Below are 576,716 nucleotides of genomic sequence, written 5' to 3'. Positions count from 1 at the left end.
GTCCATATGCTACACAGCTACATCACAGATCCCGGCCACAAAAGAGAAGTGATAAAAGGGTTTATTTCCCTTACTGTTCTTAGCAGAACTAATGTGTGTGTGTGATGGGTGTGAAAGTGCTTGGATACACATGCACACCGTATAACACATCATAACAGGGCTCTCATCAGATCAGACAAGACAACATCATTTCTGTAGGTCTGAAACAAGTGGCAAATCAGATGGGGAAAAAGAAATAGCTTTTTTTTCTGCACATAAAGTCTTTCAGTCTAGCTCGTTGCTTTCCTTCTCTGGGCCTCTGTCACTACAGGACACAAAATAACACAATGTGGACACACAGCTCTTCTAAGGCAAAAAGAGAATTTTTAATTTCTGACTCTATTATTTATAGATTTTTAAAAGTGACAGTGGATTGGCGTGTGACAGTGCCACCACTCCAATGACACTGGGCAAACCAACAGTCCATCAAATTTCTCTTTTTCTAGAAAAGAATACAAAACAATAAGTTATTTACAGAAAGTGTGTGAGAAAGTTCGTTACAAGAATGTAAACATCAGAAGGCTTAGAAAAACTTAAAAAATCAGGGCAACAGGCCTCCAGCCTTTCTGGTGCAATAGCAGATTTACAACACACAAAAAAATGATTCACCACAAGAAAAAGAGATTTGGGAGGTTTTTTTGCCTAGTTTTCAGTCACCTGGTTCTTGGACCTTCAGGGCATCCCTCTCTCACTGTTGCCTGTATCTCCTGCCATCAGGTGAAAGAAAACAGAGCCAAATCTCTCCCTGTATCATTTCCCCAGTTCTGCTTGCCACACCTGTGAAAGGAGGGGGAGTTTCTCCTGACACAGGGAATCAGGGAGGTAAAGTGAAAGGATGCAGGTGGATGGAGGTGATGGCCTCCCTGTCACTGCAGCAAGTGACCCACTTGTGTCACACAGGCACTGGCAAAGCCCTGACACGTCTCCAAGACACAGCCTCGCACTCTGGATAAGTAAATCCATCTCTCTGTGTGTGCAGCCACAGAGAGGAAATATTTACACTGCTAAGCATTTGGATGATGGAAGCATAAACAAAGAGAAGGCTACTGGAGCCACTGGAACCCATCAGAGGGGTGCCAGCCCAAGCAGGGTGAGCTGCTTCACATAATGTGCCCTGGATGTGTCAGACACTGGACTGTGCTTTTAGGCCAACCTCACCTTCAGCAAGCGCTGGCAGCATTTTAATCCCCTTAGTATGGCTCTGACACACTGATCACCAAAATCTAGGGCAGGCCTCTGAAGTAGCTGGATCAGGCTCTAATACTCCTTTAGATCATAATCCTGCAAAGATTTAACATTTGCAAATAATTTTATCATGTGAGTGGTTAAATGGGATGTTGGAGGACCTGGGTCAGAACTGGAAAATTCAACAAATTCCAACTTTGGTTATATCTATGAAGGATACAGCAGAAACGAGGAAAAAGTCAGGGTGGCTGCTGAGAGAACCTGACTATTAGAAATATGCAGCATTTCAAGCCTTAGATATCAGCTTAAATTCACCCACAAATATTCACTCCTATCAGCCTCAAAGGATTTTAATCAGCATGCTAAGTAAAGCTAAGCTAAGTAAATCTGCAAGAGATAGGGACTGGGCTATAGCATTCTTTCTTCTGACACAAATATTCTGCACTTTGCCCTGACCCAATGCCTATTTTAGTGTTTTACCACTTTTGTTGCTAAGCTTCCTTTTTTTCAACCTTCATCCTCCAAACTGGACACCTCAGCATGCAAATGCTGTGAGGCTTTTACCTGCAACAGCCATCAAGATAACACTAGAAATAGGAGAGCTGAAAGAGAGAAGCTGCTCTCTAATTTAAAAGCTGAGCAATGAATGTTTGCAGCCCTCAGCTGAGCTACCTTGCCACCTGAAAAATTCTGGCTGTGGATTTGGCCTCTTGCCTTCTGTGTAAAGTACTGGAAGTTTAATTTAAGGGAAAATTAAGGGAAAATAGTTGCATTTCTTGAACAAGTTTTGTGTGATTATGGGGGGGGGAGGGAGGGGGGTGGGGGGGAGGGAGGGAGGGAGGGAGGGAGGAGGAAACTGAGCAGAAGAAGGTGTCCAAACAAAATATATTCTAAAAAATTGGGCAGATTACAGATGTGTCAGGTGAGAAGTATTTTTTTAGGCACTGCTAGGTTTGATATTGGATAATTGAAAAATGTATCGAATTTTCCATGGATATTTCTGCCTGGGGATCTGCTACAGCCCTGCCGTGTTTAGGCACGCGTTTGTCATTAGAAAACCTCTGCCCTGTTGCTTACACATCTTCTCTCACAGGGAGAACAAACACTCACAGAAAAATTAAAAGTGTTCTGGAAACAAAATAGGAAGAAAACAACTTCTTGGACCTGGAATCTGGTTTATTCCATTTATGCATGAAGGATGAATGCCAATTATTACAAATATTTTTTTTTACTTTTTTGCTGCAATAAAAATGAGACCAGGAAAAAACCCAACAGTAATTAATGCTGGTTTTGTAGATCAGTGTGCAATTAAGATTCAGATACTAGAGGAAGAAAAACTGGGTAAGACCAGAGTTTGAACAGTAAGTTCGTAAATTCCTGCCTGTCAGAAAACGATGTGTGATTGTTCAAGTACTGAACAGTGCAGTATCAAAGAACAAGCTTTAGCATGTCATTGAGAATCTAACTTAGTTCAGACTCTGTCCTTTATTTATAAAGTCAATCCATCTATTTTATATATTTATTCTATTTATTCTATTTCACAAGGCAGACATACTTGCCCTTGTGATGGAACATTTGGGGCAGATGTTTCTGCAGAGGACATCACTTCCTGTTGTCCTTCTTAGCTCATTTCCAGTCCTTGTGTAATGAGCCAGCTCTGCTTTTACAGGCTGCAGAGACACAGGGTTTGTAAAACTCAGCTCATGAAATCAAAACTGTTATACAGCAGCATGTCCCTGCTCCCACATTTCACAGCTAAATGTGTCCTCTGTGCTTGCTTCTGTATTGATTTCAGTCCTGATAAACAAACAAAATTCCCCCTCTCTCATTACAGGAGGTTTGGTGCAAAATTCAAGGTTTTGAACAAACCTTCACATCAAAGTAGCTTATTAAAAGCTTCAGTCCTAAGGTCTTGAAAAGCTGCAGGGGCCAGAAATGCAGGAGCAAAGGCTAAAATCAAAAATTTCATAATATAATAAAAGAACTGACCTTGCTAAATTACATCTTAGAGTCTTCAAGTTGCCATATGTACTTAATTCCTTGCAGACTGAAGGTCTATAGTCGTACTTTCCCAGTCTGTCAAAAAACTTCCTAAAATTTAGTTTAGACAAGTGAAAAATCAAGGCACTAATTGGAGTATCTTTCTATACCTTCTGTCAGAAGAGAAGGATATGTTACCATTATTTACTGCACAGGATTCTGTGTTAATTAGGTTAGAACTGAAAACTTGAGTGCAAAGTTATTTGTTTAAAAGAAAGGTGATAGGGTATAAAAATAGGCTGCTGTTTTCAAGCCACACAACTGTTTCAAAGAAAAAAATTAAAACCCTTATCCAAGCAAAACCTTGAATTGTTGAGGGTTTTTTTACAATTCTATATCTAATAAAGATTTTTATTTTTAAAAAGCTATACAAATCCTATTTTTTCCAGTCATTCTTTAAAATACTGTGTTCATTGTAGGTGTTTCCTAGTAACTAAAGGCCACATTCATTAAGTAGCTCTGATATTCCTGGTTTAGAAAAACTCATAAGCAGGAGATCATCTGACCAGCCCATAAATACATTTAATTTTTACAGTAATTGGCTAAATTAATAGTCACATTTCTAGATATATTGAAAACTACCATATGCCTAAGACAGCACAGTCAGTAAGTATGTTTAAATAGTCACATAATTCCTCATCCAGAATGTTTCAGTAATCCTATCTTGTTGCTTGCCTGATAGCAAACAACAAGAAAATATGTGCATTAAATATCATTGATCCCAAGCATTTGATAAGCATGGCCCTAGTCTGAAGTTTTCTGACAATAAATATGCCTGTAATTTGCTTTTCGCATAAAACTGAGCAGGTTATTAAGTGCTTTTCAGCAACCATAGCTTAATATGTAAGGTATTTTCATATTTATTTTTAGGTTAAAAAATCCAGAAGCTGGAGCTCAACAAAAAACAAACCACCAAAAATCATGACACTCCCATGACATTGTGAAAATCCATTGATGAGACATGGAAAAATGAACTGATGCAGGGGGTTTAAAAAAAGCTGCTTATTTGTTTTCATCCTGGCATGACAAATAGACCTATCCAACAATTTTAGCAGGCATGATAAAAGGCTCTTTTATCAAAAGGAATTAAGGCAAGCCAGGCAGGGTATAAAACAGAGTCCTGAGACATCAAAAGGGAAAAAGGAAACTATTTGTTGGCCTGCAGGAAAAGGAAAAGCTCATTTAACTAAGCAGGCGGGGAGCTTGAGAAGTTCTATCCATGGTACAATTTATCCTCTTGTGTGGAAACCAGGGCACTGGCAATATTTCTGTGTCTGCTCTGGGGTGCCCTGACCCCCAGGCCAGCACTGACTCTGACCCTCATCCATGGAGAAAGTTTCCCAGACTTCAAGATAGACTGGAATCCACCAAAGTGTGAAATAGATTATAGAGAGCAGTGTGGGTGTATCACTGGGTGAGAAATCGAGGTTTTAGGATTTTTAGGATGCTGTGGATGGAAGCAAGATGGAGGGCACAGGGTGCTATCCTGGGTTTCTTCTTCATGCTTCTTCCTTCTTCTCCACGGGTTTGGGTGGCATTTTGTAATTGGGCAGAAAAGTCCCCATTGCAGCTCTTTGGGATCAGTCATTGGGTTAAAAGGGAAAATAATCCAGATGTCAGTTCTTAATTTGATAGTTTAGCTTTAAAAGCCCTTGTAACAAGAAATTGTTGGCCATTTTGTGCCTTCTAATGAAAAGCTGCTGAACTCACAGTAGTGAGACTGTTTTATGATAAGAAATAATAAACACCTGAGTCTGAACATGAATTACTGTCTCAAGTGCCTTCAATCCAGACCCAGAGAAACCCACAACTGGGACCCCCACACTCTTGGTTCCATGGAATGCTGGCTGGCTGGGCATGCACACGAGGACAGGCAGCCACCCTCTGTTCCCTGCTGCAGCCACACAGCCCGGGCTGAGCAGCCAAAGCAGAGCCAGAGCTGAACCAGGCACTGCTCTTGTACCTCCCTGTCTATGTGGATCTCAGAGCCAGCAGTGCTCATCCTGCCTTTCTTCCTTGCTGCATCCCAGGCCATCGGTGTAGGACACATTCAAGGCTCTGTGCAGAGAAGAACAAGTGGTTCTGTGGGATTTAAATGATCTGCCCAGTTCCCTGAAGAGCTGCTGTGCAGGTGAGCTGGGAGTGCTCATCCAGCTGTGCTCCAGCCCCGTCCTCACACGTTCACCACAGCTGGATTTCACAAGAGCCCCCAGGGCAGAGTGCAGCCACTGGCTTTCAAAACACTTGCAGAATGTTTGGGCCTAACTCTTTGGGGAGGATTTAATTTTCTTAATGAGTCTGAGTAAAATCATTAGCTTTCAGAGTGGCACAGGGAATACTTTGGGAGATTTTATGAGGTATGCTTCAGCACAGCAACATAAAGTCACACCAGTTGGACATGTGATCTCAGAACACAGCAAGCTGTTTTTCTAATATCTCTACTGCACAGTGTGCTTTAAAATACTGAGCAAACCAATCACACTGATTGATTTTACTGCACCAGAAATTATACACAATTTTTTTCTTTACAATGTAATTGATATTCCTTTACATGTCATGATTTTACCATAAAGACCCATACTTAAGTGTGTTCATCCCTTGAATCAAGTAAGGAATTATTTTGGAAAGTGGACAAGTGGGAATCTTATGCCTTTGGAGCCAGGTCCCTCTCAGTGTTCACTCAGCACATACCATTTTCTTGCTCTGTTTCAGTGGCTCAAGATACAGAAGCTGCTCTCTGGAAAATGACTGTGCCTGCATGAAGTGTATTGGCCACGAGTCCAGCACCTCTGGGCTCCAGGTGAAGGCAGCATGGCTGGGTTGTGTCACTCTCCACATCACTGACTCACCCCTGTGACACTTTCCCTGCCCTGCCTGGTGACGCTCAGGCTGTGCCACCTGCCTGGCCTCGCTCCGCAGAGCACAGCTTGTGCAAGCAGCAGGCTGCTGCAATCTCAGCGGGAAGCAGGAGTCCCATGGCAGCAGTGGCACCCTGCAGAACAGGGCAAAACACTCCCTGAAACAAGCCTGACTATGACCTGCTGTAAGAACCAGCCCTCCTGCAGTTTATTGCTCATTGCCTTGTGCCTGGCAGCAAAGAACACGACCCTTGCAAATCAGCCCTGACTTAGGTGGCAGGGAGCCACAGGAAAGGTAGCACTTCAGTCTAGCACTCCCTTCCCCCTGCTCTAACCCTTATCATCAAATAGCAAAAAGAATGAAAACAAACTGTGGCTGCAGCCAATGGTGCATTACATTTTCTGTTCTCACCAGCACATTCTGTAGGTCACTGTTTGGCCAGTGAAACATAACACGGTGTTCCTTCATCACTTCCCCCTTGCGCCTCTTTTCAAATTTGAAAACAGGTATCTTCTTCCAAGCTAAATACTTTTAACTACTGAACTTCACAGAAAAAGAAGGTCACAAGCTGACTCATCAGCAGGCTGGACTCTTAAGGAGCCTGGACAGGACATCAGGGCACGCAAGTTATAAATGCCAGGTACAGAGATACTCACCACCCAGGGAAACAGGTGTGTGTGTTCTTAAGGTTTCCTGTGATTTATGAAGTAAGAAACATATTATGCCAGGCCAAAATGTCCTGGGCCTGATTTTCCACTGCTTATGATCATGTACATGTATTTGCATCTTCTACAGCCCAGGCACAGAGTAAGCTTTCAAATAAATCAGAGTAGAAGGGGTCATCTCCCTTGGTGTGAGGCATAAACACACAACAGTTGACTTTCAGAAGCTGACCTGCTAAGTTCACTGTGAGTGAGAGGGACAGTTGCTAAGACTTTATCCAAACAATTTGTATTCCAAGCATTCAAAATGCAGAAAAAATGTCCTTTGCAGTTACTATTTGGCACCACCAGCTGGATGCTCTAAGGAACTAAAATCGAGATTTTTTTTTTTTTTTTTCTGCTTAAAACTGGAAATACCAGTTTTATGCATGATTCCACGGTTTATAGTTCTGTACTTTATTTTGCCTTGCTGGTAACGTATAAATAGCTGGTTCCTTCTGCACAAGAAAGGGACCCTGCAAGAAACAGAAGAAAAGATTCTATTCAAACCCCACAAGAACAGAGGAAAGCTGTTAGAAATCAACATATCAGCTCACAGGATGTTTTACAAAGGCCAAATTTGTATTTTTTTACTCTTACAAGTACTTGGCATGTTTCATTTCTTCAGTGTAATATATAAGGTGAGCAAAGTAGGAGCAAAACACATAATTCCATTTCTTTCTGTACACAGGATGTACTAGGAGTGTGTGAGCTGAGGGATGCACAACCTCAGTCCTCAATTAAGAACAGTACATCACGTGTTCATCATCATCATGTGTTCATCAGTTGCCCAGCAGTGTTCTGCTGCCCTTATCCCTCTGCCAGGGGTAATAAATGTCGTGAAAGGAAATTAAAGTGACCTCCTGCAGATTCAGAACAGGTGTGGTGGTGGCAGGAGATTGCATCTCTCCTCCCAGTGCTGGAGCCAAAACTCCTGCACACAAATGTCTGGTTTATCTGGAATCAGGTCCTCCTCTCTGCTTTGAAAGGTGAAGTGGTTCTGCTGCAAGCACAGCAAGAGAGGGGTGAGCAGCTGCATCAGATGCCAAGTTTTATGTCCAGGGAGCTCAATGTCACCATCCCTCCTCACAGTGACCCTGAAGTTTTCAGGATGATTTCCTAGTCAAATTTGCAGGGCACCCCCAACAAAGGAAGGAAATGATGAGGAGGACTCCATTGATATCAGAAGGCTAATTAATTACTTTATTATACTATATTATTCTATACTATATTACATTATATTACATCACATCTAAACTGAATCTGCCAAGCACTCACACTGCCCAGAATCTCGTGGCTGTCACCCACAGTCCCCACACACACACACACACACCTGGCCCTGACAGGCCAAGGGAACAAAACATCCTCACTGTGGGTGAACAATCTCCATATTGCATTCTGCTGTGCCACAACACAGGCACAGCACAGATTCACAGGCTCACAGAATAATGAGGTTGGAAGAGACCTCTAAGATCATCGAGTCCAACCTGTGCCCTAACACCTCAACCAGACTGTAGCACCAAGTGCCATGTCCAGTCTTTTTTTAAACACACCCAGAGATGGTGATTCTACCACCTCCCTGGGAAGAGCATTCCAGTGCTTTATTATTCTTTTGGTGAAAAATTTTTTCCTAATATCCACCCTGTACCTTCCCTGATGCAGTTTGAGACTTTGTCCTCTGGTTCTGTTGGTGCTGCCTGGTGGGAGAGACCAACCCCCTCTGTCTACAGCCTCCCTTCAGGAAGGTGTAGAGAGCAATAAGGTCACCCCTGAGCCTCCTCTTCTCCAGGCTAAACAACCCCAGCTCCTTCAAACCTTCCTCACAGGGCTTGTGTTCCAAGCCCCTCACCAGCCTCGTTGCCCTCCTCTGGATGTGCTCAAGCATCTCAAATGAGATAAGAATTGTTTTTCCTTTCTCTGAGGTTCAGAGAATGTGAAACCCAGAAATCCTGGGGAAGAATTGTGCCTTGCTTTTCTCTGTGAAGAGAAATGTGGTGACACTCCCCTCCTCAGGCTGAGCTGCAGCGCAGTGCGTGGCAGGCACACACCCCACTCTGCAGCCCTGAGGAAGCAGGCCAAGTGGCACTGTGACAAGGACTGGGGATGGAAAAGGATTAGAGAGGCTGAGTCAGTCATCATAAGCAATGATTAACTTCGGGGTTCTCTGCTTTTGGCATCCAGATCATGTAGAATCATGGGATTAGTGCAGTGCCAGCCAGCCTCGTGTCTGGGCCCTTCCCTTCATAGCAGGCTCTAAGGAGGAGACCTATCCAGCCAGCAGAGGAAGAGGTGAAAGCTGAAAATGCACAAAAGCTATTCACAATAACTTCTGCCTCACTGTAAGCGCTGCTGTAGCTGTAAACAAATAAACTATAAAATCTGGCACAAGAAGGGCCCAAGACTGGAATAGCAGGAATGCTGCAGATCAAGATTAATGTGCACTGGCAGAACTACCCAGAGAAACATGCATGGCACCTGTCCCCATGGTGCCTGCCTTGAGCTAAGGACACTAATCCCCTGCTTTCACAGCCATAGAGCTCAAACCTGCAGTTTAAAACAACACCTTGGGCACTGGAAACCATTTTGAGGGTGTCTTGCTGAAAAGGAAAAACATGAGTAAGCAATATGTATTCATAAGTGTGTTTGTAGGGGAAGGACCTTACCTGTTCTTAGGAATATATGTGTGTGTATAAAACTAGGTATGTTCTGTGTGTTGATAACAGAATAAACATTAAAAGATGTGACAAGAAAGATAAGGACTTTTTACAATTCCAGCCACGTGAGGTGCTACATGGTTCATTCCAGAAAACCTTCTCAGTTTCTACCTGGGGTGTGCTGCTGGATTTAGGGCAGAAATACCTAGCCTGGATGGGATGGTGGAGGACCTGAAGCCTTGCTGACAAATATCAGCAGTAGGCATCGGATTAGTTAGATGCCATTATTCAACCTTTCTAAAATAACTATGACACCATTGCAGCCACTAATCCTTTCTGAGAAAGACAAGTAAGAAAGCATTAATTGGGTAACCATTGCTGACTGTACTTTCTGTGGGACTGAATGTACTGCCATTTTTGTCGTGCTCTTTTCCTTCCTGAAATATTCCTCACTAAGCCCTAACACTATTAATGTCAAAACTCCTACTAATTTTAGTGGGTCTAAGAAAAAACCTTTTTTCCCCCCATCAGCTAAGAACAACTCCCTCAAAAAACAGTAGAGGGAGTAGATGCAGAATTTTGTAGCTATGTTTCACATTAGGATAATACTGTATTTTCATCTTTTCACATGAGTTTGTCTTGAACACAGTAACAAGTAAGTACAAACATAGCAGCTCTCAAACCCTAATAAAATTCCTTCCTCTTATGTAAAATATGTTCTGAGAAAAGCATTAATTGTGGGCAGAGTATGTCAAGCCTGAAAACTTTTCAGTGTTTTTAATTTCTTTTAAAACAGATTCAGAAAATTTCTGGACAAGCCATCAGAGATATTTTTGTGGGTTTTAGGGATAATGGACTCTGCAGTGAAAAAAGCAGAGCAGTCAGTAATGGAAACTCCACACTAACCATTGTACGTGGTTTTGGAATGCCCATGTAAAATTGGAAATAGTTTTACAAACAGTAGGAGGTTCCTAATTTCATTTCCCTTGAGGAAAATAACAGATTCAGTGGAACTGCTGTTGAAGCAGTGTCCTGGTGTGTTTTCAGCCCGGGGACCCCACTAGATGGGGACATTTCCACAGGACAGTCCCGGCACCGGGCAGGGCTCAGAGCACGGCCTGCACCAGCACCAGCTCACTCACCCCTCAGATTCTCCCTTTTAGGCTGGAGCAGCTCACTCACCCCTCAGATTCTCCCTTTTGGACTGCACCAGCTCACTCACCCCTCAGATTCTCCCTTTTAGGCTGCACCAGCTCACTCACCCCTCAGATTCTCCCTTTTGGACTGCACCAGCTCACTCACCCCTCAGATTCTCCCTTTTAGGCTGGAGCAGCTCACTCACCCCTCAGATTCTCCCTTTTAGGCTGCACCAGCTCACTCACCCCTCAGATTCTCCCTTTTAGGCTGCACCAGCTCACTCACCCCTCAGATTCTCCCTTTTGGACTGCACCAGCTCACTCACCCCTCAGATTCTCCCTTTTGGACTGGACCAGCTCACTCACCCCTCAGATTCTCCCCTTTTGGGCTGCACCAGCTCACTCACCCCTCAGATTCTCCCTTTTAGGCTGCACCAGCTCACTCACCCCTCAGATTCTCCCTTTTAGGCTGCACCAGCTCACTCACCCCTCAGATTCTCCCTTTTGGACTGGACCAGCTCACTCACCCCTCAGATTCTCCCCTTTTGGGCTGCACCAGCTCACTCACCCCTCAGATTCTCCCTTTTAGGCTGCACCAGCTCACTCACCCCTCAGATTCTCCCTTTTAGGCTGCACCAGCTCACTCACCCCTCAGATTCTCCCTTTTGGGCTGCACCAGCTCACTCACCTCTCAGATTCTCCCCTTTTGGGCTGCACCAGCTCACTCACCTCTCAGATTCTCCCTTTTGGGCTGCACCAGCTCACTCACCTCTCAGATTCTCCCTTTTGGGCTGCACCAGCTCACTCACCTCTCAGATTCTCCCCTTTTAGGCTGCACCAGCTCACTCACCTCTCAGATTCTCCCCTTTTAGGCTGGACCAGCTCACTCACCTCTCAGATTCTCCCCTTTTGGGCTGGAGCAGCTCACTCACCCCTCAGATTCTCCCCTTTTGGACTGGAGCCAGCTCACTCACCCCTCAGATTCTCCCTTTTGGACTGCACCAGCTCACTCACCTCTCAGATTCTCCCCTTTTGGGCTGCACCAGCTCACTCACCCCTCAGATTCTCCCTTTTGGGCTGGAGCAGCTCACTCACCCCTCAGATTCTCCCCTTTTGGACTGGAGCAGCTCACTCACCCCTCAGATTCTCCCTTTTGGACTGCACCAGCTCACTCACCCCTCAGATTCTCCCCTTTTGGGCTGCACCAGCTCACTCACCCCTCAGATTCTCCCTTTTGGGCTGGAGCAGCTCACTCACCTCTCAGATTCTCCCCTTTTAGGCTGGACCAGCTCACTCACCCCTCAGATTCTTCCCTTTTGGGCTGCACCAGCTCACTCACCCCTCAGATTCTTCCCTTTTGGGCTGCACCAGCTCACTCACCTCTCAGATTCTCCCCTTTTGGACTGGACCAGCATTGATTCGTTATAAATACTAATGGTTTTGCCAGCTGCAGGTAGTTCTTGGCTGGCATTTGAGAAATAACTCAGCTGGTGACTGGGAAAAGTATGTAGGGATGATCCATCAGAACAAATTAACTCCTTGGTCTCTGCTGTGTGTCTGTGACCCAGTTAGCTTTTCTTTTAGCATCAGCTGCAATTCAGATTCTCTGAAGTACTTTCTTTTGTCCCCCTCTTAATTTACTCATTCAGAAGTATCTCAAATGGCAAATTGGAGGCATGCTTTAAGCTAGAGTATGTATAACGCCCCCCAACTTACAACCCCATCTCCTTGCTTGTACACAGCACAAGTAAGAAAACTGGCAATGTATCCACAGCCTGCAGTTTTTCTGAAGTAAACCATCAGCCAGTAATCTATGCAAGTTTAATTCTGGACAACTTTCCAGCATTGGTGACATAACCCAGTGGAACTGCCAGAAATCATTGTCCAAGACAACCTAAATAAAATTTTTATTTTAAAGCAAGGTGCTCTCTGTAACTTCAGGTTTTCAGTGAAGTGTTTGCCCAATCTCTTTTTGTTTTTATCAGCAAATTGCTACTTCTTCAAACTGTAACATCCGATTACCTTAAAATAATGAACTTAAAATAGCAAGTGCTGGGAGGAGCATCTTATGTCTCAGTTTGACTACACACCATTGGAAGAAAAGAATCAGAAGCTTTGTTTTAAAGGCTTTTCTTGATAATTATAATTAATATAATTAATTTTATTGATAATTACATGTTCTTAAAAAAAACCAAAAAAACAACAACTAAATTAACTTCATGCATGTGCAATGCTGAGATCCCTTTTCCAATACATGAAGTGAAAGACTCCCAGAGACCAAAACACCATGGGTGAAAGCCTGCAGTGAGGTAGGCAGAGGGTTTGAGATACAAACTCCAAGAGAGAACACCATAATCACAGTCCAGCAGCTGTGACCAAAGGGAGAAAAGGTCAGCCCAGGGGGAGAGGCAGGATGGTAGCAGGTAGCAGAGGCAGGATAGGGCCCCAGCTCAGCAGCCTTTGCATTGAGGCAGGGATGAGTCTGTGGCGGTGCAGACACCCTCTGGGACACACTCAGGCATCAGGGAGCTCAGCTCTGCACTTCAGCAGAGGTTACAGAATCCCCCAGATTAAAAACCACTTTTGTTTTCCAGCCCTGCAGAGCTGGAAAGAGAGTGGTGCACAGCAGCTGAGAGCTAGCCCAAAGCAGCACATGAATTATAGACAAGAGTAAAGACAATCATTTATAGTGAGTCATTTTTAACACTGGCATTTACAAAAAAAATATTTCTCACTGGAAAATGCTTTTGTTACAGCTTTGTTGTGTTCCACGCTGCAAGTATGACCTTCTCTTATCTTTTTTATGAAAATGCTACCACTATCATGGTTTGTGCTGCTCAACAGCAAGTCTCATTGTCACAGCTCCTTATCAGACCAGCACATCTTTATCCTTCCACAACATTCCCACCACAGGAGAGAGGGAAACCGTTTCAATCAAACTTCTCAGAGCCTACAACAATTTTGAATGTCATTTAGAAGCCATTTCTCACCAGCTGAATAGCTGTAGAGACACCAGTGATCTCAGAGCAGACCCAGTTCTGAGCAGGCTTAGGCCCAGCAGTGAGCTCGGTGTGTGCCTTGGATCAGCTTCAGCCCAGCCCTCCCACCCTCATTGCAATTGTCCCAGAAGAAATCAGAGAGAGACTGTGACTGAAATGGGGGGAAAAAAAATCTGAATGGATTCAACATTACAGTGCTGCCAAAGTAGATAACTTAGGGTGAAACCCTTTTTCTTCCATGACTGACCCAGTACATGCAGCAAATACACACAAATCCACCCACTTCTGTGAATTATGCTGGAAAGAAACATGTGTATCTTGAAATTCCATAGGAAAACCTGTCCTTTTATATTATTTTACTAATAAAACATATTATTTTACTAATTAAAAAGTATAATAAATAAAAAGCATATTATTTTACTAATAAAACCTTGAGATTGATGGCTTATTAAGCTATCTTTTAGTTTATTAAGCTATCTTTATTGCCCCAAATCATGGCAATATTGTAGCCTTCTGGTAAATGAGACACAATTGTGTCTGCCCCTTGCTATTTCTGTACCACATATGCATCCCAGAAGGATGAAGGATATAGCAGGATCAGAAACTGGGCTTTGCTTTTGGAGGACTTGACAGGTCAGTGATGGTGAAAGTGTTTGTCTGACTGGAGGCTTGGGAGCAGTCAGGCAGAGATATAAGCAAGGCTGCAGCCTTGTGAAATGGAAAAGCTGAAGTATTGAATGTTTTATTCCAGCTCAGTGAAGGTGACATGTCCCCAGCCAGCTCCTGGCCACAGGTTGCCTCTCTGAGGCTCTGCCAGCCTAGGAAAAAAGTGAGGACTCAACTTGCAAATCATGAGCCTTGAGATATGGAAGGATGTAGAAATCAAAGATTCCTTGCACGCCCAGAGTACTTTTTGCTCTGATAGGGAGAAAACAGAAACTTCTGGTTGATAGGAAAAAAAAAAAAAAGAAAGAAAAAACAGTCTTTACACAAAATTGAATTACCTTTCTACAGGGTTTTTGTCCTTATTGTTTCTTACTGCACTGCAGCAATTGTTTCCTGCCACCACCACCTTACAGGTCAGACAGCTCTTAGGGGTCTGTGGTGCTATTAGCCCCTTTGCTGGTGCCAACCTCCTTGCTGGGTCAGGACAGGCTCTGCACAGTCAATATTCCATGCTGCAGCTGGAGGGGCAACTAAAACCTGCAGCATTCACTGCAGCAAGCACCAAACCTCATGGTGAGTGCAAAGGTTTCACACAGGTGTAGGAAACTCTCCCATCAGCACACGAAGCTGACCAACCCCACAAGGGGCAAGGGTACAACCTGTAATCTGTTGATGTTCAGAAGCCCAGAAGGATGCTCAAAGATGCTGAAATTAAAAGTGGGCTTTTGGAAGACTAACAACCTCCAAAGCCCAGGGAAGTCACACTACTCAAAACCAGAAATGCTTCCTAGGTGAAAAGAATGTGCTTTGAAATGTGCCCAGAAAATGACTCGGTCACCTCAGTGCCATGAATCCCTCCTTGCACTGTGCACTGAAGTTGTCTCACACCTGTTTTGCACTCCTGATCTTATCTCCAGAAAGTTGCCATGATTGATTTTGCTGCAGGCTGACAAGTGTGCTGATTCACTGGTTTATCCTGAAGTATGACTGTGTTTGAATCAGTCACTGATTGCCTGGCTGTGTCAGATACATCATGTTCCCTCAGTTTCCCCAGATTCTCTCTTTTGAGAAAATGGTAATTTCTTTTACCCCTATATTCATTTTGGGCTAATCCTGGATGTTTCTTCCTCTCTTGAATAAGGCAATAATAAAGTGGCCATTGATAATGCTTTTGAGGTATTCTTGATGAATTTTCTTCTCTGATTAATTGTCTTCTCTTTCCTCCCAGTTATTCCTTACAGCTAATGAGCATTCTGCTTTTCAGCAGGCATTGTGATTCTATTGCCTTTGCTTTGTTTAAAGCCTAACCCCATCATCAGCCTTTCTTTTATTCTTTCTGACAGCCTGTTTCTAACCTCAAATCCCATGTTATGAAGCAAACTCTTTCTAACCATCCTTCCTCTTCCTGTGCTTGCACAAGGGTAGGATCAGCACCAGGAATACATCTCCAGGCCTTGCAGCTCCCTGGCCAGCCCCATCTTTGGGCTGTGTCCTGGCTTGACTTTATGGTGCTTTTATCCACAGTTGTCTGTTTATGCTGAATAATAAGTTTTGCACCTTTAAGCCTTGTTTCAGACAGTGAAGGGGGCAGAGAAGCAGCAGCAGTTTGTTTTCAGGCCCTGCGCTCACTCCTCCACATTTCTGCTCCTGGCCTGTGTTGTCTGTGGATGGACAGACAGCGGGACAGAGCTCTCCTTTGCTTTTAGTTAGTTTAGCTAGCTGAGGCAAAGTTCCCTGGACTGTGGGGTTTTTTCCCTTTTCTTTGGCCCTGTTTAAACCTGCTCTGGACTGAACACCCAGGGGAGCACCAGCAGCTCCACCTGTGGCCACCGGGCCAGGCCTGGCCTGCGACATTTCCAGCACCAGAGAGACTGATCAGAGACTGAGTGAGCTGAGCTGCAGCCCGGGGAGGGACTTTCTCAGTTTGTCATCTCTTTTGGAGCAGCAAGGGGCTTTATTGTTTAATATTGTTTAGGGTTTATTGTTTAATAAACAGGGTTTTTTCCACTTTTCTCTAAGGAGGTATTTTCTCCCAAACCAGTTGGGGGAGAGGCCAATTGAATCTGCTTTTCTAAAAAAAAAAACAACCCTCTAAGAGTTCTGTCCCAAATTTGCCCTAAACCAAACCAAATACAGGCTGAATGCTTGTCAGTAAGGCTGTGCAGCAGCAGGTGATCCTGCTCAGCTGCAGCCACAGAGTTCTGATAACATTTATGGCCAATCCTTCCTGCCCCACCCGAGCTGCCTCCCTGTCCCTGCAGCTGCAGAGCTGCACCATCTGCTGCTGCCAAAGCCTCTCCTGCTGGTGCTTGTTTGCACTTTCTGTCGATCATTTCTAGCAGCATTTTAGGGTCAATGACAACCTCCATGTTCCAGGAGCTTGGCCAGATGGCTTTCATGGTATCGCTTGTTTATTTTCACAGTTCTTGCAGCAATTCTTGTTGCCATTGCTACCCACATGCCATTCCTCTAGCACATTTTATCCAGCACATTTTATCTCTCCTTTGTGAAGTCAGTGTCACCTAGGGGTTTTTTTTGCATGGGGTTGGCAGGCCCTGTTCCTTTACTGTGACCACAAAAATTCACTCCACAGTAGCACTTTGGCCCACTTGCATCCAAGCATTTCAAAAGGACTTGTTTTAATTTTCATAGTTTTGTCTTTGCCTCTGCCCCTGATCCGTCCTGATTCTTAAACACAGGACTCCATTAAAAGTGGAATCCTCCCTTGTATTGAACTATGCAGAAGTATTTGATTTTTTTTTAAATCAGGATGCATATGAAAACCTTTCCCTCTAAATGACTCTGTTTCAATTCTGTTATCCCAGTAGATTTATGGGGTTTTTTACATAAAAAAATAAAAATTTCATGTCAAAAACTACAAAGGCTACCAGTCCATTACTTTCAATTTTTAAAAATCCTGAATTTAAAAGAAAACTGCTTAAAAATGTTATTTGTGCATAATAAACTTGTGTTAAACTTAAAAAAGCATAACAGTTCCAATAGGTTGCAGATAATGTGAACTTACAGAGGGATGTGCTTCAGGGTGTTTTTTTTGCAGATGATATTCCATATAGATTATGAACTTTGCCCTCCATATTTCAATAGGAACTCATGTCAGCATCTTGCCAGGAAAATATTGGGGAAAAAAAAAAGCTGGAAAAAGGAAGCCAAATTCACAGAGAAGTGCTAAAGTAAAAAAACATACTAATGCAAGAAAAATGGATTGTGTAATGATTTACAAACTCAAGCAGTCGAGATGGAGGGGGCACCTAGATTTCCTTAATGAAATGCATTTCTTTGTTCTGAACCACTGCCTGGCTTTATCTTGTGTACTTTCACAAAGACCATGTGCAGGTTAAATATCAGCGTGGCAGTGACTTTGCACTGGCTCTTGCAGCTCTGAAGATTCACAGTAAGCTGAGAACACTGGCCCTGCCTTGAGAAGAGGGATTAGACCATCTTTGATTTAGGGATTTTAAAAGTCAGATCTTTTCAAATGAAGGATTCATGTGTTTTTGTAGCCTCAGGGAAGCAGCCAGCTGTGAATGGCTAACCTTTATTGTGGGATTTCTGTTCTCTTTCATGTAAGACACAAACTTATTCACCATAACAACCATTAAAAACTGTGTGGCATGAAACAGTAAAAATAAAAAAAGGCAGCAACACTCATTCTTGAAGGAATATTAATTTAAGCCAGCTTCAATTCCATAATGGGAAGATGTACAAAATACAGTAATTCATAATGGCAGGCAATTTTAAACTGGAATCGTTGGAGCTGTTCCTCTTACGTGGGTATAAATAATGGCAAATCTGCTAAAACCTGTGAAAGTACAATGCCTAATTTTGGCTTGGATTCTGTTCTGGCTTCTGTGAAATTAACAATGTGATGTTAGATACACACAGGTGAAATAAGTTCAAAACATTTAAAATAGCAAATGGGAAATCAGAGTATAGGAATGCTTTTTTACAAGGTTTTATTACTTTGCATTTTTCTTTATTTTGAAATGACAATGATATTAAACTAATTTTTGACTATGTAATGAATAAGAAAATTTGAATAATAAAACTCACAGTGTATTAATTAGAAAGACCTATTTTTTTAGGTCTTAATGAATTAAAACTTATGTTTTTGATGATTTAATATATAATTTTGTTTTCCTCTTAACTTCATAAATGTTTATGGTATTGCTAAACATCCGGAGGTAGAGCTTCTGTATTCCACTCCTAGTTTTCTTAACCACAAAGTCTTAAAAGCATGAAATACTACCACAGTCCTCACAAGGGTGTTTGTGGCTGTGGATTGTCAGTTGACACTCTCCCTCCTCTCCAGGAAAAACATGTGCACACTTGTGTAAAGAGAATCAACTTTTTCATTCATCAGACAATATTGTGCTTCCTGGGAAGTTGGAAACAAAATGGCATGCAGGAGTTTTAAGGCATGAACTGACTGTATAGAATCAGAGAACCATTGGTAAGGGAAAGATCCTTAAGGTCACTTAGAGACTGTCACTGTAATATTTTCTGAAAAATCCCTTTGCCAGGGTTTCTTCTCCTGGGAAGCTGAGAAGCCTCAGAGAAAAATGAAAAGAATAATTATCTGATTCACTCTTCCTGTGTTTTGCTGCTTTGGAATGTGGTTTGGAGATTGTTTACTAAGTAATTATTGTTTCATTGGTTTCATGTGAATTGTTTTGACTTAATGACCAGTCACAGTCCAGCTGTGTTAAGGCTCTGGAAAGTCACGAGTTTATCTTTAGTGTCTTGTTAAACCTTCTGTAAGTATTCTTTCTCTATTCTTTAATATAGTTTTAGTACAGCATTCTATAATGTAATATAATATAATATAATACAATATAATAATAAATTAGCCTTCTAAGAACATGGAGTCAGATTCATCTTTCCTCCCCACGACAGGGGACCCCAGAAAATACCACAAGAGACCTTAACAACTGTTAACTTTCCACTGCCACCCCCAGCACTAAACCACATCCCTGAGTGCCACATCTGCATATCTGAATGCATATGGACGATACATTTGAGAAGCAAAAATAGTCCCATCTATTGCCATGGACTTATGCATTACAAGTAAAAATAAATAAATACTTTCTTAAAACTTTCAGAGCCTTTATGCCACACAACATTATTTTTAAATAGAAGCAATGTCTTGGAGAGGCATTTCAAGTGTCTAGGCCAGGTATTAGAGTGCAGCTGCTTGCCTGCATACATGATCTGCTCTTGTGACAGCAGAGGAGAGCCCTTACCACCTGTGCAGTCTGTGTAAGTCAGAGCAAATTCAATGTGCTGTATTTCTCTGGGCTGGAAAGCAGATCCAGGTTAGAGGTTTCAGCTGGTCTCCTGTTGTCACAGCTCTGCTAAGGTCAGGTAGTGACTCACTGCTCCATCTGCTCTGGTCATGAGGAACTGACACAATGCAGGGCACACTATGGAAAAAGCACTGGGCATTAGTTAGGTCTTCACCAGTTAAAACCTGGAGTACCTTAAAAAGAAAATACAGTCCACAAAGCAATAAAAATGAGGTCAAAGTCTGTTCCTATTTCAGATGTACAGCTGCTACCTTGCTAAATAATTATCCATTAAAAGTGAACAATATTTGTATTAGTGTAATTCTGTTTTTCCTGAGTAAAGTACAGCTGCTACATGAGGGCTGTGCTTGAGGAAACTGCCAAGGGCATGCTGTGTGCTGGTCAGTGTTTAATGACTCCCTGACATATAATAATCCAACTACTAGAAAATTTTACAATAATCAGTAACTTAAAGTTCTTGTCCCAACATTTACACGTTTCAAAACCTCATATGAGTGGAAAAGCATTCTTATAACATCTTGCTATTCCTTTTTTCTGCTGCTGACCAATTGATAGATTGTCCACAAAAAGTACAATTGCTGGAAAGGGAAGAGACCTATTAAGTAAATTGGTAAATGGACATGCAAAACCCCAGATGTTTGAAACATGGAGAGCAGAATATAATATACTGTGTCTAAATGAATAAACAATGTGTGGGAAAAAAATAAATCAAAGATGTACAACTCCCTACCCTGCTGCTCTCAGGAACGTGGTCTTTTGTCTGCAAGCTCATCCAAGCAGAAGGTGATTTCTATTCTTCAGAATCATTGATTCAGATGATGCCTTTGACAAGAGTGCATTCCCTGTGACAGGGGGCTGGTTTTGCCTCCAATCCATCTCAAGGGGCTTGTATTGACACTGACCTAAGTCTTACAAATTCCTTTCATGTAATAGCTCTGAAATGTGCTTTTTCTAACTATGTGTGTATATATTCTAAGATTATTCTGGCTCATTATGTTCTTTCTAAATTAATAAATTATACCTTGGCAAAAAGATCATATGAGTTTTGGTGTGATGTATGGTTTTTGTACCATATATGAGATGCTTTGTAGCTGTGTTAGTTTGCCTCAGAAAAAGTTTAGCTCTCTGGGCTGCACCTTACCTATAAAAATTTGGTATAGTTCAAAACATTCTCTGGCATCCATTACTTACCTAACATCATTTTGGACAAGACTTTGTTCCAGTCCAAATAAGAACCTACTATTCATTGTTTGCTTTTATACAGAAGCAGTATTTTCAATAAACATGACATTTTTACCATTGTAAAAAGTCAATAGAGAGAGCCTGATTACAAGGGTTCCTTTATATTAAATACAGATGTGTTTGGCTTGTTGTTTCTGTTTGGTTTGTTTTTTTAATTGTAGACTTTGTGTCTGTTGCTTTAATCATACAAGATAAAAACAGTAGAACAAATGACCAGAAGAGGTGATCAATACTACAAACTCCTGATCCTCAGTTATTCTGTTTAGAGTGTAAGTCCTTCTGGAACTTAGGGGAATTTGGTTTGAGGCTCAAATTCACAAAGTTGTCTAACTTCTAGCTTCTAGTTATTTCCTTGGAGTCTGATGACCTTTGGGAATTTGGGCCTCAGGCATTTTTTTTAATGTCCTCATTGTACCTAATCTAACATTCAGTTGCTGCTCAAAGCTGAGTTTAAATTCTAGATGTTACCTAAGTGTCACCTGTACATTGTCAATATTATTGAGCTGATTTGAGGCAGTGGATGAACTGGGAACCTAACTACAAAGGCAGAGATGGAAAAGAGGAATTCCTTGTCTAAATATTTCTCTGCTGACACAGTTTCATGTGCCATGTTTCCTGCAATGTGATGGAACACAGTTGAACTCTTAATTGATTCCTGATAACTGCTAACATTCTTTATTCCTTACACTGTGTTGTCCAAGAGGTTTGCATCTAAAAAAAAGGAAAAGTCAGACTATTGTACCAGTAAGCTAAGATTCATGGTGTGTCCACAACGAGACCTTCTGTGGCACTGGACAGAAGCATCATGTGTGGCTGCTGGGAGATGGAGGGAAGGGTTTCCCTGAGGGGACAGGCACATCCCCAGCTCTGCTGCATTTCTGCCGGCGTTCAGAGCTGCCTGAAGCTGCCCCAGCCTGCCAGGAGCACTGGATTTATACTGGTGATTATTGGAATAATGCACTTGCAGGGAACTTTCAGGACTTTCATAGTTTACCCACCATTATCCCTCACCCAGGCCCCACAATAAAATGAGACTTATAGGACAGTTCTATCCTGGCACTACAGCATTGTCCTGGAGCTGTGAGCTGACTGCAGCAAAAAATGTCAGTGAAATTCTTGGGGTACAGCACAAGGAGGAAAAATGATGTGGAAATTGGGGAAGACACACACAGATACAAAATGATGATGCTGCCTTGTAGCCATGATATTTTCTGAAAAATCCTTTCCTTAGGATTTTTTCTCCTGAGAAGCTGAGAGGCCTCAGGAACAAAATGTGAACAATGGTTATCTGCTGCTGTGGAATGCAACAGGTGGATTTTTGATTGGCCCATGTTGGTTGTTTGTAATTAATGGCCAATCACAGTCAGCTGTCTGGACTGTCTCGGTCAGTCACAGGCCTTTGTTATCATTCCTTTTCTATCCTTAGCTAGCCTTCTGATGAAATCCGTTCTTCTATTCTTTTAGTATAGTTTTAATATAATATATATCATAAAATAATAAATCAAGCCTTCTGAAACTTGGAGTCAGATCCTCATCCATGTTGGGGGTGCCTGCAAAACTCCCACACTGCCTGAATCTTTTTTAGAAAAAAATTGAAGGGAAATAGTCAGGCAGAAATGGGTTGGATAATTAAAGAGAAAGTGAGTCATGAAGTGAGCATGATAAAAAATCAGGGGCTGGGGTTTAGTTGAGGCATACCATTAAAGAGGGGGGGAACCCTCTTTCTTTGGCTTAAAAGGCTAATGCTGGTTCATAGCTTCTTAATTATTAGGATGATATCAGAGAAGATCAGCTTTCGAAGCTGGCGACTGGGGTGGATTCTGCTACGATTCTACTACTGCCAGTCAGATGCAGGTCACCCCTCTGAGCCGAGAGCATCTCTCCAGAGCCTTCACTGGAAAGCAAAGCACACGGTGGAGATGCCACGCAGCTCCCACCGTCCTCTTCCGATCAAAACACCGAGAAGGTCTCCGGTCTGAGCGGGAAACTCGCGCCGCTCCGTCCCCTCGGCATCTCCCCCGTCTCTCAGCATCCTCCCCGCTCGCAGGGCGGGGGCTGCGGCTCCGCCCGCCCGGGCCGGGCCCGCCCGCCGGCGCCGAGCGCGGAGCGACCGCGGCGGCAGCGGAGGGACTGCGGGGAGAGCCGAGGGACAGCGGGGAGAGCCCAGGGACAGCGGGGACAGCGGGGAGAGCCCAGGGACAGCGGGGGGAACCGAGGGACAGCGGGGACAGCGGGGGGAACCGAGGGCCAGCGGGGAGCGCCGAGGGACAGCGGGGAGCTGAAGGACAGCGGGGACAGCGGAGAGCCGAGGGACAGCGGAGAGAGTTAAGGGACAGCGGGGACAGCGGAGAGCCGAGGGACAGCGGGGAGAGTTAAGGGACAGCGGAGGGACAGCGGGGGAGCCCAGGGACAGCGGGGGCAGCCGAGGGTCAGCCGAGGGCCAGCGGAGGGCCAGCAGGGCCAGCGGGGAGCCGAGGGCCATTGCGATGCGGCGCTGGGCGCTGGTGGCCGCGCTGGTGGCCGCGCTGTGCGGGCCCGCGGCGGGCGGCGGGCGGCGGCGGGCGGCCAGCCTGGGCGAGATGCTGCGGGAGGTGGAGGCGCTGATGGAGGACACGCAGCACAAGCTGCGCAACGCCGTGCAGGAGGTGAGGGGCGCCGGGGGCTCCCTCCTCCCGCAGCTCCCCGGCCGGGCAGCATCCCCGGGGCGGCCCCGAGGGAGCGGCTGCGGGCAGCGCGGGCTCCCCGGCCCGGTGCCCGCCGGCCCTCGGGGCTCGCCCGGTCTCATCCCGGGATGGGATGGGGTAATGGGATGGGGTAATGGGATGGGGTAATGGGATGCGATGGGCCGGGCCGGTGGGCAGAGGTGCGGGCCATGGTCCCGCTGGAGCCGAAGTGACGGAGGGGAGGAGCGGAGGGAAGAGTTACGGGATGGTCTTTGTGCCGCGGGAGCTAAGGAGCACCAGGGTATCCCGAGCCAGCATTCGGGGCTGTAAGTGTCCCGGAAATGCGTGGAGGAGCAGCTTGCCTGTGGTGTAATTGCGTGTCTTGATCTGAAATTGCTGGCCCAGAATTGCCCAGGATCTGTTTCAGAGCCAGAAATTGAGACCAGACCCCAAACCAGTGTCTCATATGGTTGTCAAAACACCTTGTCCCTCTACTCACCTTTTCTGTGGGCTTTTCATTCCCCACCTGTTAAGAATCTTCCTTTCAAGTTCTCTTTTCCTCTCATTCAAAAATACTTAGTCTGCAAAAACCTGTTACTGACAACCTGCTTCAGAAACAGACCTTGGTTTACTATAATTAAATTAATTTCTGGTCTTTTGCTGTCCTCTGGATGGTTTCTGAAATCTACCACTGTTATCCACTTCATTTAGACTGCAAATACATTGAGGCAAACCATTCTTTACAATGCTGCAAAGATGCTTAAGGGTGTAATCAGAATTTCTGTCTGTTTTTCTGTAGTCACCTCTGGATTGCTGCCTGGATGCAGCGCAAAGTGTGAATTGTTTGAGCAGAGTCTAAGGAGATAAATGGTTTGCACTTAGAAAGATTTGCAGCTGTTATTTAAAATAAACAGACACACCAAAAGGAGAGATTTTGTCTTGGGGAAAATCCTGTTGTTCATCCTGGTTGAACTTTTGGCCTCCCAGCTCTGTTACAGCAGTTGCAAATAAAAGGACAGATTTATTCTTGTGTGTTTACAAGATTCACACCCTTCATCCCACAAAGACAGTAGGAACTGAAACAGAGAATTAAATTCTGGATGTGTGCACCCTCATCTACAGGGTTGACTTCAAGGGGCTTTTGTTTCTCTCTCTTCTCTTCTTTGTCAGAATGGAAAGTCTGCTTGGAGTTTTCAGCGGTTTTCTGTGAAGAGCAGAAAGCTGGGCTCTCCACTGACACCAGCCTGTGCAGATACCAAATTGCCAGTGGCCTCCACACTTTTTCCCCCTCACAGGGACTGACTTTGGCTTCACCAGCCCAGAGCTGAAGGGTTTAGCTCAGCCCTGTTTTTCTGGCCCCTGAAAAGAGCAGCTGCAGGCAGTGTCTGGAGCAGGTAGTGTCTGTCCCTGGGGCCTGCACAGGAAGCATGGCTCGGCCTCTTTTGTGACATTTTTGCTAATTTTCAGTTGTTTTGTTATGTTTTTTTAATTTGGCAGATGGAAGCTGAAGAGGAAGGGGCAAAAAAGCTGTCAGAAGTCAGCTTTGAGGACTTACCTCCCAACTACCATAACGAGTCCAACACGGAAACCAGAGTGGGCAACAGAACTGTTCAGACCCATCAAGAAATTGATAAGGTATGAGAAAACTTGTATATGGTGAGCTCTCCATTCTTAAGCAGGTTTTCTTCAAACCTCCCTCCTCCTCCAGCCCAGTTTTACACATTTATTCACAAAATAATTTGGAGTGTCAATTTTCCTGATGATAATTACTTTGGGGTTTGATTGTATCTTCTGTGCTTGACTAGTCACGGTGTTAAGGACACCTGTCATGAAAGGTTAGTGTGAAATAACAATTTATTTTGAAAAGGGGCCTGCTAAAAATAGAACACAGCTACAGCTATTACATGGGGAAGGAAAACCCAACCATCTCCTGCTCAGTTGGTTCCTTTACAGTGTCATTTTAAATAGACAGGGAGGTAGCTCTGTCATCTACTTTTCCCTTCTGATTATGGTTTATTAAGAGTGACAGCAAAATGGGAAAAAAAGAGGGGGTGGGAGTGGGTTAATGATTGCAGGATGTAGGGCTGAGAGTAACAAAGGACTAATAAAAACTGTAGTTTGATATTTTGTTCTTTTCTGGTATCAGGTTACAGATAACAAAACTGGATCAACAGTTTTTTCTGAGACAGTTATTACATCCATAAGAGATGGAGAAAACAAAAGGAATCATGTGAGTGAGCACGTTTCTTTCTTTTTGAAAATCAAACAAAAACTTTGGGTTCCTTGTTCAGAAGACTGTGAGAGAGTTCACCTAACAAAATTTTGGAATGTTTTGAAACACAAAACCATTGGGGTAAGCAGTCAAAAACGGCTGTGTTTTTTAATTAGTTTAACTTAAGACTATTATGACTTGGAAACAGAGTTCCAGTGTTGGGGTTCATAGACATGTTTGACTATTTGTCTGTCAAATGTAAATGTTAAATAGCAAAGGTAGTTACACTGCCCTTTCCAGTGAGTGTGGATAAATCCTTAGTATAACAGTGATCTTGTCTTCCATTAAAAAAATGCTTCCTAGATTTAAACAGTTGAAAATAAATAACCCCAAATCAATAATTTATGAGGAATCTTTGGAACAACATATGGCTCTATTTGCTTTTCAAGCCTAACAAGTGATGGACAACTGGTTCTGAAATGCCACTTTGAAGAGAAGGGAGAGACATGGGACAATAAATCCCCCTCCCCTCAAAATATGGTTGTTTAAGGACTCTCAAAGGAGTTTAAAAGATCACTAATGAGTCTTGCAAGCACAAGTACATTTGTTAAACATCAGTAGTCACATGAGAAATTCAGCACATAGCACTGCTTTAAAAAATTGAGTTTTCTTTGGTTATAGTCTTATCAAAATGGATTATTTTTTGTGGTCTTACTAAGATTGGGCTTGCCAGGTTTCCTCTGAGAGTTGGCTTCATCTAACTAATAGTTTGTGATTTGATTTACTTCAACATACCCTGGCTTTTTTTAGAAGAACTTACCTCCAGTTCTTTCACAGAAGCAGCTCTGTAACTATTTTATAAATATAATTATGGAAATCATTATATAAATATAATTATGGAAAAATTATGTCATTAGTTCCGATTTTTAATGGATATAGAACCTGAAATTAGTGCCTCTTTTCTAAAGTTTTCCCTCTTGCAGGCTCATGTTTTTATACTGCTATTTAAGCTTGAAAATGGCAAGTAGCAAAATATAGCACACACAAGCAACTTTACTTTTTTTCTTTTTACTATTTTGCAAAGCTTGTAGCTTAAGTGAAAACTCAAGGTATAAAATAAATTTTAACTATTCTAAACTGCGGCTGATTCTATACAAAGTGTTAGCATCCTACACAGTGCTTTTTAATAAGTAATGAAGACAATCCAGTTTTTTTTTCCAAGCAAATGTGATCATCATCTTCAAACCCAGTGTACAAAGGCAAACTTTTTAACCTTCTTAGCACTGCAACACAACACTAGTGATTTTCATCATGTATTTGGCTTGCCTGTGGTGGCTAATCATTCTCACAGCTGTAAAAATTATTTCTAAATGAACTTTCTCCAGGTTTCATACACAGTTCCTTATAAGCTTCATATATCAAGGTACAGCTGCATTTTCCATCTGGGAAGTTTGCCTCACTGACCAAGCCAGTGCTGCATCCAGAGCTCTCCCAGTGCTCTCAGAGCTCCAGCTGAAGGATGTGAGGGCTGAATGCAGATTTTTGTCTGATTTGGTGGTGGCAGCCTCGGTGCAGAGCTGGTGCTGCCAGCTCCTCCTCGCCACCATCCTGCACCCCCTGTTCCCCAGCACCCCCATGAACAGCCCCCTGCAGGCTGCTGGAGCAGAGCTGTTCATGCTCATTTCCCCCCTCGCACTCATTCTGAACTTTCAGCATGCCCAGGCTACAAACACCTTATTTAGAGGTTGCCAACTTGGAGGAAAAGCAGCCTCCAGATGTACTTGGTCCTTGTTTAAGGAGAGAGGGAAATTAATGTGACTAAGAGGTGCCTAAAAGGAGCAAATCTGAAAATGCTTGCAAACTTTAGACATGAAGGGGGAATATGAATCACTTTTGCTATTACAAGCACAAAGAAATATTGTAGGAGTAATGCAATTAAGAATTGGAAGATTTGGGTTACAGCAAGGAAAGGAGTGGTGCTGTGGAGAGATCTGTGAAGCAGAAGAAAGATTTTGTCCAAATGAAAAGGCACTGTTGCTTAGGTCTGTAAACTTAAGGTAAAAGTATTGGGAAATGAGTTGCAGAAAACATTGCACTGGGCCCTTAGGTCACTTTTATGTACACAGATTTTCATCCTTGAAGTTTTGTGAGACACTGTGACATGTCCTGGTCACTCTCCAGGCCACAGGCTCCACAGAGCACAGGTGGTGGAAGAGTCATTCCACTGGTTGCACAGGCTCAGTTTGTAGCCTTAACTTGTACAAGTTGGGGATTCCCACAGCTCCTGCTCTTTACAAATTTGGTTGGTAGAAAGAAGAATTTTCCAAGCACTGTCACAAACCACATGCTCTGAAATTTAAACTCAGTGTCATTCATTACTGCGGTAATTTGTGATAACTGGAACCCTACCCCTCCCCAGTTTACATTTATTTTCTGTGCTGAGTTATAAGCCTCTGAAATCACTGAAAGCTTTTCATGTGACATTTTTGGGCTTTGAGAGATGACGCAAGAGCCTCACACGAAGGCAAAGAAGTGTCTGCATTGCAATAATAAATCCACTTACTAGCTGGAATGAGAAATCCAGCACTGGAGAAGCAGCTCCATGGAAAACAGATTGTGCCTGCATTTTAAATCTCAGTGCTTGTCCTCCTGAAGCAGGTACCAATACGCGCACAAACAGAGCATATAAATAAATGTACACAAGCATGCACACATATATAAAGGGCAGATATGACAGAAACACGAGGGAGAATCCTCCCCACACAGACTTTTCCTTTCTGACTGTTTCTTCCCGGCTCTGCATCCCAGCAGCATTCCCCTCAGGCTGCTCTCTGTTAGTGGTGGCTCCTCTGGCAGGGCTTTTGCGGCTGGGGCTGTTTGGAGTCTCCACTAGTGGGGTTGGGCTCGTTGCCATTTCTGGCAGTGCACTCCAGTTCCTCAGAGGCACTGCATTTCTGGGAGGCCCCAAGTGCATTCCCAGACTCACATTCACTTTCTCAGATGTCACTGAGGGCTGGCAGTCGCCCCTGTGGATGTCAGGCTTCAATCCAGCACTCTTGTGTCTTTATAGAGGCCAAACGCAGGCAAGAGGTAGCTGGATGGGCATAAAGTCTGTGGAGGGCTTCACATCCATTTGTTCCTGGATTTAAGGCTCAAATACTCTGTAATTTGTTTCTTCAGGGAGCATTGGGTAGCTTGCAAATTAATAAAGTATTTTCAGTCAAAAGTTCAAGCACAGAGCACAGCAAAAAGTAACAGCATTCCTCATTATCCTATGAAGATCAAAATCTTTTCTAGCTTGTTGGCTAGGCCTGTATCAGGTGTGATATATTAGCCTAACCAAGGAAAAGCAAGGATGAAAAATAAGAGGAAGCAAAACTGGTACTGGTAAGGTTTGCTACAGAAAGATTAGTTGCATTTCTTCTCACTTCCATTCAGAGCAGTAATTTACTCTCTCTTCTATTATAAGCTCTCTCTTGTAATTCAAAGCTAGTGCACCTGAGCTTTTTTCTTCTCTCTAGTAATATGATAAATAATAAAAAAAGCAATGCCTCTTTTTAGCTAGGTTGTTTTTGTGGGTTTGTTTGCAGTTGTTTTTTGGTTTTTTTTTTTTTCAAATTTTAGTAGAAGTATATCTGTTAGCTTTCAATTCTCTCTTTTGAAAGAGATTTTTAATGATGCTGGTGTCTAGGGAGAGTGAAGCAGGGAACTGGAAGAATATAGCACATTTCTCATTTCACTTTGGCACTGTGGAACAGATTCCTGCCTTTTGCTTGCCCCTGGTGGCAGAGGCTGCAGAGGGCAGGGCTGTGCCTCCTCTTTGGTTACACAGCACAGGTCAAAGTTTCCTTGTGGGCCACCTTCTGCAAACACAGAGAGCAGCTGTTCTCTCAGGGATTTCAAACACCAGCCTGTCCTTAGGAGGAGACCCTGGGATGCCCAGGCCTCCATTTCCATGTGAAGGCGCCCCTGGAGCTCTGGGCAGGGAGGTGTCACTGTGGAACAGCTTTTCCAGGCTGACCTGCCAGGTTCTGGTTCATCTCTACAGACAGAAATACATATATCCCTTCTATAACAGCCTCATTTAAACCCTTTGTCAGCCTTTACCTTTACTCTAGCAGGAAAGTACTAAAAAGAAAGAAAACAGTTCAATTTCCCCCTTTTCTAGAGAAAAAGAGTGGTTTACATGGTTGAGCTGCAGCTCTTCAAGCTCCCAGTTCCCTGCCATATCCAGAACTGCCAAAGTAACCACTTGGTTCCTCTTTGGACACCTTGTCTATGATTTCACCAACCATGTTCTCAGCCACATGTACTGGAGCTGCTCTCTTTGAGGCTCATCCTGCTCCAGGGAGAGGAGTTCCTTCCAGTGCTCTGTAGAAAGGAAGCTTTGGAAATTGAGAAGAAAGACTCAATGGAGTGGAAATTGCATTTTTTCCATGCAATCAGCAGCACTGCAGGAGAGGAATCATGGCAGAAGTTTGAAAATGCAGCATTTTGGTGTTGCCTTCTGCTCCCTAATATCTCAGGGAGGACACTTGTTTTGGGCAATCTTATATTTGGGTCCAATTTTTTTGTTGCCTTTTTCACAGAACTTTTAACCCCCGGTGACTTGCACTCAACAACATTAAACTATCAATAGACACTGTGAGTGCATTCCTGGGTTGAAATCCAGGTCTCTGTCTAGCCAAAAATCATGTAATATGTAAATCTGGTAGGTTTTGTATGTTTAATAATTTGATTCCCTGGTACTCTGAGTCTGCTCTTCTGTTAGCTGTCCAGCCTGCTCTGCTCCATTAATCATTGGGCAGTGCAGGTCTGTTCTGCACAGCACCCACCCTTTTGGGGATCCTTGGAGGAGGAGCAGATAAGGCAAATTGGACTTGTTTTGGAGAGCCATGGCTCCTCAGACAGGCATGGTTAGACATCCTCAGCCAATTCTTCATGTTTTACTGAACCCCCTTTTTTGGTTCCCTTTTCAGTTTTGGTCTCAGCAGTGTAGAATATGAAGCTTTGGGGCAAGTGGGAATAGTTCATGGGGACAAGTAGCCTGTGTTTGTTAGAGTAGAAAATGATGTAGAGAAGGGTGCAAAGGGAAAGTGGATTTAGCTAAAGATGAGAAGAATTGTTCAATTAACATTCTGAGTTGCTCTTATTAATCTGGAGTGTTTTCAGGCTGTGAATCTTGTTGTAGAGAGGGACTTTTCTTGTATGAAGGGGGTGATGGACTGTGTGCATATCTCTGAGACTTCATAGGTAACTCCATAAGCAGCAAATGCTCCTTAGTGATGCAAAAGCTATTAAGGGATTTAATTTAGGTCATGGATGAGAGGATGGCCTTATTGCCAGTCACAGAGTGTCTAAACCCAGTGGTTTTGACAGCCATCTGATGTTCACTGGGCTGTGGCCAGAAACCAGTCTGAATGTTAGCCTCAGTGACTGGAAAGAGCTGCCAGGAGGAGTTTGAAATACAAGTGTCAGGTCTCATCCTGCACAAAGAAACTTCTCTGAGGAGGAAGGTGGGAAATCCCTGTAATTACCAGCTGCCCAACACACTCCCCAGTGTCCCCATCTTTGTTTGCTGAGCTTGATCCAGCCTGAGCTGGTTTTCTCCCTGAGAGGGCTGTGTGGGAAGCTGTGGGTGCACACAGAGTGGACAGAGAGCACAGACATCAGGGGCTTGTGCAGCCCTGCAGGGTGCAGTGGCCACAGTGTGAGCAGTGAGGCTCAGTTCAGCTCTGGGACTCACTGACCGTCGGCAAAAAAGCAAAAAGTGGGAGCAGCTGCCAGACCTTGCCAGGGGCAGGAGAAACAAGGTGCCTTTTGCTAAGGGGCAAGCCAGGCAGGTGTTCTGGCTGAAAACACAACCAGCCATGTCAGAGAACACAGATCAGTATCTTTTTTGGGTTTTCTTTTTCCCCCCTCTTAAATGGTGGCTTAGATTTCCAGACAAGCAAACTGATGGAACAGCAAAAGGGTTACTCCTAAATAAAGGTATCAAATCCTGCTCTGGTTTGTATCAGTGGGAGTCTGAAGCAGTTTAGATAACTTTAGTAAATTTCCTTGATTAATAATGAAAAAAATAGTAAAAGAGTGACTAGGATTTCTCTCATATTTCCTGCTAGTCTAGTTTAGTTTAAATTGTTTGTTTTCTGTCGAGTTAGGGAAACACAACTATGTAGTACTAACAGATATTCCAAAAGTCTTCATTAGCAATTCCAGTCTGTGCCTGTATTTAGAATTGTTAAGAAATTTTCCAGATCCTCATGTGCTGTAATGTGATAATTCTATTCCAGCTAAACTCCAAAGAAAAAGAATATTTTTATTAAGTTGTTTGAAGAGTCACCTCAGCGTTTTTCCCTCCCTGGGCTGTTACCCTTTGAGTAGCTAAATACTGAGGAGAGAAAGCTCTTCTTGTGATAAATGTCTCCTCACCAAAAATGGCCTGTCACTGTAGTAGAGTGGCAGTGCCTAGAGCTGATTCAATGTTCCAGGCATGGTTAGTGAGAGAAGATTGGTAAACCAGTGAGTTCTCCTGAAGGGTACAAAACTCTCTCATCCAGCCAGTGCTCCAGCAGTGTCCATGCACTTCTAAAGCTCTCAGCATTCCTGTTGGTTGTGGGAACAAATCCTGCCTTGTCTGGAGCTTTCTGTGTCCAGGGAGGGATGCAGGTTCCTGCTTCTCCCTTGTTGGCATGCTGGTTGCCACAACTCCTCTGCCAGCAAGCCATGAGTCAAAGGGAGCCTGTTTGCCTTTTCCCTGGGCTTGGTTCAGTTTTCCCACTCACAGCACGCTGAGTTTGGGGATCCAAGGCTGTGCAATTGTATTTTATAGATCATGCCCAAGTCATAGGGAGATATAAAAACAAATCACCATGAATGATTTTGTTTTCTGCCTCTCCTAGATCAACCTGTTTATTCTAAGAGAAATGTTTGGGGTTCTCTTCTCTTTTTGGTAACATCCATCCAGAAGAGTGAATCTTTTATGTGTGCTGGTGGCAATTTTGTGATCTAGGGACATCTGTTAAGAGATCATAGTATGGATTTTCCTCATCGAAGGTTCATCAGCTGTGTTTCTTTCCTCTTGCCATACACATGTAGCAAATTACCCATGAGAGGAAAAGCTTTAAGGCAAATGAGAAATTTTTTCCCACTGGTTTTGATTATGTAACTTAATCCATTGGCTCCAGCAGCTGCTTATTTGAGATTTTAGCTGAAACCATGTTATCTAATTAAGGAGTAAGCCTTAGCTGGAAGGGTAACAACAGTAGCTAAGGCTTTAGGAAATATAGGCTAGAGCACTGGATGTATTGCAGAGGTTGATTTTTTTAAATCTTTTATTTGCATCTGTTATAATCTTGCAATGGTTGAGATAGATGCAGAGGTTGCAGATAAATGGGTTAAAGCTGCTTACATCTGTGTTCTCATAGGTAAGGTGGCAGAATTTGCTGTGGCTGGGAGGTTGGCCCAATAACACATTGTTCCATATCTGATGAGCCTAAAGTAATCTTTGCCTGGACTTGAGGAGGGTTAGATTCTACAAAATCTGTAGAATGATACTGGTTTTATACCAGTGAGTAGGAGGAGAGAGAATGAATGTGATCAGTGATTGCTCAGCATTTCCATTTGTGTAGAGTCAGGAAGAGGTGTGAGATGTTACCAGTCCAGCTTGATGGTGTTTTGCACTATGGTTTATTAAGCTAAACCATGGAAATTGAAGGAAAATGGTGAATTGAAGTTGTGTCTGTTTAGTAGTGTTTCATGGAAGGAAGGAAGGAAGGAAGGAAGGAAGGAAGGAAGGAAGGAAGGAAGGAAGGAAGGAAGGAAGGAAGGAAGGAAGGAAGGAAGGAAGGAAGGAAGGAAGGAAGGAAGGAAGGAAGGAAGGAAGGAAGGAAGGAAGGAAGGAAGGAAGTTCTGTAGAATGGTGGTTTGAAATGCAATGCAATGCCTCGAGAAATGCATTTCTGTGTCAGCTGAGTGAGTCTCAACTTTGTCCTTCCTCCCGTGTGATTCACAAAGAGCATTTTGGCTTCTTTTGTGGAGTGGGTGTCTGGCTGGCCTGCGAGAGGCTGTCACTGATAGCACTGAGGGACACTGCACTGGTGATTGCATCACTGTGGTTCTTCACCTCTGCAGCCTGCACAGAGAGCCCCCCTCCCCTGTCCTGATCCTCAACCTCAGAACAAATCCCCTTCTCCCTTCCAGTCACACATACTGTAATGTGTGGTTGTACTAAAGGTACACAGGGTGGGGTGGGAATTCTGGGTCTGTTTATTTGTTATTCTGTGTGGAAATGACTCAGAGCCTGCTCCTGAATTTCTGTCATATGAGGAATCCCTCAAAATTCTTCCCTTAGAAAGCCTGGGGGAGGAGCAGTATCTTAGGACATGGTGGTGTCAGGCAAAGGGGAGCCCTAGTGGTTTTCCTGGGTCCAAGAGATCTGACATCTGTCAGCAAGGGAAGGTTTTGGTCCCCTGGTAGGTGTTTGTCTTGGACTTCATACATGGTGGAAATCTGCAGTACATTCGTATTCTTATGTTCCTTTTGGAAGGACAAAAAGAGTGTGCTGAAGACCCTTTTTCATTTCTTTCTCATTTGTGTTTGTTTAGGAAATGGGGTGAATATTCATGAAAAGTCATCATCTCATGTTGTCAATATCCTCTAGGCACATGATTTCAGATGGAAAATTAAATTAAGGGATTAATTAAATAAAAGAGGCTCTTTTGTAATCCCAACAAATGCCCCAAAGAGGAGGTCTTGACAAAGCTTCAAAGAGTCCACACCTATGACCCAAATACCTATTTCATCCTTAGGCAGACATGGATCTCGTGTTCCCAAAATCCTTGCATGCTGGAGATGATTTATTTCAATGCTGTTGCTGTAATTCAAACCTCTTCTGCTTCCATCTAGAGCTCATGGAAAATAAACTATTCCATTTCTTCTACAGTAAAAGCAGTCTCCTACACTGTCAGCTCTGCCATGGGCAAAATCCACTGAATGTGGATCCTCACCAATGTACTTCTGTTCAGTATTATTGTCTTTGGCTGGCACCTTTAACAGCATTAATAAGTCTGTTGAAACCGTAGACTACCAAAAAAAGCATATTATAAAGGAACAAAGCCCATAAGATCCAGGGTTTGAAATCAGTTCAGTGAGGGATGGGGCACAGGTCAACATCTTACTCTCAGTGTGCTGCTCTTCATTTGGTGGTGAAGATTAGCCAGCGGCTATTAAGTACAGAACTCTTGTTTCCAAAGGCTTTTCTTTTCCTCCAGCTGTTTCACATCCTCGCTGTGTACAGCTACTCTGCCTTGTTTTGCATTTACAGATTTGCAAAACTGCCATAGTTGAGTCGTGAATCACAGGAACTTTTTAGCTGCCAATTGCAGAGACAAGAGCAGCCTGCAGTCAGATCCAGCTCCTGGGGAGCATCACTGCCTCCAAGCTGTGTCTGTGTGATCTCTGCTGCTCACAAATAATTGGCACTTGACAGGTTTGTGGCACAGCCCTTCAGTGGCTCCACAGCTGCTGCTGGAGCTCAGGACATTTGGAGTAAAACCCATGGTCTGTCAGAGCATGAGTGCTTAGACATTTCTCCTGGTTATCCAAGGTCAAAGAGTTGTTCTCCCATCAACAGATCCACAGGTAGATGCATTTCTCAGGTAGGACTATTAATTGCAAACTCATTAGGAAAGCTTTATTTATAAATGTGCATCAGTATTTTGACCTCACATATACATAAATATGTATATACACACACACACACAGACACAGTCCTTTTCTCCTTTCCTAGTTAGATAGCTCTTGGTTTCCAGACTAAGTTAATTACCTGACAGATATATAATTTATGGGGGTTTTCTACTAAATTAAAATAATTCTCATGTGTCCTCTTTGATACCACTGCAAACCAGATTGAAATGAGTACTTGGCACTGTGTTTCCTACACAGGAGCATTTGCAGAAGCTGTAGTCCTGAAAAGATCAGGTTATTTTTTCTGAGGAAAAAGAAGGATGAGGGAAGAAAATGAAGTGGCTGCTTCTGCAGAGTGACCTGCTATTAAATTATTACAAGGCATACAGAGAGATTTTGACCAAGAGTGAACAGAGCATGGTCTGAGAGAGCACCTAGACACCATTTTTCTCACTATTCTGAGGCATTTGACAGGATTTTTTTTTTATTTTGTTTATTTGGGTTTTTTTGGGTGTAGTTTCTTCTTTCATTGAAGTCGGTTCCTTGAAGCCATGGATAAGATTATATTTTATTTATTTCCTCTTTTGACTTTGAGCATTAACTGCACGAGGGTCTGACCAGTGCCAAGATCACTGTTTGTGTGGGGGGAATAAACAGGTGGTGTAGGGAGGGATGCAGTTCTTGCACTGGTGGTGAGCAGTTTATTGGGGATCACAGCCTGCCTCAATAATTCCCTTTTTGACACCATGTTAAGGCTAACACACCTGTGTTGCTTTGGGTACCTAAAGCCAAGCTCAGGCCACTTTCAGTTATGTCATGTAGACATATTTTGCCTCCATTTATATTGTGCCTTGTGGAGAACCAGAAATGAAGTTTTCCCAAATAAAATGTTTCTGGGAAATGGGGGAGAAGGAATCGGATGGGATTAGCTCTATGGAGAAGTTCAAGACAAAGCCTGGGGACTTGTTTTGTGTTGTTTATTGGTCCTGAGCTCAGCAGCCACATTCCTGTTGAGCAGCCACCCAAAGAGCTGGCGTTCCCCACAGCACTGACCCCCAGCACAGCTCTCAGCTCATGTCTGCTCTTTTTAGGACGTCTCTTTTTAACAGAAGTTCCTGATTTTACGAGTGTTGTGTGCTTGGCAGGACAGCAGTGAGAGACTTGTGCTGCTGGAAAGTATTACAGAGGTTCTGAGGTATTTCAAGGCAAATTAATCCATATCTCATTAAAAACCAAATGCATTGCATGCCCTGTCTAGACAACGGAGAGATTAGGAACTGGAATGCTACTGCATTTCAAATTTAGGTAGTAGTTTCCATAAAACAATATTCCATTCTATGTAATTCTGCCTTTTTTTTTTTTTTTTGTAAATACATGTAGGATATAAAACAGGTTTTATGCTTCTTTTTTTTCCCTACTACTCAGCAGTTTTTGCCATCTGCTGCAGTAATGGAGAGCAGCCCTGCGTGAAACAACTTGCAGAAATTGAAACAAAACCTAGAAGGGGATTGGTAAACACAGAAATGTTAACTCTTAGAAGGACTCACTGCTGAGAGAGGTCAGTTCCAGTGTGAGCATGGCTGGAGCTGTTGCTGTCTCACGGGTGCAGCTGGGTGAGCTCTGGCACTGTTTGGGAAGGATCTCTGCCTGTGGTTTATGGAGACTAACACTGAGTTTTACCAGAGTTACAGGTTTTTGAGAAGGGAATTGCTTTGTATGAGGAGTTTTTAATTAACATGTAAAGGGGCTTTTGTTCAGAGAAGCTTTTGGAGGGCAGTTGTCCCAAAATGCAGTGAGAGGTGCTCCCATGCATTTCCAAGGTTATTACTAAAACTCATTTTCTGATTGTCACACCAGTTGTGTGGAACTCTTTCCTGTGCTGTGTTTCTGCTGGCAGAACTTCCTCACCTCTCCAAAATCATTGCTTTTGCCTCCACACTTCATGGCTCGAGCATCTGAAGTGCACAGAGGTTTGGGAATGAACACTTTGGAAGGGCTGTTTTGGCTTACCAGCTGTGCAGAGAACAATCCTGCCTCTCCCCTCAGCTCCTGCAGGAGTTTATAGGCACAAACTCTACCTGGATCACAATAAGCCAGCAAACTGAGCCATGTAGATTACACAGGGAGGGGAAAAGGGGTTCTCTTGCTTGAATCTCACCGTTCCTGTGCCAGAGAACCACAGAAATGTTGTATATTGTCATGGCTGTGCCTTCCTCTGCTTCCTTGGGTTCTAAACAAAAGAGTAAAGATCCCAGGAGAGAAAGACTCACTCCCAGACAAATATTGGCTGAAGATCTGAGTAGTGAAGAGTTTTGTTTAAAGTTACCTTTGAAGACCTTTCTGAGAATGTGGAGGGAGGGTGAGTGTGAGTGGGGAGAGGGAATGAATAAATCAAATGCCAGTTGTGAATTTAAAATCAATGAGTCCATCTTGAAGATTAGTCATCATCAGAATATTTTTTAGTCTACAATTAGGGTTTTAATTAAGGATTAAGGGGAAAAATATGAAAGCAAAATAAGTGTTATTTCAGGACATACTATATCACCAGCAAAACAGCATTAAAAGTGTTGCCACAGTGAGGCACAGAAACCAGATGAGCACTGCCAAAGACAGTGGGTTTCTGTATGAAAGCTGGTTAACTCTGGCTTGTTGTTCTGCTTTCATGACTTGAAATGAGAAATTCTTGGCTTGTCCCTGTTTCTCCTCCCTGGTATGGGCAGAGGTGACGTGGCCCACCCTGGGCTGGGCTGGGCTGGGCTGGGTGCAGTGCAGCAGCCAGCCCATTCTGCAGAGCTGCCTACAGCCCCTTCCAGCCTGTGAAAAATGCCTATTTTATGATTGGCTTTTGGCAAATATTAAAATGAACATTATATGTGTTATGTTAGAAAGTGATGCTGTATTAATTCTCTTAAGTAGTGTGGTAAATACAGTTTTAGGTTATAACACAATGTTAAAATAGAATCTATGCTATGTAAGATACTCTTTCTAAAGAAAGGACTCCCAGTGAGATAGCAGCCACAGGACACCTGAATCTTTCAGAGAAAGAGAATTTATTGCTCCATTATCAGGAGAAATGAACTTCTTCCTGCTTCGCTTGGGCAGGATTGTGCTGTCAGGATTCAGAGGAAGAAGTTGACACTGCCCAGACAGAATCCTGTTTTTGAATGGAATTCATGCATCATGGATGAGGTGTATGAATATGCAACAGGCTGTTGCTTTTAAGGGTTAATCCTTTGTTAATGTGGGTCCTTTTTCGGGCTTATTTTGCCCAGAAAAGGTACCTGGACTGTCCATAACTCTTTGTTTTTATTGTCTCATATTGTCCTAATCCAAATTGTCCAAATTATTATCACTCTAATTATATTGCTATTTTTATAACCATTTCATTACTATTAAACTTTTAAAAACAATTGATTGGCGTTTTTCACAGAGCCCATTGTGCAGAGCTGCCTGCAGCCCCTTCCAGCCCAGTGCATGCTGTGGGCTGCAGGCTGGCACATCACACAGAGAGGAAACTCCTCTTCTGTGCCTTTCCACGGGGTGCAAAGGCCTGGGGGAAGTGCTCCTGTCCAAGCTTGTCCCCCCAGCTCTGGCCTGCACAGTCAGACCTGCCCCAGCTGCCCCTGTGTCTGGGAGCTGCCATGTTCAGCTGTCACCAACATCACTCACTGCTGTGTCTTCAAATAAAATGGACACTAATAATTCTTTAGGAAAGCAATAATCTTTGACATAATCTACCAAAGAGAAGAAACCTGACATTTCTTTCAGCAGCAGTTGTTTCAGCAGACTTAGGAACCTTTTCAATTATTTTCAATTTTTCTGTTGGGTTTTTTTTTGTTTTTTTTTTTTTTTCCCTGTTGGTTTTGGAACAGATCCTAATGCCCAAATAGCTTCCAGGTGCTGCAGGACATTCATTGCAGAGCACAGTATTATAATAAGAGTCCACAGGATGCTGAGTGTGTCCTTGCAGGTACATGGCATGGGATTCTCCATCCTGGCCTCTGTTGTTGGTGGGTCCCAGTACACCCATTAATAAATAGGCAGTGCTGCTTTCACTCTGTATTACTCCCAAACAGCCTCTTCCTTTGTCACAGCATTAACTGTTACTACACCAAAAGGGATTTCAGAGAGGTGTACATCACTGTCAGTGTGCCTAATCCTGTCTGTAAGTTATCTGCCCAGCCTGTATGCTCTGCTGTACATCAGAGGCCAGCACTCCTTCTCCTCAGTTTACCCAAGCTCTTGACCAAATATTCTGAGAGATAATTTAGTTTTGAAGTTCCAGGAAAAAATGGATTGTTCAGAATCTGCTGCAGCTGATGAAGGTGTTCAGATTTGCTCCTTGTCCAGCAATTTTTCTATCTAAAGGTAGCTGAATCAGAAAAGGTGTGTTGCCTGATTAAATAAGGAAAAATGAATAATTTTAAAAATACATGGTTACACATCTGCATGTACTGAGTTCTGCATTAACTGTGGGTGTCTGGGGGAGGTAAATTGGTGTGGAGTGTGGCACACAATTCCACAGAGCTCATATGAAGGGAAGCCTTTGCCATGCCAGGAAAGAAAAACACAAAGGGATTTTTTTTTTCCCTGACTGGAAACTCTCATAAAACTGAATGTCTGATCTGGTGGGACACAATTCAGTAAGAGGAAAAAGTTTTTTGGTGTGGGACTCATTAATTCAGGAGGAAGCAGCAACTGGAGAATTGCAGCTTTGGTGTTAGGTGGTTTTAGAGCTAGAGTTATTCCATGAGCTTAGAGCAATCATGACAAGGTTTCTCCTTTGTGGAGAAGGACAGCTGGAAAACCTGACTGCAGCAAGATCTGGCTGTTTGCCTGAAGGGGATGGAACAGGAGTGAAATAGTCTGTTCTGGGTATGGTTTATACAGGGCATTCATAAAAGCAGCTGACAAAGCTACAAAGTTGGCCTGGAAGAGCATAGCTCCTGAAGAGAGGAGGCTGGCTGCTCACTTGGAGCACAAAACCTCCAACATACTGCCTAGCATTTAGATATTTGGATTTTGATCCATCTGATTATGTACCAACAGAAAAGAAAAAAAAAAAGAAAAAAAACCCCACACACAGTACTGGGATAGTGAAGCAGATAGATGAAGCAGAAAAACATTGCAATAATTTATAGCAGCCTAGGTCTGGTGATACTAATTCCTTAAAACAGCCAAAATGACTTCTTCTGAATTATAAACACATAAACTTAAATGTTAAGTTGTGGACTTGAAAAGAATCAGGCCCCAGACTGTGTTTAGCTTCTGTTCTGTGTTCTGAGTAATCAAACAGTCTCAAGCTGCACCAAGGGAAATACAGGTTGGATATTAGGAAAAAGTTTTTGCAGAAAGGGTGAGAAAGTTCTGGAATGGCTGCCTGGGGAGGTGGTGCAGTCCCCATCCCTGGGTGTGTTTAACAAAGCCTGGATGTGGCACTGGGTGCCAGGGTTGAGCTGAGCTCTTGGGGCTGGGTTGGACTGGATGATCTTGAAGGTCTCTCCCAACCCAGTGATTCTGTGAATTTGCACAAAATGAACACAATAAACTGTTGGAAACCATCTGAGTGGCCAGAATGGGTAACTTAGACAAGGCTGGTTCCTGCAGAGCAGCCTTGCCTCACCCAGGGCAAGAACCCCCAAAAGGCTGAATCTGGAGGAGATCTGAGGAAAAGGAGAAGCTTAGTGGGAACTTTCAGTAGAGGTTGCCCAGGTGATTTGCTCCAGCAAGTGAGATTAGTGTCTGCCAAAGAGCAGTCAAGTGCTTAATTCAGAGAATTCAGGCATTTTTGTGTAATCCCTTTTCCTTTTCCTTTTTTTCCTTTTTCTTTTCCACTAACAATGGTACAAACCAGTGCTGGGCAGGTCACAAACAGGTGACTCAGAACAGTGCTATGAGTTATTCTTCTGTTGACTAAATTGTTTCCAGCCTGGAGGAAAAAAATATTTAGAGAAGAGGGTTAATCACACAATTTTTAAGAGATAACCATTAGATGGGAAAACATCCCCTCCCTGTGAACCAGACATGAGGGTGCAAAAATATATCACTCTCACTGTGTTCTCCTCACTGCCACGGGCTTAGGAGGTGAAATTTGAGGCCAGAGGATTTAGATGAGCCAGGGAGAGGGCACTGGTCTCTTGCAGAGCTGTGATTGAACAAAGAACCCCAGCAAGCTTTTTGTCTTGGTTCCCAAATAAGAAATATAATCAATGAAGAACTTTTGGTTTTTAAAGGAGAATGAATTTTGGTAAATCACTCTTTTATCCTTTCCTCCAGGAGTGTATCATTGATGAAGACTGTGAACTAGGGAAATATTGCCAGTTCTCCGCCTTGGAATACAAATGCCAGCTCTGCAAGCCCCAGCACACAGTAAGTGCTGAGTGAGATGGGATTTCATGTGATCTTTAGAAACTCAGTGAGTTATTGTTGCTAATGTCAGCCAGTCAAAATTGACAGAAAAGAAGCTGCAAAGCTTTCTGCATGAGGGTAAAATAAATTTTCGTGTTAACAGGGAGTAATTAAAAATCAAGATTGCGATGGCCCAACACCCACCCCCCTCCCCACCTTTTCAGTTCTCAGCAGAGCACTTGCAGGCTAAAGAAAGTTAACACTGGATCTTGTGTTGTAGAGCTCAGGCTGAAGGAGGTGGGATCAGTTCCCTGCCCTAGGAGCTGGACAGCTACAGAGCATTTTCCTCTTCAATGATCAGGTGTCAGTAGTGCCAGTGCAGTCCTGCCCCTTGCCCTGTGCTCAGCATTGCCTGTGGGATCCACTGGAAACGAAATACAGGTTTTGTATGGCTGCCAGACAGGGCTTTACACAGACAGGAAAAAGCTGCTGAAGTGCTGACCTGCTAGGACTATTTAAGATTGTTAACCAAACTACCTAAAAAAGGAAACAAAGTGACACACACGGCTTTTACTGGGTTGATTCCTTAGGTGTGTGTAGTTCAAACACTTGGGCAATGGTCATACAAAGCAACCTTTAGCTAGAAATTCACAAAGAGATTTTTTTTCTGAGAGTTTTTTCAAAGACTATTGGTTACCAATGAGGTCTGGTTCTTATTACAACTAAAAAACAGACTTTAGTAAGACTTGTTATTTGCTTTGCTCTTTGAGAACAATCCTTCTGAAAATTTTGTTTAGTTCCTGACTGCATTTGACAATGGAAAAAAATCAGTAATGTTCTCCACTGATGACATTTCATTTATTAATTTTTTGTTTCCCTCGATTGCAGAAGAGAGGAGACCAGGGAGGGCTTAGAGCAGCATTTCAGTGCCTAAAGGGGCTGCAGGAGAGCTGGACAGGGTCATCCTGCAAGTGCATGTAGTGACAGAATAAGGGACAATGGCTTTACATTGAAAGAGAGCAGGGCTAGATGGGATTTTGGGCAGGAATTGTTCCCTGGCAGGGTGGGCAGGCCCTGGCACAGGGTGCCCAGAGCAGCTGGGGCTGCCCCTGGATCCCTGGCAGTGCCCAAGGCCGGGCTGGATGGAGTGCTGCTGCTCTGCTGTGGAGGTTCCTGTCTGGCACTAGTTCCGTGTGTTCTTCAGTTGAGAAATGAAGCAGTTCTACCTAAACAGTGGGAATGTGACATTTATTTAAAGTAGACATTGTTGTGCTCAGGCCCAGGGCCCAGTTCTGAGTGTGGCTGTGTGTGGTGCCCTGCTCTGAGTGCTGCAGCACCAGTTCTGTGCCCAGTTCTGAGTGTGGTGCCCTGCTCTGAGTGCTGCAGTGCCAGTTCTGAGTGTGGTGCCCTGCTCTGAGTGCTGCAGCACCAGTTCTGTGCGCAGTTCTGAGTGTGGTGCCCTGCTCTGAGTGCTGCAGCACCAGTTCTGTGCGCAGTTCTGAGTGTGGTGCCCTGCTCTGAGTGCTGCAGTGCCAGTTCTGTGCCCAGTTCTGAGTGTGGTGCCCTGCTCTGAGTGCTGCAGCACCAGTTCTGTGCTCAGTTCTGAGTGTGGTGCCCTGCTCTGAGTGCTGCAGTGCCAGTTCTGTCCCTGATGCCCTGCTCTGAGTGCTGCAGTGCCAGTTCTGTGCCCAGTTCTGAGTGTGGTGCCCTGCTCTGAGTGCTGCAGTGCCAGTTCTGTCTCTGATGCCCTGCTCTGGGTGCTGCAGTGCCAGTTGTGTGCCCTGCCCTTCCCTTGCAGCCCTGCTCTCGGGATGTGGAGTGCTGTGGGGAGCAGCTCTGCGTGTGGGGCCACTGCAGGAGATCCATTTCCAGAGGGGAGAACGGCACCATCTGTGAGAGCCAGCACGACTGCAGCCCTGGCACCTGCTGTGCTTTCCACAAAGGTACCCAGGGCTTTGTCCTGCCCAGCTCAGAGTGCAGGAGTGTTGGTATTTGGCTCTTTTGAGCCTAGGGGTATCAAATTTGCAGGCAACCCCGACAAGGGCGAGAGGGAATGATGCATCTGACTCCATTGATATCAGAAGGTTAATTAATTATTTTATTATACTATATTATTCTATACTATATTACATTATATTACATCTAAACTGAATCTGCCAAGCACTCACCCTGCTCACAGTGCCCAGAATCTCGTGGCTGTCACCCACAGTCCCCACACACACACACACACCTGGCCCTGACAGGCCAAGGGGACAGAACACCATCACTGTGGGTGAACAATCTCCACGTTGCATTCTGCTGTGGCATAACACAGGCACAGCAAGTGATAAGAATTGTGTTTTCCCTTTCTCTGAGGTTCAGAGAATGTGAAACCCAGAAATATTCTTGGGAAGAATTGTGCCTTGCTTTTCCCTGTGGGGAAAAGGGGAAGTGGTTAAATCTTTACGGAATCAGCAGGCTGTTCTCCCTTGGCCTGTGGAATGCACTGGGTTAACTCCATTAGAAACCTTGATAGAATCAGGAGTGAGAAACAGCCTGGTGGGGTGCATGCTGGTGAAAGCAAAGCCTGTTGCACACTAGAGATGAAACCAGCAGCAGAAGCACAAAAATGTACATTTCTAAGGGGGAGTTCTGTGTCAAATTTACACACAATTAGCAAAAATGATAGGATTACAAATGTGCAGAAGGAATTAATGAGCTGGCTGAAAGTGGCTTCTCCTTCCTCTCAGCAAGCAGCCCATCAGAATCAGGCTGCAGACACATTTCATACCCCAAGTTTCATGTGAGCCTTCTAGGGCATCACACCATGCAGTGGGGACCAGGCAGCCAAGAGACACACAGGAATGACGTCCCAGGTCATGCTTTCAGTCCATGTGGGAATGTGAAAGTTGATTTACAGAAGGGAGCACAGAGGAGAAGGTCTTGGGCCTGAAATCAATCTCCAGTCCTCTTTGGTTGGGGTCCAGTTTCTTCTGCTGTTTTATACCCATCAGCTCCTCACTGCGTTTGTCACAGTTCACCTTCCTTTAGTAGTGACAGGACACAATTCCAGCCAGCTCCCTACACCAGGTACATAATTCCCATAATTCCCTAGCTTTTTCCCTTGCTGTGAGCCAGAGCAGACCTTGTACTGATGGCTGGGTCTGTCCCACTCTCAGCCTGCTGCTGGTGGATCAGGCTGCAGGGCATTCCAGGAAAACAAAGGAGAAAGCTCCAGCACCATTTAAAAGTGAAGAGGATCTGCTCAGCTTCCCCATGTTGATGTTTGAGCACTACACAGTGGACCTTCAATGCTAAGTAAGTTTGGTTAGGAAGGAGCAAGATATATAGTTATTAAGAAAATTTTATATCTACACTGAGAGATATATATATCTCAGTAGGTAAGAACATTGATGAATAATGATAGAATACTCTTGTTAGAACATAAAATAGTGCTATTGATTAATAGCAATGAATTTTTATTCTCTATGGCTCTCTGCTTTAGCAGGGCTTTAGGGTTTTTCAGGTCAGGCCTAACCTCGAGGCCTTTCTCCATCACTGGAGAGTTGCAAATGATTGTCCTAATAAAGATGTGTATTTTTATATAAAACTGTAGTAAACTGTGGAGTATTTGCTGCTCAGTATATAATGTTTTGAACCTGGGAACTGATAGGTCATGTAGATTAAAGCACATGTGTCTATGCATGCACACACATATGTGTTTTTTGACCAAACCTGATTTAAAAACTTGGAGTTTGAATTCTTCTCATATTTCATCCTGCCATATGAGGTGACTGAAGACAACAGGAAGAAGGTAGGTTTTCTAGGAACATCTGGAAGAGCTGAATTCCAGACTGAGATTGGGAGTTACTGACATGAGGAAACCCAAAGGACACAGCCTTTTTAAATAATGTCTTACACTGGCTGAAATTCAGCCCTGTGTAGAAACGAGGGTGCCAAGCCCCAGATGCCATCAGACAGCTTTGCCCACAGCAGAATTGATAAAATAAATTAAATATCTGAGTTGTAGTTCTTGTAAGCTCATTAGTTTCTGAACAATTGCTCTGTATTTGCAGCCTCTTCAAAGAAATAGAAAAAAATAACAGGGTTTAAGATAGAGAGGTATGTGTCTGTTCAGATTTCAAACCATTAATGCTCCTCATTGCAGAGGATTCCCTGTAATGTTCGTTTTCTTAGGATTAGAAGAGTTTGGGATCTCCAAGGGATGCTGTGCTGCCTTGAGAGCAGTCTCTGAGTCAGGCTGATCTTGCTCATTAAGGATGAACTTCAAACGTCTTACTCCCACCTAGTGGAAAAAACATGCTCATGGCTCCCTGTCACACACATAAGGGAGCTTGAAAAGAGGTCGAGCCTCTTTTTATATCTTGCATACAGAATTAAACATGGGGTCACCCCAGTTTAGCAGACAGCGAAAGACTTCTCCTCAAACGCCTTTCCCTTGGCCTGCAGAGCTTCTGTTTCCTGTGTGCACACCCTTACCTGAGGAGGGTGAGCCCTGCCATGATCCTTCCAACAGACTTCTCAACCTCATCACCTGGGACCTGGAGCCCGATGGAGTGCTGGAGCTGTGTCCCTGTGCAGGGGGCCTGAGCTGCCAGCAGCACAGGTGAGCACCAAAGCTGGGCCTGGAGACACGTGCCTGGCGCTTGGGAGGGCTCTGATGCTGTGCTCATAGCTACAGAACTCTCACGTTCTGCCTCACTAGAAAAGGTTTTGACAGTTTTTCTCATCAGCAGCATTGGTACCTTTTGCTTTGTCCCACACAGATGTGCCCAATTGAGTTTGGCAACACGTGAATCCAGTGTAAATTAAGTGTGTGAATTAATGAGGCTGGTATTGCTTTTTAATCAGTCAGTGCTAGCATCTAGCAATGTTGAAATGCATCATTCCAATTTCATTCTCTGCATACAGTCCCTGTCCACCAACTCTATGTGACACTGGGTTTCTGTCAGATTTTTGCTTGTTTTAGAATGTAAGATATGTTAAAGGAATTTTAATACAAACTTTTCATGGGTCATGCTTTTATTATTTCTTTTAAAGGAGTTATTTGTATTGTCAGCAATTTCACTGGGAGAAAGTGAGATCATTTAAGTTTTGCTAAAAGCATTTTTACAAAACCAATGTTTTCTATGAAATAAACACTCCAAGTTTTCTCCTACACTTTCCAGCATCATATTAACTTCTAACAAGGCATCATAGCTGCGATAGAGATGCAGATTAATATTTCTCTCTTCTGTGTCCAACTCTATGTTTTATCATGCTTGAAAAGGAATTGGATAACATTTTGTTTCATAAATGTCTCCTAAGGAAGCAAGCAGAGCTGATCCCATCCCATCCTATCAGCACCAGAACTGTTGTTAATGTGCCATTAACCTCAGGGAAGGTCTGTCAGCAAATGTCAGGTCTAGCAAGAACAACGTTTCAGATGAGGATACAGAAACAGAAATTAATTGGGGTGTGAATATAGCTGAACTGTCCAGAAGTTTCTATCTGAATTTGAAGATTCAAGTGACTTTTTTTGTTACCTGTTGTTTTGAGGGCCACTGCTCTTGTTTACCAGGATCAAACTATTTATGCTGTTAGGATCTCTGTATGTGGAAATCACATTTATAACTCACCAGCTGTCAAGTGTGTAAGAATCAGGTGCTTGTGAAGTCAGCTAGGGTAGATTCATTGTGCATTTAACATGTTTTCCTATGGGGCGGGAATGGAGAATTTCACAGGCAGCAGAACACAAAATGATGTACTGTGTGACCAGATGTGCCTTTTCCCAACAGCCACAGCACCACATCTGTGTGCCAGCTGTCTGCCAATGAAACACAGCACACTGAAAAAGAAGATCCCTTAATCATGGATGAGATGCCCTTTCTCAGCTTGATCCCTCAAGATCTCCTCTCTGCTTATGAGGAAAGCAGTGTCATCCAGGAAGTGCAGAGAGAATTAGAAAGCCTGGAGGACCAAGCAGGTTGGAAGCCTGAGCCTGAGGCAGCTCAGGAGCTGCTTTTGGGAGATGAAATCTAAAGCCCAAAGCACCAGTTTAGTTAGTTATTTCTAGAATTTTTTTTGTTTTAGTATCTTGCTTGTATGAACCCTGAACACACACTACTAGATAGAAGTGCAATAAACAAGGTCTTCAAGGAGCATCCTTCTCTGTGCACCAAACCTGCATGTCCCTGTGGAGTTCATGCTGCTGTGGAATTCATGCAGTGCCTGCCTTCAAACCTTCTGCCAAATGGGAACCATAGGAGTTCTGGATTTGTACTTTCCTCTTGTATGTCAGAAATAAACTTCTTTGTACTTGTACTCATTAAAAAATACACACAAGCATAAATTATTTCAAGTTACTAGAAACTGTACAAGTGATCTTTGAGTATGGATGTTCAGAGTTGTTTTATTTCTCTGGGGAAAGAACCATCTACTCTGACACTGTTGCAGTCACAAATTTTAAGGAATTTTTAAAGGAATTTTAGTTTTTTTCTTTAGAATTGTTTTGTGTTTTTAATACACTTCAAAGGCACAAATCTGTGCATGTTACAAAATGTGATTATTTTTACCATCTTAAAAGGGCATTGATTTAAAAAATCAATAGCAAGCTAAGAGTAAAATCTGACCCCCCAAACTCCCCAGCTGTCTCACCAGTTTGCTACCATGGCTCCTCCTCTATTAATGGTTTTTTGCTAGATTTCTCCATCTGCTGTTGCACATGGTAAAACAAGATGTGAGGTTCCAGCCAAGTAACTTTCCATGGTGCTTCTTCCCAGATAATCCCAACTGCTCATGTCTAGTTTGGAACAGCAGACCACCAGTAACAAGAGCAGGTGTGAGACTGTGCTACCAATCTGCACATCTTTCCCCACTTCTGGTGTAAGAAGGCTTTTCAATAAATTCCTTGGGTACCAAAATTAATAATTAATAGCCATTATCATTATAAACAGGGAGGGTAATATTTCATTGTAACTATTTTAGTTGTGGTTTAAGGTTTCTACAACCCATTCTCACACCAACACACACACACAGACATCATCTCTGAGAGTTCACTGAGTCTACCCTCCCTTTCTATCCCTAATAAAATTATTGTGCTTTAGACAGCCCCTTCTCCCCAAAGAGAAGGAATTAAATGCCACTTCCATTTTCCTGTTTAAAACCACATCCCTGAGAGCAGTAGCTCTCTGTAGGTACTGCCCTCTTAAGGACAGTATTCTCCTTTCAGGTTCTGGGTGCTGCCATCCCTGGATTTGATCTCTACACTTTTGCCTTTCCAAATACCCGAGTTTGAGGAAAATTCCTGATCCATTTCTCTCTTCCAAAAGCTCTAAGGATGCTTTAGCAGTCTCTACCTGTGGTAAATGGTAGTTCACTGAAGTACCCTACCCAGGGGATGGAATTTCCCTCTCTACTCCCTTCGCCCCCACTTCCAACCTCACCTATGTTGGCCAAGAGGCAGCACAGTCCAGTCCAAAGAGGAATAATGAGGGAATGCCTCTGAGCAATGCCTGCTTCCCAAGCTGCCACATTCCTCAGCATTTTTAGGTTGCTGTAGGCCAGCATGCAAGGAAGAACTGAAGGTTCTGTTATTGAACACCCCTTTCCCTCTGGAGCAGATTTTGCTGCCAATCATATTTGGAACTTGGAGGTTCCACTGGTGAGAAATTGAGTTCTGGAAAAGGAAACTCACAGTTGAAGAAAAATGTGGTGTGAATGTAAAGAGGATCAGCAGCCAGGCTATGAACCAGTTCCTGCAACACTCTGTACATGGAGGGGGGTGTGCACATACACACAAACACACAGCCTTGCAATTCCAGCACTGCCTTGGGGAAGTTGCATTTTCCATGAAACAATTCCATAATTTTTAAAATAAAACACACAGCATTTAATGATTAAAATAACACAACAGAATGAACAAATGTTTTATTGGCATGTTCATTGTTGTAAACAGCATCTGGCATGAAAAAGTTTACCAAAATCTTTTGATTGTTATAAATTAGGTGGTTTTTCCAAAAACTATGGAGAATTGTTCTCTACTGATCTTTATGGACCAAAGCAAAAAATTGCTGTTCCTAGGCTTTGCAATGAAATCATGTTGACTGCATCAGTCTTTGCACCACAGCCTGAACTACCGAGTTCGTACGTTGAGTTGTTAAGAGGTTGCCCCAATATTTGACTACATATAGCTATGGAATCAACTCTGGGAAAAAACAAACTGACTTTCAGCAGGTGGAGAAGATGCAAACTTGTAATAGTCTTAAAAACAAAATGTACAAAAAGTAGCAGAACAGAACAAATCTTCATTAACAAGGGGAAGTACAACCCTAAAGTACCCAGCATTGTCAAACATAAAATGAATACAAATTTAAATAGGCAACTATACTTCCAAATGTACACAATGAATGTTGATATGTGTAAAGAATAGCATGGTAAATAGCTGAACTGCAGTTCTGGTAAATGGATAGGGCAGATTTTATTTACACATTGAACGCAATACACTAGAGCTGCTCATCGGTAACCTATTAAAAACCACTTTACCTTACAACAGCACTTCTGCAAACAAACAAGGCCTGCCAGCAGCTTCCTGCAGACACCTCTCTGACCCCTGTTTAATTGAAGAATATTCTAAACCCTGACACTTGCAGCACTCCCACCACGCCCGGCCCTTCCCCGCCGCTGTCCTAGAACCAATGTGTTAACATTTACTCCAGACTCTCGATGAGGTAATGCGTGTATCAGTGAAACAAACAGAGAAAAGAATTCTTTCATGGCCTTTGCACAGCTTTTATTATTAAGCTATGAGTATCCTGTTGGAGGCTAGTTTCACTAGCTACTATGTGCACACTGTCCTCAACAATTTCCACTGGTTTCCCTCCCCGCCCACTTTTGAGTTCTAATCTTTTATTTGCACATCCCTTTTAGCTTTACAGTACATGTGACTCTAGTGCACAACATGATTCCAAGTCCCACGGTGGCCCGCGGGCGCTGCCTGCGGCCGGCCCCGCCCGGCTGTGCTGGTGTCAGCGCTTTACACCTAATGAATGTCCTGCCGTAATGGCACTACACAGTAGTAGTGAACCTTTTGATTGGAAACAAAAAAAATTCCCCAGGGAAAATGCTATAGCGAGTATCAGTCTTGAGTCAAATCTTTATTTGGTGCTCCATCCAGATAAATTTTTAGTGCTTTTTCTTTACGGGGAGAGTAGGTTACCCGGTGTCCAGTTTTCTGGAGTCTGCTGCTTTCTTTTTTCATCAGTTCATTTCTTTGCTCATCTGTTAATTCCATTAATTCTTCAGTTTTATCCCTAAAATGTAAACATATGTTCAAATTCAGATCAATACAGTAACCACAAGTAGACTTGTGGGGTTTTTTCGGCTTGGAGCAACTTAGTAAAAACCATAACTAAGCATAATATTTCTCAGGGATTGCTTTATTCTGCAGGAACAGGCAATGTGTCTAAACCTGCTTTTCCAGCAGAAACATTCAGTGTTCTGCCTGACTACAAACCAGGGCAAGAAACAAGCCCATGCTCCTCCATCTCTCTTACTCCTATTCTTTATAGACAACCACAGCTCTGCTTTGCTTTTGGTCCCAGTGCCAACAGCTGGAAGCAGTGTGTCAGCTAGCCCTTACCAGATGTTCTCCCAAGCCATTTTCATCAGGACCAGCACATTATTAACCAGCTGCTTTTCCCCAGCTCACATGCAATTAGGCAAATTGCCACAGCAATGTGTCCATGAGGCTGCCCCACCAAGTTTAGGAGAAATGACAATATTCAAGCTCTCAGTCCTCAACTCCTGCCCTCAGCTGATCAACATTTCCCATGTTAACAGATTTTTTAGCATAACAGGCTTTTTAAAAAGAATCCATACTCATTTCTCAAAGGAATAAACTCAGGCAATAAATTCCTTGCTCTCCAAAACCTACAGCAAGACTCTCACTAACTCCACATGGGATATGGTTCTATTTTAAGAAATTAAATCCAGATACACACTCAAGCATAGCAACTAGCTTTAATTTCAGTGGTTCAGGAGGGAGGATTGAGTAAAAAGACACAGTTCTTGTTTTCTTAACCTTAATTAATATTCAGGCTTTTAGGAAGCTGAGGAGCACAAATATTTCAGCTGAATGTTTCAAACCTTTTCTTTAAGGTAACAAAGAGTATTTTATGTTCCTGTCCATTACATCACCCCACAAATGTTAACCACAGGGGTTTTTTGCATTGTTTATTATACTGTAATGAAATACATACCTATAAAATATTACTGCACCATCATCACAAATGTACAGGGGCCAGACATTCAATGTAGATACTTTTGGATTCCAGTCCAAGTCTTGATGAATCTCTAGTATGGAAATGTCACAGGGAAAGGTTCCTCTACCCTGAAAAAAGCAATTACTTAGTGAATACAATAAAACTTATAATTACACATCTGTGCTATTAAAGGGTAAAAAACCATAAAATTTTACTTACCTTTGCAAATTCAATGTTTTCTAAGGGTATTCCACTTATTTCACTTAGCTGTGAAGAGAAATGGTGGATTTAATACTATTTCAAAGCAACATTACACAGTGTCTACATAAAGTGAACAGCTGCCAAATCTACAAGTCGAATTATCTGCAAGTCCTCCAATGTACAAAACTGAAGTGACAAGTGACAATTCTTAACATTTCTGAAGTTACCAGTGTGTGTCACAAGCGATGCTTGCTGTGACAGCATTTCACCACACTTCTCTTAATACTGAAGGGGAGACAAAAAAAGTTCATAGAAACAATTAATGAATAACATTCAAGTTCCAAGATACAAAGAGACCAAGTGCCTCATGTTGAACCCTGTGTCACATGGAAGGTGTTATCCAGTCAATCTGGAGCAGGCACAGCTGGAAATATGCATGACTAAGACCCACCTCCACACGCCTGCACTTCCTACCAGAACTTTAAGAAAGAAAATTGCTCCCTGCACATCAATTCTTAAGGCAAGAAAACAAGGGCAGCCAACTCTTTCTTCAGACACCAGTGAGAAGGAGTTCTTGACTGCATGCAAGAACCTGTAGTTATGACTTCATTTCTACCTGAGGAATGCAAGAAAGCAGCCCATAGCTTAACATGTACAACACAAACCCAGCCTGTGAACTACCACCCCTAATTTAATGAATTCTCAGGGTCACTGACACCAGCATTTTTACTGGCCTCAACACCCAAGGTGGCCTCCTAACAACTGGGTATTGCCATGTATAAATAAACATTTCTCCAAGTGTGGAACCCTGTGATACATTGAATTATCAAAACAGTTTCAGATTTCTGCTGGCATGACACAGGTCTGCTGTGACAGGTCTGCTTACCTGTTAGAGCTTCCTGACCTTGAGTAAAACCAAACCATACCACAACCACACTTCTTTCCAACCAAAACATAGTTCAGCCTACTTGATACAGCAACAGTTGTCAAATTCAAATATGAGGATGCTGAAAGGTTTGGTATTTTGGAATAACAAAACATTAGCTTGAAAAAACACCAAGAGGCAGTAGCTCAGCTTTTCTTTCATGTGTGTTTTCTGATAAGGGACAAAGATACTCTTAAGATGCTTAAACTTCAAGATGTGACTTCTTTTTTTGCACGTATTCACTCAAATACTTTCAGACCAGACCATTATGTGAAACTAAGAAGTAAAGTTGATAATTCATGTAGTTTGGTAATGGGATGGGATAGGTTATCAGTTCCCAGGGAAAAATAATCACCACACAACAAGATTTTTGGAGCTATGACATCCTTGTGCTTCCCACCAGAGAACATCAATAAGGCTCTTGGTCATCACAAGAAACTTGCATCATATTACACATTTTACCTTCTCTTTTAATTCTTCAACACTGCTGCTTTCCAGTACTACTTCCTGGAAAGAATCTAATTTCATCTCTGACGGCCTCCATCGTCTTGATAAAACAGCAAGTTGTGACATGGATTTCATCTTTTCTACTCCTAGCAAAGAAAGAGAAATTTTTTGTATTAACATTGCAAAATATCCTATTTTAAATGAGAATTTGTCCATAGCTTAAAGGTACTCTAATATGGAAGACTGCCCTAGAGATACATGCACAAATTAAGTAACTCAGTGTACTGCAAGCAGTTCACTTGTAAAAAAGGGGAAGATGAAAGGACGATGATTTAGTTGAAGTTTTCTGTTACCAGCTCCTATAAATGAATTTTCCATGAGCACAATCTGCTGGAAGCCATAGGGCAGTTTGCCATAAAGCCCAGCTCAGTTATCCATGGCAGATCTATCCCCCTAACCAGAGGCTGACTCCAGATCTGGCATCTGCACAAGACCTTCCTCAGCTATCTGGTATTTATTCATGTGCTTCACCTCCTTTACCAAAATAAGCTTTTCCCTTTTAACTTCTAGATTTCCCTCACCAATTCTACACTTGTTATTGAAATCTTCTTTTCACCCACCACCTTCAACAGTTTTAGTATTTGCTGCCTCCAGCCTTTTTATACCTTGTTCCAGTTTTCAGAGCTGTCTCTGGCTGATGGAACAATACTGTTTATATTACAATTAGATAAGCAGAAATTATATCCAAGGGCTGATTTATTTTTTATTTTTAATTAGCCTATAATTTTATCATCTAGCATGCAGAACATGAGGCTTAGACATTTATGTCTAACATTACATGCTTGTTTTGGTGGAAACTGTTGCAGAACACCTGGAAGCCCTGTAATCTACAATCTGTCTGTGAGTTAGGTGGGCTCCAGTGTCTAGAGCTGTATCTCTACTCACTACAGAAACAGTACAGCAGTTGTCTAAATCTAATAAAAATTTTGAACTGTAAAGGCTGAACTACAGCAGGAGCTGATACATATGTCCATAGGGATCTGCAGGTTTCCTGAATCTCCAGGTTCATTTCAAATTTTCATACTTTCATTGGCGTAATTCTATTAAAATTGAAAATACCAGAATTGAACACAGCTCCCAAAACACTTGACTAATAGCTAACTAAACCAGGTATGCCTAGGAAGAAAATTCCTGAGTGAATGGAATTCACATTCTTCATCTATGCACTAACTGCGGTATCTGTTAATCTAGACGCCAAAGAGCATGGTCCACTTTTCTTACCCTTAAATTACACTTTTGAATTCAGAATCAAAATTTTAAGTGTATATGCAAAGGAATGCTTAAGAAATGGCATAATTTAAATTATATTTAAGCAGAATTTCAGAAATATTCTGCTCTCCAATAATTGATTCCAAAATTGTTTTGACGAACAGAAGCTTTGGTTCATAATTCCTTCATGACAGAAGTGTTTTCAATCCTGTCTGAAAATTACTGGATGACTGAACTGCTGTGCCAACTTAAATTATACAAATGCATTATGTATTTGTATGCATATATTTCAGCTACCTAGTCATCACTAATACTAATTTAAAAATAAATCATTACCATCAAGTATTTCTAAGAAGACCTCCCAGTTGCTGGAAATATTGATATCTTCTTCATAGATATGATAATCCAGAAACACAGTGCCTGGATTCTTCCAGGTTTTCTTTCGTAGGCGAAACCTATAAATACATCACAAAAAACCCCAGTGAGCTTCTATCTGCTCATGAACACTTAGCACTGGCAGAGATCAAAACTGAGTATTTTCTGACAAAACTGAAATACTACAACTCATTGATTCAAGGCTTGCTGAAGTTTAACAGGACCAAGTTTAATGTTCAGAAAAAGTCCTGACAGCAGGGCATCACTGCTGGCTTAGTGCTGAATCATTCATAAACACAAGGGAAACAAGTCTGTATTGCACTTGTTCAATGCAGGAAATATGTAGGGATTTAAAGGAAGAAAACCATTTCCTAATTAGGGATTACCCAATTATGGTAAAGGGCAGACAGCCCAGATCAGTGCTGTACACACACATGATGATGCTGCACAAGCAGTTTGCTGCAGTGATCTATGCCAGCCTTGCATATAGAGAGCAGGTGGCTCTTTTAAGAACTGATTTACTTAATGTTCCCCTTTCTGAAGGAAATCATCATTAGAGAGATCTAAAGCAGCAGACTTGTTGCACACAGGCAATTCTATGTAAATATTATCCCCTACAGAATTCATTCTGCGTGAGATGAAAGTCAAGAATTGCTGAATTAGTGTTTGTATTCACAAACTGATTCAAAGACCACAGCAATTTATTTCTGCTTCTTTCATTATTTTCTTTCTCCACAAGAGGAAAGAAATCCCCAAACACATTTTTAAATGATATTTCATCAGGTTTACCTGTCAATTGTCAAGTCTAGGCCACATTGTTCTCGAAGCTGAGGAAGCAGCTCCTCTTTGGACTGTCGGACAGTCATTCCTTTAGCAAAAACTGCATCTAGAAGAAACTTGCATGGCTGTGAACATAAATAAAAAGAGATAAAGACAGAATTCTTTCGAACAGAAAACTGTTTATGCCTTGTGTACCACTGTTTATGCCTTGTGACCAGTCCCATCCACTTGGCAAAAAGATCAGCAGGTTTCTCGTTAACAAGGTAGGCAATGAATTCACTAATATGGGATGTAACTAATTAGTGTAGCAGCAGCCCTTTGGCAGGGCACTCCAGCCCTCTGGCTGCCTGTGCTGTGCTACCATTACATTCACATCCCACACAATGGCAAAGGAGCTTTCAAATTAAATAAGCCACATCATCATAAAAAAGCCACTGTCTTGGCTTTCATGATCAGACACAGCTCCATCTGTGGAAGTTGCTTTTAAATTTATCTTATTCGCTAATTTAGCAGCTCAGCTTAGTCTCTTATCCATTATCAATACATCTTCTGCAGTTTTGTCCAAAAAGTAAAACTGAAGTGCATACAAAGTCAACTTCTAAAGACTGCAATCTATCCAGTCCACAGTCTATATAACCACTTCTGTATTTTTCATGTCCCAGAAGATGTAACAAGCTTACGAGCTGCTTTACTGCAAGAGAGGCACTTTTGTTTCAGACTTGCCTTATGCAGAGGGGACCATTACCCAGATAACCCTCCTAACAAGCACTATGCAGTACATGAATGGGATGAATTAGATCAGTTCAGCATCACTGAAAACCACAGCCACAAGCAAACACAGTTTCTTCTTTGGAGAGAATGCTACATGACTGTCACACATTTAAGGGAAACAAAGAAACAATTCACTTGTCCTCCATTTACACTACAGAAATAGGGACACTTGAGAGACAGTGTAAATCACATTCCAACTGCTTACTTGGAACAGAAATAATCTCTAACTTCCTCTCTAAATCCTTTCTATATCCCTTGAGGAGAAATATGAAGAAAAGGAGTTTCATTTTTTTCCAAGATTTCAAAGCAAAACCTTGGTCCAGGCACACACCAATATTTTCATGAATCAGCCTTGAAACATTCAATGCCTTACCTCAGGCTCATTTACCAAGAGTTGATAGACTTTAACTCTGTATTCACCCTTCTTAAGGGCTCTTCCAAGTCTAATAGTTATCTAGAGTGCAAAAGGAATATCTGTTAGAACTGGTATCAAAATCAGAATTGTGTTTTGTAACATGCTACCAAGACCAAAAGAATTATTTCACCTGTTGCAAATTAACTTTATCTATATTGTACCAATCTACTTTCAATGATTCAAAATAACTTCTAAATAACCTTATTGTCATCAGAAAATGATGAAAGGGTCTCATTCAGTCGAACACTCTCAAACTCTTGATTGCTGGCATAGACTCTAAAGACTTTGAAGTGAGAAGATGGAACTCCAACAAAAGGCTCCAAGTGTTGCTTGAAGGCAGACAGTGTAATTCTTTTATCAACATGCACCATCAGCCCTAAGCAAAAATAAAGATAAAAACGGTATGAAACACCTTGCTACCAAAAAAAAGCACTCTCACATACAATTTCCATATATTCAGAGTTAGCACTTGCAGCAAAAGTGTACTGAAAAGCCTGAATTGTGGTTACTGGCTACATTTACACTTTATCTAAAGATGTTATCATAACCTTTAAAAACTTTTCTATATTTTAAGTGGTTATGGGCAGATATTTCTGGAGGACACAGCAGTTCCAAAGTGCCCTGGTTTGCATTCAGCAAAGCAGTACCTTGTCTCTTCAGAAAGAAAACAAACAGAATTCCATGGAGCAACTGCTAAATCCTCCTACAGCTTTCTCTGCCTCAAAGGACAGGGAACTGCTTTGGTGCTAGAACTGGCTGGGCACAGGCCACCCAACCTCTTCTATATTCCTTCCTGGCTTTCAGCATTAAAAAGGTAAATTCTGTGTTCTGGAAGGCCACAGGCTATCACAAGACAAGCTCAAATCCAGATTAAGGGACTTTTTCATGGAATAATGTTGTAATTAAGGAAACATTTAATGTTGTAGTAACATTAAATTCTGGAACGTAAAGGGAATAGCTTACCTTTAGAAATTGTGTTTCTTAATACATGCAATTTGTACTACACTACAAACTATATCATCATTATGTAACTTCACAACACTCTAGAATAAATTATTCAGAATTTATTATATTTTATTTATTTTTATATTATTTTATTTATTTATTTATTTATTTTATTATCTGAATTTCAATATTCAGAATAAAATATTCAGAATATTGAAGTGAACAAATAAATTTTTTGAACTATACTAAAAATAAAAGAAAGCTTTCCCTTCAGGATAATCGTTTATGTGTACTATGATAACATCAAAATTACTGCAAACAAGTAATTCCTGAATCCAACTAGACCAACCAAAACAAAACAGGGAAAAATGAAAGCAGTTCAGAATTAGCCCTAAAGAAAGACTATTCCAAGCTAAAGGAGTCATTTTATCAAAGCTTTAGTAGATGCAAATCAATTTCTCTGTGAGAAACTCTTCTTTATCTATTATTATTACCATGAGATTTCTGGATTGAAATGAAAGTCTTTGCCTTTGAAAATATTTATCTTACATACTATTATTCTTTTATTATTAATTTGTTAGTTATAAAGTACATGCAGGTAGAGAGTGTTGTTGAAATTATTTATTTTTTATGGCAATTATATACCACTTAGGCTCTTATACTGAACTTGTTTGGACACTTTCATGTCAGCCATATGCCTCACAGTACCCAGTATTTCTGGGTACACTGTATATTACTCACATACTCACATACATACTCACAACTGTATTTCAGTTAGTGAATTAAATTGTCAATATCGAGTATATTTGAATTTTCTTTACAGTCAAATGACTAAGGCTTTTCAGGTTTGTTAGTCTAAATGGTAACAGAAATATGCTGTTTTAACCACATTAAATAAGTGCATTCTGAAACAGGTGAATCAGCAGCAGCAGATGCAACTAAGTTCCTTTCACTAGAAGACAACTCAGCTTGCTCTTCAGGAACACCATCAATACACTTAAGCAGAGGTTAATTTTCTTAGAAACAAAAGAGCAAGACACTTTTCAAATATGTAATCACTAATAATAAGATCAAAATAGATTTTTGCTGAACATCACATCCTGTCTGCACTTCAATTAGCTTTAATTTGACATTATAATCAAGTTTTTCAATACTGCCATTAGACTTCTTTAACACAGCATATGAATTAAGTAGTAAAACCCACAGAATTATTTTAAGACACTTAAAAAAGAATACATACATTTTTGCCCTTCTCCTGAACCCTCCTCTGCAGTGTAGGGTTCTGATTTAAAGTACATATACTGTGCTTCTCCTCTGCTCTTGCCACTTTCATCATATTCACTGTCTGTTCCAGAATCCTCTTCTGCTGTGTCCCAGGTTTCCTTCTTGCCCTGATTGGCCTTTGATCGCCTGCTGCTGGTGATGCTGTGGGAATCCAGCCCGTTAGCCAGGGGCAGGGGGGCATTGTCCACGTTGCACAGAGTGTCACTGCTGTGGCTGGAGCTGAGGATGTCACTGTCCACTGAACTCGTACTCCTGTCGTTATTGACATCCGAGTCCGACCGCTCCTCGGACTGCAGATTCTCTGCATCAGAAATCTGAATTTGGTTGTCAAGTTCTCTGTTTTCTGCTGACGCTGAAGAGTCTATTTCATTTAAAGGTGACTCAATGTTTTCAAAATCACTGGCTTCTGTGCTTTTGCTGCTGTCTCCATTATCTCCCTCCTGCTGCTGCTGTTGCTGCAGGGACAAGCTTTTAAGTTTTTCAGTGCTTTCTTCCAAAATTGCCTCTACAGATTTCATATTACCTACAGGTCCTTTTACTCTTTCACAAGGTTCCTCCAAGTTGCCTGCAGCCCCAGCAGACTTCTGATAAAGCGCCCGTCTGAGCTGAGAGCCAGGAGCTTGCTCTGGCAATGAAACGTACAGTCTGATGGTGTTTGCATGGCGATCCAGAAGCTTCCACAGCTGAGAGTCTGTGTATGTCACATGGCGATCCAAGGACTCTGAGCTTTCAATGAACACCTGAACAGGAAAGAAGTGTTGTACCATGCAGTGTTATTCTAAAGAAATGCAACAACAGCAAACACAGGGTTGAGCACACATTAGAAATAATGCCACCAATGAAACATCACCTTTTATCAAAATGTTAAAATACATGCTTAGAAAAAGACAGACCAAGGAATCTGCAGTATAATAATGATTTCACTTTTCCTTGTTTTCATAACCATGTTTAAGACTGGAGTGAACTGTAAGCAGACTGATGAGCTGCAGGAAACACATCCAGAAGTGGATTCATGGATCACTCCACGTGCACCCTTCACCTGTGCAATAGCATGTTATGGCAGCAATGAGACCCACCACTGCAGCAGACTGTGTCTTTACTTTCTAGTACAGTGTCATAAGAAGTTTTAAATGTAGACATGTTCAACAATAGTGCAAATTAAAAAAAAAAAAAGTCTCTCTTCCCTTTGTCAAAGGGCTCCATGTTGTAGAACATCGATTGAGAAAGGCCTCTAAGTAACTGAACAGCAACTCAGTGCCACTGTTCTGCTCAGCTGTGAGCCATCAAAGCCTTCCTTAATCTTTCTTCATCAAGATGATTTAACATTAAGCTTCAACATTAGAGACAGAGGATGTGCAAAATGTGCTAAAAGATGGGCTATTTCTACTGCAGTAAAAAAGGGCAATGTATGCATTTAAAATGTTAAAGTTATTTGAGTGCTAAGTTACTCTTCTGAATGCATTATACAATTATTACTGGAAATATTTATTAAAAGTCTTTTTTTTTAAAAATCATGTAAATTGCCCAGGGGGAATCTTTACAGTGAAAACTACTGAATTTAAGATAGAAACCCACCAAAAGCTTGCTTTTAGTTTTGATATTTGTTTTTTAATAAGTTTAATAATACTAAGAGCTGGTACAGTTGTTCAGGTGTTTTTAGCAAACACATCCAACAGCAGATTTCATAGCAATATATCAATCTTTGCTCCCTAAGAATGCTTGACTTTTAACAGTCTTCTTCACAAGGCTCAGCATCATCTGGCCCAGAGGAACAGCCACTTGTCTGATTCTCAGTCCACTCTCTCCTATGTACACTTGGTTTCATACATAGCCTAGAGTATTCACCAGCACCACTGTACCAGGCACAGAAACGCACACACTACAGAGCAAAATCCAGTTATCCATTATCAATTCCGTGTGTACGTCCATGCCTTTTGTAACACAACAGGTAACCACAAACACAAGGAATGAACAAATCAAAAACCAGAGCATGTACCTTGTTGCTTCTAAAGAAGCCTTCAGCTTTCAGTGTTTTGCTGGAGACGCTCAGCAGCCGCAGGTCGTTGTAGCAGCGCTCCAGCACCACCCGCATGGTTTCAGCAGGCAGGTGTGTGGCCTAAACCAGGACATGGACAGGGAGAGAACATGGGCATCACATATACCTTCAAAACTGAAAAAGCTGCTTCATTTCTGGGATTATTCACTGGGAAAGGAGCAGGTTTGTTCATCAACTTTGAAATTGCAACAGAGAACACGGGGGGGAACCTCCCAAACCTGTTCAGTCCCAGTGCCTTTCCTCTACCCTTTAATATGTAGCAAGTGTCAGTTTTTCCAAAAGGTCAGAAGCATAAAATGGCCTGGCTTTGCAGAGAACTGGAAAATAATTTATGACAATGGTCTTATCTTTAACGTATGAACCAACTGAAAATTAAAAATATTCTTGAACAACAGGTTTTGTACAATATTCACTTAATTCTTAGACTGAACTCAAATTCCTGGAATCATATTTTACAACAAATATTATGAACTTACACCAACTACTGAATTATTTTACATAGAAATGTGCAGATGCAATCTCTGTCTTCCAATGCAATGGAAGCAGTAATGTCCCTTAGTTTCAAACCATGTAAAAATCAATTTGCATCTTGGTAACACGGGGCTACTGGGAAGAAAAGGATTGTATGAAGGATGTGGACAGCTTTGGATGTTAGGTGTCAAATACTAAAGCTATGGGGAAGTTACACTTAGGTTCAGTTGTGTGGTAACAGTTCCTTAGTTGTGTCACCAGCTGGACTCTCAGTGAGGTTGTTAAAGGTACTAACTCTGCATGGAAGCAAGGAGCAGCCTGCTGCTTTCAGCAGGAGTGAGCAGCTGAGTGGACAAACTCAGCTGTAGCACCTAACTGAACCCTGTTGGACAGGACTCACAGCATGATCTGCAAAAGGTGCAGGTTCTCATTTGAGGTATGGAAATTATGACACACTCCACAGTCACAATGAATGAAAACTCTGTAACAAAAGTCCGTAAGGACTGTAAATTACCTTTGAAATTAGCTGTTTAAACTCTGACACCGTTTGATTCAAATAAGCTCGCACACTTATTGGAGGAGCAACAGATTCAGTCTTCAGGTCGACTACGTGAACCTTTACCATGACCTCTGCAGGAAGGAGAAAAAAGAAAACAAAGTCACATATATACACAGAGAAAATTCAACAAAGAAAACACATGTATGCTTGTCTGAGGTAATAAGTAAGGGGCTGCATTAAATACAAACAGTAAGAACTCAAAAAGCAGTCCAATTTCAGAATTACATTTTTTGATCAAATTTAATGCCAAAAGAGAAAAAACCTTCCAGTTTGACAAATTTTAGTATACCTTAGACCTGCTTCAACTAGAAGCAAAGTCAGCAGCACAGCACATTATGAAGTTCTGAATATTGACTGTAAAATCTAGGCTTTTTCTTGCAACACCTTATATTGAAGCTGTTTTACAGCTCTGTGCTTGTGCCATCACACAATATAGATAAGGATAGACTAAAAGCATATATTGTAATTATATATCTTACCACCAGGTTTATAGCACTGGAAAACTTGGTCAGGCCTTCTTGTTTCCAACAGTAAGTCAAACATGTAGGTTGACTTGACCCCTCCAAGTAACAAACCCATTGGGGTATCCTCTTCTCCTTCGTACGAGCGCTCCAGGTAGTCATGGAACTCATCGTATTTGACAAGGCGGCAGCAGCTCAAGGGAACAGCTTCTTCTAAATCCATCAACTGCAACGGGCACACACAGAACCCCCCAAACATTAGTAACAGCTCAGCTGGGAGTTTAGTTCTGAACCTGCAAGCTAGAGATACCTCACTGTGCATACATCCAGGAACCCCTTGAATTCACAACAGCCACTGTGGTTTTAGAAAACACATCACAGATATTTTGCAATATAGATACATGTTATATATGCATATATACATGCAATATATATACGTGTTTCCAAATTCAAATAGAAGCCTGCATGAAAATGCAGAAGAGAGGGAATTTTGAAAAGCATGTACAGCGGCACATGAAGACATTTCCCAGAAGTATTTTCAGAGGAATACATTGCCTATCACTTCTACCAGATGGCATCTTAGAGGCCGGAGGGAGTCACATCCACTAGCTGTACATCTCAAGAAGATGTTAGCACATTCCAAATATATAAGTGCCTCGGTGGTGCTCTCCTAGCCAAAAACATACACAGCAAGAAGCAAAGAGTACAAGTAGGTGAGCAAAAATTGATGTCTTCAGCTCCCACCTGTTTGAGGAAGGCAGAGATCAACAGGCCTTGGTGTTCACTCCTGTTACTGAAATTAGCTACCCAGGAAGATTCTCAAAAACTCTGTTATTATGTATCTAATACAAGGTTTTTACTGCAATGCCAATAAAAGTGTTCAGAATTCTTTCAATTTGCTGAGGCCATAGTGAGTTTACAGCAACTCTCACTGTCTGTTTTTAAAATAAGGGTATGCCAGATCATACTGCCTTTTACAAGGGCAGGCTGCATCACTCCAATCAGCAATCAGCTTATGGCTACTGGCAGAAAACTTAGTCAATAATGGCAAACTAGAACACCTTTAAAAAAAACACAACAAAAAAACCCATCATACAGAACTTCCCAAGAAGCAGCCTCCAAAACCAACCCCTCAAAAAATCCCCACAGCCAAGCCCTCTCAAACACTCCCACAGTATTACAAATTAAAAATCTGAAGACACAAAGCAGAAATCAATACAAACAATTTAAATATCCTGTTACACATGGCATACCTTGTAAGCTATTTCCACAGCTTCCTTCAGCGTTCTGTCCTTATGAACTTCCAATTTGTTCTCCATCATTATTTGCTTTGTAGGATGCATACAGAATAATTTAATCTATGAAATACAAAAGGAAGAAAAATTATCATGAAGGCATTTTCAAATATCTTTCCATTGAAGTTGAAAACACCATATCCAAGCAATCTAATATGAAATACACCTTTAGCTCTGCTTCAGCTGTGGGGTGGTTTCCTTTCAGCTGGTTATACAGCTGCAGACAGAGTATGTCAAAGGCACATGAGGTATTTGTGTGCATCTGAATCTTTCTCCCAGCTAGGGTACAGCTTCTATAACCAGAACATCTTGTAGCCACAAGCAGTGAGCAAACGCTCCAAAGCCGAATGCACATATGAACAATGAATGTGAAATTCCTTTTTCACATAGAGAGTTACACATTTTGCAATGAGAGAACTTCCTTATAAACAATCACTTAATTCATAGATAGAGCAGCTGACTGCCATGCTTGTAAGGCACTGAGATCCAATTTTCTTTGCCATTAAATCTAGGGTTTGAAAAAGTTCTGCTCTTTCTGCCAAGTAACTATTTAGAGTTAGTTTAAGAAACACCACTGCACAAAGTCAAGGGTCACAATACGAAAAGATTTAACAGTACAAAACACAATGTGCAGCATTACACATTCTTTGGAAGTAATTTTGCTTAAAATAAGTGCTAAGTTGTTTTGGTTTTAATACCAATTCAAATCCACATGCAATACATTAATTCAATGGTGAATACCTCTAACAGATGCCTGCACTATGTACAGCTTTCCAACAGGTGAGCAATTCGTTTAAAAGAATTGTTAGTGCAAACATTTATCACAAAGGAGCCCTTGTATTGTAGTAAAAAAATCACTGTTTACTGTAGAAACATTTCCCACTAGCAATGTATTGCTACTCAGTCCAGCAGAAATTCTAACCTTGCATGTGTTGCGTTCAATTTCACGTTGCCTCTTCTCTTGTTCTTCTAATTCTCTCTCTTTCTGTACCAATTGTTTAATGTGCTCTGGATATTCATGTGCCTCAAGAAACTCTGCCAGTAAAAACAAAGCAATAGTTTTTTAAAAATACAGTTTTTCCATAGCAAGCATTACATTTCCACCTTTAGGCATTACAGGTATATTTGAGTTATCTTTCTTGCCTTTTCACCCCACTCTTTTTCCACACATATTTCCCACTACACCATGCCCTGTTCTCTTTTATATTATTTAAATCAAACTGAAGTCAGCCTTTTATTCCCCTTGCTCATGTTATCAGCAACACAAGAAAGCGATAGTAGCAAAAGATTCTGGTACCAGTGAAGCTTTTCTGTAGTAAAGAAATACACTAAAGCTGATGACTGCACTTAATCCATTTTTACAATAAATGCAAATACTCTTCCAGAAAGTGAATTAGTTGAAAATAAAAGTCTCAAGGTATCATCTATATTATGATAAAATAAATAATGCATTTCATGCAAGTCAGTGTACTTTATGACATTGTTTCATAACAACAAACAAAACCACAGCATGCAACACTTAAGTTAAAAAAACCCCAGAAAACAACTTTTGCAAATACAGCTGTTGAACTTACTTGCATTTCTTGTTGGATCTTTCAGTCTGTATATCAGCATGTAAGCATTTGTGGAGCTGGGGGAAGAGAAGAGACAGGTGAATTTATCACTCAGGAGACAATATTGGCTTCAGAAGCTGCTCTGGTTTCTTTATCTTTCAGTAAGGAGCTATATCATATCTAAGTTATATACTAACCAGGAACGATTTTAAAAAATAAATATCACATTATTTTAATCATCTGAAACAGCAGTCAGGGTAGTTCTTACAACTACCTGCAGCATCTGCTAATAATTTTTATGTAATATGTTAGGCATATGCACCTTGGCCATTCATATCATTACACTAAATCATTACCAGAAAGAAAAGTAACATTACAGTAATACTAACCTAGCAAAAGCACTGGAATAATATCCTCTGCTTCCAGAAGATCCTCCATAGGTTTTCTTAATATCTTCCTGAGTTATCTAACAGAAAATCAATGTAATGATTATTTGAGAAACTTGCACTAATTGAGATGCATTTATTCTCACAAGGAAACATGGCATTATACAACACACTATATTAATAATTCCAATTATAAAAGTATTTTTGCTTATTTGCTGACTTCCAAAAACAATTTCAGAGTGATTTGGCTCTCCATTTTACAATGAATGCAAACATACTTTTTTAGTTTTTAAAGTGGGAACTTAGAGAAAGAGACACAGGTTTCCTGATTGCAACAGTACCTATGGATGACAGCTGGAACACCTCCATCAGCTGGACAGGTTTAAGAGCACAGTCTGGACTGTAACAGATCTACAAACACTTCTCTAAGCAAGAAATGCTCTTCAAATGTACAGAAGACAAAATTTGAAATACAGCCTCGTCTGTACATGAATGAAGGCTTCTTTAGGAACCATCCCACCATTACTGCCAAGGAGAAACACTCCTTTCCCCACCACACAAAAATACATAGATACATAAATAAAAACTCTCCAAACCCCTAGAAATCAGTTAAGCTGATGATTGAAACATATGCATATGGCAGAACATTAGGAGGAGTTGATAAAATCAAGGAAATACTGGAAATATGCATAATGAAACTGGTTTTATGGGCAGCTAAGTGGAAAACCACAAAACAGAAACTTATTGGTCCATTTATGAGTGGAAAACATAACGAAAATTACTATTTTTACCTTGCTAACATGCTGATCATTAAAGCTGTACCACTGATCATCACTAAAAGATTTTATACAGGCATAATAATGGCCACCAGCAGCACTTCCAGAATGAACCATGACAGAAAAGAGCTCATACAGCAAAGAACTCTGTGGAGAGAAGAAAAAGGTGTGAAACATACCCAGTGAAGAAAAGCTAAGCAAATGGTAATTTTAAAAAAATTTAAAATAAGGAAACAAACCTAGGTATGCAAATAGTTGGATGCAAAGAGTGGATTTGTGTAATAGAAATTAATTAATGCAATAGGCACTGAACAAAACCAGAGCTCTGCTATGCTAAACTTTACTCAGCAGTTTGTAGCTACAAATCTTAGGTCTGCTTGCTATCACCCCTCTCCACACTCGATGTTATACACCCTATTTTTTTTTTCCATAGATAAATGGATAGAAATAGAGGGCACTGAGCACATGCCTTCAGTGCTGCATATAAATTAAAAAATAAAACTGAACCACACTGATTCACAAGTCTTACAAGGATATTTTTAGACTATGTAGAAGAAACACTGTATGTTCTCAGCATATCCCACATCCATTATTAAGATCTCCAAACCAAAAAGCTTGGCTTGACAGCTTGTTTGCCTTGAGAACAAGTGGTATGAAACAACTGGCCAATACTTGGACATCCCACTTGCATTACAGACACATCAAATATTCTGGTCTTGTTCTAGTCAAGTGACTAGAATTAAGTTTTTCAACATTTCCAACTAAGACTGACAGTATTCAGAACATATACCAAAAACACATTCTCAAATGGTTCAAGGTAAATACAAACAGGGCCAGATGAGAAGATTAACATGCAAGTCAGCCTTTAAAACTGTTACTTTACAAAAGTACCAGATGAAGCCAAACAGCCTTCTACCAAGACTGAATGAAAGCTAGTGGCCTAATTTCAGATGAGTTCACTGAACAACAATACATTAAGTACACATTGTAGATATTACCATCAAGTTTCACATTTTCCATGAAAACTCAACCAAGTTCATCAGCAATCTCTACCAACCCTGATGTCCCACAGCAGGACTGCAGCTATCCTGGACTGACTTGCTATTTTATTCCTTTATATTAAGATGACTGAAGGAATATTTAACATTTAGACCCTTGGCTTCATCTATAAAATTGATCAAAACTTCTCAATCTTCTCCTACTACTCTGCAAGATGCTTTTGCAGCTAAATCTGGCAGACCTTTGACAGCTGGCCACAAGTAAAACCACTGCTCACAAGGCAAAACAGGTCTTCAGTTTAAGGGTCTGCGGGCAAAACAAGTTATTGGAAACTCTCAGCCTGTCAAGCTGGGAAGACTCTTATGTATCTCAGGTGACCTCCAAATCAGATGAATTTTTTCCTTTGTTGTAATGTCAATTTTTGAAAATTCAAATAAACTCACACACTTCCAACCTCTCACCTCACCTTCAATGTCAGAATTAATTATATTTTTATCATTTACATTTGTGGTGGGTAGACCCTAGCCAAGAACAAAGCATCCCTCCAGCCAGTCAGTCACTACTCCTCTCAAGTGGGATGGTGGAGAAAATCAGAAGAGCAAAACTGGGAACACTTGTGGTTGGAGACAATGACAGTTTAATAGATAAAGGAAACATACAAAAAATTAATAGTGCAGTGATGCAAAGGCATTACTCAGTATACCCCCACCCCCTTCCCCCAGCAGACCAATGCCCAGCCAGACTCTGAACAACTGCAACCTTGGAAAGCCCCCAGTTTCCTGCAGAGCATGATGGTGCCCAGAGGGAATCTGGCATGGAATATCCTGGTGTGAATGCAGGTCAGTCTGTCCAGCTGTGTCCCCCCTCCCAGCCTCCTGCCCATCCCTCTAACAGCCAGTGTTATCTTACCTTTTCACTGCCAGCTTTAGAGATCCTCTCTGCTGCACTATTGCTTTCAAGGCAGATTCCTTCATCAACTCCATCATCATTAGAAAAATCATTGCTCATCTGATCACTGTGACAACTGCCTTCATTTTCAGCTCCACTATCAGTGCAACTCTCAGTCTGAGGAGACTTCTTAAAAATAAGACACACACTAACATTATACAACATTAAAAGTTACATGGAACAGGAAATAACAGTGTTTGTGAAATGAAAAAATCCACTCTATGAGGCAATCAAATTCCTCAAAAACTAGAGACCTCTGTAATTCAGCACCAAGAACAGACTTGTTTCTGTTGGTGTCTTCAGTCCACCTCTTCAGTATTCCTGGGGTTTGTGTGCAACTTAACAGTAACTAGGAGTTTTCAGACTTGGCAAAGTTATATTTGTTACTAGCCTATTCCATTCACTAGCTATCCCAATTCAGTACCTGGAAGTCTGATACCAAAAAACAATCTGTTGTAAAGTGGCCCTGTTAATCAGAACTGACTGAAAATATTTTCAGTCACAACCAAAGACTTTTTTTTCCATTTCAACTCACTGGACCAAGCCAAGGTATTACAGTAAGACTGCTTAGTGTTCTGCTAGCTTAACAGCATGGTGTCACCAACACTGTAAATGCAGCTCACTCAGTATACTCATCTCTTACCTGATCTTCTTGCCTCTGGATATTGTTTTGATTTTCTGACAGTCCTTAATTTCATCTGAGTTCTGTTCTCCCAGATCAATCTTCATTGTTACTTATCCCACTCACTCTGAGAGGTATCAAATTGTCTACATGGGATCCTTCCTAAGACAAGGGTTTGTAGAGAGCCAGAAAAGCCTCTCCATGTGCACATTCAGGCAGTATTTCTCTTATACCAGTGCAAGCCAACAAATGTTTTCAGGAATGAAATTAGAGAAATTGCTTTGGTCTTCAATGCAAAACGCACAGTAAATACTTCCTGGTGAATGTAAGTGCACAACATGAATTTTGGTAAAACCCGAAAAGTAAAAAGCCAGAAGACTGATGGGAAAAAATAAAATTTTTAAAATCTTATTTCTACAGTATACACTAACTACATGGTGATTCAGAGGGAAGAAATTAATTATTAATGATTTCTGGACTAACTTCAATATTCAAAGTTTTGAAACTTTACATCACCTCTTATGACCAACACAATTCAGACACAAGTTTCAGACAAATCTTCCCTTCTGGAATTGCAGTATATATAGAAGCCCTGAGACTCATGTCTTTAAATCTGTTGACTGAAGATGTAAGAAATCTGAAAGAGCTTCCTTATGGAAGCAGGAACCCCAACTACAGAGAACACATTTGTTTGCAATATTAAAAAGAAAAATCCATATGGACAGACTTTAAATCTTCAAATTATAGCACTAGCATGGCTAAAGAACATTATACATAGATGAACAATATTGTTAAAATGGGTTTATAAGACTAGAATTTTGATTTTCTGAATGAGAAACTTGAAGGAAGTTAAATGCTTTTCTCTGAAACCAAATACCTTACCTCATCTTCAACATCAATAAAGACACTCATGTCCAGCTCCTCCGGAAAAGTCATGCGATCATTGAGTTTAATTCTGTGCATTGTGGTATAATCAAAGTCAAATCTCTTCAGCTGTAATGTCAGCAGGTACGGAAAGTGCAAGAACCGCAGGCCCTAAGTGAAACAAGGACAAGATTATGGCCCTGTTATCAGGATTGGTATTTATTAAAAGTAATTTTTGCAAATCATTTGACTAGTCTTTACCTTTCTTGCATCACATTTCTTCTTACATCGCTCACAAAAGTACTGATTTGGGCCATCAAGGATCTCAGGCTGAATGAAAGCATGCAGTGCTTCTTCCTAAGAATAAAAACACGTTACCCCATTTTTAAAGAGTGTTTACTATGCAGGTATAAATTTACAATGAGACTGCAAACACATACAAATAATTCATTTAACTCTACCACCAAAATTTGATTGACAAACTTTGGTACAGACAAAATATTTAGGTAAACATGACCAGAAATCAACATTTCTACCCAGCAAAACCACAATACTGTTAATTGTATCTCGTTCAGTATTTGATGCATCCCAACTGTCTTTGGTTCAATAGTTACATTTACTCCTGTTACCTTGCACATCACATTTAGTCGTGTCTGTAAAGTCATCTGCTGTGAAAATAAGCTTATTTTTAAACCCTGTCTTGCTCTTGTTCTCCCAGAATTTTGAGTCGATTCTTCTGCATTTCTAAAGGAGTTTTTCTCAAAAAAGCCAATCCGGTATTTAGAAGGGGAAAGAGGAAGCAGCAGAAAAAAGTGTTACTCAATTTCTCAGTGCCCTGCATAAAGATAGCCTTAGTCCTGGTTCTACCAAGGGTCAGGAAACGACACTTGAAGATCCTATTTTTAAGTGAAAGCTGGGGAAAGGACAGAGGGAAGAGTATTTGAGTTTTGCTCCCAAAGGAGTGAGAATCAGGTAAGGTCATCTCCTATAAAGACAGAAGTAGTTTCCTAGCTAAACCTTATGAGGCAACTAAGCAATAACTGGAATTTTGTGTTCTGACAGCTGCCTAGTTTGGGGTAGTTCAAAAAACCCCACAAGTTCTGTCACTAATGCTTACACCCAGGACTTCAATGATTTCTATTTTGCTCCTCACTACTGTAATCAATATTCAAAATACAACCAAATTGACACAATTTGCAGCAATGACACTGCACATTAAGGTGTAAATACTTGAGAACCAACTTGTTCAAACAGAATTCACTAGGAGTGCTGAGATGGGTTCACTGAAGAATTTTACCCAGAGATGTTAAAGTTAAAACCTATAACCCAGTCAGCTTGCAAGCCAATAGGCTCCAAGTTTCTGAACTCCAAGTGGAAGGCAGAAGTTCTCTCTTCAGCCATGGAGGTGAAAGCAAATACAATTTGCAACATCATTTTTAAAATCATCATCTGTTAATGAAGGTCTGTGGCTGTTCCCCTGAAGTTTTGAGTAAGTAAGAAGGGGCTTAACTGGGCAGAGTAAACTCAGCAGTCATAACATGGCTGGCACAGAACCTACGACTGGTATCTAAATCGTGTTGTTTGGCAAATCCCACTTTGGGAACCAATCAAGGATATGCCAAGTTCTTCACAAAAGCCCCCAGTTCTTCTCTCCTCCCTTCTTTCTTTCCAAGAATGGAGGCAATCAGCAAGAACAACAAAGCAAGTATTTCCCAAAAGCTCTGTTGCTATTCTAGGAGAAAGGACTTTTAAAAAATGGACTCTATTCCAGGTGACTACTCTTCACAAATGAAGGACCTACCAAACTCCATAAAACAACTGTACAGTGAAGGCAGTCATCTCAGTTTCCATTTTTTGAGCCAGCCAGAAAGGCTTTTGAACAGCCTGAAATCACAGCTCTTGGGCAGAGACTCTCCAGACATATGAAAACATTTTAGAGTCTGAATTGAACTGCTGTCTATGTCTTTACTTCCTAAATGCTACAGAAGCTGAGTTGCTTTTTACTCCAGGGCCACAGACAGCTAGTGTTTAGTAAGATTATGTACTGAAATGTGAGGAATCTCATTCTAAAATGTAAGAGAAAAGACTAAACAAGTTAGAACCTGCTTAAAAAGAAAGCAGAAGAAATGAATTGCTGTATTTTGATTATTATGCACAACTATTTCAGGAAAAGCAAAAAAGTTAATGGCCAACACAGAAAACATGAATCAGAAAACATCACATGATGACATCATAATCAGTGATAGAGCTGTCTTGTGAGCCAAATGCCAGTTAAGGCAAGAAAAATCTATTTCAAGTGTAAGAAAAAAGTTGCAGCTCATGTATCAACATGAATACAAATGGGAATATATGGAGGATGGGACATAAATTATTGTGTAATACTTATGTAGACTCATGTGATGTGCAATTTAACAAGGAAACACCCTACAAATTTTTACATAAGGCAAGAAGTGATGATGCTTTAGATCCCTGAGAAGGCAATGAAGCATTACTACATCACTCTTGAGGTTTCACTGCTTAGCACTCATAGTGAGCTGTGCTTTGAAAGGCCTGATTGAAGCTCCTGGGACCTCCATTACTTTTGAGCTATATATATATAGCCATGTATTCTTCAATCCTTGGATAATCACCACTGCTGCTCTCCAGGCTGACTCTCTTCCCTCTTACATAATCTTTACACCAAGGTTACTTCTGCTTAGGAGGTTTCTTAATACACTTCCTACTCTAGTGTAGTTCACTGCCCTCTGCTCTGACAGGTTACTCAGCAAAACCAGGGGCAGAGCTGCCAAGCTGCACAGCCTTTCACAGCACACATCCCCTGCCCTGCGGTGCCACCAGAAGCCAGTGTTACCTCAGGAGTTACCTTCAACGTGGCAGCTCTTATCTACCTTTGGAGTCACTGAGCATTTCCAAAATCCCCTACACACACACTTCAAAGTAAAGCTTAAGTGATCAAGCTACAGATTAGGGTGACAAAAGCTATTTAAACTTCTTTCTAGTTCAAAGAATCAAAAGAACAATACAGGCTGAAAGAAATTTCTGGAGATCATCTGATCCTAATCCCTTGCTCAAATCAGGTCAAACTTTAGGCATATTGCTCAGTCTTGTCCAGCCAAGTTCTGAGTGTATTCAGTTTTTAATATTCTGAGATTTCTATCATTTAGCACACTAAAATGTGGTAACAATTCAACCTAATTATTGTCTGGCTTAAGAGAGGCACTGCAGAGAACTTTCCCCTCCATGAAAATGCGTTATGATCTAGTCAGTAGTTTGACAAGTGCCATACTGCAAGTCTTCATAAATGTGTGAATTTGTAAAACCTGTGAATAGGAGCAGTAGGATCTTTATGAAGCCTTACACAACAAATGGCATTTAGGCAAAACTGCTGTTGGAAAAAGCTAGAAACTAACTGCCATCTCAGGTTTTCAGAGTTCATCAGTTTTCCTGTGCTCAAAGAGTATGTTCAATGAAAAATACAAGACCTCGTTGTTACTGATCTAGCCTTAAAAACAAAAAAGGAATTATCACATCATCCATATTCTGTCTTCAACAGCTTGGCAAAGACACCACAAAGTAAGTTCACATAAAGTTCAAAGTAATTTCTGCCCTAAGAAGGACTACTTGTACACATACATTCTCAAAAGAAAAGCTATGGTACAAAAGATCTTGAAAACTAAGAATACTTAACAAAACACAACTGCATTGACTACACATCCACACATCCAGAACACTTGGATCATTACTAGTTTTCTGGTATTGCAAATCAACTCTCACTGTTTTAGTATCATAATTTCAGCATCACTGCTAGTTCCCAGTTGCGTCTTTCTCTCCACTGTTCATCCTGCGAAATATTTTTTTTTTACTGCAAAACATTTAAGCTTATGCCTAGTGTTGTTAAATTCAAAAAGACACTAGTACCTACGAAAATCAGAAGGCGAATTGTTGCTCCCATTAACCTCCCTGAAATAAGCCAAATGTTTTTATGTCTGGATTTCTACTGACCTCAAGAAAAGCCTGATTCAGGGGTTTTTTGACACCATACCCTTGAACAATGCAGATTACATAAGTGTTTTTTCAGAAACCATCTTGAGTCACACACTGCCAACATCTCAATACCCCAGAGCTGCCCTAGTGAGTTTGCAGCTATGCTACAAGGAGTTGTGGGATAGAGTGGGAAATCAGAACAATTCTAAATGCAAACCATAAGACCACACTGAAGAATTTCAGAATTAGTTCACAGTAGGAAATAAAGAAAGCATGACATTATCCTTCCCAGTTCTTCGATGTTCCCATGCATTGAGAAGTAATATACATATAAATGAATGCAACATTTCAAGTATCTGCATTTCTTTGGTAATACACAAGGTCAAACAGTGGGATAATGCTCTTCAAATGGCATTCTACGGATTAACCTTATTCAAGGCTCATCCATCCATTCTCTCTTATTGGAAAGTAATGGAAAATCACTTACCTCTAACTAGAGTTCTTTGAAGGTAGTATCCTCCTTAGATCCCCTATCTTGGGTTGTGTCGCCTGCTGCAAGTTCCCTCAGGAGGTGACTAGCAAGGTCTAAAAAGTTTTACATTCCCTTCCATAAGCCCTATTAGCGCATGTGTGAAGTTTTTGATCTCTCAGACCCTTTTACCTACACCTACTGAATCACATCATCTATGGATCAATGGAGGATACTACCTTCAGAGAATTCCATTTAGAAACAGGCGATTTTTCCCTTCTCCAAAAGCAAGTATCCTCCATATCTCCCCACTGCTGAAGACTACAGAACTAAAAATTACATCTGCTATTGTTCATACATATGCAGGGAGGAGAATCAACTGAATGTAATCAGAATAGGAATTGAAAAAGCTCAAAAATTGAAGCATCAATACAAGTTGCAACCATGTAGTTTGTGTAACAAAAATCTTAAAACTATGTTCCTCAATGTAGTAAACCCAGTAAATGCTGACTGAAAGGAAAAATATCATGTACTATTAAAACTAATCTGAACTTTAAGTCCTTATTCATTCAAGTTTTGTTTTTACAAATAGACAAAGTCTTTTTTTAGCATTGCATTACAGACTTGTCCATTGAAGAAAAAAACCTTTCCATTTAAGACATACAAACAATGCATTGTTAAATGCAGAATTAAACTATATGAACTGAATAGTTTTCATTATTTTTAATAGATCATAAAAATCTAATTATTTAATAAAAATTACAACAAATAAAATTTAGTTCAGGGAATACTGCTAGAAATTAGGGTTAAAAGATGAAAAGGGAAGCCATCTGTATAAAATATCAATCTGTATTAAGACAGCTTCCATCAGCTGGACAGTTCCAGAAAATTTTGATCTTAAGAAAAATTCAAAGGACGTTATTTACTTGAATTCTTTTCACAAGATCAATGTCCCTCACCTTTATTACTTCTCAAGATTGATATTTAAAGTTTCAAGGTATGAAGTACTTTGAAGCTATACTATAGTTTAAATTAATTCTAACAACTCTTAACAGAATTACCGTTAAGAATTATGGACTACTAGTGCTTTAAAAATATTGCCAGCACACTAAATACAGAAGGCAAAATACTTTATGTTTAATAAACAAGCCAATTACACAAGTGTTTGTTTAAAACAACCTTTACTGAAAGACTTGTTTGATTTATTCTTATTCTTTCTCACAACTCCATCCATAGTATACTGTGGAATTTCACAGTTTGTAATACTTTTTTTTCAGGGTGGAAAAACTCAAACAAAAGAACTTCCACAGACTTACTAAGCAATAGTTATGCTTGCCAGCATCAGTAAAGCTGGAGCAAAAGAGACTACAAACATTGATGTAGAACAAGATTTTTGAATCATCATCAAATTGCTTATTAAAGGATATGGTATCTAAGAAGTGACCTTTAAAAAGCACAGCAACAACATGGCAATTAAAGTAAAAATTTTATGTCAATGTTCTGTTCTTTCACTAACACTTTCAATAAAGCTATGAAAATTTAGCAGATGTGCCAGTAAAAAAACCAACCCAAATAAAACTTTGTGATCTCAGAAAAATCTCTCAAGTAAATGCTGAAGATTTTATCAGGAAGAAAATAACTGATTACTGCAGCCCTAAGGCAATAAAGTTGCATTTCCCCTCCCCTTATACATGCACCAGTAGGACTCATCGAAGGGCAAAAGAAAAAAAAACAAAACAAAAAATAAACCAAAAAGCCAAAAAAAAGAAAAATCTTCTAGAACTTGCTAGCTGGTTCACTGCACAAAGACGAACACCCCAAGATGGAGTATCTAGGATGATACTTACCAGGGAACCAATTCTACCACTGGGGCATTATGTATTCTATGTGTGTATGGATGCACTATTAGGACCATAATAGTACACACCACGCTAGCAAACGCCTGGCTGGAGCCATAGGGTCGGATGACCAGAGGGATATCCAGGTACGTGTCGATTCTCCAGCCTTCATAGCCACACTCTAGGCACCTCACATAGTCCTTCAGTTTGCCTTGGTACAGTTGATTTATAAGATCAGCCTGAAACAAACAGATGCAGCAACAGGGACTTAAAAAAAATGACCAATACCCTATTTCTTTGGTTTTACAAGAAAATACCTTCCTGTCAATTAAGTCTTAATTGCATGGCTACACATTTAAAACACTATTCCCCAGCAGGACATCCATCTCCTGGAATTTTTACTTTGCCCTGCCCAAAACATGTATCAAACAAGCTTCTCAAATGCTGTTACATAAGTTTCAGTGTCCTTAACAGTCATGCCTTAAGTGACTACAAAAGCACCAAACTGAATTTTAAAAAGAGCCTGATCTTGCAGACATTGTTAACAGACTGACCCTGCAGTCCTTTCCTGTGTTTCCAGAGACAATTTACCAATTACTCCTATTTACCAAAACTGGCCTGCAAGAAGGCGGCCATTTATCAGAATGTATCCTGCGCCAGGAATGTATTCCTAACTTTCTCCTGCATTAAGAAGGGAGAGCTTGAGCTTCTAGAGGCCACAACAAAGCCTAATAAATACTGACAGCAAGGAAGTAATTGTAGGAGTTACACAGTCACTTTCTGTGCTTCAAACAAAGACTGAGTATAATATTCCAGAGTGCAGAATATTCCACTTTTAATTGGGGGAGGAAAACAGATGCAACACACTCTTGAAAGTCATACATCACAGTAGCTTATCATAAGAAACCAGAAAACTGGAAACTACCACAGATTTTCAATAAGCTGGTATTTAAAATTTAGTAAATGATTTTTACAATCATTAGAAAATGCCCACAATACTGTACCACTGAATGAAGATAGTTTTTCCAAGCTTACCTGCTCCGTTTGCTTCCATTTCTGCTCCAAAGCATCAAACATGACTCTACAAAGCTCCTGCACATCATGCTGCTGCCATGCTGTTAAAAATTGAAGTTATTATTAGTTAAAACAGGAGATGTTGTTAGTCCCAATATTGACTGTAGCCTAAGAATACTTCCTAAAAAACTACTCATTAGTTCAAGTGTGTACCTACACTACTACCTAGTCACTACTGGGCCAGTGTTCAATTCCACAGGCAGCTGCCTCTCAACGTAAGCCAGAACAATAAGCAACCAGCTTGCTCACTATGTTTATACATAAACAAGAACTGTGTACACAAGCAAGAATATGTGAAAAATACAGAACTGCTAATGTACTCTGGTATAAAACAAACTGCTTCTTATTTCTGTCCCACTTTGCACTGATTCTCCAAAACCCAGCTTCCCACTTCTCATCATCATGTGCTAATGGAAAAACCAACAGGTGATGGGGCAAAATTACTCCACACAAGTGTAAAAAAGACACACACAGTGCTTGATTTGAAGTAGACAATAAAAATGGGTAACTCCATAAATGCAACATGGGCATCTGACATTTGTGATTCAAAACAGAAGCAAGTTTCCTATAAAGAATTACTTTTTTAGAAACCATTTACATGTGTAATGACAGTTTAATTACAAAAAACTAATGCTTTTTACTTTAACAGCCTAAAACTCACAGATGCCATTCCTTTAACAATCAAACATACTGCACAACAAAGTATCCAAGTAGGATATTTTGTTTCCCCTGAAAAAGTCAATTCTATTAATTACTCTTAATTATTCTGAAATTTTCCCCCATGAACAGCAGTTTAGCCCCTAGCAGGCAGCAGCTGAAGCAAACCACAGTAGATTAACAGCTGCACATTACCTTCACTACTGTCCCATCCAAAACTCCGTGTAACATCTGTTGTTTCAATTGCCCGTTTTTTGCTGGTCTGCAGTAAAACAAACAGTCTTTGTAGCTGGTAGGGGATACTCCTCTCAGGATCCTCTTCAGATTCCTCAAATTCCCACCTATTTGGAAAACAAGATATTTGACAAATAAAACTGCTTTGAAAACATTACTCAAAAAAGCATTAAATCAACATTTACTACATTTCAGGTCTGCCATGTCACAGGTTAACTGCAGCTCTCTTTCTTGGGAGAAGTCAAATGCAGTTGCTTTCCATTTCTGCAGTAAGTGGCAATGATACTCTTCAAATGTATGAACATAAAACCAAAAATTTTGAAGACATTCACTGTACAGACATGAACTGCACTTAGCATCAAATTTAACTTTCAGTTTGCTGTTTTCAAGATTCTTTAAAAAGCGTCCATGCCACAACCAGTAACTTATATTTAATTTAAAAGCTGAAGCTTTTAAGCAGATATAATTTACAAATCTATTCAGCTTGACTTTCATTAGGATTTCCAGTATCCAAACAAGGAAATTTTGACAGGTGAAATTCCAAAGGGTCTCCTACCAATATGAACCAGCACAAAATTTAAGAAGTTGTTGATTCTATATACTCACTTATACAATGCATTTCTAAATTCAGGAGTCATGAAAAGTGTTTGCAGAAGGCTGTTCAAGTAGCAAGTCATTGCTTGATTTACCAGCCCCACATAACCTAAAAATATGAGAATAATGAGATGGAAATAATGAAAAAAGATGGCACATCAATTCAAGAGTTAAAACACTTGACAAGAAAACAATACTGTCATAGTGATAGTGTTTAAGAACTGCATTCATTTGTTGTTATTTACTGTTATTTACACTATAAATGAAGGGAATGTTATAACTTCTGAAAGCAACAGAAAATAATAGTTCTCCTGAATGACATGAAGCTGTTTTTTGATTGCATTAAAAAGCAATATTTAATGCTGAATACTACACTAATGGGGATGTAGGTAACTATAAATAATAGCAGATTTAAATATTTTACAGAATAAACTAGAATTTTCTAAGAATCAATTGTGTATCAGCTTGCTTATTGTTTTATGTCTGCTAAAAGTATCCTAGTAATAATGCTATTGTAATTTGTATCTGCACTGGTTTTATTATTGTTTCCAAATCAGAAATAAAAAAATAAATCCCAAGTGCCCACACAACACTACTATTCTAAACGCTTCTCCCTTAAATAACTAATTAAAAAAACTAACTGAACTACTAAAACACTGTCAGTTTTACTAGCTGAAAATGAAATTATTTACTTATATTAATCTAAGCTGTAATGTTAAGATTTTCTCCAAAATATGCAATATCAGCAACAACTGATAAGCAAGGAGCATATACTGAAGCATCATATAATAAAGGAATTAAAAATGCTTGTTTATACTCTGAAAATTCTTGAAAAAAAATAATCTCAGTACCATACTAGTAATGAAAAGGCAGCTACTTCACACATGGGCATTTTCTGTGAAGAAACTGAATCAGAACATTTGTACTTTTTTTATTACTCTACACTATATAAATCATCTTTTCAGTTTTATTAAATGAAAAAAAAAGGCAGATAAACGTTGTTATTTGCCAAAAAGCTTTAAACAGGTAAGAAGTAGTGCACCAGAGTGTCAGCTTAGTGGCTGCTCAGCACCTTTACCCTCAGCTGTAATTTGCTGTCTCCTCCTGCCCTGCTGAGCAGCCTCCCAGAACCCCAGGAGGGCCTGCTGGCTGGGGGATGCAGGAGGAGCCTCTCCAAGAGGGGAAGCCTCCTCTCCCTGGAGGCAGAGAAACCTGCAGGCCCTGGCAGGAACTCTCAGGCCGAGGAGAGACGGGGCAGGAGCCCCTCCAGTAACAGGGTATCCAGTCCTCCTTCAGCTGGGAGTGAGCACAGCTGGAGCTGGGCACTGCTGATCCAACCCTGACTAGGAACTAGGGATGAGCAGCACACCAGCACTGCAAAGGAGCACCCTGACAGAGTCTGAATCACCCTGTCCCAGGTAAGGAAAGGATGGAACACAGTTCTTCCATTTCTAAAGGGATGGGAGAATATCATAAAAAACATGAATAAAAAATGTAGCAGTGATGTCAGTATTTTTAAAATAAATTGCAATTTATTAAAAAAAAATTTGAAGTGCTGCTATTTGAAAATGTGCTAAAATAATGACAAACTAGCATTGCCTTTACAAGAGAGAACAAAATACCTGTCTCTGATTTGCTCAGGACTGAAGAATAAGAATAGCTTTGACTGACATAGTCATGGGTACATCCAATGGAGCCTTCTCTGGGAAGGGGGCCTATAAATCTCTCCTGTGCACCATCCTCTGTTGTACCTGACTCCTCCTGAAACACAAAGACACCCATGGTATGCACAAGTTAGACAAAACATTTTTACTGAAGTACCTATGAGAGCTACTTTTTTCTCGTGGCTAAGAAACCAATTTTGCTTAGGCACATCACACAATTTTTTCAACATTGCAGATACACAGTGTAACTTTAGTTCTGCCTTCCAAATTCTCAAGCCCTTGACACATTGTTCTTTAGCACTGGCAGAAAGACAGGCCCTTTGGAACGCTGCACAACCAGCTATACTATTACAATGTACGCAACAAGCAAGCTGGCAATTTAGCATCTCCTGTGCCTCAAGTTTTCTGCACTGCAATACAGAATAAGATTTTTTCCAGACATACAAATTTCACTCCATTACTCTTCCAGAACCATTCTTAAATTCTGATCTTGAGCACAATTATTTACACATGGGGTTTTTTCCCCCTTTTTCAGGTAATCAAACTCCACAAAAAAGACTAAGTAAGCCAGCATTGTGCTGATACAAGAGTTAAGTAATAAATCTTAATATATGACTAGTCTATCCAATCTTTGATTTGAGGATATTGCAGCTATGTGCATCATGTATTTGAGAAACAGAAAATTTCAAAGTATTTGTTATGGCAAACGGTGGCTTTTAGCAACACTGCCAACTCTTCTTTTATAATTATTTATTTATTCATCTTTCCATAAAGATAAATGTGGAAGCAGCTCACTGCTGTCAATGCAGGGTTGCCATTTCTGAGAATTCTGCTGGAAAGGCCAAACATTGCTTTCAAATACCCAGAGGAAAGGGATTGGATATATGATTAAATATGTATTGTTAAGACTTATCTCTGAATGTGTCAAAGATTAATTAATTATATAACCTTAGAAAATTGCTTGCAGCAAACATCACATAAATATTGACAAGCATGAACAGAATGACAGCAAATCATTACTAATGGAATTGGTCCCACTCAGGAGAAATGTGAACATAGATGTAAATATAGTCAAAGTTGTTGAGAAGGCTCCCAAAGAAGGTTAGGATGAAATATTCAGCCCAGTTTTATTTCATGTTCTGATCTTACACAAGCACTACAAAGAATACACACCTCTCCCACAACACTGGCTTATGTAGCTGAGTGAAGATTTTACCTGCATTACGTGAGGCTGCTCACCATCCTTGTCTGTCAAATGCAAAAAGTTCTTCTTTCCTGGCTCAAAACCAGCATCAAGAATGGTTTTGTCACTGTTCTGATCTATTGGAGTCTGCTAAAAAAGAGTAAAACAACAGAAACAACACTTTTTAGAAACAGATCTATATGCAATTAACAGATTCCATCCAAGTACATTGCTTGATGTGGTTGCTGACACAGTAAGACCACATGAAAATAAATAATTATCCAGTAAACAAAACACACATCATCAGCACTGAAATAACTTGGAAAGAGCTTAAGAAACATTACAGTCTAATGCAGTTAGTTTATCTTAACAGCTGGTTAATCTATTCAGAAGCCAGTCTGTAAGTTTCTTGTGAACATCACATTATCCAGTGTCCTCTATAGCATGCAGACACTTTCTTTTCTTTAAAAGAAGAAAAAAAAATTACTTTCAGCAGGCATAAACGTGACCTGAAATAAACTTTTGTCTATTTCTTAACAAACCTTAGAAAGTTTTCTAGGTGCATCTATAGAAATAATATGAACTAAAATCAACACTGATTTACAATAAAGCATAGGAGTGATATAAATATTTTATTTAATGTAATATATTCAATTAGGTCTAAGAAACATCAGGACTCACTACACAACATGCTGCTGCTTGCTGAGAAGAAAACATTTCTCAAACAAGACTACAGGAAATTGAGACTATTTATCATGGCATGATTATTATAAATACATACTGATAACAAAAACTAATATTGCATCTGAAGGATCATATTAGTTTTTGTTTAATGATTAAACAGCTATATCCTTAAAGAGCACACTTTGAGACTAAAATTCAGCCAAATCAACACAGCAGCATCAGCCTGCTGTGGTGCACTCAGCACAAAACGTTACAGGAATTCAATAGCAGCAGAGCAGGAGCTTTTCTGTACTGGGAAGTGCGTGCTGCCCAGAGGGAGCAGCAAGCTCAGCCCCGTACCGTGTCAGTGGCAGCGTCTCCGTTGCCCCACACCAAGTCAAAGGAGCCGTTCACGTAGCCCACTTTGGCAGCCACGTCTGCGAAGAGCCGCCGCAGCGGGGTGGAGGCGGGCAGGTTCAGGGTGACGCGCTCGCTCACCGTCCTGCAGTTCGTGGTGTCCTGGATTATACACAGCACCCTGGGCTCCTCGGCAGCACACTCTGCCTGCAATGACAGCACACAACAGGTCAGGAGCAAAAGCAGGAATGGTTAGGAGCTTAACTGAAAAATCCAAACAAGACTTCACCAATAAAATGTAGCGTACTTTTAAAAACTCAGGTTCCTAAAACTGGACTTTATTTTCTGAAGTGAGCATGAGAAAATGAAGAACCTTCCAGTTTTGAAAAATCTATAAAAACAAACTTCATTTTTATAGAACAAGAAGGAATTTGTTCTGGTGTGGGGACAGAGAAACCGCTCAGGTTCCACACAGAATTCTCACTAGCAAGCGGATAGGAGACTCCTTCAAAATCAGGAACAGACTTCCAAGTCATCACTTCCAGCTTTGACACAATCATAAATCCTGCTGAGGCAGAATATACCTTTTGTGACTTTCAGGAATGCAACCCAGAAAATTTGCAAGCTTCCAAGCAACCTTGGAAGCTGACCACTAAACAAAAAGTTTCATAATCAAGCCACCAACTTCCTACTAACTCCACAGCTGTCTGAGTTGCAGGAGATAATCTTCTGCCTGAACAAAGTAAGAAAATTAGCACTGACAAATGGCTACTGAACAAAGTAAAGAGAGTTTAAATAGAAACTTCAATGTATCTGAAATCAGAACAATAATGATCTTGAATCAAAGTGGTAATGGAATAATAATAAAAGTTTCTGGACCCAGTAAGTCAAGAAAAACAGCATTTTTCCAACACTGAAAACCAAGGAAGTCAAAAATCTAAGCACAATCAATTAATTATCTTAATTATCCAGAACTGTAGAACAAGAATAACTGATATTTAAACACACATCTCATAGGAAAGGATCAGGTAAGTAAAAGGAATTAGTCCTTCAGGGATTCAGCCTTTTCAAGCTGTAACACACAGAAGCATTAGTAATGCATTGTCAAAGCGCCCAAATTTCAGACCATGGCTAAAGGCCACAGCATCCAAAAAGGCAAAAAACCACGTGCGGTGCTATCACGATTCTCAGTGGATAAGAACAACAAATGGCAGTAATTCCATTCATGCCCAAACTCTCAGCCAAACATCACAAGCAGCTTCTAGAGAATAGAGAACTACAAAGCAGATTTGAACATCTTCAGAATCCCCTGTATTTCTACACAACCAGCCTCTCAACACAGATGAGCACCACCAAAGTGGTGCAGCCCCTTTTGAGAGCTCTTACATGACGAAACCTTTGGAAAAGGAACACAGACATTCGAGCTGATGCCTTCATTCCAGGGGATGGCAAAATCTGCTGGCAGTGTTCACACAGGGATAGAATAAAATGTTAGCTGACTGCAGCATCTATTCCTATCAGCATCACAAAAAAGTTGATAGAGGAAGGCAAATAAAACCACCTTCGATCCAATCTGTATGACATTAGTTTGCTTTTGATTGGGATTTTTTTTAAAGACTTTGGAGTCCCATTTCTTTAGGTTTATTAAATGAAATATCCTGTGTGGAAGCCTTCATTAACTGCATGCTCAAAAAGATTAGAAGTAATAATAAAAGTAAAATAATCAAAAAGATTATTTGCAGCAAATCTGTAACACTTCATACATTTCATCTTTATGGGAGAATTTTACATTTATGAACTACTTTCCAAGAGGACACAGAAAACTATTCCTGAAACATTAACCACACATTAAGAAGAAAACAGAGTTTGGAAGTCAAAGTAATTTTGACATAGTATATCCTCACTTTCATCTACTGCACCCGCAGAGACACACAGGGCTGTACTTAAGTAGACTAAAATTAAATTTCACCAGTGATTTCTTCTCCTGGGCTCATTCCTTGAAATTTCCCAGCACAGCATTTTTTATTTTGTTGGTGGTTTTTTGTTGTTTTTTTTTTCTTTTTTGCTGAAAAAGCAAGTTCTCTCATTCACTGTGGGGGTAGGAAGAGAAGGTAAAGCTTGTTCAGTAGTCTTCTTTTTTGATTTTTTTCTTTTTTTTTTTGAGAAGGTGAGCAGCAGCTAAGACCCAACAAACGTGGAAGATCAACCCATACTTACATGCAGGTGCCTCAGCAATGGTAAAGGCTTGCTCTGGGTGGGAGCCCACCCTCCTCTACAGAACACTGCAGGGGGGTTAAGAGGTATTCACTACTATTCATACAGGATCATCTGAGAAAACAGCAGTTAATTTGGATTTAATTATCCCCATGCTGATTTTGTATGGATGCTGTAACTTGATGTAACTGTGTATAATCATGTCATGAGCAGTTCTCCACTGGAGACTCAGTTCCTTGTGCTGCTTCCTTTACATAACCAACACTGACTCCCCTCCTCCCTGCAGGAGCTCCCTGGGAAGGGAACTCCTCCCACTCCCACTTTCCCTGCTACCCTGGATGGGGAATCAGCTGTGACTTGCATTAGAGCTGCTACAGAAAATAATTAGGCACACAGTATCTGAGGGATGGAAATAACATTAAGGGAACAAATTACAAACGATTACAGAAGATTTGCTGGATGTAGCACGTCACACAAATCCTCTCTTTCTTCTTCACAGATGTAATTCTGACAGACTGACCTGCTTTAACTCAGGGTCAGTATAGCAAAGGGTATTAAGCTGTCATTCATTCACACTGCCACCACTTCAAGTTGTTAGTAGTAAATAGATAAAGCAAAAATAACCTCAGCCCAACTCTACTCACCAAGAGCATTCACACACACCAGCTGAACTAGGAGACAACAATGCAACACCTTGTGTGGGGCTACTTTACTGCAGAAATAGTGTGAAAAGCAAGACTGGCCAGTGATAGATCCCTCAGCTATTCTGACAGGCTGTTATCAAACCAAATCCATAACAGGAACACAGAAATTAATTTAAACCATTACATAATCTGATATATTAGGAGAGCAAAACAATTCCTTTTTTAAACGCAGAGACAGAGACAGCCAAAGCCTCAGAGAGCAGTGTAAAAGCATATCAACACATACTCAGTTTGAAGCTACCATTTAGACTGAATTGCATATGTACATCATCTTTGGATTCAAGAACATGCACAGAGTTTAGTGTCATGTAGCTCATGCTCATGTTAAAATAAATAGAAGCCACAGCATCATGCTGCTGCTATATTTCTTGGTTATCATTTTATAAAGCTGATTTCATCTGTCTACCTGTGAAAACTTCTTCTTCATTTCAGCAAAGATACTCTGTCTGCAACTCCAAAACATATCCTACAGTATATAAAAACAAAATTAGCAAGTCATAATAACTGAAAGGTGTAAATTGACTTTTATTTTATACTATTGAAAAAATCATTACTGAGTTTGGAAACACCATTCACAGAGTAACTCAAGAAGGAATAGCCTATTTTAATATTTAAATTATTATAGGAGCAATGTTACAATGTCAGTTAAGTTGTAATACATAGACTACATCTCCTAAAGAAAGAAGTGAATGGATAAGAAAATGTAAATAACAATTCAAGATACAAATTCAAATTAACACTTTCCTTGATTATCTTTAATATGCCACAGACATAGGTAAATATTTTTCCTCAAATGATTCAAGGGTAGGATTAGCATATAACCCTGTAGTTCAGTTTATTAATGTATTTATAAATTATGAAGCTGTCCAGTTTCATATGAAACTATTCTTTCCTGTCTAAATTACTTCCCGTGGGGAAGGTTTATTATTATGAGCCCATTTTTAAGTATGCAGCTGAAGGTAGTAAAGAGATGAAGTTATTGATTTTATTCCTACCACTCTTAAAGAAAGCTTGCCCTGGTATCTCTGATGGATCATCAAAAATTCAACAACAAACATTAACTGCACAAAATTGTTTTCTGACTAAACATCAAATTAACCAGTTTCTGAATCTCAAGTGCTGCACTTTATATTTCTCCAGAAAGGAAAAACAGGAAGTGAGAATGAAGATGCTCATAACATCACTGATCTTCTCCAAATTCCTTCAACTGTGTCCTCGGTAAAGATTACCAAAACAAAAAGCCCTGACAAGATCTTTACTGACATACCCTGTTTGCCCCACCAAATGACCTACAAAAATAGCTCAAATTAGACCACTGCACTTAATTTCCCAGCAGGATGACACATAAAGCATGATTTTTTTCTTCACATACTGAACTGAAGGTCCAGTTTGGAAGTCTTAATATGACAAGAGTGTGTCTAGCAGTTTCCTTTACACACCAATCTGTAATTTCAGATTTGAGAGATTTCAGATTTAAATCACACAATTTAAATGTTTTGCTGCCTACTGGTTTTACCTGCTCTTAATCAAAAGCCATATACATTTTGTTAAAATGACCCAAAGGTTAATGGAGTCCCAGAACCACCAATATGAAACTGCTGATTTGTAATATTATCATTGTTATAGTACACCAGTGGCATAGGAAAACAAGTTGCAGACCCTCAACTGCATAAGGACCTAAAGGGGGCAAATGCAGACTGTTAATTAAGGCTATAATTCACAAAACCATCCCACTATTATTTTAGCACAGAAGTCTTCTCAGGCTAATATTTTGGTCAACAAATATTTGAAAGTGTAATTTCAACTGTTAATTGTGATTTTAAAAAAAATATTGAAACAGTGACACTTTCATCCCAAGTCACTCCATCTTGCTGAGGCTGGGAATCCTGTGGGATGGAGAGCATCCTCAGCAAGTCTGCTGATGACAACAAGCTGTGTGGTGCTGTCAACATGCTGGATGGAAAAGAAGCCATCCTGAGAGACATTGACAGCTTGAGAGGGGGGCTGTGTGACCCTGATGAATTTCAACAAAGCAAAGTGCAAGGTCCTACACCTGAGTTGGGACTATGCCGAACACACCTAGAGTCTGTGCAGAAAAGTGACTGAGAGCAGTCCTGAGGAGAAGGACTTGGGGGTGATGGCTGATGAAAAACTTACTGTGAGCCAGCAGTGCGAGCTAGCAGCCCAGAAAGCCAAAAATATCCTGGGCTGCATCAAATGGAGAGTGGCCAGCGGGCCAGGGGAGGGGATCCTCCTCCTCCACACTGCCCTCCTGAGTGCTGGGGACATTGCTGGTGCCCACAGCATAAGGAGGACATGGAGCTGTTGAAGCAAGTCCAGAGCAGGACATGAAGATGATAGGAGGACTCAGGTGCCTCCCCTACAAAGACAGGCTGACAGAGCTTGGGCTGTTCAGCCTGGAGAAGAGAAAGCTTCACAAAGACCTCATAACAGCAGTATTTGAAGGGCATACACGCAAACCAGAGAGCAACTGTTCATCAGGAACTGTAGTGGTAAGACAAGGAGTAATGGGCTCACATTGAAAGGGCAAATTTAGACTGGATATATGAAGAAATCGTTTACATGAGGGTGGTGAGGCACTGGCACAGTTTACCCAGGGAAGCTTTGGAATGCCCCATCCCTGGAAGCGTTCACATCCAGGCTGGATGGGGCCCTGAGTGACCAGCTCTAGGGGAAGGAGTTCCTGCCCATGGCAGAGAGGTGGAGCTAGATGATATTAAAGGTCCCTCCCAACCCACACCATTCTATGGCCCTTTACACTGCTCCATTTCTAGAAAGGTGATGATGATAAACCTGCATATACAAGATTTCTGACTATTAGACCAGACTTAAAAAAGACTCTTTACAATAGGAACATGCAATCAACACACAGGTCTGACCTGGGTGGACATTCTAGAGGGCCATGCTACACAAGAATTCATACCCCACGTACCTTTCTAAAACATATTTCATCTTTCTTCCACGAAAGATCTGCACCTGCAAGTTGCAGAGCATAAAGCATGTTGTTGCACTGAAGCAATTCAAGCTGTATTTCTGTATATACAAAGGCAGCACTGTTATTAGTGCCATCTGCAAGACAGACATTTGCTTAGACCACATAGGTTCTGTATTTGTTGAAAATAAAGGAACAATAAAAATAGAGTGTTACTAGATCTGTCACAACAATATTCAAATGTACAACTGCAGTGGTTTTAACACTGCATTTAGATGTGGCTTGCTATTTTTCAGCCTTGAATCACTGAGTTAATTAAAATTCTATAGCAGCATTTCATTATTTTAACTCCAGCTTCATTTTTATAAAATTACTTTTAGAGATTGAAAGCAAGTCCTAAAGCTAAGGTCAAACTTCATACAGATTCTACCCAATATTTCCAAATTCCAGGTCAAGAGTTGAACCAATAGATGTGTAAAGTTTTACTGCCAAGTAAATTTAGTGGCCTATTGAGACTTAAAAGGATCACCACTAGAGAAGACTCTACACGTCCACACCCCGTAAATAATTCTCACAAATCACCGCAGTACAGAGGAAAGACAAAGAGAACAGTAGGAAGCAGCAGACATCAAGCAGTTCACAGAATTACTTGGATGATTAAGCCTAAGACAGCAATTCTCAAACCTAATGTAGCTTCAGCAACTTCAGACTCCCATATGAAGTGCACATAAGTGACTACTGCCAGTCACATCACTGCTGGGCAAACTCTGGGGTGCACATTTCAGGTCATGTACACGACTGGACGCACATTTCCAGCAATTACAAGGATAAGTGAAATCTGGGACCTTCCATGATACACAAGTAGTCTGCATCTGTACTTTTTACTTCTGAAGTATAATCACAGTTGAAACAAGCTTCTGTTCAGCTGAACCATTGTTAGTGTCTGAATGTTCCTTTCTCTCTCAGCAATGACTAAAGACCATCAAATCAGCTCCTTGCGAACCCACAGCCATAATTTAGGAATTTTTCCACCTATTTCAAGAGGTCCAATCCATTAAATGCCACACTGGATGCATGCTGATAGCAGTGCTTCCTGCAGAAAATGCAAAGATCAAAGATCTTTCCCATAGACAGCAAATAAGGGGAGAACAGTCAGTGAGCACTGGGGTACCATTCCCCCTCTTTCTACCCTGTGCTTTTGAACCACAGACTCCAGAGAGTCCCTACAACCCACCAGCCCCATTTTCCCCAACAGAGCTACTCATGCTCCATGTTTGTTCCCAAGCCCAAGGAAGCTCTTGTCAGAGGCCAACTTCCCTGGTACAGCCAGGTAAGAAGGGTCCCTCCCCTGGGAGGTGAACACAGGGTGATAAAGGTCCTCAGAATGAAGGAGGCATTGAGCAGGTGGTCTCAGACTCACATCGGGCCTTATTTCAGAGGAAAGAAGCACCTTCTTTTGGAAATCCAGGTTACTAAACTAATCCTGTCAGAGCACTGAGGTGTTTGTTACTCAACACAGGTGCTTTGCCACAGCCCAGTCTTTCATGAGAGAAAGGGGCACTTAGAATCCTGTTATAAATGTCTGAACCAAAACACTTTAAAAGACGTATTTAGCAGCACACTTGGGGCAAATTGAACACACTTCTTAAAACACAGATCCCAGGAGGTCTTAAACAGAGTAATTTTGAGGTGTTAACTTGATGTATTGTGTGTTGGAATGTTTCCTGAAGCAAAAAAAAATTCTGAACAACCTTTAGACACAATCATTTAATCTTGAATCTGACTGATTTTGAAGTATCAGGTTTGTGAGTATCTCAACAACATACTTTATCCTCATGAATTCTTCATTATACCTGGGGAGACTTCAGGCAAAATCCCACGACAATGTTTTGAAGCTAGTGAAACTAAACAGAGGTCTTCTGTCTCTTTACAAGTAAGGAAAAAAATTGCTTCGTGACATGCCTAAAACACAACAAAACTCAAGAATTTATATCCTGACTGTGACCATTTTCCTAATAATTGGACCTTTACCCCCTTCCTGGTTTGCTGGCGGCTTTCAGAGGAGTCAACAGTAGCAGTAGAGGAGTAGTAGCAGTATTTTAAATGCATGCGTTATATGCAATAGTGCTTACATCACTAATACCAACACCACCTGGACATAACTGCAACTTTCTGTGGTATCCTAAGAGACTGCAATGAGACCCTCCCTCCATCCTTAGGTAGGGTATGAGTCTGTAAATGGCAGTGCTGCCCACAGGACAAGAGCAGTAACTGCCCCTTCTCTTTGGAAAGGCCTAGAAGAGCAGAAAGTGTCACGGCTGTGGCAATGCCATTGCTCTCACCTGCATGCCATGCTCAGTGTCTGCCAGCTGCTGTGGGTACAGGGTAACTGCTGCAGGTCCCAGGGGCAGCTGGGCCACACTGACACCCATGCTAAGGGAACCCTACAAATGCTCTCCCTATGGGGCATGACCTGATTCAGGGAAGAGGTACAACATCAGTTCTGTAACAGAGCCTCTGTGATCCTGTTCCCTTTGCAAAATGGGGTGTATGTTTTAGTCTCTTCTCTGTCTTGTGTAGATTATTATTGTTTTCAAAGGCACCTTCTCAGAAACGCTTCCTAATTAACAAAATTTTAGCTAAAAAGAATTGGAAGCTCCACCTCACTGAATCAGCTGCATGCCAGCTGTCAACTGTCCCTCCTGGAAAATGCACAGGGACAAATTATTTTTATAATACATATACACTTCAAAGTCTACTCTTTCCAACTTTCTGAACATGTCCAAAATAACCCTATGCCTCAGAAATAAAGAGTGTGTTATGAGGCTAGTGTTTCCCTTTGAGAGTTTGTTCCCACTGCTGTGTATTACTGGGTCATTTGTAAAAAACACTAACAAAAGAATAGGAATGACAAAAAAAGTTGGGATGGGGCCAGAAGTAAGTGCAGGCCTGGAGGTTGTTCCAAAGACTATAGAAAAAAGATATAGTGTAAGGGGACACATGTCTTGGGAGAGCTGAACTAGAGACCAAAAGATCCACTTTTCAGTTTTACAGAAGGTATTTTTCATATTTAAAGTAAGACTTTAAATATGTCTTACTAAGGACATCCTGAAGAACCAGTCTTCTTACACTTATCTCCTTATGGTCTTTTAAATATAGTAAATTAAGGTGATTCAAGATAAATTACATCCCCTAAAAAAAGTCAAACAAAGCCGCTGTCAATAAAAAAAGTGTGCAAATATTTCCTGGTCATACCTGCAGATCACACAAGAACAAACAAAGTTTTCTTAAGGGGTAACAAAGAATAGTTTATATATCTATAGCTATCTCTTAACCACTAGACATTGTATTTCACTCTCTTACTCTTAAAAGTTTTAATTTCAGCTGATCCTATTTTCTTTCCTCTGACCCAAGCTGAACTTGCAAAGGGTTTTGTAACCACACTGAAATAATTGTGAGAATTAAATGTCAATGAAGTTCTCTACATTCACCATCTATCTGCCAGACTCTCTACATTTATTACAGTGTAACCTTTACACTCAGATCTGAAACAGCCTCATTTTTATACAGCTTCCTTTGCTTGTAACTTCTCTCCACCTTCCTAATCAGCATGCTCCTTGGTTTTCCTTAAAAACCAAAACCCATAAAAGCTAAAAACAGGGATATGAGAATGCCCAAGACACTTACTACACTTTCATATATTTCTCAATACTTCCAATATTTGTCTCCTACTGAGAGTTGCAGAAGTAGTGGATGAACTCGGCCTTCATTTCTTCAAGTATGAATTTTATGGAAACATTTTCCTTTGTTGCTCCTATTCTGAAGAACTTTCTGCTGGATTGAATTACAAATGCAACATTAGCATAAAAACAAATTAAGAGTCCGAGCAAAACCAGTACTCAGAAGAGCTTTCTCTTCATGGAGAATTTTGAAATGAAAGTTTACTTCCCTACAAAATCACCAACAGACATGTGTGCTAAAAAATTAAAATCCACTTCAGACATTAAAACATGACTACAGGCAAAGTTTTTAATTCTTTAACAGCTCTCTAATTTTAAGCCGTCCAGCTTCTGTTGGGGAAGGAAAGTTAGAAACCGAACAGCAAGGTGTGTTAGCAGGCATTCTTTGTGCAGCTCTCTGGGAACTCAGCTCAGAATGGAAGCACCTGGCCATAAACTCTGCCTGCTGCCACTGCCACCAAGGGCTGCAGGGACAACACACAACTCTGGAGCAGTGTCCCCACAGAAGGAACAGCGATGACAGTGCGCATGCGAGAAAGGACCTAGACAATTTTTCCATATAATAAACTGATGAACAAAAAAAAGGTACCACATAAGAGTTTCTGAACCTGCTATTTTTTTCTTTTCCTTCACTGTTGCTGATCTCAACCCAATCAGTGAGCATGTCTGCCTTCCATTCCTTTAGCTCCTGTAGTACACTGCCAAACTTCTTCAGAAAATGCTATTTACGTGTCCAGCCATTATTTTACCGGGAAAACTTTCACACTATATCAAACATATTTCCCATGAAGCTCCAAAACCAGAGCATTCACCAATCCTCAGGAATTCAGGCACACTTGCTTGTGTTACTGAGGCAGCTTTCATTACATGTGCTTATTGAGAAGCTACACCTGAACTGCAGCATGATACCCAGCTCTAAGCTATTCACAGAAATGCCAATCTAAAAATAATCTGTTGCCATTTTTCAGAAGCACCTAAAGCACCCTTGTGATCACAATCTCAACAATTATATTGAATCAAATGATCTGTACCAATTTCACCCCTTAGTATTTTTAGAACATGCACAACATCCTTTTTAGAAATTATTTCATCTGTCAATGCTGTGCAAGAGCATTTGCTCAGTGCAAGCTGACTACATGCCAAGCATTGCAAAAACCAAAGAAAATAAAAATCCCAGCATGTCACAGTGCCTAGTCTGTGGTCAAGTTCAGTGTTATTTTATCAGATCTCCAGAAAAAAAATTCTGTGACTTACTAGAATTCACAATTATCAGTTCTTTAGTAACTAGCGACACTGTTTTGTGAATATTTCAGTCAAGACAAGCAAAACAACAAGATGCTAAATGGCAGCCCACCCAAAGGTATATCCCATTAAATCTTAAAGGGCAAAGTGTAAAAGAGCAGCTTTAAATGTTCAAAAAGGAATTTAAAAAAAACTTTTCAAACTGGATAAAAAAGCTGAATATGTACATGTAACTCAATCACTCCATTTTCTACAAACACAGCTTTCACCTTTATTCTCTTAGATCAAACTCAACATATTTTCAAACACAACAAAAAATGAAGCTGTGAATATTTATGAACATATGAACACTTATGAATATATATGAACATTTGTACATAATACAGTGCATTACAGTACCAGTTGTAATGTACTGGTGGGGGAAGGTTTAGAACAAAACACTTCCCCCACTCCCATTTAATTCTGACAAGACTGAAACTTGTGATTCAAAGGGGGCACAAATTCAAGGTACTGGTTTATTTCAGTAAATCACCACAAGTTTCAATCTTATATTGATATCACTACATTCTATCAGAAAAAGAGGCAGCACAATAATAACTTTAATCACTATGTGATTGTACAACTAACATTTTAAAACTATAATGCAAGGCTGCCTTGATTATATCCACAGGTTTTAAAAAGAACAGAAAATGGCACAAAAAAATACTTTCTCTACTGATGCTTTTGAATCTGAAATTTTAATCACCAGTGACGCACAAAACAGTAATGACATAAAATGGCATTTATTGTTTGTGATGATGTTCAAAATGTATCACTGCAGTAAAAAAAAGTATTCCGTTATTTAGTTGTCAGATTATTCTCCTGAGTAGTAACTTCTGCCAGCAGCATTTCCAGTCTGAGGCTCCAGTACCAAGTGGTGCCCATCAGGCAGCTGGTACCTCTTAGGCAAAAACATTCCATGAGATGATGGAGAGGTGCTGGTACTTCATTATCCTGATCATCTTTCCGTGCTCAGATTAAACACCCAGATGATAGCCAGGGAAAGTGGACGCTAACTGGGAAGCCCAGTGGCTGGAGAAAAGCAGGAACACTCTTGAATTCTACTCCAAGCTTTATTCACCAAACTCCATACCTACATGAACACCATTCAGAAAGTGTCTGTTTGCAAGGAACAAATTATTTGGTGAACTTCCATGTGGATTTTCTGTTTGTTTCCTAAATTTGATTTCCAAAATACCTTCTCAGTCAATGAATTAGTTTCTCTAGTTGTCACAATCATTCCTTTATGTTTTCTAATGGAGCACACGAGAAGGAAAGCAGGAAAAACTGATAAATTATGCAAGCTGTAACCACTTGTAGAATCTTTTGATACATGGGAATGAAAAAACAAGGATGTCATCAGCATTGAAAAGAACAGCATCCCTTTACTAAAGAGAATTGCAAAATATCTTAATCAGATTCCTACTCTTCTAATGAGGAAGTCAGAATGATACCCATCAAGAGACACATTTGATTTGTTCAGTGCAGATGATTAAAATGGACTCATTAGTGTAGGGATGAAAAGACTCCCATTAGTGAGCTGAGAGAACTCACACCACCTTGCTCGATTTAATGGCAGCAAGTATATATTTATATATATATATATATATATATATTTATTCATTCTGACAGCTGTACTTTAGATAGTTCATGCTAGAACATGTTGAAAAAGCATTTGCACAGCATTTATTTAATCAGTAGCACAAACACTTCAAAAACCTCATAGCAGAACACACTTCTCATATTATGACCAATACTCACTAAGTTCTCATACATCTTGATTTTCAAGATAAGTCTTTGTAAAGTTCACTTATATTACCTGTAAACACACATAGGCACCTTTCTCACCAACTGTGTTGACAAGAATATTTTATTATTTTCTGTTTGAGGTAGATTTTCCCAAAATAAGTTTCAAGTCAACTTTTCCTGTAAGAAACACTGAGAGACACAGAAATGTTCTCCCATCTGATAGCATCATTTTCTTATTTTCATATTTATCTAACTCATACTATTCACCGTCCCTTCCCAGGGTTACTGGGTAAAAATCCACACCTATTAATAGAGCAATTTTTACAGAATATGCTCAAATTTTGCTACCAGGGTGCAGCAATGAACACTTTTTTACTCAGTGACTTCTTTTTATTGGATATAAAAGAAAACTGAATTGAATCTTTTCATCTTTGAGATGAAGAAAGCAAAGTAATTGAGGATGAGGAAAAGGAAGGAAGGAAAAGGAACAGGGACCAGTTTACACTGAACCCCAGCTGCAGTGAACAGGGATTCTCACTGCCTCCACCACAGGGAATTACTGGTCACACTACTGCAGGAACAGCTGGGAAAGCACCAGGCAGCACCAGGGATGCAAGAATGAACTTACTAAGTACCTGCATAGCCCAGCCAAAAACCTTTATGCAAAAAGAAATCCCAACACTGATCTATTAGAAATGGCTTTCATACATCTCTTTCAAAGGAAAAAGAATTTTGTCTCAAAGTTAAGAGCAAGAGAAAATAACAAGGCCCTGTTACTTGGACTTCAGAGACGCAGCTGAAGCTATGCAACATCCAAAAGAAAACCTTTCATAAGAGACTAATAAAAGATGAACCTTTGTATCCACTTTGTATCCATGAAAACATAGTACTACTTACAAAACCTAATGAAAAAATCCGAGCAATTCTACTTTGCAAACAGTAGCCTGAGCTCCTGTTAATATACAAAAATATGGATAAAAACACAAATTGAAGACTCATAATCAATACCCATCCTTCCACTCCACCACATGCAGACTGGCAGTGTTAGAGATACCTCCTACCACTTATCTACCAAGGCATCACTAACTTGTAGACAAGAACCAAAATCCTTTTCCCATCCACTGCTTTGGATGATTAGTCATTCCCTAAACCAGCCTAAAGCAAACATCATTACATTTCTTCTCATTCCTTCACACTGGAATGCCAAGGCAAATCTGGTTGTGTGCTCATCTTTAGCAGATGCTGGTTCAGAGCCCAGCTGAAGTCTCTGAAGCAGCACAGACAGCGAGCTGCACGAGTGATACCACCCAGCCCACCAGGAAGGGACAAAACCATCAACTGTGCTCCTTTATCCATCCCTGCAGGGCACAGCAGAAACTCCAAACGATCTGCTTGGCCTCCAACTGCTCCTAGGGGCGTAATAGGAATCTTTAGGAGCAGGCTGTTGAGAACTCAGAGACTTGGAGAATTCTGTTTACTCATAACTCAGTGTTCTCTGCAATGGGACTATTAATGAATCTCAGAAGGACTTAATGGGAATGCTGCAGTGTAGCATTTGTTAAAATTCCCTGTCACTAAAAAAAAATGAGGATATACTGAAAAACACTGGAAAAGTTGAAGATAAACTTCTGTTACAACACATATATAGATATAACCAGATGGACTTAACACAAGCAGTTCATCTCTTCTCTTTCTCAATTTGATTTCACTAATATTCTCTTCTGTTTCATTTATCTTAAAAACGCAAAGAGACACAACAAAGAACTTGACAAAACTTGCTGAGAAAAAACAACTCCTCCCCCTAGCATTATCAATGTACAAAGTTTATAGATTTCACACTGCTTGCTTAAGATACCCATATCTATAATCACATATATTCACCTTCCTTTCCCCAGACTTCCCCCCCACAGATAAAAGTACATTCAAAAGCCTCCTCCACTGAGTCAGTTAAAAATACACATCTGAATCATAAGTATATTCTGAATACAACTCTAAAGCCAAGGGGGATACTATTAATACATAAAACTAAAGACACAGCCTTGGCTAGCTGCATTTATTAATATCTTGTCTATTCCACTTAACTACAGCTGCTGCCACAATGTTTCTCCTGCCACTATCCCTTATCTGTTTCTTTGGTTTTAAAATGAAATCTTTAAGTATATCAGCTACTCTGTCTTCTGGCCTAGTTTTATATTTGTGAAGATTTTTGTTAAAAGTTAATATTCAAGTATATTAGCTACTACATTCCAGCTCTTTTTTAAAGTTTCTGGAGATTTCACTTTCCTGTAAAAGACAAAATATAGTCTTTTAAACCTTAGTATTTAAAGAAAGAAAATGAGGTAAAGTTACCTTTTTCCTACATATACCCTGTGTTTACATGCACAACTAACTGCACAAAAACTGTTTCTAATATTCCGTGTTGTTATTTGCTTCCCAGTTCTACTCAGGAATACCATTGAAGGATCAGCACCTCATTTTGCTAAGCTCCACAAAAACGGAGCCCTTGCCTGACAAACTTTCCCGTGAGGATACACGACGGAACAGGTAAATGTAACAAACACTGACGTTTGACGAAAACTCCGGGAAGGGTCTGAGTAATTTATCAGAACTGCAAAACTGTCAGAAAAGTTGGCAAAATGTGTACCTGCTCAGGAAACAAAGTTTCTGCTGGTACTACTCTACCAGTAGCTGTTTCCAAACATTTTATGCCATCACTTGAACTCCTTCCTCCGCACAGTATCGCTCCAACTTGACACGTGTCATTCGCCTATCGCTGCAGGACAGAGGCTTCGCCTTCCTCTTTCTCTCTAGCCTATGGCCAAAACCAAGCCTGTCCCCTTCTCCCTACAGCAGAGGAGAGATGAGGGGCCCAGAGCCGAGGAAACAAGCCACTGCTCGACCCGTTCCCTCGGGCAAACACCGCGGGCACTGCCGCCCGTTCTGCCCCGCTCCTGGAGCCGGCCCCTCGGCCGAGGCCCGGCCGGTTCCCGGGACCGGCTCCCTGCTCTGCCCCTCGGCGCGGGCCCTCAGCCGCAGCCCCGCGGGCCGGCAGGAGCGGCCGCGCTGCCTCCAGCCCCGTGACACCGGAGCGGCCCGGCCCGGCCCGGCCCGGCGCCGCCGCGCAGGCCGGGCTGCCCGTATGCCGCGGCACGGACAGGTGCAGCCTTCGGGCCGCCCGGGGCCGTGAGCAGCCCGGGCTCAGCTCCAGCCTCCTCCTCCTCCTCCCCTGGCCAGCCCCTTTACCCGCGCACCACCATCACCCCCGGCCCCGCACAAAGACAGGCCCGCGCCCGCCGGGCCGCGCACCGAGGGAGCGGAGCGGAGCGGAGCTGAGCCAGGCCGGGCCGGGCCTCCTCCACTCCCTCCTCGGGCGGCGCCGGTGCCCCGGGCCTGCTGCCCGCCGCCGTGGCCGCCGCCTCCATCTCCCGCCTCACCTCTTTGGGGACGAGCTGGTTCTCCTCGCTGGGCACCATGGCCGGCGGCGCGGCGCGGAGCCCGCAGCAGGCTGAACCGAGTGCCGTCGTCAGCAGCAGCGGGAGGCGGGGGGACGCCCGCGGCTCATCCTCCCCCTTCTTCTCCTCCTCCTGCTCCTCTTCTTCTTCTTCCTCTTCCACCTCCTCCTCCTCTTCCTCTACTTCCACCTCCTCCGCTCCCGCGGGCAGCGCCGCGGCCCCGCCCCGCCGCCAATCCATGGCAAAATGGCCGCCGGCGCGGGTCTCGCGAGAGCCGCCCCACCCCGGGCTCGCTGCGTTCCGCCGCGCTCATCGCCCCCTGCCCGGCCGCGGCGGGTCCCGGTCCTGCTGCCGCTGCCTGGCCCGGCCGAGCCGCGCGGTGTTCACCGAGCACGAGCGGCGGTGTTGGAGCCGCAACGCGGAACCTCCGTGGGCGGCCGGGCCAGAGCTGCCCCGCGCACGGGTTATCCATGGTGCCGGGCCGCTGTGGCTGCCCCGTCACGTTATCCTGCCCTGGGGAGCGGCATGGGGCGCCCGGGCCTGCGGGGGAGCAGGGAGGCAATAAATGGAGTGGGCGCTGTCTGCGGACGTATTTAGGGAAAGACTGCACGTGCCGCGGTGGTGTTCGGTCATGGGGTGGCCTGGATGACCTCAGAGCTGTTCTCTAAGCTAATTGAGGCCGCGCAAATGCAGCAGGGGGAGGCGAGCGGGGAGGGAGCGCGCCGGGGCCGCTGCCCCAGCTGCGGCTCGGGGCTCGTCGGCACATGGCTGAGGCCGCGCTCGGAGCCGGGTCGGCCGGGGGCGCTCAGGGAGCGGGGCTCGGAGCCGGGTCGGCCGGGGGCGCTCAGGGAGCGGGGCTCGGGGCCAGTCTCGGAGCTCGTTGGCACCCGGCCATGGGCGCCCTCGGAGCGCCAGGCCCCGCCACACGAGTGCCCTCGCAGCGCTGCCCCAGCCTCCCCTGCCGGAGCCCCGCGCTGCAGGGCCACCGGAGGCTATCTCCGTGTGATTCCCTCGCTCCGTTACCGTGCTGGTGCCAGCTGGAGTGGACGCGTCAGCACAGCCCGCTCCCGCTGGCATGCCAGCCCGTACTGGTGCCCAGAAGTTGTTCCTTGAAGTCATGCGATGGAGTTCAGCATGTGCTCGCTGTAAATCCGAGGTTGATAGCTCGTTTTCAAACTGAGCGCAAGGCTGTTTCTGTGGCATTGCTTAATTGTTGGGTTTTGTCCACAACAAGCTGAACTATATCTGGTTTTTTGTGCCACCTGAAACACACTAAAAGCCAAAATACTAGAATGACTAAAACGCACACTTAGAGGGAAAGTAGTTGATGTCTACTTCACTGCAAAATAGTTTGTAAATGAAAAGCATTCTACTTGGCTAATGAACGATGCTATTTGGTAGCTGTATGTTTCTGCACAACTGTTCTTCTTATTATTTTAGTGTCCTCTTGTGGAAAAATGCAGTACTGAGGATAGGTTTTGGTTTGTGTCCATGAAGTTTTGGAGTTTGGGGTAATTTTTGAAACCCATTGTACTGGAGGCTACTGAAGATTTGATAAAGTTGAATGATCTCATCTCCCTTTTCATGTTCAAAGTATGTAACTTTGTCAGGTTCCTCTGCTTTCTCAGAGATAAGTGGTAGCTTTTAGAATTAGGATATGTTGTTAGTGTTTCTATTCATATAGTATATTAATGCTTCAAAAAAAGGCTTCAAAATGGTAATTTCTGAAAATATAATCAGTGGTTTTATTTTCATCTTTCAAGTATGCTGGGGAAATGCTATGTTTCTGGCTTTGTTGTGGTTTGTTTGTTTTTTCTTAAATTTTTGCTCCTTGAGTTAAGCACAGGAATTCTCTCATTGAAAAACTTAAAGCAGTTTTAAAATATGTTTCTAACCTCTTTTGCATTGTATAACTTAATGGGTTCAAGTTGTTTACCTTGTAAAGGTCAGAGGGTTCTTTGGCACAGGAGTTCTTGCCCCGTGGGTTTGAAATATGTTGGACCTGAAAGCCCCTCATCTTAGACCTTTGAGCTCTATTATGATAAAATCAAGTACTGAGACAGGAACCTGCGAGTCCCTTGCTGTTAATGTTACTTCATGTTAGCACGGGGTTTTGTAGAGCTGCCCCTCGACAGGAGGAAGAAAAATATCTAAAATACTAGGGGTTTTAATAGGAAAGGCAGTGTGAAATGAATGAACTCATGTAATTCTGAAAAGGGGTGTTTTACTCATGCTTATCAGCTGTGTTGTGCATTAAAAGGTTTGGGATTTAGTTGGGGTTTTATTTGAGGGGGACTTTTGTAAGCATCTAGGTATGAGAAAAGGTGCAGAAGTGAGAAATGCTGTCAAGATCTGTAGCTACTTGAAGGAGCACAGCTGCCTGGTGATCTCCAGTTGTCCAGAGGTGCCCAGAGACCCAGGAGATCAGTGAGCAGGTGCTTGAGTTGAAGAGCCAGAACTGAGCCAAGCTCCCAGTGCAAGGGATCCAACCACTGAAGCAAAACTGTGTGTGTCTGACTGTCTGCTGTAATTCCCCTCTCCCTCCACTCTGGGGACACACCCCACAAAACCTCTCAGACTTGGAGGATTCTTCCTCTGGGTTGTAAGGAATCCAGAATTCAGGGACAAGAAGCTTTCAGAGATGTTACTTTGGAAAGTTCTTTTGACTGTCTAAAATGTGATGATCTTACATGCTTGCTGCCGTTTGTGCATAACAAGGGAAAAAGCTGCACAACTCAATGACTTTTTGAAATATATTGTTCTATTAGAATAAAGAGGTAGCTACCACAAATATATGCTTGCTAGATAAGAATCAGGAGTTGTTTTTTTAAGAAATACTTTGTTAGATCCTCCTGTCAACCTTTAAAACTGTGCAAACATCCAGTGTAGCATGTGTGCATAAAACATCTTTAATGGAGTAATAATCTCTAGTTAATAATTAAATCTCCAGGAGCTTTTGTAATTTGTGGATGCTACAATATTTAATCTCTTTATGTGAGACTTCTTAAAGAGGAATATTCAGTATTTGAGTTTCATGAAGCGAATCCTGGCCTTACATAAAGGCTCATTTAATACAGCACAGGTTTAACTTGTTATTAATGTTGAAGGAGAAAAACTGATGTCTCAGACTGCAGTTGATTCTGGATTTGCAGGTACAGGTAAATTTGTTGGGCTGTTGATTGTCAAACTTGCTCAGAGACACATTAATGAGAGTCACAAGTGCTGCAGTGTGTCAGTTTTCTGTCAGTACAATGCTTGTCTAATGTATGCACTGGAATAATGGAAATGCAGTTATGCACTGTCAGTGTGCTAAAGTAAATAGCAAACCTCTATTTTAAAGGATGCTGAACTTGTAAATTAGTCTGTAGGAATGGGATGCCTCTTTAAAGATTGTGCACTTCTCATTCCTCCTTCTCTGTAAGGAGTCACTGAATCTTGTCCCAAGATTTGACAAATAATTAATAAAGTTTTGAAGAAAGTTCTAAGAATGAAATGGAATGTTGCCATCTAGCTCTTTCATATGTGCAGTTAGATGCTGTAAACTGATGTCTTTGCCAAAGAAATGTTAGCCTACCTCTTTGAAATGGAAAGCCTATGGAAAGAGGACTGTGTAGATTAATGCCATGGATTTGGGATGTCTTCTCTGAAAGTCCTGGTTTTGATTTTTCAAATAGGCTGTCAGTGGGACGTCCATGTCCTGTTTCAGAGGTAGAGCCAACTTGCTTGGTTTTTTCTGTATTGTCCTGTTAAAAACACCCAACCAAACCACAAAAAAACCTCCTTCCCACCAACCAACTAAAAAAACCCAAAAAATCTCTAAACCCTCAAAACCCCTAAAGCTGAAGTTTGCAGTCCTTGGCAAGGTGCTGCCATTTCCCCCAAATGTCCCAGCCCTTGTGTGTTTGCCAGCAGTGGCAATGTTCACTCAGAACTCATCTGCACTGTCAGCACTCTCAGAAAATACAGCTCAAGGCCTCTTCCCTTTTCAATCTTTGGCAATGCCACATCTGCTGATAGAAGAGATGTGTGAAAGTTCAGGATATCACAGTCCAGCAGGTCATTGCACTGCTGATTACTTTGCTGTTTGAGCCTCAAGTAACTTTTCCCCCATTGCACAGCAAAATTTGGAGTATTTCTCTGAAAATCTGCCTGTACCATCCAGTCCTTTCAATAAGGAAAGTTAAAAACATAATCAGTAAATTCAGCCCTTATATGGATGGTGGGGAGAACTAATAGCAAGAATAAATAGAATTAGTAGAAGTAAAAAAGAGAAAGTTCTAGAATTCAGCATCTTCAAATGGCCTTTTTACGAGATGATAATCTCTTTGATTTTAGCTCCTTGAGTATGAAACACATCAATAAAAGGCTAAAGAGCAAATTAAGGTACTTGAAAAAAGAACACTAATTATTTTTAATTATTCTGTATCTGTTAAAATGCTTTTATATTTTAGTATTTTAGACTGTTTCTTGAATGTGTTAAGTACTTGAATCAAGACACTAATTTAAAGATAAAAAAATTTTAAATTACTTTCTATTATATGTATTTTAAAACCCCCATATAGACTTTTGTGTCTGAAGATGAATATTTTGAAGCAGAATTTTAGAAAGTAAAGAATTAATTTGAAAGATTTGAGAATGGAGGGGAAAATTAAAACATTAAATGGGAGATATACTATGGAAAAAGTATTATTTTGCTTTAGAGGGACCAGTGTTGCAGGTCCTGTGGTTGTAATAGGTAGATAAGCACTTCTCTCTGAAGTGAAACATCATGAGATTAAGGAAAAAAATTGTTTATGTTCAGTGCTAAACATTGTGTTCTGCAGTTCTTAAGCAGTGTTTTCTTTATGAACAGGCAAGTGCTTTTCTCTCTTCTGGCATGGTATTTCATGCCAAGATCTTTTTGATCAAAACCAGTAGGGGATTATTTTAATTAATTATAAATCAGTAGCCTAGATTCATTAACATTTTTGTTAAAGATTATCTTATTACTCTAGTTTCAAGACACCGAGTGTTCAGATACTGGCTTAGGAAGTTAGTTGTCTTTTCTATGATAGCATTAATCTTATGTATGAATTCCCACAAGAGTTTGGAACTCAAATTTCAGTTGTAAAGAGAAGTAGAAATACTGCAGAGAGTTTTGCAGGACCGTGTATTCCTTTATTAACACTGAATTCTTTTACCAGTTTGACTTAAAATTTTCACCATCGTGTGCTTGTGACTCCAGAGCAGTTTCTGGCATTAGGTGCCTAAACAAAACACAGTTCCAGGGTTTTTGACCTCTCGATGCACTTGTCAAAACCTTCCCGGTGTCACTGGGGGTAAGATGTGTGTGGTGGCAGGCCAGCTCCCACTTTGTGTGCTGAGAGTTTGGAAAGGGATGTGGGCTGCTATCAGGTAGGGTTTGTGAGTTCCAAGGGCATCTCACATGGAGTTTGCTGGCTTGGTCACAGGGCCAGGCTGGCACTGCTGCATCTAAGGCATCTGCAGCAGCCTGGAAATCTGCTGTCTTTTTACATGTGCAGCCTGGTGAGTGCATGAATCTGTCCTGGGATGTGGGCTCCCGTGTTATCCAATACTCCAAGGCTGGGAGGTGGCAGCAGGGTCAGGAGTCTCTCTGCACAACACAGCAAAGACTTGCCCATGGGAAAGCAAGAAGGAAGGAGAGCTGCCTTGAATTCATACCATGACAATAATTAAGTCATCAACATGGTTTAGTTACTTTAGAGGTTCAAAAAGAGCTTGCTGTGCCATAGCCAGTGTATTTAAAAGCACTGACTTCACACTTCCTGCATGTGAGGAATTGCTGTTGCACAGTCAGCCTGGGACACAAAGGCAGCAGTAAACAAGAGGCTGTCATGTGCAAAAGGAATAGAGCAGCCTGGACTCAGTGTGCCCTCCGTACTCAGGAGCTCTCAAGTATGGACAGTCAAGGTATTTTTAGCTGCCCTTGGCTCCTGGGGAATTTAATAGTTCAGGTTTGCACCAGGGGCTCCCAGTGACCCTTTAGATTACGTCTGGTGACGTGTAATATTCCAAGTGAGTGCTAATTATGCTGCTTGCAGCTCTTTGGGCAAGCAGGAAGTGGTTTCCCATCCTCAGCATGCCCTAGCACATAGAGAACATTCCATCCTCCCAGAGTTAGCTTCCTAGGTAGCCTTCCCCTGGATGAAAAGTGTTTTCTTCACCTTTTCTTTGTAAGGCGTCATGACAATCAGTGTAAAGATAGCTCACAGCTGCCTGGGCTCCACCCTATCCCCTCACTGAGAAGAGGGAAGAAAAGGCATCTTTTGAATGTCTCAAGTCCCATGGCATGGAGTACCAGGACAGTAGGTGCAGCAGGATCTTGGTGTGATGTGCCTTTGGCCTGGGCAGTGCCCAGCAGTGCAGACCTGCCAGCCTCTTTACTGGGCAGGGCTGGAAGGCAGGTAGGGACTGTCACCATCTCCCCATTTCTGCTTGATTGCTGCTTCCTCTCAGTGCTTGACACCACTCTCTCCTTTGCTCTGTGCTCTCAGATAACTTTATTCCACTGGTGATGGGAGGAGCTTTTTACTTTGAGGAGTACTGGGCTGGACCTGGTTATTTCATAGCTGGTTTAGGATCTCTGATGGGAGGGGAGGTGCTTTTCATCTGCCCTCATTCCTCATGTCAGGGCTTGGAGCAGGCTGTGCTGAGACCTTTCTAAAGCAGCTTTTAGGCAGTCTCTGCATAGCTGGTGGGAGGCTTGCTCTAAAACCAGCTGCTGGCTCCGTGGCTCTCCAAGCTCAACCTTGTCCTTGTTTTGCAATGTGCTGTGTCCTGAACATCTGCAGCCTTCTGGGGCTTTAAGGGCCACTCTGCTGTGGGGGTTGCTGAGCTCTTTCTTGCATTAATTAATGTAGCTTTACCTTTGGCAGCAGCAAAGGGAGCTGCCAGAGGTCTTATATAGCATTTAAAATGTCAGCTGCCAGAGCACAGCAGCTGCCAGCACTGGATCTCTGGCAGGGGGAATGTTGTCACAGGACAAATGCAGGGAATGCCAGTGTGGACACAGCATGAGTCAGCTGGGGCAGGGACTTGTGTACAGAGTATCCTGACGTTGGTGAAATGCCCTTTGAAATCTCCCAGCAGGCTGGCACTGCTGTTGCTTTGGTCATACACACGGAAATGCTCCTGGGTCTTGTGGTTTGTACTCAGCCCTGACTGTCAGTAGTTGTCAGAGTGTGGGGTGTGCACTGATAAAGTAATCCCGTGGTGCTGGGAGTCTCTCTTCTGTCTGGAAGAGTAGGGCAAAGCATGGGTGGTAAGAGTGTTGAGAGAATGTAGTTTCTGAAAGCAGTAATTTTTGTCACATGTATCTGAATTTTAATTTTTTTTAATGGATTCTTTTTCTTTCAAATTTGTAATTTGTTTGTAATTTATCTGTTGATTGAACTGAATTAACATGGGATAAATAAAAAAAAGTTGTAACTACTGTTCTTGCTTGTCATCATTGCCTTTGTGAATAGATGTGTCTGGAGAGCAGTTGTTTCTTCAACATTTGGATTAGAAGGCTTGGCTGCAGAATTGGAATCTTGTGTTGGCTGTTAGTATGGGAAATAGATTTCTTTCAATATTGTTAGTTCTTTGCAGTGAATTGTGCTGGCTATTTTAAGTTAGATGCGGACCCATTTACCTCTCACCTGTGATTTAAACCAGGCTTCTTAATTGGGCCTGTTGGATGTAAGCACATCTTCCAGAGGTGTCCACGTAGGTTCCAGGTGATCTGGACTGAATCCAAATCCTCTCCTGAGATTTAAGTCTTCAGCAGAGCATTCTTTTCTATGCAGTTGTTAAAGGAAGAGGGCTCCTTGGGGTTTTGGGGTGGCTGGTTACTAATGTGGTGTGCATCCATGGAATGCAGGGGTGCATGAATCAGCAGGGTCTCAGTGCCAGGCTCAGAGATATAATCATAGGCTGGCTACTGCAGTATTTACCACAGTGCTTTACATATGGAATTAATCTATGTCCTTCCTTGTGCTGGAAATGTGTGCCTTTGCATAGATGCTGCCTTTGTGTTCCTTATGGGAACAAAAGATTTATGTTAAGCGGCCCAGATCAATTTTAAATTCTTACAGGTACTAGAGCTGTGCTTTTGATACCACCAGCAATGCAAATACTTACAGGAAACCAAATTCCAGACTTGCTGATGAGAGTGATCTTTACTAGGATTAGAGTCATCCATCAACTGTTTGATGTTCTAGGTTTGTTTCTACCTACAAGAAAACTTGAATACACAAAAAAGCTCCCATCCTGCTCTGCATCCCAGACCTGGGCCGTATGGCAGGTTTGTCCTTTTGAGGTCTAGGAGGGTTTCTCAAATGGGGAAAATGCAAGCCTCAGACTGTCAGAGGCTTATTGTCCCTACTGCCCAAGAAGTTATAAACAAAGATAATCAGAGCAGATGTATTTGTCTTTTAGGGTTTTTATCTCTTCTGACCTCTGAATTCTAAGAAAAATGAAAACATGGTGATAACATACTTTTCTAACTGCAGATTTTCTGCTAATACCCTGATCATTCCTCAGTCTGTTCTTCCTTTTTTTATGGCTACTCCTTTAGCCTCTTCCTTCAGAGAAAGGCTGAAACTGTAGTTTGTCTTTTGTTAATCTGCTTTTTGTATCTCCATGCTATTCACTTTCATGTATTTGAATCTACCCAGGATGGCACTAATGCAGTACACATTTCAGGCATGAAGAGGTTACTGCCTCATGATCACATTCATATTCCTGGCAACCTGGGGATGGTGGTTCCTGTCACATCCAAGGACTTTCATCCTCTTTGATTGCCACATTTCTGTGCAGCCAAAGTAGATTTAACAGGGTCTTTAGGGGAGTCCTTTTGTACAGTCCTTGGCTGTAACAGCACTTTTGTAGTGCCTCTTGAAAACTGAAAGGGCAGCTTTTTGTGAACAGGTAATGAAACCAAGAATTCCTATGTTGAAATGAACAAAAAGAATGTTCATACAAAGGTGTTTTGAAGATGCTTTTGTGATTTAATTTTTGGAAATAAATTTATGGCATAAGAAATGATTCTCAAAGCCTCATTGCTAATTTGTTTCTGGTCCTTTGGCTGCTTAAACCATGGCACTACCTCAGGATGAAATATTTAACTGTTTTTTTTTCTTTTTAATTGCGGAAGGGGGAAAACTGAAAGCACTAAGAATTAAAGTGGACATGCAAATTTTTAAAATCTTTAATCAGAGTGATTATTTATTGAGATTTCAGAGTAGTTACTAGTGCTGCTCTGGCTATTTTAATTCAGTCATATGACTGAGAATGGTGCCACTCAGTTCACTTGGATTGCTTAATGCCTTTTTTCTGGGCACTGTTGTGTTGTAAAACAGTAGTTAGGTAAGGTGGTGTTTCAACTAGAGTTAGTTTGGTACTAATATGCAGTGTGGAGAAATCTGGTTAAAACTGTAATAGCTGGGGGACATTCACAGGCACAACTAGAGAGAGAGATATGAAATACAAACCCAAGGCACTTTCTTCTACCTCTTCTGTCTAAAGCCTTGAGGGTGAGAAGTTTGATTTTGAATACCAGGTTATGTTTAGTCCTATTGTTCCCTTGACTGTTTCCTGCAGTACATCACAGCAGTCTGTAATTTATTGTTTAGGTACATGAGATGTTCAGTGTTGCTGCAGCTTTGAATCTTGGAAATAGCTGAGGTTTATGATTTGGAATATCCACTTAGATTTCATTAGCAATTTTGCTTTTTCTTGCATTTCTAAAAGCAAAGTCCCTTTGCCTATTTGCATTATTTATTTCTACTTAGCAAACATCTAAGTCCACACTGTCACAGCTGGAATAGTTGAGCTTAGAGTTTTGTATCAAGTATACAAATCCTGAGATAATTAGAGTAGTGATGAGTGCTGCTACCCAGAGGAGGAAATTTCTGGTTTTCAAAACTGAGAGTAACTCAGACAGGCTCTTCTGCTGTAAACTGGATGTATCTGTACATTAGAAGTTAGATATTAGAATCCTTTTGTGAAAGGTTAACTGCAGCTTGATGGTTTTTCTTCTTTGAATTTATAACGTGCCTTGATTTCATTAAAGGAACCAGGAACCCAAGGTTTTCTTGAGAGCACAATTAGACCTTCCTCTATCGCTATGCTAAGAGGTTTGATGTGAACAGATTCACCTTTCTTAGGGTCTGCAGGGAGACCATTTTAAATTTAATAGTATGCTCTAACAGCATATTTAGCTATGTTTCCTTGTGCTCAGTGAGCACGTGAAAAGAAGATGGAAATTTCAAATGTGAACATTAGTCTTTACCATGCATAATGCCACTTATGACACTTCAAATTTTGCAAATCACTGTATATACTCGATTTTTTTTCACAATAATTTCAAGACTTCTCTCTTTTCCTAAGCTCTCCCAGTGAAACCTGGAAGGAACTAAACTTGCTTAAGTTATGTCAATTTGAAGGTTAATATGATGATAAAGAACCTCCCAGAAATGGACATGGCAAGGTGAAAGGCAAATCCAAAAGGTTTGGAAAATAATGAGAGGCAAAGTAAGAAAAAGAGAAAGTGAAATGTGATGTCTACAGATGAAATCTGTGTCCCTGTGAAAATGCATGGATAGCCATGATGGTGATCATAGAAGGAATAAGCATCTTCAAAAGAACAAGCAGGACACTCTCAGCTGCTTTTTTGTATTGTTTTTGCACCCAAAGACATTCTGGGAAGAACCAAAACATTTGCCCTGGTGCTTTTACAGGACAGAAAGCAAAAGCAAAAAAGCTACTTCCTGATACTGCATTAATTAGACAGTGATAATTGAGAAAGCTTGATTAAAAAAAATCTATTATAAAAACACTAAAACTTTAATATCAAGTGAAATAAATCAATATTTGTGTCCTTTCTATTTCACAATAGTCTTGTTGCTGAAAAGCTGAGCCTAATGTATGGGACACAGAGGCAGCTGTAGGTGTGGGACACCTTCAGCCAGGAGCTCTGTGGCTCTGCTGGGAGCTGTTTTGGGGCTGGAATTGGAGCGAGGTTTGAGGAGAACAGGAAATTGCATAAGGACTCTCTGTTGGTTGTTTACTGGGAGCCAGTGGCACTGGAATAAACATCTGTGCACAGCACAGTGTCCCTTTTGTCATCCAGCCTGACAGGACTGGCAATGGAAACTTGGAGCTCAGGGCCTGCATTCAGGGAAGCCCATGGGGTAAGGGAGCTTGTCACTGAGAGGAATAGCAGATTTGTCTTTCCAAACAAGCTGTGGGGCTGCTGGTAGGTAAAACTAGCACTGGGAGATAAAAGAAACAATGGGAAGGATTCCACTGATTGATGAATGGAAAAAGATATTTGCTTTTACAAATAAACTTTAGGATTGCTGGTAAACGAAATTAGACATTGAAAGATGAAAGATGAAAGAAGCAATCGGGAAGAAAAGCCCCTAAATTCCATAGGAATTAAAAATTAAAAGGAGGGTTCTACATTAGAGGGAAATCTCTGGTATCAGGTGTTTTGGGAAGTCTGTGTATCTCAAGTACCTCAGCCAGTGGAGAAAGAGAGAAGGGAAATGCAGCTGGGAAATTGGGATAAAAAGGAGGCTGCGTCCTCCAAAAATCTGAGCGATCCCAGGGGAATGCCCCACGGCCTCTGCCTTTATTGGAATAAAGTTACAGGACTCCTCTGTCTCCTTTTTGGACATAAACCTCTGGTGTTTGTGGATTCATTTTCCTAACATCACAGACCCTTGGGAACTGGGTAAATGTGGTGCTTTGGAGCAGAGACCAGAGCTTTTAAACCCAGAAGCTGTTTCTGCCAGTATTTTTATTTATTCAGTAAGCTAACTGTAATAGACACACATAGAAGTTGAAAGCCTTGCCCACTGCCCTTACCTCTCCGTTTCCCCGATGATGTAGAGGTATTTTACTGTTTTTTCTTAAGGTTCTTTGAGCAGAGAGATGTGTGGTGAAGAGAGTCAGGTTTCTCACTGCAACCTGACAGTGAGATGGGGAAGAGAAATTCCCCAGCAAGAGAGTGAGCAGTGCAAACAGAGACCATTCGCAGCCCTTCAGCCTCAGGCACCTCCTCCTGAGTAGGGAAATACCTGCAGGCTGACTCAGCCAGCTGACCTCCCTTTGCCTTGCAGATTTAGAAGAAGTGATGATAATGAGTGCTTTCCCCACTAGAAGCTGCTGGTAACATTTCCACGTATTTTCTAAGCATATGTAAATATTTGGACCAATTAAACATCTTCCTGCAGGTGTAGTATTTTTCACAGGGAAGGGAAAATCGTGATTTCACCAAGTAATAAATATTTAATATTATGATCAGATGCTGCTACATTAATCTTGTTTCTTTACAGTTAAAAGTGATTCAGTGCTGAGTTTTCCAGAACACCAGACATGAATCCAGTTCCAGAAAACAGGGTGAAAAAACCCCAAACCCACCAGGAATTTAATAAGACTAAAACATCTTTGTGTTCCACTGCTGAGCAAACTACAAGGAATGTATTTACATGGATTCAGTGGCAGTTGTTATGGCTGATTTATTTCAGTATAGTGGAACATAGTGAGTGGATTGTAAAGAAGTGTGCCCTTATATTGAAATTATTGCACCTCTGGCAGAGATAAAGAATGTTTGATTTATCTTATTGAGGTCTGTGTTCTTCCCAAGCCTTCTGCACAATAACATCCAGAGACCTCTGTGCTCCATCGTACAACATCAGCCAGTTAGGGTGTCTTAGAAGAATATACTTTTTCTAATTTCTGAGCTGGGAATAGTTTAATTAGGTTCTAGCTGAATAACTCAAGCTCAACAACCATGTATGTTTCAATGTTAATGTTAGGTTAACTGGAAAGAAAGGTCAGCATTACAGAAAAACCTTTGTGCTGTTCTTTTCTGACACCGTAGGAATTGTCCTTGGTACTATGACAGGTGTTCATCCTGGGTATCTGTGAAGTCCTGCAATAACTCACTGTAGGTCATATTTAGACTGTTTTAAGAGTGTGTTTATTTGCAAGGAACACCTAGCAAATCTCTGTTTGTGCAGTTGGTTGTGTTGGGAAACAAGAAAAAGAGAGGCAGAAGGTTGAACTGAATGTTGGATTTGGAGCTATCAAATTGAAAGGAGTTCATAGAGTGTCAAAGAAATGCTGTGTGTTCTGGCTGTTTACAAAAATACTAGTCCAAAAATAGCATAAATATTAGGAAAATATTTTACTTGTCTTGTCAATCTTTTATGGCAAATTAGTTTCTTATTCATCAAAAGAATTCCTACTCGGTTTTGATTTAAATAATGCAGTTATTTAAATAAAGTTCTTTAGTGCTTCTTGTATATTTTCTAGAAAGCCCTATATTAATGTAAAATTCAGTATTGCATTTGTATGCAGGGAACATGACCCTTCTCCTTCATCTAGCAATCTGCACCACTCATACATTCTTTTTTAAACCTTCAGATGTAACCTCGTTAAATATTTAAGGAATAGCTCCAACAGAACTGTGGTAGGCTGCCCTTCTCTTAATCTTGTCCTGTCTTTTCATCTAAGAACTTGTTATTCAGATATTCTAGAAAACACAGGAGGACCTCAGCACCACTGCTTTGGTTTTTGGACTTTCTTCTGGATGGGTTACACTTTTTGAAGGCTTCCTGCTGTTATAGAGAAGTTCTGCAAGTGATATCCTGCATTTCCCAAAATTCCAAGTAATTTGAGACTCCTTTTTCCTTTACTTCTGTGGTGAAAGGTTTCATTAATTTTTAGTTCCTCTGTAATTATTTCACTGTGTGTATTGTTGTGTGTTTATTTGCTGTGCAGAAATAATTACTGCAGCCAGGAATGATAGCCAAAGAAGAAATTAATAAAAAGAAAGTCGTTTAACCAGTACAAGCTTAAGTATGATGAATAGTTCAGGTGAAGGTAATTTATTCTAGAAATTAATGGTTTTGAGCAGCCTTGTGATTAAAATAAAATTGTCTTTCTTTGGTAACTTTTCTTTGTGTTTTGTTTTCTTTAATGTCTGCTGCTTTTCTTAAATCTCATTTTGGACAATAATATTTTAAGTAGCGATATTGGTTGTGTGTAGCATTGACAACTGTGGACATTATAAAGGAAAATATCTCTCTTAAAGCCTCAGTTGAGGTAAGTAGTCATTCTTTAATTGATGTTTGCAATACATTAAATTATCCCTGCAAGGTGAAGCACTCAGTATTTTGGTTTAATTTTTTGAGGGAGGGCCAACTGGACCCTGAATAGGTCTGAATCCTTAGCTGTTGATTCAGGAAATAACCTTTTTTCCAGAAACTGTCCTGGAAATGTTTAGAATTCTGCATCCCTTACCCTACTTGTATAAACAGCTAAAAAGAGTTTCATCACATATAATTCATCAGATAATAAATGCATAGAAAGTTTTCACCACAGTATTCTCAGGATGTACTTTGTGAATCAGAGGGAACAAGTTGTCTCCTATTTAGTCATGGTTTGGCTGAGCAGGGAGCTATATCTTAACTCATATGGATATTTTAAGTTGCTGAATTGCATTACTGAAAAACGATTAGAAACATTCTCATTCTAAACATTCTCATTCTTAACTTTTTTTTTTTTTGGTAAGAACTCCTCCAGTTTGAGAAAGTGATCTTTCATTTTACTGACAGAACTTTTCTGTAAAGAAGTCCATTTAGAATAAGGGACCCAGGCAGTTAAAATCTGAATATTCATGGTGGTTGCAGGTACTGATAATGGTCATCTCCCTGCAGGTATGTTGGATACTTGGCTCAGCTCAGCTGGAGGTACTTTTGTAGATCTTCCCCATGAACTTGTAGCCACAACTGACACTCCTTCAAAAGAAGAAAGGAAAAAAAGGATTTAAAAAGAAGACGGAAGTAGAATTTTGCAACTCTGGAAGTACTTTAGTCTTTTCAGCTCCTTTGCACTTCAAATAGAGTTGTGAATATTCACTGCTTGCCAAGAAAAAGTTTTTCTGACATGAGAATTCTTGTAGGGAACTCAAATCAGCTCAGGGGAGCTCAGAGATTCAGACCTCTTAGTTCTTGTTCTGGTTCGCAAACTCCTGGAATTGTTTGGAGCAGAATTTGGGTTGTGCAGGTGGCCAGAGCTGTTCCTGGCCCCTGTAGGAGGCTGCTGGCTGTGGCTGGCTGGGTGGCCAGGCCTGCAGAGGGACTGTGAGTCCCTACAGTGACCCCCAGGCTCTGTCACTGAGTCCCCACGGGGCATTTGCTGACTCTGGAGATGTCCTTGCTTGGTCAGCTGGATGGGTTTTATGGCTTTTCATGTTTTGGAGGAATGACAGTACACACTGTTATTCCTCCACACACCATCCTTGCAAATATATCCTCTGTATTCCACAGTTCTAATGCATCTGTTGGGTTTTTTGGGGTTTTTTTTTGTTTGTTTGTTTTTTGTTGTTGTTGTTTGTTTTTAAATTTTAATAGGTTCAAACCAGCAAAGTAAGTTCAGGTGTGTAGGAGAGGTGAAATACTTGAGGGCAGACTAACATTCTGAGGTGAGATACAGAGATAAATCACATTAAAACCAAAGCCCCTTAGCTTTGAAGGGACACCTGCATGGTGGCAGTGAAAGGTTGATTTCCCAGTGAAATAGATACATCTCCTGAGTCCATTCTCAAAGAGTTCTCAGACTCCAGCAAATTAAAAAGCTCCATTTGTCAGCTGGGTAACCAGTACCAGGAAATGCAATGAGAGGGTTTTGCTTGTAAATGTGGGTCACATCATCCTTTCCCCTTACCTGCTCCTCTCTCAGGCCAGAAACATTCATATTTACAGGAATTAACGTGGGCATGTGGAGCATCAAAGGATTCAGAGGCTGTTGCCCAAAGTCCACAACAGTTTGGCAGATGGAGGAGAAGTACAACATATTCTAATCTCTGATTAACACAGTTTATTTTAGGCTGTGATTTCAGATTAGATAATTGAATATAGAATGTAGAGACTCCAGACTCACTAAGCATATTGAATTAAAAATAAAATTCAGGGCCATTGTTGTCGTGAAGAAAAGGCCACATGTTTTACAGAGGAGGCAGTAGAATGTATCTCTTGATTCAGTGCTCTTCCAAGTAATTACAAGGAGCAGATCTTGCTGTTAAGTCAAGAAACAAAAACATTTTATAATTATGTAGGGCCAGATTGTCTGGTTTACAGTTTCCCAGTGAAGAACTGTGCTTTGGAAAGCCTGGGGTAGAACTTCTCCTCTTCTGCCAGCCCTTCTGAAGGAGCAGGCAAAGAGAAAAAGTGTTCTTGGCTCACACCATGCATGCTGGGGTGTGCTGCAAGCTAATGAATACATTACACACGGTTTGTCACCATGACATTTCCTGAAAAATCCCTTCACCGGGATTTTTCTCCTGAGAAGCCTCAGAAAAGAAATGCAAACAATAATTATTTGATTGCTTGGAATGTGGTCTGGAGGTTGCTCACCAACAGGTGCATCTTTGATTGGTGCCATGTGAATTGTTTTTACTTAATGACCAATCACAGCCAGCTGTGTCAGACTCTCTGGTCAGTCACAAGATTTTATTATCATTCTTGTCCAGCCTTCTGATGTCTCCTTTCTCTTTCTTTAGTATAGTTTTAGTATATAATATCTTATAATATCATAAAATAACAAATCAGCCTCCTGAGAACTTGGAGTCAAATTCTCATCTCTCACCTTGTCCTGAGGACCCTCACAACATCACAACAATAGTTTGCAACTGGTAACTGCCAAAATGTCTGATAATTGAGACTGTAGTCCTTTCTTTCAGAGATTCCAAAACATTTTACTTCTGTGTGAATAGCTGTGCTGTTCAAAGACAGGGCACGATGGTGGTTTCCACTCTTTTTCCAAAGGAATACATGAAGACCCAGAGCTGTAACAGCTGTAATTTCTCCTCTTCCTAGTGAATGATAATTCTGGTTATAAGTGGGTGTCACTGGTTTAATCAGCAGTGATCCTGTTTGTGGGCCACTGTCTTTTGACCTAGAAGTGTTAACACTCATGTTTAAGTCAATTTATTTTTCCAGAAAGCAAGAATAAAATCTAACAGTGTGGTGGGCACTCTCTCCTCACCAGCTGCTCCAACTGCAAAGTAACAGATTCATTTCAGTAACACCTGTGAGGGATTATTAAAATAACTTCTTGTAACATAACAAATTTGCATATTGAGAGAGCAGAGAGGTCACTGCTTGTAGCTACAACTCTAAGCCCAAACAGCAGGATGCTGCTTCTGGTGTGGGGGGCTTGCAGAAAGACATGGATTTTGCAGCCAGGAGGAACAGGTGATTTTTTTTCTAGCAACAGTAAACCTTTAGGTGTGCTAATAAAATTAATTTTCGGGACATTTCTCTGTACACCCATGTGAAAACTGAATGTGCATAGACTCTGTGGTGTATGGCCTCTAGAATACCATACATGTTCTAGTTGCTTTCAAGAAATGAAACGTTATAAAATTGTATTTTCTGCATTACATATTATAAGTGTGGAAATAGAAGGTTTAAATACTCCATTCACAAATATGAAGTCAGAATATTTTGATCATACTGAAGCTACTTTATTTCTTTTCCAAAACAGATTAATGCTGAGTGCATGCAAAACTTGAAGTGACATTTTCAGTTGTAGAAGCATTGTTGGAAAATTTCACTCTAGATTTAATAGCAGTCTTTAGCCCATGCTGTGAAATTCAATCCAACTGTAGGTGCTTCTAGTTCCTGTCTTGAAATCTCATGTGTGTGCATTTGGATAAGAGTATGGAGAATAAGAATACAGAGATTCAGAAGAATGTAAGATATTAGAATTAGAATAACAATCATGTGTTATTTGGTGAAAAAGTCAAGAAATTACTTTGTTCACTTTAGCTGTACTCTGTCCCTTGATCCCTAATGTCAAGGACTGGTGGATGGATGGAATATCTGGCCATGCAAAAGGCATTTTTAAAATTTGCTTGGTTTCCCAATCTAGCAGCACAAGGTACCAGCTGCACAGTGGAATTTAGAAGAAAGGAAGTGGAGTTCACCAACTTTTAGCATGAACTGCCCGTGGTTCCTCTGTTTTCATTTCCACCTGAAATGCAAGTTCTCTTTGCTTTGAATGTCCCACTACAATTTGAATATTCTGATCCACCAAGGGTGAACTTGCTTTGAAGAATTCTGAATTCCTGGCTAGTGTTGCCTGTCCTCTCCACTCTGTGTCCAAAGAGCTGGTTTTGGGGAGGGAGAGCAAATATCCAGCTCCCATCCCTGTGTGTCCCAGGTCTCCAGTCACTGTGGATACATCTCAGGAATGAAAATAAAAGTGGATTTAAGCCTTTTCCTCACAAGATGGCAGCATCACTTCAGGGAATAACATCACCTGCACCAGTCAGGAGGCCCTGGACATTTGAATATTTCCATTTTATCCGGTATGTGAAAGCAACTCTGATAGCTGTGCTCATTTGTGTTACCTGAACTTGTAGATCAGCATCAGGCACGGGACTGGATGGGTTTTATTCATTTGCTGCTGTGTTCACGATGAAAATGATGAATTGTGTTGAAGCTATGTCATTATTTTTGTGACTCTAGTTAATAGTGTAGTTGTATTCCTGAGATTTCAGCAGCAACATTTGATTGTTTCAAATGCACTAAGCAGAAGTATCTCACAGAAATTTAGTTTCAGATTGGCACCTATTTCCCTCCATGTCCACTGAGTGTTTTTATTCATTCAAGGTTTGATCCTACTCTCCCTGAAGTCAATACCTGAGTCAGAATTTTAGGGTAAGAACATAAAAACAGGAGAAAAGAAAGGCCATTAAATTTGGGGTTTTAATGGGGTTTTTAATATTTTTTCCCTCCCATATAAATAATCAGGAATGATGGAAGAACTGCTGTTTGAGCCATTAGAAGCATCGACCTTCAGTTAACTCTGGGCAACACCTTTATTTTATTTCAGGGCAGCATTGATCAACTTCTAAAATAACTAGACCAAGTTTGTTACTGATTCTAAAACCAGGTCTACCAATCTGCCCTTACCCATTAGTAACAAAAAGCTTGGAAATACAGGAATTCTCACTGTGTTTTTTGGATGAAGTTGAGCTTCCCAAGACTATAGATACTTTTTGCTGGTTTTTTTTAATTACCATTTTGATTTTACAGCACGAGTTGTGAGCTGAAGAACAATACTTTTAATTCATATGGTTGTTTTATAGCTTTCTTCAGATATTCCACTAACAAGACCATTTTCATTTTTAAATCAGGAGAGCTTTTCTCATGACAGCCTGGAGAAATGCCTCTTTTATAGGAATGAAGATGTACTTTCCTATTCTGGAAAGCAACTGTTATTATTTCAAGGAAATATTGTCTGGTGTGCAATAATACTTAAATAAGAAAATATTTAAAGTCTTGTATTTTCATTCACTTGAAGGCTTTTATGCTGAGCACAAAAGGAAATTCTTACCTTTTCTTTCAATTTCTCAAAATCCACCATGCTTAAGATATGGTTTTACTGACAGGCAGTCACTTTTTTTGCACTTCTAGGATTAAGGCAGGTTTAGTCTGCAAGTGTAACTTTCTAACAGCTCCAGGTGTTGGACTTAATGTTCAGAGATATCAAAATTCATATGTTTAAACTTTACCAAACTGAATGCATGACCTGAGTCTTTAATTTGTTCTTTAATGTACCTAGGGATTTTTATTGGTGCAGTTCTCCTCATCTTCAGCAATTCACAGTACAGCCTCCCAAAAACAAGCTTACCATCAGAATTGTTTACTTTTGTGGCTTTGAACATATTTTCTAAAATTGCTAAAGGAAGGAAGCTGTGGATATAAATGATATTGGGAGAATAAAGTCAGGTCCTTGGGTGATAATGATTACTGAATTCTGCTCTCTCCTCCCTACCCAGCATGGATTGTAAGGAAACAAAAGAAATGCACCGGATATCTTCATTTGTAGAGCCTGGTGTCTCCACTCTGGCATAGATTCTGAGGTGTTGGAAGGACTGACCCGCAGCACAGGGACAGCAGTGTGGGAGAGCTTCAGACAGGCAGCTTCAAACCCCGGAGGCTGTTTTGGCTGCTGCAGGTCAGCACACCTCCATCATTCCCCCTCTCCTGCTTAAAAAAGAGACAGAGCATGGATCTAACCTGCTGCTCACACAAAGCCTGTGATATTCTCCAGGAGCCTCCTCCCTCACTCATCCTGGCAGCAGGACAAGTTTGGCTTTCAAAGAAAATTGAAAGGCATCCTGCTTTAAAAAGGAAAATAATTCAAGGGCTAGCCTGCAGCAGAAAATTGAGAGATTGTTTAAGGAAATGAAATAATTGAGGTTATTGGTGAAATGCGCTATTGATCACATTCACATCCCACCCACACTGGTAAAAGTCAGAAGCTATTTTTTTTTACTAGGCTGTATGAAATTAATTTCTCCTCTTCCTAGTGGATGAGGATTCTGGTTATCAGTGGGTCTCACTGGTTTAATCAGCAGCGATCCTGTTTGTGGGTCACTATCTGTTAACCTAGAAGTGTTAACACTCCTGTTTAAGTCAATTTATTCTTCCAGAAAGCATTTTAAAAGGGTTTGGCTTTTACTATGTTTTTCAGGGCTAGTTGGAAGCACACTTGAAAGACACAGGGCAATGAGGTGTTTCTAACCTTTACAGTGGCACTTGTAAGACAAGTGCAAAACTTCCATGATGCAGCTTTTATCACGTGTTAATTCCAGAAGTATTTGTGTCTACCTGACCCACAAACAAATAGATTTCATTTTTAAGGACTTGAAAGTCAGTACTTTCCACACATGCTAAGTACAAAGCACTAAAAGAAAGTACAGGTAACATTATTCTCTCTGGTTATTCAGAGGATGCAATACAAAAGGAGGTAAAGAGGACAATATAGATATCAGATGGTTTAAGGAAATGCTGAATTTTTGCTTTATACTTGATTTTAGTATGGCCTATTTATTTTCATTGCTAGAATAATACTAATCCAAGTTTATATTATAATCCATGTGTGCAATTTTCATAGAATATCTTGGTAGTTGCTTGACTCTTGAAAGCTATGTTGATTGTCTAGACTTTTCAGAAGAAACATAGAAATAATTAGGAGTATTTCCTTTTTCAATACCTTGCTTCAGTCATGAAAGAATTTGCAAAGACACTGTTGACTATGACCAGTTTGCAAAATTTACTTCTCCCTCAAACCCAGTGGAATGTTCTGTTTCAAACTCCCATCCCATTTTACTTCCTCATGCTTTAAGGATTTGTGTTGGAATTACAAGGATAGACAGAGGTAAACATTTAAAATTCCATTTGTTCATATCCTGATAAAGGTGCACCATTGGAAAATAGATTCTTCAAAAGCCTACATAATGCTGGAATGATGGAAAGTCATAAAAATGATTTTGAGTATCTGAGTACTGCTCAAAATCATTGGATGGGTCTGCATTTGGCTTCTATTTTACTGTAAATAAGAGATACTAAAATCTCAAACTTTTAATTAAAGTTTCTGACCATTATATAATGCAAATGTACCAAAAATCCCCAGAGTTACTCTGAGAAGAATAACTAGACATATGGCCAAAATGTCATTAATACTTTTGCTCAAAAACATAATTATAGGAACATATGCTCTATGGTGAATAACATTGTTTCTACTAATAAAGGAAAGGATTTGTTAGAAGTAGTCCTTGGGCCACATTCCACTTTCTTATTCTGCTATAACAGATGTGGAATAAACTTAAAGCTGAAAAAATACCAGAAAAACACAAGCTATTGTTTGCAAAGATTTTATACTGGCATGTTTGAGATGACTGTCTGCTCTGTTTGCTGTATATGAATTTTTAAGGGGTAATATGTGTGGTAACTACAATACATATTGCTTAGTCCCAAGCATCATCTATTACATTGGCTTGCCTGGAAAGTAGCACAATAAATTAATAAATGTTATGCTTTACACAGTATTGCTAAGAAGAAATTTGGTATTATTCTGCCATTGGGAGATGGGGGAGAGTTAAATAAAGACCAAAAGCAGTGGTATTAAGGTAAAATGCTCAGCTTTTAATGTAGAAGAATATGTAATCCTCTTTGGAAGTCCTCAGATCTTTGGGGTGCTTATTCAGGAATAACTTGTAACAAATCAAGCAGAAAGAGGTTTTTGGGCTGTGGAAGACCTTTTCAGGAAATGTGAGCTGTTCCATGGTACAGCAGCTCCAAGCCTTGCTAACAGACCAACTTCTTTATGGTACATGCCTTGCTATATCAGAGCTGTAAAAGCAGACATCCTTTAAGGTGACAAGTGAGATATTTAATATAAAATTGTATATTAAATATTTATTTAGAGTTCATCATGCCCGGCAGGTGAAAGATTGTAGGTGCATGCATTCCACTGCATAGTTGAAGGAGATGTAGGAAAGTGAAAATAAAAAAATTATTACGAACTGCAGTAAGTTTGGAGATGTTGAAGAAGAAGCTGAAGGCTCTTAGAATAAAAAGAAAGGTAAATTAAAAGTCGTAGTTTGCAGATAAAAATGAAGCCAGGAGAAAGGCTGAGTGAAGACAGGAGCTTCTGCAGAAATCCTGAGTAATGGAAAGAGTGGACGGAATGTATGGGAATATGGGACTGGAAATGTAGGGAGCTTTCAGTCTTCAAAATGTGAGCTTACCTGGGAGAAGTGTTAAGATCCCCTAATCCATCCAGGTTGTTTAGGACTCCACACAGTGCTGGGGAAGAGCAGATTATTTTGTTCCATTTGCCTGCAGGCCTCTGTGGAAGCTGTGCAGTGAGAAGCTGCAGGAGGGTTCTCAGCAGGCTTGGAGCAGGAACAGGAGCTGCACATTTGAATGCAATGGTTTATTGCTATGGCTGGGCTGTTACAGAAATCCAGCATTATAAATATACCTGTCAGGGAAAGACACTTGCAATGAATTTTCTTACAGGTAACAAAATGGAGATAAAACACCTGACAGTATCCTAACACTTCATGTAAGTAGGCTGAGAATAGAATGTGCATTTCAATGTTCTGGGGGCAGTTGTTTCTTGCTTTCCTTGTGAAAGCCCTGTGCAAGAGTAAAAGCTGAAAAGCAGAAGTGTTTGCAGCAGAAGGAGCAGCCAGAAGAGAAAAGGATGTTTGTGTCCTGCACTGAGTATGGAAAGCTGTGTTATTTCCACCATTGCAAACAGCAAGCTCAGCAAGGTCAGATGGTATTGAAAATTATTGAAACCAAAACGAGATGTGGGCTCTGAGAACTTCTCTGCGAGACACAGAGCTACATATGCAGGAAGAGTTTTGTAATTCCAGTCTCAGAGGGGAAGAGAGATAAGTGATGTATATTGATGGCACTGCCAGCAGCAAAAGTTAGCAGGCACCAGGTTTTGTGGAGAATATGTGGGGTAAGACTGGAAGAAAAATCTACTGAGAAACAGAAACCTTGACTGTGTTTTAAAAACAAGCACTAACAGCTGCTGCGAGCCTAAAGCCTTCAATTGTGTTTTTCTGAAAGACTAAAAACTCCCCAAACCAAACCATGAAGTATCTGAAATAACTTCCAATGTAACAGCCTGGGGTAAGCAGATACCCCTCATAAATTGCCTTCATGCTGCAGAGCTTTAGGTGCATGGCACAATGGAGGCTTGCAGCAATCTCTGTGACATGCTAATCCCTTGCTAAAAAGTGGCTGGGTGTAAGAAGGCTGCAGCACATTTAGGATTTCTCTTGAATGACTAACATGCATTGGTGAAAGGTATGGATGGCATTAGCTCAGAGATTGCTCAAGGAAATCCCCAATACCTTTTGCAATATTACAACCTGAAATTCTGTCTTAATGCCAACACACTGAGTTAAGATTTACTAGCAGGGTCCTGACAACAGGCACTTGATATTTGTATGGAGTACAAAGTGGTGGTTTTTAACCATTCATTGCTCCTGAAGGTTGGTCCCATGTGTTTCCCATGTTAGTTCAGCTCTGAAATGTGCTGCTCAATGGCAGTGGATTATGTTCTGATTTGTTCCTTTGCAGGTGAAATGCAGCTTCAAAGTAACCAGAAATGCTGTGGTGGAACCAAAAACTTGACTTAGTTCTTTTAAATTTATTTCAAAGATTTTGAAGGCATTCTGCCTTCATAGCAAATCTTGCTTTTTGCAAATCTTGTTGTTTAACATTAGCTGAGTATTTGTTAAGCATTTGAAATGAGCAGGGAAGGGGCCTTGAAGGAAATGCCAAGTGTGTTACAGAGTTTATGTTTCTAACTGTGGAGACAGTAGCTTAACAAATATTGTGTGAGTATTTCTGGTTTGGTTCAGACCAGCTGCAGATGGGACACCATCAAATATCTTGTTTAAACAGGCTATAAAAAGAGCCTTGCTAAATCTGAGTAGTGTGATGATTCCAGAGAGCTCACTGAAACGAGTTATTTTTGGCAGGAAAGAAAGAAGATAGGATTTGAGATGTGCACTGAGAACCTAATTTTCTCTTCATTTAGGGAACAGGAAATCAGAAGCAGCACTAGAGCTGAAGGTAAAGCTAGTATAAAACAATGAGGATGAAAAACTAAGATAACACTGACCACTTCAGGGGAAGAAGTCAGGCTGACAGCTGTGCCTGGCTGGCCTGGTAGAGGAGATATGATGGGAAAGTTTGGGGTTGTTTGGGTTGGACTGACGTCTGAAAAAGGCAGCCAGTGAGGTTCTTGAAGAGGAAGGGGGGAGTTTTGTTTAACTCTAACACATTTTCCTATGTAACATTCTGTGCTTTCTGAGGTGCCTTATTGGAGTATTTTTCCAGATAACATTTTTAGTCCTGTCGCCTTGTGTTTGGAAGCCATGGGTGAAATCCTGGTGGTAATGAAATGCCTCTTTTAATTTGAAAAACGATGATAATAAAGTTTATAGATTTCCACTATTCTCTGCTATTGAATGTTCTTAAACAAAGCCATCAGTAAGGATGGCAGAGCTGGGATTCTGTGCTCTGTCCAGTGTTTTCATGGCTAGTTCACCACTGCAAATGAATTTGTAAACAGCACAACTGAAGTTACGAAACTAACTTTGAAGTAGAGCAGAAGGCTAAAGAGCACAGGATTTGAAAATAGATCTTGATGAATTCAAGGAAGGAGCTATATGATTCCCTAGGAGGTTCTTGAATATTTAATGGATTAGGAAGAGTTGTTAAACTTTTGGTTTTGATCAATTATCTTAGTTGATGATTGTCACTCATTACCTGAAGGATTGAATAATATTTTTTCCTGTCTTTCCACTATACATTTTTTTTTCATCATTACATTTGTTGGGTTTGTTTGTTTGTTTCTTTGCTAGGAACAAATATGGGAGTCTGAACATGCCATACTGTTATTCCTATGGGAAATCTTAATGATCCTGTTTATGTTTTCCAGCCATGCTTGGCAATGCCATCTGCTGTGCAGTTGGCAGATTTGAGGGGAGTAAGGAATTGTCTCCTCTCTCCCACCCTCTCATCCTTGTTTACCCTGGCAGAGACTGTTGGGATCTTTATTTTTCCCTGCTCTTCTGTTTTATGGGGTAAGGTTCAACTTCCTGGACTTAGTTCAACTGCTTCCCTGTGGCTCCCTAGCTGTGAGAGACCTCCAGTGCTGCTAAATGTATTTGTTCTTTATTTCTGTGGGATGTCTGAAGTGGTTTTTATCTTTTGTGTTAAAGATACACATTGCAGGCTATGAGTGCATTTCAGCTGCTGTGTGTGTATGTATGGATAGAATGGGTGTTGTTCTCTATTTTAATTTAACAAATACTACATGTTTAGGACTCCAGGGTGACCAAGGTAGTCCCCTCCCATCATTTACACCCCTATTCTGCTAGGAAATATCTCTGCTACAATCACACAAGCAACAAGATCAACATTGTGCTTTAGCCCTGAATGTACTTAGAGTCTTGCTTTGAAAACTCAACCATTTCAGACATTTCTCTGCTGTGTGGCACTCCAGGCTGTACAACCTCAATCTGGTTCCTAGGGCTGCACCAGGAGCAGAATCAAACTGTTTCAAGTCCCAGTTCTCAGTGAAGGACCTAGAGTTGTCACAGGAGAAACAAAACGAGGATCTGTGATCTTAGAACCATTGCCCAAAAGGTTTTGAAAATCTAATAATTCTAACACTTTTATTTTAACAGGATCAGAGCCCAGCCTTTCAAATGACTTTCCATGTGACTTAGAAAGCAACTATTAATATGCAAATTTAAGTCTTTCAGCTACTTGAATATTAATTACTTTTGAAATCTGCTTCTATTGAGATGTTTGAACATTAAGGACAGTGAACATTACATAAAAGGTAAGAATGGCTCATTAATTAAAGCAGAGTTTGTGTGACTGTTGATGAATGGCTTCAAGTCCTATTAATTTGTTAATAGTCCATGTAAGTACAGAGTTATTTTTTGAGGTGTGAGGTGGTATTTGAGTGTTGGATAGGAGATTGCAGAACACTGATAGGGCAATACCAGCTCTGCCAGTGTTGCTGCCTTCAAGCATAGTGTAATTTAGGCAGAGATGGGGGAAAGCAATGGTTTTTTGTGCTCTCCATTCAGCAGTTCTATATCTGTTTCCATACTTTGCATTCATTATCTTTATAAAAATCACAAATTGCATCGTCCGAGACACTTCTAATGTCCAGCTGTGTCTGCTTGGGGAGCATGCTGAGACCATGAACAGGAGGCACCAGCAGTGTCTGAAGCTCTGAACAGGACACAAGGCTGGATTTGTTCATGCAGGAGATGAAATCCTAATGCTGCTCTGGCCCCCTGCAGCCATCCTGTGAGCCCTGGAGCCTGAGCAGAACCTGTGCTCCAGCAGCAAAAGGGCCTCAGTTCCAAACCTCCAGTCAGAGCAATTGGTGTTGGAAGGGGTGCCTGGAATGTGAGGATTAGCAAGCTCCTCTCTAAAGAGCTGCCAGACGTGGGGAGGGAGCTGAAACTGTGGCTGGTGGCAGAGTGAGGAGATAACTGCAGTCACGGTGAGCAGGGAAAGGGCCCACAGGGGCCATCCTCATGTGAAATAAATGTGCACAGGGTATTCAGAGCAGCAATGCATTTGGGAGAGAAAGCCATGAAATCACCAATCCATTAGGTGAGTCAGAGCCAGTGGTGGGCACCAGCAGGGAATAAAGGGAGTAGGGGCAGCCATGACACCAGGAACTGATGAGCAGCCACAAGGGCAGAGCCCATTATATGTGAAGCAGTTGCATAAACTAAAACCTGCATTGTCAGAAGTTTTGGATCAAATTCTTGGATCCTGTGGGAGTGCACAGGCGTGAGAGAGCACAGACAACAGAAATCAGTGTGGAATACCTGCTGTGGAAGTGGTGGAAGGGCAAAGCAGCACCATAGCCCACCTGAGAGAGCGCACAGGGAGACAGAAGTTACTCCCTTCAGTGCCATCAGAAGACATGGATTATAGGCAGGAAAGAATCAAATATTTCTCAGCCATTTCCCTGGCAAACCAGAGAAGTTGTTTTATTTGACTTACCTACCAAACCCCCATACCTGAGAATGAATGGATCATTACTTTAAACATGCTTGAGCTGCATCACTGCAATTCATTTTGAACATGCAGCTTGCAGCAATCTCTGTAGAGATGCAGGAAAGGATTCAATTCTTGAGCCTGTTTATTGCTTTTATCTGAGGTGTTCCATTAGAAAGAAATGGGATAGCCTAGAAATGCTCTTGCAATAAATGACTACATCAGAAGTATAAGGTGAAGCTGGGAGATAACCTGAGGATTCAGAGCAGGAAGACTCAGAGAAATGCATAGCAGGTGTGTAGTGCCTGCTGTGATGGGACTCAGATGTTTTCCTTGCTTCCTACTTCAAATTAAAGGACTAAAAATCATACTCTGGATCAGATAAGAACAAAGTGCTAATGCTGTGCAGCTGTCCTTGCTGAAGAATGGCTTTGTCTCACATAATGGGACTCAAAAAGTCACATCGAGGCCACTGGAATGTTGAGGGTGTCCTGTGTGAGCCTCCCTGTGCCCTTCCTGGTCACCATCTGGAAGGAAGCCAGCCTGATGCAAATCACCTTTTGTGGGAAAAAAGGAGCCTAACCTGCAAGGGTCACCCTGTAATGTAAAATATGCATGGATTTATCCAGGGGAGTCATTACCAACACACCTTAGTGCTGCTCTTTGCCTCAGTGTGTACACAGGATCAAGTGGGAAATCAAATGAGAGGTTAATGCTATACATTTGCAAAACCCCTCTGAGAGGAGCAGACACTGTTGCCCATAAATATAAACCTTTTAAGAGTTTAACATGGGTGCAGGTGAAACAAATATTACTGTACTTAACAACAAACTGCTCTTCTCCCTGGAAGTCAGTTGTGAGGCTTCTGTTGGCATTAATGGGAGCAGACTTGGCTTGTACAGGGGCTGCACAAAGAGCTCTTCAGTGTTTTGGTTAGGTACAGAAATAAAAATTTAAAAATTAAAAAGAAAAAAATTTAAAAACCCAAACCAACAAACAACAAAACCCACAAAACCAAAACCAACCAAACAAAAATCCACCACCCCTAAAAAACCAAACAAAAACCCAACAACAAAATACCACAAATTACCTCCACACCATTTCCAAAGCATGGTAATGACATCTGTATTAGAAGCAAAAGGGGGCTGGGGAAGGGGTTTTTGATACTCTGTTTATTCCTGCAGCAAAAGTCATTTATTGGAGAGGGGTGAATTTTTATAGCTGGCCTTGGTGCACTGTTACCATGGTGAGTTGCAAACAATTCCCCTCTGGATTCTGGTGGATTTGAGCATTTGCTGAAGTTAAAATTGTTACTGAGTGAATTACTGAGTTCAGAATTCCTGGCTTATATTTTGTTGGTAGCAGAATTCTGGGACTAAAGTCTCAGTCTCTGAATGGTTGGCTCCTGATAAAGCAGTTTGAGGTGATGTCTTATGCTTAAGTAAGCATCCTCTGGAAGGTGTGAAATGTACCAAATACAGGAAATGGAAAAGAGCCTCTGGCATTCCATGAGATTTTTGAGTGTTCCTGACTGTTTGCCAAGGCTCATTCAAAGTAAATTGCCAGGGTTGCTTCCTAACAGTTCATGGGCACAGACCCATCTAAGAGAAACTTCTGCAACTTCACTTGCTGTGCTTATCTAAAAGAATTTTTGGGAAAAGGCCTGCTAGAAAGAGATCATGCACATTGTGTTTATATTTGCTGCCTTCTTGCTATCTTACTCTCTTAGGTGGGAGTGACTAACCAGATAAGGTTTGATCTTTTGCTGCTGGAGAGAGGAACCAGGGTCTGAGCTGGAGAGTATTAACCCACAAAGATGCAATTAAAGGTAGAAAACAGGAGCTGTCCGTACAAGGGGAGAGAAGAAAATGGAAGCAATGAACTATAACATTGATCTGTTCTAGGACTGGAATCAGGCTGACAGACAAAAATCCAATTTGGAAAACAGCTGGACACATTTCAGACTCTGGGTTAAGGCACAAACTTTAATCCCTGGAAAAAAATATAACTTCTTCAGGAAGTTAGTCCTGAAGGCAGCTGTCCAGACTGGCTGCACATCCAGTCTGCAAATGCAATGGAGCTGCAAATAATGGTGAACTTCCCAGAGCTGTTCAGTTTGGGTTTGTTGTGGGTGGATCTCTGCTGGCCTTACAGATGCCAGAACAATTCCTATGTCCTTCTGCTCCTTACACAGGATATTGTGTCACTTGGAGAAGCACTGAATTTGTGACAGCTCTGTGGAAGGATGTGCTATGCTCCTGTTGCCTGGTACTGTGGAAAAAATGAGTTCTGACTCAGATGTTTGTATGGCACAGGTTGGAAATGAATTAAAAACATGCTGCAGTAATTGCCTCCTTAGGACTTGAAAGTGGGAAGAAAAGAACAGGTTTTGGCTAAGCATGCTCTTGATATGCTGAGGAAGCAGATATTTAAGGGAAAGAATACCTCCTTGCTGTATAGAACTTTGTCTGGGCACTTTAATGGCTCTTTAATTGAATGTTCTACATGATTGCAGGCAAGGAAGTCCTGAATTCAGCTTTTCATTTCTTTACACAACGGTGTTGGGTTTTTCCTTACCTTTTTCCTAGCCAAATGGGCACATTTCTTTCATAGTCAAATATTTAGGATATTATAAAAAACTTCTCAGCAATGCATAGTTGTCTGCATTAAAATGGAACTATGTCAGTAATGAATGTTGACTTGGAATTACAGCCAGTATGGTAATGAAATATAGCCCCATTAGATTTAAGTAATTTGCAAATTGAGGTTGTTATCAGTTAATATGATATTCCTGGCTGATGTGAGAAAAGAGTTGTGCTACTCAATTGAATAGGAAGTAGGACACCTAAACAGATGTAAACCAGCATAAATGTTAAGTTCTGGATTCATTCCATGCATTCATTGCAGTAAATCCTGTGGTAGGTAAGGGACAGGCGTTCGGAAGATTTCGGGCTGTGACGGAAAATTACAGGAATCCTTCTACCCCTCTCCCCAGAGATAAGGATCACCCTTGGAATGTAGCCAGACGTGTAGGCCCCCTAACCTATGCATGCCAGTAACTTTCCACTCCATACTAACCCTAGAAAGTATAGCCAAACCCCTTTCTGACGTAGAGAAGCCCCTTAGTCCATAAATACCCTCGAGACCCCTCAATAAACGCCTTTAACCGTCCACCACATTGGTGTCAGCGTCCTTTATTGGCCCCGAGGGATCCCAAGGAGGGGATTGCCGTGCTGGACTCCGAAACCAGGTCACCGCGGCCTTCACAAGAAGGCAACAAAATCCCCACTAGTAGACAGCTGTCAGGACTGCCTAGAAAACTTGACTCCATTTATTTTCAATGTGATCATTCTCCTGCTCTTGTTCTACTTCTAGGAAAGCTGTAAGTAATGATTTTTGTGTGAATTCCAACAGTACATCAGTTTATCACAGTGCTTGTGTTAGTCATATATATTTGTGATTAACCACAAGTTATTCAGGGGCTAAACAGGGGCATCAGCTTCTGGGTGACTTTTGACTGTCTTAACTAGAGCCTTTCAAAAGAGTAGGCAAAATAAATCATTTTGGAGAGAAGATCCATCCAGGATATCTCTGGGGTTCTTAGTAAGTGTGTTTTTTTACCTGAAGGAGCTGCCAGGGAAGCAAACTGCATCCCAAACCCCAGTGAACTCAGAGTGTTTCCCTCCCTCCAGGGTGAATAATTCTGGTTGTGTGCTGCTCAACATGAGGCCAATGTTTTGCTGCCACTGGGTTTACTCTGACACAAGATTTGAGCAGGGACCTGTGTGACTGCAGAGCATCTGGGCTCTTTCTTACCTCCCTTAATTAAAATCAGATCTATTTGTTAGGAAACATTGTGGAAAGCCTAGAGGCACCAAGAGGGAGCCTCCAATAGAGAAACTCACTGCAACCCTCTGGAAATTTCGAAGCTCAGAACAATGAAAATCTCTGCAGTTGTGGCAAAGCAGAGTAGGAAAGAACAACAAAGTCACCCTGACTGGTCAGTAACTTGCAAGCAGATACAAATAAAACCTGAATTCTCTTATTGTGTCACCTGGGGTCCAGTGAAGCATTTTATTTTCCTGATAGAAATTGATCCTATAAAATGATTAAATACACCAGTCAAATAGCTTCTCAAACAACAAATAGTTAACTATTCTTTGTCTCTTTCTGTGAAAAGTTTAGAAAAGTTTTTTGGCTCTGTCTACATTTTCCCCCAAGACCCACATGACATTAATGGTAAAAGGTTTGGTTGAATGAGAGTGCTACAAAGCTGTCTGGGGAGATGACATGGGTGACATAAAGGCTTCCTGCTGCTCTGCCAGTCTCTGTAACTGCAGAAATGCAGAAAAACAGGAGTTTGCTACCCTTGACTTTTCACTGCCTCCCTGTGTGTGGACTCACTTAGGCCTCCAAACAGTGTTTAAAATGCTGCTAAATCAGAACACCTCTTTCGAGTGTCTTTACAAGTGTGACAGTGGGCTGCAATGCTTTGATTCAGTGAGGATGAGCCACAGTAGAATTGCCTGTGAGTTACTGGAATGTGGTTTAACATTCTCTCTTCTGGTCTGGTCAGACATCTGGCACTGACTGGCTGTAAACAGGACATGATGTTTCTTCAGGCACACACCTTTTCTCTTGGCACTGAGCACTGTGGCTGGGAGGTGCAGGCTGAAGAGGAATTTGCTCATTGTCAGAGGAAGTTGCAAAGTGGAAAAGGCTGAGCCGAGTGATTCACAGGGGGTTTGGTTTGGTTTTGTTCTTATTTCCCCTGAAGGGCTGTCACTGTCATCTGAGGGCACGGGGTGTCCCTTATCCTGGGGGCATCAGTTCTGCTTCAAACTATTTATTCTCTCTGCCTATGAATGTATATATTATCTAAATATTAACTACATGCTCCACATTATAATAGTCAAGGATGACTGCTGCTAACCATTCATCTTATGCTTCCTTTCATATACTATAAGAAAAACTTACTGAAAATCTACTTTAAATTATTAATATGAGATTAGATGGCCAAGCAGTTCCTCCTTTTCTCTCATGCCTGAGCTTCCTAACCTGACAGCAAGACAGGTGGCCTAGAACCACTGTGATGAAGGAATCTTGATCAGGGTCAAGAGGTCTGCTGGAGTAAAATTAGACAAATAACCAGGGTTCAAGGATATCCTGAAATGAACAGCATAGTTTGCACTATCTTTTGGCAGTTATTTTAAGAATTGTAAAGCATGGTGCCCACAATGTCCTAATTTTGCAGGGATAGGCTGTAAAGATCATAAATTCTGTGAAAGGGGTCAGACTCTAATTTACAGGCCTGATTCAAAGCTTGCTGAGGTCAATGAAAACCTCTTCTATTAAGTATAGTAGGGTTTGGATCATATCTTAAGGAAAAAAAGGTGTATTGAGAGAATGCTAAGATTAAATGAGAGTACTAAAAGTTTTCTCAGGATAAATGCACTTTTCATCTACCTATCATTGAAACAGGAAAAAACCTGTTTGTAAGACTGATAGATTCTCACAGTTCCATTTTAATTTATTTCAAAATACAGTGAGCCTAATGAGTGAAGAGGGAGATTATTCATTACCTGCTGTGATACTGGAAATTCACCTTTGCCTCAGGGATCCAGGTGAATAGTGGATTTGGGAAGATGTCTCCTGCCAGAATGTCCTTTTCAGTACAGAATGAACCAGCAGTACTGTTGGAATTACCTAGGCCATTGAACACACAGTCCCGGAGCTGTCCTCTGGCTAAAAGCACAGGATTGCATTTTCTGCTGATGGAAGTGAGAGCTGCCCCACTGGCACCTGGAGCCACATCACCATATTCTGTAGAGAACTTGGTCTGGTTTTCTCTGCTGCTGCTGTTTGGTTGTGAAGGTCCCACTCAGGACTTGGGCTGTTTGTCACACAGAACTCTTGTAATATGAGGAGCCCCTGACGTCTGGAAAGAATGATGAGCAGAACTCCATGATATCAGAAGGCTAGTTAATTACTTTATTATACTGTACTACAAAGAATACTAAAAGATACTAAAGAAAACTCGTGACTGTCTCTCAACAGTCAGGACACAGCTTTTTCCAATTGGCCAAGGAAACAAAACAATCCTCAGCAGAATCCAATTGACAAACTCCTTCAGATAAACAATCTTCCAACACATTCCACATGAGCACAACAATAGGAGCAGCAAATGAGATAAGAAGTGTTTTTTTCTTTTACAGAAGAGAAGTGGGCCCTAAATCAAGCACCAAGATCCTTTTAAAAAGAAGGAAAAATAGTCAATTTTGAGTTTGCTTTTTTGCAGCAAAATAGAAATTTCAATGCTCCTACAATCTTAGGCCAGGCCAGGATTTGGTGAGGATAATGGGACATGAGTGCCTTTTGTCTTCTGTTAGGGAGGGTAAATTGTATAGCTGTCAAGTTGTGGCACATCTGTAAGTGCTGAGTGAAACCTGTCACATTCACATTCTCTGAAAAAATTCCTTCTCCCAGGATTTTTCTCCTGGGAAGCTGAGAAGCCTCAGAGAAAAAGGAAAACAATTCTTATCTCATTTGCTTCTCCTGTGTTGTGCTCATGTGGAATGTGCTTGGAGATTGTTTACCCACAGGTGATTGCATTCTGCTGTGAGTTGTTTTCACTCTTTGGCCAATCAGGGCCAAGCTGTGTCGGGGCTCTGGAGAGAGTCAGGAGTTTTCATTATTATCTTTTTCGCCTTCTGTAAGTATCCTTTCTGTATTCTTTAGTATAATTTAGTGTCGTATTCTTTAATATAACATAGTATCATAAAGTAATAAATTAGCCTTCTGAGAACATGGAGTCAGATTGATCATTCCTGCCTTTGTCAGGACATTCCCAGCAAATACAATAGAAACCTTTGCTGGGAGTGACAAAATCTGTGTGCCAAAGGAGAGGGAAGGATGCACATCCATCAAGGGAACCTGTTAGAATCTGGAAGCAGGTTTAAATCAGTGCAGATGCTTTGACCATCTGCTGAGTATATGTGTGGGCCTCATTGCACAGAACAGCTGCCATTTCATTTTTTATAAAAACACCTTAGTTTGCAGGATGTTTGCAGCCAAAGTGAGCAACTTCTCACTCCCTCCAAAGGAGCAGCTTCCCCCTCCAAAGTCCATGTTCCTGAAAAAGCTCTATGTTCTTTTTTAATGCTCAGACTCAAAACAACCTGGTTTATTTGAGGCTCTCCCTTTGTGTGTAAGAAGTTCCATCCAGCCTGTCCTGCAGAGGAGGCTGGAGCCCCTTGCAGTTCAGCATTGCTGGTGTACCTCAGAGTTTATCACACAAGCACCAAGACACTCTGAGCTGTGAGGATGTTCCCAGAGCTTTGTAATTGTGGTTTCCATCACTGGAAGCTATGGGAGGATAATATCTGCATTTCCTGGCTGCCTGTCCATTATTTTTATCACAGAGAAAGGGAGTGTGGTCTCAGATCATGGGAGTGTTGCTGCCCCTTCCAGTGCATGTCAGGGCTGCAGAAGCCACAGAGATGCATGTGCAAACAGATAAGATTTCATAGAACCTAATGAAGGACATTTTTGTGTGCTCAAATATACCTTAATGGATGATTTTAAGTATTTAAATGCACAAGTGGCAGCAGTAAATTTCATTCATCATTTTAAAGCAGGGATCTTTTCACTCCAGCTTCCTAAGCACAGACAGTTTTAGGCAGAAGCTCAGTTTCATCTCTTAGGAATAAAAAGTAAATATCCTGTGCCTGATCTCTGTCAAATGATTGACTGTTCCTGAGCATGGAGTGTTTGGAAATAGTTCTCAGTTGCTGGTTTTGTCACGGTGTCTTTGCTTGTTTGTGATTTGTATAATGATGTCGAGATCGGCGGAGGAATTGCAGCACACAATATGCGTGGATGACAAATCCCAAAGTTTATTGAAAACTCACACGTATTTATATTGGTGTTAATGAAGCTTATACATATTGCAAAAGCTGAGCTCATTATTGGTTAAAGCACACTTAGATCAACCACACCTACTTCTATGCTCTAATGATTATTTTGTTTCTATGTTTGCATTCTTCTAGCTTCTCTATCTAGAATATCTACATTTTCTGGCAAGCGATTTTCTCCCCCGTCTTCCCGTTTCAGCGAAGGTCACTATGACCTTTGTCAGTGATTGGACACCGGCTACATAATTCCCAGCTTGTTTCCCCTATCCTTATCCATCGGTATCACATCGAAATGTCTTTCTCAGCTAACCAATTATCCAAAAAGCTCTCTACATAATGAGAAAACAAACTAGAGAGACAAGGGTAAACAAGTATTGTTTATCTCACACACTTTTACATCTACATTTCACATTTCTGTTACTTGGGTGATGAGCTGTGGTCTCCATTTTTCTTTCTTTTGGAGTAGAATATGTATTTGCAGAGGCTGAGGTTTTTCAAATGCAGATCCATTGTAAGCACAGGAAATCTATAAAAAATATTTATAGAAAAAAAAGATATGTCTGGAGAAAATGTCTGGGATCACTCTGAGATAAATGTTCAGGTATTTTCTATTTGCTTTCTTAGCAGGTTTTGCCATTGTTACTTTATCTTTAAGCCATATGATTACATCAATTTAGCTTGCTAAAATGGTAATAATAGATGCATAAATTCTAAACTCATCAAACCATTTCTCCCAAGATTTGAAAGTGAGTCAAGAAGGCAATGACTTAATACTCCCTTTTTTCCTATAGGTTTCCTTTTGTTTTCCTGACATTTTTGTTGAGATTTCACTATAAGCAGTTGTCCCAGTTCTTGAAGAGCTCCAAATACCACATTTGTACTTCACAACATACCTGGCTTATAGGGAAATGTGTTTCATGCTTGGCATACTCTTTGTCACCAGGTGCAGAGTCCCTGTCACAATGGGAAAATACATCCCCACATCTGGATGCTCTGCTGTGAGCACAGGCTGTGCTGGATGGGAAGGAGAGGCTGAGAAGTTTGCCTGGAACTCCCTCTGGTAAGACCCTGCCTGATTGTCTTGCTCACTCATGGCTAGGTTGGAGACACATTTATGACTTCCAGACTGCATCTTGGTTTTTTTAAATACTCAGGCAGTTCATATTTTATAGCTTTTCTTTTTAATTAATTTTCTTTCTGGAAACCCTTCCGGATGTAAAAGTGAACCAAATTCTGATTCCAGTCCTATTCTTTAGATTTCCAGGATACCATCTTTATTAAATTCCAGGAAATTCACTCTGGAAAGGTTTCCCCTGATTCTTAGGGGCAAAGATCTCTTATGCAGGCTGATTGTCAACTGCTTGGTAAGGACCTCTTTCTTCTCCCACCTCCAGAATATTATTTGCTGTTTGCCCTTGGAGATGCTGCACCACTTGACTGTAATTCCAGTGTTGTACACAGACTGGCTTCTCCTTCCAAGACACACCTGCTAATTGTTCTATTCTTGGTATAGAAACCGGGAGAAAGCCTTTTAGTCTGACTCAACCTGATTTAAATATAAAAATAAAAGTATTTCACTAGTCACTGTCTAGAATTATTTCCGTTTTCTTCACCCTGCTGATGGTGACCAAAATCTTTGTCAAGACTTGCCTTTCTTTTCTGTTCTGATTAAAGCTGTATTTAAAAACCATGTTTAATACACCAGCGTGTTCTGTATTTATAGCTATTAACTATGGCATCATTCCAAGTTCTATTTTAAAACAGCTTTTGTTCAGTGTTTGTGTGATGCTCCAATTTCTGTATCCTCCCAGTGCAATGGAGGCTTCTGTTCCTCTGCTACATTGCAAATTTTATTTTAAGCTCCTTGCTAAAGCTCAGCAGATGTATATTTATCATCTGGGTGATTATCTGACATTGTTGAATAATTGCATCTTTTAATGTTTAGCAGCTAAAGCTGCTCATCAGGCTTTTTGGTATTACCCTTCCTCTTGTTGCTCTTTTAAGAAACAATGCCTTGCTTCTCCAATTGTTTCCAGTACTTTGGTATTTGGGTTCTTTTCTTTTTCATCTCAGGTTTCCCAGGAGATGAAGATGGCATATTTTTATCTGAAATATATTCCAGAGACTTGCTGATGAGGTTGTGGTATGTATGTTTGTGCCTTCACACAGGGACTATTTTTGAGCTAGAGGTTTCCAGATCAGCTTACAGAATAGACTCCAGATGGTCTGGAATCCTTCTTTAGTGATCTATAGCTAATCAAACATTCAGCACAAACAACTCTGTTTTTAAAGCTGAGCACAGTCTTTCAGAGAAGCAGTATATTGATCTCTAGCTTTACTTTTCATAATTTCTTTTATTTCATTACTGTGTTTTTCATTACTTGTTTTGTTGTGTGGCTCAGGAGCTGTGAGGCACCTTGTGTCTTACATTTCAATCAATAAAGGAAATTAATAAGGCCTTTGTGGGCCATAGCTTTTTGGTTTTTTGAATTACCATGAAGGGAAGAAAACAAGGTTGTGCTGTGGTCCGTATTTGTAGCAACCCTACTTGCCAATTGATCTCATGGAACAAAGCAAAGGGAGGTGAAATGTGTTGGGAGAACAGCTTTCTTTTGTTTTTGTGGGGCTGATTTGAGGTAAAATATAAATGAGCTGCATGCTGGCTTGGACTGAGCAGAGTTATTTTTGTGTCTGAGTGCAAACAGCACAGCACAGTCAGTGCAGAGACTGCTCCTGGCCACCTGTAGTCAGAGAGACACATCAAGGAACAAACCCATCTCCAAAGAGAGCAGATTCTGCTCCTTAATGAATAGCATCAGACTGGGGCTCCCATGAGATTTTTCTGTCATGCATTCAAATCAGGATTAAGAGTTATCCATTGTTTATTAAATAGTGGGAATTATCAAATGCTGAGCATTATTCATTCCATTCTGGAAGTATTGTTACAGGAATGTTTCCTTACTATTCTAGAGCTGAGGGGCCATGATACTGAATATTTTTACAGAGCAAAACCAGGCAAATATCAGTTAAAGGTAACAAAAACTTTTCCCGCTTCTTATATACCCAAAGTTTATCATTATTGTAAATCCTTAAATAAAGTTTGGCTCAGATTAAATCTAGATTTGATTCATTAAAACAGTTTCAGGCTTATTGGACAAAGTTAGGATCATGCTTATTAAATATTTTGCTGATTAAAAGCCAGCATATGTTATTGTTACATGTATATTTACTCAGTATTCAAGGTGATATAAATTGGATTTTAAAAAATACATACAAATGATCTTTAAAAGGCCTTAACATATGAAAAAATATATCCCTTATGAATGTGAAAATTAAATCATGGAGGTTTTTATGTTTGTTAATAAAATTTTGGTTCTAGAAGCCTATGGGCCACTCTGGTGACAAATGAACTTATCTATCAACAAGGCTCTTCCAGGATCTGATGCAAAAAGTACTAAAGGCAGAGGGTAGGCCTCTGGCCCAGAGGCTGCCTACTCTTCTGGGACTTCTTTCAGGTTTGAAAGTGAGAGGGAATTTACTTAATTGGAAGAAAAGAGCAGTCTGAGGGTAACTGCAGGCAAATTCAGACATTTTTACAAATATGTAGTGATCTGTTTTTAGTATAAAAATAGTATATATATTATGTTTTTAGTATAAGTGAATGCAAGCTGGACTTCATAAGGTTTCTGGACTTTTCAAGTTATAACATTACAGTTGAGTTACTTTTCAATTAAAAATTTAATGTACTTAACATCTTAAAACTCATTGGATGAGATCTGAAAATTTATGAACTTAGCCTACAGCATATTTCAGTCACTGGTCTCTGGAACAAATTCTGCTGTAAATGAAATATTACAGTGATATATTATGAAGGCAGAAAAACTTTATGCTGTGGCACTGCACTACTGAAACTTAAATAATCTTTTTTTATTTTTTTATTGAAGTGGGTTTCTCTCTACTCAGGAAATGTTTGAAGAACTTCCCATTGGATCACAGAGTACAGTCCATAAAGGATTCTCTGGGCTATCAGGTGCTGGAGAAACATTGTGTACAGACAAGCAAGGCAGAGTTCTCAGTGAACCTCTGTGGGTGCCAGGAGCCAGTGCCCAGCATTTACTGCATCCCACACTTGGGACACACAGAGGAACAGAGCACAAGGGCTTGGCTCAGGTGTCCAACTGCTCTGCATTTAGGAACCAGAAAGAGGATTTGAGGGCAGGCAGAAAGGGGACATTTCTCTTTTGTAATCTATCTTCTTCCCAGCATTGTGGAAGACCAGGGCACCACAGGGAATATTTCCCTGTCTGCTCTGGGTACCCCCAGGCCAGCACTGACTTTGACCCTCATCCATGGAGAAAGTTTCCCAGACTTCAAGACAGACTGGAATCCACCAAAGTGTGAAATAGATTATAGAGAGCAGTGTGGGTGTATCACTGGGTGAGAAATTGAGGTTTTGGGATTTTTAGTGTGTTGTGGATGGAAGCAAGATGGAGGGCACAGGGTGCTATCCTGGGTTTCTTCTTCATGCTTCTTCTTCCTCCTTTTTCATGGGTTTGGCTGGCATTTTGTAATTGGGCAGAAAAGTCCCCATTGCAGCTCTCTGGGATCAGTCATTGGGTTAAAAGGGAAAATAATTCAGGTGTCAGTTCTTAATTGGATAGTTTAATCTTAAAAGCCCTTGGAACAAGAGATTGTTGGCCATTTTGTGCCTTCTAATGAAAAGCTGCTGAACTCACTGTAGTGAGACTGTTTTACTGATAAGAAATAATAAAAACCTGAGTCTGAACATGAATTACTGACTCAAGTGCCTTCAATCCAGACCCAGAGAAACCCACAACTAATACTACCACACATCATGTCCACACATGTCAAGACAAACACAGCATTTTGTGGGACAAAAAAACCCCAAAACTCCCAGCATTTGAAGCATGTCTTCAGGTCCCAGAAAGGCCAGAGATGAAGCTAGGAGAGCTAGAACAACAGTTTTAAAATGAAATAGGGATAGATAAAGTTCTCAAACTGCTTCAGAGAAGTCTGGCTCAATGTGCTGCATTGCTTATCCAGCCCAGACCTAACTTATTGTTCATATTGCTTGCAGAAATCAATCAGCATCCTGTATGTCTATGTGCAGGTAATAACTAATTCCTAAATGAAAGTTTTCTTTTTTATGTACATCTGCAGGTACACAAATATACTTTAGGTGCATGGTGAAAGCTGATGTCTCAACTCACAAATGGGATGCCTCCAGGGTTTTACTTTTTACTTTTATGAGGAAAGGAGAATTACAAGAGATGTGGACATGTGAGTTAGGTAAATGCCTTCAAAAGGAAAGCAGCAAAAAACAAGTTCTTCCATTAGTGCCTCAATTAATTTTGCTTTCCAGAAGCCTGTAATTGCACTGGACTTTAGTATCAGGTGGTCCACTTCTGCACCATGTTCATACTTCTGCTATGTCTGTGTGCAAGGAAAAAGCCTTGGTATTAGATTTGCAATGTGTAATGCTGATGAGTCCCATGAAGAAAAATGTTTACATCATACTGGTTAACATGATAGGTCTCAGGAATTCCGGGTGAAAATTGCAGACTGGGATATTTGTTAGTAAAATTTCCCCTCCTGTGCGTGCTGGAGTATTGGTGTATGGGCTGGGGTGTTCCAGTAAATCTTAGTGAGCCTGAAAATCAGCAGCTCAGTGTGGTGTGCTTGCAGTGAATTTTGTCATCTGTAAATCCCAGTTCCCTCTCCTAAAGGTCACAACTGCCAGGACTCCTGGTGCACCTGTTATTGCCATTCATTATTTCCATTGGCATTGAAAGAGGATACAAATCATGAAGGGTTTCCAAAATTAGACACAGTACTACAATCTCTCCCAGGTCCTTGAGTCTCTCCTATGAGTCATTTCTTTAGTGTGGGTCTCAATTCACGTTAGTACAAACAGAGCCTGTGCTTGTATCCCCTTCCTGATGAGATTTACGAACTGAATTAGGCACAAAGGGTGGATTTTCAGTCTGGGCATCTCCATCCCCTCAGCCCTGTCGCTGGGGGAGCAGTGGCACTGCAGAGCTCCCTCTGACAGACCATCAAATCCGTGCTCCTCTCCCATGGTGGGGCTGGGCTGGTTTGGCTCAGCTGTAACTTCAGCCCAGGGATTAGAATTATGTCCTCCTCACTCAGCAGAAAAAGGCTTAACCACCAGTAAATTGCACTCTTATGAATGAAGTTGGGTTGCCACTGAAAATCCCAACTTCTTCCCTACTTCAGCAGCCTGCAACTTCTAATATTATTTCTGTAGTTCTTCAAAACCTAAAGCCAAAGTTGTCCTCCTCATGTAAATCCTGAGGTACTGCCTGGTGTGGCACAGAGCACTTGTGAAAGCATCACTGTTGTCATTTGTGTGTGGCTAGCAACTCATGGATAACAAATGCATTGTTTTAGTTGATATGTTCATTTTAATAATTATCAAATTAAAGCTTGGTGATTATATAAAAAGTAAAAGGAGCCTCACCAATGCTGTTTTGCAGGTTAATATAGCTTGGTTCTACAGAAAACGTTTAAGTTTTTTCCTTTGCACACCACCCACAGGATTTTGTGGTATTATTCTGATTTGATTGTGAGATTTTTGGAGCATACTGGGCAAAATAAGATGTACTCAATTGTGGTGGTGTTCTCAGGGGTCCCAGGATGAGGGAAGAGATGAGAATCTTGACTCCATGTTTCAGAAGGCTGATTTATTATTTTATGATATACACTATATTAAAAGAAAATGATATATTAAAACTATACTAAAGAATAGAAGAAAGGATTTAATCAGAAAGCTAGCAAGGAATAGAAAAGAATGAATAATAAAGTCTTGTGACTGCTCACAGCCTCGACACAGGTGGCTGTCATTGGCCATCAAGTAAAAACAATTCACATGCTGGGTAAACAATTCTCCAGATCACATTCCAAAGCAGCAGAACATGGAGAAGCTGAAGCTTCTCAGCTTCTCAGGAGAAAAGATCCTGGCAATAGAATTTTTCATAAAATATCATGGCCACACACAATGGTCCCCATAATATTGCTGATCTGGGGTGGCATGAGCACTCTGTCACTGATGCATGAAACATATTGCTGCTCTGCACTTTCGGTTAATTCTTAAAGGATCACAGAGTTGTTTCATAGAATGGTTGGGGTTGGAAGGGACCTTAAAGGTCATCCAGTTCCAGCACTGCCCCCTTTCACTTGCCCCACCCAAACTGGCCATGAACACTTCCAGGGATGGGGCATCCACCACTGCTCTGGACAACCTGTGCCAGTGTCTCACCACCCACACAGGGAAGAATTTCTTCCTAATATCCCACCCAACCCTGCCCTCTTGCAGTTTGAAGCCATGCCTCCTAGCTCTACTGCCACCTGCCCTTTTCAAAAGTCCCTCTCCAGCTCCCTTGTTGCCCCTCTGAGTACCTGAAGGCATCACAAGATTTCCCTGGAGCATTTTCTTGTCCAGGCTGAACACCCCCAGCTCCTGGCCATGGTGTGGATGGGCTGCCAAGTCTCCCAGGGCCAGCAGTGACCATCAGGGAAATCCTGCTGTAGGGGACATGAAAAGCAGCTTGTGCCTGTAGCACCTGTGAGCACACGATCCTGAAAGAAGCATAAAACACCTTGTGAGGCTTTCAGGGCAGGAAGCTGATCAGGCTTTGAAGTATTTACATAACCATTGGAAATAGGAGAGGTTTCTCTGGGTCTCTTAAAAGCTGAAGCCATATGTCTGATGTTTCTAGGAAGTGTAACTCCACCCTGTATGCCCAGAACAATGAGGCAGTGAAAGAACAGAGGGCCCCGAAGGCTCTCCTGGAAATGGACATGGATGGGGGGGCTACAGCCAGAGCAGAGCTGGGGCTGCCCAGGGTCTCTGATGCAAAAGTTCTCCATGGAGTGTTCTCACCCTGTGTACCCACTGCTTCAGCTTGTCCAGAAACACAGCAAAAACACAGCAATTTCACTCACTCTGTTGGAGACTGGGGAAAAAGCATAAGGCCACTTTTCCCAACAATGCCCCTTCTGCCCTTGTTGGGGGAAAACCCAACAAATCCCAGTGCTGTCTCTTTATGGTAGTTTCATATAACTTTATATTAATAATTCCTATCCTTCCCTAGGCATTAAAACCTCTTTGGCTTTTATGAGCCAAATAATTGAACATAAAAATGAGCTCAGGTTGTTGAACTTTGCTTGCCCTGGACCTGACTTCACTGATTTTCATTAGGCTCAATGTTTTCTTCTTCGGAGAATGCTAAATTACTCCTGAGCTTGCTCAAGCCACGCTCACTGGGATGACCCTGAGACTTTGCATTGGCTGAAAGGAACAGGCCAAACAGCTTTAGCTGCTTCTTTTCCAGGTCTTGAGGAACCCCAAACTTTGAACAGTGCAGAGGTGCATTGATGGAGCACTCTGTCATAGATGCCCCAGTCTGAAATGGTAATACATTAATTACCTTACGTCCTTTTGCATGGTCTGAAGTGCACACTAAGTCACAGCTCTTTTAAAAATGTGTTCCATTCCAAGCACATTACCTTAAAAATCTAAAACCTTGACCATGTAAAATCTCATAGTTCCAGCATTTTTGGGGTGTTCATTTGCTGATGGTTTTGTGATGTTTTTTCTGAATCTGGGTTACTTTTCCCTTCCCTGCAGTTTAGAGCATAAATCAACCCCCAGTATTGGTGATAATTCTACAGTGAAAGGGGAGTTTTTGGAGGCAGCTCTAATCTTAAAAGCTAAACAAAGTAGGAAAAAGTTGTAATGAAAAAAATTACCCTTTAGCTGAGACCTTTTTATACTAAGCTTTAGCCTGGAGCACATTTTTATAGGCAAGTTATAAACCTGTTAAACAATGTTTCTTGTAAAGCAGAGCCAATGATCTATGACAGTTGAAAGCAGACTTTATGGTCTAAAACATCCCAGAAATTGTTTGAAATACCTAATGCATCCCTCAAACACATAAATTCTAGAGCTATGTGAAGTTTTGCTGGCTGTTTGATTCTCTGGAGGACATGTTTTGGGTGACTGATGACTATTTGTTAAGGTCAGCAAAAATTAATTCAGCTCATAAGAAACATTTTTGTGAAAGACTCTGGAATCACCTTTTAAAGAAGCATTATTCTTTAAAACAAAAGGGGAATCTTTTATTGAAAGTACGCACTAGTCACAAACCACCATCTTACTATCACATCACAGAAATTTTGAATTTGGAGAGGTCCTTGTCTGCCATGCAGCTCACATTCTTCCTTGTTCATCTGTCAGCTGTATTTATTAGTGCTAATATAATTGTATTTTTTATTTAAAAGCTTCTGATATTTTAATTACGGTTAATTTTTAATCACCATTAATTAAAAAGTACCTTGAACTAAATTGAATGTGTAAACCAAGGCCTCATTCAGCTTTAGCTTAGGCAGCTTCTTCCCTTGGGCAGATATCCCCCCAAAAATCAGCTCAAATGTGCTGTGCTCAAATCAAAATCAGGGTAGCTTGAACAGTGAGGGCAAACCCATGTCCTGACCTAGGAAAGCTGCTTTCCTGCTCCACAGTGACACTGACTGCCAAAGACTGGGAAGCCAAAATCCCATTTTGGCTTTTAGCTGGGAAAAAAGAAGAGACAGGGAACCTTTCTTCCTACTTGCCTTCCCAAGACAGAAAACATGGAGTGTGGGGGTTCCAGTTGGGGGTTTCTCTGGGCCTGGATTGAAGGCACTTGAGTCAGTAATTCATGTTCAGACTCAGGTGTTTATTATTTCTTATCATAAAACAGTCTCACTACTGTGAGTTCAGCAGCTTTTCATTAGAAGGCACAAAATGGCCAACAATCTCTTGTTCCAAGGGCTTTTAAGATTAAACTATCAAATTAAGAACTGACACCTGAATTATTTTCCCTTTTAACCCAATGACTGATCCCAAAGAGCTGCAATGGGGACTTTTCTGCCCAATTACAAAATGCCAGCCAAACCCATGAAAAAGGAGGAAGAAGCAGCATGAAGAAGAAACCCAGGATAGCACCCTGTGCCCTCCATCTTGCTTCCATCCACAACACCCTAAAAATCCCAAAACCTCGATTTCTCACCCAGTGATACACCCACACTGCTCTCTATAATCTATTTCACACTTTGGCGGATTCCAGTCTGTCTTGAATCTGGGAAACTTTCTCCATGGATGAGGGTCAGAGTCAGTGCTGGCCTGGGGGTACCCAGAGCAGACACAGAAATATTCCCTGTGGTGCCCTGGTCTTCCACAATGCTGGGAAGAAGATAGATTACAAAAGAGAAATGTCCCCTTTCTGCCTGCCCTCAAATCCTCTTTCTGGTTCCTAAATGCAGAGCAGTTGGACACCTGAGCCAAGCCCTTGTGCTCTGTTCCTCTGTGTGTCCCAAGTGTGGGATGCAGTAAATGCTGGGCACTGGCTCCTGGCACCCACAGAGGTTCACTGAGAACTCTGCCTTGCTTGTCTGTACACAATGTTTCTCCAGCACCTGATAGCCCAGAGAATCCTTTATGGACTGTACTCTGTGATCCAATGGGAAGTTCTTCAAACATTTCCTGAGTAGAGAGAAACCCACTTCAATAAAAAAATAAAAAAGATTATTTAAGTTTCAGTAGTGCAGTGCAGAGAAATATTCCTGGTGCCCTGGGTTCCAACATTTGAGGACATCCTTCTCCACTGAATTTCTTAGATTTGTGACCAATGAGGACAGGAGGGGATAGGTCAGCTCCATACCAACATCCATCTGGGCAGTGCCAGGGAGCCCAGGCTGGGTGCTGCCAGCCTGGCAGTGCCACCCTGGTCCTGCTGAGTGAGAGGAGCATTCCCTGTTGAAGCGTGGCTGGGAGCAGGGAGGGTGCAAGCCTGAGCCAACCCTTGGGCCATCACCCTTCACTGGGGTTATTCCAGCAAGGGCTGAACAGGCCTGAAATTCTACATTTTGGCTCGATGCTGCTGCTCCTGTAAGGGGCTGCTCAGAGGCCATGAGGGGAAGCAGGAGGAGGAGAGGTGTGGGCAGCCCTGGTGCAGCTCTGTTCCTTGGAAAACGCTGTCCCAGGTGAGGAGGGTTCAGGGTGTCTGCGACAGACACGGATCCAGGCTGAGCTGGTGACAAGGAAGGGAATGATACTGTCAGTTGCTTTTAATAAAGCTTTTCCTCAGCCTTAGATTAGAGCTATGAAGCCATAAATGAGACTGCTGACTGACAGGGCTTTGCCTCCAAATGCAATATTATTAAGGTGAGTTTTCAGTGACATTCCCTACCTCCGGCTGCTGGTAGATTAAGCAAGCCATCTCTATTGCTGCTGGCACTGATACAGAATTGTTTCTTCCTCACATCTTCTCTGTGCCTTGTCAGTAACAGCTGTGATAATTCCCTTCACAGTCACCTGACAAGGATGCTGAGTCACTTTTGCTGCTCTCAGGGACCAGGGTGTCACTCGTGTGCTGCTCTGGTGCCATGGAGGGCTGTCACAGGCTCTGCCTGGGGTGCACACAGCTGAAACAGCAGAGGATGGCAGGCAAAAATCCATCTTCCCATCTGTCCTCCTTACACTCAATGTATTAGCCAAATGCCCACAAGCCTGTGAATTTTGTTTTTAAAGTGCTCTTCATTCCACTTTGTGATAAATGAAGAGAAGCTTAAGTGCGGAGGATTTTTGAGCATTTTTAAAGAAGTTTCAGTGAGCAGCAGTGGGAAAATGAGATCTTGACACAATCAATACCAAGGAACAGTCTCTAGAAATTAAACAGAAAGGACTTGTATGTGAAATTCCCAGCTCAAGCAGCATGAAAGGGGCCTTAGAAAGAGGAAACAGCTCGAGATATATCCTTGCCCATGGCTGTTTCTCAAAGACTGAAGAGGATAACTCATGCAATGACTCACACCTGCCCTAATTCTAGCCCTGACATGAGGAACATATGGCAGTGCAGGAAAAACAGAAGTTTACAGGTGAGATGGGGCTGTAGCTGGAAGGCTCTGTTCCACAGCTGCTCCCAGGGGCAGGAAAGTGGTGCTGGGAAGAAAAGTATGAGCTGTGCCAGAGTCTTGGGGGAAACGCAGCCTGAGGAGCACAAAGGGAGATTCAGAATCTCTTTTCTCCTGCTTGGGGTCGGTGCTGGATACAAACAATTTCTCACCCAACCGTAACTACAGACTGAGCTGCTTTAATTGACAGCTGAAAGCTAATTTTGCTCATTTCTAGTGGCACAAAGAGTTTTCAAGGTGGACAACACAGGTGGATAAATGTGTTGGTTTTTTGTGCTCTCTCTGCTTTAAAGGTTTCCAGTTCCCTCTGTGTTCCAGCCTGTGCAGTCACTGTGCTCTCCAGACAAAACCTGGATATTGAATCTGTCATAGCATAACATGGCAGGCCCTGGCATCTGCCCCTGAGCATTATCCTCCCAGGAAAAGAGAGTGCATTCAAGGAGCCTGCTTCATGGGGGGCACCAGGCACTCCCTGCCAGCCTCCCTCTTACTCCATAAAGACACCATTAGGGACGTGATGAACCATGCTTGTCCATTTACCAGCATAACAGGAATTATTAGCTCTAATAAGTATGTGATTATGTGGCCATTAGGTATCAGTTATAAAACTGCCTAATGTCTGCATGATTACTTGTAAATGGATTTGGAAAGCAGCTAAATTGGTTATTTATTGCCCATGCTGAACAGCATTATTTATTGGCTTGGCTCAGCAAGTTTGATTTTTCAAGCTAAAATGAGATTTTAAGTTTGTGATGAGCTAACCAGGGTGTCAGTCAATTCAGGAAAACTATATTTTTTTCTGAACAAGTGTTGAATTTAATGGTAAATATGATTCTAGAATTACCTGGATTTCTCTTTCCTTTCAAGTTCATTAACTAATTATTTTTAAATGTGCTCCTGAGACGAAAGTCTGAGAAACTAGGGAATTTAATGCAAGTTACACAGAGATTCTGATTCCAAATGGCCCTGTGAGTCAGCAGCTCCCTGCTTGGCAGATCATTTCCTGTACCAACACTTCAAGATTTGTTGCTACAATACTTTAAAAGACTGAAGCAAATAAATAAGTTTAATTTCATGGGATGTAGTCTTCTCACTGAAGTTGATCCTATTTATCTCCCCTGTGTGAAAACTGATTTTTAGCTGATTATTTTCCAACAAAGAAAGGCTGGGGGTACAGCCTGCTGACTGAATTCTAACAAAGAAAGGCAAGGCAAGAAAAACACTAAGGCAAAATCAGCAAGGGCCAGGGTGCAGTGTTTGCTCCTCCAGTAATATTTAGTGCATGTTAAACACCTATCCCATAGACAGACATTGCACACAGGTAAGTTCCTAGGCCATCAGAAGAAGAAAGAAGCACTTTAGCACTTCAGAAATAGGTTGGATTGCTTTTAAATACAGAAGGCTGCTGACTTCCATGGGTGTAACAGGCACTGGGGAGGCTCTTGCATTTGTTTGTTCAGTAGTGAAAAGAAGTTCCTGTGAAGCAGATCAGTATTATTTGATCAATATTTCTGGTGAGTACAGAGCTCAGACTTCTAATTAAGTACTGTTACATTTAAAATATTAAATCAATAAAATTAGTAAAATATTAAATAAATAAATATTTTTAAATTAAAATATTAATTTAAAATATTGAATTCTAACTAATAATCTCTCCAGATTGTGGCAGGAGGGACAAGGGGCTTGGAACCACAGAGAAAAGTTGCAGTGGCCACAGCTGAGCATATTAAAGCCCTCCCAGAGGTTCAGGGGATTAGCCAAAGCTGATGAAGGCCAGCATGGAAAAGGCACTGTGGGATTCAGACAGGCCATTGGATGGATGTGCTGGCAGGGGGAGGCCACTTTTCCCTCACTACATTTCCCTGGGGTTTTTGTCTCCTCGCTCCTGCCTTGCAGCAGGAGATGGGGCAGAGGCTGCACTGCAGAGAGCTTTTGATGCTTCCAACAGGGACAGGGAGGACAACCACTGCTTTTGAAACAAAAGCAGCCAGGAGAACAAAAGAGCTATGTTATGAGGCCAGTCCCATGTGATTGGTGTCCTTTTATTTCCCCTGGGCTGCAGACAAGGTTGCAGAAGATGTGCCTGACTCGTTTGCAAAGGCACAGCTCCCTGGGAAGGATCTGAGGATCTCCAGAGACATTGCTGAACCTCTGACAGTATTTGGTCTTCTGCTGGCTGCATTTGCCAGTATTTAGTGAAAGATGGAATAGGGGTCTGCTGTTCCAGTTTTATAGACTTAGAACAATTAGCTTTTTACACAACAGGATTAGTTACAACCACACAAAAAAAAATTAACCGTCTTTGTGTTGAAATCTACCCCCTACCTCCTTGAATGAAAACCTATTGTTACTTCCAATGAAAAACCTACTTTTGTCTCAGTGTTGAAGCAAACCTGGAGGAAAAAAATGCATCAAAACCATGTTTTCAGGTAATTGGAACAGAATACTTGTCCAAAACTGAACTCTTCCCACCTCATCTTCAAAACTGAATTATCCAATTTTAACACCTCTTAAAACCAGAATCTCAGATACTTAGGCCATGGCTGAGGTTTTGAAGTTTTTCTTTTAAAGTGTTTTTAGCCTTACAGACAAATGATTGCTCATGAGTGAGAGCTGAATTTGTGGCAGGGAGACCTTTCCTGCCCTGCAGACATTCCCAGGCTCAGGGCTGGGTGCAGCTCTCCTGCTGCAGGATCCCATCTCTCCTTTCCCAGCACAGCCTGCTGGCCGCATCTCACAGCACAGAAGAGTTAAACAGCAAATGTCCTGTGAAATGTGCAGAAATGGGAAAAAGGAAGGAGAAATTCTAGACAGAAATGGCAGGATATGCCAGAAACTGTATTTTGCAAAGGGGAAAAAAAAAGGCAGGTGGTATGACATTGATGTATTTAGATGGAGTGAGAACAGTACCTAAGGAATCTTTTGGGAATTATACACATTGCCAGCATTTTATGTCTTGCACAAACAATTACAGACATTAGAAACTCTCTTGATTCTGTAAATATAGAAGCACTAAGTGATTGCAAAGAATATTTTTTTGCTTTATGGCTGGAGATTCCTTGCTAGGTTCAGTGTATTGTAGAGCTGTTTTTAGCTTCTTTGTACTGGCTTCTTTCTCTTTTAAATTGAACAAAATGTAATAAAACCCACGTGGGTGCTCCCTACAGATGAAAGCAAGGGCATCCAACATTAATGCTGTGAGGCTCTGCCACCAGAATTCAAGGGCAGAGTCACTGTAGCTGGAAATCAGAGTGGTCAGATTTTCTGTGGGCTCCTGACAGGAAAATGTAACATATGCTGTATATCACAAGTACTTACATTTTCAATTCTGCATCACAGCTTGTTGTCTATTATTTCCTTGTGGTTCACTGTTCAGGCTTGAGGAACATTTTTCTCGATTTACAGCTCTATTAAACTGATAAATCAATCACTTGTGTGAGGGGAGGCAGTTTGCTGACATTTGCTTTGCCAACACACTGCCACCCACAACAGCATTCACAGGTCCTCAAGGATATGGTAAGAGGGAGGAAGCTTTCCCTGTAACTTAATTTTCAGAACATGAAACCTGATTCTGGTGCTCTGAGCAACTTCAATGAGAATATTTTTGAAGAGCTGTCACTTGCTAATCCAATATTTAACTTGTTTGTTCGGGTTCTTTTACATTGCCGTATAACAAAATAGCTGCAGTATTGTTCAAGATGTAAAAGACATCTTTTTTTAGAAAAATGACCATCTTAGGCTTTTAAAATTTTAATTACCAGAAGAAAAGAAAACTGAAAACAAATATTTTGGGGAGCTACACAGAGTATTTTTACCAGTGTTTAAATTATCTGATAGCCATACTCTGGGATTGGCTCATCTTTCCTTGAGTGCATGCTTACTTCTGAAATAAAAGTGTCAAGGCAATTCTTTTCAGAATTGTCTTGAGACTTCTGTGTGTGGTGCATAAGTTGCTCTATTATGTGACCACTGGTTTAAGCAGTGATAGGTCTTTGTTTTCCCTAGCCAGACAGCAGTGGGGTTGCCTGAATGCTGTAGGTGGAGTTCACTGCACCATGCAAGAGAGTTCCAGCCTTTAGTTATGAGCTGCAGAATAGTGCCAGAGTCTGAGAAAGGGGGTGGGAAAGCAAAGTTCTTGTTGGAGCTTGGTTTCAAACAGGGGACAGCCCAGATATAGCAGAACAAAGATCCTTTTTTGTTGTCTTCAACTGAACAAACACAGCCAGATTCCTCCTGTTAACACAAGTGATTTTGCGCACTCAGGTAGAAAGAATCATACATCCTGTGCTGTTTTCAGACTAGTAGTCTTCTCCTTAGGCAATACAGATAAGTTTGGGGTTAAATTTTATTATTCTGAGCTAGTGGTTTTGTCAAAATCAGCTTATTAATACATATTGCCTCTTTGTTAGGATGATGAATTTGTACAAGCTTTATTGAAGTTATTCTTCTTTTGTATGGGTGTAATTGATGGGAGAACTGGCTGAGTGTCTTGGAAAGAGGGAACGTGAAAAAATAAAATGAAGAAGCTTGTACTCTGTCAGCAGTGTTCCCCATATAAATAAGTTTATGCTAATTTTATGTTTCATCATTTATCATAATGCCAGGATGAATCCTTTCATGCCTACATAGGATTTAAAAAAAATTAGTAAGAACTTCTGTTTGACTTTTGCAGTAGCACTGAAGGGAAGAAGTCAACATAACGTGCATAACTATTTTCCTGGTTTTGTAGTGAGAGACTTAGTGGCTGGTCTTTCATTTACATTTGTCACATAATTCTCTTCCCTAATATTTTCCTGTGCCATTCTCCTGGTGTTCATTCTTAGACAAATCTGCATCCTCAGGTGAGAGCTGTTTTCAGTAGTGCAGCTGGGATATTGCAAAGGACAAGCAGGGGCATCTCTTGGTGTCCAGGCAGGGTGGGCTGTGTCAGCTGCAGTTCCCTTGTCCAGGCAGCCACTCAAGACACAGGTAGTGTGCCCATTTGCTCTGTGTATGATGAAAGCAGATTCTGATAAAAATTTAGGCGTTTCAAGATGCATTCTGCATGTACACACTGATGAATGAGGAAGATGGAAGAGAAGAAAAGCACCTCGAGGAGGAAAAGCCAAGTCTGGGTGGAATAAAGTGATGTTTTATACTGCTACACCTCTTAACAAATCTTGCTTGGCTTTCAGATCCAGCTCAATCTCGTCCTTATTTAGAGAAACTCTTTTGGGGATAGCAGGAAAATTCCCAGCACTTTTGAAAATCAGGAACATCAATAAAATTTTGTCTAACTTAGAGTAGCCAGCTCTGGACAATAAAACAATCTGTAGTGTCATAGTATTCTGAAGTATTTGTTCTGTGCGCTTCTGTCTCTCTGTTGGAGAGACATGGATCTGATGGATGGACTGTTGTGGGGATGAGGGATTGACTCCATCCAGAGGGAGATGGATGACAAGAAGTGTCCCCCAGGGGTCTGTGCTGGCACCAGTGTGTTTGGTATCTCCACCAAGGACACAGCCAGTGGGAGCCAGGGCAGGTCTGGAGGCCTGGGACACCTCAGACCAAGCAGAGTGGGGCAGCTGGAACACCTGAGGGACAGGATGGTCCCTCCACAGGGACCTGGACAAGCTCCTCACCATGGGACAGACGTGGAGCTGCTGGAGCAGGTCCAGAGGAGGGCCACAAAAATCATCAGAGACTGGAGCACCTCTTCTGTGAGGAAAGGCTGGGAGGGCTGGGGTTGTTCAGCCTGGAGAGGAGAAGGCTCTTGGGAGGCCTCATTGCACCTTTCAATGCTTACAGAGGGCTTGTAAGCACAATGGGGACAGACTTCTAATGAGGGTCTGTAGGGACAGGACATGGGAAATTTTGCACAAGGAGGGTAGTGAAACACTGGCATGGGTGGCACAGAGAGGTGGGGGATGTCCCATCCCTAGAAACAGTCAAGGTCATCTTGGAAGGGGCTCTGAGCAGCCTGACCTGAAGGAAGATGTCCCTGCTCATTGCAGGGGTGTAGGCTAGATGTGCTCTAAAGGTCCCTTCTAACACAAAGTATTCTGTGATTCAATGGTTATGAATTCTGAATGTGTCTCATTTCACCACATCAAAATGCATCTTTAGAGAGAGTTGTTTTTAAACCCTCTTCTGTTCTGCCTCTTCACTCAGCTGCTCTCTCTGTCCTAAGCTGACTCTCTGTACACTGTGAAGTGAATTATATAATTGTTCCTTTTCATTGAATATCAAACATAAGAAGCCCTATTCTACTATATTGTAAAAATCTGCCAGGTTCTCGTGTGCCTGTGCAACCACATCACCAGTGAAACTGTCAGAAGACCATGGTGTGTGAAGAGCTGCATCTTTTGCCATCTACTCTACTACGGAAACAAAATCTTTTATTTTCTTAGCATTACTGGAGATACCATTTGCATAGGTGAGAACTTAACACTGTCCAATCACAAGACCTCAATTTATATATTATTTGCTCTCATTAAATATTTAGGCCCACGTCTTTGTCATAATTTCTCTGGACTGAAAGAATTTAGCCTTGACAACTTCACGTCTGTTGCTTTCTTTGTGCTGGCCTCAGCTTACGTGCTATATGTACTGTACAGATTAAAAACAATTTGAAAAATCAGTTTATATATTTGGATGCTTGATTGGCTTGAGCTCACCTCCCAGCCGTGAGAATGCTGGAGACTACACAGAGATGGTGATGAGACTGAGGCAAAGGGCGAGTGGTGGGGTCTTGCTGCTGGAAATTGTGTCACTGTGGATAAAAAATTATAGTGTTCGGCTGGGCAAAGAAAGATGTTGGGAAGACATATGTGAAAAAGCCCAGGGTAGTGAATATCAGTGATTCTTAATGCTACTAACAGTTTCAGGGCAGACAGCATGCACACCATGCTTGGATTTTGAGGGATATGCAAGAGATCTAAATCTGGGTAGATTGACTTGATTTTGAGAGACTGAGAGTTGCTTATTGAGGATAAAATAGATATTGCAGAATGACTGAAAACTGCACTGAACCCTTCAGCTCATTAAAGTCTAAGACATTAATTTCATTCTTTGAATCAATATGTGCACATCCAAGGAAATCCTCCCTTTCTGATGTATAGGTGTGATGGTCAAGTCAGGTCTACTATGTGCAGGCCATACAGAACTGAGAAATGGCAGCCTCACCAAGCTCCTTTTCCATTACATGCTGGAAGGGAAGGGGCTCAGGCTACGACTGGTTTGATGTTCTGGATCAGTAAGTGCTTCCCTGCTGCACAACCAGCACTTCCAAACTGAGCTCTCTTCCTGTGCTCCAGGTTTCACCAAGCTCAGCCACCCAGCACTGCTGGCAGTCACCAGCCTGGAAGAGGCCATTTTCAGATACATTGTCCCATTTCAGCTCACACATGAATCAAAGCACCCCTAATCCCTTAAACCCCTGAGGTACCTCCATGTAAAACTTTTTGGAATTGTCCTTGGCCTGTGAATGCAAACTGTGGCATTAAGACAGAGGCTTGCTTTCAGAGTTATAAATATCTTAGTTCTTATTGTTGTCATGGAATCTGTGGCATAATCCTGTGAGGAGTAATGTGCTTGTCACACCAGGCAGTGCAATCAATGTTTTGTTTACCCTTTCCCCATTCTGATTCTCAGTTTATAGCACTGCCAGCTGCAGGTGTGATGGAGGCTTTATGACATTTCTCTGACGTGAAGCTGAGACCATTAACTCTGACCCCTCTTTCAGAACACCTTCTGCAGCTTTGCTTTACTTGTTTCCATTGATTGTATCTGGCTGCTATGGAAATCCTTTTTATATTGCAGCACACACTCAAAACCACAAATGGTACAGATGTGGATCATGAATTTATTCATTGCTAGTGTTCATCGAGCCCACAGCAGTTACCATGAGACTGAGCAGCTCTGGGAAGTGCCTGGACATTTTAGAACGCTCCACTTTTGGTTCAATAGGTGATTTTTGCCAGATACCTTGCACATCATAAATATGCCACTGTACATGGTTTGTGAACAACTCCACAAAACAAAGTGAAGGGAGGTAAAATGACTTGCCTGTTCTACCCATAGGAGGGCTCATTCTTTCAAGAGGTGCAGATACAGGATTTTTATTTTAAAGTCAAATTGCTGTTGACTACATGCCAATACTGTTTGTGGCCTGGCTTTGTATAGATGCTTTACCATACCAGGCTTCCCTATGTTCAGCGTGCCCCTGAGTTCAGAATTCAGGGTCCAAATGAGAATGGGCATGTTAACAGCAGCTTAAAATGTATCTGCTCTGCTCTTAACAGGCCATTTTTGGGATAGGATGCTCTTCTTTTTCTTCCACTTCAGGCCATTTCTTCGAGTCCTGTCACTGGTGAAGAGATCAGTGCCTGCCACTCTTCCCCTCGTGAGGGTGTTGAGGAGCACCATGAGGTCTCTCCTCAGTCTTCTCTTCTCCAGGCTATGCGGGGGCCCCAGTTGTGGGTTTCTCTGGGCCTGGATTGAAGGCACTTGAGTCAGTAATTCATGTTCAGACTCAGGTGTTTATTATTTCTTATCAGTAAAACAGTCTCACTACTGTGAGTTCTGCAGCTTTTCATTAGAAGGCACAAAATGGCCAACAATCTCTAGTTCCAAGGTCTTTTAAAGCTAAACTACCCAATTAAGAACTGACATCTGGATTATTTTCCCTTTTAACCCAATGACTGATCCCAAAGAGCTGCAATGGGGACTTTTCTGCCCAATTACAAAATGCCACCCAATCCCATGGAGAAGAAGGAAGAAGAACAAGCAGCATGAAGAAGAAACCCAGGATAGCACCCTGTGCCCTCCATCTTGCTTCCATCCACAACATTCTAAAAATCCCAAAACCTCAATTTCTCACCCAGTGATACACACACACACTACTCTCTATAATCTATTTCACACTTTGGTGGATTCCAGTCTGTCTTGAAGTCTGGGAAACTTTCTCCATGGATGAGGGTCAGAGTCAGTGCTGGCCTGGGGGTCAGGGCACCCCAGAGCAGACACAGAAATATTCCCTGTGGTGCCCTGGTCTTCCACAAGGCTGAACAAGCCCAGAGACCTCAGATTTTCCTCACAAGGCTTCCCCTCCAGACCCTTCTCCATCCTCGTGGCCTCCTTTGGACATTCTCTAATACATTAATGTCTTTTCTATACTGTGGCACCCCAAAACTGCCCCCAGGAGTCGAGGTGAGGCCACCCCAGTGCAGAGCAGAGCAGAGCTGACCTCCCCCCTGTACACACATGCTGGGCTGTGTTTGGCACCCTGCAGGGTGAAGCTGAAGTGCCAGGGAATATTGGGTTTTGCCTGGTATTTATCTGAACTTTGCAAACAGGCACTGGTGCTTTAACACCCTATTATTCACCAGCTTCTGGATGCTGCCCCATATCCTTTTCTCCCTCTCTGAATCATTATCTGTAACAGCTTGGCATGAATGAGGCTTCATGAAACACATTATAATCCCTTTTCCCTATTGGAATTTCTCCTGGGCTCGATGGAAATAAATAAATAGGACTGCATGGGAGAAGCTTGCACTACAGTGTTGGTGCTGTTATTGTCTGGATAAATAGAATACTTGAGCTGCCTGCTAATAATCTAGCAGCTGCCTGTTAATAACCTTTCATAAAATAAAAACACTTTAGAAATTCTGTGCTCTGCTAGCAGCCTAATCTGTAATAGAAGGGGGAGTTCTTAAGAAGATGATCAGTTGCTGTTCATGAACAGAAAATAACATAATATTCAGTTAGAAATTATTTCATTAGATACTGGCATAAGAGATTTATATACATTAAAAAATGGAAATATTTCAGAAGAGGGAGAATGGGAAGGAAGGGTTGAAACCTTGGCTAGGAAAGAGCCAGGCTGATGACCCTGAAAACATAAAAAACTGCTATGAAGTGTGAGGAAGCTGATAGATGCAGAGGAGCACAGTTGACAGAGGGCTGTGATCCCCAAAATGCCCCCGGATAATGTTCAGTGCATGTCTAAAAAGATGCAAAGCAAGTACCACAAGTGCAGTGAGTAGGAAGGGTAAATCAGCGTCCAATGCAGGGGCAACAGACCAAGGGCAAACCTTGGCAGTGCTGGAAGCATGGAAAGGGAAATGGGAGAACCAGGGTGCTTGGCTTCATGTGATGGGAGAGGCATCTCAGAGACCTTGCAGAAAGAGAGGAATTGGTGGATGTGATGTTCCCAACCTATCAGCTTTATACAAATTGACAGAACAGGATGTGAATGCAAAGGGCTGGCAGTGGTTTTGGAGTCTAAAATACAGTGTAACCAAATGAAATTACTGTTGTTGAGGAAAAAAAAAAACCAAAAACAAATTTAAAAACCCCACACAAACAAACAAACAACAAAAACCCAACCAACCAAACAAAAAAACCCAAACAAAACACAAAAACCCAAAAGCAGCCTGAAATCCCTCTGTTTGGAAGTATCCCACTGTAATAATAAAAATGTAATGATTGTTTAATTACCCCCACTCTCAGTCAGAATATAGATAGATGATAGAGTTTAGAGCACCTACAAAGTCAGAGCAGTTATTAGTATGGGGATGTATCAGCTACCAGCAGAATGAATGCCTTATCACCTATGACAGGACATAGAAATACAACTTTTGGAGCTGCTCTCCTGAACAACTGGTCTGCAATCCCAGAAAATCTCTGACTTTGGTCCTGAGAGCTGCAGAGGACCAGCTTGAGAAGCACATGAGAGAGCTGATCTAATAGCAGCTGCAGGATGATCAGGCTTAACCCTGGAGCAGGAGAGACTAAACAAACAAATCCAGAACACAAGTGTTCAATCTAAAGACAGGGAACTGCATACTAATATGGCCAGTGGTTGAAAGGAAGAAAAAAGGATTAAGGAGGGAGCAGGCTAAAGAGCAAGGTAGCCAAGACACTTCTGAGAAATCCTGTGTTAGCATTCAAGACAAACTGTGCTGATTTTTGAAAAGAAATCAGACTGGTCCAGCAAAAGCCCTACAGGACTAAATAGAAAATTAGGGTGATTTTCACGTAGGAAGGACTGGCATTTGTAATGGGAATTTTGTCCTTCAGAATAGAGCAGGAAACTCCATGTGGCAGATCAAATGTAACCAGGACATTAGTAGGGTTAAGAGAGAGTTTGAGGAGCACCTTGCACAGGATAGGGAAGAAAAATAATTTTAAAAGGTCAAAATGATTTCAGTAGGAGAAAAGCAGGAATATTGCAGAAGTCTGTCCTGTGCACAGAAATGGCTCGAGGAAGGATACTGGAAATTTATGGACCATGAGTCTGAGTGCCATCCTTCAAGAGATGATAATCCTGGCAATCAAGATTAAGATCACTGAACATGTAGATAAAGTGTTGGAGGAAAAGATCTCCATCAGACCTGGAGAAACATGGGAAATTGTTGTTCTCCTATTATTTCTAGAGTCCCATATTGTTGTTATTAGATTTCTAAAGTCCATACCTCTTTAGCATATTCTCATGCCTGCAGCTCTTCGCTGACTCCTTCTGCTGCATGCTGTTCTCTCTCAGATCAAAGCTCCTCCAAGGCTCCCCCTGACTGGCTAACCCACCCCCTTTTATCCCAGTCATCTTCATTGGTCACAGCTGCAGGCCAATTAAGGGCATCACAGCTGCAGCCCATCAAGGACAACCGGGACCTCTGGGGCAAAGCCTCTATACAGATATTAAAATAAAATTCCTCTACTATAGGAAATCAGAGAAATCTGAGTTTTCCAGCCAGTCTTTTGGTTACCTGAATTGGCCTGAGGTGCATGTGACTGCTACACCACAGCTGTGGAGAGAAAGGGCTGGGTGGCCACAGACAGACAGCAAAGGGAATGACAGACAGACAGCAAATGTCACCTACATAGGAGGTGGCAGTGCAGCTGGAAGGGTGGCTGGGGACAGACCTGGGGCTCTATGAAGTGCATGTGGCATGTGCAGGAACAGGGAGTGTGTGTAACACAGGGAGAAAATTCCTCTGTGGGGCTGCCAGGACTGTCCTTCCTACACACAGCTGTCCACCCGACTTCCCAGGACATTAAAGTGCAGCCTGCTTCTCTCCCATCTAACTCCAAACATTTGTCACTGCACACATACAGGAAGCACAGAGGATGGGCAAAAGGGGTGGGAACATGAAGCAGAGATTGAACATGACTTCACATGTATGGACAATATGAGCTCTGTGTTCTTGGATCTTGGGTATTTCCTCCTTTGGACTTAGGAATAATGTTTCCGAAAACTGAGAAAGAAGCTCTTCAAGAGAGAACATTTTTACTTTTGTAACTGTAGAGGCTGCTGTAGTAACTAAATATACAATGAGGTCATAAGGTCTAAACAGAGCTCAGAATCTCAGTAAAAATGATAAATTTAAAGGCAGCGTAATTGTGCAGTGTTTGAACAAACAACCCAAATATTACACTGCAATTATCAGGGTATCATCAAAGCTAGCATCTCTGGCATTCCCAAATGTGCTCTTCCAACAGCAGTTATTCCTCAGGAGGGCTGAACAGGGAATTCATTTGTGACTGTGACCACAAGCCTTCCAGGAAGCCTGGGTGTTTTTCAATTGTCTGCATTATTAGTCTTCTCTAAACGGATCCATTGATCATTAATGATCTAGAAATGCTTAAGGTGTGACAGGTGACTGAGGAAAATCCAATAAGCTCTCCACCCCTGCAGAATACCAAGAAGTGAGAGTACTCCTGTTGTGTCCTTCTGGCACACTGTGAAACACTCCATGAATTAGTAAACAGGATTGTCTGGATGCTCCAGGCTGACCCTCAGTTCTGAGTGTACACAGAGATCTACAGAGCACAGCCTTTTGTGCAAACAGAACCCACTTCCAAACAGTATCTTATAAATTAAAAATGGATTTTTGAAGACAATGGAGTGTCCAGCATCTACAAACATGCTGATTGTTATATAGGGCCTTATGAGTATATTTAACGTGGACACAACTCAAGCATTTTTAACAAATGGGTATGTACACTTTTGTAAAATAAAAACATTGCCAATAAAGACAGAGCTGAATGTCAGAGTTATTTTCCATGTCTTACTGAGGTAAAAAGCTTACTGAGGTAGGGGAGTGACCCCCTACTATGTGAGAAAGATGAGAAAAACCCGATTTGATTTTTTCATCACATGTCACCAAAGATGGTCATTTTCTATTGACTTTCAGACATTTAAGCATGTTTGTTTATTTACAAATAAGAAGTTCCTGGCTTAAGAATGTGAATGAGTGAAAGCATAAATAAAAGGATCTCTTAGATTTCTTAGTAAAAGTCTGGTATTATACCATAGTTGTAATATCAAAAGGAATTGCTGGTCAAGGGTATCTGGTGCCAGTCACTCAAGGCTTAATTCAGACAAAGAGCCTTAGCTACTGTCTAGTGTCTATCCAGTAATTTTTAATGTGGTTTAGAGCAATAAACAGTCTGGTTCTAGAGCTCCTCTGGAAAGTATTGCCTCTGTGGCATCACTTTCACCAGAAATGTTTGTGCACTAAGCTGTTTCAATTAAAGCACAGTAATGTTGATATCTTCCTTAAATAACGCTCTTTTTTTTCTGTAAGATTCTTCTCCGTAGGTATCAACAGTATCAACTCAGTCACAGAGTTTTAGGGGAAAGCTGTTCTGTAGATTTCATACTCCTTATCATAGGCAGAGCTGAGGCAAAGCCCATCAGCTGTGCCCGTGTCAGTGCAGCCCAGCGGGCATTTCTCAGCCTCTCTGGCACTGCAGGCAGCACAGCTGTCAGCTCTGATTAGCTTTCCTGGGAGCCAAGGGGTTCAGCACGGGCATGGTGCTCATCTAACCTGCTTTTGTTACCCTCTGCAGCCTCCTGTGCTGCAGGCAGCAGGATCTGTGTTTGCCAGGGGGGCACTGAACAGCCACGCTAACCCTTCCCACTGCCCAGCACAGACTCTCTGCTGTGAAACCAGCTTCATGTGGGAGGACAGGGAGCAAGATTCACACCCACTGAAGGCCAACACTGCTCCTCTAAAGCAGTAATGGAACATTGTGTGCTGAGTACAGGGCTGGCTTTTGCCCAGTGAACGAGTAAGAACAAAATCAAATAGTGGAGAGTGGGTCAATAAGAGAGCAATCTGAATAAAGCACAGCTCACGTAGAAGGAATAGTGCCTGTGCATGCAGTAAAGTTGTAGATCATAATGAATTTGTGCAGTTTTAATCCTGGAATCTCCTAATTCATTAATTCTTGGCTGTACTTTTCATACCCTTGTAAATTGCTCTTACAAGTAATATATTAAGAAATTTTAAAGAAATTTCTTATGTTCATATTTAAGAATATGGATTTTCATATTTAAGAAATCTTAGCTTAATGGTACTGTATTCTTCATAATGTTTTAGCTTTTAAAATTTTTTTGAATAGTAATTTGCATGGTTTTTGTTATACTCAGGTGCATATATGTTTATATAGTATATGAAATAACAGATCAAATAAAGCTTCCAATGTAACTTTGGCATACAGCTGTGTTTGGCTTGGGTTACTTATTAATTTATCCAACATGAACAGTGCTTTTCAGGATTGCATGCCCCAAATAAACTTGCCAGATACCTTTTAGACATCAGATTAGAAAGAAGACCAAATCCTGTGACTATGAGTTGATGGTATTTTATCAAGCTAACATAATTTTAAGTATAGTAGAGAATAAAGGAGTTAAAAAATCTGCCAGGAGTTTAAAAATGAAAGGAAATGAAGGAAACTGGTCAGATGGCACAAGGAGCAAGAAATAAGGCTTGGTGCCAAGGTAGATGTGACAGAATTCTGGACTGGACAGAGGAAACAGGTTGTGCACTGTAAGGTGGGTGAGTGAACAGTGATGAGAGAGTGGAGGAGAATGGGAGGAAAGAAGATCCTGATCTAACAGCATCAGGAAGCAGCACAAGAACTGAGGATCCCTGCCAGCTCCTGTAGCTGTTCAATTAAGTTGGTTCAATGAAGTGTATCCCATATGTCTGATAATTGTCACTCACTAACTGTTCTGATGCCTGACTCATTCCAGGGGCTCCAGAGATTCACCCTGCCATGAGAACTCCTTTCCATGCTGCAAGATCCAGGTGGTGACTGGACCAAAAATGGTGCTTCCCTCCATTGGTGGTTCGGGCTGGTGAATATTCCTCTCTTCAGCTGGCCAAGTTGGTGGGTGGCTGTGCTAATTATCTGGCATGCCACACAAGTCTAAAGAGGCCTTTTGTTTTATTTTGGGCACTAATGAAACATTCCCTTTGATTAATGCATATTACGAGTTAATGAATGTTCATCCATTGTTGTATTTTAACAAAAGTGTGTGACACATCAAGATTTCTGCTTCTTGGGAAAAAAACAACCATTTCCTTTCTTTACTATTTCCTGATAAATTAATAATGAGCCTTTTGCTGCCTCTTTGATGTTGCTGGGATCACAGTGTGTGGCTTTTACTGGGACCACTATATTTCAGGTCAGCTCATATTGTTTTGTCTGATTCTTATGGAATACAAATGTTTTCCCTTCTAGTCCTCTCATAAGTTGTTATTTTCCTAGGGCATCATCTTTTTCCTGCTTGCATTGGGATAGAAATGCTGCATTTTAAGAAATCCTTACCTTTCTGCAAGTGGCTCATTATAACATTACAATGCACTATTAATTCAGTGCTTAGCAGATTAAGATAAATCACACACTGGGCATTATGAGGAAGGATTGGAGGATGTGAGGTGAGGCTGGCACCTCCTTAGGAGCAGTTATGAGACTAGAGGGGGTTTGACTACTAGAGATCTTCAAGGAATCTGCCTGGGGCCAAACACATAAGGCTTTCATTTATGACCCCTCTGAAATAATGAAGAGTTTGCTAATGAAACCCCCTGCTGGAATACAGCTGGGAAACATTGTCACTGTGCAAGAGAATTGCAGCGTGATAAAGAGGAGCTGAATAACCCTGAGGACAGCAAGAGATAAAATAGAAGAAATTCAGCAGCTGAGAGAGCAGGTTCATGTACTCAGAGGCTTTTCATGAGAGCTTTCTCCTGTGAGACTGTAGCTGCCACCTAACCCAGTCCTGGTCAGTACCCACTGAAGCTTCAGCCATTGTTCAAGTGAAAAACTGTTTATACACCACGGCATTCCTACCAAGTCAAAGCTGATGCAAAGTGATATATTTTCCTGTCTTTCCCACAGGCACAGCCCTCCAGAAGCACAAGGGAGGTGGGCAGCACCAAAGAGACACTGAGGAGCACAGCCTTGTTTCACTCTTGATTCACTTGTCCATCCAGTTCAAAGGCAGAACCCGAGTCTCCCAGGAGAGTGTTAGCAATTAGGATCAAGAATATTCAGTTTTAAGTTTTCTGCATTCTCCTGTTGAAATATTTACTATCCCACTCATCTCCTGTAAGCTACTTCTGCCATTTGCATTGCATTGTGGTGAAACTTGACCAAAAGTCAGTTGACAAACGTTGATATTAGACCCAGAGCAGGGGTGGCAATGTCCTGCAGGCAGAGTAGCACTGCCCCGTGGGCCAGCACTGGCCTCAAGGATGGGATGAAATCACCGCAAAGATCTCAGTTCATCATTAAAATGTTAAAAGTGCTGTGCTGTTCATGTTCCCATTGAATTTGGGCCACAGCCTTTGCACACCAACTTTAATTGAGAAGGAAAGACTGATGAAAATGCCTTTGAGGTGTCCATGTAACAGCATCAGCAGTAACTCATAATCACTGCCAACAATAAATACTCTATTGATCCACAAGGATGGGACCCAGGGAACAAAATGCTTCCCGAAAGCTGAGCACTCACTTTTCTGATGCCCTCTTAAATGTCTTCCAGCAGTGGTCCTGCAGTGGCATCTCATTATTTGTCACAGTTGAAAGGCTGCTTCTGCTTCTCATTAAATGTTTTGTGCTGCACAACAGGTCTCAGGTTTACTGTTGCTTGAATTTCCCTCATGGATTTTTTTCCTTTTCAAAGACTTTCAAAGTAGTCCTTCTTTACTGATCTTTTACAATCACTAAAACATTGGAAGAGCATCCACACTGTGACAGAAAACAATAACGTTCGGGCAATTCCCAGCTGAGGGTGATATGGCACTATATATCCATCATAGAGATTCAGACATTAGATTTAGGCATTAACTTGTTGAAGCTCTGGCACTGTGCCTGGGTGTTGGAAAGAAACACACCACTTCCCATCATTAAATGAGGATTTAATATTCAGGGTGCTCAAATGTTTCTCATTTTTTCTAAAGCAAACCTTCATTAGCATGTTTGTTTAAGCAGTACAAACTGTCCTGGCCTGGTGGCCACAAGGCTTTGGCTGCAGCTGCCAGTCCCTTCTAGTGGGCACTTGGACATCATCTGCATGGGTCTGCTTTGTTTTGCACTGAGAAAATATGAGCTTTAAAGGGTCAGATTGCTGACAGGTGAAAAGTGAAAACAGGTTCATAAAAATAGTGTTAGGAGGTGCAAAACTGTGTCACTGTTTTGTTCTTTAATATTTTAGTTCTAATTTTTTTTTTCCACAGAGCTTTATTTCTGCTTGCAGGACATTTTTATGCAAGCGTAGTAAGATTCCAGAAATCAGTGTTTGTAATGTAAATTGTGACCTGACTTCAATGTTAGCCTTGATCAGTGTCAGCTGAAACAGCTGCGCCTTAAGAAATACTGACTATGATAAATACACCTCTACAGTGAAACATAAAAAAAAGGAGAAAATACACATACAAATAATTATTTATAGAGTCTGGTATGGGGCTAGAACAGCAGGAAATTCAAGGAGGAAAACCTGAAAACTCTCCTGTGCCAGCTCCTGGAAGTTAGAAGCAGTGCTACCATGTTCCTGAGTCCATACAGACAGGCTCTGTGGTCTCTACAGGACCATTTGTGGGATGCTCACAGCTCTGGCCTCAGCAACTACCCATGAGAAAAAAAATCCCCTTATTAAACAACTCGGTATGTTTGCTTTGCCTGCCCTTGCAGCTCGTTAAATGAAGCTGTGCCTGATTGGAGCCATCCCACTGTGTGCCAGCACCTGTGTCAGGGAGCACTGGCAGCTGGGCAAAGGGCTGAGCCCACCTGGCCAGAACCTTCTGGAAGAAGGGCTGGGCTCAGCTGCTTCTCAGTTTTGCTCCAAAAGGAAGTGTGGCTTTGGGAAAGGTGGCTGGTGGAGGTGCTGTTTTGAGGGATGTTTTTGACCCAGAATGATGGAGCTGATTTCCCAGGAGAGATAGCAGCTGCACCACGAGGGAAGTTGCTGGTAGGTGATGATGATGATGAATTACGTGGGTGGTGAGATCAGTCCCTAAAGGGGAGTTGTTTTGCTTTTAGATTCTGTTCCTGGTTTGTTGTTCCAGGGTTTTTCTGTGTGTGGGGCAGTGGGATGAGGCTCTGTGCTCCCAGCAAACCCACCTGAGCTCCTGCCTTTCATTCCCTGAGTTCTTCTTCCCCTGGAGGTGTAAGCAAGCTGCTTTGGGATGGGTTGATAATACAAGTGCTTCATTTCCTCTGAGCCATGAAGAGCCCTGGCTGGCAGCTTCAAAGCAAGGCTTTCCTGTGTTGTTTGTCTTTCCACAAGGGTGTGGGAATAGCAGGGTGGCTTTTGGAGTATCCTGGATTTGTCTGGTGGTAGTATAGGGAGAAAAGCATTTCCTGGAGGACAAAAGAACATCTGTCCTGTTTGCTTTTAATTCTTGAACAGGCTTAGGAGAGAAGAAAGGTATGGAAGGGGAAGTTCTTCCCCTCACTCCCAAAACTGGTTTGTTTCTCCCAGGAAAGCAAAGAAACTGGGTGCACAGTGTGAATCAGGGGTTCAGCATAAGCAGGAAGCCCACAGGGAATTTGGCTTCATTCACTCTTCAAGGACACTAAACCCAAGGATTTCAGTTCTTTTCCTTTTCATTAATGTAGCTCTGACTTAAAAGGGAAAATAATGCACCTTAGTCTCTTAGTCCCTTAGTGAGGGAATTTGCTCCCCAATGTAAGGACCCACAGCAGAGTGACCACAAGATTATGAAGCTACTGCATCTGAAATAGAGCCAGCTTCAGGGCTGAATGACAGGGCTGGGAAAGAGGGTGTGAGGAGTTCTTTCAAGCCTAGCAGGAGTAACTGGTCTAAACTGAGACTACCTTAAAAATAAAAGTTCCCAGTTATGACTGCCAGAGGAACACCTAGAACAGCCCTCTGATGTGAGGAGAATATAATGTCCAGTCAATTTTTGACAATAATCTGAGTTCCTGTGTGTGAACCAAGTTTCCTGGATCTCTAGAGAATCCTATTTCAACTCTAAAGCCTTATTTTAAGAATTAACATTTCAAAACAAGCTGTTGGAATTTCAGTGGTGCTGCAATTTGCCATCTGCTATTTTTCTAATTCTAGCTTATGCTCAGATAAATTTGGCTCATTTTCACAAAAGTATGTTCTAGCACTTGCATGTTCTGGCACTGCTTGATCCTCTTGGGTTTATTCATGGATTGTGGGTTTGGGGATGGGGTCTTGCAACTGAAAAGGTTTCTGACATCTGTTCTTAACCTTCCTTCCCTTTCTCAAATTTAAGAAATGGTTCTAAACAACACAGGTTTTATTATTCTGAAAGGGAAGTGAGAGGAGGATCAGTCATTGTAATCTCTGCTTGATTTAGTGTGGTTTTTGGTGATTTGGCTTCCAGAAAGAGTGCTCTGCTATCACTTACACTTATACTGCTCTAAATAAAAGATATGCTCAGGGTTTGCTTTCTCTCTCATTTTAGATGTTGTTGCTGTTATGAAAGGATGAACTCCATAACTGATGGGCAGATTTCCAAAATGTGTGAGGGCTTAGCAAGGTTAACATTCCAGAGGAGTAACAATATAGAGCATGTCTTGATTCTGCTTAACCTAGCAGTTGTCAAGGACTGGGTCTTCTCTACATTCCAGGCTACTGTAATAATTTCCTGTATTTCTGGGACATTTGCACATACCATCTTTTAAGTTTGTTTTCCAGTTACTGTATCCAATTATATACAGGCTTGCATTCTAATAGTTTCACTGAAGTTTCACACAAAGAATAGGGAGATGTTTGGATCAGAATTCTTCCCTGGTGTGTTCTATCCACTCCTTTGGCATCAAGTTCCAGGTGACTCCTGTCCCTCTCTTTTGGATCCTGTACTCTTAGTGTAAGTTAATTCTATCATAGTGTCACCTGCACTTGACCAGAGAGAGCTCCATGAAATGCTGCATGAAGGACATGCTTTTATTCATTTATGGGCAGAACACCTAATCCTGTTTTCAGTCACACAGCTAATGTACTTTGGGCTGCCTGGGATGTGAATCACAGCCATCAGAGAGCCAGGAAGGAGATCTATTTCTGCTGCTGTACTATTAAACACTAGGTGTTTAACACTATTATATGGGAATGCTATTAATAGTTAAAAAGTGATTTAAGAGTAAACTTTGTTTTACAACAAAGCAAAGCAAACATATTTTCTTTCTCCCTCACAAAACCAAAGCTGGCTATCTGGAGACTTCTGAAATTGGATGGCATTAGCAAGTTTCTTAAGAAAAATTAAATGTGGGGTAACTAATGGAATTTGTTGAAACTTGGGAAATTATATTGCCTGTTTCCAGGCACACTAAGCTGTAATATTCCATAAGAGAGCCCTAAAATCACTTGACTGTTGCAGGCTTGTGTGATAGATGAACGTGATGAGTGCACTTCTTGTCTTGCTGGAAAGCCATAGCTGACTCTGTACCTGCAAACCCAGACTTTTTCACATCCAAAAAGGTCAACCATTAGCTTTATTTGTAAGGCAGCACCTGAGATCACCTGTGATTTGTACCCACCCACAGATGGGGTGAGCTTGTTTTCTTCATGATAGCACATGAGAAAGCATCCAGGTTACAGAGTAGTCCTGTATGCAGAGTTCCACAGAAGCTGAGTTTTTCACTGCTGTGACTTTTGTTGCTGCTCAGCACAACACAGTCTCACCCTCTCCTGTGCCTTGGCTCCCATGCATGGTCAACTCAGAGCTGAACTGTCTGCCAGGAACCTTCCTGAGCTCACTGCTTGTTGGATTAGACAGGTGCTAGCTCTAGAAACAGAGCTGCATGCACAGCCTGAAGTAGGCAGCTCCTGCATTCAGCTACATGTGTCTGCCCTAGACTTTGTCCTCTGAACAAGGGTTAACCAGATAATCTATAATGGAAGAGAGGTGCCTGAGGTGGTCAGTCAGAGATGTCCTCTGACTGTCCTTTAATAGAGCCAGAGGCATAGAAGGGTTGGAAGGTTGGGAGAAAGAAACAGAACTAAAGAGGAAAAAACCAATCTGTGCATGTTCCTTAGCTCATTTGTCAAGGTTTGGGGCATGTCTGCCTTCCAGGTTACTTTAACAATTCCCTGTATTTCTGGGAGACTCAGTCAGGACTGTAGGACACAGGAGCACAGCCTTTGACTCAGGAATTCAGCTGATCCTAAATCTCTGTAGGCTGGAAGGATATCATGGAGAAAGAAAACCTTTGTGGTGTGCTCCATACATGCTCTCAGTGGGTTATTTGCTGTTGGCTGCTGCAGAGGACAGGTATTATGTTAAACAAAGACTTGTTCAGCCCCAGGGTGTTAAACACTTAGTGGGAGGACTCAGGGAAGGCGTCAGGCTCCCAGGAGCTCCACTGCCCTGCTCAGACAGTCTCCTCAGTAGGCTGGCTGTGTGCAGGGCTAATGCCAGGGGCTCCTTTTGTAGCCTGCTGAAGTCAACACCTGTTGGGCTTGAATCCTCTGAAGTGCTGAGTGTGCTTTATCCTGGGATAGGTAACCTCTGTACTTCAGGCATCCCAAATAAAGCAGATGGCTGGAGGTGCTACAAAAGAAGCAAAGCTTGGCAACAAGAAGGAAATAGATTCAGTATGTGCCTTTCCCCCCCTGCAATACTACATTCCTCATTTTTTTTAGGTTTGTATGTAACACAGTGCCTCTGCTTTATATATGGATGTGCATAGAGGCATGTATGTGACCTCTGTGGGGAAAAAAACATAATTTTGAAGTGCACATCTCAGTAATTCTCAGTACCCAGACAGAATGGTGCAAAACCTAAAAAATTAAGAGAGAAATGAGGCTAGCAGCCTGCCAAATGCTGCTCAATTGTGTTCTTTGTCAGGGTGATTTCTTTAGATGTTGACCTGTCTGCAGCTATTTTGAGAGAAACCAGGATTTGGTTAGCAAATGCAGGGAGACCTTATGCTCGCAGTCAGCAGAAGGTTTTCAGGGTCAGGCTACTGAGGAGCAAAGATTTCAGTGCTATTTTTATTCTCTTTTAACTATGAATTTTCAAGTACTTTGCATCATTTGAGTCTGAATATTGACAGATGTTGAATGTTTTCAACTTGCAGTGAAGCCACAAGAATTTGAGGTCAAATCCCACATAATGAGCTGAGTTCATAAGGTCAGCCCTATCCCAATTATTTGAGGAAATTTTACTGAAACACAGTCGTGTTAGTTTAGTCCTCATCTTCTCCCATATTTATTAAAAATACTACTACCTAAGCAGAGAAAATCTCTACAGGTGTTAGGCAAGGGAGAATGATTATAGTGGTTATTGCAGTGCTGTCTTGGACACCAGCATGGTCTGGATCAGCACAGTTGTGTTGTGATTAATGGCCTTATCAAAACTCAAAAATTACAGAACTTACACAAAGGAATGCAATATCCGCTACCAGCACAGAACTTAATAACGAGGCAAAGCATGAAACCGTTTGATGTCATTAATAAAGTCTATCATGGGATGCAGGAAAGTATTTGCAATTGAATCAGTCCTTGAGAAAAAAGCAGACAAGACAGCTGTGGTGATGGAAAAGATAATACATTAAAGAAAAATTAACATATCTTTGGGGATCTTTTTAGCAGGAGGTGAAGGGAAGCTTTTCTTCATTAAAGGAAATTGCAGTTGTCTGAAGCATGGAGAACATAACGGATAGCAATCTTCACTTTTAGACCAAGCATTCTTAAAGTGGACCCCCTTACAGGTGCCTGGATGTTTTATGTAACCAGTGCTGTCTCTTCAAGTGGAAGTTTCAGCTGCAATTGGGTTTTACCTTTGTGTCAGCTAATGAGTCCTTCTGGAGAATGCACCTGCTGTTTCTGTCATGTATTTCAGCTAATGATAGCAATGAAAATGCAGTGAGTGTTAAGGTTCTTAGCTTTAGCTAAAAGTCATACTGTAAAACTCCTTGAGTCTTCAGAACCTGGAGTTATTGTATTCTTCTCTTGCCTAAATTCTTCCCTAGCTATGCCTTTCCTTGAGCACTGAAATCTGCAAGCCTTGTGGCCTGTTCATTCCATGTTGGCTTCATCCCCTTAAAACATGGGGAGGTTTTTATTGTTGTAACTCCTGTGAAATAGAACACAACAGGCTTCAAGCCACCAGATTAGGTATGAGGAACAAGATGCAAACACTGCACCTAGGAATCACCTAAGACTCCCTCTGTAAGGAGGCTAATTTTGTATCCCTCTCCTTTACAACTCAGACGAGCAGGTGAGGGAGATGGGCTTGTTTAATCAGGAGAAAAGGAGGCCTGGGGAAGACCTTATCACCCTCTGCAGGACGATGGAGCCAGGTGGGTTGGTTTTTTCTCCCAGGTAACAAGTGATGGGATGAGAGGAAATGGCCACAAATTGTGCCAGGGAAAGTTCAGGCTGGATATTAGGGAAAATTTCTTCAACAAAAGGGTTGTCAGGCAACTGGCTGCCCAGGGAAGTGGTGGAATCACCAGCCCTGGAAGTTCTCAAAAAACACATGGAGGGTGAACATGGCAGTGCTGGATTAGCAGTTGGACTTGATCATCTCTGAGGTCTTTTTAACCTTAACTGTTCTATGATGCTACACAGTCACTTCCCAAATAAATTGTGCCCAGACTTGAGAAGAAATTCTGTGTTGCCACTGGCATTTGGTCATTTGAAATCTGGCACAAAACAGAGAAGTGGGAAGGTCTGCAATATGCAAAATACCCCCAGATTTTTAACCACCCAACACTGCAACAAAATACCAAGCATGAACACAATTCCAGGATTCCCTGTGAGAGATTCCTGCTGTTGCCCAAGTTCTCAGTGAACTGCTCCCCATCTGTTAGTTCTGCTGACAGTAATGGTCACCAGGCATTGCAGGAAGTCTCAGTCTCGTAGCTCTGGGTATTGATGAGATCATCCTGATTGTGCTCAAGGAGGAGAAAAGGCCAGATTCCAGGTTTTATTTCTGTCAGCAAACTGGAGATATTCTGTCCTTTGTTACACTCTAAACTGGCACTTAAACACCTAGCTCTTATTAATGAGGAGGTATTTTCATTGCTGTGGCTGAATGACTTAAAATAATTAAGAGCTTACTGGGCACATGGCCAAAGCTCTGAGCTAGAAAAATCAAATAATTTATGGATTTTTCTCCTTATTCAGCCTACTTGAACCAGCTACTGATGCAAGGCCTGGAGGTCACAGTTTGTCATAAAGCTTAAAGGGAGATTATTTTAAATGAATCTCATTGAATTGGCTTAGATTCATATAAGACTGAGGTATATTAATTTGCCCTCATCTTTTTACAGGGATTTCTCAGCTCACCTTTCTTTTTTCTGCTTTCAAGTTTTTGCCAGTCTGAACCATCCAGTTGCAGAGGATTTGCAAAAGGACCACTCAATGAGTTGTATTTTGAACAAGAAGCCTCCAAACTTGGTAGTGGTCAAGGATTCTCTCTCACGGTGTTTGCTACACCTTGCCAACACTTCTTGAAGCATTTCTTCAGCTGCAACCTGTTCGTTGCTTCCAAGATGCTTGCCAGAAAAAAACCTGACAGATGCTTCTAAAGATCCTGGAGAATGCACATGGACTGCTTGTGGCAGGATTTATTTCCCTGCATGCCTGAAGGAGGAACATCTTTCTGGTGGCATCTGTGCTCCCCCAGGCAGTGAAGTCTCGCACCTGCGTTGCTTGGCTTCAGAGGATCTCTGCAGCCAGGAGCTGGTTCTAGCTGGGGTGGTGACACCAAGGTTGCTTCAACTCTTACACTATTACCATTGGCATAAGGAGGAGCAGAGGAAGGGAGCTGTGTGCTGACCTGAAAAGGAAATGTGTGGATGTTCTCACTTGATTCACTTGCTCTGCCATAAGTGTGGGTTTAGTGCTTTTTTTAGCATGGCACTGTTCTTGGGTGCTGTTAAACACAGCACATATGCCTGTCAGCAGAATTCTAGTTTGTTCCCTTTCAATCTTCCTGATTATTTTTCAGGAGGTTATTTAAAAAATCTGAAAGGAAAACACACCTGCTAGGTGAAGACAGATTATTCAAGTGTCAGGAGAACACCTCCTCCATATGCACTGTAATAAAAGCAAAGACTCTTAAAATAGACTTCCGTGGCTTGCATAATAATTGGAACAGAATTTACTGAGGAGACAGCATCAGTGTAACTAAGGAAACTTTCCTGTCTGATGGGGGAGGATGAGGAAATGCTATATCAAAGTTCTTCAATCACTGCTTTGAAACTATAATCTATATCAGTCAGATTGAGAACACATTATGTGTTCTTTCACACCATCTGCCCAACAATCAGTTGAACTTAGTCTGAAAGTGATGGAAAAGCAGCCCTCAGTAACTTGAGAATATGACATTTATCACATTTAATACCTGCTGAAGAAAATGTTTGTTAATAAAAGGGTGCACTAAAATAATAATGGAGAATTTCTTTGAGTTTCTGTTTTCATTTTTGTATAAAAGTGGTGAGGAAATGCTACCAACTTGCTTGTCAGTGTGTAATTGTCTTTTAATGGTTGGCTGCTAAGTAGTAATTTTTTTCAATTTATTGGTTTCAAAGGCAAAATCTTCTGATAAGACTTTCCCAGCCTGGAGGAGGGGAAACTGTTTCACTGCCTTTAATTGCAGATATCTCTTAGATACATCCTATGCTTAGGTAAAGCTCTCCTGTTCCATCACCTCCACCCTATCCTGTGAACAGGTGGCTTTTTTTTAAGTTCACCACAGTGGACTTGTGTGTTGCCTGATGATGAGTGAAGGTGCATGCATAGACCTCAGTCATTACCATATCATAATGCCAAAACCTGAATAATTCAGGGTGTGAGGGAAGGGTGAGGCAGCAGCCCGTGTGTTGTGGTTTGCGTTTTGCCTGTTCGGTTTCTCCCTCTTTGTTCAAGTTCATGGTCTAGTCCAATGTTCAGTTATCTGTCAATCATTGTACCCCTCCCCTGTTTCCCTAGTTACCTGTTATGTAATGTTTAATCCCCTCCTCTGGCTACCTGTCCGTCACTCGGCACCCCTGCCTCTTCTTCCAGAATCTTCTGGCTGGGGTGTCGGGTGATTGGATGTGGGGCCGGAGCTCCACCCCCAACGCTGTTCTATTGGCCCCTTTCTCTTGTCACTCTTAAATGTATCTCCCGTCCCTGAATTGTGATTTGCTGTCCCAGACCCCTCCTCTAGTCTTTATAATCCGGGTCCCCAGAGGGCTCGGGGCTCTCCAGCTCTCATCCCTTCCAACCTCCCATCCCTAGACTCCCTATTAAACTCGCTACCCAGAGAAGTTGGAGAGTCGCCTCTTTCTTTGACCTGCGGCATCGGAGCCTTCTTATCTGCGGTCGTCTGCTCGTGAACCCGACCCACGGTTCAACACAAGCCCTTGGCTTCGGGCCGAGGGAGTGTTGGTTAGCTGGAGCTTGGCTGGACTCGCGCATCCTCCACTAGCCTGGGCATTTCTCTATAACCCGGCCACCGCTTCACCCGTGCTGATTTTGCATTTGTCAGCTATGGCTGTCTTGCCAAGAGCTGAATTTTCCTGAAACCTTCCTTGTGAAGCAGTAGCACAATGCAGAGATGGTTCTTGTGGATGGAAGCCTTTGGGAAAGCAGGGGCAGGTCCTGTCTCTTGCCCTTCTAAAGACTGGTGTGGTGACATCCTCTTTATGACAAAAGGCAGATGTGTACACTGCTCTGGACTCTGAATGTCAGTCCAGTCAGGAATTAAGAAAGGAATTGACATTGAATATGCGTTGATGCCATCTTGTGCTTTACTGAGTGACTGAGTGGTTGGTTGGTAGGTTTTTTAGTTTGCGGGGGTTTTTTCCATTTTATTTCAAATATTTTCTGTAATCTAGGTTTTCTTTGGCAGGTTCAGAGATGAAACTGAATCTTGATGGCTAGTATCAGATCCCCTTAGATACATAAACACAAAATTACATTCTAGAGGGCAGGGAAGTTGGGATGTTTTATCCCATTATTGTCTGCAAGGAAAGTGTCACAAAGACTTTCTGTATTAACAATTACAGAAGATTTTTTTTTTCTAAAATCTTAATAAGATGACAACTCTAACCAGTCAAATTCTGAAAGTATTCTAATGAGACTATGGACAAATGTTCCACGTTGTGATCAGTGCATTTATAAATGCAAGAAAAAACTAGCAGAGTGTAAGTCACAGAATCCTGTACTGGAGCCACTGAAGTTTCCCTCTGCACAATGCAAATTTTCTCTCAGAGAAAAGTTCTCTTTGCAATTTTGCTTGTGTTACAGGTCATCTCTATATCACAGTGACTTCACAATACTGAAAAAACGACAGTGTTTTTTTTTCTTGTCCTGTGAATCTGACATCCTTAACTGTCTTTTTCTTTTTTTGCCTGTCACGCCTGTCAGAAATAAACTGTAAAGGGAAGGAGTGGGAGGAGTCTTAAATACTGAGAAATCTAACATGAGTGAACTCTTATCTGAGTGACATGTTGTCTTGGTTTACAAGACAGGTGTCTGCTAGGGAAGGCAGAAAGCCTCCCTTGGAATGGAGAATGTAAATCCCCTCTGTTGTCATTTTATTGCAAAAGTTCCATACCTTCTTGGTGATTTCTCAGGGGCATCTCCTCACAGCACTGACTCCTTCTTCTTTACAGCACAGCCAACAAACTCCAGCTCCCTTCTCAATCAGCTAACCCACTCTTTTATAGCATTCATCCTCACCGGACACAGCTGTGGCCTGTTAAGGGCAGGCATGTTCCTAATCTTTGGTGGTTAGTACAGCTGCAACTCCTCAGGGGTGAGATTGCCTTCTGCACTATCTTTATTTTCTTACATTCTATCCCCCCCACATCCCTACCTCTGAATTATTAGAGTTTTGAAATCAAGGGGCTCTCAGGCAAAGATATGGGAATAGGAATAACAGTTCTTTACTGGTATGTATAATAAAGCAAACAAACAACAACAGTTCCGGCACTAACACCAAACAGAACCCGAGCCCGGTCCCAGAACTGGAGTCCAGAACTGGAGCCCGGGACCCGAGCCCAGTCCCAGGACCTGAGCCCGGTCCCAGCCTTTGTGCTGCGGCACTTTCCCCGGGTGCAGTTCCGGGCAGGGCCAGCAGGGGCGCTGGTGGCTCCCGGCGGGCAGGGCAGGTGCAGTGATTCCCCGGGGCTGCAGGGGGCGCTGTGGGGCGGGCTGGGGGAGCACATGGCAGTGGCGGCTGGGCCCAGACGGGGAGGGATGGAGGAGAGGCTTCGCTCTACAAACCCCGCGGCAGCCGATCCCCTGCCCCAACAGGACTCTGAGGAGCAGCAGGCTGGAACGGTAGGGATGAGCAGAAATCCTGAGGTGGTGGATGAGATGTATCAAAACTCCACAGCAATAGCTGGAGCATGCAGGATGTCCTGGCAGGGCAGGGGCATGCGGAGCCCAGCAGCAGAAGAAAGGGTCCTCACTGGGTTATGGTGGTTGTGGAAATCCATAAAACCAGAGGGTTTTGGGAAAGCTGCAAAAGGCAGGCCTCGCAGACAGCAGAAGTGGGATTGGAGCTAAGCAGTAGCCATGAGATTGGTCAGCAGAAAAATTATGTAAGAAGCAGACAAATAGAGACGAATAGAATAATGGTCTGTGTATTAACGCTTGTCTAGAATAACTCCCTAAGCTACAGCAAAGTATATCTAGCCAGATGTTAGGAAGTTCTAAGCTTAATAATGGACCTCTGTGCATTGTACCTTAAGGCTCACAAGCAGGTATTGTATTTGAAATAAGCAAGCATTGTTTTAACCAAAGGTACCTGTGCTTATAGTGGTTGGATAGAACTATTGTCAATGTGCTTTTGCTTTGTGTGATTGGTCAAAAAACTTACAAAGTAAGATGTAACCTTAAGTTCTTGGTCTGCTGCCTGGGATGTGAGCTGATGGCATCTTCCCATTGTCATAACCATGGAATGAGAGTGATGCTGGAAAATAAAGCAGCTCAAGGCACGTTCCCAGCAGTCCTGTCCTGTTGGTGATTTGTACACAGCCCCAGGCACGACAGTGGTGGCAGGGAGTTCCCTTCCCCAAGCCACAGGTCTGACCAGCCTCCTGCAAAGCCCAGCAGCATGAGAGGGCTGCCCCCAACCCTGTCTCCTTTACCTGCCCTCATTCTCGTGGTATCTCTGCCCCCTCCATAGAAACTCCCAAAAAAACAGAGGAGTTCCCCCGCCCAGCCTGTCTCAGGCACCCAGCCAGCAGTCCTTCTTAGGAACTCAGTGGGAAGAAATTCCACAGGTAATAAGGGAAGAACAGAAAAAACTCCAACCCCCAACATATGTTCATCTTTCTATTTCTTTTACATAAGGAGGGCAAAGTTGTTCTTCTGCAAGTTCTTTTGCAAGTGAAGAAAACTGAGTTAAGCTATACTGGTTTATCAGCCAGGGTCAGTCCTTCAGTCCTTACTGTATATCTCAAACTGGTTCAAGGAATGTAAAGCTGGATATTCTGGATCCTTTGGCCCTGTTCTGCAGCATGGGTGCTCAAAGCACAAGTATTCTCTGGGGCAGACAAAAGTAAAAATTACTGCATTGTTGCCTGAATGCGTAGAATACTAAATGCAATAAAAGATAGGAGAAGCTGCTTTTCATTTTGTGACTTAAATGTTAAACTTCTAAAGTTCTGTAAGTTCTCATTTTTGTACTTGAGGGGGAGTAAATAGCTGTGGAAGGTGTACATTCATGTCACAAAAGAAAGATGGAAATTGTGACTCTTACCTTTTTATGTACTATCTATGACGTGAAAAGCTTGCTATGAGAGGGCATTTCACTGAAATAGGTTCCTGGTGTTTCTGAGCAACCTCAGGTTTAACAATATTGCAGTTCGCTAACTATCTGACAATCATGTTAGTCTGCAATAAGAAAACTTTCCAGTTCCAGCTGTAACCAGGAGAGAGAAGTAGCAGTGTTTCCAGCCAGTGCTCATGGATTTCCTGTTTACACATGGTTAGTGGAAACTGCCCTTTGGGAAGGATAAGTCTTCACCTTTTTGCACTATCTCATAACCACTGGAGGACAAACATGTCCTGAATAGAAATTTTCCAGCTAAGTGATTGCAGAACTCACTTCTTCATACTTGATCTGTCAGCTAACTATGTCTGAATTTTCTTTTTCTTTAACTGATACAATAAAATTTACTGTCCATTAAGTTTCTTTATGAATGAGCTCTGCTTCCCTCAAAGAAAAATGTGTAAATATGCACCCCTTAATTTACAGTTTTGCCAAATATTTCATGTTTCAAACCAGCCAGCTTTGACCAGTTAATGAAACTGTTGGTCTCTGATGCAGATTCATTCAAAGAAAGCAGGCTAGTGAGATGCAAAGCCCAGCAGCATGATGCATGAATTAGTAGTGTTAAGCCTCCTTTAGCCTCCATCTGTAATAAATATCTGCCAGATATTTATTTAGTAAGAAGGAAAAAAAATCAGCTTTTGGTGATGGCATCTAGCAAGACTCCAGTCAAGGTTCTAGATTTCTCCTGCCAGTGATAGAGGTTAGGATGTGACATTTGTGGTAAACTCAATGGTTCTCCCACGCTATGAATTAAAATAGAGAGGTAATTGTAGTTGCAGAGTTTGAGAGGTTTTCCCTGGTTTTATTATTTGTCTTCACTTGGTGTACTATTTTATTACAGTTAGGTTTAATCTGATTTAGATGCCTAACAGACTCGTTAAAAGTTGTAAAACATTGCAGGAATTCTTAATGGTGATGGTGGGGAAAATGGACAATGGAAATGAGAGAGAGGAGGACTTTGAGGGGAAATCCTCCTCTTCTTGAAGGACAACTAAAAACACAATCTCTAAGCACAATTTTTTTTTTCTTTTGCCAACTCTAAATCTTTAGATTTTTGGTGTCAGAACTCTTTTCTATAAAAAATTTCCTAACATTTAATAATACCAATGTAGCATATATTAATCTGGGGTATCTTTCCCATAGTAAGTGGAATACAGTCAAAGATTTATTTATGTAGGAAATAGTCAAATTCATGCTCTCTTATGTGCATGATGCTATAAAGCCTTCTATGGCAGGTGATAGAAACCTTCACTGTTAACATTAGAACTAAAGAAAGTATAAAATAAATTGTGGCACCAGCTCCCCCTCCCCTCCCCAAAGATGAGCCCCTTTTGGTAAGCCAGGGTCTCTGTGCAGGTGGTGGCTGAGGCTGGACCATGAGCAGGGCACTCAGCCCTATTCTTTGGGAGTGCTCTCAGATTGTGTCAGAATGCTTGGTGATGCAGCTGCTGTGAACTGCTCCCTGTGATCTCGGCAATCTGAGATGTTTCAGCTGCTGCTGTAGCCAGCCCTCCATGAAAGCTTACGGAGTGTCAGAGCCCAGGACATTGCTCTGGCTGCCCTGGAGGACTCCAGACCCTGGCAGGGGGCTCAGAGACCTTGGCACGGAGTCACAAACACCTGTGCCTTTGATTTTAGCCCATGGAAACAATTCCCAACTTTGTGTGGGGAGTTACAAGCCACAAGGGTTTGAATAGAATGATAGTGAATTTACCACAGGGTGGAAAAGTAGAATTTTGGGGTTTTTAGAACAGGGGTTCAAGAGGCAAGATGGAGGAATCTGGGCGTGTCCTGTCCTCCTTCTTCTTCTTCTTGTCCTCTGCCTTCTGCTGTGATGGTGGGATTTTGGATTGGTTTAGAGTAGAGACAGACTGTCTAACATAGGTGATGGGTATTGGAAAAGTATTGTAAATAAAGTACACGTAGTTTGTAGTATAAAAAACTAACACCACCTCAGGGGCATGCAGTGTGCCACAACCCAACCTGCCAGACAGACCTCAGCAGGTCAGAGAAAGAACGTAATAGATAACAGAAAATAAACAACCTTGAGAACCACAGCCAAAGAATCCTGACTTCTTCTTTGATTGCGGAGCTGGGAAAAAGAGACTTTCTAACACCTCGGGGTCATCTTGACCACAGAGACCCTGAGAGCAGAGGGGGAAGGAATCCACTGCCTAAAGTCCATTCAGGTTAACAGCTGTGTCAGCCTCACAAACTGTTCAGTCTTACCCTCTCTGCCTGGGCTTCCACATTTATTTGAAAACTATGTGCTGAAGTGGCAGTGATGGATTTTGTGTATTTCCCACTGCACTATCAAGCTTCAGTGTTTCCTAAATTCTGGTCTAAAACCTGGGGAAGCTTTGCCCTTTTGTTTTTTCCAATTTCTTCTTACCTTATGGAGGAACACCTGCTCTCTTAGGTGACCTCATGTGTGGATTGGAGTAGCTGTATTGCTATAAAGGAATCCATAATACAGCTTCTTATCCAAGAAACAAAGCAAGGAAATACAAGATGTGTTCAATTTGGTAACGTTCTCTAGGGTGAGAACTTTTTATCTGATCTATATGAAAGACTCTCTCACTTTAGTCCATGAAGATGGATATGAATTATGTGATGTCTTATGTCTTGACTTATGGTACTTATTAAATCTGGCTTAAAGGTTGAAAGTAAATGTTTCAGTTCTTTTCTAAAAGCTTCGGCTTTGAGCTACAGGAAAGTGTGGGAGTTTTTCCCCTTTCTGACCGTGTTGCTTAGTTTTGGTTTTAAAACCATGACAGATTTACTGCAGTTTCAAAAAGCCTTGTTAATATCCTACAGGGTTGTGAACAGACTCTTGGATTATTTTTTCTAAATTAGTCCACAGATTCTTTTTACTGGAAGTGTGTATGTTTTTTGACTGGTTTCTTTCTATTTCACTCTAAGAATGTCAAGAATTTAGAAGTAACACAGCATTAGAAGTACCACATAATTAGAATGAACTCTGAGTTACAACCATAATCAAATAATATAGTGATTTTTTTTCTTTAAATAAAAATGGTTTTTTCCACAAAAAAGCCTGTCTGTGCAACAGCTTGGAGGGAAGGGGAAACATATTTAGTTTTTAGGCAAAGGCTTTAAAGTCAGATTAGAGACTAATGCTTTTCATCTATGTTGAAAGGAAACTAATATTTCTCAATAAGTTATTAATTCTATTTGTCCTGATGTTGCCCAAAGGTAATATTTTTTAAGGAAATAATGTGATTATTTTAGTCATATTTGTATCTCTACATTTTTCTAAAAAACATGCTTTGTATAAACTGGTATCTTCTTTATGGTAGACATGAATTAGTTTGAAATATTTTCTGCTCCCTATTGTACAAATATTCTCTATCCTTTGACCAACAATTGGTGTTTCGTCTCTCTGTGACAGTGATGGAGGTAAAATTTGAATCTGTGAACTAATGGAAGCTATTTGCTGCACCTACCCTCACTGCAGCAAAGAAAGAATCTTTTCTTGCTGCTGAAATGGAGTGTGTTGCCTCATTTGAACAAAACAAAATAATGCAGCATTGCTGGATTGTAGAGATATTTCTGGGCTCTTTTACCAGACACGGTGAAGTGGAAAACACACTTTAATGAAGGAAGCTGGTGGTGCTTTACTTTTACTCCTCCTTTTGTGTTTGTCACAGCCATTAAGTTAGTTTGCTTTAAGAAAATAACAAAAACAACAAACACCTCCCCTCCCAAATCAAGGGAAGTTATTTTCTACATCTCTCAATAACAAAGAAAGAAAAAAATAAGTCTGGGAGGACTGGCTCACTTTTTAGAACAATTTTCTTAGGGGCTTGGCATTTATTTTGGCCTTGAAGGTTAGGGACATTGAACTTTTCTGTTCAGGCCTTGTAAAAAGGACCTTGAAATGGAACTTTCATGATGGTACATGATATCAGTTTGACTTTTCTGAAAAATAGAAGAAATCTAAGTTGCTAGGACAGTAAGAGAATCATTGCCTATTTCACAACTTCTTCTCTTTGCCACAAACTGGCCATAAAATGTGTTCCTAAACAGATGTCCTACTTCAAAACACCAAGATCACCTTATTGCTGTATGCAGAGTGTTTCCAATGCCATTTAATTATCAGAATGTGTCAAAGTGCACTTACAAGCATGAAAAATTCTACTGATAGAAATGGTAAATGATGAGCTTGTTCTGAGTTTGCATAGCAAACAGAAGGTCCTGTTTAATGAAAATCCCAATGGAAATAACTCCCAAATTATGCCTACCCATTTTTCCTATAATCAAAAATTGCAACTGGAATTAGTACTGCTCTTAACAGCTAGCAGTGTGTTCTGCAGCCTGGCATCACTGAGTTCTGTGGATATTTCACAGAAATATCATTTGACTGATGAGTCATCCTCAGAACACAGCATTGTAATGAAATGATGCTTGGCATATGATAGATAAATCTAAGTTAAAACTGGTGGAAATTGCTTGAGCTGCAGGAAGAATTACATGTTTGGGTTTTTTTTTCCCCCAAGTCTTTTACAGCAAGAAGCAAAATAAATTAATATCACCAGGAAATAAACATCAGATTAGATGCTTCTCTTTAGTCCACCTCTGGTCCTTCCCTCCCTTTAGAGCAAAAACCAAAGCATAGGGTTGTATCTTGTGCCACAGGTGAACACTTTATACTAAATGTATCATTTTTATTGTACCTTGTTTTTTCCCTTTGCTTACAGGTTGTTTTCCTATCTTTTCCCAAAAACCTCCACCTTCAGTCTACCCTTTCCTCTTTGAATTTCACTGAAAAAGGTTACAATGTTGTTTTTATGGGTTGCTTACCATACAAATCACTATGTGAATCCTGGTTCTGCAGCATTTTTTCCTGAGAGACTTGAGCTGAGAAGTCCAGATGCAGGAGGAGGACCTGCCAAAAACTGACATCAATTCTCAGAGTTAAAAACTTTGTTTCTGAACCATTTGCAGTAGAACCTTCTAACGCCCTGGTGAAAGACACAGAAGCTTGTTGAGGCAGGCCCTGCAGGGGAAAGCGTGAAGTTGCTGTAAATAACATGAGCCTTGGGCAGAATTTCTGATGCTAAAATAACTGTATTATTTACAATCTACAGAGAAACAGTGTCTGCTGTGATTTCCACACTTTACAGTCTATATTGCACATTTTTATCAACAGCTAGGTAGAAACACCATCCAAGCAATGTTTAGTGAAATTTGTGTTTAGTACAGTGCTGTTCATAGATGTCAGACTGCAGTTGCCTGAAGATGTATGTCAGCTACACTGTTCTGTGGATGGCTGAAGATTTCATCTCTTCTAGTCCCTTTTGGCAAGAGGCCAGTGGAATGTAATCCTATGGAGGAAATTACCTAACAAAACCAAGGCCATAAAACTGGGTAGGTGAAAATGAGCAACTGAGATGTTCTGAGGAAGAGGCATGGTACAATTTAAATAGATTGCACATTACTCTTAAGCTCATGTGGTCTTGTAACTTTTCTGAACTGTGTAGCTTCAATGGGATAAACTAGGGCTTCTGAATATCTTTTATTCATGAAATTTCCATAGTAAAGCCACCCTGCAGTTGACTTTATAATTTAAACATGTGGCATCTAGTATTTCAATAACAGCAAGGATTCCAAAAGTTTTCTTGAGCTCACACATTCTGTTCTAGACTCCAAGACCCAGTCATGTTTTTAAGGAAGTTTTCTGTGGGGCAGAAGAGACTGTTCCAGCAATTATAAAGCAAATAGCATGAAGAACAGGAAGGTAAACTGGAATATCTACATAAGGCAATTCAGCTGATGTTTCTTTAGATGCTGTTGAAGTTTTGCTGCCTGGTGGTTATTATTCTGTGAGTGAACATGCTGTGTGCTGAACTTAGAGAGGCAAATAGAAATTCATACCCTTTCCTGTCTGGAACTGTATTAAAAAAAGTGATTCTATATATATATTTAAAAAAAGGATTTTTCTTAGTGTGCAGGCTACTTAAGACCAAAAAAGGAATAAACAATTCGGTAATTTTCTGGCATCCGGTATTGAAATTGGCAAGGAACAAACGGAGAGCAGTAATGACCATGTGAGTCCTGTTTATTCTTGACTAGAAGAGACAATAAGAGGAAGGGTAAAATCAGTTCAGAACATTAAAAAAAAATTCTCACTTGGAGTCCTCCTGTCAAAAAAAGCCTTGGCATTTTTATAATCTCGTTGTGTGATCATTAGAGTGAAAGCTGTGGCTTAGTGAACTGCTGGGTGCCTGTTAAAAATGCATTTTGTAGCTTTTCTTTGGCCTAAAGAAGCTGTGGATTGTGTGTGTGTGTGTGTGTTGCGATGATAAAAATTCAAGCTGTAAATTAAGCTGTAAATATTGTTGCAGCTGGAGCCTAGACCTGGCTGTGTGTGAAGCCAGTTCCTAGACTGGAAATATTCCAAATTATGTAACAGCATCTTGTTTCTAAATACTTAGTGCTAGATTAGTTTTGCTGAATACCAAAAAGCCAGAGCATACCACAGAAAAAAAATTGAAGGACAATGGGAAATGAACAGCAGAAGAGTATGTGCATTTGACTACCATGTACACAACAAGGAATGTTATTCCTTAGGATGGAAAAGAGTCAGTTGGGAATTCTTGGGAGATATAAAAGTAAAATGTTTTTCACTTTTTTCTTTTCCAAACAAGAATTTATATGGAAATAAATTTAATAAGTTGCTCGAAGCTTATGCTTTGAAAGATTTCCTCACCAGTTCTAAAACCTGGAGTTCTACCTGACTTGAGACATATCTAGAAATTTGTAAATTCCAAATTGCTGGTACCATTCTGGTTTCCAAAAAAAACTCTTGGCTCTCATCCAAGGCTTCCTCTGAGGGCTCTCATTCCTATTCCTCTGAAAACTTCTATAAGCGCCTCTCCTTATTTGTAAACGAAAGGAAAGTCTTTTGGAAGGAGCACTATGTTGGTGCATGAGGGCTGGTGTGGAGCTCCCGTGCAAACCCATCAATCGCTGCACACCATGTGATGTGAAACACCAAAAAACCACAGCAGTTTATGGAAAACCTGAGCTTTATTGAACTTTAGGACTCTTAAAAGCTACAACTAATGGAGGGAAAAACTACTAGCCCCCTAACTACACCTAACTATTAGGATCTACTACATCTAACTACTGGGGCCTAACTACATCTAACTGCTAGGCCCCCATTGCCTAAAACCATCAACTATCATAAACTAGAAAACCTACAACTTTGAAGTAAAAACTTTCCTAAAAAAACCAACTAAAATTGAGGGGCTTTAGCACAGTTAGGGTCGGGAACATCCCAGTGCCTGGCGTGGGCACTGGTGATGCATTCCCTCCCACGTGCCGCTAGCCCAGAGCGGGGCTGGAGCCTGAGAGACGAGGTCGAGGGCAGAAGCGGACTCTCCTCCTCTTCCAAATGGCCCATCTCCTTGGGCTCCTCTCTCTGGGCAGTGCCTTGTGTGCAGGGCGGTGCTGCAGGCAGAGCTCCATCAGGGCACGGTTGGCCCTGAGCAGCCGCAGCAGCTGCTGGCAGCAGCAGCGGCCCCGGCAGCAGCTCCCTGCAGAGGCTGAGGCTCTGCGGTGCTTCTCCTGCGAGACACAGCAAAAGGAGGGCAGGGGATGAGCCCCGAGGCTCTGGCTGCGGCCTCTGCGGGAGAGACGCGCGCCGGGCTGGGCCGGGCCGGGCCGGGCGGAGGCTGCAGGAACATGAGGGGCGCCCGCGGCTCCCTGGGGCTCAGCGTGGGCCCCGTGGCTGCGCAGGGGCCGGGCCCCTGTGCTGCGGGGCCTTGGCCACAGGGCTGGGCAGGAGGCCCCGGAGCCCCGGGGCCTGCCCAGCTTTGCTGCCCCGTGCCCGCTCTCAGGCCTGGCCCGACACCACCTTGGCCGGAGGCACAGCAGGCTCCTGGCCCCAGCTGCCCCAGCCCATCCCTCACCTGTGTCCAGCCTCTCCTGAGCCCCATGCCAAGGCAGCGTGCCAGGAACACGGCACTGAGCAGCACGTTCAGGGCTGAGCAGATCCAGGGGAGCAGCTGCAGCGCATCCCAGGGGCTGGGCTGTGGGCCCATGAGCTGCTGCTCCAGCTCCTCGGGAAGGACAGCCTTCCCCTCGAGACGGCTGGAAGGGTCGAGCCTTCCAGCCAGGAGCAGGAGCACGCAGAGCTGCAGGAGCATGGAGAAGCCTTGGCCGGCCATGCTGCTGCTGTGGGACCAGCTGCCGCCTCTGCACACGCTGGGCACGTCGCTGCCACACCAGTTCAGCCCGCGCTCTGGCCTCGGCCACGGGCCCGGGGACAGTTGCCAGCCCCCGGGCTGGCCCCAAGGGCTGTGATGTCACAAAAGCTCCCCATCCATGGGCTTGCAAGAGCCTGCTGACGTCACAGAGTCCAGCCGGGGGCCCACGCCCAGCCTGGCACCTGGAGCAGAGGACACAGTGCCACGCCCAGGCTTTCCTTGAACGCCTCCCCTTGACATGGGGAGCCTAATCCAAAACCTGACCACCATTTCTGGGAAGAACGTCTTGCTCATGTCCAACTAAACCATCCCCTAACACACCTTAAAACCCCTTTCCTTTGCCTCTGCTCTCCCTTGTCCTTGCCCACCTGGCAGAAGTCTGGCACTGACGTGCCGGCAGCAGAAGAGGCTGTTCCAATGAGGGCTGCTCAACCCTTAGGACATTCAGAGGGGCGCCTCTCCGGATTCTTTCTATCTGTCCATTAAAGAAGAAAGCAGCAGCTCAGGAAAGGCCTGCTGGTTCATGACACAAAGAGTTGGTACAAGAGGAAAGGTCAAGAAATAGAATGAGAAATAGACAGGCTGGAAAGTAGCAGATGATTTGTTCTGGGAGAGCTTTTCAGGAAGCACAGCCTGCCCTTTGAAGATGCGCTCGGAGCAGCACACGCAAGGCACTTCTAGGCTAGGGCTGCTGTGGCAGCAGGACAATCTGCAGGCCACCTCCAGTCCTAAAGCCCTCAGAGCAGAGGAGAATGGCACTGAAACCAGACAGAACTTGTCTCTGAATGTTACCAAAAAGAGGGGACTGCATAGAAATGGAACTCTATTAAGTCAACACTTGCAAACCTTTGAGCAGCTCTGTGATGGAAGGTGTGCATTTGATTTATTCTGCTGAAGAGCAGAAAGCATGGGTCTCTCAGGGAAGAACTTGCAAGGAGTGTGAGAGTTGCAGAGCAGAAGATTACGTGTGGCCACAGCTCTCTTCACCCAGTGGAGCTGGCATAACCTTCCCAGGATTTCTCCTGGGAAAGGCTGTGAGAAAGCTCCGAGAAAGAAGAGAAAACAATTCTTACCAATATTCGCTGCTCCTGTTTCTTGGCACATGAGGAATGTGTTTTGTAGATAGCTTAGCAAATTACAGATTTCTTAATTGGCGTCTGGTCATGGTTGTTTTGACTGATTGAGCACTTAGGTCAAAGCTGTGTCATTACTCTCTGGAAAGTGTCATAGGTTTTTCTTGAGTACAGAGTTTAGGATAGAGTATAGCATAGTATTATAGATAGAATTGCTTAATAAAGCAATTGTGCAGCCTTCTGAATCACTGGAGTCATTGCACGTTATTCCCCGGCTGGGGATCGTCCTGCATCGATAAGTATGTGCATGTTACTCCCATGTACACCACATGGCATATTGTCCTTTAGAAAGGAAAGAGTCTGCTTGTAACTGCATGGAAGATTTAAACAAATTTATTCTTTTTTTATTTTTTGGTGTGTTCCAGGTATTATTTTAAAAATAACTCAGTAAATTGTTTGAAGCTCATGCTTTAAAAAATTCTCCTCTTCACCTCTAAAATCTGGAGTTCTACCCGACTTGAGATATATCTAGAAATCTGTGAATTCCAAAATGGGTGATCTCCACTTTCTGGTAGCACACTGGTTTTTGAAGAAATTATTGGCTCTCATCAAAGGCTTCCTCTGAGGGCTTTCCTTTCTATTCCTGTGATAATTTTGATGTACATCTCTCCTTATTTTGTAAACGAAAGGAAAATCTTTTGGAAGGAGCACTATGTTGTGCATGAGGGCTGGTGTGGAGCTCCCGTGCAAACCCATCAATCGCTGCACACCATGTGATGTGAAACACCAAAAAACCACAGCAGTTTATGGAAAACCTGAGCTTTATTGAACTTTAGGACTCTTAAAAGCTACAACTAATGGAGGGAAAAACTACTAGCCCCCTAACTACACCTAACTATTAGGACCTGCTACATCTAACTACTGGGGCCTAACTACACCTAACTGCTAGGCCCCCATTGCCTAAAACCATCAACTATCTTAAACTAGAAAACCTACAACTTTGAAGTAAAAACTTTCCTAAAAACAACAACTAAAATTGAGGGGCTTTAGCACAGTTAGGGTCGGGAACATCCCAGTGCCTGGCGTGGGCACTGGTGATGCATTCCCTCCCACGTGCCGCTAGCCCAGAGCGGGGCTGGAGCCTGAGAGACGAGGTCGAGGGCAGAAGCGGACTCTCCTCCTCTTCCAAATGGCCCATCTCCTTGGGCTCCTCTCTCTGGGCAGTGCCTTGTGTGCAGGGCGGTGCTGCAGGCAGAGCTCCATCAGGGCACGGTTGGCCCTGAGCAGCCGCAGCAGCTGCTGGCAGCAGCAGCGGCCCCGGCAGCAGCTCCCTGCAGAGGCTGAGGCTCTGCGGCGCTTCTCCTGCGAGACACAGCAAAAGGAGGGCAGGGGATGAGCCCCGAGGCTCTGGCTGCGGCCTCTGCGGGAGAGACGCGCGCCGGGCCGGGCCGGGCCGGGCCGGGCAGAGGCTGCAGGAACATGAGGGGCGCCCGCGGCTCCCTGGGGCTCAGCGTGGGCCCCGTGGCTGCGCAGGGGCCGGGCCCCTGTGCCGCGGGGCCTTGGCCACAGGGCTGGGCAGGAGGCCCCGGAGCCCCGGGGCCTGCCCGGCTTTGCTGCCCCGTGCCCGCTCTCAGGCCTGGCCCGACACCACCTTGGCCGGAGGCACAGCAGGCTCCTGGCCCCAGCTGCCCCAGCCCATCCCTCACCTGTGTCCAGCCTCTCCTGAGCCCCATGCCAAGGCAGCGTGCCAGGAACACGGCACTGAGCAGCACGTTCAGGGCTGAGCAGATCCAGGGGAGCAGCTGCAGCGCATCCCAGGGGCTGGGCTCTGGGCCCATGAGCTGCTGCTCCAGCTCCTCGGGAAGGACAGCCTTCCCCTCGAGATGGCTGGAAGGGTCGAGCCTTCCAGCCAGGAGCAGGAGCACGCAGAGCTGCAGGAGCATGGAGAAGCCTTGGCCGGCCATGCTGCTGCTGTGGGACCAGCTGCCGCCTCTGCACACGCTGGGCACGTCGCTGCCACACCAGTTCAGCCCGCGCTCTGGCCTCGGCCACGGGCCCAGGGACAGTTGCCAGCCCCCGGGCTGGCCCCAAGGGCTGTGATGTCACAAAAGCTCCCCATCCATGGGCTTGCAAGAGCCTGCTGACGTCACAGAGTCCAGCCGGGGGCCCACGCCCAGCCTGGCACCTGGAGCAGAGGACACAGTGCCACGCCCAGGCTTTCCTTGAACGCCTCCCCTTGACATGGGGAGCCTAATCCAAAACCTGACCACCATTTCTGGGAAGAACGTCTTGCTCATGTCCAACTAAACCATCCCCTAACACACCTTAAAACCCCTTTCCTTTGCCTCTGCTCTCCCTTGTCCTTGCCCACCTGGCAGAAGTCTGGCACTGACGTGCCGGCAGCAGAGGAGGCTGTTCCAATGAGGGCTGCTCAACCCTTAGGACATTCAGAGGGGCGCCTCTCTGGATTCTTTCTATCTGTCCATTAAAGAAGAAAGCAGCAGCTCAGGAAAGGCCTGCTGGTTCATGACACAAAGAGTTGGTACAAGAGGAAAGGTCAAGAAATAGAGTGAGAAATAGACAGGCTGGAAAGTAGCAGATGATTTGTTCTGAGAGAGCTTTTCAGGAAGCACAGCCTGCCCTTTGAAGATGCGCTCGGAGCAGCACACGCAAGGCACTTCTAGGCTAGGGCTGCTGTGGCAGCAGGACAATCTGCAGGCCACCTCCAGTCCTAAAGCCCTCAGAGCAGAGGAGAATGGCACTGAAACCAGACAGAACTTGTCTCTGAATGTTACCAAAAAGAGGGGACTGCATAGAAATGGAACTCCATTGCTGCTGCTCTTTAAGTCAACACTTGCAAACCTTTGAGCAGCTCTGTGATGGAAGAGGTGCATGTGGATGCAGGCACAAATTTCCCCAGGACTTTTTGTGGCTAAGGTAGTGAGAAGCTCAGAGAAGAAGAGAAAACAATTCTTATCTCTACTTGCTGGTCCTGTTGTTTGGCACACGTGGAATATGTTAGGGAGATTGTTTACCAGAGGTGATGGTTGTTTGGTTTGATTGGCCAATTAGATCAAAACTGTGTCGTCGGTAACTCCAAACAGTCAGGGGTTTTTCTTTAGTATCTCTCTTTAGTGTAGTATCTCTTTAGTATAATATAGTATCTCTTTATTACAATATAGTATTAGTGTAATATAGCCTAGCTTAATAAAGCAATTGTTCAGCCTCCTTAATCATGGAATCAGAGGACATTATTCCCTAGCTAATGGTGCCTTACATCGATAGGTGTGCATGGTTTATTCTGCTGAAGAGCACAGCCCATGAGTATCCCAGGGAAGAAATTGCAAGGAGTGAGAGAGTTGCAGAGCAGAAGAGTACGTGCATGTTACTGCCATGTATACCACAGGGCATATTGTCCTTTAGAAAGGACAAGAGTCTGCTTGTAACTACATGGGAGATTTTAAAAAACTTCAATCTTTTTTTATTTTTATTAGTTGAGTACAAGGCTTTATTTGAAAATGGACTCAGTAAGTTTTTTGAGGCTTATGTCATGAAATATTTCCCTCACCAGTTCTAAAACCTGGAGTTCTACCTGACTTGAGACATATCTAGAAATTTGTAAATTCCAAATGGGGTGATCTCCACTTGCTGGTACCATTCTGGTTTCCAAAAAAAACTCTTGGCTCTCATCCAAGGCTTCCTCTGAGGGCTCTCATTCCTATTCCTCTGAAAACTTCTATAAGCGCCTCTCCTTATTTGTAAACGAAAGGAAAGTCTTTTGGAAGGAGCACTATGTTGGTGCATGAGGGCTGGTGTGGAGCTCCCGTGCAAACCCATCAATCGCTGCACACCATGTGATGTGAAACACCAAAAAACCACAGCAGTTTATGGAAAACCTGAGCTTTATTGAACTTTAGGACTCTTAAAAGCTACAACTAATGGAGGGAAAAACTACTAGCCGCCTAACTACACCTAACTATTAGGACCTACTACATCTAACTACTGGGGCCTAACTACACCTAACTGCTAGGCCCCCATTGCCTAAAACCATCAACTATCTTAAACTAGAAAACCTACAACTTTGAAGTAAAAACTTTCCTAAAAAAAACCAACTAAAATTGAGGGGCTTTAGCACAGTTAGGGTCGGGAACATCCCAGTGCCTGGCGTGGGCACTGGTGATGCATTCCCTCCCACGTGCCGCTAGCCCAGAGCGGGGCTGGAGCCTGAGAGACGAGGTCGAGGGCAGAAGCGGACTCTCCTCCTCTTCCAAATGGCCCATCTCCTTGGGCTCCTCTCTCTGGGCAGTGCCTTGTGTGCAGGGCGGTGCTGCAGGCAGAGCTCCATCAGGGCACGGTTGGCCCTGAGCAGCCGCAGCAGCTGCTGGCAGCAGCAGCGGCCCCGGCAGCAGCTCCCTGCAGAGGCTGAGGCTCTGCGGCGCTTCTCCTGCGAGACACAGCAAAAGGAGGGCAGGGGATGAGCCCCGAGGCTCTGGCTGCGGCCTCTGCGGGAGAGACGCGCGCCGGGCCGGGCCAGGCCGGGCCGGGCGGAGGCTGCAGGAACATGAGGGGCGCCCGCGGCTCCCTGGGGCTCAGCGTGGGCCCCGTGGCTGCGCAGGGGCCGGGCCCCTGTGCCGCGGGGCCTTGGCCACAGGGCTGGGCAGGAGGCCCCGGAGCCCCGGGGCCTGCCCGGCTTTGCTGCCCCGTGCCCGCTCTCAGGCCTGGCCCGACACCACCTTGGCCGGAGGCACAGCAGGCTCCTGGCCCCAGCTGCCCCAGCCCATCCCTCACCTGTGTCCAGCCTCTCCTGAGCCCCATGCCAAGGCAGCGTGCCAGGAACACGGCACTGAGCAGCACGTTCAGGGCTGAGCAGATCCAGGGGAGCAGCTGCAGCGCATCCCAGGGGCTGGGCTGTGGGCCCATGAGCTGCTGCTCCAGCTCCTCGGGAAGGACAGCCTTCCCCTCGAGACAGCTGGAAGGGTCGAGCCTTCCAGCCAGGAGCAGGAGCACACAGAGCTGCAGGAGCATGGAGAAGCCTTGGCCGGCCATGCTGCTGCTGTGGGACCAGCTGCCGCCTCTGCACACGCTGGGCACGTCGCTGCCACACCAGTTCAGCCCGCGCTCTGGCCTCGGCCACGGGCCCGGGGACAGTTGCCAGCCCCCGGGCTGGCCCCAAGGGCTGTGATGTCACAAAAGCTCCCCATCCATGGGCTTGCAAGAGCCTGCTGAGGTCACAGAGTCCAGCCGGGGGCCCACGCCCAGCCTGGCACCTGGAGCAGAGGACACAGTGCCACGCCCAGGCTTTCCTTGAACGCCTCCCCTTGACATGGGGAGCCTAATCCAAAACCTGACCACCATTTCTGGGAAGAACGTCTTGCTCATGTCCAACTAAACCATCCCCTAACACACCTTAAAACCCCTTTCCTTTGCCTCTGCTCTCCCTTGTCCTTGCCCACCTGGCAGAAGTCTGGCACTGACGTGCCGGCAGCAGAGGAGGCTGTTCCAATGAGGGCTGCTCAACCCTTAGGACATTCAGAGGGGCGTCTCTCCGGATTCTTTCTATCTGTCCATTAAAGAAGAAAGCAGCAGCTCAGGAAAGGCCTGCTGGTTCATGACACAAAGAGTTGGTACAAGAGGAAAGGTCAAGAAATAGAGTGAGAAATAGACAGGCTGGAAAGTAGCAGATGATTTGTTCTGAGAGAGCTTTTCAGGAAGCACAGCCTGCCCTTTGAAGATGCGCTCGGAGCAGCACACGCAAGGCACTTCTAGGCTAGGGCTGCTGTGGCAGCAGGACAATCTGCAGGCCACCTCCAGTCCTAAAGCCCTCAGAGCAGAGGAGAATGGCACTGAAACCAGACAGAACTTGTCTCTGAATGTTACCAAAAAGAGGGGACTGCATAGAAATGGAACTCTATTAAGTCAACACTTGCAAACCTTTGAGCAGCTCTGTGATGGAAGGTGTGCATTTGATTTATTCTGCTGAAGAGCAGAAAGCATGGGTCTCTCAGGGAAGAACTTGCAAGGAGTGTGAGAGTTGCAGAGCAGAAGATTACGTGTGGCCACAGCTCTCTTCACCCAGTGGAGCTGGCATAACCTTCCCAGGATTTCTCCTGGGAAAGGCTGTGAGAAAGCTCCGAGAAAGAAGAGAAAACAATTCTTACCAATATTCGCTGCTCCTGTTTCTTGGCACATGAGGAATGTGTTTTGTAGATAGCTTAGCAAATTACAGATTTCTTAATTGGCGTCTGGTCATGGTTGTTTTGACTGATTGAGCACTTAGGTCAAAGCTGTGTCATTACTCTCTGGAAAGTGTCATAGGTTTTTCTTGAGTACAGAGTTTAGGATAGAGTATAGCATAGTATTATAGATAGAATTGCTTAATAAAGCAATTGTGCAGCCTTCTGAATCACTGGAGTCATTGCACGTTATTCCCCGGCTGGGGATCGTCCTGCATCGATAAGTATGTGCATGTTACTCCCATGTACACCACATGGCATATTGTCCTTTAGAAAGGAAAGAGTCTGCTTGTAACTGCATGGAAGATTTAAACAAATTTATTCTTTTTTTATTTTTTGGTGTGTTCCAGGTATTATTTTAAAAATAACTCAGTAAATTGTTTGAAGCTCATGCTTTAAAAAATTCTCCTCTTCACCTCTAAAATCTGGAGTTCTACCCGACTTGAGATATATCTAGAAATCTGTGAATTCCAAAATGGGTGATCTCCACTTTCTGGTAGCACACTGGTTTTTGAAGAAATTATTGGCTCTCATCAAAGGCTTCCTCTGAGGGCTTTCCTTTCTATTCCTGTGATAATTTTGATGTACATCTCTCCTTATTTTGTAAACGAAAGGAAAATCTTTTGGAAGGAGCACTATGTTGTGCATGAGGGCTGGTGTGGAGCTCCCGTGCAAACCCATCAATCGCTGCACACCATGTGATGTGAAACACCAAAAAACCACAGCAGTTTATGGAAAACCTGAGCTTTATTGAACTTTAGGACTCTTAAAAGCTACAACTAATGGAGGAAAAAACTACTAGCCGCCTAACTACACCTAACTATTAGGACCTACTACATCTAACTACTGGGGCCTAACTACACCTAACTGCTAGGCCCCCATTGCCTAAAACCATCAACTATCTTAAACTAGAAAACCTACAACTTTGAAGTAAAAACTTTCCTAAAAAAAACCAACTAAAATTGAGGGGCTTTAGCACAGTTAGGGTCGGGAACATCCCAGTGCCTGGCGTGGGCACTGGTGATGCATTCCCTCCCACGTGCCGCTAGCCCAGAGCGGGGCTGGAGCCTGAGAGACGAGGTCGAGGGCAGAAGCGGACTCTCCTCCTCTTCCAAATGGCCCATCTCCTTGGGCTCCTCTCTCTGGGCAGTGCCTTGTGTGCAGGGCGGTGCTGCAGGCAGAGCTCCATCAGGGCACGGTTGGCCCTGAGCAGCCGCAGCAGCTGCTGGCAGCAGCAGCGGCCCCGGCAGCAGCTCCCTGCAGAGGCTGAGGCTCTGCGGCGCTTCTCCTGCGAGACACAGCAAAAGGAGGGCAGGGGATGAGCCCCGAGGCTCTGGCTGCGGCCTCTGCGGGAGAGACGCGCGCCGGGCCGGGCCGGGCCGGGCCGGGCGGAGGCCGCAGGAACATGAGGGGCGCCCGCGGCTCCCTGGGGCTCAGCGTGGGCCCCGTGGCTGCGCAGGGGCCGGGCCCCTGTGCCGCGGGGCCTTGGCCACAGGGCTGGGCAGGAGGCCCCGGAGCCCCGGGGCCTGCCCGGCTTTGCTGCCCCGTGCCCGCTCTCAGGCCTGGCCCGACACCACCTTGGCCGGAGGCACAGCAGGCTCCTGGCCCCAGCTGCCCCAGCCCATCCCTCACCTGTGTCCAGCCTCTCCTGAGCCCCATGCCAAGGCAGCGTGCCAGGAACACGGCACTGAGCAGCACGTTCAGGGCTGAGCAGATCCAGGGGAGCAGCTGCAGCGCATCCCAGGGGCTGGGCTCTGGGCCCATGAGCTGCTGCTCCAGCTCCTCGGGAAGGACAGCCTTCCCCTCGAGACGGCTGGAAGGGTCGAGCCTTCCAGCCAGGAGCAGGAGCACGCAGAGCTGCAGGAGCATGGAGAAGCCTTGGCCGGCCATGCTGCTGCTGTGGGACCAGCTGCCGCCTCTGCACACGCTGGGCACGTCGCTGCCACACCAGTTCAGCCCGCGCTCTGGCCTCGGCCACGGGCCCGGGGACAGTTGCCAGCCCCCGGGCTGGCCCCAAGGGCTGTGATGTCACAAAAGCTCCCCATCCATGGGCTTGCAAGAGCCTGCTGAGGTCACAGAGTCCAGCCGGGGGCCCACGCCCAGCCTGGCACCTGGAGCAGAGGACACAGTGCCACGCCCAGGCTTTCCTTGAACGCCTCCCCTTGACATGGGGAGCCTAATCCAAAACCTGACCACCATTTCTGGGAAGAACGTCTTGCTCATGTCCAACTAAACCATCCCCTAACACACCTTAAAACCCCTTTCCTTTGCCTCTGCTCTCCCTTGTCCTTGCCCACCTGGCAGAAGTCTGGCACTGACGTGCCGGCAGCAGAGGAGGCTGTTCCAATGAGGGCTGCTCAACCCTTAGGACATTTAGAGGGGCGTCTCTCCGGATTCTTTCTATCTGTCCATTAAAGAAGAAAGCAGCAGCTCAGGAAAGGCCTGCTGGTTCATGACACAAAGAGTTGGTACAAGAGGAAAGGTCAAGAAATAGAGTGAGAAATAGACAGGCTGGAAAGTAGCAGATGATTTGTTCTGAGAGAGCTTTTCAGGAAGCACAGCCTGCCCTTTGAAGATGCGCTCGGAGCAGCACACGCAAGGCACTTCTAGGCTAGGGCTGCTGTGGCAGCAGGACAATCTGCAGGCCACCTCCAGTCCTAAAGCCCTCAGAGCAGAGGAGAATGGCACTGAAACCAGACAGAACTTGTCTCTGAATGTTACCAAAAAGAGGGGACTGCATAGAAATGGAACTCTATTAAGTCAACACTTGCAAACCTTTGAGCAGCTCTGTGATGGAAGGTGTGCATTTGATTTATTCTGCTGAAGAGCAGAAAGCATGGGTCTCTCAGGGAAGAACTTGCAAGGAGTGTGAGAGTTGCAGAGCAGAAGATTACGTGTGGCCACAGCTCTCTTCACCCAGTGGAGCTGGCATAACCTTCCCAGGATTTCTCCTGGGAAAGGCTGTGAGAAAGCTCCGAGAAAGAAGAGAAAACAATTCTTACCAATATTCGCTGCTCCTGTTTCTTGGCACATGAGGAATGTGTTTTGTAGATAGCTTAGCAAATTACAGATTTCTTAATTGGCGTCTGGTCATGGTTGTTTTGACTGATTGAGCACTTAGGTCAAAGCTGTGTCATTACTCTCTGGAAAGTGTCATAGGTTTTTCTTGAGTACAGAGTTTAGGATAGAGTATAGCATAGTATTATAGATAGAATTGCTTAATAAAGCAATTGTGCAGCCTTCTGAATCACTGGAGTCATTGCACGTTATTCCCCGGCTGGGGATCGTCCTGCATCGATAAGTATGTGCATGTTACTCCCATGTACACCACATGGCATATTGTCCTTTAGAAAGGAAAGAGTCTGCTTGTAACTGCATGGAAGATTTAAACAAATTTATTCTTTTTTTATTTTTTGGTGTGTTCCAGGTATTATTTTAAAAATAACTCAGTAAATTGTTTGAAGCTCATGCTTTAAAAAATTCTCCTCTTCACCTCTAAAATCTGGAGTTCTACCCGACTTGAGATATATCTAGAAATCTGTGAATTCCAAAATGGGTGATCTCCACTTTCTGGTAGCACACTGGTTTTTGAAGAAATTATTGGCTCTCATCAAAGGCTTCCTCTGAGGGCTTTCCTTTCTATTCCTGTGATAATTTTGATGTACATCTCTCCTTATTTTGTAAACGAAAGGAAAATCTTTTGGAAGGAGCACTATGTTGTGCATGAGGGCTGGTGTGGAGCTCCCGTGCAAACCCATCAATCGCTGCACACCATGTGATGTGAAACACCAAAAAACCACAGCAGTTTATGGAAAACCTGAGCTTTATTGAACTTTAGGACTCTTAAAAGCTACAACTAATGGAGGGAAAAACTACTAGCCGCCTAACTACACCTAACTATTAGGACCTACTACATCTAACTACTGGGGCCTAACTACACCTAACTGCTAGGCCCCCATTGCCTAAAACCATCAACTATCTTAAACTAGAAAACCTACAACTTTGAAGTAAAAACTTTCCTAAAAAAAACCAACTAAAATTGAGGGGCTTTAGCACAGTTAGGGTCGGGAACATCCCAGTGCCTGGCGTGGGCACTGGTGATGCATTCCCTCCCACGTGCCGCTAGCCCAGAGCGGGGCTGGAGCCTGAGAGACGAGGTCGAGGGCAGAAGCGGACTCTCCTCCTCTTCCAAATGGCCCATCTCCTTGGGCTCCTCTCTCTGGGCAGTGCCTTGTGTGCAGGGCGGTGCTGCAGGCAGAGCTCCATCAGGGCACGGTTGGCCCTGAGCAGCCGCAGCAGCTGCTGGCAGCAGCAGCGGCCCCGGCAGCAGCTCCCTGCAGAGGCTGAGGCTCTGCGGCGCTTCTCCTGCGAGACACAGCAAAAGGAGGGCAGGGGATGAGCCCCGAGGCTCTGGCTGCGGCCTCTGCGGGAGAGACGCGCGCCGGGCCGGGCCGGGCCGGGCCGGGCGGAGGCCGCAGGAACATGAGGGGCGCCCGCGGCTCCCTGGGGCTCAGCGTGGGCCCCGTGGCTGCGCAGGGGCCGGGCCCCTGTGCCGCGGGGCCTTGGCCACAGGGCTGGGCAGGAGGCCCCGGAGCCCCGGGGCCTGCCCGGCTTTGCTGCCCCGTGCCCGCTCTCAGGCCTGGCCCGACACCACCTTGGCCGGAGGCACAGCAGGCTCCTGGCCCCAGCTGCCCCAGCCCATCCCTCACCTGTGTCCAGCCTCTCCTGAGCCCCATGCCAAGGCAGCGTGCCAGGAACACGGCACTGAGCAGCACGTTCAGGGCTGAGCAGATCCAGGGGAGCAGCTGCAGCGCATCCCAGGGGCTGGGCTCTGGGCCCATGAGCTGCTGCTCCAGCTCCTCGGGAAGGACAGCCTTCCCCTCGAGACGGCTGGAAGGGTCGAGCCTTCCAGCCAGGAGCAGGAGCACGCAGAGCTGCAGGAGCATGGAGAAGCCTTGGCCGGCCATGCTGCTGCTGTGGGACCAGCTGCCGCCTCTGCACACGCTGGGCACGTCGCTGCCACACCAGTTCAGCCCGCGCTCTGGCCTCGGCCACGGGCCCGGGGACAGTTGCAATCCCCCGGGCTGGCCCCAAGGGCTGTGATGTCACAAAAGCTCCCCATCCATGGGCTTGCAAGAGCCTGCTGAGGTCACAGAGTCCAGCCGGGGGCCCACGCCCAGCCTGGCACCTGGAGCAGAGGACACAGTGCCACGCCCAGGCTTTCCTTGAACGCCTCCCCTTGACATGGGGAGCCTAATCCAAAACCTGACCACCATTTCTGGGAAGAACGTCTTGCTCATGTCCAACTAAACCATCCCCTAACACACCTTAAAACCCCTTTCCTTTGCCTCTGCTCTCCCTTGTCCTTGCCCACCTGGCAGAAGTCTGGCACTGACGTGCCGGCAGCAGAGGAGGCTGTTCCAATGAGGGCTGCTCAACCCTTAGGACATTTAGAGGGGCGTCTCTCCGGATTCTTTCTATCTGTCCATTAAAGAAGAAAGCAGCAGCTCAGGAAAGGCCTGCTGGTTCATGACACAAAGAGTTGGTACAAGAGGAAAGGTCAAGAAATAGAGTGAGAAATAGACAGGCTGGAAAGTAGCAGATGATTTGTTCTGAGAGAGCTTTTCAGGAAGCACAGCCTGCCCTTTGAAGATGCGCTCGGAGCAGCACACGCAAGGCACTTCTAGGCTAGGGCTGCTGTGGCAGCAGGACAATCTGCAGGCCACCTCCAGTCCTAAAGCCCTCAGAGCAGAGGAGAATGGCACTGAAACCAGACAGAACTTGTCTCTGAATGTTACCAAAAAGAGGGGACTGCATAGAAATGGAACTCCATTGCTGCTGCTCTTTAAGTCAACACTTGCAAACCTTTGAGCAGCTCTGTGATGGAAGAGGTGCATGTGGATGCAGGCACAAATTTCCCCAGGACTTTTTGTGGCTAAGGTAGTGAGAAGCTCAGAGAAGAAGAGAAAACAATTCTTATCTCTACTTGCTGGTCCTGTTGTTTGGCACACGTGGAATATGTTAGGGAGATTGTTTACCAGAGGTGATGGTTGTTTGGTTTGATTGGCCAATTAGATCAAAACTGTGTCGTCGGTAACTCCAAACAGTCAGGGGTTTTTCTTTAGTATCTCTCTTTAGTGTAGTATCTCTTTAGTATAATATAGTATCTCTTTATTACAATATAGTATTAGTGTAATATAGCCTAGCTTAATAAAGCAATTGTTCAGCCTCCTTAATCATGGAATCAGAGGACATTATTCCCTAGCTAATGGTGCCTTACATCGATAGGTGTGCATGGTTTATTCTGCTGAAGAGCACAGCCCATGAGTATCCCAGGGAAGAAATTGCAAGGAGTGAGAGAGTTGCAGAGCAGAAGAGTACGTGCATGTTACTGCCATGTATACCACAGGGCATATTGTCCTTTAGAAAGGACAAGAGTCTGCTTGTAACTACATGGGAGATTTTAAAAAACTTCAATCTTTTTTTATTTTTATTAGTTGAGTACAAGGCTTTATTTGAAAATGGACTCAGTAAGTTTTTTGAGGCTTATGTCATGAAATATTTCCCTCACCAGTTCTAAAACCTGGAGTTCTACCTGACTTGAGACATATCTAGAAATTTGTAAATTCCAAATGGGGTGATCTCCACTTGCTGGTACCATTCTGGTTTCCAAAAAAAACTCTTGGCTCTCATCCAAGGCTTCCTCTGAGGGCTCTCATTCCTATTCCTCTGAAAACTTCTATAAGCGCCTCTCCTTATTTGTAAACGAAAGGAAAGTCTTTTGGAAGGAGCACTATGTTGGTGCATGAGGGCTGGTGTGGAGCTCCCGTGCAAACCCATCAATCGCTGCACACCATGTGATGTGAAACACCAAAAAACCACAGCAGTTTATGGAAAACCTGAGCTTTATTGAACTTTAGGACTCTTAAAAGCTACAACTAATGGAGGGAAAAACTACTAGCCGCCTAACTACACCTAACTATTAGGACCTACTACATCTAACTACTGGGGCCTAACTACACCTAACTGCTAGGCCCCCATTGCCTAAAACCATCAACTATCTTAAACTAGAAAACCTACAACTTTGAAGTAAAAACTTTCCTAAAAAAAACCAACTAAAATTGAGGGGCTTTAGCACAGTTAGGGTCGGGAACATCCCAGTGCCTGGCGTGGGCACTGGTGATGCATTCCCTCCCACGTGCCGCTAGCCCAGAGCGGGGCTGGAGCCTGAGAGACGAGGTCGAGGGCAGAAGCGGACTCTCCTCCTCTTCCAAATGGCCCATCTCCTTGGGCTCCTCTCTCTGGGCAGTGCCTTGTGTGCAGGGCGGTGCTGCAGGCAGAGCTCCATCAGGGCACGGTTGGCCCTGAGCAGCCGCAGCAGCTGCTGGCAGCAGCAGCGGCCCCGGCAGCAGCTCCCTGCAGAGGCTGAGGCTCTGCGGCGCTTCTCCTGCGAGACACAGCAAAAGGAGGGCAGGGGATGAGCCCCGAGGCTCTGGCTGCGGCCTCTGCGGGAGAGACGCGCGCCGGGCCGGGCCAGGCCGGGCCGGGCGGAGGCTGCAGGAACATGAGGGGCGCCCGCGGCTCGCTGGGGCTCAGCGTGGGCCCCGTGGCTGCGCAGGGGCCGGGCCCCTGTGCCGCGGGGCCTTGGCCACAGGGCTGGGCAGGAGGCCCCGGAGCCCCGGGGCCTGCCCGGCTTTGCTGCCCCGTGCCCGCTCTCAGGCCTGGCCCGACACCACCTTGGCCGGAGGCACAGCAGGCTCCTGGCCCCAGCTGCCCCAGCCCATCCCTCACCTGTGTCCAGCCTCTCCTGAGCCCCATGCCAAGGCAGCGTGCCAGGAACACGGCACTGAGCAGCACGTTCAGGGCTGAGCAGATCCAGGGGAGCAGCTGCAGCGCATCCCAGGGGCTGGGCTGTGGGCCCATGAGCTGCTGCTCCAGCTCCTCGGGAAGGACAGCCTTCCCCTCGAGACAGCTGGAAGGGTCGAGCCTTCCAGCCAGGAGCAGGAGCACACAGAGCTGCAGGAGCATGGAGAAGCCTTGGCCGGCCATGCTGCTGCTGTGGGACCAGCTGCCGCCTCTGCACACGCTGGGCACGTCGCTGCCACACCAGTTCAGCCCGCGCTCTGGCCTCGGCCACGGGCCCGGGGACAGTTGCCAGCCCCCGGGCTGGCCCCAAGGGCTGTGATGTCACAAAAGCTCCCCATCCATGGGCTTGCAAGAGCCTGCTGAGGTCACAGAGTCCAGCCGGGGGCCCACGCCCAGCCTGGCACCTGGAGCAGAGGACACAGTGCCACGCCCAGGCTTTCCTTGAACGCCTCCCCTTGACATGGGGAGCCTAATCCAAAACCTGACCACCATTTCTGGGAAGAACGTCTTGCTCATGTCCAACTAAACCATGCCCTAACACACCTTAAAACCCCTTTCCTTTGCCTCTGCTCTCCCTTGTCCTTGCCCACCTGGCAGAAGTCTGGCACTGACGTGCCGGCAGCAGAGGAGGCTGTTCCAATGAGGGCTGCTCAACCCTTAGGACATTCAGAGGGGCGTCTCTCCGGATTCTTTCTATCTGTCCATTAAAGAAGAAAGCAGCAGCTCAGGAAAGGCCTGCTGGTTCATGACACAAAGAGTTGGTACAAGAGGAAAGGTCAAGAAATAGAGTGAGAAATAGACAGGCTGGAAAGTAGCAGATGATTTGTTCTGAGAGAGCTTTTCAGGAAGCACAGCCTGCCCTTTGAAGATGCGCTCGGAGCAGCACACGCAAGGCACTTCTAGGCTAGGGCTGCTGTGGCAGCAGGACAATCTGCAGGCCACCTCCAGTCCTAAAGCCCTCAGAGCAGAGGAGAATGGCACTGAAACCAGACAGAACTTGTCTCTGAATGTTACCAAAAAGAGGGGACTGCATAGAAATGGAACTCTATTAAGTCAACACTTGCAAACCTTTGAGCAGCTCTGTGATGGAAGGTGTGCATTTGATTTATTCTGCTGAAGAGCAGAAAGCATGGGTCTCTCAGGGAAGAACTTGCAAGGAGTGTGAGAGTTGCAGAGCAGAAGATTACGTGTGGCCACAGCTCTCTTCACCCAGTGGAGCTGGCATAACCTTCCCAGGATTTCTCCTGGGAAAGGCTGTGAGAAAGCTCCGAGAAAGAAGAGAAAACAATTCTTACCAATATTCGCTGCTCCTGTTTCTTGGCACATGAGGAATGTGTTTTGTAGATAGCTTAGCAAATTACAGATTTCTTAATTGGCGTCTGGTCATGGTTGTTTTGACTGATTGAGCACTTAGGTCAGAGCTGTGTCATTACTCTCTGGAAAGTGTCATAGGTTTTTCTTGAGTACAGAGTTTAGGATAGAGTATAGCATAGTATTATAGATAGAATTGCTTAATAAAGCAATTGTGCAGCCTTCTGAATCACTGGAGTCATTGCACGTTATTCCCCGGCTGGGGATCGTCCTGCATCGATAAGTATGTGCATGTTACTCCCATGTACACCACATGGCATATTGTCCTTTAGAAAGGAAAGAGTCTGCTTGTAACTGCATGGAAGATTTAAACAAATTTATTCTTTTTTTATTTTTTGGTGTGTTCCAGGTATTATTTTAAAAATAACTCAGTAAATTGTTTGAAGCTCATGCTTTAAAAAATTCTCCTCTTCACCTCTAAAATCTGGAGTTCTACCCGACTTGAGATATATCTAGAAATCTGTGAATTCCAAAATGGGTGATCTCCACTTTCTGGTAGCACACTGGTTTTTGAAGAAATTATTGGCTCTCATCAAAGGCTTCCTCTGAGGGCTTTCCTTTCTATTCCTGTGATAATTTTGATGTACATCTCTCCTTATTTTGTAAACGAAAGGAAAATCTTTTGGAAGGAGCACTATGTTGTGCATGAGGGCTGGTGTGGAGCTCCCGTGCAAACCCATCAATCGCTGCACACCATGTGATGTGAAACACCAAAAAACCACAGCAGTTTATGGAAAACCTGAGCTTTATTGAACTTTAGGACTCTTAAAAGCTACAACTAATGGAGGGAAAAACTACTAGCCGCCTAACTACACCTAACTATTAGGACCTACTACATCTAACTACTGGGGCCTAACTACACCTAACTGCTAGGCCCCCATTGCCTAAAACCATCAACTATCTTAAACTAGAAAACCTACAACTTTGAAGTAAAAACTTTCCTAAAAAAAACCAACTAAAATTGAGGGGCTTTAGCACAGTTAGGGTCGGGAACATCCCAGTGCCTGGCGTGGGCACTGGTGATGCATTCCCTCCCACGTGCCGCTAGCCCAGAGCGGGGCTGGAGCCTGAGAGACGAGGTCGAGGGCAGAAGCGGACTCTCCTCCTCTTCCAAATGGCCCATCTCCTTGGGCTCCTCTCTCTGGGCAGTGCCTTGTGTGCAGGGCGGTGCTGCAGGCAGAGCTCCATCAGGGCACGGTTGGCCCTGAGCAGCCGCAGCAGCTGCTGGCAGCAGCAGCGGCCCCGGCAGCAGCTCCCTGCAGAGGCTGAGGCTCTGCGGCGCTTCTCCTGCGAGACACAGCAAAAGGAGGGCAGGGGATGAGCCCCGAGGCTCTGGCTGCGGCCTCTGCGGGAGAGACGCGCGCCGGGCCGGGCCGGGCCGGGCCGGGCGGAGGCTGCAGGAACATGAGGGGCGCCCGCGGCTCCCTGGGGCTCAGCGTGGGCCCCGTGGCTGCGCAGGGGCCGGGCCCCTGTGCCGCGGGGCCTTGGCCACAGGGCTGGGCAGGAGGCCCCGGAGCCCCGGGGCCTGCCCGGCTTTGCTGCCCCGTGCCCGCTCTCAGGCCTGGCCCGACACCACCTTGGCCGGAGGCACAGCAGGCTCCTGGCCCCAGCTGCCCCAGCCCATCCCTCACCTGTGTCCAGCCTCTCCTGAGCCCCATGCCAAGGCAGCGTGCCAGGAACACGGCACTGAGCAGCACGTTCAGGGCTGAGCAGATCCAGGGGAGCAGCTGCAGCGCATCCCAGGGGCTGGGCTCTGGGCCCATGAGCTGCTGCTCCAGCTCCTCGGGAAGGACAGCCTTCCCCTCGAGACGGCTGGAAGGGTCGAGCCTTCCAGCCAGGAGCAGGAGCACGCAGAGCTGCAGGAGCATGGAGAAGCCTTGGCCGGCCATGCTGCTGCTGTGGGACCAGCTGCCGCCTCTGCACACGCTGGGCACGTCGCTGCCACACCAGTTCAGCCCGCGCTCTGGCCTCGGCCACGGGCCCGGGGACAGTTGCCAGCCCCCGGGCTGGCCCCAAGGGCTGTGATGTCACAAAAGCTCCCCATCCATGGGCTTGCAAGAGCCTGCTGAGGTCACAGAGTCCAGCCGGGGGCCCACGCCCAGCCTGGCACCTGGAGCAGAGGACACAGTGCCACGCCCAGGCTTTCCTTGAACGCCTCCCCTTGACATGGGGAGCCTAATCCAAAACCTGACCACCATTTCTGGGAAGAACGTCTTGCTCATGTCCAACTAAACCATCCCCTAACACACCTTAAAACCCCTTTCCTTTGCCTCTGCTCTCCCTTGTCCTTGCCCACCTGGCAGAAGTCTGGCACTGACGTGCCGGCAGCAGAGGAGGCTGTTCCAATGAGGGCTGCTCAACCCTTAGGACATTTAGAGGGGCGTCTCTCCGGATTCTTTCTATCTGTCCATTAAAGAAGAAAGCAGCAGCTCAGGAAAGGCCTGCTGGTTCATGACACAAAGAGTTGGTACAAGAGGAAAGGTCAAGAAATAGAGTGAGAAATAGACAGGCTGGAAAGTAGCAGATGATTTGTTCTGAGAGAGCTTTTCAGGAAGCACAGCCTGCCCTTTGAAGATGCGCTCGGAGCAGCACACGCAAGGCACTTCTAGGCTAGGGCTGCTGTGGCAGCAGGACAATCTGCAGGCCACCTCCAGTCCTAAAGCCCTCAGAGCAGAGGAGAATGGCACTGAAACCAGACAGAACTTGTCTCTGAATGTTACCAAAAAGAGGGGACTGCATAGAAATGGAACTCCATTGCTGCTGCTCTTTAAGTCAACACTTGCAAACCTTTGAGCAGCTCTGTGATGGAAGAGGTGCATGTGGATGCAGGCACAAATTTCCCCAGGACTTTTTGTGGCTAAGGTAGTGAGAAGCTCAGAGAAGAAGAGAAAACAATTCTTATCTCTACTTGCTGGTCCTGTTGTTTGGCACACGTGGAATATGTTAGGGAGATTGTTTACCAGAGGTGATGGTTGTTTGGTTTGATTGGCCAATTAGATCAAAACTGTGTCGTCGGTAACTCCAAACAGTCAGGGGTTTTTCTTTAGTATCTCTCTTTAGTGTAGTATCTCTTTAGTATAATATAGTATCTCTTTATTACAATATAGTATTAGTGTAATATAGCCTAGCTTAATAAAGCAATTGTTCAGCCTCCTTAATCATGGAATCAGAGGACATTATTCCCTAGCTAATGGTGCCTTACATCGATAGGTGTGCATGGTTTATTCTGCTGAAGAGCACAGCCCATGAGTATCCCAGGGAAGAAATTGCAAGGAGTGAGAGAGTTGCAGAGCAGAAGAGTACGTGCATGTTACTGCCATGTATACCACAGGGCATATTGTCCTTTAGAAAGGACAAGAGTCTGCTTGTAACTACATGGGAGATTTTAAAAAACTTCAATCTTTTTTTATTTTTATTAGTTGAGTACAAGGCTTTATTTGAAAATGGACTCAGTAAGTTTTTTGAGGCTTATGTCATGAAATATTTCCCTCACCAGTTCTAAAACCTGGAGTTCTACCTGACTTGAGACATATCTAGAAATTTGTAAATTCCAAATGGGGTGATCTCCACTTGCTGGTACCATTCTGGTTTCCAAAAAAAACTCTTGGCTCTCATCCAAGGCTTCCTCTGAGGGCTCTCATTCCTATTCCTCTGAAAACTTCTATAAGCGCCTCTCCTTATTTGTAAACGAAAGGAAAGTCTTTTGGAAGGAGCACTATGTTGGTGCATGAGGGCTGGTGTGGAGCTCCCGTGCAAACCCATCAATCGCTGCACACCATGTGATGTGAAACACCAAAAAACCACAGCAGTTTATGGAAAACCTGAGCTTTATTGAACTTTAGGACTCTTAAAAGCTACAACTAATGGAGGGAAAAACTACTAGCCCCCTAACTACACCTAACTATTAGGACCTACTACATCTAACTACTGGGGCCTAACTACACCTAACTGCTAGGCCCCCATTGCCTAAAACCATCAACTATCTTAAACTAGAAAACCTACAACTTTGAAGTAAAAACTTTCCTAAAAAAAACCAACTAAAATTGAGGGGCTTTAGCACAGTTAGGGTCGGGAACATCCCAGTGCCTGGCGTGGGCACTGGTGATGCATTCCCTCCCACGTGCCGCTAGCCCAGAGCGGGGCTGGAGCCTGAGAGACGAGGTCGAGGGCAGAAGCGGACTCTCCTCCTCTTCCAAATGGCCCATCTCCTTGGGCTCCTCTCTCTGGGCAGTGCCTTGTGTGCAGGGCGGTGCTGCAGGCAGAGCTCCATCAGGGCACGGTTGGCCCTGAGCAGCCGCAGCAGCTGCTGGCAGCAGCAGCGGCCCCGGCAGCAGCTCCCTGCAGAGGCTGAGGCTCTGCGGCGCTTCTCCTGCGAGACACAGCAAAAGGAGGGCAGGGGATGAGCCCCGAGGCTCTGGCTGCGGCCTCTGCGGGAGAGACGCGCGCCGGGCCGGGCCGGGCCGGGCCGGGCGGAGGCTGCAGGAACATGAGGGGCGCCCGCGGCTCCCTGGGGCTCAGCGTGGGCCCCGTGGCTGCGCAGGGGCCGGGCCCCTGTGCCGCGGGGCCTTGGCCACAGGGCTGGGCAGGAGGCCCCGGAGCCCCGGGGCCCTCCCGGCTTTGCTGCCCCGTGCCCGCTCTCAGGCCTGGCCCGACACCACCTTGGCCGGAGGCACAGCAGGCTCCTGGCCCCAGCTGCCCCAGCCCATCCCTCACCTGTGTCCAGCCTCTCCTGAGCCCCATGCCAAGGCAGCGTGCCAGGAACACGGCACTGAGCAGCACGTTCAGGGCTGAGCAGATCCAGGGGAGCAGCTGCAGCGCATCCCAGGGGCTGGGCTCTGGGCCCATGAGCTGCTGCTCCAGCTCCTCGGGAAGGACAGCCTTCCCCTCGAGATGGCTGGAAGGGTCGAGCCTTCCAGCCAGGAGCAGGAGCACACAGAGCTGCAGGAGCATGGAGAAGCCTTGGCCGGCCATGCTGCTGCTGTGGGACCAGCTGCCGCCTCTGCACACGCTGGGCACGTCGCTGCCACACCAGTTCAGCCCACGCTCTGGCCTCGGCCACGGGCCCGGGGACAGTTGCCAGCCCCCGGGCTGGCCCCAAGGGCTGTGATGTCACAAAAGCTCCCTATCCATGGACTTGCAAGAGCCTGCTGAGGTCACAGAGTCCAGCCGGGGGCCCACGCCCAGCCTGGCACCTGGAGCAGAGGACACAGTGCCACGCCCAGGCTTTCCTTGAACGCCTCCCCTTGACATGGGGAGCCTAATCCAAAACCTGACCACCATTTCTGGGAAGAACGTCTTGCTCATGTCCAACTAAACCATGCCCTAACACACCTTAAAACCCCTTTCCTTTGCCTCTGCTCTCCCTTGTCCTTGCCCACCTGGCAGAAGTCTGGCACTGACGTGCCGGCAGCAGAGGAGGCTGTTCCAATGAGGGCTGCTCAACCCTTAGGACATTCAGAGGGGCGCCTCTCTGGATTCTTTCTATCTGTCCATTAAAGAAGAAAGCAGCAGCTCAGGAAAGGCCTGCTGGTTCATGACACAAAGAGTTGGTACAAGAGGAAAGGTCAAGAAATAGAGTGAGAAATAGACAGGCTGGAAAGTAGCAGATGATTTGTTCTGAGAGAGCTTTTCAGGAAGCACAGCCTGCCCTTTGAAGATGCGCTCGGAGCAGCACACGCAAGGCACTTCTAGGCTAGGGCTGCTATGGCAGCAGGACAATCTGCAGGCCACCTCCAGTCCTAAAGCCCTCAGAGCAGAGGAGAATGGCACTGAAACCAGACAGAACTTGTCTCTGAATGTTACCAAAAAGAGGGGACTGCATAGAAATGGAACTCCATTGCTGCTGCTCTTTAAGTCAACACTTGCAAACCTTTGAGCAGCTCTGTGATGGAAGAGGTGCATGTGGATGCAGGCACAAATTTCCCCAGGACTTTTTGTGGCTAAGGTAGTGAGAAGCTCAGAGAAGAAGAGAAAACAATTCTTATCTCTACTTGCTGGTCCTGTTGTTTGGCACACGTGGAATATGTTAGGGAGATTGTTTACCAGAGGTGATGGTTGTTTGGTTTGATTGGCCAATTAGATCAAAACTGTGTCGTCGGTAACTCCAAACAGTCAGGGGTTTTTCTTTAGTATCTCTCTTTAGTGTAGTATCTCTTTAGTATAATATAGTATCTCTTTATTACAATATAGTATTAGTGTAATATAGCCTAGCTTAATAAAGCAATTGTTCAGCCTCCTTAATCATGGAATCAGAGGACATTATTCCCTAGCTAATGGTGCCTTACATCGATAGGTGTGCATGGTTTATTCTGCTGAAGAGCACAGCCCATGAGTATCCCAGGGAAGAAATTGCAAGGAGTGAGAGAGTTGCAGAGCAGAAGAGTACGTGCATGTTACTGCCATGTACACCACAGGGCATATTGTCCTTTAGAAAGGACAAGAGTCTGCTTGTAACTACATGGGAGATTTTAAAAAACTTCAATCTTTTTTTATTTTTATTAGTTGAGTACAAGGCTTTATTTGAAAATGGACTCAGTAAGTTTTTTGAGGCTTATGTCATGAAATATTTCCCTCACCAGTTCTAAAACCTGGAGTTCTACCTGACTTGAGACATATCTAGAAATTTGTAAATTCCAAATGGGGTGATCTCCACTTGCTGGTACCATTCTGGTTTCCAAAAAAAACTCTTGGCTCTCATCCAAGGCTTCCTCTGAGGGCTCTCATTCCTATTCCTCTGAAAACTTCTATAAGCGCCTCTCCTTATTTGTAAACGAAAGGAAAGTCTTTTGGAAGGAGCACTATGTTGGTGCATGAGGGCTGGTGTGGAGCTCCCGTGCAAACCCATCAATCGCTGCACACCATGTGATGTGAAACACCAAAAAACCACAGCAGTTTATGGAAAACCTGAGCTTTATTGAACTTTAGGACTCTTAAAAGCTACAACTAATGGAGGGAAAAACTACTAGCCGCCTAACTACACCTAACTATTAGGACCTACTACATCTAACTACTGGGGCCTAACTACACCTAACTGCTAGGCCCCCATTGCCTAAAACCATCAACTATCTTAAACTAGAAAACCTACAACTTTGAAGTAAAAACTTTCCTAAAAAAAACCAACTAAAATTGAGGGGCTTTAGCACAGTTAGGGTCGGGAACATCCCAGTGCCTGGCGTGGGCACTGGTGATGCATTCCCTCCCACGTGCCGCTAGCCCAGAGCGGGGCTGGAGCCTGAGAGACGAGGTCGAGGGCAGAAGCGGACTCTCCTCCTCTTCCAAATGGCCCATCTCCTTGGGCTCCTCTCTCTGGGCAGTGCCTTGTGTGCAGGGCGGTGCTGCAGGCAGAGCTCCATCAGGGCACGGTTGGCCCTGAGCAGCCGCAGCAGCTGCTGGCAGCAGCAGCGGCCCCGGCAGCAGCTCCCTGCAGAGGCTGAGGCTCTGCGGCGCTTCTCCTGCGAGACACAGCAAAAGGAGGGCAGGGGATGAGCCCCGAGGCTCTGGCTGCGGCCTCTGCGGGAGAGACGCGCGCCGGGCGGGGCCGGGCCGGGCCGGGCGGAGGCTGCAGGAACATGAGGGGCGCCCGCGGCTCCCTGGGGCTCAGCGTGGGCCCCGTGGCTGCGCAGGGGCCGGGCCCCTGTGCCGCGGGGCCTTGGCCACAGGGCTGGGCAGGAGGCCCCGGAGCCCCGGGGCCCTCCCGGCTTTGCTGCCCCGTGCCCGCTCTCAGGCCTGGCCCGACACCACCTTGGCCGGAGGCACAGCAGGCTCCTGGCCCCAGCTGCCCCAGCCCATCCCTCACCTGTGTCCAGCCTCTCCTGAGCCCCATGCCAAGGCAGCGTGCCAGGAACACGGCACTGAGCAGCACGTTCAGGGCTGAGCAGATCCAGGGGAGCAGCTGCAGCGCATCCCAGGGGCTGGGCTCTGGGCCCATGAGCTGCTGCTCCAGCTCCTCGGGAAGGACAGCCTTCCCCTCGAGACGGCTGGAAGGGTCGAGCCTTCCAGCCAGGAGCAGGAGCACACAGAGCTGCAGGAGCATGGAGAAGCCTTGGCCGGCCATGCTGCTGCTGTGGGACCAGCTGCCACCTCTGCACACGCTGGGCACGTCGCTGCCACACCAGTTCAGCCCGCGCTCTGGCCTCGGCCACGGGCCCGGGGACAGTTGCCAGCCCCCGGGCTGGCCCCAAGGGCTGTGATGTCACAAAAGCTCCCTATCCATGGACTTGCAAGAGCCTGCTGAGGTCACAGAGTCCAGCCGGGGGCCCACGCCCAGCCTGGCACCTGGAGCAGAGGACACAGTGCCACGCCCAGGCTTTCCTTGAACGCCTCCCCTTGACATGGGGAGCCTAATCCAAAACCTGACCACCATTTCTGGGAAGAACGTCTTGCTCATGTCCAACTAAACCATGCCCTAACACACCTTAAAACCCCTTTCCTTTGCCTCTGCTCTCCCTTGTCCTTGCCCACCTGGCAGAAGTCTGGCACTGACGTGCCGGCAGCAGAGGAGGCTGTTCCAATGAGGGCTGCTCAACCCTTAGGACATTCAGAGGGGCGCCTCTCTGGATTCTTTCTATCTGTCCATTAAAGAAGAAAGCAGCAGCTCAGGAAAGGCCTGCTGGTTCATGACACAAAGAGTTGGTACAAGAGGAAAGGTCAAGAAATAGAGTGAGAAATAGACAGGCTGGAAAGTAGCAGATGATTTGTTCTGAGAGAGCTTTTCAGGAAGCACAGCCTGCCCTTTGAAGATGCGCTCGGAGCAGCACACGCAAGGCACTTCTAGGCTAGGGCTGCTGTGGCAGCAGGACAATCTGCAGGCCACCTCCAGTCCTAAAGCCCTCAGAGCAGAGGAGAATGGCACTGAAACCAGACAGAACTTGTCTCTGAATGTTACCAAAAAGAGGGGACTGCATAGAAATGGAACTCTATTAAGTCAACACTTGCAAACCTTTGAGCAGCTCTGTGATGGAAGGTGTGCATTTGATTTATTCTGCTGAAGAGCAGAAAGCATGGGTCTCTCAGGGAAGAACTTGCAAGGAGTGTGAGAGTTGCAGAGCAGAAGATTACGTGTGGCCACAGCTCTCTTCACCCAGTGGAGCTGGCATAACCTTCCCAGGATTTCTCCTGGGAAAGGCTGTGAGAAAGCTCCGAGAAAGAAGAGAAAACAATTCTTACCAATATTCGCTGCTCCTGTTTCTTGGCACATGAGGAATGTGTTTTGTAGATAGCTTAGCAAATTACAGATTTCTTAATTGGCGTCTGGTCATGGTTGTTTTGACTGATTGAGCACTTAGGTCAAAGCTGTGTCATTACTCTCTGGAAAGTGTCATAGGTTTTTCTTGAGTACAGAGTTTAGGATAGAGTATAGCATAGTATTATAGATAGAATTGCTTAATAAAGCAATTGTGCAGCCTTCTGAATCACTGGAGTCATTGCACGTTATTCCCCGGCTGGGGATCGTCCTGCATCGATAAGTATGTGCATGTTACTCCCATGTACACCACATGGCATATTGTCCTTTAGAAAGGAAAGAGTCTGCTTGTAACTGCATGGAAGATTTAAACAAATTTATTCTTTTTTTATTTTTTGGTGTGTTCCAGGTATTATTTTAAAAATAACTCAGTAAATTGTTTGAAGCTCATGCTTTAAAAAATTCTCCTCTTCACCTCTAAAATCTGGAGTTCTACCCGACTTGAGATATATCTAGAAATCTGTGAATTCCAAAATGGGTGATCTCCACTTTCTGGTAGCACACTGGTTTTTGAAGAAATTATTGGCTCTCATCAAAGGCTTCCTCTGAGGGCTTTCCTTTCTATTCCTGTGATAATTTTGATGTACATCTCTCCTTATTTTGTAAACGAAAGGAAAATCTTTTGGAAGGAGCACTATGTTGTGCATGAGGGCTGGTGTGGAGCTCCCGTGCAAACCCATCAATCGCTGCACACCATGTGATGTGAAACACCAAAAAACCACAGCAGTTTATGGAAAACCTGAGCTTTATTGAACTTTAGGACTCTTAAAAGCTACAACTAATGGAGGGAAAAACTACTAGCCGCCTAACTACACCTAACTATTAGGACCTACTACATCTAACTACTGGGGCCTAACTACACCTAACTGCTAGGCCCCCATTGCCTAAAACCATCAACTATCTTAAACTAGAAAACCTACAACTTTGAAGTAAAAACTTTCCTAAAAAAAACCAACTAAAATTGAGGGGCTTTAGCACAGTTAGGGTCGGGAACATCCCAGTGCCTGGCGTGGGCACTGGTGATGCATTCCCTCCCACGTGCCGCTAGCCCAGAGCGGGGCTGGAGCCTGAGAGACGAGGTCGAGGGCAGAAGCGGACTCTCCTCCTCTTCCAAATGGCCCATCTCCTTGGGCTCCTCTCTCTGGGCAGTGCCTTGTGTGCAGGGCGGTGCTGCAGGCAGAGCTCCATCAGGGCACGGTTGGCCCTGAGCAGCCGCAGCAGCTGCTGGCAGCAGCAGCGGCCCCGGCAGCAGCTCCCTGCAGAGGCTGAGGCTCTGCGGCGCTTCTCCTGCGAGACACAGCAAAAGGAGGGCAGGGGATGAGCCCCGAGGCTCTGGCTGCGGCCTCTGCGGGAGAGACGCGCGCCGGGCCGGGCCGGGCCGGGCCGGGCGGAGGCTGCAGGAACATGAGGGGCGCCCGCGGCTCCCTGGGGCTCAGCGTGGGCCCCGTGGCTGCGCAGGGGCCGGGCCCCTGTGCCGCGGGGCCTTGGCCACAGGGCTGGGCAGGAGGCCCCGGAGCCCCGGGGCCCTCCCGGCTTTGCTGCCCCGTGCCCGCTCTCAGGCCTGGCCCGACACCACCTTGGCCGGAGGCACAGCAGGCTCCTGGCCCCAGCTGCCCCAGCCCATCCCTCACCTGTGTCCAGCCTCTCCTGAGCCCCATGCCAAGGCAGCGTGCCAGGAACACGGCACTGAGCAGCACGTTCAGGGCTGAGCAGATCCAGGGGAGCAGCTGCAGCGCATCCCAGGGGCTGGGCTCTGGGCCCATGAGCTGCTGCTCCAGCTCCTCGGGAAGGACAGCCTTCCCCTCGAGACGGCTGGAAGGGTCGAGCCTTCCAGCCAGGAGCAGGAGCACACAGAGCTGCAGGAGCATGGAGAAGCCTTGGCCGGCCATGCTGCTGCTGTGGGACCAGCTGCCACCTCTGCACACGCTGGGCACGTCGCTGCCACACCAGTTCAGCCCGCGCTCTGGCCTCGGCCACGGGCCCGGGGACAGTTGCCAGCCCCCGGGCTGGCCCCAAGGGCTGTGATGTCACAAAAGCTCCCTATCCATGGACTTGCAAGAGCCTGCTGAGGTCACAGAGTCCAGCCGGGGGCCCACGCCCAGCCTGGCACCTGGAGCAGAGGACACAGTGCCACGCCCAGGCTTTCCTTGAACGCCTCCCCTTGACATGGGGAGCCTAATCCAAAACCTGACCACCATTTCTGGGAAGAACGTCTTGCTCATGTCCAACTAAACCATGCCCTAACACACCTTAAAACCCCTTTCCTTTGCCTCTGCTCTCCCTTGTCCTTGCCCACCTGGCAGAAGTCTGGCACTGACGTGCCGGCAGCAGAGGAGGCTGTTCCAATGAGGGCTGCTCAACCCTTAGGACATTCAGAGGGGCGCCTCTCTGGATTCTTTCTATCTGTCCATTAAAGAAGAAAGCAGCAGCTCAGGAAAGGCCTGCTGGTTCATGACACAAAGAGTTGGTACAAGAGGAAAGGTCAAGAAATAGAGTGAGAAATAGACAGGCTGGAAAGTAGCAGATGATTTGTTCTGAGAGAGCTTTTCAGGAAGCACAGCCTGCCCTTTGAAGATGCGCTCGGAGCAGCACACGCAAGGCACTTCTAGGCTAGGGCTGCTGTGGCAGCAGGACAATCTGCAGGCCACCTCCAGTCCTAAAGCCCTCAGAGCAGAGGAGAATGGCACTGAAACCAGACAGAACTTGTCTCTGAATGTTACCAAAAAGAGGGGACTGCATAGAAATGGAACTCCATTGCTGCTGCTCTTTAAGTCAACACTTGCAAACCTTTGAGCAGCTCTGTGATGGAAGAGGTGCATGTGGATGCAGGCACAAATTTCCCCAGGACTTTTTGTGGCTAAGGTAGTGAGAAGCTCAGAGAAGAAGAGAAAACAATTCTTATCTCTACTTGCTGGTCCTGTTGTTTGGCACACGTGGAATATGTTAGGGAGATTGTTTACCAGAGGTGATGGTTGTTTGGTTTGATTGGCCAATTAGATCAAAACTGTGTCGTCGGTAACTCCAAACAGTCAGGGGTTTTTCTTTAGTATCTCTCTTTAGTGTAGTATCTCTTTAGTATAATATAGTATCTCTTTATTACAATATAGTATTAGTGTAATATAGCCTAGCTTAATAAAGCAATTGTTCAGCCTCCTTAATCATGGAATCAGAGGACATTATTCCCTAGCTAATGGTGCCTTACATCGATAGGTGTGCATGGTTTATTCTGCTGAAGAGCACAGCCCAGGAGTATCCCAGGGAAGAAATTGCAAGGAGTGAGAGAGTTGCAGAGCAGAAGAGTACGTGCATGTTACTGCCATGTATACCACAGGGCATATTGTCCTTTAGAAAGGACAAGAGTCTGCTTGTAACTACATGGGAGATTTTAAAAAACTTCAATCTTTTTTTATTTTTATTAGTTGAGTACAAGGCTTTATTTGAAAATGGACTCAGTAAGTTTTTTGAGGCTTATGTCATGAAATATTTCCCTCACCAGTTCTAAAACCTGGAGTTCTACCTGACTTGAGACATATCTAGAAATTTGTAAATTCCAAATGGGGTGATCTCCACTTGCTGGTACCATTCTGGTTTCCAAAAAAAACTCTTGGCTCTCATCCAAGGCTTCCTCTGAGGGCTCTCATTCCTATTCCTCTGAAAACTTCTATAAGCGCCTCTCCTTATTTGTAAACGAAAGGAAAGTCTTTTGGAAGGAGCACTATGTTGGTGCATGAGGGCTGGTGTGGAGCTCCCGTGCAAACCCATCAATCGCTGCACACCATGTGATGTGAAACACCAAAAAACCACAGCAGTTTATGGAAAACCTGAGCTTTATTGAACTTTAGGACTCTTAAAAGCTACAACTAATGGAGGGAAAAACTACTAGCCGCCTAACTACACCTAACTATTAGGACCTACTACATCTAACTACTGGGGCCTAACTACACCTAACTGCTAGGCCCCCATTGCCTAAAACCATCAACTATCTTAAACTAGAAAACCTACAACTTTGAAGTAAAAACTTTCCTAAAAAAAACCAACTAAAATTGAGGGGCTTTAGCACAGTTAGGGTCGGGAACATCCCAGTGCCTGGCGTGGGCACTGGTGATGCATTCCCTCCCACGTGCCGCTAGCCCAGAGCGGGGCTGGAGCCTGAGAGACGAGGTCGAGGGCAGAAGCGGACTCTCCTCCTCTTCCAAATGGCCCATCTCCTTGGGCTCCTCTCTCTGGGCAGTGCCTTGTGTGCAGGGCGGTGCTGCAGGCAGAGCTCCATCAGGGCACGGTTGGCCCTGAGCAGCCGCAGCAGCTGCTGGCAGCAGCAGCGGCCCCGGCAGCAGCTCCCTGCAGAGGCTGAGGCTCTGCGGCGCTTCTCCTGCGAGACACAGCAAAAGGAGGGCAGGGGATGAGCCCCGAGGCTCTGGCTGCGGCCTCTGCGGGAGAGACGCGCGCCGGGCGGGGCCGGGCCGGGCCGGGCGGAGGCTGCAGGAACATGAGGGGCGCCCGCGGCTCCCTGGGGCTCAGCGTGGGCCCCGTGGCTGCGCAGGGGCCGGGCCCCTGTGCCGCGGGGCCTTGGCCACAGGGCTGGGCAGGAGGCCCCGGAGCCCCGGGGCCCTCCCGGCTTTGCTGCCCCGTGCCCGCTCTCAGGCCTGGCCCGACACCACCTTGGCCGGAGGCACAGCAGGCTCCTGGCCCCAGCTGCCCCAGCCCATCCCTCACCTGTGTCCAGCCTCTCCTGAGCCCCATGCCAAGGCAGCGTGCCAGGAACACGGCACTGAGCAGCACGTTCAGGGCTGAGCAGATCCAGGGGAGCAGCTGCAGCGCATCCCAGGGGCTGGGCTCTGGGCCCATGAGCTGCTGCTCCAGCTCCTCGGGAAGGACAGCCTTCCCCTCGAGACGGCTGGAAGGGTCGAGCCTTCCAGCCAGGAGCAGGAGCACACAGAGCTGCAGGAGCATGGAGAAGCCTTGGCCGGCCATGCTGCTGCTGTGGGACCAGCTGCCGCCTCTGCACACGCTGGGCACGTCGCTGCCACACCAGTTCAGCCCGCGCTCTGGCCTCGGCCACGGGCCCGGGGACAGTTGCCAGCCCCCGGGCTGGCCCCAAGGGCTGTGATGTCACAAAAGCTCCCTATCCATGGACTTGCAAGAGCCTGCTGAGGTCACAGAGTCCAGCCGGGGGCCCACGCCCAGCCTGGCACCTGGAGCAGAGGACACAGTGCCACGCCCAGGCTTTCCTTGAACGCCTCCCCTTGACATGGGGAGCCTAATCCAAAACCTGACCACCATTTCTGGGAAGAACGTCTTGCTCATGTCCAACTAAACCATGCCCTAACACACCTTAAAACCCCTTTCCTTTGCCTCTGCTCTCCCTTGTCCTTGCCCACCTGGCAGAAGTCTGGCACTGACGTGCCGGCAGCAGAGGAGGCTGTTCCAATGAGGGCTGCTCAACCCTTAGGACATTCAGAGGGGCGCCTCTCTGGATTCTTTCTATCTGTCCATTAAAGAAGAAAGCAGCAGCTCAGGAAAGGCCTGCTGGTTCATGACACAAAGAGTTGGTACAAGAGGAAAGGTCAAGAAATAGAGTGAGAAATAGACAGGCTGGAAAGTAGCAGATGATTTGTTCTGAGAGAGCTTTTCAGGAAGCACAGCCTGCCCTTTGAAGATGCGCTCGGAGCAGCACACGCAAGGCACTTCTAGGCTAGGGCTGCTGTGGCAGCAGGACAATCTGCAGGCCACCTCCAGTCCTAAAGCCCTCAGAGCAGAGGAGAATGGCACTGAAACCAGACAGAACTTGTCTCTGAATGTTACCAAAAAGAGGGGACTGCATAGAAATGGAACTCCATTGCTGCTGCTCTTTAAGTCAACACTTGCAAACCTTTGAGCAGCTCTGTGATGGAAGAGGTGCATGTGGATGCAGGCACAAATTTCCCCAGGACTTTTTGTGGCTAAGGTAGTGAGAAGCTCAGAGAAGAAGAGAAAACAATTCTTATCTCTACTTGCTGGTCCTGTTGTTTGGCACACGTGGAATATGTTAGGGAGATTGTTTACCAGAGGTGATGGTTGTTTGGTTTGATTGGCCAATTAGATCAAAACTGTGTCGTCGGTAACTCCAAACAGTCAGGGGTTTTTCTTTAGTATCTCTCTTTAGTGTAGTATCTCTTTAGTATAATATAGTATCTCTTTATTACAATATAGTATTAGTGTAATATAGCCTAGCTTAATAAAGCAATTGTTCAGCCTCCTTAATCATGGAATCAGAGGACATTATTCCCTAGCTAATGGTGCCTTACATCGATAGGTGTGCATGGTTTATTCTGCTGAAGAGCACAGCCCATGAGTATCCCAGGGAAGAAATTGCAAGGAGTGAGAGAGTTGCAGAGCAGAAGAGTACGTGCATGTTACTGCCATGTATACCACAGGGCATATTGTCCTTTAGAAAGGACAAGAGTCTGCTTGTAACTACATGGGAGATTTTAAAAAACTTCAATCTTTTTTTATTTTTATTAGTTGAGTACAAGGCTTTATTTGAAAATGGACTCAGTAAGTTTTTTGAGGCTTATGTCATGAAATATTTCCCTCACCAGTTCTAAAACCTGGAGTTCTACCTGACTTGAGACATATCTAGAAATTTGTAAATTCCAAATGGGGTGATCTCCACTTGCTGGTACCATTCTGGTTTCCAAAAAAAACTCTTGGCTCTCATCCAAGGCTTCCTCTGAGGGCTCTCATTCCTATTCCTCTGAAAACTTCTATAAGCGCCTCTCCTTATTTGTAAACGAAAGGAAAGTCTTTTGGAAGGAGCACTATGTTGGTGCATGAGGGCTGGTGTGGAGCTCCCGTGCAAACCCATCAATCGCTGCACACCATGTGATGTGAAACACCAAAAAACCACAGCAGTTTATGGAAAACCTGAGCTTTATTGAACTTTAGGACTCTTAAAAGCTACAACTAATGGAGGGAAAAACTACTAGCCGCCTAACTACACCTAACTATTAGGACCTACTACATCTAACTACTGGGGCCTAACTACACCTAACTGCTAGGCCCCCATTGCCTAAAACCATCAACTATCTTAAACTAGAAAACCTACAACTTTGAAGTAAAAACTTTCCTAAAAAAAACCAACTAAAATTGAGGGGCTTTAGCACAGTTAGGGTCGGGAACATCCCAGTGCCTGGCGTGGGCACTGGTGATGCATTCCCTCCCACGTGCCGCTAGCCCAGAGCGGGGCTGGAGCCTGAGAGACGAGGTCGAGGGCAGAAGCGGACTCTCCTCCTCTTCCAAATGGCCCATCTCCTTGGGCTCCTCTCTCTGGGCAGTGCCTTGTGTGCAGGGCGGTGCTGCAGGCAGAGCTCCATCAGGGCACGGTTGGCCCTGAGCAGCCGCAGCAGCTGCTGGCAGCAGCAGCGGCCCCGGCAGCAGCTCCCTGCAGAGGCTGAGGCTCTGCGGCGCTTCTCCTGCGAGACACAGCAAAAGGAGGGCAGGGGATGAGCCCCCCCGAGGCTCTGGCTGCGGCCTCTGCGGGAGAGACGCGCGCCGGGCGGGGCCGGGCCGGGCCGGGCGGAGGCTGCAGGAACATGAGGGGCGCCCGCGGCTCCCTGGGGCTCAGCGTGGGCCCCGTGGCTGCGCAGGGGCCGGGCCCCTGTGCCGCGGGGCCTTGGCCACAGGGCTGGGCAGGAGGCCCCGGAGCCCCGGGGCCCTCCCGGCTTTGCTGCCCCGTGCCCGCTCTCAGGCCTGGCCCGACACCACCTTGGCCGGAGGCACAGCAGGCTCCTGGCCCCAGCTGCCCCAGCCCATCCCTCACCTGTGTCCAGCCTCTCCTGAGCCCCATGCCAAGGCAGCGTGCCAGGAACACGGCACTGAGCAGCACGTTCAGGGCTGAGCAGATCCAGGGGAGCAGCTGCAGCGCATCCCAGGGGCTGGGCTGTGGGCCCATGAGCTGCTGCTCCAGCTCCTCGGGAAGGACAGCCTTCCCCTCGAGACGGCTGGAAGGGTCGAGCCTTCCAGCCAGGAGCAGGAGCACACAGAGCTGCAGGAGCATGGAGAAGCCTTGGCCGGCCATGCTGCTGCTGTGGGACCAGCTGCCGCCTCTGCACACGCTGGGCACGTCGCTGCCACACCAGTTCAGCCCGCGCTCTGGCCTCGGCCACGGGCCCGGGGACAGTTGCCAGCCCCCGGGCTGGCCCCAAGGGCTGTGATGTCACAAAAGCTCCCCATCCATGGGCTTGCAAGAGCCTGCTGAGGTCACAGAGTCCAGCCAGGGGCCCACACCCAGCCTGGCACCTGGAGCAGAGGACACAGTGCCACGCCCAGGCTTTCCTTGAACGCCTCCCCTTGACATGGGGAGCCTAATCCAAAACCTGACCACCATTTCTGGGAAGAACGTCTTGCTCATGTCCAACTAAACCATGCCCTAACACACCTTAAAACCCCTTTCCTTTGCCTCTGCTCTCCCTTGTCCTTGCCCACCTGGCAGAAGTCTGGCACTGACGTGCCGGCAGCAGAGGAGGCTGTTCCAATGAGGGCTGCTCAACCCTTAGGACATTCAGAGGGGCGCCTCTCTGGATTCTTTCTATCTGTCCATTAAAGAAGAAAGCAGCAGCTCAGGAAAGGCCTGCTGGTTCATGACACAAAGAGTTGGTACAAGAGGAAAGGTCAAGAAATAGAGTGAGAAATAGACAGGCTGGAAAGTAGCAGATGATTTGTTCTGAGAGAGCTTTTCAGGAAGCACAGCCTGCCCTTTGAAGATGCACTCGGAGCAGCACACGCAAGGCACTTCTAGGCTAGGGCTGCTGTGGCAGCAGGACAATCTGCAGGCCACCTCCAGTCCTAAAGCCCTCAGAGCAGAGGAGAATGGCACTGAAACCAGACAGAACTTGTCTCTGAATGTTACCAAAAAGAGGGGACTGCATAGAAATGGAACTCCATTGCTGCTGCTCTTTAAGTCAACACTTGCAAACCTTTGAGCAGCTCTGTGATGGAAGAGGTGCATGTGGATGCAGGCACAAATTTCCCCAGGACTTTTTGTGGCTAAGGTAGTGAGAAGCTCAGAGAAGAAGAGAAAACAATTCTTATCTCTACTTGCTGGTCCTGTTGTTTGGCACACGTGGAATATGTTAGGGAGATTGTTTACCAGAGGTGATGGTTGTTTGGTTTGATTGGCCAATTAGATCAAAACTGTGTCGTCGGTAACTCCAAACAGTCAGGGGTTTTTCTTTAGTATCTCTCTTTAGTGTAGTATCTCTTTAGTATAATATAGTATCTCTTTATTACAATATAGTATTAGTGTAATATAGCCTAGCTTAATAAAGCAATTGTTCAGCCTCCTTAATCATGGAATCAGAGGACATTATTCCCTAGCTAATGGTGCCTTACATCGATAGGTGTGCATGGTTTATTCTGCTGAAGAGCACAGCCCATGAGTATCCCAGGGAAGAAATTGCAAGGAGTGAGAGAGTTGCAGAGCAGAAGAGTACGTGCATGTTACTGCCATGTACACCACAGGGCATATTGTCCTTTAGAAAGGACAAGAGTCTGCTTGTAACTACATGGGAGATTTTAAAAAACTTCAATCTTTTTTTATTTTTATTAGTTGAGTACAAGGCTTTATTTGAAAATGGACTCAGTAAGTTTTTTGAGGCTTATGTCATGAAATATTTCCCTCACCAGTTCTAAAACCTGGAGTTCTACCTGACTTGAGACATATCTAGAAATTTGTAAATTCCAAATGGGGTGATCTCCACTTGCTGGTACCATTCTGGTTTCCAAAAAAAACTCTTGGCTCTCATCCAAGGCTTCCTCTGAGGGCTCTCATTCCTATTCCTCTGAAAACTTCTATAAGCGCCTCTCCTTATTTGTAAACGAAAGGAAAGTCTTTTGGAAGGAGCACTATGTTGGTGCATGAGGGCTGGTGTGGAGCTCCCGTGCAAACCCATCAATCGCTGCACACCATGTGATGTGAAACACCAAAAAACCACAGCAGTTTATGGAAAACCTGAGCTTTATTGAACTTTAGGACTCTTAAAAGCTACAACTAATGGAGGGAAAAACTACTAGCCGCCTAACTACACCTAACTATTAGGACCTACTACATCTAACTACTGGGGCCTAACTACACCTAACTGCTAGGCCCCCATTGCCTAAAACCATCAACTATCTTAAACTAGAAAACCTACAACTTTGAAGTAAAAACTTTCCTAAAAAAAACCAACTAAAATTGAGGGGCTTTAGCACAGTTAGGGTCGGGAACATCCCAGTGCCTGGCGTGGGCACTGGTGATGCATTCCCTCCCACGTGCCGCTAGCCCAGAGCGGGGCTGGAGCCTGAGAGACGAGGTCGAGGGCAGAAGCGGACTCTCCTCCTCTTCCAAATGGCCCATCTCCTTGGGCTCCTCTCTCTGGGCAGTGCCTTGTGTGCAGGGCGGTGCTGCAGGCAGAGCTCCATCAGGGCACGGTTGGCCCTGAGCAGCCGCAGCAGCTGCTGGCAGCAGCAGTGGCCCCGGCAGCAGCTCCCTGCAGAGGCTGAGGCTCTGCGGCGCTTCTCCTGCGAGACACAGCAAAAGGAGGGCAGGGGATGAGCCCCGAGGCTCTGGCTGCGGCCTCTGCGGGAGAGACACGCGCCGGGCGGGGCCGGGCCGGGCCGGGCGGAGGCTGCAGGAACATGAGGGGCGCCCGCGGCTCCCTGGGGCTCAGCGTGGGCCCCGTGGCTGCGCAGGGGCCGGGCCCCTGTGCCGCGGGGCCTTGGCCACAGGGCTGGGCAGGAGGCCCCGGAGCCCCGGGGCCCTCCCGGCTTTGCTGCCCCGTGCCCGCTCTCAGGCCTGGCCCGACACCACCTTGGCCGGAGGCACAGCAGGCTCCTGGCCCCAGCTGCCCCAGCCCATCCCTCACCTGTGTCCAGCCTCTCCTGAGCCCCATGCCAAGGCAGCGTGCCAGGAACACGGCACTGAGCAGCACGTTCAGGGCTGAGCAGATCCAGGGGAGCAGCTGCAGCGCATCCCAGGGGCTGGGCTGTGGGCCCATGAGCTGCTGCTCCAGCTCCTCGGGAAGGACAGCCTTCCCCTCGAGACGGCTGGAAGGGTCGAGCCTTCCAGCCAGGAGCAGGAGCACACAGAGCTGCAGGAGCATGGAGAAGCCTTGGCCGGCCATGCTGCTGCTGTGGGACCAGCTGCCGCCTCTGCACACGCTGGGCACGTCGCTGCCACACCAGTTCAGCCCGCGCTCTGGCCTCGGCCACGGGCCCGGGGACAGTTGCCAGCCCCCGGGCTGGCCCCAAGGGCTGTGATGTCACAAAAGCTCCCCATCCATGGGCTTGCAAGAGCCTGCTGAGGTCACAGAGTCCAGCCAGGGGCCCACACCCAGCCTGGCACCTGGAGCAGAGGACACAGTGCCACGCCCAGGCTTTCCTTGAACGCCTCCCCTTGACATGGGGAGCCTAATCCAAAACCTGACCACCATTTCTGGGAAGAACGTCTTGCTCATGTCCAACTAAACCATGCCCTAACACACCTTAAAACCCCTTTCCTTTGCCTCTGCTCTCCCTTGTCCTTGCCCACCTGGCAGAAGTCTGGCACTGACGTGCCGGCAGCAGAGGAGGCTGTTCCAATGAGGGCTGCTCAACCCTTAGGACATTCAGAGGGGCGCCTCTCTGGATTCTTTCTATCTGTCCATTAAAGAAGAAAGCAGCAGCTCAGGAAAGGCCTGCTGGTTCATGACACAAAGAGTTGGTACAAGAGGAAAGGTCAAGAAATAGAGTGAGAAATAGACAGGCTGGAAAGTAGCAGATGATTTGTTCTGAGAGAGCTTTTCAGGAAGCACAGCCTGCCCTTTGAAGATGCACTCGGAGCAGCACACGCAAGGCACTTCTAGGCTAGGGCTGCTGTGGCAGCAGGACAATCTGCAGGCCACCTCCAGTCCTAAAGCCCTCAGAGCAGAGGAGAATGGCACTGAAACCAGACAGAACTTGTCTCTGAATGTTACCAAAAAGAGGGGACTGCATAGAAATGGAACTCCATTGCTGCTGCTCTTTAAGTCAACACTTGCAAACCTTTGAGCAGCTCTGTGATGGAAGAGGTGCATGTGGATGCAGGCACAAATTTCCCCAGGACTTTTTGTGGCTAAGGTAGTGAGAAGCTCAGAGAAGAAGAGAAAACAATTCTTATCTCTACTTGCTGGTCCTGTTGTTTGGCACACGTGGAATATGTTAGGGAGATTGTTTACCAGAGGTGATGGTTGTTTGGTTTGATTGGCCAATTAGATCAAAACTGTGTCGTCGGTAACTCCAAACAGTCAGGGGTTTTTCTTTAGTATCTCTCTTTAGTGTAGTATCTCTTTAGTATAATATAGTATCTCTTTATTACAATATAGTATTAGTGTAATATAGCCTAGCTTAATAAAGCAATTGTTCAGCCTCCTTAATCATGGAATCAGAGGACATTATTCCCTAGCTAATGGTGCCTTACATCGATAGGTGTGCATGGTTTATTCTGCTGAAGAGCACAGCCCATGAGTATCCCAGGGAAGAAATTGCAAGGAGTGAGAGAGTTGCAGAGCAGAAGAGTACGTGCATGTTACTGCCATGTACACCACAGGGCATATTGTCCTTTAGAAAGGACAAGAGTCTGCTTGTAACTACATGGGAGATTTTAAAAAACTTCAATCTTTTTTTATTTTTATTAGTTGAGTACAAGGCTTTATTTGAAAATGGACTCAGTAAGTTTTTTGAGGCTTATGTCATGAAATATTTCCCTCACCAGTTCTAAAACCTGGAGTTCTACCTGACTTGAGACATATCTAGAAATTTGTAAATTCCAAATGGGGTGATCTCCACTTGCTGGTACCATTCTGGTTTCCAAAAAAAACTCTTGGCTCTCATCCAAGGCTTCCTCTGAGGGCTCTCATTCCTATTCCTCTGAAAACTTCTATAAGCGCCTCTCCTTATTTGTAAACGAAAGGAAAGTCTTTTGGAAGGAGCACTATGTTGGTGCATGAGGGCTGGTGTGGAGCTCCCGTGCAAACCCATCAATCGCTGCACACCATGTGATGTGAAACACCAAAAAACCACAGCAGTTTATGGAAAACCTGAGCTTTATTGAACTTTAGGACTCTTAAAAGCTACAACTAATGGAGGGAAAAACTACTAGCCGCCTAACTACACCTAACTATTAGGACCTACTACATCTAACTACTGGGGCCTAACTACACCTAACTGCTAGGCCCCCATTGCCTAAAACCATCAACTATCTTAAACTAGAAAACCTACAACTTTGAAGTAAAAACTTTCCTAAAAAAAACCAACTAAAATTGAGGGGCTTTAGCACAGTTAGGGTCGGGAACATCCCAGTGCCTGGCGTGGGCACTGGTGATGCATTCCCTCCCACGTGCCGCTAGCCCAGAGCGGGGCTGGAGCCTGAGAGACGAGGTCGAGGGCAGAAGCGGACTCTCCTCCTCTTCCAAATGGCCCATCTCCTTGGGCTCCTCTCTCTGGGCAGTGCCTTGTGTGCAGGGCGGTGCTGCAGGCAGAGCTCCATCAGGGCACGGTTGGCCCTGAGCAGCCGCAGCAGCTGCTGGCAGCAGCAGTGGCCCCGGCAGCAGCTCCCTGCAGAGGCTGAGGCTCTGCGGCGCTTCTCCTGCGAGACACAGCAAAAGGAGGGCAGGGGATGAGCCCCGAGGCTCTGGCTGCGGCCTCTGCGGGAGAGACGCGCGCCGGGCGGGGCCGGGCCGGGCCGGGCGGAGGCTGCAGGAACATGAGGGGCGCCCGCGGCTCCCTGGGGCTCAGCGTGGGCCCCGTGGCTGCGCAGGGGCCGGGCCCCTGTGCCGCGGGGCCTTGGCCACAGGGCTGGGCAGGAGGCCCCGGAGCCCCGGGGCCCTCCCGGCTTTGCTGCCCCGTGCCCGCTCTCAGGCCTGGCCCGACACCACCTTGGCCGGAGGCACAGCAGGCTCCTGGCCCCAGCTGCCCCAGCCCATCCCTCACCTGTGTCCAGCCTCTCCTGAGCCCCATGCCAAGGCAGCGTGCCAGGAACACGGCACTGAGCAGCACGTTCAGGGCTGAGCAGATCCAGGGGAGCAGCTGCAGCGCATCCCAGGGGCTGGGCTGTGGGCCCATGAGCTGCTGCTCCAGCTCCTCGGGAAGGACAGCCTTCCCCTCGAGACGGCTGGAAGGGTCGAGCCTTCCAGCCAGGAGCAGGAGCACACAGAGCTGCAGGAGCATGGAGAAGCCTTGGCCGGCCATGCTGCTGCTGTGGGACCAGCTGCCGCCTCTGCACACGCTGGGCACGTCGCTGCCACACCAGTTCAGCCCGCGCTCTGGCCTCGGCCACGGGCCCGGGGACAGTTGCCAGCCCCCGGGCTGGCCCCAAGGGCTGTGATGTCACAAAAGCTCCCCATCCATGGGCTTGCAAGAGCCTGCTGAGGTCACAGAGTCCAGCCGGGGGCCCACACCCAGCCTGGCACCTGGAGCAGAGGACACAGTGCCACGCCCAGGCTTTCCTTGAACGCCTCCCCTTGACATGGGGAGCCTAATCCAAAACCTGACCACCATTTCTGGGAAGAACGTCTTGCTCATGTCCAACTAAACCATGCCCTAACACACCTTAAAACCCCTTTCCTTTGCCTCTGCTCTCCCTTGTCCTTGCCCACCTGGCAGAAGTCTGGCACTGACGTGCCGGCAGCAGAGGAGGCTGTTCCAATGAGGGCTGCTCAACCCTTAGGACATTCAGAGGGGCGCCTCTCTGGATTCTTTCTATCTGTCCATTAAAGAAGAAAGCAGCAGCTCAGGAAAGGCCTGCTGGTTCATGACACAAAGAGTTGGTACAAGAGGAAAGGTCAAGAAATAGAGTGAGAAATAGACAGGCTGGAAAGTAGCAGATGATTTGTTCTGAGAGAGCTTTTCAGGAAGCACAGCCTGCCCTTTGAAGATGCACTCGGAGCAGCACACGCAAGGCACTTCTAGGCTAGGGCTGCTGTGGCAGCAGGACAATCTGCAGGCCACCTCCAGTCCTAAAGCCCTCAGAGCAGAGGAGAATGGCACTGAAACCAGACAGAACTTGTCTCTGAATGTTACCAAAAAGAGGGGACTGCATAGAAATGGAACTCCATTGCTGCTGCTCTTTAAGTCAACACTTGCAAACCTTTGAGCAGCTCTGTGATGGAAGAGGTGCATGTGGATGCAGGCACAAATTTCCCCAGGACTTTTTGTGGCTAAGGTAGTGAGAAGCTCAGAGAAGAAGAGAAAACAATTCTTATCTCTACTTGCTGGTCCTGTTGTTTGGCACACGTGGAATATGTTAGGGAGATTGTTTACCAGAGGTGATGGTTGTTTGGTTTGATTGGCCAATTAGATCAAAACTGTGTCGTCGGTAACTCCAAACAGTCAGGGGTTTTTCTTTAGTATCTCTCTTTAGTGTAGTATCTCTTTAGTATAATATAGTATCTCTTTATTACAATATAGTATTAGTGTAATATAGCCTAGCTTAATAAAGCAATTGTTCAGCCTCCTTAATCATGGAATCAGAGGACATTATTCCCTAGCTAATGGTGCCTTACATCGATAGGTGTGCATGGTTTATTCTGCTGAAGAGCACAGCCCATGAGTATCCCAGGGAAGAAATTGCAAGGAGTGAGAGAGTTGCAGAGCAGAAGAGTACGTGCATGTTACTGCCATGTACACCACAGGGCATATTGTCCTTTAGAAAGGACAAGAGTCTGCTTGTAACTACATGGGAGATTTTAAAAAACTTCAATCTTTTTTTATTTTTATTAGTTGAGTACAAGGCTTTATTTGAAAATGGACTCAGTAAGTTTTTTGAGGCTTATGTCATGAAATATTTCCCTCACCAGTTCTAAAACCTGGAGTTCTACCTGACTTGAGACATATCTAGAAATTTGTAAATTCCAAATGGGGTGATCTCCACTTGCTGGTACCATTCTGGTTTCCAAAAAAAACTCTTGGCTCTCATCCAAGGCTTCCTCTGAGGGCTCTCATTCCTATTCCTCTGAAAACTTCTATAAGCGCCTCTCCTTATTTGTAAACGAAAGGAAAGTCTTTTGGAAGGAGCACTATGTTGGTGCATGAGGGCTGGTGTGGAGCTCCCGTGCAAACCCATCAATCGCTGCACACCATGTGATGTGAAACACCAAAAAACCACAGCAGTTTATGGAAAACCTGAGCTTTATTGAACTTTAGGACTCTTAAAAGCTACAACTAATGGAGGGAAAAACTACTAGCCGCCTAACTACACCTAACTATTAGGACCTACTACATCTAACTACTGGGGCCTAACTACACCTAACTGCTAGGCCCCCATTGCCTAAAACCATCAACTATCTTAAACTAGAAAACCTACAACTTTGAAGTAAAAACTTTCCTAAAAAAAACCAACTAAAATTGAGGGGCTTTAGCACAGTTAGGGTCGGGAACATCCCAGTGCCTGGCGTGGGCACTGGTGATGCATTCCCTCCCACGTGCCGCTAGCCCAGAGCGGGGCTGGAGCCTGAGAGACGAGGTCGAGGGCAGAAGCGGACTCTCCTCCTCTTCCAAATGGCCCATCTCCTTGGGCTCCTCTCTCTGGGCAGTGCCTTGTGTGCAGGGCGGTGCTGCAGGCAGAGCTCCATCAGGGCACGGTTGGCCCTGAGCAGCCGCAGCAGCTGCTGGCAGCAGCAGCGGCCCCGGCAGCAGCTCCCTGCAGAGGCTGAGGCTCTGCGGCGCTTCTCCTGCGAGACACAGCAAAAGGAGGGCAGGGGATGAGCCCCGAGGCTCTGGCTGCGGCCTCTGCGGGAGAGACGCGCGCCGGGCGGGGCCGGGCCGGGCCGGGCGGAGGCTGCAGGAACATGAGGGGCGCCCGCGGCTCCCTGGGGCTCAGCGTGGGCCCCGTGGCTGCGCAGGGGCCGGGCCCCTGTGCCGCGGGGCCTTGGCCACAGGGCTGGGCAGGAGGCCCCGGAGCCCCGGGGCCCTCCCGGCTTTGCTGCCCCGTGCCCGCTCTCAGGCCTGGCCCGACACCACCTTGGCCGGAGGCACAGCAGGCTCCTGGCCCCAGCTGCCCCAGCCCATCCCTCACCTGTGTCCAGCCTCTCCTGAGCCCCATGCCAAGGCAGCGTGCCAGGAACACGGCACTGAGCAGCACGTTCAGGGCTGAGCAGATCCAGGGGAGCAGCTGCAGCGCATCCCAGGGGCTGGGCTGTGGGCCCATGAGCTGCTGCTCCAGCTCCTCGGGAAGGACAGCCTTCCCCTCGAGACGGCTGGAAGGGTCGAGCCTTCCAGCCAGGAGCAGGAGCACACAGAGCTGCAGGAGCATGGAGAAGCCTTGGCCGGCCATGCTGCTGCTGTGGGACCAGCTGCCGCCTCTGCACACGCTGGGCACGTCGCTGCCACACCAGTTCAGCCCGCGCTCTGGCCTCGGCCACGGGCCCGGGGACAGTTGCCAGCCCCCGGGCTGGCCCCAAGGGCTGTGATGTCACAAAAGCTCCCTATCCATGGACTTGCAAGAGCCTGCTGAGGTCACAGAGTCCAGCCGGGGGCCCACGCCCAGCCTGGCACCTGGAGCAGAGGACACAGTGCCACGCCCAGGCTTTCCTTGAACGCCTCCCCTTGACATGGGGAGCCTAATCCAAAACCTGACCACCGTTTCTGGGAAGAACGTCTTGCTCATGTCCAACTAAACCATGCCCTAACACACCTTAAAACCCCTTTCCTTTGCCTCTGCTCTCCCTTGTCCTTGCCCACCTGGCAGAAGTCTGGCACTGACGTGCCGGCAGCAGAGGAGGCTGTTCCAATGAGGGCTGCTCAACCCTTAGGACATTCAGAGGGGTGCCTCTCTGGATTCTTTCTATCTGTCCATTAAAGAAGAAAGCAGCAGCTCAGGAAAGGCCTGCTGGTTCATGACACAAAGAGTTGGTACAAGAGGAAAGGTCAAGAAATAGAGTGAGAAATAGACAGGCTGGAAAGTAGCAGATGATTTGTTCTGAGAGAGCTTTTCAGGAAGCACAGCCTGCCCTTTGAAGATGCGCTCGGAGCAGCACACGCAAGGCACTTCTAGGCTAGGGCTGCTGTGGCAGCAGGACAATCTGCAGGCCACCTCCAGTCCTAAAGCCCTCAGAGCAGAGGAGAATGGCACTGAAACCAGACAGAACTTGTCTCTGAATGTTACCAAAAAGAGGGGACTGCATAGAAATGGAACTCTATTAAGTCAACACTTGCAAACCTTTGAGCAGCTCTGTGATGGAAGGTGTGCATTTGATTTATTCTGCTGAAGAGCAGAAAGCATGGGTCTCTCAGGGAAGAACTTGCAAGGAGTGTGAGAGTTGCAGAGCAGAAGATTACGTGTGGCCACAGCTCTCTTCACCCAGTGGAGCTGGCATAACCTTCCCAGGATTTCTCCTGGGAAAGGCTGTGAGAAAGCTCCGAGAAAGAAGAGAAAACAATTCTTACCAATATTCGCTGCTCCTGTTTCTTGGCACATGAGGAATGTGTTTTGTAGATAGCTTAGCAAATTACAGATTTCTTAATTGGCGTCTGGTCATGGTTGTTTTGACTGATTGAGCACTTAGGTCAAAGCTGTGTCATTACTCTCTGGAAAGTGTCATAGGTTTTTCTTGAGTACAGAGTTTAGGATAGAGTATAGCATAGTATTATAGATAGAATTGCTTAATAAAGCAATTGTGCAGCCTTCTGAATCACTGGAGTCATTGCACGTTATTCCCCGGCTGGGGATCGTCCTGCATCGATAAGTATGTGCATGTTACTCCCATGTACACCACATGGCATATTGTCCTTTAGAAAGGAAAGAGTCTGCTTGTAACTGCATGGAAGATTTAAACAAATTTATTCTTTTTTTATTTTTTGGTGTGTTCCAGGTATTATTTTAAAAATAACTCAGTAAATTGTTTGAAGCTCATGCTTTAAAAAATTCTCCTCTTCACCTCTAAAATCTGGAGTTCTACCCGACTTGAGATATATCTAGAAATCTGTGAATTCCAAAATGGGTGATCTCCACTTTCTGGTAGCACACTGGTTTTCGAAGAAATTATTGGCTCTCATCAAAGGCTTCCTCTGAGGGCTTTCCTTTCTATTCCTGTGATAATTTTGATGTACATCTCTCCTTATTTTGTAAACGAAAGGAAAATCTTTTGGAAGGAGCACTATGTTGTGCATGAGGGCTGGTGTGGAGCTCCCGTGCAAACCCATCAATCGCTGCACACCATGTGATGTGAAACACCAAAAAACCACAGCAGTTTATGGAAAACCTGAGCTTTATTGAACTTTAGGACTCTTAAAAGCTACAACTAATGGAGGGAAAAACTACTAGCCCCCTAACTACACCTAACTATTAGGACCTGCTACATCTAACTACTGGGGCCTAACTACACCTAACTGCTAGGCCCCCATTGCCTAAAACCATCAACTATCTTAAACTAGAAAACCTACAACTTTGAAGTAAAAACTTTCCTAAAAACAACAACTAAAATTGAGGGGCTTTAGCACAGTTAGGGTCGGGAACATCCCAGTGCCTGGCGTGGGCACTGGTGATGCATTCCCTCCCACGTGCCGCTAGCCCAGAGCGGGGCTGGAGCCTGAGAGACGAGGTCGAGGGCAGAAGCGGACTCTCCTCCTCTTCCAAATGGCCCATCTCCTTGGGCTCCTCTCTCTGGGCAGTGCCTTGTGTGCAGGGCGGTGCTGCAGGCAGAGCTCCATCAGGGCACGGTTGGCCCTGAGCAGCCGCAGCAGCTGCTGGCAGCAGCAGCGGCCCCGGCAGCAGCTCCCTGCAGAGGCTGAGGCTCTGCGGCGCTTCTCCTGCGAGACACAGCAAAAGGAGGGCAGGGGATGAGCCCCGAGGCTCTGGCTGCGGCCTCTGCGGGAGAGACGCGCGCCGGGCCGGGCTGGGCCGGGCCTGGCAGAGGCCGCAGGAACATGAGGGGCGCCCACGCCTCCCTGGGGCTCAGCGTGGGCCCCGTGGCTGCGCAGGGGCCGGGCCCCTGTGCCGCGGGGCCTTGGCCACAGGGCTGGGCAGGAGGCCCCGGAGCCCCGGGGCCTGCCCGGCTTTGCTGCCCCGTGCCCGCTCTCAGGCCTGGCCCGACACCACCTTGGCCGGAGGCACAGCAGGCTCCTGGCCCCAGCTGCCCCAGCCCATCCCTCACCTGTGTCCAGCCTCTCCTGAGCCCCATGTCAAGGCAGCGTGCCAGGAACACGGCACTGAGCAGCATGTTCAGGGCTGAGCAGATCCAGGGGAGCAGCTGCAGCGCATCCCAGGGGCTGGGCTCTGGGCCCATGAGCTGCTGCTCCAGCTCCTCGGGAAGGACAGCCTTCCCCTCGAGACGGCTGGAAGGGTCGAGCCTTCCAGCCAGGAGCAGGAGCACACAGAGCTGCAGGAGCATGGAGAAGCCTTGGCCGGCCATGCTGCTGCTGTGGGACCAGCTGCCGCCTCTGCACACGCTGGGCACGTCGCTGCCACACCAGTTCAGCCCGCGCTCTGGCCTCGGCCACGGGCCCGGGGACAGTTGCCAGCCCCCAGGCTGGCCCCAAGGGCTGTGATGTCACAAAAGCTCCCCATCCATGGGCTTGCAAGAGCCTGCTGACGTCACAGAGTCCAGCCGGGGGCCCACGCCCAGCCTGGCACCTGGAGCAGAGGACACAGTGCCACGCCCAGGCTTTCCTTGAACGCCTCCCCTTGACATGGGGAGCCTAATCCAAAACCTGACCACCATTTCTGGGAAGAACGTCTTGCTCATGTCCAACTAAACCATGCCCTAACACACCTTAAAACCCCTTTCCTTTGCCTCTGCTCTCCCTTGTCCTTGCCCACCTGGCAGAAGTCTGGCACTGACGTGCCGGCAGCAGAGGAGGCTGTTCCAATGAGGGCTGCTCAACCCTTAGGACATTCAGAGGGGCGCCTCTCTGGATTCTTTCTATCTGTCCATTAAAGAAGAAAGCAGCAGCTCAGGAAAGGCCTGCTGGTTCATGACACAAAGAGTTGGTACAAGAGGAAAGGTCAAGAAATAGAGTGAGAAATAGACAGGCTGGAAAGTAGCAGATGATTTGTTCTGAGAGAGCTTTTCAGGAAGCACAGCCTGCCCTTTGAAGATGCGCTCGGAGCAGCACACGCAAGGCACTTCTAGGCTAGGGCTGCTATGGCAGCAGGACAATCTGCAGGCCACCTCCAGTCCTAAAGCCCTCAGAGCAGAGGAGAATGGCACTGAAACCAGACAGAACTTGTCTCTGAATGTTACCAAAAAGAGGGGACTGCATAGAAATGGAACTCCATTGCTGCTGCTCTTTAAGTCAACACTTGCAAACCTTTGAGCAGCTCTGTGATGGAAGAGGTGCATGTGGATGCAGGCACAAATTTCCCCAGGACTTTTTGTGGCTAAGGTAGTGAGAAGCTCAGAGAAGAAGAGAAAACAATTCTTATCTCTACTTGCTGGTCCTGTTGTTTGGCACACGTGGAATATGTTAGGGAGATTGTTTACCAGAGGTGATGGTTGTTTGGTTTGATTGGCCAATTAGATCAAAACTGTGTCGTCGGTAACTCCAAACAGTCAGGGGTTTTTCTTTAGTATCTCTCTTTAGTGTAGTATCTCTTTAGTATAATATAGTATCTCTTTATTACAATATAGTATTAGTGTAATATAGCCTAGCTTAATAAAGCAATTGTTCAGCCTCCTTAATCATGGAATCAGAGGACATTATTCCCTAGCTAATGGTGCCTTACATCGATAGGTGTGCATGGTTTATTCTGCTGAAGAGCACAGCCCATGAGTATCCCAGGGAAGAAATTGCAAGGAGTGAGAGAGTTGCAGAGCAGAAGAGTACGTGCATGTTACTGCCATGTATACCACAGGGCATATTGTCCTTTAGAAAGGACAAGAGTCTGCTTGTAACTACATGGGAGATTTTAAAAAACTTCAATCTTTTTTTATTTTTATTAGTTGAGTACAAGGCTTTATTTGAAAATGGACTCAGTAAGTTTTTTGAGGCTTATGTCATGAAATATTTCCCTCACCAGTTCTAAAACCTGGAGTTCTACCTGACTTGAGACATATCTAGAAATTTGTAAATTCCAAATGGGGTGATCTCCACTTGCTGGTACCATTCTGGTTTCCAAAAAAAACTCTTGGCTCTCATCCAAGGCTTCCTCTGAGGGCTCTCATTCCTATTCCTCTGAAAACTTCTATAAGCGCCTCTCCTTATTTGTAAACGAAAGGAAAATCTTTTGGAAGGAGCACTATGTTGTGCATGAGGGCTGGTGTGGAGCTCCCGTGCAAACCCATCAATCGCTGCACACCATGTGATGTGAAACACCAAAAAACCACAGCAGTTTATGGAAAACCTGAGCTTTATTGAACTTTAGGACTCTTAAAAGCTACAACTAATGGAGGGAAAAACTACTAGCCCCCTAACTATTAGGACCTGCTACATCTAACTACTGGGGCCTAACTACACCTAACTGCTAGGCCCCCATTGCCTAAAACCATCAACTATCTTAAACTAGAAAACCTACAACTTTGAAGTAAAAACTTTCCTAAAAAAAACCAACTAAAATTGAGGGGCTTTAGCACAGTTAGGGTCAGGAACATCCCAGTGCCTGGCGTGGGCACTGGTGATGCATTCCCTCCCACGTGCCGCTAGCCCAGAGCGGGGCTGGAGCCTGAGAGACGAGGTCGAGGGCAGAAGCGGACTCTCCTCCTCTTCCAAATGGCCCATCTCCTTGGGCTCCTCTCTCTGGGCAGTGCCTTGTGTGCAGGGCGGTGCTGCAGGCAGAGCTCCATCAGGGCACGGTTGGCCCTGAGCAGCCGCAGCAGCTGCTGGCAGCAGCAGCGGCCCCGGCAGCAGCTCCCTGCAGAGGCTGAGGCTCTGCGGCACTTCTCCTGCGAGACACAGCAAAAGGAGGGCAGGGGATGAGCCCCGAGGCTCTGGCTGCGGCCTCTGCGGGAGAGACGCGCGCCGGGCGGGGCCGGGCCGGGCCTGGCAGAGGCCGCAGGAACATGAGGGGCGCCCACGCCTCCCTGGGGCTCAGCGTGGGCCCCGTGGCTGCGCAGGGGCCGGGCCCCTGTGCCGCGGGGCCTTGGCCACAGGGCTGGGCAGGAGGCCCCGGAGCCCCGGGGCCTGCCCGGCTTTGCTGCCCCGTGCCCGCTCTCAGGCCTGGCCCGACACCACCTTGGCCGGAGGCACAGCAGGCTCCTGGCCCCAGCTGCCCCAGCCCATCCCTCACCTGTGTCCAGCCTCTCCTGAGCCCCATGTCAAGGCAGCGTGCCAGGAACACGGCACTGAGCAGCACGTTCAGGGCTGAGCAGATCCAGGGGAGCAGCTGCAGCGCATCCCAGGGGCTGGGCTCTGGGCCCATGAGCTGCTGCTCCAGCTCCTCGGGAAGGACAGCCTTCCCCTCGAGACGGCTGGAAGGGTCGAGCCTTCCAGCCAGGAGCAGGAGCACACAGAGCTGCAGGAGCATGGAGAAGCCTTGGCCGGCCATGCTGCTGCTGTGGGACCAGCTGCCGCCTCTGCACACGCTGGGCACGTCGCTGCCACACCAGTTCAGCCCGCGCTCTGGCCTCGGCCACGGGCCCGGGGACAGTTGCCAGCCCCCAGGCTGGCCCCAAGGGCTGTGATGTCACAAAAGCTCCCCATCCATGGGCTTGCAAGAGCCTGCTGACGTCACAGAGTCCAGCCGGGGGCCCACGCCCAGCCTGGCACCTGGAGCAGAGGACACAGTGCCACGCCCAGGCTTTCCTTGAACGCCTCCCCTTGACATGGGGAGCCTAATCCAAAACCTGACCACCATTTCTGGGAAGAACGTCTTGCTCATGTCCAACTAAACCATCCCCTAACACACCTTAAAACCCCTTTCCTTTGCCTCTGCTCTCCCTTGTCCTTGCCCACCTGGCAGAAGTCTGGCACTGACGTGCCGGCAGCAGAGGAGGCTGTTCCAATGAGGGCTGCTCAACCCTTAGGACATTCAGAGGGGCGCCTCTCTGGATTCTTTCTATCTGTCCATTAAAGAAGAAAGCAGCAGCTCAGGAAAGGCCTGCTGGTTCATGACACAAAGAGTTGGTACAAGAGGAAAGGTCAAGAAATAGAGTGAGAAATAGACAGGCTGGAAAGTAGCAGATGATTTGTTCTGAGAGAGCTTTTCAGGAAGCACAGCCTGCCCTTTGAAGATGCGCTCGGAGCAGCACACGCAAGGCACTTCTAGGCTAGGGCTGCTGTGGCAGCAGGACAATCTGCAGGCCACCTCCAGTCCTAAAGCCCTCAGAGCAGAGGAGAATGGCACTGAAACCAGACAGAACTTGTCTCTGAATGTTACCAAAAAGAGGGGACTGCATAGAAATGGAACTCTATTAAGTCAACACTTGCAAACCTTTGAGCAGCTCTGTGATGGAAGGTGTGCATTTGATTTATTCTGCTGAAGAGCAGAAAGCATGGGTCTCTCAGGGAAGAACTTGCAAGGAGTGTGAGAGTTGCAGAGCAGAAGATTACGTGTGGCCACAGCTCTCTTCACCCAGTGGAGCTGGCATAACCTTCCCAGGATTTCTCCTGGGAAAGGCTGTGAGAAAGCTCCGAGAAAGAAGAGAAAACAATTCTTACCAATATTCGCTGCTCCTGTTTCTTGGCACATGAGGAATGTGTTTTGTAGATAGCTTAGCAAATTACAGATTTCTTAATTGGCGTCTGGTCATGGTTGTTTTGACTGATTGAGCACTTAGGTCAAAGCTGTGTCATTACTCTCTGGAAAGTGTCATAGGTTTTTCTTGAGTACAGAGTTTAGGATAGAGTATAGCATAGTATTATAGATAGAATTGCTTAATAAAGCAATTGTGCAGCCTTCTGAATCACTGGAGTCATTGCACGTTATTCCCCGGCTGGGGATCGTCCTGCATCGATAAGTATGTGCATGTTACTCCCATGTACACCACATGGCATATTGTCCTTTAGAAAGGAAAGAGTCTGCTTGTAACTGCATGGAAGATTTAAACAAATTTATTCTTTTTTTATTTTTTGGTGTGTTCCAGGTATTATTTTAAAAATAACTCAGTAAATTGTTTGAAGCTCATGCTTTAAAAAATTCTCCTCTTCACCTCTAAAATCTGGAGTTCTACCCGACTTGAGATATATCTAGAAATCTGTGAATTCCAAAATGGGTGATCTCCACTTTCTGGTAGCACACTGGTTTTCGAAGAAATTATTGGCTCTCATCAAAGGCTTCCTCTGAGGGCTTTCCTTTCTATTCCTGTGATAATTTTGATGTACATCTCTCCTTATTTTGTAAACGAAAGGAAAATCTTTTGGAAGGAGCACTATGTTGTGCATGAGGGCTGGTGTGGAGCTCCCGTGCAAACCCATCAATCGCTGCACACCATGTGATGTGAAACACCAAAAAACCACAGCAGTTTATGGAAAACCTGAGCTTTATTGAACTTTAGGACTCTTAAAAGCTACAACTAATGGAGGGAAAAACTACTAGCCCCCTAACTACACCTAACTATTAGGACCTGCTACATCTAACTACTGGGGCCTAACTACACCTAACTGCTAGGCCCCCATTGCCTAAAACCATCAACTATCTTAAACTAGAAAACCTACAACTTTGAAGTAAAAACTTTCCTAAAAACAACAACTAAAATTGAGGGGCTTTAGCACAGTTAGGGTCGGGAACATCCCAGTGCCTGGCGTGGGCACTGGTGATGCATTCCCTCCCACGTGCCGCTAGCCCAGAGCGGGGCTGGAGCCTGAGAGACGAGGTCGAGGGCAGAAGCGGACTCTCCTCCTCTTCCAAATGGCCCATCTCCTTGGGCTCCTCTCTCTGGGCAGTGCCTTGTGTGCAGGGCGGTGCTGCAGGCAGAGCTCCATCAGGGCACGGTTGGCCCTGAGCAGCCGCAGCAGCTGCTGGCAGCAGCAGCGGCCCCGGCAGCAGCTCCCTGCAGAGGCTGAGGCTCTGCGGCGCTTCTCCTGCGAGACACAGCAAAAGGAGGGCAGGGGATGAGCCCCGAGGCTCTGGCTGCGGCCTCTGCGGGAGAGACGCGCGCCGGGCCGGGCTGGGCCGGGCCTGGCAGAGGCCGCAGGAACATGAGGGGCGCCCACGCCTCCCTGGGGCTCAGCGTGGGCCCCGTGGCTGCGCAGGGGCCGGGCCCCTGTGCTGTGGGGCCTTGGCCACAGGGCTGGGCAGGAGGCCCCGGAGCCCCGGGGCCTGCCCGGCTTTGCTGCCCCGTGCCCGCTCTCAGGCCTGGCCCGACACCACCTTGGCCGGAGGCACAGCAGGCTCCTGGCCCCAGCTGCCCCAGCCCATCCCTCACCTGTGTCCAGCCTCTCCTGAGCCCCATGTCAAGGCAGCGTGCCAGGAACACGGCACTGAGCAGCACGTTCAGGGCTGAGCAGATCCAGGGGAGCAGCTGCAGCGCATCCCAGGGGCTGGGCTCTGGGCCCATGAGCTGCTGCTCCAGCTCCTCGGGAAGGACAGCCTTCCCCTCGAGACGGCTGGAAGGGTCGAGCCTTCCAGCCAGGAGCAGGAGCACACAGAGCTGCAGGAGCATGGAGAAGCCTTGGCCGGCCATGCTGCTGCTGTGGGACCAGCTGCCGCCTCTGCACACGCTGGGCACGTCGCTGCCACACCAGTTCAGCCCGCGCTCTGGCCTCGGCCACGGGCCCGGGGACAGTTGCCAGCCCCCAGGCTGGCCCCAAGGGCTGTGATGTCACAAAAGCTCCCCATCCATGGGCTTGCAAGAGCCTGCTGAGGTCACAGAGTCCAGCCGGGGGCCCACGCCCAGCCTGGCACCTGGAGCAGAGGACACAGTGCCACGCCCAGGCTTTCCTTGAACGCCTCCCCTTGACATGGGGAGCCTAATCCAAAACCTGACCACCATTTCTGGGAAGAACGTCTTGCTCATGTCCAACTAAACCATGCCCTAACACACCTTAAAACCCCTTTCCTTTGCCTCTGCTCTCCCTTGTCCTTGCCCACCTGGCAGAAGTCTGGCACTGACGTGCCGGCAGCAGAGGAGGCTGTTCCAATGAGGGCTGCTCAACCCTTAGGACATTCAGAGGGGCGCCTCTCTGGATTCTTTCTATCTGTCCATTAAAGAAGAAAGCAGCAGCTCAGGAAAGGCCTGCTGGTTCATGACACAAAGAGTTGGTACAAGAGGAAAGGTCAAGAAATAGAGTGAGAAATAGACAGGCTGGAAAGTAGCAGATGATTTGTTCTGAGAGAGCTTTTCAGGAAGCACAGCCTGCCCTTTGAAGATGCGCTCGGAGCAGCACACGCAAGGCACTTCTAGGCTAGGGCTGCTGTGGCAGCAGGACAATCTGCAGGCCACCTCCAGTCCTAAAGCCCTCAGAGCAGAGGAGAATGGCACTGAAACCAGACAGAACTTGTCTCTGAATGTTACCAAAAAGAGGGGACTGCATAGAAATGGAACTCTATTAAGTCAACACTTGCAAACCTTTGAGCAGCTCTGTGATGGAAGGTGTGCATTTGATTTATTCTGCTGAAGAGCAGAAAGCATGGGTCTCTCAGGGAAGAACTTGCAAGGAGTGTGAGAGTTGCAGAGCAGAAGATTACGTGTGGCCACAGCTCTCTTCACCCAGTGGAGCTGGCATAACCTTCCCAGGATTTCTCCTGGGAAAGGCTGTGAGAAAGCTCCGAGAAAGAAGAGAAAACAATTCTTACCAATATTCGCTGCTCCTGTTTCTTGGCACATGAGGAATGTGTTTTGTAGATAGCTTAGCAAATTACAGATTTCTTAATTGGCGTCTGGTCATGGTTGTTTTGACTGATTGAGCACTTAGGTCAAAGCTGTGTCATTACTCTCTGGAAAGTGTCATAGGTTTTTCTTGAGTACAGAGTTTAGGATAGAGTATAGCATAGTATTATAGATAGAATTGCTTAATAAAGCAATTGTGCAGCCTTCTGAATCACTGGAGTCATTGCACGTTATTCCCCGGCTGGGGATCGTCCTGCATCGATAAGTATGTGCATGTTACTCCCATGTACACCACATGGCATATTGTCCTTTAGAAAGGAAAGAGTCTGCTTGTAACTGCATGGAAGATTTAAACAAATTTATTCTTTTTTTATTTTTTGGTGTGTTCCAGGTATTATTTTAAAAATAACTCAGTAAATTGTTTGAAGCTCATGCTTTAAAAAATTCTCCTCTTCACCTCTAAAATCTGGAGTTCTACCCGACTTGAGATATATCTAGAAATCTGTGAATTCCAAAATGGGTGATCTCCACTTTCTGGTAGCACACTGGTTTTCGAAGAAATTATTGGCTCTCATCAAAGGCTTCCTCTGAGGGCTTTCCTTTCTATTCCTGTGATAATTTTGATGTACATCTCTCCTTATTTTGTAAACGAAAGGAAAATCTTTTGGAAGGAGCACTATGTTGTGCATGAGGGCTGGTGTGGAGCTCCCGTGCAAACCCATCAATCGCTGCACACCATGTGATGTGAAACACCAAAAAACCACAGCAGTTTATGGAAAACCTGAGCTTTATTGAACTTTAGGACTCTTAAAAGCTACAACTAATGGAGGGAAAAACTACTAGCCCCCTAACTACACCTAACTATTAGGACCTGCTACATCTAACTACTGGGGCCTAACTACACCTAACTGCTAGGCCCCCATTGCCTAAAACCATCAACTATCTTAAACTAGAAAACCTACAACTTTGAAGTAAAAACTTTCCTAAAAACAACAACTAAAATTGAGGGGCTTTAGCACAGTTAGGGTCGGGAACATCCCAGTGCCTGGCGTGGGCACTGGTGATGCATTCCCTCCCACGTGCCGCTAGCCCAGAGCGGGGCTGGAGCCTGAGAGACGAGGTCGAGGGCAGAAGCGGACTCTCCTCCTCTTCCAAATGGCCCATCTCCTTGGGCTCCTCTCTCTGGGCAGTGCCTTGTGTGCAGGGCGGTGCTGCAGGCAGAGCTCCATCAGGGCACGGTTGGCCCTGAGCAGCCGCAGCAGCTGCTGGCAGCAGCAGCGGCCCCGGCAGCAGCTCCCTGCAGAGGCTGAGGCTCTGCGGCGCTTCTCCTGCGAGACACAGCAAAAGGAGGGCAGGGGATGAGCCCCGAGGCTCTGGCTGCGGCCTCTGCGGGAGAGACGCGCGCCGGGCCGGGCTGGGCCGGGCCTGGCAGAGGCCGCAGGAACATGAGGGGCGCCCGCGGCTCCCTGGGGCTCAGCGTGGGCCCCGTGGCTGCGCAGGGGCCGGGCCCCTGTGCCGCGGGGCCTTGGCCACAGGGCTGGGCAGGAGGCCCCGGAGCCCCGGGGCCTGCCCGGCTTTGCTGCCCCGTGCCCGCTCTCAGGCCTGGCCCGACACCACCTTGGCCGGAGGCACAGCAGGCTCCTGGCCCCAGCTGCCCCAGCCCATCCCTCACCTGTGTCCAGCCTCTCCTGAGCCCCATGTCAAGGCAGCGTGCCAGGAACACGGCACTGAGCAGCATGTTCAGGGCTGAGCAGATCCAGGGGAGCAGCTGCAGCGCATCCCAGGGGCTGGGCTCTGGGCCCATGAGCTGCTGCTCCAGCTCCTCGGGAAGGACAGCCTTCCCCTCGAGACGGCTGGAAGGGTCGAGCCTTCCAGCCAGGAGCAGGAGCACACAGAGCTGCAGGAGCATGGAGAAGCCTTGGCCGGCCATGCTGCTGCTGTGGGACCAGCTGCCGCCTCTGCACACGCTGGGCACGTCGCTGCCACACCAGTTCAGCCCGCGCTCTGGCCTCGGCCACGGGCCCGGGGACAGTTGCCAGCCCCCAGGCTGGCCCCAAGGGCTGTGATGTCACAAAAGCTCCCCATCCATGGGCTTGCAAGAGCCTGCTGAGGTCACAGAGTCCAGCCGGGGGCCCACGCCCAGCCTGGCACCTGGAGCAGAGGACACAGTGCCACGCCCAGGCTTTCCTTGAACGCCTCCCCTTGACATGGGGAGCCTAATCCAAAACCTGACCACCATTTCTGGGAAGAACGTCTTGCTCATGTCCAACTAAACCATCCCCTAACACACCTTAAAACCCCTTTCCTTTGCCTCTGCTCTCCCTTGTCCTTGCCCACCTGGCAGAAGTCTGGCACTGACGTGCCGGCAGCAGAGGAGGCTGTTCCAATGAGGGCTGCTCAACCCTTAGGACATTCAGAGGGGCGCCTCTCTGGATTCTTTCTATCTGTCCATTAAAGAAGAAAGCAGCAGCTCAGGAAAGGCCTGCTGGTTCATGACACAAAGAGTTGGTACAAGAGGAAAGGTCAAGAAATAGAGTGAGAAATAGACAGGCTGGAAAGTAGCAGATGATTTGTTCTGAGAGAGCTTTTCAGGAAGCACAGCCTGCCCTTTGAAGATGCGCTCGGAGCAGCACACGCAAGGCACTTCTAGGCTAGGGCTGCTGTGGCAGCAGGACAATTTGCAGGCCACCTCCAGTCCTAGAGCCCTCAGCACCCACTGTGTGTGCTTTCTACATTATGATACATGCGTAGAGAATAATTGAAGTGCGAGAATGAGGACTCATAGTCAGCTGAGACACTTTTTAAGGAATTTTTCAAGCATGGAACTCACAGTAAGATATGGCTCCACACACTCTCTGTCTTCCTGATAGAAATCATTTATACAGTTGTCCAACAAACAGGAGTATAACAGATCCCAATGATCGTATCTGGAGTTGGGATTTGGAGTGCAGTGATTTTGCGCCAAGATCTAGGAATTGGCGCTCAGTGAAGTGTGGCCCTGCCTGAGGCTGCCCAGCAAAGGTAGTGATATGCCCAGTGCTTGTGGCGGGATATATTGGAGCAAGCATTGCTGGCACAGGAGGAACCTTGAGCTGGACACAGAGCCCAGTGCGAAGAACAGAGCTGCTCATGGCTGGGGCTGTATGGAGGACATGCTGTATTTGAGGCACTGAGCCAGGAGCAGAGCAGGCTGTGGAGCTCTGGGAAACTATATGAAGAGTGGCTGAGGGCACTTGGTCTGTTCAGCTGGAGGAGAGGAGACTTGTTGCAGCTCCTTTTGGGGGGTCCGTGAGGAGTCTCCGGGGCCCCCTAAGCTGTGTGTTCACTGGTAGCAGCAGGCAGGCAAGGAGACTCCACGTGGGTTCTGAGGGTGCTCATTAGATGAGGGTTTATTGGGGGTCCCACCCCTGGGAGCAGCATGGCTTCTGAGGGAGAAGGGGGAAGGGGGAGGGAGGGGGAGAGAGGGAAAGCCAAGGCCAAGAGAGCCAGGGGCCAAGAGAGAATCTCGTCTCCCCTGCACAGCTTAACAGGGAGATTCAAAGTGGGCGTGGAATCAGACTTGGGCCAATGGGATGACAGATCCTTGATACTGCAGGGGAGGATCACAGGCTTGGAATAAACCCTACATTTTCGAGGGGTGAAACAGAGCAAACCATTTAACTAAAATGTAACACCACAGAGACTCAGGGGAGACCTCATTGTATGTTTACATTTTTCTTAAAATCTGTGGCAACGTAAGAGTAAACTAATCCACAAAACCATGAGGTGAAGGGGTGTAGTTGCTTGACCTTGGCCGGGTGCCAGGTGCCCACTAAGTCACTCTATCACTCCCTTTCCCAATAGGACAGGGGAGGGAGTAAGATGAAGGACAACCAGCAGCATGAGATAAGGCAGTTTTATTAGAGAAAGAAAGCAATTAGAAATAATCTGTGTGTGCATAAACTAAGGACAAAAAGGTCAGCCCTTACTTCCCATTGGCAGCGATGTTTGGACCCTTCCCTGCGAAGCAGGGCCCCAGCATGCATAATGGTTTCTCTGGGAGGCAAAGGTTGAGGAATCATGAATTTCCCCTCTTCCTCCTCTCCCATTGCTTATATATCTGAGCTGAAGTCATATGGTATGGAATATCCCTTTGGCTAATTCGGGTCAGTGCTGTTTGGCAGTAGGCAAAACACTGGTCTGTTATCAACACCTGTGCAGCTGCTAATGCAAAGCACAGCACTGAGAGGGCTGTGGCCTTTACCTCAGTCAGACCCAGTACAAGGGGTTATATAAACCCGAACTGTCAGCATTACATGACGATTCCCTCTGCAGTTCATCAGAGCAACTCTGCAGCACGGCACAGGTGTTTTATTAGACATTCTTGGAGCAGTGTGATATATTCCAGGCCAAACCAAATAAAACCTTCAATCTCCTCTCATACCGTGAGAGCTGTTAAAATACCAAACTGGACTGGAAGTTTTCTTGCTGTGGAGTCAGTTTTGTTTAAAAATGGCACAAGGGCTTTCTTTTGTGTTCCTGGGTGGTGCTGGTGGTTGTGGTTTTTATGCAGCAAACGGATCAGAGAAAAGATAACTTCTGGATGTCACCAAATCCTTTAAAAACCAACCAAACAAAAACACATCCAAAGCCTTTTCATCTACCTAAGGAAAAGAATTAATTACTAACATACTCTAGGTATTTTAAGGTGAATTGTTTGTTTGCTTAAGCTGTGGCTGCAGTATCTGATGAAAAGTGTCATACAGAAAATCATTCCAGCAGTCTCAAATTGTAGAAACTCATGTTTCAGCTAAATGACATATTTGGATGTAAATTTGGCAAAAGAGCATTAATAGAGGCTTTTGTGCATTTACTCTAAGCACTGGCTGAAGGACAGCTAGAGAATAGCTGGCCAAATCTCATCTTTAAAATGATTTGGATAATGTTGATTGGGAAATGGAAGAGTTAAACCAATTGATTTCACCAGCACTGTCCTTCAGTGGTGTCTGTCCTACCTTACATTAAACCAGTAAAGCAGAATCATACAATTTTTTATAATTTCTGGTTGAACAATAAACTTAACCTACAGAAGTACTTAATTCTTTCTAATCATCAATTTGAATTAAAAAGGACAATTACTTTTATGCTCCCTTTTCTCTGATCTCTGTTTGGAATTTACAGTCACTGCTGAGGTTCTACCTTTCTAATCCTCAGTAGTGGTTTCATTAACTCTCTTTACTCCACCATAATGCTCTTGAATGCTTCAGTGTCAATTCCTCTGAAGCAGTATGAAGATCCAAGCCTTCAGAAAATAAAGAATTTGGAAGAAATAATCGCCCCCTGTCTTTCAGGAATGGGAGAATAAGGAGTATTGAAGATTCTTAGGCTTCTTTTAAGGAATTTCTGTCCAGAAAATTAATTACCTAATGAGTAATTGAAGGAAGTCACTTTCCACCTATTTACGGATTTTTTTTTCTGAGACATCAGAGAATATGGATAATGATGACAGTTGATGCTGGATTTAATTGGGACTTGGGCTGCAAAGCCTTCCTAGGAGTTTGTTCTCCACTACGCTTAAGGATAAGCTCCATTCATGCATTAAAAACTGATTAAGACAGAAAGGACAAAGAATAGGAAGAAATCATCCGTTTCCAAAGAGAAGACAGTCATGGGCAGGGGAGGTTGGGATCTGCATTGTTCAGCATACGTAGATGTGATCAGACAAGCGTGTAAATAGTGAGGACACCATAGCCTTAATAACTTCTAAAGCCAGATGCAAAAGGTGGGAGAAACCATGACCCTGAATGCCAAGCTGATGAAACAGCAAAATTACAGAAATCAATTGAAGTATGGAGTTCCTGTCATGTGAGAAGGGGCTGCATATATGAGACTCACATTGGCCAAGAGCCATCTAAGAAGGGGGTCTGTGATAGGCCTGCACAATATGTTCATGTTTCTTTGGAATATGAGAAAGTACTGGTTCAGAACTTTGTGAATTTGTCATTGCTTGCACAGCTAGTGTAACCAATCACTTGCAACAACTGACACAGACAGCCTTTAAGCCATTAAATTTGTTGAAGCTTTTCCAGGCAAAGCCTGGCAAGAGGGCTATTCTTACTATTCTTGTCCCTCAATATTCAGAGCCTGACAGTGTTTAGAAATAGGATATTTGGCTGCCTCAGCTCTTGTTTGACTTTGTATTACTATAGTTAAAGATAGAAATAAAACAGCATTGAGGAATTGTTTGAGAAAGCCAAGATTTCTAGATATCAAAAATTATTCTGCATTTACTACTTTTTTTTTTTTTTCCTTAATCTGAATATAGAAAGATTCAGAAATTGAGTGGGCTGCAATGTCTGGAAATCTGTTTCAATTGTTTCCAAAGTTTAACACTCCAAAATGAAGAGACTTAAAGTTGCTTGGGGACAAGGTTGTCATTGGAGGGGTAGGGTGTAGACACAGCTTTGAGGGGAACGGAACATAATGCTTCTCTGAGAAACTGTAGACATGCCACTCACAAAGGACCATATGTTGCATCTTTTACTCCTGCTGGTGAATTGCTGGTCACACATGAGTCACTTGAGATGGATTAACTGATAGTTTTGAGGCAAAAAATGGTACAGTGTAATGCTGCCAGAAAAAACAAAATCACACCAGCACATAAAAGTAGCTAATACAGCAGCATAGCAGAGATCAATTACAGTATGAAGTGATTTTTGATGGTTTTGATAGAAAATATTTTGGAAAGACAAATGGACAAGATAAGCTTGGCAAACACTGAGAATGGAAAATGGCATCTGAAAACAGAAAATACAGACATAAATTTTATAGCAGCTCTATCAGGGAGATGGAAAATGCCTTCTAAGCCATGAATCTGGTGATGGAGAAGACAACACTCACCCATGTGCTCCTAGCTCTTGGAGGTTGCTTTTTAGTCTAATCATCCTGTAGATGTTTCAATGTTCTTTCTGGCTCCATTCTGTTTCTTTGCATGAGGTGTTTTCTTGTTGCTTAATGTGCAGTGAGAGCTCAGTCCAGAAGACAGGATACAGTTCAGTTTCCCCCTCGAAACACTGTCAGCACTCTCTTGTTTCTGTATCTTCTGTTATGTTAGGTTTCTTCCTTTCAGTGCTCAGTGGATGGTTTGAAATGATGGAGCCCATGGCTTGGACAGGTGCACTCTTGGCTGGGTTAAGAACTGTCTGGACAACCAGGTCCAGAGAGTGCCAGTGTGTGGTGCCACATCCAGCTGGGGACAGTCACCAGTGGGGTTCCCCAAGGCTCAGTGTTGGGGTTAGTCCTGTTTAATATCTTTATTGATGATCCAGTCATGAGCATTGAGGGCTCCCTCAGTAAATTTGTGGATGACACTAAGTTGGGTGGGAGTTTTGATCTGCTGGAGGGAGGAAGGCCCTGCAGAGGGATCTGGACAGGCTGGAGGGATGGACTGAGGCCAGTGGTGTGAGATTCACCAAGTCCAAGCACCAGGTCCTGTCCTTGGGTCACAACAACCCCATGCACTGCTACAGGCTGAGGAGGGCTGAGAAGGGCCCAATGGAAAAGGACCTGTGGGTGCTGGTCAAGAGCTGCTGAAAATGGCCCAGGGTGTGCCCAGGTGGGCAGTGCCATCCTGGCCTGTATCAGCAATAGTGTCCCCAGCAGGACAGGGCAGTGGCTGTCCCCCTGTGCTGGGCACTGGTGAGGCCACACCTCGAGTGCTGTGTCCAGGTCTGGGCCCCTGAGCTCTGGAAGGACATTGAGGGGCTGGAGTGGATCCAGAGAATGGCAGTGGAGCTGGGAGGGTCTGGAGGGTAAAAGCCCTGTGAGAAGCAGTTGAGGGAGCTGGGGGTGTTCATCCTGGAGCAAAGGAGGCTCAGGGGTGACTTTATTACTGTCTAGAACTGTCTGACAGGAGGGTGCAGCCAGGCGGGGATCAGCCTCTCCTCCCGGGCAGCCGTGACAGGATGAGAGGACACGGCCTCAAGCTGCATCAGGGGAGGTTCAGGTTGGACATCAGCAGGAATTGCTTCACAGAAGGGATGATTAGACTGTGGAAGAGGCTGCCCAGGGAGGGGATGCAATCCCTTTCCCTGCAGGTGTTCAAGAAAGAGCTGGACATGGCACTTGGTGCTATGGCCAAGTTGACATGGTGCTGTTCAAAGTCTGGAATGGATGATCTCGGACATCTTTTCCAACCTCAGTGCTTCCGTGACTCATGGATGTTAGTTATGTGAATGCCTTTGGATGTCTCTGCTCAGCACAAATTCACTCTCCTCCTCAGGAGGCTGCAGTGGCCATGTGGAGCTGAGTTTTGCTGTAGCTGGTGCTTTGCTGAGCAGTCTTTGCAAAACAGTGAAAAATGAGGAGTTCTGTGTGACCTAAATGAACTGGTGATTACTAAAAATGTTACATAGGGCAATGTGTAAAAAACTAGTGTAAACTTAAATGTGGTGATTTTTAAATGAGGAATGGAAAAGATGACAGGGAATAAGGGTAAAAGGACAGAGCAGATATGACCCAAAGAAGGCAAGAGAGAGACAAAGAAAAAATGCCAGAGGATAAGGATAATGAGAATGTGTCCCAGCATAACAAGGAAAAGTAGTTTTTGTTTTTCTCTTGTCTTCCTCCATTCTACTTTTCATTCATTCAGCTCTTTTCCAAATTTTCTTCCTTTCTTTTTGTTTTGCATTCAGTTCCTATTCATTATCTGACAACATCCACTTACCAAATCCCTTACTCCAAAACCCAGCTTCAGAAAATGCAAAGGCATCTTTGCATTTCCTGCATATGTCTTTTTATGGTATAATAGAAGTTTCAGATCAGTTTAAAATCAGTGTTAGTGATGACTAGAGACAATAGATTCCAAAGATCATCAGATCACTTCCCTGAGGACTGAACACCTGACCTTTATCTTCAAAACAGAGAAAGCTGCCTCTTCTGAGGAGCTAAAACCCCAGTTTTATATTTTGAATTGTTGGGAAGATCTCATCTGCAGAACGGGTAATCTCTGCTTGAGATATACAGGTCTTGATTTGTGTGTACAGGCTCAGACATCAGAGCTTCCAAAAAATTACCTTCTCAGAGTAATTCAGACTTTCCTAAATTTATTTAGTCATCTCTCTCCACAATGTAAAATGCTTGTTGCTTAGTGAGTGTCTTTGGAATTTTTTATCACCTTTCCAAACAAAAGATGTGATAACCATAGGTGAGAGGGAAGAAATAGAAGAAAATCTCCTCAGACTAGATAATAATGAAGATTATATCTCCACAAACTAATAGGATTTCAGCTAAGAATCTGAATAGAATGTGATAAAAATAAAGTTTAAAAGTTAAGCTTTTCCACTGATTTCTAATGAGTTGTAAGAAATTCGTTCTTATAAAAATTAAGTAAGTATTTTTGGTTCTGATGTTTCAAGCACCATCTTAGACATAAAAATGTTTTAACCTCCATCAAAATGCTGCAATAAAAATGCAGTTCTTAAACATTTCACTTCCATGAATTGTAATGATAAGTAAGAAATACTAACTGAATTACTTATAGGTCACTTTACATCTGCCACTTATCTTGCATTATTGACTAGATTGCGAGGTTAATATTCCCTCAGCACTGTTTGAAATGGTGCCCTATTACAGCAGTGTAGTTGGGGGAAATCTGCATTAAAGCTTGTAATACATACCTGTTTTAAGAAATGTGAAATAATTATGTTGAAATAAAAAATATAATATCATGTAATGTAATATAATATAATATAATATAATATAATATAATATAATATAATATAATATAATATAATATAATAATTTGCATAGCATGACATAGCACAGCAGTATCAGGACAGGGATAAAATCAGGACACATATTTTAATAACCTGCACAGTAGATTGTACTGCCTCAAGCTTAAATACCTGAAGCAGAAAACACTACTTTCATTTAAGCAAAAATATTTCATAGACCTTGTGTTCCCCTATAATTTAAATGTTCAAAAAAGAAACATTTCAGGGTTTTACCACCTAATTTTCTCCCTGACTATAATGTGAGGCTGGCAGCATTTCTATTCTCCTATTGTTCCTTTTCCTGTTTTTGTTCCCATTAAATTATTGAAGTGGACTGATTATGTATTTATGTAATATGTCACACAAAGGGGTCTCATCTGGACTGTAATACTAAACAATAAATCAAAATTACAAAACCAACCAATTTCTAAATGGCATACACTTAGATACCTCCAACTTCATATAAACCAATAAAAGAAGACTTTTAAAGAGACCTGTTTAGAATATTATTACCAGAGGCATGAAAGAAAGATTTTTTTTTTTTGGTGTGTATCAAAGCATCTGGAGGTTTTGCTATGAAGTCAATATTAAGAGTAGCTTCTGTAAAATCTAGGCTCAAGTTAGGAGACAGGAGTGCAGCTTTGGCTGTAGGAGAATGTGGTTATAAATGAAAATATATTTTAAACATTATCAGAGAGCTGGGAACAAAAGGCTAAAGAACTATGAATAGTTACTGTAGGTTAATCAATTATCTACTGTTATAAGCAACCTATTAAGGCTGTGAGACACATTATCCACCTTTTCCCAAATGGTTGTATCACTTATGGATGTGCTTACAGTCATTAGTAACAAGTACTGTTCTTATTTGTTTATAAAAGCAGTTAGTGCTTAGTTTTTTATACATTTCCATGGCAATTATGACTTATTAATGCTTGTTACTCATCCCTTACCTGGTCTGATTTCAGATAAGTTGTGCTTTAAATTGAGAAGTCCCAGGCTAAGTCCTGGATTCTGTCTAAATTGCTGAAGAATTTGTAGTTTGTGACTGCAGGCAGGGTTTTCAAAGATTAAAGGAAGTGAAGGTAACACTATTATTAAAGGCTTCAGCCATAGCACTCAGTTGCTACCAGAAGCAAAGCTGTAACACTGAAGTATTACACAAAGACAGGAAATAAGAAAATAAATGATGGTGTAGACAAACATTTATTGCAGACCAAGTGGATTAACTGACTTAGAGGGTGGAACTGTTCTAATGTATTCTGTCAGTGTTTTGTCTTTTACAAAGCTTGAACTTGTTAATTGACTGCTTTGTCCGGCAAACTTCCCTGTATTATTGAAAATATTTTTCCTTAAAATCTAAATATTGCTTTCTAATTCAAATACCTTGTGTAATATATTCTAATTTACAAGGGAGTTATCTTGGGCTCATCTCTTCTAGTGTTACTTTTAAACTGGCCAAAATTTCAGTTAGTTTTCAGAGAGGCTTAGAAGGCTGAGAGGGCAGTTTGTTTTTTCAGCTTTGTTGGGACAGCTGACTGCAGCCTCTGTTGGTGGTGCTGGTTTGTATGTGTCTGAGTACTCATCATTTTTACTGTTTCTATGGAGTACCAACTGATGGAAAGGAAGCAGTCATTCTGCCTTTTGGCAGGACAGTTGTCTGCCTTCTCTCTTGAATACTGGGTCTTGCTTGAAATTTATTTAAAAATAACAGCCCGAAGACCTAAGACAAATCATCTGCTTTTACTTCTCTAAGGATGTTGCAATCTACATTGGAGCTGTTGAATGGTTTGAACACTCCCATGTTTATGCTTCAGAGCAGTACGTCCTAGCACCTTGCTGGGCTTTCTGCACACTGGCAAACCCTGGTGGCATGATCAGTTCTGGAGCGTGACTACAGAGTGCAGTCAATCCACAACATTCGATATTCTTGCTTTCATTGGATAAGTATTTAAAATAATTTTAGAATGTTAATTAACACGCGCTTCATTGTTTCTAATACTGGATATGCTGGTTATATTTCTGTCTTGAAACTATAAAAGAAAATGATCTCAGAACAAAAGTCCCTATTTAATAGGAATGGAAAAGATTAATCATGTGCCTTCTCTCAAATCCGTGAGATTTCATATTGAGAGGAATTTGCCTTTATAATGTGTTTTCAAAAATAATGTAAAATAGAGGTGAAAAGAGGAAAGCAGCAGGATATGCTGAACTAAATTGTGAGTTACTGATCCTGCCCCTGATACTGAAGCTAATTCTGGATGTTCTCGGATAGAGCGTGTCCCTACGGAGGTGGGGGAGGCGATTGACGGACGGATACGGGGCTCGCCGGTGCGGATGCGAGCAACCATTCGGCATTCCCAGCCCAACCTGGGCGGGGAGCGGGCACGCCGAGAGGCTCAAAGCCAAACACATGGCAGTGCTGGGGGGTCGCTGGGAGCCGAGCCCAAGGCACGGCTCCGGTTTCACTCCTCAGGCAAATGGACGCCTCTGGGTGCGAGCGGCGGCACCGCTGCTCTCGCAGCGAACGGCACCGGCGGCTGCCGCCTCTGCTGCTCCAGGACGGGGATCCTCCGCAGCCAACCCCCGGCACGGCAGGGAGGCAGGCAGGGAGGCAGGCAGGCAGGGAGGGAGGCAGGCAGGGAGGGAGGCAGGGAAGGAAGGAGGCAGGCAGGCCGGGAAGGAGGCAGGCAGGCCGGGAAGGAGGCAGGCAGGGAGGCAGGCAGGCAGGGAAGGGGGAAGGAGGCAGGGAGGGAGGCAGGCAGGCAAGCAGGCAGGCAGGGCAGGAGGGAGGCGGCGGGCCGGCCCCGGCGCCGCTCGGTGCGGAGCGAGGAGCAGGTGGGGCCCGCTGCAACCCCGCCCCGCGGCCCCGCGCAGCACCGCTGCCATTGGAGCCAGGCGCTGTCAGTCCCGGGCCAGCCCCGCTCCCCGGCAGGCTCTCCCGGCGCCGGGGCTCCGCCGCGGCCGGTGGCGATGGGAAGCGGCGGCGCTGGGAACAAAGTTTGCCAGGCTCGGGCGCTGGGCTGGCCGCGTCCGTGATGCCCGGGGCCGGGGGCGGTGCCTGAGGGCAGCGGGCAGCCGGGCGGCGGGCACGCCTCGCTGTCTGCTCTCGGCACTGCCATTACAAACTTTCCGCGATTTTCATGTGCTCAAAGCTGGGATTCTAATTCTCAGCCCGCCCCGCCCCCACCGCTCCTTCTAGGTAGGCGACAAGTATTTTTTATTCTGTGGATCAGAGAACTTTTTGCATGGAAATTTACTGACTTCGGAGTGGTCTCCGTTTCGGGGAAAGGGGGAGAAGGGTTTATATTCATCGCAGCTTATTTTTGTTTTCTGGATCACAGGATTTCTGGAGCTATATGGAGGGATCTCAGGATGGTGTGCACCAGGAAAACCAAAACTTTAGTGTCCACTTGCGTGATTTTGAGTGGAATGACTAACATCGTCTGCCTGCTGTACGTGGGCTGGGTCACCAACTACATTGCCAGTGTTTATGTGAAAGTGCAGGAGCCGATCTCAGAAAAAAAGTTAGAGGAAGACAAAGGGGACACTTTAAGGATTATAGAAAGGCTGGACCATTTGGAAAATGTCATCAAGCAGCACATCCAAGGTACCACCTCACCCCCCCCCTTGTTCGCCCTCCTCTTCCCTCTCCGCCCGCCGCTCGCTGTGTGCAGCTCCATCCCCTCCTGCTGTGTCTGTCGTGTCTGTCGTGTCTGTCGCGATCGGCAGAGCCATGGCCAGCCCGGAGCGTGCGAGATGGGCGCAGGAGCCCTCCCGGAGCCCGGCGGGCAGCGGCAGAGCCGGGGGGCCCTGCGGGAGCCGCCCCCGCCCGCGGGGCTCGGCCTTGGGCTGGAGCCACCCTCAGCTCCTGCCTTGCCTTCCCCGAACAGGGCTCCGCCGGGGGCCTCGGAGCCAAGACCCGCTTCCCATCTTGCTGTTTATTTGTTTTTATTTTTTTTTTTTAAATTTCCATTTGTTATTTTTCAAAATGGTTTGCAGCTAGTGGAATTCTTGTTCTCCTCCCCCTTTAAGCCCGACTCTGCTAATCCGTGCTGAGTCTCTGTGTTCCTTGGGATGATGAAGGTTTTCCCTCAGTGCTGCTGTAGTGCCGGGAGCCTCTTGGGATTGTAACTGGGGCGATCTCTCTTTATGTAATGCCTTTTAATTTGATCGCCTTTTAATAGTTGCCCTGGGAGAAAGGTTGAAGTGGGGAGGCACTGGGAGAGAATATGATTATTTCCTGTGAGCTTGGGATTTTACATGATTTATGCTTTACTGAGGGATCTTTAGTGTCTTCCTTTATACTTTCATCATTTGCATGGCATCACACCGTCACTCTCTCAGCCTGCCAAGTGAATTGGTTGGTGATGAGGCTTGGGGGTAGGTGAGAACCTGTACAAAATCTAGAGGAACCATCTTCATCCACTTCTGCATAACCTCCACCAAATACTCAAACTCCAGTACTAGTCTCTCCTAAACCTGAAGAAGAGTAGACCATGCCATGAAGGATACCTATCACCAGTGCAAAAAAACCTCGCTCACTTCCAAGCAGCTTTGACCAGCTGGTGTTTGGGAATATGAAGCAAATGGAGCGAGCAGGGTGGGTAGCCCCATGTGTGCTGGGCTTCGCTGCTTGTCAATACACGTAACTTTGTAGTGCTGTTAAAGCCCAGCTACTTTGCTTTGACTCATGTTAATATCATTCTAAATATGGCGTATCATCATTCATTTTGTATATGCACTCATATCTCAGATAGTCTTGTCATCTTGCTCAAAGTAAATGCTGCTTTTATAATTTTTCCCCTTTCTTCTCTGGAGAATGGGTTATAGCAGCTTCTTCAAGTTTTAAGTTCTATCATACAGTCCTTACGTTTGTCTTGATTCCTGAAATGGATTTTTAAAAGCAAATGTATTCTTGTCTGTGTGCCAGTGGAGTGCACTGTGGAAGCACATACGAAGGCAGGGATTTTCCAAAAGGCTCTGGCCAAGAGCGAGGTACACAAAGTTAATTGACTTCCCTTATGAGGCTGGGGCATAACTGCTTCAGGTTTGTTGGTGTGAAACTCAAATAGCCTTGTTTATTTTCATGGAAACTCTAACTTTTTAAGGAAATTAACCATATTGGTGCCTTTGGTCACCAGTTCTTAGAGTAGTAGAGAAAATGTTCACTTAAATCAGCGGAGAGTATAGCATGGATTAGAGCATAAGCTTTTTTTTTTTTTTTTGGTGACTATCCATAAGCCAAACCAGAGGTTTTTTTTCCTCAAATAATGCTTCTTTTAAAGTTGAAGAGAGTCTTTCAAAATTAACTAAGTGAACAGTTTGGTGATAAGTACTAAAATATTAGGGTATTAAAATAAAAGCTTTACAAGCTTCTCATGCCTTATTGAAACTACTTAGTCTTTAAGATAAATAAATGAATAAAATAAAAATCACAGATCCTTAGCTCAGAGTGGGTTTTCTGTACTTTTATTTGCCAAATAATTATAACTGGGGTTCTCACAGGAATTCCTGTGGCAGATACTGCAGAATAGGGTCTTCCTTTAATCAGATTTTGTTTAGAACTGTGAGACCCTGTGAATTCTGGGTCATGGTGCAAAACTCACTGAAGTTATTGAAAGAAATTTCCCAAGCTTGACTGGGTTTGATTTGAACTTGAAGGCCAGCTTTAAGAAATTACATGTTTGAGAGTTGTTGCCAGAAATTGAGTAAACCAGCTGCTGTAATGGTTCTAGACATGGTTATAAGGGTTATCTGTAGTTTGCTATTAAACTTTTCCTTGCACCACTTCTTTTTTTTTGTGTCAGACAGAGGTCTCAATAGCTCAGATGTTCTGCAATGCTGAACAGGCATGAAATTAGCACAGGTAATAGAATTACATTCCATAGGATATCCTGCAAATGCCAGAGCTTTAGCTGCTGCATTTTACACATGGGGTTACACTTATATTTCATTTTAATTTGCTTTCTGATTGTATGATTAGATGCCATCTGGGAATTCCTTTAGCATATAAATTACAGTCTTGTAATATTTTATCAAGTGTCCTGGAAATGAGAAGAAATAGGATATGCCTTCATAAAAAACCCTTTTAAAAGTATGTATTTTAAAAAGACATTTTCATGGCAAGAAAAGTATCAGACTGAAAAGAGATTTCCAGATAAGAGAGGTTCAGAGGGAATCAAAGCTGGTTTGCCTGGTGTTTGGAAAGAACGGTATGGACAGGGACATCCCAGGGCACAGAAAGAAGCTTGTGGAGCTAAAGCTGGATGCTGAAACTTGAGCTGCCTGAACCCTGGGAATCCTGAGTTCCTAGCTTGTGGCCAGACTCAGCTCACAAGATGGTTTTGGCCAAGTGACTTTACCTTTTTGCAGTGATGGTGACCTGCAGGATTTTCTATGGCAGTGTGTTGTGGGATTGTGGTGTCTGAATTCTCCACAACCAGTCCCAAGGAGATTCTCTTCCCCCCAGCCCAGCTCTTCAGTGGGAGGCATATGCTCCATGCTAGCAGGCAGCCCACTGAGAGAAACTTCTAGTTCCCACCTCCTTTGGAAGTTGCAGACAGGATGGTGTCTTTGTTGAGGTTACTTGTGTGTGTGTGTTTATGTGTATGAAAGAAACTGAGTAAAGGACCAGATGGGTAGCTTGATGAAATGCAGCCCTTTTCGTGCCTGACAGAGGTCGGTGGCACATGGACTGTGTAGTAGCACTGAGCTCTATTCCCAGAAACTCTACCTTAGAGGGCTGAGGTTAACAAGTGTTAAATGGGGTAGAAAAACTGTGTTCTGTTGAGTTCACAAACACCAAAGTGGCTCAAGAAACCCCAGACACTCTCAGGTTATTAAAATCAATATGAGAGTGCTTCAGACAGATCACAACATCTCCTTCATCTCAATAATGCATCATGCATTGGCTCTGACACCAAAAACTCGCCCTAAATCATATGTGCAGTTGGAAGACCAGGGGAGTGGGCAGGCTGCTCTTAATCTGATACTTAGTTTATATCAGTGACAAAGTGAAAAACACCAGCCAGAAGGGAGAAATGTGTTGTTTTCTGCAGCCTCACTTTAGGCCATCCCAGTTCATAGTTTAATTTTCCTTGAAAAACTAAGCTATGATTAAACCCATATCACTCAAAACACCACTGCACATCATCCTGTCTTATTACTCAATGTAATTTTCGTACTTTTCAGCCCTCCTAGTTTTAATCAGATGATGTTTTTGTTGTGGAATTATCTTAAAAGATTATAGACTGTGAAGTCTATGACATGAACTTGCTTCCTTGCCCTCACCCATTCTTCCTTCCAAGCCCTTGGACCTAAGCAGATTTACTAAACAGTTAAGACAGAGGCTAGATCTAAATTGAAGCTGTAACACACAGTTCATTTCTGGACTAGCTGAATTTTTAAGGTTGATGGATGGTTACTAAGATGTCTGTCTCCTAGTAGGACTTTGGTCCTCCATCCTTGCAAGCTGCTGCATCTGTTCTTATCAGTGGAATATCAGGCACTGTGTGGACTTGGGAAAATCTGTGAGAGAAGAGCTGTTTACATTGTCTTTCATTCTGCTGCTTAGAATGATGTGCTGTGTGGATTTACTTGAGCTAATATTAGCTATCCCACAGTTGGATATCTGATCACTGTCTGTGGTCAGCTGGGAGAGGGAGAGGTCTCAGTGTGGGATTCATTCTGTCCCTGTGTCAGGTATTGGGGTGAAACAATTTGCTCTCAGAAACTGCGTATTTTGAGCTTGGGGACTAGGTCAATCCACATTCTTAATTTTAGCCTGGGAAAATTTGAGTAAGTAAATGTCATATTTCTTATCTACCCTTTATTTCTTGATCTCAAACACAAAGTAGGATGTCTTGTGTCTTTTGCAGCCTGGATAACTAACTCTAGCTGGGTTCCATAAAGCCAGCTCACCAGGATTCAAATGGCTACTCCACCATGTCTCTTACTTCTGAGGTACTTCCCTTTTGGGAATAATTAATGGCTAAATCCCCTCAGCTTATTTCCCTCAAGCTCAAAAGCAATTAGGCATGTTTATCACTTGTTGCAGCATATTTATTCTTCTGAGAAACAAATGAGCAGCAAGCAGGAGCCCTGGGAGCACTCAGCTCTTGCTCCACTGCAGAGGGCTCTGTATTCCCTGTCTCTGAACAAGCACAGAGATCTGCTGTCCCAATGCAGTTAATTGCAATGGAAGCAACTACTTGCATATGTAAGAGAGACAGGATTAATCCCATTATTTTTCCTCTTTAGACTGTGACTTCTCAAGTCATTCTGGATGGCTGCATGTCAGTGCAGATTAATTGGGATTTAACTTTCATGTTCTTCCATGCTTAGGGATGAGCACGCTAAAGAAACCTTAATATAGTTATTTCAGTTGGAAGACTTAATTTGCCGTGAATTTTCAAGGAAACTGGAGGTGTAGGTATTTCAAGGGCAATCTACTGAAGACTTAATATTGATTCTGTTGACTACACCTTGATTGTATGTTATTACTATTATTAAAATTAACTTTTTTGCACTTTGAATATCTTCAGCTCCCTTCTAATTGTATTCTTGCCAGTTCTTCCACTGAGGATTTATGTCACTGGGGTTAGGATGCAGTGGGCAAAACTGAGGAGTGCTAGTTTGGCCTTATTAAGGTAACTGGATTTCATTGGTGGATATTGAATTATTCTATTTTCTTCAGAATGAGGTTTCTTTTTTCAAATTTATTTTCCATTTTTCTGATTGTCATCTAGGTTGCTCTGTTTCTTGCAGTTTATACAATGGGAATGGCATGGCAGATTTGAGATTGTTTCTTTTGACAGAAGTAAGGAAAGTTTTATTTGGCCACGGGGTGAGAGTGAATGATAGCTTTGTAGTTGGGAAGGGAATTGATCTGGATTCCTTTTCCTTCAATCCTGACAATTTCTGTAGTTCACATGAAAGAAGTCTTCAACAGAAGGTTAAAAAAATTAGTCAAGAGCAGAGCTGTGACTTCTATGCCCTCCACAAATTCCCTCATTGCTAAGCTAGAAAAGTTTGCATTTTTCTCTGAAAAATACCGTTTTTGTTGACATTTGTTATCTCTGCATAATGGCCCAGCCTTTGTGGAAGGAGGGGGGTTTTCAGTGCAGTGTTTGAGCAGAGGATGGATGGGCTGAGCAGGGATGGAGAGAGCTGTTCTGCTCCAGGTTCTGCACCCAGTGCTTCATTTGTGCCACTCTGGTGTCACTTTGGGCTGTTGCTCAGGTTGGCACAAGCAGCCTGCAGCTCTGCAGGGGTTCCAGCGGAGGGTTTTCCTGCCAGCTTGTTGTGCCCACTTCAGTACTAATGAGTGATTTTTATCTATAGGACCAGAATAGAGGTAAACACATCTGAAAAAAAACATAAAGCAAGACCTACACACAGCTGCTGGGATTTGTGTGTAATGTGTGAGATCAGCTTGGTGCTGGACTCTCATTCTCTCTGGCATCACATAAGGCAGTTTTTGCCAGTCTCCACCCAACATTGCTCCATTGCCTGTGACAAGACGCAGAAGCAGTTTACTTTAATTCTACCTTCAACAGACAGGTCTTGTCATCAATGTTACACTGTGAACGTGTGCATAAGTGTGGGGAGTGGTGGGGTAAGCTGATGTTATCTATTTGACTGTTAGAGACATGATGTATGAAGAAAATGTGTGGTGATTTAAAAGAGCAAATATTGGGCTCAGATCTTGAGACAGTGGTGGCAGTTTGAAGATGGCTTAGCTGCCATCCTCCTGAGGGTGATGGAGGATCCTTGTTTGTCTTTGGAATAGCCCAGGACCTTGATTCTCAGCTATTAATACATTATGGAATGTGGAAAGGGACACAATGGGACATGAATCCTCTGTAGCTGGTTAATGGCTGTTCTCATTGCATGCAGCCATAAGATTATGTTGTCAGCCACAATTGGCCCGGAGGTTGGAAACTGGGCTCTGTGGTGTCTTGGGATTGTCCCTGAGCCCAGAGCAGTGAGGGGATTTACTGGTCCACAATTAACAAAATTAATGAAGTTTAATTTCTGACTAGTGCAAAAGTGACAACTAACTTCATATTGTGAAAACTAACTCCATTCCTCTGAGGCAAATCCCTTTTTATTGATCTGCTGTATTATTTTCCATTTAACTATCTCAAGAGGTAGTTTTCTGTGCTGCCCATGGCCTTGCAGTGCTAGCTATAGCCTCTTTAGAAACTTCTGGGCTCCTTCCTTTTAGGAACATGATAAACAGCTCACTAACAAGCTGCTGGATTAGTGTGGACAGATGCTCTGCATAGACACTGAAATTCTCAGGTACATGAATCTTAATGCTTTGACTTCCTGGTGCTGTTATATATACCTAAATCTATTCTATGGTTGTGCAGTGCAGATGTATTCTTGGTGAAACAACATTTTGTTTCTGTTTTCTACACAGTTTTTCTCTGCTCAACTGCTGTTTTGTACTTAAGGTTCTGTTTTTAACATGATACCCTCAGTTTTCTGAGGGAAAGGCAGAGATGTTTAGGAGCTGCAAACCTGATGGTTGTTATTACAGTTCTCCAGTGCTTTGAAAATTAACAAATGAGAATATTCTGATTTCTGTTTTAGAACATGAAGGTGGAAGGTCCAAGCTGCTACCTTGAAGTGCTCGGTCTTTAAAATGCCAATGTGTCTTCTCAAGTCTGTGAGGGATTCTTGCTATATTCGCTACTTCAGTTGTGTTTTAAAGACATGAGATTTTGAAAATATATTATTTCTATGACAACAACGCTGTGGCAGCTGGCAGGAATCCCAGCTGTCCTGTGATCAGTGCCATGTGAATGTGTAGTGGAAGCCCTGACTTGGAGCCTTCATCCCTATGGATAAGACCTGCAGGAGCAGGGCAGAGGAGGGGGATAGAGAGAGAACTGCTGTGGCCCCACTTTTACGGACTGTTGGTGGCAGATTTGACTGCTGGAGCTGCTCAGAAGAATCAGACACAAGGTCCCTTCTTCCCCCCAGAAGATGCTGAGGTGTGCTGCGGTAGCCACATCTGCCAGAGACACAGATTTGAGGCTTACATGAACCCTGAAGTATGAGCTTAGCTCTCCCAACATGCAGGTTTTAATTAGCCCATCTTAAATACCACACAACTGCCTAAATCTCTGCTTTTATGCTAAAAATTCAGGAGTTCAGTGACCTGGTGTTAGTAATGTCAATAGGGGTGTGGAAATCTTGTTGCAGTTTTGGTTTTGGCATTTCCCATCTCCTAAATCAAGCCCCATATTTTAAATGTGAATGTTTGAATTTTCCTTTTATTAGAGCTGTCACAGGTGATCTCTGAGAAAATAGGATTTCTATAAGCAGCTTTCTGGAGAGTATAAGAAAAAGATAGTATTTCTGTGAGTTTTTTACTTCATAGATAAATGATCATTCTAGCCTTCATTTTAGGGAGATAATAAAGATTTTTAGACTGTGTTACTTGCTCATATGTAATCTGAATCTAGCTAAAGATCTCTTTCATGAATCATCCAACTAATGCAGAGAATTACCTGTCCCTGCTTTCACAGTGGATTCAAATTGCTTTGAAGCTTTTCTTTTTGCATCAAGTCATGACTTGCCAGAGGCTTTGCAAGAAGATTTGGCAAGCTGGAGGTAAAAGCAAAACTTGTCAGATAAACTTTTCAAGCACTGCAGACTCAGTGAGTCTGTACTCATCCATTACAGGATTATCATTGCATTGAAATTAAGGTTGGAGAAAACATCTTCTGGGATTTCTCTGTGCACAGAATAAAAAGGGCTTACAGAACTGAGCACAGAACCATTTTAAAAATAACTTTGTTCTGTGTATTTGTCTTTCTCTGAGGTATTTGTAATTTTACCAGCTGTATATGGAATGATCACGTTATGCCAGCCTTTCCCTCTTCTACTTGTGCTAACAGGAATATTTTAAGTTGCTCAAGTGAAGGGTGTGGGAGTAGTATGCTGTAATTTCTGTGGAATTTCTGATTAGATGTGTTCGCATTTAACAGTTTGAAGGACAAGGAGGGTGAAGGGGCAAAAAAGTACAGCAAAAGCTACAGGCTGTAAAGAATACCTGAATGTTTTATCCTTTCTTAGTTGACATGAAATTGCAGTTATTGAGTAGAAACTCTGGATTCTGCACTGGTTTTATTGAAACTGGTGAAACTAGTGCTAGTGAGTTTCCATGGAGTGGAAAGAAGTGATGCACCATTTTTGATTCTCTTCTGAAAGCCTTTTGCTTTCCTGCCACTCTCAAAACCAATTTCACATCTAGTAGATTGCTAAAAATATTTTCTTGTTAATTAACCCCAAATCTTCAAAAATTGAAGACTTAAATCTATTTGCTTTAGATTATATGGATCTTATAAAACATGTGTAGCACCTTTAATGAAGTAAGAATTTTTTTTTGCGTGCAGCCAGACTATCATAAGCAAAATACTGGGCCTGGAACCAAAATTGTGATGCTATTGGTCTTAAATATTATAATTGTGCATTGTTGTTTTGATCCTGCTTTTTCAGAGTTAGAACTCTGTGACTTTACAACATGATGTCAGCCATAAAGGATTATGACATCATTAAACTTAGATGTAACAGAATGAGGTATTTCAGCTAATGTTTTCACGTGGCTGTAAAGCTGTACAAGTTCAAAATGAATGCAAAACTGTTAGACATAAAGCAAACAAATCAGCAATAGAAAAACCCAAACCCAAGTTCCAAAGGGATAGTAAACTTGTACACAATGCCAAGATCACTGGTGAATTTAGGCACTGAAAGCAGCAACACTGGAAAAAGCTGTAACAAGATGACAACACAAGACTTGTATTTGGATACATATCATTCCCGCTTGCTCCCATTGTAACAGGAATGCTTTTGGTATAGAAATATTTAAATCTTATTGGTTCATTGTTACACTTCCTATAAGTACAATTCTATCAACACACATCAGTTTTCAGTACAGTTTATGTCTTTCTTACATAAAAAGACATAAAATTTGTTTAAAGCACCTTCACAGTGCTCATTCTATTACTCTCATTTAAATACTGAGACAAAATTTTGCATGTACATTAATATGGAAATGTTAAATATCTAAAATATTTTCTATATCGTATCTCTCTCTAAAAATATGGTTGAGCTAAGGATCCATATGTCTTGTCTGGAAGGTAGGAAGGGGCTCCACTCTTGTCTGACGGGCTTACATGAAAGAGTTTGTGAATGGTAATGCAAGCACCAAAGTGTGAAAAATACCAATCACTTGTTTTTAAAATTTTAAATGTTTAATAGTAATAAAATGGTCATAAAAATAGCAATATAATTAGAGTAATAATAATTTTGGACAATAAGGATTAGGACAATATGAGACAATAAGAACAAAGAGTTATGGACAGTCCAGGTACCTTTTTCTGGGCAAAATAAGCCCAAAAAAGGCCCCATGTTAACAGAGGATTAACCCTTAAAAACAACAGCCTGTTGCATATTCATACACTTCATACATGATGCATAAATTCCATTCAAACACAGGATTCTGTCTGGGCAGTGTCAGTTTCTTTCTCATAATCCTGATGGCGTCATCATGGCTGAGCGAGGCAGGAAGAATTTCGTTTCTCCTGATAATGGAGCAATAAATTCTCTTTCTCTGAAAGATTCAGGTGTCCTGTGGCTGCTATCTCACTGCCAGTCCTTTCTTTAAAAAAAGTATCCTACATAGCATAGATTCTATTTTAACAATATGTTATAACCTAAAACTATATTTAGCACACTACTTAAGAGAATTAATACAGCATAACTTTCTAACACAACACATATACTATTCATTTTAATATTTGCAAAAAGCCAATCATAAAATAGCCATTTTTTACAAAAGCAAGAGCTTGGTCAGAGCACATGGGAGTGTGTTTGCAAAATCTCTCAGTGTGGCAGCAGCAGGAGCAGGCAGTGCAGAGGATCGAATTGTTGCCTGAAGAGTGTTGGAATCAGGTTTCCAGACAGCTCTCAGTGCTCTCTGCAGTAACTGAGTGATAGCTGGTGGCTAGGCTGATTCCTGCCCGTTTTGCCTCTTTTCCTGGCTGACTGCAGGTGCAATACTAGGCCACAGAGAAATGGGGAACCACACCACTGATTTCTTGTTCAAAGAAGTAAGCAGAAGTAAAGCTTTGTATGAGGGCACTGCCAGCTCTTGAGGGTAGGTTTTTAGTTGCTCAGCCCTGGATCCATTTTTTCTTAATTAAGCTGCTCTTGGAGAATTTCTAAATTTATAACAGGGTAAAATACCTTGTTATGAGGAAACCTGGAGATTGGAAAACATGTAAAAGGAAATTCAGTGTTGTAATGTGGGAAGCATTCCTCAGCTCCTTTCAGTAACAACTTGTCAATATATTTTTGTCTGCTTGACAATATGTAGGAAATGCCTTTGATTTTGTAAAATTGCTTGTAATTTCTCAACATTTCTTTTGATTCTTTTGATTAAAGCTTTTCTGCCTGCCTAGAGACATTAAATAGCAAACCATCTGCTAAAAGTGAATTGGCAACATTCCTGAAAATTAACATTTAAAAAAAGTTTAGTCTAAATATACTTCAAAGACTGTATCTATTTGTGTTCTGAGATGAAGAGGAAAACAAAGGCAGGCAAAAGGTTGCAATACCTGGTGAAAAACCAGTATTGTCCTCACGCTATGGGGAGAGAGATGTTGCCTGGCAAAAAAGCAGAGAGGTACATGGAGGTGTGGTGCAAAAGTGTAATTACAAACCCTGTCCCATCTGGCTGTGTGTTCACCACCTGTATCCTTTTTCTAGGGACTGATAGATAAGCAGCCACTCAGCCCAAAGCACCCAGCGTGTGCCTGTCAGCAGGGAAATAAATAACTGCAGTCATTAACTCCATGGGTTAATTACAGAGTAAGCCCCATACCCCAAGGGTTGCTAAAATACTGAGGTGGTAAATACAAAACTGGGGTGGTCATGGAGAGTGATTTTTTTTTAATTATGCTGAGTTCTACTCCTCAGTGATTTTCTGATTCCTGTATTTTACAAAGGTCCTTGTGTGAGCAGCTGTTGGGCTGTGAGTGGCTGCCCTAAAGTTCAGAACAGGATGCTTACAGGAACAAGAATTCTCAGCGTGCTTGAAGTGTTGGGTCAGCCACAGGGAATGTTTCTTGGCAGGTTAAGACAAAACCCTTATGCATTTAACCTGGCTTTTGCCAGGTAAGAATGCCATGTAACTTCCTTAAAAATTTTGTTTATCTGTTTAAGGAAAGAAGCAACAGAGAGAAGAAATTATTCAGTGTGCTCTTTGTGCTGGCACAGATGCAGTGGAAGATAATTCTGGGCATTTGTTTCTCCAGCAACTGGATTATCATTTCTAACTGTCCAGTTAAGACCAATTTTAAGGAGTAAAGTTATCTCTGAAGGCACTGTGCAGTTACACCCTTTCTGTTACTAAAAGAAAGATATAAGGTTTTTATTTGAAAGTGAGAACGAGGAAGTCCTGGGTATGACTGTTCTGTCATAAGATTTTTTCCTTACCTTAAAACCTTAAGATATTGATAGATATTAAATTATTTTTTAGCCTGCATTCTTCCCACAGAAAGAATGTAACAGAGAGCCCCTGGATTGAGTTCTCAGACAGTGTGATTGCACTCAAATTTGTCACATTCACATTCTCTGAAAAAAATCCCTTTGCCCAGGATTTTTCTCCTGGGAAGCTGAGACGCCTCAGAGAAAAGGGAAACAATTTTTATCTCATTTGCTTCTCTTGTGTTGTGCTCATGTGTGGAATGTGTTTGGAGATTGTTTACCCACAGGTGATTGTTTCATTGCATTCTGCTGTGAGTTGTTTTCACTCTTTGGCCAATCAGTGCCAAGCTGTGTCAGGGCTCTGGAAAGAGTCACAAGTTTTCATTATTATCTTTTTAGCCTTCTGTAAGTATTCTTTAGTACAGTTTAGTATAGCATTCTTTAATATAATATAGTATCATAAAATAATAAATTAGCCTTCTGAGAACATGGAGTCAGACTCATTCTTCCCTTCATCAGGGCTCCCTGCAAGTACAATACAAAGTCCTTGCCCTAAAATCTTATCTCTGTTGGACTCCCATAAATTGCTGTCATGGCCATGCTGCAGCAGCTCACAGATCTGAGGCTCTGTGGGGCTGGGGAAGGAGCAGAATGATCAGTCAGAGCAGTAGGAAAAGCAGGGACTCACTCTCTCTGTCCCCTCTGCTGCCCCAGAATCGTGCCCTGCATTACCCACAGGCCACACTGGGTTCATGCAGGGAGGCTCTACCTCACCTCACATCTGTGGAGTTGCTCTTTCCCTTATCACCTGTAAGCCCTGGGTCTGAAGCATGAAGATGGGCAAGGGAAAGAAGAATCAAAGTATTCACTAGCATAAAAGATAATGTAATTATTATAGGAGTGGCATAAATACTGTGTCAGATTCCAGGCAGTGGCAAACCTGAACCAATGTGTTCCCTACTGCCTGTCTGTTTTTCAGGCTTGTGCTGAGCTGGCAGCTCAGTGGCATTTCTGTATTCCTAAAAACTCAACAGTAACTGTTCCAGCCATAGTTTTCAAAAATTGGTCAAGGAACAGGCTACAGATTGGTCTGGAAAAACAAGAGGGTCAGGGTGGAATTAATTTCTATCAAAATGCATAGTGAAGCAGATTATCCCAGTGTCACTCATGCTGACTGTGGCTTTACAGACCAAGCCAGTAGGATTGCAGGAGTCATGAGGATTAAAGAAAAGAGAAAAGTACTATGCAATTCAGAAAATATTATATTTTTTCTGGAAAACTTCCAGCTCCAAAACAAGGAAAAAATATAATTAAGTAACTTTTAGAAGGCAATTGGGACATTAATCTAAGGCAGCTCATATTCTCAAGATCAGAAAAATCAAACATGCAAATCTTGAATGCTTCTATTCTAGAGAGTCATTGTGGGAAAATCTATGTGTGGAAGAGGAAATGGATGTACAAAATGTGCATTCCCATTAATTAAACTCCTGTCTCAGTAAAGCCTCTTTATTAAAATTGCTGGCCCCTTGTGGGAGCCATTAACATAATCAAAAATTCCAAATGGCATTGCCCAAAGAGGATTTTGCAGCCATGTCTGCCACAGAGACCAGTCCTACTGACTGTGGAGGATTCCCCAGGTGGGACACAGAGGTTTTCCTGCCAGGATTGGTTTTCAGGAACACTTATGACCAAAAAGCTTCATGGTAGATGACTCTGAGGCCCATAATACTCAGCACAGTTTTTCCTAGCAAGTGATGACTCCTTCTCAAGAGAGTCCCATTAAAAAGAAAATCTTTGTCCCAAACTGATGACTTGGTCCACAGAAATCAGACTTTTAATAACAAAAAAAGAGTTTTTATGGCAAGAGGTTTCTGGTTCACAGCCCAGGCTACTCAAATGCTAGAGGAAAAGGGCTTCTCCAAAATCCCATCTTTACATTCAATGTTTATGAGAGAAGACACAACTGTGGTTACTGAGGAAAGGGAATTTCATGACAAACCCCAGAACTATTAATGCTGTCTTGAAAGAGACAGCACCTAAAACTCAGTGAAGCTTAGGGGTAGGCAACTTGCCTTGGAACCCTTCTTCTGACCTGTACAGAAGGACTTCTGAAGTAAACCTGGAGCACAAAGAGCTGGCCCTGACTTGGCTTTTACCTTAAGGTATGCAATGAAGGCAGCCCAAGAATCAATAGCTCAAAATATTCCATTAGAAGGAGAGTGTTCGTGGCACTGAGGCCATTTGCACATCAATGAAATTAAGGTATTAACAGAGTGAATGGCAACTCAGCTCTTCTATAGGTTGTACTGCAGCTCTGAGTAAACACCAGCTTAGGCAAAGGCACAAGGGCCAGGGTTTCAGGGCTTTCAGGGGCAGGGTAGGAAGGGAACAGGTTTTGCTTCTAAACACACATAAGAAACTGGAGATTCCTGGAGAGAGATGTATTAATAATTAAACAGAGCTTCTGGGTTGAAAAACCAATCAATAACATACATTAAGATCAGATATTCCTTAAAAATTGTCAAATGTGGGGTTTCAGAGGTTTTGTATTCACACACAAGAATTTCTACCACTCATATCTGTCATTACTCTATCAAATTAATGCTAAACTCATGAATTTCTAAACTGTAGTTCCTTACAGTGTTGTGTTTAAAGCTTGTAATAATTCACAAAATATTCCTAGTTACCTACCAGAATTTTCTTTATTGTTCTTCTACAGAAAGATTTAAGTGATTACATTAGTTTGAGGGTTGTGGTTTGGTTTTGTTGTTTGAGGGTTTTTTGTAATCCATGTGTAAAGAATTTCATGAAAGTGAAATTTTAAAAGAAAAACAATTGGCTTCTGTCAATAAGCTGCAGAGGCATAAATTAAAACAGGTTTTACTATGAAAGTATCAGCTCAGCATAATGGACAGGAATTCTTGTTCTTGTATAGTACTACTACAGTTCTTAATGACTTTGTTGCCTCTACAGTAAATTTTCATACTTCATTTGGGGAAGTTCTTCTAACAAGGAATAAAACATTTGTTACAGCACTAAATTACATTACAGAAAACCACAGAAAATACATGCTTTACAAAGCAACCATGCGGTAGTCATCAAATAAGATTTTTTACAAGTTTCAGTTATTGTCAAGACAGTCCATAACTCTACAAAAGCCTGCTAGCTGAAATTTTGCCAAGGTAATATAAGGTACAGAGCTGACAGCACCAACTGATGGACTGTCAGAATTTCCCTTGCTAGGTCAGACTGCACAATTGTTTTTTTTTCTTCCTGAACTCAACATGGTAAACCTGCAAATGTGCCTGCTCTGCCACCTTGAAATAGCACACAATTTCAAAAAGGGGGGTTGAAGCTACATCTGCACCATAAAAATCTGTTCCCCAAAAGAAACACAGTGCCTTCCTTGCACATCTTTATTTCTTCTTCACAAACGTCAAAGTATAAGGCAGCATTCCCTGTGCAGTGCAAAGCCAGAAGAGGAATTGCATCCAAACTAGTGACAGAAACAAACTCCACAAGGGCCCCAGTCCCAATGTGTACAAAATTGTCACAAGGTCAGCTGGCATTTTACCAAAGCAGTTAGCATATAGATTGAGCCTTAACAAGAGGAGATAAATATGTCGTCTGACAAAGAAGATTCCGAGTGAAAACAGCAGAAGAATTTTCATTATGGAAGAAATAACCCACCCTTATTAAAAATGTAACAATATTTCTCTTCCTGCTGCAAGCATTCCTTTAGCCTCTCTGTTTATTGCAAAGGGTGCCAAACAATGTTAAATTTCTGTGCTTTGTTTCAGAAAAATATTCATACACAGGCTGATTATGATATATCCCAAAAACAATTTGCCATGTAAATATAATGACTGATTGAATTTGACAAGCCTCCTTCTAGAACAGTAAACAGTGAAGCTTTTGTTTAGGGATATTCATCAGCTCAGCAAGTTCAATGTGTCACCTGTGCCAGAATGGAAGAAAAATCATCCCCACCAGTAATATCCAAAGGAGGCAGGGCCATTCACTGCAAGAATTACTCTGGATCCCAGCTATCCCAACAGGCAGGTTTCCACCAGACCTTTTCTGTAACTGATCATTCCAGTAGCAATAATGATCTTATGTCTTGGAAATCTGACTTTAGTTTAAGAATAATTAGAAAACACAGATGTCAGGGAATAGTTCACCAAAATTATTAACTGCAGCTTGGCCATCAGCAGTTCTCACTGACATTCTTACCTCCTGCTGCTCAGTGGCAAAGAACTTTACTGACTATTTGTTTTCAAGTACAGGTTCCTCCAGAAGGGCAAATGATTATGTAAAACTCAACTGGCTATCTGAAGTGGTGCAGTAAGTGCTCTGAAGGATGCAAAACCACCACCCTCTGCTGTAAAATGCTAATTTCTTATAGGAGGATACCACACATGCTGAGCAAACAGGAAAAATCTTCATATACTGACAGAAATTACCCTCCTCAAACACTGCAAACTTTATCTATCCCGCTAGGATGGTGTATGTTTTGACATTGCCAAGTTTGTAGTAAAAAAGTCCAAAACATGTCAAAAGCTCAGCCCTTCCCACTGACTGAGGCTCCCAAGCTCTGCAAGTGTGCACATGCAACCTGGCAATTTTCCCTCTAGTTCTCACTTCTTTTTACATTCTCTGATCCTTGCAAATGGGACAGCTGGCTCCCAGAATGAAGACTGGAGTGGTGAAGACCCATCTCCATGTTTCACTGTCCCATTCCCAGAGATGCTGAATTCCAACAGCTGCTCTATTTCCTGCTCCCAGCCTCTGAAAGCACATGTGATCCCACCAAGCTGAGCAAATGGATCTCCTGCACAGTGTCTGGAAATAGCAAAGTACACTTTCTGTCTCATTCACTAATACTGCTGCTAATTTTGCTGTGCCCCAGTTTCTCATCCATCTGCAATCAGGATTCAGTTTAAATGATGGAAAATGAAACACAACACAGACCAGGACCTGGCAGTCATCTTAGTAGAACAAACAGTCCCATTTCTGCTCAGAAATTCTTCCCAAAAGCTTAGGAAGGACCTGGGATGTGATTAAATAAATCAGATCACTGAGAACAAGAGCAGATAATGCCAGTTTTCCTTTGGACTTAGTTCTGGGGTTAATGCAAGCACTTTTGAAAATTTTGCAATGTTCAGGAAATTACCTGGAACAGGTGAGTGTTCTTTCCCATGCACATTGTCTGACAGTGAATATTAAAAAATGCAGTTTTTCAACTGGCACAAGAGAGTACCTACAGTGTCTCCCTCTATTAGCTGGAGGAGACTGATATGGATATAGTTATTTCCAAGATTTTTAACCTCTGATTATTTGCTGCTAGGCTCCAAAGCTACTAGAAAGGAAGACAGGTTGCTTTCTTAATAATTCAGATTCAGAAATAAAAGCCAGAAAGCTTATGAGATAACCCAGCAGGTATCTGATTCCTCCTTTTAGCGCCAACATTACTGGTAATAATTTTAAGCAATTACATAATAACTAAAATGTATTGGGTGAATACCTCAGAATTTCTATTAGCTGGTGTTTTAACTCCAGTTCCCTGTGGGAAAATTCTGAGGTATGCCTCAAGCAATTTATTTTTTTTCTTGGGAAGGTAATACACACTAAAGGAGATTAAGCATCGGAGGCTTCAAAGTAACTTACAGAAAAAAAATTCAAAACCTCTCTAAGAGACCTATAGAAATGGGACTTACAAGTTTTGAAAAAACATTTTACTGAAATTCTGCTCCTCTCACAGCTGTGTCTTTTATCATCATTTCTAATTTTAAGGTTTTTTTACTCACACTAATAATTTGACTGCACTTTTTGTGTCAGGTAAGAGGCAGTCCCTAAACCATGTCACAGCAATCAAGAGCAAATTTAAAATGTATATATCAACAAACAAAGTAATTCAAGAAGTTGCCCACACTGAACAGCTGGAAATAACTTGCATTCAGACCCTGGAGCCCTTCTTACAATTCTATATGGGGATCCAAGGCTGAGGCAGTCAAAGAATGGCATTCTTGAGAAAGTAGAAAGGAAGCATGTTAGCCAACTGGCTGCTTCCACATTTCTGGAGAACAAGTTATAACGAGAACAGAAAGAGACTAACCTTACCTTCTGTGTTTTTTTAATAAAGTGGATCAAGTTGCTAGAGAAAAATGAATTTTCATTCCCCCTTATGGTATTTTGCACTGTAAGCACTCACTGAAATTTGGCTGCTTACAGAGTTTAGCAAAGACCTTTTCAGCAGTCACTCAGTTTTCAAAAATCTCTTTCAAAGAGATAGGCAGCATGGGAGCCCCTGCACATTTGCAACACACGTCCCATGGCCAAACTTATCTTTTCCTAACTACTTTTATCTGCAAGTTCTTAAAGTCCACCAACTGAAAACTCCTAACTTATTACAACACAGGTGCACAAGTTTTAAATAATCAAGGTAATAATGAGGGGCAGGAAACGACTCCTAGAAAACACAATATATTAATTAAGTTAACTAACTGGGGAAAAAAAAAGGAAGGGGGAAGATGTCATCATCCTCTGCACTGGGCCTCAGGCACATTCTGCCACATGGCATTGCTGCAGTGGATTACAGTATTTAAATTTTCAGCCGAATTCTTATTGCTTGACTGCAACTTTCTTCCTATCTCTAGTCAATCCATTTTAGTTCACATTTTAGGTTTAGAGCTGCAAAGACAAGCTAAAACAAAAACACTGCTAGACATGAGATGGCTTGAAAACACATCCTGCTCAGTGTGGCTAAAACACCATGCTCAGGTCTCAAGTATCAATAACAATAGTTACCTGTAGGGAAATTATGTTTGTGCAAGTGGGGGTGCAAGACTTCCCTTTAAAAAACTTTAACTGAAAGATGGGACATGTAAATGTGCAAATTGCTTCAGGTTGGGTTTTCCACTCCCAGTGTTATCCCTGCTGTCTTAGGTGACTTCATAATATTACATTCTTATTTTTTGAATCTAAAAGAGCCAACCATTCCAATGAATGCAATAAACAGGATTTCTTGAATTTATTTTAATAGCAGTGAAAAGGCTATCTTATTTTGAATTGGCCCTTCTAGGTAAATTGCTTGAATAAATCCTTCTTGTTGGATGATAATTAAATGAGCATGGGGAATTTTGACAGTTACAGGTGTCAAGAAGTTGGGAGAAAATAACATCTGTTCTCATCAAATAGCAGAAAAGCAAATTCAAAGTCACTCTTAATAAATGTGTAGCATAAACATTGAACAGAGAACAAAACAGATACATTAAAATATTTTTTAAAGTAAAATTATGCTTTTTCCTTAGTTGAATGTTGCAAAGCTAAACTGCTACATCCTACTCTGTTGTTTTATCATTTTTCTCCTGTCATCCCTCTCACTGTCACAAGTTGTCATTGTGGCTAAACCCCTCCCATTCTGTGCACCACGTTCACAGTAGAAACAGCCAGACAGTGCCATGGCACTGCATGTATATTCCAGACTGTTAGGAACGTGTAGTATTTTCTCCTTACAAGTTTTTTGTTTGTGGTTTGTTTTCTTTTCCCCTCAATCATATAAGAGTAAGAAAATGTGTGTTCAGAACATTTAAATTTATTATAGCAGTCAAATTGATGAGTTCAGCTTATCCCTGTGTGCCAGTTAAGATGGAGAGGGCAAATGTTAATTATTCACCTTGGGAAAAATGTATTTATTCCCTTGCAAAAAAAGTCCAAGGTAGACTTTGAAAAACATTTTTACAAAATAACCATCTTGAGAGAGAATTTCAGTGCAGATTTTCTATATATTTATTTCATTGAGGAGCTGAGAAGAAGAAGGGGGAAACAAATCCCCCACACAAAGGTATTTGTACAACAAAACAGAGAAAAACATATACTAGAAGCTTGCTTTCTTCCTAGTACATTTACTGATTCAGTAGTTTTACTGTGATAACTTCTAGAATTTTGCCTGAGGTTTTTCCGTTGATCACAACTTGAGGGAAAAATTAAACCCACACCAAATGCACAAACTTGGCCAAGAGTCTGCTCCCTTGGACTTGTTGAGGGGCAGGATTTATTTTAAAAGGCATGCTTGGTCTGGAGTTGACTCTAAATTGAACTTCTGCCTCGAATGCATGTGGCAGGGTCACTGTTTGTAGCTGGGAGCAGTGCACAGAGCAGCTCTGGGCATTTCACATTTCCCCCTTTGTTACTTGTGCATGAGGTTCATGGGGATTTGCTGTTGTGGGCAAATGTTGAATTAAGATCATCAGCAATTAAACTGAGTAGTTATCTCAATTTCTACATCTTATGGTGTGTCCAGAAAGAGGGAGGACAAGGAAGTCTCAGTATTTCTCCTGTTCCTCTGCAGTCTCTTATATTTCTTCCTGGAAGTCTCTGTGAGACTGAAACCTGTCTTAGAGACAAGTTTTGTAATAATACTCCAGTGACAATTAAATGTACTTGGGTCTCTTGCTAATTCCTTGTGCAAATCTTCTGAATGCTGTCCTAAATGGTTTGCTTTTGCATGAAAGCATAGAAGATAAGGAAAAGTCACAGAAATGATAAAAAAATCATTTATTGTTTTCAAAGAAAAAAGAAAAAACAAGAACTTAATTTTTACAGGAAGTGTGTTTTTAAATATAACTGTAACTGTTTCAAATTAATTCTGATATAATTTTGATTGGCAGTTTGGGTGACTTTGTGCCTCACTAACATTTGACTATTTTGCTTCACTTGGGTAGCTATCTTGCATGATAATTTTAAATTGCTTATTTTAAATCAGTGCTTTACAGGAACTCTTCTTGAAACAGCAACAGTGTTTCTTCTGCAGAATGACAGAGCAGGAGCATGCACAAAGTGCATACTTTCAATAAAGATATTCATAGGTCTAATGTGAGCTCTGCTTATCTTTCTTCCTGCTCAGAGATGCCTTTATTCATAATGAAAAAGGACACTGCACTTTATTTAATTGTTTTGCCTTAAATCTTGAGCAACACTCTGGTTTTCACTTCGTTTCCCTTTTGTGACCTTTATAGAGAATGGGAGAGGGGTTTAGCTGATGGAAAGTTTGTGTCAAGGCTCCCTGTAAAGGCTCTACTCAGCCCAGTCTAGAACATTTCATTTCTCCATGGAAGCACCTGCTTCTTTCCACAAACAGTAGAGGTGTCACCGTGATATGTTCTGAAAAATCCCTTTGCCAGGGATTTTCTCCTGAGAAGCTGAGAAGCCTCAGAAAATAAACATATACACTAATTATCTGATTGCTTGGAATGGGGTCTGGAGCTTGCTCACCAACAGGTGCATCTTTGATAGGTTCCATGTGAATTGTTTTAACTTAATGACCAATCACAGCCACCTGTGTCACACTCTCTGGTCTGTCATGGGTTTTTATTATCATTCTTTTCTAGCCTCCTGATGTATCTTTTCTCTATTCTTCTTAGTATATACTATACTATCATATCATATCATATCATATATCATATCATATCATAATAAATCAGCCTTCTGAGAACTTGGAGTTAAATTCTCATCTCTCACCTTGTCATGGGCACCCTCACAACACCACAACATAGAGGGACTGGAGCTTAATAGCCCACATGCATGTCCCTGCTGTAAAAGGAGCTTAAGCTGAGTCACCCACGTGCAGATATCCACCCTGTAAGTATTTACAGTCACATGAGATCAGCCCCACTTTCATGGTTTGTCAGTCTAAATCTCTTGAAATCAATAGAGTTGATTATGTGAATGAGGTTGGCCGGTTTTAAGCTATGTCTTTTAGCAAGCAAAAAAGCCTGGCTTTTCTTCTCTGCTAAACCAGTATTTTGTTGTGTGTCATCTTAGACATTAGCTCTTCTTATGAGGTGCTGTGGCCCTTTTAGGTTGGCAGTGTCAGCCATATGTGAGGTTAAAATACACTGTTAAAATAAATGCAGTCCCAAGATGTTTATCTCAGTATTTTAGCACGAATAGCATTGTCTGTTGTATTTGCGAATATATACATAAATACATTGACATACTGGCTCTTTGTTCTGGTTGCATGTGTAATAATCCCCTATTTCACTGGTAGTTAAATCTTCATTGTATTGAGCCTTTTACTTGGGCTGCTCAGGCTCATTTAAATAAAACTGTAGACTTAGGATGTGTTGTGCACAGTTGTAGCAATGCAGAAACTAATAGATAAGGCAGGAGGCTAGTAAGCAAACAAGGTATTTCTGTGCAGACTAAAGATATTAATTTATATATACAAATTCAGGAAATTATTTCTGCTCCCATTTGGGAATTTTGAATGACAAGCCATTATGAGTACTGAAAACCAATTTATAGCAATTTATAGTGCTTCAGTTCTAGCTTTTCCTTTAGGCTGTTGCTTCCACTGGGGACTGGGAATATGAGATTGGGTTCTTTTGTTTTGTGCAGATTTCAGTGCAGCATCACAGATATAACACGTCATGTGTAAGGCACAAGTTCTGACTTTTTTCTGTTTTCCTCTTGATCCTGAAGTATTACAGTAGTGCCAGGGTCACCTCAGCATAGCCTGTTACAAGCTTGCAGTTGGGTTACAGCTTATCTTAAAAAAATCCTAGCATTATAAAGAAGCAGTCATGGACAGGAAGGATTTGTTGTGTTTTGTTCTTTCTTGTGAAGTTACAAGAACAGCAAGGGTTTTGCCTGTGGTGCAGCAGGACCTGCTGCACTTTGTGGCTTGGAGCTGAGGGGCATTTCCCAAACCAAGGGGATATTTTCTCTTGGTCAGGAAATTACCTACTCTGATAGTGTTGGAAAAGTGAAAATGGAAAGCACAAGGGATGGAGACCCTTGGCTTCAGTGGGAAGTGGATGTTGGCTTTTAGGGTACCCTCAGTGCAGTTTGGGTGGTTGCCAGCCTCTGTTTATCTAATGGGAAAAGGAAGCCACGCACTCTGAAAACAATTTAATTAGGCTTGGTTCTCCAGGGCTACTGATCTGATGGCTTTCACAAACACTAAAGGGTTTCTTCATTTCATTAAAAGGTGAAGGCAGGGAAATAATAAAAATGGGAGCGAAAGGAATACTTTCAAATGCTCGCATTTTGGTGGCACACCTACCCCTTCCCCTCCCCCTGAGCTTAAAAAGACATGGGACCATGCGGTTGGGATTCTGTTGGAGTTGTTACAAGATTCAGAGATCTGTGACCCTGGAATAAAACTCTGGATTAACCCTCCGGCAGAATCCGTCTCCTTTTCCTGTTCACCTCGCTTAAAGCCTTTCCACCAGAGGTAAACCTGAATTCCTACTTGCCTGGACTTGTTCCAAGTGCCAGCTGCAGCATCCAGCCAGCCAAAGGTGTCTCTGAGGTAAAACACCACAGCTGCCGCCTCAGGTCAAGCAGCAAGGGCCAGAAGAGCCCAGGCACGTTCCATCTGGTAATATTGGGATCATATTCCAATACCAGTTAGAAGGAATTTGTCATGTAAAGATTATGGAATGTTTTGATTTTTAAAGACTTTATATTAAGTCCAAGATTTGAAAAAAAAAGTTGAAGTATGAACTGTTTCACAGGTAACCTGAACCTCTTTTAAGGTCATTTTAATATTTTGTGTGTCATCCCTTACCCACTGGAGATCCAAAAGGGCATCTGTTCTTAAAGCCTGTGCCATATGCCAGTATTTGAATGTGCATATTGGTTTTTAGGGAGGATAAGCCCCCACAAAACAAAAATGAGCTAGAAGCAGCTGTGATAGCATAGTTTAAAATTCTTTAAATAGTCTCCAGCTCTCTTGAGATCAAGGAGAAATAAATCTGAGTCTCCTCCACAGCTGAGGACATGCCATGCTCGGTGCATTTGCTGCCAGGGGCTGGGCTGTGCTCTCTGTGCCTGCACTGACCAGACCCACCCTGGCCAGGCTGCCAGGGCCATCCCTGCCCCTGCTCCTCCAGCCTTGCCCTGAGCTGGACCAGCCCCTTCACAGCCAGCCTGGGCTTCTCCCTGCTGGCTTTAAATCCTCATCAAATCAGCACAGTCCAGGAAGGGTGGTTCTGGTAGTTACAGTGCTAGGCTGCCACTAGGAAGCCTGGGTTTAATGCAAGCCCTGGGTATCTGTGTGTTCTTCATCTGCAGAAAAAACAGCCTAATGAGCTGGACTGGGTAATGACAAGATGAATATAAATAACCCTGTGCTTTAGAATAGCATAATGTTATGCATAGTTGCCAGCAGGTTGTCACAACTTGTTACCTGTCTTGGCAATGTCACATTACAGGTTTTGATGTGTTCCTGACAGGAGAGAGTCTGAAGGTCATGCAGGTCTCACCTTAGTGCTTTTTTTATTAAAGATTTACCTTTCGTATTTTTCTTCTTATTTCTCTGAGGATACCTTTTAAAGTTTTTTTTCCTGTGTCAAATTCATTTTATTCAGTATATTTATTTACTTTAGAATGGCATGGCATAAAAAGGGAAGATTCAAGGCAAAGCAAAAAAAGGCAAACAAGCAGAAGACTTGTGCACATTGTGCATCTTGAAGTTAAATGGATGCATAATTTGAGGCATCGGGCAAATTAAAGCTGATTGGTTCTGTCCACTTAACCGTGGTTGTATACAAAGAGTAAATCAGTTGCTGCTCATTATATGTAAGATACTAAATTAGGGTGCTTAAACTGTGTGTGAAACAGCATATGGTATGTTATCTCATAAAGGAGGTTTTTCCTGGTTATAGGATTCATTCATTATCTGATAAGAATAATTTATGGACATCAGAAAATGATTTAATTCAAATTAAATTTTAGACTCTTCTATGAGCTTTTTATATGTGGCTGCAGGGCAGGTGATTGTTCAGTGATTGCCATCAAAAGTCCAGTCTAAAACTTCTGTGAGTTTGCAGCCTTTGACATTTTTTTTTCTTCAGTACAGAATTAGTTCAGTTCATGGTGTTCCAAACTCTTAATAATATCTTAATTAGATAAGTCATGATGGTTAGGAGTGAACTATATTGTTTAAATTCTACTTCTGTTAAGGAGCATTTGTTGAATTTCTTGGTTTGGTGGCGCTGGAGCAGCACAGGCTCTTCCTGAGCTCTGGGTGGAAGAAAGTGGTAGTTAAAGGTTTTTGTCCAGAAATATATTATGCCCTTAGCCTGTGGAATTAAGGACTCTTCACCTATGTGGCCATACATGACAGATTAAAATTGTCCCAAAATGTGACAGAGACTCCTGAGAGTATTGTGATACAAGTAAACTGCTTGTGTTAAAAAGTTAATCCGCACAGTTGGGGCTTTTCTAGGAAAATCCTGTTGAATTGCCAAATTTTGGTAGACATTTCAAGGCAACAGCTGTTTCTGGGGGTTTTTTTGAGGCTGGCAACTGCAGTTGTCTGGGACATTCCAAGAGCTGCTTATCACAAAGTGTTTTACCTTCTGCCAGCCATAAAAGTTGTTATTGAAATGAAAGATGTTACCAAGACTCATCAGGAGATTTGCAGGGCTCTGACTTTATTGAATTTCTCACCTCAGGCAGACAGTGACCGATGTACTGACCTTGTCTCCTGGGATTTTCTCTAGATTAATGTCTTCTGCTCTTTTCCTCCTGCTTTTGTTCTTCACCCTTCCAGCAAGTCCTACTGGCTCACTGTCAGTGCCTGCAGGTATTCATGGATGATAAGCCCTTGAAATTTTTATCCCAGCAAGACCTGCAAACAAGTACAAATTCTGAGTTTCCAGCTGATGTTCAAATCTAATGAATGCCTCTATGGACAAAGTAAAAGCAGTTTTAGCTTGAAACCCGTGCCCTTTCCAGACCCCTCACTTAATTAAACAAGCAAGGCATGAGCTGAGGAAATCAGCTTTATTTAAATACCACAATTTTGGCAAACTGTAAAATCAAATCCTTCCCATCTGCAGAATCGGCTTGGGAAGGGTGTGGCTTCTCTAAGGAAATAACTCAAAGCTTGGGAGGTGTGACTATTTTCATGGTATTGATTATTAATGAAGCCAAGAGGAAGAAAGGTATGACTACATATATTTTTTTTAAGGAAATTTGATTGCAAAATGTCACCACTATTCTTACTAACTGAATTGGCACTTTTCTTCTGGCCGCTAAGATTGCACAAAAATAAAACCTGGGTCCTAATCGTGCTTGTAATAAAACAAATGTCCCCAGTTAGTGTCTGCCAAAATTTGGTATTGCTGGAGTGCAAGTCAGTTAAATCTCTACATGCTGCAATATATAGATTATATCCAAGGCTCCAAGCTCTTACTTTAGCAACAGCCAGGACATAGCAATGACAGTTTTCTTTAAACACTGCATTTTCCTGTCTTTGTGCATGGTCTTCTTGGGGTCTGGCCTTGCAAGTCTTTCAATTAAAGTATCCCTGTCATCCCCAAAGAATGATCTTTTAATTTGTAGTTTTAAAGCAGTCTCTTTTCATGAAGTGATAGGAAGTTGCATATACATATGAGTACCTTTTTGTATAACTGGGACATTGTACAGCACTAAACCTAACAAATGCTTCCCTTTGTATAGACTACATGAATATTTTATTTATGAATTTTCAAAACAGAATGATCTTGATTTATTAAGCAGTGAACAATTAAAGGAAATAGTTGCAGATTAAATGTAGGTTAAGTGATTTGAATTGTAAAGTAGAAGAAAGAAATTCAAGGTAGTATAAAGTTTGAGTTGAGGATCCCTTCCTGTCATATGCACACATTGAATTTGGGAGCATAAGTTCATGTTAAGTCGCATGTAAATTAAGGCTGACATTATATTATCCTGTCTGGCATCTCTGAATAATTAACAGGAAAAAAAAGAATTGTACAGTAGATCTTTGGTTTGGAATTCCCTACGTTTAAATATGTACTTCTGGATGTATCACTCAACATTCCACTTCCTCTCAGTCTCCTTACAAATCCTCTTACATCTGGTCACCACCAGATAAAATTTGTATTTTCACATAACCTTACCCTACAAGCAACAGAGTGAAACTCCTTTAAATTTAAATGCTTAGCAAATAATCTTGTTTCAACTGGGAACCATAGAGTAAATTGCAGGGCAAAATTTAAAAATTAAGTTGTCCATATTGTATAACATTAGTCCATGGACTCATTCTAAATTTTACTGTGCATGCTGAAACTTGTTATTCAAAATATGTTAATGTATAGGTGTACAGATGTCTTTTCCATTGTGATGGCATCAGGTGGGACCTTTCTGGAAGCAGCCCAGCCTGGTGGGGAAATGTATCTGGGCTGTGAGAGTGTCCCTGATGCAGCTCTGGAGCAGAGTGAAGGCTCCTCTTCCTGCTTTGGAAGTCATGACTCAAAGCTCCAGGACTAATCCACCTCTCAGTGGGAGATCTTTCCCAGCTGCAGTGCAGCTTCAAATCTTACTGTAGTGAAAGTAAAATCTGAATCTCAGCAAAAGAGGCTGGAAAGTGGAGCATCCTCCTGATCTCAGGGGACAGATCTGCACTGGAAACTTGTAAAAAAGCTACAGTAACAGAAGCACAGCACATCACTCTTACTGCATCTGCTCTCCAGAATTTTTGTATGAAACATTATTTTGTTTTAAAATGTCCCTTAATTTGGCCAGAATAATCTCTTTAAAATAAGGAGAGTTAAAGAATTAGGACTAGAAAACTTTTGTTCTGCAGTGCCAGTAGCTGCTGAGTTTTGTACTGCAGCCAGGAGCTGCTGACTGCTGTAGTGTCAAACATTTTAGTCATTCTTCATTTGAATTTATTAGAATTTTTTATTCAGTGAAAAATACTATTTCAGCCTAACAGTCAGTCTGGGGTGAAAACAAATTATATTTGTGAGTATAAACCATGTTTACAGAATAAACAATTACTCTATGAACCATGTTTAGTAATTAGTACCAACCCCAATATATGAAAGGTAGAAGGAGACAGCTGAGATGAAAAAGCAGCTCAGTATCTGAAAGAAATTTAACTTGAAAGACTCTTAGTTTTGGGATTTGGTTTCTTTTTGTTGATCATAAAAAACCTGCAGGTTTTACCTCTGAGAGATATGGAAAGTTTTATGACAAAAATCTTCCGTAGGAATTAGCACCAAGGCCTTGAACAAAATTTTAAAGCAGTGATGTCTTCAATTACAAGAGATCCCTTTGCCTGGTCTTGGTTTGCTACAGGAGAACGTGCATTGGATTTTGCCAGTGCTAGGAGGATGTATTTAGTTTGTATTCAACCAGCAATCAATTTCAGGATACATATAGCTAAAGGACATGCTAATACGGTGTTATTTGTCAAAAATGTGTACTGTACCACTTTTTTTCAGGCCTGTCTTTGGATTTACTGGGTTATTAGATCTTGAGGGAAAATGACAAAGTTGAGAAGACCTAGTAGTTCATTTCATGTAATTGGAATCTGTTTAAGGCTCTTCATTTTTTCAGCCAGCTCTGGTAGAGATGTACCTTCTTTGGAGTGCATAATGCCTGTTAAATCACCAAGACTTCTGCTCCTTACAAATACATTGGCGCTTTAAAAAGTGAACTGCTTTTTGAAAATGCTGCACAGTCTCATGCATGGGTTTTTCTGCTGCATGATCTCTGTACTCTGCTTAAATTACCTTTTAAAAGTTTCTAACTTATATTGAATTTCAGTCATCAAGAATTTTTATTCAAGAATGAAAAGAATTCTTCTGTGTAGTTCAACAACTGCTGGAACAGATCTTAGACATGCCAGTTCTGCCACTGACTTTTGGGTTTGCTACTTAATAGCAAGAAAAGCTTTTAAGTACCTTGTAGGAAAGTGATAATTAGGAAAAAAAAAAGGTGTGGAACAATACAGTTTATAAATCAGACCCATAACACCTTTTGCAGTTGTTCCTGTGGTGAAGCAGATGTTTCAGGTGGTTGTGGTTTAGTTGTGAAGTACTTTGAGGCAAGTTGAGTTTTGAGTTCTGCCTTTTGGGAATGTTTGATTGCAGCAGTGACATTTATACTGATGGGCAGCTCCTCTGACAGTCACATTGAAACTTCGGCAAGCACTGGCCTGAAGTGAAAGCTCAGAGGAGGGCAGGAGCTGGCGCAGAGCAGAGTCCCAGGGCTTCCAAAGAGCAGCACTGCCTGATCTCCCTTCTGCCCTCCTGCACCTATTTGCATTTTCATTTGCCAAAGTCCTTTGCTTTCAGGGATCGCTGGGGTGACAGCTCTGTGTAATTAGGACATCACATACATATTTTTCCAGTGTTTTGATTTGAAATGTGCTAGCTGTTAAGGAATCATTAATATATTGCCTCTGATATGTCTTCACATGCAAATTTAAATCTTGCACATGTCTGCAGTAATTTGAAAAAGAAAAGGCAGTACTTGACTTTTCCAAAAGCATTACCTCCTTTTCCTAATCTCTGTTGGAATTTGATGCAGTTGTTCTCTGAGTGCAGGTTTTCCGTTTCTAATGAGAAAAGGCAGGTGAAAAAGATGTTTAATGTAGTAGGCTTCATAGTAGCTATATCATCAGATATCTGTGAGTGGCTTTGAAAAAAAATGTCCATACGTTCCATAAGTATATGAGTGAGGTGTTTTTTGTTTCCCATTGAAATCTTGGTATTTTTCCATTGTATTTGTTCCATTGTTCCACACCACCAGTGAAGGGTGGGAAAGAGTCATCAAAAGAAAATATCTTTCACTAATAGATAAGACAGTGTCACTGTCATATTTTCTGAAAAATGCCTTTGCCAGGATTTCTACTCCTGGGAAGCTGAGAAGCCTCAGAGAGAAATGAAAACAATAATTATCTGATTTGCTTCTCCTGTGTTTTGCTGATTTGGAATGTGGGTGGAGCTTGTTTACCAACAGGTGGTTGTTTGATTGGTTTCATGTGAATTGTTTTGACTTAATGACCAATCACAGTCCAGCTGTGTTGAGACTGGAGCGTCATGAGTTTTTAATTTGTATCTTGCTAAGCCTTCTGTAAGTATCCTTTCTTTATTCTTTAGTATAGTTTTAGTATAGCATTCTTTAATATAATATAAGTACATAAAATAATAAATTAGCCATCTAAGGACATGGAGTCAGATCCATCATTTCCTTCCTGCCATGGGAGACCCCGAAAATACCACAGACAGGATCCTTGAAAAGGATTTTGACCTTGTTCCTTTTGGGTAACTCCTAAAAAGCCTTTAACAGGTATTAAATGTACACTCCCATAGGCTTGCAGACTGACTGAAGGGAGAATGCAGGAAGATTTGTGTCACTTCTGGGTGACAAGCTTTCCTGGCATCAGCAGCAAGTGCAGCTGTGCTTGCTCTACCATGTTCAGGTTAGCTGAAAGGAGACAGGGCTGTGTTCTGGAAGGGCAGATAGCTGAAGCAGTAATGGTCCCTGACTGCTGTGGATGTCACTCTGCCTTCAGCAGGGATGGGGGAGGCAAAGGATGTCTCCAGCACTGAAGAACCTGGGCTCTGTGGGGTAACAAGTGCTGGCAGAGGAGCATGGCCAACAGCTGGTTCTCTCAGATTACATGGCTGTGGGGTGGTCTCCAGGGCTGACTTTATGATGCTTTTATCCCCAATCATCTTGTTCTGTTTATGCTGAATAATAAGTTTTGCCCCTTTAAGACTTGTTTCAGACAGTGAAGGGGGCAGAGAAGCAGCAGCAGTTTGTTTTCAGGCCCTGCACTCACTCCTCCACATTCCTGCTCCTGGCCTGTGTTGTCTGTGGTTGGACAGACAGCGGGACAGAGCTCTCCTTTGCTTTTAGTTAGTTTAGCTAGCTGAGGCAAAGAAGTTCCCTGGACTGTGGGGTTTTTTCCCTTTTCTTTGGCCCTGTTTAAACCTGCTCTGGACTGAACACCCAGGGGAGCACCAGCAGCTCCACCTGTGGCCACCGGGCCAGGCCTGGCCTGGCCTGCGACATTTCCAGCACTGAGGGACTGATCAGAGACTGAGTGAGCTGAGCTGCAACCCGGGGAGGGACTTCCTCAGTTTGTCATCTCTTTTGGAGCAGCAAGGGGCTTTATTGTTTAATATTGTTTAGGTTTTATTGTTTAATAAACAGGGTTTTTCCACTTTTCTCCAAGGAGGTATTTTCTCCCTGACCGGTTGGGTAAGAGGCCAAATGAATCTGCTTTCTTAGAGGAGCCCCTTTGGGGGTTCTCTCCCAAATTTGCACTGAACCAGGACAGGTGGTTACATTCCCCTGCAGTGGGAGACTGCCCAGAGTAATTCAGGAGATGCTGGAAACTTGGACAATGTGGAATTGGGCCCTGTTTTTCAAGGCACGGTGTTGCTCAGCTGTTAGAGGTGTAGGAAGGAGAGGAGCTATGTGTGCACAGCACTGACTCCTCTGCCAGCCTGGGAATGTGTTTGCTCCCACTGCTGTGATTCTGGATGCCTCACATTTGCAGTGTGTTTGTGTTTATCCTCACAGCCCTGCCCTGGAATGGGAAGGTGCTGTTCACTGTGTGAAATACAAAGCTGTGTTTTGTGTCAGGTACATGCAGGCAATGTGTGTATTTGTGATTGTGATATGTGTGGAAACAGACCATGGGACAGTTATAAAGACGAATTCTAATAATAACTGAGAAAGTAAAGCATGGAAGAAGGCCTTTGAACCTGTCCTTTGTTCGCAATTAACCTTAGTTGATTTAGGAGCATTTGAATTAAAGCGTTAAGGATGTTGCTCTTTGCTTGTAGTTAAGCCTTAAAGAGTTCTGCAATAACAACCTTTTGAAGTTTAATTTTAGAATATTGCTTGTATCCTTGAAACTATAGCTTTGGAATATATATAAAGGAAATATGCTTATCTCAGGCCTTAACAAAACAGAGAAAAGCAGCTTGACAAAGGAAGATGAAGATCAACTCAAGGATTAATAGTTTCGACCAAGGGAAGCTGGACATCACTGTTATGAGATCTATAGTCCTTGCAATTAAAAGGTGGACCCACATCTGGGGAGCTGGACTCCACCAGATGGGATTCGTCTTTCTTCTTTCAGAAACCAGACCAGCACCATCTGGGATACTCCTTTCTGGGATACATCCTGAGAGAAACTAAATCACAATAGTGTATAGAATTGTGACGTAAAAATTGGGAATAGAAACTGCTGATGAGTAAAAATTGGGAATAGAAACTGCTGAGAAAGCTGATGAGTACACCTACAAATACCTGTAAGCCTCAACTATCGGTGTGCAGTTGGAGGGAACACTTCCCCCACTGTACCCAGCACTGTATTGCTCATACTTGACCATCCTAATTAATAAATTGATTGCTGCTTGAATATTGGCCTAGTCAAGCTTCTTATTTATAACAACTGCCCACTGCTGTGATGTCTGGGTGCCTCTCATGTTTGCAGTGTTTATCCTCACAGCCCTGCCCTGGAATGGGAAGGTGCTGTTCATTGCACTTTTTCTGATGGGGAGCAGAGATGGATGGGAGCAGATGTGTGCCTGAGGGTGTCTGTGAAAGTGCTGCAAATTGAATCTGAGTCTCTGCACTCTGGGGTTGGTACATTTAATTGCTGTCACATCCCTCCACCTTTGAGCTATCCTGTGTTATGAAACCATAATTGTACTGAAGTGGGCTTGTTTTGTTACTGCTTTCTAAATCTTCTGCATGTATCTGAGCATTGTTGAAGTACTCTCAGTCAAAGAAATGATTCCTGCCAAGGTGAGTTATCTGATTTTCCTTTTTTTTTTTTTTTTTTGAGAACCTAACCTTGAAATGCACAATTTGCACTGAGCTGAGAAATTTTTTATTGTGAACTTCACAGATTCCTACCAAACTGCAGAACTTCTGATTGATGAAATTCCATTTTTTTCCTGGGATGTAATTTATGTCTTCAGCTGCTTTATTTTCCCAGTTGTCAATTTAATTTGTATTTATATCAACTTATAAGAGATTTTTGGGGGATTTTTTTTAAATTAGGGTTTTAGCCTATTACCATTCTGTAAATAGAGGAAGCTTCTCAAAGTAATGTCTGAGCAACCAATCTTCTGCTTGAGTGTGTGAAGCTGTTTCCATATTAAAAAAGAAAAAATATTTCCATAGCAACCTATTAGAAGCACAGAATGTTTTTGCTGTGTAGGGTTTTTGTAGTTGATGATCCTTACAGTGGATATTTTTGACTGCTGTAACCAAGCCATAAGAAAGTAGCCAGTAATAGAACAGCAACATTTGTTTTTCTATTTAGGATTTTGTTCTGCATATATACTTTTATAAATAAATGTAAGCTGTTATTAATGAAATTATCTCAGGTTTCTAAAACAGCTGCATATTTTGCCCACATTATCCATTTCTTCTGACTCCTGATGTACCGGAATCAACAAACCTGCAGAGCAGGAGATGAGAAAGCAAAAGGAAGTTAACCCTCACGTACCATAGGTGTATTTAAACAGCTGGATAAGCTGTTTTCTATTTCCCCAAAGAAGAGCCATGCTTTGGCATTTATTTTCATTAAGGGGTGGATGTGTGCCTCACTGTACCTGTGCTAGAGTACCTCAGGACAATGGAGTGAGCCTAAATATTCAGCCTCTGCTTTGGTTACATAAGGAAGTTGCATTCCCTGCCAGGGCAGTCCTGTTTAGTCCTTTCTGGGTGGTGTTCCAGGTCATTTTCTGTCATTTTGGGTGGGCAGGAATAACAGTGAAGGCTCCAGACTTTTCCAGTCATGCTTTTTTATGTTGCCAGATTAAATAAAGTCAGCAACAATATTGCACTTTCCTTCATAAGCAGAGTAACAAAACACTGCTGTCCCTTGTTTCATGTCCATATTGGTTAGGATTCCTGATGCATGATGAGGAATTTCTTTTGCCAACTGGTGGGCTGAAGGCTAGGAAGGAGGGAGAAGCTGAGAAGCCTCAGAAGAGAAATGTAAACAATAATTATCTGATTGCTTGGAATGTGGTCTGGAGGTTGCTCACCAACTGGTGCATCTTTGATAGGTTCCATGTGAATTGGTTTTAATTAATGACCAATCCCAGTCCAGCTCTGTCGGACTCTCTGGTCAGTCACGGGTTTTTATTATTCATTCTTGTCCAGCCTTCTGATGTCTCCTTTCTCTTTCTTTAGTATAGTTTTAGTATATAATTTCTTTTAATAAAATATCATAATATAATAAGTCAGCCTTCTGAGAACTTGGAGTCAAATTCTCATCTCTCACCTCATCCCGGGGACCCCAACAACACCGCACCACGGTGCCACTGAAAGGTTATGAATTTGGGCTATGCACTTCTCTGTGGATTCACAGGCTGGTATATTTTGAGATTGATACAGGAAATCCATACCTGTCACTGCTTAGCTTGGCAGTCACACCACTGGGATCAACCAAGTGACACCACTTCCCATTTGTGTCTCTGTTTGCTTAGGAAAGCCATGATGACTGTGGAGGCTGTTGATATAGCAGTAACATTGTGGTGCCTGAGTCCTGACTGCAGTTTGCATACTGGTAAAGCTGAAAAGATGCCTGCATTAATTCTATTTAGAATGTAATTCAGAGATTCTTACTGAGTTTATGTGAAAAATTACTTGCCAGCTGCAGGGATTTGGTCATATATAATTATAATTTATATTATATATAATATTGTATTGTATTATATATAATATTGTATTGCATTATATATCATATTATATAATATCATAATCATATTATATATAATATATATCAAATTACATATTATATTAAATAAAATTATTATATTATAATGATATATAATTGTATAATATATAATTAATAATAATATATAGTAATATATAATTATAATAATATAATAATATAATTTGCTTTCCTGAACCTTGTGGACAGCAAGCCTTCAGGCTGAGAGAGATAGCTCTTCACTTGGTCAATTTGTGAACCTCCAGCTTAACTTAGCTGCTGTTGGCTCTTGTGGGATTGGTGTCCAGAGGCCTCTTGGGAGGTGTTTATTCTGCACTGGTATTATCTCTGGGCACTGCAGATCCCTATTTCAAAATAGCTGTGACACCAGTAAGCACTGAGGCTAACATTTCTGAGAGTAAATTCAAATAGCTTGATCCTAAAGGCTGCACTACTTGAAGGGAAAACCTGACTTCTGGTAGCTTAATGAATGGCTGCCATGCCCCAGAACTCCATCATCCACAGTTCAGTGATCGTCTCCCATTTATTTGTAAGGCTTTTTCTGCCAAAAATCCTGGTATCCTAAAACTTTCATCAACATTGTGGCATTCTGAGAAACATATTTTCTTATTTCTGAAAGAAGAGTTTACTTTCTCAACTCTTTAATCTGAAGATTTGTGGTTTTTTCTTACCAACACTTCTCTCATGGTTACTTACTGCTAACAGATTTATTATGTTTTTTAGCACTGGAGTAGTTTGCTACTTATAAGCTGCATCTTATAGCTGGAATATGTCCATGTGCCTGAAACCACAGGTCATAGAGGAATATTAAAATTAAAATGCAGTCAAAGCTTTTTTCCTCTCTGAAGGTATTTTACTCATGTTTTGAACACATTAGTTTTTTCAGGATGTTACTTTCCTTTTGTGCTACCTTTCAAGGTAGTGAAAATGTTGAGTAGACAATGTACAGATATAATTTAAAAAAATGCCATTGCTGTGTATATTAAGCACCTGAACTTCATCCCGTGGTGAAATGCACATTTAGTGTGATTTGATGTGAACAGAAACCAATTTCATGGCTTTGCAGTTCAGTTAGTGTAGCATTTCATTACAGTGACTGGGAGCCCTCTCCCTTCTTTCCTGAGTTAAATCCAGACTCTTCTAAGGCTCAAAGCAATGTGTACGTTTTCTTGTTTTATCTTTATTCTCAGGACTTGCTAATACTCCCACAGCTGCCTTACATGTCATTCTGTTTTTCTCAGAGGTATCCAGGGAATTCCCATTTTCTTCCCCCTTCCTCTGAAGAATTTCAAAGACCCAAAAACAGAACCCCAAAGATTGGTTCAGGAGATGACAGAAAGACTATGTTCAGGTTTGCATGTGTGTTCTGCCACGAACTCACAAAGTCCTTGATCCCTATGCCTGAGCTCCCCACCTGTGCAGCTTTGGCTTGTTTCATGAGAGAATGCTAAATTCTTATGTGATAACCTGAAGGGACTCACTGGTGTGCCATTGCTTTGGTTAGCTGCTGCCTCTTCTCTCAGTTCTGTGTTTTCACACTGCCACTCAGACCCTTCAAGTCTTCTGGCTGCTCAGAAGTCTGTTAAATCTGGTTTTGGTTGGAAAAGAGCAGGAAAGATTGTCACTGTCACATTTTCTGAAAAATGCCTTTCCAGGATTTGTTCTCCTGGAAAGCTGAGAAGCCTCAGAGAAAAATGAAAACAATATTATCTGGTTCACTTCTCCTGTGTTTTCCTGCTTTGGAATGTGGTTTGGAGATTGTTTATCCAACAGGTGAGTGGTTTGATTGGTTTCATGTGAATTGTTTTCCCTTAAGGACCAATCACTGTCGAGCTGTGTCAAGGCTCTGGAGAGTCACGAGTTTTTCAGTGGTATCTTGCTAAGCCTTCTGTCTGTATCCTTTCTCTATTCTTTAGTATAGTTTTAGTATAGCATTCTTTAACATAATATAGTATCATAAAATAATAAATTAGCCTTCTAAGAACATGGAGTCAGATTCATCATTTCCTTCCTGCCACGAGGGAACCTGGAAAATACCCCAAAAGATATAATGACTAAACAGGATTTTGTTGCATGCTACAGGCAAATCTCTTTGTGGTTATCAGGAGCTGTGTTTTGACCAGTACAAGAGAGTGAGAGTGAGAGACTTTATTTGTAATTATACAGTCTACTATGTGAATACTGATTCACCTACATTAAAAAAAAAGTGTCTTTTACGTTTTGAGGAAGAATCCTCAAGAGCCCTGTTGTGAATATGTTGATGCATTTTGTAAGAGTCAGTGTGTTCCTGCAGCATATCCCACCCCAAATGAGAGACATGCCAGGTTGTTTTTCATGCCTGTCAGTTATTGGAATATAACAGATGGGAAACTTGAAGGGAAACTGCTGTGAGCAGCTCCTGTCCTACCCAGCACTCTGTGTTAGTTAATGATTCCTGTGTCTTCCACAGGTGTGTGAAAATGTGTAGAACACCATTAGCACTTGGAAGTATCTAGAAATAGCAATGCTGTATGTTTCAGATGTGCCAAAGGTTGGAGGTATTTGAATCCTGATTCAGGCCCTATAGTTTGAATGGATATAAATGATACTTTCAGGTATATATTTTTTTTTAACTTTTAACAGAACCTACTTAACAAAATTCTGCTCCAGATGTCTCTTCCATCAGGCAAACCCTGTGACTATGAGTCAATTGTACATTTCCATAAAACAGTACTTCTCTCCTAGTCCAAATAGCTTTTAAACAACCTATGTCAGACAGAACAGAATTATGGATTTGAGTATTTATATCTATTGAGTATCAAAGTTATTTGGCTTGACACTTTATCTCAACTAATTCTGAAAGGTTTATCCAAAGCTCTTGTCTGTGTAACTCAGGACAGGCAGAATCCAGCTGCTGGAATAAACAGGATCTTGAACAAGTGAGAGGTGGAGAACTTGAGATGCTGAGTTTTGTCATACAAAGTCCAGTAACACATGCTAAAGTTGAGATTGATCCTTCTTCCACTCAGTGGTGATGAGACAGCTTTTCTGTGGGCTAGTAGGTATGTCAATGTTGTTGAAAAATGCCAATCTCTTGTTTTTAACATTTTAAAAGTTTAATAATAATACAATGGTTATAAAAATAGCAATATAATTATAGTAATAATAATTTGGACAGTTTGGATTAGGACAATACGAGACAAAAAGGACAAAGAGTTACAAACAGTCCAAGTACCTTTTTCTGGGCAAAATAAGCCCAAAAGAGGCCCCACGTTAACAGAGGATTAACCCTTAAAAGCAACAGCCTGTTGCATATTCATACACCTTATCCATGATGCATAAATTCCATTCAAACACAGGATTCTGTCTGGGCAGTGTCAGCTTCTTCCTCTCAATCCTAATGGCATCATCATGGCTGAGCAAGGCAGGAGGAAGTTAGTTTCTCCTGATAATGGAGCAATAAATTCTCTTTCTCTGAAAGATTCAGGTGTCCTGTGGCTGCTATCTCACTGCCAGTCCTTTCTTTAAAAAAAGTATCTTACATAGCATAGATTCTATTTTAACAATATGTTATAACCTAAAACTATATTTAGCACACTACTTAAGAGAATTAATACAGCATCACTTTCTAACATAACACATATAATATTCATTTTAATATTTGCAAAAAGCCAATCATAAAACATGCATTTTTCACAATGTTAAAGAAGGTGAGCTGGCCAGCAGATCATTATGTCAGAGTCCAGAGCTTTTACTCAGATGCTTTATGTGTAGCTGCATGCTCCTAAAACATGCAAGCCAATGCAAGCTGAGGATATCATAGGGGTTCTTTGTTCTTCATGTTTTTTAATTGCTTCTGTGGTTTAAGGTGATTGGCCAGTTATTGCAAAATTTTATAGCAGCTTTAACTAAAAACTTTACAAAGTTATGCAGCATAACCCCTTCATTTTAGTCAACAGAGCAATTGCTGACATCTCTTGGGGAAGCAGCATGTGTTTTTCCTTTTCCCCACTGTGAGTTTGGGAGGGTTCACTCCCTCACCATCCGTGGTGTGTCAGCAGGAACCCAGATTCCTCCCCACTGGTCATCTCCTTTGGAAGCTTTGCCTGCACAGTGGGCATCGTTTGTCTCTGTCCTAATTACCGTCTGGCTGTAAACAAAGCAGGAACATTTGCAAAGAATAAATCTTTGCAGTGTATTGACAAAGCTGCTTCTGTAATTGTGTTAGCTGGAGCAGACAATGAGCTGAAATCCTTTCTAAATTAGGGTTTATGTAACTCCAACCCAATTCCTGGCTAAGCTCTGCAGCTCGATCCACAACAGTGAGCACTGACAGCTCCTGGGTTCTGCTGCAGTCTGAAATGTGTGCCTAACACGCTAAGGCTCGAGTTGTTCAGTCTGCTTTTTCAGCTTGGCTCTGCCCTGCTTTGCTGTCATTTCCCTGTGGCAGTGTCACCTGGAAAAGAAGGAGAAAAGGCTCAGTTGTAGCCAGGAGTGTAGTCATTTCCAAGCAGAACAGGTTGGGATGCGGGGTGGAAGCCAAAGGAATGTGGTTGATGTTGGAGCCCCTTGGTTGTTGCTGTTTGCAGAAGCTCCACGTGGACAGGGCCAGGCTGGCCTGGAAAGGCACAGCCCACTCCAGTGTGCCTTTGTCTGAAAGCAATTCCCGTGAACCCAGCCTGGCTGCCAGGAAGGATGGAGGGATCTCACCCATCACAGGTCTCTTACAGACTTGGGAGTGAGGGAGGGCCTCCCATCCCTGGCTCTCTTTAGCTCCCCACTGCTGCACTCTTTCACCATTGTGTTGTTTGGAGAACGGTGAAAAGCAATAGAGTGGTGGCACAGGTAAGGAAGGAGCTGGAAATTCTATAGCTATTCAAGGTGTATTATGGAGTGAAGGCACAACCAAGTTCATTAGAAGCCGTAATTCTACTGTGTTTCAAAACAAAACTGTGATCAAAAGAAGTCCTCCCAGACCTGCACTGGATATTAGAAAAGAGGAATTGGTTGATGATACCAAAATCTCAACAGGAGTGAAAACCAGTAGCACATATTTGACAAATTATTTGAATTTTGTGCTAGATAAAGATATTTAATAAGAGGCAAAAAGAAAAAAAAAAACCTTTTACAAAGACAATCCTGACAATGTGTTCTTTTGCATTTTATAGACTTTGACATGTGTAATTTAAAAAAAAAATAGTTTTAAATGATCAGACCATTTTTTAGTGTTCAACATCTGTAAAGGAGTAGTAGTTAGGATGTTGGATTCTTCTTACTGTATTTATTTGGAAATATTAGATGGTAGACTTTGAAGTTAGAGAAAAAAGGAACTTCCTGCAAAATAAGTGATGTTTTCTTGCCAGACATTACTATTTAACTTTTTTCAGTTCTGGATCATGAAAATTTCAGTACAAAGCAAAAAAAACCCCAACAATTCAGCCTCTATAAAAATTTTAGTGCACACCCAGTGGCATTAGGTTTTGGACAAAATTTCTGGTAAGTAATTAGTAAGATGAAAATCAGCTTATTTTTTCACTCAAATAGTATTTGGCTCTCAACTAAGGATTAGAGAGCTCCCAAAGGCTCCCACAGTCTGCACTTGAAGACTAGTAGTAAACTCCCTATTGGATTATGACTGGTGGTTTTTCTGCTTCTGAGGAAAGAGAGGATTAATTGAAAATGTCAAGTTGGGTTTGTTGGATTTTTGAGGGGGCAGTGGGAAGGGTGACAGGGTCTTTTAATTTCCCTCCACAGTTCCAGAGATGAGAGTCTTCCCAGATATGATGAGTGTAAATTTAGAGTGGTGTTCAAATTGATCCTTGAGATTTACACGCATAAAAGATTTTCTCAGAAGTCATTCAGAAGTCTTTGGAGTTGCATGAGATTCTAACAGGAATTAAACTGGCCATGCTAGGCAGCACCTACTGTCAAGATGCTCCTCAGGGAGAAAATGGAATGGAAAACTCCATCTGGACTCCTGAACTGTTTTATCATGTGGTGACTGAATCTGTACTTTGAGATGGAGGCTGATGATGTTTTGTGATAAGTATTAGGGAAAATATTTATAAATTCACATTGGAGGCTTAAAGAAGGGATGTGTAGTTTATTTTTTTAAAATCTTTTTTATTTATTAGATATTCTGATGAATTACACTGTACTCTTTTTGATTTGCTGAAAAGCTGACTCTCTCAGACTTTGGGTTGCAAAAAGAGGTGCTGTAAGCATGTTTCCCAAAGGTTTACAGTGGGATTAGGTAAAATTCAGCCAGTCTTTGACAGAGCTGAGGAAGACAAGTCAGTCCTTGTTTTCAGTGTCGCTGGACACTGACAGCAGAATGTCTGAGTTAATACAAGGAGCTGCAGCTCTACTCCGTAAGCCTGACAGTCTGTCCTTATTGTTTTGACAAAAAATATTGATTTCCATATTCAACCTTTTCTCTATTTGCAGTTTTTCATGCTGCTAATCTAATGGGATAGTGTGAAAAAATGTACTGGTTCTTTTTTTAAGGCTTCTTGGGGTTTGGTGCCTTTTACCTGCTAGGCTTTTGCCTAGAAAACAACTGTTTGTAGCACTGCAATTTCACATGATTTTTCATCACGTTACTCACAGATTTTATTTCTATTTCATATATAATGCACCTATATATGGTGTATCTCTAGATATTTACATATAATTTTAATACATATAATGCATGATTGTACTATACAGATAGTAGATTATATCTGTATAAACATATAATGTTTTTCCCATAATATGCACATTTTTTCATGTATTTCCTTGCGTTTCTTTTCATCTGTGGAGATGTATACATAATTTCTATGAATAATGACAACTTTTATGCATCTCTATCCTTGAGTTGTTCTGTAGAGAGTATCCAGAAAAATTACCAACTATATGGAGTGTTTCCCAATAGTAATTTACTCTGCAGTGTGTAGCCTGCTGGGACCTATTATGCAAATGCTATATTTGTTGGCTTAACCCCATATTTTTCTGAAAGAATGGTTTTTTTTCATTACTTTGGGGAAAAAAAAAAAAGAAATTTTGACAAGGTCAGTAGTCACTTCTTTCCTCACCTGTTATCCCTGTCCTTCCCTTTCAAAAAATTAAAGCAGATCACCTCCTGTTGGTTGTATAAATATGTCCTAATTGCTCCATGTCAGTAAAAGCACTGAATGCCCACATGCAGACAGAGTAAGACACTTGCTGTGGGGGTGGAAAAAAACCCCTGCAGAGGTAGCCCTGAGTTTGAAAACAACTTTGGAGTTCTCATTACAAGGTCTGATGTTTCATTCCTTAGCAGCAGTCAGCTGGAGACAGAAACATGGGAAGCTGAGGCGTGGTTAGATCCACATCCTTTGGTCATGTGCATTGTTTTGCTTTGGAGGAACTGCAACACAAATACCTGAAATACATGAGGAGATGCTGCTGATGAAATAGGAGGCTGAGGAAAGTTGCTATCTTCCAATATTTTCAAATTACAAAATATGTGGAATAATACTGCTCATGATTGTATTGTAGGCAACAGATGAGTCTTAAAATTACCCTAAACCATGAGAATTTTCCCTTCTAAGTTTCATAATAATTTATTAGTATCACTTTTTAATTTCAAGCTGAGGAGCTTGACAGCAGCTGCTTCAAGTAAATGCAGTTACTGTGATCTTGGAATTTTTTTTGTGGCTTCATTATGCTCTGAATTCATTCTTGACTTCTGTATTTTCATAAGGATTTTGCAGAACTCACTCTTTTCCCAGTGTATCCACACAGAGGGCTAATAGATCCTGTTTGTAAATTAACAACGCAGCAGGGGCACAATTCCTGTTTGTAAAAGTGCTTTGTGCTGCTGAAGTGATGTGTAAATGCCCAGAGGTTTTTTTATCTCTCTGTGTGTATTTGAGTGTGAGCAGCCACAGGGACTGGTGTTGGGGTATTGTATTTGCAGGGAGGAATGATGGATCTGACTCCATGTTCTCAGAAAGCTGATTTATTATTTTATGATACTATATTATATTAAAGAACACTAAACTAAACTATACTAAAGACTAGAGAAAGGATACTTACAGAAGGCTAAAAAGATAATAATGAAAACTTGTGACTCTCTCCAGAGTCCTGACACAGCTTGGCCCTGATTGGCCAAAGAGTGAAAACAACTCACAGCAGAATGCAATGAAACAATCACCTGTGGGTAAACAATCTCCAAACACATTCCAGATGGGAGCACAACACAAGAGAAGCAAATGGGATAAAAATTGTTTGCCTTTTCCTCTGAGGCATCTCAGCTTCCCAGGAGAAAAAAGGGATTTTTCAGAGAATGTGAATGCCACATCAGGGCAGCCATGGGGTTGGACGTGCAGGTGTGAGGTCTGTCATTGTGCCTCAGCTGTGCCAAGCCCCTGCCCGGTGGGGAGAGCAGGAGCAGGGCTGGCGCAGAGATCAGGCCATGGCTGGGGCCCAAGGAGGGGAGTCCTGCTGGGTTCAGCTCCCTGCTCAGCTGTGGCTGCTCCTGCAGTGCCCACCATGGCACACATGGCTCCTGTGGCTCCCAGCCCGGCTGCAGGGGCACAGCCAAGGTGCCAGCTCCAGGGCTGGCACTCTGCTCCCCCGGGGCATCCTTCCCAAGGAACAATTCCCTGCCTCTGGCCCAGGAGCCAGCTTTGGCTCCCCTGAGCTCTGCCTTTGTGAAAAGGGAAGTGTAGGAATGTGCCTCCTGTTGACAGAATGACAGAACTAGCCTTTGTCTCCTTAAAAAGGAAAAAAGCCCAGAAGTTTCTCTCCTCAATTAGGTAAAAAGACATCTCATAGGACCCGGGGAACTTCACCTCAAACTTAAGGATAGCTAATTGGACAGGAGCCAAAAAGTCCCACCTGAGCAATTTACCAGAAAAAGAAGAGAACAGAGAAACTAATGGGTTCTGTGAGGTGTTTTACCAGGAGCAAAAACTTCTTGCCCCTGGCTCAGTTTTTCCCTGTAAAGAGCTTTGATATTTTGCCTTTTATTAAAACTTTTCTGTTTCCAACACTACCACAGGAGCCATCCTGCTGATTTTATGCCATCTGGGGTAGCCGAGTTATCTTGGGTGTGATATAGGTCTCCTATAGCTGATGAGACCTGGCTCGAGGAGACCCCTGTGTCAGGGAAGGGGAGGGAGGCAAGATGAAAGATCAGTGCAAAGTTTGGTTTATTTCTTACTGCATTTGGTCATGGGTGGTACTAAGTGAAGTGAGATGAGGAATTTTCTTTTGGAAATACTGATAACCTTCAAGGTGTGTTATCTAGAATCCACTCACCTTTTTCTGGTTTGAAGCCTCTTGCAGTCCTTTTCCCTCTGATTGTATGAGGTATTCTGGTGCTTTAATAAGACTGCTTTCAAAGCTTTGTGTCTGTCATTTTCTTCCATGTGGCAAACAACTCTTCTCATTGTATTACCCAGCTTTTCATAAACAAATACTGCTTAGTTTGACCACATGGGTGCTTCTTGCTTTCCAACAGCAAGACAAGCTGACATCTTTTACTGCTGTCCAAGCAGACATCTCCTTTTCCTTTAAAAATACTTTTTTTTTTTCTTTTAAGTGTTAAAAAAAGGATAGTATAGCAGAGGATAGACTTGAGATCTGAAAAGGAACCAATTTTTTCCTTCTGTGGTTTCTTGCACTTACTTCAGGCAGGTGTATGGAGGATATTCAGAAAAGGAAGAGCAAGTTAAAAACTGGCAATAAATGAACAAGCCATGTAATATTCCCCTTTCTGCTCACTTAATTATTTAAAAGTATGCTAAAAATTCCATGTATGACAGAAAAAGATGTATTCACTTTTATGCTGCTGGAAAGAAAAAGTTTTGTGTGGAACTGGAGTGGGAGTGAAGAAAAACAAGAGCACATTGTGTTTGGGAGGCAAATCAGACAAGTTCTCTTTAGCCATGTTATCTTTCAGACCTTGTGTGCTGGAGGACTGGAGAATGGTTTTCTGGGGGATCTGCTCCAAAGGATTACATGTATACACATCTCAGAGTTAGAAAGACAAAGGGAATATGATTTTTTGTTGTTGTTGCACTGAGATTGTGAGCCTAATTCCCCTCTGCTATGCAACTCTCATTTGATTTTACCTGGAGAATAGGGTCAGTAACACCAGGCCTGGGAACATTTTGTGATGATACATTAATGTCAAGCTGTTGGAATCTAATTCTGCTTGATAATATCCTAGTGATACAGCACAGATGAGATGTGAAGAATAATAAGGACCAGAAACTTAATGAAATTTTGAAAATACTCATAAGAAAATCTGTTCAGAAATCTGAGAGCTATATGAGAGAGCAATACTGAGTTGTAAGTCAAATTTAGTCAGTGTGAATTGATGTAGTTTTGCAAAGACAGATGAGGTTAAAAGAGTCCTTAATTTTTGCCCTGGTATATAAGAAATTAGGCAAATTGGCAACACCTCTAACTTTCTACGAATATTGCCAAAGCAAGAAGAGATGTGGCATCAACAAAGCAGCTAAATTTTGAATGGTGTTACTTTGAATTTTTGGTGTAATATGCAGAAAACCAAGACATGTAGCAGGACAATCTTCTCTTTCCTTTGCCCCTGAAAACACAGCTTTGCTGTGATGTGCTTTAAGGGATACCACCATAGTGTTTCTATTGTAAATTGTCTTTTAACATTCTGATCAGAGACAAAACAATGTTGTTCCCTGGCTAATATTTGTACCTATTTCTCAAGATATAAAAATGCCAAACCAGGGTGAGATCTGAGGGAACATGAACCTGGACTTTTCTGTGAGCACTGAAGCAAACTATAGAACACTGCAGTTAAAAGTGCTGTGACACAAGGCTCCCAAAAGGAAAAGAATCCTCATTTGAAGCCAGTGGCAGCAAAGCTCCCCATGTGTTAGTGATGCCCTGTTCCTGTGCCAGTTTCATTGCCTTCTGTACACTAACCAGAATTAAAATTAATTAACACTGCCTCAGGTCTTCAGTTTCCTTTACAGATGGAAATAGGAGAGCCCTTTTGATGGATCTACTGTCTTCAGTTTGGCTGAAGCCATAGCGGATCAACAAGAGACATGGGAGAGAGAAGCAAACAGGAGGAAAATGGGCATGTTCCTGGACATGATGAGCATTCAGTTTAAAATAAAAACCAAACTTGGACTTTATTATGCAGCTGATATTTGTTAATACAGAATAAGTGAAGCTGTAGAGCATGAACAAATTGCTTTTAGGAGAAAGTGAATTTTAAGAAAGGACTAAAACATGACTCATGTAGCCATGTGTGAGAGGTAAAATGCCTCCTGCAGTGCTGGTCCTTCTGCTGCTCACTGTGGGTCTAGTGCTGCTCTCAGAGAATTAGCATTACTAACATGACATCACCTCAGCTGCTCTCCTGTCTAACTTCCCACCATTTCTGTTTTGGCAGAGGCCAGGGGCTTGCAGGGAATGCTTCCTGCTGGGTGGGGCCCTGTGCAAAGTCAGGGTTCCCATCCTGAACAATTTACACTGCAACAAACAGTCCTGGTATCAAATGAAAGAAGCACGTGGATGGGCAGGAGGACACAAAAGAATGTAGACAAAATTAGAGACTGCTTTATTATTGGTCTGACTATGTGCACAATTCCTTTCAGTTATCCCTTTAGCCCACAGAACACTGTCTTATCCGTCACTTCAGATGGTGACAGACTGAGGCCAGTTCAGGTTTGTCATATTGCCACCAAGTTTCATTAGATGTGGAAGTGAATTTTAATCAAATGTTGTTTTCCACGTGGATTGTACTTTTAGTAGGCAGTGGTACGGTGGTCTTTGTAGCATCTCTCCAGTCTGTTTTCCTGTTACACCACTTTTTAGTACCTAACAATACTGGATCAAATAAAAGATGTCCTGTCTTGAGCAGCAGCCATAAACAAGAGCAGGGCAAGGATGCATGATAATGTTTTCCATTCCCTTCTGAAACTTCAGGCATTTTCACCCCATGGATTTACTGGGATAGGTGAGGTCTCATTACCTGTAGTTTTCCATGCCCATCCCCTCCATTTCCCCTTCCATCAGTATGTTCTCCTGCTCCTTACCATGCTGGACAAACACTTCCCAAGCTAAGCATTCCTTCTGCCAGGTCTTTTTCTTGGAGTCAGTGATGTATTGTACAGATTTGATGGCCTGGCTAACAGACAGTAAAAATGCACATCACTGATCTAGTTCACATTAACTTGTGGAAATAACTAAGGTAGAAACAATTTTATCTGGGCTTTTCTGGTCATTCTTCCATCCCTGTGACATGTGCATCTGACCTGTACCTATCCACATTTTGCTCATTAGAGACACTAATTTAAATTAATTCCTTGACATTACATCTTTACTGATATAGCCAATGGTAGCATTGATAGCTAAAGATGGCATGCAAAACAGGGTGACTCACTCGTCAGTGTGACTTCTTTGATGATGCTTTATTTTACATAAAAATTATATTCTTGTTTCAGTGGCTCTCGAATATACACTAGGTACTCTGACTTCCTCTGTCAGAATTGTGTGTCTCAAATATCTTTAAAGCTTAGGAGTGAAGAGTAAATGAAGTTAAGATGCAGACTCTCCTAGGTGTTGTTAGATTGTTATTTAAAATGACTTTTTTATGGCTTTGGCTTTTAGGATTCTCTGTTTCTCAAAATTGCATTTCTTCACATACTGTTTTCATATAACCTGCACCCTGACACAAAGGTTGAAAATATATTTGCAAAAAGATCAGCCAGAAAACTAATAAAACTGTTGGGGGTTTTTTGTTTGGTGTGGGGTTTTTTTGGTGTAGTTTATTTGTTTGTTTGTTTTTTTGTTGTTGCTGTCTTTTTTGTTGGTTTTTTTTTTGTTCTTAACATCTCTGTAGAGAGATTTCACCACAGAGAGGAAGATAAAGCTCCATGCACCTGAAAGCTTTCCTGGAGGGAAGATGAATGCCTGTGCAGGAGGCACAGCCTGCTCGAGATTTTGATTTTGCTGTGTGATGCCCTCATACGTATTTCATCTAAATGTACATTAAATTTTACAAATAACAGCAAACCAAGTAACAAGCAGGGTGATTGAGAAGTCAGGCAGGTCTGCAGGAAAATGGTGGTGATGTCATTCCATTTGCCTTAGGCTCATGGTAGCAATGTGCTGCCCTTCATTCAGGGAGCCTGGAAGCAGGGAATGTGTGATTGTGGGGGTCCCAGGTGCAGTGCAGGATTTGCATTCAGAGATGTTTCTCATGCTCCTGTTGCAATGCCAGCTTTGCTCTCCTCCTGCACACTGGGGATCTGTTCTCAATAAGAATGGGGTCCTGTGAAGGAAGACACTTCTGGCTCTTGGCCTGTAGATTGGTTAGCCTGAGAGGAAAGGATGTCACAGTTCTTTGAAAAACCCCCAAACATTATTGTGGCTGTCATCTGATATCCCAGGTGAGATAAGTGAGATGTTGGAAAGCATTAGAAAACCTTCAAACCCCTATCCTGGAGCACCTTCAGACAAACCTTCCAACAGAACCTATGGCTCTTCTCCCAGAATGGTCTGGGCAACCTCTGGTAGCAGCACTGCAGAAAGTAACTTGTTATAGAAGATTGAAATAAAGGTGTTTGAATAATTAGCTATGATCTAGGCCTGCCTTGATCTAGTAAAATATTTAATGATTTTCATTCTGAGATAGAGCTGAGCTCATTTGGACTTTACCTGTGTGAGTAGCTTATGAGATGAGGCTGCTATTGAAGAGCTCTTTGGACAGGCCTAGACAGCAATGAATAAATAGCATTTATTAATTTAGTGTGTAACTGCTCCTCTCTGCTCTCATAATTACCCTTATGCTACACGTGGTTTGCTTTGTGGCTTTCCCCCATGATAATGAGGTTAAGAACAAGTTTTCTGAACGATGCTAATTGCAGCGACATGCACAATGCTCATCCATGTCTGTCAGCGTCTGCAGGGAGGTGCCAGAGCATGGCCCAGGCTCTGTTTGGTGGTGCTGAGCAACAGCACAAGAGGCAAGGGCACAAAGTGATGCCCAGGAAGTTCCCCCTGACCATGAGCAAGAACCTCCTGCTGTGCATTGATCATGTACTGGAACAGGCTGCCCAGAGAGGTGTGGAGGTTCCCTCACTGCAGGTACTCCAGAACCTTGTGTTCACAGGCCTGGCTCCTGGGATGGCCCTGCTTGAGCAGGGAGGTTGGAGCAGATGATCCTGCCCTGTGGTCCCTTCCAGCCTGCCCTGTGTCCCCCTCCGGCCTGCCCCGTTCTGTGATTCTGTGTATACTGTGTGTTACTTAAAAACTGGCTTCTTTTAATAATATAGAACAATTGTTAGAGCAATTATGTGTTACTGAAATCTTTCCTCAGTCTGGGAAGTCACAAGAAATGACATAAGATCTGGTATAACCTCAGCATATGCCTTGCTTTTTCTCTCTCTGTTTTGTTATTCTTTCCTGCAAGTCCTTGTCAGTGATTTGGCAGCAATGTTAGAAGTGGAAAAATCAGCTAAGAGTAACTGTCACTAAGAAAAAGCAGCTTGTAACATGAAGTGCCTACGCAAAATACCTATTTTTATTACTTTTTTAAATGCATTCCACATTTTTGTTGCTTTTCTGGATTAACATGTTACATGGAATGCAAACATGAGAAGCCATGTGGGCAGATCCCTAGCAAGGGATGTGAGCTGGGTGAGAAGGACACCCTGGGGACTGTGACTCTGTGAAGTGCAGAGGATGAAGTACTCAAGTGTTGTTATTCACAGTACAGGCTGACAGACCAAATTGTTTCTGTATCATGCCCTTACTCAGCTCCTACAAAATATACTTGAATGGGGGCTTAAGAGGGTCTTAGGATTTATTTATGGAGCCTCTCACAGTAAAACTTATCTTCAGCTTACAAAAGAGCAGTGCATTTTTCAACAATATAATTTCTCTGTTGTTGTTAACTCTTTCTAACCAGATGTAGATTAAAACAAGGATGACACTAACTCAAGGACCAAGAAAAATTTAGCCAAAGAGTTGTGAGGAAGAGTGAACTTCTTTTAGCTTGAATATACCCTTTTTCTGCTTGTTCTTCTGAAATTCCTACACTTGCGGCATAAATATAGAAAGTGCATTGGTTACTAAGGATGGAACTCAAGTAAGCTCAGGTGCCCAATTAGTGGTAATTGAAATGCTGGGAGCAGATTGCAGCCACCTGTGTCCAAGTCAGCATCACTGACTGCAGGGGGTGACTCCAGCAAACTGAGGGGAATGGGGAGCAGTGCAGGACCTGTTCTTCACTGTGTGCTCTCAGGCAGGAGAACTTTCAATGGTCAGTGCCCCCTAATCTTCCTGGTCAGAGTTCCCTTGCAGTTCTCTGGATATAATGCAGGTTGGGGGTCCTTTGCTGTGCTTGCCAGGATGTACCCCTGTATGGAGATACCTTTCATAGCAAAACTGGTTAGACCTAAAACACTGTCATGATATTTCATGGTGGGCTGTGGTAAATAGTTCAAATTAAGAGTCAAATGATGATCTAGCAGTGGCATGGCAAGTTGGAATACTTTTAATTTAGTCTCTTTTCTAATAAAATATGAACAGTCTTGGATTTAGGTTGGGCTGAGTAGCTACAGGAGTTACCACTGTACAAGCAGGGCTATCAAATTTGTATATGTAGACTTATTTAATATGGAATCCTCAATTGCCCTTCTGTAAATGCTCTTAAAAATAGACAGTGATCACATCTCACAGGTCAAGCTATCTGCATTTATTCCCCTATTTCACTCAGTCTCACACAAATGCACATCCAGTCTTTTATTTTCTGTGTATTACAGAATTAATTCATACAGGGGCTGCAGTGGAAGCTTTGCATTTAAGCTATTGCCAAATGGCCTTTTTAAATTGATAGGGATTCCTGTCACTGGTGGCTGTGCAACTCTCCTGATTCCCTTCTCTATTTGCCCTTCAGCAAATCTATTTTCTTCCTTGTATACTTTGTGGAGGGGAAGAAACTGACTTTCTGATTTTATTACTTTGTTCTGTGTTCTCAGCACACTGTAGTCAGCTCAGAGGCTGGGCTGTGCACTTTGGCAGGTGGGGACACAGATGTGGGACCCCCAGTGCTGCAGGAGTGAGGGCTGCAGCAGAAACACCTCTTTATTAGAGACAGCTGGGAGTGTGTGCATGACAGGATCACAGAATAATGAGGTTGGGAGAGACCCTTAAGATCATTGAGTCCAACCTGTGCCCTAACACCTCAACCAGACTGTAGCACCAAGTGCCATGTCCAGTCTTTTTTTAAACACACCCAGAGATGGTGATTCTACCACCTCCCTGGGAAGAGCATTCCAGTGCTTTATTATTTGTTTGGTAAAAAATTTCTTCCTAATAACCAACCTATACCTCCCCTGACATAGCTTGAGACTGTGTCCTCTAACCATTGTAACCACTGGTTTTGTGCTAGGCAGCCTAACAGGTGCAATGACCCTTACAGTTATGCTTGTGTTTATTTCAGAAGTTATGTCAAAATGTCTGAGCTTTTCTTTAACTTTCATCTCTCTTTTTCTCTTGCTTTCCAAAAGGAGTGTTTCTAATGAGTGCTCCTTTCAGCAGCTTAGCTCTGTGCTTGTCTTGGAGGTGTCTGATGCTGGGAGGTTGCTCACCCCCTGATGAGTGCTATGTCCATATTGTCAAACAGCCTACAGGAAAGATGTCTGGCAAAGCTGGAATGCAAAATACAATAACAAAGTCTAAAATTGTAATCATTATTCCCATTAAATCATGTTACCAAAACAGTTCTTTACAATTAGCTTCCCTTGATGGCTCTTCACAGGAAAAAAACAAAACCCTCAAGATTCCTATCCACTGAACCAAATCCCAGTGTAATTATTCCCATGTGATAGTAGTGAAAGGAATATGACTGCAGAGATAAAACCTAAAAGCAAAATCTGTCTCAGTGGTTTTGGTCCAGAAGTAAGGAAAGTGAGGGTAATTAGTTGACCCAGGGAGGGTTTACACACAGTCCTAATCTGGTTTTTGGTGTCTGCTGCAAAACAGTCCTGAAGCCTGATTCATTTACAAGCACAGGTGATGAACAGGCTGGAATTCCAAAGGTGTGCTTGTGAGAGCTCCCTGTACCAGCCTGGGTTCCTGCCCATAGGCAGATGGTCTGGAATTAAAGTGCCCTTCTCCTTTTTTATTGTTGTTTGTATTGCGAACATGGGAGAGTATTACTATAGGACACAAAATAACATGACGCAGAGGTGCTGCTCTTTTCAAGGTAAAAGAGAGACTTTTTAATTTCTGACTCCAACATTTACAGATTTCCAAAAGTGACAGTGGATTGGAGGGTGACAGTGCCACCTCTCCAATGACACTGGACAAACCAACAGTCCATCAAATTTCTCCTCCTCCATAAAAGAATGCAAAACAATGAGTTATTTAAATAAAGTGTGTGAGAAAGTTCATTACAAGAATGTAAACATCAGAAGGCTTAGAAAAACTTAAAAAATCAGGGCGACAGGAGAGAAATGCCACTTCTCTCTTAATCTGTGTGCTAGCTCCCCTTGTATTCAGCTGCTACAAAGACTCTCACTCTGTTTTTAAGATGCACAAATTGGCAAAAGGCTGTGGCTCTTACCACATCTGATAGATCTTTATAGAGGCCCCCCAGACACTGCCTATAGAAAAGAAATGCTGCAGAGAGGCAGATATTTATGATGCAGTTTCAGGAGGCTCATTAACTTCCACAACATGGATAAACTTCAGGTAAAATAAACATTTAAAGGGCAGCCTAACATTTTCAGGGACAGGTGGCAAGAATAATTTGTATCTGTGGTAATATTTATAAACATGGCATTTAAGAAACCTCTGATGCTGTACAAAAGGTTGTCACTATTTGGTTGCTTACTAAACAGGAGGAAAAATTGTTGGTAATGAAACCATGTGAAAATAAGACATATCTAATGTCCTACCTAAGAGCAGAAATGGATTGTTTGTTTCCCAGGTCAGGGTAAAACCAACAATAACAGCAAATGGACATTGTTTTACTCTCCTTCCTTAGGTTTTGATTTTATTTTTCTCACACTTAGAATGAGAAATGCTACAAGCAAAGTGGAATATTTTTGAATTGCTAGGAAGAGATTTTGGTGGGTTTCATTGCCAGTGCTAACTGTGCAGTGGGAATATCCACATTCCTGTAAACTGAAGATGACAGTGATACTGGGTTACTTTTTAGTTTAATTTTTGCTCAAGCTAGTTCTGCATCATTACATCTGTTACTTTAAAAGAGGTGCTGGGTTAACACTTTTGCAGGTGCTGCCAGTTGTTCCTTTTAGGAAGAGAAATCATCAGCTGTTCACCTGATGTCCTTGATTAAAATTAACAAGTAGCTGTTGACAAAGGCCAACAGTCTGGTTTGTTTAGGTGAGGTGATTCTTTGTTTCTGGCTCACGTGTCCCCCCCAATGTAAATGCTCAGTGATAAAAATCTAGTTATCAGTTTTACTGAAGAAATATTGGTCAGCAGAGAATTCAGTTTGTTTTTTCTTTCCAGCACTGGCATTGGCTTTGGAATCCTAGCAGGGAAAAATAAATCCAAGTCAGGCTTTTCATTTAATCTTGTTTTCTCCTAATCCATGCTGTCAGGCCAGTGGCACATGAACAGCCACGTGCTTCCTATGCAAGGTATTGTTTGTGAAGCTTTTTTCTGCAGGGTGAGCCTGTGAGATCAAGGTTGATTTTTGTCAAATGTTTTTGTTTGCAGTGTTGATGTCCCAGGTTACCAAGGGGTTAGACACTGTGACTAGAAATGTCTCTTCAAGTCAGAGACTTGAAGTCTATTTTTTAATTAAAAAGAACCAAAAACAACCAGATTAAAAGCTGGTTTTACTGTCCTTTGCCTGTGTTTAATGAGTGAGAAGTAATTGAATGTTCATTAGATAGAAACATAGCAAGATGCAAAGGTTTTAACCTTAGAGTAAGTAAATTCAGATTGAAGACTAATTTTTAATGATCAAAGTAAATGACAAAAGTGGGTTTTTTAAAATTCAAATTTAGTCCTTAATGCTGTCTTTTCCAAAGCAGAGCCTGACATAGTTGAGCCATTGAGTTTGATGCAGAATTTACAAACCTAATCTGGATTAAATTTTGGAAAGACTTGTGTAAACTGTGAGTTATTGGTGTAAAACTGGGTGAAGTTAGAGAGCTCCTGTGTGGGAGGTGCAATGTCAGGAGCAGTGGGGCTTTCTGCCCTTAGGCTGCAGTCACAAAGAGCTCCTTAAAAATTCCTTTGGGCGTGAAATTGAAGTGTAATGTATTGCAGGTATAGGGGGGTTTGGGTCAATGTAAGGTCATCAGTTATATTGTACCAGTAAGTTAAATGTTGGAGTAATATCATAAATTAAACTTATTGCTTTATTGTCCTTCCATGAAGAAGTTGAACGAGTAAATTCATTTGTGGTGAATTTAATGTCTGGCTAGCCATTAGAATGGCTCCAGTGCAATTACTTTCCTACATCGTATAGTCTTGAAAAGTAAATAGTTTAAAAAAGCAAAAACCTTGAAGGAAATTACAGAAGGCATAATGGCTTTTTGAGAGGCATGCCTTTGCATCCATATATGCTTTTTTTAAATCCAACAGAATTAAATTGGTCTGTTAGTTATTTCTCCAATATCTTTTTGTCTCCTGCAATCCAGAAAATCATTAATGAGTGTTTTTCCAGTCAGAGCAGCGGGTGTCTTGATTGTCAGAATGTTTGTTGGAGGGGAGGAAGGTGTCCTTATTTATTTTCCTCTTCTTTTACCATAATAAGAATTTAAAAAAGGAAAGAAAAAATAAAAAAGGTTAAACAAAAGTAATTCTCTGCTTGCAGTTGCTATGGCTGAAGGGCCCCCACTTTTGTCATTTCTGGAGGCATCAAAATTGTTGCTGGCTTTGTCCCCACTGCAGGCAGTGACAAGGGTAAAAAGGTTTCACATCCTGTTTCATAGAATTGGGTGCAGTGAGCTGTAGCTGCAAAAGATGCACCTCAGGTCAGTGCCTGAGATCTCCACAAGCTTTTTTTTTTTCTGTGTGCCCTCCCTTTTCCTTTTTGCAGTGTGATTTATGTCTCATTCTCTTAACCACCTTGTGTTTTCCCTTTGCTCTTCCATGACTCTTTTGCTCTTCCCTTGTTTTCTACTCTCTCTGGGCTTTTCTGGCACACTGCTGAGGTGTGTGTGAGTCTTCTCATGAATTTGCTCTCTCTTTGGGAGAAGATTATCCAGACAACTGACATGGGAAGTGTGGAAAACGCCAATCACTTGTTTTTAGAATGTTAAAAGTTTAATAGTAATACAATGGTTATAAAAATAGCAATATAATTAGAGTAATACAAATTTGGACAATTGAGATTAGGACATTGAGATAGAGACAAAGAGTTACAGACAGTCCAGGTACCTTTTCTGGGCAAAATAAGCCCAAAAAAGGCCCCACGTTAACAGAGGATTAACCCTTAAAAGCAACAGCCTGTTGTATATTCATATACCTCATCCATGATGCATAAATTCCATTCAAACACAGGATTCTGTCTGGGCAGTGTCAACTTCTTCCTCTGAATCTTCAGGGCTGAGTGAGGTGGGAAGCCTTCGATAAAAAGAGCAATAAATTCTCTTTCTCTGAAAGGTTCAGGTGTCCTGTGGCTGCTATCTCGCTGTGAGTCCTTTCTTTTAAAAAAAGTATCTTACATAGCATAGTTTCTATTTTAACATTTTTTATAGCCTAAAACAATATTTAGCACACTACTTAAGAGAATTAATACAGCATCACTTTCTAACATACCACATATAATATTCATTTTAATATTTGCAAATTTTTTTTTGTATGTATGTAAATCCACAGTTGAAATAATGTGCCTTGTGAGACACCAGCTTACTGTGAGAGGCACAGGGACACTCAAATGCTCACCCAGCAGCAAAATGCAATCATAAAATAGACATTTTTCACACGAAGCATCTCTGGAAGGTGGGGTGCCCAGAGCATTCCCCAGCTATGGTACTCAGAAGTTAGCCTGTCACCATCTCAGCTGGCACTGGAAACCTTGTTTGACCTTGGATCCCAGCTCCTCTGCGCCAGGTGTGTCTGGATGCTGCTTCTGCACTTACCTGTCAGTCTCAAACAGCCCCTGATGCCCAGGGTCACAGCTGCCCTCACGTTTTCACACAGTTGCTGTTTAATCTACCAAGCTGAGAGGGGCAATGGTGGAAGGAAAATCAGCTAGAGGTGCTTCATTGTCTCTTAGAGAGACAATGTTGCTCTTACAGGACTTTTGGGATACAGTTTTTAGGGTTTGACTATTCCCAGCTGTGATATAAGATACTTCAGGGGGGTTGGATGATGTGGATACCAACATATCGTACATACACTGTGCTCTCAAAATGGCTGATTATGGAGCATGAGGCCAAAAAGAGCTTGTACTTTCTGATCTTTTCCCCAGGCTTTACTTTCTTTTGACCTTCTCATGACCTGCATCTTACCTTGCTCTGTGTGCCATTAGCACTTGCTTTATATTCCTTATAACAGCAAATTCAGCTTGCTGTGGGGAGCCTTGGATATCGTAATAACAAACAGGAGTGGGTAATGGGCTGCAGAAATTAGTGTAGAGAATTGGCCTCACTCCACAAATCACCCACCCATTTATGTGCTGGCTGTTGTAATATTTATGTGAAGGTGCCATATGAATGTATTTGAGCATTTTTATGTCTGTGCATCTCCCCATAATCCATTCTTCAGTCCACATGGGAAAGAAGTCTTCAAACTTGGAGGTGAAATCCAAGGATAGAGTCAGTGTATTAATTAGTTTGTTGGCATATAAGGATTGTTAAAAACCTATCTGATTATTTTAAACTTGTAATTTGAAGACATTTCCACTCTCTGTAAAGCTGGAGAACTGAACGTGGGAAGATGCATGTAAATCCACAGTTGGAATTATGTGCCTTGTGAGACACCAGCTTCCTGTAAGAGGCACAGGAACACTCAAATGCTCACCCAGCAGCAATGTGTGTGCTAAAGCTCTTCAGCAAAATCTGAATTTCTAGACCTGTTCTGTTTTTCAGAACAGTAACTGGCTTTCATGAGGCTTCTTGCTTGGGCCACTGGTATTGGGAAACAAAATGAGAGCAATTTTCTTTAGCACCTTGATGTAGTTGTTTTGGTTCATGGTTGTGTTTTTTAGATTACATCATGATTCCTTTAAGCTGTGACCTCCACTAGACCTGTTAATGTCTGGAAGAGGCTGCTGGAAAGTATTCAGCATTTCACCTCTGTGAGGCACATAATACCACACTTAGGAAGAATATATGCACTAGAGTTTAACTCTGGACAAAATGTGTTATTCCCAGAATTGAGAGGGTAATTAATCCTTGAATGAGTCAATTTATCGAGTTCAAATCTTTGTAAGTTCATAATGGAGATGTTTTAGCATCCAGTATCCCCAAGGCATGCCAACAAGAATGCCTTTTCAAGATTTTGGCCAAGTAAATATTTAAAGTTATTGTGACTTTGGTGAAATGGTATTTTTTTTCTTGCCTCTGCCAATACAAAAGATGGAACAATTCTATTTTCTTAGATGCACACAAGTTATATTTCTATTATGTTTTTCATACTGAACAAACTGACAGTATTTCCTTGAATAACTGGAGTATTTCCATGTAATGAGTTAGATGAATGAAAAGATGAAAAAAAAATCATAAAATGGGCAGTCTGTTTTTCATCACTTTGGTAGGTCACAATATTATAAAAGGTCATTAACTCTCACTGCAGCCAGTTTTCAGATGGCAGAGTTGTGTGCAGACATGAAATTTGAAGTTCTAGTTACTCTTACGAAGGACAACTTCTGTTTTTTTCCATGCAAGAAATAATTTATGTAAACAAATAAAAATCTATATTCATAAAGCCTGTGAACCTCTTAATGTGGTGTTTGCTGTCCAGTCAGGAGTCACATTTAAAACCACACTACTTAAAAAGTTAGGACAGTCCTTTTTCCTGATAAACAAAGCAAATGCTTATTTATTTGGTGTGCTGATAATACAGAGATGTGGTGCAGTTTTTGGAAGAGAAGATGTGCTTCTTGAGTGTTTTTAACTCCATCAAAATAGTGGACTAATTGATTTGTGCTGCAGATAGAGACTTCTGTGAGCTGTTTGTAAATTTGAAAGTAATAAGGTATTTTGGGGTTGAAAACCCACAGTAAGCCAAGTTTAGGCAATAGAAGTAAATAGGAGAGATGCAGGACTGCCTCCATTGCAATACCTGGAATCTTTCTGTCGCTTTTTTTTTTTTTAATAGTAGAAGGTGTGTGGTGTTTATGAGGGCTCCCAGGACGAGATGAGAGATGAGAATTTGACTTAATGTTTTCAGAAGGCTGATTTATTATTTTATGATATGATATTATATTATAGAATGCTATACTAAACTATACTAAAGAAAGAGAAGGGATACATTTGAAAGCTTAATAAGAGTGAAATAATAAAAACTTGTGACTGACTCAGAGAGCCTGACAGCTGGCTGTGATTGGTCATTAATAAAACCAATTCACATGGAACCAATCAAACATTCACCTGTTGGTAAACAATGTCCAAGCCACATTCCAAAGCAGCAAACACAGGAGCAGCCATCAGATAATATTGTTTCCATTTTTCTCTAAAGTTTCTCAGCTTCCCAGGAAAAAATCCTGGGCAAAGAAAATTTTTCAGAAAATATCATAGTAACAAAGGTGCAGCAAACAACCTCTGGAAAGCTCTTGCTTTTTCCTCTTGTGCTTTGCTGGTCTGAGTTTTGGTTGACTTAATGCATGTGCTGAGGATGTGTTGCTGGACTTGCCTGTGTACCTGTCCCTGGCCTCTCACAATGACTGAGTTCCTTTGAAAAACAGTGTAAGTCAATCAGAACCCTCTGGAAAAGGTGATTATACCCCCAATTATCATTAATGCTTCAGGAGCTCTTTTCTTCCCCCCTCCAAACTTGTGTGCGCAGGCTTCTCCAGCTGAGCACAAACCTGGAGTTTAGTGGTTCTGTGTGTTCCATAGCCCAGCCATCCTCTCGGTGGACAGAATAAAATCTGTCTACTGGCTTCAAGGCTGATAATTCTTTGGAAATAATGCACTGTGTTCAGCCTTGATCTAGGACAAGATGTCTCTTAAGCAAGGTTGGTTTTTTCTTTCTTTCCTTGTGTTTTGCTTATTTTCATTTAGAAATGCTGATATTTGCATCGTAGTTTAACCATTATTAAATAATACTTAATTACCATTAAAAGAGCAGACCTAACAATTTCTGAAAGTGTACTGATACAGCCTTGCTTCTCTTACATACTGACATATATTTTGTGGTGTGAAATAAAAGCTTGCATTACTTTCTGTTATACTGGTAAATTGCTTTTAGCCTGTTCATTTGTAGCTGTATCTTAATGGTTTTATCCAGGTGTATCCCAAATGCCTAACAACATCATTGCTGTTTTACAGGCTAAAGTATGTGGAAATTCCTCATGTGTCACTGGGGGTGTCTCCTCTGTGCACATGGGCTGCCTGGATTCCTACAAGATGGGTAGGATGGCATTGCAGATGCACCAGCTGAGTGCACAAGCTGGATTTTGGGGCTGCTGTGCAGGAGGTGCTCTGTGAGGTGTTGGAAGGATCAAAGACAGGTTGTGTAAGTCCTCTCAGCCCAGGGCCAGCCAGCACTTGGTGGATTCAGCAGGAATGTGTGACAGAGGGGATCAGGCCGTGCAGTCCCACCACTGCTGCCTTTCTTTGGGCTCTGTTGTTTTCATTGCTGAGGCAGTGGCTCCCATTAGAGAGACAATAATTCACTGAGTGCAGGAATTACTTACAGTACAGCTGTGCTGCTCTGATGGTGCCATCTGCCATCCATGGGTGGGAGCCAGCTTCCTGCAGGCTGCACATCCCAAGAGAAACTTTCCTTAGGACACCCGTGCATGGAGCCTGCATGCCCCAAAAATGTGGGAGTTCCCCCAAAGGAACCCAGGGAGCCTAGCTGGGATCTGCATCTTCACACTGTGGTGCTAGGATCTGAAATAATTCTGTCTAATTGAGGTGGAATCATCAGAAGCAACCCTGCTGGCCAATTTCAATTTTCTCTCCTTTTAGATGAACTGCCTAATTCAGCTTTGGAAGGTGCAGCGAGCCATGTCTGTCAGGGCACAGCTAGAAGAGTGAAATTACAAATTGCCATCTAAAGAGATCACCCTCTTAATTGGAGGAGGCCTTAATTCACATTCCATGGGTGTATTTTTGCATTATTGCTTAATGAAAAAGATACAGGAGCCAAATATTTTGGTGGCTGTACCTGTGTCCTAGATCTCTGCTGGTGTTTGCTGTGTTGCCTGTGAGCCTTTCCAGCTCTGTTAAAGGAGGCACTGCCAGGGCTCTGTGTCCCAGGAGCTCAGGAGTGTGGGAATCCATAAAATCAGAGGGTTTTGGGAAAGCTGCAAAAGGCAGGCCTCAGAGACAGCAGAACTGGGATTGGAGCTAAGCAGTAGCCATGAGATAGGTCAGCAGAAAAATTATGTAAGAAGTAGAAAAGTAAGGACAAATAGAACAATGGTCTGTGTATTAACACTTGTCTAGAATAACTCCCTAAGCTGCAGAAAAGAATATCTGGTGAGATATTGGGAAGTTCTAGGCTTAATAGTGGAGCTCTGTGCATTGTGTTTTAAGGCTCACAAGCAGGTATTGTATTTGAAATAAGCAAGCATTGTTTTAACCAAAGGTACCTGTGCTTATAGAGGTTGGATAGAACTATTGTCAATGTGCTTTTGCTTTGTGTGATTGGGCAAAAAACTTATAAAGTATAAGCATTAAGTTCTTGGTCTGCTGCCTGGGATGTGAGCTGCTGGCATTTTCCCATTGTCATAACCATGGAATGAGAGTGATGCTGGAAAATAAAGCAGCTCAAGGCACGTTCCCAGCAGTCCTGTCCTGTTGGTGATCTGTACACAGCCCCAGGCAGCGATAAGGAGCTCACTGTGTGCAGGGCAGGCAGAGCTACAGAGGAGTTTGCCTTTTGCTGGGCCAGTGGAAGCTGATGAAATGAAAGCACCTGCTTGGTTCAGCCACTTGATTTATGCTGCCCTGTGCACTGGGGAGTGAAAATCTTACTAGAACCAGAGGGCAATGCTGATCAGACTCACACATCACACCAGCACAGCGGGAAGCTGGGAGTTACATGCTTATTTTGCAGCAGAATAGGGGATTGTGTTCCAGAGGGCAGATCTCAGAGACATCTTGGGCAATACAAACCAAGGAAGATGTTTAGACATAATCTAAACAAGTGAAAACTTGGCTGGTCAAATAAATGGTAAAATAGTGGGAAAATAAGTTTTGCCCAAGTCTGTGTTTCAGAGAAAGCTAATGAATGTTTTTAATAAAACGGAGCCAAGTATTACTTAAATTTATTCCTTATTTTAAAAGAAAATAGATTATTTTCCACAATTAGGGTACTGAGAGTTTTCCTCATAATTTAGCAATGCTTTCCTGGCTTTTTCTGTCAGCCAGTATTTGCTGAGCAGGATTGAACTAGATATGAAAGTTTTCTCTGAAAAGAGCTGTTTGATGAGTTTTGCTCTAGGTACAGTTTACTTTTTTTTTTCTTTTTTTTAAAATGCATTTTAGCCTCTTAGCAATAACATTGCCCACTTTGCTCTAATTTTGGACGTAGTGTGCAGAGTTTTCCCAGTGGAATGAGACTGTCTGTGGAGAGAAATCAGCACAGAGTAGCGACATTTTAACTGGAGGCCAGTTAGGTGCATTTCAGATGAGCACTGGTTTTCTGCCTAAGAGTGGCTTTGGCTGGAGCTGTTTTGAGCATGGAAACTCCTTCAGACTTTTTTTTTTTTTTGTATTATTGAATAATAATCTTGACACTTGTGTGAGAGCCATGTCAGTTTACAGTGGCAATTTAAGTCATTAAAAAATGCAGCTATTTTCCATCTGTCCTTATATCAGAATCCATATGCAACTTAGTGTTGGTTGAGTGGATTAACTTTCTCTTAATATTTTTGCAATAGCAAGCAACTCTCTGTTCCAGTTTAGTTTCATGATTCTTTTTTCTCCAGATGTTGTTCTTTTATGAGAAAAAAAGAAAGGAAAAAAAAAAGCCCTACAAAAAAGGAAAGAAGGTAGACCCTGAGCATGTGAGCTGTGTTGATGCCTTTGGTGGAACTGTTCATTTTCCAAAGCAATGGGCTGTGGTTCTCCAAGAGGGTGAGGAGGGGGACAAATGAGACTCCTGTTGGACAGTAAGACACAAATTCCCACAAAATTTGTGTGGGATGGAGGCTACTGAGGTTGCTTGCCACTGAGTAATTTCAGAATGGCAATTCAGCTGTTGGGAATCTGGAAACAGCTCAGAGATGTCAGAACTCTGATTTCCATAGAAAGTTTTGATCCCCTTAGTTCAGTGAGCTGTAAACCTATTTTGGATGGCCTCTGTCTTGAGTGTCACCTGCCAGGCTGCTCTGCCTGGAGCTCTGAACCCCTTCCAGGGGTGATCAGCTCTGCCACCTCAGCAGGGTGATTACATTGGCTCAGGGTAGGAGCATCAGGGGTAGCACGGTCAGGACAGACAGACACCAGAGATCTCTGAAGCCAGGGCCTGGAACTTGGGGTTTATAGCAAAGGGCCCAGGTGCAGGGCCCTGCTGGGAGCTGCCAGCCACAGCTCAGAGCAGGGCCCAGAGAAGAGAGAGTGGTAAAGAAGGTGAGAGGGTAAGAGAGTAAGAGAGCGAGGTTCTCGTTACAATACAATAAAATTCTTCTGTGTTCAATATTCTAATTCTCACTAACCAATCTAGTTCAAGATACAAATCTTCTAGCTTTTGCATACAGCCTATAAGAATCATTACATTGCCATACTGTGTTATATTTTAAACCCTAAAAACTCCTCTTTGGGCCCCTTCTGCCAAGCTGTAGGGTCTGCTCTGACCCTTGGGCCTGTCTGCAAGCAGAGGGAATTGTTCCATCAAAAGGGGATTACCTTCAGCCAGCCACACCATTGTTTTCCCGTCGTTCAGTAACTGAGGGATCTCAAAGCTTCACTTCTTTTCATTTCAATCTCGCTTATAGTTTCCATATTCTCAAAATCTTTTGCCAGACAATCATATTTACAAGGCTTTCCTGTTTCATCTTCCCTGACAGCTCGGGGTTAAGGAAAGAAGTGCAGCTGAATCCCTCCCAGAAAGCCTGGCACACAACACCGTGGGGTATCTGGGAGGTGGGCACAGCTGGCTCTGCAGTTGTGGCTGATGGGAGGGACAAGCTTTATTTGGGTTAGGGATCACCCCAGTGATCTTTCCAAAAGGAGCCCAGTCCCACACGGCCACCCAGGAACCCTCTTCAAACACGAGCAGCAGCCCACTCAATGTCACTCAGTGTCACTGTGGGCACTTCAAGGCTGTGGGGATTTCAGCAAGCAGAAATGCATATAAAAAGCAGTTATGATAATAGATGGAGCTCTGTTTAAACAGAGGGGAGATAATTAAGGTGTGGCTGTATTTATGCACATAGGGATATTAGAAAGCAATGTTCTTCTATTCAGTCTTCAAGAGCTCCAGCCTGCACTGCTGCTGTTAGCTGTTCTTCACTTGCCCGAAGCTTGGCATTTCTTAGCCTGGTGGTCTCTGAGTAGCATCAACTAAAATAGAATTGCTGTGCTGGGTAAGTTTTAGAATAGATTTCTGTGAGAAATAGGAAGGAACAAAAATTCTGCTTTAAAAAAAAAAACCCTAAACTTGCTTAGTTGCATAAATACAAGGGACAAAGTAGTGTTTTTCATGCAAAAAAATATTGTGGTATGTCAGCATGTTGGCACTGATGGTGAATAAGCTGTTTTAAATATACATCTATACATCCCAGAAATTGGAAACATGGTGTGATATATTAGTCTGGGAACCTATATTAAATGGAGGAAAAAGGACACAAAATGATACCATGTAGTTGGAATCCTGGACTTCATTGAGAAGTAAATAAAAAGTGATTGTGAACTCTCTCTGTAGGCAGCTCTTAAGCAAGTAAGTTTTTAAATATTTCTAAAAAAATTCTGACTAGAAAACCAGCACACTGTGGTAATAAGAGTTTCAATGTTAACCTTTATGCATGAATAAATGTATAGATATATTTTAATTGCATTTCTGGGGTTGATGCTGTAATAGCTGCCTTCATTAATGATCTTTCAAAGCTGAAAGAAGGCATTGTTACAGAGATGAAATCAGTCTCTAACAGCACAAAGGTAACACATTGATGGTCGATTTGGAAGGCTGTTTTGGAGAGAGAGCACCAAACAGAGCAAGTTCTTGGAGATGGTTGTAGAAATTTTGTAGACTTAGAAGATGATTTCCACTGCATCTGTCTGCTTTCCAAGCAAGCACCAGTGTCTTGTCAGAATCAACCTTGCTGGAAGCAGGAGGCTGAAAGTTAGGGGAAGAATTAATTCTGTAATATTTGTTCCTGAGAATGAAAATGGAAGCAAAGAAAGTGGCCCTGTCTCCTGTGAAAACTTTGTGTTGTCCAAAGTGAAAGCTGTGAACATTTTAAAGTTTTTTCCTCCTTTTTTTGTTTTTTTGTTCCTGGTACCATTCTCTCTTTTCCCAGAAGCACTCAGGGCCTCTGAAATATGAATCATGCTATTTGTCCATAATAGCTGTGATGGCACTAACAGCATCAAGCTGTTAAACAGGGAGAGAGAGGCCCTTTTCTCCTTGGCTTTAGCTCTTGTATTTAATTCTGATTAAGAGGACAGACCAGAGTAGTGTCCAACACAACATAAATGCATGCACATTAATTTAGTCAGGGAACAGGCTTCTTGGGAAATCAAATTAATTGCCCACTACATATTAACATCTATGATTTTGCAAAGTAATTTAGCACTTCTCTATGACTGAGATTTCTCAATGGAAAAAGGCACATTCCTGCCTTTTCAACAAGCACATTCTCCAGGATGTGTTTGAGAAATATTAAAAGGAGTTAAATTAGAAAGTATGATAACATAGGTCACTATTTAAACTATTTTAAAGTTTTTCTTGTAATGAATAAAAGCAAAGTCATTGTTTTTAAAGCATATTTCATTTTGTGAGAATAGGTACTCCATTACTCTTGTTTTAGATGGTGTAGAAATGTATTGCTGTTTAATAAGAAGTGCAAAACTGTTGGAATATTTATGTTATGACTCAAATTTCCTGTCTTATGAGGGAGTGGAACCTGGGTAAATTTCCTGAGCAAGTTCAAGAGGAACATTAAGCTTTATTGAAAGAAATAGTGTTTGTAAACACTGAAATAGTGAAATTCCTTAGGAGTGGTTGTCTGCAAGCTGTGTTGTTTTCTTTCATGTAAAATCTGCCCTTGAAATACAATAATTGCACACTTTGAAATATAGAGCTTTTTCCAGTGTTCTGGCTGATACTGTCAATACTTGTGGGCTCCAAAGCAAGGAAATGCAGCATGAGATGCTGCAGTATGAACTGGATTGTCAGCCCTGCTGTGTGTAGTGCATTTGGGATAGATTTGTTTTTCTTTTCTGAAGCAAAGTTATTTCAAGCTCTGTAATTTGTGCTGATTTTCATTCCTGGTGGCTCTCATCAAACCAGTCTTTGATTGGGAAAGGATTCTACCTGGCTGATGCATCCAAGAATATGTAAAAATAAAAATGTGTTTTACCTTCCCACTCCCCCCAGCAGCTTCCAGTGGGAAGGTAATTGATAAATTCAAGAGCAGCAGGAATGAAAATTATTTTGCAAGGAAAGACAGAAGTTTTCACAGTGGCACGTTCAGAGATGCAGTGTTTTTACAAGCAGGGCTGTAAAATGAGTATGAACAAATATGCTGATTTTTGTCCTCTATCATAGCAACACACATTCTCAGTAAATTCCAGGAAGGAGAGCATTACCAGACAAAACTACCATGCTGGAGTTCACCCTAGGGATTTACTTATATTGCACTTTAATTATGGAGAGATTTTCAGTTTTGAAGTTGATTTTCAGTTCTCAGTAGATGCATTTCTAGAGATGGAATGATCCTTCCTTCATGAAATAGAATTATTAAAAATATGTTAATAATGCAAATTTAAGAATCTTGACATGCAAATGTTCCTAATAAAAAGAACTCTGTGCAGAGTTTAGTTTGCAAAGGATTCGGCATCAGAGTTTAGTAATGCTCTGGAGTGCAGTTATCTGAAAGTAAAATGTATGAAAACAATCAAATACAAATGTGATGTTTTAGGCTTTTGGGGAAGTTTTTGTGAAGTCAGGCAACTTAAGTGGAAATATTTTAATTAATTTTTTGCAAAACCACTCAATAAAACTTCTAAGTGCTTAACCAAACAAAACCTTAATTGAAAGTGTCAGAAGTGATCCATGGCTGCATTACAATTTTCTTCTTTATGCATCATTTCCTTTGCCATTTAGTTGGATACCAACCACTACTCTGACCTATCATTCAGACACAAAATTTTCACCCTGGTTTCTCTGTAAAAAGAGTTAAAATAGGCTTAGATTGAAAAAGATAGGAAATTTATTGGTTGGGTTTTTCTAGAGCAACATCAGTGTTCTGAACAAGTGGCCACAGGACAGTTCCATGGATGCAAAAGGCTATATTTCATGTGTACTCTTTGTATCCTTGAGTCTGATTTATTACTAAAACATCTCTTTATGAAAGGTGAAAAGTATTTTAATGCCTCTGACAACAACTTTGTTAAATCCAGATGTCTGTAATAAAATGGATGATACAAAATCCTTAACTGGCATAGATAAAGATAGTAATCAACTGGTATTGTTCTTAATTCATTTCAACCAGTATATCTTAACTACTATAATATAGATTTTTGTGTATAGGATAAATATTTCTCAAAATAAAAAAATAATAACATATTTTTCATGAATTTTTGAAGTGCTACTCACTTTGTGAATTTATGTAGCAAACATCAGTTATAATCTCACTTTGAGTAAATACATTTAAAACCTTTCACTCCACAGTTATTTACTACTCACTTAGAATGGGCTCTCACCATGCTCTGTGTAGTTTTCCAGAATTAGGTTCTGCTCTGTGCCAGGTAAGGATCTGCACTCACAGCAGTGGAGCAGCCACACAGGCTTTTCCTGTGTTTTGCCCCAGCAATCCATGCCTCTGAGAACACTGATGGAAGCTGCCCTTCTCTCCCATTATGCTTGTGGAGAGATGATACATAGTAATATAAGAAGCTGTTGAGCAATCCAGTTTATTGAATACATTCTTGGGGCTTATCAGGCCTTGATGCCTTCACCTGAATCATGGGTGTATCTTATAATTGTCTTGCAGCCCATATGGCAACACCAGGGCAAAGCTGATTTTAGCAGTTCCAAAGGAATACAAGGTCTTGTGTGACTTAGAGGCAGTCAGGCAAGCTTGCCCTGTGTTCAACTGAGCTACTTTGCTCTGTAATGGTTAAAATTAGGCCTGAAAAGTTTCTTTCTTTGAGATACCAGCAGGCAAGACCAGTCCTCATATCTCAGGAGAGGAAATGTATCTCTCCTGAGATAAATTGTATCCTCACCCTGCATTGCTTATCAAAACATTTTCAAAGACACATTCAGATATAAGGATATTTTAAAGGGAATTCACCTGAGTCTTGGCCCCAGGTAGTCTTTCTTGGGGCAATATAGGATTCATCTGTCCTTTGAAGTTGACAGTTCTATCAGTTTACATGTTCTGTTTTAAAGTCCCTCTATGTTTTGAAGAGAAAAATTCATGATCATCTTTCACAGAAAAAAACCCCAAACCTTTCTGGTTGTCTCTGCAGTGAGAGGTGAAGAATAAGTTTTGAAAAAAAATATAATAATGGGAACCTAGGCTAGCAGGGAAGATTCCATTATGGTATTTTGCTGGGAAGTGTGGCAATGAAAGGTTTGAACAGAATGTGAATGAATTTCAGCCCTTTTAACCCCAGTGGTTCATCAGGTGTCTGTTCTCATCAATTAATGCAATCCTCCATTGTCCTCAGAAATGGTCCTGTCCCACACAAAATTCTGGACTGTCAGCTGCACTGAGAAATTAATGCCAACCACAGTAAACATTAGATCCAGCTCTCTTGCAAATTGTGACTCTTAATACAAATGTCATCTGGACTAACTTGGATCCTAGAGAAAACTGAATATAGAAAAGCACTGTCAAGTTGGATTTCTTTCAGATAGAGGTTGGTGAGTGCAGAAAAAAAAAAAAAAGAAAGCTTGGATCAGTAATTTCACATTCTGGCAGGAAGATGTGTGTAATAAAGTCCCTGGGCTATAAAGTGTTTGGCATGTGGAGTCCCATGAAAAAACTGATAGTCATCTCTGTTTGCCTGAGAGAAAACAACCTTTAATGTATAAACCAAGCCCAAACTGGGAAATGAAGCATATTGCAGGAATATAAAAACTGGGTTTTATGGCTGTTTTTAATGGGACTGGATGGAAAGCTATTTATCCAACTCAAGCTGCACATTTGTGTGTGTGACTGCCCTTCCTGGGGGTTTTTGGCTCTTTGCATTTCTTAGCTCATGGAGGCAGGGAAGGTTCACTGGCATACCACCTCTGAAAGGTGCTGCTGTTGGTTCAGCAACAACAGCCTTGGGATTTCCACAAGGAGATTTATTCATGAGAGTCCTCCAGTGGGCTCCTATTCAAGTAGGAGGTGTTTTCCCTTGGAAAACAAGACGTATCTCACATTTGCATCCTTAAGAGGTTGTTACTAAACTTCTCTTTGGAACCCGGGAATGTTGTGTGCAGCAAGGCACAAAAGCAAGTCGCTGAACGCTAGCACACCAAAGTGACACAGAAATTCAGTAAGATGTACTTGGCTTGGGAATCTATCTTATTTATGCTGTCAGTGGCACTCCTTGTGAGGTGATGAGCTGTGCTGAGTGCCTCTCCCCTGCTCCTGTGGGAGCATTAATCTGCAGGAGCCCCACGATGGCTGTTCTGGTGTCACGCAGCCGCAGGCACTGCAGGCAGCTCACTCAGATTAATGTAATCTCTGTCATCTCAAACACCACAAACACCACAGCTCATGCTGCAGATTAGTTCCTCACTCCCAGATTACAGCTGACCTCTTTTTCTGACATGCCCTTACATTTTACCTTACAAACAATGTAAGGCACAAACGAGTGTTGTATTAATTACCCTCTTTAATACCTGTCATACTTTCACCTTTTGGCAAAGGGTGAAAGAAAGACTTTCTTCTTCACCAAGACAGACATCCAAAAGGATATTTTGTATCCTTTTGTATACAAGGATCATTTTGTATATATGTTGTATAACTGGAAAGAGATCTGTTTGTTTTGCTTCGTTACTAAGGCTCCCATCAATAAATATCTCACTGTTATGAATAGTTAATCCTTTCTCTTTCACTAAAATTCAGAGTAACAGAGGTACTACTACATTTAATTCAATGTAGTAACTCATTTATTCAACATTTCACACCAACAGGTCTCCCATTTCAGATAAAGTGATGAAAGCATGTGCATTTTTATTTAGCCTCTTTCAGGCCATTGCACAAAACTCCAAGGTTACTTTTCTGAATTGAGTCCTGCAAATACCTACAAGTGATGTTTCATTTCTGCATGACCAGCATTACATGAGAAACAAAGGGGCTTGTGTTTCTCTGGCCATTGATGAAAATATCTGGGACTTCAGCTACAGATTTTGCATATCTGACCCTTGGAGTCAAAAAATACGTTGATTACCAAGCAGAAGCAGATCGAGTTTCTCTTCCCAAGTTTCTTTTTACTCTCTTACTTTATAAGAATGCCTAATCACACATATTTCACAGGATCAGTTCGCTGCACAGATTTTGGTTACTAAGTCACATTGCATAATTACCTGCTTCAGGAATTGCCACTGTGTTATGTAAGACGTGTTGTGTAATGAGCGCTGCACTGTACAGTGCATAATTCATGGTATAATGTATGTATTATATAATGAATATAGAGCTACTCATAGGAATGGTTTTTCTGGTGTGTTGTCCTGTCTCTGGCAGCAGCCTGTATATGGAGGAAAGAAAAAAAAAGAGGTGTTGAACATCAGCTTCCCTGAAATATTCTCCTGGCATTCAGCAATTAGTACTTCAGGGAATTGCAGAGGTGGTTGCCACTCCAGAGTGAAAACAAACCCTCAGTGAACCTGGAAGTATCTTCTGCTGGTGAATCCATGTCTAGTGTGTGTCTAAAGCAGCCAAGGAAATGAGCTGTAGGACACAGGTTACACTGCCCTGGCACTGATGCAGTTCACTGGGCAGGAAAATAGCAATAAATGGGTAAATTAGGGGCACCTGTTCCTTTCCTGAATGGTCCCACAGGGCTGTGTTACCATGGCACACTTTCACCATGTGCTTTACATCACATGGAGTAATTTGGCCAGCATCATCAAAACCTTAAACTCGTGCAAATTAATTTCTTCAAAGTTACAGAGGAAGAAGGAAAGTAAGTTTGGGAGTTTTCTCATCAAGTTTTGAGTTGCAGTTTTGAAATCAAAATAAATAAGCTTTCCAGTAGACTGGTCATAGTGCACCAAGTGCTGGTAAGTGTATTTCATGTGGCAGGTATGGTATTCCTTACTAGAGTCCCTTAGGATCTTCCTCACATGGATTTAGATGTTGGGTAGAAATATAGTTGTATGAAAGTTTTGGAGTCCTCAGGCTACTGTAATAGATATCCCCAGTTCCTTGCAGAAAAAAAAAAAAAAACCCAAGGCAAGACTTTGTATGTTTTATTTAAAATTAGGCAAACTCCTTCAAATGGATTACTGCAGTAATAAACAGAGGAAAATGTAAAATTTTAAGCTTTTAAATTGGCAATATCAATTATCTGCTGAGGTTATGGGAAAAGAAAATGAAGTAATTGTGTTTTAACTTCATTTTAGTTCTAGTGTTTTCCCTTCCTTTTCAGATCACTGATACTTTTCTTATGCTTTTAATATTTTGCTTAGAAATATGTCAAAGAAAACCTATGAGTTTAATTCATGTTGTCAGGAGTTTATTCCAGTATTGTCTCTTTCTCAAGTAGTAGAGAAATCTCCCTTTTTGTTTAGACATTTGGGAAAGAGGAGGAAGACAGAAAAAAAGATTTAAAATGGGAAAAGGAAAAACCCTAGTGAAAGAAATATGTGATTATGCAGAGAAACAAAAGCTATAGAAAATAAATTAATTTGTGAAAGTACCTGTCTCTCCAGGTATAAATTTATAAATATCTACTTTATCACAGAAGCAGTGTTTTGAAAATCTGTTCCCTTTTCTTGTTTTGTTGATACTTTAAGGTTAATCCATACTAATGTATCTGTAGTGTTCATGCTGACTGAAAATGAGATTTTTTTTGTCTGAAAGGTTTTGATTTTGTATATATTCTGTATGTATTTATGTATATATTCTGATTTTGTGGGATTACAGATTCCTTTGAAGCAAAACAGTTAAATTTTAGAAGAACTGAATGCAGACATTTGATTCATTTGAGTGTTCACTGTCTCTTTCTTTCTCCCATCTTTCCAGCGGTGATTTAAGGTACAGCTGGTTCCTGTGGTGTGGCAGAGTCTGTGTAAGTTTCTGCAATGACAGTGAAGTTCCCTTAGCTCCCTCCCAGTTGCTGTTCCCCAGAAGTTTAATTTTGGCTCTGTGAGGGGATGTTGTCTCAGACTGCAGGCAATGGTTTGGTGTCTAACCCAGTGCAATGGGGATTTGCTTTGGCAAACCAGCTGAGAGGGGCTGACTTGTGATCCAGGTCAGAGCTGTGAGACTGAAATTCTGCCCTGCTGGTAAAAAGGCTGAGTTGTGGCTCTGAATAATGGCACTGTGGTCTGGATTAATTTATTTGATCATGAAATTGTGAAGGTGCTGGCAGAACAAGACTCTGCGTTCAGACAGTGCAAGAGCTGTTGTTGTAATAAGTTGCAAAGGCAGCAGCCAGGCTGCCTGAATAGAAATTAATTTTTCAAATGGAAGTAAAGTCTACATTGAACAGAATCTTAAGTTCAGGGTGCTGGTTCACAGCTGGGCTGAAGGTGTAACTCAGAATTTGTCTGAGGAGCTTTGTAGGGTGTAACTGTGGTGACAAATCCTGCCTTGCAGTGTCAGCAGGGTGTCAGCTGGTAATTCAGAGCCTAATTCAGAGCATCCAGAGGTGGCACCTGATGGGTTTTTACCTGAAGAGAGCTCATGCATTCACACCTTGCATTGCTCTCAGGACTCAACACCTCCTAAGTGTGAGTTTCCTGATACTTTCAGTGGGATTTGGATCCAGTCATCCTCTATGATTCAACACTATGATGTTCAGAACAGGGACTTTTTAACTTCTACAAATTCATAGTGTGAAAAATGCCAATCACTTGTTTTTAAAATTTTAAAAAGTTTAGTAGTAATAAAATAGTTATAATAAAAATAGCAATATAATTAGAGTAATAATAATTTGGACAATTTGGATGAGGACAATATGAGACAATAAAAACAAAGAGTTATGGACAGTCTGGGTACCTCTTTCTGGTCAAAATAAGCCCAAAAAAGGCCCCACATTAACAGAGGATTAACCCTTAAAAGCAACAGCCTGTTCCATATTCATGCACCTCATCCATGATGCATAAATTCCATTCAAACACAGGATTCTGTCTGGGCAGTGTCAGCTTCTTCCTCTCAGTCCTGACAGCTCTTCAGGGCTGAGCAGGCAGGAAGAATTTCGTTTCTCCTGATAATGGAGCAATAAATTCTCTTTCTCTGAAAGATTCAGGTGTCCTGTGGCTGCTACCTCGCTGCGAGTCCTCTCTTTAAATAAAGTATCCTACATGGCATAGTTTCTATTTTAACAATATGTTATAACCTAAAACTATATTTAACACACTACTTAAGAAAATTAATACAGCACAACTTTCTAACATAACACATTCATTTTAATATTTGCAAAAAGCCAATAATAAAATACACATTTTTCACACTTAGTAAGACAAAGGACTAAGGCAGTACATATCCAATATAAATTGTAAACAGTCATCCATAGATATACATTAGAGCTTTATTACAGACAAAGAATTAGCCTGTCATGGTGTGCTTAGAGGAACATTTGTGTACCTTTCAGGGAGAGCCTTGCTGCTTCTCCTGGGTAATTGGAAAGGTGCTGGTGTTTAACAGACTTCCTAAATTGATTAATGCTACTCATGAGCACCCTGTAGCAGCATTTTCAATGTTTGGGAATGTAGATAATAATTGCTAAATTAAATAATTCTATCAAATCTGACCTGGAGGGATCAGGTTTTATGTGTTGCCTGAAAATTTACAGAAATTCTGCTTTGAATCCTCAGAAAATTTGAGATTAGAAGAAAAGCAGGTTCTGAGAAAGAGTTCTGTGCAACTACTGTGATTTGCCTTTTGTAACTATCTCATAAAGTTAGATAGTTCCCTCTCCTCAAGCAATTAAACTTAATTTCTTTGTATTAATTTTGATTCTTATTCAGAGAGTTTTATCTCTTCATTACATGCTCTGGCTCTAATTTAGCTTTTAAAGCATTGCTGATTAAAAATAGATTTATTTCACTGAGCTAAACATTATTTTAAAATGGATATAGAGGTATCTGTGAAGACACCTCCCTCTGAATATAGTTAATTATATGAGCAAAGCTATCTAGAAGTCAATTTTGTCATTATCAGACACTTTCAGGGATTGTAAAGTTTTTCATTTAATGACTTCCAAAGAGTTTCTGCCAGTCATCATTAAAAAGGGACTTGAGGATAGGTTGATTCTTCCAGTGGTAACCAATCAGTAGTCACAGTGCTCATGTGAGATGAGACTTTAAATCTCTGATCTTTCTTTTTCAATTCTTCCAGTTGAAGGTTTAAATATCTTTTTGGCACTGTGGAAAATTTAACTTCTAGAACTCAGGGTTCACCCTTGAAAGAGTGACATGACTGAATGTATTTCAGCAAATGATTTAGTTCTTTCTGGTGACTCACGGTTGTATTACAGTAATTTAAAATTTTCTGATAGGCCAGAGTTACAGGTAGAATAGCAGCTTATTTGCTAGACTGCTTTATATGTTGCATAAAAAAAGAAACTCCAAGATGTGCCTTTCATTTCAGGAGTATTAATGACTTACATTTTTTTTTTAATTTAAACTTTTTTTGTGTGTGTGGTGGATTAAACGGTCTTTGTGTTTCATGTTCACATTTTGGATAAAATGAAATTAATCAGAGACTTGGCATTTAGAAAAGGAAAACAGATGCAACATAAATGTAGCCTGAAGGTTTGTTTCATTTATGTAGTCCTTGGGGAGGGGAGTCAAATCAGGAAAACCAATCCAAGCTGCATAGTCCATAACAATTTATAAAATTTAAGAATTGACAATGCTGGATTTCCTCATGATGACTGCCTCAAAAAACTTGGTGCGCAATATGAAATTTAGCACTTGGCTATGATCCTGTGGAGAGCATCAAAACTGAGTTAAAATGAAATCTGAACTGCCAGTATGTAGTTGAAATTCTAGATTTTTACAGGAAAACTTTTTGGTTACTTGAATATACCCAGTATCTTACTCTTTTGATAAAATGTTGAATTTTAGCATTAAAAAATCCCCTTGCATGATAGCAAGATGAATCAGTAAAATAAGTAATGTTATTATCCATGAGGAGTGTCTATAAATACCTACTTGTACTCGTCATCTCTATGATTACCAGGCTTCAAATACAACTCTACCAAAATTCCTTGTTATATATGCTGGGAAACTATCCATGGAAGATTTTTTAATGAAGAATTATTTTGTCTTGTTGAAAGATATATCTGCTGATCTTTTCTTTTATAAGGGAAAATGAAAAATAATTAAAATGAACACTTTATTAACAACAGTATGTCATCACAGTGGCTTGATATCTTCTCTTGTGTTTTAAGGCCAGTTCTGTCTCTGAAAATGAACAAAGTAAAGCATTTTATCATATCTTGAGCTAAGGTGTGTGATGGCACGTGATTCTGCATTAATTATGCAATGGCCACCTTTTTTTCCCAATTGATCTAGTCCAGAAAGCAAAAAAAAAGGCATATTTTGTAGAACCCCAGGGAAAAACCATAAGCTGTTGAGCAAGCTCATGGATATGAGTCAGAAGAAGTGCAAGGTGAAATACTGCCTTGTTCACAGACTCAGTGTCTCTGGTGGAAGCTTATGTGACTGTTATCAAAAAGACATCACTGAAGGCTTGGGCAGCCTTTAGTGCTGCTCTCTCCATCTCAGCCAGGTGTTAGCTGCTCCCATTGCTGGGACTGGAATGCTGTGAAACATCCTGTTCTGTTGGTGTCCTGGTTTGAGAGGAAGTGAGTTTTTTGGGATGCTGTGGTCAAACCAGTAGGTGCTCAGATTTGAATATTGACACCTGGTGTGGCCACTGAGGACAATGCATACGCCTCTGAGAACACAGGGGTTAAAAGCAGAGAACTCCCAGGAAAACCTCTCTCTTGGGTTCCAGCAGGGAAATCTGGCAGAGCTGCCCTGCTTGGCTGCAGGCTAGGCGAGGGAGGGGAAGCCATGCAGCCGGGTGAGGTAGGCCTGGCCCTGAGGATGGAAGGGTGGAGGAGCACTGAGAGGCATCGGGCAGCTCTCCCAGGAGAGAGAGACAGAGAGGGAGAGAGCCAGCCTGTGGTGTGCCTGTGCCACCTTGAAATTGGATAGCAGCCGGCTGAGAAGGAGAAGGGGGGTGCGGCGAGAAGGTGCTCGGCAGGGCAGCGTGGGAGTTCTGGACAGGCAGAGCCTGAGATTTTTAACCCTTTTCTTAGATGATGGAAACCTTACAAATGCTGATCCTCCTGGAGCTGAATGAGAAGAGAGATAGAGATGAGATAAGAGGAAATGGGCCACGAGAGAAGTGGAAAAGAATCTTGGCAGGGAGGAGGTGATGGAGTGGCCTTTGGCTGGACTTTTCTTGTATAGCCATGGACAGAACCATTTTTCCTGTGACACGGAGACTGCATCTAGGGGGAGGCAATGGCTCAGAGACAAGAGAGTTCAGTGATGTTATGTGAAGGAGTGCATGGACAGAGACAACAGCTGAGGAGGGTGGTGGTGCCCTCGATCTTCAGTGGAGGAGAAGAAGATCTCTGTTCTTGAGACCCCTCGGCCCCAGGGGGTGAATCTGGGGGGGGACAGGTGTCCCAAAAGTGAGACACTGTGCTTTTTTGGAACTGGACAAAGCACCCTTAAAAGGGGAACCCTAGAAGCAGCTCTGGTGCATGTGCAGTGGTGAGAGCACTGGGCATGGAAGGAAGATGTCACGATGGCAAATGATCTCTGGGTGGTGCCACGTGTGACAGGAAACACACGAGTCTCAACTGTGTTTCCAGGGGAAGCCTATGGCACAAGAGGGACTCCTCTCTCCTTGATAAACTGAGAATTAATTATCTAAAGGCTGGTGATAGACTGAGAGTTGGTGATTTGGGGGATGGACGTGTTGGAAATTTGGTGGGGGGAGGAAGAAATGTTTTTGGAAGGTTTTCATTCTTTTTGTGTGTTTCTTTTTACATATAGTTGTAGGTTAATAAAGTTTTCTCTTCTTTATTTCTAAGTGGGAGCCTGCTTTGCTCTATTCCTGGTCACATCTCACAGCAGACACCAGGGAGAATGTACTTTCATGGGGGCACTGGCATTGCACCAGCGTCAAACCGTGACAGTTAGAATGTTTGAGTTTGGGAATCACAGAATCATTAAGGTTGGAAAAGAGCACTGGGTCCAGCCTTTGACAGAGTAGCACCGTGCCTGCTCAGCCACATTGTGAAGGGCCATGTCCACTCATTTTTTAAACACTTCCAGGGATGGTGACTCCCCCACTTCCCTGGGGAGCTTGGTCCAATGCTCTGCCACTCTTTTAGTGAAGTGCTTTGTCCTAATACCCAACCTGAATCTCCTGTGGCCCAACTTAAGACCATTTCTTCTTGTCAGTCCTGGCCACTGGTGACTCTGTCTCACACCATGTTACACAAGTGCCAGGGCCTCTTTAAACCAGAAAGCTGTGGAGCTTTTAGCTGTGGTACAAAGCTAAAATCCAGCGGGATACCTTTGGTTTACTTGCCAAGATGGTGTGTGAGTCACTAGCAGACTGTTACCTCCTCAAAGACAGTCTGTCCTGTCTGTCTGGAACTGTTTGTCCTACTGCGCCGCCAATGACAAAGAACCAGGTGGAAAATGGCTGTGTTCTTGTCAAATGTTTTGTGAGCACTCAGGTATTGACTAAAATGAAATGGGGACTGGCAGAGAGAAGAAAAAGATTACTGCAGTCTTGATCTTGCCACAAGATGCCCTCTGTGCTTATCCTGAGGTAGGAGATATGGCTAAAGAGAGGGCTGGCACTACTGGGGAGGAGCAGGGGAGAATGAGGCAATTGTGGAGACATACTGAAGTTTGGGAACATTTCTTTGAAGCAAACCTGTCATGGACAAATGAGTAAATAGTCAAAATGACAACATTTAATGTTTGCAGTACATAAAAATTGTTTGTTACATTCATGCTCCTCTTTTAAAAAATGAATTACAGTCTCTCAAAGGAAGAAAGGGACTGCTTCACATCCCACTAATGGCACATTAATGCTGAGTACTGTGCTAAAAGCTAAAAGTGGCTTCTGGAAGGAGTAGAGTTAAAATGTATTTCTTTACACCCTATAATAAAATTTGATATTAAAGTGTAAGCATGTTGTATGCCAAAATGAAATACTGTAATTAAGAAATACAGCATTATCAAGTCTAAGCATTTTGAACTCAAATATCTGAATCACGAAATTGGCCAAGAAAGGTATAATTTAAAAATACTGAGTTTCCATGATGCATTTCAATACTTTTAACCTCATTTTAGGACTTGCAGATTTGTTCTGCAATCAGAGTGGTCGAAATTTTATTTTCTTAAGGAAAGCTGGAATTGTCCATTTAAGTGTTTGTGGTTGAAAGAAACAGAAAGCTAAAACCAACAAGAATGGGTTTTGCCATGTATCATACACTGCATGCATGTGCTCCATTTCCAGGTTGGAGTGGAAGCTAACCCCAAGGAATATACTGGCTGTCACATTTCACTCTTCCTTCACTGTCATCTGTGATGTGCAGGGCTCACGTTATCTGTAGAATTACTGGGAATTAGGCTGTTTCTGGTGCTGGAGAAGTGGCAGTTTCCAGCAGATGAGAACCACAAGTGTGGCTTTCCAGTTAGTAACTTTTGTATGACTGTATTAACAAAGGATTACCTGTAGAGATGGGGTGGTTTGACAGCCCTCTGAAGGGGTCAGATCCTTGTTTCAGGCATCTGTGCTCTTTGGCTTCTCTGGAAATCTGCTGTAGATCAAATGACTTGGTTGTAATTAATTTTTGACACTTAGAAAATAAAAACAGTTGAAGGGAATTGCTTCTGGGACATAATTCTGTCAGCTGTTACCAGGAACATAAATAAAAAAGTTTTCTGGAATCAGCTGTATGCTCCCAGTTCAGGTGAGTCAACCAAATTCTCTTTTTTGTCATAGCTCAGTGAATTCAAAGTGCTTTGCACTTGAGCCCTGCTGCAAACCCCTGTGAAGTCCTCTACTTGAGGGAGTTCTGCTGCCAGTTGAAAAACATCTGAGCAGCTCCCCTGGGGTAGAAGGTTTCTGAGCTGGAGGGTAGAAGTCCTTTCTTTCTTTCAGACCCCTCCTAGCCATTATGCACTGGTGCTTTGCCTTTCCTACCTCACTGCGTGGCTTCTGTGCAGGATTTTTTAACTGAGGAGCTCTCACATCACCCCATTTTCAGAGAGACACTGTCCATCAGCAGCATCCTCATCCATGATGAGCTTGTGCTGTCACTACTCACTCACTTTGCAGTGATTGTTCTTGGGGAAGTTACAAACTGCAGCTCAGTGGAATGCCACAGTTTGATTTTCGTGTGCTGGGAGAAAAACAGCTATGAAATTTTGTGCAAGACCCTTAGGAATTTGTTTCCTCTGCCCTTTCTTCTTGCTTCATCTTGCCAGTGGGAAGGAGTATAAGCAAGTGGCTTGCATGATAATTAAGTGCCAGATCTGGAACTAACTCCCTGTCCCTGGAAAACCTCAAGTATCAAAGGAAAAGAAGAAGTCTGAGTTTAACTGTCAGGCAGAGCTCCACTGAAGGGCTGCAGATTTATTGAGTGTTAAATGTCAGTACCAATGTAATAAAGATGGTACACAGTTGGTGATGAGAACTTTTATGAAGAAAAATCCTTTTCAATAAGTTGTCAACATGTCTGGAGTTGTGAATGGTTATTAAAAACCAAAAAGACAGGTAGGAAGACAATGGAAGCACCTTCTGAGCTGCTCAGATTTCAGAGGCGTTTCTGCAAGCTTAGTCCTACATTTGTTATTTTAGAGTGTTGATCTGTTTTGATAATGAACTGCTTTGGGAAGGGGCATATCTTAAATTTGTCATGCTTCACAGATGTTTCTCTTCTTGACCCCAGAGGCCTGGGTGAGGCACAGCTGGAGCAGAATGCAAGGCTGTGTATAATGTGGTCCTTATTAAGCAAAAATATCTTGTTAGAAGAGTGCTCGAAGCACCATTTCTATGGTATGGTCTGAAAAAATCACAGCAGAAAATTCTGCGTGTTCTCCTGGGGATGGAAAGTTATTTAAATGTTATGCTTTGGATACTGAGAAGTTTAAAAAGATGTGAATGTCATATCTGGGAAGGTATTTTGAGAAGTGAAGGTGGGGAGTCCACAGTTCTGGCATGAGTGGGACTGGAGTCCCACTTCAGTGTAACAAACAGCCCACTGTGCTATCTCTGAGGCTGGCTGAGTATGGATTTTCAGTGGTGCAAGAGCAAGCTCAGCGTTTGCTGGCCAAGGCCAGGGGATCTGGGAGAGGATGCAGCTCGTGGATGCAGTGGCTGAGTCAATATTGCAGGAATCCATTTGTAGGAAGGCTTGCTGAGCTCAGGCTGCCCATTACCATCTGTGGATGTCAAGAAGCAGAGACAGAGTTTCTGTTTGTTGCAGGCAAGGAATCTGAATGAGGTTATTCTTCAGTGTGTAAAATCAAAAAACATTGTAAAATTTATAACCTCCTCTACTCACAGCCCACTTTCCATTTTGTAAACTCTCTGTGATGATGGTAATCTTTCTTGAGGGTTTATTTTATTATTATTCCATCTGATCTTCTGAAAACTACAGCTGACAATGTTTAAACAAATCCAGCATTTACAAAAAATGTATAAATACACTTTGTACCAACTAAAAAACTGATAATCAAGTATGGTGGGTGCTCCTGGATTTTTCTTAAAGGTGTTAAATTTTGCTTTGACAGCCTTGCATAGTCCAGCAGGTTGAGAAGAGAGCTTTTGGCTAGGTACTGCTGCATTATGCTTGAGGCTCTTTCATTCCAGTTGCTGTATCTCATTTACTCTTTCAGCATTTTTTCTCTATTTCTGGTCTCAGGCTAATGTTTCATCATAAATAATAGGAGCAAGAAAAAAATTTATTCAAAAAATCCCTCTTCTGGACCATATTAAAGGCATTATTTATTTAACGGATTTAAATGTATTGCCTTAATGCCAATGCCACGTGCTAATTATGAGCCAGTTCAGCAGCAGCTGCAGACTTAATTTTTTGGAAGACTTTTTCTACTCCTTGAGGTTAATGACACTTCTGTGTTTTGATCACTTAGAGTGTGGGACTCACATGCCAAACATACCTGTAGTTTTAAACAATAAATCTTGAAAAGAATAAAGAGTTTTTTTTCTTTATCTGAGCACCTGAACGATGATGCTTTAACCACTAAAGAACCATAAGCAAAATGTTAGAGACATAGAGAGCTTTCTGTTACAAATGAAAAATAAAGTGGTATTTTAAACCATGGAGTGATGAGGTTAATAACTGTAAAGATGCAAATGCCTTGCTGAAGATGAAACTGGGCAAGAAGCTGAGGCAACCTGCTGCTATTGCCTGAACTGGAAAATCAATGTCTTTGTTTTGCAGTAGGGAATACTGGCTGAGGCTGTGCATTCCCAGCTCCCAGTGGGTGTCATTAGGAGCACAAGTACAGCTCAGCTGTACAGAGGTAGCAGGTGTGTACATCTGATGAAGAGAAACTAAGAACATCTGTCCTGATGCTTGAGATTATAAGAGAGCATTGGAATCTGTTGCTCCTTAGAGCACTTGCCAGAATGCATTGCTGATAAGTCACTGAACAGTGAGGATTTAATAATGCTACAGCTAATGAGTGATTTCAGCTTTGTGTGTAAAAGGGGAAACGTTCTGGTAAAGCACTAAACTTGCGTTGTTATTATGGATGGATTATGGTTGAAAGGATTACAAACTGAATGCAGCCCAGCAAATCTGACCTACACAGGTTGCACTCATGTCAATTAGTGATCTATGAAAATAAGGCTGCTTGTTAAAGGCTTCTGCCACCAACTCCTGCTGCTGTGCTCACTGCTGTTGCTCCCTGTAGGAGGATTACCCAGCTATCACAACACCTCAAAATCACTCTGGGTATTTGGTTGACCTTCAAGATTCTTTGGAAGAGGTAATAGGTTATCTGTCTGCATTGGCTGCTTCTTCCACCCACCTGCCAAATTGATGTGATCACCTTCATGAGCCAGGTGTGTCTCATGGAAAATAACTTCATCCTGTTGTCACTTTTTCTCAGCTTGTCAGTCTTTTTTTGGTTGGATAGTACCTTCTTGAAAGCTTTTGTTTGCTATCCAGAGTGATGGCTATGCAAAAATATAAGCAGATAATAAAATATGGATCATTGCCCATCTTCTGAATCAGTAAAAGTAGTAAATTTTAAAACTTTTTGCAAGTAAGCACAATTGATAGCTGGTCTCATAAAATGCAACCAAGTGCTCTTAACACCGCATTTTATTCAATACTGGCTCTTGTTTGGCATGTCCTACAGGACTTGGCAGAGAATTTTAACAAGCTGCACTGTTTTCAGAATGGTACCCTGAAATCTCTGTCCATGTGTGAAAACAAAATGTACGGTAAGCTGGGCAGAACTGGGACTCTGGCATCACATTGGCCCTCCTGTCCTTGTCCTCATGCTACAGTGGGAGTTAAGGCACTCCTCTTCCTGGAAGGAGGAGCTGCAGATGGCAGGAATCTGCAAAAGAACTGAGCTCCCCCACCCCCCAGCAGAGCTGTTTGCTCTGGTGGTTCCTTTGGGGGATACAGCGCTTGCAGGAGACAGAGCCTGAAGGGAAAGAGAAGCCAGTGTGTCTCTCTGCCTTAATTTACACACTGAGGCTTGGCTTCTCTTTGACCTAAAATGATCTCTAAGCTGGATTAGTCTGAGAGTCCTGGGAATAAAGGATTTATCATCTTCCTGTATTGTTTTTGTGAAATCTCCCCTGGCTCTTTCCAATAAATTACATCCGCTATGTTTTTGAGTGATGTACAAAGCAGGCATAGGTACCAAAATGAGATCCTGATCTCCTCAGGGGAGACCAGGCATCATTCCAAAGGAGGCTGGAAACCTGACAGGAGAATCAAGGAAAAGAACCATGAGAAAGCCAGTCTAAATAGTGATACGTGCCCCAGAGAGGACAGCTGGCAGAACAGTGTTTGTAAAGAGATGAGCTTCAGGTGGAGGATAGAAGTTCAGATGGGAGGAGAAGGAATTTTAAAAACAAATATTGTGACTGTAAAGCATATCTGCAAACTGAAGAGTAGCTGGGGGATTAGGGGGATGAGGTTTCTGTAGCACATGTGGGAGTATAGGCTTCTTACTAACCTATTCAGAGCTGGGGAGAAAATGGGGGAACTTTTCACTGAAATGTCAGGACAACAAAAGCAGCTTTTCTGCTTTTGGAAGGGAAACATATTTGTTTGAAACTACAGGACAGTGACAACATACCTTGTGTAGTGGAGCTTTGCTTACTAATTACCATGTCAAAGCTTTAAAACAGTATGAAACTTTTTTTTCATGTCCATCAAGTAAAATTTTCTAATCAGAGTTAAGGCTTGAGCAATAACAATTAACATTAATACTCCTTAGAAAGCTTGTTGTCATGAATTACCTTCAGGATAGGTAATAAATATGGTAAAGGTTTTAACTGTGCATCAAGAACATCACAGAGCTATAGAAAGATTTCTATTGGCAAAGACTTCTAAAAAGAAGCAAAGCATAGCTGCAATTGGAGAGTATGTGCTAATTAGTAAGCTGATGTGTCAGCACCATCACCAAGTTGCTCAGCATGGGGGACCATAGTTTCACAAGTTGCTTTATGGGCTCTTAAAAAGAAGCATAAGTAGAGTAGTCAAACCCATGGAAAATGCTTTTAATACTTTTTTTCTATAGATCACTTTAATTTTTGTAAGGTAGAGGATAGATAATTGCACTCAGTGACTACTAAAAACAAGTAATGTTTCCCTCTGTATTCTGGGGAGTGCCGTGCACATCTGATAGTCCAACCTTGCAGATAAAATCTCTGGCTTTTGCATGTTCTGCGTCTCTCCTAGCCCTTGACATAAAAACCATTATCAGTAGTGTGTCACCAGAGAGCATTCCTGACTTAAAAGCTGCTTCTTCTGAGTTACCAGTTGGTTTTCCAGGCTGGATTGCCCTCATTAAGAACTGAGCTTGATGGTGCTAGTGGCCATTAGGAATGCAAACGGCTTCCCTAACTTGAAGACAGAATTCTCAAAGCTAATCTAAATTCTCATTCAATAGTTTCTCATTGGCTTTTCCTGAAGACTTCCATTTATTAAGAGAACAGTTTGGTATTTAATTTCACAGAAAGAGTAATGATCTTTCCAGAAGTTTTTGAATTTTCATCCAAGTAATTAATCTCCTCTACGCGTAAGCTAAAAGCTTGCATGAATATATTTGCTTCAATGAATTTTAACTGATTAGAAAAATGTTTTCATTGTAGAAATTGTGGGAATGCTCTGCTGAATCTACCCTTTACTATTCCAAATAACATTTTTTAAATGTAGCTAGCAAAATCTTCTGAAGGAGTAGAATACCATGATAGATTCTGATATACCTAATCAGTAAGGCATAAATTAATATGTGTTTAAATTGGTATATAATAGACCTCCAATACATGTACCCTTAAAAATGGTATTTTTTTCTTCTGTAATAAGGCCCAATATTTCTTGTGGCTCTCATCCATATCTTTTTTCTTCAGTGTCTTGGTTGCAATAGTTTCTTTGCTCAGAACAGGTTCCCTGATCCCTTCCTACTGGACATTCCTTTTTTTTTACACATTCAGAACTATCTGATGTTCAATGTTGATGTAAAAATGAGTGACCCAGAAGCTGACATTCATGGCAGCCTGTAGGGTTAGGAAAGGCAGCCTAGTAGCCACATTTCTCTGCATATCACAGACTTGCACGTGGGTGGAAGTGCAAGGCGCACGTTTGCAGCGTCACTTTCTGTAAGCTCAGCACAGGTGTGGCTGGGCACTGGGACAGACTTCCTGGGGAAGAGGTCATGGCACCAGGCCTGCAGCTCAGGGAGCACCTGGACAATGTTCTCAGTCAGGTTTAGTTTTAATAGTCCTGCCAGGAGCAGGGAGGTGCACTTGGTGATCCTTACGGGTCTCTTCCGATGGGAGATGAAATGTTCTATGACCCTGAGACACAGTTTTTAGCCAAAAAACCCCAATGTTCTATGACTGCTACAGGAAAATGTATCTGAGTCAATTTTCATTAAGCACTGAACGCAAAATAAGCTGTGAAAATTGTAAGTTTGCATATCAAAGGCTGTTTAAATTGAAACTGGAGATTCACGTGGCCTTCGTGATACTGTTTTTGTTGCTAAGATGAAGACTAAGGGTCAGGTTCTTTTTTGTGAAAACAGAGAAATTGCAAATATTTTAGGGAGTTTTTATCATCTACAGAGTAATTTGCTTTCTTGATCTGTGGGAATAAATTATCAGATATGACTTTGTGTAAATAGGCATTAATCTTAATAATAATGTACAGTGGCCTCCCTGACCTTGGAAAGAGTCCTGACTTTGCCTGGATTTATCATGGAGAATCAACAGCAATTACAAGGAAATTGCAAATGTCCTTGTGGGCTCTTCAGTCCTCCAAAGCTAGTTTTTCACAGTCTGTAGGATAAATATTTCAGCTTCTAACACTGACTTGTTTGGAAGCTACTCTGAGGAAGAAGAGAGGGAAAATGAGATGGGGGAGAGGCAGAAAATGAAGCTTGATTTCCTGGCTGAGGGATCCATATGTTTTTTCATGCTCAGTTAACTGTGCTTATAGTCTTGGCTCCAATGTAAATACAGTTTTTATTTAATACTTTGGGTATGACCTGGGCAGCATCTGAGATAAAAGAAATACTAATGATTTTAGATGCACAGAGCTATTTCCCTTACAGGAAAAGACACCCTTTTAATATTTGAAAACATGAGAAGAAAAAAGCCCCAAGAATTTAACCTGTATGGTTGTTTTTAAATAATGCATATAGAAAGTATTACTAAAAGCTGCACAGAAACCTATTTATGTTGGTTGGAAACATCCCCCTGAAAATTTGGGGTGTTGCTTTTTAGAGTGCAAGTTTTCTGCCTTGCTGTTTTAATTTTAATAACACTTTTCTCCCCCATCTGCTGGAGGTGGTTCAGATGGAAGATGGGAAGAATAAGATCTTAGCAAGTGGGTGCTAACAGATGCTGAAATAGGATCATTACCAGCTGTTTGAGATTCAGTGGCTGTAATATGTTAATGAACTATTAAATTATGCAGATAGTAATCACTGAAAGAGGAATGACAGCAAATGGAATTATGTGACAAATATGACAAAATCTCATTCCTCACTCTCCTTTTCTAATGGGAAATATTAAATTTAAAAATAGAATTCTGTGTTTATGCATTGAAATTCTGTGAAGAAGCTTGCATAAATCCAAATGAATTAATTTTCTTTGTCAAGTATGGCTAAAAGACAGATGATGATGTTAAAAGTTAGACCTTAGAAATCCAGTTAAGCATTGGCAAGACACAGTCATCCATCAGCCAGTGACAAGTGAAACAAAGTTTTGGGTTATCCCTCCCTAGTTTGCAGTGCTGTTTTCTTCTGTCAGTATGTCTTGTTACCTCTTGAAGAGATATAATTTTGTAAGTTCTGTAGTTTGAATATATTTTATATAAAGCTGTTCATTTAACTGATACTTGTGAAAGAATAACTCAGTTTCCTTAAATGTTAAAACAACGTTGGAATTACTGTTTCAATGTTCCTTTATGTTTTATCTTCTCCATTAATGAATGTTTGTTTCAAAAGGGTGGTTTAGCAATTAGTATTTAAATTAAACATTAGCAAGGGCTGAGTTGGTCCCCAGTAGAAGATCTGAGTAGTCACTGCAGAAAACACAAGAAGGAGCAAAACTGTGGTATGTAAAGTGTCCTTTTATTCCAAGAGAAAAGAGATATGTATTTAATTTAGGGGTTTTTTTCCCTCCAAAACGTGGAAAAGGGGGCTCTTCTTATGGGACAGGTTTTGGCTTTGGTCAGAAGTTTGTCTTTGCTCCAGTTGCAGCACTTGTTTGTGGTTGAAAAGCTGCACTTGTTCTTTACATCAGTAGTATTCCAAGGCAGATTATGTCAGTGTTTCTCCTGTAGTATAATTAGTGCTGTTTACTTAAGTTCTGCCTTGTGGTATGACTTTATAAGTAACATCTCACTTAGGTATACCCTTGTACATTTTAATTTTAAAAAATAACAAGAAGAATTTAATGTAAATCTCTAAACCAGATTCCCAAAATACAGCCTAAGAGAAAACAGTGTGAAAATTTGAAGACAGACATTTTCAGAGACTCTGTAAACATGCTTTGGTGTTTTGTGGGCCAAGGATGTATCTTTTGACTCTGGAATGTTCCTCTGCATGTAAATGGAGCATGTAAATTCCCTGGAGTTTCTTTCATTATCCCAAACACTTAAATTTTACCAAAAAAGAAGTGATAAAATAAGTATATGTTTCTACACTGTGCTAGTGTTATGAAAATAAAATGTATGTATCTTTTCAGGAACACTTCAGAGAAGTTTTGAATGTTCTAGCATCATAAGAATAAATCGTAACACTTAGTAGCTGCTACTATTTACTGTTTGGTCTCCCAGCTTTGTAGAATCACTTTCAGGGAACAGATTTGCAGATAGTCATTAGGCCATGTTAAGTGCACAGATGGTTTGCATACCTGTGAGCAAGAAAAAACAGAAATGGGAATGGGAAAAGAGAGGGGTAAAGCAGGCTGTGTAATTAAGCAAAGAAGTGCACGTGTTGTTAGGGCTAAAAGATGCAGTTTAAAGGAGGAATTTTGCCTGAACAAAATTATTTGCCTGCAGTATATTCTAACCTGCTGTATGATTCGGTCAGTTGGGAATGGAAATCCTCTTGGTAACAATTGTTGTTCACAGAAGCAAATTTTTACCAGGCTGTAAGACAACGAATATCTGAGTCCACATGACTCTTTGCAGGGAAAATGGTGCTACTGAAAGATCTAATATTCCTCACAAGCCACACTCTAAAGAGGCTGGAAAAATCTAGTAAATCTCCTTTCACAGAAAACCAATCCTCTGATACTAGTTAAGGAAATGGAATTGTAACATAAACATCTGCTCCTTGTAATGCAGGGAGTGTTGGAGCCTGGTGGCTTGGAAACAGCAGAAACAGCATTGTCAGGATTAACTTCCTGTGGGACAGCAAGCAATTGAACACTGGGGCTGATGCAGCCTGTCTGCTGATGCAGAGGAATTTGTGAAAAGTGGCTGATCTTTATTGTCTTTGCTGATGAGAAGAAAGAAGATTTTTATTGGTTTTGTAAGCATTTCAGTGATGGCTGGTACTGAGCAGCTCTGAAGTGTAGCTTTGTTTTAATACTTCTGCAAGGCAGGTGATGTGTTGCTATTCCTGTTTTACAATGGCAAAATGAGATCCATGGGGAAAACGTTCTGGCTTTTCTGTGAGAGCTTAGCTGTGCAGAGATAATCAAGGAATTATTTTAGGAAGAAAACGAAATCCTCTTTTTTCCTTTACCCCTGTGGAAGGGTACTATGAGCAGCAAGAGGAGAAAAGTAGCTTAAGTCTTAGTCTAAGTTCCCAATTCAACCATCATCCTCCATGGGAGGCCAAAGGATGTGCTGCTGGCTGTGGACAGTTTGGTTTATGAAGATTGTGTAAAATTAGACCGGAGAGTATACAGGAGAGTACCAATGACAAATCTTCCACTGACACTAGGTGACGCTGAGGACCTAAATGAGTGGAAATCTGGTGTCTGTGCTTCCACTTCTTGGAGTATTAGAGAACTGGAGAACCTGGTGGTAAATGAAGCCAAAAAAGTGGTGGTGGAAAAACAGACACTCCTTCCTTCCCAGCTTGCTAGGTCTTTGGCAGGAAAGTGCATTAACAAAGAAGCGTTATCAATGCAAATGTCTGAAGGGACAGAACCTTCTGTACCAACATTTATTGGAGAAGAAACCATAGAAGATTTTGCTCAATTCTCTGATTCTGAGCAGCCTACTCTCATGTAAATCATAAAGGATGAGTGAGATCTCATCAGTGTTTCCTTGCATGTGTTTTTTAGACTCCTACATTGGCAGAGATGCAGCTGCAGAGAGATGCTGATAACACTCAGAAACACTGCTCCACTGAACCTTTTAGCAGGCTGCTCTTCCAAAACTAGGATGGAGCCAAACTAGTGTAGGAGTTCCCTTGGTGTCAGTGTCTGTTCCTTTCAGGAGTGTTTCAATAAGCATTGGCAAGTTTTTTGGCCCTCGGTAACCCAGCCAAAACTTGCTGGGAGCATTAAGCTCTTAATAATGCAAATTATAGATTTTTGTGGTAAGTGAACTTAACATGCAAAAGCAACTTGGGAGTAAAATCTCCAACTCTTGTGCACCTGCTGACCTCTTTCACACAATGACCATTGGCTAAACAGGGAAAGAGATTGCATAAGTGCATTTTAGTCAGGTGGACAGGGAAGTAGAGGCATTACAAAATTCCAGCCAAATTGTGGCTCTGCCCATGGAAGAAGCTATGCCTCCTCAGCAGGCTTACCAAATCCCCTTCCCCAGGGACATGAAGTAGCACTATGGGGGGTTGGGAAATTTCTTGTGGCTAAGGTTTGGAGTTGTTTGTTAGGACTAAGGCAATGAGCCTTAGTTCTCCTGCCAGAGAAATTCCCTCCTGCTTTCTAATTTGTTTAAATTAATCTCATAATTATTTCTTTTTATTGGATGAAAATATTCCATACTCCATTTTCCAGGTAAAACATTTAATTCTCTGACATTGCCTCAAGCTAGGATTTGTTTACAAAATTTCTGGAGCTTTTACTGCTGTTACCTTTACTTGACTGCCAACTGTGTTTAAGTGTCAAAGTATTAAAGGGCTGCTTTCCTCCAGGAGCAAAGATTAATTGGAAACAAACTGTTAAGAAACTTCATTTGCTGTTAGAGAAAATTACTTGCACTTTGAATATAGAAAATCACTGTTTTATTGATGAACAGTTATTTCAAAGAGACATCAGCTTCTCCCTAGTCTTCTGTTCAGAGCTGGCTGCTTCTAGAACTTCTTCCTTCACTGTGCAGTTAATATAATGACTGTTATGGTAAAATGAATTTTTCATTCTTTTATTTTTCAAATAGAGTTTGATTAGCCCATCCCACCCCAGTGACTGATCAGTAATTAATTTGCAAGCCCTGTGGATTTCAAACACCTGCAGGGCAGGTGGAGAAATGAAAAACCCACTGCTCATTTTGGACATGACCTCAGGATTAATGAAATCTGGTATCGTGCTTAACAATTCCTAAAAGCACTGTATAAATTCAAAATTGAATATCTCACAATTCTCAGCTGTTTTATCAGAAAATATTCTTCTGGTATCTATCCTAAATAGTCTCTACTACAAGTAATGATGATAAATAATAAAGTCCCTGGTTGTCTAGTACTAAAGATATTCTACAAAACTGGTGAAAGTCTGTTTTAATTATCCCTTTTTTAGGTTGATGTTTTGCTGATGTTTGCTAACACTCCTAGATAATTCTGTTTCAGTTTAGAGCAGCTAGGATTAGTAAGCACCTCTCTGGGATTATGTGTATATGAGCTATCTCCTAAGTGCTCTCCTCTATTTAATGCACATGAAATGTAACTGTGGTATGCTTCTGCAGCTTTTAAAAATAAAGCAACTTCTACTCCTGTCCATTTTAATATAGCTTAGATGAGAATTTTACCTCTAGTAGAATATTTTAAATGCTCTCCTAAATCTTTACCTGGCAGAAATCAGTAGGAACTCCTTTGTTCCCACTCACTTAAGCAGCTTTGCCATGGATGCCACTGCAGCTGTGCCTCTTAGCACTGCACACAGTGACTCAGTGAGATGTGGATGTTTCTGTGGGTGCAGTGCAAGAGGCAGAGTGCTACTTTGACCTGGATTCAATTGGGATGCTGTGCTGGTGAGGGCTGGAACCATTCTTAATAAGGACTCTTGATTTTTATCTTAGACAAAATGAACAAGTTGATTTTTTCTTCAGGATGCGTAATACACAGGGTTATTAAAAAAATACAAGAAAATTCTTGCACAACTCCAAAATATGTGCCAGTAAGGGATGGAGCTTTTCTTCCTCTCATCCTTTTTGCTTTGTGGGTTTAACAGAAGCTCATAATCAGGTGTGGTGTGAGGACAGGAAGAAGAAAAATGTGTCTGAATTTTACCAAAGTTTAACTTTGGTTTATGTTGCAGGAGAGGTAATAAATATAAAACCTTAGAAGATGTTTCTACTTCTCTTCTTCTGTGTTGATTTAGCACATTTGCAAGAGGTTGATTTGTGAATCTCTGACCCTTTCAATAATGCTTCTCACACTAAAGTCACAGATCTGCAGGGAAATCTGTAGTCTTTTGAGGAGAAATTACTAACTAAACTGTCTATTGTATCTTGCATAATAAATTAAATTTTCCATTATTTTAATTTACTTTCCTATTTTGGCGGTAAGTCCAGGTTTTCTTGGCTTCCTTTTTTTCCTTTTTTTCCTTTTTATTTCTGTTTAAAACTGTATTTCCAGCTTTAAGTTTGTTTCATTCTCTAATCTAGCTGTATTTTGGGTTTGAGCTATTTTTAGTCTTGTTTTATTGGGGTTTTCTTGTTTCCTTTTTTTTTTAATTAAAATTCTGACTGGACTGTGATGACCTAAAAAAAAAAAAAAAAAAAATCAGAGAAGAAAACCCAAAAAAACAAACCAGAAATCACCAGCCAGCCAGATGTTCCCATTCTTCACATAACTGAAGCAGAGGAACAGTCTACCTAATGCAATTTCGAAAAGATTTTTTGAAGCTATTCTGCTTTTTAAATTTGCAAAGGAAATGCAGAATGCTCTAAGTTTGAAGCCATTTTTTGCCCTTCTTAAATTAAGACAATAGAGGAAAATTCTCAGGTAATAGATACCTCTCCAAGTTCTTCATTGTAGGATAGAGAGTGAGCTGAGAATAATAGCAAACCAAAGTATTTGCTGGGTGCCATCTAGAAGTTCCTCTTTGCCTTCTGTTGATGCAGACTGCTGCTTGTCCACGTGAATTGTTGGCTCCTCTCAGCATGTTTTTGACTCACTGGCCTATTTCCAAAATTAAGCTAAAGTATCATCTCACATCATTTACCCAAATATCTGTGAAAACCAGAGAACTTAATTTGATTGCATTTTTTAAAATTTTTCCTACTATGTCCAGGAGAATTCTTGACATCTTGATAGGCTCAGTGTATTATTGATGTTAACATTAGCAGAAATCATCTACTTGGTATCAAAGATGGGAGAATGCTTTTCATTTGTCATTCATGTTTTTCTGCCAAGAGGAAAAGCTGTATTATGCTTAGTTGACTTTTTTTAAATTTTTAATTGAAGTGTAGTTTACAAACCTTTAAAATACACCTGCTCCCTGCTGCTGCATTTGTCTATACCCAGTGCTTTAAGCATTGCAAGGGCAGTGGCACCTGAGAATGGAAGATGCTTTTATAGAAGAGTGTGCTGGCTCTTCAAAGCAGCCCTGTTCTTCATAATTCTTCGTGTTCCTTTTAAAACTGACACTCATCTCTGTCTCTTGGGGCAGCTTAGGAAAATTCCTGGCAGTGGGAAGTAGCTCCACAGTGCAATAATGCTAGCAAGTGTTTGAGAAGAACTTTTTAAGTGGGAGCCCTGTCAAGCAGAGGCCCACGTAGCTGAGTGTTTGTGTAATAAGCTGCTGGGTGGTGGAAGGGGTGGAGCAGCTTACAACGCCTAATGTTGGAAGCACTTGGGAAAAAAGGAAAGGATGCCTTGAGTGAGGGAGCTGTTGCTCTTTAAAACCTCTGTGTTTGTGAAGAAGTGGCCAAACAAAATTCCTCAGAGGACTGAAAGAACTGAATGGAAGTTTTTGAAGTAGAACTAATCTGAGGGAGCTCAGTATAGCCTGGCAAGCAGAGAAAAATATCAGTTTGTGTGATTACTGAAAGAGGAAGCCTATTTTCAGTGCTTTGAGTTGGGTGACTGTAGAAGAGAGTTAGTTGTTTCCTTGTGTGAACTTTACTTTTGGTGTGATTACTCAGCTCTGTATAAAAAGAAAAGCTGTATGTATATGACTAATTAGCTGTGTCACAGCTTGACAGCTCCTGGCAAAATGGTTTTCAAAATAGTTAAATGCCTTTCATGTTTACTCCAGGTGACACAGACTTGGGTTTATGATATAAAACACACGGAGCTTTTAAAGCCTCTCAGCTGCACTGATGCAAACACCACTAATCCCCAAGAAAAATGTGGGCTGCTATTCATTAAATGCAGATGAGTTTACTTTCTTAGTGAGCCCATTAGCAGATGCCTAAATTTAGGAACACGTGCAGTTACAATCAGTGGGATATTGTGAACCTTCTTATCATCTGTCTTGCTGAGGACTCCCTGTGCTTTGTCTTTGAGAGGTCTGAGACCCCAAGCCCTAATGTGGAGCCTTTGCAAACTGCACTTTACATGTAGATCTCCCCTGTTTCCACTTCCTTTCACAGTGATAAGGAAGTGAGGAAAGTTGTCATTAGAAATTCAGTTTTGTGCCTCAGCATCAAGTAGAAGCAATCTCAATTTTTGGCACAGCTCTGTTTCCAGCATGCAAACTGGTCTCTCATCTGTGAAATTCTGTTGTCTTCCAATCTTATGTGGAAAAAATACTCAGTGTAATCAGTGAACCTAATGAAAAACTGTTGGTTTTGCAAAATTGGGGTTTAATTTGTGTTTTCTTTTCATTTGTATAGGGTTCACCATGATAAAATTTCCTGGGCATTTTGAAAATATTATCACAATTGATTAAAAGAATAGCGGTTATGTGTGATGATAACATGTCTTTTTTATCCAAGACAGGAAGCATTTTAGGCCAGTGCAGTAATACTTACAAAATTGCACAGATCAGAGATTATTGGCTTAAATTGGTTTAGCATCTTCCTTGACAATTTGATTTAATCAGCATTGCAGGGGGGTTTATTCCTCCTAACTAGAACCATGACCTGAAACAAGGCTGTCAACTCTGCTTGTCTGAAAAATTAGGGAGGTAATAGTGCCCATCTCATTCTTCTCTTTCCTTTATGGGTACCACTGCTAGTTCAGGGCACTTACACTTCAGTTTGTGATACTGAGATTTGTGTATCACAACTGAATAAATTCACCAAATCAATTTTCAGGCAGTTTTTGGCAGATTGTTATTGTATTTTTAGACTGTTATTCCAAAAATTGTGGAATGTTTGTCTACAGATTAAAATTAATGCCTTAAGTACAGAATTATTTGAAATGAGAAAAATAACTTTGCCATTAAATACCTACTTCTTTTAATGAAACTTTATGTTATAGTCAATAAAGGTAATCCTTTAAATTATAGTCTATAAATAATTATTCTGACCACTCTTTATCTTGGAGGTCTGTAGTTAAGAAATTATATGTTGCTTTAAATGAATTGATACTGTCTTAAAATCTGGTTTCCAAGTAGAAGGCATGCAGAGAGGTATTGCTTAGGACAAGCTGAAAGGTGCCTTTTAGAAAGTCAAAAGACTTGGAACTTGGTACTCCTTAGTTTTTAATATCCTCATAGTGTGTTTTTTGAAAATCTGCCTTTTATACATTGGAGAAAACAAAATTGGTCCCTGACAAAATATTGATGTCAATGGATACAGAAAACCTTAAAAGTGCAGTATTGGTACCTGTCAGAGAGTTCTATGTCTTCATCTGAGGGGAAATGGGTTGTACTTGGAAATTTGTATTTCTTTAGATAATCCCATTCCAGTAAATTAGAAGCCTTTACTCTGTTTTCAAGTTGTCCAGGCTTGTAGTAACTTTATGTTAACTTTGCCAGAATGATGCATGGACTTGTCTGGCCTGATTCATATCCATGGCACAGTTATGGCTAAAGGGGAATTTAATAGGCTGTAGTAAGAACATACCTAGTAGGAACAACAGTGCCCAGGATTTATAGTGTTTTCAGATCAGAATAGGCCAGATGGAGTGCATACAGAAGAAATATAGAGCCCTTATAAAGGCCTCATTCCTATAAAGTGTTGTTTGTGTGCACCCAAATCAAATAGTTTAGCATTGACTCAATAGCATAATAAAAATTTCATTTTTCTTACCTATAGGAAATAACCACTATAATGGAATTTGCTGGTTAATTAGTAGTTTATTGGTTTGTAGTTCTGAGGGCTCTTTAACAAGCTCTTGAGAAGTCTTAAAACCCTCAGATTTCTCTTAGGACCCAAATGTTGCTGTTTCTTACACTGCCCTCTAGCGCTGAGCACGTTTTGAGAGTCATCTCCAGAGATCTTCGGTGTTAAGTAACTTGTGTGAGATAACTTTTTAGGAGCTCTTGGGTTATGAAAGTCTGCCAGGGCAGGAAGCATCCACATCCTCTACATGGAGGCCTGTCCTTGTTGGGTGCCAAGTGCTGCAGGAGACCTCTCGTTAGGGGTTGAAATGAGCCAAGACACAGACCCTCATTTAACAACGTGGAGAGGGGCCTGGTTTATTCATCTTTACAGCTCAGCCATCCTGACTGACTGCAGCAAGCTCCTGCTGTGGGTGTCTCTGACAGACACTGACTGCTGCCTGTTCCTGCTGGAACACGACTGCAAGGATTTCCTCACTGCCTCTGAGCACAGGCTTTACCTAGATCGACTGTGACTGCAGGCTCTAACTCCATCAGACCCAGCTTGATCTCACAGCAGAGCTTCTGAAGCAGCAGCAGCTCTCTTCTGTGTTTTGTTTCTCTGGATCATTCCTTCTTCCTCTAGGTCCTGTTCCTCCAGGCTCTCCCTGACCAGCCAACCCACCCCTTTTATCACACTTATCTTTATTAGTCATAGCTGTGACCCATTAAGGCCAAGGCTGTTCTTTGGTAATTAGTACAACTGTGATTTACCAATGTGAGGCCATTTGTAATCCCTTCTTCTACACCTACACTAAGCAGCAGAACTGGACCGAATTTCCACCCTAATATGCACAACAAGCATGGGATTATTTATCAGAAAAGACTCCTAACAGTAACAAATGAAAATATATGTTAGTAGCATGTAATAGCTTATAGCATTATGTGCGTGTATTGGCTGCTTGAAACGCAGTAAAGGCAGCATATGAATTAATAACATATAAATTGTGTTTCAAGTTCTAAAAAATTTTAAAATTGAGAGAATTTTAGCATTTCCTTCTATATGTGCTGTCATACACAGTTTAATCCTTAAAGTTCTGTCTTATTGTATACTATTCATAGTGTTATCCTGATTTCTTGACAGCTGTTGAGGAGAGGATCACCTTTCTTTTGTTGGGGTTTTTTCCCATTCCCTGTCTGTCTACAGTGTTTACATCTGCCCAGTGTTTACACTGACTACAGAGTGTGCTGGGGTATGCAAAGACTGGATATGGACTGAATCCTCTCAGGATGGTTGTGTGTTTTGTATGGAGTTCGCATCAGGTTTATTTTTTCTTAAGATTATGGCTCTGCTGCTCTGTCATCTGTGCAGACAGTGTCTGACAGGCTCTGTCAGTCTCTCTGAGGAGCCCAGGCAACTTCAGTATGATGTACTAAGCTGTAAGTAAGCAGCAGTAGCAGGATTTAACCCACTTAGATACTGCATTTTTTCTTAGGAGCACTTCTGCTAAAGTCATTTCTTTGGGAACAAGACTAGAATGCCAAGAGGAATTAACTTGAATATTCAAAAGAGTGAAGTTCGCTTTTCAGCACAAAGCTATATTGATGTTGACACCTTGCCAGCAGTATTGTGATTTTTTTGGGAGGTGAGAGAATAAGTAAAATAACTTCTTTGAGGGAAGATCTGTCACTGTAACTTTCAATTTTTGTCTTCTGAGTGTACTTTTCTCCATGGCTGATGCAGTGGTGCATCTTGGTGAGCTGCTTCTACTGTTGCTTGTCAGTGTTTCACCACACCATGCAAACAAGGATGTTTTCATTTGCAGGTTCACTCATCTGATACAGGATTTATAGCAGGGTCCTGCTTGGAAGCAGCCTTGCAAGACAGGAATTGTCAAACTGCAGTTTTTGAGAATGCTGATAGTGTTTTCATGAATTACAATAGATTTTAAAAGTGTGATTTTCCTCTGTGTATCTTGCTGTGTGACAAAGTTTAGGTGAAGTTTTTCCACTTCTAAACACTATCATGGCTCTGTGATCCAATGCCAGTCTGGGATTTTTACCTGTCACACAGAATGGCCTCTGGCAAGAGGGTATGGATTGCTGAACAGATGAAGGGCACCTGCAGAGGAAAAGGATGAAAAGATCCTTCCTTCCACAGAAAGCTGAAAGGCTACTGCCTGCAGGAAATAGAATATAGATCTTTTGAGTGCTGGGAGCCAGAGCCAGAGTTTGAGGCCATTAGGCCCCATGAGAGAGCTGAGCTTTGTTTTGCCTTTAATGATGGTCTGCTCAGATGTACATCATGAGTCCACCTTGCACAGTGAGGCAAGGCACAGCTGTGGCATCACCTCTGTAATCATGGCCTGTTCCTTCCTCTCTGGGCTGGGAAATCAGAGGGTCAGGCACTGGAGAACATGATCAAAGCCTTTCCTCCTACTCTCTGGCATAATTTCCAGCTCATTCTTCTTTTTGTCAGCAGCCTGTTCCGCCTGAGCATGTATCATTTAGTGCAGGTATAGATGTCTTCAGCTGACATAGGGGTATTTTTTCAGACAGGGTGGTTGTGCTGACTTACTCTATCTACCTTCTTGTTACTGCCACTTAATGAAATCAGCAGATACGGCTACACTGCAGTCTTTGTAAAGCAGTTTTGTTTCCTAGGAAGGCGTTTTCACAATGGCAAAGCTTTGATGTGAAACACTGCTGCTTTTGTGAATCGACCTGCAGTCAAATAAGGGATAGAACCAAAATGAAACTTAGGTACTTGTGAGAACAAACAGCATGTCTGAATCTGTCTCTGCAACTATTTTTGCAACCCTTTCTGACTTGATCCTTTCTCTTAATTGTAAGCCTGCTCATGGTAACTTTTCTTAGGAAGACATGTTGAAATCTGAATGGAGCTGAAAAATGGGTCTCTCTCAATGAGTTTCAAAGGCTTTCATGGAGATAAATCAAAGTTATTAATTGATTGTGTTAATTGGTAATAAATGAAAGATTTGCTTTCTTCAGAGGTCATAGAACAAAGCAGCAATCAGACAACAAAATGTCTATCCCTTATTATCTCAGTGGTATCTTTTGATTTGGTGTCTGTGACTTATTTTATAGAATGAGCAATAGGAAGAGGAGAGTGAATTTCTGTCTTGGCCGCTGGTCATAAAGATCAAATGAAGCAATGGATTTATATAAACATTAATTTCTTAACTAGGAAATGTATGAGCTGAAGAGACACAGATGATTTCGGAAAAAAACTGTGGGGTTTTTGGCTCAGGTAAGCAGTGTGTGATCAACTCCAGGCTGATGCCATGACCAGCCAGTCTTCTGGAAGGAGACTTCTTGGCCCAGGTGTGCAGCCAGCTGACATCTGTTTAATAAATCTCTGCTACTAATTGATGGAACTGCAAGGAGTCAGTCTGCCAGGAGTTAATATCAGGCTCGTGTCTGGATACAGTTTTGCATGGTATGTAAAGTTAATATAGGGAGGACCTCCAGATAATATTTGCAGTGATGTGCTGCAGGTAGCAGGCTTTCTTCCCACAGGAGAAATGGAACTGATCTTTCCTTTTGGGTACTAACTGAGCAGATGAATGTGCCTACCTAGTGTTGCCTCAGGCAGTACTGCTCATGGGTCACCTTTGGGCCTTTGCTCCCTGCCATCATTCTGTACCTGCAGGAGCAGGTGGGAAGGAGGCCTGGCCACAGGCCATGACCTGTTTACTGAGGACAAGACATCAAATGCACTTGTTCACCAGTCAAAAGGTAGCTGATGGTCTGTAATCATTATTTTTATTTCTTGTGAGAGACTGGCTGAAGAAAGTTGCTTCCCCCAAGAGTTTTCAGCCAAATAAAGGAAAGAAAGGCTTTATCATCAGAGATGCCTGCTTAATTCCATTGATTGGAATTGTAATTGGAAGTTCCTGCTAATGTGTTTTTTTTTTTTTCTGTAGAGCAATGTATTGAAATAACATGTTTGCTTAGCATACAAAAAAATTACTGCATTTGGTAAGTGGTTTAGTAGAGATTGGAAACTAAATTCACAGATATCCATTACTGGAAAATCTTAACTGAGATACAACCTGGATTACTGAGCCCTTTTTCAATCAGAAAACAGCAAGAGATTCACAAAATCATTAGATAAAATTCAATATATTCAATATATGTGTGAGTCTGTGAAAGTAGTTGTTTCTGGGATGGCTCTTCCTCCATGAAAAGACAGAGACATCTGCGACCTCCCATGCTGCTGTGATTTTTAAAGTGGTATTCAAATGCCAGCCTTCTTTTTCAAGTTATGACCCTCTTAAATGATCTGAGTTTATCCAACTTGTGTACTTGCCAAGCTCGTCTCTCAGACGTTTATCTGTGTGGTAGCAGGGCCTATCAGAGTAGTTTCCTCCTTTGACTGAGGGTTTAGTTTGTCTTTCATCTTTGAAGAGTTGGAGCTGATTCCCGAATTCAGGCTTGGAGACAGTACTTTGACAAGTAAAGAAACATTTCATGTTTACAGAGGTTGGAACATGGTGTAGGAAGTGAGTGCCATTAGTTTCCTGTCAGTGTTGTCAGAAAGAAAAAGGAGAACATCTTGAACAAATCAAATAACCTAGTCTTCTCAATTTATGTTTTTGCATTTTGGGTTCTTTCTAGTAGGAGATCAGAGGATGCTTCCTGACATTCTTTGGGAGTCAGGATTCTGATGGCATATTGTGCTAGTTCATAAACTGTTGTCTTTAGGTGTTTCCATGAAGTTTAAGTCGGCTCTCAGGCCTTTAGGTGGCTCTGGGTGCTGAGGAGGACTTTGGGGACAATTGACAGATTTTCAGAAGATTCACTTTAATTTTCATAAGTCTCTGTGTGTGTAAGTACAGCCCTTTGGAAAGGAGAGTTCTTCATTTGGTTGGGTCGCTGTTAAAGATTTTTTTTGTGTGTGTGTGTGGCTCTAGTTGAAAAATCTGAGTCAATTAAGGCATTTGATCTTGCTTTACTGGTGTGCTGTGGATTGTAAAGCGTTTACAGAAACAAGGGCTTCTCTTGGTTAGATTATGTGGTCAGCTGTGATGTGTCTGTCACAGAGAACTCACAAGACATCTTGAACAGACTTTCTGTGCAACTAAACATTGAGAATGAATGCTGTGATTTCATTGTACTGGAGCTCTTCTTAAATTGAGTTCTAGGTATAACCCTCCCTCTCCTCTCTGTTTTGGCATAACAGCCAGAGATGTGGCCTTGTGAAATGAAAACCTTTTCTAATCAAGCAAATACTACAAAGTGATGATCCCAGTAGCATCATCGCATGCACCTAAATATGGACTGAAAACTCAAATAGGCTGGATTGGTAAACTGGAGCATAGAGTTATTGCATGACTGAAATTAGTTTGCTATTTAAACATGGGATGCCTAGTACAGTGCATTTTCTCTGTGTTGAATATGTAGTTTTAAAGAACTTCATTTACACAGAAACTTTGGCAGCTATTTTGTGCACTCTGTACAGATTCTTTTTTTCCTCTTCAAAACTTCAGTTGTTTCCTAGCAAGATAATCCAGGCTGAAATTAAATATTTCATCTTAGTATATAAAAGCAAAATAGCATTCTTTTCTGATAAAGCTCCTTCTGAAATTTAATTCATTTAGATTTATCAGTCCTGGCCTTCAGTCAGTTTGTGATAAAAAAGAATTGTTTCTACCTAACTTTATTTGACTATTAAATTTTGAGCCTTAGGTGCTAATAGTTACACTGACACAAGAGTATGTGAGGGCATGTCATGGGAAGACTTACAGGCAGCAAGTGGAGCTGAAGTTACACTTTTTAAAATAGCAGATCCTTACTGTTTCCTTTTGTCTTTGTCTCTCGTAGAAGCTCCACCAAAATTGGAAGACAACCCTGCAGAAGCGTTCACGGACTCGTCTCTCTTTGCTCACTGGGGGCAGGAGCTGAGCCCTGAGAACAGGCGGCTGGCCCTGAAGCAGTTCCAGTACTATGGCTACAACGCCTACCTGAGCGACCGCCTGCCACTGGACAGGGCCCTGCCAGACCTGCGGCCCAGCGCGTGAGTCCTGGGGTGCCCTCCCTGCAGGCCCGTACGGCGGCCTTCCAGCTCTTCTCCACCTGTGGGCCCCACTGCGGCCTTCCAGCTCTTCTCCACCTGTGGGCCCCACTGTGGCCTTCCAGCTCTTCTCCACCTGTGGGCCCCACTGTGGCCTTCCAGCTCTTCTCCACCTGTGGGCCCCACTGTGGCCTTCCAGCTCTTCTCCACCTGTGGGCCCCACTGTGGCCTTCCAGCTCTTCTCCACCTGTGGGCCCCACTGTGGCCTTCCAGCTCTTCTCCACCTGTGGGCCCCACTGTGGCCTTCCAGCTCTTCTCCACCTGTGGGCCCCACTGTGGCCTTCCAGCTCTTCTCCGCCTGTGGGCCCCACTGTGGCCTTCCAGCTCTTCTCCACCTGTGGGCCCCACTGTGGCCTTCCAGCTCTTCTCCACCTGTGGGCCACACTGTGGCCTTCCAGCTCTTTTCCCCCTGCAGGCCCCACTGTGGCCTTCCAGCTCTTTTCCACCTGCAGGCCCACACTGCAGCCTTCCAGCTCTTTTCCACCTGCAGGCCCACACTGCAGCCTTCCAGCTCTTTTGCACCTACAGGGCCACACTGTAGCCTTCCAGCTCTTTTCCATCTGTGGGCTCACACTGTGGCCTTCCAGCTCTTTTCCCCTGCAGGCCCACACTGCGGCCTTCCAGCTCTTTTCCCCCTGCAAGGCTTACCTCCTAGGTCTGGGTACAGGTAACAGCCAGAACGAGTAATTCCTATCAAATAGATGAAGGCTGTACATTTCCATTGTCTTCTGAAGCACTGCTGAGCCCAAAGTCAGTTCTGTTAAAGTCCCACTAAGTATTCATGAACATTTCTTCAGCATCTGTTGGAAGTTTCATCTCACCTACAATTTACATTAGATAGCAGGTGTATTTTTTCTGCTAAAAGAAGAACCTTTTCATGCGAGTTTTCAGTTTTATCAGATAATTGGCTAAATAAGAGCTGCTCTGTTTGAAAGCACGGAGCTGCCTGATTAAGGTCAGTTGGCAGGTGAAGCTGGTGAGTTTCAGTGGTGAAATACACCTTTGAGCCAAACACTGAAAGCCCCGGGATCCTCCTTCCCTGGGCAGGTCTCTGCTGGCAATCATGCCTGCCAGGCAGGGTGAACACATCCAGTGTTATTCCACAATGGCTTGGGGAGTTGGATGGGAGCAGGGGAGGGAACAGCCTTCCCTTCAGTGCATCTGGGGCCAGTTTGTGCAGCAGAGACAGTTAGTGCTCAAACTTTTTGAAGCGTTGGTGATATATCTGATGCTTTGAACAAACAGCAGCTCTGGAGATGGAGAAGCAGGTGGAGGGAAGACTGCTTTTTTGCAGCTCATTAAAAAAAGAAATCATTAAAATAAATGTGCTGGGTACTTGGTGAATCAAACGTGATCGTATGCACTTATTCTAACCAAATATTTTAATAACTGAAGCAGGAGTGCATTTTGCTGCACATTAAGTTGATGATAGCAAAAATATATGAACACCATTCCAGGCAGCACTTTAGCAGTATCTATGCTATATTTCATTATATATTGCATTGTAGAAACATTTTTGTTGCAGATTTGCTGTAATACTGACTTTGAAGAAATCAAAGTCCATGCAATTGTATTTGTGTTTTGCTTGAATCAGTTTAGCAATGCCTCTAGGGACAGTCTCTTTTTTGTTTTTTAATTGTAGACTGATCTGAAGGAAAAAGAAATCTTTTTAACTAGACATCAGTGATAGAAATGTTTCTGTTCTTATAGCTCTTTTGAAATTACTCTTCTGAATGATTTAAATATCAATTTTTTATAATGCTGTGTTTTAGAAATTTAAAATATAGAGAAAATGAATGTTACTGTAGCTGAAAATAAATTAAGGTCAGGATTTTAAAAGAAACTCTAGTTAGAAATGAATCATGATCCTAATTCCTATGCAAGTTTTGATCCTTTGCTGACTATCTCCCAGAAACATGACAGACATCACAGTATGTTTAGGGACACATACATACAAAATAATGGCTTAGTAATGGTAGCTCAGGCAGGTTCCCCGCACCCTTTAGGCTGGGGAGCAGGCAGAGACTCAGACACTGGGATGTAGTAAGTTCTGACCCTGAGGAAAATGAACTGTGTTGTCAGGCAGTGTGCAGACTGTTTGCTGTAGCTACAGCACCCCGTGGAGTGCAGAGCTACAGGTTGAAAAAAGAATTCCTGCTCCTAACAAGCAAATTCTCATTTGTGTGAGAGCACATGCATGAATGTTGTGGGGGAAAAAAGTCTACCCTGTGAAAGTATGTTCCCAGTGTAATAATCAATTTTCGGGATTTCTAGCACCTGGTTTTTAAGCCAAGTGCAGAAGTCACTTCCCACATCTGTATAACTGTATTTAAATTATCCTTGGGCAGGTACTGGGCTCAAGCAGCACAGCCTAAAAGCCAAGGACAGTGTGGTGTGAAGAGAGCCTGCAGCAAGTGACATGGAGCCCAAGTTAGTCACCTTTGCTGGAACTCAGTCAGTTGTGGTATTTCTATTCTGACTAGAAATGCATGAGAGCACAGATACAACCACAGTACCTGGGCACAGTTAGCCAAGGTCTAACCAAGCTCATTAACCTGGATTTAGCAGTGATTCTGCAAGAGTCAGCATGGCAGTGGCATCCCAGCAAAGGCTTGTGACAGGTAGATAAAGGAGCAGAACTCACATAGTTCTGTCTGGGCTCAATGGTGGTCTGTCATCTGTATTCAGAATCTATCGTATGGAGTACAGGAATTTGGGAGGACAACAATATTTGGAACTGAAACCTAAGGAAATTCACACATTGTTAGCCCCAGATGAGAGCAGGAGAATTAAGTGATCTGCCAAAATTGTGATATTACTCCTTTATATCATCCTGGTATGACTCAGCTTTGACCTTTCTGCCTGCAGTGCTCTGAGAATTCACATCTACATATCTTAGCAGGGGAACTCAGCATGTCTTTACAAGGTTCTGCAGAGAGAAAGGCCATTCCACGTGTGTAATAACACCAAATTATAACATGCAGCATTTTCTAGGGTTGAGATTGTCAGCATTAAATGCCATGACAGAAGAAGAGGACAATTAGAGATTGTGGAGCTGCAACACAGATGGAAGAGAGGGCAAAAATCCTTGTCCAGTCCTTCAGCGTGGGTGGCATGAAGAGGCAGTAGAACACATTTAGCAGTTAGGGCAGTGCACTCTGCCCAAGACTCTGAACTCTGGCCTCTCTAGAAAAAGATTATCACATTGGTTCGAAACATCCAGCAGAGCACAGTTGGGTCAAGCTGTGGCAGTTGTCACACCTTTCAGAAGGACCTTCTCATGCTTTAGGTTCTGCAGAGTGATTTCTGACCATCTGTACAGCCATGAGCCTCCTGTCCCATTCTGAATTTGGTTCCTTTTCACTGTGAGTATTTGTGCTAGCACAGGGTGTCCCCAGCACAGTCCAAAATAATCTCTTTGAAGCAAATAAGAGATGCCCTGGATACTTTAGCCTCCTGAAGTAATCATTGCACTGTGAAGTGGGCTGTTTTTGCAATACTCAGTAGACAGTGCAGGGTTTATTGTGGAGTACTGTCTCTGCCAGGACTAATTTTGTGCTGCTGAAGCTGGGTGCTGTGCTGTTCCCCACATTCTGTGCATCTGTTGGCCTTATCTACATCACAGACTGACAAATAGCTCTAATGAGCTTGGAAGCACTTAGGAAGGTAGTGTTGCCCTTGCTGCATGCAGGAGCAGAGGATAATAGTTCTGTGTTAGTTATAATTCTGTTGTGCTCATTACTTTTAGTAGGGCAGACAGTACCCACAAAGCTTGTTTTGAGTGAAATGTGAATGAAACAAGCTCATGCACAAATTCATCATAACAATTTAGGTTATTTAGGGGTCCTGAAACTGTCTCCCAAGCTCCTTTCAATTGGGTGCACTTAAGATTCTACTTTGTTGGCTTGTAAATTTTTGTTGCCTGATCCACTGTGCTGAAGCACACACGGGAGAGGGAGGTAATATTCTTCTTTGATTAAGTGATGAGCGAGGGAGGCATAGCAGGAAAGAAGGTTTGCAGCAGGATCCCAGCAGAGGAGCTGTTTCCAAGGGTCTGGCTCCTGCATAGACTGTCTGATACAGAGAAACCTGGCCAGTAAATGCAAAGCAACCTTTTCAGTCATTGTAACTGACTGGAAGAAAGCAAAGCAAAAGAAAGAAGCAAAGGCAGGAAGGGTGGAAGGCAAAAGAAGCATTTATAGCTCAGATGTTTGAATTCTTTGGAGATTGTCAAATAGCATGGTATAGTATGTGGCTTGCAGCAGGTTTGCCCTTTTCCTGGCTGAAAGTTTGTCATCTGGAAAAGTGCAGAGGAGAGGTCCTGTTTCCTGTGCAGAGAAGGGCTTTGGCTATTTTGTAAGCACTTCTTTCAAACAATTCACTGCTCCTAAGCTGATTATTTAGAGGCTCAGTTTGGCAAGGGACAGTGGTAGAAGCCTTGAAGACAGCAAAATTAGGTTTGTGATAAAGTGGGCACAAACAGAGCAGGCAAGAGATCCCCTGAATGCAGATAGGACTACAAGGAAGAAAAATCAAGCATTGGCTAGTTGAGGACAGTGATGTGGTTTGGGAAAAAATTTTTTTTATGTATGTTCACTTGTCCAAAATGTCCATCAGTCTTATGGTGGCAAACACAATCCTGGATGTAGCATGCATCAGACTTCTATATTTTTTTTCCTTTATTAAAATTGATATAAGAAAAATCAGTAATTTCAAATAGTGAGGTTCAGGCTGGGCATTTGTATGTAATCTCTATTTCTCCCCAAAAGCCAGCTTCTCCAGACTTGCATTCCATAAACCTTTGCCCCCACATGTCCCTGTGAAACAGTTCTGTTCTGCTGGGTTTATGTTAGTGATGGATTTGGCTCCTTGTTAATTTCTGACCAAGTTCTTTTGTTGCTAGTGGTAAAAGAGAACATTAATATTGCTTGTTGGTTTTGATGTTTCGAAGGAGCCATTTAAAAAAAGCACAAAGTACATACAATACATCTAATGTATTGTTTTGGACAGAAGTTCTAAAATTTCCAAAGTATTCAGCATTCTTGTTAAATACCTAATCTTTCATGCTGTCCTATTTGATGCTCCCTTTACTTATCTCTCTACCTCTGATTTTTCTTTTTCTCATCTCACCTTTGCCATGAGATTGGTTCCCAGCAGCAATGTGTACTGCCTGAACAGCCATCCTCTGGGATTCTGAGCTCAGCCTTGGTTTTCCTGTTGAGATGTACCTCAGATGGCTGCTCTACAAGTGTTTAATATCACTGGCAGTGATATCAAATCTGCTGCTGTCTTCAGGCTGCTCTAATAGCCCAAGTTAATGATGATGTACCCTTGTACAGGAAAAAAAGACCTTATTATATGCTGTTCAATGCCAACCTGGTTAGCATAGCTCAGTTAGCACTTAAAATACTGATCATAGCAAAAGGAAAAATGAAGTATGGTCACACAATGAAATTTTAAACATAAATACAAAGATAGTTGTGCAGGAGTTCTTACAGTGTTGTGGTGTTGGGGGAAACAAGACAGATGATGGACTTTGGATGTAGTTAACATAAGAGATTTGATAACAGGATGCCTTGGCAATAGCAAACAGAGCTTTGAGGATTGCAAGAAGATTAAATCAGACAGGTTTACCGGAAAAAGGAAATCACATCAGACTTCTGCAAGCAAGAGATGTTTAAAATGTGTAAGTTTGTTTAGGTGATTATTAACCCAATCATTGTAGTAAAACACTACTAGCCCTCCTAAAATAGTATATAAATGTTTGAATCCCACAATAAATCAGATTCTGATCACCAAATCAGTCTTCCATCTCTCTTCATTGCTGACATTACAATACTCAGTTCTTTTGCCAGAGTTTTGCTGCTACTTATTTCATTTATGCCAGAATGTTTTGTTTTGTTTTACTCCCATGTATTTTGAACTTCTGTTGGCCATTTTGGCTGTGGACAAAATGTTACCAGTGCTTAAAGAAAGTACAATTCTGTTTCTGCTTGCGCTTCTGAGAAATTCTTACCTTGTTGGAACTAAAACTTGCTCCCATATACTTGTTTCTTAAAGTCTTGTTCCTAAAACAACACTTTAACCCCAAACATTTTTAGTAACATCTTGATTGCATCTTGTATTAAACAAAAAACAACCAAAAAGAAACCCCCCCCAAAAAAACCCCAAGACCATCAAAACCAAAAAAAAGTCTTGTTCCTAAAACAACACTTTAACCCCAAACATATATGCTACAATTTCTTTTCTAAACAAAAACATGAGGTTTTACTATTGTTTGATCTGATACTCTTGGTTAAAGTTTTTCAAAGCTTGCAGAAAATAATTTGAGTTCATAATTATGTACATATTTGTAGACAGTCTCAGAGATAAGTTATTAATACAGGAAATAAATTTTGGTTTGCTGCTTTAAAGCATAGTTAGGCTAAACTAATTTTAATGGCTAATGACTGGCTAAATTGAATTATCACAATGTATAGAGGAATAAGAGTTGTCTTGTGGGCAAATATTTGAAAGAAGCTTCATAATATATGCTGCTCTCCATTTACCAGAGCTGTGCTTGAAATAGAACACCAGGACTTTCTCTAAATCCCTGGTAACCATGGCAACTGCTGCTTTAGCGCCATTAGCCCAGTCTATCTGAGCGGAGTGGGTTGCTGGCGGTAATTTTTAGCTTTGTTGAAGCGATACTCACTCTTGCAGCTGTAAGTGCCCTTTGGAATCTGTATTTGCAATTCACTGGAACACGCTGTGTGCCTCGTGGGTTGGGAGTTCGGGAGGAGCCTCCCCGTGTGAGGGGCAGGGCCGGGCCGGGCCAGGCCAGGCCGCACCTTGTGGTTGCCGCGCAACCGCTCCCTTCTCTGAGCTCTGTGGAGCGAGGATTGGCATCCATGCACTTCCCTCTCCTCTAAACCCCCTTCAGCATATTTTATACACACCTCCTCTCCTCTCTCTCCCTCTCTCTCTCTGTAGGTTTTGGGTTTTTTTTATTCTTTCCTATCACTGTGGAATTTTATTCCTAATGGAACTTGGCATACTTGTGAAAATACACAAGTGCTTTACATTCTCTGCGGGATCTGGGTCTGAGTTAATTCCGATTTGTTTAAATTAAAAGAAAAAAAAAAAAGTAGGTAATTTTTAGCATCATCAGCTGATATGAAAAATTATGTAGAGAGGAAAAGGTGTTTTTTTTTTAAAGTACAGACAAACTGAAACAAAAAGTGAATTTGAGCTGGAAGTAAAGATAATAAATGTGTCTGAATGGGGAAAAAAAAAAAGAAAACATGAACTCAGTTCAGGGATCTATCCTCCTTGAAAATTAGTCTTCTTGAAAAGACTAAAGAAATTAGATAAAACAGGAGTCTAAGTCTATTCTCTCAAGTCATCTGTAGTTATCTTTTAAGACATGGTGGTACAAAAAGGGAATCAAATTGCATCCACAGGATTGAAAGCATTGCTCTCGTCTGTACAAGTTGCCAGCAATTAAAAATTTTGTCCAGAGTGATAAAAAATTGCAAATATGTAAGATGTAAATGAATGCAGGTGGGAAAATCAATATAAATAGTTTCTTTTAAATGGATGGAAGACTCATCAGAAGCAGAAATTTTGTTTGAGCATGTCAGTTTATGCATGGATTTATAGCAGGGAAGCAGTGTATTGAGGGCTGTTTTGTCATCAAGAACCTTTTTGGAATATAATTTGTCACTAGTTTTTGCAATATTATATTTTACATTTATCTCAAGCTCAGCTTAATTGACAGGGGAGAAAAAAACACCAATATTTAAGGAAGTAACTTCTTGGAACTATTTTCAATATACTTTTATAGCCATTCAAAGTATTTTCAGAAATCCCTCAGTTTTTCTTAATTATTTAACAGGTACCATATCTTACCAGATAGAGTTTCACTTTTTGCTAGAGTATCATTTTATCTTCTTTGTGCATTGTTATGGCTGAAGATAACAAATATTACCATGCCAAAGGTAGACAGCTAAAAGATACATTGGCTGTAGATTTGTTTGCTGGACCATTTTATATTTGTTCATTTTGGCTGCGAGCACATCACTAAAATAACAAGTATTGTAGGTTCTTTAAAGGATAATACTGAAGATTATTTTAGTAGCTTTAAACCTGTTAACTAGTTCATAGTCTATTTGAAAACAAATTTTGGATGCGTACACACCATTTGGCATGAACAGGTCTGTTCTTCAAGGACCTAGATATGTAATAATTTTAGCATCTTTTGGAAAACTTTGAGTGTTAGTATTTAAGAATTATTATGTGATTATAAGGAAAGAGGTCTCCCAGCCACTTTGAGCATGAAATATGCACATTGGAAATCCTTCTGTGAAATGCCAGTTAAACCTGATGGTCCCTAAAACTCACATTTGTCGAAGATTTGCCTCAGGTTTGACAGTGCTCAGCCCAAGTAAATTTATGGCTATTTCAACTACTCAGTCATCTGGGCAGGGCTTTCAGAGATTGTTTTAAGCAGGACTTTCAGAGCTTGTTCATCACTGAAGGTGATCTTTTTTTAAGGAACAGTTTCAGAGGTTAAAATACTCACTCTAGGGTACAGGAGGCAGGTGTGGAAACGATCTTTTCTCCTTAAGAAGATGTTAAACGGGTGTGTTATCACCAAAGGGGTATTGGGGACAGCCAAAGGTGATACAGAAACTCTATCATCAGGAGGCATGAAAAGGCACTTTATTAATAGAAATCTACAGTTCTTATAGAAACAGTGGTGGACCTAAGACCTGATTGGCCTTTAGGAATCTTCTCTCAACACTATTGGTGAACTATGAATAGCATACTCTGGAGAACCATATCTATAAACAACAGTTGTGGTGTTTGTGAGGTTTTCAGGATGAGGGAAGAGATGAGAATTTGACTCTATGTTCTCAGAAGGCTGATTTATTATTTTATTATATTATATTATATTAAAGAATACTATCCTAAAACTGTACTAAAGAAAGAGGAGGATATGGACAGAAGGGTTAACAAGAATGAATAATAAAACCTCGTGACTGACTCAGAGAGTCCAACACAGCTGATGGTGATTGGTGATTAAGTTAAAACAACTCACATGAAACCAATCAAACAATGACCAGTTGGTGAACAATGTCTAAGGCACATTCCAAAACAACAAAATGAAGAGAAGCAATTAAATAATTATTGTTTTTATTTCTCTTCGAGGCTTCTCAGGAAAAGAATCCTGGGCAAAGAGAATGTTTCAGAAAATATGACAGTGACAAACAGTTACAGAAATTGAGATAATAATTGTTTTTTAATTCTTTCTCTGAGCTTTCTCACAGCTTCCCAGGAGAATCCTTGGACAGCTATGTCTCTCTCTGTTCAGAGGATATGTGATTACCCCAGTGTGTGTCTGTAGCATTGGCACTGTTTAGCCTAAAAAAGAGGAAGCTTAGAGGGGATGTAATTAAGGTAAATATCTGAAGGGAGGCTGCAAAGAGGGCAGAGCCAGGCTCCTCTCAGTGCTGCCCAGAGGCAGGACCAGAGGCAAAGGGCACAAGCTGCAGCACAGGTTGTAGTGTCTCCCTCATTGGAGGCATCCCAACCCTGTCTGAATATGCTGTTGCAGGAAGATGCTGTTCCTGGGCAGCTGGCTCTAGGGACTCTGCTGAAGGAGGGGCTTGGACAGAATGCCTTCCCGAGGCCCATTCCAACCCCATCCATCCTGTGATTGTGTGGCATCATAGAAAATTGCCCTGACACCTGACTTGAAGGCTCTGTGAAAATGACTTTGTTTCTTTGCCAAATTGTCACTAGTAAAAAGGAAATAATAAATATTATCTTGGCAAAGAAAGAAAAAAGTGATCACAAGAATTTTTGTGGCATTATAATTTAGATTTGACATAGCCATGAAGAGTGGAGTTTAGGGTTTAAAATGCATAAACATCCATTTGAACATGTGCTGCAGGTTCTTCCTCCAAGGGATTTACCCTAAACATAAGGTTATAGAGACTTGGTATCATTCCAGCTTAGTTTAATTGCTCCACAGAAAGTGAAATAACCCTAAAAAGGGAAAATAATCATACCAAGCTGGCTAGTGGTTGGCTATTGAATATTAGACCCCGATGTTTCCGGATGTGGGGTGCCTGGCTTCTTCTGGCCCTTGCTGCTGGACCAAAGGCTGCAGCTGTGGCGTTTCACCCCAGAGATACCTTTGGCTGGCTGGATGCTGCAGCTGGGCACTTGGAACAAATCCAGGCAAGGTAGGAACTGTTTACCTTTGGTGGAAAAGGTTCAAGCGGCAGTGAAGAGAAAAGAAGCGGGTTCTGTTGTAGAGTCTTAATCCAGAGTTTTATTGCAGCATGGTAGATCTCTGAATGTGGTAACAGCTCACCGACAGACATGGCTGCATGGTCTCATGTCCTTTTAAGCCCCGGGGACAGGGGGAGGGGAGGGGACAGGTGAGGGCCATCCAGGTGGGAGGAGGGGAAGGCTCAAGGGATACAGACACTTGGACAGGCCAGTGAGCCCAGACCTGAGGAGCATCTGCCAACCACACGATGCCCTGCTGGAATATTAAGATTGATGGACAGCTCTTAGGCAGGAGGGCAAAAGGGGGAGGGGGAAAGGTTGGCACACCTGAGGGGGTTGGGATAGGTGAGACAGGAAATTGCACTGCAACAGGTGGCTCTCTGGGGAGACCAGGGAAGATTGAACTCATGCTCCCTCCGTCCTGGCTGAAGGTTTTAACTCCTGCACTACTGGCTAAAAGAGAAAAGCAGTGCTGCCTTGCTCTTCTTCTGGAAAAAAAGTCAGCTCCCCTTGTCTCTTATGGTAGTGCTTTATTATGCATAAAATCAACTCCTGGATGCTTTAAAGAAAACTTTTCATTCTGGTGCTGAAAGCTGTCTTACCAATGAATAGAGGATTAAAACACCAGTTGAAATACAAACTGATTTGGGAAAGAAAGTTTTGGTTTCTTGTGCCACAGAAGATCAAGCCACAAGTGGGAATCAGTAAATCCAAACACCATTTTAATTATTTCCCTCTGGTATTGATGCCATGGAACAAAAAGCTGTGAATCTCTGCAACAATGAGATTTCATATTTGTTTCTAAAGGGTGTATGAACCAGGTTATTAAAAAATATACTGTACACTTTTTAAGACTTGAACTGTCACTACTTTTTCTAGACTCTATTTTCTGTTTTATATGTCCTTATAACTCTTTTGTATGGTGACAGAGAGAAAAGGACCTAAAATATTAAATAGCTTCTTTAATGTGATTTCCATCACTTTCAAACCAATGACTGAATTAAGAAAATTGGTTGATCAGCTGAATTTTGAATATTGTGCTATCTCAGTTGGCTTGGATGTCATGTGTCCTATGCACTTTTTTCCAGAACCCTTAAAAGCAGAGAAGTAAATTGATCATCTTGATTTAACTTAATTTTTATACAGTATCCAGTACATGACGAGGAATGCTTTTGTGATACTTCTTTGTATTTGTTTGCTGCACAAATTGAAATACAAAATCCTAAAAGAACTTTTCTCTTTGAACTGAAGAACAGATTTAGTTCAGGGGTCATATTCAAGCATTATGTAAAAATACTGAATCTCTCCGTGCTTTCTGTATGCAAAACATTGGCTGTTAGTTATGCTTTCCACAGTTTTCAGGGGTTCCTGGATGTAGTGAACCCTGGCATCTGGAGAGGATAGCCACTCAGTGTTATCAGGAGGCAGACAAAAGCATTGACATCAATCATTTCCATCTACAAAGTCTGTCTAAAAATGCTGCTTGAGTCAGCCTGTGCCTGATTTCATCCTAGTAGGTAGTTTCAAATCTGAGAAAAAATCAGAGACATTGCATTAAAATACTAAAAGTTTCACAGAAAATAATTAATTCCTTTTACTAAATTAAGTTCCAGCTTTATTGAAAAGCAAATATTTGGCTCACAGTTGAAAAAGGTAAAGTGGTAAAAGAGCTTTCTACTCATATAATTGAAAGATTTGAATCCTTTTTGGAAAGAAGGAGGTGAAAAAAACCGCAATAAAACACTAAGGAGCTTTAAAGTTGTGGGCAGCACTTCCATACTGCTGTTTCCATAATCAAGTTGGAATGTGGCTGAAATATCTATTTTTGTAAAAGGAAAGAAAAATGCACCGTGTTATGAGAGTATTCCTCTTTCTGATTAAACCCCTTGACTGTGCTTACAGATAAGTTTTCCACTTTTTTATGTGGTTTTTTCTGGCTGCACCATCTGTCTTAGCTTTAGTATCAGGATGTTCTTTTTGTATCTTTTAATGTGTTCTTACAACTGGGAGTAGATTTCTCTGAAATAGTTTTTGTTTGCATTGTGACTGCCAAAAATTTACATATTTTCTTTCCTTCAACCTTTCCCTGTAGGTGCAGGAACCTGACGTTTCCTGAGAGTCTTCCCGAGGTCAGCATTGTGTTCATTTTCGTTAACGAGGCACTCTCGGTGATCCTGCGCTCCATCCACTCAGCCATCGACCGCACTCCTGCTCACCTGCTCAAGGAGATCATCCTCGTGGATGACAACAGTAACAATGGTAAGAGCTTTCCTGCTTCCCCCTCCCTGCCCTGAGGCTGCATCATTCGAGAGAAAACTTGAGTTCTGGCTCTTGCTCATCCTTCTGGCCTTTCAGATCTTATGGGTGGGTTTTCTCCCTTCTTCATCCTATACTCTTGCTGGGTTGTTTTGAACTCTGCACAAGTGGGGTATGTTTAAAAGTGTGTACAAAAGAAGCAATGTTGGAGGTGTCTGGTCTGGGGACTTCTGCTGCTCACAGTGACCCCAAGATGTGTTAGAAAGTCTCTTTTTCCAGCCCGGTGGTCAAAGAAGGAGTCAGAGCTCTTCAGTTCTCATTCCCAAGGTTGTTTATTGTTTCTTATCTATAAAATTCTTTCTCTGACCTGCCAAGGTCCGTTCAGCAGGTCAGACAGAGGCACACTGACTGCTCTCAGGGCGGTGTTATCTTTTTATCCTAAGAACTACATATGTAATGTTTACAGTTACTTCCCAATACCTATCACCCATGTTAGACAGTGAGCTCTTCTCTAAACCAATCTAAAAGTGCCAACATCACAGCAGAAGATGAAGGCCAAGAAGAAGAGGAAGAAGAAGGAGAAAGGCTGGACACACCCAGATTCCTCCATTTTGCCCCCTGAACCCCCATTCTAAAAACCCCAAAAAATCTATTTTTCACCCTGTGACAAACTATTATTCTACTTAGACTTTCGTGGCTTGCAGATCCTCATATAAGGTTGGTAATTTTTTCCATGGGTCATAATCAAAGTCACAGGTGTCTTGGGCTCTGTGCTAGGGTCTCTGAGCCTCCTGGCAGCGGTTCTGGCAATCCAGGACAGACAGAGGGATATCCTGAATTCTGACAGTCTGGTAGGCAGAGTTTTGAATATAGCAATAGATTAGACCTAGCAAGTTTTACTCTTAGTGCTTCAGAGTGTTTTTCAAGCTCATATGGTTTCTGCACTTCTACTTCCACTGTATGATTCTGTTGTGCATAAAATGCCTTTCTGTGTTTCTTAGACTTCTCCTTCAGATTTTCAGTTTTCCTCTCCTCACTTGCATCACTTACCTTGCTGCTTCTCTGCTGTCTGTACTCAGATGTTGCTCTCCATGGTGTGAAGGATTGCACTGCCCATCTCTGATGGTTCAGTGCTTGCCAGGGTATTTGTCAGTGAGGCCATGCTGGGCACTATTTGCAAGTCTTATTTTCTAGGAACTTTAGTGATGAAATTTTAATAAGCACAGAATGCTGAACTTAAAGAAAAATTCTGCTGTGCTGGGGGGGGTTAATTCTGAACTGCTAAAATACAAGGAGAATCTGAACTTATCTTGTTGAAGGAAAAAGCTGAACAAAGGTCTTCTCTTATCCTTGCCATCACAACTGCTGTTATCTGGCTATATCCCTGTAGCTTAATCCTGTGACTTGCTGCTGATCACAAATGTGTCTCAGATTTGTACAGAGAAGAAACTTACTGGGAAGCAAGTAAGTTCCCCACCATAGGCTATGCACATCATCATATCCTCTTCTGCTGACTATGAATGAAAGAAAAACTGCAATCCTGACTATTCAAAGTACACACAAAATACAACAACTTGGTGTAGGCCTATGCCCTAAGTTTTGTCTTTTCCCTCATGCAGCACCCAGCAATTTGATAGAAAGAACACAACATTGAAACACAGCTTTGACTGGTGGACTTGGCTGTGATTGTGTGAATCCACTCCTGCCCCTTTCAAATGGCAACTCAAAGAATGTGAGTAGCTGTCCGTGCTGCAGGGCCTGAGGTCTCTGGACATTGATAAACTGGCCACAAAGCAGACATAAAAGGAGAGAAATAGTCTGGTGGAGAAAAGGTGGCTTCTAGAGTTTGACTCTGATGTTGTATGGTTTACTGGCAGTTATTGCAGTGCGCAGATTGCAGAGCAATGTCAGAAATAAGTACCAGTGTTTCTGAGAGCCTGGCCTCACTGTGATGAGCTCACTAACAAACACTCTTTGCACTGTGCTCTACAGACTTGTCCAAATTATTATTTTTCATTATTTCATACCTGAAATAGAACAGAAATCACAGGAACTACTTTATCTTTCAGGAAAACCTGTCCAATCACATTTTTTTGTTATTACTGTACTGTATAATATTTTTATGATTTGCTGTGCCTTTTATTTAGGCTTGCCTTTCTTACACTCCAGTGCCTAAAATCCTTGGGTTCCTGGCCCCAAGCAGGGAGACAGAAATTGAGAGGAAGGTAACCTTTGGTTTGGCTGCCTTGGCTTGGTGTTACATGTCATTTTATACAAAATCATACTGTGCAGAGCTATAGTTAGTCTCACAGAAAAATTCAGTCCTCTACAGGATTTTATGCTACTCCTCTAACCCTTTCTCTGGCATCTCTTCCCTGCAGTATTAAATTAGATTTCTACAGTCCTCTTTATCCCATAATGTATGCTGAGGACCTGGTAATAGGCATATATTTGGAGCTGATGGATGTTTGGAATGGGAGAGATTGTAAAGATGATTTATGGGCTTTCCTATTATTAGTTTAAATCTTGAAATATTTATTTTAAAACTTACTTTTCCTTTTACAATATTCTGTTTTCCATTTTTTCCTCCCTTCTAGCATTGCTGAGATGAATCCTTTATATTTAGTGTCATTCTGTGTTTTTGTTAGTAGCTCTTTAGCTTGCGAATGTTGCTGCTTGTAAGATAAGTGGGTTACTCTGGGTTTCCCTGTAATGTTACCTGAGGGGGCAAACACTTGGTCTGTGCTTGCAGTGGGCTCCAGCTTTGCTTCTCACAGGGATCTGTCAGAATCCTAATTATAAGTGGTATTTTTACTCTGTAGCATTCGCCAGGGATGGCAGCTTCTCTTAACTTGATGCAAGATTTCTTTTTGTGGTGCCACAGCCATGGGCTTCACAGGCAGGAAGTATCACACTGTGGAAAGTGAATAGAAAGAAAAAGTGAGACCAGAGTCCAAATGGGCATGTTTTAATGAATCCCAAATTTCTGTAGACCTGCATTTTGGAAAAAAGCAGTGCAAGAACTAGATGGGTTTTTTTAAAATTCCAGAAGGCTGATTTCAGAAACCATTAATTCAAGTATAGGACCAAAGTCTGTACGTTTGTATTGACCAATATGTGCTGTAGAATTTTATTTCATGTACTTCAAGGGATGTCAAGCAAATTATCTATGGCTTTCCCTAAAGTTTTTCAAGTTCCCAATTATGCTTCAGGAGACCTCAATTAATCTCTCTGTTAGGTTTCTCTATTTTAAAATAAGTGTTTGGAGTTAGAAAACTGTGAAAAGGCCAATGTGTGCCATTTCAAAGTAGAAAATAGCTTTTGTAGGTCCTAAAATTTTGATTCTTTATTTAACAAAGCTGTTTGCATGGCTTAATGTGTGTATTTCACCATACCTTCTTTTCTGGTGGAATTCTGATGGAGATTGCTCTGCGTTGTTTCATATATGCTGATAGGTACATTAGTAATAGAATTTAATTTAATTGAAGGATAAAAAAGGCACATTTCAGTAACTACATGTGTCTTGTGTAATGACAACAGAAGTTTCATTAAAACAAGTAAAGTATCAGTGTTGTTTATTTGTGTCTCATTTGGGTCTTAGTCATGTTGGTGACTAAGTAACTGCACAGATTTCAGGTGTTTTACTGTATTTTAGGTGTTAGATCAAAATATATCTCGTTCTCCTCAGTAGTGCTGTTTGCTTTGCAGAGATAAGGTACATATGAGTTTACAATTTGGCAATATATATATTTTTTTTTTTACTTCAAAAGCAGCAGAATTTTATTTTTATTTTCAGAGAAGACGCTTAAAAAAATTGACCACACTCATGACTGCTGGTGGTTAATTAGACCTCAGAAACATATTTAGAAGCATTGCCTGAGCTGTAAACTACTGGCATTTGTGCTTTATTTCCCCTGGTTTGTGGCATCCTGCCCTCTGGGGACAGGGTGGTGACCTTCTGTGGCACTGGAGCCCTGGTTTGGGTTTTGAGTACCACTGCATTACAAAGTACCTCTTGAAGGTATTTTCAGATGATTTGAAATCTCTCTAAAAAAGGTGGTTGTTAGCCATGATGAGTTCAGCTTCATGGGGAGGCAGTGTGCATTAGTGTGTCCAGAGCATGCCTTGCAAAATTTCATACTATGGCAGTAATTATCATGCTCTAGGACATTTTTATTTCACATTACAGTTAATAATATTGCAGTAGAGGCTCAGATTTTGCAAGGTTCCTTCCTTTTCCTTGAAGCATTACTTATGAATTAAATATTCCTACATGTTCAGTGTAATAATTCTCATTTTGTCCTGAGATTTCCATGAATACAGCTATTGAACTGCAGTAATAATGCTGGATATCAAAGGATGTAAATTTTATGTCTTGCAGTGTTGAGAATTAGCACAGACTGGTAAAAAGTGGGTCAGGTGCAGACATATCACCTGTGAGAGGCTGTCCTCAAAACACTGACTGAGAAGAAACTTTTCAAAAAGCATCCAGAGCTTTTCATTAAAAAGTTATATTTCTGTAGTAATTCTTAAGAGATATTTGGGAATTGAAGATTGTCTGATTTTTTTTTTCCTTTACACAATCAGTGATGAACTCAAGACTACAGTTCAGATGCATGCTTGATTTCATAGCACAGCCTAGTTTGAAGATGGCTCACTTGTAGATCATACAGCTATGAAAAACCTGTTGGTAGCAATCTCCTGGGGAAAACCTTTGGTCTTGCTTTCTCTCTGTTTGGATTCTTGTTCTTCCCTTACCTGAATGTTGGGAAAGTGCCAAGACAAACAGAAACATCTGAAACCAAGGAAACAGGCCAGGTTTATCCAAACCTGCATTCAATATTGGGCTGTGGTTTATGCATGGGGAAGGCTTTACTTTATCTGCCTGGATTGATTCTCTGCATTAGTTAATGACCTTGTTGCTGAAATCATTATTGCACATCTTTACAGAAGCAAGCTCTCAGAAGGGTTGACAGGGGATTGACATGAAAAGAGGGCTGTGCAGTGCTGGTTAGGAATCGAATACTAAAAAGCATATATTTATGTATAGAGCAGGAAATCTCTTCCTGTTGTGGATTTGAGAAAAAAATTGGCTGTTGTTACAAACTGTGCATTTTACTTTAGTAACGTTTAGGGCTGCAACTTGAATTAATGAAGGCAATTCTTTGAGCATATGTCTGCTGCTACATGTTGTGTGCTGCTGGTGGGACTGCAGTGAGGTGTGCCAGCTTCTGTGGATGCATCTGGAAAGACAGAAGAAGGAAGTAACCCGAGGGAAACTCTTGTCCTCTGGCCATCTGTTCCAGTTGCCACCAGAAGTTAGAGCACAATGTTCTTCTTATCCATGTCCTGGCCATGCAGTTCAGAATTCTGATGGGAAAAAATAGGAACTACTAATGTAAATAGACTGTGAGACTTTTGTGAGGACGCTGGGTCCTGAAGATGATGTCCTGGACTGGCTGTGGACTGTTGTCTCCTCTTACTTGTCAGTCCTTGTGACAATGAATTTGATTCCCACTTTAAAGGGGAGAGGTTGTGGAGTAGGATATCAAAATGAAGTGTGAAACAGAGAAGAGAAGCACACTGCTGATAAATAAGGCCATTTGTCCCAATTATTCTGTCCCCTGTGTGGTTTTTTTTTTTTTTGGTTTTTTTTTGTGTATTGGTTGGTTGGTTTAGGGTGGGTTTGGTTTTGTTTTGTTTTAAATTTTGTTTGTGTTTTTGTTTGGTTTTTGGGAGGGTTTTTTTGTTGTTGTTTTTTGTTGGGGTTTTTTTTTTTTTTTTTTTTTTTTTTTGTGACTCTTCACACCTTTTTCTCCTCCTGTGTTAACTCATTCTTCTATTCATCCAGGGTGGTCTTGTTCCTTGGTCTTTATTGTCTCAGCCACTTTCCTTTGACTCCTTCTACCCTGGCAGTCTGCTCTTTTTGAATGCTTACTTCCTCACTCCCAATCCCTACAACTCATCCTTCTTTGTGAGCTTGTGTCCTTCAGGTGGGGTCTCCATTTTGCATGTTCTCAAATTCCAGGGTACCTGTGCCTCTTACAATTTCCTCCATCCCAGTATTTACTGCAGTTTCTCACAAACTGCATTCCTCCATCTCCCCCATCTCACCATTTAGCTTTCCCTTGCTTTTAGCTGCAGTAATTAAACTCCTGCCTGAGTCATCCCTCCCTGCTTTCCTCCACCCCCAGTAACAGTCTGTTCCTTCCTTTTTGGGGCATATTTTTATCATTTCCTGCTTTCTTCCTTTCTCTGTCCATTGCCTCCTTTTCATACATGTTTTTCCATTTTCTTTTGCTTTCCTTTAAGAACAATTATGAAGTATACTTTTCGTGCAGCTTTCCTAACTCCCCCATGCCTGAACTTCATAGTCCATCAGATTCCAGGACTCACATTCCATCCCATGAGGGACCACGGATAGCATCCCTTTCTGGAGGCAAGGCTCTGGGTTTGTGTCCTTGTCATTATAGCTGTGTGAAAGCTGTCTGATAACCAGCATGGAGTTTTATGTTGGGAACCATCAGAGTCTCCTTCCTTTATAACTCCAGTGGAAGGTCCTTAGCCTTCCTTTTCTGGGCAATTAGGAGAGTGTGAGACCATTTGCCTCTGTGGAAGCTCTCTGTGCTCCAAAGGTGGCAGTGACCAAGTGGCCTTTCAGCAGAACAGTTATTTTAATCATCATAGTTCAGCCTGTTGGTATGGCTGGACAAGCAACATTTCAGTGTGTATGCCAGCTGATAGCAGAACCACTGTCCACATCAAGGGGCAGCTGTGCAGGGCAGAGCTTTTATTGCAGGCTCCTGACATCAGGCTTTATGACTCAAGCATTCAGATAATGCTAGGAATTGAATCTTCCCTAGCCAATGTATGGTCATCTTTTCTTTTATTCCATCTGTGAGGTAATTTAGCCTGTTCAGTCCTGATCCACTTGCAGTGTAGCAGTCTGATGAATACCTTTTCCTGTGGCAGATTCAGCACACAAAGTCTAAGAGGACTGGCCTCGTTTTCTGGTGGCTCTGTTTTACCTTGAATCCCAGTGTGCCAGTCCATGCTGCACTTCTCTTCCCCATCTTCTGTGTCCCTTGAATGACAAGTGCTGCAATGCACTGTCAGGGTGTTCTTATCCTTCATCCCCACGCCTGTCCTGCCACCCTCTCATGACACAGCCCTTAGTGTGGGCATACTCATGTGTGCCCTCATGTTCCTGCTCATAGCAAAGCCTGAAACAGATTAATAAGTTCCAGTTCCTGTTTCTAGGGGATGATAAATAGCTGCACGCTGGCTCTTTGGGGTGTTCTAGAAGAATTATTTGGGTCAACTAACAGAAAATAGCATCACCTGTGTCATGTGTGATTCAGAAGCCTAATGTGACCACACTTAAAGGCTGCAGTCACATTCACTGAGAACAGGCTTGGTTTAAGCTCTGCTGGTGGTGATGAGGAATTCACCCTGTGTGCCTTGGAAGTGCTCTGGGCTGCTGGCATCCTGACTCTGAGGATGCCAGCACATAAATACTGCCTTGGTGCACTTCTCAGTACCATCACTGTGATTTTAGCCTCAAAATTAATCTCTAGAGAGCTCTGAGAAATTGCTTGGTTGAAAATCCTTTTTCTTTCCCCATTTTTCCCCCTTCTCACATTTGTCAGATTATTTTGCCTTCAAAAATGGTTTCTGTTGATAATGTTCTCAAGCACATGTCACTAAATTCAAGTAGCAGCCACAGGTATAGATTTGGTGCAGTGGAAAACACTCATGAGAGAAGTGTCAATATCTGTTGATGTCAGTAAGATACTGTGCTTTGATCAGATTATTTCCTTTTGACATCTTTGCCCATGGAGTCTTCAACAGAAATTGTATTTTTAGATATTCTAGTAATGTAAGCTCTTATGAGCCTGAATGACTTCTTAAAGGATTTATTTCTCTTTCCTTATCAAAAGAATGGCACTTGTAATTGAAAGAGTTTGACAGGGTGTGGGGAAAATACTCTGTAATGTCAGACAAAGGAGTTAAAGGATTTTGTCCTACTTAAAGTTAAGAAATGAAAATTGCCTTTTAAATGAACTTCATTAAGATTTACCTTTTCTTCTCAACCCAAGCATACTTTTCTTAAAAAGAAAAATGAATAAAAAGATAACTTTCACAGCATCAATGCTGAATTCTTAACTTTAAGTAGTGGTAACACTTCCTTCCAGAGCTGATAATTTCAAACCCTTCAATTTCTTTGTGATAGAACCTCAAAATTCTTGATGTGCTGAAGGATTCAAGACATGATAAGAGATTTGCCTGAAGAAGTATTTAAGAGTGTTCAAGCATATCACTAAATGATAAAAATCAGTTAGCAAAATATATTAATAAATTACAGATTAATCTTTGGTCACCACAGAAAGGCATATTTATAGGCATTGCTAGATACTTCAAAGGCATTGTGGAACCTACTCTTAAGTCTAAAGTTCAAGTACAGAACATTTTAACAAAGGATATGTGAATTCTAAAAGAACTAAAACAATTCATGTTGGCTTTTCTTTTGGCCTGTTTTTCTGTAGATATGTTTGGCATTGAGTTCTTTAAAAGTGTTCTCAAAGTACATTCAATGGCCAAATTTTAAATTACTTGACTCCACTTGCTCACTGTTAGTGATTTCTGGGGATGTTACTGAAATGGTGTTCCTTCCTTTCACCCTGGAAAAGCAACCTATTTAAAGGAGTGTGCTTCAACTAGCAGCCTGGGAAAACTTTGGGGAAGCTCAGTTTAAAACTTTATGGAAAATATGATGAATGTGAAAAAAAGCTAAAACTTTCATTTTTGATGACGGAATAACAAGGGAAAAATGAGGAATTAGGGGTTAGACTCTGAGAGAGTGAGAATTCCCACTTGTTTTTCCTCACCTGGTTTATTTGGAAAAAAAGGTTTTGTTTTCATTGGGCCTCCGTGACCAGAGTTGTTGTCATCACCACTTAGTGGAACTCTGTTGTGAGAGTCTGGGAGTGCATAAGTTGGTATGGATGGAGATACAGGTTATATGCTGAAAATATAAATACCTTTCACGTTCTTTTTGATTTTCACAAGTGTCTAGAGTCTGTTAGATTTTGGGTAAGTTCTGCAGCCAATTTCCTACACAACTGGGCAAATCTTACTCTCCTGGCTGTCTGACTGGGGACCTGTGTGGAGCTGAATTCTTCTGCCACATCCCTATGGCATTTTGCAATGGAGTTTGTGAATAAAATGATGGTTTTATTTTTATTTTCTTCTTATTAGTTTCCTTTCAAATGTAATCTGAGAGTAATGGTAGATGCTTTTTGGTACCAACTCAAAGGACAAATTGTCTTTCATTAAATTTAAAGGGGTTTGTCTGCACTGCAGTGTGAACTTTCAACTGAGTAATTCAGAATCATGATGAATGCTAAATAACATGGCAGCATGAATCATTATTGTTTTTGTTTGGCAGCAGGGAAAACCTTGATAGAATTGCTAAGTCCTTTCAGTTTTCTCCAGATAGCTCAGTGTTGGCTGCTGCATTGTTCCTTTGCTCCTCACTGACACATTCCTTTGGCCAAGTGCCTGTCTAATCATTGTTTAATGTTTCAAAAGCTGCCACCTTCTATTTGAAGCAATCTTTTCAAGCAGTACAAATACCAGCAGATTTGCATACAGTAGAAATAGAAATAATTGAAAAAATAAAGTAAAAAAAAAAGAAATGAGATGTTAAGAGCATTAATGTTTTATGAAGGTGAAAAAAAATCTGCATAGCTATTCAAATTATGGTGAAATTTAAGGAAGCCTATAGATATTTCTGTGGCTAAATAGATGATCTATCAGTCTTACAGGCTATGAAATAATTATTTCTCCCGACCTATTGCTCCTAATCTCAAGCTTTGCTCATGTACACGAAGTGGAAGGAGACCAACAAGGTCTTCTAAAATGAGAAACAAGTTGCAACTCACTTGCCAGCGAATAAACAAGTTGACAACTTGTCTGCCAGCCAATAAACAATGATTTCTGGTTTTTATTACCATGAAAGACTGCAGTGTCAGTACTTGAAAAATGTATTCACATTCCCAAGTCAAATAAGTGACTGTGATTCCCTGCCTTCCAGTGGTATTATTACGGTACAGGCAGCAAGTTTGAAACATCTCCCCCTGGTCTGCTTCTATATGAAATGTCTAGGATTACATTTCAGTGATATTTGTGCACTTGAAACTTCTTTGTTGGTAGTTCATAGGCTTTGACAACCAGTTTGGAACATGGAAGTGAAACTGAGTAGCACTGGGTCTGGTTTTCTCTCATCGGGTATCTCTGTTTCCAAAGAAATGGGGTTTTTTCTCTTTACCAATTTCCCCCCCACACAAATTGATAAAATGCAGGGAATATTGAGGCAAAAGTTGTGTGACTGTGTGTATGGTTAATATCTCACAAAGATATTAACCATACAAAGACAAAATGTATTCCACAATTAGCTTTAATTTTTATAATGCTATTCGTGTTGTACAGTGCTCTGTAAAAGGGCAGGAACTGAATGAAGCTGTGCCATGACAACCTCTGGAATACCTTGTGTCCAAGAGGAAGACCTGCTAGATTCTGAAGGTTCCTGTACTTCTAGGAATAAATCTTATGGCATCTGAGCTTAGAGCATTAATCCAGTATGTGAAAATGGACTTTAGGAAAGCTTTTCAACAGAAAAATTCAGCTATAGCATAGCCAAGAAAAAAAAAAAAGGTAGGTTGGTTAAAAGAAAGGGAGACTTTTTTTTTACTGAGAAGCAAGGACTTTGTGCAGAATTCCCTTCTCCTGGGGAGTCCAAAGACTGACTAAGAGCAACAGAAATAGTCAAGGTTATTTTGCCTTTTTTTTTTTTAATTTTTTTTAAATTGTCTAGATCTGCACACTGCTAGAGCTATCTGAAGTAAGCAGCATCTAACATCTGACTTTGGAAATTTTCATTTAGTGTGTCTCCATGCTTCAGCAATTACATCTCCCAGAGGAGAACATCACAAAATAATGAAGTTAGAGGAAACCTCAATTGGCTTGTTAAAAGGAGCATCATCACATGTGGTCACAGAATGATCATATAGATCATAGGAAGAGAATTTCAGATTAAATAAGAGAATTTGTACTATAGTTTTACCTTACAAGCCTGAAAAGATCAGTTGTACACAGTGATACAGAAGTACTTTACAGGTTGCCTGATACTCAGTTGACCCTGAGCAGTATTTTATGTAACTCCAACTAAACTTTCACTGATCTACTCTTCTTCTGAAATCTGAGTAAATGCCTCTATAACTGTATGCCCCAGTAGGAGCTCTGGGAAGAGTTTGATAGCAGGGAATGTTGGTAGTTCATATCCCTGAAAACACACTGAGCATGGGAACTGCTGGGTGTTTCTCTCTCAGATGGAAACAGAGCAGCCTGGAGCACTCTGCAAAGCTTCAGACATCGTGTGGGCAGGAGGACTTATGCATGAGCCAGATCAGTAAATCCAGTGCAAAGCAGTCAAAATTACTGCTTTACTGCATGCTGTAGAATGGGATTTTTGGTTGGTTTTGCAGATGTGTGCAGTGATAGTCCCTGAGGTGAGAAAGGAGCAATAATTTTAGTGTTCAAGCTTCCATCACAGACAGCTCTTGGTGCTGGTGTGCTGCCTTTCTCAAATGATGCTGAGATTAAACTAAGCATGATACTAAATCTAAAGAAGATTAGATACACAAAAGCTTTCAGTTGAAAATTGGTTTTGAAAACAAAAGGGGAAAAAAGGGGGCTTTTCAACTAAAAAGTTTTAGGGTTTTTTTTAGTTTTATTTTTTCTTTAACTTTTTTTATCCTTATGTCAGTACTCCATCCTTACCAAATGTCTAAAGCTTTTAAGTTTTATTTCTAATTTGTGGACCAATCTTGAAAGGTGCTGACTCCTAGGACTTAATTTTTCATTAATACGCTCTTTTTTGTGACATGGGAAAATATTATCCATAAAGTTGTATGATTAGTCCAGAGAGGGTTACCACCAAATGAAGGAAATCCAATCCTTCAGTGGTGTTAGGTCAGCTCACATAGCCCATCTCCTCAAATTAGAAGTGGTTCATCACTGAAAGAGAGTGTTGTCTTCCCAAATGGAGGTAACTGGAACCTCTGTGATCCTGTCAGCTCTCAGCAGAAGTTTCAGCTCCTTGGAGCACCCCTCTGAGAGCCAATGGAGCCTACCAGGAAGAGGATTGCAAAACTAAGCCTGAGTCACTTCCAGAGGTCTGTAGTTCATACTGCAAGCTCTGCACAGGTTAGACATCGCCAATATTTGTTCTTTTTACCTCTCTCTCAATAACACACAAAAATTAGGAAGTCTGGGGTCTTTTAAAATATCTAAAATGAAAAACCTTAGAGAAGGTGAATTAATATAATGGTGTGTTAAACTAGCCATCATTTTATGGCCCTGAACTTGAAACACTGAGAGAAATTACTTAGGTGCAGTAAAATGGAAAAAAAAAGGGGGTCTAATCAGCTTTCCTTATAATGGAAAGTACCCTAGAAAAATATGCCTGTTGCTTCAGAGTATATCAAACTGAGTTTAATCAGCTGTGCATTACTGCATAATAGCTCAATCAGCTTCAGGTCAGCAAGAAAGAAAGTAGAGGAATTTTTTTGTAGAATTATAAAAGAAGATGCATGTTCAATAGTTTGCTTGACTTCCTGGGTTTGGATTATCAAAGTTATCAAAGTAACATGAAAAACAGCAGTGGATGATTTATCTAGCTCAGGATCTTATGCATCAAGACTTGGCTCTGATAGATGACAAAGCATATTTCAAAAAGTGCATGAATTTTTATGGTGTTGCACAGTGTTGTGTGCACCCTGTAGCTTAGAGTTCATATAGAATATTTTCTAGAAAATTCTAAATTCTCTGGATGGACTCTGCTCCACTGCTATTCTGGCTGTCTTTCCCCATCCTAATAGAGCAGTAGTGGGGTGATTCATTCAATGTAGAACACTGATCACTTAGCTTATACCAGATACAACCTGAGTTAGCAAATCTGTTAGATATCTTAACTGAAATAAAATCTACCTCTCTGCTGGAGGTGGATTTTATTTCAGTTAAGTTTCCACACTCAGAAACTTTTAATCACAGCAGGTTTGTCTGGTTATCAGATCCAGACTTTCTGCAGGTTTAACTTTCCCTACCAGCCCATCTCCAGTTGAATTAAGTGGATTTCTGATTCTGGTCATTTTTAAAGGTTTATATCAGTGTGAAACTGCATTTCTGTCTGTGCACTACATACTCATTCCACAAGGAATTCCTGTGATTTATATAAATAGCTATTGCAGGGTAAATGTGTTTCCTCTGCCTTTGTACTATATTTTTAAAACATGATGCCACGTGCAGTTACCTGTGTAATCAGTTACTTGTTCAGTGGTTTCCTGTCTGATAAAGACCTATAAAACTACCAGTAAATATAAAATAAATATGTTTCTATTTTTTAATGGGTCCTTTTAGAAATGGAAGGTTATTCTCTGTGAGTTTAGCATAATTTGATTAAAGATGCTGTTGGAATTGAGGAGTAAACTGCCTGCATCATCCTATTACCAGCAGAACCAGTGTTGACTAAGCTTCAGCCCAGAAACTCAGTAGCATCCCTAAAGGGGATTAACTAGCGACATGAATTATAGAGAATAAATAGCCAGTTTTGAAGGGAGTAGTGAACAGATCTTTAGCCTGTCACTGTAGGTACTGTACAGTAATCCTGAGAGTACCTGCGTAGGTGCCTGACAGTTCCACATCTTTTTGGTAGGATGAAGCACCACCAATGCCCTGTCTGGCATTCTTCTGGAAAAAAAAAATAGTCAGATTTCTCTGTAAAAGTTCTGCAAGACATACTTGAACACAATGCTGATTCCAGCTGTTTCATCTCCCCCAGGAGACAAAACTTTGTTTGTGTGAGTGAAGCGCACAGAAGTGCCTGCTGAACAGGACCAGGAGTGCTAGGGCTGGACCTGCTTGGAATGGGTGAGCCTTCCCAGCACAGGCAGAAGTGACAGCAGGCTGGTGGTGGGGCCATGCAGGATGATTCTGCCTTTCTCTGTAGGAAATAAATGCCTCTCCAATGTATACCAAGTCACAGCTCCACTGGGGAAGACTTGAGGAATTATTCTGCTTGCTCAGGTCTGTCCCTGGCATCTGATTCCAGGTTTCTCAATGTGTTTACTTGACATTTCTTTCAGTAGGCTCTTTTGCTAATGTGCTGTTACTGGCACAGATGCGAAAATGGAAACAAGTCTGGTCAAGAAAATCTCACTTAAAATTTAGTCCCCTTTTTAAAAGTATCTAACCCTCAGAACTGTTCTGTTTCATGCATTATGGACTGAACATAAAAAATACACAACTGGCTAATAATGAAGCCAGTTGTGTATTTTTTAAGCCTGATTACTAGTGGGATTTGTGTTATTTTGTAAGCTCCCACAGGGAAACAGGGAAGTATTCCTTGATTTAGGTGCTATTCAGCAATTAGATGCACAATGGATGCCATCCTCCTTGATGGGATTACATTCAGTGAAATTATTTGTATCATATGGTGGGATTACATTCAGTGAAATTATTTGTATCATATAGTACCAGAATTCATGAACAATGGCTTCAATCTCTTGTCTTCCATAAAGAGAGTAATAATTCATCACAGATTGGATATACACATGAAAAAAAAAGTTTAAAATCCAGGGAACTGTATGTACTGTGACAACTGTCTGGAATATTTATTAGGCAAGTTACAAATTGCTGTCATCTTATTATTCCTTTTAACATCGAGAATACATTAAATAACCAAATTAATTTCTTTCTGAATGGAGTTCAGTGCAAATCACAAGACAATTGTAGACTTTTTGTCTTAGATGGTAGAGGAGTTTCATTCTTAATCAGCTGACTTCAGTAAATTTTGATTTTATTTTTTTTAAGTGCTGTAAAATACTTTTCCTTGAATCAGTTGTGTCCTTGGTGGGATTTGATATATTTGATGTTTTTCTAGTTTGGCTTTTAAGACTTAAATTACTTATTTTTCCTTCTTTTATTGAAATCGATAGCTTTATATTCTAACACCTTCCCTGTATTCCTCCTGCAAATTTGTATTTGAAGTGTTTTTTTCTCAAACTAGTTCCCTGCTCTTTTTTTGAATGTCTTCAAGTGATTTGGCAGTGAGCAAATTTGGATGGCTTTTCCGTGTTCTGTATGAAAGCTAGTTTTTAAATGTTACTGATGACTGTGTAGGGTTTAGAGCCAGCTCTGAGTCTTGCCAAATCCTTGAAGCTATCATCCCCTCCAGGCTGCTGCTGTGACTATCCAGCATTGCTCCTGGGAGGATTCTCTTGCAGCTTGGTGATGGGAGATAGTGTTATCTGTCATTCCATTTCCCCTGTCCCAGGGGCATCCAGAAATACCAGCTTGAAAAGCAAAGTTGCTACAATGAATTTGCCATCAGAAATATGTTAATATTTATGAATGTTCAAAGGGGCTTGTTACTCAAGAGTAGCTCTTGGTCTTCAGATTTATGAGGAAAAGGTATTCTTGTCAGTGGAGAGTTGCAGAAAGAGTTTTAGGTCTTTTATGCCAGCTTTATGGTTTTATGGCTTATGGCTCTTGTAAGTGGTTAACCTGAAGAAAGTTATTTTTATGGTTTCAAATGCAAACTTAATCACTGTAGGTTTGGGGTTTGTGCTTTTTAACTGTGTCAGACAACAGACTTAGGTATACTGTTAATATATATGTCTTTATAGTGTGCTTCATTTGATCCATCTATAAGGAGCATGGGACAGTATTTGCTGAGTAAAATTAAAAGGAGATAAGACAAACTTCTGTCAGGATTAATTGTAACAAATTTCTCTTTGTGTTGGGGCAAGAAGAAAGACCAGATGATCTCTCAAAATCCATTTAGTGCTGCAGTCTGATGGTATATTTGTCTAACAATTTTTGGTCTTCTTAACGGAAGAGCACAAAGGTGAAGTTCATAAACATTCATTGCTTAGTCATCATGTGGATTTTCAGGCAGGGATTTCATATTCAAAGAAACCTCTTATAGTTTCTGACCTGCCTTAAAAACATTTCAGAAGCTGTTGTTCCTGTTACAGGGAAGGTGGCAGAGTTGCAACCAGCAGTAGAAACTTCTCTCTGTATTTCGTAGGTTTATTTTCATTTTAATGTAAATAATTTCTGACCTCAACATTTTGTGAGGCCTGGACAAATATGAAAAAATTAATTCTCTGAAAGCCCTTAACAGTCCTGTGAATGTTCTTCTGCCAATAGGCAGAGCTGGAGATACCTTTGGTATCTCTCATGTTGTAATATTCAAAGTATTTGGTCACCATTGACTATGTCCACGTGAAAAAATGTTTTTGAGATGTACTTTTAAATAGAGATCCCTATTTATGAAAGAAAAGCCATCAGGCTCTGCAATCTGTTTGAATTATGTATGGAGAATTCACATAAAAAGGCTCACAGCTTGTTCTTTGCATAACAGCCTGTGGTGCGTAGGATCACCAGATTCCTTCACATTAATGCTTCCTCATTTCCATCTGCAAACAAGTAATTGTAAAGCTCAATTTCTTTATCAAACTGTTGCTGTTGGGAAGACTTGTGACACAGAACAGCTTCAGCTTGATTGATATTTATTAACTGTTGTTCCACAGATTTAAAGTGGAAGTGTTTTATAACTTTATTTAGTCACTGGTAGGCAGAGTTTCATAAACAATGAAACAGACTCTGTCCCATTATTTCACCACTGGTGAGCTCGTTTGTTAAACTGGATGCTGTAGTGTTTAGTCTCTGCAACTCTGTGAAAATCAGGAAACTTCTACTCAATGACCTAAGGAAGGGCTATGATGTGAAGCTTCAGACATCTGTTTCAAAAACCTTGACCTTGCAGTGTCAGAAAATTGTGCTTAGTTTCTTGGCAGGGTTTCATTTTACCTAGGAAATTGAAAAAATATTGTTATCAAAATCAGATTCTGTAAAATTATGACTGAATGTTGCAAGCTCACAGAAGGGCCAAATCAGTCACATCCCAGTTCCTGTATTGCCCTCAAACCATTTACTCCGTGTTGTGATTTCTGTTCTGTGTCTGCCTGTTTATTTTATCAGAAGATAGGTGTACATCACAAGAAATAAATGTGTCCTTTCCAAAGCAGATGTGAACTCTGTCACAGTCACAGCGTGTCTGAGGTGAGAAGTGACCCCTGGAGACCTTCTGGTCCCATCCACCTATTCAAAGCTGGGTCAGCTAGAACAAGTCACCCAAGACCACATCCAGTTAGCTTTCAAAATCTCCAACCTTAGTAATATCTTTCTTACACTAGTTAAAAAGGTTTGAGGTGACTGAAAATTTAAGCCAGAAATACAAGTTTAAAACTTTAAAAAGTGTTGACTGCATTTTGGCATGTAAACAAAATCACTTTTGATTTATGAGCCCAGCTGAGCCTCACTGACTGTATTTATTTAATTCAGATGCTGAATAGCTCTCACCAAAGCTGCTCTTGTCATCTTAATTCATAGAATTATTTCTGATGGCCAGATGCTAAGGAGTTGTAAAAGTGCCTTCTCTTCAACAGTTAAAAGGATTGAGCTCCAGAACAACCTCTCATATGACTAAAAGACTGTGGTTATTAAAATGCAGATTCAAAGAGAATAGATAGTAGAATTTTAAGAATCCCATATTGGCATTGAACTGCAGTTGCAGAACAGCAGACCTGAGGTAACTGTGCATGAACTGGCTCAGGGGGTTTGGTACCATGGCCCAAGGAGCTCAGCCAAGCTGCTCCTGATCCCATGGCCCAGTGAGCTCAGCCAAGCTGCTCCTGATCCCATGGCCCAGTGAGCTCAGCCAAGCTGCTCCTGATCCCATGGCCCAGTGAGCTCAGCCAAGCTGCTCCCAGAGCTGGAAGTGACACATCTGCACAGTGCTACACGTGCTGGGAGCTGCCGTGGCTCTGTCCTCACAGGATGTCTTCACTTGCTGAGTGGCAAATCCCAGTCATGTATGCCTGATAACACTGAGATCATGGATATATTATAGGCTTTCAGAGAGAGAGTTTTAATGGTAGTGGGTCATGCAGTAGTGAAACACAAAGTGTTCATGAAGAGGATGAAATGACTGGATTTTACTGAGGAGAATGACAGGATTTCAGTGAAAAACCTTCAAGAGGTGTTCCCTGCTTCTCCTGCTGGTTTTGTGTGGTGGTGTTTGAGGGTCCCCAGGATGAGGGAAGAGAATCTTGACTCCATGTTTCAGAAGGCTGATTTATTATTTTATTATATATATTATATTAAAAGAAAATTAGATACTAAAACTACACTAAAGAAAGAGAAAGGAGACATCAGAAGGTTAGAAAGGATTGAATAATAGAATCTTGTGACTGACCAGGGAGTCTGACACAGCTGGACCATGATTGGTCATCAAGTAAAAAGAATTCACATGAGACCAATCAAAGATGCACCTGTTGGTGAGCAACCTTCAAACCACATCCCAAGCAATCAGATAATTATTGTTTACATTTTGTTTCTGAGGCCTCTCAGCTTCTCAGGAGAAAAATCCTAGCGAAAGGATTTTCTTAAAATATGTCAGTGACAGTTTTGTTCATTACAGTGCAAGTCAAACCCATGGGATCAATGGGTTCCAAAACCAAAGTAGCTGATGGGTGGAGAAAAATAAGGCATTGTTTCATAAGGACAGGTGTTATGTGTGGACACAGCCAAGAGGAAATGGAGATATCGCTCATCCAACTAGTCATGAATTTTACATACGTTTGATCCCAGCTGGTTCTGGAGGGATTTGTGAGCGCTAGTGCATATCAAATATCAGGTCCATTTCACGTCATTAGGGAAGGATAGTCTTGATGAGAGCAAAAGAATGGGGGAGATGAATTCATTAGGGAATGGTCACATGAAAACAGTGGTGGTGTGGTTTAGTATTGAAGGGACATGCATGCTTATGAGTTTTATCCAGGGATAACAAGTACCATGCTCCCTAATTAATGTCTTTAGATTGACTCCCTCTCTGCTAAGATACGAGTGATATGTTCTTTGTTTATCCACCTGAAGGGATTAAATAAGGCATGTACAAGATGAACAAATCTTTATTAGGATTTGATACAAAAAACCTTTTCTGAAGCATGATTGCAGCACAACAATTTTAATTAGTTTTCACAAATGCTTCCAATTAACACATACCATGTTAGCTTTTCAGCTACCAAGAAGATTCACTCACAGAGCAAATAAAAAAAGCTTTTTTATAAGCTTTCATGCACAGCTTAGCAAAAAGACTGAAAATAATTTCTTGTTAGAAGCTGATAGTCTTTTTGCTTTTCAGAAAGTTATTTGCTTTTGCTGTAGGTTTGAGCTTTTTGTTCTTCTGGATGGTAATAAAAAAACAGAGAAAAGAAAAAAACCTTACCTGCCATGTTTTTCAAAGAGATGTTAGGAAACCAACTGCTTCTCCTGATTTGTCTGTGGTGAAAGACAGGAACATTGACTAGTCTCCGGTTTGTAGTATTTGAACTGTGACCACTTTTTGTTTGCATCTTCAGGCATTTTGTCATATGCTTATGGCATTTACTGGAGTTACTTATTTTCCTGATTTGAGTTCCCTAATTGGAATTGTAGCATATGGTTCAGTTCTTCACATTATCTGCTATCGTAGCTCAGGTAGCAAACAACCATGCCAGTTCCTTTGACAACAGCTTTACAAGCAGCTCTTCGGAGGAATCTTTAAACCTCTCAGGTAGAAATACTGTGCAGAATGCAAGTGGCTGCATTTGATTTTTTGTTTATGTCAAGCTCCTCTGTGGATAATGCTGGATTATCTATGTGGTACTGCTATGAAACCAAAAAGTTAGTGCTTAACATGATTTATTCAAATAATGTTAATTAGTCTTGTTTCCATGAGCAGAACCTTGCTTTAAACATACTGGATCATATATACAGAAGATATAAGGAAGAAATTAATTACACTTTGTTTAGGCCACTTAACACTCTCAGTGTCTGTAGGATTGCTGTGTTTGCTGTGTAGGGTACAATTTACACATTTTTAACGTTACCTAGAGCAGGTTCAGAAAAAGGGGGTGATGTGAGAGCCTTGGAGTTGGTGGAGCCACATGCCTCAAGAAGCTTCTTGATATTGCTGTGTACAGGAATAAATGCTGCTCAGGATTTTTAAGGTTTGGATATTAATTATAACTCTGAGTTTAATACCCATGGAAGCCACCTCCTCCTGTGACATAAGAATAGAGCTGTATAAACCCTCCGAGGTTAACTGAGATGAATGCTATGTAGGAAAATGAGATCATTACCCAGTCCAAAGTTGTTTTCAATGTAACATATTGCAGTATGCAGACAAGGCAGAGATTTAATGCTCATAGATGGAGGCAATTGAATTGTGGAATTCCATTACAAATTTAGCTGTTCAGGGAGTGTTCTTTTGAAGATGCTAAAGGGTTTAAATCTGAGAAGTCAGGCATTACCTATTCTGAAAAATGTGGATACACTGCAAATCAAACTGCAAATCATTGCAAATAAAATCCAGTGCAAGGAAATTAGCCATTATCTGTGCAAAATCATTATTCACAGTGAAAGGTCAAACAGGATACTGGAAGAATTGAATAGGAGGTAGTTTCAAGCCTTTGGGTATCTATAATAAATGGAGTCTGGTAGGTTTTCTGCAAAGATACAGACTACATCACAGCTGGCTGAATGAGATACAGGTAGTACTTAATGCTAACAGTCCTTCATAGAAAGATGTCCTGGAAATGTATTTCTCCCTGGTGGATTGGGTGCTGTATTGCTGTTGCTGTGTGGATTGTGTTATTCTGCAAGCAGCCATTGAAAGGAGAAGATAATAGCAGGTCATACACAACATGATCACTGGTAGCCAAGAAATCAATCTTTCTGGCTTGGAATATGGACAGAACAGTTTGCATCTGATGTCTAGGAATTGTCTGGTACAGTAAGAGTCATTCAGTCAAAATAAAAAACTACCAAATGTAACTCTACATTTGGGCAAGGTTAAAAAAAAGAAAAAGGCACTGTGAAATAGTGTTATTGCTGTCCTGACCCTTGAGAATACTTTCATAGTATAATCAGGTTTTGTGCATGTTGGTTTGCTCCCAGGGAAGGGATTGTATGCAACACATACAAAGTTAGATTATAATATCTGATATCAAGTAAGATTTTAATAAAAATCAACATGGTATGCAAGGCTAAGTCCTATTTATTCCTATAAATAAATCAAAACCTTTTAGTGCTCTGTGTCATTCTTTTAAATAACTATTTAACAGTGCATATTACTTGGTATTGTTTACTTGGACCTGTTTTGAGTAAAGAATTGGATTCCACAGGTCTCCTTCCAGCAAGTATTTGGTGATTGCTTTGTTTCCTCTTCCTTTTACAGTCCTGTTCTCAGAGAGAGGCTTGATCCAGAGAGGAATATTAGCAGCTCTGTTTCATCCAGTTCTAACTGAGTATTTGCATATTCCATTTCTAATGCAACTTTTGTGACTAATTTCCTCAGAATACACTCCTGAAATAAAGTAGTTGCACTTGGACTAGTGGGTTTTAATTGGCAGGGTTTTCTTCCTTGTGAATCTATTATCACAACATGAAGTGCCATCCTGTTTCTTGGAATCAGGATTATTTATCAGGATTATTTTATTATTATTATTTTCAGGATTATTTATCAAGTTTACAGTAGAGTGAGCAGCTTGCTGCATTTTATAGTTATGAAAGTACAGAGGTTTCTAATGTGCTCTTTAGATTGTTTTTTTCTTGATTTATACAATTTGATCTGGCTATTTTCAGGCATTTAGTTTCTTTTCTGAATAGTGATTTTCCACACACATCCAAGAAATAGTTTAGAATTAAATGCTATATATTAAAAAAAAAAAAGTGCCATTTGGATTACTGGAGACAGCTGAGACTAGAATGCATTTCTCAAGCACTTCTTTTAACATTTAAAGGTCATTTTACAGATTAATCCAGGAACACTAAGGAATGAAATGATGAACTCAGAATTTTGGCTGATGCTATTCCAGCAGTGTGTTATATCAATGTGTCAGCTCTAATGCATGGTCTTGGTACTTGTTATGCCTCTCACTCTACACCCCCTTTCTGAAACTATTGTATCCAAATACACATCAGAAGTGATTTTTGCATCAGATGTGATAGCAGTTTCTGACTTCAGCAGCAGTGCCTATTCCTGCCCTCATTGTTGTGGTCACATTATTGTTGCCATGATCCATGCAGTAACAGCCCCTAAACAGGAAGCAGTCATGCTCGGGAAGCTGGAGTGGGACAGTGTTCCTGCTGAGATTAATTCAAGCATCCAGCAATCTGTACATCGAGTGGAGCCATTAAGTTTATATAATTAGCTCTGTATTTAAAGATCCTTTGATATTTAAGCACCTTTCTAGGATTCTAGGTATGGCTCTGAAGGGGTAGATGGCAGCCTCTGTCTGTCTGGTGTCTGTGTGGCTGGTGGCAGCTGGTGGCAGCTCCTGACAACTCCCTGTTCTGTGTTCAGCTGTGTTTGCATGTTCCACATGTGCGCACCTGACTGGCAATCTAAGAAAGGACTTTTTATTAGTCCTGCCTTGCCTCTTCAAGAGCTGGAATGTTCACCTGAGAGGAAATTTGTTTTCTTTTCCTCTCTAAATGCTAACACTTTCCTTCAGTAAGCCCTGCTCTGTACTCAGAGGTAAGCACGTGAGTCTCCCATTGTTGGTGGGATGGAAGGGCAGCGTTCAGTTCCCTTGGTGCAGTGCATTTCTGTTGACATTAGCTAGATCCCAGATATCAGCTGCCTCTTAATTCTGGCACAGGGATGCGGAAGAACCCTTGATTCTGCTCTGAATCAGAGTTCTCAGGGCTCCATATGGGCCACAGTTCAAAATGCAGAATTACAGCCTTAGGGAAGTTGTGTGGTGATTATGCGCAGCCCTGGGATTTAGGAGATCCAGGTTCTATTCCTCCCCTTCTCCAACTTCTGCTGTCATCTTGGAGATTCATCTAGATCTCAATTTATGTCTCTGTCTTGCAAAGTGTTGGGAGACTGCTGCTATAATGTGGGCATGGTGATCCCTAAGATGGGATGCACCTTACATGAATCAAGTATGGTGAAGACAGATATATACTCAAACAATACTCAATAAATAACAGAAGGGAAATAAAAGGGACTTACAACCCTTGTAATAAAGACAGAAGATTAGTAGTAACAAAAAATAACAGCTGTAATATTTATTTCTTCTGTATCCCCCTCCTCCATAACAGAGTGTTGATCTATCAGAGTTTCAAAAAGATAATTTTCATAGTTCTTTCCATACTTTTTTGGGATTTATTAAGACACAGCAATATTTCTATGCAGGACTTAATGATCTGAAGTGTGGCATCCTATTTTTATGGCTGGGATTGGAAATACATGTTCTTTAGAAAAAAAACAAAATGAACCTAAGTAGTGAACACGTCTGCTAGATGGCTCAAGGAAGAGTTGCTGGCACAGTTTTCTTCTGCAAAGTCTGTTTTTTTTTGTTGGAAGCTGTTTAATTGCTGTTTTGAGGTGGATTTATTTGCTATGTGTTGTCCTTTTGCTATAGGATACTTAGGACCTTACACAAGGATTCAGTGAAATGCAGAGGGATTGTTTGTGAAGGAGCTGAGAATGGATCAAAGCAGCCCCTATTAAACCCCTTGAAAACTTCCCGTTCCTCTGTATAGATTCTCCTGGGCAATTCAAAGGATGTGTATGTATAGGGGTAAGAGGGAAATGCATTTTCTTTTCTTTACTGTGGGAGAAGGGTGCTGTTCATGTGCTAAAGAAACCTTTGGCTTGTAATCCAAGATGTAAGCTGTAATAGGTTGTTGTAGGCAATTTATCTTAGTAGACCTGAGGAGGTCTGACAGCAGCTGGGATTTGGGCTTGCTGAATGCAGAGGTTGTGACTGTAAAAGTTCATTACACTCTCACTCTCTGTCTTTACATGTGGATAGCCTAACTTCTGAGATTAGACAATGCATCTCTGTCAACAGTGCAAGTTATGTATGGGAGTGGAGGAGAAGGATTCCACTGCTTTTTTGTTTCTGATGTCTGTCCAGATCAATTCCTTGCATCATGTTGGTAATTTCCCCTGGGTGGTTTATCTATTACCAGATAACACAGGGCTATTAAATACATGTGCACAGCAGGCCCTCCTTATCTGCTTGAGCCTTGTTACACCCTCTGCTGCAGACATTCTCTGTACACATGTGCATTAGAAATTACATGCCTCTGTCTGGTTATAAATATTTTCCATTTGGAATTATCTGCTTCTGCTACAGAGATGAGAGGTGATCACTTAAGCATGACAGATAAGGGACCAGAGGTAAGAAAAATAAAAATGATGAAGCACTGAGCTGCATACAAAATAACTGATGTAATCCACATATCCTGGTAGATAAAGTGCAACAAAACAGGTTCTCTTATATGCCTAGCTGCTGCCATGAATTCAAGTTATTACACAAATTCAGGCTGGTTGCCTACAGAGGGACTTGGGGGGAAGAGAGGAGGGGTTTTGCAGCAAACCTGTTACAACAGGCTTTCTTTATTTGCCAGAAAGTAAGTTACCTGTGTTAATGCATGTTAAGATTGGAAAAGCAGCTCTTCCTGTTTCTAAGACTTAGAGCCAAAAATAATTGGGTAAAGAAGATAGAAAAATCTTGGTTTATAATTAATTGGCTTGTGTGAATTCTGTCTTTTTTGCCAGTTTACTGGTCTTTCATGCAGAAGTAAGATGTACTTGGTGAGACAGAGGTTTCCGGGGTGGCAGCAGCCCCTGTGGTGGTGAAACAGCTTCTTGAGCTGTGCCAGGTGGCTGGTTTGCCTTCCTGCAGGGCAGTGGATCCCGTTCTGACCTGCTGCACAGGGATCCTTGCCAGAAGCAAGCTGACCAGTGGTCTCTTGGCTCCAAATGCAAGCATAAACTCCTCCTGTATTCTTGCAGGTGCTGTAATGATCTGCCTTTAAAAGTGTCCTTTATGATCCAAGGAAATGTCCAACACTTTCCTTTACCTGGGGACCAGAGTATGCCTAGGCAGCTCAGTGAACACACAGAGATTAAAACATGAATTGGCAGGCTTTTACCCCTTTCATATAACATGTCAATCTTCTGGTTTTGGCACAATTGTTAATTTAAACCTAGTTCTGTATTGAAAAGTAATTCTTTCCCTTACAGTAAAAGAAGCCATGTTTGTGCTAAGGGCCAAGGTGGAGAGGGACATGGTAATTCCCAGGCCTTTGACATGAAAGTAAATATTTCTCTAAAGGAAGAGCACAAGGTTTGCAGAGATGGCCGTAGCAATGCATGCTGCATGCTGCATTGCTGGGCCAGAGTCAGCAGGGACTCTTAGGCTTTAGAAAATGCAGAATGTTATGCGTGTTGTTTTATTTATGTATTTGTTATTTTAGCTCTTTTGGCAAAGCTACAGCTGAGAAAAAGGTCAGTAAAATGCATGTCTCAACCAAACATAGTGGGGCTTCATAAACGTGGTTGTTCTGAGAGATGCAGGCTCATTCAAGAGCTTGGAGTGGGAGTATGGCAAAGTATGAAAGTTCCTGAAAGTTAGCCCTTATTAGCTGTTCTTTAAGCTCCTTCTCCATGACTGTGAGGCAGTAATTTGTTATTTATGGCAAGGCTGTCTGTATTAATTACTCTGAAATTTGAAGTCTGGGGCCAGACCTACAGCTGCTGTAGGACACTAAGGGTCTGAGGCACCTGACAGCACTGAGCATTGAGCCTGCTCACTTCTCAGCTTAGTGGGGACAGAGGCTTACAAAAGGTAGCTCACTTCATGCAGCTGGATGAAAAGCATGATCTGTAGATGGTTTTCCATTCTAGAAAATGGGGTGGCTGATGCCTCTGACTCCTCATGCTCCTTTCTCCATCCTGTCCAGTTTCTGCCGATTCCTGAGAAGGCAAAATTGTGTGAATTCTTTAGCACTGCTTTGTCATACTGAGTAGGAGAACTTGACAAACAAAATCTTTGTCAATTTGTTAAAAATAAACAAACAACCTCTTAGAAGACTTTGAACTTAATTATGTTAATATTAAACATAATTATGGCACACTAATTATGTTTTCTACATTTGTGAGGAGAGTTGTGCTGTGCTTTCCAGACATCTGTACCATATAGAGACAGGTGGTAGAGTGCAACATTTCCAAGTGCCATTCTCCCATTCCATATATGGCTGCTCTTTCATTCCAATTGCAGAGCCTCATTCAGCTTAGTCAAATTGAGTCCTTATTTGAGAGATTCTGCACTGAAAGGCTAATGTATCTATCTTTATAAGCCTGTTTGTTTCCATAATTAGACACTGAATCAACAGTGTATTGAAGATGACACATTTGCCTATTCTCTGTCTTCTCTCTATGGTGACATAAAGCTGTGAAGCACAATAATTAATGAAGAAGCCTGTTTATTATTCAGGCAACATATCTTGAAGGGGAAAAAGAAAAAAGAACTTGGGTTGAAATGATATTGCTGAAGACCATCAGAGCCATAGCAAAGTGTATGTATAGTTCTGGGGGGAGAGTCCCATCATTCAGACCAGTTGGACTGGGTGCTCTAAAACTGTCAAATACAATTTAACTCAGATTTCTCATGTAAAACTCAGGAAGACATGGAATGCATAGGGAAAAAACTGACTCAGCTCTTTTGCTAGGTCATCTTTAAGTGTTTTCCAAAATTGTCTCTTTCTGAACTTCATTAGCATGTCATCTCTGTCCTGTGGCTGAGTGAAAATAATCCATTTTTCCCACAGCTTTATCTTTTCTTCTGGGAGAATCTGCCCAATAGGTCTTGTAAGACAAAGGGTGCACATAATGCTCTGCTCAGCACTCTGCCTTTGCAGAGCAAAGCTGATCTGTTTTAAATAACAAAGGCCAGAAAGTGCCTGACTGCAAACTACTGCTCTGTCTCCTGTGGTGATCCTGAAGCCCAGGGAATGGTTCCTCCGTGCTGACTGACCACGGGTAAGCCTCCAAGGTTCCCCTGAGATGCTCTCAGGCCATCCTGAGAGACTTCATCAGCAAAGAGCTGCAGTGTAACCAGAAAATCAGAAGCGTGCACTGCCTAGGGAGTGTCACAGCTCTGATGTGCAGCTGAAGTCACGCTGGTGGCAAGCCAAGGTTTGGGTTCTGTTCCATTTCCATCTCTTTCCATTCTACACCTAGCTATGAAATAGATTTTGTGTTTACTCAAGCTTCTAAAGTCAGTCCACATTAGGAAATGCGTAAGGCAGGAGTAAGAATAGCCCACTTACTGAAATGGAGTGACTGAGAGAGCAATGACTCTGTCAAGGCTACTGATTTTCGAGTCCTCGATTAAAGCCTGCTTTCCTTTCGCAGTTCTGTCCTCCGTGGTGATGCTGCATTGTTGTGGCAAATAAAGCCTCTGGTATTGCAAAGCTGTGAGCAGCCACTTAGACCAAGAACAAAGCTTTAATCTTCATGTTTTGATATTCATCCTCTGCAGTGCTGCATTTTGGGAATAGAGAACGGGTTTGTGCTATTTTTAGGTGCATGGAATTACAGTAACATAAATGTCTTCTTTTCAATTTAATGTGCTGTTAGCTAGTGGTTGGTTTGATAGTTCTGTTTTTGCTACAAATCTCTGTGTGTTAGAGGGTGAGCAGTAAGAACATGTAGTTTGGCACAAGCATGAAGGAAATTAATGTGGGTTTTTTTACTTCATAAAGGAGAAAAAGTGTATTGATCAATAAGCAGCAAGTCTAATACAAAATAGAAGAGTGCTCTATGCTAAGTGGCTCATATTGTTTATTCCAGGTGATGCAGTCACAGACAAACAAATTGAATAGATATTGGCAATGTAATGTTGAAAATTTTGGGAATATATCCAGTCAATTCCTAAAATATTGCTGCAGTTTAAATGTTGTGATGGACATGATCAGCAGACTGTTTCTTTTTAATTCTTGTTTTTATGAAAACCTCTAAGTATCAGGATTTTTCTGTGATATTCTCCGTTCATGCAGAGTTCATTGATTCAAAGGCACATGGCATGCAGAGTCCTGCAAGGCCTGAGAAACCAGCTGCATCACACCTGGTGGATGTCCAAGAGTCTGCACAAACAGGGATGAACTTTAGGATGAACTTGTAATTGATGAGCTCTGTTGTTCTGTCAGCTCAAGAGAGCACACACCCCCCTCCTTTCCAAGGATGAATATTTAATATGGCTCACAGAGTGTGCTTGCTTTTAATTTTCTGTGCCATTACCCATTCCAGCATGCTGCTTGTCCAGATCTGTTGGAGGTGAGCAGCTCCCAGAGTGAAAGGCTGATTTATCTCAAACTGCCTGGGGCTCAATGGCAGGACACCCCCAAATTCACTTGAGAATGTATCTCAGGTTGTCCAAATGCTTCCTGCACTCGGGCAGGTTTGGTGCCGTGACTGCTTCCCTGGGGAACCCGTTCCTCAGGAGAAGTTAAATGGCTTGCTAGGGTTTTCACAGTCAGCATTGAGCTTTAATGCAGATTTGATAATGCCCAGTACAGCATAATAGCCACAGGAGCATTATTCTGCATCAGAGCAAAGACATTCCTGGATTTGTGGAGAGATTCAGAATAAAGGGAATTTATTGTCCCAAAGGGAATCCTGAGCGATACCATAATGTAAATAGAACATAGGAATGCTAATAAAGAATAAAGTGAACATTGCTTTCAGTTAATAATAATTGTGAACACAATATTTATACTCCACACATTGTATTTTCTCATGCAGTGGTCTTTAAACCAGAGAGATAATAGCTGTTGATCTAAGAGTTATTATACTTTAATTAGGAATGATTCTTCTCTAGAGCTTTTACTGGTCTTTGTTCTAAGATCAAAAGTTGTTGAACTTTTTAGTCAAGACAGAAACCAGTTGTCAAAGTTTAGAAAGAAAAATGGAAAGAGAAAAATAATTTTATTCTTAGTTTTATTCTTAGTTCTCTTTTTTTTTTTTCTTGCAATATTGGTAGAGAAGATTCATGGAAAATACTTAGGCTTTTTATTTATTTTCCTGGAAATATAAGACAGGTGCCTTGTTTTTTGTTACAGTAAAATAATATGCTCTTATGTAGCTATGACACTTCATTTTGTGGCTTGTTACTGTTAAACAGTGCCAGGATTCTGATGGCAGTCATGTAGGCTAAATGGTTATATCTGAAAATTTTTTATTGCTAAATAATTTATGGTCCTTCTCCTTTTTGTTTGCCTCCTTTTAGTTTGCCTCCTTTTAGACTGACTGTTTGAGAGTTCTGAGTAGCTGTGTGAAGGCTACTCCTGTTTTACTGAAAGTGTGGTATTCACATTCTCTGAACAAAGAGAGATTTAATTCTCTCTCCCAGGATTTTTCCTGGGGAAGGCAGTGAGAAACCTCAGAGAAGAAGAGAAAACAATTCTTATCTCTACTTGCTGCTCCTGTTTGGAACATGTGGAATGTGCCATGGAGATTGTTTACCAGAAGTGATTTGTGAGCTGGACACCAGTGAGGGTTGTTTGGATTGATTGGCCAATTGGGGCAAAGCTGTGTTGTGACTGTCTCCAGACAGTCATGTGTTTTTCTTTAGTAGTATTTGGTATCTCTTTAGTATAGTTTTAATATGGTATTAGTGTAATATAATACAGCTTAATAAAGCATTTGTTCAGCCTTCTGGAATCATGGAGTCAGAGCACTTTATTCCCCAGATGGGGATCGCTCATCTACAACAGAAAGAACGGATTTTTACAACTTGTCAAGCTGACATTTCTTGCTGATGCCTAATTCTTCCCCTTCTACAGAGGAGCTCAAGGAGAAGCTGCAGAAGTATGTTGATGAGGTGAATGCCCACAAGCCAGGTTTCATCAAGGTTGTCCGGCACAGCAGGCAGGAGGGGCTGATCCGCTCCCGAGTCAGCGGCTGGAGAGCAGCCACAGCACCAGTCGTTGCTCTCTTCGATGCCCATGTGGAATTCAACGTGGGTTGGTATGTGCCCCCTTCCATTTCTCTGACCCAGGGACCTTTTCCAAGCACTGGTGTTAAATTACTGACTTGCATTTAGAGGGTGAGTTAGAATTTTGAGCTTTTAAATGAAAATTCAGACATAATCATGGACACAAGCAGGAAAAATGTGCTGTGTAATATGATCTAGATACATTTTTATGGTTTGAGTAATCTGCTGATCTAATTACAAGGTAGTTAAATCATATTAGAAAACTGCACATTAAAAATCTCCTCCAGTAATGTAGCCTTTGCCCATGAGGGTGAATGTATCTTCTTTTCATTAAAAAATATTATGTTTCTTTTACATTCTGCAGTGTAAACAAAGAAGCGTTATTTTGGCCACTCTGCAAAAGTAAACATAACTAAAATAATGTATTTTAACGTGTTCAGCTCCTTAAGTAAAAGTGATGGTAAAAAGGCAAGAGCTTCTGTCTCTAGGATAGATCTGTTATTAACTCTGATCCTGATGTCCTTGATAGTGTTGAGAGCCTGAAGTTATCATTACTTGGTAGCAAGGGTATAAATGCTCTATGATACTCATTTCTTCCATCCACCAGTTCAAATCAAGGTTAACAACAGGTCATCTTAGAGAATATGTTGCAGTGTATTATTTTGGGGCAAATCCTGCACTGTCAAAACACCATCTTGAAGCAGAAAGGGCTCTGAATGAGTAACAGCTTTAGACTTTGCTCCTTCTGAAAAATACAGCATTAGTTGCTATATTTTTTATTTGGTGGTGGACTAAATACTCTTTAAGGGCTCCTTCCAAACCAAACTACTCCATGATTTCCATTAGTGCTATGCTTGCATTGGTGTAATCTTAACAGTGTATTTCTTTTTTTTTAGGGCTGAACCAGTGCTCACCAGGATAAAAGAAAACAGAAAAAGAGTAATTTCTCCATCATTTGATAACATTAAGTATGATAATTTTGAAATAGAGGAGTATCCCCTTTCAGCACAAGGGTTTGACTGGGAGCTGTGGTGCAGGTATCTGAACCCTCCTAAGTCCTGGTGGAAACTGGAGAACACAACTGCTCCAATAAGGTAATAAATAACTAAATTACAGTGTCTAAAAGCTCTCCTGGGTGTGACAGGGGGCAAGTGGGCTCAGCTGTGTGGTAGGTTTTACTGACTGTAAACTTCAAATACTTAAATGTCCTTGATGCCTACACAGTCATCAAGAAAACTCCTGTTTTCAGTAGATGTTTTTAAAGGAAACTTTTGTTTTCAGTAGATCTTTTTAAATAGGTTTCCTTCCCAAGTGGAATGGTAGGCAGGGCTGCTCAGCAGCAATCCATTCTCCAAATGTCTTGCCTGCTAATTTAGTGCTTACAGGCCAGAAATGGAATTTTCTTTGCAGTTACATTGCATAAGCAGAGCTGACCTGACAGCTGTATTCTTTATAGTGTTGTCACATAGGTGCACAGCTGTGCTGTGTGCCAGGAGTTAATGTCTGGTCACTGACACTGTGAGCAAAGGCTGTATTGGGTCCTTGCTTTGGGACAGTCTGGGTCTGTACTTTCTTACCATGTCCAGAGTGTTGTTAGACTGGTACAGAACAATACCTTTGTCTCAGGGAGGGGAGTAGTACCCTCTGAACCAACTGAGCAGCTCTGCTGAGAGTACAGGCCTTTCTTGTAGATACACATTCATTCCAAGGAGGTCACTGGTACCTGTGCTCCAGCTCCCTGCAGAAAGAAAGTGTGAATGCTGTTTTTACCTCCTGAAAGCAGAACCTCAAACAGCACTGGCAGCTGTTTTTCATCCAGTAGCTATCTTTGCAGGCAGGCACTTTTCTCAGGTTCTGTCAGTTTAACATGCTCTGAACTGCACTGACCTATTAACAGAACCTAGAATTGGAAAGCAGGAGATAAAAATTAACAGGTTTGCCAAAGACAAATGTAAAAAGGGGTTAATTTCCACATCATTAGAAATAGTTATTGCTGTTAATGAACTCTGTTGACACTATAAAAATGTTCCTGTGAAGACAGGTTGAGAGAGTTTGGGTTGTCCAGCCTGGAGAAGAAAAGGCTGCAGGGAGATTTACAGCACCTTCCAGTACCTAAATGGTGATTCCAAGAAAACTGGTAAGGGACAAAAGTGGGTAGTGATAGGGCAAGAGGGAACAGCTCTAAAGTGACAGAAGGCAGGGTTATGTTAGATATTGAGATGAAATTCTTTTCTGTGAGTGTGGTGAGGCACTGGAACAGGTTGCCAGGGAAGTTGTGGATGTCCCATTCATGGAGGTGTTCAAAGCCAGGCTGAATGGGGCTCTGAGCAACCTCATCTGTTTGAAGATGTACCTGCTCATGGCTAGGGTTTGGAATGAAATGATCTTTAAAGTCCTTTCCAGCCCAAGCCATTCTATGATCCTGTGATTAATTATATGGAGTAATCATTATGATTTTTAAAATTTAAAGTAGTGAAACACAAAGTAATGAGCAAATATACTTTTCCATCTTACCCCCAAAATCTGTTCCATATGAGGACTGGGCAGTGCATGTACTTTATGAATTTCAGGTTTGTTCCCTAGCTCTTTCCCTGGCACATTTTTTAATTCAGTGCAATATGCTGCATGTGTGTGTTGGATAATTAAAAGAAACACACCAACAAACAAAGCCATGTGTATTGATGGATGGTTTCTATCATGCCTCCATTATTCTTTTAGAATTATAGCAAAGGGAAGCAGGTGCACTGAGAAGCACTTAAAAACAACAACAAAGGCAAAAGTACCTTATCATAAAAGAAGCTTAAGTTTTGTATTGATGTTAACTGCTATTTTCTTCATTAATAAATACATCAAAGATGGTCTTTCATTGTTATAAAATGGGTACTATAGCGCTTGGAGGCATTAATATATAGATTTCTGTAGAACTGTACAATTTGTGATTAAGACTGCCTATGATCTGTTTGAAAGCAGATGTGTCCACTAGCTGTAGCTTGAGTGCTCTCCATAAAAGCAGGGTGATTTCTCCTGTACTGCTAATTAATATCCTGGCATTACCAGAGTGCCTGATATCAGCATAATAATCTGAAAAGACATATTTATTTCTTGCAATTGTGGATTATAAGGTAGGAGAAAAATGAAAAGGCTAAATGACTCTGTATCCTTCTCTACTCATAAGGTGAAATTGTACCCTCTGTGCCTGAACTCTTACCTGACTAAAATTGACTCTGTACAGTAAAAATTGGTTGGTTCCCACCATGACATAAATAGAGTTTACTGATCCAGTAAAGCTATGTGATTTCTTTAGGTTTGGCTCAGGATAATGGACTAATGTTACACTATGCTGATAAAGGCAGGCTTTTCTTGATTCTATATTAAAAAAAATTATCTGGATGGTCCTATTCAAGAAATAATCTCTTTCTTTAGGTAAGCTTACAGACACAAGTTTTTAGCTCTAGCTGAACCTGGCTTCTCGCTAAACACACAGAACTGCACATCAATGGGTATCATTTGCAATTGTCACAGACAAGAGACTTGAGGACTTAGCAAGGACAGAGACTACACTGGCTGGTGCCCCAGAAACAAAACTGGGGCACCTGGATCTCACACTACTAGCACTGAAATCCTTACTGCTCTGGTGAATATTTATGTCCAATAATTTGACTCTAATTTCCTTCAATGGTGCTCATTTCACTTTAGAATTAGGAATGTTAGAAGGCAAGGCTCAATAAAACTCTTTGAGAAATACTTTCTTAAGAGTCTGTTTTGCTGCTTCATTTTACCTAGCAATAATAAATAGAATCTGTGCCTGAAAAATAAAATTCTTCATAATTTATCTGCTAATTTTGGTTACTGATGATTTATTCTTCCAGAAGTCCTGCACTGATTGGATGCTTCATAGTAGACAGAGAATACTTCCAAGAGATTGGATTGCTGGATGAAGGCATGGAAGTATATGGAGGAGAGAATGTGGAGCTTGGAATCAGGGTAAGGAAAACAATTAGCCAATACTGGTGGCTTACATTTAAAATATAGCTTACTTCTTATTGCAGAGGGGGAAAGCAGTCCAAAACATGGATGATGGCATGAAAAGGAGATCCACAGCTCTGCAGACATGTACATTTATTTGAGGAGAGAGGAGGGAAAAAAGAGCAATAGCTCTCTTTACAGAACTTAATCTGGGACAAGAGTAGATGTATTGAATTTAGGATTGTTCTTTCAACAGAGTTTTGCAGAGTTGATAGCTAAATTTCCCTGCTTACCTGTGGTCCCAGACTCAGTAAGAACAGTTTCTCACAGGTGTGATGAGAAAAACCTTTCTAGATTACTTTGTTTATTTAAATTAGGAAAATCACTGTGGAGCAAAGTAGAATATAGACACATTTATGCTGCCTTCCAGACAGAAGGGAATTAAAATATATGCATAAGTGCATATATTTTCTTTTTCCATTGTACACTCTTCACCTGTTTACTATAATGCAGTATTGTGTGTGATTTGTGTACTTCTTTCTGTATCTCTTCACAGTTAAACACCTTTCTGTTCTCTTTGAGAATCTCTCAGGTTTTTGATAAGAGTGGAATTCCTAGGTAGGTAATGGTAGTGAAAAATGGTGTGGTGTGTTATAAAACTAAATTCTGAGCCCTGATAGGAAATGTAAGGGAGAGGTAACATTGTGTTTTGAGCCTTTTAGTTGCCAGAATATAAGCATACCGTTGTACAATAGCAAAAAAAAGGGGAACTTACTGTAAGAATATATAATTATCTCCTGAGACAGCAAGATATAACAAAAAATACTCATTTTTATTTCTGGTTTCTTGAAATTCTTTTTCTTCCGCCTGTTAGACATAAAGAGTTTTTGCAGCCAGAGTGGAACACAGACCCTCTTTCAGCTTTCTCTCTCCCTCTTTCACTTTTTTAAGGAAAGGGAGAGAGAAATGCAAGACTGCTTCTTTTAATAACATTGTTCTTCTCACTGTAAGGGCCAGAGAGCTGAGTTCTGCTCCCAAGGGCCAGAGAGCTGCCTTCTGCTCCCAAAAACTTATTTTGCAGCTCAGTGTTGCAATGAGTTGAAAATTAACATCACTTTGATTTTTCTGTTCTTTTTACAACTGACAAAAAATTATTGTTTCCTCGTGAGTGCAAGGAGTTTTCTCTCGGTTTGCATCATGAGATGTATTCTGTCTGGGCTGCAGCACTTAGCCTTGGAGGAGTTGATGTTGGTATGTTGGTAGACAAGGCCAGAGAGACACAATCTCTGCATAATTGAAATTTTGGAGTATGCTGGATCACTGAAATAAGGCCTGACACTGCTCTGATTTCCTTAAGGCTTTTTCTCTGTCTCCAGGGAAGCAGTGCCTGACCTACATAAAATACTCTAATCTGTAACAGATTGTAGTGTGCAAGGTAGCATAATATATGCTTCCTTATCTGAATTTATGCTGGCTTGGATCTGCCAGTATGAAAACAAATTACAGAACTGTAATAAACAGATTGTTTAACAGTTTATTAATGCTCTTCTCACAATCCTCAGTGTGTCTGAGATCATACAAGGATGAGACTCAGTGAGGGGAGACCTCAGTGTGGTCTTCAATATCCTCACCAAGGGAGGCAGAGGTGCAGGCACTGATCTCTTCACTCGGGTGGCCAGGGGCAGGACCCAAGGGAACGGCCTCCAGTTGTGTCACAGAAGGTTTAGGTTGGATATCAGGAAAAGGTTTTTCACTCAGAGGGTTGGTTGGGCACCGGATCATCTCTACATTACTTGTGTTGCTTTCAACTGTGGGGCTGATGATGAATGCCTTAATCAAAATAGTCATTGTTCTACAAAAACGACATTGTGTAATTACAGTATTAGTGCAATAAATAATGTTTCCCTTTTAAAATGCTGCTCTCCAATCTGTGACTATGTATGGCTCACTGCACCTCCTCTTTCATTGTCATTTTCCTTTTATTAAAGAAGTATCTAGATTTTTTTAGTATTCTGCTGTGTGAAAAGCATTATGATTCAGGATAATGGACAAGCAGACACTGTCTGTCCAAAATGGCCTGCTAGGGAAATTTTATGCAAAAGCTTGTAAGAACAAACATCTAGAGGAACTGGAGAGTTTATTTTTGACTGCAGAAATAGCACGTGTTAGAATCATTTGAGCTACCTGTTTATCTTAAACACAGTGGGTAGAACATGGTCCCATGTCCATATATCACTGATTTTGTTCCAGAGGATGTAAAACTTCTGTGAGGAATTAGACCCTGACAAATGGAGACTTTTCCCACTATCCTCACCCAGGAGTTATGTTTGTCACCTCATCATCTGCACAAATATCTAGTTATTTATGTTATAGGAGTGCAAGAAAATCACCAGCTATTGGAAACTGTATTTGAAGGATCCATTGCTGGCAAACCATTACAAGCCACAGGGAACAGGACTTTGGAGGATTATTCTCTTGATTCTGAATTTGCTTCAGAGCTGCCACTCAGCTCTGTTGGTCTCTGATTTGGAATACTGTTTTAACTTCTAAGATTTTTACCCTTGTCTATGGATTTGTAACAGCATTTGTAAAATACTAAACATATATTATTAAATAAATATTAATAGAAATCTTTTGCCTTGAGCTAGAAGCTGGCAGATGAGTTCAAAACATGAATGGATTTGATTCTTAGAAGAAACTCTTTACTCTTCAACCAAATGTTTTCTTGTAAATCTGTTTATTTGCCTCATAAGACAAAAAAGGCAGGCTGGTTGATGCAAGACTTAATAGAATCCTCTTTGAGCAGTTCAATCATTTTAACTGGGGTTTAAAAAGATTCATTTACTGTGAAGAAGCATCATATTTATAAAATCAAGTTAGAATGAGTGGTGCTTCTTTTTTGTTCAATCATTCCCAATTGAATGGACTTAAGTGTGCTTTTAAATTACCAGGTTGCATTTAGAAGGCAGATTGGAATCACATTTTCATCCATGTGACCAAGCAGGAACTGTGTTGGTAACTGCCTTAAAAGAATGTGAGTGTAAGGCTGGTGTTTCTCAGTGTCATTTGGGCTCAGCTTCTGGCTTGTGCCTGCACAAGCAGTTCTTGTGTCCATGAAAGACCCTACAAATCCTCTGCAATCAATTGCATTCATTCAGTCAGATTCTGCTTTGGATGGTTCATGTCTAGTTTGCAGTAGGCTTCTTAAAGGCCTCTTCCAATTCCTGCTGAAGTCAGAAGAAGATTTTCTATCAAAAGGAACCCTGTAGCAATTCTTTTGTCTTTTAAAGCAGCCTCCATGTTTGATAAAGCTCTGGAATATCTGTTACAAGAAGTTATTTGTGCCACTTTTAGGGATGCCCTAACAAATACTCAGTGATTTGCCTCAGGTCCCAGACTAAGTCATCATCAGAGTCATGGGAATGCAAGCCCAGGCTTTGACTTAGAGTAATTCTGTGTGTCACAAAGACTTTGTGCTTGCAGATGAATTCATGTTCACAAGAAAATAATGGCCCTCTTAAGTGGGTAAGAGGAAAATTTATTAGAAGGCAAAAGCTCTTTAAGGGAAAAGTATTGGTTCTTGTTCCAACTAAATGGTATATCAGGACTTTACATCAGCTGACCCAGGAGGAAAATCGCATTTATAGTTAGACTGAGTGTGGCGCACTACTTTTGTGTAGTATATTTCTGTAGTGAAATTAATTGCTTCATTTCTTGCTAGTCTGGTGGTTTGTCTGCAGACCTTTTGTGAATCTCATGCTGTTTCTGATGGTGGAGAACTGGAGGAATGCAGTTAATGAATAGAGATGGAGAAATTAGTTACTTGAGCAAAAAATAGTCCCAGAGTTTTTTGGGGTATTTTCCATACATTAGGGTCCCTCTGTGGCAAAGCAAGCAGATGTGAAGTCTGTCATGGCTCTCTCTGATCTATTGGTTTTGAATTCCAGAAGTTAATATTTGTTTGTTAGTTTTGGGCTGGGTCTTGGTTTGCTGTTTGTTTGGGGTTTATTAATGTGGTTTTGGTCTTACCTATCTTGTCTTTTCTTTAACCTCCTCCCCACAACATACTTCTGGGATCATGATTTTTCATTACCTCTTAGTTAAATGAGTCTCTCCCATTTGGTTCCTAGAAACTGATGGTTGCTTACATGTTCCAGCCATTTCCAGTCCACAGTGTGTGTGTATCCTGATTGTTTCTCACCTGAGATCTTTCTTACAATATTGCCCTTGGGATAGTGTTCTTTTTGTTAATCACAAGCAAGTGAAGATACTTAGACTTGGCCCCAAACCTCCATATTTATGGGGAAACATTTCGCCCTTTTTCCTCTTTACCTGGAAGTTTCCAGCAATTTTACCTGTCAGTGTTCCTAACACAGGCCATAAATGACACGAAACTGTGACTATATTGCATGTAAATAGATGTCTGACTTTATTAAGGAAAGCCTTTGCATAGCTGTCCTGGGCATGGCTGGAATGGAGATAATTTCGTTCCTAGAAGCTGGTACAGTGCTGTGTTTTGGGTTTAGGATGAGGATAATGTTAGACTGCACCAACAGTGTTCAAGCTCAAGTGAAGTTTCACAGCACATAGGCTATACTGGGTTACATTTTCTCCTTCTCCTTCCTTGCCATGCTCTTGTTCTAGTTCCTGCAGCAGCTCACCAGTGCTTTGGCCCTGGCAGCACGGTGGTCTGCCCCACACTGCTGCCTCTGAACACCTCTGCTTCAGTAAACTTTTATTGTCTTTCAAATACAGGGTTAATTTTAATGTTAATCAGTTAGTGATTTGCCCTGCTGCCTCACAAACTGTTTTGTTAGGCAGATTGACAGGCTGGCGTGCCAATGTGATAAATATGGCCAGGAGACTCCTTTAAAAAGGCCTTTATAACCCAAGGGGTTGTGCACAGCGCCGCTGCTCCCACAGGACGATGCTGAGGAGGAGGAGGAGTGCAGCAGGAGGATGCGTGCAGCTTTGTCTCTTGGCAGAGCTGGGGCTTCCACCCTCAAGAGAGTCCTTAGGAAGATGATGTTGGCTCATAGTCCAGGGGTATCATCCAAGCTGAGCACTATTAAAGTTATGGTGGCAGGACGGAATCCAGCTCTGGTCAAGGGTGGGTGATTTAGTGTGGTTCTGGTGGGTTAAAGTCAAAGTTTATGTGCTGGTTTGTTGTTTTGAGAGGGTTCATATAGTACCCACAGCCTCTCATTTAAATTCAGTCTGGGTGCAAGTCCTGGGAGCAAAGTGGTTCCCGACGGGAATCCGGGGTGAGATGGAAAGGGGTGCAAATACAGATTATGACGAGGAGAGATATAAATACAGGGTAAAATAGTAACATTTAATAGCAGCAACTAAAGGCAAGTCCTAGAACTCCAACATTCAATGTTTAACAACAGACCAACACTTCAAATTAAGACCCTATCAACTTTATTAACACTAACTAGCAATTACTTCTCTGAAAAGAGCTCTCATCTCCAGGATTTCATTTCTCACACCAAGAGGTAGAAGAAATGTCAGCAAAGGAACAAAGAAGATGAAGGGATTTTTCACCAAACTGCTGTGTTGTGGGACTGTTTGCATGGAGAGGGAGTAGTGGGCTGTGCCATGTGTGCCTGGTGTCCCTTTCTGTCCTTGCTGCTGGGCCTACCTCCATTGCACTCCACTGAGCAATGGAGATCTTCCCCAAATATGCCTCAGGAAAATTAATCAAGATGTTCCCCATTTTTGCACTTGCAGCTATCATCACTTCTTGTAGTCTTAAAGCCATGTTCTTAGCTTGTTTTCAGTAAGAAGGCCAATATCTTTTGCCACTAGGGAATGATTTGCTCTACAGAAAACATCCTCAGTACGTGATCACAAGTGCTGCTCAACAGTACAAGGTTGGTGATGTGTAAAGGCAAAGGGCTGAGAAGTCCAAAAATAGAAATATCCTTAGTTGTTACTCTGAGATAACTTTTAAATACTGCTTTTTCATATAATGATTTCTCTTTAAATTTGCATTAAAGCTTTAAATAGAGAGAAGTTTATTTTGCTCTTATCCATTTTGTGAATTAAGAGGAGACTATTTCTAGATTGAAGCCTGAAAGAAGAAGATTGTAAAGATTGACCAAATGTTGTTTCTTACAAGATGAAACCAATGCTTTTCATAGCTCACACTTTCACTAAGACAAAAATAATTCCTTAGCAGTGCAAGTGTGGGATAAGCACTTGCCTAGCACCTTGTGTAACCAGCAGTGGCTTATCTGTGTGCACAGGATTATTCCTGAAGTTAATTTTGTTTTGCAAAGTACCTCACTGTGTCAACAATTTGAATCCCAAGATGACACATTTACAGGATTGTAATTCCAACAGGTTAAAAAAAGAAAGGCTCTATTTAGAACAAAATAAGTAATTGCCATGCCTCCAAATTCTGCCAGTCATGACACTACTGAGTTTTTTGGCTTGCTCTGGTTTCAGTCGCTCCTACATTGGAATAATTGTTTTTCCCTCTGTTCTTATGAATTCCTCAGCAGGTAATCTGCAGCTACAGCATGTATAATTATACATTACCAGTGAATCAGTTTTGTGGTTTTGCTATTTCTGGGGAGAGAACATTTTATTAGCTGCTCCCACAGGAAAGAAAAGTATTACAGGAGCAGCTAACATGGGACATCACTATACATCACTATACCCTACAAGGGTATAGTGATGAGGAGGCACTTGGAGATTTCTCACAAGTGTTTTTTCACCAACTGTGCATGTGTAGTTGCACATTACCAACTGGGAAGTAATATAGATATATTTATGTTTTATGAGAGGAAAGTGTTATTTATAGTGGTATGGGAAATAGTAAAACAGTTTAACTCAATATACACTTACACATCAATGGACTCAAGTGAGATGCAAGTTAATTAGTGGATTATTAGCCTCATGTTTAATGCTCTCCTGCACTTTCAAGTCTTAGTGTAATTGCCATTGTACCTTCTTATATTCCAAGTCTTCATGGCCTAAGCTGGGAAGATTCCATATTTGTGGCTTTCCTCTAGAATTTAATTTCATTGAGATATTTTAATATTGCAAGACTGATTTAGTAATCTAACAAAGATTAGAGGAAGACCAGTGAGGGAGAGCAAGGGGTTGTTGTGGTAGTACAGAAGTGAGTAGATGACTGAGATGGGTTCACCAGGATGGATGCAGCATGTTCAGGTCACAGGTGTGAAGGCCAGACACCTTTATGTGTGTGACAGCACCTTATGTTGTAAGGCAAGGGAGTGAGGCAAAAGACCAGCCTGGCTGAACAGGGAATTCTTCAGGAGCTCTTGCCTCAGGCTTTAATAATACTGATAGAATTTGGGCTACTGTGCTGTGGAAAGGGACCTGGGGGTCCTGCTTGATGGCAAACTGAATGTGGGTCAGCAGTGCCCTGCAGCCAGGAGGGCCAGGCCTGTCCTGAGGCACAGCCAGGAGAGCCAGCCCTGTCCTGGGGACATCATGCACAGCCAGGAGGGCCAGGCCTGTCCTGAGGGCATCAGGCACAGCCAGGAGAGCCAGCCCTGTCCTGGGGACATCAGGCACAGCCAGGAGGGCCAGGCCTGTACTGAGGGCATCAGGCACAGCCAGGAGAGCCAGCCCTGTCCTGGGGACATCAGGCACAGCCAGGAGGGCCAGGCCTGTCCTGAGGGCATCAGGCACAGCCAGGAGAGCCAGCCCTGTCCTGGGCACATCAGCACAGCCTCACCAGCTGGGCAAGAGAGGGGTTGTCCTGCTCTGCTCTGAGCTGGAGCAGCCTCACCTTGAGTGCTGGGGCAGTTTTGAGTGTTACTATATAAAAGAGACATTAAACTGTTAGAGAGCATCCAAAGAAGAGCAGTGAAGATGATGAAGGGTCTGGAGAGGAAGCTGTGTGAGGAGGGACTGAGGGCACTTGTTCTGTTCAGCCTGGGAGGAGACTGATGCTCACTACAGTTACAATTTCCTTGTGAGGGGAAGAGGAGGAGCAGGCCTGACCTCTACTCTGACCAGCACCAGAACCCAAGGGAATGGCCTGAAGCTGAGTCAGGGGAGGTTTAGATCGGATATTAGGAAAAGATTGTTCACAGGGGGTGGTTATTAATTGTTGTGGTGGTGGTGTGAGGGTTTCTAGGATGAGGTGAGACATTAATCTGACTCTATATATTTTAGAAGGTTGATTTATTATATTATGATGTTATGTTATATGATATGAAAATGATATATTAAAACTATACTAAAGAAAGAGAAAGAAGACAAGCAAAGGCAAGCAAAGAATGAATAATAAAAAACCCATGACTGACTAGAGTCTTGACACAGCTGGCTGTGATTGGTCATTAATTAAAAACAATTCACATGGAACCAATCAAAGATGCACCTGTTGGTAAGCAACCTCCAGACCACATTCCAAGCAATCAGATAATTATTGTTAACATTTCTGAGGCTTCTCAGGAGAAAATCCTGGTGAAGGGATTTTTCATAAAATATAACCGTGACAACAGAGGTGGCTGGGCACTGGAACAGGCTCCCCAGGGAAGTGGCCACCACACTGAGCCTGACAGAGTTGAGGAAGTGTTTGGACAATGCTCTCAGACACGTGGTGTGACTCTTGTGGTGTCCTGTGCAGGGCCAGTGATTGAACTTTGATGATCCTTGTGGGTCCCTCCCACCCCAGCATGTTGTATTCTATGATCAGGCTTTAGGCACAGTGCAAGATTAACAAGACTGATCAGGCTAAGTGTAGCTGTGGTAAGGAGAGAAAGGTAAAGCCATAAAAGATGGCCAGCGCAGTACATTGCTCCATGAATACTAAACCAGTGGCAATCCTGTTTTTCAATCTCCTTCTGTGCTTTTTAAGACAAAAAGTGATTTCTTTTACTTCCTGTTGATAACATCAACTTGGCAACACAGTGATTGATGTGTGGGTTATTATCTGTGCCTGGCAATGAGATGGACACACTTGGCAGAGAACTGAATGGGGCCATAAGTGACCCTTGCCATGTGTTACCTCCAAGTAACACAGGTGGAGAGTGGTTCCTGCAGTTCAAACCACCAGCACGCCATGCACAGTTTAACAGTACACTGTAACAGTTTCACAGCTCATGAAGATACATGCAAAATTAATCCCTGCAGAACAAAACAATTTAAAAAGTACATAATGAAGCAATTAGCTAAAAGAGGAAGAAAAGTAATGACAATTTAATTTGTGAAGAATCTTTACATGTATTAGGTTTTCAATAAGAGTGTTTTATGAAGGCACAATTAATGTAAAATGAGGCCTGTGAGGCAATTAATGATGACTTCAAAAGTTAGATTTAAGAGATAATTTACATATTAAAAATGAAGAGCAGCTCTAGTTATGTTAAAGTCTTTTATTTTTCTTTTAAAAAGCCTTTTAGATTGTGGGGGGGTGTTTTTGTAGGTTACTTAGAGTTTCACATTAATCTATCAGCTTGGTTATGAAAAAATCTATCAGCTTGGTTATTTATACAAATAAATAAGTTTACCTGAAAGTATGACAGGATTGTGTGATGATCAGACATATTTAATAAAGGTTAACTGAATTCAGTGGAGATATTACCTAAATAAATATTAACATATTCCATCCAGTGGGTATAGTTTCTAGCTCTGCAGAGGCAGATGCCCAACAAATGTACACGACAATCCAAAAACTTCCAGGGTGTGATAGAAAAGCCACTGATAGCAACTAGAAATATGAACCTTGATTTCAGTGATCTTTGTGTCTGACACTCTCTCTGTCCTTTCTGCAGTCACCTGTCAAGATACCAAAATAAAAATGCAGATTCAAAATGATTATGGTATTAAATGAAAATAGCTTATTCATACTTGTCCGTAAAACATCAGGCTCATTACTTTTATCAGTAAACAATTAATGGTAATGACAAAGGATGACAAGATTTGCAAGTAGTTTTTGCAATAAATTGTTCCCAAAAATATATTTCAAAGATACTGGTAACTAATTAGTTTGTATCCACAGTAGTAATTAATTTACACTAACTGTTTTTTTAACTTTGGGGCATCTTTAATGAGTACTTCTAATTTTGTAATTTGCAACCTTCACAGAAGCTCGAAATTACTTCAGCTTTTAGAGAAATCACTTAATTATTAAGAGGTTTTTGTTTGCAGTCCAAATGAGGTGATGGTATCAATCAAGGTCACATCAGCTCTTGGAGAAACTGCACGCTCTGTGTAAATTCATTGAATGCAGTGCATGCTAATCAACTGCTCGATGACTTGTAGGTTTTTTGTTTTGTTATTAGATTAAGGTTCTAGAACATAAAAAGAACACTCAGTGATTAAAGAGATAAAAAGAAACTTCTAATGAAGAAGTGTTATATCATTTTATAATGAAGTATAAATTAAATATTTGAGAAAGGGATCAACTTCAGAGTTGCAATTGTTTGGATTAAATATGCAAATTCAAATACATTTAAATGAAATTGGAGAGGATTTACTAAATAATGTAGTGAAAGATGTTTTCCAGATGTGAATGGAATTTGCTTAAAAAAACTTGTTAGCAGATTGATTTGGGTATTTGTAATGAAGTGTGAGTGACACATGGCTCTGCAGTGCTGTGGGATGCCTGGTGGGAGTGAGTGAGGGCTGACAGGGGTTTCAGGACTTCACAAGTTGCTCTGAGAAGCCACTTGGTGTGTTCCTGCCCCTGTAGCTGCCTCCCCTGTGCCATCCCCCTGCACTGCCCCATGCTCAGGTCCTGTCCCCCTCCAACATAGCTGAGCTGTTGTGCCACCACCTGCGTCCTCTCCATGGTTTTAAGTTGCTCTCCTGACTCTCCCAGTGTGGAGCCCCTGTTTTCTGTTGCTCTGAGGTGCTGCTCGAACCTTGGTAAACAGAAATACTCACAGATTTAGGGCCACAGTTATAATGATGTGCCAATAAACATTCAGTAAATTAACAGCGTGAAGTGCTCAGAGTGGACAGATTGTCCACAAGGCACAACACCTGAAGATGCAAAAGAGAGTTTTCCCCTCCTTCCCCCTCACCTCCTCTCCAATAGATTCTCTGTACTCATTTCATGTCCCTGTCATCTCTCCTTTGATTGCTTAGTTTAGATCATGGGCTATGCTGATTTTAGTCTTTCAGCTCTGTAAGTGTTCACCTTGGCACTGCTACTGTCCCTTTGGACCTAGAATTTTTTTATGGAATTTTGCTACCTAGCAATGAAGAAACAAGGAAAGTTTTCAAGAAGAGAAATCTCTCTAAGCCCTTCTTGGGGCTGTACCAAATATATGAACCTCCTCAGGAAATTCAAGAATAAAGAGCCCTTTCTCAGGCTGCCTTGGAAGGGAACATTGAAAATGCACTGAAGTGGTCTTAGAGCTCTTTGGAAGGGAAACTCCAGTTGCTGTGTTCTTTTCCTGAAAGACTGTTTTTGCAATGTAAACCAGCAGGACCAGAACCTCAGGAAGTTCCTCCAGAGTAAAGCAAATGTTTTGCCTGAGACTCCAGCAATCATGGAAAGTACTCCCAAAGATACATTGACCACATTAATCAAAACTTTCAAAACTTTCTAAGGCAAAGTCTGAGGCCTGTGGTACAGTTTTGCAATTGATGCTTTTACAGCGTGGCATGTGAATTGCTATTTATTGTGTCACACTGATGAAAGCATATGTTATTTTTTAAAACTGCATATGTATATTTCAAGATTTGGTAGGAAACTGAGATTTTTGCTGGTAATTTCCACTGCTTGCCTATCATAGGTAAATTACCTTCATGGGCAATAGGTAAAGTTGCTGAATTTCCTTTTAACCATGGTTTAGGAAATTAATCAAGTGTTTTCCTCGCAGTTTGTACAAGTAAGTTAGTCATTAAGTATTACTGATTGCAGCCACAATATGCTCAGAAATACAACATTTTACTTCAAACCATTCCATGTGGTTTGAAAAAGGTTTTGAAGCCTTTCAAACCACATGGTTTTCTTATCTTTAGACTTCTTGCTAAAGCCATGAGTGATAATTTGAAGAAGCTCTACTGATTTTTAACTTTTGCATGTGTTTATAGCCATCAAATAAAATAGCAGTACAGGAAAACTAGTACGGTGCTATTCAGTGTTGATAAAGCCTGAATAAAGATTGCTAATGACAGCAAAAAACAGCTGTAAAATCCACAGGGGAAGTGTGTGAAGCTGTGAGGAACTAACCCCTCAGTTGCTATTTCTTCTTGTCTACAGGAATTTTACTAGATGAAGACAGGCCACTCTAAAAGGCTTCTCAGCTTCCCTCTGAGTAGAGTCTTTGAGAAAATGTATTTCTTAGTATTAAAATATTAATTTTTAAAAAACCATAAAAATTGTATCTGACTGAAAGGTATTTGGTTAGAGTAATTAATTAGTCTTTTCTGTGCACTTCTGATGCGAGATTTATGCTACCTCAAGGTTTTCTCTTGAAAAACCATCCAGCTATCCACAATAGCTCCAAGACAATGGTTAGAGCACCAGGGATTAATGTAAATGAGTGAAAGAGATGGGCGGAGGTAGGAGTGGTCAGATTCAAGTGGACATTGGGGCTAGAAGGGAAAGAAACTGCAAGAAATTCCATTATTTAAAATATAATCAGGGAAGAATTTAAAAGAGAACTTTAAAAATTCTTTAAAAAGAATTTAAAAAGATGTTTTTTGTAGCAATTAATTATATTTATTGTTTAGTATTCATACATGCAGTTCAGTGTAGTGTTTAGTGTATGAATAGCAAAGCCCTTCATTCCTTGGCTGGAGATTTTACATATTTTAGGCAGCTGGGGATCCTCACTTCCATGAGATTCCATAAGAGCATAATTTCATTTGAAAATCCTGCTTTAATGCCTGCTACCTGCATTTCTATTGTGGTTTTTTTTTTTAACAACTCACCGCTCCCTAAATACAATGGAACATTTGGATAAAAAAGAGATTTCTTGCTGGACTGTAATCCCACTGGCAAAGAACAGTGGGAGGGAGAAAGGACATTGGCTTGTCCCAGATGTGACCAGCTGAGCATGTCAGGATTGTACCTTCTGCCTTTTTAAAGCATTGCTTCTGCTTCCACTCAGCAAGGTTTCATAGTCTGTAACCAAGGTCATGCTCCCTGTTGAGTGCTGTGGCTAATTTTTGTGCATTTTAGGAAATTTTTGTCTGGAAATAATATGATTTTGAAATTGTTCAATGAAACTTAGCAGTTCTGTTTTGATAGGTAATTAATTGATTGAAATTAATTACTCTTTGAAAATAGAACAAAGACTGACAGTGTCTGGGAGAAATGAGTGGCCACTGGAATTGATTAGTTGGTGTTTATTCAGGTGGTGGGTAATTTTTATTTGCAAATTCTGTTAAGGATTTGATCATCTCAGGTTGTTTTTTGAAAACATCTCACTTCATTATTAAGTCAAATCATAGTTTCCTGGTAACTGAATCAATGCTGAAATTATACATGACACTGCTCTTCCAAATTTCAGTTCCTAGAAATTTGCTTGGAAATTCAGCTTATTGTAGACTGTGAACTTTTTGGCTCAAGTTGCTGTCAAGACAGCATTGTGACCTAGCTCTGACAATCCCACAAAAGATTTGGTGTTCCCTTGCTGGCCTTGGCTCAAGGCCATCACTGCTTGGAATGAGCAGAGGCAGGACAGGGTACATAATGCATGTGTATTGTGAATTGCCCTGTCCTGGGCTAAGTTATGACCATCTCTACATCTTCCTTGTCTTTTATGATACTAATTTAGGCAGTGTACAGTGAGGAACTCTGAAACAATTTATAGCTTGATGTCCATGCTGTACTGAGAAATAACTTGGATTGAAAGCAGTTGTGTGAGCACAGCCTGGTGGTACTTCACATTTAATCTCTATTGGGAGGTGTAGCTGGACCATTTATAATTGAATGTTTTCAAACTATTATTTTTGTTAGATTGTTAAACTGGATTGCCCACTTAATACGATATTTAGAAAGACAGGACACCAATTTTGTTTCCAGATTATTTATTTTTGTGCCAGATCAGTTGCATATTTATTTTTAAATATTTATGATCATCTCAGTTTTGCCCTGATTTTGATAATGGTTATGTTTATTTACTCTAATGGTCTTCCAGGTTGGTGACACAGAGATGTGCTGATGTCTTTTCATCTCCCTTTTTGACTGTACAGCAGGTTCATGGGTTAGCTCCCTTTCCACAGAGCTCTGAAAACCTGGGCTCTATCTCTTCTCCCAGCATATGCTGAATGCAATTAGGCACCAGTTCAGAAAGAAGCTTTGTAAACATTCTGAATTCATGCCACATTTTCTGGTCTCAGGAGCTGCCAAATGCCTAAATGCTGTATTCAAGCCAGATGTCTAAATATATAAAATGAATGACTGAACAAAGTGCCTCCTTAGCAGAGCATATGCCTATAGGGTGGACAGATCTGAGGGGCCTGAGATCAGCTCCAGAACAGAATGTTTTTCCAGCCCACATCCCTGGCCACCAGGAGGGAGACCAGAATATGAGCCCCTGGATGAGGGTACAAGAAAGAAGCACCCTTGCTCTCATGTTTTGCTCTCTCAGTATCTGAGGTACCAAACCTCAGGAGTTTCTGCTGGCAGTTATCGTAAGGCAAAATCTGTCACTTCTCAGTGAGTACACCTGCCTCTGGGACACCCAGGTACTTGTTCAGCAGAATCAAACAGTTTGGGTACATCTGGTCTTTCACCTGAGCAGCATCCACTCAACCATGATGAATGGGCTGCCTTGATCTTGTTAGGAAGCTTACATGATACAAGATACACAGAAAAAGGGCTGCTATGTAAAATAACTCATGTACTTCACTGATTCTTAAGTTTGCCAAAGTGGTTTTCTCTTTTGTTGAAAGCAGAAAGAGTAAATCAGAAATTAAAGCAGTAATTATGATTAATATTGTGTACTTTAGCTCAGTTGTGGGAGTGGGCAAAATTGAAATCTAATTGAGCAGGTAGAGTAACCTACATAAAGAAGCTATAATAAGAGTAGTTTCTAATCAAATTGTTCACACAGCATTTTCATTAGGCACTCTCAGTCTTCATCTCTCCTCAAAAGGAATAGATGTGGTCCTTTCTCAACCATGTTTAAAGTAAAGCATAAGGTGCATTTATATTCCTCATCTTCATGGGACTTGAAACTTCAGTGGCCTTAAAAAGCTGGTTGGCTTAGTTTCCCTATAATGACAACCTGCCTAGTTTATGATTCTGAGTAGTGCATGTATGGTCTGGTATGGACTGTGCAGAACCTCAGAGAAAAGTCTTGCAAGACTTAAAACTTGAACCAGGTGTTATTATTTTGAATTCCCTATAAATAATTTTATTAATAATCCTGAAATCAACTGAATGGATCCAGGCAGAGTGCAATGAGAAGCTACTGATACTGTAGAAACTCTGTAGTAAGGTGAAGTAGCAATAATAATTTATGATATGGCAAAGTAATAACCCTCCCCTCATAACCTCTTTGTAGTCCAAGAAGTCTTGAGTGGTTATTCTCCTTACTAACAATGAAGTAAAAAAATTGCAGTGTGTTTGCTGGAGGCCAGCAGTGCTGTAGGGAGCTGCCACTAGTAGAATGTCCTTTGCTTTTTCCCTGTTAGGTGTGGCAGTGTGGAGGAAGCGTTGAGGTTCTGCCTTGCTCCAGGATTGCCCACATCGAACGAGCACACAAACCGTACACGGAGGATCTGACTGCTCACGTCCGCAGAAATGCGCTCAGGGTGGCTGAGGTCTGGATGGATGAGTTTAAGAGCCATGTCTATATGGCCTGGAACATACCCCAGGAGGTGAGTCATAAAGATCTGAGCTTTAGCTTTAGATCCTTTTCCTTTTGGTTACTTGTCACAGTCATATTTTCTGGAAAAATCCCTTTGCCCAGGATTTGTCTCCTGGGAAGCTGAGAAGCCTTGGAGAAAAAGGAAAACAATAATTATCTCATTTGCTTCTCCTGTGTTTTGCTCCTGTGGAATGTGTTTGGAGATTGTTTATCCAACTGGTGATTGTTTCATTCGTTTCATGTGAATTATTTTGACTTATTGGCCAATCAGGGCCAAGCTGTGTTGGGGCTCTGGAGAGAGTCACGAGTTTTCATTATTACCTTTTTAGCCTTCTGTAAGTATCCTTTCTGTATTCTTTAGTTTAGTGTAGTATTGTTTAATATAATATAGTATCATAAAATAATAAATTAGCCTTCTGAGAACATGGAGTCAGATTCATCATTCCTTCCTTCATCTGGGCACCCCACAAATACAGTAGTTACTACCCTGAATTTTGATTTTTTTCTGGTATATATTTATGTCTCACAGGCATAAGGTATATGCTCATACATACACAATTGCATATAAACATATATATGTAGTTGTGTCTTATTCTAGAATATTTTTTTTGTCTTTAGGTCCCTTAAAAATTAATTTCTTGTTGAGTTTATTTTCTTCATTGATGACTCTTCATGGATATTTTAAACTAGTAGCTGCAGAAATACAGGGGGGAAAAAACCATCAAATCTACATTTCACATCTTAATTTGAATTTTAGTCTCCTATTTACCAATGGTATTTAATCTGTGAACAGCTATGAGCTGAAGGGCTCAGAGCTAGGGGACTGTACTTAGAATCTGGGTGATTGTTTCCACCTAGAGGCTGGGAAGCGTGGTTCTGTTGAATTTGGAGTTTAACTTAGTACAGCTCTCATCATTATAGCAAAAGCAAAGTCTGGACTTAAATAAAAGGGCAGATTAGTTTTTCTTTAATAAAATATCTCTAATTCGACAACACTTCCAAGAAACTGGTTTTGCTGCAATTTCTGTGTCATTAAATAAAATGTGGTACTTCTCCTTTAGTTTAATTAGAAGAAAATGTTAGAAACAAAAAATCAGCTAAATACATGAAAGCTGATGTTGGTTCAGCTGCTCTCAGTAGCTTCTTGCATCTCCCGTGATTAAAACTAGATAATTTTGGCAAAGTGGGGAAGTCGTTGTCCTATTTTAGGTTGCAGCATTAGCCACATGATTTGCTATGACCATGAAAAAAAATCCTCTATAACCTGATATAGGAAAGGACTTTTCTGAAAGTTCCATGTTCATGGAATCCAAACTGTCCTCTACATGTCCCTGTTTTAAATAGTTGCACAGAAGTCCATACAGGAATAAAGACGTTTCTGCACAGGATAGGGTTACTTATTTTAGGTCAAAGCAATCCCAAATGAATTTTATTTGTGAATAGCCTGGTAGATTTACATTTCAGTTTCTATTTCATATTTTTAATTATTTTCTTGAAGACTGGTTCATCTTCATTGATTAATCCAAGTTTTAGTTTTTTGACTTGCAAACAGAACATTAACACAAAACTTAGAAATTCCTTTTGCTAACAAGGATGTACAGCACTATACACTGATTTGCATCATATTCATCCAGAGGTGATGGTGGTGTTGCTTAATCTTGTGCAAATTTGAGATCTGAATGCAATTAGAGATCAAATTAATAAAGGATGCAAAGGTAAGTTGCAGCTGGACAATTACAAGAGCAATTCTCTATCTAGAAGCTAATGAATACTGGTAATGGACTGTGTAGGTAATAGAAACGTATTTAGTTACAATAGTCAGGACTTTCCATGAAATATGTTATTCCAAAGTGTTAAACACGGGACCTGATTTTTTCCATGGAAGAATTCCTAGATCTCTGAGAAGTCAGATGTTTCCAAAGGTTTTAGTCTTTGGGCACTAATAATAATAATAATAATAATAATAATAATAATAATAATAATAAAAATCCAGAGGAGTGAGGTGCATGTTGCAGTGTGCTGTGACTGCCCTCTTGGGATCTCTGTGGGCTTCTCTCTGAAGTACTGAGGGCTTCAAATGGAGACCTCCACTGCCATGGTGACTTCTGCATCATTGACACTTGGATAAATAGATTCAGAAAAGCACTTGAAACCCAGAGGAAAGATTCTTCAAGTCCCAGAATCAGGAACTGTGCTTTGCATGTGTTCTGCCTGTGCTTCTGGTTTTGTTTGTTGGGTTTTTTCCCCCATCATATTCTCAGCTTTGGGGAACACACTCTCTTATTGGTGGTGATAAAGCCAGTGTGCTACGTGTGAGCTATTTTTCTTCTCCAGCAGCATGAAAGGATGTGATTACTGAGGCCCTTAATGCTCTTGCTTATACAGTGAGCTGTGAGGGAACAGGCACTGGTGCCTTCAGGGTTGCATGAGAAAGGATTTGAGAGGCAGTGGACCAGTTTAGCACTTGATCCCAGGAAGCCTGGTTAATGCTTGAAGTGGAATGCTTGTGTGCTGGCACCCTCCTTTTCCTTCACACAAGTGTCAGACACACTGGCAAGTGCAGCCAGAGTGGTGCATGAGTGGGATTTGTTCACAACATCCATTGATTATCTTTCAGGACACTACTGCCTCTTTATTTAGTCATTTGCTGCAAAATTCAGAAAAAAATTGCCACTTTAGGAGTAGTTCCATATAAAGTTTGACAGATTATGTAGGGCTTGAGAAAGGGAATCACCATTTTTAAAATTGTTATGTCTAATTTGTGAATGCCAGATCACTGTTTCCTACTTTTTAGCATTCTTTGCCAATGTAGAAGTCAATTTTACTTTTGTTAGAAAATGCTTCCATAATAAAATATACTTGTTCCATATTAGCATTAATTCAGTGCTTTGGGATGCAGTCATTGTTTCAGCAGTTCAGAAATATAGATACTTACACAGATTCCTTTTTTCTTGTGTAACTAAGAAAATTCAGTGCTTTCAGTGTTTTTTTAAAATCTTGTCAAAATCTTTGGGGTTTTCATGGCCCAGTAAAGGCTGTTGTTTAAGGAGACAGATTATAAGATTTCCCTATGAAAATGTATTTATCCTATGTTTTGCTCTGAGGCAGAATTCATTGAGCACAGCAAAATGTCTCATTTTACTTCCTGTCAAGAGCAGCCACAGATTTGCACTTAGATCCATGTCTAAAAATTTCTGCTGTGTGATTTTGATGTGATAAATTACTGATTTTTATATACAGGGCCTTTATGAAAGTCATGCTTTGTGATCTGCTCTTATGAAAAGTAGAAACTAGGTTAGCCAGAAATGTAAAAGAGAATAAAAATTATGGGAGAGAATATTCAGCAATTGCTTTTAACAAAAATAACAACTTCTCTTTCTACGTTACAAAAGAACTTTAATAAGTGCTATTTCAGAGAGGTGAGCAGAGCTCCCATTTTGCAGTCAAGCAGTAATCCAGACTTCAGAAATGGCCAGAAAGTGTCATACACTATTGATTAGGCCACAGTGGGACACCAGCAATGTCCATGTTTCTAGGGCAACTTGCTACTTCCTGCTAATTCTTTTTGGATTTGGAAAGTGCCAGGAAATTAGAGAACATCAGTTATATTCATTGGAGACTGGATCTAAACCCCACTGGAGTCAACAGGAGTAGTGCCATTCACCAAAGCTGCAGAATCACAGAATAAACTGAGTTGGCAGGGACCCATCAGGATCATCAAGCCCAACCCCTGGCCCTGCAGAGCACCATCTCCAAGAGCCAAACATCATTTTGACTATGACAATAAACACATTTTTGTTGTGGAGTGAGTCTGTTACCCACACATACTCCAGAAGTGCCCCAGTTAAATATGAAAGAAATAAAGAGTTCACCATGGCAGGGTCTCTTCCACAGTCTGCTTTGGTGAATGGCACTACTCCTGTTGTCTCCAGTGGGGTTTAGATCCAGTCTCCAATGAATATAACTGATGTTCTCTAATTTCCTGGCACTTTACAAATCCAAAAAGAATTAGCAGGAAGTAGCAAGTTGCCCTAGAAATATGGACATTGCTGGTGTCCCACTGTGGCCTAATCAATAGTGTATGACACTTTCTGGCCATTTCTGAAGTCTGGATTACTGCTTGACTGCAAAATGGGAGCTCTGCTCACCTCTCTGAAATAGCACTTATTAAAGTTCTGGGTGTGTAGTTTACACAGAAGTGTATCATTGATGTCTCTCCGGCTTTTTCTGCCCTTTGTTTCCTCTGCAGGACTCTGGAATTGATATTGGTGATATTTCAGAGAGGAAGGCCCTAAGGAAGAAGCTCCAGTGCAAGACCTTTAGGTGGTATCTTGTCAGTGTGTATCCAGAAATGAGAATGTACTCAGATACCGTCGCCTATGGGGTGGTAAGGATACTGTTTACATTTCCCATTATACAAACATGGGGGGAAAAGGTGTAATAGTGGAAGTAATTAATGAAGACAATGCCTGACTCAAGTAAAAGAATCAGATCAATTTAGAATAATTAGTTAAATAATATGGTTAGTTGACAGAGACAGCTGCTCTGCTGTCATTTGTGCTGAGATGTCCTGAACATTACCTTCCTCCCTGTTTTTTTGTTGTTTGTTTGTTTGCTTCATGGCTTGCCTTCCACACAGAAATACTCAAGGTGTGATTTTGCAGACACATTGGAGCTGGCAGGTTTGTGGCAGCAGGGAATTCACAAAATAGACTCAGTATTTCAACTGCAACCTTCTTAAGATTGTAGCCAAATCTTAATTTAGAATCATGGAGTCATTTAGGATGGAAAGACCTTTAATATCATCAAATCCAACTGTTAAGGGCTGATGCTTTCTCTTATTAGACTTAGCCATTTAAGGGAAATCCTGATCCACCCCAGAACAGGTATCATAATCAAAGACTAACATTCCAAGTTAACCAAATCTCACATACCTAGCCCATGTAGAAAGCACCACTAGAGAGGTTCAAGAATCACGTTGCATCCAACAGAAAGGGCAGCTAAATCCATGCATTGTGGGCTCATCATTCCTTGTGGGACAGTAGTGCCCTTGTCTGTGTTGCAATCAAGCTTGAGTTGCATGGTGCTAATTAGGGCAGAAGCAATTCTTGCCCCTCAGACACTGACAGGGCCCCAGAGAGAGCAGGTGTGCATGGCATGGAAGATGAGCAGAGTAAATTAAAACAGGCCCATAATAAGGGAGTAGACCAAGGATGTAGGTCTACTATGTGAAAATGACCTTTTCACATTCTCTTCCACTGTCATTTTCACAAAAATTGATTCCTTTGAATTAATTTTTTTCTTTTTGTAAGACAATCCTAATTAGAAAATGTGAGAGCAGATCATGCAAGTGAAAGGTTTGTCTTCAGAAAACTGAGCTGTGCAGTGGGCCAGTATGGCTCTGTAAGAGCTCTGAGGGTGCCACAGAGCAGCTGCTGTGTTTCGGCAAATGAAGGGATGCTACATCTTGTGAAGTTCCATGGCCCCTGTGATAATAGCTTAAAATAACCATGCTGGCTTTTCATACAGTCATACAAGAAAAGCACTTCCAGCAAAGGTTTAGGTCATTGCTAAATGCATGACTTAATGGTTACCTCCCAAATTAGTTCAGAACAATGCCAAAATCACACCTGTGTGCAAGGAGCCTCTGCCACACACCATGGAATTGCCCTCAGTGATGCTGTGATCCAATAAAGTGTGGAATATCCTGAGGAGAAGGAGGCATAGCAGCTAAGTAGTGCATGGTTCTGCTTGTAGGTGGCTCTGGACAAAAAGTCTTTTCAGGTAGAAGTGATACAATATAAATAAAGGATGGGTTGTGGATGAGCTAAAGTACTCATCTTAGGATCATCTTCACATTGTGCAAGTCAAAAGGAAAATCATTAACAGTGGTTTTATACTCTGCTGAGAGATTTTCATCAACCAGAAAGAGTAAGAAGAGTTTTTTACAGAAATACTGAGCACAGTGGTCAGCCTGGAGAACAGAAGGCTTCAGGGAGACCTTAGAGCAACCTTCCAGTACCTAAAGAGGGCCAAAGGGAGCTGGAGAGGGACTTTTCACAAGGATGTATAGTGCCAGAACAAGAGGGAATGGCATTGAACTGAACAAAGGCAGGGTTAAATTAGATATTTGGAAGAAATTCTTTAAGGGTGGTGAGGCACTGGAAGAGGTTGCCCAGAGAGATAATGAACTCTTTGTCCCTGGAGATGTTTGAGAGCAGGGTGGATGGGTCTTTGAGTAACCTGGTCTAGCGGAAGGGGGTTGGAATGAGATAATCTTTAATGTGTCCTCTGACCTGTCTTGGTTTACAAGACAAGTGTCTGCTAGGGAAGGCAGAAAGCCTCCCTTGGAATGGAAAATGCAAACCCCCTCCCTCCCTCCCTCCCTCCGAATTACTATAATTTTGAAATTAAAGGGGCTCTCAGGCAAAGATATGGGAATAGGAATAACAGTTCTTTACTATTATCTATATCAAGGCAAAACAAAACAATAACTGTGGCCTTAACAACAAACAGAACCAAGCCTTGATTGCAGGCACTCTCCCCTTTGTTGTTCACAGCCAGCAGGAATGTGAGAAATAGCTACTCACTTTTCATAGTTTAGGAAGGCTTATTAAACCTTATCAAAAGTACCACAGAAGACTGAATAAAGAAAAAAGGTTACGGTGCTGGGAGCAAAAGATTTTTCCCCGCCCTGTGCTCAGCCCCCTCACAATGGAGGTTTTCCCTTTTTAACCCTTTTACCCCTCCCAAAGTTCTGTCCATCAACCCCTTATTCACTGTCCAGTGGTGGAGATCTCTTCCTCAAATCCTGATTGGAGATCAGGTGTCCCATAGTGATGACAAGCCAGCCCTCCCAGATGTCCCAACTCCAGCTGCCCCCTGATTAGGGGGTACAGCATAACTATAAATCTATAAAACTTTTCTTAGCCTATATACATGCTATTTGTCCATTAATTGTGAGAGCCAATCATCGCATTACTCATCTATCACAGGAATGAACAGAAATCTTGGGCTGGTGGGCGAGGAGGATCAGCAGCGGAAGGTGGAACTGCAGGGACATGTGGGCCAGGCTCAGGGTGCGGCTGCGGCGTGCAGAAATCCACAGCAGTGCCCAACAAACAGCAGGCAGTCCTGGTTTAGGGCAAATTTGGGAGAAAACCTCCAAAAGGGGCCCCTCCAGAAAGCAAACCCACATGTCCCCTCCCCCCAGCCGGTTCGGGAAGGATTCCTTGGAGAGAAGTGGAAAGAACCTGTTTATTTAACAGGCACAGCACCCCCAGCATACAAAATGAACAATACCAGATGACACCACTCTGTCACTGCTCTGAAAAAGATGACAAATTCAGAAAGTATCTCTTGGGGGTGGTTGCTCTGTTATCAGTCCCTCCTGTGCTGGGGCAGCTGCTGCAGCCACAAGGTGCAAACTCTCGGTGTTTCCACGTCCCAGCCCAGAGCAGGTTTGAGTGGTTCCAAAAAAAGGGAAAGGAGAAACAGTCTAGGGAAAAATTTGGACTGCTTAGCTAAACTAACTAATGAGCAGAAGCAAAAAGCAAGAGCCAAGCAGAAGTAAGAGGAAAAGCAAAGCAAAAAGCAAAAGCAGCACCCATGTACTGCCCTGTCTGTGTGTCCCGCCAGCCGTGGGGGAGTGGCTGGTAGCAAAACCGAAACAAAACATTCGCTCTTCACAGCCAGTCTTGAAGGCACAGAACATGATATCCAACATGAACAGAACACAGGAATGGGGATACAAGCATCAAAATGTCACCCTAGGACAAGGGACAGCAGTGGCCCAGCTCTGAGCAGGGCGGGGAGAGGCGAGCTTCAGCAATTCCTGGGGCACACGAAGATCGGGATTCCTGGGGCACACCAGCAGATGGTGATCGGTCCCTCAGAGCTGAGCTCAGCAGTGCTGGTGAGTTCTCCTCGCAGTTAGCAACAGCCTGGCCATCCTCTTCTGATGCCAAAGAGCAAGACAACAACTGCCCCCAAGCCTGTCTCTTTTCACCTGCCCCCATTCTCGTGTGTGAAAAATGCCAATCACTTGTTTTTAAAATTTTAAAAGTTTAATAGTAATAAAATGGTCATAAAAATAGCAATATAATTAGAGTAATAATAATTTGGACAATTTGAATTAGGACAATACGAGACAGAAAGGACAAAGAGTTACAGACAGTCCAGGTACCTTTTCTGGGCAAAATAAGCCCGAAAAAGGACCCATGTTAACAGAGGATTAATCCTTAAAAACAACAGCCTGTTGCATATTCATACGCCTCATCCATGATGCATAAATTCCATTCAAACACCAGATTCCATCTGGTCACTCTCACCTTCTTCCTCTGAATCCTGATGGCGTCACATGACTAAGCAAGGCGGGAAGAGCAATAAATTCTCTTTCTCTGAAAGATTCAGGTGTCCCGTGGCTGCTATCTTGCTGCGAGTCCTCTCTTTAAAAAAAGTATTTTACATAGCATACGTTCTATTTTAACATTGTGTTATAACCTAAAACTATATTTGACACACTACTTAAGAAAATTAATACAGCATAACTTTGTAACATAACACATATAATATTCATTTTAATATTTGCAAAAAGCCAATCATAAAATACACATTTTTCACATCTTGGTATCTCTGCCTGCCCCCCAGAGAAACTCCCCAAAACCAAAGGAGTTCCTCTCAAGCACCCAGCCATCAGTGCTTCTTGGGGAAGCTTGGCTTCAGCAACTCAATGGGAAGAAATTCCACAAGTAACAAGCAGAGAACAGAAGAAAAAACCCAACCCCCAACACAACCCAAGCCATTCTATGATCCTGTGATTTAGGTACTGCCCAATAATGCACATTATTATTATCAGCTGAGAGAGATGTGAGAAGCAGGTCCTGTTTGTACCATCACAAAGGAAGTAATGAACAACTGTGACAACAGATAAAGAAGGCACATATTGTGAAATACACAGCTTACTGTTGTATGAAATACTGTTGTATGACACAAGATTAGGTGCCCCTATCCTTCTAGTAAAAGAATCACTTGGATGTCTGATCTTTTCTGTCTGCTTTGCTGTTTGCTTGCACATCTTACAGCAGAGAAAGGTATGATATTTCAAAGCAAGTCAGCTGCTTTCTGATTCTCTAAATGCTTCCATTCATCAACTGGCTTAATTTTTTTTTTTTTTTAGAAAATAGAGATACTGCTACTATAGCATTATCATCAATTTTAAAAAATCCTGAGTAATTGAAAAAGCTGTCAGAATGGGAGTAAAGGCTAGGATATAGGCACCTACAGAGACACCCCACATATTTATTTCCTAAATCCTACATTTCCTCGTGTTCTGTGAGAGTTAGGAAAATAGGTGCAGTATTCAGGTCTAGCTTATGCTGTGGAATATAGCTAGGGTTGGGATTGGTGGCAAAATAGATATTTGGGAAGCAAACTTCTTTCTAAATTGTGCAGTACCCTCCTTTTTAGAGGAAAGCAATGTCACTGGGCCAAAAGCTGCTGTATTCAGTGTAACAATCATTATTTGTGGGTTTCAGCACAGGGATTGTCTGTTATATTTTGTATTGTTTTAAAATTAAGTCCTGGTAGGCCAAAATTGCATTACTCAGGTTAATTGTTGGTTGCCACAAAGCCACTAGATTTTGTGAAGTGATTGTTCCTGAGAATCTGAGCCTCAGATTTTGAAACAGCATTATTAGTTAACAGCTCAGTGGCTGTTTTGTTTCTGGTTTTTTGCTTCCTTTATTATAGGGATTGTTGTGGAAAAGTTTATAACATTCACCATTCACACCAGGACAAGCATTAGGATTGGAGTTGATGGAAGAAGTTTTGAAAACACAGAGGTAGTGTTATAGATGGGTAATGTGATGGTTGGCTCTCACAATTAAGGGATTAATATTGTGTGCATGTTAAGAGAAGTTTTAGTGATGTAGAGTTATGTTATTGTGGTATGTTCTCCCCATATGCTCTTTCCCCTCCTCCTTGTATTGTTGTCACTGGATGGCCTGGGTAGCCGGGCATTTGGAGGGGAGGGCAGGCTAGGTACTAGGAGGCACAGCATGGCAACACCTGACCTCCCGTCAAGTTGCAGGTGTTAGGAAAATTAATCCACAAACACCAGAGGTTTATGTCCAAAAAGGAGACACAGTCCTTTTACTTTGTTTGAATAAAGGGAGAGGCATTCCCCTGGGATCTTTCAAATTTTTGGAGGATGCAGCCTCCCTTTTTCTCCTAATTTCCTGTCTGCATTTCCCTTTGTTATAAATGATCAAATCGGGAGCCAAATTTATAAGAAAGTTTAGCAATGATTTATTAGATTGTCAGCAAAACAGAATTTCGATCAGAAAAAAAACCACCACAGCCAAGGGCAGCGTCAACCCCGGGACTGGTGCTGGGTGAACCTGGATCCGACCACCAAAATGTCAGTCTCCCCCTCGGTTCACACCGGCTGCTTCGCGCATCGAGCTTTTATGCAGTTTATTCTGGCTGAGGCAGAAATGACCCATGTTCCTTTGTGTCCCTTCACATGCAGAACTGGGGCCAGACATGTGCAGGGTTAGACAAAAGTCCAGTTCCAGGTGTCTGGATGTTGTCAGAGCACTCTGGAGAAGTCGGCATTCACATGCAAAGGGTGGCACCGGTGCTCAGTGTAGTAGATGCAATCTTCGAGGTGCAGATCACTCTTGCATTCCAGGGAAGTCTCGATCATCACTCAGGAAGGTTCCATTCATACGTTAACAGACTCGATATTATCTTAACAGTTGTCCAGAACTAACTGAATAAAAATAAGACTCTGCTCCTGGCTGGGGTGGTCAAAAGACATAGCTTGGATTTTACAATGTTTTATACATTAATAGCATGAATTATCTCTACCATGTACAAACCTTTGGCTGAGGTACTTGAGAGGTTCAGACTTCCCGATATGCCTAAAACCAAAGATTTCCCTCTAATGTAACAAACCTGCCTTTTAATTTTTAATGCCTATGGAATTTAGGGGCTTTTCTTCCCGATTGCTTCTTTCATCTTTCAATGTCTAATTTCGTTTACCAGCAATCCTAAAGTTTATTTGTAAAAGCAAATATCTTTTTCCATTCATCAATCAGTGGAATCCTTCCCATTGTTTCTTTTATTTCCCAGTGCTAGTTTTACCTACCAGCAGACCCAAAGCTTGTTTGGAAAGACAAATCTGCTATTCCTCTCACAGAGAAGCAGTCTCCACCTATGGACAGTGAAGAATTGACTGACAGACTTTGGGAGGGCCAGGGTTACCTGATGGAACACCAGTTGTATAAAGGTGGAGCCAGCCACTTTGTGGGGGAGCTCGTGGTGGTTTAGTTCCACACTCCCAGTGCTGTGCTTTCTCATTATTCAGTTATTTGTTGTATTTGTTAAGGTTTAATAAACCGTTGAAATTTTAAAGTGTGAGGTCATTTCTCACAGGTAATGATAGACCCAGGCATGAATTAGTAAGGCTGATACTTATCATTGGTTTGGATAGAGGGGGTGCTTAGACATCTGTTTGTGATTAGAGTCATGGCTATGCTGACATTATGAATAAGAAATAGAAAGCTTTGAGAGAGAAGATTCTATGTAATGCTCAAGGCTTTAATTTTTGAGAGTAATGCTAGTATTTATACCTAACGCATATTTTCTCTCTAGTGTTGAGATGCATCCTGTCCATTACTGGATTTGGAGTTAGGTTTAGAGATGGAAGTCTTGTAGAGATGAGTTGATGGTTTTGATTTTATTCACTGCCTGGCTTCAGCCTCTGGTTTGTCCACTCTTCTTACATGTATCTCTAGGCTTCCTTTCTAAAGATATTATTTTGGTTTCCTCAAAACAGGCCCCTGTGCACAGCTGACAGGACTGCCCAGCTAATTACAGGTGGTTGCAAACCACATCTCCAGTCCATCAGGCAGTTGTCTCCTGTTCTCTGAGCCACTCTAACACCACTGAACACCTTTATGCACATCCATGGGTATGCAGTCCACATCTTTGTCCTCACACTCTGAACAGACCTCCCAGCTATCTGTGCTCATTAATTTAGCACTTCACTCTTAGGAAATTCTGTCTTAGCATAGCCTAGGTTTCTCACAGGGCTTTGTGCTGACTAGGGCCAAGTACTTTGCAGTCTGTTCATTGCTGTGCGTGAGTTAGCCCAGAATAATCAGGGGAGCTGGTGCATAACAATTGCCCTGAAGTCTCCAGATGTCAGCTGAAAAAAGCAGTTTTTAGAATTACTTCCAGAAATCAGATGATTCTCATAGAGATTCTTACAAGCTATTTAATACCTCATCTATCTTGCTCAGCAGAATATATTCAGGTTCTCTCTATAGTGTGTACCAGAGACTAAATATTTTTAAAACATTTAGCAAAAAATTATTGCTATCTCTGAAGGCTTTTTGAAATATACCCTGCCTGAAACTTTGTGCAACATTATTGAAATCAGTGGTGCTAGATTATCTGCAAGGAATTTAGTCCAGATTCTTTCTCTTCAAGATCTTCACTGTAACATACTTTAATTTTGCATATTTCCTTCCTCAACTACATACAATTTATATTCTCAAAGAAAAGAAAGTAATCACACCATCTTTTTCTCATATAAAACTTGCTTGATTTCTTTTTCTTTCTGTTCGTTTTAGCTGCAGAATTCCCTGAAAAGTGATTTGTGCCTTGATCAAGGGCCAGACACAGAGAATATCCCAATCATGTATATCTGCCACGGAATGACACCACAGGTTAGTTTGTCTAATGATCTCTGATTTTGCTGCTGCTGTTAGCAGATTGTGTGGGAGGAACCAGCTTGTACCTGTCATTGTTTTCCTGCAACAAACCCTTGGTAAGACGTTTAGTAGCTCTTTTAAATAGAGGCAGCATTATTCCTGCTGTAGATTGAGAAGCAGTGGTATAATAATGCTTTGACAAGGAAGTTGATTTATTAATTTTGAAAGAATTTAAGGAATATGAGAGTCAGCACTGACCCAGATTTGCTGATAAAAGCTTTCATTTCTGATCCTTAACTGTGCATATGTCATATGAATGAAGCAATGCATTTTAAAACATTTTGCATACATGCATAGGTATACTCAGACTTTATTTAGGGATTCTCTGAAGATGCCTGCTTTTTTACTTCATTTACTGTGTCATTTCCATAAATGTGAAGTTCGGAGCCACCTTCTTCACACCATACAGCTGTGTCAAATTCCAAACCCTGCTCTTGTGAAAACCCCTCCCTCCTATAAATCTCCTTCTTTTCTTTCTCTGCTCTTGTCCTGCTACTGTAATATGTGCCAAAGACTCAAATTACCAAAACCTTTCCATTTTCCTACATAACAGCTGGATTTATTGCCTTGGCAGACAAGAGGGTTAAGACCTGTGTCTCCCCAGCTAAACACATGGGCTTAAGTGAAAGGGTTTCAAGGCAAATCTTGACAGGAAAAATAATGTTGTATGGCCTCAAACATGGTTGTCAAATACAGATGAGCAGATTACTTAAACTTAAAAGTAATATATGCAAAAATGATGTAAAGGAAATGTGGGAGTGACCAGAGAAACTGAAAAATCCCTCCAGTTTGAATGATTTTTCTACGTGACTACGTTTTATATTTGCTTTCTTGAAAGGATCCCATAGCACTCCACCCTGTGGAGTAATGGAATGTAGTTGTATCCAGGAGTTGTCAGTTACCTGATCTGACTATGCAGCAAATGAATCCTCACAGTATCTCAGAAATAAACAGAGAGCAGCAGGGTGGCCTTGTCCCCTGTGCCTGGGCCTCACAGTGAACTGGGAACATGAGCTGGGTGAGCTGCAGATTGATTCTCTACTGCCCTGCCCAGCTACACATGCTGCAGCTCTCTTCTGCACTGGCTTCCTTCACCAAGAGCCTTTCATATTGATCACTAGTGACATTGTGCTGGAGTAAATTATGGATGATGAAGCCAGAAATATGTGAAAATCCCATCCGTCAGACTCACTCACTGCATGGGCTGTGCCTTATTTGTCACATAATGATGTGGAAGCCACTGTTTGCCTGCAGGAGCTTTGCAAGACAGTCCTCAGTGTTTGCAAAGGAGCTGTGCAATTCACCCCTGGGCCAGAGCCTTTATTCCTCATCTCCTGGCAGGGCACCCTAACTCTTGTGGCACCTCATCTGTGAGAACACACTGCAGGCATGCCTGTAAATTCCAGTTAGAAACTTTAATTATAGTTAAGAGACAAAGAACAATAACAAAAGTCACTTCAATTAGCACAGTTCAGTATTCACCAGATAAAGAACTACCTTTGAATGTCAGCTCAAGTTCTGTACAAATGAGATAGCAGCAAACAAATGACCGAGGAGAAAGAGACAAGGGGAACTTTTCTAGACAAGACTCTGCTCCTTCATAATTAAAATGCGGTGTCTCCTCCCCATTACTATGTATTTCATTTTGTAACTAATGTTAAAAACAACATCCAAAAGAGCCCATATTTGAGTAAGATCCCAGTAATGACTGAGAACTTTTTCAAAAGAGAATTAGACTTTTTCTGCGTTAGGGATTATGGTATTAAGAGGGAAAGAACTAACATCACTCAGCATACTCCTATGAGATTTCCACTGCAATGTTGCATCTCTTGCTTAAGCTGAGCTGCAGCCCAGCCATGTACTTTTTTCTATTATATGTTGGAAATATTTGTATAAATATTCCTTTTAATCTTAGTGATCTTGCCAATAGCACACAAGATACTGGTAAGTTGTTAATTTTATTCTAGTAGTGGGGAAATGCTGTTATTTTTCCTACCTGGCAGTCCTTACAAAAACAGATTAGTGCCCTGATTCAGGACTGGCTGTTTCAGTGTTTGGGTGATGCTGTTCTTAGCTCAGATGCAAAGTTTTTCTGTTGTAGCTATTCCATTTACAGTTTTATTGCTGCCACCACTTGGCACACTTGCATCTAGATGTGCAATAATATATCTGACTGCCAGGAACCACTCCCTCATATGCATGAAAGTTGCTATTATTAGTTACTACTATAGCCTCTCTTCTAACTTGGATAACTTCTTTTTTTTCCTCCACTAACTGCTTTCAGATGTTTTTGAATTCTCATCTTTTTGCATGAGAAGTGGCTTAGATAAGGTGTTTGACATCAAGGAATTGTTTTACAATCATAGGTACAGCTACTGTTTCCTTTTAATATGCTTTATATAGGAAAGAAATCATCAAAGTCAGTAAAAAGGGAACTGCATACCTGATATTAAAATTCCATGCTTGTTTGTTTTTTCTTAGACAGTATCAAAACATCACGTATAGCTTCATAATTAAAAGCAGTAGAAAATATCCTAAAATATTGCAATTAAATGATCAGCAGTGTATTTTCCTGTGGTGTTTCTGTTTCATTTTAAATAGAATCAGGATTAGTGATGCTAAGACTTCTGTGATTCAGATTTCCAAACCTTTCCACAGTCCACTCTGTGTCTACTGTCAGTAGCATTGGCATATTCACAGTTCATTCCTGCAAGTATCTTGGAATGCTTTATAACTGTGTTTATTTCATACTTCCATTCTACAGATAAACTGATGCAAATCTTATGTGTGGTTAAGTACTAAGATGGAATAGAAAATCAAAATATAATCTGTCCATTTCTGTAGTCCTCTGATACTACTAATGTGAAAGAATTCCTCACAGCAGGGTGTTTGGCTTGGCCTGAAAAGACAGAAGGTATTTGAAAAACTACAATCTGTGCTTAGGTGTGTTTCCTACCCTCCCTTTGTGTTCAGAGGTGCCTTCTGTGGCAGCTGTATTTTGTCCCGGTCCCCAGGAGCCTGGACACTTCAGGAGTTACGGTACCATTCACTGAGTGGAGCACCTCGAATGCTTGACTGGTGGAAAAAACAAAAAGGGTGATGATCCTGCAATGCACTCACATGAATTTAAGGGAAGAATTGCTATTCCTTTACCTTTGGTAAGAATGAATTCATTACAAAACGCTGCCCAGATAATTAGAGTTTCTGTTGAGAGGATCCTTGTCCAAATGGTGGCATCTGAACATGGCTAAGTAGCTCATCCTCACAGTTCTTTTGCTGAAGAATATTTCTCCCTAAGCATCACATTTTTCCATTCCTGCCTTTAGACAGTCTCTGCCCAAACCAGCACTGTAATTTCTGCTCCATCTGTACAGCTGCACAGAGTGTTGGCATAACTCTCCAACTCATCTGCAGGAACATCACCATCACACCTCCAGCCACCACAGTGCCAGGCAGCTGTTAGATGTGCACAGACCAAGGTCATCAGGTGGTTTAGGTACCTCTGATGTGCTGCTGGCCACTGTAAGGGGCTTTCAGTGTCTGTGTCAGCCTGCCACATCAAGCCTCCCCTGTAGTGCAGCTGCTTAGCACAGCTGGACACAACCTGGCTTCTGCAACTGTTGAAACATCCAAAAAAGTAAATGCAACATGGTAAAATACCTAACTACAGGAGTTAAACCAGGCTCCTAATACACTGTTTAGTGAGGGTAGAAATCATGTTGCTTTAATCACATAAGATCAGCTCAAAGGGAAAACACAGCAGCTTCCCATCAGAGTAATGATTAAGGGAATCAGGAAAACTGGGAGATGAGGTGGCAGTGAGAGGAGATAAATGTGGAGGCAGAAGAACAGTTTGCGCAAAACAGTAACTAAAACAAAGTTCATGTGAGGCTCTGGGGGTTTTGCTGAGGGTTTTTTTTTTTTTAATGTGGTTCATATAGAAGAGGATAAAGGTAGTGGTTTAATTCCTGAACTTGTTAAAGTAAAGAAACAATTCAGTCCTACATTTAGGTCTTAGAAGATCTATTTCCTGCTGTGCCCCTGTTCTGCATGGAAAAGATAGTTGTTGTAGTTGCAGTAAATACATGCCCCAGGCCTGACTGCATTCCTTTCCTGCTTCTGGGATCTGCCTGAGCCTGGTTGTTTGTTGTTGTTGAAGACTGCTGTTTAACCAGGTTTGTAATCTTGAAGGCAGGCTGATGACATGTCACTTGCATTAAAACTGCTCCTGAGTGATAGTTTAAAAGATTCTTTTGTGAGAATGAAATACCACAATATTAGAGACTTCATTATATAATAAATAAGTAGCATCAATCAATGAAGTGATATTTTAAGTAGAGATTTACTTTGAAAACTGCTTATGACTGAGGGGATAATGGGCAGTCCTGTTCCCTTGTTCAATAGCTTCTGGCTCATATAATTCTCAATTTATATGCAGTTAAACCCCAAAGCTCATGCAGCAATGTGAAAGTCAATAGAAACCAGTTAGGTTTTGGGGAATTCAGGTTGAGGACCAGGGTCAGAAGACTAAATGGGGAGTATCACTAGAAAAGAAATGCAGGTGAGAAGGGACACCTATTTATATAATTTCATGTTCTTGCAAGAGATTGCAGAACTGACACCAGTGACTACAGCTCTGCCTGGTATGAATTACTGCATCTCCACTCAAGGCAGTGGAAGAGAGTGCTGCCAACACATAAAGCTGTGCCAGTTCACACTGTACAGGACTCCGACCTCAAGGCATAATGTATTCTAAGCACAGTGTCTGAAGTACTGCGAGTATGTGGTAGCCGTGACTTTAAAAGTCCTGCCTGAGCTACCATCCACGCCAGCCAGCAGACGGAGCGGGAGGAGTGCGCGGTTTCTCGGCTCGGCGTGCGGGAGCCGCTCTGTCGACAGTGGCGCGCCGGCTCGGCAGTCAGCTCTGCCAGAGGTGGACAAAAAGGCACAGGACCACAGACAGGGAATGGGGAGAGCGTCCCCCGACTGAGGCAAGTCCAAGTTTTATTCCAGAACACGGAGTAACACCCAGGGGAAGCCGCCAGGTCGAAAGGTGGCGGGGGGAGGGAATACACGTGTTATATACGAGAAATGGGAGGGGATGAGCTCAGACAGGCAGCGAATGGGAGCCCACGGTGAGCGCGGGCTTTTCAGAGAGACAAGACGGGTAACCAACCGAGAGAGCTCAAAGGTGGGACCCCGGTCCCCGGCCCAATAATTCCATGTGTAGCACTGAAGTTTCTGGATAAAAGGGGGGTATTTGGGGGTGACAGAAAGGGCGCAGGTTTCCAGGGTGATGGACAGATAACTGTGAAAGAGGGGGAATTCCAGACAGAACCATTATACAGAAAAAGGGGGTAACAGAACATTCCAGCTTAAACTGGGGGTGCATAATAACACATCTCCCCATTTTTTGTTAAAAAAAAAATAAAAATAAAAACTTAAAATGAGGTGAACTGAGTCTGACTAAGGCAGCCTGAGTCCGGGATGGAATCTCCGAACCAGGGGTGGCTGAAAGGTGCAGAAGCCCATTGGTCATCATCCACGGCTTAGGAGGCCTCCGATCGATCCGATTCTGAAGTTTCTGCTTCGCTGTACGGTCCCGGAGCCACCACCTGGTTTACCTCGAGGGTAGGAACAATCCTACCCAGCAGTCTTTTCATCAGACTCCAAATTATAGAACAAGCAACTAAAACTAAAACGAAAATAAAACAAAGAAAACAGGGTGAAAAGGTGAACTTAAAATTTTGGTTCTGCCTAGAAGGAAAATTAGAGGACAGACATCAAAGTCAAGGGAAAAGGGTTTCCGCCTCCTCCTCCAACAAGCCTCCTCAACCTGTGCCACGCCTCCAACCTTTGGTGCCTTTTTCGGAAGGAAGGGCCTGACCCACTTAGATGGTACCCACTTAAGCCCTGAGGGAGTGGACACACAAGCGTATCCTCTCCCCCAGGTGACCAGGTCGAAAGGCCCTTCTGTTTTCCAGGTCTCCGGGTCCTTAACTAGGACCAGAGGCCTGGCTTTCAGCTGCAGCCGATTGTGTTACCCGAAGTGTTGCACTATTGGCGGATTTAAATTCTCAAAGGTACAGTTTAGAAAATTGATAGTAAAAAGTGCTTTTGCAAGACGGACATGGGGAGATTCCACCTTCACAGCCGTATGTTGTTGCTCTAAAACCCTCTTAAGGCTCTGGTGGGTCCTTTCCACCACAGCTTGGCCTGTTGGGGAATAGAGGATGCCTGTTTTATGCTCTATTTCCCCATTGCTGCAGGAAACTTCGCAGTTCCCTGGACTTGTATGCTGGGCCATTGTCAGTTTTGATGACCTTGGGGATGCCCAGGACAGCAAACGCCTGCACAAGATGTTTTTCGGTGTCAGCTGCCTTCTCACCTGTGTGGGCAGAGGTGTAGACTGCACTGGAGAAAGTGTCCACTGAAACGTGTACGTAACTCAACCGGCCAAAAGAAGGGATATGTGTAACATCCATTTGCCACACCTCGCAGCTAGAAAGACCTCGGGGGTTAGCTCCAGAGCTGAGTGATGGCAGCTGATGGGACTGGCACTGGGAACATGTAGCCACGATCGCCTTGGCCTGTTCGCGTGTGAGCTGGAACTGACGAACCAGGCCAGGGGCGTTCTGATGGAACTGCTGGTGGCTGATCTTAGCTTGACCCAACAGATTTGGGAGCTGGGCCATCTGAACAGGAGCAGCCAGGGCATCAGCTCTTCGATTGCCCTCTGCAATGAACCCCGGCAGATCAGTGTGTGACCTGACATACATCACAAAGAAAGGTTGCTCTCGGTGGGAGATCAGTTTTACCAATTTTGAGAGCAAGTTAAATAGAGGAATGTTGGACACCTCTTGAAGAACTGCTTCTTCAGCTCTGGACACTACACCAGCGACATATGCTGAATCAGTTACAAGATTGAATGGTTCAGAGCACCTCTCAAAGGCCCTGACGACAGCATCCAACTCAGCTACTTGTGGAGAACCTTCCACCTTGGCAACATCGGCCTCCCACCACTGAATTTGAGGATCCTTCCAAGTCATTACTGACTTGTGGGATGCTCCAGACGCGTCGGTAAACACAGTCAGTGCCTCCAAAGGGGTTCGGCTCTGAATTCTTTTTAATGATAATGAGAATTCTTGATTAAACAATTTGTGGGCCGGCCGATCAACTGCAATTTGGCCGGTGTAACTGTCCAGTGCATATTGCAACATTTCATTAGCCTCGAGCAGTTCATCAAAAGTTTTCTTTTTGAATTGGCCCGACTCTAATTTAATTGGAATGTGGATGCATTCAAAGTCACACCCCGCCAACTCCCTGATCCGTGATCTTGCTTTTCTGATCAATTCTGCCATCAGCTCTGATGGCCGTGTCATCCTTTTGGACCTGTGGTGGCTGAGGAAAACCCACTCTATGATCAAGAGGCGGTCCTCTGAGCCTCGGTCCTTGCCTTTGATGAATCGTCCCATTAAAAAATCACCCCATGGAGGTGTGGCAATTTCCCTAAGATGATAAATTTGAACGGCAGACCCGGTTGGTATCTGTGGGGCTGCCTGGCCGAAATGGATTGCTGGATTTTTTCCAGTGCTGCCTCAGCCTCTGGAGTAAGGGCCCTAGGAGAACTAAGCTCCTCTCCCCCTTTCAATAAATTGAAAAGAGGGGCTAGGCCATCAGTAGGAATGCCCAGCCAAGGCCTTACCCAGTTCAAAGACCCACACAGCTGATGGGCATTTGCCAAGGTCTTGATATTTGTGCGAATAACCAATTTTTGTGGGACAATGGTCCACTTATTTATCTCCAAACCCAGATACTTCCAGGGTGGCATCCTTTGAATCTTGTCCTGCTGAAGCTCGAACCCTGCAGCAATCAATGCATTGTCAGGTCAAGCGCGTGTGTGAGAATGTCGGTCGGAGCACAAACGAGGATGTCATCCATATAATGATATATTATTGCATCCTTGGCGGCTGCACAAATAGGGGACAGCAAGGAAGCGACATACCACTGGCAAATCACAGGGCTGTTCTTAGTCCCCTGAGGAAGAACATGCCAATGGTAGCGCTTGCTTGGGGCCTCACGGTTGATGGCAGGAACCGTGAACGCAAAACGCGGGGCATTGTCCGGGTGAAGTGGAATATGGAAAAAACAATCTTTGATATCTATAATTGCCACGTTCCGATTTCGAGGGAGCATCGTCGGGGAGGGCATCCCGGGTTGGAGGGGACCCATGTCTTCAATAATACTATTAATTTGTTGGAGGTCATGAAGGAGCCGCCATTTATCTTTGTTTGGCTTTTTGATGACAAACACTGGGGCTTGTGTTCCACTCTGACACGGTCTGACATGGTCTCCACCAGGTTGCCTTTAAGTAACTGCTCCTTGACAAGCTCATTGAGCGCCTTCAATTTTTGTTTATTGAGCGGCCACTGCACTACCCGTACTGGTTTGTCCGATTTCCAATTCAGTTTCCAGATAGAGCGCACAGCAGCAACCGCTAATTGAAAAGCCTGAGGAGCCACTGGTAGGTCAATTCGGGCTCCCCACTGGGCAAGGAGGTCCCTCCCCCACAGGGGTTCTGTATAATCCAAAACAAATGGGCGTATAGACGCCAATTGCCCATCTGGCCCTTTAATTTGCACGGTGCTCTTTGATTGTTTGGCCAATTGAAGACCCCCAACACCACAGACATGACCAGCCACATCCTGCAATTCCCAATGCGACGGCCATTCCCGAGAAGGAATGATCATCCTATCTGCCCCTGTGTCCAAAAGACCCTTAAGGGATATTTGGTCTCCTCCCCTCGAGAGTTGACAAGTAATTTTTGGTTTCTCCCGCCCAAGGATCTGAGCCCAGGCCACCGTAGGATGTTCGTCTTGAGGTGGTGTAGAGGGCGGTCCTGGGACCCAGGTTAGCTCAGGCACTGGAATGACCTGAGCAATAATCTGTCCCTTGGGCAGGAAGAGGGGAGGGTGGACACAGTACAGCCCCATTGAGAATTGCCCCGGGTCTGATGTCAAGAGACCCGGGACAATGTTTACCTCTGATGGTGTGAATTTTGTTTCTCCAACAACTACATACCCACAGTTGATCCGTCCCCAGTTACCTGGGCACTCTGGGCACACAGTCACAAGATGAAAATCGGAGTCCTTCAGATGGAGTGGCTCTGTCAGCTGCAGCCTGAAAGGTTCAATTTTGGAAAAGGTGGTTAGAATAGGCATAGGTCAGAGGCATGATAAGCATGACAAGTCCGGTAAAAAAAAGTCACATTTGGTTGAGGTGGCAGGCGGTTTTCCCTTTTTCCCCTCCCTGCATAATGATGTTGAACCCGCCTTATTTATTTCTGTACGCAGGGGGGAACTGCGCTCAGCTCCTAGTTTTTTGGTGGGGTGTTCCCCCGAAGTCCCTGCCCTCTTTTAAACTCATAAAACTACTTCCACAGGGGGCAGTCAGGCATCCAATGCCCTAACTGCCCACACAGATGGCAGGGGGAAGTCCTCCTGTGGACCGGCCCAGGGGTACTGGATGGCGGTGGATGGCTCATCTGGGAAGCAGGAGCAGGGTCACCTGGAGTAGCATCCCAGGTATCAGCAGCAGCGACGCGTCTGGGCGGTGGTTGGGCCCTTGGGTCAAGGTCCCCGGAAGCCAAGGAGACTTTGCGGGCGCAGATCTCCAGCATCCGCTGCAGGGTTGGAGGAGGGTCCAGCGGCAGGCTCAAGATAGCATCCCTGCAGGCTGGATTGGCACTGGTGGAGGCCACTTCCTTCAGGAGTTCTTTCCTGGTCTCCTCCCCCTGCACCTGCGATTCAATGGCTTTCCGGAGACGCTCAACAAAAAGAATGAATGGCTCGTCAGCTTGCTGCATGATCTTTAAATAGGAAATTTGGGGCACCCCTGATGGTAACCTTAAAAAAGCCCTCTCTGCTGCTCTCCGGCTCTCCCTTAATACTTCAGGCTGGATGACTCTGGCCTGGAACTGCCCGTCAGCAAAAACTCCCTCCCCACACAGGTGTTCGACCGAGACGCCTTCACCATTACGATCGAGCCTCGTGTGGGGGTTCACCCACAAAGAGGGAAGGATCCCAACCACCTCCCTTCTCCATGCCGCCTCCCACATCTCATATTAAGTGGGGTTGAGGAGGCATGAGAAAAGGTTTCGGAAGTCATAGGGAGTGACTTCCATTCCTGCTAAAGTGGCCCTTAGAATCCCCCGGAAGTATTCACTCTCCCGGGAGAAATCCTTTTGGGCCTTGCAGAGTTCTCTAATTTGGTGGTGGGGAAAGGGAGTCCACTGGGCTTGGGTTCCTCCCGCCCCCTTAGGATGGTATGAGACCGGAGCCACTGATGGGATGGAAACCGGCTCCGGATCCCGGGTCCCTTTCGCCGCCCCCCTCGCCGCCCCCCCCCCCCCCCCCCCCCCCCCCCCGGATGCCGAAGCGTGGGAACGGGAAGAGGGAGCGTGGGAACCGGAAGGGGGAGGGGAGGGGGAGTGGCTGGAGGACTTGTCCGAGGACTGAGTCGGTGGGCGTGGATTGCTGGTAGAGAGGGGAAGGAGAAAGGGGAGGTGCTGATGGGGGCGGGGAGGGAAGTTGGGAGGAGTCTGGAGAGAGGAAAGGGTTTTTTCTTCACTGAAAAGGATTGTGGGGAGAAGATGGAAAAAGGACGGGAAAAGCCATGTGGCCCCCTCTATCTTGTGCTCCGCAGGAGCCATCTTGGGAGGGGAGCTGAAAATGAACTTGAGAGGTTTTAACTGGGGATTTGGGAACCGGGAGAAAGGGAGAAGGAAAAGATCCCCTAAGAGTCTGGCCAGGACTGCTAGGGCAGGGGGACTGGGATTTCTGAGAAGAGCCAGGGGAAAGATGACCATCCCGCGCCCTGCTGGAGGGAGCTGCTCTTCTCAGAATCCCAGTATTAGGACAGGCAGGGGAGGGAAAAGGGCTAGGATCAGGGTTAGAGGGAGAACTGGGTTGCAAACTCGAAGAGGACTGTTTTCTCAATTTAGAACCTGATTTTAACAACGTTTTAACTTGGGAGGACCAAAAGCTGATTTTTGCCAGTTTTGTCTCTCCATTTTTTACAGAGTCGGGTAATTTCTTAGTTATAAGATCCCAAAAACTATAATTATTTAATTGGTCAGTGGAAACTTCAGGAAATTGAGAAAACAGCCATTTTATTAACCTTTTCAACTCCTTTTTTGGAATATGAAACCCCCCCCCCCCCCCCCCAACAAGGATATCCCCAACTTGGATAAAGGCTCTCCTTTGAGCTGCTGACTGCTTTGCACCCATTGCAAAAGAGATGTTAAGAGCAGCTCAAACCACCCACCACTTCAGGAAAAGGAAAAAGAAATCAAGAAGAGCTCCACGCTGGCCCCTGTCTGAAAAGAGAGTGGCTGCGCAACCGAGGAAAGAAGAAAATTGCCTCTGCCCGCCCAGGGCAACGAGGAATAAAAGGGTTAAAAGGACATGGGGGAGAAAAAGACTCATGGAATTCCAGCGAGGGCAAAAAAAAAACGTCTGAAGTGGTGTCCTGTCCCGGGACGACTCCTGAAGTGCTTCGGAGCTGCCATCCCGTCCCCGGGTAGTACAGTGTGCTAAAACACCGCCGAATTCGCCCCCGGGGGGATTTTGCGACTAATTGGGACTGTTTGTCTCGGAACGCGGGTTCCGTGGTTCTCTTTGACGAGGCGGTTACCGGCGCCGCTAGTGCCGAGAGAACACAAACGTGCCACACGTTTGGGCGCCAAAATCTGTGGTAGCCGTGACTTTAAAAGTCCGGCCTGAGCCGCCGTCCACGCCAGCCAGCAGACGGAGCGGGAGGAGTGCGCGGTTTCTCGGCTCGGCACGTGGGAGCCGCTCCGTCGACAGGGACACGCCGGATCGGCGGTCAGCTCTGCCAGAGGCAGATAAAGAGGCACGGTACCAACAGACAGGGAATGGGGAGAGCGTCCCCCGACCAGTCCAGGTTTTATTCCAGAACACGGAGTAACACCCAGGGGAAGCCGCCGGACCGAAGGGCGGCAGGGGGAGGGAATACACGTGTTATATAGGAGAAACGGGAGGGGGAGAGCTCAGACAGGCAGCGAATGGGAGCCCACGGTGAGCGCGGGCTTTTCAGAGAGACAAGACGGGTAACCAACCGAGAGAGCTCAAGGTGGGACCCCGGTCCCCGGCCCAATAATTCCATGTATAGCACTGAAGTTTCTGGATAAAAGGGGGGTATTTGGGGGTGACAGAAAGGGCGCAGGTTTCCAGGGTGATGGACAGATAACTGTGAAAGAGGGAGAATTCCAGACAGAACCATTATACAGAAAAAGGGGGTAACAGAAGATTCCAGCTTAAACTGGGGGAGCATAATAACACAACACAACAGGAGTAGTTGCAAAAAACTCCCAGAAACTTCTAAACTCTTTTTGTATGGTTCATGAATGCTTCTTTTAAAGTGTTTCTAATATATATTTTTATAAAAGCTATGTTTTCTTCTATCAACTCTCTTAGCATGGTGATTGTTCATACACAGATATTTTTCATACATTTCAGAAAAATGTCTTCTGTTATTTATAAGTTTGTTAAGTGTGTGTGTAAAACACATAATCATTCCAAACTGAGACTCAGTGCAAGAAAATAGTTTACTAGAAGGCCTGACATGCAACAGATGCAGACTGTCAGGGAATAAGGGAGAAAACAACAAAACCTGCAGATGGATCAATGACTGGCCCTTCAGAGTTGAAAAATCACTGCCTTGAAGATGAAGTGTCTACAATAAAAACATTTCAGGCTGCCTTTTATAGGCAGTAAGAGGGAGCACAGCAGCTGTTTAACAGCTCTCAGTTACATGAAAACTCAGGCTTGCAGTTCACGTTTGTCTTGAGGCAAATGTTCGATGCATTCAGCAGCTGTGTACAGGGCAGCCTGACCTGACAGCACCACTTCTTCCTGACATGTTAGGCTGAGCTGGGGCATCATTTCCTTGAGGATGATCCTTTCATGTGTGCAGACCCGCAGAGGGCTGTTGTATTGCACTAAATAATTATTTAGTTGTTTGCACTGGGTGTTTGGTAATTTGCACTGTTCACATGATTTGTATACTACCACCACATGGTCTTCCCCTTCCCCCTCCACCCCCAAGTGTCAGTGTTGGTGGTCTCTCCCTGGTTTACTCCTTCCCTCGCCCCTCCTCACTTGTATCCCATTGGCTGTTGCCCCCTTCCTCTGCCCCCCTTCCCTTCTGCTCAAAATCCCCCCGCGGGAAGGGGACGCTCTCTGTTCTGTCTGGGAGGTTGCCTGATCTGGTGTTTCCTATCAAGTCAATAAACTGAGGACATTTGTCCCTGCATGGAGAAGAGCAGTTGTCGTCTTTTGCCTTTTGTCCATCGTGTGGGCTGGGCTCCATAGCTAGCTGGAGTGGACCTGAACAGCCCCGCCAGGCACAACAGTCTTGCAGCTGGCGCCCACCATGGGGCTCAGAGCCACAACCCTGAGATTAAGAGTCTCATGTTCTACCAACTGAGCTGTACAGACCTGAGCTCTACAAACCATCCAGTTCTATCTTGGGCTAGGGACTTTTTCAGTGAGCAGTCAGACCATGAACAGAGCAAGTCCTTGCTGTGGCAGTGTTGGGTTGGCAGTTGGACTGGATGATCTGAATCTTCTTTTCCAGACTTAATTAGAGAGTTTTTCATTGCAGGTGAAGATCAATGGTGTTGAATTTTTAGCTTCTGGGTGTGGATCTGAGGGATTTGCACACTGCTCTCTTTGTCTAGCCAAAGTGAGTCTGTTATTATTCCCACAGCATGGGGAATAGCCTGGCTGGGCAGTCTGACTCCCAGGGTATGTGCTCCTCTTCTTCCGGGGGCAGCATCTGACAGCACTGCCAGCTGATGTTGTCCTACAAGTTGTCCTTTGCCTTTTTTATGAACTCTTGTGGAATGATCTAAGCATTGGGCCTAACTCAAACTTTTATGTACATGTTTGATTTCTGGGAACAAGGATGCTTTTCCACAATAAATAGCCTTCCCCCCCACCCCCGCCAAATCTAGGTTGCTTGGTTTGGTAGAGGCCCAGGTAATAGAAGATAATGTAGAGAGTCAGTGAAACTGCCTGGCAAGCATGGTTATCAGCATTATTAGATTATATTTTTTATTTTAAACATATTCTGTAAATTGTTGTAGCAATTAATGTCTTATGTAAGACATTCCTGCTGAGTAGTTTATTAAGTTTATTTATATTTCTGCTGATTTCTTTTAGTGCATAAATCCTGGTTTTGATCATAGTAAAGTTAATAGGAATTGTGACCTTGTTTGCAAGGGAAGCAAAATCTCGTGTTAGTTTTTTGCAATCCTTTTCAAAGTTGAGTTTTCCTATGTATACCTGAGAAGATTAATTCAAAGCTGCAGCCTCTTTAGAATATATGACATCAGGTACATCAGGGAGCTACAGAGAAGTTTCAAAGGCTTCCAAAACCAGCCAGTCCTTATTGGCCTAGCATAGGCAGTGCAACACTTTGTTCCTGGGGATGTGTTATGGATGAAGATATTTCACATTATATAATACTTTCTTTTTTTAGTATTTTTTCCTTAAGTTTGAATCTGGCCAAATTCTCATTATTTTCTTCAGTGCAAAGTTTCAGAGGGAAAACCTGTTAATCTGATTCCTGGGTTTGGAGCAGTTTTATACTGAGCCTTTTGCCATGAGTGATTTTTTTCCGTACTTGCTGTGGTAGCATTAATTTTGCAGTTGGACTCAATCTTAAAAGTCTTTTCCAGCCTTAATAAGAGAGTTTTTCATTGCAGGTAAAGATCAGGGGTGTTGAATTTGTAGCTTTTGAGTGCGGATCTGATGGGTCTGAGGGATTTGCACACTCTTATTTTGCAACTGAATAAGAGTCTTTATACTAATAGGACAGAGACCAACTTGCCTCTTCATTTTATGAAAGTATCAGACATAATGAATGTCATTCTCTGTTCAGAGGGTAAAAGACACTGGAATTCAAAAGAATCAGCACAAGTGGTCCTTCTTCAGGTTTACAGACCTGGGATAGGTCTTTTGTATGTTACACTTCACTGGTTGAAAACAAAAGCAGAGGGAAAAAGCTGTAGAACTGCATTATTCTGTATCAGAGGTAATATTTTTTACATCCCTCAATTTGAAAATAATGGAATGGATATTTCTGCTTATTTATTTTTGTGTTCAAAACCATAGTGTGAAAACATTGCGTGTACCTGTGAGAATTGAGAGAACTGATCACTTGGAATTGAAACTCCAACCATGGCGAAATAAAAGATTTGAAAAATAATCTTTTTTTTCCTAAGAGTAACATTGATTTTCTCATTTGGAAGCATATAGAATTTTTGTAGCCTTGGAGAAATGGTTTTGTTTTGAAGAAATTTTATCTTTGTTTCAACAGAATGGTCTAGAATGAAAAAGAACTTTAAAATGTCTTATATGCTTCTGAAATCTGTATCCTTCCCTAGTGTATAGGCTTACTGCTGAAGGTGAGCATGAATAATGAAAAAGGAAAATACCACTGTAAGGTGAAATTAGTGATCTGGCTAAAGCACTAATCTTGATGTTGAGGTTTCAGGACCTGACCTGAAGTGAAAAAACAAGAATTCAAAAAGTAGTTCAATTCTTTTAAGTGCTGTGAGGAAGAGTATTAAGAACTTGAATTCAGAACTTAGAGCCAAGAAGGCTCTAAGAAAAAAAAAAAAGGCCAAGTATTTTTCTGATTAAGAAATGACTGCTCCTTTAAGCCCTTTAAGCAGATAGATGCAGCAGGAGAGTCAAAGATAGCTTGTCCAGTGCCACAGAAGACATGTTTTTGAAAAAGCAAATAAAACCCCAACCACAAAATGTAACAGGAATAAGAGCAGTTGTCTGTAATATGCTGTATCTGTTCACTCATCCATTCTTCTAAGTAAGAGGGAAATGCTCATCTTAGAGAATGGATAAGAGCTCTTTTATGATAGCAGATCTATTTAATATTTTACAGTAGAGGTACTGGTGCAATTTTCCGTATATTAGAAGATGTGCTGAAAAGATAGAGAGGCATAAGTTAGCCTTTAATGGGAGGAAAAATTTCAAATGCTGATCAGAAGCAATGTCAGAAGGGTACTCAGAAAATGCTATCAAAGACATTCAGTTCCTCAGCTTTTGCCGAGTAAAGCAGGATTTCCATAGAGATAATAGAAACTTCAACTGGCAAAAAAATCTGATGGAATTTACCTAGACTTGATAAACTCAGCTTTCATCACATTACTGCAGAAAAGAATAATGCATTGTGTCAGCAAAAAATAGTAGTGAGGGAGCTTGTGGAGTGCTCAGAGCACCACCCTGGGACGACAGGGGATGCTCCTGTGGAGAGACAGTGGAATTATTCAATTAATCAATTAACGTATCTGTTCCCCTCTGTTGGACCACATGGCTTAGACTGGGGACTTTCTCACTGTGTGATGTTTTTGGGAGGATTTTTATTTATTGCTTTTAAGAAAAACTGGTTAGTTGATGATGCTGTAGTGTCGTGAGCCACCAGCCCATTGGCAGTCGAGCGAGAGGCAGCGGTGCCACGACCTTCCAGGACAATCCAGCAACGGAGCCGCTTGCTTGGGGGCACAGGAACACACACACACCATCACACACACACACACCATCACTCTCACACACCATCACTCACACACCATCATAGGCACAGGCAGACACCATCACACACACACCATCACAGGCACAGGCACACACCATTACTCACACACACACACACACCATCACTGCAGCACACACATCATCACTCTCACACACACCATCACAGGCACACACCATCACTCACACACACACCATCACTGCAGCACACACACACCATCACTTACACACCATAGGCACAGGCACACACCATCACTCTCAGACACACCATCTCTCACACTCACACACTATCACTCACACACCCCCACTCCAGCACATGCTTCCAGCAGCTCTTGTAGGCTCACTAATAACAAAAGAAGTGGGAAGGTCTTTGTGTGGAGTTCCCAGGAGGAGCTTTACTCCAGCCATGCACAAAGGTGACTGAGGACAAAAACAAAAGGACAGTCCAGGCTCCAGGGTTAAATATGGGGGCCAGGGGCAGAGCACAGCATCAGGGCCAACGGGCTGAGGGCTCAGGGCGGTGCAGAGGCGGGACAAGGGGTGGCAGCCAATAGGGTAAAGGGACGGGACACTGCAGCAGAAGGGGCCAATGGGTAAGCAGGGAAGGGGGAACATTCTGGGGGACATGCATATAAGGAAAAAGGGGCGGAGAGGCCAACAGGCCAACCAGGGAGGCAGAACTGGGGTACATTTGCATATACAACAAAGCATCCTGGGAGAGGCTCTACTCAGTTGCCTTGAACAGGGGAGATTTTTCCAATTTAGGGTCTCTCCCTCCAAGAAACCATAATGGACCCTTTGTGTGTAGGGCCACCGGCCTCCACAACATACATAACAGAAGGTTCCTCACAGATTTTGTTTTAATAATTTATAAAGTATTTTCACTTTGTGTTTTGTGTGTCATGTTATCATTACCTTGCCTGTTTTCTCTATTGCTTAGATGTTGCATTTGCCTTTCAGCCTTTGGGTTATTCTCTTCATCTTGAATTCTGTTGCCTTTCTGTATAACTAAATCCATCTTTATCATCTTTCTTGGATATCTTGTCCACAGTTGCTATGTCTGTTATTGATATGGAAGGAGAGGAGCATATATCTGCGTCTTTATAGTTTGACTAGAAGCAATTTATTCAGCATTTTGTTAAATAGGTGAGGCTGGTGCAGGAAGAAGGCAAATAAAATATAAAATTAATTGACTTCCAGGCTATGTAATGCCCTCTTTTGATAGGTTTTTTGAATTTTATATTATTCAAATAATTATTATTGAGATTCTCATGGTCACTGTACGAGCTTTCTTCCCTAGTTTACATTTTAAGGCAATTTGCCCAGAATATCTGTAATAAAAAAACTCCTGCATTGAAAATGTAATTGAAACAAACTGTCGAGAGCAACTGCAGTGCCTAAGAATTTAAAATTATCAGAGCATTTCAAGCTCTCTTGTACTTTTTTAATTTAGAAGAGATTAGAGTTGTTGCCCTGAATATTATACAACAGCTTAGAACTGTTCTCATCTAGGAAATAAAAATGCACATACATTTCCAGGCTTTTTCTTTTTTTTTTTTTCTTATGCTATGCTATAACAAGTGATTTTTTTGTAAGGCTAGTTTTGGTCAAATTGATCTCAACAGGTTAAAATATCATAAAATGTGGAGGTGAAATATTGGTGGGCTGATAGATGAGAAGCCTGATGCTAGATTTTGGATTTGGATTCAGAGCTGTGGGCTGGTGCTGAAGGGCTTTGAAGCCCACATCCCCAAAATACTCAAAGTGTCATGGTTTTGGGGCTGCTGCCACTTTCTGCAGTGCTTGGTTGCTGCCCTGATCTTGGGGCCCAGAGCTGCCTCCTCCGAGCTCTCCCTCAGCCTCTTTGCAAATGAGCATTTCTTGTATGAGATGATGTAATACAACCATAAAAGAAGGGAAGGGCTTTCCTTTGCTAATTTGGCAATGGTTTTATTTCACACTCTTGGAGAAACAGAGCAGCTGTTTTGGGTACCTGCAGTCTAGTCTCATAATCTAATACTGTGGGAGCATTTCACATTTTGTAAGTGTGTTAATTTGAAATAGATCAGAGTTAGATATTATGTAGCTATTACTGGAGTTATCCATATTTTAAAGATGTCTCTTTTCATTGCAAATGGGCAGTTCAATCAGGAGTTTTTAAAACCAATTGTCGCTTACAGTCCAAATTCAGCATAAAACTAACAGTTATTGGAGTGTGTGTAGAGCACTTGGAGATGGATGATGTAGTAATTGTGGGATGGTTGTCAATTTAAACATGCTTTTGATTAATATTACACTGTCTCCTGTTACTTCATCAGACAGAAATTCTGAAGGTCAGATTTTTGTTTCTCAAATTCTTAACACTATGTTATTAACTATTAGAGAAGGTAGTTAATACAATAGATGGAAAATTCACTTTATAGTTACTTTAGTTTTATTGATAACTTTATTATGTCAGTCCATTAATTGAAGTCATCCACTGGCTCATTTAAAATTCATGGGCCAAATTCAGTTCCCATGAAAGCACATTTAACTCCCTCTGTAATTACATGAGCCATATTACTTCCATAGCCTTCATTCAGATTCTGATCAGCAATTCAGCTTCAGCTTGGGTTCTCCCTGATATTGTTCTGCACTTACAGAGTGTGGTTATTTGCAGAAATTTTATGGAATGATTGTATCCACAGTGTATTTCTGTGAATAGGGGATTTTTTTTTTGTCCTGCTGATTAACCAGCATTTGTCCAATTGGGAAGCACAGAGAATGTCAGAAATTATTTGTTCACATAAAATGTTGATTGAATATTTATGAGTAACTCTGAAAAAAGAAATCTTGCATTGATTTGGAAGCCAAGGAAGGAGCTGTGTTTGTCAGATAATTTATTTGAAATCAGCAATCAAACTAGCTCTTAGCAAGATTTGAGTTCAGTCTAAACCTGAATACATTTACAGAGTGGATGTATTTTTCCCAAAGAAAATATGGGATAGTAGAGATTTTAATCTAGGGCGGTTTCAAGAGCCAATGGCTAGAAATTAAAGCCAGTTGGATGCCCATTAGGAATATGGTGCATATTCCTGTCAGAGCAGGTCAGTGGCCATCACAGGAAGTAATTGTTGGCATCATCAAAGCTGACACAACTCTGTAAACTGTAATTTAATACAATACAAATCATTGCACTTAGAGGTAAGCACATGGAAATATGGAGTTTGTGGCATATGGGGGAGCAGAGCGAAAAACGGATTATTCTTTTTGGCTCATGAATCCTCTGACATGTAGGATGTAGCCTGTCACCTCAGCTTCCCTAGTGGCAATTGCAGCTCGGGCTTCTTGGAATTCCGGTTCAGTTGAGAGGGTTCAGAAATAACGCTTGCTTGTTACAGTGAATGAATAATGGTGTGCCTTTAAAGAAATTGGGGGGTAGGGGTTTAATGTGTTTTTCTGTATAGCTTTAAAAATAGTTGTTGAATTTCTTGAATTAATTTTCCTTTTCTTTTTTTGTTTTATTTCTCCTAAAGTGTGATTGCACAAATTATACAGCAATAGCTGTGTTATGCCAGGCCTGTCTGCTCAGCTGGCTGTCCACAAAGGCTCAAAGCAATCAAGTGGAAAAGCTGAGAAAAGCATTTAAGTAATTCTGATGTTACTACAGAATTAACTTTGGGGGTTTTTGGCTGGGAACTGCACTGATTGTGGACGTTGGAGCTTTGTTGCTCTTGCTGTGTTAAAGACGTAGTGATTTGTTCAGCATGCATATTCCATTTCAGCAGTTATTTTTGGTGCTTTCAAGCTCTCAAATTAGCCTTAAAACTGTGAAGTCTGCATTGACTGACTCACAAATGGCAGTTTGGAAATTAAAAATGCAACACAGCTCATGAACTCACTAGTTTTGGTAAAAATAACATGAGGTTTAAATAAATATTTTAAAAAGATAAAACTGAGGTTACTGCATTAAACTTGGAATTTTTTAGATAGTGCTGCTTTGCCTTTGGGATGGAGGTCTGCGACCAAAAGTGCAGGGACAAAACTCAGTATAGAAGAATTAGATCATGGTAAATCAGAGCTGTAAATTTCATGTTGGTTTGGGGGTTTAATTTGATCTTCTCTTTTATATTAATACAGAATCAAGTCCTTAAAATTTTTACTTGTCCTTAAATGTCTTTATGCAAGGAAATCTTCAACTGTTCAAATAGAAATTATCAAATACCATTGCATTAGAGGGATACAGTGTGCTAAAAAGGTTTCCTTTGTTAAATTGTGCTTGCACATGTTTTCTTTACATGGGACATATTTTGGGTACCAGCTGATCTCAGGGTTGTGTGCTGTCTGCACTGCTGGATCAAATTATCAAATTATTATCAATCATAATTTTATTTATTTGTGTCCAATGCAGTCACAACACTTAGTCCTTTCACCTACTGCATTGAATTAAACATCTCATCAAGTTTAACCTCATTCTTGTTAGCAATTATGAATTTGGGGGGAGGGGGTGTTAAGCATTTTTGGAGCATGTTGTTTTTTTCCCCAGCTGGCATTTTTAAATTCAGTATCATAGTAATGAGAGTCACTGTGAGTGTCTGCGTAAAGATAGACTGAGACTCTTGGGACCTTCTTGAGCACTCAAGGCATATTTAAATCTCAGCTGTCAAGTGAGCTGCATGTCATTCTGCCAGATGTGTGACATACGTGGTTAGTCCTCTGAGGGACCGAATTTCCCCACTTTCAGCACACCTAATGATTATGGAGTAACTGTATTCTGCAGAGCGCCCATTTCTGGCTTCCAAATATCTTCTAATACTCTATGTCACGTGTTCTCAAGTAAATTCAATCTGCCCTCTGCAGACTCAGCTTGCTGCACATAAATTTGAAGGAATTCTGTAATTTGATCAATATTCCCTGAGATATTGTTAACTCTGTATAGAGAGATATTGTAACACTGTAGTTAAGGTCACTAAGGAGAAACAACACCACCTACAGATACTGTATCAGGTTAGATGTTTACTTCAGCTTCTTTGGCACTGTTTAGACTTCTAAACATCAATACTGATTAACTTTTTTTGTTAATTAAACATTTACCTCTTAGGATTCTTCCTGTCCCTCCAACTTTGTTGCTCTTCAGCAGTTTTCAGCCTTGCTCTTATGGGAAACTATTTCCCACAGTCACAGAATGTTTGAGGTGGGAAGGGACCTCTGGAGTCCATCTGGTCCAACTCCTCTGCTTAAGGAAAATATCTCATGATACTTTATTTTCCCATTCTATCCACAAATGCAGATGAAACCCAGTTCATCTTGGGCAAGAGGAGTCCCCTGTGTGGGAAAATAATTCAATCTCTTCCCAAATTTGCCAACTCCAAGACAAGTATGTTGTCTGGACAGGGGTGAAAAAAGGTTCCACGATCTCAGGTCCATCACTTCCCCAAAAGACTAAAAGCTCTCCAAGACTTGAGGTAGATATAAAAGAAACTCTGGTATTTCTGACACCTCTTCTTTAAAGGAGCAAACCAAGCATTAAAGAGACAAGGTAACTATAACCAAATAGAATGACCCAATGAAATGTTTCATCTTCAGTACCAAACAGTGGCAGCAGTGAGTCAACAGTGAAAACAGCAGTGGGGATGGAGCCCCCCAGCTGATCATGAAGCATAACAGGACAGGACAGTGACTAAAGCTCTAATTTCAGCAAGCCTGGCCCAAGGATTTCAGTCAGTGCCTAATGAAATGCTTCCTGGGTAACAGCTATGAAATGAGTTTAATTAAATAATAATTAAATCAGGCTTTAAGTGTAAAGCAGCTGCAAAAAAGTCTGAGAGATACTTTGTGCAACAGGAGAGTAAATCAGGTGTCCCATGTGCCATAGAGAATGTGAAGTTAGTTTTATTTAGAGAGTGCTCAGCACTGTACCAGGATCAGGTACATCAGTGTTATTCAGCATCTCAGATGAGGATGTAGCCTGTCACCTCAGCTTCCCATTCATCTCCCAGATTGTTCTATGACTGTTGAAGGAACAAAATTTTCTGGCACCTTTTTTAGGGCTGATGCAATCTAGTATCATGAGGAAAGGGCTCTGTTGGCTTGAAGCATGCAAAGAGATTTCATATTGAATCATCAAGACTGTGGGTGGTATGATTTTACCTGTTCCACTGTCTTCCTGCAGTGAATCTGACAGGTGCAAGTCACAGGGTGAGTTGTACTGGAGACTGACAAATTTCTGCTCTGAGATTCTGCCTAGGAGGCTGACAACAGTGGGCTTGGAAAGGAGCACGCTGAAGGAATAACTTGCAGCTGACTGTAGCTGAGTCTTCCAGGTGTGTAGCTAGGGGAGATCTGGACCAACAGTTTGTTGGCTAAAAATCTGGTGCTTTACTTCAGTCTGGTTGGGTCTGGGGGAAAAGCTAGATACAATTAGTGTGGTTTTGGGCCAAACCTAGCTCTGCTCTTCTGGGGTTTTGCCACACTCATTTCATATCACAGGTCATAACAGCCCAGCTAGGACAAGGACAGGGTGTGAGCTGCCTCTTTGCTGAGCTCCTGCACAGGCTGCCTGGGCCTTGGAGCTGTCTCTAGGAATTGAGAGGGTCACTGTCCTCTCTCTGTACAGTTTGGGGTGCAGACATGGGGCAGGGCTGCACTGGTGTTGTCTCCCCAAGGCAGTGTCCTAGCACAGCATTGCTGTGGGCATGGTCCAGTGTCCCCTGGGAAGGAGGGGACAATTCCATTCCACTAATTATTAATTAAATCCCAAACCAATATTTCTCCAGAGCATGCCCTTGCCCTCTGAGGGAACATCTAGCCCTAGAGGGCCTGTGTAGGGCCATAGATTTGGGCTTTAGGGACAATCTGCACAAAATAATACAAATCACTAAATAGTTTATTGTACACTAGACAATTGTAATAATCCTTACTAGTGTTTCTATTCATATGCAAATTAAGAAGCTAACAGTAGGCATTGTTGTTGGTTTAGAACAATCAAAAGGATATTGTAAAATTAATTTACTTAAAAGAGTCTTGAAAGAAATATTATTTATATTGTGAATATTCAGTGACTTTTAATTATGAGTGACTGATGTGCCTAGTTTTTGTATTAATTCTAAACAGCAAGACAGCAGGCTTTTTCTTTTCTTTAAGTCTGTGTCCTGTTGATACTGTTATGGGATAATTTACTTCAGATATTAAAATAAAACCTCCAAAGGCATGCAGAAAATGCAGAGAAAAACCTGACATAATCTGTCTTTGGTGCTGAAGGCAGCTCAGCGTCACAGCCCAGTGGTATCTCGGGGCCTGGAGCTTAGCAGAGCTATTTTAGCTATTCAGTGTTGTACTTGAAGGTCATTTAAACATCCTGGGTTTAGAGCTGTTGGTTTTATTTTGCTGCCTCATCCATCTGATAAGCTGCTAGTCAGAAATCTGAGCCTCTTCTGCTTAGCCTGTGAAGGCCTGAGTTTATATCTAGCCTTCACTGCATAACTGAGTGGCCTAGAAATGAAATTAAATGAAATTAATTGAAAATGGGGGGATATATCTTACCATTTGCATTATTAAGCAACATGCCTTTGCATATCACAGTATTTGCAGTTTCATTTCTTGCCAAGGTTTACAGCCTGATTTGTGCAAAGGGCACAACACAGAGTTGGGAACATTTGCAGGTGTAAGAGAAGTGAAGCTCGCTCAGCCAAGCACAGTAAGGATTCCCTCACTGTGCTTGGCTGAGGCAGGCAGCTCAGGCAGTTGAATTAATGTCCTCCTTGACATCAAAGCACTTTTCTGCTTTTTGAACTGCTTTGTTTGTTTATTTGTTCCTAGTTCAGAAAATCTTTTAAGACTTAAATACTCATGGTAAGAAATCTTGGTGTATAGTTGCTTCTAGGGGCATTCTTCTTTTCCATCTTTCCATTAAAAATGCCATTAGCACAAAAAGTACATTTAGTGATAGAAATGTATTAGGTGATGCTTTTCTTTGCCCTTCTTTTGGGTGCCGGAAGAGCAAAATAAAAGAGGAATCTCTGGGATATGAGCACACTATTCCAGCCCGAGACACATCTCAATCTGACTTGCAGAGCCTTGTGAACTTGGCAATTTATTCATGAACACAGGCAGGATTGAAGCTCCAGCTTCTGCATGAGGTCATAGTGTGCAGGATCCTCATTTAAATTTTAGGTGTGACTTCTTTCTCTGAGTGTCATTTGCTGTCACCCTAAAAAGAGTGGAGCCAGTCTTTCAAGGCATTTGGCAGGCAGGGAAAGTGCCTATTCTAGTAAGGCACATATATTTTTCCACTCGCCTTGGAAAGCTTAAAAGTATTTCAGGGAAGAAATTCTCATTTAGGATACAGTTGGGATGGATAAAACTTCATGAGCTCCTGTCAGTCTATGGAGAGAGAGCAACAGTAAAGAGTGAAACAAATCAGTTGAAGTGATAGGCTTTATTACTTGAAATACATTATCTACAGCTAAGGCATAATATTTTTACTTTTTGTAGGCTACTGTGATTAAGGATTTGCTTGGATTTGGATGCTGTCCATTTAAAATAGGAGAAATTATTTTCTTCAGCTTAATGGACTTAATGTGGTTTAAGACGAAAAATACCCCTGAGTGCGCCCAGATGGGAACAGAGTAACTTTCCTTTGTTCTCCATGAAAGGGAAACTGCACCAAGCTGCACCTCTCACCCCTGCCTGATGAACAGCCACACCACAGGCCCCCTTCAGCACAAGCCCAAAGGGAAAGAAAGCCTTTGTTCTTTTATAAAAAGAGAAAAGCTTATCTGTTGATGACAGAGATAATCAACAAAAAGTGGTAAATGTGCTCTTTGCTTTGGTGGTTATCAGTCATGCCTGCAACAGCAGAATTCAAGCTCTCCTCCATACTCTGTTGTAAAGTTGGTTGTTAAGTCATGTAAGTCATTTAAAGAAAAGCACATCACAGCACAGACATCAGATGTCTGAAATTTTATTCATATTATGACAAAGCATGCAGCTAAACCTGACAGAGATCTCATTTATTATAGTTGATTAAAAATAATGTTACTGAGCATGAAACTAGGCTACATATAGTATTTGTCTTTTCTGTCAATGTAGGCATGTATGACATGATAACCTGAGGCAAATAGTGCCAGGTTGAACTCTGAAAAGTGACTAATTCTAACCTGGGAGAGGACCGCAGAAGTACCCACTGAGCAGCTCAAGTGGTGGAGCTTGATACAAAACCAGCTGTTTGTCACTGAAAGTGCAGCACTGAATGTTCTGTGCATGGAAATGCACAATGTACCTGCAAGTAATAAGCCTTTAAGATGTTGTTCCCCAATGGCAGTATCTCAGCTGTAAGACAATTCCTGAAACCAGGTGAGAGACAAAACACTGAAGAAGATTGTTTGTGTGACTGCTGTGCATCTGTGCTGAGTTTCTCTCACATTCTTGTGCTTGAACAAAGTGAAATTCTTTTTCATTCTTTTATTTTGGTGTTTGAGGCCCTCTGCTGCACTGCAGAGGCTTTTGTCCCTCCTCACTGTGTTGGAGCCCTGGTAGTGCTCCACACCATTGGTGCTTCTCATCCTATGGGTCTCCAGAAGGGTCGTGTTCCAGCTTTTATAATATCCACAATTAGACTTTCAGAGTAGAATTATTTCAGAGGTTAGGAGGTCGAGTGGGAGGTTAAAACTGCTGCTGAAGGAAGCACTGCTAATGGGACTAGGTGAGAACATCCGAGCTTCACTTTTGTCAAAGTGCTCTGACACACTGGGATGTTCTAAGTTATTATTTTAGTTTTAATTTGCATAATAATTTTGGCATTGCCATTGTAACTGAAGTCTCTAAGCGGATTCTTTGGTTGCAGGTGGTTTGACATTTCAATTTGTCTTCTTAAAGGTGCTTGCATGAGGGTCACTTTATAAACTTAACTCTGGCCGATGAACTCTTGTGGTTGTATTGTTCTTTGAGGTGTCTCTGTGGGGGAAGAATATGTCCTTGCTAGTAGTTAAAAAAAAAACAAACAAAAGAGAGATTGTCACTAAACAACTTAGGTTAAAATGTGTTCACTTCCACATAGAAGTTTTAATGTCTTTATTTTATTGTCTTTAGCACAAAAAGTAACTACATTTTAGATAATTTTTTTCTTGAATTTGCATGTGTTGCTGCCAGTGTAGTACCTCTGGAAAACTGACATCAAATGCAAACATGATTCTAAGAATGGGTGAGACTGGCTCATCTGATCTTAGAAACAGATTTGTGATTCCTTTAAGTGAAGCCAGGAGAAAGAATAGGCTTATGTGTAAAGCTATACCTGTAGGGAGCTGGGGATTCTTCCAGAGTTGTACAGTAACTACCTTCCTTTGTTCCTGTCACAAAATGATGAAAAATTACAGCACTTGTGGAACACAAGAGGAATTAAAGGAGCTCTGTATCCACAGCCATTGCTCACTGCCATACAAAATTAAACATGACAGGGCTGGATTACAAAGCAAAACTAAATGAATCTACAAACTGAAAACCTCAAACAAACAAGCAGGAACTTCAAAACCCTTGAGATCAAGGTGTTTGCTGTAGAGCATCTTAAGAGGGTGTGGCATTCGGCTGTAATTTGCCTTAACTTATCCCTTGTAGACAAAAAAATTAATCTAATTTGGTTTAGAAAACATAATACTGGTAGAAATAACAAATTTTTTTTTAGAAAACTCTCAGGTTATACCACTAGAAGAACCACTTTCTGAAGAGTGGTAAGCTACATGATACATCCCTGGCACTGCATCTCTTTTATTGTTATGCTTATTATTGCAGTTCTAAGCACTCCAATAATTACCCAGATGTCTTCTATATCAAGTGCTCTACAACCTCAGAATAAAACCTTGACTTGATACACTCAATACACCCTTGACTTGAAACCTTGACTTGATGCACTCAGTACACCCTTGACTTGAAGAGCTAAAGCCTACAAACAGAGTATTAGAAACAGGAGATTCTGGGAGAGAGGAGAAGGGAATGCTAGGAGGTACTGACAGAGCATTCTTGGATTAATCAGAAAAATTCAAATTACTGGTTTATTTTTTTTCATTTTGAACATTTGGGAAGTTCTGTGGAATGGGCAGAGAACAGTGAAGGCTGGCAATTAGGAGCTGGATCATAAGCTGGTAATACTTGCTTGGCTGATAAGTAACATGAGAAGGGTTCAGAAGGGCTTTGAAAATGAAGACAAGTGAGTTTAAGCAGTGTGGAAAACAGAACAAGAGGAAAGATACTGCCTTTCAGAAAGGCAGCCTGGAAACCGACGTTAGGAAGCATACAGGGATTTGAAGTGGGCATGAATCTTGACATCAGCGAGGAAACCAGCAAGGGTCAACTTTAAGTGGAAAAGTTGTATTTTATTGCAGGAAAAATAGGCTGTATGGCAAGACTTGATGATTGGGAAGAGGTTCAAGGTGAAGATGTGCATTATATAAACACACAATTATCTGAACATGACTGTGCCCATTCTAATCTGGAGGTCTAGCTATGAAAAGGTAAAAAACCCTGCTTTTAGATTATTGATGCTGAGTTACCAAGTGCTTATACACAGATGGCAGTGAACTAGCTCAGATTTTAATTTGCCTAGAAGTCAGCTCTGCTTTAAAGGATGGACCAGTCCATCAGCGAATGGAAACAAAAGCTGTTTGTTTCCTGGTGAGTATGTGTTGAAGGAAAAGAAAACAGGGTAAGAAAGACATGAGATTCTTTAGGAATCCACAAAGAAAACTGTGAAGGTTAAAGAGAGGTTAGTGGGAAAGGGTGAAGGAAACTGCAGATAGGTCCAAGTCACAGGAGCCATAAGACAACATGTTTTTAAAAAAGCAGGACACAGATGCCAGAATGGTCCTGGATTTTTTTGCTGCCCTGTTTTTTTGGTTGGTTTTTTTTTTTTTTTGTCTTGTGGAAGAGATGTAGAGATCTTGTGCAGAGAAACGAGCAAAACCCAGAGAAACATTAGGAACCAAATCAAGTAAATTTTAATTTATCCAGTTCCTGTTAATTCTGTACTTACCAGAATTAGGAGAACTATGGCAGTAAATACTGAGAGCATATATAAAACCCATGATTGACAGCTTTATTCAATTTAAAAAGCGGAGCTTAAGTTAATAGGATTTTTGTCTGCTTGTTTAAAATAAAACCAATGCAGAATACCAAAGTAGGCAAAAACGGAATTAAGTATTCCACTGCAATATGTGTTCATGAATTTAAATTAAAAAGAAAAGATCTGGCATTTAGTACCTGTCTATTTTCTATCAAAATGTTAACATATTTGTGATTTTAAGCATGTATTTCTAGCACCACAGTGTATTATTTAAGGTTTCTGAGCACCTTGGTTTTATTACTATCAAATATTGTTGCTTGGAGTTCAGGTCCTAATTAGTGCATGGACATGAAGAAGAGCAAGTAGGTCAAATAATCAGTATGCTGGTGCCTTAATTCAGTAGATTCAAATCTAAACACTGAAGTGAAATAGTGAATCTCACTTTAATACCATTAAAATCTAAGTTAAGGTGTTGCTACACTTGGTATACCAGAGCTGTCAGCTCTTCACTAAGGCAAGATTCAAAGTTAATTGATCCTCAGCATGGGTACAGTATCATCATAATGGTTCTAAAGTTGAACCATCAGGCTGAAAACCTGCCTCCAAAACCAGCATGAATCTTCTGAGGGTTCACCTGTGGCTTAGGAGTAACTTTCTATAATTCTCAGTCCATGTTCTCATGTATTTTCTTCCTCAGCAGTGTTTTAGGGCAGCACAAGACACAGAGATGCTGTTGCTACAGGACAGCACAGCCTCTCTCCTCTGCCACTTCCTACATGAATAATAAATGGGAAAACACTTGATTTTTATCTTAGTGATGTATATGTTTGTGTTGTTCAGAATGAACTTGGATTCTGTTGGGCATTTTCTAATCAGGGTTGGAAAGCTCTTTCTTTCTGATGTATTTATGTAGCAAGAAATGCCAGAATAGGAATCAGGAACAATACAAACAGCCAAATAAAGGCAATGGGAGCTAAGTCTGGATTTACTGGAATCCATCAGACTGCTCCTTGGCTGGAGTTACAGTCAAGTATGAATCTGCTATGAGACTTTGGACCTAGTATGTTAATATATTAATCCTGACAATAAATGACTTCATGGATTCATTTGGAAAAAAATATGGTTCAAAGATGGAATAAAGCACTGGTAAATCAGGCTTCTTATCCCTCAGTTATTATGCCAAAGGCAAAGTAGCAAATAAATACTGCTAGTGGTGAGCATTAAGTTTGCTCATTATAAATGCAGAGACATGTACCAGTCTCCAGCGTGATTTCATCTGGGAACATTGCCACAAGGATTACAAATGGCTTTCAGCCTGAAAATTGGTATGTATTGCTCTAAGCTTACAGTGGGGAGTTGGCAATTTATCCTTCAGATAATCATCTTGTGTTAAGTTGAACATCTAAGTGTAATTTTTTGCAACATGATAAACCAGCTCCTATGAATAATTTACTGCAACTGGCAACCCACTTCAGCTCTGAAGTCTTTATGAAGTCTGGTGGCTTTTCAAAGTTTAATAGCAAACTTGGATCCAAGACTCCCATCACACTCAAAGTCAGTGGAATTTCAGTGTTAATTGCAATGGGAATCACAATTTGACCTTTTAGGGCAAACTTCTCAAGGACAGAAGTTCTGCATGACAGCATTGAAAAGGCCAAAGCTGTGCATTTGTGTCCAAGTAAGCAGAGTTCATTTACTCTATAGCATCATGGGGGGTTGTGCAGATTTTATCTTGGGTAAGTGTTTGAAATATTTTCACTGGGCAAAAAAATATTGGCTGGATTACCTTGGGTTTAATTTCTCCCATGGCAGGCTTAGGTGTGTTCTGCACTGTGCCACTGCAACACAGCTACACGATATGTGAGTGTTGCACCAAAATTATCCTTCCAGCCCTACAGGAAACCTGCCAAGGTGATCAAGTTGGTGTTTTTCAGAAAGAGCAGCAGCACCTTTCAGTTTGGCAGGCCCTGACTGAGTGGCTGATCTGTACAGTGGGGTCTGTTCCAGCCTTTTGGTCTGGCTCTGTCTGACCAGGCTGGGCCAGAGCTGAAGTACAGGAGGAAATTCTGTGGACTGTGCTTAGCATCATCCCCCTGTGTAAAACAGAGGCAACCAAACCTTGTCACAGATCTTTAATATCAGCAAGGAAGTATTCTACATGCACGTGTAGGTTCCATATACATTGTCTCAGCTCTAAACCTTTATACATCACTAACTGTTATTTTCTGATTTTGAGCCTCCTTGCTCAGCTCTCCTTTGTGCTGTGCTCCTTCCATGCACCCTGGCACCTGTGGGTGCACTCTGCAGGGCTTTTCAGGGAGCACTAGCTGAGCAGAGGATGAACTCTTTGGCAGTGAGAGGGCTGTGCAAGTGATATTTCAAGATTACAGCTGAAAGCAGAATTTGTCTCAGAGGAGATGGGTGGAAAAGAAGGACCAAAAGACCCTTTGTTCTGAATTTAACAACTGAGATTTAGAGAAGACTGTGACTCCAAGCTTGAACTCTCAATTTTCCCTCTTTCCTGCTGATTTGCTACATGAGTTTGCATCAGGAGAGAGGGGAGTCCTGGCATTCCCCAAAAATGAGCAAGGGTGTGGCTTGGTGCAATGACAAATAAAGGGTGAAGCTGCTTCTCCTTACTTCTGGAGTTGGTCTGAGTAGCAGTACTGAATACAGCTCTTGGCAATATTGTAAGCTTTCTTGATAGTGCAGCAAACTCTTAGAAAATGTTAAGCTTAGAATATTAAATAGAAAAAAATAACATTGAGTAAAACTAACATTTAGCAAAAGTTCATCTGAAATGCATGTCTGAATAACATTTAAAACACCTAATTTTCTCCAATAGTTCCTAGTCATTATGATGATTTCCTGAGAATCCTGTGGAGTTCTCAACTACCACTCATTCATGTTCTCATGAATCCTTTCAATATCCTTTAGATATCTTTTTTTCAGGACAAATAAATGTTTTTCTTAAGAAAAAAAGATAAATGGTTTAACAAAAACAAGTATGCCTTGACTAAACCACACATTGTCACCTCATATGAGGATCTGGGGAACCATTTAATTAGTTTTAATTATGTGATACCAATCTCACTTTGCTTGTCCTAATGTGAATAGACAGATTATTGGGTAGAGCAAACGGAAATTAAGTGATGGCTTTGGATAGGACACTTCTAGTAAAATAAATTCAAGAAAGCTACAGACTGACTGTTCCTTCAGTTGGATAAAAGGGTATTTGCAAGCCAAGTTTCTCAGCAGATATTAAAAATACTGGAAACAATTTACAAGAAACCCCCACATTTTACAGTCTGGGGGAAGATTATCTATGAAGAGTTTAGTTATGAGGCTGGTCTTTGAGAACACAAGAGAGACTGGAGCAGAAGCCTTGTGGCAGACACCTCTGTCCTGCTTTGAAGGCAACCAGTGTGCTTCTCTTCAGACCCAGGTAGGAAACCTGTGTTACTTTATTGTTTGCTTGCTGCAAACCTTTAGCTTGATAACCCAGGGTTTTGTTTTGAAGAATTCCTTTCCCATCACTTCAGTCTGCTGCGAGCCCCAGGCCTGCAGGGAGCGTTTCCTGAGGTCCCTGAATGCAGCTGGACCTGCAAGGAAGGGAGGCAGCCCGTGGCAGCCTCCAGTCATCCTGTCCCTGTGTGCGGGGCACTCACCCACCTGCTGGGACAGTGCTGGGAGGAGAGGTGGCAGTGCCAAAGGCTCAGGGCACACATTGACTCTGACACTTTGTGGATCACAAATCCTATCCAAGTTTTTACAGAGTTTCTCACTGACAGTAATGCTGAATCCTTGCAGCTTCACTTTTTGAGAAGGTAAGTGCCTTTTGTCAAACCTAAGTGATTTCCTGAACAGAAGTGCTCCCTGCCAGGTGCCCAGGAGACATAGTTGTACATCAATGCTGCTGTAGTGAAAAAACAAGATGGTAAAATGCTGTGGGCTAGAACAGACTAATGAAATGTAAGGAGGCTTATTTTGTTACAGACAAAGAGAGTTGTTACCTGGTGCTTTGGTACCAATATTCAAGCAGGATTCTTCCTGTGGAAATTCAGTAGCTCCTCCGGGAGTATGTGTTTGATGGTGATGTGAAAATCTGTGCTTGTTTTGCTAAGGAACTTGGAATGAATGCTGTAAGTCAGCATACAGCAAGTGTCTTGACTGCAGCGGATCAAAATAAATTTTTGTCTAAGGCTTAGTCCCTTGAACAAACACTGCTGTGACATTTGCTGTTGTAGCTCAAATGAAAAATCCAAGTTCTAAGTAAAACTTTCAAAGTTAACGCAACAATTCAGAAGTTCATATTTAGTGTTCAGTCATTTGGACTTCTAGGACAGTACTGGAGTACTGTCAACAAATCATTGTCCTGAATTATTGCAGAATTTCTGTCCTGTTGTGTTGGTTGATGGCAATGTTTGCAGTATTGTAGAACAAATGTGCCAGTGAAATGCATTTCACCTGTATCTTTTCAAGTGTTTTAAACAAGAGTGCCTCAATTGTCCATTTTGTGCTGAAGTGCACTGCAAAACAGCTTGTGTGCTTGTTGATGCTTCTTAAAAGCATCCTCCTAAAGAAGGAGGATGTATGTAACAGCTTGTTTAAATGACAAGTGCAAGCTGTGTGTTTATACAGCTACAGGGTGTTAAAGCATGAGCATAGTTTTAATCTGTAAGGCCATACTTTACCTGAAGGTCAAGTTAAAATATGTTCAAAAAAAGGCAGAGTGTGCATAGCTAACATGTACATTTTGAGAGGGTAATTCAGTTCATGTAACTCAGGTAATCTCCTATGGCCTGCTCCAGACAACTAATTTGTGTACCATCCTTAAACAAAAAAACCTCAAACAAAACAAACCAAACCCCAAAAAACCAAACAAAACCCCAAAACAAAACAAACCTTCAAAAAGTATTTTGGAAAATGCAAATAAGCAAATAGAAACAGGAAGGTCTTGTATAAAAGCAATAAAGTATTTTGAATATATGAAACTGTTTAAAGGGATGCTTTACCATGGTTTCATGTTTAGTAGCTTTAGGTTTCAGACTAGAACAGTAATCAGTGATAGTGAACTCTCTTTTACCAAATGGATCTCCTCCCTTCATCCCAACAGAGTTATTATTGTGTTCTCTCTGTGCAGGGACTGTTTAAGTCTCAGAGTGGGGGAGAGGTACCAGGGGCTGTTGGTAGGTTTTAAGAAAAGTTTTCTGGCTAAGTGCAACATAAACCAGTGCCTTCCTATTGGCTAACATGCTGCTCAAATTGAATTTTTAGAAGTTGTGTGGTTTTAATTTGATTCCTCCAGTAGAAAAAGATAGCAGTCAAGCTGCAAGGTTGTGCAACGTGTTAAATTCTGAAGTGAAATAAGAAATGGACTTATTGTATAAGAGACTAGAATGTTTGTAATGATACATAGAACAGTTAAATATTGTCCACATTACTGGATAAGCAAAGCAACATCTTGGAAGAGCCTTGCTGGACAGGCTGCCCCCCTCCCACGTTCTGTTTTAGTTTGAGCTTGTGCCACTTACCAAGCTGAAAGGTGCCTTTCCAACACTGGGTGAGAATTCAGGATTTCTCGCCTCTGTTTCCACCTGGCCCACAATGAAAAACACAGTTATATTAGCAGGTAGGCTCTCTTAATTAGCAACCTGCTAATTAACTCTGTGTTTGATTGTTCTGCTTCTGTACAGTGTTGCCAACAAGCAATTGAGCAGTTCCTCCAGCCAGAGCCATGGTTCTGCTCCTGCCCAGAAGGAGGCTCGGGCTGAGCCATGGCTGCATTGACACCAGAAGCAGCTGGCAGAGCTGTAGTGTGAACTGGGTTGGTTCTGTCCCTCCAGAAGGTGAAATGATTACCTGCAGCCTTTGCTGCCAAAGGCTGAGGTGTGTGAGCTGATAAAAACAGCTCAGCCACGAGGGTTTGCAGGCACACTGCCTTCTCTGTGCAGACCTCAGGCCACAGAATGCACTTCTCAGAGTTACAGCCAAGCCTGCTCATCTGTTTCCAGTGACTGATACGTATAATTAAAAAAAAAATGCAACCCCCACTTTATGTTCTTATATCATGTTTTCTGTAGTGACAACATGCTGAAATGAAATATCCCTTCCTATTAGTTAAAAATTTAAATAACCAACAATTTCCCTTTATGTTTTCTAGTCGTAATTTCAGGTAAGAGGTAAACGAGCTGCAACAAAAAGTTCATCTGTAGAGTGTCCTAACAATCCCTTTGTAAGATCATCTTGATCTTTTAGCCTTGCTCAGTCACTACCTCAGTTTCTCCAAAAAACAATGTCTAAATAGATCATATACATGTCTAAAAAAGTTGCTCTTGGCCTGTCTAGAAAGTCCATTCTTCATGTTTAACAGTTTTCTAAGGCATCAGTTTTATTTGCAGGAATGTTAATAACCTGAGTTGTGGATGCAGAGTGATTTTGTTATAGTTCTTAGAGTTTACTTCCGTCATAACCATCCATTCTGGAAATGTGCTCTGCCAGTTCCTTGTATTACCCTGCTCTCCTCCTGTAGGGCATAACTAAACTATTGAGCTTTTCTCTGTTCAACCTCTTAAAACTTCCACTCACCTCACTTCAGCCAGCTCAAGCTTGTTATTGTTTCTGTGGGGTGAAAACAATGAAACTTCATTAAGGGGGCAAAACCTTGGCTTAGTCTAAACCATTAATGGTAATGTAATTAACTTTAATGCAGCTCTGGCAGGTTACATCTGCCCTGGCAGTGTTACAGGAGGGTAAACTGGGGACACAGTCTTGCCCAGAACACCACCATTTGTTGTGGTTGTATTCAATCCCTGAATTGACTACTTACAGTATTCCAATTTTTAAAAATTTTATTTTTTTTATTTATTACATGAAGCTCAAAAATCTTTCATCAGACCTGGCTTGTTCTGCTTTTCTGCTTTCTCTCTTGTTTTACCAGAGTGTTCACAAAGGAGAACACTCACACATAAAACAGTTCACAACACCAACAATGAACAAATACCAGGAAAATCTGGACACCAAAAAGATTCCCAAATACACCCAGCATAATTTCCAGTTTCCCTTTTGTTACAGACAAATAGAATAGTTACAGTAAATGGCAGGGGCATTAATTTGGTGCTTCTGTCCACTCTTGTCTGTTGTGACTCTGCCACCACTGGGTTATCACAGACTTAAAACCTGGAGCACGATGTTTCCCTTTAATCTTTCTCATGGTCCTTCCAAGAAAAAGGTCTGATTGTAGCAAAATAAATTCTATTTGTGATTAGCAATCAGGCAATCCTGGTATAATCCTGTGTTACCTTCCTGGGCTTACACGTAACCTGCCAATCTGAAAGGGGACATATCCCCTCCATCCTTCACCTTCTTTTCTTTCTTCCAGAGAAACCTTCCACATATCTTTGTAGTCAAACAGAGTAGAAAGAATTTGTATAACATAATAAACTCATGTCTTTGGTCCCATGTGTAATCCCTGAGGCCTTTGAGGGCCCTTCTTTGCTAGAAATACAGATCAGCCAGTGTCTGTCCCTTTTCCTTGTCTCTTGTATCTCTGTGTATTGACTTATAAAATGTAAAACGAAAACAAATGCCTTGAAATGTGGCCATTCTGTTCTCTCTCATGCCTGTATCTGTCACCAGTTGCTAACAACTTTTTTTTCTATATAGTATCTGCTTCAAGTGTGGATTTTAGCATTTGTTTGCAGAAAACCTTAATTTATCTTTCTATCTGTCCTATAAAAGACTGAGATGCTCTGAACTCCTGTGCTGCTGTTCTCTTTTATTGCCTCTCCAATGAGGTGTTATCCTCAGATGAAACAGTCTAATCAGAGCTGATGGCCATATTCAAGCCAATCCCAGGGTGTCTATCTTCCTCTTTGAAGACCCTCAGAAACAGAAAGAAAAACAGAAGTAAAAAGTCACATGATGAGAAAATAATAAGTTGTATTTGCATATTTCCTCTTAAATACATAACCAATATTTAAGCAATTAATTGTTAATTTAGACCAACTTTTAAAATGTTGTGTTGCTTCCTGCATGAAAGGAGATAATTTCAAAGCCACTATGGGGTCAGCCTACTGCCGTTCAGCATATTTATCTTTGCCATTAGCTTTTGGGTGAAAGTGCTGCTTCTGTGTAGAGGCCACAAATCCTGTTTGTGCTTCCTGTTGCAGAATGTTTATTACACAAGCAGTCAGCAGCTCCACGTGGGTGTTCTGAGCCCCACCATCGACGATGATGACAACAGATGCCTGGTGGATGTGAACAGCAGGCCCAGGCTCATTGAATGCAATTATGCCAAAGCCAAGAGAATGAAGCTTTACTGGCAATTTACTCAGGTAATTTTTGCCCAGCAGCCATTTCAGAAAGTTTTAAAGCTCTGTTTCTGTGTTGAAGTGTGAGTAATCTGTTTATTAGCAGAACAGAACCAGATTTATCCTCGCTTGCTTTGCACAGAGCCAGGAAGCTCTGTGCAAGTTTAGTTTTGATCCCAATGTCAGCTACCTCAGTAGGGTACAAAACTTGTATTATATTTTCTGAGTTCACCGTGAATAACTTCTAAGGCAGAGTACTGTTATGGGGAGTAGAAAAAAAAGGTTATTTCAGTGGAGTCAAATGCAAAGCAACCTGTATGTTACAGAGTTACATACAGAACATACAGAAATCTGTATTTTTTTTTTTAGAAGTAGCTACTCACAAATGGCGGTAGTGGATCATTGGTGATAACAGCCTCATAATGAGCTAGTTCTGCAGTTTCTTTTGTAAAAAGGCTCAGGCTTTTACACATGAGTGTGAGAGAGGCAGAAAGAGGCTCGAGGAAAGGCTGAGAGGTGCTTTCACAGGGATGAGAATGCTGATAGGACACTAAGGCCAGGCCTGGTGTCTGCATTCATAACTGATTTAGAAACATAAGGGAGAGTAAAGAAGCCACAAAAGTTCTGGGGCTAGAAAAGGTGCTCTAACACTTAGGGAGATCACTCTGGTTTAGCTAAGAGGAAATAGCAGGGTGACTCAAGGCATCTCAGTGCTTCCACAGTGGAACACTTCCAACCATTGGAACCTGTTTTGTCTTCAGGGTATAGGTTACCCTGAAGACAAAACAGGTTCCAATGGTTGGAAGCCAGAAACAGTCAAATTCTGTTTTTCAAAGAAAGATGAGTTTTTCCTAAGGTAAGTTTAACACAGTGGAACTTTGCCATGTCAGGTGCTGGCATGCTGGTGAATCAATGAAATGAAATGACATTACTAGTCATTACATGTCTAGTGTGAGTTTGGTGGTATCATAGTTGGTCCTCTGCAGTTTTGAGTCAACAAATCTAGTTGGGTACTCCAGCCCACAGGCTGAGGCTCACCATTAAAAGCATTTTTTTCCTACTTTTAATTTTTCTGTAACATCCATGTGGATTTGCAAATATCTTTTCTGTCAACTCAATGATTTCTTTAATAGCCATTATCCATATCCTTTAGGACATTTGTAATACAGTTAGTATCAATCTTGGTGCAGAAAGCATCTGGACATTAATCATTAAAGCATAGTATTAGCTTATTTTGTATTTATACTTGAAAGTTGTCTAGGTCTTTAGGAGGTAACTCTCAAGCAATAGATCTTAAATCCCTAAGCTGGCCACTCAAGGGCAAAGTTTCAATTATATTTTCTCACAAATTTTAACACTAGCCTTTTCATGAGGTGAGCCTCACTGTATCCATCTCTGCACTTGATTTTTTTATACCATTTCTAAAAAGTATAATTAAAATTGAAGAGTATTTCAGTAACATTTTAGCATGGTTCACCTCTCCAGTGATTGCACTGTATACCCCAAGGTTTTGGTGACAATTAATTGTTTCTACGCCAGGATACTACTGCTATTTCATAATACTGATTATGTTAGATCTTACTTTGGGGGCAGAGGACAGCAGTAGAAGGCCTTGATAATTTAGCTGTTAAAATCTTTAAAAATGGGATTTAGCAGCATCAGGATTGTTGCAATTCCCTGTTCCAGCTACAATCTCTCAAGGAAGGTGCAGCACTGGTAAACCCAACTCTATGGCCTCCCTCTTCCTTCTGCAAAGGAACATCTCCCTGAGAGAAGTGAAAGCTAGTTAGTTGTTTCTTCATGATAAATTAAGAGACAAATGAAAGAATTAAAAGTTTTCTGTTCAGAAAGGATTTTGCTAAGCCAAATACAATTAAAATGTCATTATTGCTCAATGGGGTACCTTCTGTAAGTTAGAAGAAAGTTAATGAATGTAATCAGGGCTTGCCAAGATCAACTGATGAACTCCATTTGAAGTGCACCCATTTAGCCTGGTGAACAGATGTATTTGTGTGGCCATCTTGGAAGTTCTCTCTAAAAAGACTCTTTTCATTACATCTTTAAAGCTCTGGTTTTTCTTTTCCATATGTGCAGTGAGCAGGACTACTGTGAGTATCATACTGATGCTTATATTGCCTTGAAATTTGTGAACTATTAATTAAAATGTAGATGCTGGTTGTAGCCTTTTGTAGCACTTTCTTTTAGCTGGAGCTGTGCTTTGACTTCTCTGGGCTCTTGAGCCATTCCATGGGAATGTCTGATGGTGTAGGTAAGTAAAAATACAGCAGGGCAAGTGGGGAACTGTCTGAGAAGGGGAACAGGAAATAGATTGACCACCCAAAGTAGGATAAACCAGCTGAACTAGATTTCCCTGACCAGCACAAAAAACTGTATTTTTCCTGACAGACATTTATGGTAAATTAGTTTGAATGAGGAAGCACTACAGTCTGAGAGGCCCCACAATAGTCTGTGATGGAACATGTACAGAAGTCTGGTTGATAGAAAACTGTACAGCTTTAAAAAAAAATATCCTTCAGGTAACACTTTGATCCTCCTTTGTACTATGTTATGATGAGTGAATTCCACATGGCAAAAGTAGAAGATGGATTACCCTCAGTTAGGGGACTCCTTGCTTCTGTAGATCTATTAAAGAACTATTTAATTAATTATTAAGTCACATCTTTTAGATCAGAAGTATGTGTATACACACCTATATATATATATATGTTGTGCATATTTTTCAAACTTTTTTTTTTATTTTATCTTTTACTTTGGTTTTAAAATTTTAAATTCCCTGGCTATCTTCAGTTGCAGGCAGTTGGAGTCAGGCAGCCAGATGTCCACTGCTACTTTGTGGATAAAAATGTGGTTTAATGGGTAGGCACTTGGAGGGAATCACTGCCTCTGGTATCTTTGTCCTGTACAGAAACTTGCATTGAGCATTCAAAGCTTGTAGTATGTGTTTGTATAATCAGGATCTCTCTGAGCACATTTCCATGCTCCACAGTTTTGTACAGCTGCCAAATGCAATGAGACCCAATAAAATGTAGGCTTTGGTGGCATTCTTGCTTGCAAAGTATCTTCAAGTGTTTACAACAGTAATTATGTCAAATTATGTAAATTAGCCCAGAAAAGAGTCCCATCAACTGGGTGGTGTTCAAGAATTTGATTGTTCAGGCTGTTTGTCAAGTCTTCTCTTAGAGAAATGTTTGTTTTGGAAATACTTTTATGCTGGAATGTTTTCTAGGTGTTTGACAGCTCACCTAGTTCAGTCTGTCTCATCACTTTTTCATTTAATCAGAACCAAGTCAGAGCTTCCAGCAAAAAGCCCAGTAAGTGATCAGAAATTAGATAAGGCAGAGGAGATAGAGGCAAGAATTATTTGGTAGAAAAAGGTCAGAATTTTAGTAAAATATGATTTGAAACATGGTCTCAAGGAAGCTGCTTTGGCATCATGAAGCATGAGGAAAGCAAAACCTCAGGCTGTCAGCAGGTTTTGGCCAGGAGCAGGTGCAGCCACTGCTGGCAGCAGCAGCAGCTCCCATGGAACCAAGGGCTGGGACAAAGCACCAGCTCAGCAGCATTTCTCACTGTGCCCAGTGCCCAGTGCTCAGTGTCACTGTGCCCAGTGCTCAGTGAAGCTGTACCCATTGTACAGTGTCTCTGTCCCCAGTGCTCAGTGTCACTGTCCCCAGTGCTCAGTGAAGCTGTACCCAGTGCTCAGTGAAGCTGTACCCATTGTACAGTGTCTCTGTCCCCAGAGCTCAGTGTCACTGTCCCCAGTGCCCAGTGCTCAGTGTCACTGTCCCCAGTGCTCAGTGAAGCTGTACCCATTGTAGTGTCTCTGTCCCCAGAGCTCAGTGTCACTGTCCCCAGTGCCCAGTGCTCAGTGTCACTGTCCCCAGTGCTCAGTGAAGCTGTACCCAGTGCTCAGTGAAGCTGTACCCATTGTACAGTGTCTCTGTCCCCAGAGCTCAGTGGCACTGTCCCCAGAGCTCAGTGAAGCTGCTGGGACTGCTGCAGTGATGGTGCTACAGGGTCTGGTCGGTGGCAGAGAAGGGGCTGTGGGAAATGAAGGCCAGAGCACCTGGGCAGGTGAGGCCTCAGGACATCTGTTGGTAGAAACTGCTTGTGGCCATCATATCAGTCCTCTGATAGGATTAGGTTTGTTGATGTTCTGGAGAAGCAGTACATTCTCAGAGCTGCAGCCAGGTTTTTCAGAGAACAAATCCCAAATTTGCAGGATTTTAAGAAGTCTCTCAGTCTCCAATCTGATTTTCCAGCTTTATTGCTGATGCAGAGTCAGTTGCCTGCCTTACAAGTGAAATTTGTCTCTATGTACCTCACCTGGATGGCAGTAGATTAGTTGGAAAGTTCATTTACCTCGTTAGGGCTCCTCCAGAGGCATAGCAAAGGCAAAAGGGGAAGTTTTTCTTTAATTACTCTTTATCATGAGCTGTCCTGTTTCTGTTTAGTTGGACAGGGATGTGACCATTCCATTCTAACCAGACAAGCCATGGTCTCACTTTTTGCTGTTGTGAGAAATGCAACAGGGGAGAGCTCTGTGTAAAAAAGAGGCAAAAGAAAGGACACCAGGCTGAGCTACAAACTTGGGGTCAATCCTATACAGCTGTTTTTCATACTTAGTTAATTTCAGTAATTCCGCTTCCAGGGTGGTTGCCATAGAAAGGTAGGAAGAATCTGCATCTCTAGGGATGGGCACTCACCACATCCTTCCTGGGAGGGAGAAGATGTGCAGGGCCTGCTCTCAGCACCCTCCTGTTCCCATATCTTCTGATAACATTGCTTGTGCATGGTGTGGAGAATCGTGATTCTAGTCACTGCTGAAGGTTTCCACAGGATGTCTTCCCATTCATAAATGCCTGGAGGGAGTGGTTTATGCTATGGCCAGAAATTGTAGATAAAATTTGTTGCTGATGGTTGTAGTTACAATATGTATTTCCTAAATGTCATAGTAGGAATTGCTTGGGAAGGAAAAGGGAAGACAGACAAGCATATTAATTACTGAGTTGTTACAGGTATTCCTCAGATAAATATGATGATTTAGATCTTATTTAAATGGGTGTTAGATAAGGAGGTCTGTTTAGCTGTATAAAGAAACAATAGACCTTAAAATTACTGAATTTACGTCTCGTTCCTCCTAAAGGCTTTTGCCTTTAAATTTCTCTTACCCACCTTTATCTAATGAAAATAAAGGTAGTGCAGTGCTAGGTTACCCAGTGCCACAGCCCAGAGAAGCAGAGGAATGCAGCTGCATAGCCAGATGAATCTGGTGGGCTGGGGAGCAAGCAGAGGATCTCTGTACCAATTTCAGATGCCCCCTTGCTGAGCACACAGCATGCAGAAGCAGAGCCCAACACCATTATAGAGCAGCCAAATTCTGATGTCCACTCCTGTTTGCATCCCATCCATTAGCCAAGGACACCAGCATACAAGAGGGATTCATCTCAGCAGAGCTCTGTGTGTCTAAGGGAACAGTGGCCCCCATCCCCTTCATCAGATTCTTCCATTATGAGAGCCACAGGCTGGCAAAGCAGCATCATTGATTTACAAGGAATTTGTATTAATGTGGTATTTCTAACCACAAGGGATGCAAATACTCTCAGTATGTCTCTGTAGCTTAAGCCATGCTGTACTGCTACAGAGCTGTGTGATTAGGCAGTGCTGTTTGCCTGGCAGCTCAGAACAGAAAGGGATGGTGATCCTGTTAAAAGAAATCCAGACTTTGATCCTGCAGGAGAAATATAAAGAAAAACAGAACCTAATTATTCCATTCAATGAGCCAACAGACCAGGTTAAGACCTGTATTTTAGTGAGGCAATCTGATTTTTAAGTAACCAGTGTTGCCAAGTGTGGAGTTTTGAACCTCAGACATAAAAGAGCACTTGCACAAACCCCGTGGCTCAGCATTGGTGTAGAGGTCCAGTGCATCAGCAGCATTTCTAAATTTAGGTCTTCTTTGCTGATTTTTTTTCTCAAATACTACCCCAGCTTGCCTGTACTTCATATTTGAACTAACTGGATAACAGCAGAAGGTATGATAGCTGGAGGATGAGGAAGCTGAATCATTGTTCTGCTTAGACATGACAAAACTGTAGTTAATACTTCAATTTGCATTTTTCTCTCATAAATTGGTCCCTGAATGTGTAACTTAATATTCTTGTCATATTTCAATATGACAATATGAATTTTAAAAGAGGTGCATTAAAATATTTCTTTTTTATTCATCATGGACTATGTCTTACTAAAAACCTATAAACATTTTTAGTATCATTTATGCAGAATGGAATGGAGAAGTACAAAAATTTAAATGCATACAGGCTTTCTCCATTTTGACTGCAACTTGACCAATACTTGACTGCAACTTAAATATGTAAATGCTAAAATGTAAATGCTAAAAACATGCAAAAAATATGGAATAGAAATATTACTATACAATATTGTGTTTTAAAAACTGATGTTAGATTTGCTTGGCAGTTACTGTGATGCTATATTTACTTGTTAATTATTGCCATAGCTAGTGGTAACCAAAATTTCATTGTATCAGTTCAGTTTTCTATTTGGAGTAATTTTCTAGCAGAAAGTTTGAATCTTTGCAAATTGATGTAGAATTTGCCAGCTAGAAAGTTGGTGTGGAATACAGCACTAAAACGAGCTTTTAGTGGGTGCATTTCAGATCTTTTCTAGCATATCACATTATGCAGTATTTACTCTCCTGAGAACCACATTTAAGCTCCAAAGACACTTGTGCTGAATTAATTTAGAAGAAAGTTAGCACATACCCATGTTTTTCGTTCAAAACAGATACCCTATTTGCATATTTTAGCATCTAATTTTAAATACCACATTTATTTACAAAGAAATTATTTGTTCGAGTTGCACATGATTCTTCCTCATTTCAGCTGTCCAGATAGGTTGCATCCAGCAATTGCAGATGACAGGTGCTGCCAGGCTCTGCATGGCATTGTCATGTCAGGCATGCAAAACCAAGGCCAAATCCAGAATGGCTCCTGCAACCTGAGTGAGAGCAAGCGAGTGAAGGGCCTGAGTTTCAGGAGATCTGAACTCTGCTTTTGGTTCCTCCTTTGCATCACCAGTCTCTGCTTGGCTTCTGCATTCCCCAGCTGTGGGAGGGATGGAAGGAGTTTTGCTGTAATTATTTCTAAATTCCCAGCTGAAAACAAAAGTCTGATATTGGAACCCAGGAAATTCCTCTGGCTGCCCTGGATGGCTCGAGCCCCTGCCCGAGGGGCTCAGAGACCTTGGCACAGAGCCCAAGACCCCTGTGCCTTTGATCTTGATACATAGAAAAACAATTACCAACCTTTATATGAAGAATTACAAGTCAACAAAGTTTAAGTAGAATGATAGTGAGTTTATCACGGGGTGAAAAAATAAATTTTGGGGTTTTTAGAATGGGGGCTCGGAGTCCCAAGATGGAGGAATTTGGGCGTGCCTTGTCGTTTTCCCTTCTTCTTCCTAGCCTCCACCTTCTGCTGTGATGTTGGCACTTTTGGATTGGTTTACAGTAGAAGCTCACTGGCTAACATAGGTGATACGTATTGGGAAGTAACTGTAAATAATGTACATGTAGTTTTAAATATAAAAAGATAACACAGCCCCAGGGGCAGTCAGTGTGCCTCTGCCTGTCCCGCTGAACAGACATTGGCAGGCCAGAGGAAGAATTTTATAGATAAGAAACAATAAACAACCTTGAGAATGAGAATTGAAGAGCTCTGACTCCTCCTTCAACCGCCGGGCTGGGAAAAGAGACTTTCTAACCCATCTCAGGCTCACTGTGAGCAGCTAAAGCCCCAAGACTCTGTCCCTATCAAGTCAGTAAAAGTTGCATCTTTACTCCCAACGGAGACAAAAGCAGGATGTATGTAAGCAAGATCTGGCCACCAATAATCGTCCACAGTCTGAGTTAAGAAGATGAGAAAAATGTTCCTTTGGAAATCAGATAAATCAGGATGAAAAAATTGACAAGAAAAGACTGTTTGTTATTCAGTGAAATGATCAGGCCATCAAGTCTGGTGTCCTGAAACCAAGAGTGGTGACACTCAGTATATCAGACAAAAAAAATAGGTTCTTTTCATTACTGTCTGAGTAAACTGCACAAGGTTTGTGCTGCAGCACCAAGGACATTACTTTCCCAATATCAGCTATAATCAGATTTGTGTGGTTAGTGGTGAAAAAGCCATTTTCAATAACTAGACACTATGATCAGAGTCCAAAAGAAATCAGCCTAAATTCCATGTTAGAATACGCAGATCAATTGAAATACTGGTGCAAATTCACTTCCTAATTTTCTTCACTTTGCACTCAATTTATTTCTTAGGCCCTAGAGACTGGTTTAATCATAAGCATATAATGATAATGCAAGTAGTTCAGTTTCTGGGTTAAAATGCATTAAGCCTCCTTCTTATGAAGCATTCAGATTAGAAAACTTAGATTAATTAAATACAACACACAAATGGAATAAAATCATGATTCAGTATTTTTGTTTTCCAAGGGAGTTATTTCTCACAAATAATCTCATCTAAACCCCATAAACCTTTGGAAGTCCATTAACATGTCTGGGAAAAATATAAAAATCTTGGGTTTCCTAGTTGTGCTGAAAGGAGTTTCTCATTTATCTGGCTGCAAAGAGGATTTTTCAAAAAATACCATGGTGACATGGGGGTGTATAGTCAGAAGAAAAGGAGGCTCCTGGGGCCCTCATTGCTCTTTGTGAGGGGAGGTTGTAGCCAGGTGGGTGTTGGTATCTTTTCTCAGTGCTAGGAGGAGAGGAAATGGCCTCGAGCTGTGCCAGAGGAGGTTTAGATTGGATATCAGGGAAGGGTTGTCAGGCAGGGGAATAGGCTGCCCAGGGAAGTGGTGCAGTCCCCATTCCTGGATATTGAAAAGACACCTAAAAGTGGCACTTAGGGACATGGTTTGGTTTGGTTATGAAATTGATAGTGTTGAATTAATAGTTGAACTCAGTGATCTAAAAGGACACTTCTGTAATTCTATGTACCACAGTGATATTACTTTTACTAAAACCAAATAGGAAGGCAAAACCTAGGAATATACAATTTGCTGCATCACAGATCACAAAATTAATTAAGTGGATTATTTACCTAATCCAGAAGACTGTCCCAGGCAATGGGCAGTGCTTGCTGTTTCACAGAAATGAGCTGTTGTGAGCCAACAATTCATTGTAAGTCCAAGAGGAGGATTTCCTTCTTGACCCCTGATTTGCTCTCTTCGAGAAGATTGAGGCTTGGTTTGTCTGAATGATCATCTCAGCATGCCTAAAAAGAGTTATCAGCGCTCTTAAAATTAACTCAGCCATCAAAAACATCTAGTCAGTCACTGAGCACTGATGTCTGAGACAATGAATTCAACAGGTTTCCTGTACTCTGATAAATCACCATAGTTGTAGCAAATTTTTAACCTAACACTTATTTTTCCTTAGAAGCTTTGTTTACTAGTTCCTCACTGCTATTCACAGTTATGCATACTTTGGAACACTAAAGGCAGGTCCCACTAATGTCCATTCCCCTACTAAGCAAAGTCCTGGTTTTATTTCATGTTACTGTATTTTGTAATTCCCCACCATCTGAATAGTCCATCACACTTCAAAACATCTTTGTTGCCTTCCTCTGTCTTACACTTTAAACATCTTGAAGCAAGCCTAGATCACAGCAGATGAATCAAGCCTGAGTTGTTTGCAGAAATAATTTGTGTAATCTCAGAATGAAAAAGGTAACTTTTCTGAGAGTTTCACAAAATGCAATATCAAAACAAATAAAGCAAATGTCTCCAGCACTCCTGTTTTTTTTTTGGTTGTATCAAGGTATTGTTTCACTACACAAGCAGCTGTTGCTTGGCACAATAAATGAAAAGATAGTAAAGAATTCTGGATTTAGTTAGAGAAGAATTACCCTGCAGAAAACATTGGGCAAAGCATTAACTTCGGATATTTTCCATAGGTTAAGTCTCACATATGACTCCAGAAGTGTTTAAAATGCAGGATTTGCCTATATCCAACTCTTCTACTAGAGGCAGTATAAAATGTAGCAGTTGCAGTTGTTGCTGTGAACTGACATAGTTTAGAAACACATCTTAAGTTCTAATTTAGTACTTGAGTATCAGAGTTGGAGCACGAAGTAGCCAGTGAGCACTGAATGTGGTGGGTTCTGCATATGGAGGTTTCTGAGTGCTGCCCAGTAGCATAAGCAGACAGATTAGGGCAAAGGAAGACACAAAAGACAAGTGTGAACATCATCCCCTTTAGTGATGAGGAAAATAAAATCAGAAATACCCATCTGTGAATCATCCCTCATCAGCATGCATCTCTGCAGCTTACTCCTTCAAGTTCCCAAACAGGCAGTTCTTCCTGAGTGCTGTTAGTGGTTACTCAGGACAGCTGTGGTCAGAAAAGCCCAGCACATCATCCTCAACTGCAGAGCATCAAGCCAGTCCCTCCTTTTCAGAAATGACTTGCTAGGTAATCCTGGCTCTCAGAAGATCAACATAACACAGCATCATCTGGATTTGCTGCCAAATAAAAACCAAACAATGCATGCAGCTGTAAGTTCTGCATTTACCATCATTATCAGGGCTATGTATGGATAAAGGATTCCCTTTTTAATCTGCTTTCCACTCTGCCACAGCCACCCCCCACCCCTGAGACAGTGTTCAATAATTACAAAAATCACATCATACACCTAGAATAGGTGTTTCTGCGTGTTTTTCTAGCATGTCAGGAAGATTTCCTGGCCACTGCTGATAGAATAATAATTCATGTTTACTTTCTGTAAAATATCTTAGTCTGGCTAATGTATTCTTCTCCAAAACTTCTGGTTTTGTAGTCTTATCTCAATTTTCTGTAGTGAAACACATTTCCAGCTGTGATATCCTGAAGAGCTTCTTGGTATTTCAGTAAAGGCTTGAATTTAATTATTTCCAAGTTATTATTTTCTTAATCTTGCTATTACCACGACTGCAACCTGTTATAAATCTGTGATAATTTTTTTTATATGTGGAGAAATGTTAGTGATAGGTATAGATCCATGTGTTCCATTTCTGATTTTTATGCTGCGTCTCTCTAATTTCTTTTCTATTCCAATTACATTCTCTGAATGAAGCTGCATTTCCTTGTACCAGGTTTAATTGCTTTTATTTTAATACCTTAATTAACAGTATAGTGTATTTCTACATCCTGGAGAGAGTAAGCAAATCAGACCATCCAATCTAGAGTAAAGAAAACAGAAAATGATTGCACAGATGTCTAGTTATTAAATCCTGCTCTGGACATGCAGATGAGGCTGCTTCATTTGATTTGTCACAGCTGCAGTATTAAAAATTTAGTGCAGCATTAGGAAAATTTAGCATTTATGATCATGTAAAACCTGAACACTCAGATGTCTTGGGAAAGGAATGAGACAAAATTGTGATGTAGACATTGAAGCTGTGTAACTGTTGAATGGTGTGCCTGATCCCTCTGTCAGAGGATATTTCACAGTATTTACACACTGAGTACCAGCAAGTGGATGTCAGTGCTTGGGTGGCTACCTGACAACAGAACTTGAGTGCAGGAGGAGGGAAAGAGTTTACATTTCCCTTAAGAAATGGTTTGGCTGATCCCTACTATAACACTACTGAAGTTTACATTGTACATAATAATTAGTTTTGTTTAGTATTGGAAAAATAAATTCACATTTTAAGTGAGTCTTGTAAAAATTCTCATGTGCTTAGCTACCCTTTAAATAAAGATCCAAATAGCTGAACAGATAACAATATATTTTTAATATATAAACCTGCTGTATATGATACTTCATATACATGAAAGCAGTTAAATGCACCTCATTTTCACAGTACTCATCTAAAATATATTAGGAAGCATGTGTTTGAGTAAGGGCAGCTATCAATATACTTCAGTGAGAAATATTTGAATTAAAATAGTTCAAGTTAATTGATGAAACATTTGAACAGGAAAAGATATGTTAAAGAGCCTGCTTTACTTACAGCACACTGTTAGACAAAGAGTTGGAAAATTTGTCATACTTCTTTGGATTCAAGAAGAAAAGTTAATACATTTCCTGTATGTTATATATATCTATATCCTTTATACAGCTAAAAAGCAGAAAATTTAAACTGAATAACATCATCCAATATTTCTAAGAAATGGGCAATGCTGAAAATGCATAAATTACTGGATGGGATAAATTATTCCCTTCTTCCTGTGAACATTTTCTTATTGCTTCCACATCCACACAGAGGTGAATCACACAGAGGAAAAAAAAATATATATATTTTGTATATAATTTGAGTAATTTTCTTTAGGTTTAAATTTGGTGTACTAAGAGTCACTGAAAATGTAGCCCAGTACTCCTGGGAAATGCACAAGGAGATCAAGTGTTCTGTTTGAAGTGGAGATTGTCTCATACACCTCACCATAATTCTTTGATTCAAATGTATCAAAGCAACAGCAAAGATTAGAGTTTCTGCCTCAAAGGCAGAGTGAACATGTAAATATTTGAGGTCACTGATTGAGGTCCACATAGAAAATTAATAGACTAGAGAATGCAGTGATCTATACAGTGTATGTAATAGGAGGCTGGATATACTTATTAACCTTTTAAGACCTTTTTCTGAAAAATCCATGTTTAGGCAAGCATGTTTTTTCTCTTTCAGGCAGAATAACATGAGCTTTAATATGATGAGCAAAAAGCAGGTCTAAATTCTGAAAGGAAAAGTGTTCACTTTAGAGTAACTCCTTAAAAACAGCCATCAGTCTGATTTTCAGTAATGTTGACAACCTCCAGCCCTCATTTAACATCCTTCTTCTTTACAAGTGATCGGGTCTTACAGAGTGATCAGGTTTGGTAACTGTGCATCTACCACCCCCAGTAAACCAAAAAAGATCCCATAGAACAGTTCAGCAAAAACTAGCATGTCTAAACTGTCTGATTGCTTTGCACAACTTTGTACTGCAAGGGTTTGCAGGCACAGCAGATGGTGTCCTTAAATGCCATGGTACTGGATAAATTCTGCTTTAGTGAAGGACTGGGAAGGAAACCCCTTCCATCCAGTAGAAATGCAGAAAGTGCAGTAACTCTGAAGGAAGTCAGAAGCATTGCTTTCCACTCTGTGTACCAGGATGTTGACTTGAGACAGTATTAGCATTAACAGTACACTTATAAATCACCCAATCAGCCTTCTGTGTGTCTGGGTACCAGCAGGAGCTGAGAACATTTGTTTTTCTCACAGGAATTGCTTCAATTTGCTTTGCAAGAACCATGCAGTTCCCAGTCAAACCTGTTAGTGCTGACACGTTCAGTCCATTTTTTACAGAAGAGTTGACCTGGATGCTTATTTATCCTCTTGAGACTCCTACTGCCATTGAGCTGTCTCTCATCATCAGTGATCTTAATCCTAATTCTGTTCAATTGCCCACAATGCCTCTTGAAACTTCTTTCAGTCTACAGAATTGTGTTTAATGTTTCATGATTAAAGACATTACTCTAGGCTATCAATTTTTGCCTTTAAATTGGAAAGTAGAGCTCTTGCCTAGAATGGGGGAAGGAACCCAGATGGGCATCTCTCCTTTCAGTGAGCATGAAGTGTAGTAACACAATAAACCCTTTTGCCAAGCATGCAGTAAATCCAATTATGAGAGTTTTATACAAGTTTGGATAACTGTTTACTATAAAAAAGGCAAAAATAATTAACTTAAAGGGCACCTTTGCCTGCATTTGGCTTTAGGGTTCCAAATGCTAATGATGACAACAGACTGCAGAAACCATTCAGGAATGCTGGAATTTGGAGGCCAAGCCAGTTAGAGGAGCACAAGACAGTGTTAGCTTTTGATGCCTCAGTCCTGCCTGCTCATTTTTTTCCTGGAGTTACTCAGTTTGTGTGCTTTAATCCTTACACAGCTCACTAGTTCAGGCTTTGCAACCTGTATTAGGTGCACTGTCAGCAATCCAGAGCTGACAGGACAATACCACTGTCCCAGGCTTGGATTGGGCATATGAAGGGGTGAAAACAAACACAGTTAAGCAGAAAAATAACAGGAAATTTTAAGTAAGTACCATAGAAACCTTCCTCCCTGTACTTCAGAGCAGTTCTAAAGCCTAAGCAGAGCCAGAGCTGAACCAGGAACTGCTCTTGTACCTCCCTGTCTATGTGGATCTCAGAGCCAGCAGTGCTCATCCTGCCTTTCTTCCTTGCTGCATCCCAGGCCATCGCTGTAAGACACATTCAAGGCTCTGTGCAGAGAAGAACAAGTGGTTCTGTGGGATTTAAATGATCTGCCCAGTTCCCTGAAGAGCTGCTGTGCAGGTGAGCTGGGAGTGCTCATCCAGCTGTGCTCCAGCCCCGTCCTCACACGTTCACCACAGCTGGATTTCACAAGAGCCCCCAGGGCAGAGTGCAGCCACTGGCTTTCAAAACACTTGCAGAATGTTTGGGCCTAACTCTTTGGGGAGGATTTAATTTTCTTAATGACTCTGAGTAAAGTGTGCACTGCACCCACTCTGAAGGCTGAAGCAGTGGCTCTGCACAGGCCTCTCATCTCTTGGAAACAGAACAGCTTAGTTCCTCACAGGGCTTGAGCCTTCACATTTCCCTTTTGTGGTTAAAAAAAGCACATCTTGCTAGAAGCATCTGTGCTCTCTGCAATACTCAATTCACACACATTAACCATTACTTAATTTTGATATCTCTTTATATTCCATACAGCAGCTCCAATGTACTCAGCAGGCTGGTTTTCAGTAGCCAATGCAGAGCACTTTCCCCACATCAAAAAGAGCTTCCTTGGCTTTTTATCTCCCACCTCACTTGTTTCTGTTAAATAAAAGCCAGATTTTACATGAGGGCACTTCAGAGAGAGTGAAGGAGTGTGAGGGGGCTTTTTATATGTTTTTTTGGTTGCTTGTTTGTTTTGTTTTTTCTTAGGAATCGTTTACACTTAGTTTGTGTAGCTGCCTGTATTAGTGTTTCTCATGAACACATTTACTATAACACGGAGGTCTGCTCTACAAAATTTAGAAAAAAGGAAAAAACGTTGTCTCCACAGTGAACATCCTCCTTCCTCCATCCCCAAATCCACATGGCATTTCAGCCCATTCAAGTGAAAGAAACCCTTAACCACTGACACAAATGGGAATTAAGCAGAAAAATTCCAACTCCTCATGGCAGTCTAAGTTTTAACACTGTGCCTTCCTCTACCTAACAGAGCTCCAAGTGCTGTACTTCACAAAAACATGGAGAGAGGGAATTCTGTTCCTATTCTTATGCCAGCAAATTAGAAATGACAGCAGAAGCCTAAGAGTGCCATGCACAGAGTCATATCCCAAGTCCAGAAATCAGGCAAATAATGGACCCCAACTAAGGTAGTTTTCTAACAAGACAAACTGGGACAACTTTCCTCAGCTTCCAGTGCAGGTTCTAAGCTGAGAATGTCTCAAGCACCAAAAGTCGGATGAGAGACAACCAATAAATGGAAGATGCAAAACTGCTTTACATAACTAACAGCAACACAAGCACCTCCAGCATCAGCTGAGAACACAGGGAAGTTCATCTTGATTTTGGCTTTAGGCAGAAACACTTGTAAGGTGTAATTCCCAACTGCCAGTTTAAGCCAAGAGAGCTGACCCTGGGTGCCATGCAACATTGAGTCTCCCCAGTGGAAAACCACACTCTACAGCTTTCATCAAGGATGGAAATGTTATTCTGGAAGAAAACAGGATAACTGTTCCTTTCACAGTGAGAAAATATCCATTACCTCAGAGTTTTACATGTGAATAATCTAGTTCAGAAATCATTAAATTAACTTGGAGAAAAAAAAAATCAACCTCACTACAGTGATCTCTAGAGGGCCAAAGTAACAAAGGGAATGGGAGAATGAGATTAGTGGAGGGGTGGGGATAAAGTGTGAGTGTCTAGGATAAGACAAGAAATGGCATATAATACAGAACTGAAAAAATTTTCATCCTAGTTTCTTCAAATTTCTTGTATGTCATGCAGTGTTATTACTTTTGGATAGTTTGGAGTTTATTTTCCCACCAGACAGCCAAATTTAACTACAGTTATTAATACAAATGTCAATAACAGTTACACAGCAGTGGGAAAATACAGTTCACTCAGCATTTCATTATGGAGGTGTATTAAAATGCCTCTGCAAGCCTGTCTGTCTGGTAAACTAATCAGTGGGAGTTTTATCAAGGCTGCACATAGGCCTACCAGGAGGATTTATGGGAGCCACACGTTTCGAATTTTTGTGGATTATTCTAGAAATGTCCCTCTTACCCAAAGCTATATTTAAAATGTGGAGCTTTCAAACCTAATTCTGTATTTCATTAACCAGGCCCAAAATGCTATTTTAGAAGTCCCATCTCAGAGAAAGTTCTCGCTAAGCATTACTGGTGGGATAGGAGGGGACCCTCAGCCACCTGTGTGCATGAAGCAGAACCTGCCCTGAGTGGCACAAGCTGCCCCTGGCTGGGGAACAGCACACAGCCTTTCTGTGGGGTTTGTGCCAATGTCCTTCCACTTTGTAATGACTTTATAATACAAGGTACAACACAGACTTGAACAGAGCTATGAGGTGGTGGGCTTTTGTATGGAATTGGGTATTCAGTTTGGGTTTTTTACAGAAACTCTTTTTTCCCATTGTACATATAAGCAATTTGAATGCTTCTGCTCTTTCCATACTTCAGGAAAGAGCTGTACTAATCTGCACCAAATCCTTTCTTTGATTTACAGATTCAGCCAGTAATTCTCTACACAAGTCCAAGGTCCTTTTTAGAGAAAGCCACTTTCAGACTTCTGTGCAATTTACTCTACTCTATCTCCATGTATCTTGGAAGAAACCTCCCAGACACTGATGTGTACACATTATCTGTTGCCTTCCTTAGACGTGAGAGAGGAGGAAAGAACCAACTGAAAATAGATTTAAAGAGGGGAAAATGTAATTTATGTCACTTGCATGACAATTTATTTGTAATTGAGGTCTATAGGTTTTTGTGTGATAGCAGAGATTTAAACTGCTCAAAAATGAACTCAAAAATGAAGACAAGGCTTTAATAAGGCAGCATTAAGCTGGGAATTGAACAGAATCAATGCTGAGAATTAGCAAGAAAAGATTATAAAAGACATTTCAGTATTCAAGGAAAAAATAGTTTTTGCATTTTATCATTTATGCAGCATACCATGGCTGTCTTTTGCCTTATTTTGGTGTTCAGAAGTGCAGCAGAACCACAAAATCAGGGAACTCAAGCAAACAGGAAAGCTTTTGGCTTTTTTATGGTTAAAATGCATGGGTAGAAACACAGCTCAATTCCAGAAATCCCATTTGCTGAAATGGAAACCAGGCAATTGAGACTATTGCAAACTGCATCAGAGATTAAAGCAGCCTGCAACAAAGGAACCCTCATTCCAAATCCAGCAAATCCTTACCTTGTCTCTAACTGTAAAGGTTTTCACAGTAGATGGAGACTGGAATGTTCTATAACTTCTGTTACCCTGCAGTAGCAATGCAAAAAGGTCAGTGTTTAACGCAAACCCCTCTTTTTCTTCTTCTTTTTCTTTTTGCCCCAATCTCTACAGGGAGGTCCTATCCAGAACCGAAAATCCAAGCGCTGCCTGGAATTGCAGGAGAACAATGAAAATGAATTTGGATTTCAAGTGGTCCTTCAGAAGTGCACGGGACAACGCTGGTCCATAACAAATGTCCTGAGAAGCTTGTCATTATAGCAGACTAAATTTTGTACCCATTTCTTTTGCTACTGTGTAGCAAGTACTGCATTGTCGCCTGCTGTACTGTATTCCTCCCGCTCCCCGTCCCCCCAGCTCCTTCTCTCCCTTTTTTTGTCTCTGATTTGAATTTATGAGTGTGTGGAAATAGGGTCTGTGGGCTGGAAATAAGAAGTTTTTATTTCACAATGATGTTTTCATGACATTTATAGAGATGCTGAATGACAGGTGACGGGTAGGCTATCCTAAAATATTTTACAACTGTAAATATTAAGCAAATGGAGAATATTTATATCTCAAACTTTTATTGAATAAAAAATTCCAAACACTATTATTGTGTAGGTGTCTCCATGGAAATCAATTTGGAAGCTAAGTGCTGGTTTCATTGCTTTCATTAACCCAAGACTGATCTCGGCATGTTGCTGCAGAGCATCAGAATTCTGCAGACTTTGGATAAAGAGTTCTACCTACACACCAATAGCTACAGCAAGGGAAGATTTTCTCCATTCTCCCTCCAGAGATCTGTCTAGGCCACTGTAGCTACTGGTGTGCAAATACAGGGGAAAGGTCTGGGGTGTGGAGGTGTTATGTCCCCAAGTATTTTTCCTCTCCAGTACCACTTAATAAAACCCCAGAGAAAGCCCCAGGGCTCAAGTGAGGCAGGGAAGAGAATTTATTAAAAAGAAGGGAAAAAATATCCCAAGAGAAAAGCAGCAGCTACTGGAAGAAAACTAAAATATAAACCCTAACATTTCACAGTGGGCTGGCCTCCATTTCAGTGGCTGAACTTTCCTTCCAATTCTTCATTGTTCTTACAAGTCCTTTTTTTAAATACAGTTGTTCCCTTGGTGCTGCAGACTTGGGTAAAAATGGATCTATCCAAGAGAAAAAGGTATGAATTCACTCTGCTTTTCTTCCTGCCTTGAAGGAGGTGTGAATGCAATTCCATATCACTTCATCTCTGCTCAGACTGGTGAGGAGAGGAAATTTGATGAGGTAAACCAGAGCACTGGGATTACTAGAGTTCATTTCCAGCAGCTTTTATTTGTATGTAAATTCCCACATATTTTGATCAGTTTTTCTTGACAAATAACAGTACACCTACCACATCTACCAGCTGATAAGGAGATACTGACAATTAAAGGAAATAGAACATGGCAAGACACCCCAAGCCGCCTTCCTACAGTACTTGCTTAAATATTTATGGACAGCAAATATCTTCTCAGGTATCATCCCTTGTGCCAGGATATCACCTAGGGTGCTTTCCCAAGGTCTCCCTCCCACTGTGTGTTCTCTCACCACATTTGCACCTGGGGCAAGCCACCAGCACCAAGGAGGAAAAAGTTGTGCTGGTGATGTGAGGAGAGCCTGCAGAGCATCTCCACATCCTCAGGGAAAAGCTGTTAGGGCTTGGTTGCTATCAGAGACCCTGGGTAATACTTTTGAAGATGGGCTGTTCAGAAGGGATCCAGGTTCCGGGAATTTAATGTTTATATACTTATTTTTACAAAGCTACAGGTTTCAGGAGCACAGATTCCTGACACCATACCCAGTCATTCCCAGCTGGAACTCTGACAGGAGAATTCCTGATTATCCTTGCCTGCCTGATCTTTCCAGGCTGGCCAACATCTGCTGGGAGTGACTGTGCAGGGCATGGTTTAGGATTGTCCTCTTTTGCTGGGGAAGGTTCTTTGGCTTCATCTTTCTGAAGGACCAAAATTTCATCCTCCAACACCATGTGTCTTTTTCTGTGTCTTTTATAAACAGAAGTTAATCAGTCAAAACTAAACACTGAGCCTTTTTGTGTATGGTAATCAAGAGGTAGTTGCAAAAATTATAATTAAGCAAGTAGCTGTCATATGTCATTTTATACTGGGTAGCACTGAATACTTAGATGGAGATATAAAGGGAAACAGATTTTAGAAGGTCATACTTACATTTTACAATCAATGTAAAAATGTGTCTGTAAGCATCATTTTGCTTGCACAATTTTGCTTGAGACCTAAATTATGTGTATTTGTGTGTGTATATCTCTACATCATCAAATACATGTAAATTTATATTTAAAACATAAGCATGCATGTACACAGACAGCTTACTGGCCAACCACAACAGAAGAAAAATTACCTTAAAGTGCACTTTATCCAACTACAGCCTTTTGAGACATGCAGATAAGACATCAAAATGTCAGGTTTGGGTCACAATTACATCACTGCTACACAGATCACCTTCAGCACTGCAGCTATTTTTAATGCTGACAAAAAATGCAGAACACATGATCCTTTTTCAACATTTTTTAAAGTGAATGTTAGAAGTTTTCCACAATAACTTCTCCAACCAGAATACAAAATAGCTGTGTTCACACAGAGGCTCTGGAGGCAATTAGCAAGGCTTTTATCTAACAGTGCATTTTCTACTGATTTTCTAAATTTTCCCCCTGCTGCACACCTTGCTTTAAAAATATTTAAAAGTGCAAAAGTTGAGTCTCAGGTCTGTCCTTCACGGCTATATTCTTAACAGCAAAGCAATGTATTGTTGTTTACTGGCTAACATTAGCTTTGCATTGTCCCATGAAATGACAGTTTTACCTGAATTCAGTCTTGTTCTGAACAGTCTGAGGGGATTTTTGTGATAAACCATCTGAAAACTTTTTAGCACTACAAAAACATACTTTTCATGATAATTTATTGTTTCCAGTGAAGTAGTCTCATTTGAGGTGCATATATGATAGGACAGTTTTTCAATTAAAGAATATAATCTTAGGATATGAAAACAACAAATATATATTAGTTCAAAAGGCCAAAGGTACATGAAATTTTAATTCAAATTTTAAAAGGAAAGAAACTGAGTAGTCTAAATAAACTAGACCACAGTTTAGAAGGTGGTGACTGCTCAGACCTAAAAGTATTAAGAGTTCAGCCTTTAAACTCTGCTGACATTCTTGATCAGAAGTCTGTGTGGGTGGTAGCTTTGGGGTTTCTTTAATAAACAATAGCAGGCAAAAATTTTTAAATAGACACTCTTTCTTACTCCTAGAGAACCAAAGTTCCTGTGAGCACACACAAAGTTGCGAGCCTCAGCTTGTCATTTGGACTGATAGTCCCTTACCTTCTCTCATTGCTAAAATCACTTGATTTCAGTGTTTTATTTCCCCATCTGCTCTAGAAGTAGCATACCAACAGCTAACCTCAGGAAGATCTGCCCATTTTCTGCAAACACGGATGGGAAATAACAATATTTAAGTGCCCATAAATGCCAGTTATTCTCATACCAGTTAGGAATATTTTGCTGCAGATGACAAGAGCCCTCGTTCAAATTCAAAACAAGCCACCAAAGGTTACATTCTTATTTTCAGCATCTGTTAATAAGGGTTTTCTGTGCATCACATTTTAGTGATTTACCATTATTTTATAGTTTTCTGTATTCTCATAGACATTGTTCAGCTGTTAAAACAAGAAGTATCACTTGAGTTAAGTGCTCTGGAAATGCTCACAATTAAAGAGGAGATTCTAAAAATATGTCCCAAACTTGTGGACAGATCACCTTGAATAAGCACTGACAACCACAAAAAGCATCCTGTTGCACAAAAAGGACCTTGCCACCAATATTGGATGCTGAGACCTTTCTAAACAGTAGAAAAAGTACAACACAAACAGTGCAAAGACAAGAATCAAAAGCTGTGCATGGGCAGCACTTTCCAAAACAGGTCTCGTGCTTTAGGCATTTTTGCTGACCATATCTCATCACATCTGGCAGCCATTCAGAGAGAGCTTCTTTTATTAAGAGATGAAGAAAGATCATCACACTAAAGAAGTGTGCCTTGACTTTTGCCTTGACTTTTAGTGTTCCTCACATGCTTTGCTATTGAACACCTTTTACCTGGGTATGCATTGCAGCAGGGAAAAAAACACCACAAAACCACCAAACCTGTATCAAAGCTTGCTTTACATTTCTGGCAGGCATCACTTTCCTAATCTGCCTTACTTTCCTGTTCTTAGAAATCAGAGTTCAAAGTTCAATTGAATATCTTGGAAGGCACATTGGGTATGTGTGAGATACCTAATCCTTCTGCCTGCAGCTGAATGCAATGTGTACACCTCCATTTTTCTAACCTGTGTGTATTGTGCCTAGGCACTTAAATGTTAGATTTCTATGTATTTAGCAATGAACAAAGTTAAAGAAAAACCCCTCTCTTACACCCAATTTTTTTAGCAGAGAGACAGAAGCATTCAAAGTGTCAGTTCAGGCTTGAACCAGTTCATATTTAAATCATTTTATTGTTCCGTAGCATGACTTCCTCTACTTGGTCTCACAATCACAACTCCTGTCAAGGATGGCAAATTTAAATAATTCTTCTTGAGAGTAAAGCTTTCAGATATTAAACCCTTGACTGAACTTTCCTAGGAGAGATTGAATCACATGGAGATTTCATCATCTGGAAAGATCTGAAAAGAATACTGTGTATCATATCTAAGCTCCCACAAGTCAAGTTTTACTGGGGTAGTTTCAGAAGCCTGTCTGTTCACTTTGACTTTAGATTGTCTGCAGAAGTGGTCATTTACTTTATGGAAAACATTCATGAAAGATGAATATTACCTGAGTCAAATTAGCTGGAGAGCCATAATTTTCTCTTGTATATCGATTTCTGTGGGGCAGTTTGCAGCGACACATTTTCCAGGAGGAACATGGTTATAAAAACCTGCTCTTGATTATGAATTCCATTGTGGCCTATGGATCCATGCTGTTCTTTTACCCCAGCATAATGCCTTGCAGTGTTAAGGGCACAGTGGAATCAACAGATTGTTAAAGATTATTACATGAGTCAGAAGTACAGGAAAATTGAGTTTTCCAGCAGATTTTGCTGTGCCTTGAGTTTTACCCAGAAATAGCACCTGTATTACTCTTGCTTTTTAAAAACTGAGCAGAAATTCCTCTGGCATGAATGATACTGCCAACAGTTTCCTGTGAAACAGCAATGGTTTCATGCAACACCTTTCTGACCCCTCCTGGTGTGCCACTCTTAGAGGAGTAACAGCCACCAAAACAAGCGGACAAAAAAACAAAAAACCACCAAAACAAAGCTGACAACTATAAAAAGAAACAATGAACTGGTACAAACACATCTCAGAAAAAATGAGCTTGAGTTAAAGTTTGGCTTGAGGCCAAACAAACACTCACAAGTTTGCAGGCAAGCTGCAGACAAATGCATCCCCAATTTCACAACTGGAAGATGGGAATGTGTTGGACTTGAGGGACTGCTCAAAGAGATGATACAAACCTTGCTGCAGAGTGTTTTTATCTTAGCCATTCAGCACACAGGCAACAGCTCCTGTATTGAAACAGGATGAACCCCATGGCAGGGAGAAATGATGAGGAAGACTTCATCTTATCAGAAGACTAATTTATTACTTTATTATACTATATTATTCTATACTATGTTACACTATATTACATTACATCTAAACTGAATCTGCCAAGCACTCACCCTACTCACACTGCCCAGAATCTCGTGGCTGTCACCCACAGTCCCCACACACACACACACACCTGGCCCTGACAGGCCAAGGGAACAAAACATCCTCACTGTGGGTAAACAATCTCCATATTGCATTCTATTTGGCACAAACAACAGGCACATCCAATGAGATAAGAATTGTTTTTCCTTTCTCTGAGGTTCAGAGAATGTGAAACCCAGAAATATTCTTGGAAAGAATTGTGCCTTGCTTTTCTCTGTGAGGAGAAATGTGGTGACATTCCTATGTGGCTCCTGTCAGGGTTTGGGTGGGATCACCAGACACTGGATAAATGACAGCCACGATGATGGCTCCCTCCTGGGTGGGATCACCAGACTCTGGGTAAGTGACAGCCATCACCCTTCCCTGAGAGCAGCACACAGAGATTTGGCTACCAGCAGTGACGTGTAAAGCATCAGGCTGTACTTGTAGCCAGGCTTTCTGGGTACCCAGAGCTTTGGCAAAGTGTCCTGGTGCTGTGTCTGCCTGGGCAATCTGTCTGCATTTATGGGCAGCTCTTGCTTCCCTCTCCCCTAGCGAAGGGTGAGGTTAATTTAAACACATTGCTTCAATCCTCATCCTACTCCTCAGCAACGGGACATCTCAGTCTCCCGTTCCTTCAGTCACATGCAGCTGAGCAAAAGAGATTTATGCTTCTCCCAACCACTACAATAGAAATATCAATAAAGATGTTGCAATAGTTGCCATAACAACTGCTTTTAACAGAAATACAATTTCTTTTTGTCCACAAACTAACAGTGTGTTCATTATTGCTATGCAGACCCTTGTAAAGAGCTGAATTCTTTTAAAGCTGTTATCCTTGTGGATGTATTTTAGATCTGCCTTTTACCCTTCAGAATAATAACAATTCCAATTAACACCCTAGGTTCTGGTATATGCTTCTCCAACTTCCTGCCCATATAAAGCCCAAGACTTTTTTTCTACAAAATTACTGAAACAGAGATAACATCAACTTGTCTGTAGAAAACATCACCTGCACTCCACAGGTAGTTTGAGTCCATGTTTGTCTTAAAGATAAATTGTAGTGATCAGTAACAGCACAAGGCAGCAGTGACCACAGAGATCAAAATATTTTTCTGTATCTCATCATTCAGCAGTCTATAAAAAGGGGACAGGGGCTCAATTTTACATATGTTGTCATTTTTGAAGACTGCACTTTTCAGAGATTCACATGTTTCCAATCTGCTCTACACAAACAGGGAAAGCAGCTGGTTTGGCCTGAAGCACCTGCTAGAAACCAGGAAGAGAGAACCATGCCCAGCTGTGGCTGCAGACACCTGGAAAGGGCCAGAGAGAGAACAGAGAAGAGAAAAAGAGTTGTTGGCAGAGGGTGCAAGACACACAGGGGTGACAAATCTCTGCTCCAAAGTGCAGCACCTTGCATAAGACATGTGGAGTGACAGACTCATAGATCAGAAAATAATTCACAATTCTTAAGGTAGGAGGGGTTCTCCAGTTGTTGAGCCTTACCTCTTGCCTAGCAAGGCAGGGTGCTCAAAGCACAGAGAGCATAAGATAGGAATTCCACTTTAAGGTTTAAAACTCCCAGCATATGGGAGTATGTGCTGGAGAGAGGAACTGCACACAGATGTTTGCAAAGTCTTGGAAGAACATAACATGTTTAATAGCTGGTCACAGAGAAATCAGGCCAGCACAGCATTCTGGTTATTTATTATGTTGTTTAAAGTCCCAAATTCTCTCTATTCTCAGCATCTTAAGAGACAAGTAATTCCATGTCCCCTAGAAACTGCAAGCACCAAGCACCACAGCCACTGGCTATGCACAGTGGGGATCCAGCTGATTTTTCCAGCTGTTACTGGAAATAGTGAATGCCACAGTTCTGCAAACATCCATTCTGACAGCTGGGTAATTTGGGGCCAGCCCTGCTCCCCCACTCCCACAGAAGCTCAGATAACTTTGCACCAGTGCTGCCATTCCTCACACAATAGAGCACCATTTTCATTTTTTAATGTTTTCTGAAAACTGGTAACTTTACACAGCCTATGCATTCAAGTATAACTTCCTCGAGGAGAAATTTCCCAACAATTCACCCCAAGGCATTCTTTTATGGGGTACATTATAACTTATCACTGTATATATTTACATAAAGCAAATGCTGAATCCAGGGAATTGTTTGCAAATGTGTGTGAAGAGACAGCACTCCAGCCTGTGTGAGCCATGGTTTCCTACAAACCCTTGTTTCTACAATCTGATGGACACCCAAAGGTTCCTCAGTTGGCTGGATTCAGTCTGGCTCTGCCCAAGGTGCACTCACAGCCAGGCTGCTCCTGCTATTGCCTGCTACAGCAAGAGCACTGCAGAAATGCACTTCTGTGAGCTCTGGCTGCTGAGCATCCAAAATTATCTGTTTCTAAATGCTGCTCTTCTAAATATTGCTCTGCATTCAGAGCAGCTAAGTCAACAGAACTATTTCCAGCTCTTTCATCACATTTTTACGAATAAGCAATACACAAATTGTTCTTCTGAGTTTTCCTAAAGACAAACTGGGCAGGAAACCAAGTTGGATGTGAGGATTCCATCTCTAATGATATTACACAATTATGTCTCTAATGATGTTATAGGATTATGAGATAAAGCATTACAGCTATTTGAACTTGGCAATCATTTACATTTTCAGAACTAATACCTTGTAATTGCTGATCATATTGTCACAGCAGCAATTTCCCCAAAATACTAGACTTTATTTTGTACTATTATAATGAAGTATTTACATTTACCATAAAAATAAAAATAAATTACCATTTACCAAAAAAGAAAAAAAAAAAAAAAGAAAAAAAAAAGGGCACACGTCAATATCTCAACCTTGGAATTCAGAGACTGGATATAATTAGGCAAAGGGGAAAAAAAAAGAGGAAAAATAGCTTTTAAATCTTTCCTTTCCAAAATTAAGGCTGTTCATAAAACAGCAATTGTATATGACATTATATGGTTTAAAGTATTTCTGGAGCAGCACTAATTAGGTGTCACAGTTTAAAGATAAATAAATAAATGTGCAATACTCGCTGTTTTGAATATCTTCTCAGACCTTGACAGGTGCTCAAGCTCCTTTACTTTTTAGACACTCTTTTCTACTGGCCAACATTGCTTTGCAGGCTTTCAGTGAAACAAACTTCTGACACTTACAAGTGTTGCTATGTGGAAATTGTTAGCCTACAAGGAGTTTCAGGGAAATTGTAATGAAAAACTCAGTAAAAGCTATGACAGTACACTAGGAAAAGAAAAATTTGGACTATTTCAAAGGATCTGAAGTGTTTCATCATTTCAGTCATTCGTGGATTAAACACTGAATCCTTCCATGATCCAGGTTTTGCTTAGCACATGCTCTTCTGCTGCATCTGGCTCCTTTTTTAAGCTTCAGCTTCACCAAAAATTATTAAGTACAGAAGTATGGGATGTAATTCCTGAAGATGTGGCTGGTTATGTTCTCTGAACCCTCATATAAGTTCAGTCACTATTCAAAACCAGCAGGATGAGAAGGTGTGCCTATTTTCCCTTTTGTCAGCCATTAACACCACTCCCTCTGCAGTGGCAGTTCCATTAAATAACCTTCTTTCCCCAGGAATAGAAGCCCATTTTTCCTTTTCCCAACTTTCAGGAGAGTGATTTTGCTAAACAACATCTTTTTGAAGTAGTCTGGCAAGGGTTTTTCCTCTCTTCAGTGTACTTTATCACAGTGTTTCTAATTTATTGCAGTGGAACCATACTTCATGAAGAAAAATTGGAGCTGCTTCTGCCACCATGCCTGCTGACCCACAGGAGCTTGGTGCAGCACTTCATCACAAGCCAAAGGTTTCAGGGGACCCACTCTACACACAGCAGCAGCATGTTCCCACTGTTCCCATGCAAAACATCTGTTCATCAACACTTCTGGTACCTGCAAACAGCACAAACTAGATAACAGGCACTGTGGCAGTGGCAGGTGGAGTGCTGTGCTAGGGATGGGGAAACTTCTCAGATGGTTTACAAAATTAGCCTTCTACAAAGGCTAATTTTGCCCAGAGAAACAAAAATCCATGCTGAGGGAAATCCCCCTCTCAGTCACAGTGTGTTTAGTCTGCCCCCTTTCTATTGACTCTGAGTGTGCTCAGTTCTGATCACCTGGACATTTCTGAGGCCCTGTGAACAGCTGCCCTCACAGTGCCTGTCAGCCACCACATCTGACCTCAGTCATGATTGTAGTGGCTACTCTGCTATGCTACAATGCCTTTCAAGTGAGCATTTAATAAGTTATTCCCCTCTCATTCCAGTTAGATGTTTGGCTTGGATTTCTAGCGGAACATTTTGAAACAATAGTACTAAAATTGCTGACTTTCCAGTTTCTTTTCCATACAGTGGGTAGTTGCTACCTAAAAATAAAACTGTGAAGAATTTCACAGAATAAATCAGTATCATTCTAAGGCAAATGTGGATCACATCCTCAGCACACATCCAGTTCCCTGTCAAATAAGTATAGCAAAAGATATAATAATTAATTAATAAAATTGATATTTGAAATAGAAAGCATCCTGCATCCTTTTCATGCAAGAAGAAGCACAGGCAGAAACATCTTCAAAAGCCATCATATGACCTGCAACTTGAATAAGCTCACTGATAGGGCCCTCCTTGGATTGATTGGAGGATTTCAAAGCTCTTTGCAGATTAAATGCCTTTGAGGTACATCATTACACTTGCCATTTGGCAGAGGAGTTAAGCAGCTTCCCCCAGGTCACATGCCACAGCAAATCACCACCACCAGCAGCCAGTGAAACATTTTCAGAGACTGAAATGGCTGCTGTGTCCCAATACCATTTGCACACCTGAGTATCTTCACCCGTAATATTCGCCACCTACTTATACCAGTGCTTTAAAATCCTGCCTAAATAATTTATTAGTCTTTATAACATTCCCATGAAATAGGTAATTTATTTCTATTGTACAGCAAGTTAAAATGAGGCATAAAGAAACACTTTGTCCAGCAATCTATGAACTAGTCCAGTATAAGAAATGACTAGACCATGATTTTTGAAGTGTATGTTCATTCTAAATCACCATGAATCCCCTACTATTTTAATACTCTCTCCAAACATACAGGTGCTGAGTTGCATCCACAAGCAGTGAAACAGGATTTTTAAGGAAAAAAAATTGCCAAGGTAATCCATCTGACTACTAAAATACATGCATACTGTATTATGCAGCTAGAAACTAATTAATTAATACTTAATAATTAATTAATACTTAATTAATAAAATTATACTTTGCTAGGATAAGAGGCAGAGAAGTTAATCCAAATCCATTGCACTGGGAAAAAGTGAAGCAGCACAGACTGGTGATATACTTTGCTGTTAATGGGAATTAGAACCAGGCAGGAGTTTAGCACTAAAATTTGGCAAGTTACTCCTGAAGAACATGGAAATATATACCCTAAAGAGTTTTTAATTTTTGTTTTGTTTTTCTGGGGGGAAACGGGGGAGGGCCAGGCCTAGGAGTGAGGCAGCAGAAAGAATAGAGAAACAAAGTTGCATACCTGTGTATTTTGGGGGGATATTTTTAATATTGCTGTTTTCAGTTTTTCTCTCCTAGACCTTACCCAGTAGACAAAAGCTTTTACATTATATAAGAAGTGCATGAAAGCTGGATTTGCACTGCAGACAGCTCAAGTTCTGGGCAGCTCCCACTCATCCCCTGTCCTCCTGGCACTGTGTGTTGTGTCAGAGGAGACTGTGTAGAATTGTCAGAGGAGCCCTGCTGGGAAGGTGGGATTTCGGTGTGAAACACTCATCTGGAGAGTTCTGGTAATTTCCAGAAGGGACAATGGTGTATTATTCGCTGCATTTTTTTCTTCTCAGGGCATTCAGTCCAAGGAGAAACACTTCTAATAAATACTATTGCAATACCACTCACAGAACACCCACTCTTCTACAAGTACACAAGGAGTCATCGTCCCTGCTCTGAGGAATTCACAATTTGTAAGGCACATAAAAACAGAGGGAAGGAATAGCACAGGCACAAATAATGAAGGGCACTGGCAGGTCCCAGGAGTTCTCTGCATGCAAGCAGGCAAACACATGCACAGGCAAAAATCATCCCTTCACTTACACTTCTAAATAACTTTTAGCACCTGGGAAATGGAATAAAAACAGAAGAGTATATATCCAGCCAAGATGGTAACAAAAAAAAAAAAAAAGAACCTTTGGGAAGATGTTCCAGGTTCAAAAAGAAACCAAATTATGATTGTAGCGGCCTGCCAAGAAAACAGTAGTAGTTCTGCTGAATGTGAGGAGGACCAGCAGAGATAAAGCTGGCAGCACCAGCCTGACAGAATCTAGGGGCACTAGTGCATTAACAAATCTTTATCCTGAGAAAGCCAGGCTGGAATACAAAGACACCACCAGCATTAAACCAGGATGAACAATTCAGGTACTGGCATGAACAAAAGGAAATTATTTTTCTCAGAGTAGGCCATTGGAAGAAAAGGGGTGACAGGCCAGAGGATGAAGTGAAAGAGAGCTTAGATTAAAGTTCTCTGGTTTCTAGGGATACAGGAGAAAGACAGGAGAATAAAAAGCTGAAAAGCAGAGGGAGAAAATTCTTTAGTTCCAGTCTGCTTTTGTTGTTGTTTATTATAGGTTTTGTGGGGTGAGGTTTTTTTGAAGATGAAAAACTGACAAGATGCCACTGGTTCTTAAAATAAAAGATTCCTTTTTCCCTCCGGTTAAGGTCTGCATTCAAGTTCCTGTATGATTAAAAATTCCAAACTTGCCCCAAGACTGCCCCAATTCTGGGCTTCTGGCCCCAGCTGATTTATTTGCATTTGCACCAAGCTCAATAATCAGCTGAAAAGTAGAACAGCAATGTGAAGAATTCTGGTCAAGAATGCACAAAATCGATAGGAAGAAAATGTAAAGAAAATGGAAAGGAGCTGGAGGTGAGTAAAGGGAAGTAAAGCATGGAGCAACCACACGAGGAACACATGAGCTGCTTGTACCAAAGAACAAGTGAGGCAGGAGCTCGAGGTGAGAAATTTGGCACAGAAATCTGTGAGAGCTGTGGTGTCCTATGAGAAAAGAACAAGGTTCTGAGGGAGAGGATGGCTGTCCAGTCTAAAGGAAACATTATGAACAAGATTTTTAAATGTTCAAAAGAAAGTAAGTAACAAATAAATGTAGCTCAAAATCTAATTTATACCACCTTGTACAGTTCTAAATTCTAGGAGAGAACTTTCTAAGAGATAACTGTGCTGCCCAAATAAAATGAAATATCTGACTAATTTTTTTTGCCTATACACAATTACTAACATGCAAAGACATGATAGGACTGAAGGGAAAAAATAAACCAAACCACAAAAAATAAATCAAGAGCATAACCACAGTGACATGGTCCACTCATCCCCTCATTTTCCCATAGGTACAGATCCCTAGTAAGTCACTGTGAAAAAAGAAGCATACAGAATTTGAAAAACTACTCATCTACAAGCTTAAATGTTGTGCTTTACTGTGTCTTGAAAGCAATTGCTTGTTGTTATCCTGAATAATAAAAAATGCAGGCACAACTAAGCAGCAGTGTGTTCTGACACATAAATGCAGCATGGCACAATACAAATTTCTGCTGACATAAAAATATGCAACTGCAAATTCTTAAATCATACAGTATCAATAGGAGTCCTATGAGAATTAGTACAAAGGCATTGATTTTTTTTTTCTGATGGATTTTTTCCCCTGGGGTGAGACAGTAAACAGTGACTGGGTTACATAATCTGAACTCTGTTATAAAAACTAGTTTTATGCAGTTTAATTCCCATAAGGATTATGTTGATTCCCAGCACTAATAATTAAAAAATACAAAGCTAAAATGGGTTTCAATATTCTTTCTTCATGTTTTCTGTTGTTGCCTGCCCCAGGAAGCCAGAAAAGCAGAGTTTATAAGTACCACACATACTCATCTGTTATGCTGTTCTGCACAGCCATGAAACAGCTACAAGGTAAGAATTCCACATTCAAATTATACTGTCAGCAAATGGCCTTTTCCTTTCCTTTTGGAAAGGTTTGCCAAGCCCTCAGGGATCAAAAGTGATACCATTAGAAGATGGATGGGAGAATATGGAGAAATAAACAGAAAATTCAGTCATTTTCCTGCCCGGTCTACCATAGGGAACATTAGGAGACTTCTGCCAAAATTATTGTATTGCTTATACCCCACCATAACCCCTCCAAACTGCACTGGTGGTACAGGGGCCATCTAATGTCAGGGACAGGAGCAAATACATGGCCACACTTTCTACCCAAAACTGTATGTGACCTCCAACATGGTACAGGGCTTATCTTACCCCCAGCTCCCACATCTTAAAAGATCTCTTTCATGGTTTTGAAAATTAATCCATTACAATTCCCACAGGGTTGGTGGATGACTGATCACCACATTTTGGAACACCTCCAGGGATTAACCTGGAGGCAAATTTACCAACTGAACTGAGGAATAGTTTCTATTGCTAGAATCATTAATAGATCCATAATCCATGAACAAACTCCATATATCAGTGCAAGCTGCAGTTCTTGTGCTCTATTCTGGCTAGTAACTGCAGAGGAACATAAATAAGGCAAGGACAGAAAAACTGACAGTGAATGTGCAGTGCCTGACTTTTTTTATTCATTGTTATAGGATGATGACAATCTACCTGCAGAATGAATTCTGTCTTCTGCTGTGTTTACTATCTCCCAAATAGTGTGATCTTGAAGTTACCACTGATACTGCCTTCTTCAAAGTGTTCTTTTTATGTGTTGAAATACCCATTCCTCTCTATCTGAAAAATCTGAAGTCTTCAAAGAATCATTGTTATCAGCACTTGTCAGTCTGACTCAGTCCATTCAAACCTGACATGGCCTGTCTGGATTTACAAGGAAATTCTTGCAATGAAATTATTTACTCCTGCTTCCCTCCACTGTTGAGGGAAATGGGATTCTCATTCATAATTATTGATCTTTGAACTGCAGCTTTTCACGCTCCCTGGACTCAGAAGATAAGCCAAATGCTTTTTCCTGCCCCAGAAGAACTCAAGTTTTGCAACTCAGTGCAATCCTAACCAGGCCAAGCATCAGCAAAACAAACTTGTAAAGCATTGCAAACCTCCAGGAAAACAGCATGTGTGACTTACACGTGTGATACGTGGGAATTGCCTTGTTTTAGCCCAAGACTGCCCATAAACGACTCCCTTGAGTTCTCTAGCAGGGATCCAGAGGTGGTGCCAGGAGAGAAGCTCACTCAGCCAGCTCAGTGCTGTTGTTGAACTTTGCCCACTTTCCAGGATTGTCCAACAGGAATGCCAGCTCCAGAAAACCAAGGCAGAAAAGCAACTTTCCCCTCCCAACTTTTGTATAGTGAATAATTTGGAATTAGACAGCTCTTGCTTTACTTAGGAAAGGTAGCTGCAGGGATGAAGGGAGACAGAACAGAATCAAAAGACAGTGAAACTATCACTCTGAATTTATTATTTAGGCAAACCCATACTTGAAAATGGAAAGCTAGTTTTACTTGAAGATTACCTCCTGTCTATCAACTAGTTAGAGAAGTTATACTAGCCATCAAACTCCCTGGCTGAAAGGGGCCAAAGACAAACCTCTCTGAACTACAGTGCATTATACAGGCAATGCATATGACTCTGGATACCATAAACCTTGCTGTGTCTGACCAATCACAGATTTTTTCCAAAATAAAATGCCATATCACATATGCAAACAAACTTCTTAAAAGAAAACAGGATTTATTGTTATATTAGAAGGAGTTTTTAATTTGTAGTCAGGCCTTTACCACAGTCCCTTGATTTCATGTTTCAAGTGAGGTAAAAAAAAAATTAGGTAGAATGAAGGTTCAAAAATGGAGCACTTAAACCCTAGAAATTTACTAGTCTTAAAATGCCTGCTGGATACATCAGCTGTGCCACAGTACAGAGAGATTTACACATTTTGAGGAAATGGTTCAGTCGAAAAATTTGGTCACAGGTAGACTTTACTGACTTTACTTAATCCCAGGTAGAGAATACTCATGTAAATAAAGATTTTACAGTTACCTCCCTTAAAAACTTGCTGTTCAAATATGGATCAGGAACATAGAACACAAACTACATGTTGAGAACTTTTTAGGAAAATCTGGTGCTGTAGGTACCAACTGTCATATTTTGATGAGGCACGGATAAAGCTTCTCAAGACTTATCCAGGTGTCCCAAATTAGATTTCTCAGCACGCTGAAGTTTTTTTTTTACCTGCACATTTTACCATGGCCCTTTTACTGCCAACGAGTAGCTATGCTTTTGATATAATCTAAAAGACATGGCAGAAGGGTAGGAGGACAAATACTGTTTTACAGCAGTTGTGGTTTGTATCACTCTCATCTAAAGGAAAACACATCTTAAAATTTGTTCTCCTTTTTTTGTACCAATGAAACCCACTGAAATATGTGAAAATGGTCTGTTTTACACAAACAGCATGTTAATGAACTTTGTGTTTTACTTCAGTTCACTGAAATGGCCTGCCAAGGGTTCTAGCAGGGTATTTTCTCTGAGAATTTATTACATACAGGGAAATCTGACACACTGCAGCCAAGGCACATCTCTGGAATTTCAGATGTAATCAGGACAGAAGGGGAGCTGAATCAACATGACTGGTGTCTATGGGATTATTCATCTGCACACAGGAGCTCAGGATGAACTTGCTCTTTGTTGGCTCCCTGTTATCCTTCCTGACATTACCAGCCAGAGAGAAAAATCTTTAAAATTGCAGGGTTTCATTACCTTTTTCCCTAGGATTCATCTTATTTACTCCCTCTTGAGAAAGCCTCTTTCTTCATACAACATATTTAAATGATGCTGTGGACTGGGAGTTCTGTAGAACTCCATCTGTGATTTCAGAGTTCACAAGCAACCATTTGAATATTCTAGAGCTGAGCAAACAGAGGTTTGGGACAAACAGGAAGTGCCAGTTCTGGGCTTTCCATTGCAAGCAGCTCATAAAATACTCTTTGAAGTACAGAGCATCATTCTTCAAAGATGCTTGCTCCATTTACAGCTGTGCACTTGGAGTACAATCTCCAGCAGCACTTTTATCTGCTTTTTAAACACAAATACCAGTGACTGGTTATCTTTCTTTTTTTCATCTAAGTGAAGTTTCAGAAAGGAATTATTTCGGCATGATAAATGCTTGATGAACTCATCTGCATTAACAGTTCTTTAAAAGCCATGAATTTTATGAAGAGAAATAATCTAATTTCTTTTCCCTTTGAGATGCATTGACAGCAGTACAGCTGTGTCACATGAAAGAATGAAAATTCCACCTCAGAAATAGCTTTCCTGTTAATATGTACTATTTGGGTAATTCTACTAACAAGAAAAATCATAAAAAGTGGAACAATGCAAACCTAATCAACACAAATGCCTACTAAATGAAAAGCAAACCTCATTAAAAACCAACAGCAATTTGGTTTGTAGAGAAAATATTCTTAGTTGCCTTGTGTTAGGGAAATTGTTGGCAACATGACACACACTGATGCAGATGAGCTACTCGTTGTCACCAAATTTTTAAGTACAAACAGGCTTTTGTGCCTGAGAAATGAGGTGACAATCAGAATCAGCTGTGTATTCTCATGAGTGTCACCAAAGAAGGACCAGATTTCATTTGTCCAATTGGAAGCTCAGAAAAACAACCTGGAAATTGGACTTGAGGACCCAACTTTAAATGATTAATTAACCAGTAGAAGAGACAAATGCAATCCAAAATTACTATAAAACAATTAAGTATAAACACAATTCAGAATTAATATTAAAAATGAAGTAATTTTTCTAATAACTTCCTCTTCTTTCCATGGCAAAAAGCACTCATATAATGTTTACATGGAAACTGGCTAAACAATTGCTGGAATGCTTTGATCTTAAAATTTCCAGATGTTTGAATGATTTATGCACATAATCTTCTCCTGCTAAATAGAGTCTTGTCCTCCACAGCCTTCTTGAATGAAAATCAGAAAGGAGAAACTGGTTGGTTAATATGAAACTTCCTGTCATCAGACAGGATTTCCTTCAGCAGAAGTAATAGCCATGATTAATAAAGAATTGAAAAGTACCCCCAGAGTCTTAACTGCAGTGAGCTTGTCCTCACTATATATATAGATATTTGTATACGACATACATTACATATGTGACATATATTTTTTCAATCTTTTTAATTGGCTTGTGTTCCATCCAGACAATGGGAATGTGATAGGGAAGGTTTTAAAGTAAATTCCAACAATTTATTATTTACGTGTCTAAGAGCTAATTTTCAAAACCAGAGTTCTTCAGTTTAGGTTTACAGTACAGTGCTAAACCAAAGGATAAAAGCACGCTCTCCCATTTTGGAGTCATTTGTCAAACACAATGTGCTGATAGGGGACCTGCAAAAAGAATTGTCAAAACTCCCTGGCCTTCATCCATGTGCTCTGAATATCTCAAACTTCCAGACCTATAAGTTGTTTTTTAAAAAGAGAAGAAAAGAAAAAATGGAAGAGAAAACAAAAACATTGTTTTTCTACCATGCAAAATTTTATCCTTATTTAGGTTCTAATTTGAAGAACAGAACTCACTTTTCTAAGTAATAGAGTAAGGGATGGAAGCGTTAAAAAACCAAAAAAACCCCATGAAGAATTAACGATATGATATAAGCTTTGGCCTGACCCAATTTTGCCAGCCTTGTCATAGCTGAACTGGAAAATCCTCTTACAGGGTCAGCTTGAGCAGAATTTATGTTGATTTCACATGTGTTTTACTTAAGGAGGCTGCATATTCCTCCTCTCCATAAGGTTGAAAATCCACTGCAATGACTTCCAGAGCAGTCATCAAGCTTGGAAGATGTCACTGTAAGTGAAACTCACACTTAAATTAAAAAAACCAAATCTTCTTTGATAGTAGGACATTTAAAGTCCTAGTCATTACCTGATGAGAGGCAAGAGGTACTAAACAATTTCAAAAACAGGTTTCTCATTTACTTTTCTCAAGTGAAGGGTAAATTGCCCTGATTTCCTGGCTCCCATCTCCTGGCTGCTTTTTGGTTTGGATTTTTTTCTGAGTAAAGGATATGGAGACAAAACTGGGTCTAGTGTGAGTTTTATTTCAAGCAAGGTTAGTAAGGGAAGAGTCAACATTTCCTTGACTAAAAGATGCCATAAGGCAGGAGTAGACAAACTTTAAGACATGCACATCCCTCACCAGGTGTGTTTAGGATATGTGTGAGAGAAGAGATAATAAGAAAGTGAAAAACATGAGAACAAAAATGAAAGGAAGAGAAGAGTAAGGCAAAGGTATTACAGTCCTTCCAGATGTAAAAAAAAAAAAATAAATCCACTGGTAGCTGATTTGCCCTATCACACATTAAGCTTGGTTCATTCAGGAGAATTGAAGAGAACTGAATGAACAGAGAACTGAAGCTTGACATTCCAATTAGTGAAGAGTGTTTCCCACATCAGAAACAAACTTCTGGGCTCTGGAAGAAGAAACAAAAGGGACACAACAGAGAAGTCAGCTCTTTGCTGGAGCTGCCTTCTACATCTGACAGTGGATCAACCCAGTTCTTACCCTTTTCCAGAAAAAGAAACTCAGTGTGTACACTTGTAGGGGGTAATTCATGCCACATGCCCCACTTCTGGCATTTCCCATCCTCCCTCAGGAAAAGTGTAAAGTGTGAACATATTTCCTTTGCCATTTAGCAGAGCTCTTCATCACAGGCACTATAGCTTTTCTTCCATATCACCCAGGAATTCCATCATCATCACTATTGTTTGCAAAATTCCCATATCTCTTATCTTCATCTAATGACACAATTCTCTTTCAATTTGCCTATGAATCAGATACTAAAATTTGCCTTTTAGCCTTTGGGAAAAAAATGGCTCACCTGTGAAGCTCTCTGAAGCCTCAGCATACAAAACCCATGATTGTCATCCTGATGTTCTGTGCCCTTCATACAGAAACGGGCCTTCCATCCATCAGCATCATTTTCCACTTGCTTTTTAACATGTCCCAAACTCTGCAGTTGGACTAATGACAAATCAAACCACTGGAATAATCACAGGAGCATTTCACATCTGTCTTCTGCTGTATTATATCACCTTCTTAGCTCCTTGGGCAGCATAAATGTGGCACCAGTTGGCCACTATCATCTATGACTGGGCTCACTGTCCTGGTTTGAAAAGACAGGTGTCCACTAAGGAAGGCAGGAGCCTTCCTTGAAATGGAAAATGTAAACCCTCTCCTCCCTCTGAATTATTATAGTTTTTGAAATTAAGAGGGGCTCTCCAGCAAAGACATGGGAATAACAGTTCTTTACTAGGAAAATTAAAAATAAATACAAATACAATAGTACAAACAACAACAATAAAAAAAAGACAACACTGCCAGAGTCAGAGCAGGAGCTGACCCCTGTGTGTCAGGGTGGTGGCACAGCCCCATCCCATGGGGGCTCAGCCCTCCTGCAGTGCCAGCTGTGGTTCTGCTGGAGCAGGGATCCTGCACAAGGGGGGAGTTTTCCTCTGCAGCTCCAGGGCTGCTGGAGATGGGCCTGGGCTCCCTCTGGGAATGCAGGGCAGCAGAAAGCTGCTCCTCTGGGAATGCAGGGCAGCAGAAAGCTGCTCCCCTGGGAATGCAGTGGGCAAAGGCTTCTTCTGATGTTACAAACCTCAGATTGTATCCAGGTAGGAATGCTTGGCTCCTCCCCTGGGCGGAGCATCTCCCCATGGAATGATGGAATTGGATCAGCCATGCAGGGACACTCACTGGCCATGGACAGATGATTAATAATTAATAGCCCATGAACAGAAAAGATCTCCTGGAGAGAGGATTGGTTGTGGAAGAGACAAAGAAAACTGCCCCATGAACAGCAGGTAACTGCCCCACCTCTAAGAGATGGGAAATATAATACCCCCAAACCATATCTTACAACCCAGGACACTCACTAATTTCAAATACAGTGTAAGAATTATTCTAATACAGTGTAAAGAATTATTCTGCACAAGTATGCAGTAAAATCAAGTTATCAGGTTTTTTCTCTTTGGTTTCCAGATAAAGAATAGCAGGTATAGTGTAATAAACTAATTTGATGGGGTTCATGAAAAACAACATTATCTCATATAGGGCATGAATAGCTTTTTAATCAGTTTTTTTCACCTATGAATTCACTAGGAATATATCAAATAGGACAGCCTCAAATTTAATTTAGATTTTGCTATAGGAATCTTAAGGAACAGTGTTTTAGAGCAGAGTATAGGCACTGCTGCTCCATAAACAGAACACAACTGCTCCCTTTGTCTTTGAATTCTCTGGACTTTATTTCAGGGAATCTCTATCAAAAAATAGCCAATTTAGTGCTCATTCCCAATCAAGTAAAACATTGTGAATTCATCAGTATGCACAGGTCTTACTTAAGCCCATATTCCATATTCTTGTGCATCTCACTAGAAGTTACACAATGTATTTAAGCCTTCATCCATGGGGGTCTAAGAATCACCAAGCCTTAAACCTTTAGTTAATAATCTTTTATGCAGATAAAAATCAGAGCTGGGACTTCACTCACAGCTTAAGAAGAATCAAATGATCATTTAACTGAGTGATTCCAGAACTTTTCAGAAATAGTCATAATCCAATGAATGTCAAACTTGTAGGGTTTTAGTCATGTGTATCTGTTCTCATGACAGATGATTGCACATGTGTCATAATTTAGAAGCACCTTTTTTGTCTACACATCAAGACAATATTTGGTTGTGGTGTGGCATGACTGTTTCCAGAATATCTAAGTTAATACAAAAGGTAAAAACCTCTTCTACTGTGTACTGGAAAAATCTGTCCACCAAAAATCCTGCTGTTTCTAGGAGAACCAGGATATCACCTTGGCATTAACCATCCTGGTCTACTGCATGTTAACATGGTGTGCATGTCTGCAGTCATCCTTTGAAAATAAATGCCACTGGATAAAAAGGTACTGAGCTTACCCAAAAAAAGCAGCAAGCAAAAGTAAGCCATCATGAGATATCCTGCAGTTAGGAATCGGTGGTGCTGCAGTTCTGGGGTTTTTGTTGCTCTGGAGACCACATCAGAGAATAATACTGTGGGGATATTCAGGGGAGAAAATGCAGAAAGATGAGATCCAGCAACAAAGAGACAGACAGATGACACTGCCACACCCAGCCAAATGCCTTCCAGATTAGAAAAAAATATTTTTAAACATTATATGAAAAACTATTCATTGGTATAACTTCTCTAGCTTCTATATATTTAGATGAGATCTCCCCAAGTATTTGATATCTGTTATTTAATAAGAAATAAATAAATAACAGACAGCAAAATGAAAATCTGCTATTTCAAAGCTGAGACTAAAATAAAATTCTCCTTGCCTCAGGGAATTATGACACCTGAAACATCAAGGGACCTTACAGAATGGGAGGATCCCAGGGTTTCTGCTTGGCTTTATCCGTGCTTTAGCAGTAACTAATTGCATTCAAAGATAGTAGAGGGTAGTTTGGGAAAGAAATGGTGGATTTGTGGAAAGCTATCAAAGCCAAAAGAACTCTTATCCAGAAAAATCTGAAGGAAATAAATCAACCTTAACTTTCATGCTACTGTGTGAATATGTATGTGTGTATATATAAATACATATATGTTTCTAGTGTGTAATTCTAAAAGAACTGGGAAAGACACATGAAATGCATTTAATCCTAAATGTTTATAAAGCAACAAGATGTCAAGGGTTTATTTACTGAAGTTTCTTTCACTGGCATTCTTAATGTTTGTTTTTAAATTTTAAAATGTTGTGCTTTGTTTCTATTCATTCTTTAGCCTGAGCTTTCTAAAATGACCAAGCTGATATTGTGATTAATGAGCCAATTATTTTCATCTGAGACATGGAACAAAACAAATAGCCTATTCCCCTCCAATTTACTTTTTTAATAAATAGTGTCCCCACCTCCTTTTTTTAACCACTGAAATTTTATTACATATTTCCTATGCAACTCATTCCCTAGATTAATAAGATCTGAACAGGGCAGGCTAGAAATGTGGGGGTTTAATTACCTTTGCTATTAAAGTAGATGTAAATACAACTTTACTGATCTGAAGTGAGAAAGGCTCAGAAGGGAGGCTGATAGCAGTGCAGAAAGGAAGAAAACATGCACTTGAAAACAGTCACCCTCGCTACCAGGCTAAGTGAAGGTTCCAGCTTTCTTCCCTTGCCTTCCTGAGGCATGTTTTCACCCTTTATTCAAAAAAATGCCCCTGAAGTATATAAGAAAGGTACAGTTGCAATAAAAGAATATGAAAATTATTTTTTATAAATAAAGCCTAAACCATGTGAGTGAACTGTACATTTGTAAAAAGAAGGAAATAAAGGAAAGAAGAAAAAAAAACAAAAATCCAACAACCCTGTGGGAAAAGATTTCTCCATCCAAGGAACACCACAGTTAAACACACTGGAAAGGCATCAAGGGAAATTTGTTATCTTATACTCAAGAGACAATTTAATAGCAATAATGGAAACTGTTCAAGGGCCATGACTTCTAAACTACAGGTCCTGAGAATCTCCCGCCTCCTTGGACAGCTGCAGAACATCAGTTCCCAGTTCAGCGGTGGAGCCTTTGGCAATTGCCTTTAGCAATTTGAGGTCTTGCAGTGCTTGCTGCACAAGAGCCTCAGTGCTGGTGGCTGCAGCCAGCTCTGAGCCCACCTGTGATAAGGCACAATTTGATATGCAGAGCAAACACTTGGCTTTCCCTCAGCATTTCTCTTTCTTCAGGCCAGGAGTTTCATTTTCTTTTTGACAGCTTATGAAAGACAGGAGAGAGGGGCACTTTCAAGGAAGTGGAGATAACAGTTTGCAACTCCCAGTGCAAAAAAAAAAAAGGATTTATTTTACTCTGTGTACCAGGCCCTCAGCAAAGCACCCTCAAATAATGATTATAACCCTGTCCTGCAGCATTTTATTTGAGGATCTACTTCTGTGGTCCTGTGGTGCCTTCCACTGGAAGATTTTCCTTTTCTCTATGACCTAATATACTTAGCAAGGAGCAGCTTGACCAATACCCAAAAAACACCCAAAATCAACCCACTCACAAAAAAAAAAAAAAAAAAAAAAAACCAAACAAAAAAAAAAAAAACCCAAAAAACCCCCCAACAAAACAAAACCAAAAGAGGATTATGAAAATACCTTGCCCAAGGTGACTCATGAAGTTTGTCAGAGATAATAACAGAGTCAGACTCAGCCTGAACTCGAGTCAGACACAAAAGTTCCTTTCCTCATGACTCTAGATCAGAGGATCCATGATCTGTTTGAGAAGCCAGTGCTGCTCTTTGTGCCATGGCACAGATGGGAGACCAACACACTGAACAGCCCCGGATCCCCTCACAGAGTGGATGCAAACTACACAGGGCACAAACTTTACAGTGCAGATATTCAGAGGGGGCACTTCCCCCATCTGCTGCAGGACACAACAAATGGTTTTTTCCCTGTTTGGTGCTGCAGACGTCTTGGACAGCAAATTAAAACATCCAACCCCTTTCTGTGAGTCCCAAATCACTCCCATACCTGCCTAGGTGGGGATACAGATGCTTGGCTCAGCAGTCAAACTCTTCCTGGTCTGAATAAACACTGATTTTAGAAAGTCCTCAGAGTTTTTTTTGGTTGATAACTGCATTTGGATTGTGCATCAGCCTACAAAGGATGAAGAATGCAAAGTTGCTGAAACATGTTTTAGAAAACCTGTCTCTTACAGGAATATTTTTGCTACTGGCACATACAGTCCAGTTTTTTGATGGATTTCCAATCTAATTAATTCCCTGAATGTCTATGAATAATTTAAAATACAGAACTTAGGTTTGATGTGTCCTCTTTTATTCTTAGCACTTTATGAGAATCCACTATTCTCAGACCCTGATCTCATACCAGTGGCTACCTTATCCCTAAGCAAAGCTTCAAAATGGTATTTAAGGAATTCTGTTGATTAATAGTTTTCCTTGTCAATTAATGATGAAGATCCTCTATGTGCTACAGGCCAGCCTGTCTTATTAATGTTTACATTTGTCAGTGTATAAACAGTCATACTTCCTCCTAAAAGCTTAAGAAGCAGAAATATTTTATACTGACATCAATAAAGATTCTAAAAAGCACACACACAGATAAGAACAGTGCCACAGCACTCAAATATCTCCAGTGCTGAATGTAGAAGAAAATAATTTGCTACAGAATACTAAAATATAAAGGAAAACCCTCATAATCTTTGAAGCAGATTTTTTTGATCTTCAACTGAAAGCAATTCAACTGTTCTTTCTGCTGAGCTGCAAAATCGTATAGCTGAAATCAGTCATGCATAGTCTTTAGGAAATGAGAATAGTTTGAACTTTGGAATTCCATACAGAAATTAGAAGAAAAGTCATCTTAATGGAAAGTTACTTTTCAGGATGATGCTGTGCTCTAAATTAGTGCTGACTTTTGAAGGGTTCTGGAGAAACCTGTGCCATTTCAGCAAGCACTAATTGATATTTACAGAGTGCATCTGAGTGGGCTTATCACCATTTCTAACAGCTCCAAAAGTCAGACAGATTAAGTACAAATTGAGGAAACCTTCTCTTCTGTACTTCTTTGCTGATGTAAATGAAGCTAAGGCTCTGAAATGGCTTCATTTTAAGAACTACAAAAATAAGAAAAATACTAGTAACTGTCTACACCACCACCAATACTGAAAATGATCTAGGATTTGAGAAAAACTCAAGGCAGTCTGCACCAGGCTGTCACAGACCACCTTTTAAAAGTTCCTTCATTCTAAAACTTTCCATAAAACTAAGGCATTTATTACTGACCCCAAACATGGAAATCAAAGTGACAAATTTTCAAAAGAAAATCTGAAGTCATCAGCAATTACTGAAAATTTGAGCCGCAGCTTTAAATAAATAAGTGACCCATTTAGGTCACTCAATTAGAGTTTGCTAAAATGCTAATAGATGTAACCCTCTTCTTCACCCTTCTCTCTCACCTCCTGAACTCCTTGAAATGCACTAGCCGAACAAGTATTATTTTAAATCTCTTATTTCCTCTATTCAGTATCTTCATATTTTAGCACTCTTCCCATACTTGGAAAGAGCAAACATTTTGTTCCCAGGCATGAAGTCTCTAATAACACTACTTGTGTTTTATTTGGAAGAACAAAACACAAGTCAACAGTACCAAGAAAACAAAAACAGACCAAACAAAAACCCCAGCAAAAGCCAAAACCTCAACCCAAATAAAACCCCCCCGTTCTGAATTTCCATGCTCAATGACAAATGGAAAAACATTGAACACATTCTGGTGACAAGGATAGAATTTTAACACAGGATATGGCTTAAGAAAGAGGTAAGACAAAAGTATATGGGGATTGATTCTGAGCTGCAGGGGAAGAAAAGAAAAAAATATTAATAGCTGCCCAATAGACTTAAGAGTTTAACATAGCATCACTGCTCTTGTATTAACAAGAACAAAAAATGCATAATAACTGAAGCAGTACAGAATTTTCTTCATTATCTGCCTTTCTGTATTAGAAAAGGAGAAAACGCTCAGAGCTTGAATAATTGGCAGAAGGTTGATAGGCAGAGACAAATGACAGCTATTGTATCTTTCAAAATTAAGTCCCAAAATAGAAAACTTAATTCTGCTGCCAGGTAGTATAGAGTATTTAATTTGTTGTAAAACAGGGCCCTTGCCATGCCAGCTTATTATCTGAAATGTGCCAGTTGTGGTAGCCCACTCTTCTCAGGGGCTTGAGCTACAAGCTCAGATCTTCAAAACCTTTTACATTCCTTATTTATGAACTGATACACTTTGATCAGCCAAGCCAGTTATTCTTACCTTCTCTCTATTTTCATCTTTCACCAAACTCTGGATAAAATTTATTTCAGACAGGTTCATAGAGTGATATTATACTTGGGGTAATTCACTAAAGATTATTTTCCATGTTAATTTCAGAAGCAGATAAAAATCAAATATACCCCATTATTGAATTTTCCTGACAGTCCCTCTCTTCTTGCAGGAAGGCACAACGACACTCTATAAAGATTAAACTAAATAACACATCCCCACACCCACTGGGAGAAAATATTCCTCATCTTTCAATAGACTAAGAGTACGTAGGAAATGGCATAAGCAAATTCAATACATACTATAAGCAGATAAATTTAGCTGCATATTCAGCTACATTTCTTGAGAAGAGTAGTAAAAGGCTTCTGTAAGCAGCTGGCAGATTTTCTGTTTAATTTAGTGTGTCCCAGGTGATGGGGTTAACCAACAGTGTGACTGAGCTTTAATCAGGTGACAATCAATACTGCAATCAAAACCAGAATATACAGAACACAGAAAGGGTATGAAGTGTACAAGTGCAGACACTGAAAAACCCTCTGCACCACACAAGGAGGAAACAGGGTGCTCTGTAAGGCTCTAGAGATTTTTAAATTATTTTATAATACTGCATGTTCCTTAGGGAAAATGAGAAACTGTGGAGTTAAGGATATTTCAGAGGCAAAGGGCTGAGAGGAATTTCTCTTTTCCTAAAACCTTCCCCAGTTAGAGGCAGCAACTGTGGATACCCTTGTCCCATGGACCAAAAATGGACAGTTTTTTGTGGTTGCCCATTTCTGAATAACAGCAGCACAAAAAGTCCAGCTTTAACTTAACAAGAAACTGCTCAGTTATTCTACTCATTTTCAGAGACAAGGAAGAAAAGACACGTGAATTGTAGTTACTTCTGTCTGTTGCTGCCGAGCTCTGTACAGCTCTTAGTGCCTGACAGAAATTATTAACAGAAAAGCCTTTCCATTTTGAAAATACATACTGTGGATCTCAGCTGTGAATTTTAAGCTTCCAGCATTGTCAGTGTTTTTAGGAGGGGAGAAGGACAGAACGTGGAAGACAATAAGTTTCAGTTTTGTCTCCTGAAATGGGAAGACCATTTCTTTCCCAGCTGTATGTGTGAGGGGATAAGAAGGTTAGAGATATTTTGTGCTCTTTACTTCAGTGCAGCTTCTGGGAAAGTTGGCACTGGCCCAAGAAAAATCAAGGTAAGTCCATTTTCACTTCCTACTACTGAATGACCTTCTTATTGTCTTCATTTCCCTTTTAAGTATCATAAAATTAAACAACAAAAATCCACAACTCCATAAGAAAACTGTATCTAAACTACCACAGCCACTGGTTTGACTACGAGAGTAAATGTTATTGCAATATTGACAAGGCATGATCCTCTTCATTACTGAAGTTGGCAGTTTTATCGTAGTGTCAGAATTTAAAATGTGTTTTCATGGATTAACTCCAGTTAGAAACCAAGCCCCACACAGCTGCTCACTCACTCCACCACACTGGGATGGGAGAGAATCAAAAGTGAGTAAACTCATACGTTGAAGTAAAGATGGTTTAGTAAGCAAAGAAAAAGCAGCACACTTGAGCAAAGCAAAACAAGGAATTAATTCCTGACTTCCCATGAGCAGCCATCTCCAGGAAAGCAGGGCTCCATCATGAAACAGTGACTTGGTAAATCAAACTCCAGCACTCTGAATGTTCCCTGCCCAGCTCCTCCTTGTTCCCCCAGCTTCACACACTGAGCATGACCCCATCTGGTGTGGGACATCCCTTGGGTCAGCTGTTCCTGCTCTGCCTGCTCCCTGCCTACTGTGCACCCCACTCCCCTCACTGCTGGGGTGAGAGGCACAAAAAGCCTTGATACTGCTCAGCAGCAACCAAAATACCCCTGTGCTACCACCTCTGTTTTCATTGAAAATCCAAACCACAGCCCAGTGCCAGCTAGCTACTGTGAAGAGAAGTAATTCTTTCCCAGCCAAAACCAGCAAGTGTCCATTTCCCTCCTATGGATGATGGGCTGTCAAAATCTTCAACCAAGGCTCAGTTGTTACACTCCTACAAGCCTCAACTGCTGGAGTTGTTCCAGCTCTAAAAATTGAAATTCATTGTTGATGTGCTACAGCAGAGTAAGTCAATACACCATTCACTTCAGCACCTCATTTCCTCATTAGAGATGCTCCACAGAAAGTGAGCTTTCCTTCTGTCTGTAACTTTTGTTGCTATTATTTTTTAAATAAAATTACAAACCAAAAAAACCCTTAATCATACTCTGCCATGCAAACCAAGGCAGAGTTTCAACGCTGTAAAAATAGAGCAGGTGCCAAGCTGTTTTCCCAGGGTGTAATTGAAAGCCAGCTTGGCAGGAGCTGTGTTCTGCTGGAACATGACAACTCACACTACTTGTTCAACCTTTGCCATCACCAGTACAACTCTGCATCGCCCAGCTGGGACTTGAGGAGGGACCTGTGCTGCTCCTGCCACTGAGTGTCCCTCACACCATCAGCATCACAGAGGGAAACCTGCTGTTTCCTTCTGAAGTAGCTTGGAATGTTGATATCTCCAAAAACGTGCATTGTGGCTGGGGAGGGGCGTGGACTGAGGGATTTTTAATGCCTCAGGAATTGTTACTCACAGCCTACTGCAATAGTCAAATAAAACCTGAATGCCAACTCAGCAACCAGTTGGGTTAATAAATCAAACTGCTACAATACCATGTAACAGCATAAACATGACAAGATCAAACACTTATCACTGGACATTACTGCAGGTCTTTAAGGATCCTAAAAGACTTGCTACTCAGAGAGGATTTGAACCAAAATTCACTAAAAGCAGTTGAGATCTGGACGCTTGTTACATTGAGCTGTCAATGCTTCCAGTGAATACCAAATAAACAAGCCAGCTGACAGCTATATCTAACAAAATGTAGATGTACCTGGCCAAGGTGAAAATAATGCTCATTTGAACAATTTACAAACAGGACATTATTAATTTCTTTCAGCTTTCTGCATGTATTTCCAGAGGGGAACCCATCTGCTGCATTTTATAAGCACACCTTAAACTGAAATTAATAATGCTTTGCAGTCAATAAAGTAGATATAAGCAAGGGAGTCTAGCAAACGAGTTAAGTGCCTAGATATCAACCAAGGAACACCATTAATTGCTACCATTGTGTATCCTAAAACATAGCTTTTCCTTTACTGTGCACAACACAAGAAAAGACCACATATAAAAGACAACATATAATCTGTCAAGAGTTTCACTCTAAAACATAAGCTCCACTCTCTCAGTTCCACTGACAGTTTAATTTTCCTCTCGTTCACTTTGAGGAAATCATAATTTCACATCTCTCATCACATCTGGGGCAGCTTTTTGACCCTCCAAGCACAATTGTCATCATTTTGAAAATATAAAACAAAATTATTCTCAATGACGTGAAACAGAGCTATTCTGATCAGTGTAGGCTTGATATGTCCCAAATGAGTAATATCACTCCAAAATCCTAACAGTGATCTCCACTACATAAACTGAGATTTCACAAATTGTTCCCAGGACATGCTGAGCACATGCACAGATGCATCTTGTCAGTGCCCTTGGTTCTGCAGTGCTAATGTACCATTAATTAAGCCAATTTCTCATGTAAACTGAAGAGATAAGTGTTCTGAGAAATCAGTTCTACATTTTGATCAATCACGCTGATAGTTGGGCCTAACTTTGCACTTCTGGGCAGAGGGGCTCTGGGGCAAAAGACACCACTGTAGATGGAAAGGGACTCTAATTCCAGTCATGTTCCACTGCAAAGAAAGAATAACTCAATTCTCAATGCAGATAGCATTAGAGCTGGCCTAAAGTTTGCTGCCACAACTCAAAACCATATTTGAACTGATGTGACATTTTAGGAGTGTTTTTGTTGGGTTTTTTTGTTGTTTTGTTTGGAGGTTTTTGCTATGTTTTGCTTGTTCATTTTAATTCTATTTCTTAAGTACAAAAATGCTGAGATCCTCCAAACTCAGGAGGTTTTTAAGTGCCCTTCAAACTCAGAGCACTTAAAAATGTTGGTTTTCTACACAGCAGCAGCATTTTCTTAGCCCCCTTAGGATCCTGGTGTCCAGCTGACCCTGCTGTCCTTCCCTGAACTGCAGCTCTGCACCCCAGAGTATGCTGACCTAAATGCAAACCCTTTCTCCTCTACTCTCTCTGTCCAGTCAGTTCCCTTCCTCTGGAGATAAAGGCTGCCTCAACAAAAAGACCTTCTCAGTGCTCTGTGCAGAGTGTGAGGGTCACCACTGAGCAAATCACCAGCTGAGCTTACATTATACACACACACACACATCTAGAGGAACTATTTTATTTCACAATCCTAACAACTTAATTTAACAGAACTGAAAGTCAATGAAGACATATGCCACATCCCACAAAGTGTTTCACTCTCCCACTAATTCTAATAAAACATTTTCAAATTTGAGAACATGCTCATGTTGAGCTACATACAATTTTCAACTGTTGCCTTCACTCTTTTGAATCCCTACTATATTTGATTTTCAGTGCATATTACTTCAAATGCAGCTTCTCACTATGGATAGCAAATGCTCTTCTAGAATGTTCCAAGGGCTGTACATCAGCAGTTTATTTCCCTCTATTTAAGAGCAGTAGAGTCATTGTAGTATTTTTGGTTGGTGTTGAATATGTAGAATAGTAATCTGTTAAGAAATGCCATGCAGGGCAGTCAGAGAAAAGTTGCTGATGGACTTGGAAAATACAGCCTAGCCTCAGGGTACTAGAACAAACTCCTGTCACACTGACGATCAAATTAGTGAGCACATATTCTTCCTTGCCCCTACCTATTGTCTTCTCATTCTAACTTTTACAGCTTATTGGGCCACATCAACTCCATGGTTCAATTTTTTCTTTTAAAACAAAAAAGACCCGAAACTCTTCCCACAGTATTTTCAATTAGTTTTTCTTACCTCTGGTTGGTATTATAATGCATATTTAATTATGTTTTCCTGCTAGACTTCCAAAACATGAAGTTACGAAAGAAGAGGTAGACCCCAGCTGTGATTTTGGAATGCAAATAGCGACCATCTACTGTCACATATTTTATGAAAAATCCTATCGTTAGGATCTTTTCTCCTGAGAAGCTTCAGCTTCTCCATGTTTTGCTGCTTTGGAATGTGATCTGGAGAACTGTTTACCCAGCATGTGAAATTGGTTTTACTTGTTTACCAATGACAGCCACCTGTGTCAAGGCTGTGAGCAGTCACGAGATTTTATCATTCCTTTCTATTCCTTGCTAGCCTTCTGATAAAATCCTTTCTTCTATTCTTTAGTATTGTTTTAGTATATAATTTTCTTTTAATATAATATATATCATAAAATAATAAGACAGCCTTCTGAAACATGGAGTCAAGATTCTCATCTCTTCCCATGTCAGGATTGCCTGCAAATTCCACAATCTACCTCTGCATAGTTATCAATAATTAATACCCAGGTACATTCCACTACTGATGCTGTGACAGATGGATCAGAAATATCTTCCTGCCACATTCTGGAAGGGAGGGAAAAGGCTGTAACAAGCTATTTCATCCATGTGGTTTTGCCCCACATCTTTATACATTTCATGTCCTGGTTGTGGCCTACTACCCTGCTACTTTGACAACAGGTGCTACTGCTGGTAAGCATAGTAGGATGATGTGATACAATCTTGACATTCTTTTAAAATGAGCATGGTCTCTGGAGTTGGTACTTAACTCACACTATTTTGCTTGTTTGCTTGCTCTCCCTAGCAATCCTTGACTGTGCTCCTTCCTGAAGCATGTGGAGCTCTAGAAATGTAAAGGCTTTTTCAGGCCAGAGGTAGTTGCTCTTAGTTGCACTTCTCACACACTCTCTCTTGTGTTAAGAAAAAGAAAGTTAACTGAGAAACTATAAAAACAACTCACAAAACATCCCTTCATTTTTTTTCCTTTAACCCACAGGCTGAGCATCTCTTTTCTCAGAGCTCATTCCAAATTAGCTTCTACCATCTTTAACTACAGTCACTAAATTGGACCAAAACCATTGTATCTAATAACTAACCAAATTACCAAAAACCCACTATAGCACTATTACAGCAAGAATTATATTCCAATTCAAGAATTTAAAATTTATTAATTCTCCAGCCATAAAAATGTTAATTCAGGCTGTGCGTAAAGAAACTATAAAATACCTTCCCCCTTATCAGGACAGGCCTTATGTTATTAAAAAGCTTTAGTCTGTTGCAGGTTTGTATCTTTAAGCTTTTTCATTCCTAGCTACAACTACATGTGTCAGCAAGTCAGTGGGACTGCATGCAGAGTTTAGAAGTGCATGAAAATTTAACTCCTTCAGGTTAAACAGTAAACAGAAAACCTTTGGCTAAAAGGCTTCATTTTTAGCAGAAAATCAGGAGTTAGAGTTCTTGTTCTCAAAAATCCACGTCCTTCCCCTTTCTCCTAACTCTTCAGATGGGATCCAAAGCAGCAGCCATATAAACAGCAATGTTTGATGACTTCACATCTCTTGCTGGCATTCCTGAAAGATCATGACTGAAATGGATTTTATTTAAGTATGTGACGCTGCAAAGAGAAGAGATGAAGTGAAACTGTCTTTCCAAATACCAACATACACTTAACTAAGCTCAGAAATGACCAAGAAAAGAGATACCTAGATTCTAACAAATGAGCATTTTAGAGGTGCTATATGGTATTCACAATTACTTTTTTCCCGTTTTCTTCTTGTAAAATAACAGTGATTCCTGTAATATATTTCCTCTTCTTTCTCTCTGTTAGGAGAGTCTAATATAGACAGACCAACTCTTTCTAGTCAGGGCATTAGGACTCAGGGTTAAGTAGTTTACTACTGCTCAAAGGCACTCCAGGGTACTTTCTTTAGTCTCCCACCCCCCAAATAGATGTGTGTTGTGTTGTTATTATGCTCCCCCAGTTTAAGCTGGAATGTTCTGTTACCCCCTTTTTCTGTATAATGGTTCTGTCTGGAATTCCCCCTCTTTCACAGTTATCTGTCCATCACCCTGGAAACCTGCGCCCTTTCTGTCACCCCCAAATACCCCCCTTTTATCCAGAAACTTCAGTGCTACACATGGAATTATTGGGCCGGGGACGGGGGTCCCACCTTGAGCTCTCTCGGTTGGTTACCCGTCTTGTCTCTCTGAAAAGCCCGCGCTCACCGTGGGCGCCCATTCGCTGCCTGTCTGAGCTCTCCCCCTCCCGTTTCTCCTATATAACACGTGTATTCCCTCCCCCTGCCGCCCTTCGGTCCGGCGGCTTCCCCTGGGTGTTACTCCGTGTTCTGGAATAAAACCTGGACTTGCCTGGTCTGAGGGGCGCTCTCCCATTCCCTGTCTGTGGTCCTGTGCCTTTTTGTCCACCTCTGGCAGAGCTGACCGCCGATCCGGCGTGTCCCTGTCGACAGAGCGGCTCCCACGTGCCGAGCCGAGAAACCGCGCACTCCTCCCGCTCCGTCTGCTGGCTGGCGGGAACGGCGGCGCAGGCGGGATTTTTAAAGTCACGGCTACCGCAGATTTGCTAAAAAAACTTGCTTCAGGAGAACCTTCATGTTTCTAGAAGCTCTGACTGAAAGAAAATCCCTGCCTCTCATGAGCAATTTAAATCTGCTAGGTAGGTTTAGAGAACTGCTGGAACAGGCTACAAGGAGAAAAACTCAAGTTTAACACTACCTTGTGCAGTTTTTATTATTACTGACCTAAAAGAACCTGTCTCTGATGACAGTGGGAGCATCATTTGCTCCACTGAATAAACCACCAAATTCAGAAGAGCAACAGACAGTAGAGTTTGCCATAGCCAACATAAAAATACAACCCTTGTGGCAGCACTAAAATTTAAGGACTGAGTCAGTCATATCTTGAGGTAATGGGGAAATGAGTAAGTTGAAGCCTTGGACCCATTCACTTTCAGTGTAATTCAGGCTGCACCTTTGAGTAACTCAGAGACTCTGCTATAAGCACTACTTAGAAACTACTGAAAAAGAAGATGGGGAGAGATGAAGCTACTTTTCCTCCCTCCCCCATTCCTTTTCATGTCCTCATGTCTGAGAAAATCCATCTCCTAGCTGCTTGAAGCAAAACTTTTTTTTTTTCATAAGAGTTTTCTGATGATCTCTCCATGGGAAACTGAGCAAAGTCAGGTCCCAGTACCTACAATGTCAATCAAACTAAAAAGAAAGATGATTTCCCTAGCATCTTCTTTATGTTTAATTACTCCTTGTACTTTCTCACAAGGGGTTAAACTAGGCTGGTTTATACTAAAGGCCTCACAATCCTCAGGTCTTTTACACATAATTTGTGTAAAAGGTCTAGTAAAGCTCAGAAAAGCAGAGCATTCTTTTAAAAAAATGAAGCTTGGAAAAGACATTCTGCTCCCTAAATCCCAGTCCTCAATGAAAGATGGAAAGTTGAAGGAACTGAGTGCATGTTCTTGTTAATTAAGGCAATCTCTACCTTTAGGAATAACAGGAGAGAGTTGTTTTCATTACATGTCTTGTGCAAAACTAGCCTTTAAGCAGGGTCATCTAAAGATACCCTAATAACTTTTTAAGAACATTTAAGAATTTTGATCTGTTTAGAGAAGTTTGTGATGTATAGAATTCTATGCATGTACTCTGAGCCATAATCTTAGAAGATTACAAGCCCATCCTTTTACCAGCAAGGGCTCACCAGCTAAAGAGTTTATTTCCAGATTCCTGCCAGGGTGAGTAACAGTCACCAATTTCTCTTGTGCAACCTGTATATGCTATTCCCTATTTCATTTCCTATTTGCATCCCTTACTCCAATGGATGCTTTTAGGACCAAGAATTTATTGCTTGTTTCCTGTGAATGGGAAGCACAGAGCTCAGCTTTCTCTAGATGTTAACAAGACACTGATAACCTGAGTCAGTGCTACTACTTGATACCCATCAGATGAAGGGATGCAAGTTGTGCTTTCTCTCTGTTGAATCATTCATGTGGAGGAGAAAAAAAACACACAAAAAAAACCCCTAATGGATTTACCTGCTGACTGGAGAACTCATCATAAAATACTTGTCCAGTCTGATGCTGAAGAGAAGTCAGTTATGAGGTATCTCCTGTTACTAAAAGCAGTGGCAAACATAAAGCAAAAATCAATGAATCTAAAGCACCTAAGCAAAAAAATCCTTGGATAAAAAAAAAATAATGTAATTGCTTCCAGGATTATTTTAGCTTCACTGTGTTTGCAAATAAACATAAGCATTACTGAGGACTATTGAAGAATCTATCAGACTGTCAACAGACTCTTCAACAGCTGAAAGTCAATTTGACAGCTCAATTGCCTGAGAAAAAACTACTTGACTATTTAAATCCTGAAATTTCATATTTCCAAAGCAGCAAAGAGTAACTCAGCCTCTTGCCACCATTTCAGCTCTAAAAGCTTCTAATATAAAATCATACTAAAGGGAAAATAAAATCTCCTCAGTACTCTTTAAAACAAGAATATGAGTACAAAATTAAAGCAGTAAGTCTTGTCTGTATCAGGCTTTGTGTAGTATCTGCACACATTAACCAAAACATTTCAAGCTACATTCTGAACAGTTGCCTTTGCAAATGTTCTTTCAGAAATTATCTGAGCTGCTGCTCTGCAGGATGAAGAGCCTGACTCACTGAATTGAAAGATACTATTGAGTCATGGCACCTGAGTCATTCAGTAGTTATGTTTCTATCTAAAACAATTTTTTAATCACTCCAAGGTATGTAAAATAGTAAGGATTTCAAAGGAAAAGGGAAAACATTAATTCAGAAATGCAGGTCTTCCTTTTACCCAAGTCCCCTTGCAATAAAAACCACAAGGACCTACATAAGGAAATAAAAGTTACAGAGATGTCAAATTTTGGAAGTAGGAAATGTATAGAAATAGAATGCTTCCCAAATATTTCTACTAGACAACTGAAGTTTTAAGCACAGTTCAACCACTGTTCTGCTACTTTTTACTTAATTTCATTTATTTAGCAGCCTGTACAGAGCTATGATTCTTTTCATCATTACTGTAACAATGCCACTGCTGATACTCAATTCAGTTTTTAAGGTGAATGCATGCCACTTTGTGGGTATAATTGATTTGGAGTCAATACTATCTCAAAATAGAGAAAAAGATGAAGAGAGCTGCCAGCCTGTTCTTCCTGCCTCCAGCTTTGTCAGTCTTACATCTGCCTTCATTGCCCATTAACAACTACTCTTATTCTTAGACATTTTACACACTTTTAATAGAGAATTACCTTAATAACCTGCTACAGCTCTGAACAGAATGAGAGAAAAGCAAATGGTCATCCATTGATGTTAGCACTGAAAATATTCCACCTAAGATTTAAGCTTCATCTTATAATAACTTCTCCAAACAGTAGAAATATGCTAAACCAAAACCAATGCTAGACAGAGATGAACAACAAAAATGCACAGAAATCTGATTCACTTCTTTCATCCCTTTTTTATAAAGAGGCCCATTCCTCTGATAAGCTGAAGTTGAGATGTTATAGTTTTAATGGTTTCTTAAGCATTTATAGTATTCCTTTTGGTAATCCGGCAACCTTCTTTTTCTGATACTTCTACTCCTGCCTTTTTCTTCTTTCCGCAAAGGATGTCAGCTTGTCCTCTACCCCAGCAACAGCAATAAACCCCAAACAAACACAAAAATCCACAATCAGACAAAGAAAAAAGGCTGGGCTTATTCCAAATCATTGCTAAATTGATTCATCCAGAGTATTTTTCCCACCATCTTTTTTACCTTCCCTTTTCCCCCAGCTATATAAAAACCAAACTCATAAAACAAACAAACAAAACTAAAACAAATAATCCCCAATGCAACAAACACACACACCCCTCCATCAACCACTTCTGTGCTCAAATCTCAACTGAAGATATCTATCCATGAGTTGTGTCAGTTTAATTTGAACTGTCAACTTTTTGAGGCAAGGATAATATCTTATATAGTTCTTGTATGCTCCATATTCTTATAATATTCTTCTTATATTATTACTCAAAATTTTACAATTGTATGACTAAAAGAAGAGAAATATCTAAATTTCTCTAAAGTTCAAGACAATTTGACACTGAATGCTCATTTCTCCTTTGAAAGAAGTAAGCCATTCTCCAAATTTAGATCCAGAACTTAATTCAGCTAAGAGGTACATTTTCCTCTTGGGTTACTCCTTCATTGCCACTTACTGATACTAAACAGGTAAATTTTATCCAGCTATTTCATGGCCTCAGACTTGCATATACAAAGACATTTTTAGAGCTGTACAAGCATATGGGGCAGCCTCAAATATGTGACTCAGAGGGCTCACAGGTTATGTTAAAATTACACTTCTTTTGAGAAGATTTTCCTCCAGGAGTACCACACCAGGTGAAACACAGTACTTTTCCCATAGTCTCTTCATAGCTTTGAAGGGATCCATTTGTTTTTCCTTATTTTTCTAGGAGGACTAATCTTATTTCTTCACCCACATTAATTCCTATTACTTCCCCATTACTGTGCTACTGCAAAAGTCTTTCCATTTGCAGTTACATACCATTGCTAATGACATTCTTTATGCTCTCCTATATAGAACTTGCGAAGAAATATTTGGAAGTTATTTTAAGTTCATATACCAATATTTCTTCTTTGGAGATTTTGCTTTCCCCTTTGAAAGATTTAAACCTCTTTACAGCAACACAAATTCAGACTTTGATGCCAAAAAGGGTTTAAGTAGCTGTTCTGCTAAGCAGGATGTAGAGTTTCTTCAAATGATTCTCCTATCCAATCCATAACTTTTAGGCAAACAAAAGCTTGTTTTCCAGAAAACTGCATTTTGACAATCTTAAGAAAAAAGCACAATGCCAGTTTGCAGTGACTTACTGACTTGCATGAGCCAATTTCTGCCTTCCTAATTCACTTGAAAACCCAGCAAAAACCCCCACATCTCTCAGGGGAAGCAGAGTTTGCATCTGAATTATTTTTCCAGGCACTTAGAGATAAATCCAGAGCTGAGCAAAAACCGAGTCGGTGAGTATTTCCCAGCAGCCTGCTTGAACTCTGCTCTGCAGGCTTATACAGCTCCTTGCTTTCAGACACAAGGTGATGAGATATCCTCCAAGGAAGTCCCTCCTGAAGCCAGAGAAAAATCACAGATGGCATTATCCAGGGAAAGAGGAATGAAGTCACATGAGATATAATTGAAGTTTTCTCACAATTACATATATAACAGTAACTCACATTCAGTAAAATGAGTTTTGCAAACTCTTCTAAGGAGTGCATAAACAATAATATTTCCAACAGTGGGAGCCATCCCAGCAATAAGACAAATTCTTTGCTTTAGAAAATACATTGCAGGTTTAGTAGAAATGGTTTCATTTAAAGTAAAATTATTACATTTTCAGCCCAAAAATTAATCTAATTTATTTAAACTTGAAGTGAGATTCTGTATGCTGTCTGTCTTTTGAAAGACTTAACTGAGATAACAGTGAGTTAAAAAAAGGACATCAGTATCATCCTACATTGGAGGAGAGGGGATCTTTTAAAATTTAAACTAAAGGATTTGTGAATCTGGAAGAGTGCTCATGGGGTTTATGTTGATTTGTTTAAAGTTTTACCATTTAATATCAATTAATATTTATATTTTTACAAAACCCAAACACATTCACCGTCAGAACATAACACAATCTCTTATTTGAGAAAAAAGGAAAAAACACATGAAGCGACTGTGTAGCTATCTAACCTGGAGCACATGAACCTTTCCTTGTTGCCCAGCTTTTAGAATGACAACAGCTAGATTTAACAATTTTCCATGCAAAAATCTGAAACAAGATGCAACAGAAAAACTCAATACATTCATTAATAATTTTGCCTTTGAGGTTTACAAATGTAAGTCTGCTGAGTTTGGAATTTTACATCTTTTTTTTTTTATTCTACACACTAATTTGGCAGAGGTTCTAAGCCAAATCCTGCATTACTTGGTCAGGCCAAACAGCTCCCCAGAGCAGGTAAAGAACTGTGTCTCACAGCTGTTCAGCATGATAAGAAATTATCCAAAAATGGATTTATGCCTTAAATAACACAAGGACATCTCTTACAGAATGTATGTACTACTCAGTGTGGACTACTACTCCTGTCTCATGAGGAAGCCTAGATGTGTAGAGAAATGTTTTACATTCTTTAACTCTGATATGCAAAAAATTAAAGAGACCCTGACTCAGCATTCAGAGTGTTTTACTGTAACTTCATCTTCTAATTGCAGCAAGTAACCTTATAGTGTCCTATGGAAAAGGTATTCAAGAATGAAATGAAAATATTCATACACCTCAGTATCATTCATTTCATTACAGACCTTCATACTTTATATTGCCCAGAAAATTCAGAAAATCATGAATGGTCCAGCATAGAAAAGACAAGGGAAGCCTTTGAAAAGGGAGAAGGAAGGAGCTAGAAGGGACCTGTTGAAACCACCAATAAACAGTGATTCACACACCTCATAAAACCCCAACAGAGAGAGGCTGCCAGGTTCACAGCCTCTGTCTCCAGAAAGCAATGACTGCCTGATTAGATAAAAACTATTACTGAAAGCTGCACCTTCATCTGTGACCAGGCAGTGAGAGGCCAAGGAACAGCTCCATAAACTGTGACAAGAGGAGACTAAAGAACAAGATGCTTGTCCAGATCACCCCTGTTTTCACTGGTACCTCTGCATCAGACCCTTTTGACCACACCAGAACAAAAAAGGCTGTATTATAGCAGGCTAATGACAACTTAAACTCCTCTCTTCCACATTTTGATTCAGCGGATTAAGGCATGTAAATGTCCATAAAAACAACCCCAGAGGCTGAGATAATCTCCACATCTTTTGGCTCTGGAAAACCTGAAGCAGATACACTAGGGCAAGCTAATTAATGGTTACTTTTACATGCAGTAGCAGCAAGTCACTATCTCAAAAAAAAAAATCCTAATTCATTTATTTCACTAGAATAGTGGCTCTGATTTCACAATTTATTATATCATAAAAGCAGCAATACAGAAGCAGCAGTAGAGAATTGTGACATAGTTTGATACACATTTTAAAAGTTTACACAGCTTAGAAATCTGTGTTGCACTGCAGCAGTATTTCATTACTTCCAAATTAATTGTCCAAGCAGGTCACAGATCCTAAACTAAGTTTTCATGAGTAGCACAAAATAACAGCATCAATCACTACAAGCACACCAGTGACAAGCAGCTGTGCATCTGCAAAGACTAAAGAATCTCAACCACTCTGGAGCCTTTTTCCCTGGAAGCAGCCATAATCACAAACTCTGAAGACAAACAAAATTACTCCGGAGAGCTAAAAAAGAAAGCCTTTGCAGGAGAAAAAAAAAAGCCCACAGGAAAAGATAAGGTTCTCTCTCACAATAGGATAGCAAATAGGATGTACATATTTATCTTCAAGCACTTAAAGACTTGAAATTCATCTTGTGTTTCTGTACTCATCAGAAACCTAGAAAAAAATTTTAAAGGGCTGTGGGCTAACATCTCCTATTTCCCTTATCTTAGGATAGGACAATTAGAAGCACAAATAAGGGGGGCAACACCCTATTAAGATTAGCAGCACAGCTCTGTACAGCTCCCTGTGAGGGCAGTAATCAAGTAAATTAGAGTTTCAGAAGTTAACCTCACACAAAGGAATAAGAATTTAGAAATTTTAAAAAAAAGAAAAAAAAAGTGGAGATTTGTAGGTTGGTTTGTTTGGGTTTTTTTGTGCACATAATAGACAAGCTTTACAAAGTTTTATATGGTAGCTACTTTATCCACTAGTTTTCAAAGGTTTCTAAGTTTCTAAATTTTTCTAAGCTGTCACATTTTTAGATAATATCTGTTGTGACATTACTCAAGAAACAAACTCCAGTCTGTCACCATGATATTTTCTGAAAAATCCCTTTACCAGGATTTCTTCTCCTGGGAAGATGAGAAGCCTCAGCTTCTCCATGTTTTGCTCCTCTGGAGTGTGGTCTGGAGACTGTTTATCCAAACATGTGAATTGTTTTTACTCAATGACCAGTCACGGCCAGCTGTGTCATACTCTGAGGAGTCAGTCACGAGCTTTCATTGTCATTCTTGTTTAGCCTTCTGATGTCTCCTTCTTCTTTCTTTAGTATAGTTTTAGTATATCATTTCTTTTAATATAATATTGTATCACAAAATATTAAATCAACCTTCTGAGAACTTGGAGTCAAATTCTCATCTCTCACCTCATCCTGGAGACCCCACAACACGACACCAGTCATTGCACACTCTGAAACTCCCAGGATTACAAAAGTAATACCTGAAGAACACAGTTAAACATGGACAGAAAAAAAGATATTAGTTAAAGTCACAAACCTTATTATCTCTCTCCAATTCCCTCACACCACAAGACCTTCTCAGGTACTCTGCAGCTTCTCAGCTCACAGGGAGGGGCAGGCTGGGGGGTGGTGTTGCAGAAACCTGATGCAATTAACAGGCTGCAGGTGTGTGCTGTCCCATCTTATTGCTTGCACCTGGGCACTCCCAGCTATCCTCCCCCTGCCCTATGATTTCCCTCCGGAGGTCTCGGCAGGTTGTAATCTCTTTTGTTAATCTGAATTGTTTCACTACAACGGGAGTGTTGCACAGGGCAGTTTTCCTGTTTCCAGACACAGTAATGTGAGGTATTCACAAAGCTTTGCAGAGACCAAAGACCGATTATTTATTTATTTAATTTTTTTTGTTTGCTTTAACAAAGAGCTCACTGTTTTTAAGAACCTCCCAACTTCTGGATTTAAGTGTGTAGGTCAGTGCAAGAAATCAATTGGTGATTTATGTTCAGTTTTCTTAGACTCTACAGAGGAGAAAAACTGAAAGTATGGACAGACTCATTAGAGTCTAAAGCTATAGGGAGATGTAAAGCCAGATGTAGAGTTGTTTGGGCTCTTAAAGTAAATAACTATTGCTTTTCCTGAAACCCTTTTATAAATCATATAACACTGAAAACTCCAGGAATTTTTTGAAAATAATTTAATTTAGATCTGCAGTCCAAAGATAATGGTAAAATTGTCTATAAAACATGATGAAATGGAGCCTCTTTACTTTGATGATTTTCATGGAAAAATATTTTTTGAGGTTATTTAGTATTTTCTGATACCTGCAGTTAAAAAAAAAACTGATGAACTGACTACAACACACATTACCTAGTCTTTGCCCTGGGGGGCTGTGAAAAATGCCAATCACTTATTTTTAAAATTTTAAAAGTTTAATAGTAATAAAATAGTTATAAACATAGCAATATAATTACAGTAATAAAAATTTGGACAATTTGGATTAGGACAATACGAGACAATAAAAACAATGAGTTCTGGACAGTCCAGGTACCTTTTCTGGGCAAAATAAGCCCGAAAAAGACCCCATGTTAACAGAGGATTAACCCTTAAAAGCAACAGCCTGTTGTATATTCATACACCTCATCCATGATGCATAAATTCCATTCAAACACAGGATTCTGTCTGGGCAGTGCCAACTTCTTCCTCTGAATCCTAATGGTGTCTTCAGGGCTGATCAAGGTGGGAAGAAGTTCATTTCTCCTGATAATGGAGCAATAAATTCTCTTTCTCTGAAAGATTCCGGTGTCCTGTAGCTGCTATCTCAGTGCCAGTCCTTTCTTTAGAAAAAGTATCCTACATAGCATAGTTTCTATTCTAATATTTTGTTATAATGTAAAACTATATTTAACGCACTACTTAAGAAAATTAATATGGCATAACTTTCTAAAATAATGCATATAACATTCATTTTAATACTTGCCAAAAGCCAATCATAAAATTTGCATTTTTCACAGAGGGAGGGAGGGAGAGATTTAGGGGGTGAATCTGAATCCAGAAAAAGGGAGGGTTGGAGGGAATGTTGAGTCCAGCTGGAGAGGGAGTGGCTTACTTGTTCAAGCTCCTGCACTGGTTTCCAATGTTAGTCATGTCAGCACTGCCACAGAACTAAATTGATTTCAGTGTGGTTAAACGTGTGAAGGTTTTGGGTTTGGTTTTTCAATGGAAACTGCTGCTCTGCTTTTGCCTCTGAATTTTTGCAAGACTCAAACCCAAAAGATGTAGCAGCACTTTAGAGTTGTGTGATTAACTCTCAGGCTGGCAAGGGAGAAAGAGACAAAGCCCTGTTCAGCTGACAAAATGACCAAGTTATGATCTTTTGATGTGAATGGAGTGTGTATGTCCACAAAAAATCAGTGAGCTGTAAGATTAGGCAAGATTAATGTGTAATAGTATTTAGACAGACATTTGCTGCCATCTGTTTTTTATCAGGAATTCATAAGATGAATATTTTAATCTTAGTTGAAGAGAAACTTGAAAAGTAAATAAAAACAAGGGGATACAAAGATTAACTCATAAGTCTATTCATACACTAAATATGAGTAGATAAATTCAGCACTAGTGACATACTCCCTGAGTGAATATGTATTTCCTCATTGTTCGTTTTGTTGACATGTCAATAAATTAATGTGGGGAGGCTAAATATTCTGTGTGACCCCCTCAGTTGTGTTGGGCCTAACTTTATGTGCATATATTTCTGAGCTCAAATGGTACATGAAAAACAAGTCAACAAGGAGGAAATGTGTGTTCTAGGGGGCATTAAAAAAAATCACCTGGAAAGCCAATGTTAATAGAATATAAATGTTCACTGAGAGGGTAGATAGAGGGTCAAAGATCAGTATTAAACTGTGAGGTTCCTTGAGAAAGAGTGATGGATAGTGCTGAAGAGCAAAAACTAAAACCCAGTTTACTGGGTTTTTTACTGTGCCATCTTTGTGATTTTCCAGTATTGTGGGAAAATGTTTCTGTCTGTTGTTTGTATGAACAGAAGTGCTCATTTCATCTGTGTGAAATATGCTTTGCAGGAAGAATCCCGTATCAGTCCTCCTGCTATATTGCTTCTAATTGACCTAACTTTTGTTTGTAAATGCCGGGGAAAAAATAAATCTACACCATTGCATTCAGTACTTCTTTGTGACTAATCTTTTCTGAAGACATTAAGAGCATGATGAACATGTTGATACAGCACAATTTATTCATTGTAGAAGCTGAAAAGATTCACCATTCACTGTAAATTCTTTTGCTGAATGCAAGCTCCTGAATCAGTTTTTTTTTGTGTGCAATGCAGCAGTAAGTTCTCTGTTTGCAGTTAATCTGTGGATGTTACATACCAGAGGGCCAAAATAAACCCAATTATAAGCAAATACAATTCTGTTGATGCCAGGGAAATTGCCCATGCTAGGCTTGTTACCTAATATTCTTTACCACATTGGTTGGCAGAAAATGGTACTTGCTTCCTAAGAATGTTGACTGCAGGTCCTTTTTGTTTCTTTTTAATTTGTCATGTTTTTAACATGTCTCAGAATGATCATGTGAGATAATTGACAACACAAACTTGGTAGACACTGCTGCTGGCTTTGGGGAAGTTGTTTAGATATTACATTTAGGTCTTTGTGTTCTTCCTTTCATCTGGTAATAAGATGCTTATAATGAACCATTTTCTTCCTCAGGCCATTTTCTGTGAGATAAAGCTGTCCACAAACAAGAAAGCACCACACTGTTGCCTCTGACTATAGAACTGCTAAGATAGTTAAACTTCACTCTGATAGAAAATCATCAAGCCTGTACTGTTTAATTTTTTTCCTTTCAAGACTGAGTGAATCACAAGGAATCATGGAAGCAGGAAGAACAAGGGCTGAGGAATATGATGACAATTTTGGCAATGAATTCAGTATTGCTAGCATTTTGAGACTACAACAAAGATGATAAAATTCTTCATGTTTCATGGCATTTTCACATTTTGTTACCACAATGTCTTTTTCTGTATGTTCTGACAAACTAAATCCTTGGCAATATTTTTATGGGTTGTCAAGTTGACTGTCTTTCAGAGATTAAATGCTTAGTGTAAATGAATTACAAGTACAGAAAACACATTCCATCTAGAATTTATCTAGGTACAATTTATCTAGACTCTAACAGCACTATTCTTCCTCAGGTGTGGAACAACTTAAATTTGTATTGACTTTCCCCCACCCCCCTCACTTTTACTTGCAAAGAGCACAGGCAATATTAATGAGTAAGAAAACACATTCACTGGGACCTAGCTTAAGATGTCAGACATCCTAGGCAAAGATTCTAAGAATTTATGTATTGGTTACTTTTGAAAACTCCTTTTGAAATAAAACCAAGCAAAAAGCACAGCAGCCTGTGAAGAGCCTGATGCTGGATTCTGTTCTGAGATTTTTACTGCAGCAGAATTTACTGCAGCAGATTTTTACTGCAGCAGAATTTGCTTCAGGGGACTGAAGCAAAAAAACTTTGAGCACAGCTGCTAGATAACATTCAGGCATGCATGGGAGCTGCTGCTGATTTGGTTCAATGGCAATCAGACACAGGACTGGAAGTATAACCTAATTGGATGTGTTGCAAATATCAGTATATTTGTCCCTTAAATTTCATAATTAAGGATATTTTAAAAAATATTCCATTACATGGACAATACAGAGCTGCCCCTGTATCAGCACTTCTTTTACCTTTCAGTAAGTTTGGGAAGTGTATGGCAGTATAGTGCCATTAAAAACCTATGAAATTACAAGGAACTTTAAGACTGTTCTATGTTATGAAAAACAGTATTTGAGTAAGCAATTTATGGTCCAGTACTAAAAATGTTATTATTTTGAACCTGAATGTTAATGGTTATTGCCTGTGTAGTTAATTTTGCTCTCAAATTAATTTGACTCCCCAGTATTGTATTATTTATAGAGTAATTGCCACAGGCTTTTCTTTTCCTTTTTCATTTTTTTCTTAGTGAGTTCTTTTAAGTATTTTATCCAGCTTCAAAGAAAAATCAGGATGTTTTCTCCAGCAACCAAGCTGCCTAGTTTTGCACATTCACAATCCTGCTTTTCTTTGGAAATTGTAATTCTGGTTAATGGGTCTCTTTTGCTTTGCAAAAAGTACTGCTATGGATACTACATCCAAATTACCATTTTGCTTGTTTATGTAAAGCCTAATGATGATGATCATACTGCTCTGACTGCATCTTTAAAAGGAAATTATTGTACTTCTACATGAAACGTAGAAAATGGTAGATAACGTATGCATTGTTTGTTATCACCATAACCTACAAACCCAAATTCTTGTGGGATTTTGTTCACTATGAAAATAATGTCTCTTTACAAGGAATTTAACTCAGATTTAACCTTTAATTTATCTCTATAGCATGCAATTTTGAGTGGTAAAGAGCTAGTAAGTGAGCTGACTTATTTACTCACAAGGATATTCCACTAACACACACAGAGGTTTTTCTAGAGCAATTGGTGTCATGGATATATTTTCAAGGTTGTGGGTTTAGGATTTTAAGTTAGAAGCATTTGGCTGAGGAAACAAAGTGGGTTTAGGAGTTCAATGACAGTTTACAAATTACTCTGAACATGACAGGAGATTGTAGTGTGGTGTGGCTGGTCTCCCAAGCAGCAAGTGATAGGATGAGAGGAAATGGCCTTAGATTACACCAAGGGAAGTTTGAATTGGATATCAGGAAAAAAATATTCACTGGAAGGGTTGTCAAGCACTGGAACAGACTGCCCAGGGAAGTGTTTGAGTCACCAATTCTGGAGGCATTTTAAAGCTATGTCCATGTGGCACTTGGGGACATGGTTTAATGGTGCACTTGGCAGGGCTGGGCTAACAGGTGGACTCAATGATCTTGGAGATCTTTTTCAATATAAATGATCCCCATGGTTCTATGATTCTGTAGCCTTACACACAGAACTTCCCTAAAAAGTTAATTCAGTACCAGTTTGGCAAAGTGACGTTGATGCTACCTGGTTGAGTCATTTGATTTCCACTGACAAAAGCTTAGTTAGTGCTTGTATAAAAACATGCAACAATAAAAAAAAAAAATCTCTGTAGCTGCTACACATAAACAACTTTATTCACAATGTGCTTATCTCCACTGGCAGGGTGGTATAAATAAGAATCCCCTCCTACTGCTCCAGTACATATTTACCTTCTCTGTGACTGTAATATTGATGTTCCCCCTTGAACTTCCTTCATGATTTTCATATTTAAGTATGATAAGTGATGTCAGGTATTAGGCCTTGCTTAAAGATAGCAGCAATGACAATCAGCTTCAGAGGTGAGAATTGACTTGAGCTTCCAGACCTTGAAATAACCTGCTAAGCCACTTATCTCTATGTGTGGTGCTATGCATAACTTTAAAATAAATACTAAATTGCATAATATCTTAGAATTTATATACTAAACTAAATGAAATACATTATCTATTATGATGCTTAGTGTTTTTAATTGTAGTTTGGTTGAACTTTTCCCTTAAGTACTAGAAGACTGTTTGCTACATCAGCAGCCAATCCCTGGCATGACAATAGGATACCAGAGTAAGATACCAGAAATTCTAAACATCTGGTGAAATTTCTTACCTCAAAAACTAAAGCAAACAGAATCTTTCTATCAGACATCTGGAGAAGAGACAATGTCAGATCTCACCCTGGTTTGGAGACAGCTGCACAGCAGTTCCAGAATGCATATTCCTATGGAAATAAATTGTCACTTTTCACGGATTTTTCAGAAGGGGCACAGAATTTTGCTTGTACCAGATTTAGTTTGAAGATGTTGAGGGACACAGCAAGATGGTGTGACACTTTTCCATAGCACAGTATTGAAAATGTCCTCTGTGTGGGTTACTGGATTGAGGACACATAATCAAATTTCTTCTGAAGCCTTTTATGCAACTCTCGAAGGTCTTTGATCACAGTCTATTCCCTAATTGCACTCTAGAGAATAAAACTGTGTCACCTGGAAAGACAGGTGCCTGCCAAGGAAGGCAGGAGCCTCCCCTGAAATGGAAAATGTAAACCCCCTCCCTCTGAATTGCTATCAATTTTAAATTAAGGGGCTCTCAGGCAAAAAATATGAGAGCAGGAATAACAGTTCTTTATTGGGAAGAAAATTTTTAAAAATAACATAAACAATGCAGTAAACCAAAACAACACTGACAGAGTCAGAACACAGCCTGACACCCTGTGGGTCAGGGTGTTGGCAGCAGTCCCATTGGAATTGTGGCTGCAGACCTCCTGCAGTGTCAGGGGTGGTTCTGCTGGAGCAGGGATCCTGGAGAAGGGTGGAATCTTCCTCTGAATATCCAGGGGAAGAGGTAGCTGCTGTTCCTCTGGGAAATCCAGTGGAGAAGCTGTGCTGGTGTTCCAGAATTTCCAGATTATATCTGGGTAGGAATGCTTGGCTCCTCCCTCTGGGCTCACATCTCCCAGTGGGATGCTGTAGTTCTTATCAGTCATACACTGACATTCAATAGCCTACTATCAACAGATGTCCCCCCAGAGGGAGGAGTGGTTGTGGAAGAGATAAGGAAAACTGCCCATGAACAGAAGCCAACTGCCATGCAGATGGCAAATAGGATACAATTTGCTTGGAAATCCAGGACAAACTGCTCTCTCTGCCTGTTGCCTTTTGCACACAGCAAAAATCTAAACAGAGGTGGAGCTGTAAAGCAGCCTCTCAATCAGCATGTGGTCACAAGAAGACCTGGCGATAAAGGCAGTGTGCCCTCAAGCTGTTATTTAAGGGACAGCCCTGGAAGATTATGTATGTTACCTCCTTAGATTTTCTTCAGGCTGTGAACTGTTGAATCACTTGAAAGAGGTGTGAAAGTTACATCAGAAAATCCTCTCAGGGAAAGGGAAGCACTGAAGAAAGATAGAGAAGGAGGTGAAAACTACAGACTAAAACCTGTCCTCTACTTCATCATAAGCATGAGACTACCAAGTGTATGACTGTAATCCAAGAGAAAGTGAGTTCATTCAGCTTCTGAATGCCTTGATGGACTAAAACTTCATCTGAGGACAACCAAAAGCTGTCACATTCTTAACAGTTCTGAGTAAGAAAACTGAATGCCTGTAATAACACGTAAAAGCCTATGAACCATCTGAAGTGAAGATTTCCTTGGTCTAAGTGAGGTACAGCATCAGTTCCATTTGATTTCTTGCCACAGGTCTGTGAGGATTTACAGCCCAGATATTTCAGGTCTAGAAACAGAGATGCCTTCAGCTCTGGGATTTGCTGTAGTTTAACCAGACACTTTGCACAAACTCCTCTTTGGTGACATGAACTCTGATTCCTCAGCTGAGTGCCTAGATCCTAAGTTCAATTAGCACAGTCATTCTGGCAAAGCAGATGAGAAATATCTTGTGACATAAGAATTTTCTTTTATTTTGGCTTCAAATCTTTCCTTTTCATGTGGCTGAGCAAGAGCTAAAAACACAACAAACGCATCATCAAAAAAACCCAACAAATGATTCCTTCTAAAGTTGTCTCAAAGATTAATTTTGACATTGTCAACTGGACAACCAGTAATAATCTCCTGTAACTGTAGAATAAATGAGGAAATAAAAATAATTTAAATCTAAGTTTGTCACTTATACAATTTATTTATCCAATTCACAACAGCTCAATGCATTCTACTTGAGTTTCTCTCATGCATATCCTTTTTTTTCCCCTTTTTCCATTTTCCATTTTCCTGCCTTGATGTACTCTTTGATGAGTCCCTCTAAGAAATGGCTGCTGTTACTCTCAGATGATAGAAAAACAGAAAAACAGGCAGTGAGTCTGTTTGAGTTGGCTTTTTTGCTTTTGAGCACAGACACTACTGCATCCAAGAATCACTTTTCCAGGCAGTGAACATGGGTTTCATTTTATAATCCAAAATAAAATGTTACAGCCAAATTATTCCTTATTAGAAATACTGGGAGGATTCTCTTTTTTTCACTGCCTCTACACATATAAGAAAGTGATATTACTTAACCATGAGGTTTAATTACTGCCATATTTTTAAGGAAGCCTTGGAATTTACTTTTAACATTTTTTTGTGAACAGAATTCCAAACTGCAGCACTGAAGTTGCATCTAGACAGATAGTATTTTTGTCTCTGTATAATAGGCATAATTTGTGTCTGTATAATAGGCATAATTAGTCTTATCCATGCAATTATAAAAAAAAAATATTCTAAAAGCTTAGACATATGCTTTCTATTTAGTAGTGTTTCACTGGAAGGGTTTTTTTCTCTAAAAATATTTTGTTTAAAACCTGTGTCTAACACTGTTTGGCTGATAACACCAAAAAAGCCACAATGCCTAATCACCAAAAAAACCCTCAGCCTTTCCTGTAGGTAGTGTTAACTGTGCTTCTTTTTAGATTTAAATGATCTGACATTAAAAACTGTGGGTTACCAAGTGATTCCTTAATATCAGTAGGATTAGCAGCACTTAGGTCTTTGAGAAATTCAGTCCAAAATTGTGGATGTGAGTGTGTAAACTCCGCAATCTGCCTGTAATCTTGGTACCAGTAACTAAATGTAATTCAAGAGAGCAGTAAACCCACATTCACCTTTGAATTGTTACACCCTGACTTTTACCATCTAAGACCAATACAGCAGACATCTTGCTACTTTGTAGTCTGATTTTTTCCCACCTCAGTCACAGTATTTCTAGAATTAAGGACAATTTTGTCATCAAATTTCTAGTATAGCTAAGACAAAGCAGTAATTATTTTTCTGAAATGTCACCTTTTTCGCAGCCACAAAATGAAATATCACTTTCTTGCTAGCATAGAGACAAAACAAAAAAACTTGGCTAATGAGTAATTTATTTTAAAAAATCCAATCTATACCACCTTCAAATGCAAGAGCAATTTTTCACACTTTCTAACCGAGATCTTTTCTTCTCATTTTCAGCATTTAATGGGATGAGTTTTTCCCAAGCACAATTCCCCACCTTATCTTTAAGTACACAATGATGTCAGAAAGGGCGTAGGCAAGATAAATCCAAGTGTTCTTCTTTGATTTGAGTATGTTGAGATTTCAGAGATTTTCTTTATTATTCAGGATGTATATTTTGTGCTAAAAAGTTTTAAAGCCCTTGGGGAGCTTTCTGCAACATTTCTAAAGAGATACTAATAACTTGCAAGTTGATATTTAAAGGGGATTTAAAAGAACATAGAATTAATAATTGCCACACCTACATAGGGCTTTCAAACATGAATAGTAATCATTGTATTAATATCAGTAATTCTTCTTGGAAGCTTTTACATTTGCCATTGCTATCATTACTAAATGTGTTTATGTCAGCTACTTTAATAATTTTTCTAATGCCATAACTTTCTTCGGTGTCGTGGTTTAGGGCAAATTTGGAGGGGAATTTCCAAATTAGGGCCCCTCCAGTAAGCAAACCCACACAGCCCCTCCCCCCAACCGGTTCGGGAAGGATTCCTCGGAGAGGAGTGGAAAGAACCTGTTCATTTTACAAGCACAGCACCCCCCAGCACACAAAATGAACAATACCGGATGACACCGCTCTGAAAAAAGATGACAAATTCAGAAAGTCTCTCTTGGGGGGTGGTCACTCTGTTCTCAGTCCCTCCGGTGCTGGGGCAGCTGCTGCAGGCCACAAGGTGCAAACTCTCGGTGTTTCCCAGGTCCCAGTCTGGAGCAGGTTCGAAATGGTCAGAAAAAGGAAAGGAGAAACAGTCCAGGAAGAAATTGGACAGTTTAGCTAAACTAGCTAATGAGCAAAAGCAAGCAGAAGCGAAGCAAGCAAGAGCGAGAGAGAGCAAAGCCAAAAGCAAAAGCAGAAAAAGCAAAAGCTGCAGTCTCTGTGTCCCGCCAGGCTGATAAGAAAACCAAAACAAAACTTTCCCTCTTCAGAGCCGGTCTTAAAGGTACAGAACATAATATCCAACATTAACAGAACACATGAATGGGGATACAAGCATCATAACGTCACCCTAGGACATTCGGTTAATTATAAACAAATTGGCACACTTAATTAATGGGTCCTACTAATAATATATTATCCCAGATATGTGTGAATGATACCCTGTTACTAGCAGTGATGCAGCTCAATTAATGATGCCAAACATTATGACCTTCTTAATAGCAAAAGACTCGCTGATACTCCTAGAAACAAAATTAGACATCTTTAAAATAGAAACAAAGCAAGAGTGCACTGAAGGCAAAATGCTGCTGTCATGTTGGGTTTAAGCAATTCCAAATTTACACAGAATAACAGAGAAAAACCATGCCTGACACTTCTAACAGAATAAACAAAATATCTGCTGACTGAACCAAAGTGTTATGTTGCTTGTCAACTCAATAGGAAATGAGCAGCCATAGCTTTGTTCCTGTGTGGGACAAAGAAACACAGGAAAAACCAAGCCTATGAAAGTCCTTAATGCTACTTGGGACACCTCCATTTGTCAGAGCTGATGAATGAGCCACTTCTCAAGCTGTCCAGACACAGCTTCACAGGATCATTTCAACTTTCTGACTACAGAAGTTAGAATTAAAGGTTACACAGGCAGCTTCAGGGGAGAAAAGAGGCATCACAGGACCTTGTTCTTTGGTGTGGTTGGCAGCAGGGGAGGATTTGTGATATTCCTGTGTTTAATAGCATAAAATTTTTCATTTTTATGAAGTTCAAGTCAATTTCTTACTGTAATGAGTAATAAACAGCAAATACGAAATGTCACAGTTTAGTAGAAAAAATCATTAATTTAAGCTATTTTCCCTGGAAGGAATAATTGGAACTTTACTAATTGCCCAAAATGAAACACTGCAAGATAAAATAATTTGGTTTTCTCCTTTTCTGTTAAGCACAGGAACTGTTCCTGTGAACTTAATGTGTATATAGCACCATTGTTTATACCTAAGTGCTCCAGGTTATCTGCATTGCCATTTATTCATATATATATCTATATCTATCTGTGAAGTACCATGCATGTTTCTGAGTGCTATAAAAATGAACACTTGAAGGAGCATGATAAATGGGTGAGTTAGGAAAGTAAAATTGTGCTTTCATCAGTGCAGCCACTTGATAATGATGTGTGACCATTACAGGGTAGCGCATCCTGGTACTTGGATGGTTGGAAATTCAGCTTGCTTGGTAACACAGTTCTATTGTATCCTTTCCTTCTTGGGGAGGGGAAGAGAGGTAGAATGAAAAAGTATAATGGATGAGAAAGATGGAGCTAAACCCCAGGTTCATTCTGGAAATACAAATCAAAGCCATTTGATACAATCTACCCTCAAAACTGAGGTGTTTTGGTATTTTCTCCAAATTTCATTATTATTGCCAGCAAAAGGCCTGCTGGTGATAAAGGCTTACTGGTGATAAAACCTACTGGTGATTCATATCTGAATAACTCTTTCATTCTAGAGAACATGCCAATCTACAGGAGACAAATGTCTCTAGAGAAAGAATGGTTCATAGCTGCCTTTGGCTCCCTGAACATTTCAGCAAATTGTATCACCACTGGTTTTTGAAATTATATTGCAGTGGTCTCTTGCAAGAGGGAGCCCCAGGAACAATGTAAACTCCAGCTGCTTTGCATTGGGTATTCTACTGGCAGATCTTTGCTGGCAAGTTCTGCTACAGAGTCAGAAGTTTTACATCACTAAATGTCTGAAATGTCTGACCTGACTTGCAGGGACAAAGGTAATGTGGTTAGAGGCAGAAGAGCCATTGGGTAGCAGCCCAAACAATATTTTTTTAACATGGTTACCTCTGGCATTTTCTCCACTCACCACTGGTGCAACAATTTTGGCCTGGCTCAGCATTCTCAAAACAGTTTTAAGTTCATTATCAGGCTCAGAGATTTTCTGTCAAAGGTGGACCTGTGCCACACACATTCATCCTTATTCTCACCTGGTTTAAGTTCAGACAATGCCAAGCCTTCTGGTAGAAGGGATTGCCTCAAACTTTCCCTGTCCACTACTATAAATTTTCAGTATAACAGTTCTCATAGATCAAAATCTACACTCTAATTTTTGAGTGCTCAGTGCTGGTCCCAATGTATTGATTTATTTCACTGTTTTTACAGATCAGATACTGCTGTTGTTGTTTATTAATGAAGTCCAAATGAATAATGTCTGCTTTCCATGCCCATATTTAATTACAGACCTGACCTAGAAGACCTCACTTTTATTCTAAGAAGAAAGAACTTTTTTTCCTTAACAAGTTCTGAAAAAGAGAAGGCATTGGCCACAATGTATCCATAACCAACATTTTCTTTTATTACCATATTTAAATCTAAATTAAGCTCTAGGTCTAGGAACATCAAATAGGTCTCTATACATAAAATTTAGCTTTATTTTGAAACAGACTTTGCTCTCCAATCTCCTTTTACTTTGCACTAATTTCACCTTGCTCTTGCCTGATCTACTTCACAGCAAGGTTTACTCTGCTTCTCACAGACTGCACTTTCCTGTCATCCCATGGGATTCACCTGAACTACAAGAACTGTTACATCAACAGAATTATTGATAAATAAAGGATCTTTTACATCAAAGGAAACAAAAAGCATCTCAGTAATGCTGTAAAAGTACAAGAGAAGTGTGATCTTAAAGAGATGGTCACATGTTGTTTTCTCAAATACAGAGAGTAATTTGGACTGAATGTGAATTACCCTGAGTTTATGAATAGCTAAATCTCACATCTCCTACCAGCAAAGATTAGGCAACATTTGGCAGTTTTTAGAAAAAATTAGACACTCTATCTAAGATAAAACACTATATCTTCAACACCGTACATTAGCTAAAAGATATGGATAAACATTTCACTATGTAATCGCCTGCTTTATCTACATAAAGTGTAACATGCTTACTGCCTTTTACCATCAGAACTGCCAGCAGAATGTATCTGTGAGCCACCAATTTATAGCTATTGAGCCACTTTTTATCCTCCCTCTTCTTTTCTGCTTAACAATGCAAGAAACCTGCTAGTAAAAACATTACATAGCTTTAAATCACTTTGTTAGCCACAGCAAATAATTAATGAACAGAGTGACCTTCCTAGAACTTGTTTATGTGTCTACTGAGGGGGAAATTCTTCCTGGCATGAAAGTAGACAGCAAGAAAAGTGCTTGCCATAAGGTATGGATTTAAACAAGAATCAACACTCAAGTAACTATCCATGCATATTTTAAAACTTCTATTTAAAAGAGATTTAAGAGTGCCATCAGATCTGGTTTATGAATACTGCAGATCATCTGATTACTCTACTCAGTTCCAGTGCATTGTACAGTACAACCTTAATCAGTGGTGCCAAAAACTATTCAAGATGCTATTTAAAACAGGTAGTGAGGCTTCATCAAAACCCTCTACATATTTTGACTGAAACTGAAAGAACATTCTGCAATAGTTCTTGCATAATATGAGTCTATAATATAACCTGTTTACTGACAAGTTTTGTGAGTCATTAGGAAATTCCTCACTTAGAATAATAATTTTTGGCTGCACCTACTGCTAAAGAAAAGCATTGGATGATTATATGTACAGGCTTGCACAGAACAGTTCAATTAAAATTCAGGCAGCAGAAAATATCATTGTATAAATGAGCAACCAACAAGCAGATTCTACAAGTGGAAAATATTCCAGAGTGTGGTCATACAGCTGCCAAGTTTGCCTTCTGTGTAGCAACACTGACAGAGAAAACAGTTTAGGGGGATTCTTACTTACATTTTTTACCACTGTAAACAAGAACAGACACTGTGAGTTGCATGTTTAGGGAGCTGCCTGTGGGGCTGCAGTGCAGTGGGAGCTGCTTTTCCTCTCCTAATCCTAGGAGTGATGCCCTGAAAAGAACAGCCATACTCACTTCATATGTGCACAATACCGGGATTGAGAATGCAAGCTGTGAACTCCTTAGGCAGCACAAGCATCAGAATCTTTCTGAACAAACAGGGGTGTGAAATACTGAGACACTGGACTGTAAATCCACTAGGCCACTTATTGTATTTGTGGGGTGCCCCGTGGCAGGAAGGAATGATGAATCTGACTCCATGTTCTCAGAGGCTGATTTATTATTTTATGACACTGTATTATATTAAAGAATACTATACTAAACTATAATACTAAAGAATACAGAAAGGATACTTACAGAAGGCTAAAAAGATAATAATGAAAACTCCTGACTCTTTCCAGAGTCCTGACACAGCTTGGCCCTGATTGGCCAAAGAGTGAAAACAACTCACAGCAGAATGCAATGAAACAATCACCTGTGGGTAAACAATCCCCAAACACATTCCAGATGGGAGCACAACACAGGGGAAGCAAATTAGATAATTGTTGTTTCCATTTTTCTCTGAGGCTTCTCAGCTTACCAGGAGAAAAATCCTGGGTGAAAGGATTTTTCCAGAAAATGTGAATGTGACAGTCACTTAAGATTTTTCAAGAAGGGCTATCATTTTATGTTCAGTGGCAATTCTGCCCCAAACTCCTTAATTTTTATTGATCTAAACTTTGATCTCTATGTTAATACATTTGTTCAGTTATGTGTAACAGAAATAAATGGCCCTGGCATAAAATGGATCTTTAAGGTCAAGTGGATTTTTATGGTGGGTTGACTCTGGCTGGATTCCAGGCACCCACCAAAGGTGCCCTGTTACCTTCCTCCACAACTGGACAGATGGAAGAGAGAATATAATGAAAGCTTCCTGAGCTGAAGGACAGGGACACACACATCACTCACCAGTTACCATTGTGGACCAAACAGACTCAGCTTGAGGAAATTAATTACCAATCAAAACCAAAGTAAAACAAATCTTAAAAACACCTTCTTCCCACCCTTTCGCTTCCTCTTAGGCTCTACTTCCTCCTACCCAGTGGGGCAGGGAGACAGGAGAGGAATAGGGAATAGGGAATTCTTACTACAGTAAGAATTTAATTCTAGTGATGATAATCAAGTGATGACCAAGAGAGAAATTTAATATGTAAGCCTGCAGACACTGAGGTTCACACTACAGACTGAAAAAATGCCTCAAACATACTCATCACAGAGACTAACTGCTAGCACATTTGTACATGTACATTTATTCAATAAAACTCATTAATTAGTTGTAATGATTAGACTCAATACTAATTTTACACCAAGATCCTCCTGCTTTTGGACCCAGTCCCAATTGAAAAGTATTTCAATAAGCATTACATTGTTGGTGAAGACACATGCCTGACCCAAAGCCCACTGGAGCCACAGGTAGCGTTGAATTTTAATTTTAAGGAGGATTGGAACGTACTGCATTCTTTCTCATTATTTAAATTGACAGTTCACACTTCCTGCTCATGTCACAGCCCTCAGGTATCCAAGTGACACTACAGCCTGTCTTTCTCAGGTTCAACACCTACACAAGCGGAGAGATGGCCTCCCATGACATCTGCATAGATGAGATGGGCAAAATGAGAGAAAAATTTCCCTTTCTGACATGAAATAAAGAGGAAAGCTGACAGTTCTAACCCAGAGTTCCACAGGAGGCTCTGTGGGGAGAGCACATGGCATTATTGGAGCTGTGTTCAGCCCAGAGCCCTGGACAGAGGGGATTGCTCTGGGTGCCTCTGCCTGTTTGGTGCTGGCTCCTGCACCACTCTGGCCATGCTGGTACAGCACTCCCTGCTTGCCCAGCTCCCCTGTCATGTGTCGTACATGTTCCTGACCTATAAATCCTGTGAGACTATTGCTTATGGAATAGGAAGGAGTCACACTTTGAAAGAATCCTCTCTAGTTCCCATTTGTTTGAACAGATTACAACTTCTGCCATGCCTGGGAAGTGTTTCCTCACAGCCCACAGAGCACCCTCCAGTTCCTGGAAGTTTGAAGGGAGTACTGTGAGTTCCAGCACCCATTAATGCAGCCAAGGAGTGAAATCCTTTCTTACCTGAAGAGGGTAGGAAAAAACATTTACACCAGTGAAGAAAGTAGCATTCCCTCCCAAAATTCTATGGGTTTGAGATTTAATGTTCACTTTAGGAAGGTTTGTCCTCATCACTGAAGAGCAGACATCAGCACTAAACATACTGAGGCCCTTTTCTCAGCTTCTCTGCTCTACCCTTCTTGCCAGCACTGGATGACAGTGTCAGACTTCACTTGGAACAAACTCCTCTGTGGGCCTCCCCTCTTGCTGAAGGAAAGCTCGTGCTAAACTGTTCCTTCCCTGCTTTCCAGTCACAATGTCCACAGCCTCTTCCTGAAACATCCTCCCCTGGATGTTTGTCCATTTAGAGGAGCACACAGCCCTAGCTGTGCTTTGTACACAGGGTCTCTATTTCTGTGGTGTTTGTATTTCAGCCTGTAAGGGGAACACATGGTGCAAGGAGAATGCCAGAGGCAAAAGATAACAGGAAGTCAACAAACAAACAATTCTGAAAAGTGTATTCCTTTGCTTAAATCTATCTTATTAATGGAAGCCTAGTATTTCTAGCAATAAATACAGAGATTATTTCTAATAATCAATACAGAAACTATTTCTAACAATCAATACAGACAGCATTTCTAACAATCAATACACAGTATAAAAATGAATACAGACAGTATTTCTAGCAATCAATAAAATTACTATTTCTAACAATCAATATAGAGTATTTCTAACAATCAATGCACAGATTATAGCAATCAGTACAGAATATTTAACAATAAATACAGGGAAATAAGGACATTCTTAACCTAAGGAACTTAAGGAATTGCAAGCACCAAGTTTTTCTTATGGGAATGAAGTAATTGAAGAGGTAAGTCCATCCATAAACAATGGAAGATATCCTCCAGTTCTGCCCATGGAGATGCAAATGGCGCTGAGCAGCACAAAGGGCTTTGTCAGGAAGGCCACTCCTTTCCAGGCTTTCCCCAGGAGCCCCGGGTCAGTCTCTTCTTCTCTGTGCTCCCCTCAGGCTCCATTCCTACGCTGCCTCCAGATCATGAACATGGCAGGGACAACCAAGCAAAACACTGTGCATGTGTGCCATTGGATCTTTCCCTCCAGCTCCCACAGAGGCCATGCCAGAGACTCCTGTCTGCATTCCAGCTCTGCAATTTCCTCCTCCAAGTGCAGCTCGTGCCGCTCAAGGATCACCTCCCGCTCCTTTATCCTCTGACAATTTATTTGTCATCCTTGGGAGAAATCCCATTCTTTCCTGAGGGCTGGTTGACAGTGGCCGTCAGCATCAGGTAGGTATGGAAGATTCCCTCAGCCATGGCTGACCCTTCCTTGAAAGAGAAAGACAGGAGGAATGAGACAAGATCCAGACTATCTTGCCTTGGGAAGAGAAAGGACAGAGGCTCGCCACTGGAAGGAAAGCTCTGGCTAGCCCTGCAGAAAGGCTGGAATCTATAGGTGCTCCTCAGGGCATGCCTTCTGCTGCACAGCTCCAAGTCCAGCTGCCCAAAGAGGCTCCATGAGCACGAGGTGTGGAGGAAGGGGAGGAAGTGCGAGGCACAGGGGCACAAACCCTGAACAGCTAGGTTTGAGGAGAGAGAAGCTCAGCATGGAGGATGGCAGGAGAAACCAAGCCCAGTCCTCCAAGCATACGGAGGAGAGGAAGGGCCCCCCAAGCTGGCTGCAGGCAGACAATGGAGACCTTGCCCAGATGCTCCCAAATGGGCTGAGGAGAGGGAATATACAGCCCTGCTTTCCAGCTGCTCCCACCACTTCTGACCCTGCCACTGTCTTGAGACAAAGCCTGATGGAATCCTGCTCAGCGTGGGTCCATGGAATCCCAGAGTTCGTGGAATCCTGGAGTCATTGAATCCTGGGAAGCACACTCATCTTTCATGTTGAGATGGTGCTGGGACATCATGTTCCTGAGAATGTTCTCCACCTGATCAATTGTCTGGATATTTTCAGTCAATTGCTTATCTCTTCTCAATTCTGATGTGAGGTGTTTCTCACATCAAACCAATTATTTCCTTTCCTTTACTATCCAGCCAGCAACCTTCCCTTTAGTTTTTTACCTAAGTTTTCCACTCAGATGACAAGAAATTAAATATTAGCACTCATTGCACCATCCATTTCCAAGAAGCAACTTCCACACAACAAGATAATTAAAAGCTATTTTTCACAGCATAAGATTTCTATGCAATAAGCATGGTAAAAAGGGCAAGAAGGAAGAAACAAAAGGGCAGATCTCTAGTGAAAATGAGAAATAATTCTACAGTTGCATTTTTCTCAAAATTTTCTGGGACCAAGCCTTTAGAAATAGGCCAGTAAAGAAACTTAGATTCCATATCAAATCCATGTAGATTTTACATGTGCTCAAATACAACATTCAGACCTATTCCATGATATTCTGGACCCTTTTACAATATCAGAGGTTTCTGAAGGAACAAGTCATGTACCTCTCAGGATAAGAATGTGATAGGGTTAGTTTGTCAGCCAACTGGCTTTCAAAGTGATGTACAGAGCTCAGCAGCTCATTCCATACTCCTCACCATTTGAATCCATCACAGTCAGCCAAGAAAGTGACTCCTTTCAACTATGCAGGACTCTTTAAAAGAATGGGAGAAAGAGGTTTATTGTGAAAATATTAACTTCTATTCTCTCTGTACATTACAGTTTGTGGGATAACCTGTACTGTCCTAAGAGCACACAAAAGGCATTTTAGGAGACCAAATTACAAAGGGAAGTGAGACCAAACATAGGTTTCTACTCCTCTGCCTGGCAGGAATATTTAAACAGAGACAGATAGGCAACTAATAGTTACTTCTGTCTAATCTTTTATTTCTATGCAAATAAGATATGCCAGAAATACGCATACACTATTATTTTCACAGGCTGGTTTGAAACAAACTCTATTTAATAATAAAAAAGAAAGGTTAAAGTGAAATTAACTTTTAAAGTGAATACTGTTATTAAACCAGTAACACAAGGTGAGATTACTGTGGTGTTCAGACCTCATGAATAAGTTAAGAGAGTTTCATATAATGCTGGCACAGAACTGTCTGAAGAAATCTTTCATGTAGTATACATTGCCTTTTGCTCTGCTCATGGATGTATTTAAAAGTTTAGATACTTTAAATAAGAAATGAGATTCTATTTGACATCATATTCCACTGAGGTTACTCTGAATTATGAAAAGTAAGCCTGTCTCTGTAGAGATATAACCCTATGAGCTAAGGTACTTCTCAGATATTAAATATGGTTTCTTCAAGAGTCATATTGATTTACAGAAAATCCAGAGATTAGAAAACATTAAGTATTAATCAAGGTTCTAATTTTATTCAGGCCTTGTATCATTTAACCTATTTAAATACTTAAATGTGATCACTGAAATTTGATGACAAGTGTGACAGAGAATTCTTGATGAATTTGATGTCCACTGTACTTCAAACACTGCAGTTTAATACAATTCTATACTTAGGAGCACTAAGCCAAACTCTGAAATGTTTTAGCATGTGAAGACAATGATACAATACCAAAAGAAATCTGCCAAAATTTAAGTGCTGATAGCTCAGAAGTTCTTAGAACTATGTGGCAAGTAACTGAATGCCTGCTCTGAAAAGCTAGAGTTCATTAAATTCTCCAATCTAGTATTCTAAATGTCATTTTTATGTATATTACTTTAGGGTATTTCTCGTTGAAAAATAAACTCTGCCCTCTCTTTCTACTATTATGTGGAAATAGAAACTACTAGGAGCAGTCCCTGGGTACCTGGGGATATCTGGGATTTAATCTGTAAACATGGAATAATTGAAATGAAACATGGTTACAAAACATGTCCTTTTCAGCAACTATTTATGATTTTGGATGGCTAATCTGAAATACCTTTAAGAGACTTTGATTCCCTTCTCACCTGTCCTTTGAAGAGGAAATAAAGTAGAGCAAAGCAAATGCTTAATGGTTTCTAAGAGCAATCACTGTCCTGTCTTCTTTTGTTGTTGTTGTTTAATATAAACTATCCCACAATAGAAAATCAGTCATTTCTGGAAAAAAAAAATTTCTCAAAAATGTACTGTTTAAACTTTGTTCTGCCTAGCAAATGACCACTGTAGAGAGGCTTGATTTACTTCTGGGGGATTCTTATCTCCCAAGTTTACGGTCACAGATTCAGATTTTTCTTAGGCCAGGACTGATTGTTCACTCTAGGCACCTCTCAGCAAACTGAACTAAACAAATAACTTTAATGAGGAGTGATGGATGCAGAAAAACAGAGTGTCCTTCATTAAGCCAACTAATGAAGCTGAAAAAAATATTTTAGACTCACAAACCCTTCACATTAAGTAAATAGTCAATTTCACCATAAGTATATAAAACCACTGTAGATTAAAGGAGACTGAAGTTTAGTAATTAACATCTAATACATTTATTTGGGGGTAAGATCTTACTCAAATTTCATTCAAGCAATGTTTCTTTAGTGGAATACCAATGATTCAGGAGTATTAGGGAAAAGGTGGGGGTTTGGGCCTTAGTTATCCTTTGCAGGGATTTGAGGGTTTTTTGCAGTTTTGGGCTTTTTGTTAGGTTTTTTTTTTTATAGAAAAGCTCTGAAAAATCATAAATCACTTCATAGAAGCACAATCTATTTCAGTCACTTAGTTTTCAAAAGCTACATTAGCTTTCACTACTCAAGATTCATTAAAAAACTCCATTCCCCTGATGGTTAAAAGCTGCCTTGAACCCTTCAAGAAAGTGCCATCTGTGATTGTGTCACCGGAGTATATTCAAAATCAATTTATACTTGAAAAGGCTTGCTTTCTAAGACAAAGCCTTTTCACAATTATCTCTCTGAAGCTGGCATAGATGTGTGTAAAAAAATATTAAAAAGCAAGATGACAGACAACCATCTGCTTCCCTTTGTTAATGCAGAGATGAAAATAAACACAAAAAACCCTTAAAATAAAAGGCCTCCACAGCATTCATGACAAGAAGAAAAAAGTCAGCATTGCAGTTCCTTTGCAGATAGTAACAGGAATAAGTGGGGTGCCTTTACATGACTTCAAATCACTGCTTGGTTTATTTTAACCCTGGTAAGACCTTCCTAGGATTTTGCCTCCTCAGTAAGGCAGCATGACTGCAGTGTGAAAGACACACCAAGGTCAGGGTTGTCTCTTGTCTCAGAAGACAGAACAAAGGTGAAGAGAAACTTGACAAACAACAGTGGGTGGATGTGGTCTGTAAAAGCTTTGAAACTCTATGGACAGGCTCGGGTCTGTGCTGTGAAAAAGGGCAAGTCCAACAAGTCCTTTGCTGGTGCTCAGACATTCACTGGTACTGTTACCTGACTCTGCTTTGCTACAAGACACTTTTCTTTTTACCATACATGAAGAATAAACACGTGCTAAAACAATCAGTTTCATAAAGAAAACATGAAGAAAAACTTCTTTATGAGAGTGCAGGGTCATAAAAGGCTACAAAAGCTGTTACCATAAAGAGAGATTGTTTTCATATATGAGAAGGGGTCTTAAAAGCAAAAGCGAAAACAAAGACCCTTATTTTCATAGCTGCACACACAGGAGCAAGACAAATGGACAGTGAAGAATGCACAATTTCTCTTGCTTGGTGACTTCACTATTATCAAGACTGCAATAGTTACTAGGTGTTTAGTATTTTCAGCTTTGTATATTTTAGGCCCTTATTTCCCCAGATGCATTTCTTTAAAGAAACTGCTGTCCCAATTGATGTATTCTGAACAGAATTTAAACAAATAAAGTATTTTTATATCATGATAAAGGAGAATATAAGATGTGCTGGAAGTATTTGTTTATGAAAATGTCTCTCCCAGGTATAGCAGCATATTAGCTACCAAGACACTTGACAAATCAAGATGTATATATATTTACAGTGCAGGGTAACACATCAGAATAAACAATAAACAAATCACAGGAATAGAAGGCATGTGTGGAGAATGACTGAAGGTGAATGGTTCCCTGATACCAAATAACTTAAATATCTCCAGCTGGAAGGCATAACTGAAAACTTAGTTTATTGAATGTATGTATCTCAGAGAATGTATTACTGCTGCAGCTGAGGATTTCAGCAGTGTACATGGCTTCCTATCTTTGGCCCACCCAGTACAACTCTTCTCTCTGGTCCTTTGGTGCAAAATGTTGAGATACCACCAGTTGCTGTCCCCATCAGTCCCTAATGAGTCTCCCCCGTCCTTCCATGAGGCAATAAAATCGAGTGAAATAGGAGCCTCCTCGAGCCAGGTCTCACCAGCTCTTGGAGATCTATTTCACACCCAAGATAGCTCAGCTACCTTAGAAGGCATAAAATCAGCAGGATGGCTCCTGTGGTAGTGCTGGAAACAGAAAAGTTTTAATAAAAGGCAAAATAACAAAACTCTTCACAGAGAAAACCCAAGCCAGAGGCAGGAGGTTCTTGCTCCTGGTAAAACATCTCACAAAAGCAATTTGTTTCATTGTTCTCTTCTTTTCCTAGTAAATTGCTCAGGAGGGACTTTTTCGCTGCTGTCCAATTAGCTATCCTTAAGTTTGAGGTGAAGTCCCCCAGGTTCTATGAGGTGCCTTTTTACCTAATTGAGGAGAGAAATTTCTGGGCTTATTTCCTTTTTAAGAAGACAAAGGATAGTTTGGTCACTCTGTCAACAGGGGGTACATTCCTATAGTTGAGCAAAGTCCTTAATGGGCCCCATATGTCCCAGGTTCCCTTGGAGCCCTGAGGCAGGAGATGCTCAGGTGTGTCAGCCAGGACCCCTGAGGGGAGCTGTGAGCCAGGGCAAAGCAGCCCTGGTGCTGGGGAATGCAAACAGAGCAGGTGTCAGAGCCCAGGACATTCCTCTGGCTGCCCTGGAGGACTCGAGACCCTGGCAGGGGGCTCAGAGACCTTGGCACGGAGTCACAAACACCTGTGCCTTTGATTTTAGCCCATGGAAACAATTACCAACTTTGTGTGAGGAGCTACAAGCCACAAGGGTTTGAATAGAATGATAGTGAATTTACCACAGGGTGGAAAAGTAGAATTTTGGGATTTTTAGAGTGGGGGTTCAAGAGGCAAGATGGAGGAATCTGGGCGTGTCCTGTCCTTCTCCTTCTTCTTGTCCTCCATCTTCTGCTGTGATGGTGGGATTTTGGATTGGTTTAGAGGAGAGACAGACTGTCTAACATAGGTGATAGGTATTGGAAAATTATTGTAAATAAAGTACACGTACGTTTTAGTAAAAAAGCCAACACCACCCCAAGGGCGGTCAGTGTGCCACAAACCAACCTGCCAGACAGACCTCAGGAGGTCAGGGAAAGAATGTAATAGATAAGAGAAAATAAATAACCTTGCAAAGCAGAGCCAACGAATCTCAGCTTCTTCTTCAGTCTTGGAGCTGGGAAAAAAGAGACTTTCTAACACCTCGGGGTCATCTTGAAACCAGAGACCTCGTCAAGCAGGGAGTTGTCTGCAGCACATCATTGGTTTCTGCCCCCAGAGCAACCTTCCCGAGCCACTGCTGTGTCCCCTGCCCTTCCTTTGATTCCTAAAGGCTTTCTGCATCCTGACACTGTGTAGCTCCAGGGGCTGTTCAAAGTTCTGCACAGCTCTCAGTCCCCTCATCTTCCTGCTCCACACACTCAGGAAAATTCTTTCACTCTGAAGTGAAAGAATTTTCTTGTGTTAAGTGATAAGAACTGGAACAGGTGACATCACTATTTTCTCTGCTGACACAGAACAGCTCACTTGGCATTCTTGGCTATAAAATTCTGGTTTACATTCAGGGATGTATAGAGAGGGGGAAAAGGAGTTAAACCTAAGAAAGAACATCACCTGTTTCTCAGATCTGTATCCTTGTCTTGCCTCCTTCTCTGCTTGATAAAACAAAAATCTAACTGGCACCAAGTTTTAAAGAGGGAAAACAGGCCATATTCCGATAGTGCAAAATGATGCTCTTAAAAAGGGTAGAGGGAAGAAAGATGAGACCAAGATTGGCACCTTTAACTTCTGCTGCTTGTATTTTGTGCTCACACACTGACAGATCATAGGTGTTCCTGACCAAAACTCTGATTCATAAAACATTTTTTCTACTTCAGTCAGGTTGTTAAAATACTCAAATGATTTATAAACTCACCCCAATTCTCAAACCCTGAGCAAACGGTTCAAGACTAAAAAAAAAAAATCTTTCTACACCCCTTTTTGTAACAGAATTTTTACACTTTCATTCAAGTTTCCATCCTCCATAATCCATACTTAGAATGGCTTCAAATTCCAGGCCCAAGAGCAGGAATCTTTCTGAAGGCAGGAATCTCACAGTTTAGATATATTCACAAGCACAGTAATGTGGGCAGACATTACAGCCACTCTTAGGACCCTGAGAAAGTCATCTGTAGGACATGAAGTGTGAGGTAGCAGGAATCTGCCTAAAGTCTCCTTGAAAATCTGAATCTTCTGTCTGTATTTAGCTGCATTTGGGAAAATTACCCAACCAAGTTCAACAGTACCCACCATATGCTGTGGGTCAAAATTCATGATATCTGCTGGATGCATTTCTCATCCTGACAAGACGCAAAGCTCCAGGTCCTTTTGTCTGTTCTGTCCCATCTGCCTCACCCACATTAAAATGGCAAGAAGGAGTTACTTATTGCACATAGCAAGATCCAGTTGGCCATAAATATAATACACATTACTTTACCAGACATGTTTATATCAGAATACTTACATGGAGCGTCCAGGATGCTAGACAAGTATTTAGTAACAAAACAGACTAAGCAAAACAAAGGTATATAGGTGAATAATTATAATTTCCCTGAAGTTGGGTTTGTTTGGATTTTTTGGGTTTTTTTTTTGTTTGTTTTGGTTTGATTTTACTGCACATAAGCTACAGGGCTCTTAAATGACTGCAAAGTCTTTTTCCAAAAAGACATTTTTTCACTTGGAGACCAATTTATTTTCCCTGCACAGAGATTTTGCTTGATGTATCAGCAAAATTTTGGGCATTTGCCACTCTTTCTTTGCAGATGTCAAGCACATCTCCATTACTCTCAACATATGTGACTTAAATTTTTTTTTTCCTTTTTCTCAAAACATTTTGAAAGCTTTGCAGACTTTCATCCTACCTGTCCCTTGAGGAGGGACTTTATTTTTTAAAAATCCTTTTTTTTTTTGTTTTGTTCTTAGATTTCATAAGTTATTTTATAAAACTCACTGTATTTTTGCAAAGATTAAAGATGTAATCAGTTAAGGTCCCAAAGAACATACCTGTGTAACTTTTCACTGACAATCCCCTAGGAAAATTCAAACGATAAACAAATCCAGTCAGAAATGGGTCTCATCATTGAGTTTAATAGAAGAACAGAAATATCACATTAATAAAATACCACAGTGCAGGAAAAATAATCCAGAAAGGAACATTTTTATCTCAATCCCACTTTGGACAGCAGCATTTTATGGATCATCTCAAGATCAGGGTTAGGATATTTTGGGAATAAAAGCTGTTATCAACATGCTATTTTCTTCCCTCACAAGACCCTTAGAGAGAGAAGGAAACTGGTTTAAACTGCAAATTCAAAATTGGCAGAAGGATTTAATCTGTAAATTACAGTTACTAACAGCAGGGTACTACATAATTTAAAGCCAGATTAATACTTTGGATTATGGATGACACCTGTTCTTTCAAATGTTACTTTGATTTACTTGCTGAAATAGTCACTTAATTTATGTGATTATTTGATTGAATTCATATAATAGAGGACAGGAACAAGATCTTGGCAGTGTAAGAAAATAATCTTCTCCTTCAACATTGAAAAATGCAATGACTTATAATTCAAACAGAAACAGAAATCAGATCTGGCTAAGTTCAATGAATTGAGCTGTGGCTGCAGCAAGGCAAGCAACTTCCAACAGCAACTTCCAGATGGAAGCTTTGAAGAGCACTTCAGGGCTTCCTAAAATGTTGGGCATAAGAATGCAATGAATTATTGTTTAAAAAACATTGTAATTTAAATATTATATTGTGATTGCCCATCAAATAGTTCTTTTTTTAGGCTTAAAGACATATTTTTAATGCTAAGAATACATAACCAAAATTTTTTCAGCAAACATACTATGGAGGTGTGGACTGAAATTATGTTAGTGGATATATACATGTGAACATTTCCAAAGTTTAGAACGTGATTTTTGGTTGAGGGGGGAAGAGAGTGTTGTTGCATTCTTTGCTCCACAACACATTGATTAATTATTTCCACTTGTAACAGAGGTGTCAGGATCTGCCACACATTTGGCTTCAGAGAAATTAAGAAAAAAAATTCAGTTGAATACTTATTTTAAAAAAAGTAATTTATATTTTCATAGGAAAATTTGAAATTCTTATTGGAATATTCCAATAATTTTCTTCAAACTGAAACGATTTGTCTTGGCAATGCACAGCTTTAAATACCCTAGGTTTTTACATGAACTCTTTGCTGCCACTGCAGCAAAGCATCATTCTTTCAATTCTTGATTACTACAGTATTTCTCATACTCTCTTTTATTCACATGTTAGTGTAAATTATTTAGAACAGAAAAGGAAAACTCATAATTTGCCTCCTCTTGTAAGCATAAGATCCTTAGCTGGCATAAATCAGCTGATGCATGTCAGTGGAAATGCTGTCCCAGAGAGAGTTTGGGATTTAGCTGAGAGTGGTGGGGTTTTTATAAATATTTAAATAATATTTTTCCACCTATTAGTTTTCATTAATTTACTAGATGCCACCCTAATCATTTGACTTTCAAATTACTAATAAGGCTACTGATTTATGATGAACCTAGATACTCCACTAGGTGCTGGTTTATAATCTAGCTGAAAAATCTTTGTAGAAATCAATTTAAAAGAAGCAATTAAAGATATGACTTTGGCAGTGGCCTAAAAAGAAAACTGACAGATCATTATTAGAAACATTTGGTTTAATATTGATTACTCCTTGGACTGTTCTAATTAGGATTGATTTGTTGTGTCCTTAGCAATGGAAGCAAAGATGGCACCTGAGAAAAATAAAAGTGTAGGTGGTTGATTTTTTAATTAATGTGGACATGCATGTCCTTCAATCAAAGAAAAACTTGCAATATCCGACATATTATATATTTTTTTCTGTTTCAGTCTCAGATACACAACCATCTGTATCTCAATCAGATACCTCCTGGTGTGATTCAGACTATCTGAATAGAAAGCAGCAGAATGCAATGCCGCTTTTCCACAGTGCTTGAAAGGACACATCACAGACTCTGGAAAAAAAAAGAGGAAAGAAATTACCAGGCCATTGAGTTCCTCACAACTGATCCCCATGGCATGAGAACTATTCTGTTCTTTCTGGTTTGTGTCCTGTGGCTTACAGCTATCTCATGACAGTGTTAAAATTCTCATGGAAGGGGATTAAGAACTCACAGTAGTTTCTAAAAAAATTTCCACTCTTGATCCTCACTTCAACACATCTATTTTGAAGCAACTGTTTCTGCCTCCAGCATGAAGGTGGCTCAGGAGAGGCAGGCAGGAGCCAGCCTGTGAGCTCAGCTGAAATCAGGGCCCTGCCCAGCACTTGGAACTTCCACTGGTTTTATCCCGATTTAAAGAGTATTCCACACTTCCTTCGGTCAGGTGCCACTTCCCTCTCCCAAACCAGACATCACTACTGTCAGCAATGTCCTTGCTGACCCTTACACTGTCCTCCATGGTTCTCTCTTCTACATAATTTTTCTTGGCCATCCTGTCACCAGTTACTGTTGTGGTGTTGTGGGTCCCAGGACAAGGTGAGAGATGAGAATCTGACTCCAAGTTCTCAGAAGGCTGATTTATTATTTTATGATATTATATTATATTAAAAGAAAATTATATACTAAAACTATACTAAAGAAAGAGAAAGGAGACATCAGAAGGCTGGCAAAGAATGATTAATTAAATCTTGTGACTGACCAGAGAGTCTGACACAGCTGGCTGTGATTGGTCATTAAGTAAAAACAATTCACATGGCATCAATCAAAGGTGCACCTGTTGGTGAGCAACCTCCAGACCACATTCCAAGCAATCAGATAATTATTGTTTACGTTTCTTTTCTGAGGCTTCTCAGGAGATAAATCCTGGTGAAGGGATTTTTCAGAAAATATCATGGTGACAAGTTACCAATTTCTTCATGTGCTGGGAAAAGGGAGAAGGGAGTCCTGTCTCCAGCTGCCTGCACCAAAATCATCCTGCTGCCTCTCTTTGTTTGGTAATCCCACTGTGTTAACATTAATAGATTCCAGTTATCTAGGGACTCTGAACCTAGCACTACCTCTTAATTTAAATGCTTGAAAAGCAAGTCCCATTAACTTCAGTCAACAGAGGATTCTTTCATCACCTCAGTGTAATCTTCCTGGATTTGCACTGACATCATCAAATGGAACATGATGCTCATTATGAATGTATAGCTACAATAATGCAGTGGGATCAACCCACATGAAACTGACTCTGAATGCACAAAAATGGCAGCATTTACTAATAGCCACATTCCTTCAGGTCCCTTTTAGTTCTGAAGTGTACTAATATTCCTGTAGTGACAGAAATTACTGCTATCTTGTAAAATCTTCAGAGCTGTTAATTGACTTTTTGTTGGCAGGTAAGTGCCATTAGCTTAGGATGAGGATCCACTAATTGTGCAAAGTAGTCAGATGCAGTAAGTAACTTTTGCTTTCCGGAGTACTTTAAAGCAATTCAGGGATTTGTTCTCATTAATGGCAGTAACATTTGTGAATTCAGAGTAGAAGCAAAGCCTACATCTTTCCATTTATCTTCCAGTTGGATCAGGTAGGATGTACTGAGCCACAGCCTATGAACCAATCTGATTTGGATTCATTTTTTTTTTTTTTAAATCTCATTTTATGCTGCAGTGTGATGCCATTTCCTGTTTCAGCTATGCCAGTAGTTTCCCAGGTGTGCCAATACCTTCTCCCTTCCCCTCCCCCTTGCCTCCTTGCTAAGTGCTGTCAGTCAGTCTTATCATTCCAGCAGGGGCATCCTGTGATTGGCAAAAGTTCAAAAGATGCCCCTCAGCCCTGGGGTCATTAGGTTAGCCAAGTGCCACTTGTCCCCTGAGACCCTGCCCCTCCCACCTGGTTGGTGGCACACCTGTCCCTTCCCTCCCCCTGCCCCTGAGCTTAAAAGACACTGGACCATGCAGTTGGGATTCCGTGGAGCTGTTACCAAGATTCAGACATCTGTGACTCTGGAATAAACTCTGGATTAAACCCTCTGCAGAATCCGTCTCCTTTTTCTCTTCACCTAGCCTGGAGCCTTCCATCAGAGGTAAACTGAGTTTCTACCATGTCTGGACTTGTTCCAAGTGCCAGCTGCACCTTCCAGCCAGCAAAAGGTGTCTCTGAGGTGAAACACCACAGCTGCCGCCTCTGGCCCAGCAGCCAGGGCCAGACGAGCCCAGGCACATTCCACCTGGTAATATTGGGATTTTATTCCAATAATTTTATAAGCTAACAGAATCTTATTTACATGAGGTATAGAGAGGTTCAAATAATTTCAAGTAAATTTTGGCATTTTTTAATCTATCTCACTAGCAGCTGTGAGAGAATTCTTCAAAGGCCAATTTCTATGCAACAGTCCATTAAGGTCTGACTGAGCTTGCTAACACCAAGCAAGGCTAATCTGTCCTATTTATTTATGCTTTGGGAAGTAATCACAGTACAGAAAACTAGAAGTTTTCTGCATCCAAGAAAGAAGCACATGAAACATATAACTTTTAAATTTATTTCAACACTGACATTTGACTTTACTCCCAACCCTGGAAAGAATTTTGGGGGTAAAAGAAGTTCCTTCCTTCTACAAGGGATTGTTTTAAAGGAAAGTAGATGGAGTATGCAAGAGTGCAGGACTGGAAGTCTTAAAATCCTAGACTACTGTTTGGTTAAAGAATTGTTACTCACACAGCTCACTGCAGCTGCAGAACAACTAAAATCGAACAGGCAGACGGGGATCCTCATGCGTCTATTAGAAAAACAACCACCACTCAAATACTTAAAATATCATTTATACTACAATTCAGGTTCCATGATTGTGAGAGGACAGTAAGAAAAGCATAAACCTGTGTTTCACTAGGTCAAATTTCATCTGGGGTGAGACAAATATCAAAGGCATAAACAACAAAATTTGGTTCTCAGGGCAAAGATAGATTTTGAGCTTAAGCTCCAGCAGTGTTCTCACTGCCCACTCTGCTAAGATTTTGTGATATGGAGAAACAAGCATCAGCAGCCACAAGGGTGCAGCAAGTGGCCCACTAGTGTTCTGCAAAGTGCTTCTCACTCCCTCCCACTTGGGAATTAAATTGATCTGAATGGATTCTGGTCTGATGTGTCTCATTACTGATTCATATTTATTCAGGCTGCCTCCAATTATGACTTGAAATCTTCTCCAGGGGATGCAGAACTCATGTAAAATTCTCACTCTATTAATGCACCCTACATCTGACACACAAATTTGCAAGGCAAGGGCAGACAGAGACTAGGCATTATCACAGCCTTTCCCCATTTCCTAAATTTTCACTCCTGGAAACATTCTCTGTCACCTGCTCCACGATATTGTAAAGTGAATTAGAGTTCCTCCTCATCAGGGCTGTGATCTTACCTGTCCAGCACATTGGAGTCAGTCATTCTACATCTCACCAGAATGAGAGAGTGCACAGAGGGCTGTAGAAAATTAAATGTACTCTGAAATGAACCTCAAAGGGCAAAGAGTTTATAGACTAATAATTCTTATCCCTGGAGCAGAGGGGTGCAGGAGTCCTGTACAAGTAGCAAGTAGTTTTCCAGTGTAGCCTAATAATTGACTGTCACTTGAACAGCCCTTAGCACAGCTGAACACAAGGTAGAGAAAATACTGAAAAAGAAAGAAACTAAAAAAATTTTAAAAGAGAATGGGCTATGTTTGAATGTCATTTGTAAGGCAAATTCCCCTCTGTTTCAAAACAAATGGAAAAACATGACCCCAGAAACCATGACATATTTTATCTTTTAAAGGAAAGCAAAAGCCAGTATCATGTATTTTCATAAAAAAAAATATTGGCTGTTTTTATAATTAATATCTAGTGGTACAGAAGGAACTTGTTTAAAATTAAAATCTGCGCTGATTCTTATTAATTTGCCCAGAAGTGAGACCCAAATGCAGCACAATGTTGGTACCACTCTTCAGCCAAGTGGTGCAAAGAGGGCCAACACTACGGTGCCATTTAATTTCCTGGCCAGTTAAGGAAACCCTGAGAGTGTCAGGCTGGAGAAATTAAGAAATGGGAGGGAAGTGGAGGGAGCGATGCAAAGGAGGTGGTCTGTTAAATTGGTATGAATGACAAGGGAACCAGCTGAGCCTGCCCTCTGCTTTCAAATCAAAACTTGCCTGACTGAATTCCTGCCCACAGGAGGGTCTGATCTGGAGTCCTGCTGGCAGTATCCCGTGTACCATTATTACAACTGCCTGCTTACAACTGTGGCTGATAACTACTGGATTAATCTGCTTTGACACAGTCTGGTTGAGGAGTTTATGCAACAGTCATGGGGCCAAAACACTGCAATTCCATCTTTTGCTTTCCCGCCTTCCTGCTTGTCAGCCGCACACAAGTCATTTTAATTCTTTTACTCTGATAGCTTTAAAAACAAATAAATAAAATCTGGTTTCAGTTTTCAGCCTTCTTCACTCAGGCTTTACAACCAATGCCCCCATCCCTCAAGACTCACAGCACCTTAAGACAGTCAATTAAAATATGGCAGGGAATATTGACCTGGAAGGCTCCAATCACAATCAAAAAACCACATGTAAGGAGTGAACACTGCTCAGTTCTGCAGCTCTACCCCAGCCCTGGATTTCATCCCTGTGGATAGTTACTGGAGCTAACAAACTGTGAGTACCAGCGTCACTGTCACATTTTCTGGAAAAATCCTTTCGCCAAGATTTCTTCTCCTGGGAAGCTGAGAAGCTTCAGAGAAAAAGGAGAACAATAATTATCTCATTTGCTTTTCCTGTGTTTGCTGCTTTGGAATGTAGTTGGAGATTGTTTATCAAACATGTGAATTGTTTTTACTTAATGACCAATCACAGTCCAACTGTGTCAGGAGTCTGGGAGGGTCATGAGTTTTCATTATCATTCTTGTTAAGCTTTCTGTCTGTTCTTTCTCTATTCTTTATTATAGTTATAGTATAGTATTCTTTAATATAATACCATAAAATAATAAATAAGCCTTCTAAGAACATGGAGTCAGATTCTCAATTTGTCCTTTGTCCTGGGGACCCAGCAAATACCACATACCAGGGTTACTATGGAAGGGTACCTTCTGAAAGGCCCACAATGACCAAATTCCTGTGAAAGCATGTGACAAGCAAATGTTGTGATCACATAGTCTGACAGCAGTTTAGCCAAATATACTTGACACTCTTTTTTCCCAAAGTGCTGTATGTTGATCAATTTGTAAATTGCTTACAAAAGTATCAACTTGAGGTTTCTCATTTTTTCCTAGATCCTGAATGTTTCTGGGACTCTTGAAATTATTTCTCTCTGCAAATGGCTTCCATTACATGACTGGACACTCTGGTCCCTGTAAGTAATGGAACTGGAGTGGTGTAAGGGAAAGTTGCCTAGTTTCAAGAAATGCATTTGTCTTTATGATTCACACAAGTCAATTCTTACTGAGAACCCAATACATCCTGATAATGCTTCAAATGCCACCAAACCTCCTAGTAGATCATTCCTTGCAAACACTATAGCTTCTTTTGAATCATCCTTCTGTGAAAGACTATGCTTTAAAAAGAGAGGAAAAGCACCCCAACCCCCTCAAGATTCCTGAGCAATTACCTTAAAAGCCTTTTTGCCAAAGAAAGTGCTATTTTTTCTTGCTCATCAACTTTCATCACATGTACAGTAGAGCAAAAGAATCAAATTTACCTATCTAATTGCAAAGGGTGTCCTGAGTTACCAGAAAAAAGCAGCAACTCATTCTGAGCAGACACTGCAGGTACATTTGGCAACTTAGGTTCAAGCTGTGCATCTGTCAATAAAGGTCTCTTGAGTTTTTCCAGACAGTTGCAACATTATTTGTATAAGTCACACAATGCCTGCTACATTGGCAAATATTAGATAAATTACAAATTAATTTTAAAAACATGTTAATCTTAAAAGCTAAAAACTCCCTAACATAAGCATAACTAATAGGCCATGTTGCATAAAACTGAATCATGTTTAGCTCACGCTTGAAAAACTCAGACCAAAGGGTTTTTTATAAAAAGGTAAATTATTTCTTAAATAATAATAAAAAAAAATCTAAATGGAAAAACTAATGGAATAGTCCTTTAAATGTTAAAAATTTAATTTCTTTGTGCATCTCTCATTAACACATAGAAGGAAATAAGAAAATGGATATATTAGTTCAAATGTGACGTAATTGATGCTGTGTCCAAGGTTCCCAATCCAGTTGCAGCAAAATTTGTTCCCCCTAATTTATTTATAGACAGGTTTCAAAAAGCTAAAGAAAAAAGTTACCAACAAAATAATTAAATATAATTTAAGGGAAAAAGAAAAGAAAAGAAAAGAAAAGAAAAGAAAAGAAAAGAAAAGAAAAGAAAAGAAAAGAAAAGAAAAGAAAAGAAAAGAAAAGAAAAGAAAAGAAAAGAAAAGAGAAAAGAAAAACCAGCAACAAATTCCAGGATCATCGCTGAAGCACACAAACGTCATCTACCAAGTCATCCTGAAAAGCAGGCAGAAAGACTTGGAACATGTTGAGAATGAAACCAATGCATCTGGCACACAAAGCTGGCCATTGGGTAGAGAAACATGCATAAGGATCTGACTGAAATAATCCCTCCAGTAAACACTACATAGAGTTGGAAAATTTACAGGATTTAAGAATAAAGACAGAAACAGTAGCCAGTAAGAGCTTGATACAGTAGGGTTTTTTATACCACAACCAGCTCATCCTGTTCCTCAGAAAGATCTTGTTTTAATTTTTTTTTAGAAATTTCCACACCTGTACTTCCGAGATAATCATAAGGCACCTTAAAATACAGATTAAGCCTCAGAAAGAAAGCAATGACATAAATATTGCCTGAGGATATCAAAGACACACAGAAATTTAGAGGCACATTGGGAATACTAAAAACACTCCTCAGGATATTTTTTTTTGCTTAATTTTTGATTGCAAGAATCCACAAATTGGAACATTTTTTATGAAACAATTGACACACAGCCAAATTAATATGAGCTGAGGGATGGAAAGACAGGCAGAAGCCAGTATATTTTCTGCTTGAAATACTGATGAACTTAGCTTCCACTGTAAGTTTTGTTCAGGGTGGCCCCCGCGGATTGAGGAAAGGAAGAATGCACTGCTGAAGTTCTCTGGTTTTTGTATGGCTCTGGACTGCTGCCACTGACTTGGCTGGAGTTACTCTATTTTGTGTAAATAGGAGGTAACTCAGCTTCATACACTTCAGGAACCATCAGTTTTCACATTGGAAATTGAAACAAGGTTAGGGTTAGGGTTAGAGTTAGGGTTACGATTAGGTAGATGGCCTTTTCCTCCCTGTGGCACTTTTGGCGTTTGATAATACTGAAGTTTGATAATATTGATAATAGTGTATATATCATTTTTTCCAGTGATAATATTGAAAACGATCCAGAGAAGCAGCAGGTGGGCACTTAGCAGATTTATCCTCACTGCTCTTGCAAGCAACAGCCAGGAAGGGAAATCAAAGCAAGGAGTAGAGTTACCACACCTTTTAATATGTGTGTAACTTGTTCAACAGAAATTGGTAAGAATACATTTTCAGTATTAGCCCCAAGAAGACATTTTTGGACATCTAGCCACCATTAAACATAGAATATTGTGGCAGCTGCATTTTGCATTCTTGCATTGGAATTAACCCGCTACCAATGGTGCAGTGGAAAAGTGTTTATTCTAAGACCAGTTCCAGTGCATTGTTTATAGAGTGACTTGGAAACCTCCCATCAGGCCTCCAGCAGTAACTTCCCCCTTGCAGCTGAAGATCAATGTGCTGTTGCACTGGCCAAGTTTCTCCCTTCCATCACAATATTCTGAGGGGCATTCTGGTGCTTGCACAGCTGATTTTTCAATGGAAGTAAACAAGTTTCACTATATTCAGGTAGTAGTAGGATAATAAAGAGAGAGTCAAAGAAAGATCAAGAATGACATAGAAGTAAGCACATTCTGGTCCAGCTATTTTTTATATACTTATGTATCTAATTTTAATTGAATATTATAAATCAATTATTACTGTAAGGGCCTATTACTCATGATGCAGCTTGATTTCATACTGAAGAAGACAGCCCCCAAATTTGCTGCAGATGTATAATTTGAGAGTCTGTTTCCCTTTTCATGTGAAAATTTCATTTTATGGCACATACTTTTGTTAAGCTTTCCCAAAAAACCCAGGAAATAACTATTGTGAGGCACAATGATATGAAAATTCTCAAATTTTCATTCTGCAATCATTGGAATCTGCAGGAAAACAGGATTCCTGTACGACTAACCAATATAATTAAACAGAAGCCCTTCATTATTTACATTATGCACTTATTTATACATTCTAACTCTACTTCACACACTCATCACGCTCTTCTTCATTGGTGCCTCTGTCTTGTCTAATTCTGCATGCACTTCTCAGAGTACCTGATTGGTTCCAGTCAAGGTGGTACACAGCCCTCTGCTATCTAGTTCTTGTGGTCTTGGTATTCTGTTTCTCAGCCTCTTCTTTCTTAATTTAGCACAGCTTATTTCTTAGAAACCTTGATGCATTCCAGAGGGCTCTGAGAGAACTCTGACAAGAATAGCTACAAGCAATATGGCTGGTGCACAATGGGGCCTGAGTTGTTCAGATACATTCCTACAGGAGTCCATCATTTATTGTTTATTAATATTTTTTAGGCAGATCCCTAGGGAATAAAAGATAGTGGCATGGATAATAGACACCATCTGGTCACAGTCATATTTTCTGGGAAAATCTCTTTGCCCAGGATTCTTCTCCTGGGAAGCTGAAAGCCTCTGAGAAAAAGGAAAACAATCATTATCTCATTTGCTTCTCCTGTGTTTTGCTCCTTTGGAATGTGTTTGGAGATTGTTTACCCACAGGTGATTGTTTCATTGTTTTCATGTGAGTTGTTTTGACTCAATGGCCAATCAGGGCCAAGCTGTGTCAGGACTCTGGAAAGAGTCACAAGTTTTCATTATTATCTTTTTAGCCTTCTGTAAGTATCCTTTCTGTATTCTTTAGTATAGTTTAGTATAGTATTCTTTAACATAATATAATATAATATCATAAAATAATAAATTAGCCTTCTGAGAACATGGAGTCAGATTCATCATTCCCTCCTTAGTCTGGGAGCCCCGCAAATACAATACCATCTGACCACATTATGTGGGGAAAACCTGAAAGATCTGGCATTGTTTCACCTACAGAAAACATGTTAGGGAATATACAATAACATCCTTCAAATATATAAAGAAGTGCTGCAAAAATAATTTTTTTCAGTTACACAGAAGATTTGGAATAAACCGAGGAGCTAGAACTTCTACATGAATGTGCACAACTGTAGTTTTTAAAAAACTGCAATAGTTTCAATGAAACCATAGGGACCACCAATGGTAGAGAACAGAGTAAATGACCTTCTGATTTGTTAAAAGTTTTTCCATTGGCTCTAATTATAAGTTCCTTGCTGATTCATAAGCAAGAAAATAATCTCATATGAATCACCTAAATAATTCTCTTTGAATAATTCATTTAGCATGAGTATAAAATGATACTTTTCAAATTGAAAGAAAGCATGTTGTAGAAAATGCAGGTGATAAAAAGTCATCAAATAAATACTTACTTCTTGATCAGATGTATTCTAAAGCAGAATGCTTGAATTCATTAAACTTTCTGCTGGGTCTTTGTGGATAACAGCATCACTCATGGACAAAGGATGACTCTTCTTACAAAACAGAACTGCAAATAAGAGCTTTCAATCTTTATTAGTTTATGAGGTGTCCAAATTATGTCAGAGAGGGTCATGCCATCCCTAGCAATGCCAGCCCTTGGCTAAGGTCTGCCTCATGATTAAGGTTCCTGACCTTCCCTGGGGCCTGGCTGCCACTTCGTACCTTTGGTTACAGGGAAACACTGCACTGCAACTGCTCTGATAGGTGTCAGCTTTAAAACTAAATCAATTATAAAGTTTTAGGTTCTTTACTGATCTCAGCATGGGAAAAATATCTTAACAGTGAAATTCAGTTTTACTTATCAATCCTACATCTTATTTTAATTGGGTTTTCTAATCGCCCTCAATGTAGAAGGCACTATGGTGTAAAGAACATCTAAAAATGTAAAACCTTCCTATGGAAATGACATCTCCAGTGTCTTCTTTTAGACTGGAAGTCATTCATCCTTCAGTTATCTTAGGTGTAAATGAACACAATGAAAGACCTCTGGTGTAAACTTAACCAACACACAAGATCATACCAGGGTTGTTTAACCTCCAGTAATAATTTGGCAGCTACACTTCAGTGCTAATTTATAATTAACTTCAGGTGCTTCTTTGATCTTCCTGATATAGATTTTCCCTGTTTCCTTATCAAGAGTCTGCATGCAGTCTGTAATTTTGCTTCTTAGTGTGACCATAGCTTTAAGTAAACATATTAATACAAGCTTTGGGAAAATATTAGTGAAGCCAAAGCAAACCCTTATCTCTGAGCTGGAGCATCACCTGAAGCCCTGATGACTAAAAATGTAGTATTATATAAATTTATAATAAGTTGCCATAAAAATGAATGAATGATTCCCAGTTTTAAGGTAATGCATGGCAGAAGCAGTAAACCTTGCACCCTACCAATGATCCACGTACTAATATTCCACATATTATTCAGAGCATTAATACCACAATACTAAAAAATGCAAAATGTCATGTTTTATATCCAACTAGGCTCTTCATCCAAAGAGAAGGGTGTTTCAAACTTTTTATGAATAATGAAATATTTTACTAAAAAGGTTTTTTTTAAAGTATCAAAAGCTGTTAAAATAACAGAGTAGTACAGACAAACCAACCTGAAGCAAGAAAAAAATATATAGTGCAAGGGAGCAGACCAGTATAATTCATTTCCTCAACTAAAGCAATGATCAGTAATCCTCACAAGACCAACTCTTATCTCATATTTTCAACATATAAATAAGATATACATCAGGGATAATGTAACTGAGATCCTCATATAAGACACTTTCTATCTAAGAAACATTAGGTGGAAATTGCAACAGAAGTGCTAGGGGCAGTGCTTGTGTAAACACCTCAGTCTACAGGTTCAAACTGGGACTGGTGTGACTTCTCCAGTCACAAAACTGCTGTTTCATAGATGTGCCACTCCACAATCCAGGATGGCCACAATTTAGGGGGTATAAAACATGCTCTACACCAAACCTTTCACCCCCTAGGCAGAGAAAGTCTGAGTACAGCAGAGCACTAAAAATGACTCTGTGTGCACAATGTGCCTGGCTGGTTGGAGGGGACAGAAATGGGGAGATTGGTACTACTGCAACTCCAGCTACATCAGTACCACTTTCCAGTGCACACAGGGTTCAAGAGAACTAAATTTTCAGGTATATTTCGTGATGTTATTTCAAAGTTTATGTTTCTTAACTAACGGCTGAACAGGGTGGCAGAACAGGTACGTACTAATCCTGACATACTGCTCAAGGACTTCTTCCAGCAACATGACCTTCCCACTGCAGGACAGCTTCCTTTGAAATCAGTAATTCCGTAAGAATCAGAATCATTCCATAAGAGTAAAAGAGGAATTAAAAAAAAAAATCACAGAATGTGTGAAATTCGCAAGCAGAAGCTAAGACTGATGGGTAAATAAACATGAAGGCACATCTTTCCTTTTATTAATTTTTTCCTTCTACAAAGATGAGATAAAACCAGCCAAGTAGCAGAGAAATTTTTTAACATCACAGATACAGCAGTCTTCCCATCATACATCATCAGATTAAAGGAATGTTGTACTTAATTTACTGCAGACTCGTTTATTATTCTACCTGGCAGCAGCCTGGAATGTTAAAAATAAATATTCCTAGTACAGCCTTATAGTCGATGCCACACTGCACCAACTGGAAATCTGTCAAGAGCAAATTGAGTGGCTCAAGGAACTTTTTCCCTGTGTCAACCGAAGCAGCTGTCCATCCTCATAAAAACTATGTGGGTGATTATATCCTCCTGCTTGAGTCAGAATTTTGGAGTGTGCCTTTCAGGAAAAAAAGGCAGAGTGTTGTCTATGATGGAGATTCCATTTCTACAGAGCAGTACTCAAGTACCCCTGGAAGAACATTTGGCAGGACCCCGCAATAGATATTTTGGGAGCGAGAATTTTTGTCTCTCTATTTAAAAAAATGAATGTGTCCCATTCTAAACTGCTCTCAGAACTTTGTTTTTTTAATTCAAAACTACTGCCATCCTCTTGAATTAGCAAAGCTTGCATTTTATATAATCATGAACAGCTTTTATTAAATAGTGAGAAATCCCACATGGTAAATATTTATGAAATCTTCTTGTTATGGGCTCTTTTTTTAGACATTGTAATTTATTTATGATGGTATGACAAAGATTCACTTATGCTGCAATGTTTCTTTTCTAATGTTTGTGACACACTTTCTCAAAATACAAGTGATGCCTCAATCATACATGTTCACTGAGAAAGAGTTCCATTCACATTTTCTGGAACTTCTCTCAGAAATTACAGTATATCTTTCTGTGTGCTGAATTTTTTATGAGGCCTTCAAAGAATAGTGTAAAATATCTATGCAAGAGTATATAAGAAACTATGAGTACTATCAATGCATAAACAAATTAATTTAATACATATTGTTTACAAAAGTGAAAACTAATCAGGCTTACATCTTAACCTCTTTTTTGGTCTTTTTCCACAGTAGAATCACCTTTTCATATTTTTCATAGCAGATTTTTGCCTATTCCTGTTGCATTAACCAGGCTGATTTGTGTGTCAGAAACCCCTGGTATCTTGTGACCCTCAAGCATCACATATATGGGATGTTTGGGAGTTACTCATGACTGTTCCCCAGCCAAGCAGTTTGCCCTGATCCAATCCTAAGAGGAAGTGAATGGAGAGGATGGATGCAACTTTTAGTGAGGTGTACAGCAGGAAGCTGAGAGACAGTAGTCACACAATGCCCAAGGAGCTTGTGGAGTCCTTTGATGTTTTCAGATCCAGACTGAAAAAAACCTTGAGAAACCTGCTTTGTTCGTTTGCTCAATGAACCATTTTGTTCAAACAACAATTTGTTCAATTTGTTCAGCATAACAAATGAATTTATTACCCTGTCCTGAGGAGGAGATGTTTTGGTTCTTAAGTAAAAAAAGAAAAAAAAAAGTAAAAAAAAAAATAAAAAAAATCAATCAATAACTGAAGCTAAGGCAAATTCAAGTGAGATAGGAATTTCATATTTGTGACATTGAGTGTGACACTTTCTTACATGTTCTATTAACTAAATGCTAAAATGTGATAGATATTTTTTGGCTTTTTTGGTTTGGGTTTTGAGTTTTATAAATGGCTTCTTTTACAGAGGCTTTTCAGTAGGTATTTGTGCTGAGAAATACTCAGTCCAGTCCACTATGAACATTTTGTTGAAGCCAATCATATGAATAAAACAATGTTTGAGCAGAATCTGCAGAACCTGCTGTAATAGATATAGAAAAATAGAAATAGAAATAAAATAGAAAAAGCCTTCCACAGAACTAAACAGATTACCCAGAACTAGCACAGCTCATTTTCTTGGGGAATTACAGAACGGTCTTGTAGGGCAGAAAATTTCAGGTCCAAATCTATCAAAATAAGTGGTAGTTTTCTTAAATGCATTCAGAACTATGAAGCATGTACCAAGAAGAACTAGAATAAAAATGAAATAATTCAAATAAATGAATGGTTTAGATTAAATGTAGTATGGTCACAATTATATGATTCAGCAAAAATAGGAATATACATTTAAATCAAGCTAAAAAAGTCATTTGTCAGCAGCAGCAAACATTAAAGTAACTTGAGAACCAGAGGAAAAAAACCTGATAGAGTGACTTTTTGCAGGAATGGCTTTATGTGACTATACTGGAACACTGTTTGATGGGTGCTAGAGAAACATCAACCCAAAAGCCCTGAAATTTAAAATATACAGAAAGCAACTATTTGACTTTTAATAGAAGTCCCCATAAAAACAGTTATCTTCCTCTGAAGGCAGTGTCACTGCTGAAGAAAGAATAACCCCAAGACAGCACAACAAGGCTCAGGTCAGCTCTCAGAGCCTCCCACAGAATCCAGGACAGAATTCCTGCTGAGCTCCACAGGGCTTCATCTCCACTTGCTCCTCTGCCTCAAGTCTGCATCTGGGCATCTCTCTGGGCCCCAACTTGAAAACATTTGTGAGGTAAGGGACAGCAAAAGCTGCAGCCTAATTTGTGCCCAGAATGTGTTATTGCAGTGTTAGGAAAGATGAAAGATTGACAAGAAAGTCTCACAGATATGTATGCTTGGCAGAAAGATTTTTAAATGTAGAATGATTTTCTGATGAAGGAATAGAGATGGAAGCAAGTTTTGATACAGAAGAAAAGAATTGCTGAGCCAGTCTTACTGCATAACCAAGGAGCAAAGGGTGTGTTAGTTAGAAGGGGTTTTTATGGCTTAGAGCAAAGGATAAACCCACCTCAAACAAGAAGATGATTTTACCAAGCAGAAAGATAGCACAGGCTATCAAAGTGGCAAGTAGGAAAAAGGTCTCAGAATTTTCCACTGCAAGAAAACTGAAAAACAACTTCTAGCTTAAACTGTAATGTACTGACTGTTAGTGATTGGAGAACAGTAACATGAATATGGTAATTACAGTAGTTATGACAGGCTATAGGTAATAGTTAAGGTATAGATTGGCTCTACTGTATGAAGATGCTCAGCAAAGAAAAGTATAGAATGCATTGTAACCAAAACCAAAGGGTCTCCAGGCCTGCCTGCAGCTGGAGCTGACAGCTGTGGGCACAGCTCTGCCACCCATGACCCTGGACTGCTGTAACCCCTTGGATGGAATAAACTGCATTTTGGAGAGCCCCTGGAGTCCCACATCCCTCATTTAGGCTCTTACATTTCAGTGTGCTCCTGCCTAATTCCTGAAGCCACAATGCCAGCCTGAGAGCTTCCAGCTTCCACCTTCTCTGGGAAAAGTCTCTTCCCCAGATCTGATTTAGTGACAAAACAAAGAGCTGCAGAATGCCAGCACTAACTCACCCTCACTGGAAAGGCTGGGAGAAGTTTGGAGATATATAAATACAGTAAACTATAGATTTATTTCCATTAACAGAGAATTGTGAGAGGCTGTACCTATAATCCTTACAGTTTCTTTACAGGACCACATGAAATAATATTTTCTACAGCTATGCAGGTAACAATTGAACAGTTTGCATTGCTGCAAAAACAAATGGACTAGGGAAACAAGCAATATGACATGAAATGCTACAAAACATATATTTTTCTTTGCAAAGGGGGAGAGAAAAGCACAACCCTGCAGCATCTCCTATTTGTTATCAACATTTTTCCCAGGTTCTGTAAAATCCTAGCAAGCAGCAAACAAATGCAACCAGGAATCTGTAAATACAATTGTTTCTGCAGCTTTTCATCATCTTTGGGTAAGCAGGTCGGAAGGAATTATCATTTTAGAGAGGAATACTCCTATGTGCAGGGAGAATGTCACCCTGAACAGCTATGGCACAATATGATTCTGCTCTCTTTTTATTCTGCTCTAATGCTGCAGATAAAGCTGATACAGCTTCCAGGAATAAAAATACATTCAAACCATATATCAGATTTGAGGTTAAAATCAAGTATTTATTCCAGAATAGAAATCATATTTTCACCAACTCTATAGAGGACAATTCTACAATAGTTACAGAAAGAGTTACTGCTCTAGTTTTTTGTTAAAAGTTTTTTTAAAAGTTCCTCTGTTCTCTCAGTGTCACAGAGATCTCTGGAGACACCTTGGCTCCACACTGCCCCTTCTCTTCAGACACTGTTCAAGAGCAGACTCTTCTGTACACTCAGACCTTGAACATGAGTCCCAGCAGGGCATTAGGTGACATCAGGACACCACTATGCCATTCCACACAGCCATTAACATAGCTCCACAGACAGAACCAAGCAGAAGTTCTCTATTTTGTGTTTGCAACCCCAACAGCATTATTACAAGAAATTGACAAGTAATCTATCTACTACATACATGCAGTTACAGCCATGGTGTAGGCTGCAAAAGAGGAATGAAGGCTAATTAATAGCCCTTGCAATATAAAGAAGTCTTAAAAAAGGGTTTTGAATCCCTAAAAGAATTGGTCTTTTCAATGAAAAGCACATGGTGGGGATGGAGGGAATAGAGCACGACTCTTGTGACCCAGCCTGGCTGGGGACTCTCACAGCTGTCTCTTCCCCTCACACCAAAGATTTTAGGATTACTATTGCTTTTTGCAGCAAATATATTTGGAACCACAGTCTACATCCAGCTCCCAGTAACTGAGGGCGAGCAGGAGGCAGCACAAGGTGGAGGTGTGACTCCATGGGGGTTTTGGGGAAGCTGCAGGGATCCTGCTCCCTGACCTGGCACTCTCAAAGGCACTCCCCAGGTAAGGTGAAACTCTTAAAGCAGTGTGGTGTTTGTGAGCGTCCCCAGGACAAGGTGAGAGAGGAGAATCTGACTCCAAGTTCTCAGAAGGCTGATATATTATATTATATATTATATATTACATTATATTATATTATATTACATTACATTATATGCTATACTAAAACTATACTAAAGAAAAGAGAAGGATACATCAGAAGGTTTAACAAGAATGAATAACAAAAACCCATGACTCCTCAGAGAGTCACTCATAGCTGGCTGTGATTGGTCACTAATTAAAAACAATTCACATGGAACCAATCAAACATTCACCTGTTGGTAAACAATGCCCAAGCCACATTCCAAAGCAGCAAACACAGGAGCAGCCATCAGATAATTATTGTTTTCATTCCTCTCTGAGGCTTCTCAGCTTCCCAGGAGAAAACCTTGGGCAAAGAGGATTTTTCAGAAAATATCATGGTGACAAAGCAGAATCACAGAACATCCTAAGGTGGGCGGCAGCTCCAGGGATCATCAAGCCCAGGTCTTGAGCAAATGGCCCAACCAAAGAGGCTTAATGCCCAAACCTGAAGTTCCCATTCAGCCCTATGGAGAAACTAACTTAAAACACTAACAGATTAAAACATTTTAAATTAGAGGGGTTTATTCTTATACTATCAATCTGAGATTTTTCTGAGCCTTTCGATTCAGCAAAATATTTTGATACTTGGACTTTTTTGTTAGTTCTGGCTGAAAGCAATGTTGAAAAGGCATTTCCCTTAGGAAAGATTCTACTCTTCAGTTTTTTCTAGATATTATTTTAATCATGACTCTTTAAATAGAGTGAAATGGCCTAGCTAAGCATCAAACTGGGAATTGTTACAGAAAGTATGCTCTGTTTCTCCATTTCTGAAAAATCCATTTACAGGGCTGCAAAGGTATTTACTTTTATATGCAGGCAGGGTTTCTGTTCCCACAGCAATTTTGCTCTCTATATGAACTAGCACTGTAGGAAAGAAAAAACAAAAATATCTATTTTCTGCCCTTAGAATTAGTTTTTAAATTTTGAAATGTTCTTGGTCTTCCATATATAAACAAGGAATGGTACTGGGTTCTTTAGGACCTACTTTCATTTTACTGGGAGTATCTTGTGTTCCTCTCAACTTTAGCTTTCCAACGAAAACGTCTCATAACCAAATATAGTACAGTTCAGATTAAAAAAAAGTTGTCTTCTTATTCCTTGTGATATCAACAGTAAGTTATAAACTATACAGACACCTGGAGTCAAATGAAGCTGGGCCCAGTTCAACAAAACACTGAATTATGTATTTTTGGCTCACTGAGGTCAATGGGAATCAAATAGGCCAGTCCTAGTGGTCTGGACACACTTAACCATGCACAGCACACAGCTAAGTACATTTTCCTGAAAGCTGTCCTGCCTCATTTGCCATTCCCATCCAAAACAGACATTCCCAGTACAGGAAATTTAGCCCTTGTATCTCCATAATTTATAGAGTTTGAATACTTGCACTTCCACATCTGTTATGCGACTAGACCAAATAAAAATGGTTTCTTAATATATCCATGAATATCTTATCTGTGAAGAAATGCCATTTACCATGTAAGAAAAGAATTGCTAAAAACTTTCCTTTGTCCTAGTTATTCCAGATCAAAGCCATACACTGAAAACCTGTTAAAGAGAACCAGATAAAGCACAAACCTGGTAGGTAAATCAAAGCACCCAGTGGGAAAATGATAAAATGCTGAAATAACTATTTTAAAATTGCATCCCTGAAACTCTCAGCTAGATTACCATGTGTTTTAATACTGCTTGACAAAGTGTGGTGTTCCTCATTTTTCTTCTATTACATACTATGAATAAGGAAATTATTTTCAGGAATAAATCTGTTAACCAGTGTGTCCATTTTTCATTGGCATATGGATCTCAACAGTCCTTCCTTCAAGTATGAAGAAAGTTTGAAGTTTGCAGCTGGAACCTAATGCTTTATTTATCTCACATCATAGAAACCTATCATCCTTGTATACTGGGCCCTAATCCTGACCCTGGAACAGAAAGTGTGGTGATGGACCACATCAGCTGATGGACATTCTTTGTCATCCTAGAAGGTTTTGTCCAGTAAATTTTAAAGCTTTGGAAACTTCTGCATGTTCTCTGAGGTACAGGAAGGTCTCCTATTAAAAATTACCTTTTTGAAGAGTCTAATCAGAAATATCCTTTTAGAAAGTGCATGTGACCATTAAATAATTAACTAAATGTTATAAAATAATTGAGATAATTTTATAACTATATTTAAATATTATTAATAAATAATTATCTGCTGATTGCAGTAACATTTAATGTTTAATCATTTAAATTTTATTAATATCCTTCAATTCCCATAAAATATGTTGGGTTTTTTTTTTCTCAGAGGCAATTCTTTCTAACAAAAAGTGAAGAAGGGTGTTTATTTCAAACAGTGTCATGATCCAACACAATGCCAAACATCCTGGTTCCCTGTACATCACCCCTGCTTTCCATCCATACTCCTCCTCTGAGTATGGATGAGGTATTCCAAGAGATCTGTGCACAAGGTGCCTTGTTGCCTCTTATGGTTCTGCATAGTGTAATTAAGCACACAGACAAATGAGATCTGTATTCATAAGAAAAATTAAAAGGAGGCAACTGAACAGGGTGTTCCAACCCCATAAAGGTGAGAGCAACCCAGGTTTTTATTAATGGATCCCTTGGTGTGGATTAGAGTGAAACAACCCTGAATGACTGGAGTTTATAAATGTAAATCTGTATGGTTTGTTTTAGAACAATTGGGGGCAAGGGAAAGCAGGCATTTAGCCATTTTGGTTATCATTATTTTCAGTAGGGTATCATTAGTAGGATGACAATATAAAAGCATGAAAGTATCACTTAAGGAAACATTTTTCTTAGGGAAAAGAAAGAGAAGGAAGGATTAGAGTAGAGCGATCTCACCAGCTGAGGGCCTTGCAATGAGATTTGGTTGTTGCAATTTATGTCAGTGTCTGCTGGCTGACATGATGGTTGCAGAGTGGATCCATCTGGCAATGAGAGAAATCCGTGGAACACAGATTCCACTGGGTTTATAGTCACTCAGGTTCAGGTAGGAATGCCCTGGTGCCTCTCCTTGAGGTGGAGTTTCACACTGATATAATGTTGTGAATCACAGACACTTTGGGAGTCCCTGACACCCTATAAGATGGTGGCCCACAATCAGCAGAGATGAACAATTTCAGGGTTTGTGTGAATGCCCCTGACACTTCCCTGGCAGAGGAGTTATCACACCTGAGCTCTTTTGGGTGAGGACACAGAGACAGCTCCTGCCTCACAGGAGGTGTTTCATTGCCTCTTTCCTGACCTCCTTCCACAGACAGCTTGTAGCCAGCCTGAGGTGGGTTGTGTTTTATTAGGACAAACTAAATGAAAACATGGGGGTTCTCTCTACCTGCACATACTCACATACAAGCACATTTTCAGGTAAAAACTCCTTGTGTCCTTCACTGACCTCAAACATGAACCATGTAGCAGGAAACAGGTTCTTATCCTCTCCAAACAGAACAGAGAAAACTGTTAGTTCTCTTGATTCACTACTTCATCTCATCTTCCAAACACAAAACCATGTTTGGCTTCATCCATTTTACTCAATAATTTCATTTAAAATTGCAGATATTCTCACATGACTCTTAGGAAAATCTAGCCTCTGAAGTCAATGTGTAATGCATACATTAATAATCTAATGTACACATAATGCATACAAGTACTTCACAAAAATAACCAGAAGAAAGATCACTTACACATATGCTAATTGCAAGTCACCTACAATTTTCTGTGAAGCTTTTTTCATTATTATTACTGCTTTATTTAAGTTCCTTTTATCAGCATAATCAACTGCCTTTGCCAGGAAAACTTTATCATTCAGTCTGCTGGTGCTTGCTGAAAAAAGCATCTCACTTCTGTGGGATGGAGATGTGTTTGCTTTCAGGTCAGAAAACCAGTTCTACTTTTTCAACATCACCTCTTCCACCTCCTTCAATCACTTACAGTAACCTTCCTCACACCAGGACAAGCCTGTCAGGCTCTTTTACTATCATAAACCCATACTGTGCTTGCATAAATATTGCCAACCACAGACTTATTTTATTAATAACTTATTAGGTAGGTCATCTGCCTAATGCTTAATTAGCTAATTTGCCACAAAATATTTATCCTCTACAGGGACAGAAGGAATGACATAATTCTGTTGTGCAAGTATGAACAAGAAAAGAGGTGATTTCCAGGACAGGCTTTGGTGCATTCAGCAGCACTAATGTAGGGGAAGTAGAGCTGCTGTATTATGCTTTGGCTGTTATGTGTCCGTCTATCATGTTAAAACAAATAAATAAAAATATTTATTTATTAATAAATAAATATTTTTAAAATACAGGGAACGTTCTCCTTCTGGTAGATCTTGGTTATTAGGGAAACTACAGCATTTTTTCATCATATGGGTACATGTCCTACTTGCTATTCTCGCATTTTAGCTGTCAAAATGAGTGAACTAGATACTTTTGAAGAAGGAATTAGAGGTCCATTTGCTAAGCTGAAGGCACTTAGCACACCTGTCATACCATATTTTATTATGAGGACCAGTTAAAGGATCACAGCTGTCAGATACGGTTCTTACTTCAATTCTCAAAAACAGTATAAGTTACTTTTCAATTTCAAAATTCTTGGGAGTTTCTAAGATTCTGTCACAGAAAACAGTACAATAGCTTCTAAGAAACCAAAATTTTTCTTTTTCATTCCTGTTACTACTGAGCCTAAAAGGTAAAATGTTATGTGACATGGGACACTGTGACAGCTATAGCTGGTCTACAGCTGCACAGACAATTAGGCCATGACAGATAGCTCAGCTCACTAGAGAATTCAGAAAAACAAGTCCCCAGGTATGAAAGTGATTGGCTGAATTCAAGCTCAAACAGGGGACTCCAGCCAATCCCCTTGAACCCAGAAAGCACCCACGTCATTGGCCACTGAGCTGGGCAGAGTTGGGACTCTTGTCCTGTCCCGTGTATAAATCCAGGAAATTCAAAGCCCGTGTAACAGGGGGCACCCAACAATAAAATCCAGCTGTTGCTGCATGAACTTGGTGTGTGTGTGTCACGTTCCTGTCTCCACTGTCAGTGACATCTGGTGACCCTGTATGTACTCCCTGCTGAAAACAGTTCCAGTTTGGATTGATTTTCTAAGCCAATACTGCAGTTAGGGTGATTATTGTATTTGTGGGGTGCCCTGTGGCAGGGAGGGATGATGAATCTGACTCCATGTTCTCAGAAGGCTAATTTATTATTTTATGATACTATATTATGTTAAAGAATACTATACTAAACTATACTAAAGAATACAGAAAGGATACTTACAGAAGGCTAAAAAGATAATAATGAAAACTTGTGACTCTTTCCAGAGCCCTGACACAGCTTGGCCCTGATTGGCCAAAGAGTGAAAACAACTCACAGCAGAATCCAATGAAACAATCACCTGTGGGTAAACAATCTCCAAACACATTCCACACATGAGCACAACACAGGAGAAGGAAATGAGATAAAAATTGTTTCCCTTTTTCTCTGAGGCTTCTCAGCTTCCCAGGAGAAAAATCCTGGGCAAAGGGATTTTTCAGAGAATGTCAATGTGACAGGTGATTACTGGCAAGTACATCTCCCACTGTGTCAATAATTCCTTACAAGACAAAATTTCTGTCCCCCACTGTTCTCACCAGTTGGCAGCAAGACATGGGGAAACTTGAGCACTTTTTCACATAATTCCCTCAATTATAAAACCTCAATATTAAAGATTTTTGGGGTTTTTTACCTAGTTGTGAGGCCACTCATTCATCCCACCTAACTGGCCATGATGAGGATGCAGACCAAGCAAAGACTATCCTTCTGCAAGATTGTCTATAATGCTACAAGCACCCAAAAAAGAGCAAAAAGAAAGCATGTCTTTAAGTCTCTTCTACTGGATGTGTACACTTAGGGCTGTTTTTGCAGCTAAATGTCTCAGGCCATTCAAATAACAATGCAGCTGCTTATTTTTATTTCTTGAAAAAAAATTTAATTTTCATTTGCAAGGCTTATAATTAAAAGCCATGTTTGAATCTTCTTCATGACAGGCAGGGCAGATGTGCAGAATGCCTGGGGGAATGCAGATGTCTCCTCTGCACACTGTTAGTCCCAGAGGAAGTTATTCTGCCCCAGAATGTCCATTCATAGCTCAGCCTCCTCTGTGCTTCCACTTGACTTTTCTCATCTTTCAAACTTGTAGATATTTCTGAACTCTGCTGGATTTGACTGAGCCCATTTTTGATCCTCTCCATAGGCCACAGGGAGCACATTTCATACATCATTCTTGTAAATTAATTATGTTAACGGATGAAGGGTGGAATCATATCAAAGGGTGTGCACATGCCTCTGAAATCACCTGAGCCAAAAGACTTTTTTCTTACAAAACTTGGGTTTCTGCTTCTTCTGCTGAGAAAGCCTGAGGCAAAATCTGGAGCAGTGCTGGGGACACATCTCAATGGCTTCCCCTATTCATTAAGGCAGTGAAGAAATAGTGGCAACTCTGCAGCACTGGGAACACCCCAGAGAGTCACTTTTTTTATACCCTGCAGCTTCTGGCTCCATTGTCAGTGTTGATCCTGCCATTGTCTGTTTCTCTCCTACTGTTCCCTTTTATGCCAGACCATTTACTTTAAAATCCTTTCAAACCCTACTCACCCTGTAACACATAATCCTGCCCTGGTCATGGAAGAGCCCCACTGATCTCTGTATCCATGGGGCCAGGCCAAGGTGACCAGATTAACACAAATCTGTCAGATTGCCTCTGGCCAGCCCATTTCTGTGAACCCCAGCATTTGGTTCATGTACCTACAGTTTAAGGGCCACTCCTCAGCATAACTGCTGAACTTACTTTTTCCAGCCACAAGGGTTTCCTTAATAAAATGTACTATTTCAAATGAACTTTCTTTTTAAGCCTGTATAACCTTTCTCTGTAACAGCACTATTTACTTTTTCTGCAGAAAGAGTGAGAAAGCCGGTGTAACTAATAAAACAAGAACAGTGTAGCACAATTTATTTTTGGTAGGAGAAAGTCTCAGGAGAGAGTTAATTCTTGGGGAGTGGTAATGACTTTGCTTTTCTTCTTAAGGCCTTTCTTACATTGCAAGAGAATTTTACAAGATGAGAATGAATCTTCAATTGAATTTTAACTACAGGACATCAAAATACCAGCTGAAGGAAAAGGCAAAATAACATGACAATACTGCCAGCTCTTTTTGCAAAAGACCTGCAGCATCTCATGGCAAATGAGATGTCAATCCTGTAATTAGCAATTGAGTCAGTATTAATTGTGTGTGTGTTACTTCCTCTCAATCCCTGTCATTTCCATGTAGTCAGAGGATGTTTTATAGAACTCAATTTGTAAACAATATGCAAAAGTTTAACACACTTTAAATTAATGTTCCTAAGTAGGAAAAGGGATGCTTTAGCTATTTCTTTCTCTAAATGGACTTTGACAATTCTAGTAGGTCCTAAGGGAAAACTAAGCATGCATTAAAGGCCATTAGCCCACATCCAAAACCACTGCAACCAACATATAGCACTCACTTTCTTGTAGGACAAAACTGAAAAAGCCATGAGAGAGAGAGTCAAAGGCACAAGTCATTCCAGCAATTCATATTTTATGAAGCAATGTTTGTTCTTGATTTAAGACGTGTCCAGCAAGACATAATCCATGGCTTGCTAGCAAGTGGGGGGACAATTTTTAAAAAATATTTAATCCCCTGTCTCTCAATTTATCAATTTCAAACATCAGAACTTGCTTTATTTTCATCTGATAGATTTCAGAAAGCTCTCTGTAGGAAAATTGTATTTGTCATTAGTTATGAGAACATATAAATTATATTTCTCATATAATATCTACTGCAACCACCCTTTCACCTTAGATTTGATAGATTAAGTAGATTGAGCTCCTGGAATACTTCCTCTTTAATAACATTTTTTCATATGCTTTAATTATTCCACTGGCTCTTCTCACTGGTGATCAACAATCTTACTGAATTGTGAACATTTGTCTTCCACTGGGCGACCACTGAAAGTGCCAAATAAAACAAAACTTCTATTTAATATTCTCAGGATTGCATTAAAACCCTTAATGCAAATTGCATTCTTTCTCTCCCACACCATTACTACTTCTGACTGAAAATTAATTGCTCATCCACTGCTTGTGAGCCACTTAGATCCTGTGCTTAATATGGGCAGGCTGTTCCTTAGCCACTCACTGTGAGAGACAGAAACTCTGAAGTACAACCACCATCAGAAAATTTTTCACATGTCATGAAATGAATCACAAACTGTGACTGTCTTCAGTCTGTCTCCTCTGGAGAGCTCAGCCCAGGGCACAGACTGGAACTCATGTGTGAAGCTGCCAAAAATGCAAATTACAAACCGGCTACCAGCTTTCCTTTCTCTTTAACCCAAAGTTAATCTAAAAAGAATATACATTGTCCAGCTTAAGCCTGGTTTGCACAGTTTTCAGGCTAAGTGTTTACAATTATATCTCTTTGTAGAGAGCTTTTTGGATAATTGGTTAGCTGAGAAAGGACATTTCGATGTGATACCAATGGATAAGGATAGGGGAAACAAGCTGGGAACCGAGCAACCAGTGTCCAATCACTGACAAAGGTCACAGTGACCTTCCCTGAAACGGGAAGACGGGGGAGAAAATCGCTTGCCAGAAAATGTAGTTATCTTAGGTAGAAAAGTTAGAAGAATGCAAACATAGAAGCAAAATAATTGTTAGAAGATAGAAGTAGGTGTGGTTGATCTAAGTGTGCTTTAACCAATAATGAGCTCAGCTTTTGCAATATGTATAAGCTTCATTAACACCAATATAAATATGTGTGGGGTTTCAATAAACTTTGGGATTTGCTATTCATCGCATATGGTGTGTCGCATTTCTCCCGCCGTATCACGACATCTCTTAATAATGTGCTCCTTTGCAACAGAAAATATCTATGCATAAAATTTCCCAGAAACAGAAGGGCATCTTTCAACATGTGGTACCACTTTTCAATAATTTATGCCCTTCCCTTACGCCCAGTTTGGGCTCATGAGCCATTAGGTCAGGAGGACTTCCTAAAATATCCACACCTCATTGGCTCCAAAGACAGAGTTAAGTTGATGCACCTTCCTGCTACTCTAAAACCTGGGATTTCATTTTTACATGCGTGTTTGCTCTTGAAAACCCAGCAGACGTGCTAGGACTAGAAGCTGTTATTTTTTCATGTAAAATCTAATGGTGTATGGTATTCATAGACAAATCTGCTCAGGAAAACAAA

The 576,716-nt window shown here is 41.8% G+C and overlaps 3 protein-coding genes across 5 annotated transcripts; 2 read left to right on the top strand and 1 right to left on the bottom strand.

The window, feature by feature from the left end:
- The first annotated feature begins 23,243 nt into the window (after window positions 1-23,243).
- Window positions 23,244-48,086, top strand: DKK3 (dickkopf WNT signaling pathway inhibitor 3). Its single transcript, XM_066552765.1, has 7 exons — window positions 23,244-23,490; window positions 25,006-25,143; window positions 25,655-25,738; window positions 41,684-41,776; window positions 43,554-43,698; window positions 46,205-46,361; window positions 47,533-48,086. Exons 1-7 carry the CDS (start codon window positions 23,332-23,334, stop codon window positions 47,774-47,776), a joined length of 1,020 nt encoding a protein of 339 aa, XP_066408862.1. The 5' UTR covers window positions 23,244-23,331; the 3' UTR covers window positions 47,777-48,086.
- A 1,538-nt stretch (window positions 48,087-49,624) lies between these two features.
- Window positions 49,625-99,419, bottom strand: USP47 (ubiquitin specific peptidase 47). 2 transcript variants are annotated; one of them, XM_066551812.1, is made up of 28 exons: window positions 99,191-99,419; window positions 83,119-83,322; window positions 82,129-82,245; window positions 80,871-81,009; window positions 79,261-79,357; window positions 78,616-78,761; window positions 77,725-77,804; window positions 76,779-76,928; window positions 70,660-70,755; window positions 70,417-70,569; window positions 68,874-69,041; window positions 66,981-67,112; window positions 66,193-66,269; window positions 65,825-65,880; window positions 65,173-65,285; window positions 64,209-64,313; window positions 62,974-63,181; window positions 62,450-62,565; window positions 61,405-61,524; window positions 59,365-60,148; window positions 57,380-57,555; window positions 57,138-57,218; window positions 56,003-56,118; window positions 55,175-55,293; window positions 53,585-53,715; window positions 52,216-52,263; window positions 51,994-52,124; window positions 49,625-51,045 (listed from the first exon to the last, which is right to left on the bottom strand). In XM_066551812.1, exons 1-28 carry the CDS (start codon window positions 99,227-99,229, stop codon window positions 50,871-50,873), a joined length of 4,077 nt encoding a protein of 1,358 aa, XP_066407909.1. In that variant the 5' UTR covers window positions 99,230-99,419; the 3' UTR covers window positions 49,625-50,870. The 2 variants fall into 2 exon arrangements, with proteins under 2 accessions (XP_066407909.1, XP_066407910.1); XM_066551813.1 differs by having other exon boundaries at window positions 82,129-82,242.
- A 151,599-nt stretch (window positions 99,420-251,018) lies between these two features.
- On the top strand, window positions 251,019-481,752 carry GALNT18 (polypeptide N-acetylgalactosaminyltransferase 18). 2 transcript variants are annotated; one of them, XM_066551765.1, is made up of 12 exons: window positions 251,021-251,239; window positions 251,382-251,647; window positions 351,411-351,603; window positions 364,034-364,200; window positions 394,015-394,198; window positions 395,063-395,260; window positions 398,036-398,150; window positions 413,715-413,900; window positions 418,140-418,277; window positions 426,532-426,627; window positions 463,509-463,673; window positions 481,275-481,752. In XM_066551765.1, exons 2-12 carry the CDS (start codon window positions 251,413-251,415, stop codon window positions 481,419-481,421), a joined length of 1,824 nt encoding a protein of 607 aa, XP_066407862.1. In that variant the 5' UTR covers window positions 251,021-251,239; window positions 251,382-251,412; the 3' UTR covers window positions 481,422-481,752. The 2 variants fall into 2 exon arrangements, with proteins under 2 accessions (XP_066407863.1, XP_066407862.1); XM_066551766.1 differs by lacking the exon at window positions 463,509-463,673 and having other exon boundaries at window positions 251,019-251,239.
- Window positions 481,753-576,716: the final 94,964 nt, after the last annotated feature.

Source organism: Molothrus aeneus, chromosome 6 (genome assembly GCF_037042795.1).
Source record: "Molothrus aeneus isolate 106 chromosome 6, BPBGC_Maene_1.0, whole genome shotgun sequence".
Classification (NCBI taxonomy): domain Eukaryota; kingdom Metazoa; phylum Chordata; class Aves; order Passeriformes; family Icteridae; genus Molothrus; species Molothrus aeneus.
Note: the sequence above shows the minus strand (reverse complement) of the source record. Positions and strands in the feature narration are given on the sequence as shown.

Excerpts from the sequence above, each read along its gene's own strand:
- USP47 (XM_066551812.1), bottom strand. The coding sequence starts at position 99,229 with ATGGTGCCCAGCGAGGAGAACCAGCTCGTCCCCAAAGAG. Across the intron at positions 70,756-76,778 it reads GCCAGGCGTTTGCTAGCGTG|GAAGAAGCACTGCATGCTTT; the intron begins GTGTGTACTATT and ends TTTTATTCTTAG. Across the intron at positions 62,566-62,973 it reads CCAGTGCTATAAACCTGGTG|AGGTCATGGTAAAGGTTCAC; the intron begins GTAAGATATATA and ends TCCTTCCTGCAG.
- DKK3 (XM_066552765.1), top strand. The coding sequence starts at position 23,332 with ATGCGGCGCTGGGCGCTGGTGGCCGCGCTGGTGGCCGCGCTGTGCGGG. Across the intron at positions 23,491-25,005 it reads TGCGCAACGCCGTGCAGGAG|ATGGAAGCTGAAGAGGAAGG; the intron begins GTGAGGGGCGCC and ends TTAATTTGGCAG. Across the intron at positions 46,362-47,532 it reads CTGAGCTGCCAGCAGCACAG|CCACAGCACCACATCTGTGT; the intron begins GTGAGCACCAAA and ends TTTTCCCAACAG.
- GALNT18 (XM_066551765.1), top strand. The coding sequence starts at position 251,413 with ATGGTGTGCACCAGGAAAACCAAAACTTTAGTGTCCACTTGCGTGATT. Across the intron at positions 398,151-413,714 it reads ATGTGGAGCTTGGAATCAGG|GTGTGGCAGTGTGGAGGAAG; the intron begins GTAAGGAAAACA and ends TTTCCCTGTTAG. Across the intron at positions 413,901-418,139 it reads CCTGGAACATACCCCAGGAG|GACTCTGGAATTGATATTGG; the intron begins GTGAGTCATAAA and ends TTTCCTCTGCAG.